Source organism: Rattus norvegicus, chromosome 5 (assembly GCF_021556685.1).
Source record: "Rattus norvegicus strain SHRSP/BbbUtx chromosome 5, alternate assembly SHRSP_T2T, whole genome shotgun sequence".
Taxonomy (NCBI): domain Eukaryota; kingdom Metazoa; phylum Chordata; class Mammalia; order Rodentia; family Muridae; genus Rattus; species Rattus norvegicus.
This window is the reverse complement of record NC_141538.1, coordinates 144,851,518-145,401,080: the sequence shown is the minus strand read 5'-3', so window position 1 is coordinate 145,401,080 and position 549,563 is coordinate 144,851,518. Positions and strand designations below refer to the sequence as shown.

The following is a 549,563-nucleotide window of genomic DNA, read 5'->3' as shown; positions in this document are numbered from 1 at the left end:
ACCAATTTTATGTTCTGGTTACTTGTTTTATGGCCGTGAAAATTGTCTTTAAAAGTCACTTACAGAAGGAAGGGTTTGTTTTGTCCCCCAGATCCAAGGAGCATCCTGTTGTGGTAAAAAAAAAAAAAAAAAAAAAAGTCATGACAAGAACAGCTTGAGACGATTGCCTCAAATGCAATCGGGGACATAGAGAAAGAAGGCTAGTGCCACATAGAACATAGAGAAAAGAAGGCTAGTGCTCAACAATCTTTGTCTTTTTTGGCCCATAGCCAGGATGAAGTCTTATACCTCAATTAACCCAACCAAGAAAATGCCTCACAGACAAATTCAGACGCCTATGTCCAAGTCGATTCTAAATCCCATCAACTTGAACCCCACTGGAGCTGGACTCCAGCACTTAAGGGGCAAAGCTCTAAAATGAGAGAAGGCTGAGCGTGAAAGGTACTAAAGCACACGGGAGCAAGACGACTCTGATTTGACAAGAAGGGTCAACAAAACAAAAATGTTGTGAAAACACCAGAGGAAGCATACCCACATACATAGTGTTATAAATTATAATCAAATATTATAGACAGTACACACAGTTTCCATTTAAAATTTATTCTTGCTTCCTGTTGTTTGATAATTTTATGTACGTATATGTGCTTTGATCAAATCCCCACCCCCCCTACATTCGCTCTGCCTTTTCAAACCCACTTTGTCCACTTAGTGCTGTCTGTATGTACACAGGTTCAAGACTATGTTCTGGAGCATGGGGGAACCTCATGTAACAGATCCCTGAAGATAATGGATCAATTTTTAAGGAAACATCAAAACGATATTATTTATGTAATATAGTATTAATAAATGTTTTTAAAATATCTTCTCTATATGATTGATGGGGTTTGGTTTGGTTTGGTTTGATTTGGTTTGGTTTGGTTTGGTTTGGTTTTTTTTTTTTGAGACATGGTTATACTGTGTAGCCTTGGCTGTCCTGGAACTCACTTTGTAGGCTAGGCTGACATCCACCTGCCTCTGCCTCTCAAGTGCTGGGAATAAAGGCATGTACCACCACCACCACTACCTGGCTGATTGAGTTTTTCTAAAATAAAACATATGCTTTAAAACCAGTTAAATGGGGTTGGGGATTTAGCTCAGTGGTAGAGCGCTTGCCTAGGAATCGCAAGGCCCTGGGTTCGGTCCCCAACTCCAAAAAAAAGAACCAAAAAAAAAAAAACGGTTAAATTTGTTAAACCTCTGAACTGATTGTGGTGAGTGCCTGTAATCCCAGCACTCAGAAGGCTAAGACAGCAGGAACACGAGTTCAAGGCCATCCCTAGCTAACTAGCAACTTTGAAGGCAGTTTGAACTGCATGACATGCTATAATGGATAAAATCCATGAGCCTTCAGTTTTCCACCTACAGAAAGAAGCTGGCAAAAGCTAGTAGAGGAGCTGGAGAGATGGCTCAGCAGTTAAGAGCATTTAGTCTTGCAGAAGACCTGGGATCAGAAACCAGGACCAACATGGCAGCTTTCAATCATCCGTAGCTCCCATTTCTGGGGATCCAGTGCCCTCTTCTGACTTCTGAGGGCACCAGACACACGTGGTACACAGATATACTTATAAACTTAAAATAAAATGATAAAAAATATTTTTTAAAACTAGTAGACTGTGGTGGGGAGATGGCTTAGTGGGTGAAGTACCACTATATAAAGACTTGTGTTCAGACCTCAGAGTGCACATAAAATCTGGGTGCGGCAGCACATAAAATCTGGGTGCGGCAGCACATACCCACATCCTGTCACTGGGAGTATAAAGCCAGGGGGATCCTTGGTTCCATGAGAAACTCTATCTCAAGAAGTTAGGTAGAGAAGCAATTAAAACACACACACACACACACACACACACACACACACCCAGCACCATCACATATCACACACACACAAAGGGAGATGGGGAGGGAGAAGGAGAGAGAGCTAGAGATACTGGATTGCAAGGCTAAGCCGTTTGTTCTGTAGAGTTGCCTAGGGGAGAGCATGAAGTCAAGAGTTCAGAGGCAGAAACAAAACCCTCTTTAAGAAAAAGGAAAAAGAAAACCTTAAACTACTCAAGAATAGAGTATTCCTCAGGCAGTGGTGTCGCACGCCTTTAATCCCAGCACTGGAGGCAGAGGCAGGTGTACCTCCGAGTTTGAGGCCAGCCTGGTCTGCAGAGTGAGTTCCAGGATAGCCAGGGCTACACAGAGAAACCCTGCTTGAAAAAAAAAAGGAAAATACACTAATGGGTTCCCAGGGAGATGTCAAGGTTGCTGTGGACTAGACACTATGATGCTTTTTCTACTCCCTTCTGCCACCCCATTTTTTTCTCACTCCCCATTTTTTCCTTCGAAATGCTGGAGATCACCTGTGCATGCTAGGCAGACACTCTATTACTGAGCTATGACCCAGCCCTGAGCTCTTACCACCTCACACTTTTTAAAAATTTTTTTAAAAAAAGTTTTTCCCCTAAGACTGGGGTTAGAGACCAGTGTGAGCTACCGCATGGGTGCCTGGAATTGGCCTGGGTCCTCTGGAAAATCAGCCAGTGCTCTTAACTACTCAGCTATCTCTCCAGCTCCCATTCTGCCCCACGTGAGAGCAGGAAGGCCTGCTGTGCATGAGCCATTTTTACTCTCTGCTGTGCTGCACGTTCCCAAGTCAGAAACTTTTCCAGTCCAGCTTCTCCAGTATGGAGGAGTCAGGAGTTGAGTGCTTGTCTGGCTACCATGACAGCCGTGGGGTGTGCTGGGCGATCTGACCAGCCAAAATTTGGGGGTTTTATCCCTTGTCTGTTCTCATCTCTACACCACCACCCTACATCCTACCTAGCACCTCTACATCTTTGGTTTTTCTGTAATTTATGGAGTGGGTTGGCTCCTTAGAAGGGTAGCTCAGTTCTATAGGCAGTTATTCCCATAATCATTTTAGTATTCAAAATTATGTTCAAGGGGCTAGAAAGATGACTCAAAGATTAAAAGCACTCTCTGCTTCTTTTTTTTTTTTTTTTTTTTTTTTGGTTCTTTTTTTCGGAGCTGGGGACCGAACCCAGGGCCTTGCGCTTCCTAGGTAAGCGCTCTACCACTGAGCTAAATCCCCAGCCCCGCACTCTCTGCCTTTAATCTTTGAGTCATCTCATTACAGATGGTTGTGAGCCACCATGTGGTTGCCGAGATTTGAACTCAGGACTTATGGAACAGCAGTCTTAACCACTGACTTATCTCTCCAGTCCCCCAAATGAGTTCTTTACATTCATGTCTCACACACACATACACATACAGAGATACATATGCACACAGATATAACATATACATACAAATACACATACACTCACACACAAATACATATACAAAGATACACACACAAATACATATACACTCATACACAAATGCATATACACACAGAGATACATATATGTGCAAATATACACTCAGATATATATACACTCAGATATATATACACAGATATATTTACACACAAATATCTATACTCACAGAAATATGTAAATGTATATAGAATATTTAAAATTTTTTTGAGCTGGGGACCGAACCCAGGGCCTTGCGTTTGCTTGGCAAGCGCTCTACCACTGAGCTAAATCCCCAACCCAAATATTTTAATATATAATAAGCTCTTTTTTTAAAACCTCTCTCTTTTTTTTAGATTTATTTATTTATTATATGTAAGTACACTGTAGCTATCTTCAGACACATCAGAAGAGGGCATCAGATCTCATTACAGATGGTTGTGAGCCACCATGCGGCTGCTGGGATTTGAGCTCAGTCAGTGCTCTTAATCACTGAGCCATCTCTCCAGCTTGTAATAAGCTCTTCTCTAATATAACTTTTCTTGTTGTTCTTACCCCTTTTGTGTTGTATAAAAATTCCTTTAATAACATTTACGTTTCAAGACATCTTTTGCTTTGTTAAAACAGGGTCTCACTTTGTAGCCCAAACTGGCTTGAACTTACTATATAGCCTAAATTGCTCTAACCATTGAGGCAATCTTCCTACCATAATCTCTAGAATGCTGGGAGCACGGGTGTGAGCCGCCAGGCCCAAACGACATATTTTTGAGTCGAGGTTTCATGTGTCCTCAAATAGGCTGGCCTTGAGTTCTATGTAGCTGAGAATGAACTTGAATTTCTTGATTCTCCTCTCTTTTCCCTCAAAGCACTAGGGTTCCAGGTGTGTACAGTGGCACCCCATTTATTTAGCATTGGTGATTGTACCCACGGCTTTGCTGATTCCAGGAAAGCACTCCACCAACGTAGCTACAGTCCCATTACAGTCTCATTACAGATGGTTGTGAGCCACCAAGAGCAGAAGGTCCTCCTAACTGCTGAGTTGTTTCTCTGTCACCACCTCCCCAGATATTTTTAAATGAGAATTTAGTCCTGACAATTTTACACACAAAGATATATTCTCTCCACCCACTGACTCTCCTGCCTTAGGCTCCTGCGAGTAGGCATACAAGGTAGTTTGAATGAAAATAGCCCTCATAGCCAGTCCTGCAGATCCAAAGCTGCAGGTTCTCCAGGACACAAGGCAACAAGATGTCTCAGAAGAGCCCCAGTGAGGATCCCGTATCGATGGTGTAGCAGAAACCAGAGATCCCAAACCAGACCAATGGTTCATTGCAGCAAACACAAGCAAAGAAGTGTGAACAAAAGGGTATATTGTGTGACACACTGTGACATAGTTCAGCTTCCACGATGAGGGTTTTGTTTTTAATGCTTTGTTTTGTTTTGTTTATTTCATTCATTCATCCTTTTGTGCTGGAGATTGCAAGGGTGGAGGTGGATATGAAGGGACAGGGAGACAAATGGGATTTAGGGTACATGATGTGAAACTCACAAAAAAATCAATAAAAAAATAAAAAGAAAATAGTTCTCATGTACTCATATATTTGAATATTTGGTCCTTAGTAATGCCAGGGGGTGAACAATTGTGACAGGGCTGACCGTGGTGGTTTTGGAGAAATGTAGAAGATTCTGTGACTCTGGACTAGGAAAGTGGTTGAGGGGCTGGGGATTTAGCTCAGTGGTAGAGCGCTTACCTAGGAAGCACAAGGCCCTGGGTTCGGTCCCCAGCTCCGGGGGAAAAAAAAAAAGAACCAGGAAAGTGGTTGACTGCTATAAGCAGGGTTTAGTGGGCCATTCTAGTGGAAGCTTGGAAGAGAGAAACACAGAGGGCCATGAGTACTGTGGCAGCCCAACTCAGGAGGCATCAGAGGAGAGCAACTTTAGCAACTGAGCTAGAGAGATTCTTGTGATGCTTTGGCAAAGAATGTGGCTGCCTTCTACCTTTGCCCAAAAACAATGAACTAATCTCCTTATCAGAGGACATTTCAATGTGGCTTAATAGTGACTTTGTCACATGGATTCTCTCACGGCACATCTGTAATGAAGAAGAACAAGTGGAACAGAAATACAAAATGTACAGTTTGTAGCAAAAAAAAAGAGCGACAGAAAGATTTATGTTGGAGTGGAGGCTCGTACTGAAAGTGTGAAAAGGAATTCAGGAAGAGATGCTCTCAGGGCAAGACCCCACCAGCTAAGCTTCCAACGTGCAAAAGGGAACGGCCTGAGGAATTTTCAGCTCCTAACAGGCAGCAGCCAATGAGAGATGTCACAAACGTAGGGGCTCAGCCTTGACTGCAAAATGTCATCCAAACACGGTTCTCGATTTAGCGTCCTGGAGGATAAGTGGTTAACGGAGTTGTAGACTCTTCTTCCACATTGGAGAGAGATGCTGGTGACAGAGAGGTGTCAGAGGAGTCCCTGCATGGAGACCCTAAGAGGCCATTGTGTGAGGCTGGGAAATGGAAGCCTGGATTGTGTTGGCAACCACAAGATTTTAGAGATGGTAAAGCCAAGGAGAGCTGTTAACAGGATGTGGAAACAGCGCAAGAGAAAGACATAGGTTGTGGTCAGCCGTGCTGGAAGGCCATGGCCACCTAAGCCCTTTGACACTGAGTATGGAGCGACAGGATTTGGAATTTTCCCTACTGGGTTGTCAGACTTGCTTTGATTCATATTTCCTCACTTTGGTAACATTTGGTAAAGTCTGTGCCATTGTGTGTTAGAAATATGTAGTTTCCTTTCTTGAGTTTATAAGAGACTACAATTAAAAGATTGCCTGAGTCTCAGAAGAGACATTGGGCTTTTAAGTTGTGTTGAGACTGTGAAAGACTATTGTATGTATTTTGAATAAGAGTATTGGAGCTGGATTGATGGCTCAGCTGTTAAGAGCACTGGATACTCTTCCAGAGGGCCTGAGTTCAATTCCCAGCAACCACATGGTGACTCACAACCATCTAGACTGGGATCCCAAGCCCTCTTCTGGTGTGTCTGAAGACAGCTGCAGTGTACTTATATAAAAAAAGAAATAAATCTTAAAAAAAAAGAATGTCTTCCATAGGCTCATATATTTTAATGCTAAGACATCAGGGGATGGCATCATTTGAATAAGATTAAGAGGTGTCATCTTGTTGGAAGTTGTGTGCCACTGGGGGTGGACTTTGAGGTTTCAAGAGCCAACATCAGGTCCATTGAGTGTCTATCTCTCTCTGCCAGTGGATCAGGATGTAGCTCTGAGCTACTGCTCCAGTGTCTGCCTGTTTGTTCCCCTGCCATGATGATAATAGGCTAAATTGCTGAAACTGTAAGCACGCATCCAAGTAAGTGTTTCCTTAAGTGGAAGTTTCTGGTAGTGTCATGTAATACAGACTCACGTGGTGTTTTGCTGAGGCAAGACCCATGGGAGGGCTTGTAATGTTTGGAGAGCATATAAATAGGACTCAACAGGCAGCGATGGGACACTTGCATAGTATCTTTGCCAATTTTCACTTTATTGAGAAAGGCATGGCAGAGACCATATCCTGCATGTGGGCTAGCTCTGCTCCCTCTCACTGGCTTGTGCAGATTTCGTGGAGGCCTGGCTGTTTCTGCTGGATTGGGCCACTACTGCTGATTCATGTTTGGTATCCTGACACTACTGGTATTCTGATAACAGAGATTGGAATAGTCCCAAAGAAATACTTCTAAACAGGTCCACTTGTCCTTTTTACCATCTCTTCTCCCCTACCTTTGGATGGTGGGCTAAAGGAAAAACCTTATTAAAAGTAGGTTTTGAAAAATCTAAGCCTACAGTTTCCTTTTATAAGAGTTTCCTTGGCTGTGCTTTCTCTTCACATCAGTAGATTAAGTACGATTAAGACATATGGGGACTTTTGAAGTTGGACTAAATGCATTATATTTTCACAAACCTATAGGGTCCAGGGAGTAGAATATGAATGCCTCCATAGGCTCATATGTTTGAATGCTTGGTGGAACTGTTTGGGAAGGATTAGAAGATGTAACCTTGTTGGACATGCCCCCACTCATACATGTGCACATATGCATGTACCACATAGATTGTTTAAAATTCATTTTCAAGCCACTTATGGTGGCACTGTGATAGCTAACAATGCTTTAAGTCAATTGCAATGCTTGAAGTTAATTACTGTGCTTACGAGATCTGTAAAATAAAAATGCCTCTAGCCTATGAAAGCTGTACCCTGTTAGCTTGCCCAAGAACAGATGACTTTGCTGAACGTTACAGGCTCTACTATTGTAACTGTTTAGTCTTGTAAAATGTTAACAAAACTTCTATTCATTCAAGATAACTATCATACTGCTAATGTAATCTAGTTCTGCTTCTGTAAAAAGCTTGCTTGCTTAAGATAACCAGGTCATCTCATTGGTAAGACCAATGTTACAGATTAAGTCCCTGCTTGCATGTAGACAGGATATATGCTAACACAACCCCCAGAATGTCACTGTTTGGTTTTTGAACTTATAAACCCTCAAACAAAGTGGCTGCATACTACAGCTTGAGAATCCTGAATCTCAGGTGTAGTCCTGGTACTGATATCTGAATAAAGCCTCCTTTTTATTAAAAATTCATTTGTGGGCTGGAGAGATGGCTTAGTGGTTAAGAGCACTGACTGCTCTTCCAGAGGTCCTGAGTTCAAATCCCAGCAACCTCATGGTGGCTCACAACCCTCTGTAATGAGATCTGATGCCCTCTTCTAGTATGTCTGAAGACAGCTACAGTGTACTTATATGTAATAAACAAATACATCTTTTAAAAAATTCATTTGTGTGCCAGGCAGTGGTAGTGCATGCCTTTAGTCCCAGCACTCAGGAGGCAGAGGCAGGTAGATCTCTGTTAATTTGAAGCCAGTTTGACAACCTGAGTTCGATTCCCAAAACCTACAGAGAAAGGAGAAAAGAAATTCCTAAAAGTTGTCCTCTAACCTCCACATGGATGTGCCATGGATGCACACATCCCCACATACATGGCACACACATGCTCAAGAGTGTGCATAAGCACAAACAAGAATAATAAATAAATGTTTTACCAGGCTGTGGTGGTGTACACCTCTAACCCCAGCACTTGGGAGGTGAATCTCTGAGTTCAAGGCCAGTCTAATAAATAGAACAAGTTCCAGGACAGCCAGGGATACACAGAGAAGCCTGTCTTGAAAAAAGAAAAGAAGGAAGGGAGGAATGAAGGGAAAAAACAATAAAAAGGAGAAATAAAGTTTTTAAGAAAACAGATGGGACTGGTAAATATTAAATCAAGTGTGGTAACTCTAACAAATAAAGACAGCATGCCGTGCCCTGTTAGTGGATCCTAGCTTCTAACACACACACACACACACACACACACACACACACACACACGTGTGTGTGTGTGTGTGTGTGAGTGAGTGATATGTGTATATATATATATATATGTGTATATATATATATATATATGGTAGATAGTAGATAGGGGAATAATTCTTTAAGGGGATGTATGGGGAAGGTCTAGTAGAATACATGTGACACCAAAGTGTAAAAGGTGAAAAGGTTTATGGAGGTCAGATAGATAGGAGAGAGGAAGTCAGGAGAGGGAGGGAGAAGGTGTTCTGGTTAGTTTTTTTGTTTTTTGTTTTTTGTTTTTTGTTTTTTGTTTTTTTTTATCAACAACACAGCTAGGGTTATCTGGAGGGGGGGAGTCAATGAAAAAAATCCTCCCATTCAGATAGTCTTGGGGCCAATCTTATAGGGGATTTTCTTGATTGATGTGGGTTGGCTCAACCCACAGAGGGTAGTGCCAGCCACCCTCCCACCTGCGTGGTCCTGAGTTGCATCAGAAAGCTGACTGAGCACACCATAGGGAGCAAGTCAGAAAGCAGTGGTTTTCCAGGACTTCTAGACACAAGGAGTCATAATTACAGTAAAATTCAACTAAAGCGAGGTTGGGGATTTAGCTCAGTGGTAGAGCGCTTGCCTAGCAAGCACAAGGCCCTGGGTTCGGTCCCCAGCTCCAAAAAAAAAGAAAAAAAATTCAACTAAACCCTATGCCACTTCTTCCAAGAAGATGGGTTCTAAAGATGAGGCTATATGTGTTAAGGTCCTAGGGAAAGACCTGATGTAGTGTCAGTCAGACAGACAGCACAGAGGTCAATTGGGCTTTTAGCCACCTCTGGTCCTTGTTGGGAGATCTTGCTGGATCCCCTGGCTATACAAATGGTGCACATGTCACCTAGTCATCTCCGGTCCTGCTTATGGGAGTTTGGAATGGCCTGGCCCCTCAGACAGTGCAGACCAACAGGCTATTAATCACCTCCATTCCCAGCCTTCTGGATGGAAAACAGGTTATATAGCTTTTCCTCTAAAAAGACAATCCTACATGTTTAACATTCCTAGCTTCCTTTCCTTGAGCTATCTGTGAACGCAAGGACCTTTGTACTCCTCACAGATATAACCCATGTAAATGGAAAGCTGATTCCAGAAGCCTTAGGTCATTAAAGGAAAATCCCATTGCTCTCAGTGAGCTACCTCCCTATGAGTTGATGGCCAGGGAGCTTCCTGAGGCCTCCCAAACCATACAGGTAATTACCAGTGTTAGTGGTGGCCTGCCAGAACAGAACGGTAAGACCCTGTTACTTAAGAGGCTACCCACATGCCTTGTTTGTAAGAAACAAACAAACAAAAAAATAGAGTTGGAACTGGACTGGGAGCTTCCTCCCTGCTGGCTTGGCCTCATGGTGCTAGAAAGTACTATGTAAATTTCAGAGGGGGAGTTTCCATCAACGGTCTTCAAGATGTAAATCCAACGTAAACCTCTATCAACCAGCCAGGGAAGAAGAGCCCACTGTGATAGCAACTCTGTCATGGGGTTAGCCAACTGCTTTCTGATTGGATTTGATCTCTACTCTACAGAAAAGAACTCATGCCAGGTCCTGAAAACACCCTCAAAACCTTGGACTGGAGAGCTCATAAACCCTACAGAGAAAGCCACTTCTCTTGTCTTAGCAAACGGAGAAGATGCTGTCATGTGACAGAACTTTTCCTGGGGAGATGCAAACACACATCTACTCACCCCAGACAGGGAACCCACAACAGACCAAAGCACCGATGCCACCGAAGTTTAACTTGGTGAACCAATGACTCAGATTATCTACAGGAATCTCCAGCAGTTAAAAAACAAAACAGGGGTGGGGGGTGGGGAGTGGGGGTGGAGGGTGGGGGCCTCGGGCAGTGAAGGCTATACCTTTAATTCCAAGCACTCAGAAGGCAGAAATAGGCAGATCTCTGTGAGCTCTAGGCCAGTCTACACTGTGATCTGTCTTAAAGGAAAGAAGGAAGGAGGGAGGGAGGGAGGGAGGGAGGGAGGGAAGGAAGGAAGGAAGGAAGGAAGGAAGGAAGGAAGGAAGGAAGGAAGGAAGGAAGGGGCCATAGCCAGTCTTGGAGGCCAGAGATTCTGAGTTTGAGTCCAGCCTGGTCTACGGAGTGAGTTCCAGAACAGTCAGGGCAACACAGAGAAATCCTGTCTCAAAAAAAAAAAAAAAAAAAAAGGTAGATTGACGTTATGGTCAAAAACAAGGTGAATAAATTAAATTTTATGTATATTTTTCTTTACTATTTTGACTTAGAAATAATCAAAATTATTTGCTCCCTACTTAATTCTTTAGCTATACCCCTCTGTCCCTACTTTTTCATTCCTCTTTTTCTGAAACTGTATTTACAACCATGGGGGTTTTTTGGTTTTTTTTTTTTTTTTTTTTTTTTTTTCCGGAACTGGGGACCGAACCCAGGGCCTTGCGCTTGCTAGGCAAGCGCTCTACCGCTGAGTTAAATCCCCAACCCCTACAACCATGTTTTTAAAGTTGTAATTTAACATCTGAATCACTAATGTTGCACTAGCCCTTAATTTTTATTTATATATGCATGAATATGTTTATTCATTGTGTTTGTGTGCGCACTGTGGAGGTCAAAGAGCAACTTGTGGGTATCGGTTCTCTTCTTCCACTGAACGGATTCCAGTGACAGAACCCTGCTAGTCAGACTTTGCAGTAAACTCCTTAATAGGCTGTTATCTCGTTGCCAACCCAGCAGCTTTCGTCGTCATCGTTGTTGATGTTGTTGTTGTTGTTCCGCAGGGTAAGATAAGGTTAGTTTTGAACTTTTAACCACATGCCTTCATCTTACAGGCCTGTGCCCTCACTCCTGCTTTGCATTAGCCTTTAAGGACCCAAATATGCCCGTGTGGTGATATGTTTCCTTAATACCAGCACTAGGGAAGCAGAGTCAGGAGAATCTCTTTGTATTCGAGACCAGCCTGGAGTTCCCAGACCCTGTCTCAAAAAAACAAACAAACAAAAACAAAACAAAAACAAAAACCACGAAAAACAGGCAGCAAAAGGTGACACCAAAGATAGCCTAAGAATAACCCCGCTGCCCCGCCCTGTCCACTTCTCCAGTTTAGGCCACCCTCCCCCAGACGAGCTTCGCTGCGCATGCTCAGCCGCAAAGGCTTCCGGGAGAGGGGCGGAGCCGGCGTGGTTGTTTGCACTGCGAAACCCGAGTGGGCGCTTCCCGCCGCTGGGTTGGTGATAGATTATCCGTCCTCGTGGAGTCGCTCAGGGCCGCTTTTCCAGAGAGAGGTGGCGTTTTTCCGGTCCTGAGGAGGGTGACGCGACAGGTGGGAAGCCCACAGTGTCGAGAGAGTCGTGACCCCGGCTTCCAGGCTTCTTGGCGTCCTGGCCTCTGTACGGTGACTGAGCTTGGTGCGTTTGGTCTCTTGCGGCTTTTTTCTGTAACTGTCTTCCGTTTACACCTGTGGCTCTCTTTCCATTAAGCAGTGTATTTTTCAGACTTAAACAAATTGGGTGTGTTAGTTCTTTCCTTTAATCCAGCATCCGAGAGGCAGGGGATTCTCTTGAGTTCGAATCCAGCCTGGTGCATAAAGTCAGTTCTAGGCCAGTCAGTGCTACTTGACGAGACCTGGTTTAAAAAAATAAAAAACACTGGGCTGGAGAGAGATGGCAGCAAATAGTTTTAACTGTAGGGTTATGTGAGTGAAATTTGCAAGCTAGCACCGGTGGTGGTTGCCCATTTCTTTAATCCTAGCAGGGAGGCAGAAGCAATTGGATCTCTTAGTCTACAGTGCTAGTTAAAGGACACCCAAGGCTAAACAGAAAAAAAAAAATTCTCAAAAAATGGAAAAAGAAAGAAATTTTAGGCCAAAATTCAAAAGGGATTGGGGCAAACTTATAATCACCCCAGTCAGTACAAGGAATTTACGTTAACCCAGATATCAAAAATGGCCATTTTGTGTTACTGTTACATGTTAATGCTTTGAAGATACCTAAATATTTAACATGTAATGTATAATACAGTTAAGTATTTCTCATAATTTTATTATTTTTGTTTTCAGAGTCTCTAAAAAAATCTTCCAGTCTAATCTCCTGAGTGCTGGGATTACAGACAGGAAGCACTACACTTGACAATTTGATTACTTTTTCTCTTATTGGTTGGTATGTGACAAGACTCTCTTTCCTGAGGAGACATGACACACATCTGTTCACCCCAGATAAAGAGCCCACAGCAGACCAGAGTAGCTTGGTGAACCAGTGAGTTTCATTGGAATTACTTACAGGAATATGGATGAGGGGTTACTTACGGGAGCAGAACAGACAGCAGCAGAACCAAAGTGCACCCCAGCATGGATGACAACTCACAAATGCTGGGAACCTGGAACACGCTGCACTGGCCTGTTGAACTGCCAGCAGTTCGGAGAGCGTCCTTTCCTAGTGACTCAGTTGGTCTAGTCTTCAGGTCAGCGGGTCTGATCTCAGAGTTATTTTTGCAGCTTGGCTTGTCTGAGAGTGACTCTGTTTTTCACTCTGGGAGGTAGGGGCCTAGTGAATCTGGTCAGTTTCAGGGATTCCTCGGAGTTATTTTTGAGTTGCTTACCTTTTAAGGAGCTTCCCTGTGGATGAAATGTATCAATCTTGAAGAAACACAACAGGTGTCCAGTTCTTGTTTAACTTTCAGTACCTCTCTCCCTGTAGTGGCCTCCAGCTCCCTTGGTAGATACCTGCTTCAGTCTCCTAGGCCTTTAGCTTTGTGTTCTTGCCTCTACACCAGGCTAGTGCGTGCCAGCATACCTGCCTGCTCTGGGTTCCGTAGACTTTATAGTTTCCTTTCATTGGCCCACTGCTTCACTTAGGGAAAATCAGGTTGAGTTTTTCAGTAAGTCAGTTATATCTTTCCATTGATTTAAAGCTTCCTTAATTCCCCTTAGCAGTGTTTTGACTTTAGTTTACAAGACTTGACAACTTTCATTAGGTTTATTTCTGTATTCGGTGTCTACTACTACCCTCAATGGGATGAAACAAAGGACTATCCCATAGTATCCTACATTTGATGAGTATGTCATAGAAAATAGTTATATTTACGATTTTTTAGATTTATTTATTTTTTTATATTTATTTGTTTATTTATTTATTATATGAGTACACTGTAGCTGTCTTCAGACACACCAGAAGAGGGCATCAGATCTCATTACAGATGGTTGTGAGCCACCATGTGGTTGCTGGGAATTGAACTCAGGTCCTCTGGAAGAGCAGTCAGTGCTCTTAACCACTAAGCCATCTCTCTAGCCCATATACATATATTTACTTTTTTTTGTTGTTGTTCCTATTGCAAAGAAGTAAAATTTGTTATTTCTGGAGCTGAGAATCAGTTAAACCCAAGGCCTCAATCCCCAAACCCTAAAATGTTTAAATATTGACTTTGTTAAAATTAAAGATTCTTTTTTTTTTTTTTTTTTTTTTTTTGGTTCTTTTTTTTTTTTTTTTTTCGGAGCTGGGGATCGAACCCAGGGCCTTGTGCTTCCTAGGCAAGCGCTCTACCACTGAGCTAAATCCCCAACCCCAAAATTAAAGATTCTTTAGGGTTTTCTATATACACAATCACAAAATCTAGAATAATGACAAAATTTTACATTAGTCTTTTTTGTTTGTTTTATGAGACAGGGTTTCTCTGTGTAAACCTGGCTGTCCTAGAAATTGCTCTGTAGACCAGGCTGGCCTCAAACTCTGAGATCCCCTGCCTCTGCCTTCTGAGTGCTGAGACTAAAGTTGTGCGCCATCGCCTCCCCCTTTTTGAACTATTTTACTAAAATCTCTGGTACACAAAAGAAATGGTGAAAGAGAAACCTTGTTTGTTTGTCTTAGGGTCTCCCAGAGTAGTTCAGGCTAACCTGGAAGACTCCGCAGCTAAGGCTGACCTTGAACTCTCAGTGATGCTTCTGCCTCTGCCTCCCAGGAACTGTGATTATACCCATGAGCCACCAAACCTAGAACGTCTAAAATATCAGCTAACTTTCATTCCTTGGTTCATTCTTTTTTTTTTTTTATTACTATTATTAACTTGAGTATTTCTTATATACATTTTGAGTGTTATTCCCTTTCCCGGTTTCCGGGCAGACATCCCCCTCCCCCGGGTTCATTCTTTTAAGACAGAGTCTCACTCAGAGATCTGCCCGCCTGTCTCCAAAGGAGAGGGAAAATGTGGGCCACCATTCCCACCTGAAATACTAACTTTCTGTTAAACTGTGATTCAGCCAAATTCCCTTGTAATGTTCTCCTTATCCATGAAGAATACCTTCCACAAGCCCACTGGTTATCTGAATGCAGGCAGTACCAAACCCTGTCTGTTTCATTTAAAGATTACCCTTTATGAATTTGCTCTCGCTTTATAGAGTCTGAACAGTCAGCATTTCCACTCCTGTGCTTTAAATTTTAGAAGTTTAAATTTTATGTGTGTGGGTGTTCTTGCCTGTATGAACAGGTACCCAAGATGGCCTGAGTAGGGTGTGGGATCCTCTGGAACTGGAGTTATGGATGGTATGAACCAACATGTTGGTGCTAGGAATTGTGTCCAGGGCTTTGGAAGAGCCTTCAGTGCTCTGAACCACTGAGCCTTCTCTCCAGTCCCTCTTTCAGATCTTTTTTTTTTTTTTTTCTCTCGGAGCTGGGGACCGAACCCAGGGCCTTGCGCTTCTTAGGCAAGCGTTCTACCACTGAGCTAAATCCCCAGGCCCCCCCCCCCCTTTTTTTAAAAGAGTTACTTGAGTAAAAACAGCATAGTAGTCAATCAGACAACTCAAAGAACAATGAACAATTTGATACACAATTTAAAACTTAAGAGTTGGCTTGCTTATCTCCAGCCTTTAGGAAGCAGAGACAGTTGGATCTGTGCGTTCCAGGATACCCAGAGCTTCAGTAAGAAAGGTGGGGGGGAATATTGTTACCTTCAGATTTTTCCAGGAAATATTTTTGGGGTGTGGTTCATTCATTGCTGGTAACTCATTCTAATAGGGAGCGATTGCTGTATGTTTGGTTTTGGTCTGGGGGTGGACAGTGGGTTGAAACTGGGTATCATGTTGCTCACAGTTCCCTTGAACTCCTTATCTTCCTTCCTCTGACTTCCAAGGTCTCCTGTTTTTGGATATATATGTTTGGATATATATATATATATATATATTTTTTTTTTTTAATGTAAGGATACTGTGAAGAAAGGGCAAGTGAGACCGCTCAGGGTAAAGGCTCTTGCCTCCAATTCTGATAACCTGTTTGATCCCCAGGCCCTACAAGGTATAAGAAGAGAATGAACTTCTGTAGGTTGTCTTGGTATGTGTGTTTGTACCCTTACCACCACCACCCCCGAAACAAATAAATAAATGAAATAAAAAAAAAAAACCAAAAAACCTTTTTTGAGAACTTGGAAAAATGTCTTGGTGAGTAAAGGTGTTTGCGGTCAAACCTGCCAGCCTGAGATTAATGGCCAAGATGGACTTCCCCACATATGCCATGAGTCATGAGCACAGTCACACACACACACACACACACACACACACACACACACGCACGCACGCACTCACTAAATGTAATTGTTAGAACTTTCACTTTTTACGTGTGCCTGTGTGAGTTTCAACACACCACATGTATGCGAGAGCTGGAGGAGGCCGGAAGCTGGGGTTGCATCTCTTGATGCTGGAGCTACAGATGCTGGGAACTGAACCCAGGTCCTCTGTAAGAGTAACAAAGTGCCCTTAACCAGTGAGCCACCCTTCTAGTCCTAAATGTAAGTCCTAAGAAAAATTTTTTTAAACAATTGGGAAATACTGGTTGAACGGGAAGAAAACACGCACAGCATTGTACCGCAGCTCGGTGCTCAGGGCAGTTATATGAAGGGTCCAGCAGGCTCTCATTTAATTTGCCATTTTCTGTTGAATTGCCTAGTTGCCTTGAGTACACTTTGTACATTACTTTCAATTCTCTATTTTAAGAGTATTGTCAAACCCAGCAACCTACAATTCAGAAGAAAAGAAACTTACATTTTCAGGCAGTGGTAATAGAATTAAATCATAATTTTGTTTGATCAATCAAATAGCCAATTTAGTCTACTTTCTAAAATTGCCTTTGAATATCATGCTATTGTGGGTTCCTTTTCATATCCCAAAGTATCCTCTAAAATGAAAGGTGCATATGTATGTAAATGAGAATTCTGTTTCTTCCTGTTTCTCAAGCTCCACAGCCGACATCTCTGTTCTCACCTGACGTGAGTAAAATGCTTCCTGCAGTTCCAGGCACAGCTGCTCAGCTTTCCTGTTCCAGTTGTAGAAGAGTCTTTCAGGAGGGACAGACAGCTTTTCAGAGGAAAGGGTCTGCTGAGCTTTTCTGCTCGAGACTCTGCATCGATGGGTGCCCTTTACCTGCTATGTCCCCAGCTCCTCTCAAAAGAATGTGCTTAAACTGCTCAAGGTACGGAAGGCAAAGCAAGGCCTTTTATTTTGCTGCAAAGATCTTGCTCAGCGTTTTGGTTATAATTGTATGTGTTTCGCCTTCTCTGAGGATGGGAAACCGTGGGTAAATGAAAAGAATTTGCTTCTGCTTCAGTTCCTTTAAGATCACTCAAAAGTAGTTTTGGTGGTTGAAGGGTTTACACAAATTTACTTGGATGGGTGGAGAAGCATTGAGAATCTCTTTGTTAGAGTTTGTTTTGTTAAATAAATGTGAGAATTGAGAGCATCAAATAAGCTGTTTTCCATGCTCAGAACGTGGATAAAGTATGGGTTTTGGTGTCTTGGGTTTGTTTTGGTTTTGGGTTTTTGAGTCAGGGACTCACCTGAGATGATTTTCTCATGTTTGCTCCCAGTTCCCGTGGAAGATTTTTTGTTTTGAGAGAGGGTCTCACTATGTAGCCTCTGGCTACCGAGGAGTTCGCTGTGGAGAACAGGCTGGACTTGAACTCAGAGATCCTCCTGTCTCTGCCTTCCGAGTGCTGGGACCATAGGAGTGTGTCACCACACTGCACTACCTACACTTACTAATAGGCTCACAGACCCTTTACTTCAATTCCTTATTTGGCTGGCGCTTCCAATGCTGTCTTTTGTTTCAGGTCCTATTTTCTGGAACTCTATTTCTTTTTCTTTTTTCGTTTTCTTTTTCTCTTTAAAGTTCTTTTATTTTGTTTTGTGTATGAATGTTTTCTCTACTCATATGTCTGTGTACCACATGCATATCCTGTGCCTGCAGAGGGCATTTGATTCATTGAAACTGAAGTTGCAGGCAGTTGTGAGCCACCATGGAGGTTGCTGGAAATTAAACACAGGTCCTCTGCAAGAGCAACCAGTGCTCTTGAGCACTGCCCCACCCTCTGGCTCTCCCTTGCTCTTTCCAATCCTATAGGACCTGCTATGTCCAGTTTTCCCTTTGGCTGTAAGTCATAGGGCATTCTCTTCAGTCTACTTTCTCTTTCTGCAGAGTCATAAACCTGGAAGGGACAGTAGAGATCACCCAGTGCAGACCTTTTCTTTTGGTTTTGAGGAAACTGAGGCCCTGAGGAGTTAAGGCACTGTGTTGCTATGGTTAGCATATACGCACTACATTTCTTCAGCCCCAGCTTTGCCACATGTCACAGGCGTTGAAAAAGACTCATGCAAGAAAGAATTTGCTGTGTAAGTTGTTCTTTTAAGGAGTAACAATCAGGTATGATGAGAAGAAATAGACAACATTGGCTTCTCTGGAATATACGTACATATATATGTAAGAAATCGTGGTTTGGTTAAAAGGTGATAGCCATGCTTAGACTGGGAGAAGCCATCATTATTCATAATAATAACATGCTTTTATTGGGACTTTTAAAATCTATTTTCTTTTGCATGTTTTGGTGTTTTGCCTGCATGTTTATATATGTGCCACATGCCTGCCTGGCGCCTGGGGAAATTGGAATAAGACATTCTGTTTTCTGGAGCTGTAGTTAAAGATGGTTGTGAGCCACCATGTGGTTGCTGGGAATTGAACTCAGATCCTCTGGAAGAGCAGCAGTGCTCTGAACCACTGAGCCCTCTCTGCAGCCCTTTTATTGAGACTTTTAAAAAATTTCACATTCCATGGCGTCTTTTGGTTTTCTCAGACAGGGTTTCTCTGGGTACCCCTGGCAATCCAGGGACTTGCTCTGCAGACCAGGCTGGCCTCAAATTCACAGAGCTCCACCTACCTCTGCCTCCTGAGTGCTGGGATTAAATGTGTGCACCACTGCCTGACTGAAGTACCAAAATTTTAAGTCATTTTTAAGGCTTCTTATTTTAGCAATGATTTAATATCTTTAGCTGATATTTAATGTTTCTGTTTAATGAAGCAAAATGAAGGATAACTTTGAAGATGACATTTAAAATATTACAAAGAGACTTTTTATTGAAAACTATTAAGATACGTTTAAGAAGAATTCTTTCCATACTTTAGTATTGGAAATAAAAAGAAATTCTGAAGACAAATCGTTCTGGTCCAAAACAGGCCTCGTCAATAATGTTTAATGTATTTACAGGCCAGTTGACACCATACACTGATATTTTTAGATAACTGTAAGGATCCTTCTAACATGGTTAGCTTTTTTTCTTTCTTTTCTTTTGAATTTTAAGCTTCATTATATTAAAAAAAGGGGGGGGGTTGGGGATTTAGCTCAGTGGCACAAGGCCCTGGGTTCGGTCCCCAGCTCCGAAAAAAAGAAAAAGGAAAAAAAAAAAAATCACACACCAACATTAACCAGACCCGAAGAGTATCCAACTCAGTGTACTGTGTACAGGTGCAGTAGCCATTGAGAATGGAAGCTGTGAAACCTCCCATTGGACCTGAACACTTTTACTATCGGATATATTTATACTTACCTACCACAGAAAATAAAACAATTCATGAGAGAGTTAAAACTAGAACATATTTTTAAAATCCCTGCCAATCTCTTCAGAAAAGCTGTCAATATAAATTGATTAAGCTAGAGATGTCAGATACAGGTTTCCTAAAATAATTTCTAATCTTTCTTTCTTTCTTTATTTTTATTTTATGTGCATTGGTGTTTTGCATCTGTGTCTATGTGAAGGTGTATGAGGGTGTCAGATTGTGGAGTTAGTTACAGATAGTTGTGAGCTGCTATGTGGGTGCTGGGAATTGAACCCAGGTCCTCTGGAAGACCAGTCAGTGCTCTCAACAGCTGAACCATCTCTCCAGCCCTTTCTAAATTTTTTTAAAAGAATTGTTTATTTTATGTTTATGAGTACACTATAGCTATCATCAGACTCAACAGAAGAGGGTATCAGATCCCATTACAGATGGTTGTGAGCCACCATGTGGTTGCTGGGAATTGAACTCAGGACCTCTGGAAGAGCAGTCAGTGTTCTTAACCACTGAGCCATCTCTCCAGCCCCCTTCTCTAGTTTTTACTTAAAAGTTTGGTAGTAAATACTGTGAGTTGTTTACCTTGAAATGGCAGTCTTCCTTCATTTTCCAGAAAATATCTGCCTGATGTCCCCTTCTCAAAATAGTTTAGCATATAGTCTCAAAAATATGATTTATGAAAAAGATAGCTAAGGCTATTATTACTCAGATTTTCTGTATACTTTGTCTAGAGACAGCAGTCAACTACTGATAAACATGGCAGTGTTTTGTGCCATGTCTCCTTGTATGACTGTGCTGGTTGGTTTCTCTCAACCTGACACAAAAGGGTCACCTGAGGGAGAGAACCTCAATTGAGAAAATGCCTCCATCAGATTGGCCTGTAGACAAGGGCATTTTCTTGATCTATGATTGTTGTGGGATGACCTGCCCCACTCTGAGTGGTGCCATCCTTGGGCATGTGGTCCTGTGTTGTCTTAAGAAAGGTTAGGCAAGCTATGGGCAGTCAGCCAAGAAGCAGATTCCTCTGGTCTCTATTTCAATTCCTGCCCTTCCTTCAGTGATGGATTATGACCTGGGAGTTATAAGAGGAAATAAATTTTTTCTTTGCTGGTTACAGTCAGTAGACCTGGTTCATAACAGTAGAAGCAAACTAGGACAGTCACACCCATATTCAAGCGTATTCTCTTGATTGCCTTTATGTCTGTGTATCGAAGTGCATGCATTGCCCCTGGAGTTCAGAAGAGCGCACTGGATCCCCTGAAACAAGAATTACAGACAGTTGTGAGCTGCCATGTGGGTGCTGGGAATTGTCAAAATTCAAATTAAAATAACTTGAAAATGTTGTTTTATTGACACCATTCTTAATTTCTGGAACTAAATTGCCTTGTTTTGTTTTACAGTAAATGCATGGCAGAAGGATCCCAAGAGCTCACTGCCCAACCAGCATAGCTCAAACAATGACTCTTGCTCTCAGTTCAGTGAGAAACTGGGTCAGGACAATTCAGAGAGCAAGAGGGGAAGGTGCCCAAATGCCCTGCTCTGGGCCCTTCATGTATACTCACAGAAACTCATGAGTTACTATATATATTTATTGTTCCATTAACAAGCATTTATTGTTTGTTTTTAGAGACATTTTAAATCTAAAGGATATGAAGAGCGTCCGATTGGAGGATAGCAGTTGTAACAAAAACTTTTGTAGCCAGTCTTGTCTTACATCATATGAAGAAAAACGAAAGCCATGTGTTACCGTATATACTGAGAGCACTTTGCCTAAGTGCAGCATGTGTCAGAGGACATCCACTGTAAGTTTCTATCGTTTTTAACATCTAGAATTCTTGTCATTCTGCTTAAATGTCCTTTGTTGCTGTTGTTTTAGTCTTTGCAGTAAAGCCTACCTTTTACATTTTTATTCTGCTAACAAGTTCCGTTGTGAACTGGTGTGAGAGCTGTGGTCTCTAACCTGTCCCACATACTTCAGGGGGAAGCAGTGTCCTTACTTGAGTAGTGCAAAGAATACTCACGGGTAGAAGCGGGTGAGCAGAAAGAGCTCTGTCCCCAGCTAGTCCGTGTTTGCTGTCATTGGGGAAACTCTTTGATTGATGGTTAATGAACATGAAAAAGACATTTGGGTGCTCCTGAGAACAGATAAGTCATCCTTCTTTTGTGGACTAAATGAGATGAACACAGTTTATGGTTTGATACCTTTTTATGAATCAGGATGAATATTTATCTTGATTGTTACATGATGTTTAGTAATGTAGTAATACATAATCCTAGTGTTTGAGAGACATAGGCAGGCAGATCTCTGAGTTTGAGGTCAGTCTGGTCTACAGAGTGAGTTTCAGAACAGCCAGAACTACAGGGATAACCGTATCTTGAAAAACAATACTATATTACTCATACTGAATACATCAGAATATCAAGAAATCAAAATCTCTAGCAACTCCTTTGGTAACCATGGTCGAGTGTGCCCTGATTCTTTTCCTGACTAGATGACATTGTCAGTGAGGCTGGTGCCGTCAGAGTGTCTTGAACTGTCGAGTGCTACCTGCAGAATGTGTCTGTGAGTTGGAAACACAGCTCAGTGGTAGAGCGTATTGCTTAGCATCTATGTTCAACCCCTAGCATATGCAAAAGAAAGGGCCTCTGGGGGTTGGGGATTTAGCTCAGTGGTAGAGCACTTGCCTAGGAAGCGCAAGGCCCTGGGTTTGGTCCCCAGCTCCGAAAAAAAGAACCAAAAAAAAAAGAAAGGGACTCTCTCTGTGAGCAGAATTCAGGAGCATTTTATGTTTTACTAACAGGACGAGGAGCCAGGTGGTCTGGAGGCAGAGTCAGGCAGATCTCAGTGAAGTCAGCCAGTCTGTATAACCAAGTTCCAGACCAACCAGAGTTACTTGTCTCAAAGAAAAAAAAGTCATATTAATAAAAGACTAAAATGAAAATTTTCCTGTGCCCCACCCCCTCTAAATTTTCAAGACAGGGTTTCTCTCTCTGTGGCCTTGGCTAGAACTGTCTCTGTAGAACAGGCTAACCTGAAACTCAAGTTTAGTTATTAGATTTAAAGTGTGTACCACCATGCCTGGCTTGTTCTTTCTTTTTTTTTTGGTTCTTTTTTTCGGAGCTGGGGACCGAACCCAGGGCCTTGCGCTTCCTTTTCTTTTTTTTTTTTTTTTTTTTTTTTTTTTTTCCCCGGAGCTGGGGACCGAACCCAGGGCCTTGTGCTTCCTAGGCAAGCGCTCTACCACTGAGCTAAATCCCCAACCCCTCTTTCTTTTTTTTTTTAAGATTAATTTATTTAGGAGCTGGAATGATGGCTCAGCACTTAAGATCCAGGGGGTTCAGTTCGATACCTAGTGCCTGTATGATGCTCATTAACTACCTAGAACCCTAAGTCCAGGGATCTGGTGCCCTCTTGTAGATACTGCAGGAATTGCATGTAAATGGTGTGTACATACATTCAAGCAGAACACTCATCCATAAAAAAACCTGACAACCTGAGCACAATCCTCAGGACCCACGTGGTAGAAGGAAAGAGTGAGCTGACTCTGACTTGCACGAATGATATTGTACATTCCCATACACATGCAAATAAATAAATAGAACTTTGGAGGATTTCTTTGTTTCCACTTATGTGCATAGGTGTGTGCTTGCACATTTATGCAGGTGCCCATGGAAGCAAAAGAAGGTGTCATATTCTTGGGGCAGGAATCACAGGGGATAGATAGTACGTGACTCAGCACGGGCACTCGGAAACTACCTGGGTCCTCTGAAAGAGCAGGAAGTGCTCTTAACTACGGAACCATCTTTCCAGCCAATTTCTTGCCTCTTCTATTGATATTCTGGACTCCACAGAAAAGAAACGCTATGTATTTTTAGTTTTTTTGCACTGTGTATCAAAAAGCAGGTGTGTTCCACCGTTGCATTCAGTGATATAGAAAGACGAGGGTGAAACCCTCAGTCTACAGCCTTCCCTTTGTCCCCTGTTCTTACTGAACTTGCTGTGTTCTGCTTCCTCTTTGTATGCTGCTTTCTCACAATAGGAATGTGTTTGGTTTTCAGGGGGAGAGGTGTTAATCCTTTAAGGCAAGGTCTGTCTATGTAGGCTTTGCTGTCCTGGAGCTCACTATGTAAACTAGGCTGGCCTCTGAACTCATAGAGCTCCACCTGCCTCAGCTTCTGAGCTGGAATTAAAGGAATGCACCACCACACCCAGCTATGCTTGTGATTCTACCCTGAACTTAGCCTAGAGCAGCGGTTCTCAACCTGTGGGTTCTTGATCCTTTTGGAGGTCATATTTCAGTTATCCTATATATCAGATATTTACATTATGATTCATAACAGTAGCAAAATTCCAGTTATGAAGTAGCAATGAAATAATATCGTTGGGAGTTACCACAACGTGAGGAGCTATGTTAACGAGTCACAGCAGTAGGAAGGTTGAGGACCTCTTCCTAGAGGGATAGGTACTGCCCCGGTATCCTATAGTAGATATTAAGTACCCTTTCTTTCTCATTAGCCCTGTGTGCAAGGGCTCATATTCAAGGACAACACTACTCTGCATTCTTACTCAGTATGCTCTAGTTGCCTGGGATAATAAGCTGCTTTGGTGGCCTCTCTTTTCATTGCCATTACCGTAGCTGTTAAATAAGAGTAGTTTTCAGATAAGCTTATCGAATTGCCTCATGTGGTTTTGTAGCCTGTACTCTGAAATGTAAAGAATTGTTACTGTTTATAATATTTCAGCTGAAAGCAGTTAAAGTGTTTTTAGTATTGCATATGATGTATCAGAAATATGAATATTATTTTTAATCTTTAAACAGAAACCACCCAGAATACTTAGATCTTTTCCTTGCAAATCACTGAAACTATCAGATGAGATGATTGTGATTACTAATGACTTGGGGAACCTAGAGATTTTCTGCTCTGTTTGTTTTTCTTCATACAACAGTGCTGTGATGGAATCTTCTTCAGGTAATCCTTAACAGCCTCAAGTTGTGCTATGTACTGGAATATAGCTACGCTTTGCTTTTAATTTATAGTTTTGATTAGCTTCCATATTAAAGTAACTTGAAATTCCAAATGAGTGCTGGAGAGATGTCTTAACAATTAAGAATGCTTGCTGCTCAGTCATGAGGGACCTAAGTTCAAATCCTAGCACCCATGCAACAACATTCACCTCACAAATAAAATAATCTTTATTTTTTAAAAATATCCAAAGGGGTTGGGGATTTAGCTCAGCGGTAGAGCGCTTACCTAGGAAGCGCAAGGCCCTGGGTTCGGTCCCCAGCTCCGAAAAAAAGGAAAAAAAAAAAAAAAAAGAAAAAAAAAATCCAAACATACTGGTAATATAGCTCAGTTGTCAGACTGCTTGCCCAGCGTGCCTGAGACCCCGGGCTCGATGCCCTCCAAGTGTGATGGTGGGCAAACACTCTCCCACTGATTTATAACCCTCAGCACAAAACCACTACTAGACAGTATTTTCTGCTTGATTATAACAATGATTTTTGTTTACTTTTGTCAGTTAATGTTTCCATGGTGCACAGTGCTTCAAAAGAGAATGTCTGTCCTAAGAAATACCCAGTCATAAGCAGTATAATGTCATTAGTAAACAATCGTGCTGACCTGGTCGTGAATACTGATCTCTTACAAGGTAAACAGACATTTGATATAAACAGTGTTTTGCCATATTGTTGAATCTGTCTGTCTGTTTCCTGATATGAAATAAGCTGTGTGAGCTTATGGTACTGTTAAAGTATAAAATCTTGAATATGTGCTTTAATTTGTTTCAACAGGTACACTTTCTTCTGTACCTACAAATGTCATTGTGAACGTAAGTTTTATCCTGATTTTTTAAAATCTGAAACAGATTTTGTATGTATATGTCTTTTTTTTTTTTCTTTTTTTTTTCTTTTTTTCAGAGCTGGGGACCGAACCCAGGCCCTTGCGCTTGCTAGGCAAGCGCTCTACCACTGAGCTAAATCCCCAACCCCGTGTGTATATGTCTTTTCATACATAGATAGGTTTTTATACACATATATATGCCATAAAGTATTGTGGCTGGAGAGATAGCTCAGCAGTTAAGAACACTAGCTGCTCTTTCAGAGGACCTGGGTTCAGTCCCCAGCCACCCATGAGACAGCCCACAACTGTCTGTGACTCCAGTTTCGGGGGATCCGAGAAGCCTTCTGTTGGCCCCTGCAGGCAGTGGACACACTAGTAGTGCACAGATATACATGCAGGTAAAACATCTACATATGATAAAGAAAACTCTAAAAACCCAAATTAATTTTAAAGTATTGTTACATTTTTATCTGAGGGTCTTTTCTGCTTGTTTCTTTTTTAATTATTATTTAATGTATATGAGTACACTGTCGCTGTCTTCAGACACAGCAGAAGAGGGCATCAGATCCCATTACAGATGGTTGTGAGTCATCATGTAGTTGCTGGGAGTTGAACTCAGGACCTCAGTGCTCTTAATCACTGAGCCATCTCTCCAGCCCACAATTAATTGTTTTTTTTTTTTAAAGATTTATTCATTTATTAAATACAAGTACACTGTAGCTGTCTTCAGATACGCCAGAAGAGAGCATCGGATCTCTTTACAGATGGTTGTGAGCCACCATGTGGTTGCTGGGAATTGAACTCAGGACCTCTGGAAGAGTAGTCGGGTGCTCTTAACCGCTGAGCCATCTCTCCAGCCCCACAATTAATTGTTTTTAAGACAATCTCATGGGCTGGAGAGATGGCTCAGCGGTGCTGGAATTAAAGATGTGCGCCCACCATGCCCAGTTTCCTTTTGAATAAATAGTTCTAGTCATCTGAGTAATAGAAATTATTTTTTTGCTGTTATATACCTAAAAATCCTTTAAACATTTAATGCTGAATTTAGATGGCAAATAATTATGTTAATACTGCTTATAGAGAATCCTATACTATAACTCGTTCATCTTACTGTGTTACTGCAATAGATATGTTTTTATTGTTTGAAAACTGCTTAAACAAGTGTTATTTTACCATTTCTGTCCTAAGAGCTCAGCCAGTGAGTCCAGCAGTGGTGTTGGAAATAGTGTGGACCAGCCAAGCCTCCCCCCGCCTTCCTCTGTGCTCGGTGAGGACAAAGCTGCTCCCAGTGAGGAGGTCCAAAACAACAGTGAGACAAACCAGGATCCTACATATAGCATGACATCCGTGAAAGGAAATGATCAGCCATGTTTCTCAAAGTCTACATCCACAGAACAGAAGATTAAGAGTGAGCCGCAGCCTGCTGGAGAGCTGTGGAGCCCAGGTTCCCAGCATCTGCGTCCCAGTACTGCCAATGAGATCGCTTTCTGCTATTCTTGCTACTTGTTCTACCAGAAAAAAGTCAGCTGTCGGAGAGAAGCTTTTGCAACCAAAGGAGCTGCTGCTGACTGGGAGAGAATGCTGGAAAATTTCAGACGGCATGAAGAAAGCGAAGGGCACTTAAAGTCCCTGCGATTTTGGAGGCAATGCCAGTTTCTCGATGCCGTTCCACATAACGATTCATCTGTTTATTCAAAACAGATTGAAGGAAATAAAAAGTACCTACAGCTCGTCATTGAGAACATTTTATTTCTTGGAAAACAGTGCTTGCTCTTAAAAGGAAATGACCAGTCTATTTCGTCCATTAATAAAGGCAATTTTTTGGAATTACTAGAGATTAGAGCAAGAGATAAAGGAGAGGTGTCTCGGCTTATGAGTTCACACATTGACTTCTATAGTAGTACTCTTGTCCAGGAGGAGATTATTGAAATAATAAAGGGTGAAATGTTGCAAGACATCGTGAGTGAGATCAACGCCTCCTCAGCCTTTTCAATAATCTGTGAGGAGGTAGCTGGCAGTGGTGCTGAGAGACAGCTTTCTGTGTGTGTGAGGTATGCACAAAAATTGCCAAGTGCTGTCTTCGTTAAAGAGCGGTTCCTGGGGTTCGTTACTGCTGAGGAGGTGACTGGGGCCCATGTACACAGGCGTATCAAAGCTTACCTGCAGCAGGTCGGAGTTGACTTTAATAAAATATGCGGCCAAGCCTATGATAGTGCCACAAATTTTAGGGTAAAACTGAATGAGGTTGTAACAGAATTCAAGAAGGAAGAGCCAAGAGTTCTGTATGTGCATTGTCATGCACATTTTTTTGAGTTAGCCGTGCTTAGCTTTTGTAAGGAGGTGAAGGAGCTCCGCAGTGCGCTAAACACGCTCGGCTCTTTGTTCAACACTGTCCGTGTGTCTGGAGAAATGTTGGCAAGTTTGCAGACCGTGTGTAAGCTAAGTCTGAATAAGACTTGTAAAAAGCACGCATCGCAGTCCTGTTGGCCAGCCCACGACCACTTGTTACTGGCTGTGACAGACTGCCTTCCAGAGATCGTGGGAATGCTGGAGTCCGTGTCGCGCCACTCCTCAGGCACAGGCGTGGCTGCGGAGCTGGAAGATTTGTTGGCGATGGTTACCAAGTTTGAGTTTATATTTTGTTTGAAATTTCTTTATCGAATACTCAGTATTACAGGGATTCTTTCTAGAGAGTTTCAAAGTGAAACTGTAGACATTTTTTCTTTGTTTTCAAAAATAGAAGCGATTTTGGAGTGTTTATCTTCTGAAAGGAATGATACATATTTTAAAACTATCTGGGATGGAGCAGATGAAATAAGTAAAAAGATAACCAGCAAGGGTTTTGATATTGAGAAACCCTCTTTTCAAAAAAGAAGAAAAATTCAAAGAACAGTAGATCCCTGCAACTCAGAGCATATGATTTTTCCTACTTCAGCAGATGAACAATATAAAATTAATATTTACTACCAAGGTTTGGATACTGTATTAAAAAGCTTAAAGTTATATTTTTCAGAGTTTGACTATTGCAAAATGAAACAAATTTCCGAGCTGTTACTCAAGTGGAATGAACCATTAAATGAAGCCACAGCCAAGCACATCCAGGAATTCTATAAACTTGATGCAGACATCATCCCTGAGCTAAGATTTTACCGGCAGTATGCAAGTCTCAACTTCGTCACACGGAATGGTTCCTTAAGCTTCATTGACCTGGGCTGTCTGTTTATTCAGCACGGTCTCCACAATAATATTCCTTGTATCACAAAACTGTTGCATATTGCTTTATCTTGGCCAATTACTTCAGCAAATAATGAGAAGTCATTTTCCACACTGCCTCATCTTAAAGCATACTTACTTCGTACCACGGGGCAAGAGAAGCTCAGTAGCCTTGCTCTGATAGCTGTTGAGCAGGAACTGGTAAATAAATTGATGGAACCTGAAAGACTCACGGGAATGGTTGAAAAGTTCATTAGTCAAATGAAAGATAAATAAGACAAACTTGCAACTTTGAGCTCAATTAAAAAGAATTCTGTGGTTTTATTAGAATCCTAACGAAGTTTTGTTTGTTGGAGGTTCTTTGAGATAGATAGGGATCTTACTGTGTAGCCTAGGCTAGTCTTGAATTCGTAAGCTCTTGTGACTGACCATCTTACCTCATTTTTCTCTTTTAAAGTATTGCAGTTGACAGATGATGTGTTAGGCACATCTACATTTAACACATTTACTGAGCAACTGCTATATACCAGATAGTATGATAAGTGCAGGAGACAGAGCAGAGAATTAGGAGTCTGGAGTCCAGTTGAACATAGTTTTTTTCTTTTTTTTCCGGACCTGAGGACCGAACCCAGGGCCTTGTGCTTGCTAGGCAAGCGCTCTACCACTGAGCTAAATCCCCAACCCCTGAACATAGTTTTCTAATATAGAAATCTAGTAAGAAACCAGGCACGGCAGCACACTCCCAGGATCCCACCAAACTCCCCGAGGACTGTGACTTAGTGATAACATACTTACTTCCCTAGAACAAATAAGGTCCTAGATTCAGTTCCCAGTGCCAAGGAAGTCCTGTAATACCATCATAACAGCCAGTAACTGTGTTGTTAAGTAATTGGTTTTTTGGTTTTTTTTTTTTTTTTTTTTTTTTTTTTTTGGAGCTGAGGACCGAACCCAGGGCCTTGTGCTTGCTAGGCAAGTGCTCTACCACTGAGCTAAATCCCCAACCCTGTTAAGTAAATTTTTTTAACTAAAACCATTGCTGGGAAGAGAATAATTCTACAGAAGCAAAAAAAAAAAAAAAAAAAAAAAAAATTAGCTGCCTAACTGGAACAAGGACCTGGTACCTACTGGCTGAGATATGGAGTGGCTGAGTTAGATTTGAGATACAGAGTAGGTAGACGAGGCATTGGTCTTCCCTTAACAACTGCATCAGCTCATGCCAAGAGGAAAGAGATCAGGGAAGTAGGGAGTTTAGGAAAGCCAGGTTGAGTTTTGGTTCTCTCAGCTACCTGCCTCGTTTAAAGAGTAAAGGCAAGAAGTAGGTGGCACATGACAGATCTAGGCTGTTTAGAGCTTCAGCTGAATTCTGGGCCTCCGGTAGTCACTCAGTCCTGCTGTCTTTATCCTCCAGAAGAAGCCAAAAGCCAGAGCAGAGGGAGTCCAGCCCCAATGCCATAATTTATAGAAGGGACCTGGTACAGGTGGCATTTCCTCTGGGCTGCATATAGAGTAGCGCCTCCAACACTAGAGTCCATTCCACAGGAGCTACACGCCCCGAGAGTTGCTCCGTGATCTGTCTTCGTTACCCTTGGATCTCATCTACTCCTGAGCCGCACCTGTGCCGACAAGTCCATCTCCAGCCTCCGTGTCCTCAAGGTGGGTGTGATGTGAACAAAACTCCGTGGTTCCCCAATTGTCTGGTTAATCCTATCTTCATTGCCTGGGCTTTTACTATACCACAGCCCAGTTTATGCCAAAGTTCAGTTGGATCCTCTATGGTCTCTGCTAGCGGTCTCTTGCTCTGTTGCTAACCACCCAGCCCTCACTCTTGGGTGTAATGCATTCTGGGTTCACTGATCTTCATGGATTTGGAAAAGGTAAAAATCTTAGATATCCTTAGCTGTGCAGTGAAGGACAGCACCTCAAACTGAGTCCAGCAAGAGGGAAGGTCAGTCAGGGACAAGGCTGTCTTCAGGTGTGGGAGCCTGTGACTCCAGTATGCAGGAAGGGGCTCTACCATTTGAGGCTCTAGGGCTGGTGCCTGCTATGGTGGGGAAGCAGCCCTTAACATGTTAACTAGGATAGAATACACCTTTAGTCCCAGTGCTTGGGAGGCAAGGGCAGGTGGATCTCTGACTCTCAGGCCAGCCTGATGTACAGAGCTAGTCCCAGGACTGTCAAGGCTACACCAATAAATCCTGGCTCCACAAACAAAAACCAAGGATGAACTCAGCAAAGCCTGACCCAGTCACGTACCACTTAGAAAAGTCTTTTCTAGGAAAACATTTAGAAGTGGACTCAGGGCCTGAGGTCTCGTGCCTCTTGCCCTTCAGCCAGGCCCCAGGCATTGTGTCACTCCCACCAGCATTCCCGCCTCTGTTCTACATTGTCCCACTGCTGTCACTGTTGTTCTGCCTTCTAGTTCCTAGCCCATTAATAGCTGCTTGTTGTTGACCTTGTTTTGAATGTTTATTCCACGTATTTTTTACTGTGATTTTTCTTTTATGTTCTTTAAGCCATGAACTTTTCTCTGAAGTCAGCTTCCTCTTCCAGTGTTAGGGTTTTATTGCTGTGATGAGACCTAGGAAACTCTTACGAAGACAAACATTGGGGCTGGCTGACAGTTTCAGAAGTCTGGTCTATTATCATCATGGTAGAGATCATGGCAGCATACAAACAGACTTGGTCCTGGAGGAGCCAAAAGAAGGCAGCTAGGAAGAGACTCCTCTGTAGGCAGCTAGGAGGCTTGAGCCTGAGCAGAGGAGTCTCAGAGCCCACCCACACAGTGACGCACATCTTCCACGCCCATACCTCCTGACAGTGCTACTCCCTGGACCAAAGCATATTCAAAATACCACATACATGAAGTTTTTAGTTTTGGTTATTTAATTTCCATCTTCTCAGATTCAAGATAGTGGATTTCTCCCCTCATCCCCATATTTGGTTGTTCTCTCTCACACCCCTTCTGGAAAGTGGAATAGGTAGGTATCTTTGTCAAATGCCTATTACGTACTTGGTACTTTGCAAATTGCATTTGGTGCTCTCAGTAGCCTAAGAAGCAAGTTTTAGGGGGGCTCAGGAGATTGCTTAGTAGTTAAGAGCACTGACTACTCTTGCAGAGAACCCTGGATTCAATTCCTAGCACCTACATGGCAGCCCACAATGGCCTACAACTCCAGTTCCAGAGGATCCAATACCCTTACATAGACACACATGAAGGCAAAACACCAGTTCACAGAAGATAAATCATTAAATAAATTTACTCCTTTAAAAGGTTATGAATCATACAATTAGTAAAGATCAAAATATAAAACAGGTGGTCTATGAATGGTACAATGGCTCATAATTTTAATCCCAGCACTGGGGAGGCAGAGCCCTCTAAGCAAGAGGCCATGTTGATCTACAGAGCTGGTTCCCAGATAGCCAGGATCACGTAGTGGCTGTGTGGGGGCGGGGGGTCAGCAGGTTGTCTTTGCACATTGAATGAAAGCATCCTTTTTTTTCCTTTTTTCTTTTTTTTTTTTTTTTTTCTTCTTCTCGGAGCTGGGGACCGAACCCAGGGCTTTGCACTTGCTAGGCAAGTGCTCTACCACTGAGCCAAATCCCCAACCCTTGAAAGCTTTTTACTTTGCTGCTGCTTATTTGTGGGGAATTTACAAGCTTATCATTTGTGGCGGGGGAGGGGCAGGAGGCGGTTTGGTTTGGTTTTTCCAGATGGGGCTTCTTTGTGTAGCCCTGGCTGGCTTCAAACTCAAAAGATCTGCTTAGGAGATCATGGGAGGCAGAAACATAAACTAGCTCCCGGTCAGTCACAAGGTTCAGACTCACAACTTATGTGCACTCACCATGGTGCCCTGTGTTGGCTAAGCTATGCTGTTTCTGAGGACCGAACCCAGGGCCTTGCACTTGCTACCACTGAGCTAAATCCCCAACCCCTATGCTGTTTCTTAACTTAGGATGATTTCGATTTTCTGGTAGATGGATATAAACTGATCCTAAACTAAGGCATCTATATCCAAACTCAGGAAAGTGTAAGAGTATATGTATTAACCACAAATTCAAAGAAACTACTTTTTAAGCCCTTTTGGGCAGAAAGGGGTTCTCACTATGTAGACCCTGCTGGCCTTGAACTCCCAGAGAGTTCACCTGTGTCTGCCACTGGAATGCTGGGATTACGTGTGTACCACGATTCCTAGCCTTTTAAGTTGTGTGTTGGAGGATGGCATTAGTGCTGTAGCTCTTATGGAATCAAAATCATGTCATCATGAATGATAGATAAATTCCTTATGCACTGAGCCATCTTTAAGGTGCCTGCATTTCTACTTCTTATTAATAAAATTAAAATAGTGCCAAAATCTAGCTGGGGACAGAGCTCACTTGCTTAACATGCATAGAGCTCTGGATCAGGCCCCAGAACTGCAAAATTAAACACAGGGAAAAAGAAAAAATAAAACCCACTCAGAGATATAAGAATCATATAGATTTCATTCATGAAAAGCATTTACTGAGCACATTCTAAGACTTAGTTACTTTCATTTCAACCTATATGTTGCCCTCTCCCTTAACTAGGTATTCAAGCTAAAGGATTAGCAAAATAAGTCTTCAGATAAAGCATTTACAGGACTGGAGAGATGGCTCAACCGTTAAGAGCACTGACTGCGGGGTTGGGGATTTAGCTCAGTGGTAGAGCGCTTGCCTAGGAAGCGCAAGGCCCTGGATTCGGTCCCCAGCTCCGAAAAAAAGAACCAAAAAAAAAAAAAAAAGCACTGACTGCTCTTCCAGAGGTCCTGAGTTCAATTCCCAGCAACCACATGTGGCTCACAACCATCTGTAATGGGATCTGATGCCCTCTTCTGGTGTGTCTGAAGACATCTACAGTGTACTCATGTACATGAAAAAATCTTAAAAAAAAAAAAAAGAATTTACACTTTTACTCAAACCTGGCAAAGCCATCGGGTAGATGTCTGTGTCTCATCCTTGGGGATTCTGAGTAGATCAGTCTGGGGCAAAGACCATGAGACTAGTTTTTAAAGTTCCATAGATGATTTTGATACAGTCCACTTTGGGGATCAACTGAGTTAATGACTTTCAAATCAGCAGGGTTGTCACAGAAAATTTAATAGAATCATTATATCTCAGGTAAACGTTAGGATGAGTAGTTGTTCTCTAGAGGTGCTTTGACCTTGAAATCTTCATAGAAAGCGGCGGTTGTTCTGTTACCTGTGGAGCTGTTTCTCTGCAGGACCTTTACACCCTGTGCATGGCTTTGGTCACCCGATGGTCCGGGCACACCTGGAAGGTCTTGCGTTTTGGGTTTTTTTTGGTTTTTTTTTTTTTTTTTTTTTTGGTTCTTTTTTTCGGAGCTGGGGACCAAACCCAGGGCCTTGCGCTTCCTAGGTAAGCGCTCTACCACTGAGCTAAATCCCCAGCCCCGCGTTATTGAATCCTGCAAACTGCACACACAGTAAGGACTAAAGTTGCCTGGGTGTGATGTTTCCTTTCCAGAAACACATGGATTAGATTAGAGGTCTTGGTATGAGGAATGTGTGTCCCAATCAAAAAAATATGCTATTGCATGGCTGTCGGAGAGTCAGTCCACAAAGGCTAGCTCTCCCTGCTGCTCCCTGCAAGGCCTTAATTTATCCTTGAGTGACTCTGGTTCTTCAGTGAACCCATGGAAACCAAGAACACCTACACCAGGTAGCAGTACAAGCCTGTAACCCAGTTCAAGGAGGCAAAAGTAGGCAGATCTCTGAGTTTGAGGCCAGCCTGGTCTTTAGAATGAGTTCCAGGACAGCCAGTGCTACACAGAGAAAACCCTTATTTTGTATATATGGGTATTTTCTTTTTAAAGATTTATTTAAGTATATGAGTGAACTGTAGCTATCTTCAGACACATCAGAAGAGGGCATCAGATCTCATTACAGATGGTCGTGAGCCACCATGTGGTTGCTGGGATTTGAACTCAGGACCTCTGGAAGAGCAGTCAGTGCTCTTAACCGCTGAGCCATCTCTCCAGCCCATATATGGGTATTTTATCTGCATGTATGTCTGTGCACTATAATATGTATGTCTGGTGCTAGAGGAGACCAGAAGTTGGTGGATTCGCTGAGACTAGAGTTGTAGTAGTTCTCAGCAGCTGCAGGAGTGCTGTGAATCGAACAGAGTCCTCCAGAAAAGCACCCAGTGCTTTTAACTACTGAGCCATTTCTTCAGCTCCTTGTTTTATGTATATTTCTGTTCGGGTCTGAGTTTGATTCTCTTGAACACATGTAGTAGGAGAGAACCAACTTATACAAGTTGTTCTCTTATTTCTATACACTGTACTATTGTGATGTTGGAATGTACACAAAAGAAATAATTGAAATGTCTTCTTACATAGTATTACAACAGTACTTTTATTTTTCTTGAGGTCTTGAAAGTTTCCTGGTCCTTGTTAAATAATGGTAATTAAAGTTGTGTGGAAGGGCAATGCCTCTTAATTCCAGCACTTGGGGGCAGAGACAGGTGGATCTTTATGAGTTTGAGGCCAGCCGGGTCTACAAAGTGAGTTCCAGGACAGCACAGGCTACATAGAGAAACCCTGTCTCAAACCCTCCCAATCAAAAGTAACTGTTTTTAGGAATGGTGCATAATAGAATTGGTCTATTCATTTTAACTGAATCAAGTAGATTAAGTAGTTTCTGGTGTTCCTTCAAATAGCTTTCATTTTGCCCTGAAAAATGATGCTCCTAGAACTTTTGAATCTGTAAGCATCCTGGTTGTTTTTAATACATTTAGTAAATATATTTATTTGAGCTGGAGAGATGGCTCTCCTGTTAAAGGCTTGGTCACCCAGAAGATAAGATTTTTACTTTATGTGTGCTTTATGTGAATGTCTCTGCAAAATGTTTATACAGTGCCCACAGTGGCTAGAAGAGGGCATCAGATTCCTGGAACCTGAGCTAAGGTTGTTGACTGCCATGGAGATGCTGAAACTCAAAACTGGGTCCTCAGGAAGAGCAGCTAGTACTCTTAACCACTGAGCCTTCTTCTTGGACTTCCTTGGTTTGTTTGGGTTTTGTTGTTTTTTGTTTTTTTGTTTTTTTTTAAGAGTTATCGTATTTATGTATCTGTGTGACTATGCCACATGAATACAGATGTCCTTGGAGTCTAGAAGACAGCATAGGCACACACATGACATATCACATACATGCAGGCCGAAGACTCCTCCACATAAAAACAAAGATCTGGGCAAGATGGCACACACACTTTATTCTAGACTTGGGAAGCAGAGGCAGGCAAAACTCTTGAGTTGTAGGCCAGCCTGGCTTAAATAGTGAGTTTCAGGCAAGTCAACACCTCCTCGGGAGACCCTGAACAAGCAAGCAAACAAGTGGATGAAAGATCCCATCTTTTAAATAATAAAACAGAACACCCAAACACTCGTTGATGCTCCTCCTTGCTCCCCCCTCTTTGTTTCTGTTTGGGGCTTTGACTGCTTTATTGAACAAGATTTGTAAAGGTACCAATAGCTGGTGACTACAAAATCACTGGAAACTTCTACAAGGTTGAGGTCACCTGGTTTACATAGCTCTAGGACAGCTAGGGCTACAAAGAGAACTGACTTAAAAAACAGGAAGGAAGAAAGGGAGGGAGGGAGGGGAAAAGGAAAAGAGGAAGGAAGAAGTGAAAGAAAAGGAAGGAAGGACACTCCCCTAGGTTCAATTCAGGTTCTCCACAAAAGAGCATTTTTAATTATTTTATGTACATTGATGGTCTCTCTGTGTTTCTGGGATAGCAAATTAGATCCCCTGGAACTAGAATTACAGTGTGAACTGCCATGTGGTGCTGGGGATTGAACCTGGGTCCTTTGGAAGAGCAGTCATTGCTCTTAACTGCTGAGCAACCTCTCCATCCCCACAAAATACCTTTAAATCTTTAAAAAAATAAAAAATAAAAAACCAAGAAGCAGCTGGGAAGTGGTGACACAGGCCTTTAGTTTCAGTACAGCCAGAAGTGAAGATACAGAGCAGCAATGTAACGTATCAGTGTGGGACCACGGCTTCGCAGCCAAGGTTAGTACGAGACCCAATCTCAAACAACAGGTTGAGTATTCCCCCTGTATCATGAATGCAATAAAACTTATAATTTAAAAATAGGGCTGGAAAGACAATTCAGATGTTTTCATCCTTTTCAGAAGTAGTTTGGGGCTGGAGAGTTCAGTAGTTCAGAAGTCTAGCTGTTCTTCCAGAGGACCCAGGCTCAAATCCCAGTACTCTCATGGTTGCTCTCAATTGCAATCTACTTCCTGAAAAATGATGACTACTTGTGGCCTCCATGTCACCAGGCAGGCATTCCATGCACATACATAATACTCATACATGAATTAAAATTTTTTTTAAAACAGACCTAGCTGTGGTAAAACTATGTCTAGGCTGACGTCAAACTGCCAGAGATCCACCTGTCTGCTGACCAAGTACTAGGACTAGGGCAGTGCCACGCCCTAAGATAAATTTTTAGAGAACATGTTTTAATAATAATAATTAAAAAACAAGTAGCCACTCTGGGGAATGATGAGTTAAGAGCACCTATTGCACCCCTTGGTCTTCATGTGGGTCCCCCAACAATTGTGAACCAGGGTGGAATGAGGGCCAAGCTGTCTTGTTGACTGCCTTTGGATCACTTTCTCCTGCTGGGTTGCCATGTGTGGCCTCAGTGAGCAAGAATGAGCTTAGTCCTCATGAGACTTGATGTGCCATGCAGAGGTGATACCAGTGGTGATAGTGGGGGTGGTGGCAGGGTAGGGGACAATGGGAGAAGGTGGGTGGGAGAGTAGGACTGAAAGGAGAGCTGAGATCAGGATGTAAGGTAAATAAATTTTTAAGAACATAAGAATTCTGGGGTTGGGGATTTAGCTCAGTGGTAGAGGGCTTGCCTAGGAAATGCAAGGCCCTGGGTTCGGTCCCCAGCTCCGAAAAAAAGAACAACAACAACAAAAAAATTCATATAGGGCTGGAGAGATGGCTCAGTGGTTAAGAGCACTGATTACTCTTCCAGAGGTCCTGAGTTCAATTCCCAGCAACCACATGGTTGGTCACAACCATCTGTAATAGGATCTGATGCCCTCTTCTGGTGTCTGAAGACAGCTACAGTGTACTCCTATGAATGAAGTATCTAAAAAAGATAAATCATCGAAGTATTTGTATGAAAAAAAAAAAAGCATTTGTTGCTCTTCCAGAAGGCTCAAGTTTAATTCCTAGCACCCATAGGCGGCAGATGGCAATTGCAACTGCACTTCTAGGGAATCCAAAGCCCTCTTTGGCTTCCTTTGGTAACTGTAGGCACACACACCCAAAAGAAAAATTTTAAATAAAACTCTATTAAAAAAAAGGGGGGGGGGGTTGGGGATTTAGCTCAGTGGTAGAGCGCTTGCCTAGGAAGCACAAGGCCCTGGGTTCGGTCCCCAGCTCCGAAAAGAACCAAAAAAAAAAAAAAAAAAAAAAAGTGAGTTCTCCCTCACCGTTATCAGAGCTAAAAAGTAGAACATACTCCAGTCTTCCTGCCTTACTATCCTCAAAGAAAACAAGAGACATCTGTTTCAAAGGATGAGAATGTGCTCGAGGCCAGTATTGGCTGATTGGGAAATCTATCAAAACCATCTCCATTTATTCCCCATTATAGGAACTAAAACACTGCTAACATTTTTGTTAAGACAGAACCAATGCTTCACTTCTAGTAATTAGAAAGCTGACCCCCAGGTTTAACCTCTCTGATCAGAAAGTGCCTGAGCACAGCACACACAGCCCTCCAATCACATTAACCCTAACTCTCCAAGTCTACTCATTATATACTATTATAGTTTCCCATAAAGGAATAGGTAACCATGTTGGCTAGCTTATGTCAACCTGACAAGCTGGTCATTGAAAAAGTGTGAACCCCCATTAAGAAAACGCTGCCAACCAGACTGCCTGTCAAGCAACCCCTGGTGCCTTTTTTGACTGATGTGGGAGCACACAGCTCACTATAGGAGGTGAGACCCTGGCTGATGGCCTGGGCGCTACAACTCAGGCTGAGTAAGCCAGAAAGCAGTAGGGCCTCCGTATCAGTTCCTGCTTCCAGGCTTCTTCAGTTTTGAGTTCCTACAGCGTTCTCTGGATGATGAATTGCGCAGTGAAGCTGCAACCTAAAACTAACTCCTCCCCAAGATGCTTTTAGCTGTTTTATTCCAAGAAAAACCATAAGGTAACCAGCCCGTCACCTGCGATGGAAATGAACAGAGTACAGCAGAGTCCAATTGGGACACAATTTTACCTTTTCTGTGTGCTTAACTTTAGGAAGCGGTTTAAATGGTCCAGGCTATGGGTAAACTTGTTCAGAGTGTAGAAAAAGTTATAAAAAAAATCAAAACAAAACAAAAAAAAAAAAACCAAAAAACAAAAACCCAAGGGTAATTGCACTAATCCTCAAAATCTCATGGACCCCCCCATCCTCTGCCTCCCAGATGCTGAATTAAAGGCACACACATTAAAGGAAGTTTCCATTGTTTGTTCACTAATATATTAACTTTCTTATCTGTTCTCCTCAGTGCTCAGCACCTCATTCTACACAACCCATTTGTCCATCCTGGTCACTTCATGTGCATACACATTTGACCTGTGTTGAAAATGCATGCAGAGACATGACTGTTAATTGAGTATATTTAGACTTGTGGTCCTTAGTACTCATATCTAGGACGAGGCAGACTTAGCAAAACCTCTGGTCCTAGTGTGCCTCCATTTCATTAGACTTCTGTGTTTCCTTAAATGGCCACACAACTGTCTTATAGTAGCAGTCTATCACATTCACTTTCACCAGACTTCCTGTGAATTTTGTATGTCAAATAGGTGAATAGGTGTCTCTGAGGGCATGGGCATAAAACCCTGATCCTAGCTGCCTAGAAGCCAGTCTTCATGTAGCAGATGGTTCTGAGCCATTTCTTCATGTACCCAACACTGACTTAGGAGCTCAGTTTCCAAAAACCCACACACACACACACATCTACCTGAAAGCTTTACTAGCTGCTATGTTGAAGTTGTTTGTTCCTTGTATTTTCAGTTCAGCTGCTGACTGGCATTTCCAAATAAACCTAACAGGGTTTGTATATTCCGTCCTATGAGTTTTTTTAAACTAAGGAGTTCATACACATGCTTTGAAATTAGGACTCACTCTAGGCCAGAATGAAAGCTAATGTTCCCCACCTGCCTACTGAACCTTTTCCCACATTATTAGCTCATGTATGTGCACACTGCAGTGTATGTTTAAAGTGAGGGAACAGTTTCCTGGAGCCAGCTCTGTCCTTCCATCGTGCGAATGCCAAGGACTCATCTCAGGTCTTCAACCTTCCCAGTAGGAACATTTTCTCTAAAGCTCACCAAAAGTCTTGTTCTTTCAAGTCGGTCACGTGTAAGAGAATCCTCCACCAAACTAAGTGCCTCACTAAAACGGTTTTCTCATTTTCCGGCTTTAAAAACAAACTAAACGGACTTTCTCAGGTGTTCTATAACCCTGCTAGACCCCCCCAGTCAAATGATATTACGTATAGGGCACCAAATTTAAAACCACTAAATTTGGGGACAGAATCAGTCAACCCTAGGAGTCCTACTTGAACAGAGACAATCAAGGTTTTAAAATAATGTATCTTTATTAATGTCAAGTTCATTCCTCTTTGGTCTTGACTCATTTTCTGGTACAGCTCACTTGATCCTGTCAATTAAAAAATATGGTTAATCCAACTTATCAAAACTTCAAATGTCACCTACTAAGCTCTAACACTACCCTGTTAAATCAAGGAACGTGGTAATTATTGGCAGCTTTGTAGTAGCATGATCTTCAAATAAAATGCTGGGTCAGAATGTCTCTCCACTATCTTGGTTTAAGTGTCTGTCTGACATTTTTCATGAAGCCCTGTCAATTCTTTTAAACTCATACAGCAAGTCTGATAGCACCTGCCTTGTCTCCAAATTAATTTGAATGTCATTTCACTCACCAAGAGTCTGTCAATCTAAGCAATTTGTGGCTTTCCTTCTTGGATGGCCCATGTTGTATGTCTTGAGAACATCTAATTCCACCTATAATAAATAAAACAAGATTTAATATTAGCACCATATATTTTACTTTATTAATAAAAAGTATTATTTTGGGGCAAAGGCTCTGAACAACTATTATAAATATATTACATGCAAAACAGACATTGAACAATACAAGTCTGAAAATACAGCATGTTTCATCTCTTTTTAAAATGGTAGCATTATCTTTTAAGCATGCAGGTCTTTTTCCCTTTTAAAAGAATTCTTTTTTTTTTTAAAGATGTATTTATTTTATGTACGACATTCTGCCTGCATATGTGACTGTAGGCCAGAAGAGGGCACCAGATCTCATTACAGATGGTTGTGAGCCACCATGTGGTTGCTGGGAATTGAACTCAGGACCTCTGGAAGAGCAGTCAGTGCTCTTAACCGCTGAGCCATCTCTCTAGCCCTTAAAAGAATTCTTAACTTGTCTCACTGTGTTCTGGGTGTCATATAAAGGTACTAAGAATCAAACCTGGTCCTCTGGGAGAACAGGCAGTGCTCTTAATCACTGAGTTCATTCTCTAGACATAAAACTGACAATGTTTTTGTTTTAGCCATATCTTTTTCCCTTGGTACTGAAAAATCACAAACCCAAAACAGCATATGCAAGGCAAGTGCTCATAATTCATAAGCTACCTCTCAACTTTATTTTTAAGACACTGGTACCTTGGTAGATTTTCAAGGACCAAAGAATTTTCATCTCCATGTATTTTAGCCATTAAAGCCAAAGATAAATCAGGTCCTAAACCCACTTACTTCAAGTAAGAAAGATTCCAAAGTCAGCCAACATCAATCATTCTTACCTAAAGAATAATAAAAAAAAGTTAGTATGAAAGACAAGGGTATGTAATAAAGGCTTGAAAAATGCTAGTTAACTTCCAAATTCTAAAGAGCAAAATTCCAGAGATTAAAGACTGGAATAAGTTATAGCATTTAAAAAAAAATAAAAAAGGAAGAAATTTTATGCAGGGGATCTAAAATTATTCTTTATGTAAGTAATAAGTAGATGACAGAATTAGAAAGAAAACTATCTTCTTCAAAATGCAAAAGCCTAATACCTTCTTTAAAATGCAAAAGCCTAAATCCTATATTCACCAGTCTGAGCACAATGAAGTTTGCAACCCATAATATACTATCCCTTATGTGAAGGTATGTGACAACGTTTACCTGACTAAAGCAGCTATCAGTTTACAAGTTCCCTGCTTCCCCAGTCAATTGAGTGACTTTCATTCTGAGTGCTTTGACCCTAACTACAGCAAGCACACAACACTGCAGTTCTTTACCCTGCAATCCTATGTATTTGCTTCAATTTTTGTCTTCCAAGGCCTCATCTATGCATTATTGGGACAGCAGAGAAGGAAAAAAAAAAAAGGTTCTTCTAAGGGAGAAGTCATTAGCCTTCACTATATACCTGGCACAGGCACAAGAAACACAAAGCTCATCCTTAAAATTCAAGTTCCAGGTTGTTCTCCCAGCCCCCCCACCGGAATCATTACTGCCACAGGTATACAAATAGTTCTCTGTTGCACATGGACCATCCATAAGGGATACTATATCGTTTTGCATTCTTTCCCCTTTCTCCAATTATCCCTAGTCTACGTCCGAGCCCATTTCACCTTCATTTTTTTCTCCAGCACTGGTGTTCAAAAACATTTCTAAGGTTGGTGTTTACCAATCGCTGTTGAGGTCTGCACATTTGAGTCTAAAAAATTGCCAATCATTATCTAGCAGCAATGACAGATGATAAAAAGGAGCAGTTAAATCCTCCATATTCTCTCCCTAGTGGGGAGCCATTAAGAACTGCACTAGCTAGACAGCACTAAACATTATCAGCTAAAGCCAAAACCAAGAAAAGGGCCAGAACAAACACCCCAGAACTCTAAAACCTGTCCAAAATCATTAACACAAAAGGCAGCAGTAAATGCAGGACTGTGGATCCTGTCACTGCAGCTGACAATGATTAACAATAGGAGACATGCACCCCCATTAAGGTTAAAGACCAAAACTAATCACACGCATCTCTTCATTAGGGAGAGTCAGAGTATGCATTGCTGATAGGCTGCAAGCAGCCCTGGATGAAGAGTACCCATTACATTACTTTCATCTTTCAGAAAGCACCGGGATCTGCTCCAAGGGCCTAACAGTATGATAATACATTCTGGCATCACACCTCTGAACTTAGTTTTCATTAAAAAAAAAATAATAATTTTGGATGCAACAAGATTTATGAAATACAATGCAAGCACCTTAGTATATAGTATTACTGGAACCCATTTAAATCCCAGGTTTTTGAGTGTTTTAAAAACCCAATATACTATAAAATCCACAGCTTACACCTACATTCAAATTAACTAGCATGTACAAAAGTCTAATCTTAAAGCAGACCAAGGAAGGGGGGGGGGGAATCACCCCATCCCAAGTCCGTGTTCAAATATAGTCTCTTCAATTTGTTTCTGTTCAGAAGCCTGAGCTTTTGTTAACATTCAAAATCACTGAGCCACGGTAACAAGCACGTGCTACCGATTTAATAGACTATGACACTTCAATGCCCCCAGCAGGGTTTCAGGGAGGTTAGTGATACTCATGTCACATTGTTTGATCTACATTGTAGAAGAAGCTAAGTCACCATATTGCTTTCACCCATCAGCAATCACAATTGCTTGCTAGAGTAACTGCCCCGCCATGACAGCCTGATAGCAAGCCATTGTTCTTGATTCATCGAAAGGCAATTCTCACAGTCCTGAAGCTTTCAGCGGTACGTATGCAAAAATGAACCAAACCTTCCAGTTATAGAGCAGAAAGCATTACAAGTGGTAGCTGTTTTCTCATGCATGCTAGTTAAATACCAAGGCTAACTGAATTGAGGTCTGGAACAACAGTTGATAGAAAGTTCAAGTCCTAAGCAACAAGGAAGGTGCTTTGAAGACTTACGTATTCCTGTGATTATTAAACATTTTGGACTATAATCAATCACATCCCTAAAGCTAGGGAAGTTCAAAGAGCTACTCTGAACAATGCACTCACTCTACAGAAGACGACGAAGTCTTATGGTGGGGAATGATTCCCAACATGTTAAGCCACTGTTTCGCACTAGTGTCCCCCAAGTCTGGAGTATAAACATATTCAGACAAGCCACAGAACTTGAACTATTCATAAGATTCCCATCTAAGCCCAAGTTAGTAACAAGTCTTCCCATGAAGCCCAAACCTGGAAATTTTTGATCACATTACAAAAAGAAAACCCAGAAAAAAATCCACCACCCCATGTCATTTAGTCCTATTTCACTCAACTTGCAGTGCTATCGAGATTGCGTAATGAAATTAGACATTGCTGACCGATGAAGAGGTCATGTTTGCTACTAAGGAGAGTAATTTCCGCATGCTACAGTCTTCGCCAAGGTACTCTGAGCACCCAGGTCAGTATGGTTTGGTTCCCTCACCCACCAACCAGCTGCGTTGCTGTTTTCTCTTCAGTTACAATGTAACTAAAGAAAACCACAAAACTGAGTCAAGACACAAGGATTCAAGTTTGCACTTTTGAGAACTACAACACTGAGTTCTTACTAACAAATTACAGATCTAACCCCAGACCCAGATTTTGAACTAACCTAGCTTATCATACAAGTATTAGGTGCTGCACTGTAATTTCACTGTCAGAAGTGTGATGTCAGAATGCCACTGAATAAAAGCACATAGCAAGTCACCAAGTTAGATTATATTGCTTGTTACCTACCTGTATGCAGTCGGCAATGAGAATCTTGGAGCAAGCAGGAATACTACATCCGGGTCCTAATGTCCATTGCCATTTGCGGTACTACGTTCCTCACAGTTACGCACTGCAGAAATGCTGGCTAAATGCAGTTATGTAGCAGGCCACTACTTTAATAGTGCACAATTGCAGTCCAAGAACACCACAAAACATTCCGCCACAACTTTATGGCTTGTCCAAGCCAAGTACCTAAATTTTTCTCTGCCATGATATGCCACTTGTAAGAATTGCACAGGTGTAACATTACAATTTCCCAAATTATGTTTATATTAGTGGTACAAAACAGAGTGGTGGGTTTTAAGGTAAGTCTCACCACATAAAGATGTCAATAGGTTCAGCTTATAGCAGGCCTATTAAATATACTCTTATAGAATGTAACTTTAAAAGGAGAAATTTTCCAAGTGTCCTCTGTAAACAAAATTTTGATAAAAGTGGAGGAGGAAATGGGGCAAGTGGTTTCTTCAAAGGGAAAATGTCTAAACTACATCCTAACAACCTCCCCTCCCACCCTAAGTTTCCCTTTTAGCTTTTGGTTCAACTGTTCAAGATGATTTAAAATCACTAGCAGGCTAAAACCATCACATGTAAGACTCAATGAAAGTCTCAGCAGCTTACAACCCTTGGTGCAGTTTCACTGATCAGAGTCAGTGTTGGTTGACACTATGCAGCCTCTCTGCTAAACACTGTTTAGCAGCTCTACAGCCCCCAGTAAAGGCTATCAAAAGCCACAGTCTGAGGAAATTATCCCTAAGCATCCTTTCAGCACTCTTCAAGGGTATACTACTACCAAAAGCTTATCTTAGGGTCTGTGCCAGCATCCCTTATAAAGAAAGGCATGTAATCTGAAAAATAAACTGAAACATTAATTTTATAGGCAGATTTTCCCATTTCCCCTCCAGCCCCCACCCATATACATTCAAATTCACCCTCTATGGGTGTCCCATGAACACCCCTCAATTTTCTCATTATTATGGTCCCTACTATTACAATTCAACCAAAAGAGCTCCTTCAAATCCAGACCTTTGTTTCCATACAATTATTAACTTCAGTTGGGCCAATAACTTTCTGATTGCTATGATTATAATAGAACTACCTATTTCCAAGTGTACTGGTGATTAAAAAAATGAATGTACTTTCTAAAGTTTTTTTCCCCTTAATACACACTATAAACCTGTCAGTCATACAACCATTTGATGACATGCTTTTTATAATCCAGTAGTGTTTTGCTTTCAAAAATTCCAACGTTTCTATGCATGAAGTACTCGATTGTTTCCACAATAGGTCTCCTTTTGTACTCAAGCACAGAACTCGACCTCAGCAAGTGATTTAGGATTTCTTTCGCCAATTAGCACCAAGGATAGAGGTGGAAGGGATGAAGACATTTCACAGTGAAAGTTCTACAATGTAGACTTGAATGAAAATGTAACTAAGAACAGAGCCAAGCTATTCAATTACTTCCGTACTGTTAGTTTTTCCTCTTACATATTTACACTGGGAAGAAATCAAGCTCCCATTATACTCATAAACAACAGTAAGCAATCTACACTTTATTATTATCATCAAGTCAGAAAGTCTCTTGTTCTAATGAAAGGAAATTCAATGAAGTTGACAATCAACTGACATCATGGAAACATCCCCAAGCTTATGGTGGAGGAAAGAGTATTTTTACTATGCAGCCTGAGCAACTCTCTCCGGGTTTGGTACTACACTATAAGACTGATGTAAACAGTTCAGCTCCATAGTGAGAAGATTTGGCAGTCCTACTTGGTAACAGTCACCACTAGTTCTCCAAGAGAACCAACACTTTCAGACTACAGATTTTGCTCACTAGAAGCAACACAAGGAGGCATACATAAGGCTAAACTTTATAGTTAACTACTAACCCTTAACTCTTCAAGTTAAAACTCCCAACTAAATCCCGTCTTTTAAATCACTTGAAGTAATACATGAAAAGGCTTCATGTTTAACAATCTTTAATTCAAATGCAAAAGTTCAGTACAAGCCATTTGTAGGGCTTGGGTTGTTTTCTTTTTAAAACAAAACAATATGGGGAAACGCAACAAGATTATCTTTCCATTTTCAAAGCCTTTCAAGGAAAGAATCATAGATAGGGCCATAAGGGATCCGTTTAACCAAACCCCCTTTCTCACTACCAGTAGTTTTCACCCATTCCATAATCTTAATACGTGTGCCTGAATTAAGACTTACAGTTCAACTTTTCTAATATAACCATTAAAAAATGCTGAGCACCAGCCTGTTTCCTATAATGCCAAACAAATCCTAATTACTTCAATATGCATTTCTTTTTAAACAAGGGGGGGCCACCATTTGTAGAAAACAATACTTAGCCTCCAGTTACATTTCCCAGAAATGGCATATGCCACTCAGGCCTACACACGCTCATGCTTTCCAAGTGAAATACCTAGCCTAATGTGCATAGAAGCATGGATAGCAAAGTTGGAGATCAGTCTCATAACTATTTTTTTCTATTTATTTGAAGCACAGTAAAAAAAAAATGGTACACTTTGGAAATTCAGTGGCACAAGGTACACTGCCATTAACTTGAGAAACATTATACAGTTAAAAAAAAAGTAAATGAAAAAATTTTTCTCCTGTTTTGAACACTGCGTTACATAATTTTACCTGCCCAAACAGGCCATTTACAAATATCAGGTCAATAAACTGCTAACATCCATAAAAAGGTAGCTTTCTTACTAAAATGCCAAGAATTTAAGTGGTATCTAAACAAGAAGACAAAACCAAACTGGAATGAAAGCCTAAGTATCTAAAATCGGGGTTTTTTATTTGGCCCTTCATACTCTTCTCTCCCTCTACCATATCCTGCTGGCGTTCCAGGCCCCATTCCTCTAGGACCCTGTCCACCCACAGGACCCGCACCTCCCTGCCCAAAGCGCTCAGTACGCTATTGGAACAGTAATTAACAGTTCATTAAATGTAGTTGATGTCCATGTGTGTTAAGTAAATATTTTAGAAGGTTCCGTAGTCAACGTTCGTCGATACAATCACCAATGAGTCGATCCACAGGTACCGGGAACATAGAAAGGAAAAAAGGGTAATTTGAAAATTAGTTTACGGTAATACATGCCTTGTGGTATGTTCCCACTTGAGCCATTCTCATACACCTGTTTCAAAGAATAGATCTTCCCTGTAGTGCTAAAAAATTCAAAAATTAGTGCAGATGTGAAAACCCATTCCAAAATGAGTTCTACAAAATTCACATCAGATTAATCCACTGACATGCTTGTCCAGGTGTGAAAACAAAGTCATCTCCAAGCCTACAAAAGTCCAATCAGAAAAAGCAACTTGCTCAATGAAGGACAAAGGCCTACTCACCAGGTAGTGGCATGTGCTGCATAAGAAACCTTGTGCTTTTCAAGATCTTATGACACATCTGCAAAGTTGCAGAAATCTTAAAAGGTTGGAATGAAGCTTAATAAAATGCTACCAGACTACAAAATAGAAAAAGCACAAAAAAATATAGTATTTTTTACTTATCCGGCACAGTAACTTCATCAAAAACTCATTTTGCCACAGTCTCACAGGCATACCACACTTCAGAGCCATCACTACTAACCGGAGACACTTACATGCACAGTATGTTTCTGCATTGTTACAAACACAGTATACAGACAGTCCACCTACTTCAAAGTCCAGCTTTTCTTAGTTTTGAAAGTGCACTGTCACTTTGTTATAATTCCACGTTTTAGGTTCTCTCCCAAAACAGCCTATCACCAAGCTAGGGGGCTGCAGTAAAGCAGTGAGTGACTTCATAGCCCCATCTAGTTTTATGTATTTTGACTTTTAAAGCACAAAGTAAAAAATAAAACCCACATATCCTAACAGCAGAACCCTACAGGCATTCCACTTAAAATTCTACTCAAAATAGCCCAGTTACTAATAACTAATCAAAATAAATAAAAGTAAAGATTGCACCAGGCTTAACTGTTCCTACAATTTCAACTTTCGAAAAACAAAACACTACAGAACTACTTGAACAGACTTTGCTTTCTTCTGAAAGTCTTCAGGTGTATACTTCTACAAAAGAGCTAAAAAAATTAGAGGCTTCAGTTATATTACAGTATCTAAGGACTCAGGATCTGTTAAATGTATAAACCCACGTCTAGACATAGAGCCTAAACACATGTCAAACTAGTTACCTAATTTAATGTAGATACTTTGTGCCTTCTAGGAAGTACTGTTAAGTTCAATTTGAAGAAACCTATCCAGCCATTTATAATGCTAACTTTAATTCTCAAGAAACTGTAGGCAGGTTTTAAGTGAAGTCTCACACTAAAACCTTAAAATTTCTATTTATAACATAATCCCATGAGCTACAAATGCAGCTCCTTTGAGATAAAAGCTATAGGTGAATTATTTATATTCAATTTAGCTATAATTTTTTTCCCACCAAAATGCAGTTCTTAAAGATCTGTAAAGCCCTGCCCCTACAGCAGCCACTCATACCAAAATTCATTTGACTATTGTCAAGCACCTGACAGGCTATCTCCATATAGATAAAGCATGATTGCATCAAGGGGTTCAGAACAAATGCACACCATCAGTATGCTTATTGTTGACTTTTGCTACCCTGTAGCAAAGTAGAAACTTTTTTTTTTTAAGATGAACCTACAGAGAGACCCAACAAGTGGGAAACGACGAGTCAAAACACTAGACAGTTCCCCTTTTCATGGGCTAGAAACAGAAACCACAAATAAGGTCAAAGGCCTACCTGTCACACCTACATGCTTAAGACTACAAGCCTCAAGTCTGACTCCTACTTTTGGAAAACACCACAGAACGGCACTGTGCCATTTCTCACTTGGATGCAAGAAAACCATATACAATTATCTATAACACCTAAAATTTGGATTTGCCATGCACTGGAGGTTCAAAAGTGCACAGACAATAAAATGGAAAATACCTACATACTTATTGCCAAAGATAACTCCACAGACTAACATAACAGCATTGACTCCTTGGTGGCAACCATATCTGTTTAGGTTACCACCACACACAGTTCTACATTGCCAAAGTAGTCCTCGGTATTATATATATTTACACAATGGGGGAACTGAAAGTCCAGTCAGCTACTTTAAAAAAAGAGAGAAAGAGAGAGGAAAAATAAAACTCAAGTCGTGAAATGAAGAGTCTCCTTTATACTATGTCCCACAGGATACATTACCATGTCGCTTCCCATCATGGAACCACTCATGGTTGCTGGTGGAACTCCAGGATTAGCTTCATAACCTATGCCACCACCACCACCTAGCGGTGGAAATTTCTGGCCTCCTGAACCATAGGGATCTAGGAAACAAAACCAGTGGTTACCCCAAGAGAATGCTCCTGCTACAGTGTGTACTGCTGTCTGTAACAAGTCTCTCACTTACCTCCCATGTTCATTGTTCCACCACCACCCATTCTCATGTCTCTTTCTCTCTGGGGAGGGAAAACACAAAAATAAACTTCAATCATACATGAAACCTACCACCATGTACACAAGTAGAAAAAAATTGAACACAAAAATATTTATCCAGTGGGATTCACTTTTGATTCAATCATTTGGGAGGCAGAAGTAGGCTTATCTGTTTAACACCAACATGTACATAGAATTCCAGGCCAGTCAAGGCTTAAAGAAAGACTTTGCCTCAAAAACCAAAGTAACTCAAGGCTCAAAATGTATGTTTTTCTACTTCATTGTGGCATACAGTGTCCTGAAAGCTGGTTAGACCATGAAAACAAACAAGCTCCGTGATATTTGATCCAGGAAGATCTGGTAGCAGTTTGTACATACAAAGAAAACAGAAGAAAACAGCCACACTAGTACATTTACAATGAATAAATGGTATGCTAATCTACTGCATCACAAAACTTACTGGATCCATGTAGCCCATCCTGCTGTAGCTTTCTTCTCGTTGGCGTCTCATTTGTTCTTCCATCTCACGTTGGCGAATCATCATCTCTTCCTCTCTTCTACGCCGTTCCTCCTCTTGCCTACAAATATTTTTCAGGCATATAAACCAAAGTGTCATCCATACCTAAAACTTAAGAAGCCAAATGTGGGGTTGGGGATTTAGCTCAGTGGTAGAGTGCTTGCCTAGCAAGCGCAAGGCCCTGGGTTCGGTCCCCAGCTCCGGAAAAAAAGGAAAAAAAAGAAAAAAAGGAAAAAAAGGAAAAAAAAAAAAGCCAAATGTGATGGCCTTTGCCTTTAAACACAGTACTTCATTAAGAGTCAAAGAGAAATGAATCTTCAGTTGGAGGGGCCAACTAGTGCCATGCAGCAACGCCTTCAGAAAAAAACTACTTGAAAAAGAACTAGAAGTTTGTCTTTGAATAAAAGTAGAGGTTCAGGGGTTGGGGATTTAGCTCAGCGGTAGAGCGCTTGCCTAGGGAGCACAAGGCCCTGGGTTCGGTCCCCAGCTCCGAAAAAAAGAAGAAAAAAAAAAGTAGAGGTTCAACTCTAATGTTCATAAAGGAATAAAGTCTACATCATAATTCTGGTCATAGCAGCATTCTGGCAAAGGTAATGAGCCTTTCTAATACAAACTTGCACTTAGTACTCCTTGTCTCTAAGTCAGAATACACATGAGAAGTCAAGTCTGAATTCAACACTATACCTCAACTGCATTTCTTTACGTTTCTGCATTTCTTGACTGTGAAGTTCCTCCATGCGCCTTAATTCTTCCTGGCGTCTCATCAGATCTAAATATTGGAGATTATTTTAGATTCGTGTTAATGAGGCTCTGGCCTCTTTTAAATGCCCAACTGGTCTTTACCAATACAATTCTGAGGCTTCCTTTTTTTACCTTGGCGCAAAAGATTTGCTTGGTGTTCATGGTAGGCATCTTCCATTTCACTTTCCAACTTGTCTTTTGCATCCTTCATGTTTTTTTCAACTTGTTCCCTTTGCTGTTTTTCCATTTCATCCAAAGACTTCCATCGTTGAGAATATTCATACTCAAATGTGCCATGCTGAGCAAAACGAGGAGGCGTTTCTCTCTCCCTGACAATACATAATTTATACAGAAGCAATTTTGAGAATGCAGTATCAGTGGACTTCCTAAGAAGACCAAAAACCTAAACCAGGCAGGGTTGTTTACAGTTTTAATCACAGCATCAAGTTTTAGAGATCTGATCCAAAACAGGCAGCACTACACAAAAGAAACCCTGACTCAAAAATATACAGATGAATAAAATCCTTAAGTACCTGTATTCCTATTGCCCACTGGTAAGGCATTTGCATATAACAGGTAACAATAATGTATAGTATCCTGGATTTGATCCGAAGCACTAAGAATGGACACAAAAACCACAAGAGGTATTCCTTTCCCTACCCTATCATGTTGTTTTTAAGGTCCCCAACTTGCAATCCTGCTCAACCATGTTAAGAAACACCACTGAGATCAAAACAGCGATATCAAGTACAGTACAGTGAAAGGGGCTGGAGAGATAACTTAGCAACAAAGAACACAGCTCTTCTTCCAAAGGACCAGGGCTTGTGTCCCAGACTCACAAAGCAATTTTAAGAATGGATGAAGGAAGGATATGACACTGTCTTTGCCACAATGGGAATCAGGCACACACAGCAGGTAAGCCATACACACGCATTAAAAACTAAATTGACATTGCTTAAAGGTCTCTCTCAACATCTACCTTTCATTCCCCCGAGCCCTTTGCTTAAGTCTAATATCATCTTTAGAATCCCACCATGTAACCCTGGAACTTGCCTCCCAGACAAATGCTCACCTAGCCATGAGCTATTTACCTAAATTGTATTAACTCTAGAAGTAGCAAGTTATGATATAAAATAAAGCAAAAAGCCAAAAAGGCACCACAATGTGTTTCTAGGCCAGTCTGGTCTACAGAGACCATGTGTCTAAACCTAAAGAGGAAAATCTGGGGGGCAACGGTGGCACAATCCTTTAATGCCAGCACTAGGGAGGCAGAGACTGGGAGACCTGAGGCCACCTGATCTATAATTTTAAGATAGCCAGGATTAGGCAAAGAAACCCTGGGTCGGGGTTGGAGTAGGGTAAATATGCAGAAAGAAAATGATCCAAGAACAGGAACGTAGATAAGAAACACTATCTCGGGCTGGAGAGATGGCTCAGCGGTTAAGAGCACCTGACTGCTCTTCCAGAGGTCATGAGTTCAATTCCCAGCAACCACATGGTGGCTCACAACCATCTGTAAAGAGATCTGATGCCCTCTTCTGGTGTATCTGAAGACAGCTACAGTGTACTTATATATAATAAATAAATAAATCTTTAAAAAAAAAAAAAAAAGAAACACTATCTCCCTCTTTTCCTATAGCCAAATTCCTTATCCAGGCTTCTTTTTCCCAACAATAACAAGTAGATCTCACTCAACCTTAGCATGTATCTGGTTCACATGCAAATGTACTTTATCCAACAGCTTCAAGTATGCCAGATGTGGTGGCATGTGCTTTCATTTCCAGCACTCTGGGAGGCAGAGACCCGTGGGAACTTACAAAAGGCCAGTTTGGAAGTTACAAATACAAGTTTCAAGACAGCCAGGAAGTTACAGAAAAACCTTGTTCTCAAAAAAGAAAAATAAATACATGTGAGCCAGAGATGTGTATTAAGCATACTCAAGCAACAGTGTAAACATGTTCATAACACTTTGGCCAGCAGGTCACACCTACGATCAAGCAGATGTCAGTCTGGCCTATATAACAGAAAATGTTAGACCAACCAAAAGAATAAACAGGCCAAATTTCTAAGGTTCTAATAAGTTCTAAGCAGAATTAGAAAACCACTAACTTCTCTTTTTGAACACCAAAAAGCTTAGTCTTACTTTTGATACATTGGATTCTTCTGGGCCAGTTTTTCAGGAAGACCATCTTCATCATCTAACTGCTCAAGTGGTTCCACAATGACTGGGCGAGGAGTCCTAGTAACACAAATGATTCCTCATCTTCAAACTGTATTTCAACTAACCACCAAAATTATAAAAAAATTAGCATAAACTAAAGACAACTTACGTTGTCAGTAGGAAAACACCTTCACTGCATCTTTCAAATGCTTTTCTTGCTGCTGGCTTCGAAGCAAATTCAACAATGCCTTTCCCCGTGGATCTTCCACGATCATCCACAATTACAACAGCCCTTTCAATAGGACCAAACTGGCTAAAGGCCTCTTCCAAAAGTTCATTGGATACATAAGGAGAAAGATTCCGAACAGACAGGGCTGCAGCATGTGTGGCAAACCGAACCCGTAGCTGTCTACCTCTCATGGGGGTATCATCAAGTTCAGCTTTGGCAATTTCAGCCAAGGCTCTTGACTCCTGAAAATACCAGAAACATTTTAAACAGCTCCAAAACTAGCTATTCTATTTCAAGAACTGTCTTCGTGCAGTCCTCCCAACACCCCAAGGCTAAAGGTCTGAAGCTCTGCCCCAATACACACTATGCTGATTTCTATCGATGAGAAACGTAAAGGCCCGTTAATTCTTCCCATTTAAAACCATGCCTTAAAAAGGAAAAAATTACACTCACAAGTTTAATGAACCCGAACCCTTTGCCCTTGTTGATAAAAACTTCTCCCGGTTCTCCGTATTTAGCAAACAGTCTTTTGAATTCATCCTCTGTGATATCAGCAGGTAGGTTCCCCACAAACAACCGACAGCGCTGTGTGTAAGTTTTTTCTCCAGGCCTCCGCAAGAGAGACAAGTTGGCTTTAAATCCCTAATGAAGAAACCGGACGGAATTCACACAACAGTCAGGGCAGGGGAAAAAAAAACCCTAGTTGCCCCTAAACAGGCCATCATGCATTAATAACGATTTTCTTTTTTCAATAAAGACTATGAGGTTGTACTATACTTGGAGATCCGAAAGGATCTAATTAATCAATAAACAGCAGAGCGTATACAAAATGCTTTGAAACACACCCGCCTTTATTAAACGCCCATCATACAATACTCTGATGTCACCAAATAGATCTAAGTGCACTAGGAAGTCAACGCCAAATTGCCCTTTTTTCTCCAACAGCACAGAAGTCTACGAAATGCACTAGTTGGGTCCCAAGGGACCGCTAGCTTCTAGCAGCCCACCAGGACGCACAGCTGCCCTCCCGCTGGAAGCCAATCCCTGGCGGAATACACAGCCCGCCGTGCGTCCGCCCCGCCTTCGCAAGCATGCGCAGGAGCGCTTCCGGCAGGGGACAAAATGGAGGCCTCCACTGCCGCGGGCGGGGGGAAAAAACGCCGAGGGTAGGCAGAAGCCGCCATCTTAGAGAAACGGACAGCTTCCTCCAGAACCTACTCACCTCCGAGTCGGATATCTTTTCCTCTGTGCGAGGTCCCGGGCCGCCGGGAGGGGGGCCCTGATGGTGCTGCTGGTGGTAGGGCGCGTGGTGCTGCCGGCCCCCACGGGGCTCCCCGCCACCTCGGTGAGGTGGCTTCGGGTGGCCACCAGGAGCGCCCATGCCCGGACCACCGCCAGGCTTAGGCCCACCCGGCATCTTGCCGCCTTTGGGACCGCCAGGGCCTGGGCCTTGCTTAGGCCCTGGACCGGCGCCCCCGGCGGGCGGTGGCGGAGGGCCACCGGTCTGTGGAGGCGTTGTTGAGACTCCGCTGCTCGGCGTGGAAGGGGGAGGCGGTCCGGGGGCAGTAGAGGGGACTGCGGGCGGCGGAGTCGGGGTAGGACCCGGGCCCGGCGGGGCGCCGGTGGTAGGGGGGTTGGCGGGCGGGGCCGAGACCGCCGGAGGCGGCGCAGTGCTCACTCCGGGCGCCGAGCCGGGGCCTTGCGGGACGACGGGCTTGGATTCCTGCGGCGGAGGCGGGGGCTGTTGATGGGGCGGCTGGTGTGGCGGCGGCTGCTGGTGCGGTGGAGGCTGCTGCGGCGGGGGCTGCTGCGGCGGAGGTTGCTGCTGCTGCTGGTGCGGAGGTGGAGGCGGGAGCGGTGGCTTCGGGCCGCCAGGGCCGGGGCCCATGGGGCCGCGATTCTGGTTGAGGCCCATGCCAGGCGGCGGAGAGCGGAAGTCGTGGAGGCCGCCGCGGCCACCGCCTCCTCCACGCCGATGAAAGCCTCCACCACCACCACCGCGGCTCCGGAACCGATCCCGAGACATATCTGTAGTCAAGGGGCGGTCGAGGCAGAAGCGGAGAAGTCGCTCAGGGAACGTGGTTGCCACCTTGCTTAGCACAAAATGGCGGACGACAGAAGCTGCGCGCCGCCTTTGTCCTCTTCTTAAATAGGACAGTTCGGCCTGGCCCGCCTTCCCTAGATTGACAGCTCAATCAGCCAATAGCAAGTACAGTACTTGATGATGAAACCTGAGTTTTCCCTATTGGCTCCCTTGTGAGAGGCGGGAGGTAGGTAGGCTGTGGTTTCCATTTGACCTATGAACGAATAAGGAATTGTCCACAAGCCTTTGTGATTTGTTGGAAGAAATTTGAATGGGCATGCCCTGCAACTTTCTCGTGAAATCAAATATCCAGGGCCCTATCAGCTCCTGATAGCGCTGAAAGGCTGTTTTCTTTCCTCTTAGGAGTAATCCGCTATTCTTGTCCAGAAAACATGATCACTGGCTCAAAGTTTTAAATTGAACTCCTGCCATCTAACTCTTCTTCGTCCCATGCCAATGAAGTTAGAGTAAATTTCACAGAGTTTAATCACAACGGTTTTATTTTTATTGAAACCTCATCAGAGGCTAGCAGATTGGCAAACACGTAAGCCTATAATTTGGGAGGAGGCACAATAATCAGGACTGCAAGTTTATCTTTACATTATCAACTACATTGAGTTCGAAACCAGCTTGGACTATATGAAATGTAAAAAAATAAAATGAAATAAGATTAAAATAAAATTTAAGGTAATGTTGACATATGCCTTAAATCCCAGCACTCTGGAAGCAGAAAGTAGAAGGACTCTGAGTTCAAAGCCAGCCAGGGTTGCGTAGTAAGTTCCAGGACAGCCAGGGCTACACAGAGAAAACCTATCTCCAAGTAATTAACAATATAATAATAATAATAATAATAATAATAATAATAATAACAATAATAACAATAATAAATGAATAAAAGTAAAGATTTAAGAAGAGGGGAAGCAAAAATAGTCTATAGCAACGCAAGTTTGTCGTAATATAAAACTTAGACTTAAGTGAATGTAGTCTTTGTCCAAGAGGAAAAAGAGGTAAGAGAGCTGAAGATGTGGCCTTTGGGGTTTTGGCTGTGTGATGTGAAAAGGCTCACTTTCATCTCCAGCACAGGAATAAACTAGGTAGATGTAACTTCCTGTGTGTGTACAGCAACAATTCACAAGCACAAATCATGGGGGAGGAACATGTGTTTGTTGGTTTTGGTTTTTCAAGACGGTTTCTTTGCATAGCCATGGCTGTCCTAGAACTAGCTCTGTAGACCAGACTGGCCTAAAACTCAGAGATCCACCTGCCTCTAGAGGCCTCCCAAGTGCTGGGACTAAAAGCATGCCAGGTTGGCCAAGATTATTTTTTTCTTTCTTCTTCCCTCCATTTAACGCTTCATGAACATATAAGCACTTTAAAACTAGTTGGGTTTTAACCGGGATTGAGTCTGGTGCATGCCTTTGATCCCAGCAGGCATGAGGTAGAAACAGACACATCTCTGAGTTCTAGGCCAGCCTGGGCTACAGAGTGAGTTTCAGGCCAGCAAGAGAGCTACATAGTGGGGTTGGGGATTTAGCTCAGTGGTAGAGCGCTTGCTTAGGAAGCGCAAGGCCCTCGGTTCGGTCCCCAGCTCCGAAAAAAAGAACCAAAAAAAAAAAAAAAAAGAAAGCTACATAGTGAAACACTGTGGAAAACAATTTTTATGCAGGGCTGAGACCATAACTTGATAGTAAAGAGCTTGCCTAGCCTGCTCAAGGCCCTAGATTCAACTCTTAGCCCACAAAACCAAAAACTAATGTTTTGGTTTTTTGTTTTGTGATATTTGGTATCAGTAAATATTGCTATGAAAACAGCCAGCTGGCGGCACCTCTTTTCCCTCAAATTCCCCATCCTGATAGTGTGAGCCAGCAGGACGGTTGGTTCATCAGATACAGGTCCTGCTTCCAAGCTTGACAGTTTAAGTTCAGTCACTCAGACCCATGTGGTGAAAGGAGAGAAGCAACTCTGCAAGCCAAGTTGTCCTCTGGGGTCCACACATGTCCTCAGATGCATATACCCACAAACTATAATCCCCAGTCTTCCATCATACTTCGGAACCCAAGGTAGGCAACTATGTACCATTGAAATACCTCCTGATGACTACGAGCTGTCCCCTTTAATGCCCCTCCTAGTTATTGCCTCTCTTCTTTTTTATTTTAGTTTTGAGACAAGTTCTCTGTATATAACCCTGACTGTGCTCGAACTCGCTATGTAGACCAAGCTGTCCTTGAACTCACAGAGATCCACCCGCCTCTGCCTCCTGAGACAAAAGGTAGGAGCTACACACTTAGCTTTGAAGCCTTACATTCAGGAACTTGTTTCACCCGTCTTAGATACTCTGATCACCAACAAACAGAAGAATTTTGTTCTCTCCTCTACACTAGCTGATGAAGTGACTCCAGAACGTTCCCACACAAAAACAAATGGCACTCTAATGTTACCCAAATGTTGTGTCCTAGAAGACAAAAAGTGTCTAGTCAGAGAAGTCTAACCAGTATATGATTTTATAATGAAGTCTATAATACAATTAAGAAGACTAAGCAAATAAAAATGCAACTCAGTTCTGAAATGTGAAGTATTGTGCCTGAGTGGCAGATAGGACAGTTTTCACCTTGTAATTCTGAACGAAGGTGACCTTACCACTCAAACACTGTAATTACAATACGTGAAAGTTATAATTATCTTCTGGATATAACAGCAAACTGAAGGAATAAGGCGGGATGGCACTTCATGCCTATAATGCCAACACCCAAGAACTTATGGAGAATGACTGCAGGTTCAAGGCCAGGCTGGGCTACATGGTTCTAGATCAGTCAGGGCTATATAACAAGACTCTAAAAAAGTGTGTCTAGGTGGTATATGCCACCATGCCAGTCATAAAGATAATTTTTTTAAGATTCATTCATTTTATATATATATATATGTATATATATATATATATATATATCATAGCTGTCTTCAGACACACCAGAAGAGGGCATCAGATCCCATTACAGAGGTCGTGAGCCACCATGGGGTTGTTGGAAATTGAACTCAAAACCTCTGGAAGAGCAGTCAGTGCTCTTAACTGCCAAGCCATCTCTCCAACCCAAAGATAATTTTTTAAAAATCTTTATTAAGGGCTGGGGAGATGGCTCAGTGGTTAAGAGCACTGACTGTGCTTCCATAGGTCCTGAGTTCAAATCCCAGCAACCACATGGTGGCTCACAACCATCTGTAATGAGATCTGAGGTCCTCTTCTGGTCTGTCTGAAGACAGCTACAGAGTATTTATATATAATAAATACATTTGAAAAAATAAAAATCTTTATTAAATCTTTATTTAGGGTGAGGACTAATAACTTTATTTGGGAGGTGGGAATATGGCTCAGTCAATATTTGTGGTTCAGTCCCCAGCACTGCATAAAAATCAGCATGGTGGTAATTGTAATCCTTGAATTCTAACACTCGGGAGGCAGAGACAGGCAGATCTCTTGAGTTCGAGGCCAGCCTGGTCTACAGAGTGAGTTCCAGGACAGACAAGGCTACACAGAGAAATTGTCTCGAAAAACAAAAGAGAGAAACAAAACAAAAACAAAAAAGCCCAACATGGTGGCTCATACCTGTGTTCCCAGCTTTTGGGAGTGGATGCACGATTCAGGAAGATCTGAGGTTTAAAGTCATATTCAGATACATAACCGACTGGAGAACAAGCTGGGCTGTTTGAGATCCTGTCTCAAAAACCAAATCTGTATTCTGTAGAATCAAAACAATTTAGATTAGATTATGATTGCCACTTAGGTCTCACCAAGGCTGAGTGATCCTGCAGAATAAGAACACAGCCATTGGAAAGCAGACTAGACCCAGCTTCATTCATCATTACTACCAGCTGGTGGGTGTTGGTGCATTCCATTAAGTCCTGCCTTATGAGAGAAGAAAATTAGTGGGTACAGTGACATCTGAGAGACATTGTCTACCCTTGTATTCCAGAAAGCACAGCATCAGAGAGTAGGACCACCAACCCATAAGAATCGAAAGGATGGGGGTTGGGGATTTGGCTCAGTGGTAGAGCACTTGCCTAGGAAGTGCAAGGCCCTGGGTTCGGTCCCCAGCTCCAAAAAAAAAGAACCAAAAAAAAAAGAATCGAAAGGATGCCTGCATCTTCAACATGATCACAGGCCCTCTCAACCCATCCAGACACCCAATGTACCAGCCAATCTGCTCTACACTATGTTATCCTCCCTCCCTTGAGACACTCAAGATTATCCTACCCCCTGCTTTTCCTGCTACTGTCCCACTCCTCCAGATGTTCCAAATATTGTACAAAAGCATGCAGCATCAAAGTAAGAGTAGGCACAGTGTGTCATAGCCACCAGCCTCTGGTCTTTGCTTTCCAAGTGCTGGGATTTACAGGCACGTGGCCAACTTGTATTTAGTTCTCGTAATAGTCACAGTAACAGTTCAGAAACAGTGTTAAAATGTGTACATACCAGCATCTAAGTATGTGTGTGTGTGTGTGTGTGTGTGTGTGTGTGTGTGTGTTTAATCATGTACTTGTATATACATGTGTGGGTGCCACAGAATGCTTACGGAGGTCAGGGGACAACTTGTGGGAGTCAGTTTTTTTTTTTGTTGTTGTTGTTGTTTTTTAAGATTTATTTATAGGGGTTGGGCATTTAGCTCAGTGGTAGAGCGCTTGCCTAGCAAGCTGAGCTAAATCCCCAACCCCAGATCTATTTATTTATTATAGATGAGAACACTGTAGCTGTCTTCAGACACGCCAGAAGAGGGCATCAGATCCCATTGCAGATGGTTGTGAGCCACCCTGTGGTTGCTGGGAATTGAACTCAGGACCTCTGGAAGAGCAGTCAGTGCTCTTAACCACTGAGCCATCTCTCCAGCCCCAGTGGGAGTCAGTTCTATTTTTCTTCCACCACATGGGTTCTGGGGAAACTAACCTCAGTTGGTCAGACTTGATAGCCGGCACCCCCAATTATTTTGATTTTTGAAGCAGAAGTTTCACTCTGCTACCCAGGTTGGCCTTTAATCCTTGGTGATCCTTCCTGCCGCAGTCTCTTGAGTGCTAGGATTATGGGTATGACCCAACTGGGCCCACTCTGAACTTCTCTTTTAACCGGCAAAGCACGGAGCCCAGTGATGATATCCTCAGAATGTACTGGAATGAGTGAGTCCGTGCACTTTCTTTTCTGAACCATTGAAGAATGTCCCCAGATAACAATCATTAATTTCAGGTATTAAACACAGCTCAAGCTCGAGTGCGGTGGTGAACGTCTTTAATCCCAGCCCCCAGGAGGCAGAGGCAGGTTGAGTTACAGGCTAGCCTGGTCTACAGAGCAAGTTACAGGACAGCTAGGGCTACATAGAAATCCTATCTCAAGAAACAATAAGTAAATAAATAAAAATATGACTCGGTTTTCAAATGTGTAATAAATTATTGTGCTTGAATGACAGAACAATTTTCACCTTGTAGCATTCTGAACGAAGGCGATCTTATCCCTCAAACACTGTAATTACAATACAGGAAAGTTATAATTATCCTCTAGTTTGAGTTTTTATGAGACCTAAAAGGATAGGAAGAGATATAATATGCTTGATGAAACACAAGTTTGCTTCCTAATAAATTTTAACTAACTGAATTTGCATCTTCAACTGAACCCGGAGGGCTCATAGAACCACAACATCAGTCAGCGCGTGTTAATTTAACTTGGCGGGTCTCTCAACCTTCCTCATGCCTTTCTCTTTTGGATGTATTGCTATGTGTCTCTGGATTTTCATTCCCCGAACAGAGACCTGAGATTACTGGGTTTGGGGACAAAATGGGGCAAAAGGAAGGAGGGCGCCTAAGGTTCCAAATTCACAATTCTGCGCTAGTGGAGAAGGGAGTCCAGCTGGAGTCCAACTGGCAAACAGTAACACTGCAGTGAAGCTCCTCACCGCTAGGGGTCTCAGCGGCCGTGTGACTTCCTGCATCGCCTTGGCGGTCAGCTAGCTGTGCACAGTCCATTACTCCATTGTCATTGAGACTCCGAGCAAGTAAACTTTCTGAAAGATTGATTTCAGTGCTTAGGTCAGATTTCCCAGCAGATCTAATCAGTGTCTAGATCGCCTCTATAAATAATAGAAACAGTGCATTAACAACTCGTCTCACTGCTTTTCGTTTCTTTGGGAACAACATGCTATGTTTGCAGCGTATTTCTTTCTATATCATCCAAAGAGTTCTTTGGAATGTGGGGCGAGGAGGAAAGTTTTTCCTTTAGCAGTAGCTTGGAGTGATCCGTTTGAGTGTTCTGAGTTCCCGAACCTTTTACTTCCAGAATGACCTAAAAGTCTTCCGAAACTTTTGTGTAGTTCCATTTATTTAAAAGCATCTATCATCCTTCAAATGCTCAAGAATTACCACTTACATTTTAAAAGTGCTGGGGGAAAAATAAAAGCTAGAGTATAAAACATTACCAAATGGAAGATGATAACTCAAAGACATAACCTATATATAGATGAATTTTTGCCATAAGAGAATATTAGAAGCTAAGTGACTCACACCTTTGATCCCAGCACTCAAGAGACAGAGGCAGATAGATCTCTGAGTTCAAGACCAGCCTGGTTTACAGAGTGAATTCCAGGACAGCCAGGGTCCCATATGGAAGCCCCGTCTCAAATAATAATAATAACAACAACAACAACAATAATAATAGCAAGAATTTATGTTTTTAAGATTATTTATTATATGCTCTGACTGAGTTGCAATTGCTAAGATGACCAAAATAAAGGTGGTTCCCGAGGAGTCTGAGGCGCAGGCAGAGGGCTGCAGCGAGAGGGCTGCAGGGAGGAGCACACGTACGAAGAGCTGCTGGTCAACCTGAACCCCATCGTGCAGTCCCTGGCTTCCGGCCGCCTGACGCACAAGCTCTACAAATGCATCAAGAAGGCGGTGAAGAAGAAGCAGATTTGTCCCGGGTGAAGGAGGTTCAGAAATTTGTCAACAAGGGCGAGAAAGGGATCATAGTTTTGGCAGGAGACACATTGAGGTATACTGCCATCTCCCAGGTATGGGGGAGGACCAGAACTTGCCCTGCGTCTACATTCTCTCTAAGATGGACTCGGGTGCAGCTACAGGCTCCAAGCGTCCCTCTTGTGTGATCACGGTGAAGCCCCATGAAGACTATCAGGAGGCCTATGACAAGCACCTGAAGGAGGTACAGGCACTGCCTACACCTCTGTGAGAGACTTGGGCTGCAACCCATCCCCTGTTCCAAGAGATGCTGGGCTGGCTGCAGGCGGCTGCCCACCCTTACAGCATCTCCCCGATTTCTTTTTTTTTTTTTTTTTTTTGGTTCTTTTTTTCGGAGCTGGGGACCGAACCCAGGGCCTTGTGCTTCCTAGGCAAGCCCTCTACCACTGAGCTAAATCCCCAGCCCCTCCCCGATTTCTTGATGTGTGAATCTTCCCAGGCAGCTCCACAGCTGTTCTTGGAGATAAAGGCAGCATCTTTGCCATCATTGCCATCTCCTGTCGAGCTTTGGTGAAGACACTTCCAAGAATATGGGATAGAAGTAAATGCTAAGGCAAAAAAAAAATTATTATAAATAAGTACACTATAGCTGTCTTCAGACACACCAGAAGAGGGCATCAGATCTCATTACAGATGGTTGCGAGCCACCACGTGGTTGCTGGGACTTGAACTCAGGTCCTCTGGAAGAGCAATTAGTGCTCTTAACCACTGAGCCATCTCTCTAGCCCGCAATTTTATTACTGTGTGTGCCCATGTCATGGAGTGTGTATGGAGGTCAGAGGACAGCTCCATGGTGTCGGCTTTGTAGAACTGGTACTCTCCTTCCGTTTGGGTTCTGGGGGTCTACCTCAGGTTAGAAGTAACTGCACCACCTCATTGGTGCTGTGGCATAAGTTATAGATCCAGGGCAAATGTAATGTACATACTTGTCATCGAAGCATGATTAGCGACAACCTTGACTTGATTATCCCCTGTTGTCCTCCATAGACAAGGTAGCACGGGCTCTGTTTTGCTGGGGACAACACTGGTTTAAGGGATGTTTCCTGCTGAGACAGTTTTCTGGCTCATCGCCAATCAGTATTTTGCAGACAGGCCAGGTCTCCTACTTTATACAAGTGCATTGTTGAGATTAGCCACTGTTCATTGAGCTGCTGAGATTCCTTTTCTGTTTTCTTTCTTTTCCCTCCAGTGTTCTGATTTTCTCCCTCTCACTTGCACACCCTTTGCATGTGTATGAAAGTGTGCATGTGCATTTGAGTGTTTATGTGTACACACACATGTACAGGGGTGAAGGCCAGAGGTCAACCTTTCGTGTTGTTCTTAAAGACAGCTTTTTCTCTTCGGGCTTGGGCTTCGGTTCCGGCGACATGGCTAAACGCACCAAGAAGGTCGGGATCGTCGGAAAATACGGGACCCGCTATGGTGCCTCCCTCCGGAAAATGGTGAAGAAAATTGAAATCAGCCAGCACGCTAAGTACACTTGCTTCTTCTGTGGCAAGACCAAGATGAAGAGACGAGCCGTTGGCATCTGGCATTGTGGTTCCTGCATGAAAACAGTGGCCGGCGGGGCCTGGACCTACAATACCACTTCTGCAGTCACAGTGAAGTCTGCCATCAGAAGACTGAAGGAACTGAAGGACCAGTAGAAGCACCTCCTGAGACTTGCCTGGTCTGCAATAAATGGGCTAATTTACACAACAACAACAACAACAAAAAAAAAAAGACAGCTTTTTGCCTTTAAAAAAAAATGTTGGGGGCTGGGGATTTAGCTCAGTGGTAGAGCGCTTACCTAGGAAGTGCAAGGCCCTGGGTTCGGTCCCCAGCTCCGAAAAAAAGAACCAAAAAAAAAAAAAAAAAAATGTTGGTGTTGGGGATTTAGCTCAGTGGTAGAGCGCTTGCCTAGCAAGCACAAGGCCCTGGGTTCGGTCCCTAGCTCCGAAAAAAAAAAAAAGAAAAAATGTTTTTAAGATGTATTTTATTTTCTATGTATGAATGTACGTATATGCATATTGTGCATATACCTACATGTAGATACACTATACACACAATACGCATACATATATGTATATGCACCTTGTGCATGCCTGCTGCCTGCAGAGGCCAGAAAAGGTGCGGATTCCTCTAGAATTATACTTTCATGCAGTTGTAAGCCTGTAAGCCAGCTGGTGAGCACTGGGAGGCAAACCCTGTGGTCTGCAAGCGAAGCAAGTGCTCTTAACCACTGGGCCATCTCTCCAGGCCTCACCTTGTGGTTTTGAGCCAAAACTCTCTCACTGGGACCTGGACTTGTAGGTTAGACTTGGATGGCTGCCCAGTGTGCCTCAGGGAGCATCTTGTCTCCATCCCCCTCTCCCCCTCCCCTCCACTCCACCAGTGTTTCATATATCACCACACCCACCCTTCTACTTGGACTCTGTCAGGATTGAACCTAAATCCTCCTTTTCAAGGCACAATCCCGTGAGCAACTGAGCTATCCCCCTAGCTTGTTATTTTAAAGCAGTATCTCACCGTCTAGCCCAGACTATTCACCAGCTTACTGTACATCTAATCTTAAACTTGAAGCAATCCTCCTGCCTCAGCCTCTCAAGTGCTGGGTTTATAGAAGTAAGCCACCATGCTCAGCTAACCATCACTATTTTTTTAACTACGTTTTTTTATTTATTTAGACAAGGTCTGGCTACCTTTGAGCTCCCAGACCCTCTCTCTGGAGAAGTGTAATCACAGGTGTACACCCTCATGCCTGGCTACATAGTTGTTATTTCTTCCTCATGAGTAATGGGATCGTTGATGTATCCAGGGCTTTAAATGCTGAATGATTCAACCTAAGGGAACAAAGGATACTCGGTTGGGCTTTTCCTTCATACATGGTGTGGAGCACCGTTTCCCTCCCACCTGTGGGACTGAAGGTGTAGCTCAGGGGTAGAACTCGCCTAGTAGGGGCTAGTTTCCAAATCCAACTTTGGGGCTGAAAATAAAAATCAGCTACAGCTATCTGACTTAGGAGTGGCGGGGGGGGGGGGGGGAGAATTGATGAAAATGATTGCTTAGGTTCTGTTAGTTTTTGTTTTTGTTTGTTTCTTTGTTTGTGTTTTCTTGAGACAGGGTTTCTCTCTGTCTGGAACTCACTCTGTAGACCAGGCTGGCCTCAAACTCAGAGATCCTCCTGCCTCTGCCTCCTGAGTGCAGATTAAAGATGGGCACGGCTACCTTCTGGACGGTTTTAATTTTTTTTTTTTCTCTTTTTTTTATTAAATGTTACTTATCTGAGTACACCATAGCTGTCTTCAGACACACCAGAAGAGGGCACCAGATCTCACTGCAGTTGGCTGTGAGCCACCCCGTGGTTGCTGGGAATTGAACTTTATTTTTTCTCTTCTGTGTTAATCCTGTGTAGGTATGCACGTTTGTTCGCAGATGTATTAGCATGTAGGTATTAGCATGTGAATGTAGGTGCCTGAGGAGATGGAGTTCCAGGGAGTTTTTCCTGTGCTTGACCTGGGTGCCTCGAATCATCAGAAAGAGCAAATACATGCTCTTAATCAAAAGCCATCTCCCCAGCTCCGGAAAAAAAAAAAAAAGCCATCTCTCCAACCTAACTTCACTTTCTCCAACAATAGAAACTGAAGCTAGGTCCTCATACATGCTGGGCAAGTGTCGTGCCTTCCATATAGCCTAAGCCTTCCTTTTACTTCTTGAGTCAGGTGCACTAGTTGCCTTGGTTGAGCTTGAATTCGTCCTGTAGTCTAAGTGAGTCTTTGAACTTTCACAGTCTTGCCAAGGGGCGATAATTATGCCAGGCCTGACTGTACTTCCTTCCTTCCGTTTGTTTTCCTTCCCTGACAGCAGAGGTAACAGTAACTCCCTCACAGCATCGTTGAGAAGGCTAGACACTAGTAGTTTTAGGAGAGGCTGCGGTCCCTGGGCCTGGGAAATCTTAGGTACTCTGTAGATGCAGCATCTCCAGTCTCTTGGAGCTCACATGAATAAAGTAATGAAAAGACAGATCCTGAATCGGTGTGTCCATCATCTGAAAAACGCTCAGGGACCAAGACTCCCGGTAAATGTAAGTCCCGATGTTGCCTGTGTTCAAAGCAAAGACAGTGCTTGATGAAGGAAGCGTTACTCCTGGGCTGCATTAAGCCTCTCTGTTGTTCCACATAATGGATGACTTACACTAGGTAATCGTTAGAGTTGTTCCAGGCACATTACTCAGGCAAGGGACGGTGGGCAGCGGCGAGTCTTCCTAAACCACACACTCTCACGGCCCGGGTTAACTGCATCTCTCCGCTCTCTTGTATCTTTGTGAATCCCTCCCAAAGACCCAGGCTGTCCACTGGCCTCAGGATTCGCGGCAGACCGCAGGGAAGGGCCAAGTACAAAAAGAGGAGGTTGGATTCTAAACAAACACAAGTCTGAGAGGGCAGAGGTAAAATAGGTCTGAGGAGGGAAATAAAGAAGCGTTAAGTGGGCTTTCTGGAAAAGATCCACAAAGGCCAGAGGTTAGGCTTCTAGTCTAGCGAGCTAACCTCCGCCCCTCCCCCAAGCCTTCTTCCCAGTGCTGAATTTAGAGCAAGCAGCAAGCCACGTGCTGGCTGCCTGCTCAGCGCCCCAGGGAGAGAGGATTCAAGGGAGCTGGAGGATCTGCCCGTTCAGGCTGCTTTGCACAGTTGGACACTGTGGTTTGGTAAGAACAGATGCCTCTAGGTCCTGATGTCCTGAAACTCTGAGCAGCGTCTTTGTAAAACTGGACTGAATGCAAGCATATTCCCTATCCCTTTGGGTCTTGGTTTGTGCCCTGCTGGTTGTCCTCCTCATCGCCCACCAGAAGCAAACGGCCTCTCTCCTTTCTTGTTTTGCAATTCCTCTCTTTAAGTAAAATCACCACAGCCTCATAAATCATAAATCTGTAACCTTTGATCCTAAATAAGCTCAAAACCCATGATTCGCTGAAGAATGACATACCCCAGACTCAAACAGTATGTAAACGCAGAGAGTGTTTTATTCGGGGTTGGGGATTTAGCTCAGCGGTAGAGCGCTTGCCTAAGAAGCGCAAGGCCCTGGGTTCGATCCCCAGCTCCGAAAAAAAGAACCAAAAAAAAAAAAAAAGAGTGTTTTATTCTGCAGAAGAGCAGCACGCTGGGGTCTCCCCATTGCCAAGGTAGAGAGACAACCAAGTGAACTTGCAGGGCTGATTTAAAGCATATCAGAGAATTCAGGGATAGGCGATCTCTCTGTTAATCTGTTGGGTCCATCTCTGTGGACATTCCATTAACTGTGTGTGGGGACTGGAAACTTGCTGGGGAGGTCTGGAGGTCTGGAAGTAGATGAGGAAGTCTGGAAACTGCTGGTGACCAGTTCATTGTCCTTGCCTCAGGCCAGGTGGTGGGATAGCTTCTGAGGACTGGACTTGCCTACTTCTTGGAAACAAAGATTTAGGCCTAGTCTCCTTAACTGCCAATTAGAAGTGTCATGGAATCACCTTAGCCTTCTCACCCTTAAATCTAAAACACTAATACTTCCAATCCTTTACTGGGATGTTTTCCATAAGAAAATTTCTTTGGGTTGTTTTTCATCCTCTAAAGGAACTGACTATATTCAGTTTCTTAAAACAAAACAAACCAACCAACCAAACAAACAAACAAACAAAAAACTGGGCTGGAGAGATGGCTCAGCGGTTAAGAGCACTGACTGATGTTCCAGAGGTCATGAGTTCAATTCCTAGAAACCACACAGTGGCTCACAATTGATCCAATGCCCTCTTTTGGAGTGTCTGAAGAGACTGACAGTGTACTCATATACATTAAATGAAAATATTAAAAGAAACAAAAGCAAAAAACAAAGCAGACAAAGATGTCTAATGAATAAATACAAACTTTTTTGATATTAGTTTTGAATTTAAGAGCCTCAGTAACTATACTGCTAAGTTACAGCTACACACACACACACACACACACACACACACACACACACACACAGCAGGTATGCCTGGGGACCAGGGAAGTTGGGAAAGCGTGTCAGAACAGTTGTGAGCCACACCAAGTGGGTGCTGAAACTCAAACCTGTGTTCTCTGGGAGACTAATGAACACTCTTAACCACTTGGACTCACTGTGAAGCCTAGGTTAGCCTCAAACTTTTGCCAATGCTCTTGCCTCAGCCTCCTGAGCCTTAGGATTATAATGAACTACCACCCCTCCCAGACTCCCTTGGGATGCTTTTTGGATTTTGTTAATATATTTTTAAAATTTAAAAACACATAGAGCATGGCCTTGAACCCATGATTCTCCTACCTCTACTTTCCCAAGAGCAATGTTCTTGACTACATCTAACTAAAGAACACTTCAGTACCAACTGAGATTGTTACGTGGATCATGAGGTACATTGTATGTGTGGGTGTGTGTGTGCAAGTGCTCTCAAAGGCCAAAAGGTAGTGTCTGGGGCCCTGGAGCTGGGGTTACAGGTGGCTGTGAGTTGCCCAACATAGGCGCTGGGAATTGAACTAAGGTCCTTTGGAACAGCAGTAAGTGTCCTTAATTATTGAACCATCTCTCCAGTCCTGGTGTATAACAGTTTTTAGGAAAAGAAGATGAAAAAATAAATTGAACCAATTGGAAGGGATTCTTACCACACATTGGTTACATGAAGTCAGGCACATGTTTTTGATTTAAGATTTTTTTTATTTCATTCCATAGATATATATGAATGACTGCATGTATAAACGGGTATCATGTATGTTCCTGGTACCGGGGGAGGTCAGAGGAGGTCTTGGGATCTTCTAGAACTGAAGTGGTAGATAGTTGTGAGTCACAATCTACCAGTTCTCTGCAAATGCTGCCACTGCCCTCACCTAATGAGGCATCTCTAGTCGCAAGGCATCTGAGTGGAATCATGCTTCATAATCTCATGTGTGAAAATATTGGAAACCTACAGCTTTACAGGTGAGAAAGGGGAAGGTCAAATGCAAGGTCGCACGTGTTCTCACCTTAATCATGCTTCATTCCTGTTTTACCTTTTTCCCCTTTATCTTGGGGCTGGAGAGATGGCTCAGTGGTTAAGAGCACTGACTGCTCTTCCAGAGGTCCTGAGTTCAAATCCCAGCAACCACATGGTGGCTCACAACGATCTGTAATGGGATCTGATGCCCTCTTCTAGTGTGCTGAAGACAAGTACAGTATACTCATATACATAAGTAAATAATTCTTTAAAAATAAGAGTTTGTATTTATTTTAATTTTATTATTATTTTTAATGAATATTGAGTGATTTGCCTTCATGTATGTATGGGTACTGAAAGGAAAATTATACGAATTTAAGGTTTAAAAATATAAAATTAAAAGAGTAAGCCCCAAAAGCCACAGACTCAGGGCTAAGCCCTGCCGCCAGGAATAGCAGGCCATAAAGATAAAGAAAAGGAATGCAGGAACCAGCTCAGGCTATCGAGGACTGACCCATAAACCATCCACAGACATCCCCCCAGCTCACTCAGAGTCATACTTTAACCAGATGTCCTCCAGACCCTGATAAGCCCCTACTTGTGCTTTTCAGCCATTGTGTCCTGCAGAGAGCACTCCAGGAAACCGGGCAGCCCAAGCCTAACCAGAGGTGTTTCAAATACAGATGCTTCATCAATTCTGACAAACCTTTAAAAATAATGAGGACCTGAAGACCAGACCGTTCTCCTGATTTAGTAGCTCTGTTCCAGGAATCAGGGGGCCATAAAACCTTCTGGCGCCCCCTTATCTCCTGGAGCCATAAAACAATCCTGTAACTTGTGGTGCCTTCCCCTCTGACATCCCCCATCCCCTGGACTCACAGCCTCTGACTTTAAATACTCTTTCTCCCAGCCTCTCGGGGTCGACACCTCTGTCTCCTGTGAGAGAAACGTGTTGGCCCGGAGATCTCTGTAATAGGTCTCCGTAATAAACCTCGCCTTTGCTTATTACATCCAAAATGGTCTCTCTGTGTCTGGGGTCCGCGATTTCCCAAGACTTGAGTAAGGGTCTCTCTGTGTGGGATCTTTCAGTACCACATGTGTACCTGGTGCCCACAGAGGCCAGAAGAAGTCATCAGGTACCTGCAACTGAAATTATAGACAGTTGATAAGAACCCAGTCCAGCTTCTCTGCAAGAGCAACAAGCACTCAACTGATGAGCTAACTCTCTTTTATTCTTTTAAGATTTTTTTATATATAATAAATACACTATAGATATCTTCAGAAACACCAAAAGAGTGCATCAGATCCCATTCCAGATGGTTCTGAGTTACCATGTGGTTGCTGGGAATTGAACTCAGGACCTCTGGAAGAGCAGTCAGTACTCTTAACCACTGAGCCATCTCTCCAGCCCTTCAGACACGTATTTGTTTGTTTTGTTTTGTTTTAGTTCCCCTCATAGCAGCTCCTTCTTTCTTTTTTTTAAATTTACTTATTTACTATATATGAGTAAATTGTAGCTGTCTTCAGCCACACCAGAAGAGGACATCTGATCCCATTACAGATGGTTGTGAGACACCATGTGGTTGCTGGGATTTGAACTCAGGACCTCTGGAAGAGTAGTTGGGTGCTCTTAACCACTGAGCCATCTCTCCAGTCTGATGAGCTATGTCTTTAGTCCCTTATTTTAACATTCTGTTTTAAAGCCCAGGCGTGGTGGTGAAAGACCCCTGAAGGGAGACCTTACTCAAGTCTCAGGAAGTCGCAGACCCCAGACACACGAGAGACCATCTTGATGCAATACGCAAAGGCAAGGTTTATTACGGAGATCTCCAGGCTGACGTGTATCCCACACAGGAGACAGAGGTGTTGACCCTGAGTGGCTAGGAGAAGGGCTTTTTAAAGGAAGAAGTCAAAAAAAAATAAAATAAATAAAGGAAGAAGTCACAAGCCCCAGGAGATGAGGGGATGTCAAAAGGAAACACCAAAAATGTCACAAGGGGAAACTCTCAAAGTCACAGAATTGTTCTTAAGACTCTAGGGTTTAAGGGGCTGGGGATTTAGCTCAGTGGTAGAGCGCTTACCTAGGAAGCGCAAGGCCCTGGGTTCGGTCCCCAGCTCCGAAAAAAAGAACCAAAAAAAAAAAAAAAAAAGACTCTAGGGTTTAAATCAGGGGAAAGGTCAAGCCCTCATTCTTCTGAGAACAGATCCTGATTCCTGTCCTTTAGGGTAAACATTTGTCAGAGTTGACGAGGCATCTGCATCTGAAACACATCTGGTTAGGCTTCGCAGTTTTCCTAGAATACTATCTGCAGGACACAATGGCTGGAACATTATCTGTAGGGCACAATGGGGGCTTGAACAAACATCACAGTGGCAGAACAGAACCCGTTACTCATTTACCCACGTCTGGTGATGTCCGGAGGGTCAGTGAGTCTGTACCAGTCCTCCTGCATTTTTAACCACCTATCTTCCTGAGTCAGATCCTGTTGCTGAGTTTTGAGCTAGTTTAAAACTCTGTCTCTCAGTGGCACAGCCTACAATCCCAGCACTCAGGAGGCAGAAGCAAAGGCAGGAAGATATCTGTGAATTAGAAGTCAGTCTGGTGTGCATAGTGAGCTCCCGATAGCCAGGGCTATGTAGAGAGATGCGGTCTACAGAAATAATTACTAGGGTTGGGGATTTAGCTCAGTGGTAGAGCACTTGCCTAGCAAGCGCAAGGCCCTGGGTTCGGTCCCCAGCTCCGAAAAAAAGAAAAGGAAAAAAAAAAGAAATAATTACTTTACTTATTACAGTGTTTTGACTGCATTCAGGGCTATGCGCCACATGCATGCTGGTGTCCACAAGGTCAAAGGCAAGCACTGAATTGATTACCTGGAACTGGAGTTAGAGTGTTGTGAGCCACCATGTGGGTACTGAGAATTGAACCTGGGTCCTCTGGAAGAGCGGCAACACTCTGAATTACTGAGCCATCTCTCTAGCTACTCTTCTTTGTCTTTTTAATCTTACTTTACTTGAGGTAAAATTAGCTAGATTCAGTACCATTTGTAGTAATTCTCAAGCGGTAGTCTGTAGTCAGAATAGCTAAGAACCTTAAACAACATGTGACCTCCATGTTGCTGGAGATGCTGCTCCGGGCAGAGATGTTCTACTTTCTCATGAAAGAGCTCTAGATTTTATTCCAGCTCCCGGAAAATTAAAATTGTAAATGTGGGCACCTGCATTTCTTTGCAGAACATCGAATTTAACTTCTGAGTACATAGCCACTGAATCTCCATTTTAAATATAACTACAAGAATGTTAAGTAGGCAACTTGCTGGTTTAGTGAATTACAGCAATAAAGAGTGGTCATCCTCTCCCACAAAAATATATATCACACATCATATGTCATATATCATGTCATATAGTATACATTATACATTATATATTATATAGTACATAGTATAAAAATATATTTTTGAGTAATTTTTACAGTTTGTTAGCACTTTTGTCAGAGGCTGGGAACCAGAGTGGCTCGAATTATTCTTCTAAGTTATTAACTTAACAATTATTTATTTCATGCTGTTAGATTTGCTAGGCATGGAAAAGCAGACACATTATTTGTGAAATGTACCGCAAGGAACAGCAAAAGCCTGTTGGAAGGGAGATTTGAAGGAGTAGTCACTCTCTCCTCCAGCTGAGCAAGATGCCTCAAAGGAAAGAAGGCTAAGGGGAAGAAGGTGGCCCCAGCCCCCACTGACGTCAAGAAACAGGAGGCCGAAAATGTGGTCAATCCTTTGTTTGAGAAAAGGCCCAAGAACTTCGGCACTGGGCAGGACATCCAGCACAAAAGAGACTTCACACACTTCATCAAATGGCCCCACTACATCAGGCTGCAGCGGCAAAGAGCCATCCTCTATAAGCGGCTCAAGGTACCTTCTGCCATCAACCAGTTCACCCAGGCCCTGGTCAGGCAAACAGTGACTCAGCTGCTTAAGCTCGCCCACAAGTACAGGCCAGAGACAAAGCAGGAGAAGAAGCAAAGGCTGCTGGCCCGCGCTGAGAAGAAAGCTGCTGGCAAAGAGGACGTTCTAAGAGATCACCTGTCCTCCGAGCAGGGGTCAATACAGTCACCACCTTGGTGGAGAACAAGAAGGCTCAGCTGGTGGTGATTGCCCATGATGTAGACCCCATTGAGCTGGTGGTTTTCCTGCCTGCCCTTTGTCGAAAGATGGGGGTGCCCTACTGCATCATCAAGGGAAAGGCCAGGCTGGGGCGCCTGGTCCACAGGAAGACGTGCACCACTGTTGCCTTCACACAGGTTAACTCGGAAGACAAGGGTGCTTTGCCTAAGCTGGTGGAAGCTATTAGGACCAATTATAATGATAGATATGACGAGATCCGCCGCCACTGGGGAGGCAACGTACTGGGTCCTAAGTCTGTGACTTCCATTGCCAAACTGGAAAAGGCAAAAGCTAAAGAACTCGCCACTAAACTGGGTTAAATGGACACCAAGTTTTCTGTACATAAATATAATTACAAATTTTTTTTAAAAAAGGCAGTGGTCAAGGTCATAAAGAAATTAGCTTTGGGCTAGGGATACAGATCAGTTGGTAAAGTGATTCCCTAACATGAATGGAGCCTTGAGTTCAATCCCCAGAACCTCCAAAGCTAGTCTGGTGGCACAGGTCTGTAATCCCAGCCCTTTGGAGGAAGAGGGAGGAGAATTGGTGGTTCAGGTTTATTCTTGGCTAACATTGAATTTGAGGATAGGCCAGACTACATAAGACTTATCGAGGCTTTGTCTTTTGCTGTCTATTATAATGCTGAGCGCAGAGCCCCAAGATCTGGAGTCCCATGATCCTGCCCCAAGTTATTTCTGATTGGTGAATAAAGATGCCTGAAGCTAGTAGCTGGGCAGAAAAGACATAGGTGGAGTTCATTTAGGTTTCCCTGGCTCAGGATTGGAGGGGAACCAGGAGGGGAGACCAATGTGCAGGAGAGGAGAAAGGGAAGCAGCCATGGATTAAAGAGATCAAGAGAGCATGGCCCTGAGGGCTGCCCAGTTGGAGCTACGAGCAACCCAGATGAAACACAGTAATAACTCGGGGTTATCGATAGGAAAGTAGACTCGAACAGCATGGAGGGTAGGCAGCTGCCCAGCTTTTGTGCTGCTTAAGGCTTACTGTAAATTTAAAAGTTGTGAGTGTGTTTCTTTCTTTTTTAATCCAGGAACTCAATAACCAAAGGTGGGGTAGAAACCTGGGGCTGGGATTGAAGTAATTTCTCCTACAAGATTCTGTTTGAGGGGAAAACAAAACAATAAAGGAAGAACTTCGCTTTGAGGAATGTTGGATCACTCAGACTCTGAGTGTCCCTAAAAGAAAACTGCAATTATCTGAAATTCCATAGAAATTATGTTACGTCTGCCTATCTTCTTATAGGTCCAGAGTATGCCAAGATATGCTGGTTTAGCATAGAAAACCAAAGAGTCATTTCTCCTGTTACAGGAGGCGACATCAGCACTCCCTCTTGACCTTGCTGGGAAGGGATACAAGGTAGTTCTGGAGACCTTTTCACAAGCAAACAACAAACCCATAAATTACGACCGAAATAAATTATAGATGTTAAGACAAAAATTTATTCTGAAGCCCAAGATACTGCAATGCCCAAAATTAACTTGTAAACCCCACCTACCCAGGAACTCAGTAACTTCCTGGAATGCTGGGAGTTGTAGTTCTTGGAAAATACCAAAGCCTCATGGGAAAGTACAGTGACCTATATAGGTTTGTCCTTCTAAGCCCCTGTGACATGTAGCTTAAGGTCCTTCCAGCTGGGAAATTCCTGGGAATGGTTCTGACCAATGGTGGAATTGGTTTTTCTGGCAAATCGTAGGATTAACAATAGCCCAGAAGTTCATTATGAAGCCTAGGCTGGGTTTGAACTTGAGTCACTCCTTGTATTTTAGCCTCCCAAGGGCTAGGATTGTGAAGATAAGATGACAACTTTCCACATTTGGTTATCTTTTTCCACCATGTAGGTTCCAAGGAGTGAACGCAGGTTGTCTCGATTGGTACCTGAGACATCTTTCCAGCCTTTATTATTTGTTTGTTTTTATTGTATTTTTAAAAGACATATTTGTTAGCCTGATTCATTGTGGTGTACACCTTGAGTCCCAGCACTTAGGAGGCAGAACGGGTCTCTCTGAATTCAAGGCCAGCCTGGCCTACAGAGTGAGTTCCAAGACAGCCATGCTACACAGAGAAACCCTGTATTGGGAGGGGGGAAAACTATCTTATGTGTATGTATGATTTTACCTGTGTGTTCATGTGCTCTGTGTGCATGCTTGGTGCCTGCGGAGGTGAGAAACATCCATCATATCTGTTGATATTCTGTCTAAGCTCCACCTCCACAGATACCTGGCAATAGCCAGGTATGCTCCGCCCCACAGTTGCCTGGCAACAGCCAGCTGTGCCTGACTATAAAGGGGGCTGCTTGCCCCTCCTCTTCCTCCTGCTCTCTTGCTCTTCTCTTCTCTGCTCTCATGTCCTCTTTGTCCCTGTCCCTTCATCCCCGCCCCTCCTTCCCTCCACGTGCTAATGGCTGATCTTTACTTCTCCCCTCTTTTACTCTTCTTCTCTCACTAAACCTCTCCACATGGAACAATGTTGGTTTGGTGTGTTCTGTCTGGACGCCAGCTGAGATCTAAACCCCAACATTGGTGACCCGTATGCGGGGTGGAGGATAGGCCCTTCCCATTGCGTGCCTCCGCCGCCCACTGCTGCCCCAAGCCCACCCTGGGCCCAGGGCGCTGTCACTCACCATGGGTCAAGCGCTCACGCTGGGCTATGGCGAGGAGGGATGAAAACACGAACTGCTTCCGTGCACACCACCCGATTGCTGCCGCATCCTGCCATTATATCCACCGCCCCAGCACGCACCACCCAAATTGGATTGCCGGGTCTTCTAGGCCTCCACTGCGCCATTGGACACTGCCACCTGCTGGCTGGAACTCAGGACTTCCACCACGTGAGTTACTGCAGTAGCTGACGCACATGCAGACTTCTGGGTGAACCACTGCCCTCCGTGGTTCACCACGTGGTGCCAGCTCTTGCTGCTTAGACAGGCCCTCCCCAGTCACACAGTTCCACTTTTCCTGCTACCAGACACCCGCGTGCAAGTGAGCTCTCTCTTTCTGCCCGGGACTTTGCTCCTGTGCTCAGCCCGCCACAGCCTCGAGAAAAACAACTTTCACATTGTCTTTTCCAGCATGCTCACACCGCCACCCACGAGCCAGTGCCTCGGCTTTGCACGCCTGTGCACACACGCTCACACCTCTCCCTTGCTCTGCAGATATTTCATTCCTACCCTGTCTTGACATATGATCCTTATTAATAATTTACTTCCTGAGGAACACCGGCAAGCTTGGGCGCAGGTAAGAATACATGCAGATGGGGTTGGGGATTTAGCTCAGCGGTAGAGTGCTTGCCTAGCATGCGCAAGGCCCTGGGTTCGGTCCCCAGCTCCGAGAAAAAAAGAAAAAGAAAATACATGCAGATGACCGTGCCCAATTGGGTCTGAGGCAGTACCTGACCAAGATCCCTGATGGAATTACAATTCCACAGGTGGTATTTTAGCCAGAGATAGATTCGTGATCTGTCTCCTGGCCAGTCTCCACAGGGCAGCCTTAAAACCAGTGAATTTAAAACAAAAACCAAAAAACAAAAAACCTTCTGGGAAAACCCATCCCAACTTTTTAGAACACCTTACCAAGGCTTTATTGCCATATACTAATCTAGACCCTGAAAACCCATAAGGTAAGCAACTTCTGATGACCAATTTCTTTTCCCAGAGCTACAACCTAAAAGACAAACTTAAAAAGTAGAGAGGGGGGCCCTGAATTCCATAGGCAGAAGTTTTGGTGCTGGCCTTTAAAGTGCACCATGGGAGAGATGAGAAGGTTCGTAGACTAAAATACCATATTCCGGCAAAGGCTGTCTGACCAGCCCCAGCTACTGCCCTGGACTCACAACCTTACCCTCCTCACCAAGCCCCACTGCTTAGTTACATTTTTAGGGGTGCACCTCTCACCCATTCCTTTTTGGTAGTGCCAATATACCCTGTCCCCTTATTGGGAAGGGATCTTTGAGCTAAGCTGGGAGCCTCTATTTTGCTCCACCCATTTGCCTAAACTCAAGCTCACTTTCCGCTCTTCTGCTCCTTCTAGCCAGCCAACCTACTAACACGGACATGTTGCTTCCTTTACCAGCTTCTCAGGTACACCCCTCTGTTGCTTGTCCTTTCACATGCTTATTCCTGTGTCTGCTTCAGCGAAATGTTTCTTCACAAGTCGGCCATAGCCTTTCGCACCTGTGTCCACTTTAACAAAACATTCCTTCACCTGTATACCTCAGCAAAATACCAATCAATTTTCCAAAGAACCCTTAAGTTTCCACTTCAGGAGATAGGGGGAGAAAGGGGTAGGAGGGTGGGGTTAGAGAGGGTGAAGAGAGGCCAAACAGTCCTTTTTATAGCAAGCCAGACCTACCTGGCTGTTGCTAGGTAACTGTTGGGCAGAGCCTAGAAGGATTGCTAACATGCTAACATGCTAACAGATGCCATGTATGTGCTGGGAACTAAATCCGGGTCCCCTGCAAGAACAACAAGTGCTCTTAGCCTCTGGGCCATCTCTCCAAAGCCTTATTACTATTTTTTTTTTTAAGACAGAAATTTACTCTGCCACATGGGCTAGCCTACAACTCATTATGAGCCCAGGCTAGCCTCAAACTCAAAAGCCATCCTTCTGCCTTAACCTCCCATGTGCTAGGATTATGGGTGTGAGCTACTACACCTGACTCTTCTAAGATCTTTAGGCAATTTTTACAAAATAATTCAGCACCGTTCTTCTTTCTCCTCCTCCTGTTACTCCCACTACTACCACTTGAAAGGAAAATTCATTGAGCATTCTGCAAGGGCAGCAGGCTGAGCAGTAACTAAGGTACTGCCGGCAGCCCCCAAATGCTTCTTGATCACAAATCCCTTTTCTTCTCTGATCTATAGCCGGCTACAACTGCTCTGTAGCTCTCACCTCTCCCCAGGGCACTCGCAAGTGCGCGCGCGGGGGGGGGGGGGGGGGGCATCTGGAATCCAAGCTTAATTAACTTTATGTAAATCCGGCTCCTCTTTTCTTAATAGGGCACAGTGCTAATCTTTGTTCTAGTGCCCTTTGGTGTTGGCTGGCTTCAGCATTTATGCACAAGACTGTGAACCCCATTGCTGGCAAGGTATAGGAGCAGAGGAAGTGGGTCTGCCTCATTCATTCTGGGGGAGCTTCGAGGAATGAAAGGTTCACACAGTGTCTGTATTTGCTGCAGCTGGGCTCGAAAAGCAAGTTTTTCTTTTTCTTTTTCTTTTTTCTTTTTCTCTGTTTTGCAGCAATTAACTCAGCGCGTGCAAAGGGCATTTCTCGGGGTTGGGGATTTAGCTCGGTGGTAGAGCGCTTGCCTAGCAAGCACAAGGCCATGGGTTCAGTCCCCAGCTCCGAAGAAAAGAAAAAAAAAAAAAAAAAAAGGGCATTTCTCCTGTATTACTCAGAGGATCCTGCTGAGTGTCTTAGGGTGTTTACTGCTGTGATGAAACACTGTGGCCAACCTTGTAGAGGGAAGGATTTGTCTCACTTCCATGTAACAGTGTATCATCAAAAGCTTTAGGATCTCAAACCAGGACAGGAACCAGGAGGCAGGAATCCATTCCCAGGACATCCAGGTGGTGCTATTTATGGCTTGCTCCTTAAGGCTTGCCCAATTTTTGTGCTTTGGTTTTGGATATCCTACACAACATCGTGTGTGACTTAGAACACAGAGAACCAGCTTTCGACATTTTACAACAACCAACGGAAATCCTAGGGCTTTTGGGTAGGTTTACTGGAACCATGGGGACATTTTCTTTTTTTTTTTTTTTTTTTTTAATTTTTTATTTATTTTTTTTTTTTCGGAGCTGGGGACCAAACCCAGGGCCTTGTGCTTGCTAGGCAAGAACTCTACGCTCTACCGCTGAGCTAAATCCCCAACCCCTCATGGGGACATTTTTTTTTTTTTTTGGTTCTTTTTTTCGGAGCTGGGGACCAAACCCAGGGCCTTGTGCTTCCTAGGTAAGGGCTCTACCACTGAGCTAAATCCCCAGCCCCGTGGGGACATTTTCTAAGTTGAAGTTCCCTCCTCTCAGATGACTCTAGCTTGTCAAGTTGACAAAAACTAGCCAGGATATTGAGTATATACCTACATAAATGATAAACACTAAGAAAGAGATTAATTTTCTTCTTTTCTTTCAAAACAGGGTGTAGTGGTTTGAATAGATATGGCCAGGATAGACTCATGTGTTTGAATGCTTGGCCCAAACCATCCTTTCTCACTGCTCTTGGTGAAGTTTAACAGCTATCTGTCTTAATTTGATAAAATCTCAATCCTTAACCGCAGTCCTTTTTAATACTTTATGTGTCTAACTGGGGGTATTGGGCACATAGCATTACTCTGTGCTGTACAGTCAAATGTTATTTCAAGGAAAGGCAATTGGACCTTATTCTATTTGCTTTCTGATTCCTTGTCCTTTTTCACGCCTCTTCCAAACAGTGTCTCATGTAGCCCTTACTATAGAGCTAAGGAAGGATGATGAGCTTGAACTTCTGATCCTCCTGCCTCAGGGCAGGCACATTCTTCCCCAGTCTTCTCCATTGAAACCTCTTGGGCCAACAGTCCTACACAGTTCAAATTACTCTCAGCACCACCAGCTTCCACATTCCTATTAGGATGGCTCATTAAGCCCCATTTAAAGCATACCATGGCTTTTCAAATCCAAAGTCCCCCAATACACATTCTTCTAAACAAGAGCATGGTCAGGCCTATCACAGCAATACCCCAGTCCCTGGTACCAACTTCTGTCTTAGGGTTTTACTGCTGTGAACAGACACCATGACCAAAGCAACTCTTTTTTTTTTTTTCTTTTTTCTTTTTTTCGGAGCTGGGGACCGAACCCAGGGCCTTGCACTTGCTAGGCAAGTGCTCTACCACTGAGCTAAATCCCCAACCCCCAAAGCAACTCTTTTTTTTTTTTTTTTTTTTTGTGGTTCTTTTTTTTCGGAGCTGGGGACCGAACCTTGCGCTTCCTAGGTAAGGGCTCTACCACTGAGCTAAATCCCCAGCCCCCCAAAGCAACTCTTATAAGGACAACAGTTCATTGGGGCTGGCTTAGAGGTTCAGAGGTTCAGTCCATTATCAAGACAGAAGCAAGGCAGCGTCCAGGTGCAGGAGATGCTGCGAGTTCTACATCTTCATCTGAAGGCTCCTAGGAGAACACTGGCTTCCTCAGGCACCTAGGGGGAAACTCTCAAAGCCCACCCCCAAGGTGACACACTTCCTTCAACAATGCCATGCCTGCTCCACAAGACCACACCTCCAAAGAGGGCCACTCCCATGCCAAGCAAATTCAAACCACCACATTCCACTCCCTAGCCTCCATAGGCTTGTTCGAACATACGAGTCTATGGTGGCCATATCCACACATAGCATAAAAGTCCAAAGTTCAAATTCTTTTCTGGGACTCATTCAATCACTTAACTATACTTCCCTATTAAAGTCAAAATCAAAAAGCATATCACATACCTTAGACACCACGGGGTACATACACTACAACTCCAACATGTCATTGTGGGTAAACACAGCAAACGAGACCAAAAACCACCCAGGCAGACTCCGAGTTCTGCATCTCCCTGTCCGATGTGAAAGTCCTGTTTCCATCTTTGTAGACGCACAGTTCTCTCTGGCCGGCTCCACCCCCTGTGAGCAGCTCTCCTCAGCAGACAGCCCATGGCTCTGGCATCTCGAACATCTTGGGGTCTCCAAGGCAACTTCAACATTACGTCTTCTTGCTCCAGTGTATGGGATCCACACATGATCTTCTGGGCTCCCCCAAAGGGCTTGGGTAACGACTCCAGCTCTGTCCACTGTAGCACTCTAGGCTCTGCTTGACTCCACTCCACTGCTGCTGCCGTTCGTGATGATCATGCCACGGTACTGGCATCTCTGGTACACAGGGGTCTTCTGCTGCAAGTAGGCTTCACCAACAGCCTCTCATAGGCTCTCATAGTCATAGTTGAGGTGCCAAACCTCAACTTCTTTGCATGACCCCCTCGGTCCGGGACCATCAACTGCATCTAAGGCTGTACCTTCACCAATGGCCTTCCATGGCCTCTCACAGTGCCAATCCCGTTGCTCTTCATGACTCCTTTCCCCTTTTTATTTGTTTGTTTTTTCTTTTTTCTTTTTTTTTTTCGGAGCTGGGGACCGAACTCGGGGCCTTGCGCATGCTAGGCAAGCGCTCTACCACTGAGCTAAATCCCCAACCCCTTTCCCCTTTTTAAAAAGATTTATTTTATGTATATGAGTACACTGTGGCTGTCTTCAGACACACCAGAAGAGGGCATCAGAGCCCATTACAGATGGTTGTGAGTCACCATGTGGTTGCTGGGATTTGAACTCAGGACCTCTGGAAGAGCAGTCAGTGCTCTTAACCGCTGAGCCATCTCTCTAGCCCTATGACTAGCTTTCTGTTTTCCAACTCCTTCACTGCCTAAGCTTGGTTGTCCTAGAAGTTGCTCTGTAAATTGATCTTGAACTCAGATCTGTATGGCTGTCTCCTGAATACTGGGATCAATGGAGTGTATACCTAGACTTAAGCTTTTCTCTGCTTGGAACTCACTCTATCCCAGGCTGACCTTGAACTCAGAGATCTGCTTGCCTCTGTTATTTGGAATTAAAAGTGTGTACTACCATGTTTGGACTTAAGCTCTGCTTTCCTTTTCCTTTTATCCCCCAACGTAGTATTTTACTAATTATTTGGGAATTTCACATAATGCACTCTGTCCCACTTGCTTCCCGTTCCTCCCTACCACTTTTGAACCCCCTGCAAAAACAAAAACAAAAACCAAACCCACCAAATTCAATTTGTGTTGCTCAGATACTGACTGGAGCATGGTCAGACTCCCAGTAGCCAGCCCCTTAAAGATAACGGAGTCCCAGCTGGAGAGATGGCTCAGTGGTTAGAGCACCGACTGCTCTTCCGGAGGTCCTGAGTTCAAATCCCAGCAACCACATGGTGGCTCACAACCATCTGTAATGGGATCTGATGTCCTCTTCTGGTGTGGCAGAAAACAGTGACAGTGTACTCACACACATATAAAGGAAATAAATCTTGAAAGAAAGAAAACTGAGTTCTTTTCCACCCCTCCACTGAAACTATCAACCATGAAGAGCTGTGCTTCATCAACTTTGTCACAGTTTTTAAAGATCTCTTTAATAGCTTCCTGTCTGGACTGTTTGTTTCCTTCCAGGCAGGGGGAAGTTTTCACAGAAGCAGCCTTCAGTGTCTCTCGTTCTCAGCTATGAGTCTGAAGTCATCGATCCTCTGCAGAAGAAGCTCCCTTGCTCATAGCAACTGGCGGCAGCAGGGATCGTGGACTTCTACATGGTTTCTGGGGGCAGCTAGGATCTCAGACATCCACACTGCCTCCAGTGGAACGTAGACATCAACATGGCCTGTGACTGCGCCGACCACACAAGTTCCTCGAGAAGACTCAGTCTTCATCTTGGCTCGGACTCCCTCCCGCTGCCGAGAGTCATAGTGATGCGGGGTTGGGAGCTTCAGGCTACTGCATACCACCCTGCTCTCAGCACCAACTGCCCTGCTGGTACCCAGGGAAATAACCATCATGCTTGCAACCCACAGGCAGCTGGGAGGCAGGCCCGCTGGGGCCCCGAGCCTCTCAGTGGCAGGAGGGCTGACCTCACCTGGCAACAACGCGCTCTGTTGTCTGTTGATGCTGTGTTCCCACACTGGTTCCGCTTCTCTCTAATTTTTTTTTTCCATCCCATGAAACCACTTTTAAAAAGCATCTCTTATAAGACCTGTCTTTTTCAGTTGATCCAGAGATACTGCATGCTCTGCAGGCTCACACACTCCCCCATCGCCTCATTTCCCCTTGGGACCTCCTCAGGTCTCTCAGGCTCCTTAGGGTGGCTCTGAAGCCCCATCCTGAATCTTGAATCTCTCCTCCTTTTTCTTTTTGAGACAAGATACAGCCCTGCCTGTCCTAGCAGGCCTGTATTTAACTTGAAGCAATTTTCCCACCTCAATCTATCATACGTTGGGATTAGATTACAGATATGAGTCTCCATATCCAGATTTTGTTATTTTTATTTTATTTTGTATGTGTGTGGGTAGGCATCTCTGGTCGTCTCTGTGTATGCAACCATGTTTGAGCACCTGTGGAGGGCAGAAGAGGATGGCGTTGGATCCCCTGGAACTGGAATGACATGGGTAATGGGATCCTAACCCAACTCTTCTAGAAAAAACAGGAAATCCCCCTGCCCTTTGTGTGAAGGCCAGACAACATCCTTAGATGTTATTCCATGTTCCTCAGGAGACATCTACTCTGTTTTGTTTGTTTTGATTTATTTATTTTATGTATGTGAGTACACTGTAGCTGTCTTCATACACACCAGAAGAGGGCATCGGATCGCATTACAGGTGGTTGTGAGCCACCATGTGGTTGCTGGGAATTGAACTCAGGACCTCTGGAAGAGCAGTCAGTGCTCTAAACTGCTGAGCCAACTCTCCAGCCCCCTTGTTTGGATTTTTTGAGACAGGGTTTGTCTGTGTAGCTCTGGCTATCCTGGAACTTGGCTAAGTTCAAACTCAGATTTCTGTCTACTCTGCCCTGAGTGCGCTGAGATTCAAGACCTGTCCTACCATACCTGGCAATCACCTTGTTTTTTGACCCGCCAGTTAAGCTGCAGTCTGGTTGACCAGCAAGCTCTAATGATCCTCTCATCTCTGCCTCCCCACCACTGGGACTGTAAGCACACGTACCATGCCCAGCTTTTTAAAAATGGGATTCTAGAGTTCAAACTCAAGTCTTCATGATGGCAAGCATTTTACTGCCTGAACTTTCTAGCCCCTAGCTTTTACCACTTTATAATAAATATACCATCTGGAAGACTGGCATTTCTTAGTGAATCAACCTTCCCCATTTCCATTTTCTTCTCGAGAGAGAATGTATTAGTTATTGTTAGGTTGCTGTAATAAAATACAATGACCAAGGCAACTTATAGAAGATCGAGCTTACTTGGGCCTATGCTTCCAGGGGGTTAAGAACGCATCATGGCTCTTAGGCTATGAGGAGGCATAGCAATAACCCGTAGCCATGATGCCAGAAGCAGGAATCTGAGTGATCAAAGTTTCAACCTCAATCGCGAAGCAGAGTGCAAACTGGAAAGAGGGTTAGGCTATGAGTTCTCATGCCCAGTGACATACTTCCTCTAGCCAGCCTGTGTGGGGGACATATTAAAAATGGGCTTTTTTATCCCACACTAGCACTGGCACCCATAGGGCCGCATGGCACTGCAGGTTCTTTTATCTCAGCGGCTCCACGCTGCCCTCAAGTACTCTCTGACCCTGGTGGTCTGCGAGCCATTCCAGCATGGCACCTTGCCAGATGCATGGTCTGCCTCCATGTTGCTTCTCTTTCCTGTTTCTCCCTCTCCTTCTAAAACCTCTGCTCCCGCCTCCCTTCCTTCTTGTCCAATGACAGGCCTCGTTTTATCTTGTGTCTGCCTTTACCTGCATAGTGACATCAACCCTCAGGTCTATATCCCCTAAATCTCCCAAAAACAATCCCCACTGGGACCCAAGTGTTCAAATGCTTGGGCATATGAGGGACATTCCTCATGTAAGCTACCACTGAGATCAAACCCTGGCATCTGTACCCGGTAGACAAGCGCACTGTACCACTGAGCTACACCCCCAGCACTCCACTGATATTTTCTAAATAGCTGTCACATGATTTTCAAAATAAATCGATAGGCAGAACATCCATTCGAGCGAGATACAAGATGTACCAATGAATTTAAATGTAGCAGAATACCGAACATTTCATTGAGGTGATGTTAGATTTTACATTGAAATTCCCTGTTAAAGAGTCAGTTACCGGGGCTGGGGATTTAGCTCAGTGGTAGAGCGCTTACCTAGGAAGCGCAAGGCCCTGGGTTCGGTCCCCAGCTCCGAAAAAAAGAACCAAAAAAAAAAAAAAAGAGTCAGTTACCTGGACTGGAGAGATGGCTCAGCAGTTAAGAGCACTGACTGCTCTTCCAGAGGTCCTGAGTTCAAATCCCAGCAACCACATGGTGGCTCACAACCATCTGTAATGGGATCTGATGCCCTCCTCTGGTGTGTCTGAAGACACCTTCTGTTTACTTATATAGAGTAAATAAATAAATCTTTTTTAAAAAAAAAAATCAATTATTGTTGCTGGGTGTTGTGGTTTGCCCTGGAGTTTTCTGTATTTTGATGCTAATTCCGCTGCACCAAGGACAGCTGCCTAGTCACTCAGGACTCAGGTGACTTTACCAGAACCTTCTCCCCATTGAATTTGTAAAATACAGGTGAGGGGCAGGTACAGGATAGAAGGAGGCCTGTCATTGGAGGAGAAGGAAGGATGGCCGGGAGAGAAGCTTGAAGGAAGAGGAGGAGACTGGAATGGAAAGAAGAGACAGGAGGGAGAGAGAGAAGCCGTGGCAGCTTACATTAAGATTCCTCTCTGGGTATTTACAGGTTGTTATTAATGTTCCTAGGGATGGATGGTACTGGGCTTTGTATGTTTAGGTGCGCAATTATATCCTACCAATTGGGTCAAAGATTATTGTGTTGTGTGTTCTTTTATGTGAGGGTTTGAGTGTAGGAAAGTGTGCAGCAGCAGGAGACACTGGGCCACTGCAAAGTTGTGATGTGTTTCGCCAAGACATCTAGCAGATATCTTGGGGCACTGAGGTGCTGAACCTAGGGAGATAAAAGACAACCATACTTTTTTTTATTTTTAATTCCAGCACTTTGGAGGCAGAGTCTGGTAGAACTCTGTGAGTTTGAGGCCAGCCTAGACTACAGAGTGAGTCCAGACCAACCAGGGCTCTGTTATACCCTGTCTTGAAAAACTAAACCAAAACCAAACAAACCTATCAAATAATCAACAACTACTATCTGTCTGTCTATCTGTCTGTCTATCTACCTGTCTATCTACATATCTATCTATCTATCATCTATCAATCATCTTATCTATCTATCTACCTATCTATCTATCTATCTATCTACCTATCTACCTATCATCTATTTATTTTTCCTTTAGGTTTAAGGTATTGCTTTGTGGCAGAACGCATGCCTACCTTGTGTAAAGTTCTGGGTTTAATCCTGGGTACTGAAAAAGAAAGGAGGAGGAGAAAGAGGAGAAGAAAGAAAGGGAAAGGAGAAAAAAGAAGGAGGGGGCCGGAGAGATGGCTCAGTGGTTAAGAGCACTGTCTGCTCTTCCAGAGATTCTGAGTTCAATTCCCAGCAACCACATGGTGGCTCACAATGCCCTCTTCTGGCCTTCAGGCATACATGCAGGCAGAAAGCTGTATGATGTAAACATTAATAAATAAATATTTTGAAAAAGAAAAGAAAAAGAAAGGAGGAAGGATGAGGAGGAGGAGTGCTATTGCTTGTGATTGTCTGCTGATGGTCAGTGTAAGAACTGGTGTAAATCCATCATTACCTTGAATGGGGCACCCAGAGGTGGATGCTTGATTCCCAGGTGACCCAATACCAAGTCCTGCTTCTGGACCAACACTGCCCTTGGTTCAACAAGACGTCAACCCTCAATCCTGCCAGTCTCCATGGGAAAATAACCCTGAAGAACCCCTGCATGACACCAGATGAGGTATTGCTCACAGATGGGAGCAGTTTTTTTAAAGATTTATTTATTTATTTCATGTATATGAGTACACTGTAGCTGTCTTCAGACTCACCAGAAGAGGGCATCGGATTTCATTACAAATGGTTGTGAGCCACCATGCAGTTGCTGGGAATTGAACTCAGGACCTCTGGAAGAGCAGTCAGTGTTCTTAACCACTGAGCCATCTCTCCAGCCCCGATGGGAGCAGTTTTATCCAAGGCAGGATCAGGTACACAGGAGCAGCGGTGGGCCCAAGCTAATACTATCTGAGCACAATCTTTAAGCAGGGGAACCTTAGCCCAATAAACTGAGCTTTTAGCTTTGAGAACGACAGTCTATTCCATACATTGATAGCCCTACATGCTTTCACCGTGGCTTATTGTCAATACGGCTATGTACAGGAAAGAGGATTGCTCTAAAGAGGAAAATAAAGAAAACAGAGAAGGAGTCTTAACCCTACTGGAAGCTACCCAAGATGTTCCATTGCAAAAGACATCAAAAAGGAGATTCCCTAAAAGCCAGAGGTAACAGAGAGGGTAACTTGGTCTTGGTAGCCCAGCAGGAACCAGCTTACAGGACCACCCAAAATACACCCCAGCCAATACACAGTGCCAAACAAGAACTGCTCACACAATAAGCAAGGATGTGGATGCTGCCAGACAGGCTGAGAAGGCAACTTGCTACTGTTCTCCACCAAACCACCCACCTAGAGACCACAGAACCTGCTGAACTCCTCAGACCTCCGTATTGCGCTCCAAAATTGGAAAGACTGACTAATGACACCACTTTTAGAAGTGAGCACCTGTGCTCAGATAAACCCCCAAAGGGGAAGGGCAATCCCACATGGGATCCAGGCTGGAGGAAGTAGGCCTGGGGAACATTAGGAGTTGGACTTCGCTGAAATTAGGCCTACTGGTTTTGGCTATACGAATTTGCTGGATTTGTACACACTTTCTCAGGTTGGGTGGAAGTCTACCCCACCCGAACAGAACCTGCTCCAATAGGTGTTGGGAGCTATGTCCTTAAAACCCTCCGTTATTGGTGTCAATATTATAGTTAGAGTTAAGTCAGATAAAATGGAAAAGTGCTAAAATGAAAATATGATGACTGGGTTCATTAAGAAGTCAGGATGATGGAAAATCCCCAGCCAGCTGCAGAAGGCTAACACAAATCTGGTGGTCAGGATGCCTAATGATATGACAAACTTGTGACCTTTCTGAGAAACCAACATCCTGTTGACATCAGCCAATTACCTGACCACAAGAGCACAGTGCCCTTGGCTTGTGTAAATATTTCCCACTTCCCCCCTCCCTCTGTTATCCCTGCTATGGTATAAATTCAGCCTTGGGAAAAAATAAAATTTGTCACCTTGACCAGACTCCTACCTTGTCGTCCTTCTTCGAGTCTCTTGTCCTCCATTCTCTCCTAGGTAGTCCCCAACCTCTGCTGACTGCTCTGCAGGTCGGGACAAATAGGTAGTAAGCAACTTTTTCAGGAAATAGTTCCTAGATTTTCACTGCCCCTAGATTTGAGGTCTGACAATGGCCTGGCCTTCATGGTCAAATGTCTAAAACATCTGACAAAAGTATTAAATATCAATTGGAAATTATACTGTGTGAATAGGCCACAGAGGTGTCTGTCAGAAGGGATGACCAAACCTCTCAAGGAGACTCTGAGGAAATTGGACCTGGAAAATGGCAAAAATTGGGCTAACCTCCTCCCTTTTGACATGCTTAGGGCTCAGTGTCTCTTCTTTTCCCCTTATTTATTTATTTAATGTACATGTGTGCTCTATCTGCATATACACCTGCATGCCAGAAGAGGGCATCAAATCCTAATATAGATGGTTGTGAACCACCATGTGGTTGCTGGGAACTGAACTCAGGACCTCTGGAAGAGCAGCAGACAGTGTGCTGAACTGTTGAGCCGTTGCTCTACCCCTCAGTATACTTCTTACTGGGAGGAAAATGCTCCTTTTGAAATTATGTTTGGGAGACCACCTCCAGACCTCCCCCTGAGATATTCTCCTGACAAAAATGTCTAATCACTCCCTCTTCAAGCTCTTGCAGGCCTTGCAGGAAGCTCACTAGACCATTGATTGGACTGTGAAGGGAATCCTGACCTCTTCCACTTCTGACCCACCTAACAGTTCCAGCCAGGAGTCTTGGTTTAGATAAAAAGGATCCTTACCTGGGCTCTGGAACCAGCCTGGAAGGGACCCTACTCAGTTATCCTCCTCACCAAAACTGCTGTGGAAGTGGCTGGTGTCACTCCTGGATTCATCACTCCCAATTAAAGAAGGTTGGTGGGTGCTGGAGAGATGGCTCAGCAGTTAAGAGCACTGACTGCTCTTCCAGAGGTCATGAGTTCAATTCCCAGCAACCACATGATGGCTCACAACCATCTGTAATGGAATTTGATGCCCTCTTCTGGTGTGTCTGAAGAGAGTGACAGTGTACTTCCATACATAAAATAAATAAATCTTTTTTTAAAAAAAGAAGGTTGGTAAAGACTATGAAAGATAGACCATTGATTGGACTTCAAACCCTTAGAGATAAGACAGACTTGAAATCATTAACGTAGAATACTCTGGTCCTGATTTTCCTTTCTCTGTATGGAGACAGGCGTCTACAACCTCTGCCATCCCCTCATCTGGACTCGTGAGTTAAGAATAACAGACACAGGGAAGGGATGATCAACTGACTATAAATGAGCAACAATGATCCATATAAATCATGTTCTTTTTTGTCCACTTTTAGAGATGTGGGCATAAAAGGAACTTATGTGGGGACTTATCTTTTTTTTTCTTTTTTTTTAAAGATTTATTTATTATATAAAAGTTGCTGTCTTCAAACATACCAGAAGAGGGCATCAGATCCCATTACAGATGGTTGTGAGCCACCATGTGGTTGCTGGGATTTGAACTCAGGACCTCAGTGCTCTTAATCACTGAGCCATCTCTCCAGCCCGGGGACTTATCTTTTGAAAGAAAAATACGATCTCTGTTTATCTGGCCCGGTGGCTGACCGACCGCCTTACTATCAGCACTAGCTGGACCATTGATTCTTATCCTGATTGGGCTCACAGTAGGACCCTAGGTCTTCAACTTTATGGCCAACTACATCAAGCAGAAAATAAGCTCAATTAAACTATTGGTCCTTAGGATCAGCTATGCCCTCCTGGAAGAGGTAACAGGGAACGACAATGTGAAGGTTCTTCCAGCTTGGATTCTTTTTTGTTTTTTAAAAGCTTTGCTTGTTTGTTTATGAACAATGTTCTGCCTGCATATATACCTGCATGCTAGAAGAGGGCACCAGATCTCCTTCTAGATGGCTGTGAGACACCGTTGGTTGCTGGGAATTGAACTCAGGATCTCTGGAAGAGCAGTAAGTGCTCTCAACCTCCGAGCCGTCTCTCTTGCTGCCATCTTGAATTCTCGCTGAGGCCATTTTAGGTTTAACTAGTATTCCATCTCCTTGATGGGAACCCGTGTGGAAAATTACCCAACTCTATTCTAGGAACCCAGGGCCAAGATGACCCAGGTAACTTATCTTAATTTCTGCTAAACCGCTTGCTTGCGCAAAACCATCTGCGTCTTGCAGTGAGATACCACGATGTGCTTTTTTGTCTTTAAAAAACCCTCACTCTAAACACTTGGTGCCACTCTTGGGCCGCCCAATACCTGTGTGTAGTTCCAGCTGGCTGGAATAAAGACTTTCAGTTGGGTATAGACTGTGTCTGCGTGGTCTTCTCCAGTGTGCACCCTGTTTCAATGCAGTGATAAACAGAGGGCTCAGTAGGAGCTTTATGGGTGCTGCCATAGTTGGTTTTTACTGAAAGACCCCCAGAGAGGACCTTTCCCTCAGGAGGAGTCCCAAGCGCCCAATGACCGAGCCGAGTCCACTCGGATGCAATCAGCAAGAGGGTTTATTGGAAAACACAGGTACCTGCGGGCACACAGTCTCTTCGGAGGACTTGCGCGCCCAGCAGCTCCAGCATGGGGCTTTTATAGGGATTGGGGAAGCAGAAGCGGGCGTACAGAAGCAGATGCATAGTTACGGGGATTGGTGGATTCAAACGAGGCACATAGACATGTTCACATATGATTGGCTATTTCACATGATGAGGTAATAAGGTATAGCTACACACATTGGCAGGTTTGGGGCGTCCTGGATGTCGGGGGCTGGGGGCTTATCTCTTCCTGCCAGGTGGCCTATGAGTCAGATCCGGTACTCCTGGTCTGTTCTGCATTCCTTTCCTTTTATGGTCTGTTAGTTCTAGCGGCAGGGCGGGGCTGCCTGGACTTGCTTTTCACAGTGTTTAGTCCTGAGTTGAAACATACTCTTTTAACTTCATATTTTTAAACCTTAAATCTGTATAATTTTCCTTTCATTACCACGCGGCTACCTTAACCAAGATGGCGGCGGAGTCACATGGTGCTGCATTTATTGTAAGATGAGCCCACCAGGAACACACCCTGTTTTTTCTTTTTCTTTTAAAAAATATTTTCTGGAAGCCGTGGCAGGACAATATGGCAGGTGACGTTAAGATTCCACACTGAGGGGGTTGGAGAGATGGCTCAGCGGTTAAGAGCACCAGCTGTTCTTCCAGAGGTCCTGAGTTCAATTTCCAGCAACCACATGGTGGCTCACAACCATCTGTAAGGAGATCTGATGCCCTCTTCTGGTGTGTCTGAAGATAGCTGCAGCGTACTTAATAAATATAATAATAAATCTTTAAAAAAAAAAAAAAGATTCCACACTGAGGGTTGGGGATTTAGCTCAGTGGTAGAGCGCTTGCCTAGTAAGCACAAGGCCCTGCGTTCGGTCCTCGGTTCCGGAAAAAAAAAGATTCCATGCTGAACCTTTATAGGTTGTTGTAAAGGTTTTTAAAGGATGGATGTGTATCGGGCTTTGTATGCTCAAGTGGGCAATTATATCTTACCAGTTGGGTCAAAAAATATTTTCTTAAACTAAAGTTGAAACCAAGATACATATAAACATGCTGTAGCCAATTAAGATTACTAAAGTAGGGGTTGGGGATTTAGCTCAGTGGTAGAGCGCTTGCCTAGGAAGCGCAAAGCCCTGGGTTCGGTCCCCAGCTCCGAAAAAAAAGAACCAAAAAAAAAAAAAAAAAGATTACTAAAGTATAGTTTTTTTTAAACTATTAACACTTTCTGTGGTTTTATTTTATTTTGATTTTTGAGACAGGGTTTTTCTGTGTAGATAGAGGTGGCTGTCCTAGAACTCACTCTGTAGACTTGGCATACCTCGAACTCTGCCTCCCAAATGCTGAAGTTAAAATCATGTGACACCGCCTGGCAGCACTTTCTTGTTTTGTTTTTTAAAGATTGATTTATTTTACTTATAGGAGTACATTACAGTTGTCTTTGGACACACCAGAAGAGGAAGAGAGCATCGTATCCCATTACAAATGGTTGTGAGCCACCATGTGGTTGCTGGGAATTGAACTCAGGACCTCTGGAAGAGTAGCCAGTGCTCTTAACCGCTGAGCCATCCCTCTAGCCCCCCCTTCCCTTATAAGTTTTAAGCTTTTTGTTACAGATTTTATAGATATTTTAAGCCACACCCATTAAATTTACCAATCCTGAGATACAGAAAGTATACAATGATCTTACAACTCTTAAGGTAAAGTTTATACTTTGAATAGATATCTATTCAATTCTTTTGCCTTTTCCAGTGCTGGACATGAAATATAGTGCCTTGTGTGTAATACTAAGCAAGTACTCTACAGCCAGGCCATGGCCCCACACCCTTTTGTGTTCAGTAGAACCATTTTTCTAGTAAGCAGAACCCTTTTGGCTTGTTTACATAATAATGACCTTAGTGTTTACCTGACCGAAGTCCTCCTCTTTAGGACAGTATCCGTAGCACTGTCATTTTGGGACACTTTGGACCTGACACCATCCCCCATCTAGTACTTATCTTTCTAGTTTTGGGGAGGTTGGAGAGGTGGAATTTTATTTTATTTTTATTTTATTTTATTTTATTTTATTTTATTTTATTTTATTTATGAAATGGTCTCTGCACTATGTAGACCCGACTGGCCTAAAATTCACTATGTAGACAAGGCTGACTTATAGAACTCACTTCTTCCTCCTTAGAGCTGGGATTTAAATGCCCTGCCCCTTTTGTAAATTCTGATTATGATATAATTGGTAAAATTATTTTTCAGAAGTACCACACATTTTCTTGAGGTGGGGCTTGAAGTAGCCTTGACTAATCTTAATTAAAATCCCTATGCTGGAGGCTGGAGAGATGGCTCAGCGGTTAAGAGCACTGGCTGCTCTTCCTGAAGTTCTGAGTTCAATTCACAGCAAATGAATGGAGGTTCACAAGCATCTATAATGAGATCTGGTGTCCTCCTCTGTAAGCAGAACACTGTATACATAATAAATAAGTAAATCTTTTTAAAAAAAATTCCGGGCTGGAAAGATGGCTCAGTGGTTAAGAGCACTGTCTGCTCTTCCAGAGGTCCTGAGTTCAATTCCCAGCAACCACAGGGTGGCTCACAACCATCTGTAATGAGATCTGATGCCCTCTTCTGCTGTGTCTGAAGACAGCTACAGTGTACTTATATATAATAAATAAATCTTTTAAAAAAAAACTCCCTATGCATTAGAGGATGACCTGGAACATCTGATTCTCCTACCTCCACCTTCCTAGTGCTGAGGAGTAGTGGTCGTGCTCTGTCATGCTGTACATGCTGTGCTGGGAATCGAAGCTCAGACTTCATAGGTTAGGTAAGCACTTGGTTCACAGAGCTACACTCCCAATCCTATTATTATTATTATTATTATTATTATTATTATTATTGGTAGTAGTAGTAGAAATACTAGTATTGGTAGTAGTAGTAGTAGTAGTAGTAGTAGTAGTAGTAATAGTGGTAGTATATATATGGCACTGGCTGTCCTGGAACTCACAGAGATCCACTTGCTCCTCTGTCCCAAGTGCTAGGATTAAATTGGTGAGCTACCATGACAAGTTATTACATTGCATTATTAACATATAATTATACTAAAGAAGTAATTTTGTAGGATCGCAAAGGGGTCGTGGAGGTATGGTGATTTCATGGTCTGTGAAAGAAGAGACAGAGGAGATAATTTGGTTGTGGTGGAAACTTTGGTAGAAGAGGAGGCCATGGTGAGGAAGGAGGTAATAACAGATGGTTGTGATGCTCGCAACCATTGCAGGTTTTTTTTTTTTTTTTTTTTTTTGGTTCTTTTTTTCGGAGCTGGGGACCGAACCCAGGGCCTTGCGCTTCCTAGGCAAGTGCTCTACCACTGAGCTAAATCCCCAGCCCCGGGTTGTTTTTTTTTTTAAGATTTAATTTATTATATATAAGTACGCTGTCGCTGTCTTCAGACACACCAGAAGAGGGCATCGGATCCCATTACAGATGGTTGTGAGCCACCATGTGGTTGCTGGGAATTGAACTCAGGACCTCTGGAAGAGCAGTCAGTGCTCCTAACCACTGAGCCACCTCTCCAGCCCAACCATTGCGGTTTTGAGGCTTGAACATGTTGTGGTTCTGGTTCTAGAAGAGGAAGCTACCATGGTGATGGACCAGGATATGGAGATCATAATGGTGTGATCGGGGAGGGGAAGTCTGGCAGTGCTAGCAATGGTGCGCGTGGAACTGTAATGATTTTGGCAACTGTAGCAGACAATAGGGACTCAGTTATGGACCCTGAATGGGGAGTCACTCCCTGTTTTTCTTTTTTTCTTTCTTTTTTTTTTTTTCCAGAGCTGAGGACTGAACCCAGGGCCTTGCACTTGCTAGGCAAGCGCTCTACCACTGAGCTAAATCCCCTACCTCTGGGGAGTCACTCCCTATAACAGTGTTGTTGAGTTGGTGGAAGAGGTAGCAGGCCTTTAAAAATATTTTTTCTTGAAGCCGGAGAGGTGACATGGCGGTTAAGAGCACTGGATCATCTGTTCTGCTGGAGAGTCTAAGTTCAAGTCCCAGCAACCCTATGGTGGCTCACAACCGTCTGTAATGGAATCCAATGCCCTCTGCTGGTGTGTAAACATACACACAGACCAAGCACTCATGTAAAATAAAGAAATAAACCTTAAAAAAAATATTTTCTTAGCTGAGCAGTAGTGGTGGAGGCTCACCTCTGATCCCAGCATTCAGAATGCATAGGCAAGCAAATGACTGTGAGTTTGAGGCCAGCCTGGTCAAGTTCCAGTACAGCCAGGGCTATACAGAGAAATACTATCTCAAAAATCCCAATTTTTTTTTTCCAGAGCTGAGGACCAAACCCAGGGCCTTGTGCTTTCTAGGCAAGCGCTCTACCACTGAGTTAAATCCCCAACCCCCCAATTTTTTCCTTGAACATTTTATTATTACTAGTAATGTTTTAAAAGTTTTATTGTTATCAGTAGTAGTAGTAGTAGTAGCAGTAGTAGTAGTAGTAGTAGTGTGGGGGGGGGGAGGTTGTAGCATTCAAATCCACTTAGAGAAACCAAATACTTAGGATCAATTTAATTCAAACTTAGATTAAATGAATTTATTCTTCCTTTTAAAGATTTATTTATTCATTTTATGTTACAAGTACACCGTCAGTCACTGTTCAGACACACCAGAAGAGGGCATCAGATCCCATCACAGATGGTTGTGAGCCATCATGTGGTTGATGGGACTTGAACACAGGACCTCTGGAAGAGCAGTCAGTGCTTTTAACTGCTGAGCCATCTCTCCAGCCCCAATGAATTTATTCTTACTGCTACCAGAAGGGTGGCAACTTTAGACCCGAATAGCGGTGGAGAAGGGGGCTTAAGGTAGAGTTTTAAGGCATGATCAGAGAGGTATGTATGAAACTCAAGTCTAAGTGGACCTAGGACCTCCACATAAAACCAGATACACTGAAACTAATAGAAGAGAGAGTGGGTAAGAGCCTTGAACACATGGGCACAGGGGAAAATTTCCTGAACAGAGCACCAATGCCTTATGTTCTAAGATCAAGAATCGACAAATGGGAACTCATAATATTGCAAAGCTTCTGTAAGACAAAGGACACTGCCAATAGACAAAATGGCAACCAACAAATTGGGAAAAGATCTTTACCAATCCTATATCCGATAGACGCTGATATCCAATATATACAAAGAACCCGGGAAGTTAGACTCCAGAGAGTCAAATAACCCTTTTAAAAAATAGGCTACAAAGCTAAACAAAGAATTCTCAACTGAGGAATATTGAATGACCGAGAAGCACCTAAAGAAATGTTCGTGGCTGGAGAGATGGCTCAGTGGTTAAGAGCACTGACTGCTCTTCCAGAGGTCCTGAGTTCAATTCCCAGCAACCACATGGTGGCTCACAACCATCTGTAATGAGATAAGGATGCCCTTTTCTGGTGTCTGAAGACAGCTACAGGGTACTTACATATAATAAATAAATAAATCTTAAAAAAAAGAAATGTTCAACATCCTTAGTCATTAGAGAAATGCAAGTCAAAACAACTCTGAGATTCCACCTCATACCAGTCAGAATGGCTAAGATCAAAAACTCAGGTAATAGCAGATGCTGGTGAGGATGTGGAGAAAGAGGAACACTCCTCCATTGTTGGTGGGATTGCAGACTGGTACAACCATTCTGGAAATCAGTCTGTAGGTTCCTCAGAAAATTAAACGTAGTACTACCTGAGGTCCCAGCTATACCACTCCTGGGCATATACCCAAAAGATGTTCCAACACACAACAAAGACACATGCTCCACTATGTTCATAGCAGCCTTATTTATAATAGCCAGAAGCTGGAAAGAACCCAGATGCCCTTCAACAGAGGAATGGATACAGAAAATGTGGTACATTTACACAATGGAGTACTACTCAGCTATTAAAAACAATGGCTTCATGAAATTCTTAGGCAAATGGATGGAACTGGAAAATATCATCCTGACTGAGGTAACCCAATCACAAAAGAATACCCATGGTGCACTCACTGATAAGCAGATATTAGCCTAAAAGCTCAGAATACCCAAGATACAATTCACAGACCACATGAAGCTCAAGAAGGAAGGCCAAAGTGTGGATGCTTTAGACCTTCTTAGAGGGGGAACAAAAATATTCATGGAGGAAATATGGAGACAAAGTGTGGAGCAGAGACTGAAGGAGAGGCCATCCAGAGACTGCCCCTCCTGGGGGATCCAAGCCATATACAGCCACCAAACACAGACACTATTCTGGATGTCAAGGATACCAAGAAGTGCGTGCTGACAGGAGCCTGATATAGCTGTCTTCTGAGAGGCTCTGCCACAGCCTGACAAATATAGAGGTGGATGTAAGCAGCCAACCATTGGACTGAGTCCAGTGGAGGAGTTAAAGAAAGGACTGAAGTAGCTGAAGGGGCTTGCAACACCATAAACAAACAAACAAACAAACAAACAAACAAACAAAAAACAATATCAACCAACCAGTTCCCCCATCCCCCATCCCCGAGCTCCCAGGGACTAAACTACCAACCCAAGAGTGCACAGGGATGGACCTATGGCTCATCCAAATATGTAGCAGAGGATGGCTTTGTCAGACATCAATGGGAGGAGAGGCCCTTGGTCCTGTGAAGTCTTGTTGCCCCAGTGTAGTAGAATGTCAGGGTGGGGAGGTGGGAGTGGGTGGGTGGGTGAGGGAACACACTCAGAAGCAGGGGGAGGGGGAGGGGAAGAGCAGGTTTCTGGAGGGGAAACCGGGAAAGGGGATAACATTTAAAATGTAAATTTAAAAAATCCAATAAAAGAAAAAAAATAAATAAAAAGTGTGTATTACAAACCATCTGTAGAATCCTTAGCTGAACAGGAAAAGCATTTTACTTCTTGTGGTTGTTTCTTACTTCCCGGCTACATATTAATAAAAAGACTGTTTCATCTCCATCCCATAACGTAAGCAAGTTTTTCAGAAGCAAAGGCAGCTGTTAGGACCTCATAGCCCATTGTCCTCTTATCTACCTGCAGGACACTAAACCTTCGAGGCCTTCCAGAGCAAAAAAAAAAAAAAAAAAAAAGCCCCTTAAGGGGCTTCTCAGGGGGTCTGTGTAAATTATTATTCAGGTCTGAGCTCTCTAACACTGGAATAGAACAGTTCATTTCTGGGCAGGCAAAACCGCAGCGCCATCAGGTTAGGGCTGGCTCTCATGTCCTCACGGGTGAGAGTTTTGCCTGCATGTGTGTCCATGCACCTCCTTTGTGAAGCGTAAACAGAAGGGGTTTACAGATGTGAGCCATCAAGTAGGTTCTGGGACTCAAACCTGGGTCCTCTGGAAAAGCAGTTAGTTACTCTTAACTGCTGGGCTCTCTCTCCAGTCCCTGCATAGCAGAGGGCTTTGAAGAGCTGAAGAGGGTCAGAACTGGTGGTGGGACAGAGAGAAAGATGATGCCAGGAAGCTATGGGTTACTCTGAGACATGTGTCACCAATACATTACACTTGTTTCAACCTTCCAAATGCTGCGACCCTTTAATACAGTCTCATATCGTGGTGACTCACAAACATAAAATTATTTCATTGCTACGTCACAACTGCAATTTTGCTACTATTATGATTTGAAATGTAAACACATAAAATATCCAAGAAAAACATAATTTTAAAAATGAATTGCAATGTAAATACCGGATATGCAGGATATTGGTATTTGACCCCTGTGAAAGGGTCATTCGCCACCTTCCAGGGGTCACGACCCACTGGTTGAGAACCACTGCATTAGAAGAACTTTAAAGGGGTTGGGGATTTAGCTCAGTGGTAGAGCGCTTGCCTAGGAAGCGCAAGGCCCTGGGTTCGGTCCCCAGCTCCGAAAAAAAAGAACCAAAAAAAAAAAAAAAAAAAAGAAGAAGAACTTTAAAAATCTGCCACAGAAGGAATCTTTTTTTTTTTTTTTTTTTTATTTCTTATATATAAGTACACTGTAGCTGTCTTCAGATACACCAGAAGAGGGCATCAGATCCCATTACAGATGGTTATGAGCCACCATGTGGTTGCTGGGAATTGAACTCAGGACCTCTGGAAGAGCAGTCAGTGCTCTTAACCACTGAGCCATCTCTCCAGCCCAGAAGGAATCTTGATTAATGGAATCTACAATTAGATACAAATCCCAGAGGCTTTTCTTTCTTGTATCTCTTTAAAAAACAAAACAAACAAACAAACAGAAAAATAATCCTATTATGTTAGTGCATTACCCCGTAAACTGTGGTAGTGGTAACAGGAACAGAAGGTAGGACACTTTTAGCATGCTATGGCACCTTGTGTTCTGATCACAGTACTTAAGAGCCTGGGGCAGAGGCTAATGTAAAGCCTCATTGGTTAAAAGGAGTGGCTGCTCTTCCAGGGGTCTTGAGTTCAAATCCCTGCAACCTAGGATGGTTCAAAACCGTCTATAAGGGGATCTGATGCCCTCTTCTGGCCTGTGGATGTATATGCAGTAAAACACTCATACATTAAGTAAGTAAAATAAATTAAAATAAAATAAAAAGAGGCAGAGGTAGGAGGATTCAGAGCCCAGGCTAGTTTTAGGTGTGCAGTGAGACCATGATACCTTTCCTTTCCACATAAAGAAACAAAACAGGGGTTGGGGATTTAGCTCAGTGGTAGAGCACTTGCCTAGCAAGTACAAGGCCCTGGGTTCGGTCCCCAGCTCTGAAAAAAAGAAAAGAAAAAAAAAAAAAAAGAAAAAAAACAAAGATCAAAGAAGGTTTTCCTTTTCAGCTTGATGTGGTGTCCCAGGCCTTTAATCCCAGCACTCAGAAGGCAGAGGCGGGCGGATCTCTGAGTTTGAGGCCAGCCCGGTCTATGTGTGAGCTCCAGGACAGCCAGGGCTACATAGTGAGACCCTAAATCAAAACAAACAACAAAAAGAACGTTTTACCTTTTCAGTGTTTCTGTGGTTCAGTTTTCCACATTTTAGTGCAGATCTTTGTAAGATTTATTTATGTTATGTATGTGGATGTTTTATGTGCGTGTACACTCATCTGTACCCCACGAGAGGTCATCTGACTTCATGAGACTTCCTTTACAGATGGTTGTGAGACACTGTGTGGCTGCTGGGAATTGAACTCAGGACCTCTGGAAGAGCAGTCAGTGCTCTTTTTTTTTTTTTTTTTTAAGATTTATTTATTATATATAAGTACACTGTAGCTGTCTTCAGACACCAGAAGAGGGCATCAGATCCCATTACAGATGGTTGTGAGCCACCATGTGGTTGCTGGGATTTGAACTCAGGACCTCTGGAAGAGCAGTCAGTGCTCTTAACCGCTGAGCCATCTCTCCAGCCCCAGCCCTAGAAATTGTGAACACAGATAATCAGTAAGCAAAATGTAAACTTGTAAAATTGTCTTTAAAATATTATTTTATATTTATTTATGTATTGTGTGTGTGGCACACATGTGTATGTCATAGCTTAAGTGTGGAGGGCAGAGGATAACTTTGGGACTTGGTCCTCTCCCTGTGCTATGTGGGTTTCAAGGATCCAGCTCAGGTTGTCTGGCTTAATGACAAGTGTCTTGGTCCACTGCACGGATGGCTCAAGATGGGTTTTTTTTGTTTGTTTTTGTTTGGTTTGGTTTTTTGTTCCTTTGTTTTCTTGTTTTTCAGTCCTGGGGATTGAAAATGGAAGCTGGAGCATCACATATGTGACATAAGCACTTAATCACTGAAACTCAGTCACAGTCCCAGGACGATCTTTTTAATTCTTCTCACAATACTGGAGTTAGAATTTAAGACCTGTCGGGGTTGGGGATTTAGCTCAGTGGTAGAGCGCTTGCCTAGGAAGCGCAAGGCCCTGGGTTCGGTCCCCAGCTCCGAAAAAAAGAAAAAAAAAAAAGAATTTAAGACCTGTCTCATGCTAGCCTACACTAAGCTAGATCATCCATTTTTCTTTGTACTTTTTATTAATTTAATTATTAACTGAATAGTTATTTTTACACATATGTGTATGCCGTGTGTGTGGGTATCCTCAAAGACCAGAAGAAGGTGTTGCATCCCCTGGACCTGGAGTTACAGTTGGTCGTAAGCTACCTGCCATGGGTGCTGGGAATCGGATCTCTGGAAAAGCAGTAAATGCTCTTTTTTTAAAAAATATTTTTTTTTCTTTCCGGAGCTGAGGACCGAACCCAGGGCCTTCACGCTTGCTAGGCAAGCGCTCTACCACTGAGCTAAATCCCCAACCCCTTAAAAAATATTTTTAAAAATTTACTTATTTTATGTGTATGAGTGCCACTGTAACTGTCTTCAGACACACCGGAAGAGGGCATCGGATCCCATTACAGATGGTTGTGAGCCACTATGAGGTTGCTGGGAATTGAACTTAGGACCTCTGGTAGAGCAGTCAGTGCTCTTAGCCACTGAGCCATCTCTCTAGCCCTCAGTAAATGCTCTTAACTGCTGAGAATATTTTCAATGCACCTCACTCTGCTCCCTTTAGACAGGATCCGCATATGTAAACCTGGGTAACTTAGAAAACTCTACATAGACCATCCTGTCCTCCAACTCACAGAGACACACCCGCCTCCCTCCCAGTATTGGACTTAAAGGCCTGACCACCATGCCTAGCTCAGCTGCTGCTTTTTATGCTATACAGAATGTCACTACATTTTGTAGCGCAGACTGGCCTTGAACTTTAAATCTATCTACTTGAGTCATCCAGTTCCTCTGTATCTTTATAAATGCTTTTTTGAAGGTTTTAAAATTGTTTGTAATTTATTTGTGTGTATGTGTGTATGTGTGTGTATGTGTGTGTATTTGTGTGTACGTGTGCCCATGCGTGCCTGCGTGTCTGTAGAAAGTCTGGCAAAAATGATCTCTTTTCACCAGGTACACCGTTTTGAAAAATCCATTCCAGGGCACTCAGTCCATCTTAAGGACACCTGTGTCCTTGTGCACTGAAACACTACGGGAGCATGTTCATCCTGTATTTCCAGGTTAGACCATGGCTATTTGAGCAGACTTGGCAAGAGTGAAGACCCTGGCGGAACTTCCCTGGGTGACTCCAGTACAGGGGCTGGTGACCTGACTTGCCTTTAGATGGCCAATAAGGAAAAAGATAGAACACTTTAAAAAGGGAAGGGTAGGGGAGGGAGAGGAGGGGAAGACAGGGGAGAGGAGGGGAGAGGAGGGGAGGGAGGGGGAGGGAAGGAAGAAGAAAACAAGGTCTTGAGTTGCTCTGAGGCAGGCCTGAATTGATGACGGTCCAGGATCAGCCTTCCAAGCACCACCGGGTGGGCCCCACCTTATTTTTGTTCTTTTAGGTAACAGGCATCCTTACTGACTTTTAGTTTGTTTGATGAGATATCTATTCAAGTCTTTTTCCTTTTTCCTCAGGTACTACATAAAGAATGTAGTGCCTCGGGGTTGGGGATTTAGCTCAGTGGCCCTGGGTTCGGTCCCCAGCTCCGAAAAAAAGGAAAAAAAAAAAAGAAAGAATGTAGTACCTTGTGAATACCTAAGAAGTCTTCTCTCTCTCTCTCTCTCTCTCTCTCTCTCTCTCTCTCTCTCTCTCTCTCTCTCTCTCTCTCTCTCGTCAAGGTTTCTCTTGTAGCCTTGGTTGCCCTGGAACTGCCTCTGTAGACCAGGTTGGCCTTGGACTCTATCTGCCTCTCTGTCTCTTACGTGCTGGGATCAAAGATGTGCGCCGGCACTGACAGGCTTAGGCAAGTATTCCCCTACCAGGCTATATAGCCTTTCCCTCCTCTTCCCTCCCCTCCCCTCATCTTGACTTGTTTTTTATTACAGAATTGTAAGCTTTCATTGTTTTTGTTTGTTTGTTTGGTTGGTTGGTTTGGTTTGCTTTGTTTTAAGACAGTGCCTTACTGTGTAGCTGAGACTGGTTTAGAACCACTGTCTTCCTGCCTCCACTTTCTTTCTCTTGACTCTTGACATAGATCAGGCTGGCCTTGAACTCAGAGTTCCTCCTGCCTATGCCTCCCAAGTGTTGGGAAGAAAGATGTACCCTGCCACACAGGGCTTTGCCTCCACTTTCTTCCTGCTGTGGTTATACTGTGAACACTGCAACTGGCTTTGTGTATAGACTCCATTTAGTCTAGACATCAATTCCATATTATCTTCTACCTTTATACATGTGTGCTCCTGGCTAGTTGACAGTGTTTTGTATTAACTTGTTTTGTTTATTTTATGTGTATTAATTTTTTACCTCAATGTGTGACTGTCTGAGGGTGTCAGGTCTTGGAGTTACAGACTTGCTATGTGGGTTCTGAGATTTAATCCAGGTCCTCTGGAAGAACAGTGAGTGAGTGCTCTTAGCTGCTGAGCCATCTCTCCAACCCCAAGAGTGGTTTTTTGATTCACAAAAGTTTACATTTTGCGGAAGCTCGGTCTATCCATTTTTTTTTTTTTATTTCACTGTGCTTCAGGCAACGTAAACAGGAAATCACTGAGAAATCAAATACTTTGAAGTTTTTAATCCGTAGTTTTTCCTCTAAGAACTTTAGAGTTTTTCCCTAAGTATTTTTTTTTTTCGGAGCTGGGGACCGAACCCAGGGCCTTGCGCTTGCTAGGCAAGTGCTCTACCACTGAGCTAAATCCCCAACACCCCCTAAGTATTTTTTTATGGTATGTTCATGGGTGTATTGTCTGCCTTTATGTCTGTGCACCACATGGAAGCCTGGTGTTCACAGAGGTCAGAAGAAGGTGTTGGATCCTTTGGGACTGAACTTAGAGATACTTATGAGCTAACAGGTTCATGCTGAGAACCAAACCTTGTTTCTCTGAAAAAGCAACCAGAACTCTTATTTTTCCTAAAGATTTATTTATTTATTTATTTATTTATTTATTTATTTATTTATTTATTTAATGTATGTGAGCACACAGACACACCAGAACACCAGAAGAGGGCACCAGATCCCATTACAGATAGTTGTGAGCCACCATGTGGTTGCTGGGAATTGAACTCAGGACCTCTGGAAGAGCAGTCAGTGCTCTTAACCACTGAGCCGTCTCTCCAGCCCCAGCCAGTACTCTTAACTACTGAACCACCCTCCAGCTCTTAATTTCAAGAAGAAAAGATTTACTTTATTTTATGTGCATGAGTGTATTGTCTACATGTGTGCCATGTGTACCATGTACATAGATCCCCTGAAACCAGAGTTACGTGTAGTAAACCACCATGTAGGTAGGTGCTGGTCCTCTGCAAAAGCAACAAGTGCTCTTAACTGCTGAGCCATCTCTCCAGCCTCATAGAGTAACCTTATATTAAGGTCTTTTCCTTGGCTTAATTTTTATACATGGATAAAGTAAGGGTCCAGCTTCTCTTGTTAGCCCCTGGGTGTCCTTTTTTTTTTTTTTTTTTTTTTTTGTAAGTTGGAAAATAACTTTTATTTGTTCTAGGGCATTGGCTAGAGTCCCCTCAGAACTTCTGAAACTGCTTCTTGGTGCCAGCAGCCTTGGTGACCTTGAGCACATTGAATCGAACAGTCTTGCTCTCAGGGGCCTGCACTCTCCAACAGTGACAATGTCGCCAATCTGGACGTCCCTGAAACAGGGGGACAGGTGCACAGACATGTTCTTGTGACGCTTCTCAAAGCGGTTGGACTTTCGGATGTAATGGAGATAGTCCCGGCGGATGACAATGGTCCTCTGCATCTTCGTCTTCGTCACAACACCAGACAGGATCCGTCCGCCGGATGGGGACATTACCAGTGAAGGGGCATTTCTTTCTTTCTCTCTTTCTGTCTTTCTCTCTTTCGGAGCTGGGGACCGAACCCAGGGCCTTGCGCTTGCTAGGCAAGTGCTCTACCACTGAGCTAAATCCCCAACCCCGGCATTTCTTGTCTATGTAGGTGCCCTCGATGGCCTCCTTGGGCATCTTGAAGCCTAGACCGATGTTTTTGTAGTACCGAGGGAGTTTTTCCTTGCCAGTTTCTCCCAGCAAAACACGCTTCTTGTTTTGAAAGATTGTAGGCTGCTTTTGGTAAGCACGGTCTGTCTGAATGTCCGCCATCTTCCCGGCAGCCTGAGAAAAGGAGAGGTAGGAACACACTCCGCGGCCTTATTCACCGGGTGTCCTGTTTTCTAGTCTTTTCTTTTCTCACCAAGTGCTCCTTGCACCTCTGTCAAAAGTCTTCTGATGAGCAGCTGGGCACAATGGTTTGCCATCCCAGCACCTGGTAGGTAAAGGCGTGGGGATCACGAGTTCAAAACCCTCCTGGGCTATATAAGACCCTGTCTTTAAACATACAAGATCATCAACTGGGCATGTTCCGTCTCATTTCAGTAGTATGTCGTCTTTAGAAAACCTCAGTTGTGTCCCCAGCTCCGAAAAAAAAGAACCAAAAAAAAAAAAAAGAAAAAAGAAAACCTCAGTTGTTACCATGGTATAGTAGACTTGAAAATCTCTTCTTTAGTCACTTCCTCGCTGCACTCCCCTTTAAAATACAACTCTTATTTATTTGCGTATGTGTGTGCCTGTGTGAATTTGTGTATGCCTGCAGAGGGAAGAAGAGGGCGTCAGATCTGCTGGAGTTGGAGTGAGGCAGGGGTCGGGGGGGTGGGGGGTGGGGGCTGGGGTGGGGGGTGGGGTGGGGGGGTGGGGGTGTTTGTGACCCACCATGTGGATGATGGGAATCGAACTCAGGTCTTACCCAAGAGCAGTAAGGGTTCTAACTGCTAAACCATTTCCCCAGCCACAGGCCTCCTTTTTATTATTGTTTGAGACAGATATCATGTAGCTCAAGCTGGCTTCAGACTTGCTATGTGGGTGAGATCAGCCTTAAACTCCGGATCCTCCTGCTTCTACCCTGAGCTCCGACACTGCAGGTATGAGCCAATGACTGGCTTGATTGATGACACTATAAACAATCTTGCTTTGTTGCGTTCCTTGCTTTGGATTGTTTGCCATTAAAGAAATATAAAGATGGATTATTTTTAATATTTGGTATTTAGTATTCAACTTTACGAAATTGGTTTAATTCTTTTTCTTCTTCTTCTTTTTTGAGACAGGGTTTCTTTACGTAGCTTCTGGACGGTTTAGATTTCCACCTATATAATTATGTTGAAGGCTGAGATAATTTTACATCTTCCTCTCCAGTTTGGATGGCTTTTCCATATTTTTCTTGCTCAGTGGCTCAGTCTCATAGTTCCATTGTTATGATATATGAAAGCAGGCGTGTTGGTCTTGTTTCTCTTATTAAGGGAAAAAGTTTGGGTTGGCTGAGCATGTGTAGCCGTGGGGTGCTTACCTAGTATATACAAGCCCCTGGCTTTGATGCAGCGCTCCACAAACAAAACAGAAAAACAAAAATGCTGCCTGGGCAGTGGTGGTGCAAGCACTCAAGCGGCAGAGGCAGGTGGATCTCTGAGTTCAAGGCCAGCCTGGTCTACACAGACCAGAGAGCTCAGGACAGCCAGAACTACACAGAGAAACCTTGTCTTGAAAACACAAAGTTTTTTTTTTCTTTTTTCTTTTTTTTTTTTTTTTTTGGATCTGGAGATCGAACCCAGGGCCTTGTGCTTGCTAGGCAAGCGCTCTACCACTGAGCTAAATCCCCAACCCCCAAAACACAAAGTTTTAATTATTTATTTTTATTTTATATTTATGGGTGTTTTGTCTCTCGTAGGCAGACACCAAGTGCATGCAGTGCCTGCAAAGGCCAGAAGAGGGCGATAGAGCCTCTGGAATTTGAGATACAGATGGTTGTCAGCTGCAATGCAGATTCTGGGAACTGAACCCAGATCCTCTTGAAGAACGGCCAGTGCTCTTTTAAAGGCTAAGCCATCTCTGCAGCCTCCTGTGGGTATGTTTCTATCAAGAATATTGAATTTCTGAGCTGGAGAGATGGCTCAATGGTTGAGAATGCTGACTGCTCTTCCAGAGGTCCTGAGTTCAAATCTCAGCAACCCCATGGTGGCTCACAACCGTCTACAATGTGATCTGATGCCCTCTTCTGGTGTGTCTGAAGACAGCGATGGTGTACTTATATACATTAAATAAATAAATCTTTTTAAAAAAGTATATGGCATTGCCTTATCTTAAAGTATTGTTCCTTAAGAAAAAGCATGAAGGTTTTCATATATATATATATGTATATATATGTGTATATATATGTGTATATATATATGTGTGTGTGTGTGTATATATATATATATATACACCTCATTGTGTTTCTTACCTCAACTCTTAGTTGCCGGGAACAGCAACCGGGACCCGGTGTTGCTTCTCTCATCCTCGCCTTCTAACCCGTAGCTATCATGTGTGAGTGCATCTCCAACCATGATGGCCAGGCTGGTGTCCAGATCAGTAATGCCTGCTGGAAACTCTACTACCTGGAACATGGCATCCAGCCTGATGGCCGGATGCCAAGCGACAAGCATTGGGGGAGGAGATGACTCCTTCAACACCTTCTTCAGTGAGACAGGAGCTGGCAAGCACGTGCCCCGGGCAGTGCTCCTAGACCTGGAACCCACAGTTATTGATGAAGTTTGCACTGGCACCTAACGCCAGCTCTTCCACCCAGAGCAGCTCATCACAGGCAAGGAAGATGCTGCCAATAACTGTGCCCATGGCCACTACACCATTGGCAATGAGATCATTGACCTTGTCTTGGACAGAATTCGCAAGCTGGCTGGCCAGTTCACAGGTCTCCAGGGCTTTTTGGTTTTCCACAGCTTTGGTGGGGGAACCAGCTCTGGGTTCACCTCGCTGCTGATGGAGCGGCTCTCTGTCGATTACAGGAAGGAGTCCAAGCTGGTGTTTTCCATTTACCCAGCCCCCCGGGTTTCCACTGCTGTGGTTGAGCCCTACAATTCCATCCTCACCACCCACACCACCCTGGAGCCCTCTGATTGTTCCTTCATGGTAGTCAATGAGGCCATCTCTGACATCTGTCGTAGAAACCTCGACTTGGAGTGCTCAACCTACACTAACCTTAACCGCCTTACTAGCCAGATTGTGTCTTCCATCACTGCTTCCCTCAGATTTGATGGGGCCCTGAATGTTGATCTGACAGAATTCCAGACCAAGCTGGTGCCCTACCCTCGTATCCACTTCCCTCTGGCCACTTATGCCCCTGCCATCTCTGTTGAGAAAGCCTACCATGAGCAGCTTTCTGTAGAGAGATCACCAATGCCTGCTTTGAGCCAGCCAACCAGATGTGACTCTTGCCATGGTAAATACATGGCCCGCTGCCTGCTATGCCATGATGATGTGATTCCCAAAGATGTCAATGCCTCCATTGCTACCATCAAGACCAAGCACAGCAACCAGTTTGTGGACTGGTGCCCCACTGGCTTCAAGTTGGTGACCTGGCCAAGGTCCAGAGAGCCGAGTGCATGTTGAGCAATACTACAGCCGTTACTGAGGCCTGGGCTCGCCTAGAATCACAAGTTTGATCTGATGTATGCCAAGAGTGCCTTCGTACACTGGTATGTGAGTGAGGGCATGGGAGTGGTTCTCTGAGGTCAGTGAGGACACGGCTGCCCTAGAGAAGGATTATGAGGAGGTTGGTGTGGGTTCTGTGGAAGGCGAGGGTGAGGAAGAAGGAGAGGAATGCTAGTTCATTCATTCAGCCCCAGTATCATGCCAAACTCAAAACTCCAGCTCCAGCACTAGCCGCAGGCATTGATGCTTCTGAGCTGTTCTATTCTGTGGTCATGTGTGATCATGTCTTCTCCATGTGTACCTCTAAGTTTCCCATGATGCCTCCAAGTAAAAGCTTTAACAAAAGAACAAGAAGAAAAAAAGAATATTGAATTTCACCAAATGATTTTTAATACATTAATTAAGATCCTGGAACTGAATTTCCTTTTCTTCTGTTAATGTGGTAACACGGCCTCATTTTTCTGTTCTTTTTTTGAAGATTTATTTATTTACTTTACATATGAGAACACTGTAGCTGTCTTCGGATACAGCAGAGGAAGGCTTCGGATCCCGTTACAGATGGTTGTGAGCCACCCTGTGGTTGCTGGGAATTGAACTCAGGACCTCTGGAAGAGCAGTCAGTGCTCTTACCCACTGAGCCGTCTCTCTAGCCCCTGGGAATTGTTCTTTCTCATCAACTTTTTGGAAGAGTTTTGAACAGAGTTGGTAATAATTCTGTGTTTTATGACATTCGCTAGAGAAGACATGTAGTTTTGAACTTGGTTGAATTGTATGTTGAAATGTATGTGTATTCGTGTGTGCGTATACAGGCATAAACACAGAGGATTGTGGGATGATGTCACAGGCGAAGGCAGGTACAAGATAGAACGAGGCCTGTCATTGGACGAGAAGGAAGGATGGGCGGGAGAAAAGTTTTAGAGCGTGGAGGAGACTGGAACGAGGCGGGAGAAGCAGCTGAGAGAACATGGAGGCTGATGTTAAGATTCCTCTCTCTGGGTTGGGGATTTAGCTCAGTGGTAGAGCGCTTGCCTAGCAACCGCAAGGCCCTGGGTTCGGTCCCCAGCTCCGAAAAAAGAAAAAAAAAAAGGTTCCTTTCTGCACATTTATAGGTCGTTATGAATATACTTAAGGGATGGATGTGTACAGGGCTTTGTGTGTCTAGGTGGACAATTATATCTTATCAATCAGTTGTAAGTCAATTGTGTGGATGTTTTGTACATTGAACATTTAACACCTAAATCTGGTTCTTGGGTTTCAGTTTGCTGACTAACGATATCGCTGAGTGCTGGGAGTGTGAACAGAGTTTGTGACAGGAAGCCGTGCTAGTCTGTAGACTGCTTGGGGCTAGCATGGTGTGGGGTCATGCTAGCACGGCCCGCGGAACGCTAAGTGAGCCTCAGGCGTGGTAACAACCACCAAGGGGACGGTGTGTGAAAGCGGTAACAGAGAAGAGCGTGCGGATCCTCGGGAGTGGGAACTCGCGGGAACCAGGACAAGTGTCGTCATTTATAATTTTACAGCAACGTTTCCTGTTTGTTTGTTTGTTTGTTTGTCAAGACAGGGTTTTTCTATGTAGCCCTGGGTATCCTGGAACGCAATTTGTGGACCAGGCTGCCCTTGAACTCACTTAGATCCACTTGCTTCTGCCTCCCAAATGCTGAGACTAATGGAAAGTGCCACCACACCTAGCTTCATAGTTTCAGTTTTGTAAAACTGGCAGAGCTTTGTGACCTGACCTCTTTGTTCCCAGAAATAACTCTGAGACCTAATTATGTTTCTGAATAAATGCTCAGGCCATAAGCTTGGACCTGTTCCCTGACTACCTTATAACTTTATTGTCTTATTTATTCTAGTCTAAGTCCTGTCACCAGGTTGGTTACCTAGTCGTCAGTTTTACTCAACTGTCTTCCTCTATGTCTAGGTGAATCTCCCCCGAGTCTGACTCAATCCCAGAATCTCTCTCTCTCTCTCTCTCTCTCTCTCTCTCTCTCTCTCTCTCTCTCTCTATCTCTCTCTATCTCTATCTCTCTTAGATGTTCCACCTTCTAATCCTGCCTGGCCTCATTGGCCAACCAATGATTTATTTTATGTGTATGAGTACACTGTAGCTGTCTTCAGACACATCAGAAGAGGGGATTGGATCCCATTACAGATGGTTGTGAGCCACCCTGTGGTTGCTGGGATTTGAACTCAGGACCTCTGGAAGAGCAGTCAGTGCTCTTAACCACTGAGCCATCTCTCCAGCCCCCGACCAGCTTTTTATTGACAGGTGATGCTTCCATTCAGTAGAAGAGAGTCTTTCTACATTCCCCCCTTTTAGTCCAATGAAAAGCTCTTCTTCTTTCAATAGTAAACTAGAAACAATAATAGCAATTATACAAAACTGTCAAGAGTGGGTTGGGGATTTAGCTCAGTGGTAGAGCGCTTGCCTAGTAAACGCAAGGCCCTGGGTTCGGTCCCCAGCTCCAAAAAAAAAAAAAAAAAAAAAAAAAAAAAGAGTTCTCCATGTTATAGGAGCATCCATCTTCAACCCTCTGGCCCGGAATGTCTGACAGACTTTTCTGGAAGCAGGAATTATGAAGGACTGCTTACCCTAACTTGGCAATGCTCAACAATTGACTTCCCTCCATCCAAAATGTTTGCCCATTTTGGACAGTATCCTGCCAGCAGTTGTAGCAAGGGCAGTTTCTTGCCCAGTAGCTAGCATGCCATGTCTCATTGTCATAAAAGCCTTTTAACAAGAAAACATTGTTATACTGCTATATTCTGTGGATCTCTGAGGTTTTTGAAGACTCTCTCTCTCTCTCTCTCTCTCTCTCTCTCTCTCTCTCGTATATCTGAATTGGCAAACATTGCTTCATTGCTTGTTTTTATTTACTATCTGATCAACCTTTCAAACATACTTCAATAACAAACTAGACTAGTATCTCACGTACCATAAGTTTGATTAACTATTAACTTCCATTTCTAAATTATCCTAAACAGTTTGTAAACAGCCTTTCTAGAACTTAAGGCAAAAGCATGTCTAAATTCTGAATATGTATCAATAGTATGGTGTGTCAACAAGTACATACATCTTAATTCTTTAAACACTACAAAATGAAACATATAGTCTATTATTTTATGACATTATTCTAAAGTAATGTCAAACATAATTTGTATTCTTGATTCAATGTATTGCATCTTTGTAGTTGCCATTTTAATTCCTCAAGTCTTTGTGGATTTTTCTCACCTGAACTACCCTGTTTGCTGTTATTTTAGGTTCCAGATTAGAGTCTTCTGAAGATTCTTCGCTCTGATTTAAAGCATCCTCTAGCCTCCCTCTTCTGTCCTCCAATATAGCATTCCGTCTTTCAGTTTTTTCTTTCTCTAAACCTGCTTTATTCTGATCTTTCTTTCTTTCTTTTTTTTTTTCTTTTTTCTTTTTTCTTTTTTTTTTTTTTCCCGGAGCTGGGTACTGAACCCAGGGCCTTGCGCTTGCTAGGCAAGCGCTCTACCACTGAGCTAAATCCCCAACCCTATTCTGATCTTTCTTAAAGAGGATTGTGATGGTTTGCATATGCTTGGCCCAGGAAGTGGCACTATTAAAAGGTGAAGCTTTGTTGGAGGAAGTGTGTCACTATGGTAGGGTTGGTCTTGGAGACCCTCCTCCTAGATGCCTGAGGATGCCAAGTCTGTTCCTGGCTTCCTTCAGATGAAGATGTAGAACTCTCAGTTCCTCCTGCACCATGCCTGCCTGGATAATACTGGACTGAACCTCTGAATCTGTAAGCCAGTCCCAAGTAAATGTTGTCCTTTATAAGACTTGCCTTGGTCATGGTGTCTGTTCACAGCAGTAAAACCCTAACTAAGACAAGGATATACAAAATTGTAATCATTATTGAACATATGATTTTTATCTTGATAATTGGAACAAAAGTATATAGGGTCTATGGTGCCCTCTGTCGTTGCATTTTTCTTATTTAAAAAGATTTATTTAGGGTTGGCGAGATGGCTCAGTGGTTAAGAGCACTGACTGCTCTTCCAGAGGTCCTGAGTTCAATTCCCAGCAATTACATGGTGGCTCACAACCATCTGTAATGGGATCCGATGCCCTCTTCTAGTGTGTTTGAAGGCAGCATACTCATATACATAAAGTAAATCTTAAAAAAAAGGAAAAAATTATTTATTTATTTTACTTATAGCACATGGGGACTGAAACCAAGGAGGAAGAAAAGAGGTACAGGCTAAAGGAGAGACAAGCCTATTCAGCCAGGGCATCATCACTGGAAATCTATAGAAAACAAAGTGATTGTCTCATTTAAAGAACTAGAAAATGATTCTACCTACAACCTACTTCTTTCTTGCCTCACATAAAAGCTACTTCTCAGGAAAAGCTGGTAGGAATCCTTAAGGTATAATATTTGGTATTTATTTTACTTATATAAGTACACTGTAGCTGTCTTCAGACACAATAGAGAGGGCATTGGATCCCATTACAGATGATTGTGAGCCACCATGTAGTTGCTGGGAATTGAACTCAGGACCTATAGAAGAGCATTTAGTGCTCTTAATGGCTGAGCCATCTCTCCAGCCCCCTTTCTCCATTTTTTAACATAGAAAATATTTTCTTTTTAACCTCTAACTCACTCCTTAAGGACTTTATTTTCTTATTTTCTTATCTTTTTAAAGATTTATTTATTTTTTTTTTAAGATTTATTTTATTATATATAAGTACACTGTAGCTGTCTTCAGACACACCAGAAGAGGGCATCGGATCTCTTTACAGATGGTTGTGAGCCACCATGTGGTTGCTGGGAATTGAACTCATGACCTCTGGAAGAACAGTCGGGTGTTCTTAACCACTGAGCCATCTCTCCAGCCCCCAAGATTTATTTATTTATTATATATAAGTACACTGTAGCTGTCTTCAGACATATCAGAAGAGGGCATCAGATCTCATTACAGATGGTTGTGAGCCACCATGTGGTTGCTGGGAATTGAACTCATGACCTCTGGAAGAACAGTCGGGTGTTCTTAACCACTGAGCCATCTCTCCAGCCCCCAAGATTTATTTATTTATTATATATAAGTACACTGTAGCTGTCTTCAGACATATCAGAAGAGGGCATCAGATCTCATTACAGATGGTTGTGAGCCACCATGTGGTTGCTGGGAATTGAACTCAGGACCTTTGGAAGAGCAGTCAGTGCTCTTAACCACTGAGCCATTTCTCCAGCCCTATTTTCTTATTTTCAAACTAAGTATCTCTATGCTTTTTAAAAAATGTTGTTTCTTTTCTCTTTTATTGTTTTCAAACTCAGTACCTTAGCAGTTCAGAAGTTTAGGCCTTTTCAGTCCCCCCACAGCTCTGGGAAAATGTGCGCGCTGACCTTTCCTGTTTTCGGGCAGAAGCTGCTGTGATCCCTTCTGTGAAAATCTAGCTTCATGAGTGTGCACAGCAGCCGGTAGCCAAGCCTATCCGACCCGGCTCTGGGAAGGTGTTTGCCTGCGGGGCAGCTTGTCTTCTACGAGCTGCAGACTGGCCTCTGCTCTCCCCAGCGCTGGTTGTGCTGTGCCACAGGGGTTAGGGGCCAATACCTGACCTTTCTGTGGTTTCCCTCTCCTGGTCTGGGGAACCATTTTCCACCCCTAATTTCTTTCTCAGTTTCTAAACTTGGATTTTTAGCTAAATTTGGATTACATGCTCACTATTTGTAACTGTGAGTTTTTCACCTGACTTCTTTGTTCCCTGAAATACCAACTCTCAGATCTAATTATATTTATGAATAAAGGCTTAGGCCATAAGCTTGGGCCTGTTTCTGGCTAGCTCATAACTTAAGCTCATAACTTATCCCATTTATTCTAGTTCTGCAACATGGCTGGTCTCCTGGTCCTCAGTTTCACGAGACCATCTTTCTCTGCATCCAGGGGAAACTCCTTATGCCTTACTCGACCTCACAGTTCCTCTCTCCCTGCCAGATGTCCCACCTTCTAATCTTGCCTCAGCTCAGTAGCCAGTCAGCTTCTTAACGACAGGTGACACTTCTATTCAGTACACGAGATTCTCTTAATTTATTGTTTTAGATATTTGTGTCTTCTCTCTTTTAACATTTATTTATTTATCATGTAGCTTTTCTGCCTGCATGTATGCCTACAGGCCAGAAGAGGGTACCAGACCTGATTATAGATGGTTGTGAACCACCATGTGGTTGCTGGGAATTGAACTTGGGACCTCTGGAAGAGCAGTCAGTGCTCTTAGCCTCTGAGCCATCTCTCCAGACCCCGTGTCTTCTCTCTTTTATTTAGTCTTATCTAGCTACTATTTTTTTTTTGTGAATTTTTGTTTTATTTTTAGTTTTGGTAATTGAACTTAGATCCTTGTGCCTGCTAAGTTTTCATATTTTCACTAAGTTATGGCCCCAACCCCTCGGTATTGGTGGTTTTGGTGATCTTTTTCAAAGACAATTCTAGCATGATAAGGCACACCCATAACCCCAGCACTCCTTAGGTTGAGATGGGGGCTCAGTTAAGCTAAAGGGTTGGAGATCATGGAGCTAGAGAGATGGTTCGGTGCTTAAGAGTACTTGGTACTTTGGAAGACAACCACAGTTCAGTTCCCAGCACCCATGTCAGGCGGCTCATGACCACCTGTAACCCTTGGTCCAGAGGATCTGACGCCTTTGGCCTCCAAGGGTTCCTGCACTCACACACCCGCATACAGACCTATGTGTCTTAGTTAGGGTTTCCATTGCTGTAAGGAGACACAATAACGGAGGCAACTCTTATAAAGGACATTTAATTGGGGTTGACTTACAGGTTCTGGTGTTCGGTTCACTATCATCACTGTAGGAAGCATAGCATTATCTAGGTAGGCATGGTGCTGGAGGAGCTGAGAGTCCTACATCTTGTTCCGAAGGCCACTAGGAGGAGGCAGCCTCCCGATCTGCTAGGGGAGGGCTCACAGTCCACCCCCGAAGTGACACACTTCCTCCAACAAGGCCACACCTACTCCAACAAGGTCATACTTCCTAATAGTGCCCCTCTCTGAGGCAAGCATATTCAAACCACCACACTATGTATAATTAAAAATAATAAAAATGAATTTTAAAAATTAAAAAGTTTGGGGCTGGGGATTTAGCTCAGTGGTAGAGCGCTTACCTAGGAAGCGCAAGGCCCTGGGTTCGGTCCCCAGCTCCGAAAAAAAGAACCAAAAAAAAAAAAAAATTAAAAAGTTAGAGACTCACTAAGGTACCAAAGTAAAAACTGTCTCAAAACAAGGTAAGGCAGAAAGATGCAAAAATAGTTGGTTTCATATTCTCTTCCTCCCTGCTCCTCCACTCTGCTCTCTCTGGTGAGCATTAAATAGATAATGGTGTACCAATTCCTAAAGAAGAAAGAGAAGGCCTCAGTGTAGGTTTGGGCCTCTGTATCAGGGTTTCTCTTGCTTTGAAGAGACACCATGAGGTGCTGGAGAGATGGCTCAGTAGTTAAGAGCACTGACTGCTCTTCCAGAGGTCCTGAGTTCAATTCCCAGCAACCACATGGTGGCTCACAACCATCTGTAATGGGATCTGATGCCCTCTTCTGGTGGGTCTGAAATAAAATAAATAAACCATTCAGAAGAAAAAAGAAGGAGGAGAAGGAGGGCGAGGAGGAGGAGGAAGGGGAGGAAGAAGTGGAAGAGGAGGAAGAGGAGGGAGGGGAGGGAGGGAGGGGAGGAAGAAGAGGAAGAGGAGGAAGAGGCACTATGACCACAGCAATTCCTATAAAAGAACACATTTAATTGGGGGTGGCTTGCAGTTTCAGAGATTTAGTCCATTATCATGCTGGGAAACATGGCAGCACACAGACAGACATGTGGCTTGAGAAGGAGCTGAGAGTTCTACATCTTGATCCACAGGCAGCAAGAGTAGACAGTGAGCCACACTGGGCCTAGCTTGAGCATCTGAGACCCCAAAGCCTGCCACAAAAGTGACTCACTTCCTCCAAGAAGGCCGTACCTTATTGTTGAGGTCTGGTCTGTTGTTATGTATTGTAATGCTAAATTATATACCACAAGGTCTAGGCCTATGAGTAACCTCTCATGTTTATAAGCTTTTGTTGTGCAAACCTTGTTTCTTGATTTAAAACTATTGGTTAAATACAATTGGCTACAGCCAATTACCGGAGGGATTAGAGGTAGGTGGGTTTGGAGTGACCTGGTTGGGAGGAGGAGAGACCAGGGAGAAAGGAAGAAAGGAGGAAGTGGAAACAGCCATGGATTAGGTGAGTTCATGACAATATGGCCCTGAGGACTGGCCAATTGGATGTTAAGAGCAGTCCAGATGAACATAGGAAGTAATAACTCAGGGTTATTGATAGGAAAGTAGATTCTAATAACAGAGAGGGGGCTGGGGATTTATCTCAGTGGTAGAGTGCTTGCCTAGCAAGCCCAAGACCCTGGGTTCGGTCCCCAGCTCCAAAAAAAAGAAAAAAAAAACTTACCGTGTCTAATAACAGAGAGGGTAGATATCTGTCCAGCTCTTGTCCCGATTAGGCTTTTTGTAAATATAAAGGTTGGGTGTGTCTTTTATCCAGGAATTAAATGGTTAAAGGAGGGGCAGAAACCGTGGTGTGGGATTAAAAATTTCTATACCACCTTATAGATGTGCCACTCCCTATGGGCTAAGCATTTAAACATATATGTCCATGGGGGCCATTCCTCTACAAACCACCCAACTTCCTATAATATCCAAAGGGAATGAAGATGACAGTGTAAGCTCAGGGTTGGTAGGTTTTTAAAAAGTCACAGAAGTGTGTATAGTAGTTTCTGGAAGAGGGTACTTATAGGTCCTTTGGGGGGAGTGTTAGCGATTTCTTTTACATTAATGTAGGAGTTGGTTTTATGTTTTAAAATGTTGGGGCTGGGGATTTAGCTCAGTGGTAGAGTGCTTACCTAGGAAGCACAAGGCCCTGGGTTCGGTCCCCAGCTCCGAAAAAAAAGAACCAAAAAAAAAAAAAATGTTTTAGTTTCACGTTATTTGCATGTGTATGAGTGTTGGCTTGCGTCACTGTGTGCCTGGCGCCCATGAAGGTCAGAGGAGGGCATTGGATCCCCTGGAACTGGAGCTGCAGACAATCATGAGCCTCCATGTCCTCTTGAAGAGCAAGCGCTCTTAATCGCTGGGCCCTCTCTCCAGTCCCTGGTGTTGTTTTTAAAGTCAGTGAAGCTGGGTAGTGGTGGGGGCACACCTTTAATCCCATCACTGAGGAGGCTGAAGCAGGCAGATCTCTGTGAGGTCAGCCTGGTCCACAGAGTGAGTTCCAGGTCAGCCAGGACGACACAGAGAAACTCTGTCTCAGGAAACAAACAGACAAACAAACAAGTCATTGAGTGACGGGGACATCAGGCAGAGGGGAACAGAGGCTAGAAGAGAATACCTAGCTTTTGAGGTCCAATTAGAGAACGAGCAAGAGAATAAATATGAGAAGATGTAGAGAGACAGGGGCCAGTGAGATGGCTCAGCAGGTAAAGGTGCTTGCCACCAATCCTGACGACTTGAGTTTGTTTCCTCATGGATCCCACGCGGCGGAAGGAGATTACCAATTCCTGCAAGTTGCCCTCTGACCTTCAAGCACATGCCTTGTTGTCAAGCCACTACCAAAACAAACAAATATTCCAAAAAGCTGTAAAAAAATTAACAACAGTGGTTGGGTTGGGCAAGTGCTCAGCGGTAGAGCACTTGCCTAGCAAGCACAAGGCCCTGGGTTCGGTCCCCAGCTCCGAAGAAAAAAAAGGAAAAAAAAAATTAACAACAATAACAGCAAAGAAATGACTGTTCTTCCTGAGAGAAACAACAGGAAAGGAGTGGCTACTCCCATGTGGACCCACAAACTGCCCATGGATCTAGAAGGATCCAGATGTGTGAGGATGTGAAGATACCAGGGTGCACCATCGCCACTGAGATATGCTGTTTTGAGCTTCCTATGACTATGTCTGTGGATTTTACAGATTTCATTTTTTTTTTTTTTGGGTTCTTTTTTTCAGAGCTGGGGACCGAACCCAGGGCCTTGCGCTTCCTAGGTAAGTGCTCTACCACTGAGCTAAATCCCCAGCCCCCAGATTTCATTTTTTATTTTACTTTTTATTCATTTTTAAAAAAAAAGATTTATAAATACACCGTAGCTATGTGACAGACATACCAGAAGAGGTCATCAGATTGCATTACAGGTGGTCATGAGCCACCACGTGGTTGCTGGGAAGAGAACTCCGGACCATGAACCATCTCTCCAGCACGATTAGTTTATTTTTACGTGCATGAGTCTTTTCACGCATGTGTGTGAACTCACAGTGTGCACGCCTAGAGTTCACGGAGACCACATAACGGTATCTGATCCTCCAGAACAGGCGGTGCTGGTAGTTGTGAGCCACCGTGTGGACTCAGGTCCTCTGCAAGAGTAGCCGGCGTTCTTTTTTTTTTTTTTTAAGATTTATTCATTTATTATATATAAGTACACTGTAGCTGTCTTCAGACACACCAGAAGAGGGCATCGGATCTCTTTATAGATGGTTGTGAGCCACCATGTGGTTGCTGGGAATTGAACTCAGGACCTCTGGAAGAGCAGTCGGGTGCTCTTAACCACTGAGCCATCTCTCCAGCCCGTAGCCGGCATTCTTAACCACTGCACTATCTCTCCAGCTCTTTTTTTTTTTCTTCTTTTTTTCTTTTTTTTTTTTTTCAGAGCTGGGGACCGAACCCAGGGCCTTGCGCTTGCTAGGCAAGCACTCTACCACTGAGCTAAATCCCCAACCCCATCTCTCCAGCTCTTAAAGCTGAGGTGCATACTCTTAGTTTTAGCTTTCTGGAGGCAGAGGCAGAAAGACCAGTGTGCTTAGCTGGAGCTAAATGGTAAGACCCTGTCTCGAGACACAAAAACAAAGCAAAGAAACAAAACCAATTCAAAGCTTTAAAGCACTGTTCTTGACAGCACAAGTTTACAGCCTAGGCAATGGGTGGTAATAGGACAGTTTGTTTCTATGGGAAAAGTAAGAAATTTAGACATCTAGGGGAAAACCAGAAATAAAAGTCAGAAAAGCCAAATTCTGGTTCTTGTTCCTACATTTCCAAAAATGAAGCCTATTTTTAGTATTTGAATCACTAATAAGTGATTGACAAGTGGTCATGTGTGTCCTTTTTTCTTTAAGTTAGGGTATCGTGATTTAGACCAGGCTGGCTTTGAACCCACAGAAGTCCTCCATCCCCTGCCTCCTGAATGCTGTGACTAAAAAGGTGTGCCACTAAGTTTGGCTTTATTTTATTTAAAGATTTATTTACTTATTTTATGTATGTGGGTACACTGTATCTGTATTCAGAAACACCAGAAAAGGGCATTCTGATCCCATTACCGATGGTTGTGAGCCACCATGTGTTGCTGGGAATTGAACTCAGGACCTCTGGAAGAACAGCCAGTGCTCTTAAGCCATCTCTCCAGCCCATTTTACTTTATTCGTATGCTTTTATGCAGTGGTTTGCCTTCATGTAGACCTGTGCCTCAGGTTCATGTGGTAACCAAGGAGGCCAGAAGGGGGCATCAGATCCTATGGAACTGGAGTTGTAAGTCATAGTGCGGGTGCTAGGACTAAACTCTTGTCCTCTGGAAAAGCAGCTGGTGCTCTCCTTACACACTGAACCTTCTCTCCACCCCCATGAAAACCTTAATTTTGAAAAAAAAAAGGATTTCTGTTCCACTGAAATCAGTGGTTGGTGTGGTCATTGTCACTATTTTAGAATATAAAAAGATCTCACGATTATTGACTGGGCTTGTAACCATTTACGGTCACTTGGCCAGGCCATATCTAAAGGACCTTAACTTACTGGAGCTAAATGTTTCTATCTTTAACATATAAGCACTAAGTTTTTGTAGGATGAAAGTCATTTTTTTTTCTTTTTTTGGGAGCTGGGGACTGAACCCAGGGCCTTGTACTTGCTAGGCAAGCACTCTACCACTGAGCTAAATCCCCAACCCTAAGCACTAAGTTTTTGTTTTACTCACTAGGGCTTGAAAAACAAGACCCATAGAAGCATAATGACAGTCACTTTTTTTCCCCTTTGAGAAGTGGTTTCTCTGTGTATCCCTGGCTCCCCTGGAACTCACTCAGTAAGGCCTCAAATGTAAAGGTCCAGTCTGGTTGTGGTCTAGCTAGTCCAACGATGGCTGTCTACCAATCGAAAGGTCAAGAATCCAGTAGTCGTTCAGCCCAGAAGGCTGGGTGTCTTAGCTGGTCTTCAGTGTATGTCAGAATCCTGAAGAGGTAGGCTCCAGTGTCACTGAAGGAATGGGCCAGTCAGAGGGAGGGCAAGCAGGCAGAGAACAAATGCTTCCTTCTTCCTTGTCCTGCACGTAGGTGGCCATGAGAAGTTGCGGCCCAGATTTCAGGTGGGTCTTCCCGCCTTAAACGTTAAATACTTTAGTCAAGAAAACGTTCCCTCACAGGTGTGCCCGGCCACTTGGGGTTTAGTTAATTCCAGATGTAGTCAAGTTGATGACCAAGAATAGCCATTACATATATTGCCCAGGCTGCCTTGCAACTTATTCTGTAGATGAGGCTAGCCTATAACTCACCTGCCGGTATCCTGAGGACTGGGGTTAAAGGCATGCAGCACCACGGTCGTCCGTCCCTCTGTTCTTACAGTGAAACTTTATGAATCAGCGGTCCATGCCCATGGATTGTATTTCTGTTCTGTAAAAAAAAAAAAAAATTGTTTACTGTGTTGTGCTCTGACCAGGACAACGTCCAAGAGTCAGTTCTCTCCTTCCACCATGAGGTTTTCCAGGTTTAAGTTCAAGTGCCTTTACCCCTGGGCCATCTCAGCAGTCACACTGAAAGACTTCTTTTTTTTTTTTTTTTTTGAGCTGGGGACCGAACCCAGGGCCTTGTGCTTCCTAGGCAAGCACTCTACCACTGAGCTAAATCCCCAGCCCCACTGAAAGACTTCTATTGGCTCTCTAGACCTCACATTCTTCTGTCTTTCCTCACCTAGTATGGAGTCTTTTTCTCTTCCTGTGCTATAAATGTCAGTCTGCCTCAGGGCATAGAGCGCTTTATAGTCTCTGGGAAAGCCTCTCTGTCTAAGGTTTTTTTTTTTTTTTTTTTTTTTTTTTTGGTTCTTTTTTTCCGGAGCTGGGGACCGAACCCAGGACCTTGCGCTTCCTAGGTAAGCGCTCTACCACTGAGCTAAATCCCCAGCCCCTGTCTAAGGTTTATACTGATGACTTCCTCTCTTCTCTGTCTAGCTCTGTTGTCTCTCCTGAAGCTCAGGCTCCAATATCCAGCTGCCTATTGAACACTTTTGCTGGGATGTGTAAGACACACTTCAAATTCAACATGCCAGAGACATTCCTCTTTTTTCTTCCCAGTCCTTCAAATCTACTCTATTTCATTTCAAATAATTGCCCTATACCTACCGTGCAGTTGTTAAGGTTAACAAGAAATCAATTAAGCCAGTCCTGTCTCTTCTTGCCCCCTAAGCAATTTTATTGGTTAAATCTCCAAAAAAAAAAAAAAAAAAAAAAGGCATCTGAGTTCAACTAACTCCGATTGCCTCCCTTGCTAGTATTTTTGACTGTTATTGTCTTCCTGACTGCCACAGAGTTTCTTCATTTATATCCACCCTTGTCCCCTAATGATTTCTAGAGATTACAGGACTTTCCCACAAGGTCTACAATGGCTTCTTCTCGTATGCAAAGTAAAGTCCAGCGCTTAAACAAAAAACCCCACCCTTGAAGCAAGCATGCATACCTGTGAATTCTGTGCTCGGAAGGGTGAAGGCTGGGAGGATCAGAAATCCAAGGTCACCCTTAGCCACATGGCAAAGTAAAGACCAGTTTGGTATATATAAAACTGTCTCAAAAAAAAAAGTCAGTCTTTCGTCTGTTGCCTTTCCTTCTGACTTCATGTTCTGTTCCTGGGACTGAGGACTGCTAGGTTCTAGGGACGCTGGCTGTCCCCGAACACTTCAGGTTCCTTTCTGTGGAAAGGCTTCTTTTTTTCCCACTCTTTTCTTTTTTTTTTTTTTTTTTTTTTTGTTCTTTTTTTTGGAGCTGGGGACTGAACCCAGGGCCTTGTGCTTCCTAGGCAAGCACTCTACTACTGAGCTAAATCCCCAACCCCTTCCCTCTCTTTTCTAAGAGAAGGTCTCACTTTGTAGGCCTGGCTGGCCTAGAACTTTCTATGGCGACCAGGCTGGCCTTGAACTCACTACCGCTGCCTCTGGAGTGTTGCCATCGTCTGGGTCTGTCAGGTTTTATTCTTGCTGTTCCCTTTGTTTGGAATGCTTTCTATCAGGTACTTGGTACAGTAGGCTCTTGGTCATTATTTAAGTAATGGGTGACAAATTCACCCCAAGAAACACAGTCTCTGACTAGCTTATCTGAAGTAACTTCCCTCCTCTTTGTATCTCAGTATTGTTTATCTTCTTAGGGGTCTCTGGAGTGTACCTCATCTATGTACCTGTCAGTTCCCATTAGAACATAGTTCAGTGAAATGGCTAGAAGTCTGGCCCATGTAAATGCCCTATTTTAAAAATGGTATCTCCGTTTAGAGGGAGGCATTGCAGGTGGAAAAACCTGAGATCTTGGGTTCCAATTTCCTTTCTTCTTCTGATGTTCAGCAACCTGCTGGTCAGTAGTGAGTAGTACATCTCCTATCCTGGCCCTGAGGAGTCTTTGCAGAGCCTAGGCAAACAACACTTTCTGAGGTCTGTTACTTTGTCTTAGATCTATGTGATTTACAGAGCCACTGACTGGCTGCCCTTCAACTTGCCAGCCATGATTCTTTTTTTTTTTTTTTAAAGATTTAATTATTATATATAAGTACACTGTAGCTGTCTTCAGACACACCAGAAGAGGGCATCAGATTCTGTACAGATGGTTGTGAGCCACCATGTGGTTGCTGGGAATTGAACTCAGGACCTCTGGAAGAACAGTCAGTGCTCTTAACCGCTGAGCCATCTCTCCAGCCCCCCCCAGCCATGATTCTTGTGTCTTAGTTAGGGTTTTATTGCTGTGAACAGACACCATAACTAATTCAAGTTTTATAAAGGACAACATTTACTTGGGGCTGGCTTTCAGGTTCAGAGGTTCAGTCTGGTATCATCAAGGAGGGGAGCATGGCAGCGTCCAGGCAGGCATGATGCAGGAGGAGCTGAGAGTTCTATATCTTCATCTGAAGGAAGCCAGGAACAGACTGGGCATCTTCAGGCAGCTAGGAGGAGGGTCTCCAAGCCCATCCCAACAGTGACACACTTCTTCCAACAAGGCCACACTTCTAATAGTGCCACTCTCTGGGCCAACCATATTCAAACCATGACATTCTTGGCTTCCTGAGTCTTCTCTAGGATCTGTAGGAACTTCTGGATAGATTCTGTATGATCTAGGATTAAAGGACCATTTTTTTTTTTTTGCAGGGTTCTTCCAGTAATGATGTGAATATAATTCTTGTGTATCAAACCTGGGTTTATCTGGCTTGAGTGAATCTCTGAGCTGGATGCGAGCCTTCTCTTTTCTTGTGTACACGTTGACATCACTTTCACATGTGTGGCCAGTGTTTGTCATGCAGCCCGAGTCTGCAAGGTGTCTGTTTCTCAGAGCAAGAAGGAAGCCTTTTTTTTTTTTTCCAGAGCTGGGGACCGAACCCAGGGCCTTGCGCTTGCTAGGCAAGCGCTCTACCACTGAGCTAAATCCCCAACCCCGAAGGAAGCCTTTCTATATTGAAGAGTTCGAGTGGGGAGACTGTGCTTGGGCCTCCTGATGGATGACCATGCCCCTTTCTTCTTCTTCCTTTTACCCTGTTGTTAAATGCCAGGCTGTGTCACACCCTCATGGTTTAGTTGTTCTAAATGGAAGAAGTGTGTTCTCTGGAGTGTGAGAGAACTCTGGGTAAAATTTGCACAACTAAGTAGATTAGATGCAATGAAGGCAATCCAGCAAGTTATTTTTTTTACCCCTTGAAAGCCTATTTTAATATCTTCCGATTGGAGAAATTCTTCTTAGGTCTATCCTGCAGAGAAGAGCCTGACTTCAGATGTTGAAATTGAATTGACTTGATATTTGCAAAGTACCACCCTTCCCCGTTATATTCAAGATTTATATTACTTTACTTTAGGTGTCAGAAAAGTGGATTTGTAGGTGAGTTATCACATTTAAAATGCTGGAATATACTTTTAAAACGTAGAAAGATAAGATGAATAAATAATACAAGAACTTGGCCTTCTGAGATGGGTAAAAGCACTGAGTGTAGAGACCAGATGATCATCTGACTTGGGGCTTTGAATACCATAGTGGACAGGAAGAGCCAGTTCCTGAAAGATGGCGTCTGATCTCCACACACGTGCTACATTCGCTCCTCCCCCAACCCATCACACACACACACACACACATACAGACATACACACACAGACACATGCACACAGACACACACACACACACAGGCACACACACAGACACACACAGACACAGACACACAGACACACACATAGACACAGAAACACACACACACACACACACACACACACACGCATGTACACGCCAACAAATAATCTAAATATACTTTAGTTGAGTAGTGGTATTGCACACCTTTAATCCCAGCACTCAGGAGGCAGAGGTAGAAGGATCTCTTGAGTTTGAGGCCAGCCTCGTCTATAGAACAAAGTTCCAGGACAGTCAGGACTACACAGAGAAAACACGTCTTGAAAAACCAAACCAACCAAGCAACCAAGCAACCAATCAATCACCAATCAACCAACCAAAAAAACACTTTAAAAATAATAATGGTGGGGTAGAGATGGCTCAGTGGTTAAGAGCACTGACTGCTCTTTCACAAGTCCTGAGTTCAACTCCCAGCAACCACATGATGGCTCACAATCATCTGTAATGGGACCCAACACTCTCTTCTGGTGTATCTGAAAGCAGCTAGTGTACTCATACACATAAAATAAATAATTTAAAAAATATCAATGTTGATATGGTATGTGGTACAGCCCCCATAGGCTCATAATTTAAATGCTTAGTGATTATGAAGTTTGTTCTTGTGGACTTTGAGGTTTTTTTTTTTTTTAATGCTTTTTTTTTTTTTTAAGATTTATTCATTTATTAGATATAAGTACACTGTAGCTGTCTTCAGATACACCAGAAGAGGGCATCGGATCTCTTTACAGATGGTTGTGAGCCACCATGTGGTTGCTGGGAATTGAACTCAGGACCTCTGGAAGAGCAGTCGGGTGCTCTTAACCGCTGAGCCATCTCTCCAGCCCGGACTTTGAGGTTTTAAAAAGCCCATGCCAGGCCCAGGCTACAGCTTTGCAAGGTATTCCCTGCCATGTTGATAAAGGGCTGAACTTCTGAAACTGTAAGCAAGCCCCCGATAAATTAAGATGATACATTTCGTTAGTAATAATACATATTAATCTTAAACAGTGATAATAACAATGCTAATTATTAGTTTCTCTCTTTTTTAAAAAAGATTTATTTATTTATTATATATAAGCACACTGTAGCTGTCTTCAGACACATCAAAGAGGGCATCAAATCCCGTTACAGATGGTTGTGAGCCACCATGTGGGTGCTGGGATTTGAACTCAGGACCTGTGGAAGAGCAGTCAGTGCTCCAAACTGCTGAGCCATCTCTCCAGCCCCTAATTATTAGTTTCTCAAAACAGAGTTTTTCTATGTAGTCCTGGCTGTCCTGGAACTTGTTCCATAGACCAGGCTGGCTTCCGAACTCAGAGATCTGTCTGCCTCTGCCTCCTGAGTGCTGGGATTCAAGGTGTACACTACCACACCCAGCTTTAAGCTCTCAATTAAATGCTTTCTTTTGTAACACTTGCCTTGGTCGTGATGTCTCTTCATAGCAACAGAACAGTGATTCAGGTGCCATATCAGGAACCAAGAGTGTTCTAAGAGATTTGCGGGTATTTACTAATTTAATCCTTCCAGTGACCCATTTCCAAATGAGAAAGTCAAGTCACAAAATAAACATTATCAACACTATATAACTGTATTCAGACAAATCAGATATGTATCTGTCTGTCAGACAGATTTGGCCACAAGGCCATCAATTTACAGCTCTTAGGAAATTTCAAATGTCCCAGGGAGGACCTATCTTTGCATTTTGTCTTGGTCTTGCTTTTAATGACCTCTTGATCTCTATGAACTTCTTTGTAAATTTTGGTTAGCTCTGTGGTGTTCCCTCCATGCTTTCTCTTTTCTCCTTCTATATAAATAATTATACCAAATATCCCCCCCCTCCCCCCCGGTTTGCTTAGACATTATCTGGAATGTGCAAATCACACCTATTATTCAAGACCCAACTTATTAGACCTCAAGAAACTTCCTGTTGTAACGGAGAGCCTTAGGCTGAGAGTCCGGATGCCTGTCAGTCCTGATGCTGTGACTAATCCTTTGTGTAATCTTGTGCTATTCACTTCTTATCTGGGTTTTGATTTCACCTTAAACTGTGGAAATGGGCGTTGGGGTGAGTCTCACTGCGTGAATGCTTTCTTAGCTATGTGAGGGAGGTCCCCAGCACTGCAGAAGAAAATATGGTGTACTCAAACTAAATCAATGCACTTAAACCATTAAAAAAAAAAAAAAAAGCCCAGTTTCCAAGGATAGGACACATGAGTAGAGGAAGAGAGAGCAAGGCTGAGGCTGGGTTCCCCATTTTCAGCTGAATATCAGAAGTTCCACTTTACTGTTTTTTTCCCCCCTTTTCTTATTTTAGACTGTCTATGTAGACCAGGCTGCTATCTGCCTTTGAAGTGTTCCCTTCAGAAGTTCCATTTTAAGCTGTTGGATTTTATTAGAAGGGAGTATTCTACAGTCAATAAAAAGGTGGAAACCATCCAACCTTGTATTTAACTGCGATCCCTGAAAACATCTTTTCTTGATCTTTCTATTTGCTTTTTGCCTTGGATGTGCAAATAAAGAGTCTAAGATATTAAAAAAATTATCTGGGGCTGGAGAGATGGCTCAGTGGTTAAGAGCACCGACTATTCTTCCAAAGGTCCTGAGTTCAAATCCCAGCAACCACATGGTGGCTCATAACCATCTGTAATGAGATCTGATGCCCTCTTCTGGTGTGTCTGAAGACAGCTACAGTGTACTCAGATATAATAAATAAATAAAATATTTTAAAAAATTATCTGGCAGAAATGAATGTTTCTTTTTGTTCTGCCCATAAGTGAAACAAAAGATAACAGGCCTAGGTGAGAACCAAGGACCAGCATGGAAACTTTCAGCCTTTCCAGTGTTCAGCCAAAGTTCCTGGGTTCAAAGAGCTACTGCCCAACACACAGAAGTATAGTTGTAGAGTGAGTCTCATCCTGTAAGAATAGGAGCTTCTAGGTTCCCTTTGAGTAAGTATTTCCATGGAGAAGGACAACTCTTCAACCAGAGACTTAATTTTTTTTTCTTCTAATTAGTTCTTTGGGGATTTCTAGTATCCCAGCACTCCAAGCACTTGGTCAAGGCAGGAGGACCACCAGTTCCAGGCCACCCTGGATTACAATAGCAACCTAGACCAACCCAACCCAACCCCAACCAACCCTAACTAATTTCCTTGTATTTTTTACTACACATCTGTCCGTTGCGCCTAATCCTTCCTTAAGAATCCCACGTGAGGACTTCAGCTCTCATTCTCTCTGGCTTTCTTCAGGGAAGAAAGTGCCCCTAACCTTGGATTTTCTGCCTTGACAGTTCAACTCCTATCCTTCAAGTCAGATCCTCAAGTTTCTTCAGTGGAGACAAATGATGGCACACAGCAGTTGTAGATCATCACCATGTGACTTCCCAGGAGAGCAGCCATGTTGTTGAATTATCAAGGCTCTTTACATTTTATGTTCTCTTCCCCCGAGGACAGTTTTGTGTGTTTAGTATCCTGGAGGAATGCAATTCCAGACTGGGTTCTAGTTCCTCACCAGCCATTCGATATCTTGAGGTAAATTAATTTACTTCAAATGACCATACTGAAATGTTAACTTTGAGAGCAATGGAGTAAGTAGATGGTTTCTAAGATCCTTCCCCATTTTGGCATTCTAATGACAAACAGTTATTGAAGAAATTATCTTTAGTTGTTGGTTCTGTCTTCAAAACCACCAGTGGATCTGACTTTAAGGTTGGAAGTTGTTCTTGATGGTATACGCCCTTTACTTGACAAGCTGTTGGTTTCTCCTTGAGACAGTAGTCTTGTTTTCTTCTTGGTTGGGATTCTTCACGTTCAGAGGTTCACTGAGAACTTCAGGTCATCAGCATTTTCTCCTTTTAGCACTATCTCTGTAGTCAGGTGTAGAGTGGTGATGTGAACCCCTCATTGACATTTCACCCAGTCCTCCAAATAGTCCTCTCATTAAGATCTTTCATTCTGACATCATCCCTTCGTCATGGTCCCTTTAAGGGAGCGGCCATAGTTGAGTGGTGGGAGCAGCTGCTGGCAGCAAAGAGACTAACAGGATTAGGCCTAGCCTGGGCCACTCACCGCGCACGCTCAGGACCGGGGGCTTGGTGGGAAAGGGAGGAGGGGCTTGTAGCGCGCCTGCGCATCAGGGGCGCGCGCAAGGGGCTGGTTTGGAGATCCCTTTAAGAAACCACAGGCGGAGGAATTTCTCTGAGAGAAAATAATCCTACTCACGGGGCCCCTTGGAGGCCATTAACCCCCCGAGTCCCGGCCCCCCTGCCCCGGCAGGCCCTCGTGCCCACGCGCCCGCCCGTGGGACCCCAGGATCTGCGGCCAGCGCGCGGGCCTCCGCCCCCTCGTCACTCCCGCGCCAGGCCCGGCGGGGGCCAAGGGGACCGGACCGCAGCGAGTGAAGCGCCGTGTCTGCAGTGTGGGCGGGGGCCGAGAGGGGCCGGGGCTGCCGCGCCGGGAGCTGCCGCGGTTCCGAGCGGGGCCCAACATGGCGGAGCGGGAGGTGGAGACCGGCCCCCGAAAGAGGGTAGGTGAGGTGAGGCCGCGGGCGGGCTGCGGGCTGCGGGCGGGCGGGGGGCGGGGCGCGGTCGGCCCCGACCAGCCCGGAGCTCATGGGTGGCGCAGTGGTCGACGGCCTGAGGGAGGGGCGGCCGGAGGCGGCACCGGGGTCCTCTCGGCAGGTGGGACAAAGCTCGGTGGCCGGCGGGGAGGGGGAGGGGCTGGGACCGTGGTCCGCTTGGGTCCCCTCCCTTCCCCGGCGTGTGGGTGGTGGTGCGTATGCGGGGAGCCTCGGGGACGCAAGGTGTCAGACTCCGATTCTGCATCCTCGAGGTAAACGGAGTCTGTGGAAGTTTCTCTGGGGAGAGGTCAGGTGGGGGTAGCGGTGGCGGGAAGAAGTCGTGGAGGATTGGTTGTCTCTTGAGGAGTAACCGGGAGGGTGCTGCGGGAACACCGAAGCCGATTCATCTTCCTGCCTCCACTCCCCTCCCCCTTGACCGTTATCAAGCTCCAAAGTGGACGTGGTACTCTACACCTTAGAAGAAGTGGGGTTATGGTCTTGGGGCTTGGGGAACCGTTTTTGATAGCTACGGATGTGTTGTAGTCTAGCTTCTTTACCTGCAGTTAGGGACGTGGAAGAGTGACAAGTTTTGTCGTTAGAATGTTCCCAGCCAGCCTTGCCTGCCTAGGTGAAGCCTTGTCTACACAGGAGTTGTAAGCCTTATAAAAGTTTGTCTTGAAACTTTTTTTAAAAATTTAATTGTGAGTAATTTTCTAAAGATGGAGAACAATACTATCCATTGAGTAATGTTTTTTTCAAGTCTTTTTCTTTTTTTTTAAACTCTCCTCCACCAGCATGTTAAGTATCAAGTTTGTCAAGTTTTCTATCAAGAGTCTTCCTTTTGGAAATGGTCTCCAAATGATGAGTGGTTAAAACTTTATTACTGACTCTCAACCAAAAATGCTTTTTCCATTCAGCATCGATGTCTATTCAGAGATACATACTGTTAACATACTGAGTCCTGACCATGTGCCTGACATTGTGTGAAGTGCTTTGTAAAGAGTTCAACCTCAGTAACTATGCTGCCTGTTTGTGGCTGAAATGTAGACTTATTTCCTATCTAAAAGTCCAGAGTTTTGATCTGAGATTTGAATATGGATTTGCAAGCTTGTGTTGGTTGCATGTAAGATTTTTTTTCTTTTTTTTTGCTTTGTTTTGTTTTTAATTCTTCCAGTCCTGGCCTTGGATCCTGGGCCTTACATCTGCTTGACAAGCCTGTACCACTGAGGTGCATTCCTAGCTTGAGGAGTTTCTCTTTTTAAAAATGTAAAAGATGCCTTAGCAGATGTTCCTAACAGTTCATTAAGAAACTGTTTATAACTGTCAAGAAAAGTAAAAATGCATTTTAAATTCAGGGTGCAACTGCATTCCCAAACCCCTAGATTCTACTAGTGACAGTATACCTAGATACCTGTTTACTACGTAGTTATTTCATCTAGCCATCTCTTTTTTTTTTCTTTTTTTTTCTTCTTTTTTTTCTTTTTTTCGGAGCTGGGGACCGAACCCAGGGCCTTGCGCTTGCTAGGCAAGTGCTCTACCGCTGAGCTAAATCTCCAACCCCCTAGCCATCTCTTTACCCAGTCGTTAGTCTTTTAGGTACACCCACACCGCATTTTAGCATTTTTAACAATTAAAATTTAATGTTGGTAGTCTTAGATTTGCAAAATGTTAGGTTCTCTTCATATATTAATCATAGGACAGGTTAGATGTATAATATATATCCAATAGGTCATTTACCATAAATACTGATATAGAATATATATGTTTTGAAATTCTTAGTTGTTTTCCAATTTCTGGTTAGTAGTAAACTCTCTTGAGTGAATGCATGTGACATGTCTACTAACTTAAATATAAAGAACAAATTAACTATAGTGTAAATTCAGAGATGCTCATTTACTAGTAATGCTGTTGTCATTTGCTTTATAGAATGTCTTAGAAAAGTCTGAGCACTTTGCTGACAGATTAAATTATTTAAGTATATTCTTTTTCATGTATGTATGTTAGGTGGAAAAGGGATTGCAGGGAAATTTTTCTTTTTTAAAGCAGCCAATGGTCATACTTTTAATAGTAGCACTCAGAAAGCAAACGCAGTGGGTCTTTGTGAGGGCACCTTGCTCTACACAGCAAGTTTCATGGTAGTCAGGGCTGAATGGTGAGACCCTTTCTAAAAAGGAAACCTTTTTTCTTTTCCGTGCTGGGAATTGAACTCAGGGCTTCATGCATGCTTTACCATTGAGCCACAGCCCCGCTTTCAAACATATTTGATACCATGAAGCACATGGAGCACTTGTACAGGTTTTACATAATAAATTGTGGAGGATGTTTGTAATATATATATATGGATTAGGTTTTTTTTTTTTTTTTTTCCGGAGCTGGGGACCGAACCCAGGGCCTTGCGCTTCCTAGGTAAGCGCTCTACCACTGAGCTAAATCCCCAACCCTGGATTAGGTTTTTTTAATGTGCATGAGTCTTCAGCTTATATGTGTGTATTACATACATGCATTGTCCACATGCATGGTCAGAAGAAGTTAGACACTCTGGAACTGGAATTATAGATGGTTGGGAGCCACAGGGTGCTGAGAACCACACCCAGGTCCTTTGGAAGAGCAGTCAGTGTTCATTTATTATTTTGTATGTTTGAGTGCTTGCTTACATGTATGTATGTGCTATGTCCATGTCTGGTGCTTTTGGAGGCCAGAAGGGGGCTTTAGATAACCTAGAATTAGAATTATAGATGGATATGAGGTACCATATGGGTGTTGGTAACTGAATCCAGGTCCTCTGCAAGAGCAGCCTATGTGCTTCCTACTCTCCAGCTTCTACATTCAATATATATTTATCTTAATTAAAACTTTAATGTGTATGGGTGTTGTCTGTACCACATTACAGTGCCTGTGGAGTCAAGAAGGGGATCCCTTGAGAATGAAGTTTCAGACAAGAACTGCCAGTGGGCACTGGGTTTTGAACTTGAGTCCTCTGGAAGAAGAGCCAGTGCTCTTAACCTCTGGGCCATTTCTCTAGCTCCACATCCAATATTTTCAATAGCTTTTGCATCCATAATCCATTTTATCATTGTTAAAATGTTCAAGAGAGTTGGTTTCTGTGATACAAATGCCTTTTCTCCCTTCCAAAATGTTAAATCCATTATAGGCAGATTGATGGGAGTTGTTTAGTACAGTTTTCTTTTTCTTTTCTCTTAATTATTTTGAAAACGTCTCATGTAGCCTAGGCTGGCCTTGAATTAGCTTTTTGGTTCTTTTTTTTTTTTTTTTTTTTTTTTTCCGGAGCTGGGGACCGAACCCAGGGCCTTGCGCTTCCTAGGTAAGCGCTCTACCACTGAGCTAAATCCCCAGCCCCTTTGAATTAGCTTTGTATCCAGTTTACCTTGATCTGCCTCTTGCTTCTACTTTCCAAGAGCTGGTATTACAGGCATGTGCCTGCAGGCCTGACATTTAATACAGATAAATGATTGCGCTTTGGGAGTTGGGGATTTAGCTCAGTGGTAGAGCGCTTGCCTAGGAAGCGCAAGGCCCTGGGTTCGGTCCCCAGCTCTGAAAAAAAAAAAAAAGAACCAAAAAAAAAAAATGATTGTGCTTTGTTGTTATCTGCATAGACCTAGATTGTACCAGGAGGTTAGTAAATCTGAAATTTCATGGATGAAATGGGATATAAGATTCTTACTGGAGGGGTTGGGGATTTAGCTCAGCGGTAGAGCGCTTAAGGCCCTGGGTTCGGTCCCCAGCTCCGGGAAAAAAAAAAAGCATGCAAAAGATTCTTACTGGAATCTTATGATGGAGTCATACATCTTTAATCCCAGCAGTGATTATTTTAAAATAGTTGTGTTGACAACCATACATTGTGTATAGGTGTCTCATTTTCCTATTTGTGTGCAGTTAGAAAAACAGATAGCAGTTAGACTATATTGACTTGATATTTAGTCAGATTACATATGAATGCCAGTCTCTAGTTTGTGAACTAGGGGAGAGGAGTATGCAGATGGATGAGTAGTACCATTACCCTCTGCGTTACGCAGAGAACCAAGTTTACACCTTTCTGTGTATGGGTAAAGGTCAGCATTTGCTCTCTTTGTCTCACACTTTAATACTAGAATATTTTGGGAATTTTTTTTGAATTATTTTAAAATTATATTTTTTTGTCTTCTAAGATAGGTTTGTAGATTGATCAAGCTTATAAATAGTTTTCATATGACTCAATTGTATTATGAAATAACAAGTCTAAATCTGCCATATTTCATTGTAAAATTACTACTTTAGAGTTTCAAGATAACTTGTAGTTATATTTATTTTAACGCCTAATTTCTATATATATATATATATATTTAAGATAGATTTATTTATTATGTTTACAACATTCTGCCTGCATGTACAACCGCAGGCCAGAAGAGGGCATCAGATCTCATTATAGATGGTTGTGAGCCACCATGTGGTTGCTGGGAATTGAACTCAGGACCTCTGGAAGAGCAGACAGTGCTCTTAACCTCTGAGCCATCTCTCCAGCCCTAATTTCTATATATTAAATTTGAAATATTCAGTATGCTTAAATATAGAAAGCATATACATAAACAGTATGTTTATGTATTTGTAAAATGCACTTACCTTGTTTCCACATATGTGTCAGGATGCTTGCTTATATCTGAACTTAGAGAAAGTTGTGGGTAGCACTTGTCAGGCTTTAGGAGACAGAGATAGAAAGAGAGTGCAATAGTATGTTAGACTAGAGAGGTGCTCCCACAGTAAAGAGCACTGGCTGTTTCAGAGTTTGACCTGGTACCCACATAGTCTCACAACCATTTGTATTTCCAGTTCCAGGAGACCCAATGCCGACTTCTATCCTCTGCAAGTGGCAGGCACATTAGGTTCCTAGACAATACATGCAGAACACCTCTATACATAAAGATAAAAAGATAGATAAATAGATCTCTTGGCTAGATGGATGGTTCAGCTGCTAGATGGTGTTTACTGCTCTTCCACAGGGCCTGGGTTCAATTCTAGTATCTATATCAGATAGTTCACAGCCATTTGTAACTTTCTGGTTCCAGGGTATCCAGTGCCCTCTTTTCTCTTTGGGCATGTGGTACACATGAACTTAAATAATCACACACATAAACATAAATAAAAATGAAACTTATAAGTGTGGTCGGTAGTATTATAATAATTTATAAACATTGAAATGCATGTAGGCAGGTATAAGAAATCACAGGAATAGGTAGATAACTTTTTATTGGATTACAGACTTGTTTTAATATTTTATGATAAAAATAAAAGTTTTCACTTGCTTTTTTAGACAAGGGTCTTGCTTTACATATAGCTACACTGGCTGGCCCCAGACTCCTAATGGACTCTTCTGTCTCTGCTTGTCTAGCAGTGGGATACAGACATGGACCACCAGGTTCACCTGGAACTTTTTTCTTGTTTCTCCTCCCAACCTCTAGAACTCTCCCCAAAATGGCCTTAAACAACATCTATTTAACAACATCTATTTGGAGCAGTCTGTATTCCCCCCCTTTTTCCCCCCCCTAAATCTTGTTTGAATCAAGGTCATATATATATCTGGGTGTTCTGGAACTTGATACATAGAGCGAGAAAACTTCCTGTTGTTTTCCTTTCTGTTTGGGTATGACACTAAGTCTTGCTCCGTTTTTGTTAGGGTAAATCTGTGCTTTCACATACCAGTCTCTGTCTTAGTTTCCTAGGTTTCCTATAATAAATTATTACCACGGGGTTGGGGATTTAGCTCAGTGGTAGAGCGCTTGCCTAGCAAGCACAAGGCCCTGGGTTCGGTCCCCAGCTCTGAAAAAAAAAAAAAGAAAGAAAAAAAGAAATTATTACCACAATGTATTGGCTCACAGTTTTGGAGAATACAAATAAGAAATCAAGGTGTTATGCTGGAGAGATGACTCAGTGATTAAGAGTTAAGTGGTCTTCTTTGGGAAGACTTATATATACATACATGAAGGAAAAACACTTACACATATAAAATAAATCAAAAAATTAAAATTCCAAAGAAATCACAATGTCAAGCAGGCCCTGTGTTCTCTGAAGGCCTTTATACTACTGGTGTTTGCACTTCTCTCATGGCCTCTGTCTTCAGAAGGTTACCTTCTTTCTATCCCTCTCATCTTTTGTGTTTCTTTTTTTTTTTTTTTTTTTCTCCCCGGAGCTGGGGACTGAACCCAGGGCCTTGCGCTTCCTAGGCAAGCGCTCTACCACTGAGCTAAATCCCCAACCCCCTTTTGTGTTTCTTTAAGGGACACTCTTCCTTGGATTTAGGGCCTACCGGATTCTAGAATGATCTTATTTCCAGATCTTTACATTAACTACATCTTCAAAAAACATTTTTTTTTGCAGAAAACTACATTCTGAATTTTTTTAAAAGTTTATTTTTGAGTGAGAGGTGTGCACATGTGCGCATGTGTGTGTTTAGTGTCTGTGGAGGCCAGATATATACACACAAACTTTATATGCGAATATATATTTGTGTGTTCATTATATGTCTACATACTTAAATAATTTATAATTAGTACAAATATATAATAAATCTAATATATGGCTATATAGACACATATAATGGATATACATATATATTTCACTGTAATGAAATTGAATAGGATGAAATGAATATTGAATAGTTCAATATAATGAATACATATATTCATTATATATAATGAGTTAAGCTAGTTACAATAAGTCAAAAATCACATCTCACTTAATGGAGAATCCAAAAACAATTGAATTTACGGAAGTTTTCAGATCCTGGGAGGTGGGAGATCTTGATCAAAGGATAGGAAGTTGCAGTTAGATAGGAGCAACAAGTGATATTTTTAGTGATGGATATGCTAATTAAGGGTTTTTCATCTTACTGTATGTATGTGCATGTGTGCACACATGGAGGTCAGAGGACAACTTTTGAGAATCAGTGCTCTTCTTTCAGGGATCAAACTCAGGTGTCCAGGCTTAGCAGCATCCTTATCTGCTGAGCCATCTTCTTGGACCAAAGAGTTAAGAGACTTTTTTTCTCCCCCTTCCCTTCCCTTCTTTCTTTTCCTTTCCCTTTCTCTCCCTTCTTTTGTCTTCACTTTGAATTCACAGAGATCTGATTTCTAAACTTTCTGAGTGTTGTAATTATAAGAATAAACCCTTCCTTTTTTCAATTTATGGCTGCTTTTGTTTGGTTTGTTTTTGGAAGTTTTAGTATCACAGTTGGGCAATTAACTTTTTTGGGGGGTTTCTCAGTGTAACCTTGGCTGTCCTGGAACTCATTCTATAGACTAACCTGGTCTTGAACTCACAAGAGATCTGCCTGCTTGTCTGCTGAGTGCTAGGGATTGAAAGTGTGTGACACTACCATTGTGCTGGAAATGAACAACTCTTAAAATGAAAATTTAAATTGACAGTATATTACTACATTGAAACATACATTGACTTGCAGTAAATTAGGTACCTTTAACTCTCCACCTCATGATTGCACATTCAGGACAACACATATGGAAAAGGGGTAATTATCACATGAAAATTAGAATGTTGATCAGATAAACCTTAGTTTATTCATCTGTCTTTTTTTTTTGGTTCTTTTTTTTCGGAGCTGGGGACCGAACCCAGGGCCTTGTGCTTCCTAGGCAAGAGCTCTACCACTGAGCTAAATCCCCAACCCCTCATCTGTCCTTTTAAATTATAAACTATTCTTAGGACCAGCCTCAATTTTAGCATAATCATAGCTTTGATTATGCCTAAACTTATGCAGAACAGTGAATTCTTGGTTGTAAGAGAGGACTTATTATTTTTTTTAATTTTTTAAATTAATTTTTATTTATGTGAGTCCACTGTAGCTGTCTTCAGACACACCAGAAGAGAGCACCAGATCTCATTACAGATGGTTGTGAGCCACCATGTAGTTGCTGGAAATTGAACTCAGGACCTCCGGAAGAGCAGCCAGTGCTCTTAACCTCTGAGCCATCTCTCCAGCCCATGAGAGGATTTATTTTTATACCTGTCTTTCATGGCCACTATCCCCTTTGGGTCTGTTAATCCACTTGATTTAGTTGTTCCACCCTGTATACATCAGACATCATTATATAACCAATAATTATATGTAATTATAATGGACAGAAAGCAAAAAGAAGAATATATAAAAATCTTAACCATTTTTGAAAAGATCTACTTATTTTATGTATATGAATACAATGTCTTTGGACCACCAGAGGATGGCTTGGATCCCATTACAGATGGTTGTGAGCCATCATGTGCTGGGAACTCAGGGCCTCTGAAAGAGCAGCAGCCAGTGCTCTTAACCCCTATCTCTCCAGCCCCAAATGTTAACCATTTTAACCTTTTCTTTTTTCTTTCCTTTTCTCTCTTTTTTATTTTCTTCCTTCTTTCTTTCTCTCTTTTGAGACAGGAATTGTCTTTGTACCTCTGGATGTCCTGGAACACACTATGTAGATCAGGCTGTCCTGCTACTCATAGATTCATCTGTCTACCTCCTGAGCGCTAGAATTAAAGGCATTTGCAACCATGCCCAGCCTCATTTTAAGAATTTAAGATGGCTTTATAAGTATATTCATGGTTTAATGCAACTATCACCAATTATTTTAGCCTAGATAGAAAACTTACACACTAAGTAGTGATTCTCCAGTTCCTCTTCTCATCCCCCGTAGATTCTAACCTACTTCTGTAGGTTGCCTATGATGAATGTGTCATACGATGGATATCTTATGTATTTTTCCTGTGGAGTCTGATAAGTTACTCAGCACATTTTCAAGGTTTGACCAGACCTCATATGTATCAGAATTTCTCATTCTCTCATATGCCTGAAGACATAATCCCATTATTTATACCAGATTTTATTTTCTCATTCATCAATCGGTTATTTAGGTTTGTCTGTTGTAAAGTATGAGTCCCGGTCCTTCATTGTTTTGGATACATACTTGACTATGGACTTGGTAGGTTACATGGGGGTTCTGTTTATTGTTTCAGGCACCATAAGACTATTGGACTTACTTGCTTTAATGTTTTGCACCCATAAGGGATGCATGGAATCTGCAATCTCCATGTCTGCATGGGTACCTCTTCTTTTCTTTTGTTTTTTGGCAATAATCACACTAGTGAGTATGGTATAACATCTTACTGTGATTTAGATTTGCTTACTTGCTGTTTTAATTTTGAAAAGGCATCCTTTTTTCTAATTTTTAAAAATGTATTCTTCATTATTTGTATGTATGCTGCTTATTTGCATGTCAACTTGACACAAGCTAAGAGTCTTCAAGAGGAGGGAGCCTCAATTGAGAAAATGATTCCATAAGATTGGGCTGTAGGTAAGCCTGTTGGGCATTTTCTTAATTAGTGGTCAATGAGGAAGGGCCTACCTCATTAAGAGTGGGGCTACCCTGGGCCAGTGGTCCTGGGTTGAGAAAGCAGGCTGAGCAAACCATGGAGAATAAGCCAGTGAGCAGCATTTTTCTGTGGCTTGTCCATCAGCTTTTGCCTCTAGGTCACACAAATTAACGTAGCCACAATCCTTACTGATCTTGGCTTTTTGTGCACAAAACCCATATTCTGATTGACACACTTCATTTAGCAAGAACAGTTAGCAATAAGCAGAGCTACAGAAGCCAGGAGGCAAGGTTAGTATATTTAGAGACTTTTCCGGAATTATAGACTATGATAGATTAAGTCTTTGTTATTATTTAGGCAAATTTTGGAATCTGTACTGGGCTCTTTGTCAGAATGATTGATGCCTTGGTGACATCAGTTCTCCTAAGGTCTTGGGACCTGTTAGAGTTTGTTTTAGTTAGAGTTTTATTGCTGTGAAGAGACACTATGACCAGGCCAGCTCTTACAAAGGACAGCATTTCAGGGACTGGCTTACAGTTTCAGAGATTTAGTCTATTATCATCATGGCGGGGAGCATGGTGGATTGCAGGCAGACATGGTGCTGGAGAAGGAGATGAGAGTTCTACCTCTTGATCTGCAGACAGAGGAATCACACTGGGTGTAGATTGAACATAGGACACCTAAAAGTCCATCCCCACAATGACACATTGAAGTGGAAACTTAAAAGCGTTCTTTGGAAAGTCAGTTGTGTTGCATGGTGTTTTGCTGGGGAAACACTTGAAGGGGTGTTTTCCTGAAGTGAACACGGATGAAAGGCTAAGGCAGACTTGTGAAGGAACGTTTCACTGAAGCAGACACAGGAGAAAGGATGTTCTGTCTGCTTAAACAAGCACATGAAAGAACATGTGATAGGGGTTCTTTGCTAACGACAAGAATGGATTGGCCTGCCTTACATTGTGTAGTTGAGCTGCTTTTGTCAGGACTTTGTAGAGAGAAACGCACCAAAAAACTCTTTTTTATGCTGCTGCGGCTTACTTCAGTTTCTTGCTGCTTGCGAGGATTCGGGCTGATTGGCAGAGTGATGTCAGCTGAGCAAGACACATGCTGAGGCAAGAGGACACGTGATGTTTGGAGAGAGCATAAATAGAAAGAACTCAATGGACAGTGTGAGGCTGAGCTAGGCTTGTTTACAGAGCTAGCTGTGCAATGCTTCTGGGTCTTTCATCTTCGCTGATCTTCACTTTGCTGAGAGGATCACAGCTAAGGACTTCCTAGCATTCCTCCTGGTCCCTCCTGCTGACTTGTGTTGAAGCTGAGGCCTGGCTGTCTCTGCTATGTCGTGCTAGCACAGTTGCTAACTAGACTGCTGGTGTTAAAGTGTTTGAGAGTGGATCACTTCCGCTGCTGACTCCTGTGAACTGAACTGCTGATTTCCTGACAACTTAATAGGATTTGCTCCAAAGAAGTCTTTCTAAACAGGTCCACTTCCTCCATATCCTTTCTTCTATACTACCTCTGGTAGGAGGTGGGCTACAAGGGAGGTTAAAGTGTTTAAGAACCATCATTAGAAGTAGACCTTGAAAAAAATTGAAGTTAAAACCTGCTTCCTCCAACAAGGCCACACCTACTCCAACAGGACCATATCTTCTAATAGTGCCACTCCCTACAGGCCAAGCATTCAAACACATGAATCTCTGAGGGCCATACCTATTCAAACCACCACACAGTTCCTGCCCTGTTTGAGTTCCTGTCCTTAATTTCTTCCTTTAGATACAGTAATGATGACACGCAAGCCAAGTAAACCCTTTTTTCCCAAAGTTGCTTTGGTCATGGTGTTTCATCCAGCAATAGTAACCCTGAGACAGTGTGTGTGTGGGTATATGCATGTGCCTGACGAGACCAGAGGCCTTAGATCCTCTAGGAGCATGTGGTTGTGAGTTGCCTCAGTATGGGTGTTGGGATCTGAACCTTGCTTCCCTTTAATTTGTTTTTATTGGGCTGGGGATTTAGCTCAGTGGTAGAGCGCTTGCCTAGGAAGCGCAAGGCCCTGGGTTCGGTCCCCAGCTCCGAAAAAAAGAACCAAAAAAAAAAAAAAAAGATTATGTAATTTGTTTTTATTGCATTTATTGTGTGTGTTTGCTCAAACATACCCTTTTACACATGTGAAGATAAGAGGACAACTTTTCAGCAGCTGGTTCTCTGTTCCCACTTGGTAGATGTTAGGGACTGAACTCATGCTGTACTGCTTGGTGACATGGTCTTTACCACTGAGCCGTTTGCTGGCTCTTACGTTTTTCACTTAATTTACTCTGTATGAGAGGGGGTGGGGAAGGGGTGTTGACTGACTGTATGTATGTGTGCCTGGTACAAAGTGGAGGTTAGAGGACAACTTTCAGGAATCCGTATTCGCCTTCATTTTTAGGTATGGTCTCTAGGCTAGCTGGTATGTATATATCAGGCCATGAGCCTGTGGCTCCTATATTACCTGTAGGGATTTGGGTTCTGGTGATTTAATTTAGGACATAAAGCTTGTATGACATGTTAACCTATGGAATCAGCTGGCTGGTCTGGATTTGCACTTTTCTTCTTTTTTTTCTTTAACTTTATTGGTTTATGAATTCTACATCATGTACCACAATCTACTCATCTCCCCCTCCCTTCATACCCGACCTCTACTTTGCAACCCTTGGTGCCACCCCCTCCCCCCCAAACACAGGAAAAAAGTATCTCGTGGAAGCTATACTGTATCACAGTATGTCCCATAGTATTCTCTTTGTCCACACTTCTTTGCTTGCAAATGTTCATTGCAGTGACTCATTAGTCTGGTACAAGGCCTCTGGCTTCTGCTACTCTGCCCATACTGGAACCTCACTGGGACTCCTCGGATATTTTGTTACTGCCTTGTGTCATGGAGAGCCTGTAGTTTTGAATCTATGGGACCGGGCCCCTTCATGCACTCCAGCAGTTTATTGGTGGGTTAGATGGTGGGGTGGAACAATTCAAAGCCCTAAATCTGGGTCTGAGAGGTATCTGAGCTTGTCAGCTCTCAACTTTCCTGCTCTTCACACCCTCGGGGCTGGCTTACCACCAATTCACTATCCAGGAAAAGTTCTATCCTATTGCCTAGGTCAGGAGCAGGAACAGCTCTCCTGCCTGCAATAGGTGGCAGGGGCAAGAGTGGGGAAGGCCATCCCTCCCTTGCCCATGTTGCTGCACAGCAGACAAGTTGCGGGGCCTACCATCAGGGTCGTTCATCTCTACTGTGCTGCCCAAGTGAGGGGCAAGGCCAGCTCTCCTGCTTTCATAACCCTGTCAGGGCCATCTCTTCCACCCACTGCTGGTGGCAAGGGCAAAAGGGAGGGAGGGGATTTCCCTCGCTAACACCACTATACAGCAGACAAGAGGCAGGGCTGGCTCTCCTAACACTCATGTCTTTGGGGACCTGCTTACTTGATAACTCCACATCCATGGTCAGCTCTACTATTCTGCCCAGGTGAGGGGCAGGTCTTGCTCTCTGAGTGCTGCAGCAGGTCAGGGACAGGGCCATCTCTCAATGACAATGATGTCGTTGTTGATAATGATTGGTGGTGATGTTGAGTATCTTTGTATGTGTATATTGGCCATTGATATACCATATCCTCTTTGGTAAAATGTATAGTCTTTGTCCTTTGTCTGGTCCTTAACTGACTTTGTCTTTTTTTTTTTTTTTGCTGAGTTGTGGAAATTTTTATATATGTGTTCTCCATACTAAACTTCCTTGAGATAGGACCATGCTATATAGCATGGGCTGGCTTGGAACTTGTGTTGCTTAAGCTCACCTGGAATTTGAGAGTTCCTTAACTTTCCAAGTGCTAGGATTACAGGTATGTGCTACCATTACACCTAGTTTCTGGCTATTGAACTCTTCACAGGAGATGTGCACATATTTTCTCCCATCCCAGGGCTATATTTTCATACTTGTGAACATATCTTTTGATATATAGAAGTTTAGAATTTTTGTTTCTCTTTTGTATAGCATGTACTTTTTATTTCATTCATGAAATCACCAAGTCCAAGTTTACTTAGATTTTCCTATAAGAATTTAATTCCTTCCTAGCATTTGCTTTCCCCCTTCTTTCCCTCCTCCCTTTTCTCCCTTCTCAATTTTGCTCCCTCTCCCTTTCAGGTTGGTCTCACTTAAATAGATTCTTCTTCCTCTGCCTTTTGAGTGCTGAGATTAAAGGCATGTACCACCACAACAGGCTTCATCTTCGTGCTTAATGTTTCTTTTTCCTTCCCCACCCTCCTTTTTTTAAAATTTATTAAATTTATTTATATGAGTACACTGTAGCTGTCTTCAGACACATCAGAAGAGAGCATCCCATTACAGATGGTTGTGAGCCACCAGGTGGTTGCTGGGAATTGAACTCAGGACCCCTGAAAGAGCAACTAGTGCTCTTAACCACTGAGCCATCTCTCCAGCCCCACCCTTTTTTTTTGAGACAGGGTTTCTCTATTGTTTAACCCTGGCTGTCTTAGAACTCGTTCTGTAGACCAGGGTGGTCTTTAACTCAGGGATTTGCCGCCTTCTTCTGAATGCTGAAATTAAAGGCATGTGCTACCACCTAGGTTTTTATTTTCTTAAATGAGTTTTTAGATTTTAAAAATTTTATAAGATACATATGAATGTTGGTCTGAGTCTGTACACTACATGCGTGCAGTGCTCCTGGAAGCCAGAGGAAGGTGTCAGATTCCCTGTCACTGGAACTACAGATGTTCCTGAACTGCCATGTTGTTGCTGGGAATTGAACCCGAGGAAGAACAGCCTGTGGTTTTTTTTTTTTTTTTTGTTTGTTTTTTTTTCAATATTTTATTTATTTATTATATATGAGTACACTGTAGCTGCCTTCAGACACACCAGAAGAGGGCATCAGATATCATTACAGATGGTTGTGAGCCACCATGTGGTTGCTGGGATTTGAACTCAGGACCTCTGGAAGAGCAGTCGGTGCTCTTAACCACTGAGCCATCTCTCCAGCCCCAGCCTGTGTTCTTAACCAGTGAGGCATTTCTCCAGACCTCCCAAAATTGTTTTTAAGTTGGATTTATTTGGGATTCTGGTTAAAAATACTTGTTGCTCTTGAAGAGAAGCAAGAGTTTGATTTCCAGCACCATGTGGTGGCTTCGAGTCCTTATAATTGAGGTTCCAAGGGATCCGATGCCCTCTTCTTCCCTCTGTGGGCACCAGTTATATCATTTTATACATACAAACATACATACGTACATATGTACATACATGCATGCATACCTGCAGGCAAAACTTGTATATATATATCACATGAAAATAAACCATCTAATTTTTAAATAAATTACATGTGTGTTTGTGTGTCCCCAAGGGAATCCTTACCTTTAGTAGTACTTGAAAGGTTGTTTTTCTTTCTGGCCTGAAAGATTTATCTACTATGCTAACCTTAGAAATAACCAATTCAGGCTGTAGAGATGGCTCAGTGGTTAAGAGCACTGACTGCTCTTCCAGAGGACCTGAGTTCAATTCCCAGCAGCCAAATGGTGGCTCACAACCATTTGTAATGGGATTCGACACCATCTTCTGATGTTTTTGAAGATAGCTATAGTGTATTCCCAGAGATAAATAAAATCTTAAAAAAAAAAAAAAAGAACCACTGGTGTTGTTGTTACTGTTTTGTTTTGTTTTTCTGGAGACAGGCTTTCTCTGTGTAGGCATGGCTATCCTGGAACTCAGTGCTGGGATTAAAGGCAACCACTGCTCTGTTAGTATGAACCAGTTCTTGAAGAATTCCTTGTACTTTTTATTTTCAAATGGTGTTTAGAGACAAGAGTCTATGTTCAAGAGAAACCTTTTCCTCATTTTTAAAAATGTGTGTGTGTGTGTGTGTGTGTGTGTGTGTGTGTGTGTGTGTGTCTTAGTGTTTTGAGTGAGCATACATGCATAGGGTACACATGAAGGTCAAAGGACAACTTTCAGATGTTGGTGTTCTTCTGTGGCGGGATTCCAGGACTGAGTTCAGGGATTCAAGTGCTTACGTTTACTTCCTGGTTCCCAAAGAAGCTGTAGGTTACAGTCTGAGATAGTCTGTTGATTATTCCTATCCCCTTGGTGTCTGTATGTTGTTATTTTTCCTTTCCTTACTTCAAGGGAGTAGTTTTTGTTTTCGTGCCATGATGCTTAGCTAAAAAAGTTTCCTCTATAAGATCACTTAGAATGGGAGTGGAGAGATGGTTAAGTGGCTCCGAACACTGGTTGCTCTTTTAGGAAGACCCAGATTCAATTCCCAGAACCCACATGGTGTCTCACATCTGCCTGGGAATCCAGTTCTAGGGAATCTGACACTCTCTTTGGCCGATTACCTGGCATATATGATGCTTATTATATATGTGAAGGCAAAACAACCATATACATAAAATTATAACAAAACAAAACCCTAAAAAAATCTAATGATCACCAACCCTGTACTTGATTTGCAGAGGTTTTTGTTGGCTTTGGTTTGTTGAGGCAGGGTTTCTCTGTGTATCCCTGGTTATCCTGGAACATGCTCTGTAGACCATGCTGGCCTTGAACTCTGAGATCTGCTTACCTCTGCTTCCCAAGTGCTGGGATTAAAGGCGTGTGCTGCCACCTTCAGGCAAGTGGTCTTCCTGTTTGACATTTGAGGTCGGTTGTTTTGTCTGATGGCATCCTAATGGCTTACCTGAGAGCCTTGCTGCTTTGTAGCCTTCCTTGCTCTCCAGCGGAGGTTGTTCCTTAGCCTGTTGTTTTCTTGCACAGTTTCTTTTGTGGTAGTCTTGTGTGTGTGTGAGTGCTGCAGTTAGGTGTACATGTATGCTTGTGTGTGGAGACCAGAGATAATAGAGCGCTGCTCCCTCAGAAGCTGTTCACCTTGTTTTTTGAGGCAGGGTCTTTAATTGGCCTGGACCTTTGCTGATCAGCATGTGTCCGGTGAGCCAAGTGTCCTAGGGACCTAGGCTCTGCCTCCCCATTGCTGGTGCATGCCATCATACCTGCCTTTTTTTTTTTTTTTTTAATTTGTAGGTCCTGGGGCTCCAATTCAGATTGTCTTGCTTGTAAAACAAGCACTTTACTGACTGAACCATCTTCCTTATAATAGTACTTAAAAAATACATTGTGATTTCTTTACCCTTTCTTTGCTTTTGTTTCTAAAACTCAAAAGTACCATTTTGTCACAGTTTATCCTGGGTATTAGGCTTGCTTACTTACAGAGCATGGATGCAGAAGTTTCTTGCTGGAACATGGACCCCCAAAGCAGCCATACTGAAAGTCTTCACCCAGCCTATGTTAGTGGCTTTCTCCTCTGAATCATAAATGGAACCCTTTTAGGTAACCCTACGCTATACACTCCAGCACCTGGAGACCTCGAGGCCATTTTGCAATTAGGGTTGAGTACAAATGGCTGGGAGGAGTGTCTAGAATCTCAGGTGAAGGTTCAGTGACTCTCTACCTTTTCTTCCTGTGAAGAAATGTGGACAGTCCATTTAAGCTTGATTGTGATGGATGTATACAAGCAGGCACAGCTGATCTGAAGATGGCTGTTTCCTCAGAAGCCCCATTTCTACAACAGTGGGCCGTTTAGGCATTTGCAGGGAAAATATTGTTCTGTAGTAGGTCTGCAGATTGTAGAGGATAAGTCCACTCCATTGCTTTTGTCTCCTTAAGCCTGTGATCTTTTTCATCTTCAGTATAGGACTAGTGAGACTGTAATGATTCAACTTTATTAAAAATACAACTATACTTGTCTTAAATTTCCACCAGCAATCAAGTAAACTGTTATCATTGACTATTTTTGCATGTAGTTTCTAAGGTTTCTAGCTCCCTTCTTTTGTTTTGTTTTGTTTTGTTTTGTTTTGTTTTTGTTTTTTGTGCAGCTTTGGCTGTTCTAGAACTTGCTCTGTAGACCAAGCTTGCTGGGAATTGAACTCAGGACCTCTGGAAGAGCATCAGTGCTCTTGACCACTGAGCCATCTCTCCAGGGGAACCCCCAGCCCCCTTGCTCCCTTTTTAAAGATAGAGAAATAGATAGCATTTCTCTACCTATTTCAGGGTGGCCTTGAATTTACCTTGTAGATGCAGTTGATCTTGGTTGTGGTTGTAGATCTAGTGCAGCAATTCTCAGCCTGTGGGTCATGACCCCTTTTGGAGGTCGAATGACTCTTACGGGGGTTGAATATTAGGGATCCTGCATACCAGATATATACATTATGATTTCATAACACCATCATCCCAATTATAAAGTAGCAATGGAAATAATTTTATGGTTGGGGGTTACCACAGCATGAGGAAGGTTGAGAACTGGTGATCTGGTGACAATATCAAAGAGATTGGTATCAGTTTTGAGGTAAATGAAAATCTTACAGCAAGGCATTTATTTCACATAAAGATAAACAACACAGGGTTTTCAACAAAAGGATGCTAGTTCTTATGTGAAGGATACGTCATTTTCACTGAAGGGTTGAAATTGTTAGTTTCATTCTGGTGTAATCACTTGTTCTGTTTCTGATTCATATTTTTTCTGAGTAATTGCTGTTACTTGGGTTAAAAAAAAAAAAGCAAAAACCCAGTGACTAAATTATCCTGATTTGTAATTTGTAACTGTCCTGGAACTATGTAGACCAAGTTGGCTTCAGACTTAGAGCTCTCCCTGCCTCCCAAGTGCTGGGATTAAAGGTTTGCATAAGACTGTTTGTTTATAAGTTTATGGCAAGTATTCTTCTGTTCTTCTTGAATGTTGTTTGAATTGAGCTAATGTACCTACATTTATTTTCTTCTGCAACTGTTCAAGAGTACATAGTGAACCCTTCTCAAGTAATAGACTTTGTAGCCATCATTAGTGCTTTAACAATGAAGTGTAGTTCTGAGTGCTTGCTTCACTTGACATGTAATCATACCCAATTACAGGTGACAGTGAGGCCAACTGTAATGGCACTACATGTCAGGCATTGTCACAATTCTGGTTGAGTCCTATACTACAGCCCAAGGATACAACCCAATTAGTTCATAGTTACAATGTGCCTGTCTTTTGTGATTACAGTCAGAGGACAAAATGCATACAGTATTTGATACACACCTGTGGTCTCAGCATTTGGGAGGTGGAGGGAGATCTGAGCTACATGAGTTCAAAGTTAGCATGGACTGTGTAAGACTGTCTTAATATTCCACCTCCAACAAAGTTGTAAAATTAGGAAACAGCAATGGACAAGTAACTTCAAGATATAAATAAAACCCTAAATAAAAAGATTACAGGGAACAGCTACTGCTCTGGCTAGGGCTGAGATAGAATAGGAAAGCTGGAGTGCATTTGGACAATGCCTGACTCCCCAGCCTTATTTAAGTCTGAGATTCAGGTCTTATTGGAGAGTGTGAGGTCCAGTGGATGCTGGCTGGAGAGGTTTGAGATTTTGCATACTTTTGTTGCAAGCATGAGACCTCCCATCAGGGTATTAGAAGAGTTACTGGCGGGGCTGGGGATTTAGCTCAGTGGTAGAGCGCTTACCTAGGAAGCGCAAGCGCAAGGCCCTGGGTTCGGTCCCCAGCTCCGAAAAAAAAGAACCAAAAAAAAAAAAAAAAAAAAAAAAAAAAGAAGAGTTACTGGCAGGTTGGGGATTTAGCTCAGTGGTAGAGCACTTGCCTAGCAAGTGCAAGGCCCTGGGTTTAGTCCTCAGTTCTGAGGAAAAAAAAAGAAAAGAAAAGAGTTACTGGCAAGTATTATATATCTAGTAAATATAGTTGCAGATTTTGCTTGTTTTCGTGCATTACAAGGTTGTGTTAAAAACTTCATGTTATAGAATTATGTCTTACTGATGACTATACTAAATAATTGTATGCCTGCCAAAAGCTTTCTTTCTTTAAGTCTACTTTATCTGACATTAATATACAGACTTATCAAAGATGGTGTGGATTTGGTGCCATGGAAGGTTCCAGGCTAGACTGTGCTTCATGAGACCTGTCCCAATAAATTAAAAAGAAACAAAGGAATCTAGGCAAATAAAGTATAGTAAACCAAAGGAAGTGAAGGAAATAATAGAGCTGCAAGACAGTCACGTGGTAGCTCGCCCTTGTCATTCCAGCACTTGCACGGCCAAGGCAGCAGCATTACATGAGCTCAACAACCCTGGCTACAGATCAAGGCTGTCTCAAACAGCAACATAAAGCAGCCAGATGGGTCATTGGATAAAAGAGCTTGCGTGAAATTAAGGTCAACATAAAAACATGTTCTAACTAGACTGATTGAAGAAAAGGAAATAAAGGCACAGTTGCTTTATTAGAAATGAAAATAGGGAGCAGGGCAGTGGTGGTGCATGCTTTTAATCCCAGCGCTTAGGAGGCAGAGGCAGAGGCGCAGAGGTGCAGAGGCGCAGAGGTGCAGAGGCGCAGAGAGAGGCAGAGAGAGGCAGAGAGAGGCAGAGAGAGGCAGAGAGAGGCAGAGAGAGGCAGAGAGAGGCAGAGAGAGGCAGAGAGAGGCAGAGAGAGGCAGAGAGAGGCAGAGAGAGGCAGAGAGAGGCAGAGAGGCAGAGAGAGGCAGAGAGAGGCAGAGAGGCAGAGAGAGGCAGAGAGAGGCAGAGAGGCAGAGAGAGGCAGAGAGGCAGAGAGAGGCAGAGAGGCAGAGAGAGGCAGAGAGGCAGAGAGAGGCAGAGAGAGGCAGAGAGGCAGAGAGAAGCAGAGAGGCAGAGAGAGGCAGAGAGAGGCAGAGAGGCAGAGAGAGGCAGAGAGGCAGAGAGAGGCAGAGAGGCAGAGAGAGGCAGAGAGGCAGAGAGAGGCAGAGAGGCAGAGAGAGGCAGAGAGGCAGAGAGAGGCAGAGAGAGGCAGAGAGGCAGAGAGAGGCAGAGAGGCAGAGAGAGGCAGAGAGGCAGAGAGGCAGAGGCAGAGGCAGAGGCAGAGGCAGGGGCAGGTCTCTGTGAGTTCAAGGCCAGCCTGGTCTATAGAGTAAGTTCCAGGACAGTCAGTTAAGGCTTGGGTTTTACCCTTAACCTTGATTCCATTTGCCTGCCTTAGGCAGGTTTCCAGCTACTGATTTCTGCACCCTAGGCAGATGCTGGGAGAGAAAAGGCCTTTCAGATGCCATATCCTAGTGTGAAAGGGCATTAGGGATGATGTTTGGCTTGTATTATATTTAGTGTATGTCAGGGGTTTGAATCTGTGTTAACAAATAGAACTTGGGAGTTTGGGCCATTAGAGTCAGTTTGTCTAGAGCTAGGCCTAGGCTTTATCTGAGGTTAAGAGCACAAATACGTGTTTATAGACATGTAATGGGAAGGACAGTGCTGGGACAAAAGGCGTCTGGACTCTCATAGGTAATGTAGCACTTAGTATATGTGTGGCACAATAACTGCTGGTCACCCAAGCCAAGTGCTTAGGGTTCCATGGCTTTCAGTGGCTCTTTAAACACCATTGACTGACTTAGCTTTGTATTATAGTTATCCGGTCCAGTGAAGCCCACAGTTACAATCCTTGGTAAAAAAAATGAATACTTTTACTCTAAATTAGAAATAAGGATGTCTGTCCACTTTAACCACGTTACTATTACAGGACACAGTTAATTCAATACATAGAAAAGGCATAGTAATCATAAAGAAGTCACGGTGTTTTTATTTATAAACAATGTAGTTTTATATACAACCCCAAGGTATCATATATCCACCCCACACTCCCCAACCCCCAATTTGGCTGTTTTGCTACTCACTCTGTAGACCATGCTGACTTTGAGCTCAAGAGGTCTATCTGCCTCCTGAATGCTGGGACTAAAGGTGCGCACTATCATTGCCAAGGATCCAAAGTGCTTTTAAAATGAAGGAATTTCAAGATTACAAGTGAAAGCATCAAAGTAAAAAATTCAGTTACACACTTTATATACCAGTAGCAAGGGATTGAAGTGAAATGCTGTTTTTCAGTTATGTAGATTGTAATAGGAAACAAAAACATGAACGATTTACAAAATAATGGTAAGCTGTGGGCGTTAAAACCTATGCACCAGTTCTTAGAGGAAAAAAAGGCCTAAATAAATTGGTAAAACTCGCATGCTCATTGATACCATTCTCTTGGAATTGATTGATGGATGAAAAATTATTTGTAAGATACAAATTGAAGTTTCATCTTCTGTCATGTAGAGAACCTGGAAGTAGTCCTCCCATTCTTACAATATTTAAAATGTATAAATCATAATGAAAAAATTAAGTACATTTTTATTCATCTTTAAATTTTTCATAACATACAATTGAAAATCTGTGAACTACAATTTATTTTGTGAAGATTTCTTTGAGAATAATTTATATTAATATGACAGTTGTGAGAGGATTGGAGAGTAGAAGTAACTATTAAACAGAAGCCAAAGAGTGTAAAGCTTTATGCAGGTCTCAGATGATCAGTGGTGAAAATACTGATAATATCAGTATGAGTGAGACTAAGGAAAGGAGCCCTCAATGTAGGTTGAAGTTAGGACAGCTATTTTGGGGAGCAAGTTGGCAAATATCTGTGGAATTATAACTACCAGAACTTTTAATGCAGTTATTGCACTTCTATAAATTTATTGCACAAGCATCAAAGAGATACCTGTAATAGTGTCCATAACAATTAATCGGTTGTCAGGTGCCTCGTGGGTTCCGAGAGTCAAAGCCATGCTCTTTTTTTTTTTTTTTTTTTTTTTTTTTTTGGTTCTTTTTTTCGGAGCTGGGGACCGAACCCAGGGCCTTGCGCTTGCGCTTCCTAGGTAAGCGCTCTACCACTGAGCTAAATCCCCAGCCCCCAAAGCCATGCTCTTTGAAGGAGATCTTAATTACTGAGCCAACACTTCAGCCCCTAAATAACATTTTGATCATACCCACCCCTAGTTCCCCATTCCCACTTCTTCACCACTCATGGCCACTCTTCTTTTTTTGGAATTTACTGAGTCTAATGTAATTGGGATACAGACTGATTTTATTGGCTTGATCTTGAACAGGTAACTATAGCTGTAGTGAGTTCATAAATGCAATGGTTATGCCAAATAATGTTAAAAAAATCTTATATTACACTGGGTTGGCATGTTAGCCGAGTGTGTGGAAGTGCCACAGCCTAAGCTCAGTTCCTAGAACCCACCTGGCGAAGAGAGAGAACCAGTTCTTGGAAATTGTACTTTGATTCCCCACCTTTCCCATAAATAAAAACATGTTAGTTTTTTAAGACAAAACTAACAAAATTTGGTGGTAGAAGTTCATGAGATTGGTCAGTGTGTAAAAAAATCTCTTCCATATAAAAAGCCAGATGTGGTTATGTGCATCTGTAATCCCAGCACTTCAGTGGTAACATGGGAGCTAGATACAAGAGAATCGTTTGGAAACCCAGCAGCCAGTTATCCTGGAGTACACAGAGCAGCAGTAAGCATGGTAGAAGGGGAGATTCCCAGCTCCCGAGAGTTGTCCTCTGACTGCCACACACAGTGTACACAAGCCCTTGTATGCTAATAATAAATAAATAGGTGGGAAAGAGTACCCATGATCTTTAAGATTTAAGATACTAAGAGGGCTTGGAAAGATGGCTCAGCAGATAAGATGGAGTATTATTGCATAGGATTCAAGTTAGTTTCCAGTACCCATGGAGGGAGGCTTAGAGCCTCCTGTAACTCCAGCTCCAGGGGAGCCAGTGCTCTCTCTGGCTTCTTTGGCCATGCATACACATGCATGCATCCACACATAAATAATAATCTTTGTTTTTCATAATTTTTCATGACTTTTACATTTTTTAAATTTATTTCCAATTATCCTCCCAATTTGGGTGGTTCTGAGGCTCATATCCAGAGCCTTGCCAAACAAGCCAGGTAAATATTTAACAACTTAGTAACAATTACAGCCCCCCACGACCTTTTGTATGTGTTTTTGTGAATCAGGATTTTGTAGGGGTTGGGGTACTGGGGTTTGGACCTAGTGCTTCACATATATTAGGCAAATGTTCTGAGCTGTATCACTCAGCTTTCTTTTTAACTTAAGGATTTTATCGTGTGTGTGTGTGTGTGTGTGTGTGTGTGTGTGTGTGTGTGTGTGTTTTTATGTGCCTATGTGCCTATGTGCATTTGTGTCTGAACACATGCACTCACATGTAGAGATCAGAAAGCAGATTGCAAGAGTTGGTTCTCTTCTGCTGCCACATGTGACTTTTAGAAAAAAAGATTTATTTATGTGGCTTTTATATATGAGTTCTCTGTTGCATGCAAGCCTGCAGGACAGAAGTGTACTGTGATCTGATGATATAAGATGGCATCAGATCCCAGAATAGATGATTGAGAGCCACCATGTGGTTGCTGGAGATTGAACTCATGACCTCTAGAAAAGCAGAGGTCACAAGTACTTAACTGCTGAGGTGCCTCTTCAACACCACTTGTTTTTTTTTTTTTTTTAATGAAAATACTTTTTTTCATACAGTATATTCTTACCATGGTTTCACCTCTCATTTCCTCTTAGAATCTTTCGTCTTCCCTACCCATCCAGCTCCATGTCTTAGTTCTTTGTTTTTAACAAAACAGGCAAATAAAACAAGCCAGAATTAAAAAACAAACAAAACAAAAACCAAAAAGCAAAGAAAAAACATGAGCAGTATATATTCTCTGCTTTAAATTGACTTTTGTACAAGGTGAAAGATACAAATCTAATCCCTTTTGCAGTTAGAAATCCCAATTTTGTAAGCATCATTTGACTTTTTTAAAAATATTAAGTGGGCATAGCTTTTATTTTGTCTTGTTTTGAGACAGGTCTTTCTACATAACCCTGGTTGTCCTGGATCTCACCACGTAGACCAGTCTGTCCTCGAATTCACAGAGATTCACCTTTGCCTCCTAAAAACTGATACTAAAGATATGAGCCACCATGCCCAGCAGGATTGCTTGTTTGTATGTGAGTGCACTGTTGCTGTTTTCAGACACCGCCAACCCATCTCTCTAGCCCCTCAGTGTTGCTGTTTTAAATAGGGATCCTTTATTCCATTGGTCTACCTGTTTACTTTTTGTCAGTACCAGGTAGTGTATTATTGTAGTTCTGTAGCATAATTTGTTTTGTTTTTTCAAGATAGGGTTTGTCTGTGTAGCCTACTGTCCTGGCTCTGTAAACCAAATAGCCTCGAACTCGGAGATAGCTATTTGTCTCTGCCTCCTGAGTGCTGAGTGGGGTTAAATGTATACATCACCACTGCCCCCTGACTTCTGTAGAATAATTTGAGGTCAGGTATCACCTGCGGTGATATTCTTACAATTTAAGATCACTTTGGCTATTTCATGGTTCTATACGAATTCTTGTATTTAAACCTGTGAAATACCACATCAGAATTTTTGCTCGATGGGTTTGGTGATTTAGCTCAGTGGTAGAGTGCTTGCCTAGCAAGTGCAAGGCCCTGGATTTGGGCCTCAGCTCTGGGGGTGGGGGTATTTCATTATAGGTTTCATTTATTAAACCTATAGATTAATTTTGGTAGTATAGCCATTTTCACAGTATTAATTCTACCAATCTTGGTGCATGGAATATCTTTCATTACCTAGTATCTTCTGTGTTTTTCTTTCTCAGTGTTTTGAACTTTTTATTTTAGAAGTCTTTCAACTCTTTGGTTAGATATACTCCTAAATACTTTTGTGTGTAGGTGAGGGTCATTTTGAGTGGAATATTTTTCCTAATTTCTTTTCTTGAGAGTAGACTGTTGTTATAAATGAAAGCTATTTTTTATTTATTCTTTAAATAATGACTTTGTATCCTGTAATTTTATTATTTTTATTAGATCCAAGAGTTCTTTATTTGATTCAGTCTTTAAAGAATTGTATCATCTACAAATAGGGATAGTTTGATTTATTTCATTTTATACCGTTTGTGCTTTCCTCTTAATTGATCTAGTTAAGACTTTGAACACTGTATAGTGGGCATCCTCGTCTGATTTCAGAGGAAGTGCTCTCAGTTTTTCCCTTAATATAGTGTCTATAGGTTTGTTGTATATGACTTTTATTGTTTATGAATTTGGGGTATGTGTCATCTATTCATACCCCAAAGTCTTCAAGGCCTTTTAAAATTTATTTTTGTTATTGTTTTTTATTTGTATAGGTGTTCCGTTTGCATGTCTGTATACCATGTGCTTGTAGAGGCCAAAAGAAGGCACTCATCACCTGGAACTGGAGTCACAGATAGTTGTTAGCCATCACGTGGGTGCTGGGAACTCAGTTCAGGTGTTTGGAAGAGCAGCCAGTGCTCTTAACCATTGAGCCATCTCTCCAGTGCCTTGTTTCCCCTCTTCCCCCCACACATCATTTTGAGACAAGGTCTTACTATGTAGTTCTGGCTAGCCTGGAACTCACAGATCAGCTTGCCTCTGCTTCCTGAGTGCTTGGATTAAAGGAGTATGCTACCATACCCAGCTCTAAAAGACTCCAAAACTTTGTCAAATTCTTTTTCAGTTTCAGTGGAAGTAATTGAGTTTTTTATGGTATATCACATTGATTTATGTATGTTCAGTCAACCATAGTTTGATTCAAAAATATTTATGTACACACACACAGACTTGGAAGAGCAGCAACTGCTATCTCTCTAGTCCCTGCTATTGACTTTTTTCTTCTTTTCTTTTAAGATTTACTTATTTTATTTATATGTCGCTATCTTCAGACACACCAGAAGAGGGCATCAGATCTCATTACAGATGGTTGTGAGCTACCATGTGGGTGCTGGGAATTGAACTCAGGACCTCTGGAAGAACAGTCAGTGCTCTTAACCACTGAGTCATCTCTCCAGCCCGTTGATGCTTGTTTTACACTTTATATTATTTTAGTTTTATTGTATCAACTAGTAGTTTTAAAACAAGACAAATTTGGCAATCATTTGTAATAATTGGTAATCATATTACCATTATAATAATAATTAGATAAGTAATTGGTGTTCCTTGCCAACTTCAGTTAATTGCTAATGGATGTCTGGAGTTTTAACATCTATATTTTGTGGCTAAGAGTACTGAGACTGATCAATGATGAGAAGAAGTAGTAAGGGGCAGGTACAGCCAAATATTTCCTGTTTTTAATATTTTTATTAAATTTGAAGATCCTAGCATACTAAATATATTGTGTTCTATATGTACTTGTTAAACTCATAGAAAAATACTGGAATTGTCAAGTGGCATAGTTATTTAGCATTGGCTTTATTGAATTACAAAGGTGAGCCTTTTGACATCAGTATCCGTTCCTAGTGTGATTCTAAGTTGTGTTAGTGTTATCTTTTAAAAATCTTGTATCACTAATTGTCTCTGGGAAATGTTTGCGGGCTGTTGTGGCTTGTGGAATCCCAACACTTGGAAGGCGGAAGCAAAGAAGACTTTCATGAATTCCAGGAGTGGCCTCTGCTTTATTTCTGCTTGCTGTTTTTTTTTAAAGATTTATTTATTTTTTATATATGAGAGTACACTGTTACTGACTTCAGACACACCAGAAGAGGGCATCCGAACCCATGACAGATGGTTGTGAGCCACCATGTGGTTGCTGGGAATTGAACTCAGGACCTCTGGAAGAGCAGTCAGTGTAGCAGTAAGTGTGTTTAACCACTGAGCCATCCCTCCAGCCCTCTGCTTGCTGTTTTAAAGGTGTAGAATTACTTCATACTTGGCCCTACATACTCCACAGGAGTCATCACTGTAACACAGTTGACTTTTGATTGTAACATCAGCACGAATTCTGCTATAGGAGAAGGGGACTCCAAAAATAAGATTGAAATATTTGAGAGTAATGTTATTTTTTTCTCCCTCTCTCTTTTTCAGTTTGAACAGAAAAGTGATGCAGTTTTTGATGAAATTGTAGAAAACTGTAAGTACTATTTGAGGGAAAAAAAGTTTGTTTTTAGATAGGTTAAATCTGGATTTAGCACTTACTAACCATTAGAGTGTTTAGTTGGTATTGAATTGTGTGATGGTCCAGTTTGATTTAGCCTCAGTGTCATTAAGTTGAGGTGGTTTTTTTTTTTTTTTTTGGTTCTTTTTTTTCGGAGCTGGGGACCGAACCCAGGGCCTTGCGCTTCCTAGGTAAGCGCTCTACCACTGAGCTAAATCCCCAGCCCGGAGGTGTTTAGTTTTTTTAAAGTAAATATTCTTTCAGTTATTATGTTAAAATATAGCAGTTTTGTATTAGTATGAATGCTGTAGATTGTACTTAACATTTTTCATAATTTTTTCTTAGTTTTAGATGCTGTATGATAGATTATAAAAGTAATACATTCAATTACAGTACAGAATGAATAAAGTAGAAAGTAAATATCTATTATTATTTTTGAAAGTTAATGAGCTTTAAGACTAATATACATTATCTTTCCAGACTTTTTCTATAAATGTATTCATTATACAGTATATAAATATTCATTATACAGTATATGAGATTTATGTTTAGGAATCACATGAATATTATTTCTTCTTTTTAAAATTCATATATATATATATATAGACATCTTTCTGCATCAATGACTATAGATCTAGTGTATGTCTTTTTAATTGCTCTTGGGTATTTTATTACAGGGCTAATCTGTAACCAACTTTCCTTTTATAAATATACAGAGAATTTTAATTTTTTATAAACAATAGTGAATATCTTTTGCTAACTATATTGTTTACTTTTTCAAGTGTTTTTGTGAAATAAGTACTAAGAGTTGATGAGTTTTATAGGATGTTTCTGTACTTGTGTAAGTATGGTAAGTTTTGTCGTCTAGAAATTTTTTTTTTTTACCTTTTTTTTTCTTCTTTTTCTTTTTTTGCCCCCTAGACAGGGTTTCTCTGTGTATTACTGGTGGCTGTCCTGGAACTTGCTCTGTACATCAGGCTGGGTTTGAACTCAGAGAGATCCACCTGCCTCTGCCTCCTAAGTGATGGGATTAAAGGCGTGTGCCACTACTTCCTGGCTGTCGATCTAAAATGTTTTTTTCTTTACATTTATCTCCATTTACAGATCTATGAGTATGTTCCTTTGTAATTAATTTGGTAACTTTTTTTTTTTTTTTTTTTTGGTTCTTTTTTTCGGAGCTGGGGACCGAACCCAGGGCCTTGGTAACTTTTTTTTAATGATAACTAATAATAACTAATTCTACTCTTCAGTGGATTTAGCTACTGAATGTCCTTGCTTCTAGCTTGTCTAGCTAGAAGAAACATACATTGATTTATTGATTGTGCTCCTGAGTTTTAAGTTCAGGGCTTCATATAAGCTAAACAAATTACTCTATCCTCAGAAGAAACATTTTAGATGTACAACAAAGTATTTCACAGTAGTAGTGACAAAGTAAAGGGCAAAATATCACAGTCTTCAGCAAAAGATCACAGGCCTCTTATCTTTGTAGTGCTTCCAAAAAGGAAGGGTTTTTTTGGCTGGTGGGGCCCCACTATGCAGTCCAAGCTAGTCTGGAACTCAGTATTTGTAGATAAGGCTGGTCTTGAACTCAGAGATACTTGTCTGCCTTTACCTTCTGAGTGTTGGGAATGAAGACATTTACCACTATGCCTCCTACCTTGATTGACTTTAAAAAATCTTTTAAAATTTTGTGTCTGTGTATGTCTTTGTATATGTATATGGGTGCAAGACTTGGAGGAGGTCAGAAACATCAGATTCTCTTGATGTTGGTGTTTACAAATGGTCTAACATAGATGCTGGAATTGAACTCAGGTTTTCATTTTCTTTTTTTTTTTTTCTTTTTTTTGGAGCTGGGGACCGAACCCAGGGTCTTGCGCTTTCTAGGCAAGTGCTCTACCACTGAGCTAAATCCCCAACCCCTGAACTCAGGTTTTCTGCAAGAACAATTTATGCTCTTAACTGCTGAGCTATCTAAACTCTTGACGGACTTAATTTTTTCATTTCATTTTATATATATGGGTATTTGGCCTACATGTATATCTGTGTACTATATCCATGTCTGTTATGTGTTGGATCCCCTAGAGTTATGGCTGGTTGTAAGTTGTCATGTGTGTGCAATCAAACACAGATCTTTGGAAGAGCAGCCAGTGCTTTAACTACACACTGAGCACTCTATCCTCTGGAAGTTTGTCCTTTTGGAGTTCTAGATTACTTTTATCTAATTGTGTTTAAAATCACATACTGAAAAAAATAAGCTTAAGTCAAAACATTGAATAGTCCTTTCAATTTGAATAGTTCAGTCAGCAAACGGGAAGGAATGAATTTTGTAAACTGATTTGATACTACTGTCAGTTTCAATAAAAGAATATTTGTACATATTAGAGTAGTGTGAATTGAATTCTAGAAGAGATGTTTATCTTTTTATTTTCTTATATGTATATTTAAAATTGCAAGTTAATATAGAAAGATTATGATTGGGGACCAACTTGATTTCTTTGCTCATCTATTATTTTTTTATTTTTATTTTTTTTGAGATGGGTTTCTCTGTATAACAGATCCCTGGCTGCCTTGGACTTGATTTGTAGACCAAACTGGCCTTGAACTCAAAGATTTCCTTGCCTCTACCTCCTGAGTGCTGGGACTAAAGGCGTGCCGCTGCTTTCACTGTATTTTTTAAAACCAAATAATTTTTAAATACCTGCCGTAACATACCTTTGCTCAGTTCTGTGTATTATTAATAGAAGTGAGCTAAATGATTTTCTCTTTTTAACATTCATTATTTTATATTATTATTATTTTTAGACAGTTTCACTATGTAGCCCTGGTTGACTTCCAACTCCCAAGAGATCTGCCTGGCTCTAACTCCCAGGTCTGAGATTAAAGACAAGTCCTATCATGCCCAGCTTCCATCAGAGATTTGTATTAAGTAAAAGTTAACACCACTGATAAAGTTAATTGAGAATGAACTTAACAGTTTCAATGGGAAAATGAGACAATCGCTCATTTGTTCATGAATTAGTCCCTTAGATTCAGAACACTTGTTTTGTTTACTTATACTAGTTCATGAAAAGTCATATGTATATTTTTCTCTTTTGAATGGTAAAGAACCGTTTATATTAGAAAAATGAAGATCATACACCTTGGTTAAATTATAAAAGGGTCAGAAATATCCTGCTGTCTTGGATTTTACTCACATACACCTCATTCTTTTAAAAATTCTATCAGTTTTATTAATTAGGAAAACAATGAGTTCCACTCCTGTTAATACTTTTCTCTCATCTAATTTTAGTTGTGATTTAAATTTATTATTGTATTTCCAGAGTGGTTGCCAGGTGTCTACACTTGGGAAGGTCAGGGGACAACTTTCAGTTTGGGGCTTTCTGTTCACCTTATGTGGTGGGTTCCAGAGATTAATTCATGTTTGCAGACTTGCTCAGCAAATGTGCAGGACAACGTGCACCCCCCCCCCCCCCCAGTACCCAACTGCTTTTCTCTTGTCTTTGAAACAGGATCTCACTCTGTAGCCAAGGCTGACCTCTGTGGTGGGCAGTGATGGACGGTAGTGGACAATAGTGGTGGGCAGTGGTGGAAAGTAGGGGGCAATAGTGGACAATAGTAGTGGACAGTGGTGGACATCAGTGGTGGACAACAGCTGTGGACAGTGCTGGTCAGTGATCAGTGGTGGACAGTAGTGAACAACAGTACAATAGTAGTGGACAGTGGTGGACTGGTAGACAGCAGTGGACAACAGTAGTGGACAGTAGTGGGCATCAGTGGTAGACAGTGGTGAACAACAGTAGTGGACAGTGGTAGACAACAGTGTTGGTCAGTACTGGTCAATGGTGGACAACAGTAGTGGACAGTGGTAGACAACAGTGTTGGTCAGTACTGGTCAATGGTGGACAACAGTAGTGGACAGTGGTAGACAACAGTGTTGGTCAGTACTGGTCAATGGTGGACAACAGTAGTGGACAGTGGTAGACAACAGTGTTGGTCAGTACTGGTCAATGGTGGACAACAGTAGTGGACAGTGGTAGACAACAGTGTTGGCCAATGGTGGACAACAGTAGTGGACAGTATTGGACAGTACTGGACAGTGGTGGACAACAGTAGTGAACAGTGGTGGACAGTGGTGGACGGGGAGAACAACAATAGTGAACACTGTATATAATTGAGGCTGGTCTTAATCTTGCATTCTGCCTTAGTTCCTCAGGTGCTGGCATTAGACTTGAGCCATCATTCCTAGCAGACATCCATTTTTCAGATGTATATAAGCACAGGTGATAAGATGGCATTATGGTTGCAGAAATCCAGGGTGTTCAGCTTTCTGTATGACATGGTTTATATGTGGAAGTCTAGTATTCTGGGATGACTGCTGGGTTTTTTCAGACTGAGGTAAGATATGGAGAAGAACAAAAAAGCAGACTTTAAACAGATGCAGGCACTGGAGGTGTCAGGATGCGCTGTGTAGCTCAGGCTGGCCTTGAGTATGGAATCCTTTAGCCTAAGCTTCTGACTTAGGGTTTCTATTGCTGTGATGAAACACCATGACCAAAAGCAAGTTGGGGAATTACACTTCCACATTGTAGTTCATGATTGAAGGAAGCCAGAGCAGGAACTTGAACTCTTAACAGGGGATGGCTCTGGAGGCAGGAGACCCATGGAGGTGTGTTGATTACTGCGTGCCCACCATGGGTTGCTCAGTCAGCTTTTTTTGTTTTGTTTTTATGTATGAGTACACTGTCGCTGTCTTCAGACACACCAGAAGAGGGCATCAGATCCCATTACAGATGGTTGTGAGCCACCATGTGGTTGCTGGGAATTGAACTCAGGACCTCAGTGCTCTTAATCACTGAGCCATCTCTCCAGCCCTTGGTGTGCTTTTTTATAGCTAGAAGCCAGGACCTCCAGCCTGGGGATGGTACTGCTCACAGTGGGATAGGCCCTCCTCCATCAATCACTAATTAAGGAGTCAGCACAGACTCCTTGTGTAGGGATTACAGATGTGTGCCACCACACCCAGTTTTAATCAGTCTTAAAGCACTAGTCTGGAAATGCAACCTGAATAATTAGATTTACCTCTTATTTGACAAAGTAGCTTCAAAGAATCCTGGAAATCATAGTTCCATTGTTGAGTCTATTTTTGCTTTAGAATAAAACTGAAGATCCTTTAGTAAGGAATGGAAGGAAATTGTTATTATTATTATTTGCTGTAATGGTCACCTGGCTGAAAATAATGTACTCTGATTATATTTTTACTTAGAAAAAAACCAAGGCCTGATAATATGGTTTATTTACTTTTTTCCCCCTTCCCCCTACTTTTTATTTTTCAAGTTTTATTATTTATATGTATGAGTGATTTGGCTGCATGCATGTATGTGCACCACATCAGTATTTGGTGCCTGTGGAGGTCAGAAGAGGGCGTCCTGGGACTAGAGTTACATACGGTTTTGAGCTACCATGTAAGTCCTTGGAATAGAGTACTCTGGAAGAGCAGTCAGTGTTCTTAATCAATGACCCATCTCTCTGTCCTCTACAGTTTAGCTTTTAAGTGATAATGAATGTTTACCTAAATCTTGAGTCTCTATTAAACCCTCCATCATTCATTTCTGTATTTTGTTCCTTCTTGAGACTAGTTGACACATACTTCTGTGTGGTGTCTTGTATGACCTTGGGCTTCTGACCTCTCATGCTGGGATTCCAGGCATGTCTATTTTTTGTGCTTAGCTCTTTTGAGTCATGGTCTCTGTGTAGCTGAGCTGTTCCTGGATGGATGTTGTTCGTCCTGCCCTTACCTCCCGTGTCTAGGAGCATGAGCCACCACATCTCGCTTAGTTTTGGCATTTCATGAATGAAAATACCCAATCCAAAGAATGTACAGTAATGGACCTTAAGTGAGCCAATCCAATAATAAGCTATTGTTTCCTTTCATCTAGAAAGTTATAGAAATGACTGTTTATTTGTGTTGGGATGAGGGAGAAAGGGAGGTGCTGCACACAAGAGAAAGCCAGAGCACCCATGCCACACTGCACACGGGAGGTCTGGGTCGCTTCTCCTTCCATTGTGGGTTCCAGGGGTTGAAATTAGGTTGTTAGGCATATTCTTCAAGTGTTTTTACCTGTTGCGCCAAGTCAGTGTCTTCAGCCCATTTCAGAAATTAATTTCATTCATTTTTTATAGTGAAGATCAAATCTAAGCCTGCACACATGCCAATCACTTTATCATTAAGCTACATACACAACCTTAGAAAATGTTTTAAAATTGTATTTTTTTCTTAAAATTGAGCTATGCTAGCCAGGCATACACTCCTTTGATCCCAGCACATGAGAGGCAGAATTAGGCAGATCTTAGTGAGTTTGAGGCCAGGCTGGTTTACAAAATGAATTTCAGGATAGCCAGGGCTACACAGTAAAACCCTGTCTTGTAAAATAGAAAAAAAAAATTAAAGAAAACAGAAAGAGCTGTATTGATAGGGCAGACCTATTAAAATTTAAATTAATACTGATACTTGTCAACAACTACAGAAGTTGATAATTGTTGTTTTGTTTTTTGTAAAGATTTACTTATTATATGTAAGTACACTGTAGCTGTCAGAACAGTGCATCGGATCCTGTTACAGATGGTTGTGAGCCACCATGTGCTTGCTGGGATTTGAACTTAGGACCTCTGGAAGAACAGTCAGTGCTCTGAATCACTGAGCCATCTCTCCAGCCAGAAATTGATAATTGTTAATGGTTATCTACCACTACTGAATAAAGGTCTACTCACCCCAGATAGAGAACTGGGGATAGTTTGCATACAGATACCACCAAAGTCTGAATTTAGAGAATTTATCCCATCGACCGACCTACCTACTACCTACCACCTACCTACATACCTACCTACCTACCTACCTATCCACCCACCCATCCCCCTAAGGAAGGAATTGTCTTCTTTCCTTCCTTCCTTTCTGCCTGGCAGAAACAGTATCACCAACATCCTACCCTGGCATGTGACACTCACAAGGTAACAATTTGGACCTCACTGCAGTGCTTGTAAGCAGGCAGCTCCGTAGGTGGACAGTGATTTTTTTTTTTTTTTTTTCCAGGCACCCTGGCTGGTTTCTGCTTCTACTTAACTTGGCTGATGTCTCCTCTGGACAGCTCAGTGTTGTCTGTCTTCAGTCCGAGAGTAGTCCTTATGTTCACACAAGCTCTGTGAAGGAGAAGCGGGGTCTATCTGTTGTGCTCAGGGACTTGAAGCTCTTGAGTTGTTAGCTTCCCGAGTACACAGACTCCATCTAGAACATCTCGAGTCTTCACTTTCTTGTAGAGACCAGAGAAATGTTCTCTAATTAAGATATCCAGTGCCTCTAGTCTCCATGGGTACTTAAACTCCAGTGGACCCTCCCTACTCACTCTGGAATTTAAAGAGTGGGGCTGAATGTTTTCTCTTAGGGCATTGTTACACAATAATACTCTTAAATACCTCATAGTAGGCTGAGTGGTGAGATGCACACTTTCAGTCCTTCAAGGCCAGCCTTGGTCTACAGAGCAAATTCCAGAATAACCAAGGGTACACAGAGAAAACTCTGTCTCAAAAAACCAAAAGGCATACAAAAAAAAAGTTTCATAGTAACCTAATTTTTATTTCTATTCAGTAATTGTTATTCAAGTTATATTCTGTTTCTTTAAAAGTATATTTTTTACTACTATTATATTATTTTTTTGCAGACTAGTTATGTCTACCTAGTCCTGAATGTCTGAGAAGTCACCGTTCGTACTTGGCTGGCCTCAGACTCATAGAGATCCCCCTGCCTCTGCCTACTGTATGTGTATGGGGTATATGCATTGTGAGTATAGGTTCCCAGAGATGTCAGATACTTAGATCCCTGCAGCTGTATTTACAGACCGTGTGAGCCGCCGGACTTAGGTACTGGGAACTAAACTCTGGTCCTTCGGAAGAGTAGCAAATGCACTTAACCACTGGCCATTGCTTAGCTCATCTTATTTCTTTGTTTCTGCAAATTGCAATTTTTTTTGCAATTCAGGAATAGGTGGAAAATGCTAGGTCAGTATTTTGGATGCTGAAGCAAGAGGACTATAAGTTATGTCTGTCTGTCTACTACATAGTGTGCTGCAGGCCAACTGGAGCTACAGTCTGAATAAACTGTCTCATCTGGAGCTACAGTCTGAATAAACTATCTCAACTGGAGCTACAGTCTGAATAAACTGTCTCAACTGGAGCTACAGTCTGAATAAACTATCTCAACTGGAGCTACAGTCTGAATAAACTGTCTCAACTGGAGCTACAGTCTGAATAAACTATCTCAAAGAAGACAGAATGGGGCTGGAGACACGGCTCGGCTGTTATGAGAACTTGATAGTTTGCAGAGGAGTTGGGTTTGGTTCCCAGAACCTTCTTCTGGCATCTACAGGCAAATGCATATGCACAGCACACATACATGCACATAGGCAAATAACCTGTAAACATATAGTTGAGGAAATAAATGCTTTTGATTTTTCAAGTTAGGTATTTTGTGTGTGTGTGTAACACTGGGTGGAACTTTCAGGCTGGCTACAAACTCGTAGATTGGTCTGCTTCTGCCTCCTGAATGCTGGGATTAAAGGTATGAGCTACCACTGCCTGGCTGGAAGTAAATGATTTTAAAACCACATAATAATAATAAACATAACACATAAGTGTGTGTGTGCGTGTGCGTGCGTGTGCGTGCGTGTGTGTGTGAGTGTGTGTGTGTGTGTTTGCAAGGAAATGGTGAAACTAAAGCTTTAAATTTATTTAGGGATATAATATTGGTAGAAAACTGAGATGTTATTATCTGAAAGAGAAAACAATTGTCTATATCCTTTTAGTATATTAAATAGTTAAACTGTATTACAGTTCGAGAGGACTTGATATAACAGAAGCAGAGTACACAATCTTCTTAGCAGCATATGGGACTTTCTTTACACATTTCAGACACAAAACTTCTTATACAAAAGGAATCTATCTTTTCAGATTAAAGTACAATAAAACTAGAAGTCAATAGTGAGATAAATGCTAGAAACCTCACTAATACATTATTAAAGTAACTTACATTAAAAAAAAATATCGAGCTTGAGGCTCAGTAGTTAAAAGAACACACTGTTCTTGCAGAGCACTGTTTTCGCATATTTACCTGAGTTCAGTTCCTAGCATCTACATGTGCAGTTCACAATCACTAACTTCAGCTTCAGGGGAGACCAATACCCTTTTATTGTAAATTTGTATTCATGTGTATATACCCTACACAGACATAATAAAATACACAATTAAAAATAAATTTTTAAATGTAAAGGTCAGGCATGTTAATACCTTAATCCCAGGGTTTCGGGGTTGGAGTCGGGACATCTCTGTGAGCTTAAGGTCTGCTTGATCTATATAATGTTACAGGCCAGCCAGGGCTACATAATGAGAATCTTGAAAAAACAAAAAGCGAGGGCTGGAGAGATGGCTCAGTTGGTAAGAGCACGACTGCTCTTCCAGAGGACCTGAGTTCAAATCCCAGCAACCACATGGTGGCTCACATCTGTAATGGGATCGCATGCTTTCTTCTGGTGTGTCTGAAGACACGGTGTACTCATAAATAAAATAAATCTTTAAAAAAAAAGCAAAAATCCAGAAGTATCTCAAATAAATAACCTAATATAAATTTCAAGGTTTGAGAAAAAAAATCAAACTAGTAAACATTAAAAAATAATAAAGATCAAAGCAAAAACATAATGAAATAGAAGCTCAAAGAACAGTACATATAATCTGTGTTGATTCTCTGAGAGAAAAAGACAGATATTGAGAATTCCCCAGCCATGCTAACATGAAAAAAGAGAGAAGTACCAAATTAATAAAATAAGATGAAAAAGAGAGGTTACTACAAATTCTAGAGAAAACGAGATTCACTAAGGAGTACTTTTTAAAGCTATGTTTCAGAAAGCTTTGAACTGCTGTAGAGGAAATGGATAAGTTCCTAGACACTAGGACTCCCCAAACTAAACAGCACAGATCCAGACCAGTCAACAGAACTGAAATGGTAATAAAATGTGTCCTAACAGAGCTCAGCCCAAGACTGGACACATTCACTTCTGATTTTACTAAATCTTTTTTTTTTTTTTTTTTTTTTTTGTTCTTTTTTTCGGAGCTGGGGACCGAACCCAGGGCCTTGCGCTTCCTAGGCAAGCACTCTACCACTGAGCTAAATCCCCAGCCCCGATTTTACTAAATCTTAAGTGAACAACTTACACTAGTGTTCCTCAGTCTTCTCTGTAAAATAGAAATGGAAGGAACACCACCAAACTCCTCCTGTTGAGGACTGGATAAGGAAGGATGCATGCACAGTGCGTGTGCAGGTGCGCACACAGAGGCACACCCAGACCCACCCACCCAATAATATATTAATTATTCCAGTGAGAGTCAAATTCTATTAACATTTTTGCAAACTGGATCAAGAACACATTAAGTAGTTCATATATCATGAACAAGTTTATTTTTATTACAGGTATGGTATTAGGTCTCAAACCCGAGGAAAATGGCTAGCTGAGGTGCCTGTTTAACATAACTTAGTGGACATGACCTCCAGGTTCTCCCAGCATCTCTCAGTTTCTAACTGTTACAGGGTATGGCTAGCATACTCCCTCTACTCTAAACTTCTCCAGCCCTGAGTTGGGTTGCCCTTTCTCCAGTGGACCCTCCCTGTCTAATTGAGCTATTTTGTTCACTTGGCCCTTTTGTCTGTCTTTTAATCTCCTGCCTCTTTCTCCCTCCTCACACCTGGCTCTCAGGGTCAGGCTCATTTTGGAATCTCCCAGATGTCCCTGCCTCTGGCAGTGCTCTCCCTTTTATTTACATTAAACTTTCTCAAGACTCCATACCTAGCAGCAGTCATTACTTTCCTTTTTATTTCTTTCATCAGGTGTTGATACCCTGCTTCTTGATGACAGGAAGTATAATTCTGCATTAAAATATACTTTTTTTTTTGGTTCTTTTTTTCGGAGCTGGGGACCGAACCCAGGGCCTTGCGCTTCCTAGGCAAGCGCTCTACCACTGAGCTAAATCCCCAGCCCCGCATTAAAATATACTTAAGGACAGAAACCACATGGTCTCAGATGATGCTGAAAGCCTTCATAAGAAGTTCAGTGTCCCTTCATGGTAAAAAGTCCTGAAGTGACTAGGAAGTTCAGTAACTTCTTTTTTTTTTTTTTTTTCTTTTAAAGATTTATTTATTATACATAAGTATACTGTAGCTGTCTTCATACACACCAGAAGAGGGTATTGGATCTCATTACAGATGGTTGTGACCCACCATGCAGGTCCTGAGTTCAATTCCCAGCAACCACATGGTGGCTCACAACCATCTGTAATGGGATCCGATGCCCTCTTCTGGTGTGTATGAGGACAGCTACAGTGTACTCACATATGTAAAATAAATAACCCCCCACCCCCCCAAAAAAAGAAAACAAACTGAACACTGGAAAACGAAGGCAGGGAAGGAGGTTTGGAAAGAACTCACATAATCATGAATTGGCAAAAGTAATATAAAAAACGACTATATTAGCAAAAGTGATCTGCAAATTTAGTGTATTTCCCATCAAAATCCCAGTGATATTCTTAACAGAATTAGAAAAAAATAATAATATTGTAGCATAAATACCATAAATAGCTAAGGCAATTTTATGCAGAAAAAAACAGTGCTGGAGGTATGATAGTCTCAAATCATATTCCAGAGCCTAGTAAGGAAACCAGAATGGTATTGGCCCAAAAACAACCATGTAGACCAATGCAATAAACTTGAGGACCATGAAAACAAATCCATAGTGCTGTAACCACCTACTTTTCTTTGACGAGGCTTAAAAAAAGAGCCTACTAACATAGTGCTGGGAAAACTGGATTTCTACATACAGAAGAATAACGCAATATCCATGTCTTTCACATTACACAGCATTAACAATTGATTAAAAACTTTAATGTCAGAATCTTTGACATTGCCAGAGAAAAACAGGAAAAACACTTTAAGAATATGGGACAGGCCAGGTTGTTGTGGTGCACACCTTTGACCCTTAGCACTCAGCAGATACATTCAAGGTTGACCTGGTCTACAGTGCCTAGTTCCAGGACATCCAGGGCTACAGTACCAAGAATTGACAGGGATTACAGTGAAATTGAAAGTGAGGGAAATTGATATTTACTAACTATATAGAGAACTGTAAAAATCAAACACCAAAACAACACAAACAAAAACTGCATCATCTGTTCAATAAATTGGCTGATGAATGGATACTTCTCAATGTATTCTTGAAATGGTTTTCTTAGATAATATGGCTGTTTTATTTCGACTTTTTAAAACTGGAATTCTTGTAAATTGTTGATATTATATTTTAGTACGAACTATACCAGATTTTATTATCTATACAACCCCAAACCCCTATGCTATTTTCTGTATTTGTGATAGTATTTGTTATAATTAATATGTAATATTGTTAGTGAGTAGAGGTCTTGATTAGTACATTTTCTATGCCAGTTAAAGAATTAAAAGGTCAGAAAAGTCACTAGCATCTCAGGTAGCAACAGGGAAATTCTTAAATAAAGCAAACCAGCAAAGAAAGAATTTAGAGACGAGAAAATATGTGGGCACATGTACAGTAAGCACACACAGACCCTACAAAGAAGAGCGGACAATCAGGAGCTAGAAATCCACGATCCTTGAGGGCTTGGGTTTTAAAATCTTACAATGGATCTTCCTTCCCAAAGGCTTGGTGGCTGCTGGCACCACAACTTGTTAGGTAAACATGTTCTGATCTGCCTTGATTGGCTATCTTGTCTTTGAGGAAATCTCAATCTTTAAGTCTTTTCTCTGGGTTATAGTCAGATTATCTAGGGTCTTTTGTTTAATAAAAAAATTTCATATATTCTGAATATTAATCCTTTTCAGATACATGGTTTGCAGAAAATTCAGATTCTATTGTTTTCCCCCGTGATTGTTTCTATTGATAGAGGGTTTTGTTTTTTTTTTAAAGATTTATTTTATTTATATGAGTACACTGTAGCTGTCTTCAGACACACCAGAAGAGGGCATCAGATCCCATTACAGATGGTTGTGAGCCACCATGTGGTTGCTGGGAATTGAACTCGGGGACCTCTGGAAGAGCAGTTAGTGCTCTTAACCCCTGAGCCATCTCTCCAGCCCAGAGGTATTTTTAATATAGAAACACATGCTCATCCAGGCACAGGTACATGCTGTTTTTTTGAATCAAGATTTCACTCTAGCATAGGCTGGCCTAAAATTTAATACATAGTCTAGACTGGCTTCTAACTCATAATAATTCTCCTGCCTCAGGATCTGCCACTAGATCTCTCTATAGAGACTGTATGCCCAGTATATGTGTGCTCTTCTTACCCCATATTCACATTGACCAGTAGTAAAAATAGGGATGGAGAGATGGCTCACACCCATATGGCAATTCACAGCAGTCTGTAACTACTACCACAGTTCCAGGGGACGTATTGCCTTCTTCTGGCCCCATAAGGCATTGCATGCACATAGTGTATAGAGGCAAACATAAACATAGGCAAAGCACCCAGACCTTAAGGAAAAGAATACAAGTGTAGATTTCTGTTTTCTTAGAGTGAGCCTTGGTCTGAAACAATTTTAAAATTCATTGCCCTATGGCAGGGTTGCTACATTTTTAAAAAAAATAGAACATAGTAAACATTTTAGACTTTAGATGTCTGTCTCTGTCGCAGCAGTAAAGCTGTGATATGACTTAGCTGAAGTGTCACAGTCAGTGTGTGGATGAGTTAGTGTGTTTGTTTCCAACAAAAGTTTATGGATACTTTCAATTTCATATAATTTTCTTGTGTCAGGAAATGTTCATCTCCCCCTCCCCACTTGAAATGTGAAAATGGTGAGTATGAGACTCAGAGGTGGCCCTTGAGGTTTGATACATAGTTTACATACCCTCGTAGGTGATTGCTTATGGGTAAGGAGTAGAAATTCTCAGGTCTTATAGGAATACAAAATTCAGTTCCTATGGGGCAGTGGCGCGCATGTCCAGCAGAGACAGGCCAGTGCATCCTGTGACCTTGAGGTCAGCCTGAACTACAGAGTGAGTTCCAGGACAGCTAGGGCTACACAGAGAAACCCTCTCTAAAAAACTAACACAGAAAATTATTCCTGAGAATATCATTTATTTACACTTTCAGCATTGGTGAATCAGTCTTGTAGTTACCTCAAATCTGGCTCCCAGTTCATCTACTAAACTTTAAAAATACTAACAGAATGGGAGTTACAATATGAAACTCTATGTATGTATGTACGCATGCATGCATGCATGCATTCTTGTGTATGTGTGTGGTTGTGCCACATTGTACACACAGAATATTTTACAGCTTGCAGGAATCTTTCCTTCCACTCTTTTTGTTAGGGAATCAAACTCAGGTCACCAGGCTTGGTTTGGAGTCAGGTACCATTCTGCTGGTTCTTGAGTTTCCTTCAATGTGTATCTTCCTGATTAATAATCATTAATAGTAATTCGGCTGAACAGTTTTCAAGTTTATTGGCCGTTTAAAAATTTTTTGAGATGACTATTAAATCTATTGCATGATTTTTTTTTTTGTTGTTGTTGTTGCTGTCTTTCCTGAGTTATGAGTTATATTTCTTCAAATATTTGGAACACTGAACTTTGTAGTTACTGTGTTAGTGATTTCTCCATTTGATGTACTTTGCATATGTAGAATATAATTTTAATGGAGTTGAATGATAATAAATGCATTATTAGTTTCCTTTGTGGTTCGCATTTCCCCTTTATTGTTTGTATTCCTCTTGCTGTGTTCTTAGCAAAACAAAACCATAAAACAATAAGAATGAAGTAGGATTTGATTCGATTTGTCTTAAGCACATGAATATCTGAATCTTTTTCCATAAACTTTGAAAATCTTTCAGTTTTCCTAAATATGATGCCTTGCAGTAAAAAATATAATTCTATAAAGAGTTTCAGTAATACTCACTTTTTTTAGTTTTTAAAAATTTTCCGTGTATGAATGTTTTGCCTGAATCACATGCCCGTAGTGTCCACAGTGGTAAGAGTGTGGGTCTCCTGGAAGTAATGTAACAACAGATGGTTGTAGGTGCTGGGGTACAACCTAGCTGTTCAGTAAAGCAGGCACTACTAGTCATCTACTAGTCATCTACTAGTCACCTTTCCAGCCCTAAGTTTTGGCCTTTTGAGGCAAGTTTCACTCTGTAGCTCATTCTGGCCTTCAGCTTGGGTCAAGTCTTCCTGTCAGCCTACCAGCTGATAGTTTTTGATGTAAATATATATAGTTCTCTTCTTTTTTTTTTTTTTTTGTATTATCAATTGTATTTATTGCTAGAATTTCAACTTTTTTTTTTTAAGTGTCAAGAGAAGTGATAGCATAGGAAGACACCCAGGATGTGACGGCAGGGTGCAAGTGTACCACAAAGTGCCACAAAGTTGATAAATGTAGGTTGCTAATAGCTCTGAAGGACTCTTGATGAACAGGCAGAAACCACTGAACGCTCAGTGTAACGAGAAGAGCAGAACGTTTAGGCAGCTATAAAAACACTCCATAGTGGGTGGAACTCTTGGCAACCTGGTCATCCAAGGAACCTAACTTTCAGCCAGCAAGGGTCCTGGCTTTAAGTCCTCCGGCTTAAGGTGAATTCAAGTTTCAGCCAAGTGGCTAGAACCAAGTCAACCTATTTTCTTCTCTCCAGCTTCCCCAAAGCCTTGAGTTGTGGGGTGGTAAGCAGATCAGATCCAGTGCAGTATAGTTCTCTTCTAAATAATTTTTTCTGTGTGTGTGTGTGTGTGTGTGTGTGTGTGTGTGTGTGTGTGTGTGTGTGTGTAATTAGTGGTGGCAAAAATCAACTTAGGGTCTGGTGTGCACAAAGCAGGTGTTTTATTTATTTACTTATTTATTTTTGTATTTTTGAGACAAGGTTTGATGTGGCCCAGGATCATAATGACTTAATCTTTCTATCCACATTTCCCAAGTGCTAAGAATATAGACCTGGTTTCCATGCCTTGTAGGAAATTTTTATTACTATATTTTAAGTAGATTTATTATGTTAGGCAGATGTTTACTTCCTGAGGCAAGATGTTACTCCTTTAAAAAGTTTGTTTTGTTTTAGTATGCTTGTATGTGGCATCTGTACACAGGTATGGAGGGGTTGCTCATGTGTGCATATACAAGTGGGCAAAGATCAGGGAAAACTTTGGGTATTTTCTCTGTAGCTCTCAACCTTAATTGTGAGACAGAGTCTCTCACTGAACCTTAAGCTTTATACTTTAGCTAGTCTGTTTTTCCAGCAAGCTTCTGGGATCTGCCTGTCTCCCTGTTTCTATGCTGTGCTCATCCTATGTTTGGCTTTTAACACTGTGTTAGGGATTTGAACTCAGGTCCGCTTGCTGCTTACACTAAGAATTTGTATGCACTGAAGTATGTATCTCCTGAGCCCTTTTGTTTTTAAGACAAAGTCCATGTTACCAAGGCTGACCTCAAACCCTCAAGTAATCTCCCTAACTTGGTAACTTGAGTAAATTGGGGCTTCATACATGCTGAGTATCTTTTTTTCTCATTCTTTTTTATTTTGAGGCTATTAATATACTACATTTTTTTTTCTTTTTTTCAGAGCTGGGGACCGAACCCAGGGCCTTGTGCTTGCTAGGCAAGCGCTCTACCACTGAGCTAAATCCCCAGCCCCAATATACTACATTTTAACATGATTTTGTACAGTTTCCAAAAACTGTCACAGTGGGAGTATAAATTCTGAACGCTAAAGTGGTTGCCTAGCCCCCTGAGACACTGGCTTGGGTATGCAGTAATGAAAGAAAATAAAAATTGTAATTCTTCTTGAGAGTCTATGGTTTCATTTATATATTTTTCTTTTTAAAGATTCATTTATTTACTGTATATACTATATAAGTGTTCTACTCACGTGTGTACCTGCACACCAGAAGATGGCACCAGATTCCCGTGTAGATGGTTGTGATCCACCATGTGGTTTTTGGGAATTAAACCTAGGATCTCTGGAAGAACAGCCAGTGCTCTTAGCCTCTGAACCATCTCTTCAGGCCCTCATTTATGTTTTTGAGTAGGGTCTCATGTTTCCTTAAGGAAGCCTTGAACTTGCTATGTAGCTGAGGATGATCTCGAACTGCTGACCCTGCCTATACTTCCTGTGTGCTAGGATTACAAGTCTATGCTAGAGAACCTGGTTTTGTTTGTTTCTGGGGATCAAACCCAGACTTCATGCTTGTTTGGTGAGAACTCTACCAGCTGAGCTATATCTCAGCAATTGAATCAGTGTTTTTATTATATATTTGTATTATTAACAGATCCCATGATATACTAATCTAGTTACTAATACCCATCCTGAATATTTTCACTGTTAATTGATGTGTACTTTTCCAGGGACTCGAAAGAAGTAGCCAGTAAACTTAGTAAACTCTAGTGGCAGGGGTTCTGATCGATGCTCTCTTTTGACCTCTCTTGGCATCAAGCATCTACACTGTGGCTCACAGCCATCCATAACTCTAGTTTTGGAGGATCAATTGATGCCTTCCGACTCACAGGGTATACATGCATGCAATACATACATACAAACATACATACACACACACACGCACGCACGCACGCACAACAGTCATATAGAAAATAGAGATAAACCTAAATCTTGACAATTTTCAAATAATGAGTGTCTTGTGTATGTGTTGAATCTAGCCTGGTTTTCTTAACGTACCTTGAAGAGTTATCTATACTCAGAGTTCTCAAGGTCTCTCTTTTAGTCTGTTTCGGGATCACTAGCTTGAACACTTATTTTTCCACTAATAACAGATTTCGGTATGGTAGTAATTTGTAGCTTTGCTAATTTTCTTAGTTTAAGCTTTATTGCTGTGAAGAGACACCATGACCAAGGCAACTCTTATAAAGGCAAACATTTAATTGGTTGGTTTACAGATTCAGAGGTTCTGTCCATTATCATGGCAGGAAGCATCCAAGATGTGGTACTGTAGAAGGAGATGAGAGTTCTTTCAGCATCTTGATCCAGTGACAGCCAAGAGAAGAGACGGACTTTCAGACAGCTAGGAGAGGGCTCTCAAAGTTCACTCCCACAGTGACACAGTTCCTTTAGTAAGGTCACACCAGCTCCAGCAAGGCTACACCTCCTGATAGTGGCATTCTCTGGTCCAACCATAGTCAAATCAGTCTACCAATGCTGTTTACCAGTCTTCAGTCTTCATTTGATTAGTTATATTGCTATTTGTTATGTCATTTTTCTCCTTATTGGGTATTCCACACTAGAAATTGAGCAACCTGGTTTTACATGCTAACCTGAGTAGCCAGCCTGTAACTGTTTCAGCTTAATGCCTTTTCTGATTTCTTTCTGTTAGATTTGTAAATGATGAAATAACCCAGGATCTTTCCCTTTTAATCCGTAATAAATAAACTTACTGGGTAATTTTACCTAGTTTCCTGAATTGTAAGTATCATCTCCCAAATTTTTTTGGAGTTAGTTGTACTTAGTCTCAAATACTGGGCAAGTATTTCATCTTTAATTATGGACGAATGTATTCAGCTACCTTCTTGATATCTCCATTTGAAGATTTAAGAAAGACATAAAAATAAAACATTATTTATCCTCTGTTTTGTTTGATCCCCCCACCCCAATCTTAAGAAATGACATCTTGTATTCTTGGGTTCCTGCATACCTACCATCTGCTGTTTCCATGTTTCTGGACCCTTCCGCCTACTGTTGTTGCACTGGTCATAATTACCAATTTTCCTATGCATTATTGCAGTAGGTAACCTGTTCTGTTCCCCGCCTCCTCTTTTTAGAGGGGTGGGAGTGGATATGAAAGATTGAAAGCAGGGTCTTATTATCAGATTGGTGATAAACTTATTATATAGTGGGAGTTTCCTCATATTCCTTATTCTGTTTCCATTTGCCAAATGATTATAGATGTGTACTATCATTTATGACTAAGGTTTAATAGTTACACCTATATAGGGACTGTCACAGGAGCGTAAAGTCTGAATATATAATCATAATTGGCATAGCAAGAAATTTTCTTTTTTAAAGATTTGTACATTTGTTTTATGTATGTGAATACCCTGTCACTGTCTTCAGACACACCAGAAGAGGGCATTGGATCCCATTACAGATGGTCGTGAGCCACCATGTGGTTGCTGGGAATTAAACTCAGGACCTCTAGAAGAGCAGTCAGTGAATGCTCTTAAACACTGAGCCATCTCTCCAGCTCACAAGATATTTTATTAAATTACATGCACACGTGTGTGTGTTGTGTGTGTGTTGTGTGTGTGAGTGTGTGTGTGTTGTGTGTGTGTGTGTGTTGTGTGTGTGTGTGTGTGTTGTGTGTGTGAGTGTGTATGTGTGGAGGTCAAAGGACAACGTTTAAAAGGAGTTGGTTCTTCTACCGTGTTGGTTTCAGGGAGGGAACTCAGGCTGTTGGACATGGTGACAAGCCTTTTACCCATCATGTGCTTCTACCTGCCTACACGTTTCCCCAGACTAGCTTTTATGTTCTTTAGACCTAAAATCACACAAGAAGAACAAAGTCGGAATCTAGGTTCTGAGGTACTCCATCACCGCAACAAGGAAGGAGAGAAGCTCTCCCTTGAAGGTGGGGAGGTGTGAAGGACTACACATTCAAGAGTGAGTTTGCACTTGTTAGGGGTAACAGATACTTGCTCTTAGCTTGACCGTTTATAATGTGACTCATTAGCTTGTACATCTTGGTTATTTTTGACAGTTTAAATAAGATTAGGATTTTATAATTTTATTCATGATAAGTTTGAGCCTTAAAGTTTGTAATTTTGAGCTGAAGGCCCTTTAGCATCAGAACGTTAAAATACATAATCAACACAGAAACTAGGAGCCTCGTCTTCCTGATCCTTTTCATACACAGTATATAGGACTTAGTTTCTTCAAACAGCTATAGTCTAATAAAGTTAGCATAGACATGGGTGGTTATGCATATATCTTTACGGCAGTTTCTGTTAGCCTGAATAGTCTATTATCACCTTAGGAATTTATCCATATCTAAAATAATTTAGAGGCCTAGTATTGTTTTCTTAGTCTAGGGGACATAAACTATCTTGAAAAACCAATTTTTCTAAACAAGAGTTGAATCCAAGTTATACATATTGCTATAGCAAATTAAGATTACTTATACATTTATTTTTTCTTTTACTATTAATCCTTTTTTTAAAAAGTTATTTATTTTATGTATGAGTACACTGTAGCTGTCTTCAGATAAACCAGAAGAGGGCATCAGATCCCATTAGAGATGGTTGTGAGCCACCTGTGGTTGCTGGGAACTGAACGCAGGTCCATCTCTCCAGCCCCACTGTTACTCCTTTATGTTACAAGTGGTGAGCCAACGTTTACTACAACTTGTAGGGCCCTATAGGTTCTTTGAACCACTACCTAATGGTTTTACAAATCCTGAGAGAAAGTTTAAATTTCAATAAAAGCTTCAAAGTCTGCAAACAAAACCAAGGAAAAGGGTGTGTGTGTGGGGGGGTGCATTTCAGAGGGTCAAACATCTGTTAACTATTAGTAACCTCTATTGGAATTTATTCCCTCTTAGCTGTTCTCAAGCATGTAGTGTCTTTTCTGAGCCTTTCTGTTTTGTTTTCCTTTTCCCTGCCATGGTATCAGGTGGCACTTGACCCAGGACAGTATTTGGAGGAAGCTCTTAAGTATGTATGCAGGTAGTAGGTAGGCCAAATCCCACCTTCACAGTCAGCTTTTTTAATAGAGTAGTACAACACATGCCAATCTCCCCAATACTATCCATACCCAGAGAGCATTTGAATTTCTTTAAGACTGATCTAATGATAAGAAGGAGGGACCAGAGACATTGAAGAGCAAAGAAGGCTTAGGGATGGGTTGTTTTGAAAGTGGAGAGTAAAGAAAGCTTAGTAGTTAGGGATTTTTCAGATCATTTGCTTGTGTGGTGGCAGAAGTTGTCACAGTCTGAGAATTTGGAAATCAAGTGCGCCATTTTCTAGCCAATGGGACTGATTAATTAGTTTGAGCTGAGGCCAAACCTTAAGGCTTAATGGAGTCTTTGAGTCTGAGGAAGAAAAGAGGTTTGACAAAGCAGGCAAAAGTTGATGAGTCTAATAAAAGTCCACAGTTAGTTCAGGCTCCCACAAGTAAGTGAAACAAGAATGAGTGAGAAGTATCTACTGTGTGTACTTGACTTGTAGAAGGTTACAGAGAGGCAGAGCAAGGCTCCATCCAGCAAACCAGAGAGACAAATTCGGCAGAGCTGGGAAGACACTTGGCTGAGGAGCTGAGGAGAGGATAGGTGGGGTAGGAGAGAGACAGCTGAAAAGGCAGACTCTAAAATTTAAAGTCGAATAAATAGGTGTGTAGCAGGAGCCGGCAGAAACAAATGGTCAGTTCCCAGGAGGGTCATATTGACAGTTTGGTTTGGTTAGAAGAGACAGGTCTTTTGGTGGGGGATGCTGGTATGGTAGTAGTGGCATTGTCTTTCTCAGGTTTTAGAACCAAATGTAAGCAAGGGCACAGAGAAACCACAAAACTTGGACCATTACATGGGTAGAAAGAAGAGTTTATTGGGGGTGTCATCCCCCCTCGTGTGTATGTGCATGCAAGTAGATTTTATGTAACAGTCAGCAGAGTGATCTTGAGTTGATACAGGCTCTTTGGATTGACTGAGAACTAGATGCCTTTGGGAAGGTTGTTGACCTTTGAGAGTGGATTAGGGAGGTTCCTGGAGGACAGAACCTTTATGTTACTGTTTACCCAATAACAGTAGTCTTTCTATTCAGGACTGCCATTTCGGGGCTGCTTTGTATTTGACAGTGTGTATAGATGTTCATGTTCCATTTTGTGCATGTGCAGATCAGAGGACAAATTTTGGGAGTGTGTTTTCACCTTGTGTTGTGTATTACCCGCTACACAATTTTGCTGACTCTGCATTCAAACTTTTTATTTTTTTTTTCATTTTTCAATAGGACTTGGGAATTTGAAAAAAAACAAAACATGTCACTCCCCACCCTCAACCCCCTTGAAAAGGTTCATTCAGCTGGATGGTGGTGGCACATTCTTCTAAATGCCAGTACTTGGAATGCAGAGGCAGTCGGATATCTGAGTTCAAGGCCAACCTGGTCTAAAAAGTGAGTTCTAGGATAACCTAGGCTACACAGAAAAACCCTGGAAAACCAATAGGGGGAAAAACAGAAAAGAAAAGGTTCACACCATATCCTTGGCTGGCCTAAAACTCAAAGGAAATCTACCTACTATGGGCTGAGAGATGTCTGTCACCACATCTGGCCACCCCGGTTTAAAGTAGCTACATAATATCAATTTTTGGTATAAGTACTATAATTTGCTTCACTGGTGAAAAGAAACACTGTCTACAGTATCTTTCTGTCTGTCCACCCACCCATTTATTGACAAAGACTCTCTGGCCTTAAACTAACTTTGTTTTAGTTTACATCCATTCTTTTTTTTTTTTTTTTTTTTTTTTTTGGTTCTTTTTTTCGGAGCTGGGGACCGAACCCAGGGCCTTGCGCTTCCTAGGTAAGCGCTCTACCACTGAGCTAAATCCCCAGCCCCCATTCTTTTTTCTTTTTCTTTTCTTTTTTCCAGAACTGGGGACCGAACCCAGGGCCTTGCGCTTGCTAGGCAAGTGCTCTACCACTGAGCCAAATCCCCAACCCCTACATTCATTCTTATCACAGTATTTCACTGTAAGGGTTGGGAAGCATTCTTTGCTAAGAATTACACAGTACATACTTTGGGCTTTCCAAGCCCCACATATGACCTCTGCACAACCCTCTGCTGTCTGTATTTCATGGCGTTGGTCATAGTGTGCCAACCTGGTCCTGAGCATTCTTGTTTTACTGCCAATCTGTATGTAGCTCATTTTATCACTAATTGACATTTCCTTTATTGACTATTGGTCTCTTCCTGTCTGTGAATGTTTGTTAAAATTCTTGCTTTTATATGTACTTGGTTGTTTCTTTATTACCCGTAATGACATAGTGCAGTGAAGACATTTTAACCAGTTTATCCTTTGTTTTTTGATTTGGTTTTCTTTATTAGTGTGCACATTTAGATTTTTTTTGTTCTTTTTGTATTTTTATACTGAATTTTTTGTCATTAAAAAATACTGTTTTTTACCTTCTGACTTAATAATTGTACCATGGTTTCTCTTATTTTTCTTTTAATGTTTGAACTTAGATATACCTGAGGTTATTTCCATGTGAGTTGTGTGTCAGGTTTTTCTGAATGGCTGCTTCTTTCCATCAAAATCCTTGACTATTAATGTAAATAAATAATGAAAGTTGCTTGCAGTACAGTTTGTTAGTATTGTTTTTTAATCTATAGAACTTAAGTTGTGATGTCATAATGTACATTTCACATGCAGCAGTTGCCAAGTAGATAGTACGGGGCTTCCTAATGATTAAATGCTGAATAGAGATGACGACTGAGGCTTATAGGCTGTTTACAGGCTGGTAGAATGCTGTGTTGTGTACCTTATACATCTTTTAATATGAATTTTAAGTAATTGGAAATGTCTGTAGTGTTGCTCATCTTGTGCAGTCTTTCAGTCCCTTCCTGTCTTTACTGTATACCATGAGAAAGTAGGCATGCGCACTCTCAAGTGTGCATTTTGTCTAAGATTTCAGCATCCGAATCAGGTGCATGCCTTTTATCTCAGCATTTGGGAGGCAGAGACATGGCAGATCTTTTGAGTTCCACGCTATCTTGGTCTACAGAGCTAGTTCTGGGATAGCCTGGGCCACACACGGAAAAACCTGTCTCCAAAAAACAAACAAACCAAACCCCAAAGAAACAAGAAGAAAAAAAAAGAAAAGATTTTAGCATGTTTTACCATGTATTATGTCATTTCGCTTTTAATTTTTTTTACTATTAAAAAAAAAGAAAAACAAAAAACAAAACAGGGTGTCTCTATGTAGGCCTGGTTATTCTGGAACACTGTATGTAGGCCAGGCTGGCCTCAAACTCCCAGATCCTTCCTGACCTTAAGATTTAGTTTTCAAACTTGGGTTCATGTGTGTATGTGCATATGAGTGCCTAGTGCCTGCAGAGGCTAGAATCAGGCATCAGATTCTGGAACTGGAATGCGAGTCATCATATGTGTCCTGGAAACTGAACATACGTCCTCTGCCAGAGCCCTGAGTGCTCTGAACTGCCGAGCAGTCTCTGTAGCCCTGCGGGAACTATTTTGGAAAGCATGCAAGATGGATTTTCCAACTTTCTTTTTTCACATTAATCAGCAAGCGTTATACTGATGAAAAAATATAGGGTCTTTTTCTCCTTCCTGGTTTGATTTCATTATTAGCTCCAATGTTATTTTTTATTGTCTTACTGTTTGTAGGTTTGTTTACTACTGTGTCCACCACCACCACTTTTGTAGCTCTGTAAGTCACAACAGCCATTATCAGAGTTATCACCATTTTGTCCATATAAACCAGCGGGTTGTACTTATTTATCACAGATGATGGTGTGAGTAGAAACATTTCCCTTCAGAGACTTGAGACTGTGGAAGGTCTCACAGGATATGGAATAACTTATAATTAAAAACGATATCTTTGGAGAGGGGAACTTGAAGGAAACTTTTACTTGGAATCTGGATAATTAAGTCTTGAAAAAATATACATACATATATTCAACATTAGATTGTAGATCCAGGTTAAATAGCTAGCCACAGAAACTTTTTGAGCTGATTAGACAAGTACGTTATTACTATTTTCTGTCTTTGTAAGTATTGACCTGCTCTTGAACCAATTAAGTGTGGTTTAGGCATAGGATTTGTTAGGATATAGTTACTTTGTATTTAGTTATATAGATTTAGTGCACCGAAATGTACAGGTAGAGGTTTGGATAGTTAGAATTAGGTGCTGAATAGAAGAAATGGGTGTAAAGAGATGAAATGATATAGTTCATAGGATTTATTCATGGGAGAGTTGAAATAATTCTTCTTTTCTTTTCTTTTTTTTTTTTAATTGCTGGTTGGTCAATTATTTAACCAAGTGAAGGAAACATAGGAACTGTAGTAAGGAAATAGTTTTGAGCTTAGAGATACTATCTATGGTGGAGTTTCTTAGGTAAGGGGAGCTGTGAAAAGTGGGTATCTAAATCTACCTTGGGGTTCATTTATTTATTTTATGTGCATGGGTTTTGTTTTGTTTTTGTCCACATGTATATCTGTGCATTCAGAATAGAATGTCAGTTCCCCTTGGATCTAGAGTTACAGAGGGCTGTTAGCTACCTCGTGGGTGCTGGGAGTCCATCCATCCCTTCTAGAAAAATCAGTGCTCTTAACCACTGAGCCGTCTCTCTAGCCCCACTAAATCTATCTTGGAAGAAAAGAGGAAGATAAGGTTTGGGCATAGCTAAAGAAGAACGAAGTAGGTGAGGCTTTTTAGAAACAAATTTGTGAAGGAAAGGTGAATCTTTGTTTTATAATAGGTCAGGTTTCAGCATATAGATATGAAGGATAGCAGGAAAGCTAAAGTCATCTTTATGTTTACATATTTAACTTAGAAAACCTTAACTTTATTAGATCTGTGTTAGTGTTAGTGTAGAGAAATTGGGATTCTGGGACTAAAGACCTATTACGTTAGAGTGAGTGTTTTGGTCTTAACTCTGCAGGACGCACACTGTAAAAATTATAATCAGCATTTTCATAATTTTTTGTTTATTAATTTGTGAGTGTCTCTTTATACATAACTGTCACTAAGCCTCACCACAAATTAATTTCAAAGGTGAGTATTAGATTGTTTTTTTATATAGACCAAGAATTTTGTGCTTTGTAATTTTAACACAGATAGGTCAGATTGTGAAGTTGGGCTCTTTCTCTTTGTCATCTTGTCTCCTTTCTAACCCGAAGTAGCCTTTCTAGTTTAGGCTCCTGATAGGGATAATCTCATCAGAAATGTTAAGTGAATACTATTGTAATATTGCCTATATTTTGTTTGACAATGAGGAAATAAATCTGATTAAATGGAAGACAGACCTTATAACTGGTCATCCTCAGCACTGTTAACTTGTCTAAACAGTTTCTTACTTTTTAAGGTGGTGTCATGGATACAGAAATGTCTGAAGACACAGACCACAACTTAACTCCCACCCTTGCCAGCATGTCTTATGGAATGCCGAGTCAAACAGGATCTGAAAATTCATTGCTGGATGAAGATGATTATTTTTTGAACTCTGGGGATCTTGCAGGAATTCCAGTCGTTAGTAGTGACAATGAGGATGAACAGGATTTTAGTTCAAAGGACAATCTTGTTTCTTCAGCTCATACTGATGGTAGTTTGGAGATAGAGAGAAGAGCTTCTCATCATGAATCAGACAATGAAAATGAAATACAAATTCAAAGTCAATTAAAAAAAGACTTTCCTAAACAGTTTGATCAGGTTTCTGTCTTTAAATCAATACGAAAAGATTTTTGTTTAGTGAGAGAAAACAGCAAAGAGACATTTTCTGGAAAGGAGAAAAATAGAGACCTAACTTATCATGAACGCGAAAAACGATTGGATAAACCCCATAAAGGTTTGGATTCAAGGTTGAAAAGCAGTTTTTTTGATAAAGCAGGTAATAATTATTGGAATAGAATTATAAAATGTAATAACAAATATCAATAATAGAGCTTTTATTACTCTTTATGTTAAAGTGAAATATGAACAGTTTTAAGCTTCTTCTAAGCTCTCAGATTTACTTTCTCTTATTCTACAAAGTGATTGAATTTTTCCTCATAACATTTCATTGTCGTGTAAGTGGTTGAAAATATCTCTAAATCATATTTTTTTCTTCTTCTTGGCTTGCAATATTTTGATGAGAAGGCAAGATACTTGAATCGCCTATTCAGTTTCTTTGGTTCAACATTAGAATCTGACGTTGGAATTAGCATCTTTGTGCTGGAAGCACTGGTTTAAATTGCTATCCCACCTCTTAGTCTAAACCAGGGAGTTAAAGCAAATCCCTCCACCCCCACCCCACACCCTGTTTTAGGAGTTCATTGACGTTCCTTTTGATTCTCTTTATACAGTGCACCCTGTACTTAGCTTCAGTTCTGTTCTTGAGTATATCACACATTGCTGTGTGCTTGCCTTTCTTGCTGTTTCATTGGTATGCCATTTTTTTCTCTGTATATATATACACTTGTAAAATTATTTCTTATCTAGTGGAGCATAATTCATGAATCTTTCCTACTTTCTAGTTATTCCTAAGGATGTTCTTCTTATATTTTCACAGAATTTTATTTTATGCCTTATTATTTATAGTATTTATTGCATTATTTTGTTTCTGTTTCTTGACAGCCAGATTGTATCTTACTCTTTGTATTCTTGGGATCTAGGCTTTTACAAGAAGATTGTAATCCTCTCCCAAATGTTAAATTGATGTTTAGGAAAGCAGGTACACTATGTCAATCCATGTATTTCTCTTCAGAAAATCCTAGGAAAGTGTATTTTAGAAAGAAAGAACCAGAATAGTGAAGTATAGCGACTGTTTTGAGTATATATTATATACAAGGGTGTACAAGGGCGTACTTATTTCTAACATGTGTAACTAGGTATATATAGTTTAGTGGCTACTAATGGATATTGAAGTTTTAGGAAAAACTGAAGGAACATAAAGGACAAGACAAGGTAGATAGCAGAGGTGCTAACAATGAGTCGAGTAGCCTAAGATTGAATGTGTAAGATAAGATAGTGGTAGAAGAGTTTGTCATGGAACACTGTAATATTTAAGTAACTTGAGTGTTACAGTGATTGCTTTTTTCATATTTGAGAGGGGTAAACTGGCCTGGAGCTCACTATAGTTCTGCTTTGTCTCTTAAATGCTTTAACTAACAGGTGAGCCACCATACCTACCCTAATCTGCCATGTCCCTCCCCCTCCAGAGTGCTTTGTATTAGACTCTGGACCTTTGTGCATGCTAGACAAGTCCCCTGCCACTGAGCCACATTCCTAACTCACAGGAAATTCTTAGGAGAGCCTTAGTGAACAAGGAATGTTTTTCTGCAGAGGTGGGTTTTGAACTGAGCAGAGTCTGGAAACTATAAATACTGAGATAGACAGCAGAGACCTGGTGAACTTAGTAGAACAGCAAAGGACAACAAACACAGTTTTCAGAGTGAAGTCAGCACCCTTTATGACCGAGGAAAGGTGTGTGGTAAGGCTGAACGGTAGGGGAGACCAAGTTGTGTAGAACTTTGAGTGAAACTTTTTTGGGTTCTTTGGAACCTAGTTCACTCTTAACAGCATCTTTTTTTGGGATAGAGAGATGATTTCAAATAATAGCCTTTTAGGTCATTCTTTATGAGACTTGTTATTCATATGCATGTGTTTGTTTGTTTGTTTTCTTTCAATAGCTAATCAAGTTGAAGAAACATTACATACTCATTTACCACAAAACCCAGAAACAAACTTTAGGGTAAGTTTTCAGTGTATATGTAGATTGCTGTTAACTGTGGCAAGTGTCAAAAGTTTGTTGTTGTTTTTTTTTTTTAATGTCACTTTTCAAAATTCTGCTTGTGTTAGACAGAGCACTGACTTTTTTTAAAAAAGTATTATTTGCGTAACGACATCTTGAGAGATATTCTAAGGAGCCTTGCGTCTTAGGTTCTTTGTTTGCATTATTCAGACATCAGGTTTTAGGCACAGGGACACTAACATATGTCCGTCCATAGAGTTCATTTCCAGTGAGCTTTACTTTGGGTATTAACCCTGAAGAGGAATAATTTTTAAATTTGAATATTTATTAATCCTTTATATTGTGTTTTAGGACTCCAGCTACCCATTTGCCAATAAAGAATCCATTGGTTCGGAACTGGGGAATTCGTTTGCATCAAATATTAGAATTAAAGAAGAACCTTTGGATGATGAGTATGACAAAGCAGTGGCGCCTCAGCAGGGACTACTAGACAGAGTTAAAGACGAACCTGACAATGCTCAAGTAAACACCTCACCCCGCCTCCTTCTGTTCACAATGAGCTTACTCATTTGAGACAGGAAGTGCCTAAAGTGAAATAAATAGTTTGACAGGATGAAAAGAATCTCTGATGGAAGCAACTTGAATTGTTTTGCAAGGCTGTAGCAAGAATTACATGAAAATGTTTCTGAAGGGGAGTTAAGGCTTTTAATGGCAGTGTGGCTTTTGTGGGCTTTTTAGTACAGGATTGAGAGAGAGGCTGGTGAGTCTTTGAGGTTTCAGCAGATGAAGTTGAAGACCTAGTAAGAGGGTGGCCATGGGTTTGTGGAGCAACTTAAGCCTTTACAGGTACTACTACTGAAGTATGGGTTAGGTATGAATTTGTCTTTCAGGAGGGCTAATGGACATAATTATCTTTGAAAGGGCTAATTGATTGAAGAATCAGTTTATTGGAAAGGAGGCCTTGGTGAGTGATTGATTATTCCACGTTTGAGATATTTGGGTAGTAAGAGCAAGGGTATAGCTGTGCTGTTTCAGGTCTGCTCTGGAAGTCAGTCAGGAATTCTGCCACAGAAGTCCTACACTCCGTTAAGTTCCCCATGCACTTGATGGCATTGCAGTATGTGGATTGGAAAAAAGAAGCTGCACCATGGGCTGGAGGTATTGTGAAATGTAGGAAGGGATTTAAACAGTGAATACATAATAGCAGTAATTTTTTGAAGGTAGTCTGTATTTTGTTCATATGTCATGAATTTAGAGAGTGAAAAATAAAGTTAACACAAATTATCCGTTTCTAGGAAATAATATCTAATCTTAGGAAGTTTATTATTAGTTTTTTTTAAATTGTAGGGAGTTTGTGAATGAGGGCATGTATGGAAGAGAAATTTTATTTCGGCGTCTTCAAGCAGGGTTTCTCAGCATTAGCACCACTGATATTTAAAGCAAGACCATTCTTTGTTATGGAGCCCTGTTCTGCTTATCACAGGCTCTCTAGCGTCCTTGGTTTCTACTTTCTGTACTCGGTACTGGGTGCAGCTCTCTCTTTCTCCATGATAACAGTCAAAAATATCTTCAAACACTACCAGGTCTTCCTGGGGAGCAAAATCATATACTAGAGAGAACTACTGTAGGCGACTATTGACTAGAGAGAGAGAGAGAGAGGAGAGAGAAAAGCTGGTGGTTTGTGAAAGGAGCTGATACCTAATTACCTTTCAGAGATGGTGTTTATTGGAAGAGAGCATTGTAACCACGGAGCCACGTGAGGTTGGAAGCCATTCAAAAGTAATAACACAGTGTATCAGAAACAGCATGACAGGGCCTTAAAGGAAAAGAAAGACTTCCTTTGAAATCCAGGGAGGAGCTTCATTAGGGAAGGATAATGTAAAAGTAGGAGTGACAGAAATAGCTGCTGTGGTATGATAAAGGAGAACTTAGGGAAAAGGACCTTCAGAGAAATACCCCAGCAAAGGGAAATCTGTGGGTTTATATCTTTAGTGGTGCGACAGGAAGTTTCATACTATAGGATTTAGTTCAGCATAGCATATATGTGGGGGGTAAGGGGGCAGAGAAGAGAAGAGAGAGAGAGAAAGATAGTCCTGTGAGGTATGTCCTATTTATTTCTTTGGCTATGGGATTTGACTCTGAGAGTGGAGAGTGACTGTTAAGTTAAAGGGTAGACCCACAGTCACACATAGTTGACAATTCAAGCAAAAATTTGACAATACTAAGGAAAAGATAGATGAATTAGGGTGTTGGTAGACCTGCAGAAATTGGATAAATATGAGTGCAGTTGGTTCAACAAAGAAGGAATATGAAAATATGTCAAGAGATAATAGGTGTAGTTTGTAGAAAGAGGAGAAGTAGAAATCTTGTCTGTGTGAATTAAGGTAATGGCCTGATTACCAGGGAAGATTCATGTGGCCATGTGTTCCTATGAAGATTATATGTCTTTGTTCAGGGGAGATCTCTAATCTCTCTATACTCCCTCTATGAACATGGAAAATCCCGAAGAAACCATTTTGCTTGGAGAGCACTAAAGACTTCTCTTTCTTTTCTGTATAACCCATTGACCTTTCCTCATGATAAAGGACAAGGCTTGGTAAGTGGGGTTTAGAAAACATTGGGAAAGTTACTAGTGGTGTTGTTTTTTTTTTTTTTTTTTTTTTTTTTTTTTTTGGTTCTTTTTTTCGGAGCTGGGGACCGAACCCAGGGCCTTGCGCTTCCTAGGTAAGCGCTCTACCACTGAGCTGAATCCCCAGCCCCTGGTGTTGTTTTTAAAGCAGAGCTTTCAGTGCTAGAGGATCAATAGGATGGAACAGATTGGCCTGTGTTTTATACACTTCCTGAAAATTACAAAACATGTTATAAAATGCTAAATAGCAAGTTTGTAATGTTTATCATGAAGAACTTCCTTAGAAGCGTATGTTATGTTTGGTCTCCTGAGTAGACAGCGCTGTGGGTAGGTCCTGGTAAGTATAGGGTCACAGAGCAGCCTTCATCCTGTCCCCACAGTACAGCAATCTTAGCACATGAGTGGCTAGAGGCAGCGTTCTGTTGTCGGTCATACCGATCCTATTCTCTGCAGTATCAAACATTTGGTGGGTCTAGAAATCCTCGGAGGGAGGAGTCTGGTTCTTTCCCTTTCCCTTCTTTTTCCCCTTCCTTCCTACATTCTACTCCCTACTGTCTAGCTCCATGTTTTTTTGTACTTCTCCCTGATCACTGGAAATGTAGATTTCTTACTTTTTTAGTTCTGTGTAATACTTTATTAATTTTACTCTCTCTATAGACCAGAAGTAAGAGTTATAAAGTATTATTTATTTGATCTACCAAACTGTACTTATAAAGTACTGACACTTCATGACTTTTGTCATCAGTTAATGGTGACTTCTCTTTGTGCTTAACTTTGTAGTATTGCTTTCGGTGTGCTTTTACAGTTTAAGATGGTCTTCATCCAAAAGGCCAGGAAGCTGAATTGTCTGTGTCTGTGTCTCACTGCTGCTAATTTGTTGTTTTTAGTCACTTGTCTGTCACCTTCTGTTAACTGGCAGAATGTTCTCTGGCTTTTGAGTTTCATTCATTTTAATCCCATTGCACTTCACTACAGTGTTTCTACAGTTTAGTAAACAGTTGTTGCTGTTTTAATGTACCATGTGGTTTGGTTTCGTGTGTGTGTGTGTGTGTGTGTGTGTGTGTGTGTGTGTGTGCGCGCGCGCGCGTGCATGCGTGCGTGTGTGCATGTATGTTTGTGTGGTCTAAAGTAATAAGCTAAATTTCATAGATTCAAGAGTATATGGCCAGGAAAGAATCAGTCTAGGTTTATAATCTAGCTATTATTTTTGTTAGATTGTCTTTCTGTAATTATTTGTTTTTTTTTTGTTTTTGTTTTTTGTTTTTAAAAACTTGGGTAGAGTTTTCAAATTGAAACTCTTTAGGACAGCCAAAGTTCTTTTTTTCTATCTTTTCCATGGGATCTGAAAATTAGATGTCACTAATGTTGAAACCTTTGCTTTTTTTTTTCTTCTTTCTGCTCATCGTAGTAAAAAAAACTAATTCGTAGTCTTCTGTTGGAATAAATGAAAATGAAAGCAAATTGCCTAATTAGTCTAGTAATGATTCCTAGACTCTCTGAAGTAATGCCGCCCTGCGATGTTGGATTTAATTTTAGTTACAGTGTTTATTTGGCCATAGAAGATGTTTGTTTGCAACATTGTTGGCCTGTGGTGTTTATAAGACCTTCCTTTGTGTTCAGCAAGGGAAAAATGATGTACTTTCTATTTTTACCTCTGATTTTTAGTTAGTTTTATTTTGTTTTACTTTTGAAAGCTTTGGGGTCATCAGGTGTTTATTTCTCATAAATCATGATTTAATGGTCATTGTAGGAAATAGACAAACTAAGTAAGCATTTCTGTCTTGAAGATATTGTAAGCATCTTATACAGAATACTTAGAATCTTCTCTCCCTGCTACCATGAGTAATACATACCAGAGGCTTAAATAAGGCTCAAAAGTCTGGGAATTAGAAAAGTAGACTAGAGATCTGCCGGGTATGGTAGTGCATACTTTTAATCTCAACACTCAGGAACAGGCAGGCAGATCTCTGTGAGTTAGAGGGCAGCATGATTTGCATAATAAGACCCATCCAGGGCTATGCATTGAAATTCCGCCTTTAAAATAAATGTATGTATCACCAATGCTGTTACTGATTATGAGTATCATTATTAGATTCCACATGATATGTCACATAATCGATGATAGATTTCTTATATATATTCTGTTCATGTGTCAAGGAAATAACTATGCTGGACCAAATTCTGAATTTGAAAACAAAATTATGGGAACCTTGTGTAGTTGCTAACATACAGATTATTACATTATTTATTAATACAGCATTAGTACTTAACTATTGCTGGATTTTTGGCCCAAAACATGCTAATTTATTTTATAGGAAATAAAGAAGATAAGATAATAGAAATGGGAAATAATCACTTTATTAGAGAATTAATAAAACTTGTTATTGTTGAGTAGAAATATAGATAAAATAATATTTATAGAAATAATAGTACTAATTCTATGAGACAGTTTCCCATTTGAGAGCCACTATTCCCAGTAGCAACTAAAACGTAATTGTAAAATAAAAGATGGCTGGAATGAATGATGAGACCAGTGGTTTTTTAAAAATGTGAGAAGTGTTAATGTCAGTTATTCCTAAAGTACGATACAGGTTTGATAAACACAGTGGTGATTAGGTTCCGATATTTTGAGGAGTATACATAAACATACATGCATGCGTGCATGCATGCATACATACATACATACATACATACATACATACATACATACTATACATACTTTTAAACGTATATGGAGAAGTTCTGTGGAAAACAATTTGGTTAAACATTGTATAGCTTCATCAGAATATTGTGATACAAGATTAATCAGGCTGATCATGATGTAGAGTAGATAACTCATGAGATATTTTCCCACAATTTGGTGTATTCATGGTAAGAAGAAAAAAACTTTGTATTTAGTGAAAGAAAACTTCCCAGTCCCAAATGCTCATTTATTTACGTGTTATCTGTGAGTGCTTTCGCGCTACCAGGGCAGAGTTCAGCAGTTGTGACAGAGATCAGACCATATGGCTTCCAAAGTCAAAAATATTTACTATCTGCCCCTTTGCAGATAAAGTTTGCTGATCCCTGGATTAAAGGACTATATTATAAACAGTGAAACCACTTTCTTATTATTTTTTTATGGAAGTAAAACTTTGTAAGAGATAGAAGAAATCACAAAGGTAAAGCTTGTCAGAATTTTGGCATAAGTGGAAACTTTAGTACATAAAAAATTGAAATCTAAAGAAATGTTAAATGCTACTGAGGTTAACATTGTCATCATAATGCACTTGTAAGCAAACATTAAAGATACGTGCAAGTTAAAGCAACTAGGAAAACATTTTTAATTGAGAATAGTTTTGTTTGAGAACCGAGCATGGTGTCGTATACCTTTAATGCCAGCTGTTGGGCGGGGGTTGGGGGGATCTTCTGGTCCACAGAAGTAGTTCCAGGACAGCCAGAGCTACACACAGAAACCCTGTCTCAAAAAAACCAAAAGAGGGGCTGGAGAGATGGCTCAGTGGTTGGAGTACTGACTTCTCTTTCAGAGGTCCTGAGTTCAATTCCCAGCAACCACATGGTGGCTCACAACCATCTGTAATGGAACCCGATGCCCTCTTCTGGTGTGTCTTAAGACAGTGACAGTATATATCCGAATAGTGCACATGCTGCCTTTAGTTACAGTTTTGGTGGTGTTAGCCATCAAGATTTACGTAAGTCCTCACTTAAAATATTTGAATTAGTCATTTTAGTAGTACTCACCTGTAATCCCAGTACTTCAGAGGCAGCAGGATTACTCTAAGTTTGGGCTTCGACTGGTCTATTTAGGGCTGTACATTGAAACTCTGTCTCAAAAACAGAAACAAAACAACAAAAAAAGAATTTTATCGTGTTAAAATCCTATTATAATTGCAGAAGCTTTGGGCAGTTTTCCTTTTGTGCCTGAGTCAAGTGTATATATTGCGTATCAGCTTCAGCTGCTTAATTTGATATGTCACTACACATATATAATAAATAAAGTATTGCTCAAGGTTATATGGTGTATTGATATTCCTACCACCAAAAGGGACTATGTTTGAGACGTCCAGAATTCTAAGAATAATTGGTCTCTGTAGTATTTTGCAAGCTCTGTTGTGATAAATAAAATTTAAAAAGCCACCTATTACTTACTGCAGTTAGAGTTGAACAATATAATCATACAGATAAAAAGCAGCCCTGAAAAATACATACTGGAACTCTGGTGTGTGGTGGCTGCGTCTTACTTAAAGTTGTTACTGTATTTAAATCTCACTTAAGGCTCAGAGTCGGCTCAGTGGTGAAGAGCATATTTGAGAGGACCCGTGCTTGTTTCTCAGCACCTACATTCATAGTGGTGTTTGCAACCATATATAACTCCAATCCCAGTGTCCTCTTTTGAACTCCACGCGCGCGTGCGCACACACACACATGCACACACACACACACACACACACACAATTTAGTAAGCAAAAACTCATATACATACATAAATAAATCTGAAATTTTTTTCCTTGTAAATCATTTAATACGGTTTTTCAAGTGTCTGGATTCTCAGACTACCCAGTTATCTGGTTCTTGAACTCCTCTGTTGGTGTTAAGGCATGTGCCACCATGTGCTGGTATTTAGCCACTAGATGCTATTTTGGAGTAATATGCAAGAATGCATAATAATTTAAATGAGCAGAACATGAATTTATAAGAAAATTTTGTTTAGAATTATTATAACTGTAAAGAAACTAACTTTTCTTTGACTAGAGAAAGGAAAAGACTGGAGAGAAATACCCTGCAGTCCAAAGACCCATTCGAGGTGACGGAGGGCAGAGTAGATTTTGTTTACTTCTACTTATTTAAATGTTCCTTTGTGATTGTATATTACTTTTATAATAAACAAATTTAAAATATTGTACTATTGATGAAGAATTTCAGAAACAACTTAGAATATCTGGTGACTGGCCAGGCGGTTTTGTGCTAACATTCATGGTTTTACTCTTCTTTCCTCCTAGCATACACTAGCCCACTTTGTCCTTGTTGTTAAGTTTAGCTTGTTTACTGTCTTGTATTTCATTACTTCTCATTAATGTTAACACAGTAAACATTTTCTACCTCTATTTAGCAATAATGCAATGTCCTGATTTCTTGAAGAATTTATTTTTTTCTCTGTATTTATTTATTTTTCCTTTTTTAAAGGAGTATGGTCATGGCCAACAGCAAAAAACTCAAGAGGGGGAACTGAAAATTAGTGCTGTGTTTTCAGTCAGTGGCAGTCCTCTGGGTAAGAATCAGACCTGAATAAATCAATTGTATTTATTCCAGCCAGTATCAATGAGAGGCCATTTCTACTTGTGTTAATAAACTAGATGTCCTCTGTTTTAGAATCCTTTATATTGTATATTCTATAATTACTATTAGGTTCCAAACTAGCTATAAAAGAGAAAGTAACAGTGCATAAAATAGAAGATTAAAAAGTAAAAAAAATTTTTTTTTTTTGCTTTGAATGTTCTTTTCCTTTTTTTTTAAAGCTCCACAGTTGACTACTGGCTTTCAGCCTTCTCTGGCATCACCTGGCATGAATAAAATGCTTCCTGCAGTTCCAGCCACAGCTATTCGAGTTTCCTGCTCTGGTTGTAAAAAAATCCTCCAGAAGGGACAGACGGCTTATCAGAGGAAAGGGTCAACTCAGCTTTTCTGCTCCACCCTGTGCCTCACGGGATACACAGTGCCACCTGCCCGCCCACCGCCGCCTCTCACCAAGAAGACTTGTTCCAGTTGCTCAAAGTATAGCAGAGTTCTAAATTATCTTTTGTTTCTTTATTTTTCTTAATACTTGTTTCTTGACATGTGTGTTGTTGTTATTGCATTTCAATTTTGCTGTAGGTTTTTCTTGTTAACAACAACAACAAAAAAAACTAAAACAACAACAGCAGCAACAATACAACTTACTCAGTGCCGCCATGCTGCTGCTTCCTGCTCTTCTGGGAAGCACTCAATCTCTTTCGCTCAACAAGTGATTTTTAAACCAGTCTTTTCATCATCTTTAGTGAAGATTTCTTACATTCTAGTATTCTAGCACTGAAGCACTTTTTCAAGGGTTTTCTATGTAGCACTGGCTGTCCTGTAATTTACTGTGTGTACCAGACTGACCTTGAACTCATCTAGATCATCCTGCCTCTGCCTTCTGAGTGCTGGGATTAAAGGTGTGCACCACTGCCATCTGGCTCTGCGTGTATATCTCTGTACCGGATGTGTGCTTGGTGCCCTCATAGGTCAGAAGAGAGAGTATAACTGGAATAGCAGACCATTGTGAGCTGCCATTGAATTGAAATCAGCTTCCTCGGGAAGAACAGCCAGTGCTTTTAATCTCTACGCTATCTCCCCAGTCCTTATGCATATCTGTTTGTGTTCATTTCTCAGGAATAACAGAAAGAGTTAAATTCAGTTCTCTTGCAATGTAAATTACTGTATTTCATGTATCCCAGTGTAGATTAGACTTTAGTTTCCTTCAGGAGTTCTTCTCTTTATTTGTAACCTTGCTATTCCTTAAACGAAAAGACACAAATACCACAGTGCTTTTTTTTTGGGGGGGGGGGGTTGGGGATTTTCTTTTAAGGTTATCCAGTTTTAGAATCACAAACACAAAAATCTAACATTTAAAAACTTTTTAGCAATAAAATAATACAAAATTTTTTGAATTTGAGCATTCCAAGATTTTCAGATCAGGGATGCTTAGTTAGTAAAATCTGTGCATGGATTCCAAAATCTGGGGGTGGGGGGGGGAGTGAAAATTGAAACAATTGTACTGAGGATTTAAGAAAGGGTGTATTCGGGGTTGGGGATTTAGCTCAGTGGTAGAGCGCTTGCCTAGCAAGCACAAGGCCCTGGGTTCTGTCCCCAGCTCCGGAAAAAAAAAAAAAAAAAAAAAGAAAAAAAAAAAAAAAGAAAGGGTGTATTCAGTTTGGAGCAGTTAGTGTGTGAGCTTTCTGCTACTAAAGTTTGATGTAGTGGATGTTTCTCTAATGTCTGTGTGTGGCTGAAAGTGATATAGAGTTGTGGGTGTTGGTTAAGAACTAGATTAGGAAATTTCATCTAGTTCTGTTCAGAGTTAAAATTAATTTAATAATAATAATGGTGTTTTGGTAACTTAGAAGTTAAGAATAAACTCAAGAAACCTATTTAAAAATGTAATGCCTGTAGCTAGTATATTTAAAAATTCTAAGTTACAAAGCCAGGTATGTGGGGCTGGAGAGATGGCTCAGCAGTTAAAGAGCACTGACTGCTCTTCCAGAGGTCTTGAGTTTGATTCCCAGCAACCATATGGTGGCTCACAACCATTGTAATGGGATCCGATGCCCTCTTCTGGTGTGTCTGAAGACAGCTACAGTGTACTTATATACATATAATAAATAAATGAATCTTGGAAAAAAAATAGGCAGGGGTGGTAATGTACACCTGTGAAGCAGAGGCAGGCTTCAGTAGGAAGCTCTGAGTTAGGAGGTTCACAGAGTGAGTTCCAGGACAGCTAGGGCTGCACGGAGAAACCTTCTTGGGGTGGGGGTAGGGTGGGGAACTAAACCAAAGGACACCCTCCCCGGCCCCTGCAAAGAGTTTATATAAAGTATTCTTATAACAAAAAGTGACAACTGAGTAATATGTTGATCACTTTAGCATTTCACCATGAAGATATATTTTAAAGCATCATATACAGTGAATATGCAGTATTAACCTGTCAGTATTAAATAAAAATAATGTAGCAGTGTTTACTTTGTTAGGTTTACAACTAATAGTCTAGTGGATACCTAATATTATTGAGTGAATTATTTAATGACCTTAAGTTTAGAGAAAAGCTATTAGTATTATAGTTATGCCTTCGGTAAGGTGACTGTTAAATTGACTTTCCCTTATTATTTCTGGCTAAATTAATTTACCCAAAGCAGAGTTCTTTATTTCTGTCATTGTGTGGTGTTAAAAACGAATACTCAGATGTACTGTCAAAACTTTTATATTCTAGTACGTGCACTGTTAGGTTATTTTATGATTGAGTTAGATTGAAGACTGTAATTATTTTAACTTTCTTGTGTGCTGTTTTATTATGAAATAGTTTGATTGGTTTATGTAATAGCTTTACTTGTTCATCTTTAACCATCTTCGGGATCAGTAATTTCCAATATATCAATGATACATTTTTTCCTATGAGAACCATAGATACTTCTAAAAAGATTTACCATTTATTTTTAACAATATAAACACATAATTGTACAGAAGTGTATCACCTTTTATGCATATATTTTAGTACTTATTCAGATAGGGGAGGTCATGTGTGTGCATGTGTACATATGTGTACTGGTATATGTGCATATATGCACATGGATTGAAAGACAGGATAACCTGATCCTCAGGAATCTCAGGAATGCTATATGCCTTTTTCAAGACAGGGCATCACTGATTTATTGACTTGAACTTAGCACGTATTCTAGTTGACAGGATTTGCCTTAGGCATCCTCCTGTCTCTCTCAGGGACCCTCCTGTCTGGTCTTTTCTAGCATTGGTATTGCAAGTGTTTATCACCATGCCTGGTTTTTTTATTTGGGTTCTAGGTATTTGAACATAGGTCCTCATGCTTTCAAGGTTATGCTTTTACTGGCTGAACTATTGCCCCAGCTACACCTTTTGAATGGATGGATATATCTATATTTATATCTATATTTTTTACATTTTATACATGTTAATTTTATCTACATTTCTTATATTTCTCTGTTCTTTGGTGGTTATTACTGAGGTATCTGAAGACCGATTATTTTTCATTACATGTCAGGAATAACTGTTTGAGGGGCTGGAGTGGTCACTCAGTAGTCAGGGACACTTGCTCTTGCAGAGACCCCTGCTTTAGTTCTGAGGACCCACATGATGAATCATAGCCATTTGTAACTTCAGTTCCTGGGAATCCAGTGCTTTCCTGCTTCCTAAGGCACCAGGCATGCATATAGTGTACAAACGTACACGGAAACAGATGTTCCTATACATAAATTAAGATAAATAAATCTTTAAAAGAATACCTGAAATACAATGTTTGTGTTTTTTCTTTATCCATCAAGGTTTCCAGTTTTACCTGTTCTCACTCTTTTATCCCCTCATTCATTTATTCTTTTAATCCATTTTTATTCTTTACTCCTCTGTTTCCCTCTTTCTGTTACTTTGTAGCAATGTTTATTTACCTGCTTGTCTCCTCAGACTTTCTCATTTTTTTAAAATTTTGTAATTATATTTATGTACAGAAAACTTAGTGTACATTTATCCCAGCTTAGTGGCAAATTCTTTAGCCTTCACCTTCTCCAGCTTGGCAATGCGAGCCACAGACTTAGGACCCAGGACATTGCCTCCCCAATGGCAGCGGATCTCGTCATATCTGTCATTATAATTGGTCCTAATAGCTTCCACCAGCTTAGCCAGTGCACCCTTGTCTTCCGAGTTAACCTGTGTGAAGGCAACAGTGGTGCACGTCTTCCTGTGGACCAGGCGCCCCAGCCTGGCCTTTCCCTTGATGATGCAGTAGGGCACCCCCATCTTTCGACACAGGGCAGGCAGGAAAACCACCAGCTCAATGGGGTCTACATCATGGGCAGTCACCACCAGTTGAGCCTTCTTGTTCTCCACCAAAGTGGTGACTGTATTGACCCCTGCTCGGAGGACAGGTGGTCTCTCAGTTGGGACGTCCCCTTTACCAGCAGCTTTCTTCTCAGCATGGGCCAGCAGCCTTTGCTTCTTCTCCTGCTTTGTCTCTGGCCTGTACTTGTGGGCGAGCTTAAGCAGCTGAGTCACTGTTTGCCTGACCAGGGCCTGGAGGAACTGGTTGATGGCAGGAGGTACTTTGACCTGCTTATAGAGGATGGCTCTTTGCCACTGCAGCCTGATGTAGTGGGGCCATTTGACGAAGCGTGTGAGATCTCTTTTGGGCTGGATGTCCTGCCCAATGCCGAAGTTCTTAGACCTTTTCTCAAACAAAGGATTGACCACATTTTTGGTCTCCTGTTTCTTGACCACGGCGGGGGCTGGGGCCACCTTCTTCCCCTTGGCCTTCTTTCCTTTGGGCATCTTGCTGGGCTGGAGGAGAGAGGGCTTTCTCATTTTTATGTCTTCTTTTTCTCTCATTTTTCATTATACTTGATTTTTTTTACCTGGTTTTGCTTTATTGAAAAGCTTTCATTTCTTATTTGCCACTTGCCCTTCTTGCCCATTCTCTGCTAATGTACATATTTATTAGAACAGTAATGCCACCTTTTCTGCAGGGTCTCTGAGCCTTAGATTTAGGGATTGTGTTGTAGATGTATCACTTGGTACTGGACATCATCCAGTCTCTTGTCCCCAGTGCCAAGAGTTGTTTTCCTCTTGGTCCACTTAGAGCCTTTAAGTCCAATTAGAAAGCTGACGGTTGCCACCAATGCCTGCGTAGTGCACCCTTAGGGTTATCATGCTGATCATACTTTTTTCTTCTTTTTTTTAGGATTTGGGGACCGAACCCAGAGCCTTGTGCTTGCTAGGCAAATGCTCTACCACTGAGCTAAATCCCCAACCCGCTGAGCATATTTTTATCATCATTGAACATCTCGTTCTTTTTAATAGGAGGGACGTACATGTTTTAAATGGTTTCAAATCCTATATAAAATACATAATTTAGGAGTATAATTTTGTTATTTCTGTTAGATCACATTCTTATTACATTAAAAGAATTTTTAAATTTTCCTGTAGCTTTTCTGATTATATGCTAACAGAAATGTAATTGTTTCCTCTTATTCTGCCATGAGATACAATTTAATTGGTGTATAAATTTATTGAGATCAATGAGGAATGTTGCTTCCATTGCCTTGATCTATGTTGGGAACCTAATCCTTGGGGATTCATTCTTCTCTGTCTTCATTACTGATGCTTACATATTGCATTTTTAGATGTGGACATCTAGATTTTATATAGTGATGCTTAAATATGTATCACATAGGACTGAGTAAATAACTTATTTATAAAAATGGTTGCCTTGGGGTTGGGGATTTAGCTCAGTGGTAGAGCGCTTGCCTAACAAGCGCAAGGCCCTGGGTTCGGTCCCCAGCTCCAAAAAAAAGAAAAGAAAAGAAAAAAAAAAGGTTGCCTTTTGAGGATGTGAGTTCAAGTCCTCAGTACTGGGAACGTGAAGAGTCCTGTAGCTCAATGGGCAGCCAGTCTAGTTGAATCTTTGAATTCCTGGATCAGTGAGAGACCCTGTCTTAGAGGTTAGTAAGATGGTTCAGTGAGTAAAGACTTCGTACCTAAATTCATTCCTAGAAGCCACAAGTTGTCCTCTGACATACAGACATACAGACACGTGAAATAGAAAAATATAAACATGAAATAGAAAAAAGGCAGGATCAGCACACACAGGGACATACACTGAGAGTTCCACATATAATGTTTGAAAAAGTTTTGTTTTTTGTTTTTTGTTTTTGTTTTTTTTTTTTTTTTGGTTCTTTTTTTCGGAGCTGGGGACCGAACCCAGGGCCTTGCGCTTCCTAGGTAAGCGCTCTACCACTGAGCTAAATCCCCAGCCCCGTTTTTTGTTTTTTTTTTACTTTTATTTATTTACTCTCCATTAGTTTAAATCCGGGATGGGTACAGCATCACACGGATTCTGTGTCCAATGGCCTTTGCAGGAAGGTTGCTTCGGAATTTGGCACGAACCATGCCACTGTTTCCATGAGCCCGAGTTACTTTCCCCCAGATCACTCTGGTTTTGTTTGGTTTGCCTCCAGGAGTCACTGTATTGTTTTTTGCTTTGTCACATAAGCACACCTCTTGCCTAAGTAGAACTCAGTTTCACCTTGGGCATAAACACCTTCAATTTTAAGAAGAACCGTATGCTCTCTTTGGTTCCGGAGGCCTGACTTATAGCCAGCAAAAATGGCCTTGCACCACAGCCTTCCAGACATACTGGGTTTTTTTTGTTTTGTTTTGTTTTGTTTTGTTTTTTTTAGAAGTCCTGTTCCCAGCAGGCCTCCAAAGACGCCAAGATGGCGGAAAGAGCTGAAAAAGTTTTATATGTAATTTGAAAAATACTTTGAAAATAGGGATAGTTTTAAAGAAGAAAATTAAAATCTTCAGTGTCATCTACAATGAATGCTTCCCCTTCCATCCCATCTTTCCACTCTTTCCAATTTGGGTCTCAAAACCAAGCCTAGTCTAGAACTCAACTCCCTCTGTGCCTCGTGTAGCCCAAGTCTAGGCTTGAATGTGCAGTCTTTCTGCCTCAGCCTCCTGAATATGATAACTGGCAAGAACCACCAGGCATGGCTCCATTCAACATATTTTTTAATTTTAAAAACATTATTGTTTTGATACGTGTAGTAGGTGAGAGAACTCAGACTTCACAGTTTAAGTTCCGGGCGGAGGAATTGGCTCAGTGAGTGCTGTGCAGATCCTCCGTGTTGGTGGGAAGCTGTTTGGGCAGCAGGGTTTTCCAGCCTCAGTGCTACAGGGTGGTTGCGGTGCTGATCTGTAGAGCTTGCTGGCAGTCTGTGAGTTCAAAACTGAGAAAGTAAGTGGAAATGGACTGAAGAAGACAGCAAACATAGACATAAAGGACTGGTCTCCACGTGCACAGTATCAGATTGCATGCGTGTGCGTGCGCAGACCCACACACACAACACATATACACCATGGATGTATACATGTATACCCACAATTTTAAGTTATGCCCTTGGGGGCTGGAGAGATTTAGCGGTTGAGAGCATTGATTAGTCTTTCAGAGAACCCAGCTTTCATTCCTAGGACTCTTGAGGTAGCTTACAGCTGGCTAATTCCAGTTCAACTCCCTTTTCTGTTCCTTGAATGGAAACCCAAGTGGTGTGGTACACAGGCATTCATGTATGCAAAGCACTCATATACATAAAATTAAAAGTGTATTAATTTAAAAAAGTTGCAATGCCCTTTATTGTAAGCTTGGTTTTATTTGGTTGCTCTAACACACCAAGAGGGTGGTAAATGTAATATTCTGTGACTTATTTTATCTCTGTTGTCATTTTAGAGACATTTTAAATCCAAAGGATGTGATCAGTGCCCAATTTGAAAATAGCACCACCAGTAAGGATTTTTGCAGTCAGTCATGCTTGTCAACATATGAACTGAAAAAAAAGCCCATTGTTACCATAAATACAAATAGCATTTCAACCAAGTGCAGCATGTGTCAGAAGAACGCTGTTGTAAGTCAACTTTCTTGCTTTGCTTGAATGAGTAAGTTTAATGTTTATGCTTAAAGAACAGTGTTTGATTCTTTGTGTTTGATATTTTGGCTTTATTTTGTGCTTCTTAGATTCGACATGAAGTTAATTACCAGAACGTGGTTCATAAGCTCTGCAGTGATGCCTGTTTCTCTAAGTTCCGCTCTGCTAACAACCTCACTATGAACTGTTGTGAGAACTGTGGGGGTTACTGCTATAGTGGCTCTGGACAGTGCCATGTGCTTCAGATTGAGGGACAGTCTAAGAAGTTTTGTAGTTCAATGTGTGTCACCTCATACAAGCAGGTATTTGATCTTTTTAATCTTGATCTTTCTTCGTTTCAGGGGAGTTGAAATCTTTGGGTAGGATTATTTTTGAAACAGTTTAAAATAATGAGATAAGTATTCGGTTAAACTTTTACATGCAAATGGTTATTTGCCAAATGCATATCTATTAAATGTTCTGAAATAGAGTTCTATATGTCCTAGTTTCTGTACCTGCATTAAGAAATGCATCTTTTATTTTAACTGGGTAGTGGTGGTGCACACCATTAATCCCAGCACACAGGAGACAGAGGTAGGCAGATCTCTGCAAGTTTCTTTGAGGCCAGCCTGGTCTACAGTGCAAGGTCCATTACAGCCAGAGTTACACAGGACACCCCCCTCCCCCCCAGAAAAAAACACAGTAAGAAATGCATCTTTTTAGGATACGGCTTTGTTTTGTTGACACAAGGTCTCACTATGGAGCCATGGCTTCCTGGAATTTGTCAGATGACCCAGGCTAATCTCGAACTTGTAGTCCTCTTGCCTTTGCTTACCAAGTGCAGGAATCATCTGCATTTACTGTCATACCTGGCTAGGGTATGACACTTATTTCAGATATGGTTTGTGTTTTTGAATAGTAATTTTTAAGTGAAACAGACGTGAAGTAGAATTATATCTCCTAGGGAATATCTATTCTTTTTAGTGTGTAGCTTTCTGATCTTTTTTTTTTTTTTTTTTTTTTTTTTATTTATTTATTATATATAAGTACACTGTAGCTGTCTTCAGATACACCAGAAGAGGGCATCAGATCTCTTTACAGATGGTTGTGAGCCACCATGTGGTTGCTGGGAATTGAACTCATGACCTCTGGAAGAGCAGTCGGGCGCTCTTAACCGCTGAGCCATCTCTCCAGCCCCAGCTTTCTGATCTTTCAAATATATTTTTGGTTTTATTTATACTTGCTCTTCAGAAAAAAGGTCCAGATTCCATGTATGTCTGTGCATGTGTATGTTTACATAAATTTTATTGCAAATGGAACCACATAATTACAGTTGTAAACCAGAAAATAAAAAATCTTAGTAGATTGAAGAGAATTTTCTACCTTAAACACAAGTATTTATTTGAAAATTAGAAATTTGCAGAGAATAAACTAGACAAACTCTATGATAAGGATTGTCTATACTGTCTTGTTTTTTTGTTCCATATTTTTCACCGTAAATTTTGGTTAAATATTAGTTTCATAATAGGTTACCCTCAACCTATGGGGCACGACCCATTTGGGAGTGGAGTAACTCACAGCGGTAGTCTAATACCATGGCAGACACAGATGACTGCATGTTGATTTGTCACAGCAGTAGCATATTACAGTTCTGAGGTAGAAATGAAGTAATTTTATGGTCGAGGGTCACCACATCATGAGGAATTGTATAAAGGGTTGTGGCATTGGGAAAGGTGGGAACCATTGTCCTGGAGGATGGTAAAAACTTTTTATATTTTGCAGTGACTTCCTAATTTATTTCATTTGCTGATCTGACTTTTTTTCCCCTTTAATACATAGTGAATTTGTGTACAGGCCACTAAAATTAGTGAACAGTGATTTTACAGTCAGGTTTTACTATAATTACGTTCAGTTCTTTTGCTGTTGTGGGAGGGTATTTTTGCTCTGTTCTGAGAGTTAGGCTCTTACTATATAGCACTGGGTGGCCTGGAACTCGGTGTAGAAATTTAGCATTTTTAAAATTATTGGTGATTTCAGTTTAAATCTAATTTTTTAAAGTGTTTAGCCTTATTGTATAGTATATATTCATGTTTTTCTCTCACAAATGAAAGAAATGTAATATTTTCTGAAGGCTGTTCTTTTCCTGATAGTATATCAGGTACAAAAAGTTGAGTCATTAAAAAAAAAAAAAAAAAAAAAAAAAAGTTGAGTCATACTTTATAAAAGGAAAAATAGAATAAAGCATCTTAATTTTAGATTGTTTTTTATTTTAATTTTGAAAGTTTACTTTTTATGTATTAAAATATGCTGTGTTAGGGACATGGTTCTCTGTTCCCCACTCTAAATCTTCCAAAAGTACAAGGGCCTCACATGGTGGTGCACACCTTTGGCTCTAAGAATTTGGGAATTAGAGGAAGGCAGATCCCTGAGTTGGAGGCCAGTTTGGTTTACATAGGTAGTTTTAAGCCATTTAGAACTACGTAGTAAGATGCTTTCTTCAAAGCAAAAACACAAACAATCCTTACCCCAACAAAATCGTCCAAACTATAGAACTTTAATATAATGAATAAGACAATCTAATATGTTTACGTACAGTTTTACATGGGTAAAACTCTTCTTAGACTACATGGATTCTAGGTTTTTGTTTTTTTTTTAACCTGATAATGGCTGTGAAAACTAGGCTGTATAAAGTAAGACCAAAAGCACTAATACACAGCCAGCACATTGTAGATGGTTAGTACTTCTGCTTTTCTTTCTTTAATTCTAAATTGTTCAAGCAAACATTGCATCCACTTTCTGTTTTGTGGGAAGACATACTTCTGATATATAAATAAATGAAAAGATGGTGTGATGGAGGTATAATGAGGTTCTGTGTATCACAAAGAAAGCATAGCTGATAGGAGTAGGTGTGTCAGCAAAGTTTACAAAGTTATGTTTTGATTCAAGTCTTTTTTTTTTTTTTTTTGGTTCTTTTTTTCGGAGCTGGGGACTAAACCCAGGGCCTTGCGCTTCCTAGGTAAGCGCTCTACCACTGAGCTAAATCCCCAGCCCCTGATTCAAGTCTTTTAAGTTAGTGTTTACAGTTCTGATCTGGGAGTTAGAAGATGTTCCAGATCAGGCTTATCCTAATATACACGCATTTCAGTGTCACGTTTACAGTTTATCACAGAAAGGGAAGATCTTCAAGTCTTTAGTTGTAGCTTGAGCAGTGTTTTCTTAAGTGTGTGACAGGGTAATAGTACTTGACCTTATTTTCTGTTGAGTCCCTAGTTGAGTGACGATTGCTCTGTCAGAATCACTGTTTTCTGCTCTCATCTTGTTGCTTACAATATGCATGGTAAAGGAGAGGATTGAAACTGAGTTTCCTAAGTTTACTGATTTCCTTAAATTAGAATTTTGGTGCTTTAAATAGTATCTCTCATAGGAATCTCTTTACGCTTTTGGCTAATATATAAAAGAGAGCCAGTTGTGTTATGTATAAAACAACTTTGTAAAAGCAATGTTTATCAGTTAATAGGTCTTAAATTAACTACTAGGTTATACCTAACACTGTTTCCTAATGAGATACAATAGAAATATGGAAGTCTCACATGGTTCCATGGTGTGTTGCTCAGTGAAGTACTTTTCACTTTCGTATGCATACATATGTACTATGCATACTCAGAATTTCAGAATAACATACAAGTTTCCTTTGTGAAGTCTTTCTGAGGATTGTAATAATGGTCATTTGAAAACTGCTGTTTCAAATACTTCATGAGTAAGGGGAAAAAATGTACCATGCAGGACCCTGGGATTGACTCCTGCCACCACACATAAAAAGTAGTAATATTTCAACAGAGTTAAGTTAAACATTTCAAAGAATTATGCTTTATGAATTTGGTAAAAATGAATGTTGTTTTATTCTGTTAATAGAAATCAGCCAAAATAACACCATGTGCGCTTTGCAAATCATTGAGATCCTCAGCAGAAATGATTGAGAATACCAATAGCTTGGGGAAGACAGAGCTTTTCTGTTCTGTTAATTGCTTATCTGCTTACAGAGTTAAAATGGTTACTTCTGCAGGTAATACTGCTTTCATAAACTATAAAATGTAATCGTTGGAAAATTAGTTACTACTTTTTTGCTGGCCCAATTTTTTGTCTAAATTTAATCGATTTTTAGTACAAACATATTTCACACTTGTTGTAAAATATTACCTGTTAACCTCATTTACTTGTTTGCCTATTTATGCATCCCCCTTACTGAATGGATTACAAATAACTTTCCTTAATGTATTTTCTTTATCCACATCCAATATATTTCAAGATCCATTTATTTTATAATTTTAGGGTAGATTATGACTATTTAAAATTTTTAAACTTTTTAAATGTTCAGTTAGTTTATGATAGATGTGGCATGATTGAGGTTAGCTTCAGTTCCTATAGTTTAACCTGAAAATTGAAATTTTGTCTGATACGTTAATTCTTCCTAGGTTCACGTGTGACTCATTAGCTTTTACTTTCATTTGCTAAGGTGTCCAAGTTCAGTGTAACAGTTGTAAAACCTCAGCAATCCCTCAGTACCATCTAGCCATGTCAGACGGGAGCATACGCAACTTCTGCAGCTACAGTTGTGTGCTAGCTTTCCAGGTAGGACCTTGGGGTCTTCCTCTTCCTCAGTCAGGGAGTCACCTGCTGTGCTCATACACACTTACTGTTTCCTTGTGCCAGGCTACTTGTTTCTCTTAGAGCTTTTCAGTTAGATTAGTAGTTCAGCCTGTACAGTCGTCATCCATGAAATTTAACGACACTGTTGAGAGAGTACTAGTTTTGATGATTATTGGATGGTTTTTTTCCACATGAATGAGACTTGCCTCATTCAGTTTTAAGGTATTCAAAGACAAGGTACCTAGCTTGTTGCATTACTAGAATCTTTCTTGGCATACAGAGGGGAACAATTTCTAGTCTTAGAACAAATGATTAAACAGACCTATTCTTATTGTCTTACTTTTTTCAGAACTTGTTTAACAAACCAACTGGAATGAATTCTTCAGTAGTGCCCTTGTCTCAGGGCCAGGTGATCGTGAGCATCCCCACTGGTTCATCAGCATCCGCAGGGGGAGGGAGTACCCCAGCTGCCTCCCCCACCTCTGTCCACAGCTCCTCTGCGGCTGCTGGGCTCCAGAGGCTGGCTGCCCAGTCCCAGCATGTTGGCTTTGCACGAAGTGTGGTGAAGCTTAGGTGTCAACATTGTAACCGTCTCTTTGCCACAAAGCCAGAGCTTCTTGACTACAAGGTAAGAGTGGCTCCTCGCTGCTGTGCAAATGCGTGTGCATAGGATTGCGAGTGTGTGGTTAGCTGTGGCTACTCACTGAGAACGTGAGCACAAAACACAGGCAAGAAACAAAGTACAGGTTCACGGCAGAGTTTGAGGATAAACTCAAATACATTCTGTCAATGTATTTTTTATTTTCTGTCTCAAAGTTGCACCATTTGGGTTTCCATTTTTAGATAGGGGCTTACTGTGTAACTCTGGCTGGCCTGGAACTCAGGATGTAGACAGGTTGGTTTTGAACTCAAATAGATCTTGTCTGTCTCTGCCTCCTGAGTGCCAAGATTACAGATGTGCCATTGCCTAGCTGCTTTCCATGTATTTTTGAAGTAAGAAGAATGGAAATTCCTATAATATAAACCAAATGTCTAACTACTACTCAATATTTCTTTACAGGGTAAAATGTTTCAGTTCTGTGGCAAGAATTGTTCTGATGAATATAAGAAAATCAATAATGTAATGGCAATGTGTGAATACTGTAAAATTGAGAAAATTATAAAGGAGACTGTGAGGTTCTCAGGTGCTGACAAGTCATTTTGTAGTGAAGGTAAAAGACAAATCACAATCTTACTCTTGAGCTTGGCGGTGGTTTCTAAAGTAGTTATTGATTAAAGGCATTACTGTGGCAGTCTAATTTATCCTTTGTACAGACCCACAACGTCTTTTGATTCATTGACAGATAACTTGCTATTTTATCTAGTTCTTAATTTTATGTAGATATTAAAATGAAGTCAAAGGTCCTCTGAAGTACAGTACATGAGATGGTTGACCCCATTAGCTTGATGGAGAACTCAGGCCTTTAAGCCCTGTTTGCGTTTCTAGACGGAAGGTTTTAAGTTCTAGTAGCACCTAAGTTTGTGTTTCTGAATAGGGATATCAAAGTGAAGTGATTCTCTTTTTTCAGATAATATATATGTTAAGAAATTTTACTTGATTCCAAAATGGCAGTGTTATCCTTCTTGAGCAGTGGCTTTCAAATTATTTGACTGTTATACAAAATAATTGCATTTCACGTTGTATCCTACTGTGCACCTAGTATATTTTCACATTCCAAATGAAACAAAACCTTTATGACATAAAACTTACTATATATAACATTTCAGTCAACACACACACAGCTAGTGTTGATCCTGTAACTGATTTCTTGCCTGTCAGTTGGTTAAGTCCCACGTATGAAAATATGATTATTATTCAGCTCATTTTTAATTTTATCTTTTCTGATTTCTTAGGTTGCAAATTGCTTTATAAACATGACTTGGGAAAACGCTGGGGAAGTCATTGTAAAATGTGCAGTTACTGTTTACAGACCTCTCCCAAACTAATACAGAATAATTTGGGTGGAAAGGTGGAAGACTTCTGTTGTGAAGAATGCATGTCTAAGTATACAGTTCTGTTTTACCAGGTAAAAAAGAATATTCACATTCCTGGGTTTGGAGAGAATTAGCATTAGGTTCTTTTTCTTAATTCATGTACCAAGAATAATAATTTAATGATTAAAGTTCCTTTAATATTAAGTGTTTTGTTTCTTCACAGTTAGTACAACATATATGGGGGGACTTATATTTACTCCTTTTGTTTTTAACTTCTTATAGAAGATACAGACGGCCTGTGTTAAAATAGTTTAATAATTATTTTATTCACTTACTTAAATACATGATTCTGTCTTCTGAATTCTGAAAAAACTCGTTTAAATTAATTTTGAAAAACATCTTTTGTTACTTTTTGTTAACTTATTTTATATGCAGAGGAATGCATACATATGAGTGTGGTGCATGCATGCCATGACTCACGTGTGGGAAAGAGTTCAGATGAGAGCTTGTGGGTATTGACTGTCTTTCTTCCATGTGGGTCTGAAGATTGACGTCAGGTTATCAGGCTTGGCCGTAAGTGCCTTTACTACTGAGCCTTCCTACAGGCCCAGAACTTTGTTTTTCAATTGCTGCTTAATGAGTTGGATTTTAAAAGGAGATTTATTTTTTATGATGTCATTGGTAGAATTGGTGTGATGTCTCAGTGGGTAAAGTAGTTGCTGTACAAGTGTGAGGACTGGATTTTGAATCTCCAGCACTCTCATAAAATTCCACATGTAATTCCAGTGCTTGGCTGTAGAGCCCCAGAGAGTAAGCTAGACAGCTAGAGTGCAGTCGATGAGCTCTAAGTTCAACTGACAGATATTCCTTTAGTGAATAAGATAGTGATTGAGGAAAGATTGCCCTGTCTGAGTCAATCTTGGGCCGTCCCATGTTTCTTTAGATAGATGATAAAATGTTGAAGCACACGTACTAGACACACACAGACACACTTTTTTAATCATTAGTATATGAATATTTACCAATTTAGGATAATCACCTTTGACTTGATGATTTGGGTTCTATAAGTAAAAGCAAATATGCTATCTTGTCAAATTACAAATACATCAAGAGATATATTAATTTCAAATTTAAAAAATTTGTAAGTTAAGTTCTAAAGTTCATTTCTTGTTATCCTGATTTTATTCCATCAGACTAGAGATATTTTGTTTTTTAACTATTTATTTTTATATGTGTATATGGGTTTTCCTGCCTGCATGTATGTCTGTGCATCATGTTTGTGCCTGGTTCCTTCAGAGTCCAGAAAAGGGCATCAGATACCCTGGAACTGGAGATGGTTACAAGCACCATGTAGGAGCTGGGAATTGAACTCAGGTCCTCTGGAAGAGCAGCCAAATGCTCCTCACACTGAGCCACCTCTGTAGCCCCTAATAATTTGTTTCTTCTTTGCTCTCTTCAATGTGTTTCAGATGGCCAAATGTGATGGTTGCAAGAGACAGGGTAAACTCAGTGAGTCTTTGAAATGGCGAGGTGACATAAAACACTTTTGTAACCTGCTTTGCATCTTGATGTTCTGTCATCAGCAAACTGTATGTGACCCACCTTTACAAAACAATACAGGTAAAATGCAGTGAGGAATATGTGAACTCTTATCAGGACAAGGAGCTAACTATTTTACTTCTGCAGATTAGAATATATAAATTGTCAGTAATTTTATGAAATACAAATCTTATTATGTTCAAATGCTGTTAACAAGCTGGGCATATTGGTGCACGCCTTTAATCCTGCATTTGGAAAACAGAGGCAGGCAGATCTCTTGAGTTCAAGGACAGCTAGGACTGCATAGAGAGACCCTGTGCCAAAACAGCAGCAGCCACAACAATAAAACTAAACAAATATCATTAACATTTAGATGATTTATTGAGTACCTGAAAGCAAATGATTTTGTTTGTTTGTTTATTGAGACAGGATTTCTCTGTGTAAGAGAGTCCTAGCTGTCGTGGACTATGCTGGTCTTAAACTCTTAAGAGATCCTGGTCCCTCCGAGTGCTGGGACTAAAACCTTGTACTACTATACCAGGCAGGCAAATAAATTTTATTGTTGCTTTTTCTCAGAATACTGACTTAGCCCTACTCAATTTTCTGGAAAAGAGTGACATTTACAGTTTTTAAATTCTGTATACACGTTGACTTCCATAATGAGAAGATTTCAGATCCCATGGGCCTTTAAATATACCACATGTATATAGTCAGGCATGGTGGAAATTGTCTCTAGTTTTACTCAGGGAGGTGATCAAGACTTCTAGGAGAGCATGAGCAGCCATATAGTGGGTTACATAGTGAGTGAGACCTGTGTCAATCAACAACCAACTGTATACATATTTAGGGCATAAAAATCTTAGAAGCTTTATGATTTGGAGCACAAATTAGTGCCGCTCTGAATGAAACCCAGAAGAATCTAAACAAGGGCCTACTCTAGAAGCTCCTTACAAAGTCCTTCACATATGAAGGTAAGATTTCAGAAACATCTTTGTTTTATATTCTCATTAAATCTACTTTGTCTTGTCAGTAGTTGGAATTGTGTCTTTGGACATTTTTGTTGAGAGACTTTCAAATTTCATTAATCAAAAACTAGCAAACAATGCAGTGATTTAGTGAGAAAGAAAAACCATTACACTTGATCTTACCGAAAGGCCAAGAAATGATAAAACAAGCCCCTTCATTTCTGAAGTTTCTCTGCCCCGTAGCAACTTACTCAATCCTGGAAACATTGGTCTCCTTTGAGCTGTTGCTTTCTCTGTAAAACATACGTAAATTATATGAGCTTTCTTCTTTGTTTCTCTTTTAACTAGCAAGTATTTCCATGGTTCAAGCTGCTTCTGCGGGCCCCCCGTCCCTCAGAAAGGACTCGACTCCCGTTATTGCTAATGTGGTCTCTCTAGCAAGTGCTCCTGCTGCACAGCCCACAGCAAACGCTAACAGCGTCTTACAAGGTACAGCTGCGTCTGAACTGCCTTCCTCACTACTTGAGTTAAATAGTGTGTGTGAGATAGGTTATTTCTCCACTGGGAAAATGAGCCAATCTAAGCCAGATTTGAATATATTAAAGGCAGGTCAATTGGGAAGCTGCTCTTAGGTGGATTCACTGACACCCAAGGACCAAGGCCAAGGAAGTCAACATGGGGGTGGGCAAGGGGTGGGGAGAAGAGAGAAAGGGCACTCGTGTGTGGTGAGGTAGAGATCCAGAATGTCTGGATTATGTAGGGAAGAGCTTCTGGAGGAAAGACAGCCCATTCCTGGGACTGGGAAGTTCAGTGTTAGGGACAGAGTATAGGCCAGGTAGGGACTGAGGGATGCTGGGAGAACCTGGAGACCAGTTCTTCAGTTCTGCTTTGAGATATAAAATACACATCTTAATCCCTTGTCCCAGGGTCTCAAACCAAACTGTATGTGTGGCTCCTGGCAGCATCACCCATGTGTATCATGGTGTCTTTACAAGTTCCCCATCTTTTTTTCTTGTTTTATACTTTCAAGTTCACTGCTTGCTCTTACTGAATTAAGTGGAAAGCTATATATCATCGTGACTAGTGTTTATGGGCTGATAATTGGCTTTAATACTGATGTTTAAATTTAAATCCTAAATTTATGTTTGAATTTCTATTAAGGTGCAGTTCCAACAGTAACAGCGAAAATCATCGGGGATGTAAGTTAATTTGTGTTACTATATTTTTCATGTGTATGTATTACATATAGGTCTGAGCTAATATACTCTGTTGAGTAGAATTGTTGATGAATACAGTTCCTGTTATCTAATCAGATCTTTTATATACCTTTTTTCTTTGAATGTTTGGTAGGGACCTTTATGTAATTAATGACTGGAGGTTTTAAAGGTAAACATAAAGTAAATGTCCCGAGGCTGGTCATGTGACCTTAGAGGCTGGTCATGTGATCTTAGAGGCTGTTCTGGGGCTAACACCAACACTTAGGCCTCCTCACTCTCATTCCATGCTCGTCATTCTACATATAATTTTTTTTTCCACTCGATAATGTCTATGTTGTCTCTTAAATGAAGAATAAAGAGAGAAAATAATGAACAAAGCATATACTGAAACAGTGATATTTCCTGAAAATGTTCCTAGCCTCTGGAATAATTTTTATGTCTGAGTTACTTTTTAATTTTTTTTGATGGTGGCAAACTCTGTGTCCCTGAACTGTAGTTTCAGCATTTCAAGTTACTTTGGGTGGTCATAAGTGATTCCATTAATGTTGGTTACATCCTCTAAGACTGTGTTAGCCTCTAAGTCATCAGGAAGTAACAGATATCATTTAAAATTCCCCATTGTACTGATTATCGGTGTTTTATAATAAGCTTATTGGTATTTTTCTTGATAAGCAAATATAGTAAGTACATTCAGTCAGTTGATAGTTATTAAAATATTCTTTGGTTACTTTCAATATTTGAGGCATATGACATATCTGGTTTATTTATTAGCATATTTTCATGTTGGTTCTATGTAATTCCAATGATATGTCTTTTAAAGTTGAAATTTTTATAATTATTCAAAACATTTTGAAAATCCTTTGGTTTCTGATTTTTTTTTTTTTTTTAAAACTAGGCAAGTACTCAAACAGATGCCCTGAAACTTCCACCTTCCCAGCCTCCAAGGCTTTTGAAGAACAAAGCTTTATTGTGCAAACCCATCACACAGACTAAAGCCACCTCATGCAAACCACATACTCAAAACAAAGAATGCCAGACAGGTATGGTACTTTATTTAGGGCAAGGGAATGGAGCATCTGATTACTTCGAGTACACTGTTTCCTGCTTATATGGCTTGTCCAGTGCAGTTTGTACAGTTTGTCTGTGAATATAAGGTATTTCTCTATCTGAGGCTTTTAATAAGTTAGCTCAAATAAAAGTTAATTCATATCATACTGTGAACACAGTTAACGTTTGTTAGTAACTAATGTTGTAGGCTTAGTATAAGCTTTAGAATAATGCAGACAGGATTTGAAGTCAGAGATGCATTAGTTTTTAATGTGCTATTACGTTTCTGTAAATGGATATTATCTTATTTTCTCCTTTGTGTATGTGTTCACTTAGTGGTATGTCTATAGCTCTGTGCTTCCTACATGTGACACCTATCCCTGTCCCCTATTGTTTTAGAAAGTCACTTGCATTGGTGGTGGTGGCAGGACACATCTTTAATCCCAGCACTCGGGGCAGAGGCAGGTGCATCTCTAAGTTTGAGGCTGGCCTGGTCTACAGACTGAGTTCCAGGACAGCCAGGACTACACAGAGAAACCCTGTCCCCCCCCCCCCCCCCCAAAAAAGTTAGTTGCACTAAAGGTGGTGGTGCATACCTTCAGTCTTAGCATTTATGAGGAAGCAGGCAGAGCTCCGAGTTTGAGGCCAGCCTAGTCTACAGCTGCTCTATAAATTATCTGAGGTAGGGTGATAAGGATCCCAGTGCTCTTCGCCTGTCAGTTTTTGGGTACAACCTCCATCTTGTGAATGAAAGCTGATTGGAGCATGAGCTTCTTCTTGGCCACACACATCAGGAATTTACCTCGAGTGAGAAATGTTCAGGACCTACCCCTCTTTCAGAGTTTTTGTTACTTTTTAATACTTTATGTGTGTGAGTACCTTGCTTACATGTATATATGTTTAATGTGTTCACATACCTGGTGTGCATGGAAGTCAAAACGGCTTTGGATCCTCTCTGAAAGGAATTAGAGTCATGTGGGTATTGTGATTTAAATCTGAGCAACAAGTGTGTTTAACTGCTAAACCTTCTCTCCGGCCCTTCCTAGTGAGTTTTAAAAGCTCTAATTGGGAGTTGAGAGGACAGAGAAGTCCATTCATTCTTGACACAGCCACTCAGAATTTTTCAAATTGTGCTAAGCTGAGCGTAAGTGCTAGAGCAGGTAGAAATAGTGGTTTTGAAGAAATATTTCTATTTGTTCTCACACTCAAGGCAGTTGCCCAAGAATCGCTCTTTCACAGTCTTCATCTCCTTTGTTTGCTTGTATTTAGTTTTTTTGCTGCCAACCATAAGTTCCAGGATTCTTAAACTAGAAAAGAATCCTAGACGCAAAGCTGTCATCCTGATGCTGTTGACCCTGAATAACATGTACACAAATTACCTGTGATCTACGTAGGAGCTGGAGTTGAAGACTCAGTCTTTGTCTTACAGTATGGGCATGCATGTGTCGTGGTGAGCATATCGACGTCAGAGGATGACAACTTAGTTGGTTCCTGGGAATTCTCATCATATTTTTTGAAGTACCTTCTTATTATTTTCTACAATGGCTATAGTAATTCATGGTGCCCACCAGGAATGTTAGAAAGTCCCCTTTCTCTGTGCTTACCGGGATTTTTCCCCTTCTTTTTTGATAGTAATCATTCTCAAAGGGATGAGATAATATTTTATTTTTTCAAATTTATTTTTATTTATATGTATGTGTGCCTTTTTGCCCATATGTACACCAGGTACATGCAAGTGTCCACAGAAACCAGAAGAAGGCATTGAGTTCTCTGTAACTCAACTTACAGGTATTTTTGAACCCCCTAATATAGGTGCTGGGAACTAAACCCAGGTCTTTTGTAAGAGCAGCAAGTGTACTTCTCTGCCGAGCCGTCTTCTCTAGCCCTGTCATTATAATTTTGATAGGTATTTCTCTGGTGATCATTATTAACATTGAATATTTTTATTGGCAGAGTCACTGTTTGTCATTATAATAAAATACCCAAGGCAGATAATTTAAACAGAAAAAGTTTGTTTAGCACCTAGTTTTGGAGGTTGTCACACAATGTTTGGAGATGCAATTTCTTGGCTCTTGTTACCCTGTAGTGTGGGTAACATAGATGTGAAAATCTTTGGGAACAAGCAATTGACTCCTTTACCAAGAACATATCAGCTAATACCCTAGACTTCCTAATGAGAGTATGGTCCTTCCTCTCCTTGACCTAAGGTTCTTCTAAACATTGTACCATTAACCAGCCACACCATGTGGACAAAGTGAGACCATTGGCCACTTATAAGTCAGTTTATTTAGTTTTCTTGCCGTTTACTTGTTTCTTCTGTATTCTAGATAATAACCCTTTGTTAGATAGATAGTTTGCAAATATTTTTTGCCATTCTGTAATTTTTCTCTTAGCTCCTGGATTGCTTTTGTATATAACATTTTTAATTTGTAGTTTCTCTGGCCAGATATATTTTGTTGTTTTTATTCTTGGGATCATACCTTTAAAATAAAAACTTTTTTTCTCAGAGCAATATATTGAATTTTTTTATTATCTAATACTTTAATTATTTTGCTTGCTTTGCTTTAAAATTTCTGATTTACTTGGATTTTTTTTTCTCCTTTTTTTTGTCTTGTCTTTTTTTTCTCCCAAATTTAGTTTTTTGAGATAGGGTTTCTCTGTTTAGCTCTGTGTGTTCCTGAAACTCACTATGTAGACCAACACATGCCTCAAACCTGGAGATCCATTTGCCTCTGCCCCCCAAGTGCTGGGATTAAAGATGTATCACCACTGCTTGGCCCAAATTCTCCTCTTTTGAGATGGAATTTCACTAAGTTGTTTCTAACCCATTTCTTCTGTCTGTGCTTTTTTCATTAGAAGACACTCCAAGTGAGCCCCAGGTTATGGTGGTGCCAGTCCCTGTGCCAGTGTTTGTTCCCATACCTCTTCATCTTTACACCCAGTACACTCCTGTCCCCTTTGGGATTCCAGTTCCCGTGAGTAATCATTGAGAGGTTAAATCTAATGCAGCTTGTGTTTTCTCATTTTAAATTTTACAGCTGTGTAATAAGATGTCATAATTGTTGGTGAAAGTATACCTGTTCCTGATTGGCTGCTGTTACATTGCCTTTGTTATTTATTTCAGAGAATGTAGACATTTTCCTTTGCTCACACCTTATCTTCTGAAAGAGTGTTGATAAAGCACAGTGGCTCACACCTGTAATCCCAGTACTTGTGAGGAAGGAGGATTTCGGCCAGTCGAAGGTTAGGCTGGGCTCCTGTGTGCTCCAGCCAGTCTTGACTGCAGTGAGACTTTGCCTCAACAAAACACAAACAAGGACTGGAGAGTCAGAGGACCTGGGTTTGAGTCATAGCACCCATACAGTGGCTCTCCTGTTTGTAACTCCAGTTCTAGGAGATCTGCTGCCTTCCTCTGACTTCTGTGGTTACCAGACATGCATGTGGTACACAGACATACATACATATACAGTGGCTCTCCTGTTTGTAACTCCAGTTCTAGGAGATCTGCTGCCTTCCTCTGACTTCTGTGGTTACCAGACATGCATGTGGTACACAGACATACATACATGTAGGGGAAACACTGAAGTCTGAAAGTTAAAGAAAAAGTTAGTTTTGAGATCACTCAAATAGAAAATAAAAAATCAAAACTACATGTTAGAATTCTGAATTCTGGGCCAGCAAGATGGTAATGGTGCTTGCTTGCTAGCCTGATGATCTGAATTCAGTCCCTAGGACCTACATAAAGATAGAAGGATCAAAGTGACTTCATACATTGTCCTCTGACTATGGCAAATATATCCACCCAAAGAACATACTAAAATGCAATAACACTACTAATAATAGTACTACTGCTAATAATAATGACAAAACAAATATTAAGAATCCCTACCTGTGGGCTGGAGAGATGGCTCAGCGTTTAAGAGCACCCGATTGTTCTTCCAGAGGTCCTGAGTTCAATTCCCAGCAACCACATGGTGGCTCACAACCATCTGTAAAGAGATCCGATGCCCTCTTCTGCTGTGTCTGAAGACAGCTACAGTGTATTTATATATAATAAATGAATAAATAAATCTTATTTTAAAAAAAAGAGAATCCCTACCTGTAGCAGAAGTAAAAGAAGATTCCTGTCATACTTTCTTTTAAATATATTGACAATTTATGTTGTAGGATTATTCTTTTGAAGGATTCAGAAGCTCTTTGTTAAGTGTCTAGAAAAGTAATTAGTAGTTGTGTTGTGGTTTTTTTTTTTTTTTAATTATTTTTGGTTTTCAGACAGTGTCACTAGGTAGCCCTGGCTGGTTGCAGAATGTACTCTATAGACCAGATTGACTTCAAACTTGTAGAGGTCCACCTGCCTCTCCCTTCTGTCTGTTGGTTTTAAGGCATGTGCCACCATGTGCAACTTGCTTACTAATCTCCTTCCTTCCTTCCTTCCTCCCTCCCTCCTTCCCTCCCTTCCTTCCTTCCTTCCTTCCTTCTTGTTTTTTGGGTTTTTTGTTTGTTTGTTTGTTTTGTTTTGTTGTTTTTTGAGGCAGGGTTTCTTTGTGTATCCCTGGGTATCCTGGAACTCTCTCTGTAGACCAGGTTGGCCTTGAACTCACAGAGTTCCACCTGCCTCTGCCTTTAATGTGCTGGTATTAAAGATGTGTACCATGACACCTGGCTTAGATTTTTATTTTAATCATTCAGGTCTAATGAAAACGAACTACCAAGACTCATAATTTTATCAATGAGAATATTCCCCCCCACACACACACACATTATTTTAGCACTTGTATATCATTATACAGATTCTGACAAGAAATCTATTGTGTAAGAAACCCTCAGGCCAGGGAGATGGCATACTTAGCATAATACTTACTGTGCAGGGCTGGAGAGATGCTCAGTGGTTAAGAGCACTGTCTGCTCTTCCAGAGGTCATGAGTTCAATTCCCAGCAACCACATGGTGACTCACAGCCATCTGTAATGGGATCTGATGCCCTCTTCTGGCCTGCACGTGTACATGTATACATAATAAATCTTTTTTTTTTTTTTTTAAAAAAAGAGCACTGACTGTTCTTCCAGAGGTCCTGAGTTCAAATCCCAGCAACCACACAGTGGCTCACAACCATCTGTAATGAGATCTGATGCCCTCTTCTGGTGTGTCTGAAGACAGCTACAGTATACTTAAATATAATAAATAAAAAAAACCTTAAAAAAAAATAAAGTGCTTTACCGTATTTAAAAAAAATTACTGTGCAAACATCAAGCTCTGAATTCATTGTCCAGGATTGATATAAGAATCAGGCATACTGCGACACCTATAATCCCCGTGTCTGAATGTCAGAGACAGGAAGATTGTTGGAGTTTGCTGGCCAGCCAGTTTAGCCAGTCTGCAGTTTCTGTGTTGAAGAAGATACCCGCTGTGGACCTCTGTGACACACACATGCATGCACATGCACATGCACGCACACACCCCCCACAGGAAACATAAGAAACCTTCAGTCCTTGTTCTTTCAGATGCCTGTTCCCATGTTTATTCCATCCTCTATGAACAATGAAGAGAAAGCCTCTGAGGGCATTGAAGACATTAAAGAGAAACTTGCCACACATCCATTTGAGGCAGATCTCCTTGAGATGGCAGAAATGATTGCAGAAGATGAAGAGAAGGAAAAGACTTTATCCCAGGGAGGTTGGTGCAATCTTTAAAATAATTTTTTTGAGCTCACTTACAATTCTATAATTTTCTTGTATCAGAAGTAACATTAAGTTTCATATTACTTTAGTATTTTATCATTACATTCAAATCTATGTTCCATGCAAAAGAATCCTTAATATATAATCAACTGCATGCTGATGTTGGCTAAACAGAAGCATAGGACAGAAGACCTGTTGTCTCAGTTGCCCATAGAGAAGTCTGAGTCTGTTAGTTTGGAATACGGTTGGTGATAATAGATGGTGCATATTCAGGTGTGTTTCTCACAGTCTAGACAAAGTCCTAATGTATTGTGTGTTTTGATACATTTAGTCTTCATAACCAGCCTGTGAAGGGAGTATTGCTTACCTTATATTTCTCATCTTAAATGTTAGTTTTGTACAGGAAATGATAGAAGCAGAATTTGGCCCCATAAAACCTAATTAAACGGGTTGGGGATTTAGCTCAGTGGTAGAGCGCTTGCCTAGGAAGCACAAGGCCCTGGGTTCAGTCCCCAGCTCCGAAAAAAAGAACCAAAAAAAAAAAAAAAAATTGAAAACCTAATTAAACAGAACTTTACTGATCTATACTCCAGGAAGCTGTCTAACCTTGATTGTACCTTCTTAACTTGTGATTGCAGGAAGAAGTAGAAAAAATATAGTTGTCAAAATGTGAAACAAAATTGCTTTCATATGTCATGAGTGAACTAAGAATGTTCTTTGTGTTTTTGAGCCAAATGCCATTTTCCCCCTTTTATTGAGTTTGTTACATTTTTAACAACTCATGAGGTTTTGAGGTTTTTTGTTTTTATTTTTTAGAATTAGTATTTCATGTGGCCCAAACTGGTCTTGAACTGCTGATTCTTCCAATCCCCGCTCTCCCCACTGCTAATGATTATCATCATGGACCAGCGTGTCCAGCCAGCTGGCAGGTTTGATTTTGCATAATAGATAATAGAAAAAGATTGTCACTATTATTGCATATCAAGAAACAGTGTGAACTTTGCTGTTACGTTGCCATTAGGTTTGGGTCTTTTAGGATTTATATTGGTTTGGATTCTGTGCAGGTGTACGTGTACTACGCACTGCCCCTGTGCACTTAGCTGCAGTGCCTGGAGAGGTCCGGAGCATCCCCTGGATGTGGTGATACAGGCATCTGTGAGCTGCCTCGTGTGGGTGCTGGGATTAATTCATCAGATCATCTGCAAGAACATGATGTGCTCTTAACCAACCAGCACATTTGTAATTTGTAATCACTAAAACCTTAGTTATGATTATCAGTTTTCTTATGTACTTTCTCTTTAATGTATTATCTTACAATTCTAACTCATTTGCTACTGAATGTCTTACTAATTTTTCTTTGATCTTTATTGAAAAAGGGAAAGCCAAAGCTTTTCTTAAGTAAGCTAAGAAACATCCTTTTCTGTGTTGACTTTCTGAACTTCGTTTCAAATATCGCGTTCAACGTTGACTTGTGTTGCCATCAGCTCTGTGTGCCTAATGCTCACGTAACAAATACTTCTAAGTCTGGGAGCCTTCAGAGGCAAGTGGAAAAGGCATACTTGAGTGGAACAGTTTGTCATTTTTGCATGGATGTGTAACAATATGAAAGGATTTTCAAAGGCAAACAGCACAGCATGAAAAGTAAAGTCCTTTTCACTGTGACTTCTCATGATGTCCAGAAAGGTAGACACTGCTGACTGTGGGTGACTGAGCTGCTTCTGTCACCGTGTTTCAGTATATGATGAAGCAGGCCTGTGTAGAGAAGTTTGTTCACCTAGAAGCCTCGATGAAGTAGTACTTACCAAGAAGTCGTTCCATTTGAGATGTGTTTTGTTTGTTTTTTTTTTTAGAATCCCAAACTTCTGAACAAGAACTCTTTCTAGACACCAAAATATTTGAAAAAGGTTTGTAGTTATTAATATATTTTAGTTTTTAGAAAATAACATTCTCTGCTAACAATAGAAACTCATAACAGTATCCTTGGGCTTAGTATTATAATTTTAGCTAGCGTGTGAGGGACACGAATTGACTGTCATGCTGATCTGTAATACAAATAACAAAAACTACCTCAATATTTTAACATTTGAGATAATGCATTGTAGTGTTTACTGAGAATATGAATCTAATTCTGTGAAGCATTAAAGAAGTTACTTGATTGTGTGTGCGTGCGTGCATGCATGCGTGCGTGTGTGTGTGTTGCTTCCTTAAGGAAGCATCCAGATCAGAAAACTGCACAAGTAAATGTAGCTATACATGTATGTGGTCAGCGTGTATTAGACATACTTGGGTATCTTTCCTCAGGCACCATCCGCTTGGAAAAAAAAAAAGATTTTTTTTCTCACTGGCCTGGAATTAGCCAAGTAGGGCAGTCTGGATGTCCAGCAAGCTCCAGGAATTCACCTGTTCTAGGTACTGGGATTACATCCTGACATCATGCCTCTTTTTTAAATGGGTTGTGGGGATCAATCTCAGATCCTCTGACTTACATAGGAAGTACTCTTCTGATGAAGTTCTCTCCAGCCACAGTTGCTTTATCAGCTGTGTCCTAATAGTTGTCTTGTAACCGTATTTTGGTTTTAGGATCTAGGAGTTCAGGAGAGTGTCTGTCAGTTCAGGAGAGTGTCTAATATGTCAGTTCAGGAGAGTCTAATATGTCAGGAGAGCATGTTTGGTTTCTTCACTTGCAGACCAAGGAAGTACGTATAGTGGTGACCTCGAGTCCGAGGCAGTATCAACCCCACATAGCTGGGAAGAAGAACTGAATCATTACGCCTTAAAGTCGAATGCTGTGCAAGATGCTGATTCAGAACTGAAACAGTTCTCCAAAGGGGAAACAGAACAGGATCTGGAGGCAGATTTTCCATCAGGTTTGTATAGCTTAGACCACTGAGGGTCATCTATTTCAGAGGATTGGGGGTGCTCCAAGTTTGAATTATTAGGCAGTTGTGAAGTGTTAGGGTTTATTTAGGGCACAAGAGTTTTCTCCCTTTATAGATGAGAATATCTATTACAAGGTTATTGTAAGTGGTGAATTTGATTGTTTGTAATTTTTAAAGACCTTTTCAACAGCATCAGTTTATGGATGTTTCCTTGCTAAAGACCGTTTCATTCGTATGTTAAAATCCTTTGTTTGTGTATCTTAAATATATAAGAGAAGTTCTTTTATCACAATGACTAGAGTGAGGATTAATAATACTTGTCTTCTGGTTTCTCTTTACGCCTGTGTGTTGCATAACTCACATTGTGCTTTCTGCTGGTTTTTACAGAATCTTTTGACCCACTTAATAAAGGACAGGGAATCCAGGCGCGTTCTCGAACAAGACGAAGACACAGAGATGGCTTCCCCCAGCCCAGACGACGAGTAAGCAGTTTTATAACTTGTATTCTGTTTTTAACAGTATTTATTAGTTTATCTGTTTACAAAGCTTTGTAGCAGCCCAAATTAACTATTTTCATTCATTACTCTTTTTTTTTTTTAGTTTTGTTTTTTTTTTTTGCTTTTGTTTCTTAGAGTAAAAAAGAACCATACCATTTATTACATATTTCTTTCAATCAGGACGTTTTCTTTGGTTTTTAAACTTATAGTCTTTGATTTATTCCTTTAAAAAACTTTTATAGGGGCCTGGAGATATAGGTCAGTGTTAAAGAGCACTGGTTACTCTCACAGAAGACCCAAGGTTTGATTGCCAGCACCCAGATGACAGTTCACAACTGTCTGCTACTCCAAGCCCAGAAGATCTGGGTGTCATCATCTGGTCTCTACAGGCATTGCATAAACATACATGCAGGCAGAATACCCATATGAGTTTGAACCTTGAGACTCACATAGTGAAAGGAGAATTATGACTCCTTTAAGTTGTCTTCTGGACCTACACACATTTAGATCATAGCATGTGCAGGCCCATATTTGTCCACATGTATATGGGTACATTCATGCACACATAATAAAAGTAAGTAAATTTAAGGTAGATTAATAATCCAGAGACTGGAGAAATGACTCAGCAGTTAAGAACTTCTATTGTTCTTGCAGAGAACATGCTACCCCAGTAGATCCAACATGTCTGGATTCCCAGGACACCTTCATAAACCTGAACTTAGCTACATGTACACATTGTATTTTTTTTAACTTTTTTAAAATATTTATTGTATGTGAGTGCACTGTAGGCATCCTCAGACACACCAGAAGAGGGCATCAGATCGCATTACAGATGGTTGTGAGCCACCATGTGGTTGCTGGGATTTGAACTCAGGACCTCTGGAAGAGCAGTCGGAGCTCTTAGCCACTGAGCCATCTCTCTAGTCCCCACATACACATTATTAAAAGTAATTTAAAGTTTTTAGTCCCAGCACTTGGCAGTCAAAGGTAAGAGGATCTCTGAGTTTAAGGCTACCCTGATTTATAAATCCAGTTCCAGGCTGGAGAGATGACTCAACGGTTAACCCAACTGGATCAAATCCCAGTAACCACATGGTGGCTCACAACCATCTGTAATGGGATCTGATGCCCTCTTCTGGTGTGTCTGAAGACAACGACAGTGTACTCATATAAATAAAATAAATAAATCTTTAAAAAAAAAATTATGGGCTGGAGAGATGGCTCAGTGGTTAAGAGCACTGGCTGCTCTTCCAGAGGTCCTGAGTTCAATTCCCAGCAACCACATGGTGGCTTACAACCATCTATAATCAGGTCTGGTGCCCTCTTCTGGCCTGCAGGTGCATACACACAGGCAGAAAGCTGTATGATATATATATACATAATAAATAAATAAATGTTTAAAAAAAATTACAAATTAACTTCCAGGACAACTAAGATTACCCAGAAAATCTCTATCTCAAAAAATCTAAATTTTCTGTGTGAAGTTTAAATTTGGCTAATTTTGCAAGTTCTAATAAAAAGTTAACTTTTTATTTATGTATATGAGTACACCTGGTTTTCAGACACACCAGAAGAAGGCATCTGATCCCATTACAGATGTTTGCGGCTGCTGCAGTTTGAACTCAGGACCTTTGGAATAGCAGTCAGTGCTCTTAACTGCTAAGCTATCTCTCTAGCCAAAAGTTAACTTTTATATGGTAAGATTACTAATTATATTCATATAGGCTGTTTTTCATGTTAAAAGTTTTTTTCCCAAAACTATAAAAGGGGAAGAACCAGTGAGATGGCTCAGTGAGTTAAGGCACTTGCTGCCTAGCCACGTTCAGTCCTTCCTTCTTTCTGTTACCAATAATTCTGAACACACACACATCCTTTTTTTTATCGAACTCGATATATTTTGATCATGTTTCCCCTTCCTATCGCTCATGAAGTCCTCCCCACCTCTCAGCCACAGAAGAGAATGAAAGTTCACAAACAAAAAAAAAAACAATAAAAGAAAAATTAAAACAAGCAAAAGACAAAAATAAAACAAAATTTTTAAAAGCCTACAAAAATACTATTGAGTTTGTTTTGTGTTGGCCAAATGCCCCTGAGCATACAGCCTGCCCTAAACTATGGATGATATATCCAGGGAGACTCCATTGGAGCAAACCAACTTTTGCTTTGCCAATGGGTTTTTTTTTTTTTTTTTTTTCTCGGAGCTGGAGACCGAACCCAGGACCTTGCGCTTGCTAGGCAAGTGCTCTACCACTGAGCCAAATTCCCAACCCCACCAATGGGTTTTAATTGCAGAATACCTTCGTAGTGGTGGGATCCTGGGTATACTTCTTCCTCTCACGGCTGGAACCCCCATCTGGCTTGACCCTGTACAGGTATTGGGTAGCTTGCTCCAGTCTCTGCCAGCTCCTGGTTGTCCTGTTGTGTCTGCAAGACCATGCTTCCTTGGACTCATCCATCACTTGTGCCTCTTATGTTTAAAAAGAATAACCTCTTTAAAAGCAGCCTCAAGGTCTTAAAATCGGGTTTCAGTTGTATTTAAGCTCATAAGGTCTAAGTACTGTTTGCTGGGTTTTGACAGATGATCACTGTGCAACCACTGCTAACCATGAACAGCTAAATTATATAAAGGTTTCTTAGTTTTTTGTAATCAGCCTTCTCTCCAGATGTCGACAGTAACCAGTCTGCTCCATAAATGGATGGAGAATGGTAATGTTTGCCATCATTGAAGTTGCAGATGAGTAGCATCGTACCGAATTATCTTCCTAGTTTAGCTTTTCTGACATCAGAGGGCCTTTGAGGTTCATCCATCATCCTTTTTGTTTCTGAGCCGCATGTATTGTTAAAACAGCAAAATTTGTGTCACTGCCTTCTTAAGAGGTGATGCAAATTTTGGATTATCTATGCTTTCATTTTTCTTGAGGAATAATATTTAGAAATAAAATTACTAGGTTTTATGTTAAGTATATCTTACATTCCCACAAGCAGTATAATATAGTCTATAAGCGCCATGATTTTTGCTAACAGTAGCTTGTCTAGTAGATTGTGGGATTGTTTGCTCCTGGTGATAATAGATTGGCAAACATGTTTTCATAGGCATATTGGTGAACCATCTTTGGCAGGATACCTCAATTTTTGCACACACCCATTTTGGGATGCATGGTGAATGGTGGTTGTCAATGACTTACACTCCTTTCATTTTGTATTAGTTTTGTTTGTGTGTGTTTTTAAGAATAGGATATTATTTTATTGTTCTTTTGTTGGGTGGTTGCCCTGAAAACAACTGTATTTCTGCTTCTGACTTCCAGAAGCTGAGTTAATGTGTGATCTCAATGACAAACCTGTATATTTTTTAATATGGGCATAATTTCTTTGTTTAATCAGGGATTTTCTCGTGTGACTCATTTCCTTGATTCCATCATCGATTTTATTGGAGGGTTTGTAGTTGAACCCAAGGCTGTGTGCACGCTAGGCACGAGTTCTGTCAGTAGGCTGCACTCCTGTTTCCCTTTCTCTTTCCTTTTTTGAGACAAGGTCTCATAGAACCCAGGTTAACCCCAACTGTTCCACATAGCAGAGGGCAGTCTTGAACTTCTGATCCTTCTGCCTTCACCGTTTGTCTTAGTCTGCTTTCTCCTGCTGTGATATAAAACATTCTGACCAAAAGCAACTTTGGAGGAAGAGTAAGTACTTTACACTGACATGTCATAGCCTGTCATGGAGGTGGGCCAGGGCAGGGACGCAAGGCAGGAGCTCAGGGAAGACCTGATGCAGAGGCCGCAGGCGAATGCTGCTTAGTGCTCTGCTCTTCATTGCGTGCTCAGGTAGCTTTTCTCAACTCAAGATCACTGCCGAGGGTGCACCGTCCCAGGGGGTGGTCCCTCCCACACCAGTCACTCACAAAGAAAATGCCCCACAGGTGACTCTAGCTTCTGTCACCTTGACCAAAAAACCAACCCAAACACTGTCTTTTCTTTGTTTTCTTAAAAATAAATTTTAGTTTTGAGAAATTCTGCTTTTCTAGTTTTGATTTTTGATAATTCATGCTTTAAAATATTTTTCCAGAAGTTATTACTTCCCAAGTGGTCTCTAAAATAATCTTAGGGGTTTTTTTGTTGTTGTTTTCGGGGTTTTTTTTTTTTGTTGTTGTTGTTGTTGTTGTTTTTTGTTCTTTAAATACTATGGTTTTATCTTTGATTTTCCTGGTACATTTTGACTTAATTTTTCTGCATGAATTCAAGTGGAGGTCAAGGCTGGATTCTTCCCACATGGCTATCCAATCGCTACAGCATCACACGTTGGCTTTTACCTCTTCAAACTCTAGTTCACTCTTCTTTAACAGTACACTAAGCATGTAAGTCCAGTTTTGAAGTCTCCATTCTGTTGTATTGATTTTTTTAAAAAAATTTTTTATATCATTAGCATGTTTTTTTTTTCAGAAAGATTTTTTTTTTTAATTATGTTTGTCTTTGTATATGCATTTGTGAGCAATTTTCTGAGGAAGCTGGAGATACTAGATCCCTGTCAAGCTGGAGTTGCATGTGTTTGTGAGCTGGGTTATATAGGTACTGAGGCCTAAACGTGGGTCCTCTGCAATAGCACTACTTGCTCTTAGCCACTGAGTTATCTCTCTCTATAGCCCCCGATACCAGTTTTTAAAATTGTAGCTTTACAGTTGAGTCTCAGAGTTATCCTGGATCCATATAGTTCATAGAATTGACAGCTTTAGTAACGGCTCAGTGGTTAAGAGCACTGGCTGCTCTTCCAAAAGTCCTGAGTTCAAATCCCAGCAACCACATGGTGGCTCACCACCGTCTATAATGGGATGATTCTCTTTTCTGTTGTGTCTGAAGACAACTACAGTGTACTTACATATAATAAATAAATAAATCTTTAAAAAAAATACCATCTCCCCAGTTTATTTACTTATTTCATGTGCCAGTGTATAGTGTACACCTACCTGAGTGGCTTGCAACCTTTTATTTATTATTCCTTGTAGGCGTTCTTCTAATTTTTCTTCACAGTGTGACCCTGGTTAGATAATGGACTTTATCAGGTGAACATTTTGTTTGTGATATGATGTCTGCTTTGTGTTGTTGTTTTTAGTCTGTATAAACTGGTGAAATACATTAATTTTCCTTTAAATGACTTACTTTTTCCTAATATACTCTTTTTATGTAATGCTGGATTAGGTTTGATGGTTTATTAGGGTTTTAAGTTCCTTATTGCCGCTGCCTCCTCAAGTGTTGGGACATGTGCCACCACCACAGCTTACCTTGTGAGAAGGTTTAAATTATACACCTGATGATGGCTTTGGATTTAGATTATCTGGTCTTTTCCATATATCTATATCTCTATATGTATATATGCATATGCATATGCTGGGCATTGAACTCAGGCATGCCACGTGAAACAAGTGCTTCATCATTTGAGCTACATACCCAGCACTTTTAATTATTTTTGTTTTGAGACAGGTGGTCAATTCGTTGCCCAGACCACCATTAAGTTCACTGTGTAGATTAACCAAACTTTTACTTTGAGATTCTTCTGAGTCTTGTACTTTTCATGCACAACATTTAGTGAGTTAAGTCTTTGTATGTAACTTGCCAGATTTACTGATGTAAGTGTTCTATATAAATTTGTTTTTAATTTAAGTTATTTTGGTATATAAGTGTTGATCTTTGTACCACATGTATGCTTGGTACCCAGAAATTCCAGAAGAGGGCATTGGAGTCTTTGAACCTCAAGCTGCAGGCAGTTGAATTGCCATGGCCTTTGGAAGAGCAGCCAGCACTTTCACTGCCGTCAATCCAGTCACCAGGATTCTATTTAGATTTTAAGCATCAATTCACAAGTTAAAATCAGCAGTGATGTTTCTTTTTATCTCTACAATGACAGTGTTCTTGGTATTTTAAATTCTTATTTTTCCTAGTTATTTTAGCTAAAGAATTGCCATTGTTTAAACAGTTTTTTAAAGGGCCAACTTCCATTTTATCAGGTTTTGTTTTTTGTTTTTTTTTTCCGGAGCTGGGGATCGAACCCAGGGCCTTGCGCTTCCTAGGCAAGCGCTCTACCACTGAGCTAAATCCCCAACCCCTATCAGTTTTTTTAAATCTTTTTATCACATTGGTTTTTCCCTATTTTTTATTTCCTTGTTTAATGTTTTTGCTGGCACACATTAATTATATATAACAATGGATTCCATTATCATATTTTGATACAAGCACATTGTGTATTTAGATGACATTCTCTCCCTCTCCCTCCCTCTCCCTCCCTCTCCCTCTATCCCTCTCCCCCTCTCTTCCCTTCTCTCTCCCTCTCTCCCCCTCTCCCTCACTCCCTCTCCCCCTCTCCCCCTCTCTTCTTTCCCTCTCTCCCCCAGTACCCTTTCTGGTCCTCATTGCAATAGTTCTCTTCCTCTTGTCAGCTGACTCCTCTTGTTTCATTGTTTCTAGTGACTGATGGGTCACTACATTAAGTTCACCCACAGGAGTAGTAGCCTTTCCCACTCATAAATTGTTCACAATACATAATCTCCTGAAGAGGTGTGGGCCTACATCAGCCTTTCTCTTAATCTTACCCCTTCGCTTTGACCTTTTGGAGACAGGGTAACAACTGTGTAGCCATGGCGAAGTAGATCAGGCTGGCCTCAAAATTGCAAGAATCCACCGGCCTCTGCCTTCCAAGGGCTAAGATCACAGGCGTGTGGGGTCATGGCCGGTCTTCAATATTTTAACACAGAAACTGTAAGTTGTAGATCTTAGGCTTTTAATTCTTGTTTTCTCCCTCCCTCCCTCCCTCCCTTCCTTACTACTTTACTGGGGCCAGTATCCTGAGTTTCACCCATGCCATGTCTGAGTTGGACAACAGAGCTCTTTCACTTTTGCAAAAACTTGTCAGTACTTTGAACATACCTCCTCACAGGGTTTTATGATTTTCATGTCAAATTATAGGATATCTAATTGTAGCTGTAATTTCTTCCTTGATCTATGCAATATTTACAGGTTACTGTTTATGGTTTGGGAAGAGTTTTCTTGACATTCTTTCAGTATTGGCTTTAAGTTTTATTCTTGTGTGAATGATTTCCAGAGGCTTATTTTATAGCTTGGGTTATAACCTATTCAAGTGAGCTAATGATAGAACAGTGGTAATGGTTATATCTTAGTTTCTTGAACGTTGGTAATTCCTGTAGTGGTTTCCTGGAGTTTTCAGAAAGGGTCCTACATCATTTAGACTGGCCTTGAGCTTTTTGTGGGGCTCAGAATGACCTTGTACTTTCCTGGTCCTCTTCCCTCTGCTTCCTCGGGATTGGAACAGGTGTGCATCGCCACGCCTAAATGAACAGGATTGTTTTAAAAAACATTTCATCCCTGAATTCTAAATCTTTATATGACATAAAATATTTTTTCTCAATTAGGATTATTTTCTTTTCTTCTCTGGGAACTTAGACTTTTAAAATTTAAAAATAAGTTGGTTTAATTTTTGGAATTCTCACAGGGGAGGAAGAAGTCTGTCGTACCTGTGGAGCCCAGGAGTCTTATCCAAGGAGCCCTGCAAGGCTGTTCTGTGTCTGGGATGACACTGAAGTATATGTATGGGGTAAATGCCTGGAAGAACTGGGTTCAATGGAAAAATGCCAAGGATGAACAAGGAGATCTGAAGTGTGGGGGTAAGTGCTCACTGTACATTGTGTTCGGATGTGTGGATATAAGAAATGGAATCAAAGATGATTGGACCTTGATTCTACAGAGTCCACTTGATTATTGTTATTTACCTGTCTTATTTTTCTCATCAGGAGGTGAACATGCCTCTGCTAGTCCCTGTTCTGACTCCTTAGGAAGTGCCCAGGACCAGGCTCTCTCTCAAGAATCCTCAGAGCAAGGCTGTAAAGGTAAAGTTTGCTCTGTCTCTTTGCTATAGTTGTTTATACTATTGGGGTTTAAACTTTTGTGTGTGTGAATATTTTGCATGTATGTGTATCTGTGTATCTGGGTTGCATGTGCATGCCCGGTGCATGCAGAAGCCAGAAGAGGGCATTGGATCCCCTAGAAATAGAGCTACAGGCAGTTATGAACTGTCATGTGGGTGCTCAGACAAGAACCTGGGTCCTCTAGAAGAGCAGTCAGTGCTCTTAACCACTGAACCATCTCTCCAGCCCCTAATAATAATGTTGATTTAAAGGAAAGAGGATCAAGAGTTCAGGGTAATTTTCACCTGCACAATGATGTCAAGACCCCCCCCCCCCCCCAAAAGAGAAAGGGTGCTGAATTGAGTTTTAAAATTTGAGATTTTGAGTCCTAAGAGTGATTTTCTATCCCCAGTTGTAGAGATGTTACTATGTATGCAACTGATATTGAGTTTATAAAGCATGTTTAATTAATTTTATTTTTTTTCTTTTTTTTTTTCGGAGCTGGGGACCGAACCCAGGGCCTTGCGCTTGCTAGGCAAGCGCTCTACCACTGAGCTAAATCCCCAACCCCATTAATTTTATTTTTAAGCTTATAAATAATTCCAAGTAATCTAATGTGTCTATATAATATACTGTATTAAACTGTAAGGATTTTATAATACTTTGGATAAAAAAAATCAAAAAAGACTTGCTGCTCTGTAGAAATAATCCCTGCTGTTCAGATGCCTGTGACTTTAGAAAATGTTAGGATATATTTATGTGTATTCGTGTTTCACCTGCATTCACGCATACATGCGTGCCTGGTGGCTGAGGAGGGCAGAAGAGAAGGTCAGATGCCCTAAACTAGATTTAGAGATGCTTTGAGTTACCACGTAGGCGCTGGAAAATCAAGCCCGGGCCCTCTTCGTCTGCAGAGCAACAGTTGTGCTTATCTGCTGAGTCATCCATCGCCCCAGCCTCAAGGCCCGTAGTGCCTTTTTTTTTTTTTTTCTTTTTTCTTTTTTTTCCCCCCCCGGAGCTGGGGACCGAACCCAGGGCCTTGCGCTTCCTAGGTAAGCGCTCTACCACTGAGCTAAATCCCCAGCCCCCCGTAGTGCCTTTTAATGTTTGCCTTCAGTGCCTCACCATTTGGAGTCAAGGAGTTCAAATATAGCACTCATGTACTATGACTTTTTCTTTTAGACTTTCACAAGTTTTCACTTGTCATTGGATTTGATATGCTAATCTAGACTGTTTTTGTATTTTGTTTTTTATTACTGTGTTGTATACCAATAGATTCAGTATGAATGATGTGAGGTGATTTTTGCTTTTTCTTTTTTTAGTAAAAGAGAGTTTAACTTAGGGCTTACCATTTCAGAGTATTAGAGTCCATGACTGTCACAGTAGGCAGTATGGTGGCAGGCAGGCATGAGTGTTCAGAAAGCCTGTTCCCAGTTACATACCTTGTCCAACAAGACTGCACCCTCTAATGCTTCCCAAAGCATTTTTGATTAAAAAGCAAATTATGTACTTGTAATGTACACTGACACAGAATATTTGTTAAGGTTTCAAAAGGAAGGAAAGAAGGCATACTGATGAAATACTGGACCAAAGCTAGACCAAAACCCAGCAGGGCAAACTTGAATCCTGTAGTTTTGTGTCTGATTTCAGATGGTTTAGACAGCTCCACTCTTCCAGCTTTGTTGATGCCAACTTCTCTCCTGGGCTGATCTCATTTCCTGTCTGCATCTCTGATGGCTCCGGCATCTCGAACATCTGGGGCCTTTCCACTGCAGTCAGGCTTTACTCCCATAACTGTACAAATAGCCTCTCTGGTCCTCCAGGAAGGGACTCCTCTGCCACATGCCTGACCTAAGTGTCTCTCCTTAACAGCAGAGGAAGACTGACATCACAGTCACTCCTGTATCCTTCACGACCAAAGCCAGGACCACATGAACAACACCGCCAAAGCCTGCTGTTTGCTTGGGTGGGGCTGGGCCCCTTGAGTCACCTTTGCTTTCACTCAGTGCTGTCTGTCTGTCAGATATTGTGGTTTGGGCTTGAGATTTTCCAACTATACCTTCTCTCTTACAAGTAGGTGACTATCGGGTTTTGACTTTTATTTTGGTGGCCTGTTTGCTGGTCTTGGAGTTCACCAGTTCTGATCAGAGGAGGCCGTTGCTACTTTGTGCTGTGATGATTCACAGTCTGTGTCAATCAGATGTTAACCTTTGTGCTCTAAAGGGTCTGTAAATGTCCTCTTGGGAGCTTGTGCCTGTACCGTTTCCCTGTTGTATAGCATTCTTCATTGAGAAAACAGAGACCCAGCTGCAATATATCTGTAGTTCCTATATCTTCAGCTATTTGGAGGCAAAGGAATGACCATTATTTGAGTTTGCAAGTTCAATACTTGGCAACTTAGTCAGACCCAAACTTAAAACAAAATGTGGGTGGAAAAATGGTAGGAGTGAAAGAATAAATAAAGTGGCTGAACTTGGGAGGTAGAGAGAGGCAGGCGGATCTCTGAGTTAGACAGAGAAACCCTGTCTCAAAAAACTAAAAAAAAAGAGACACACACGAGGGGTGGGGGTGGGGGTGGTGACACAGATACCCAGACTGGTAATATTGTTGGAGATTACCTGGTCTCAGTTGATAGGCACAGGAACTGTCCAGCTGTTTCTACTTACTTTTCCACAGAATCTGCAGAATATCTGTTACTCTCCAGATATGCTGCGTACAGGGACGGTCTTAGGGTCCTCCCTTCCCTTGTCAGAGCCAGCGTGAAAGAATCCCAGGTGTATCTTTGGGAAGTGTCAGCCTGTTGGGATGCAGAAAGCAGCGTGTTCCAGTGGGCCCTGTACAGACAGCGTAACTTCTGCTGGAAACGGTGATTTTCATCTTAGTGTAGCACATGAAACTCAGGCTTGGCCCTAATTTGTTTATATTTTCTTCCTGTTCCCCAGTTTATCTGACCATTTCACTTAATGACCTAGCAGCAGCAGTACTGTATTCTAGCTGTGTTTCTAGGAGCATGATGGTGTTCTGTGTCATTTGAAATACCCTGTACTAATAAATTCTGAGAGAGGGGAAGCTGTGCAGCACTTCTCTGCAGATCTCACCAGTGCCTTTAATACTCAGTAAGCCTGGGAATACTTTGACTTCTTCAGAAGTAGGTACAGTGTTAGGTTTTTCAAATTTACTTGGTCTTAGTAGAAACCCAGTTTTCTCCAATTCCCATATAGAACCATATTTCACATATCTGAAGCTGGTCTTGAGCATGTGTTCTTGTTCGTTCTCTCTCTCTCTCTCTCTCTCTCTCTCTCTCTCTCTCTCTCTCTCTCTCTCTGTGTGTGTGTGTGTGTGTGTGTGTGTGTGTGTGTGGTGTGTGTGTGTGTCCTCAAACTCCTGATCCTCCTGCCTGTGCTGGGATTGCAGTCATGTGCCACCATGACAGTTTATTTTTGGGCTTGGGATTGAACTTAGGGCCTTGTGCATACAAGCAAGCTCTCTCACTGCTGCAGTGAAGCCCCAATCCAGGAAAAGTGTTACTGAATGTTGTTTTCTGGGAAATCTTTTGCATCTTCAAATTGGCATTCTTTACCTGGCTGCCTTTTAAATCTTCACTTTTTGTGCTGTATCCCTATGTTGCTTCCTTCAGACTCTTAACTGGACTCTTCCCTGTTAGATCTCTCTTTCTGTCTCTCTGTATCTTTGTTTCTCTCTATGTGTCTCTGTTTCTGTCTGTCTCCCTCTCCTCACTATGTATCCCTGGCTGTCCAGAATTTGCTGTGTACACAAGACACAAGAAACTGAACTCAAACTTAAAAGACATCTGCCTGCTTCTCCCTCTTTTTTTTTTTCTTTTCTTTTCTTTTTTTTCGGAGCTGGGGACCAAACCCAGGGCCTTGCACTTGCTAGCAAGCACTCTACCACTGAGCTAAATCCCCAACCCCCTGCTTCTCCCTCTTGAGCGCTGGGATTAAAAGCATACACCATTACACCCAACTTCTTTTGTTTACTTTCATAAAGTCCTAGTTAATCAAGACTTCAGTCATGCATAGTACCTGGTACACTACCGTGAGCAGTAAACCGTCTTCATTTCTCTACTGGAAAAACAGAATCTGTTCTTTGTTTTTTTGACTCTGCACAGTCTTTTTCTGTGTAGCCCAGGCTAGTCTAAACCTCAGAATCCTCCTGCTTCCGCATCTTAAGAACTCAGACAACGGGTGTGTGCTGTCATGATTTGTTTACAATGTCTTTGTGATCCAGTACAGTGTTTGGGGCTTGATGGTGCTGATGTTGACGCAGTAAACAGTAGACTTTTAAGTTAATGTTTCAGATGTGTTTTTTCCCTTTCCACAGTCCGCTCTATGAAACTGAAGGAAGATATTCTGTCCTGCACTTTTTCTGAGCTGAGTCTGGGCTTATGCCAGTTTATCCAAGAGGTGCGGAGACCCAATGGTGAAAAGTATGACCCAGACAGCATCTTATACCTGTGCCTTGGAATTCAGCAGGTACCAGTTTCTATAATTACACGTTTGATTGTGGTTTCATCCCCTGAGATAACTTCTGAACTAAGTTGAAAACAAATGTATACTGTCATTTAGTTTGCTGTAAACTTTTTTTAGGGAACAACTGCCCCAATTTAAAAGTCTAAACATATAGCCCTTCATAATCTAAATTGAGAAATCAGAAAGAAGGGGTTGTGTATTTTACAGGTAAACGAAGAAAAAGTGTGTAAATAGCAGTCTACCTAGAAGTAGCTATGGCTGTCTAAATGCTCTTTCGACGTACAGAGTACATAACAGATAGAGGAACCCTTCCATCTGCAACAATCAGTTGTCCAAGAGAAGAGTTTAGCAGCGACAGGCAATGCACACTTTCCACAGCAATTTTGAGTATAGGATTTAGGAATGTTTCCTCCTATTTCCCCTAATTTTTATTTAAGAAATTTTTATTCAGTATTTCTTCAACATTTGTATATGGCTAGACTGGTTTGGTTCATGCTTCTATAATTCTAGTACTGGAGATACTGAGATAGTGGGATTACAAGTTTGGGAGCAATTACATAGTCACAAATCTAAACCACCCGTTCCAGTTAAGTTTGAACTGTTTGTCAGTTACTAGATATAGACGGTGCTCACCAAGTGTGAGAGGTAAGTAGATAGAGGTAATCATAGCACTGAGCATATGGTTTAACCGTCAGTTTACTTATAAGTTAGAATGTGGGTACAGTAGCGTATGCCTGCAATCTCATCTTAGGAGGATGGAGCAGCACAACTGCAAGTTCACGACGGCCACATAGTGAGACTTCATTTCAAACAAAGTAACGTCCAGTGACACAGTCAGTAAACAAAAGTACAAGTCATCTGTGTACTATGTAATGACGTAGTGGTACAAATTTACAACAGGAAGTAAAAATGTATGCAGTGGTAATTGTCTCTGTGTGATATAAATCTGACTTTCTTAAACAAGTGGATATTTTGGTCTGGTTTTTCTTTTTTTTGGAGCTGGGGACCAAACCCAGGGCCTTGCGCTTGCTAGGCAAGCGCTCTACCACTGAGCTAAATCCCCAACCCCTGTTTTGTTTTTAATTACAAAAGTAAATGCCAAGTTGGGTAGCCCACATCTATTACCCCATAACTGAGGACGCAGGGGCAAAGGATCTCTGAGTTTGTGTAGCTCTAGGATAATCAGTACTACACAGACCTATCTCAAAACCAAAAGTAGGGAGCTTGCAATCTGGAGAGATGGCTTAGCAGTTAAGAACACCACTGCTCTTCTACAGGTCCTAACTTCTTCCCAGGCACATGTGCATGCCTTTTGCCCTCAGGGATCAGAAGAGGTCTGGTAAATCCCCTGCAACCGAAGTTACAGACGGTTGTGAGCTGCCATTTAGGTGCTCTTAACTGCTGAACCATCTCTCCAGCTCCTCATTAATTATTTTTGCTTTGCTTTGCTGTGTGTATCTATGCCTCTGTCTGTCTGAGAGAGAATGCGAGAGGGGGGTATGTATGTGTACATGTGTGCACACGCGTGGGGGTGCACATACATGCCCTGGATGTCAGGTATCTCCCTGCATTACTCGGCTTTATTCCCTTGAGACAGAGGATCTCACCAAATTGTGATGTTTGAATTAGACTGACTTTACCATCCAATTCCAGGGGCTGCATGTCTCCACAGGCCTGTCTGGCCACGCCTCTCTTGGACTGCTGCGGTGTGGGGGATTCAAACTTATGCTTGTTCAGCAAGTGTTTTATCCATCCACTAAGCCATATCTTCCCTGCGCCCACCTCCCCCCACCCCCCATCCTGCTTCACTTAGTTCTTATTTAGCACAATAGGGTACTTAGTTGTTTCTTTCAGTGAAGGATATCCTTTAGATTAGTTTTAATCTCTCTCTCTCTCTCTCTCTCTCTCTCTCTCTCTCTCTCTCTCTCTCAAAGATTGATTTATTTATTTTATTATATATAAGTACACTGTAGCTATCTTCAGACACACCAGAAGAGGGCATCAGATCTCATTACAGATGGTTGTGAGCCACCATGTGGTTGCTGGGATTTGAACTCAGGACCCCTGGAAGAGGAGTCAGTGCTCTTGATCTCTGAGCCATCTCAGCCATCTCTCTAGCCCCCTCCCTTCTTCCCTCCCTCCCTCCCTCCCTTCCTTCCTTCCTTCCTTCCTTCCTTCCTTCCTTCCTTCCTTCCTTCCTTTCAAAGAGAGCAGAAAGGATCATGGGAAGTTTGAGGCCAGCCTGGTATGTATAATTTAGCTTCAAGACTGCTGGGCTCCTAGTGACCAAACCTCAGGAATTGCTTGCATAGCAGATGCTTTAAAAACAGCATCTCGGTCCTCTAAATTTATTTTTCAAAACAGGGAAACATAAAACTTATATATTAATGCAGTATCAGTCTCCCTCATTTTCTCTCAGATAGAGAGAGGCATAGACACACGCAGCAAAGCAAAGTAAAAAATGGTTAATGAGGCGCTGGAGAGATGGTTCGGTAGTTAAGAGTAATTGATATTCTTGCAATAGACCTGGACTCAGTTCCCAGCACCTAAATGGCAATATCTACAAATTCATATTGCAGATCAAGTATAATTATCTCTTTGAGCCTTTATAATTTCCTTATGGTACAAATGTTAAAATTCTCTCCCCCACTTTTTGAAAAGAACTTTATTCATTTATTTTGTGACAGGTGTGTTACAATGCATTTTGTAAAGGCCAAAGAACAATTTGTGGGGATCTGTTCTCTCCTACTGTGTGGGTCCTGAGAGTTAAACTGAGGTCATTAGTTTGACAACTAGGGCCTTTACCTCCTGAGCAATCTTCCTGGTTTGTCTTGTTTTTTCTTCATCTTTTGAAATGTACAGCATATTACTATCATCTGTACTCCCTTCTATGTCACAACACTCCAGAAAATCTGCTTCTAACTAGCTGAACATTCACAGTTTGAAAGCCACAAAAAATGAGAACATTTTGTGTTTTTCTTCCTGTACTAAGCATTTTTCAGTCAGCATAATATTTTCTAAGCCTAGTCATGTTATTTACTTAAAATGACCACATTCAGGCTGGAGAGATGACTCAGTGGTTAAGAGCACTGACTGCTCTTCCAGAGGTCCTGAGTTCAGTTCCCAGCAACCGCATGGTGGCTCACAACCATCTGTGATGGGATCTGGTGCCCTCTTCTGGTGTGTCTGAAGACAGCAACAGTGTACTTATATAAATAAAATAAATAAATCTTAAAAAAAAAAAAAAAGTGCCCCGACTGTTCTTCCAGAGGTCCTAAGTTCAATTCCCAGCAACCACATGGTAGCTCGCAACCATCTGTAACAGGATCTAATGCCCTCTTCTGCTGTGTCTGAAGACAGCTACTTATATATAATAAGTGAATAAATCTTTTTAAAAAAATGGCCACAGTCTCTAATTTTAAAGGCTGATGGTATTGTACTGTACATGGGTACCTCCTTTTGTTTCATCTGTTTATGTACATTATATTAATTTTTCTCATCTCTGTGACAACATAGTTGACAGCAGTAACTCTGCAGGAAGGTTTATATTGGCACAGTTCGGAGTCTGCAGTCACTGTAATAGCTAAAGTGTGGTGGTGGGAGCTTTTGGCTTTCTTTTTAAAGATTTATTCATTTATTATATGTACACTGTAGCTGTCTTCAGACACACCAGAAGAGGGCATCGGATCTCTTTACAGATGGTTGTGAGCCACCATGTGGTTGCTGGGAATTGAACTCAGGACCTCTGGAAGAATAGCCAGTGCTCTTAACCTCTGAGCTATCTCTCCAGCCCCCTTATGGCTTCTTCTTACCCTGACCACTTAGACAGCTCCAGCCAGAAGCTGAGCGTGGGCTGTTAACAACAAAAGGTCTGCCTGGTAGGCCCCATGTCTCAAAGTGTTTCACAACCTCCCAAAACAGTACCCATCAGCTGTAGACCATGTTTCCAAACACACAAGTATATGGGACCATTTCACATTCAGACAACACACACTGGTTGACTTCATATTTGAGTTGTGGGTAATATTGGAGTGAACCTAGAGTTCTAACAGAAGGCTGGAGAGAAGACTCAGTCATGAAAGTGTCTGCTGCATAAGCTTGAGTTTAGATTCTCAGAACCCATGTAGAGCTGGCATGGTGTCTGCCTGTACCTCAGCACTGGGGAGGCAGACTCTGACATACAGAACGTGATCAGAGTCCATAAGAGCTCTTTTTTTTTTTCCCCCACCAAATAAAATGTAGAAGTGAATGAGGAAACTCATCCAACAATGACATCTGATCTGGATGTGCAGGATGATCAGGGCATCCTGAAACTGGAGTTGCAGGTGGTTGTGAATGGAATTGAACCTGGATCCTCCACAAGGGCAGTGAGGGCTGAGCCGTCCGTCTCCTCAGCCTTTACAGGGATATTTTGAGGTCATTTATTTGATCTTGAGTGATTTGTTGCCTTACCAGCAGTATAGAGAATCATGTCCATTTGTTTTGTACTACTATATTTAATTTGCATGAAATATGTTTTAAAAAATATGTTTAAAAATGAGTTTACTATGTGGCATGCACAGGCCATCTGCTCACATGGTAGAGGGGCGAAGCCAAACTTACTCCTTTTGTAAGCGCTGGGCTGTTGTCTAGTCCAAGTGTTTTAACCTTTATGATGGTTTTTTAACTTCCTACTTGGGTGGTCCAGTGCCATTTTGGAGAAAAAGGACTTTGTTGTCCATGTCCCACAACCTACTGAGCTCACGTTGGCTCTGACCACTTGTTCGTTGTAAGCGCATATACGTGAACCTGTCATCTGAAGGGAGAGGTGGTGTTTGACTCTATTTCCTGTGTGAATGGTTGATATTTTTCTCTGGCATAGTTCTGGTTAGGGCTTTCAACACAGTGTTGAATGGGAGTGGCAAGGACTAACATTCATATCTCATTCCTTACCCAGGATGGAGACCTCTTTAAAACTGTGCATCTTTTATATATTACTGTATTTACAAATGTGCATTTCGTAAGATTAAAATACCCTGCATTTTCCTGCTGGTTGGCTTTGTTGGCTGAGTTTTAGTCTGTCTTCTGTTTTTGAAACGTGGGAAATGACTTTGTTAAAAGGACAGAAACAGAGGCTAGGGGTTGAGTTCAGTGGTCAGTGCTTATCTTGAATCTTGCATATGAACTTTATTTTGCAAATTCAGTGCCAAGTATGGTTCCAGTTTCCATGCAAGAGCCTTGGACTTGAACCCTGGTGTTCTAACCTGCAGTATAGGCTTAGAAGCTATGCAGGACAGACAGGAGTAGAAGAGGCTGTCCTTAAAAGACAAAACCATTTTTTAAAATGTTTGCTAAACTTGAACTTTCTTTATACCGGTATGTGTTCCTTCTTTTATCTTTTAGTACCTGTTTGAAAATGGTAGAATAGATAACATTTTTACGGAGCCCTATTCCAGATTTATGATTGAACTTACCAAACTCTTGAAAATATGGGAGCCTACAATACTTCCTAATGGTAAGGGGATTGTTTATAATTATTTTCTGATATACTTGTATAAATTGATTTCTAAATATTTCCTATGTTGCAATATAATCTGTTTTGAGTAATTCAGTTCCGCTTTTAAGGACGGAGTCTTAGATTTATCGCCGAGCACTTACTGTCAACAGTTGGTTATGAAACTAATGTACAGTGGGGATTAGAGCGTTTTGTCTGATAGCATCATGAAAGCTGAATACTAGTCACTACGGATTTACCCAGTGCATTCCATCATGCACAGGTGATCTTTTCAGAGTCTTGGTGATCTGTACTTGTTTTACCCCTTGTTAGAAAAGTTCACTCGCACTCTCGGGCTGCTGTGACTGGAGAAGTTAGGGTAATAACATGAATGTGTCCTTGCTGTTAAGTTCTGGAGAACCTGTGAAGCATTCTAAGCCACGTGCTGTTTTGATGAATTTAACAGAGAGGCAGCTGGCAACATAGATTTAGAAGTAATAAAGTCATGTTCATGGATGGTCTCCCAAGAATAGAATATAGAAGCAGCAACAGAGAGAATTGAGAGAGCATTGGGTTAGACCTGAACTGAGGGACATGGAGAATCCTCTACAAGGAACAATACAGTTTGTTAAGACCTTGGCCTTTTCAATACGAATTCCAATCAGTCCTGAGGTGCATGGCTGTTAGTGCAAGTTAAGAATGGGTGGGCAGGAGAGAGGTACATGTGCTCCCCAGTGACTGTGGCTAAACAGAAGGAACTGACTAAACATGAATCTGATGGGCTGGCCAGTAGCTGCTTAACTCCCTGTGGACCAAATCTGGCTTTGTCCTGGTTCTGTCTGAGCTAATAAAAAAAAATTGTTTTTATTATTTTTATTTACTTTTTTATCCTAATATCTTCCTCCTTCTAGTCCCTCCCTCTCACCTCCCCATTTATGAAACTTATGAAACATGAAAATTGCATGAAATTCAAGTACGTCTATAAATAAGCCTTACTGTCTATGGCTCTTTGCTTTCTTCAACAAAAAGTTGTTCAAAGAAAGTGGCCTTCTCAGGAACGACTAAAAACTGCCATGGAGGGCTGGGTCTGTCTAGCTAGAGTGCTGTTCTCCTGGGCTGCTTCTGTGTACCCACAGAGAAGGGGTGGGAGAGCAGGACTCGTTGTCCTCCTGTGCTCCTCTGTGGAAGCGGGGATTATATGGCTGCTGTTGTCCACCCCGCTAGGTTACATGTTCTCCCGCATCGAAGAAGAGCACCTGTGGGAGTGTAAGCAGCTGGGTGCCTACTCGCCCATTGTCCTGTTGAACACCCTCCTGTTTTTCAATACCAAATACTTCCAACTGAAGAATGTCACCGAGCACTTGAAGCTCTCCTTTGCCCACGTGATGAGGCGGACCAGGACTCTGAAGTACAGTACCAAGATGACGTACCTGAGGTTCTTCCCGCCGCCGCCACAGAAGCAAGAGTCGGAGCCAGGTGTGTGCTTGGAGTGCTGATGCGGCCGTCACTGAAGGTCATGGACGGCATGCGGAAACTTGCTTTTTTTTTTTTTTTAAGATTTATTTATTTATTATATATAAGTCCACTGTAGCTGTCTTCAGACACACCAGAAGAGGGCGTCGGATTTCATTACAGATGGTTGTGAGCCACCATGTGGTTGCTGGGATTTGAACTCAGGACCTCTGGAAGAGCAGTCAGTGCTCTTAACCGCTGAGCCATTTCTCCAGGCCCGAAATTTGCTTTTAACACTTGAATGTTTTTCTGTTTCTGAGTATGTACAAGTTCTCAAAATGAGAGGACTCTTGGTTTGTTGTAATTTTATTAACTTAAGTTAGAAATGCTGACTTAATTGTGTAGTGCCCCCTAATTTAGTTGGGTAGATCACAAATAGTCAACATTTAAAACTTACCAAGGTGTTTAAATCTGTAACCATGGCGATGAGGTCACCGCTTCCAGGTGCCAGTCAGCAGTTAACAGTTAAAAGAACATGCCTGGCTTTTAATCTGGTGGGCTCTTTGTTTTTGACCTCTCGCTTTAGTTAGCATCTTTTAGTCAGTTCTCAAGTTCTAAAGAACCCAGAAGCTGGCCTAAAGCAGGCTGCTGCTGCGGCTTCACTAAGTGGATCGAGATCATGCGTTTCAGAAACAGACTAAGTGACTCTGTGTCTTCAACGTCTGAAAAATACTGCTATCGTAGAACTAAAATTAAACTTTTGGTCCGTGTTTGGTTCTGGTCTTTTTAGGCCTTGCCTTAGTATATAGTAGCTCAGGCTATCCTTGACCTCATAACCCTCTTAAATCAGCCTTCCTGAGAGTTGCAATTACAGCTCTATGCCGTCATGTACATACAGCATATGTACACACGAGAAGTTCTTAATTTACACCAATATTCCGTTCTCCCTGTTGGATAATTACTTTAAGAATAAATTACATACTCAAAATGTGAAGACTTAAATTTTCTGAATCTAAACCCTGTGAGCAGTTGTCACGTTGTCCTGTACATATTAGCTTGTTTGCAGTTGCTCCTTTAGCTGGGGAAACACAGCTGCCTCACCCTGTCCCCCGGTGTCTGTGTCTGGCCGTTGCATAGTGCTTATGTCATCCACTTTGTAGTTTTGTTTTGGTTCTTGCTTTTTGAGACATCTCACTTTGTATCCGAGGCTGGCCTAAACTCAGCTGTATTTCCTAAAGTGGCCTCAGAGTTGTGAAGCCACACATCCCTCTCGGCTTCCTGTGGGCTGGGGTTGCAGGCCTGGTTCTCCTCCTGAAGGTCTGCTTTGTCTCTTAGGTAATATTAGCGAAGGAGGGAGAGGCAGTTGGTTATTTCCACTTTTGATTGAGTACTTGACAATGTTGATAATAAGTTCAACTTGTCTTTAAAGTAACTTGCATGTTACTTTCTGTGTCGGAAGCTGGAGTGAGTTGTCTTAGAGCAATAATGCTCATAGCTGGAGAGAGAGCCCTAAGCCATTTGTTGGGAGTAACTGTAAAAATGGGCCTGGAAGGGCCTGGAGGGCTCGGGTTAGAGCACTGGGCCGTCTCTGTTCTACTCCCAGCACCCACGGGGCAGCTTAACAACAGCTGCTTGGGCCTCTGCTTCCAGAGGGAACTGGTGCCTTCTTCTGGCCTCTGGGCACTGCATGAAGCTGGTGCACAGACATACATGCAAACAAAACACCCCACACACAAATATAAACAGAAACATCTTTTAAAAAAATGGGTTGGGGCTCTGGCTCAGTGGATAAAAGTGTTTACCGTGCAAGCACGAGAACCTGGATTAGGATCCCCAGCTCCCTTTGAAACCCGCAGTGATGATGCACATGTCTTACCTCAGTACTGAAGGGCTGAGGCAGGTGGATAGCTAAAGGCTTGCTGGCCGGCCAGTGTAGCCTCTAACTAAACTGCAGGATAGTGAGAGGGAGAACCTGCCTCAAGAAGAAAATGGAGGGGCAACACGATGGCTCAGCAGGTGACAGTGGTTGTTTCTTAGCCCCGATGACCTAAGTCGATCCCTGGAACCCATGTAAAGCCAGAAGGAGGGAGTTGGTGCTACAGAGTTATTTTCTGACTCCACGTGTGTACACAGTGCTTAGATTGAATGATGCACGCTCGCGTCTTGGGATCTTACATCCTCACAGCAGAGTTCGGTTTAGATTGCTGAATGTAGAGGTGAGAAACAGCAGCCTCCTTCTGGTGCCTGCCTGTGTGGTCTGACAGCCTAGCCCTGTAGAGTCCTGTCCCAGCAAATGAAAACTCTGATCCGTTTCTTAGAATCCACAAGTCAGGGGGACTAGAGCGAGAACACAGTCTGTGCTAGTGCTCTGAGGAGAGATCCATATAGGTTCATGTAGATCCTTATAGATCCATATAGATCCATGTAGATGCTTCCGTTTATGAGCCCTGTCCCTGATCCAGTCTCCTGAGAAAGCCAAACTCCAGATGAGAACATACCCCAGCCTAGTCACTTTTGTCACAAGGCTTCTTCTTTGTTTAAGAGAACATACATGTTACAGGACAGGCCTAGTGATTAGCATGTAAACAAAACACTTGGCACATAGTTGCTTAACAAATATTGTTGGATAAATGGAAGAGCAGGAGTTACAGTCTGGATGTGAAGCAGAGATTGATTATGAGGTATGTTGGCACTTATACAAATCTTTGATTTTTTTCCTGTCTCAAGATAAACTAACTATTGGCAAGAGGAAACGAAATGAAGATGAGGAGGCTCCAGTGGGTGTGGAGATGGCAGAGAACACGGACAATCCACTGAGGTGCCCTGTCCGGCTTTACGAGTTTTACCTGTCTAAATGGTAAGGGGCTTCTGTGCTTTGAGCACAGAGCGTCCCCCGCCCAGCACAGTGTGAACCTCAGGGACTGGGAACCAGAAGCACAGTTGACTGTGGCACAGGGCCAGCCTCTGCTTTCATAGTTTCTCCATCCTTTATCCGCGTGGATTTAGAACTAAGAAGTCAGCCTTGTTATCTTAATGTTTTTCTCCCAAAATTTCTCCAAAGGGGAAAAACATCACATTTCATTTGACCTTCTGAAGCACTGTTTTGTAGGGTCTTATCTATAGTGATTTATTTTTTTGTACAGAAAACAAATTCTGAGGCTGGTTTTTTGGCTAAACCTTCAAGGAGGGGAAAGCTTTGAAGAAATTGAGTTTTATATTTTAAAGAGCCAGCATCAAAACAGGCCCATCCCCATGCAGAGGGTGGCACACTTCTCCCCTTATCCACAGTCAAAGTCCAGAGTTTTGGTCAAAAAAATAGTAGTATTAAGTGGCCTCTGTAAATTGGCCCATTTAAAGTGCTTATGCTTTTTGGGGGCTGGGGCAGGGTCTCATGGTTCCCAGGCTATTCTAAGACTTGATTTGTAGTCGAGGATGACCCCTGAACTTCCTGATCCTCATTCCTCCACCGTGTGTCTGCCCCGCCCACCGCAGCACCCCAGCCGTGCGCCCTCTTTATCACAGCCTCCTCTTCCTCCTGAGGCCTGTTACCCGCTGTCCCTGTGGCTCTGGTGCCACTTACAGAGTGAGACCAGATGGGGAGCCGTCGCGAACCATTAGCTAAGGAGGGGTGATGTGTGTTCTGACCGCAGCTTTCTTTTCTGTCCTGTGCTCGTGTCTTCCTGCGGACAGCTCTGAGAGTGTGAAGCAGAGGACCGACGTGTTCTACCTTCAGCCCGAGCGCTCGTGCGTTCCTAACAGTCCCATGTGGTACTCCACGTTCCCCATAGACCCTGGGACCCTGGACACCATGTTGACGCGCATTCTCATGGTGAGGGAGGTACATGAAGAACTTGCCAAAGCCAAGTCTGAAGACTCTGACGTGGAATTATCAGATTAAGATGGAGGGAAGCTTCCTGCTTTCATGCACACTGGTAGGCACCAAGCTGTGAATGCACTCAGCAGGTGGAAAGATGTTAAAATCCAAGTTCTCTTGACTTGCTTATTTGGTGGGAAAACAGACGGCTTCTGAGCCGTGGTGTTGCTGCAAATGAAACCTGAGGGGAGAAGTGTGGGTGAATTGGCAGGGAGAGTTCACAGACATCATGAAAGACTAACCAGTTTCTGAGTGGTGCATAGTCTTATTTTCTTTGGGAATAAGAAATTATGGAATATTTTTAAGGAAAACTGTTGTATAAAATTCTACCATGGTAACCTTAGTTAGAAGGGGGTAGCTTTGCAGTGAGACCCTGGCCGCTGCAGTAGCTACTTGAGCAAGCTGTCCATGAAAGGCAGGAGAGAGCAGAGCAGAGCTGAGAGTGCGTCAGATGAGGACAGTGGGGCTCAGCCTGGAAGAGCCAATAAAAATACTCACGTTGTTATGAAAAGATAGTGGTCTGGATTGATTTTCACTGCCACCCTACTTATGTGAAGGGTAGAAGCCTTTAGTCTTTTAACTGAAGGCCCCTCACATCAGAGGACACGCCCTTCATTACTGTCAGTGAGCCCCTTTTCACTAGGGTCCTGCTTTCTCAGCTGTGGGTAATTTAAGGTAAGAAGGATGATATTCCAGAAGCTAACTGTACACAGAAACTCTGTGGAGCCCATTAGACCCTGGTGTCTTGAAGTATTTAAAGAGAACCCACTAAAATGCCCACTTCTCTGGGTGCTGCTGTCCCGTGGCCTCAGCTGTGCAGAAGTGGGGCCTCCCTTTGTGTCCAGTTTGCCCCATGGCAGCCTTTCTTCCCTGTCTTACTTTTCTGTTCCCAAATGACGCTGCTTGTCCTTCGTACCAGCCTCTGGAGGCCCTTGTCATTTCAAAAGGAATAATCTGTCTCCATAATTCTGACAAATGTGTGGGTGATCCCACAAAGACACAGTATTATGTAGCTGTCCGAGTTACGGTAGGGAAAGTCGTCATAGGTTTCCGTGTACAAGCATTTGGAAGTTGACCTTATTGCCCCAAGAAACTTGAAAGTTAGGAATGCTGGGGCTGGAGCACGAGATGGTTGACCTTACACATCCATGCAGTCTTCTCGCTGCATTATTTCAGATTCTAGCTGTCTTAGTTCATGAGGATTGCAAGGCCTAGGTGTATGTGACATTACCAGGCTGTCTCCCGCATCTCCATTCTCAGTTTCTTTCCTACAAAATTTTGAATCAAGCTTTTAATAATGTTGGATAATTACTTAGCTTCTTTAATTGAAGTTAATCTGAGCTTACAGCAGAACTGAGAGAAGTCATAAGCTTCTCCAAAGTGTCATCTTAAAACTTCAGTATGTCCCATGTTATAGGTGGGAGTAGCAACTTGTTTGTTTTGTTTTTTTTAAACAAATAAAAGTCATTTAAATACAACAGAACTTTAAGATGGGCCTTTGACATTGTGTACTTGTGGTTCCGTCCCTCTGCTTGTAACAAATATCCTTTTTGTTACTAAAATTGTGTGAAAGAAGTAAATCTGCCCTAGTCTGTATGATTAATTCCATCTGTGTTGTCGTTTCTGATGGGGAAACGTCTTCCTTCCAGACCTCGATTGGTTGGAGGAAGGCGGTTGGCCTGTCGATAAGTCACCAATAAACCATCAGAAACACCAGGTGTCCAGTCCTGCTGTATCAGTTTGATTTGTGTAAACACTGACATTTCCCACCTATAGTTGTATGGAAAACAAACACTGTTAGCTTAGTAGATAAATTGTTATAAAATACCAAAAAGGAAAAAATATATCTGTTAAGAGGACAACTGCTACCCGGATAAATGACGTGCCAGGGCCTGAGCTGCATGTCAGTACAGGGCTTTCAGACCCTAGACTGAGTTTAAAAACTGGTTGATCATCAGTCATTCCTCGTGAGTGTAGCTGTTTGCTGTGTCAAATTATTTACTTTTTCTATTTTGTTTAAATTGTGTAAAACCATACTTACTCCCTCCTCCCTCTGGGGGAGCGAGGGAAAAAAACCCAAGAACTAGCGCCTGAGCTCTTCCCGTCCTTTAACTGTCTCTGGATTCTCCCTTCGCAGGAACCACAGAGCTATTCCCTTAGAATAAAATAGTATATTTGTATTTGATGGGTGAGTTCTTTTTCTTTGTGGTTTTAAAGAACTTTAAATACATTTTTTATTCGCTCTTATTGGTATGATCTGAGGTGTCAAATTGAAAAAAAAAAGAAAAAGAAAGCAGCTTCCAGGAAACTTCTTGGATTTTATTCGGTCAAGTAAAGGCTTTGCCTCACTACCGTCTTCCTGTGGCTTGCTTTCTTCCTGTCAAGACTTTTTTCCATTTATAGAAATTTTTAACCATATTAAAAGTCCCAGTAGCTAGAAATGCTGGCAGCATGCACACGTCTTTTGGGCAAACCTCTTTTAAGGTCGGGGCACTGTGAGTGTTGGCCATGACTTGACAGGGTATGCGCTTGCTCTCACGTGTGCACAGGGTCTCGATGAGGATGTGGGTTTCTTAGTCTGTAGAGGGGTCTTGGGTGTTCTACCAGATTCTCTACATGGACCATTTGTGTGTCCCATTCAACATTCCTGAATTTATAAGACTCTTCCCAAAACATGGAAAGTAAAATGTTCCTGTAAATGAAGTCAAGTCCCACATGAATACAAAAATTCTTCCTAGTGGCTGTCTGAGAGCTGAGGAGATTGTGAGGACCCAGTGCCCACCTTCCTGCACTGCTCTGTTCGTTGTGGTCCTTTGTCCTGTCCTTGAGGTGTTTTAATCGTGAGGCCCTGTAACACTGGAAGAGTCGCAGGCTCTGGGGTCTTTCTTGCTATCTCTGTGTAACCCTAAGGAAATGGGAAAAACTGCTCAGTTTTCTCCTCTGCAGTGAAACAATTCCTTACTTGTTAGGCGTGACACGTTGTAGGCTTCCAAGCGTAAGACGGCCCTGAAAATCTTACCCAGCTCTCCTGCCGGGGAGGCCCAGGCTTTGCAGGAGGAGCTGCTACTTCACGTGTGCGTCAGTAGGTGGCAGGGGAGGGACTATGTCTTTGCTCAGTATTCTGATCCATGAATATCTCTGAATGATTAGAGCCTAGCATTCCCTGAGAAAAGGTGAGCCTGGGACGACCACCACTGTGGGGCCAAGCAGGCCTGGACGGACTCCCAGGACTAGAAGCCCAAGTCTAGAAGAGCCCCAGCTGGGACCACACTTCCCAGCAGGAGTGAACTCTAGACAGATAGCCACTTGGGTGGGCTAGGAGAGGAGCCAGCCTGAAATGACCACCAAACTAGTGCCATGGGGCCCAGACAGGGAGCTAACCTGAGATGAACATCAGTGTGGCACCTCCCCTATCCCCCCCAGGCCTCGGGGATGGGTGGGCACCATAAAGCATGAATGGGGGTCCCACTCATGCCATCACTCCTGAGAGGATCCCAAACACTCGGAAACCCTGGAGAGCCACCAAGAGGAGCAAGTAAGTGTGGAGAAATGGAAGAGAGAGAAAGAGAAGCAGACGGTGTGGCACAACGAAGAGAGGCAGAACTGGAGGCCCGAGGGTAGTGGAGAACACCCCGATGTGAGTAGCCGGTGATGCCACCTGGGACCATGGTGGGGTCCTGGCCAGTGCTGACACTGGGAGCCACATCTGGGTCTGTGGCCCTGCAGCAGCAGGGGTCTGTTACCACCAAAGCCCAGGGACATGTTGATGTCTGAGGCTGTGCGAACTGGTCCTACCCCTCACCTAGGCCTCCTGGGAGAGCTTGTCATGTCCCTCACTTGCTGCAGCACTCAGGAGGCCCTGCACCTCACCCGGGCAGCACGGTAGAGATGGCCCTAGGTGTGTGGGGGTTGTGGATAAGCCGGCCTAGAAGGCATTGTGTGGGGGAAAGCATCTCTTGTCTGCCATGCAGCAGTGTCTCCCACCCCCACCCCTTGACACCTAAGGCAGGTGGGAGAGCCGGCACTGGGACAGTGAGAACAGGAGAGCTAGTCCTGCCCCTCGCCTGAGCAGGATAGTGGAGCTGGCCCTGGATGTGGGGGGCTGGACCCAAGGGTAGTGTCACAAGAGAGCCAGCCAGCTCTGCTTCTTGTCTGCTGGGCAGTGGCACTGATGAGAGAGAGACTCTTCTTCCACACGGTAACAGAAGCCACCAGAGGCCTTGCACCAGACCCATGGTCATTGCAATAAACATTTGCAAACAACGTCTGGACAGAGTACGTGTGGGACACACTAACACCACAGCTTCCAGCACAGCTTGTAAGGGTGGCAGGCAAGTATGAGGGGATAGGGAAGAAATGAGTGGGATTGGGGCAAATGATGTGAAGTTCCCAACAATATAAAAATTTTTAAAAATCTTTTTAAAAAACTGTACCTGTCTCATGTCTCACTTGCCACAATGTGGTGTGGCAGTCAGAAAACATCTGGCTTGAATTGCTTCTCCTTCAATACCATGGAGTTCTGAGACAACTCTGGTTGTCAGGGTCGGTGGCAAGTACCTTTATTTTATCGGCCCCCCCTTTTTAATTATTAACATTATGTATGTACATTATATATGTATCAGCAATGCATGTGGTGGTCAAAGGACACCCGACCTATTACCATGTTCTGTGGTCAACAAGCACCTTTACCCAAAGTCCTCACTCTGACATCGAGTGAGTGGTTATGTATGTATGTGGTGTGTATGTGTGTGTGTGTGGTATGTGCATGTATGTATACAGGTGTGTGGGTGTGGTATGTACGTTTGCCTTTATGCATATCTGAGGGACAGGAGAACTGAGTGGAGTCACCTCTCTCCGCCACATGCTGTGTTTCAGGATAGAACTCATGTCTTTGTGTTTGGCCACATTTACCTACTATGCTATCTCCATGGCCCCAGATTTTTAAGTTTATAATGTACGTAAATTATTTGGTATATACTGAGGTTTCAGATGTGTGGATCCTTACAGTCAGCACTGTGGCCCTGCAGAATGTCGTGCTCTGCAGGTCTCTGCACTGCAGTTAAGTGTTCGTGGGACTTGGAACAGAAGCTTCCCATTCACACCTGACGCAAGCACGAGGCAGAGACGCGGAGTGTGAGCTTTTAAGACCACAGTGATATACTTCCTTCTATAAGGCTATACTTCTAATCTATCCAAAATAGTCCCAACTTTGAACCAAATATTTAAATACACAAATCTATGGGTAGCATCTTATTCAAAACTTAACATACTGTGGTTTTTGGTTTTTTGTTTTTGTTGTTGTTGTTTTGAGTAGCAAATTTTCTTCTGTTTAAATTTTTTATTTATGTAGAGTGGTGGCATGGAAAGTAGAGGGAGCCCTAAGTGAGTAAAATCCATATGGGTGTGGCCTGTCAAGGACTCCAAGAGCAGTAGCAAACCCATTAACCCAAGAGATACAGTAAAACTTTTCTCAGGAATTCCAAGTGTGAGCAAAAACCACTGTAGCTTCCTAGACGTTTACAGCCTGACACTTCACTGGCAGACACTTCCAACTAAGACTAGCTACTCCCTCCCACCGTGCTTTGCGCTATACTCACCTAAACGGAATGAGTTTCCAGGATCAGAGGCAGTGGTTAGAGATGCCCCACCACCCATTCACAGCTATGAAAGTATCTTCATTCTCCTGTTGTCTCGGAGGCTCGCTGCCTCCATCCGCTAACCTAGGCCTAGTCCTGGAAGCTTCTAAACCTCTGTACAGTCTGATCTAGACCTAGAATCTTTTCCGTCCCTGAGACTTACTGCCACGGAATAAACTCACCCTTTTCAGAATTGAATCAACTCAGGTCTTCCGGCTCAAATCCAGGCTGACTGACCGATTCAATCCAGCTCCTCTCAAACTATGGCAATCTGCTGTAATCTTCCTGCTCCTCATTCTCTTTTTCTGTCTTTACCTGTTTAGTTTGTTCTTCAACCAGTCTCTGAACAACTGTCCTGGTAAAACCGTCTCCTCCTCCTTTGTCTTTTATTTCTTCTCTCAGCACTCTGCGGTCTTGAGACACAACAGAAGAGGTCATCAGGCCACCATGTGGTTGCTGGGAATTGAACTCAGGACCTTTGGAAGAGCAGTCGGTGCTCTTAACCACTGAGCCATCTCTCCAGCCCCTTTTGCCTTAGGTTGGTATGGATGGGGCATTCATCTGCTGTCAGATTTATGGCATTTGAGTAGCTGCTGTCTCACAGCAGTCTGGTGGTCTTTTTCTGGAAAAAGACCAAAGCTGAGTTGTGTGCAGTGCGCTTTGTCAGAAGCTTAAGGGCAAGGTCATGACCCGGAGGCATCTCTCAGTTGATACCACAGAGACTATTGTGAGATGGGTTTGGTGGAAGCAGCATAGGAGAGAGTTGTAAACATCACCGACCATCCCCACCCACTCCTACAGCTTCCTTCCTCAGCAGAACCTTAGCTCCTTCCAGTCCAACTACTATTAATAGTACCTGGATGGGTTGGCCCCACCTTCAAGGTATGCCGGAAGACCATTGCTGTTGGTCTCTGGGATTGTCAAAATATTTGGGGATACCGTTATTTGGGGGTTTTGCTTTTTGGTAGTACCTCCTTTGGAGAAAGGAAGTGGTATTAAGTTTTTGTTTTAAGATTCATTTCATGTGAGTACACTGTCCCCATCTTCAGCCACACCAGAAGAGGGCATCGGATCCCATTACAGATGGTTGTGAGCCACCATGTGGTTGCTGGGATTTGAACTCAGGTCCTCTGGAAGAGCAGCCAGTGCTCTTAACCGCTGAGCCATCTCTCCAGCCCTGATTTTATTATCGTATAGGAAACAAAATTGCATCTTATATTTTCAATCGTGTCTCCTATACAGATTTATCATTATTGATGGGGTTGGGGAAGCAAAAATGCAGGAACCTGACTTCACAGGCAGGCCTGGAACTCACTGTAGTTTGGGCTAGCCTCATGCATGCTCAGCATTTCTGTTTCATCTTCACCAGTGCTGAGCCGCCGTGACTGGTTGTGGTTCCAAGCTTCCCACACTCCTGTGGTTTTAATAATAATTTCCTCCACCTCGTGTTTGTGTTTTTGTTTTTCAAGGAATTATGTATGTGAGTACACTGTAGCTGTATCCTGATAACACCAACCAGAAGAGGGCATCAGATCCCACTACAGATGGTTGTGACTCACCATGTGGTTGCTGAGATTTGAACTCAGGTTCTCTGGAAGAGCAGCCAGTGCTCTTAACCGCTGAGCCATCTCTCCAGGCCCTGTTTGTTTGTTTGTTTGTTTGTTTGTTTGTTTGTTTGTTTTAGAAGATGTGTGTGAATGCCAGAGGATCCCTCTTGGAGTCAGAGAGGGCTGCTGGGATCTAAATCCTCTGCAAGAACAGCCAGTGTTCCTGATGCTCAGCCATCTTTTCCCGTTCATTTGTTTTGAACAGGGTCTCTCCGTGTGCCCTAGTTTGGCCTCAAACTCATGGCAGTCCTACCGCAGCACTCTGAATGCTGGGATCATAGGCGTCTACCACCATCCTGGTTCTAGCCTGCTTTCTGATTGGCTGGTTGAAATAATCGCGCTTGGCTGGTTTGGAGGTTTAGATTCTGGTCCTGACTTACTAAGGGTTTTCTCAGTATTTACACTATGAAGGCATAAGCAGTCTGTAAGATGATCTTACACAACCATAGCCATGAAAGGGTCCATGCAGGAGGGACTATTGTTGGCGGTGCAGGTGGGGGTGGTAACTGGATGCTCACTTCCCGCTCACACTCAGATGGCTGTTAGCTGCGGCTTCCCATGCTCTAGCCCTGCTGGTTGCTTTCAGCTGCTACTGGCTAGGGTCACTGTCCAGTGTGACACTGGGTGTGCATCCCAGCCCGGTAGGATGCGTTCATGTTGGTGCACTTGAAATGCTGGGAACCCAAAAAGGAACAAAATTACCCCAAAACTCTTAGGGTAGCCTGGACCTTAGGATACTCTGCCCCTCAGCACAGATGCTGTATGGTCACAGGTAGACAGAAGTCATTTGTGTGTAATAAGTCAAAATCAAAGAGCATCTATGGCCAGCCAGCACTCGTGTGGCACAGGCCCACCCGCCATGGCAGACGGGAGCCCATGCCACCAGCCAGTATGCTGAGACAGGCTTCAGCATGATGACCATAGCTCTACACCGGTGGTGGGCCCTGCAACACAGGTCACAGATGCAGCACGAAATAGCACAACCTCATAGCCAGGCACACAATTAAATAGCATGTTTAATTATCTCACAACGGATAGTGCAGTAGTAGAAATTAAGTCCTTTTTAAAAAGTCGCTCTCCCTGAAACCCAACTCCTCAGCTGCCACACCACGGCTGAGGAGCTGTGCTAGGCGAGAGGGATTAATAGTCTTTGAAGGAGCTGAAAGTCTCCAAGTTAGAATTGCCTTGAGAGCAGCCAAGAGACCTAGAAGGACAGGCGCATCCACTCGAGCACTCACTCTTGCAGAGGACACGGAGAAGACATGGATGGAGGGAGGTGGAAGGTACCACGGAGGGGCAGTCACACGTGTGCACTCAACATGGCACAGAGTTCCAGTCTATCCGCGGCTCTCTCTGGGAGAATGCGGTGGCCTGAGCCTGGATGTCCCTGATAAACAAGCCAGCGGAGCTGAGGGGCCACAGCAGCTCTGCGTCACCACCCGCATCAGTGGCCCTGGGAGGGCAGGGCCTACTGTCCCAGAGAAGCAGACCAAAGAATATGCCCAGAGCTAGGCCCTGCCATCAGGAGGCTGGTGGCTCCTGGATCTCTGCCAGATGCGGGGGGGACAGTAAGCTTCACTGTGTGTGCTGGGCCCAGCTGCACTGCTCCACAGCAGAGGAGAGGCTGTGGGCCTGTTTGTCTGCTCTCAGGCTGGGAGGTGTGTGCAGTGAGGCCCTGAGATGAGAACACTTTGGGGGCTTACCACCTAGGTTTATAGAGAAAACCTTTTCATTCACAGCTTCATTCAGGGGTTCCTATAAAGTATCTGGATTCAAGTACCAGCAGTTCTGATGGGGGCTTTTGGGATGGAGTGACCAGCACATGCTGGGACAGCGGCTGCCCTCAGACCCAGGAGGTCAGGAATCAGCCTAGAGGTGTTCTGGGCCCTAGCACTGAGGCCCAGACTGTTGTGACAGACCAGGGGGCTATAAGATCTCCTCCCGTGGGCTCCTGGTCTTCAGTGGTGTTTGCCCGTTTGGCACAGATCCATTCTGACCGTGCAGGAGTTTGCCCTTCTCCCGGTCTGGCCATGTGAAGATGGCATCATCGCTGTCCAGCTCCGACTCAGAGTGCATCAGGCTGCTGCTCATCGTGGGGCCTTTCTGTTTGCTGCCTGTCAGAGAGACAGCCGGGTCAGGGAACGCCTGGCCAGACCTGAGCCACGCCCATCCTCGTCTCTACCTGAGAGGAGACGGGGAGGCCAGGCCCCCTCTTTGGCTGGAAGAGCAGGTGATGGGAGGCCTGGCATGGCTAGAACAAGTCCTCAGAGAGCCACGCCTGAGGATTAGACCTGGACTCTGCTACGCCCCAGAGCTTTGGTTGCTGTCACCCAGTTGTGTCCTGTTCCCTTTCGATAGTACTCATGTCCCGAGACCTAGAGCTACATAATGAGACCCTGTCTTGAAAAGCATTTAACCAGCAGTGGGGAAGCCTGACTGAGTGGGACTCCCTCAGACAGTCCCCGACAGCCATTTATCAGAACAACCAGCCATGCGCCATGAGCACCCAGGGCTGAAGAGAGCGCTCCGCAGTTAAGAGCAGCAGCTGCTCCTTCAGAGGGCCTGCGCTTTCATCTCCAGCAGCCACTGTGTAACCACAGCTCCACAGGACCATCCCTAGACTCCATGGTCATGTGCATACACACTCATGCAGACGTGCACAATTACACATAAAAATTCATCTTTGTTTTTCCAGACAGGGTTTCTCTGTGTAGCGTGGCTGACCTGGAACTCTGTAGACCAAGCTGGCCTCGAATTCAAGAGATCTAACTGCCTCTGCCTCCCTAGTGCTGGGGTTAAAGGTGTGCGCCACCATCTAGCAAAAAATAAATCTTAAAATAAAAGTCCCGAAAGCTGTCTGAGACTCTAAAGTCCTCGGCATTCACCCTCACAGCTGTGCCCCCACTGTAGAGCCCCAGGGATAAACTGCATTTCACAGAGTTGGTTGAAGTGGGAGCGCTCTGGACCCTGGCACTGCCAAACCACAGAAGCTGGCCTCCCACCTGTAACAGGATGGTCAGATGAGCCATGCCTCCCTCCGTCAGGCAGTCTACAACTCTGTATCCGTCACACTCCTAAACACGACAGCATCCTGTGAGGGTTGATGGTCAGCCTGACAGCTGACAAGTCTCCAGGCTGAGTGCCCAGGCCCTGGCCCCTACACTCAAGAATCGCACCCTGCTGCAGGCCTCATCCACGTGCCGTGTGGCCATGGCTTACTCAGCTCTGTGCATTCTGGGGTACAGCTCATCCAGACCTCGGCACCAGTGCAGCAGAGCTGCAGGAGGGCACTGCACCGTGGGGCTCTCCAGTGTGCTGGGCACGGTGGCCAGTGGAATGGCCAGGGAATATCCTGTTTTTTCTGGAGATGCTGGCCCTTTCCCCACAGCCCTCCCCTGGAGACTCTAAGCTTTCTCCTCCTAGTGCCTGCATGCAGCCTCCTCCTCCCCAGATGACACGGGCCTTTAGGGAGATTCCTCCCTGGCTTTGGGGGTTTTGCTTTTTGGTAGTACCTCCTTTGGAGAAAGGAAGTGGTATTGATTTTTTTTTTAAGATTTATTTAAGATTTATTTTTTTAAGATTTATTTATTTCATGTGAGTACACTGTCCCATCTTCAGCCACACCAGAAGAGGGCATCAGACAGCCCCATCTCTTACCCTGCACCTGACTGCTTAGCCACTAACAATGACAAAGGAGGGGTCGCTGTCAGTGAGAACCAGACACACATCCACTGGGACTCAACAGTTCTCCACGTCTGCACCCAGCAAAGACCCCTATGTGTGTCCACCAAAGGACACAGGAGTGTCCACAGGACCATACTGAGCAGTATGGCTGGTCAGTAAACCCATGTCTGTCAGTGCCTGCCCGTGTGCAGAACTGTTATAAGGAATGTGGGTGACTGTAGCCTAGAACACGGCACTATCTGCACACAGGTACAGGCGTTATTTAGTAACATGGGCACTAACTGGAAGGTAGCACAGAGGACGGGGCTGATTCTCTGGTGTGTTCCCTTATAAGGACGCCACATGCTGCCTTTCCAGTTTTCTAGCGAGTTAGGTTAAGCCACAGAGAATCGCCACTTTTGTGATGGTAAAGTCAGTAATTTCATTTGGTTCAGCCTACTGTAATAGAAAAAACATAAGCCAATCTCTCAGCCTGCTGCTGTCAGACTCGCCCTGGGGTCGGCCCTCTCCCTTCCCTCCTCTGCCTCAGAAGTGTGTCTGTATTCCCCTCCCTGATCTTCCCTGCCTCTCAGAGGCTCCCCTCCCCCAGGCCCTGCCTCTGTGTGCAGTCTGGTCCTGAGTCCTGGCCCTCTGTCCAGCTTCCCAGGTTTTCTTTGTTGTAAAGGCTTTGAAATCTGTAGGGCGTCTCCTCACCCTGACCCCACAGGTGCTGCCATTCTGCCCACTCTGCAGGCGGCTGCAGGGTCTCTGGCATCATCCAGAGCTGTGAGGCTTTTATGACCTCCCTGCAGGTCCCTTCCTCCTTTGCAGCCCATCCTGGACACCTGGGCCTCTCTTTAGGGCTGAGACCCAATTCTGAGATGTCAATCCTCACTGCCGAGTAGAATCTCATCTTTCAGTACTGACCGTTCTGCTGGGTTCAATTTAATTCTTTGGCTTTCTAAAGCCTTGGTAAAGCTGCCCTGATTCTGTCAGCGACTAGACAGGAATCAGCCTTGGCCTTGTCTGCACCTCCGCACTCTGTCACCACCTCCTCAGACCACTAGAAAACACTTTTCCCTTCCTGCCTGCTTTCCACGGTCACCAGACCCCTGAGCGTACATGTTCAAGCACCACAACCTAGAATCACCCAGGCAGATGCTGGGCCCTAAACCCCTTAAAATGCCCTCTGCTCTTAGAGGGACCTCAGCAAAGACCTGCTCGGCCATCCAGCCTGGCTCACTCCCTCTGACTCACTGCCCAGCACATGATAGTTTTGTCCCCCTCCCAGCAGTGGGGGCGAACCACGTTGCCTCTGACTACAGGGCAGCTAACTGCTGCTCCTCTAACTTTTAGAACTCTTCCCTCCCTCCCTCCCCTCCCTCCCTCCCTCCCTCCCTCCTGCTGAGAGGTGGGAAGGCCTGCTTCTGCCATGTGGTCCTGAGCTTGAACTCTGGTTGTCAGGGTTGGGGCCAGGGCCTTTCCCTGCTGTGCTCTCCAGCCTCTCCGTCACTCTATACAGCTGTGAGCATGGTTCTGAGACATCAACCAAGGAGGAGAAAAATGTTCTGGACATCTGCAGCAGCAGAACCTGCTCAGAAAAGCTTGGAGATGAACAAGGAGGCTGTCCCTGAAAGCAGACAGACACAGCAGCTCACAGGGGCCTCGCAAGGGCCGGAAAAGCTTTATAAAGGACACAGGGTAAAGTGATGGGGCTTCCCTCGCTGGCCACTGCAGAAGCTGGGTGCACACAGCATCTGTTCCTGGGGATGCTCTGACTGCTGCTTTGGTAGCCTGGGCTCTCTTCAGGCTTGAAGAATGAATGAATGAAGACAATGAAGCTTGTCTCTCTCCTGCCAGGCTACAGTTCTCTGAGGGCAGAAGGCCTGGGGCCTGTCTCCCCCACAGCCTCCCTTAACACAAAGCCTTAGGATGACTTTAACCCAGAGGACTTGTTCTGCGGGACAGCCCAGCACACAGCAGCAGGCAGCAGGGAAGTAGGTGCCCGAGACTGATGGCGGTGGGACTCTGCCTAATGACGAGTGGGATGGATGGGGAGGGCACAGGAAGAGGGAGTTCGGATCTGGTCTCTGCCTGGAAGCCACTGACAATGACCCCAGGCCACTGAGCAAGGAGCCAACGAGCAGGCAAAGGAGCATGAGGGTGTGAGGGACATGTGACAGGGCTCCCTGGCCCCCAGTGCCAGCTCCCACAGCCCTACCTGCTCGGGAGGTCGGCTTCAGCTCCAGACTCTCCTGGTCCGTGGCATCCAGGATCTTGTATCTGCTTTTCCTCTTGGGTTTTCCTTTTTGCCTAAAAAACAAATGCCATGGAAAATCTGTGAGGCCTACCCAGAGCACAGCTGCCTCTCCTAGCTCTCCTCACCTCTCAACCAGAGCAGGCGGAACCTCAGAAAGACAAAAGCTTGGCTGGGGGTGGGGTGGGGTCGAGGGAGAGAGGGGGTGCAACCTGGGGCTGCTGACTTATCTGTGGCTGCTGGGATTTTTTTTTTAATTCTACTTTTCTAAGTTTTAAAGGAGGTCATACGGCAAGTTCCATCCGATCCCTGCCTCAAACAGGCGCTATCCGCACACTGAGCCTTGAGTTCTGTATCCAGGAATTAGGAAAAGGATGTTTTCTGAGTGGTACAGCACGCAAGCCCATACCTTTTGCTCTAACTAGCACCACACACTGACGTCTTGTACGTTCCAGGCAAATATTCTCCCCCTGAACTATGCCCTTTTCTTGAAATCATGTTTAACATTGATAAACACGCAATAAATGTAACAAAATGAAGACTACAGCTGCCAGGCTGTCTGCAAAGCAAACGAGAGCAACCACTTCAGAACTCAGCTGTAAGCTTGTGAACCCCCCTATGTCCAGGTATGAGGCTGGGCCATAGCATTTCACAGGACGTGCACCCACCACACCCCACCAGCGTCCCCACCTTGCAGATCTCTACAGTGACATCCCTTAAATGAGAGCTTCTGCCCTCTGGTGTTGGCAATGAGAATTTTCTGCCACAGGCCTTGGGGTGGTCAATTCCCACCACAGTGACTGGGAACCAAGTTTACTCCTTTAAGAAAGCTGCCAGATACCTCATGGGAAAATTCTGTGACATGACACCAAATAGACTTCAAAGAATTTATCTTACCCCCTACACCCTCCCCCACACACAGACATACACACTCACATACCACACACACACACCACACACACAGACACACACACTCACACACACCACACACACACTCACAGACACAGACACACACAGACACACACTCACATACCACACACACTCACAGACACAGACACACACAGACACACACTCACAGGCACACACTCACACACACCACACACACACACTCAGACACAGACACACACTCACACACACAGACACACACTCACACTCAGACACACACACAGACACTCACACACACACACACTCACACAGACATACACACAGACTCACAGACACACACACACTCACAGACACACACTCCACTCACACACACACCGACACACACACTCACACACACACACCGACACACACACACTCACACACACAGACACCCCACACACACACACACACAGACACACACACACACTCAGAGACACACACAGACTCACACACACAGACACCCCACACACACACACCACACACACTCACAGACACACACACTCACACACACACAGACACACACACACACTCAGAGACACACACAGACTCACACACACAGACTCACACACACAGACACACACATACTCACACAGACACAGACACACACACACACACACACACACACACACACACACACACACACCGTCACTACCCCACCATCTTGCCTCTTGCAACAGCAGACTGTAGTCCATGACAGGATCCCCAAGGCAACGACGATGACAAAGGAAGCAATGATGACATAGAGCACGCTCCACTCTGCAAAGGGAAATGGTGAGGTGTGTGCGTGAGAGGCGGCCCGCCTCAGTCACAAGGTGGCTTCATGAGGGGCACTCTGAGCATTTTGCAATATGTGAGGATACACCATTTCCCCACTCAAGACATGGCCTCTTTGTGTAGCCCTGCTGTCCTAGAACTTGCTCTGTACACCAGGCCAGCCTTGAACTCACAGAGATCCACCTGCCTCTGCCTTTCAAGTGCTGGGATTAAAGATGTGCATGTGCCTTTAAGATGGGGAATGTGGGTTTCCAGGAGGCCAGGCAGGCAGGCACTACAGAGATGAGGGCCCTCTGGCAGCGCTCGCTCGCTAGGCCTCCAGGCACTGGTGTGCAGCGCCTTCTGCTAGCATTCAGTAAGTGTGGAGGGGCGGGGGGAGGAAGAGTCCTCTACAAACAGAGCACCGAGTTCTTCTGCCTCCAGCACCTGCCCCCGCAGCACAGCCACACTGCAGCCAAGGCCTGGCACAAAGCCACACACTCACCGCAGTTGCTGTCTCCATCCCTCAGCTGCACCTTGATGAAATTCTCCATCCAAAATGGGTCACAGACACAGCGCTTGGTGAAGGAGTCACAGTGGCCATGGTCAGAACAGTTCAGCTGACATGCTGAAGGAGGCAGAAGTAAAAGTTAGAGAGCCGGGGCTCAGGAAAACTGAGGTCCCCTCATGTCAGGCTGGCTTCCTGTGATAGGTTGTCTAAGACCCTGGTCAAACAGCCCCAGCGAGCCTCCTGCGCTGTCTGGACCGGTGACTCTCAATGCCACGTGCCTCCTCCACGGAGTAACGGAGAACAATACAGAAAATACTGCCAGGCCGATTCTGAAATGTCTAAGAACCCACATTTTCTGAATTAGACGTGTCTGTTAGAACATTAGGGAAGAGGCCTGCAGTGGGTCCAGAATGGGACCGCCCATCCTGAGGCACGGTCCCCGGCCGTGCAGCGAGGCCAACGTTTGTCAGTTCTTTAGCCTCAGAGTCTCAGCTCCATTAATCCTGCCTGCCTTCAAAACTTAGGGTAACGGTGAGTTAGAAGTAAGGCTGGATAAAACAAAGATACAGTTATCTCCTTATTCAGAACCATGGTCCCTCTGTGCACTGGGAGGGCCCATGGGCCCGTGGAACGTCTGTAGGAGGCCTTTGCTCACAGCTCCCCACGACTTACTGACTGTGTTGATCTCCAGGGCTCTGAATATCAGGAAGTCAGCCTTCTGCTTCCGCAGCTCGCTCTTGAGCATGGCTGCCACCTCACGGCCTTTGAAGAACTGGTGGGGAGGGTCGTTCTGGACAAAAAATAACATCTTGGTGCTGCAGAGACGGACGATGGTGTCAGTGTGCTTACGCGATCCATGGTGGCAGTTCTAGCCACATCTACAAAGCACCTTGTGTCTGTGACAGACACAGTACTCAGCCTGTGCTGACATGCATGGCCACAGCAGGCAGTGAGAAAGGTGCTTCTGTCCTACCTTCATTTTACACAGGGAGGGCTCAGAAGAGTTGACTTACTTGCCCAGGTCACACAGTTATATCAGAGCCAGATTCCCTATCTGTTACACAGGACCCTAACGCTTACTCCTTTTTTAAGAAATACTCTGACTGCTGGAGGCTGCAGTCTTAACAGCCAACAGGAGGGAGAGGAGGATAGGGTCTGGCTGTGGGTCCATCTTTGTGGCCAGCCTTTGCGAGCTAAGACAGCCAGGCAACTGAATTTGTACCCAGTTTAACCTGTAGAGCTTGCCAGTGCTTCGTAAATGTAAATACTGGAAAGATTACCTGTAAGCCAGTCAGCGGTTACTGTGACAGCAAAAGGACAGACCCTACAGAGTGGGGTTGCTGCTTTGAAATGACATCACTCCAAGCCCAGAATCTGTTTGCTTTCTGCCTGCAGTTTGAACTCAGGACTGTTCTCTCTGCCTTAACCTCAGTCTCTCTGAGGGCCTGCCCCTTAGCTCACAAAGCAAACCTTCCCAGTCATTGGGCCACATGGATTCGAGGTACACCCAGGATACTGACCCCTTAGTGTGCAGGGCAGCTGAGGCCCCAAGTATCCCAGGGGCCCTAGAGCAGCCGCTTCCAGGACAAGGTATCCCAAAGTACAGCAGTGCCTTCCACCGGTGACGTGACTAAAGTTCCAGCTGTGCTGTCCGTGACTAAAGCTAACGATGGGTCCTGCAAACTCCAGACCACACCCTTTACCACGAAAGATAGAGGCTCCTTAATTACTATTTCCTCCTGTAGTCCACAGCTACAACTTCTATTTCTGCCTTTACCAGTAGTCCTCACAGCTTTACTCCCTCTCGCACAGCACCAATCTCTACTAAGTCATATCAGCAAAAATGTGCTGAGACCACAGACCCCAAATCTCCCAGAGAGGCCACAACCCAGCAGCCTCAAAATAAACTTCCGGTGATATCCACTGATCAGATAGGCAGGGCAGTGGTGCACACCTTTAATCCTAGCCCTTGAGGGGAGGCAGGTAGACCTCTCTGAGTTCTAGCCTACATAGCATGTTACAGGTCAGGTAGGTGGGGACTACACAGTGAGACCTGCCCTGTCTCAAAACAAAACAAAAGCAAACAAACAAGCCATCTCTGATCAAATTCTATGTATTATGGATTTGCACAAACATCTTACTAAAATTTTTACTACACTTATTTGTATGTGACTGTGTGGAGCGCAAAAGGCAACTTGTGGAAGCTGATTCTCTCCTACCATGTGAATCCCAGGAATTGAACTCAGGTCATCAGGTTTAGCGGCAATCTCCTTTACATACTGAGCCACCTCTTCGGCCCACATTTCATATCTAACCCCTAACACCAATCTGTAAAATAAGTACTGGGTTCCCACAGGGGACAGGCAGCCCCCATATCCCCTGGTGGACACCTATTGGTGGCGAAGGTGGGGAAGGTCCTGTTCTCTCTGAAATTCTCACCATGTTCTGTTACAACCAAAATCAAGGACAAGCCAGGTGCCCCTCCCTACAATAACAGCACGGTGCTCCTACCTAGTCAATTCCCAACAACGGGGATCAATCTAACAGCCATTTGGTGGCTACTGGATACAGCATTCTTTTTGGTGTTGGTGGTGGGGAGTTTGTTTGTTTTGATTTTTTTTTTATTTTATGAGTACATTATTTTATTTATATGAGTACACTGTTGCTGTCTTCATGCACACCAGCAGAGGGCATCGAATCCCATTAAAGATGGCTGTGAGCCACCATGTGGTTGCTAGGAATTGAACTCAGGTCCCCAGGAAGTGTAGTCAGTGCTCTTAACCGCTGAGCTATCTCTCCAGCCCTTGACTTTTGTTTTTCAAGAGAAGAGTCCTAAGGCTAGCGTGGTGGCTCAGTGGTTAAGAATGTGCACGGCTCATGTAGAGGAGTTGGAGTCCCGGCACCTATGGAAGGTGGTTCACCACTGACCTTAATGCCAGCTCTAGGGGATCTAAAACCTCTGGCCTCTACACTCACAGGCGCATACAAGAAAGTGAAAAAGAAAGTGTCCTAGTGACTGCAGCAGATTCGCTGAAAGCTTGTGCACCCATCCTACCTGAGTCACAGTCTCTGAGGATGAGGCCTGGGCCACAGTTTGCTCTGTCACCTCCAGGTGACTGTCACGTGAAGCTGGGGTGACCGCTTGCCCAGGAGGCCTCAGCTTCAGCTCTGTTTCTAATGTTGCTCAAAGTTAGTGTTCCTCCCTGGAGCTGCCCTCACCTGCCATCCCTCCCCTCAGGAGCTGTGTCTCCCTGTCCCTCTCACACAGACACAACAGGACCCAGTACCACCAGTGCTGTCTTGAGTCCCCCATTTTTCCTGCAGTTCCCTAGACTGGCACTTTGCCCTAGGTGACAAAGAGGCTGAGAGGTGGCCTGTCTTTAAAAGGCACATCTGAGCTGGTGTGGTACCACATGCCTTTAGTCCCAGCTACTCAGGAGGCAGAGGCAGGAGGATCTCTCTGAGTTTAGGGCCAGCCTGGTCTACAGTGTGAGTTCCAGTGCAGCCATGCTACACAGAGAAACTCTTGTTTCAAAAAGCAAAACAAAACCAAAAAAAAAAAAAACCAAACCATAAGGGCACATCTCTATCCGGCCTCCACCTTCTCCCGCATCAACGTTTACCTGTATTTCCAGGAGAGGGTGGCGGGTCTCCTGGAACAGACAGTTGTGAGCTGGGAATCTTAACCACTGAGCCACCTCTCCAGACCCAGCTTCCACTCTGTGTGCTCAGGAGCACTGTGCTGTCTTTTGGGCAGTCTGTGTGGCACACTCCCTGGGCTGGTTTTGTGTTCTCGCTGCTCTGCTGGAAGCCCCACCACCTTCCTGCATTCTCCAGGCCACTTCTTCCCCTGTTCCCCGCTTAAACACTGTGGTCTTCAGAGTTCTGCCACCCCTAACCAACCGCCCTGGCATGTCCCAGGCCCCTTCCACCCATCATGCTGGCTTTGACCCCTGAGCTTTGGTAGGTTTCTTCCCTTTATATCCCCAGATTCCCAACTGTAAATAACCCCGGCTCTCAGAAGGTCTGGAGGAGGAGGTTCAGGGGTTCAATGCCACCCTGGGCTACATGAGGAAAAAGACACCCCAAATTCCAGCCCTGTTCACCTCCATCTCATGGGCGCTAACCCGCGCACAGCACTGCCCCCAAGGCTCCTACTCCTTCCTCCTCACCACAACCTAAATGAGGGCTCTTGCCTTATTGCTGCTGGACAAGCCCAGAACCTGCCCCACCCCCTCTTACCTCCACCCTACTCATCTCCCGGAAAACAAACAAATCTCAGCCTGAGGTCTCCTCGCTTTTAAAACAAACTAACTTGATTTCCTTTGTATGCAAGTCTCCCAGTCACCTTGGCCTCACCTCTGGGCACTTCCTGGTGTACTTAGGAAGCCTGCACCTCCCATCCTGCTTTGGGCCCACCACTCACGCACTCCCTTCTCAACCCCCTAATTCTCATATGCTGGGCAAGGCAACCGTTTACTTCTGGAATATCTTTGGGCATACCTCCTCCTCCAGCCCTCCTGGGAGAACTAACTGCCCTGGCTGTTCCCTGGAGGCCACACAGTGGTCCTGCTCTGCAGTGAGGATATTTATCTCCATCCCAGACCAGTTTACACAAACAGGGTCTCTTCTGACCTGGTTCGCAGAGTCTGTCTGGGCATCTATTACAGGACCAAGGCCTGACTGGTGATCACACACATGAGCGGTCTGTGGTCAAAGCACCCTGCCCCTCAGTCCAGCTGTCCTGCTGCTCAGCCGGGAAGCCCGAGGACCCCAAGGCTTTCCTTTGCTCCCCACATTCATTGTCCAGCTACCTCTGCTCTGTGTATGGCTGAATCTTTTGCACGATGATGTCGGAATCCAGCACCCCCAAGAGGACCCCAATCTGGCGGATGAACATCCCCTTCAGCCTCTCTGTCAGCTGACTGACGTTAACATCCAAGATGATCTCCACCAGGTTGCTTTTCCTGGGATCTGGAAAGCAGGAAGATCAGTCATGGCTTCAGAAGTGGGAGAGTTAAACAGACCTGTCACTCACTGTATTTGCTTTGGCATGGGAGAGGAAGCAGGGACAGCAGTTAGATGTCCTTCAAGTAGGAAAGAAGAGGCATGCAGGCAGCAGGCCTAGAAAAGCCGCAGGCGCTGGCTTGGAAAGCCCTCTGCTGCCCTGAGAGCTCTCGCTCACATGTGTGCCAGGATGAGGCATGGGCCAGGAGGAGCCAGGCTTCATGGAGGGACGGGAGGTGAGACACATGGTGTCAGGCACAGCTAAACTCTCCAGCCTACTATGTGTCAGCATGTCCCGAGCCGGCCTGACTTTAGGGACATGCTGTGCTTTGCTTATAAATATGGGTGGGACCCCTCCATGCACCTCCCCCCACACAACCATCCTAACAATGGTGTGAATGCAGTAAACACAGACAAAGTCCAGGTAGCCAAGAAGTGGCCTCAGCACCACATTGTTAACCTCTAGAACCTGGATGTGGCCATGCTTGCTGGCCACTGTCCTTCCTGGAGGCAAGGCAAGGACTGAATGTCTTCCCAGGACCCTTTCCAAGACAGAGGCTATGCCTGGGGCTGGCCCGGGAGCCATCGGCCCTGCCCACCCCCATCCTTAAGGAGGACATGATTGCTGAAACCCTGAAAAATGTGTGCACATCATGACGTCACCTTCGCTGGATTGTCTAATAAGACCTGAGGGTCAACTAACGGAAATAAATGATTTTCTGCATTTAGATGCTGATGAGACATCGTGACTCAAGCTATTCCTGAGCTCAAACTCCCATGGAACCCTGAGCTGCTCTCCTCAGTCATGTACAAAAGACAAGGTGCTGGGGCACAAGCTCCGTCTGACACAACTGCTGCACGGCTCTGAGCAAGCCTGCCCTCTCTGAGGCCATGTCTGCCACGGTCGGTCGGGAGAGAGACCTGGCAGGCTGAGCTCACCAGGCTTCACTTCCACGGTCGTCCGGTCTGTGTCGCTCTCACCCTTTGCATCTGTCACTTTCAGGTGAAACGTGTAGGATCCCTCCACCAGGTTGGAGAGGAAGAGGACAGGGTGATGGTCAGAGTGATTCAGCACCTCCTGTGGGTGGGGACGACATGGCTGTGTTCTGGGATAGAGTGCCACTCCTTTCTTGGAGTTAGCTATTGCTTGAGCCCCACATCCCTGCCAGTGGACCATCACAGCACCGCCCCCCACAGCCCCTAGGATCAGGAGATACAAGAATAACCCAGAGGGAGGCATTTGGCCTCCCTGACTCCAGAGCATAGCCTCGGTTTGTTACAGGGGCTACGTGGTTAAAATAGAACCTGGGAGGTAGGGTCCCCCTCTTCACCTCCTCCCTACCCTGATCACATCCTGGCACACTCACCCCTGCGGCTGGGCTTGCCTCATCTCGAGTCCACAGGTAGCTGACTATCCCCTTGTCATCTGAGGACCTCGAGCCATCCAGCTCGACCGTGCTCGTGGGCAAGGTAACCACCACATTCCCAGTGATCTTGGCTACTGGCGGTTTGTTTATTTCTAACCAAGGAGACATCAATGAAATAATGTGACATTCTGGGAAAGCAAGACACCATGTACAAAGCTTATGAGAAGCTCAGCACCAAGAGCACCTTAAATAGGGGGCTGTTTAGTGCTTATCCAAGAGTGCAGAGCAAAAGCCACGGGACCCCAGAGACCCAGAGCCTTCCTGTGGCCACAGAGGGGACAGCATGCTTCCCTCCGATGGCTCTGTAGCAGTCCTCAGCGTTAAAGGAATTTAGTGACTAGAAATGAAGGCCAGGTGCTCAGAATTAGGAACTCAGGTTTTGCTAGTTAACACCTCGGTTTTCAAGTGTTGCTTGGGGTGTCTTCTTTCCTTGTGCTTCATAAGAGAAGGAGAGTGTCACCCCCTGAGCTGCAGCCCCACAGACTCTATGGCGTGGAAGCTCAGCTCGCCAGGGGCTTCCTCACTACTTCCAGCCCAGGGCCTCTCCCAAGTCCTCCCCAGTCCCTGTGAAGTCAAGAGGCCTGTGAGCCAGAAGCTGCAGGGCAGCAGCCACCCCAGCTCCTGCCAGCAGGTGTCACTGTAGCCATCAGAGTCACAGACGCCCCAGGACTTAGCACAGAGGCAAGATCCAAATGCAAAGGAAACAAACTGTCAGTACTTTCCATTTCAGTTAAGAGCAGGAAGGAAGCATGGTGCTGAGAGGGCAGGTGGAGAGGGAAGAGGGTTTAAAAATCACCTTACAGTTACTCTCAGGACTTGTTGAGAAAATCACAGCTGCCCTCCCCGCAGACTGACTGCGTTTCCTATTTGCCTCAGATCCATCCTGTACCACAGAAGACGCGGCGGATCCCTGGGCTCTCAGACCCATGAGGCTGCTGCACACGCCCACAGCGAGACGCACCTTCTTTGACGATGACACTCACGGAGCTCTGGCTCTGTAGGTTCCTCTCGTCTTTGACAGTCAAGGTGAACACATAAGTCCCCACTTGCAGCCCAGTCACAGTGGCGACACTGCTGTTGGCGTTCTCCAGCTGCACCCCATCAGGTCCCCTGGACAAGAGAGTAATCAGAGGGCGGAGCCGACCTGCTGCTGCTCTCCCTGCAGCTGTGGCCTCAGCTGAACAGGCACAACTGCTTCCCTAACCCTCACAGGGAATGTTTAAAGATATCCCGTTTGGAGAGTCCTAAAACACAGGCTACCTCTGGTCAGAAAATTCCACTCATCAGCTTTTAAATACATCTAGGCTTGTCTTTTATATGAGCTTCTAGGGCATTCATACCCTTCATTATTCTAGTTTATATAAGAAATAAAGTCCTCTGAGCAGCTCTGAGATCAATAGGAGGCTCTAAGAATGAGGTTTCTGAAAAGCATTTCTGGCCCAGTAGTTGGTTTGCTCTTGTTAGCGAAGAAGCACAATACACATCTTATCCACACTCCTGAACTGCCCTCCACCCCACCGTGATGAGAAGTCAGGGAAGGATTCAGGCCAAGGGGGTCAAGGGCCTCTCAGGAGAAAGCCATCTTCTCTCAGTCTTTAACACATTCTCCTCCAGCCCTCGGACAGCGCTACATAGCACCAGGACACTACACCCTGCCTCCTTCCTGCTGTGTCTCAGCACAGCAGCCTGCAGCAGGCTTCCGGCCATCACACAGGCAGGCTAGGGTGCACGCATCCAGAGCCCTGCACACCCACGCATCCTTCCAACTAAGGACGACCAGAGAAATCTCAGCTCCTAGCTCTGCTTTTGAAACTTATAACCTCTGATCCAGTGGCCTCTCCTGAACCAGTCTCATCTAGGAAGCTCCACTAAGCACTGTTTCCACTGCAATGGCTCAGCCTGTGCTTGGGGGCTAATCAGGTCTGCGTGCAATAAACAGCTACAGGACAACACACTGAGCTAAGGGAGACCCAGCTCTCCACAGCAGCTGAGGAAAAGGACGTCTAGTGCCTAACACGGACTTCCTAAGTAGAAATTAAAACCCTTTCCCACCCACCTCCAGTGCTGTAAAAAGCTCCCCCCCCATGTGGTGTGTGTGTGTGTGTGTGTGTGTGTGTGTGTGTGTACATATGTTACGACTAATTCCATTCTCTATGGTTCATAAAAGCTGAAAGAAATTGTACAAACAGGAATAGCTCAAATAGGTAATTTCAATTTAAAAAGTATAATCTTGGCTGCAGTCTTGGGCCTTTGGCTAACTCAGCTGAAAAACAATGTCTCTGAAGAATAGTAAAGGCACGCTCTGCTCTGCTCTGCTCTGCTCTGCTCTGCAGATGAATGTTCAATCCCTCTCAGTAGCTGCCTGCCCACCCCAGTTAACCTTACTGGGTAATTTTGAACAATGCTATCTTTCTGCTCCATTACCCCTTCCAACCTGCCTCTCAAGTGTAATTCAACTATGCTTTTAGCAGACGGGTGTACCTGCAAAAGGCTGGGATCACACAGCGTTACCTGGGGCTAACTGATGATATACATTATTTCTTTTAAAAAAAAAATCAGGAAATCTTTCTAACTTGGGATTATAAACCTCTTTCTCACTCTCCAGGACAGACTAGTAGGAGTGGGTCAACTCTCAAAGACAGACGAGCCTTGCTGCTCCAGGGCCAGGCACGTACGTCCGTCCATCCGTCTGTCCAGCCAGCCCCCATGAGCACTCACCGGCTCTGCTCCCAAAGGTAAGAGACGACCCTCTGGTCGTCTGTGCTCTTGCTGCCATCCAGCGTTGTGCTGTCCACGGGCAGGGTCAGCTCTTTGTCCGGGCCTGCGTCTGCCTGAGGAGGCTTGTTGTTCTCTAGGACAAAGAAGTGCAGCCATCAAGAGCAACACTCCGGGTGGTGGAGGAGGGGCCATGGGGCATCTGCTCTGGCAGCCATGGGAACTCTGCCTCTTAGCCCAGACCACTGCAAGGTATGTGGGAGAGATGGGTGCCACCAGGGGGCTCACAGTCATGTGGAGCAGTTCTCAGTTTAACTGCTCACTTCCTCTGACATCTAATGCAGTGGGCTAGAGGGAGACACAGCCTTCTAGAGAGCCAGGGCTTTGCAACAGCCCTAAGATCAAGCAGCATTTGGTGTGGTGGTGACTCTATCTCCCAGGCCCTCACCATCACTCAGTAACTAGCAAGGGAAGGGCACTCACTGGAGCTATGAAGGAACAGTAAGGAGAAGGGGGAAAGCTGTGGTTCTCAGGCTTGGTGGGGTAATGTCTGCCTCCTGCCTCTCTACTTGAAGCCCACAACACCAGCCCTTGTGGCACCAGGGCTGGCAGGATCCTGGGGAGGAGCTTACCAGGCTGCACAATCACAGTCACTTGAGCGGTGGCCTGCTGTCCTGCGGTGTCCGTCACTGTGAGCTGGTAGGTATAGTCTCCTTCTTGCATCGCAGACAGCTGCAGGGCTGGTGTTCTAACTCCCTATGTGCAGAAAGTCAGGCATGGGTAATGACTCCCAGGACTACAGCAGTACACACAGTGCTCACTCGGAAAGAAATGCTTGAGCCAGGTCTTTAAACCTAACTTGGTACGGGGGTCCCCGTTCAGCACACTGAGTGACCACTGACAGGACAGCGTGAGACACGGTACTAAATAAAGACTTTCTATAGACCTGTGACAGCAGAGAAACCTATCAAAACACATGAACAAAGCCAGGTAAAACATGCTTTGCATCATACCTCTAGAAACCTGAAGCTGCAGAGCCCTTCCTGCCTATCAGAAGGAACATTGGAGGAAAACCGCCAATGCAGGGGCTTCCTTGGCCGGCCAGGGCTGATCCCTGCTTGCAGGGATTGCCTATCCTGTAGTGCTCCATGTTGGAAAATTCCACCCAGGAGTCTCATTTCTGTCTGCTCTTAGCAAGGCTGTCAAGTAGCACTAAGATCATCTCTCTATGTGACAGCAGCCAGCAGGACCCAGGAGCAGCAGATTCCTGCTCACCACAGCCTAGCCCAGGTCACTCATTTTACAGACTTCTGGGGAGGACATCTTTTAGCTAGATGATCTACTCCAATGAGCTTAGGAAGGTTTGCACGCTGGTGGCATCTGTGTAGTGTGACCCTCTGGATTGGGTCATCCATAAGAGACAAGTTTTTTGGTTTTTTTTTTTTAAAGATTTATTTATTTTATGTATGTGAGTACACTGCAGCTGTCTTCAGACACACCAGAAGAGGGCATCAGATCCCATTACAGATGGTTGTGAGCCACCATGTGGTTGCTGGGAATTGAACTCAGGACCTCTGGAAGAGCAGTCAGTGCTCTTAACCTCTGAGCCATCTCTCCAGCCCAAGAGACAAGTTTCTTACCTCGCCTCCTAATACTAAAAGTTTCAGATAATCTGTTAATCAGACCAGCAATTTTCTGAATTTATTTAGGGTGTAAAAAATCTAAATGCACAAGCCTGACTTTGGGAATAAAATGGGGCAGAGATAAACCCTAAGTAGCAGATGAAATCCAGAGACTCCCTGCCCCCTGAGAGAGAAGGTGAGTGGTCCCTCCTACCTGCATCTCCACCACCTTCCCTTTGCTGCTCGGGCTAAGTGACCACTCGTAGCTGCTGATGCCGTGGTCATCAGTGCTCTGGTTCCCAAAGAGGGTGATGGAGTTCTGGGGCAGGGTGATCACTTGGTTGGGGCCGGCATTGGCCACGGGAGGGTAGTCCACAGCTTTGTTCACAGTCAGACTTGCAGTGGTAGAGTTGGTAGCCCCGTCAGAGTCGACAACAGTCAAGCTGTTGGTACAGAAGCGTCAGTAGGGAGGACGGACATCAGGATGGGGCAGGACCAAGCTGGCAGCTCCCCTCCTACCCATCCTGTTGCAGGAGCAGAGTCATGCTAGAACTAACATTGACTGAGGCTCTCCTGTGTACCAGGCAAAGTTCCAAGTGCTTTATATCTACCTGAACACCCACAACAGCTCCTTAAGGTCTAACCTTCACGCTTCTCCACACCCATATGAAGAGACTGAGAGTAAGTTGCCCAGAGTCATACAGCAGGACAGCAGTGGCTTCAGGATCTGTGACCCAGCCCCTATATGGCAGCAGCACAAACTGCTGTGTCTATCCATGTACGGAGGCCTTATAAGTGTTGCAGGGTTCGCACCATGGATATCAAGGCCCAGAAACCCTGGCTGGCCTCGAACTCACAGAGATCTGTCTGCCTCTGCTTCTGCCTCCAGAGTGCCAGGAATGCAGGCACACACCTTACCCAGCTCAGAAACCCATTCTTAAGAAGGAATCATCCCTGGCCTCCATTCCTACAGAGCTCACAGGCAGCACCCCACTTTGTATTTCAGCCATGCTAAAACATAAAAATGGATGTGGACATGCTGGGCCCAGAGCTCTGGGACAGAGCATGAAGGCTGGCTCCAGCAAGGCGGGAACTTGAGATGGCGAGGAAGGCTCCTACACAACGTGCCTACAGCATGTGCCGGGAGAAGCAGGGCTTGAGGGGAAATGTTCTTTTATAAGAGCAGACTTCCACCTAAACGGTGCCTTCCAGCTGAACAGCCTGAAGCTGCTTGCGCCACCTCAGAATGTGAGTGTAAGCGAGCAGGGAAGTTTGGGATCCTTCCACTTTGCTGACAGAAAGAGGAAAAGCTTTGAAAAGACATGCAGTTGGTTTAAATCTCACCAGCAGCCTCAGACAGAGCCAGACGTCTGTGGGGCTTCCTTCCTGTCTTACCTTTTACCTGTGGTCTGTAGGGCATTCTGGGTATTGTAGCCTTTATAAAACGGCATAGATGCTTGGACTCTTAAACAAGCTCAAGTGTTAGATAAGAGGATCCTAGTACTCTGCCTCTTCCCAGGCCCCTGACGTGATTGTTGACCTGCTACAGACACATGAACCATTGCCATTGTTCTGACTGTTCTGGAAGGGTCCCTGCCGGCCTCCAGAGACCTTAGAGAACAGCGCCTGGCTGCAGGGCTAAGGCCGACTAATGCCATGTAAAAGCAGGGGAGAGACGATCTGCAAGCAATCAAACAGAATCCAAATGCTAGTCAAGTCCACTCTCATCATAGCATAGATTTTAAAAAAAAAAAAAAGCGTCATTTCCTACCCCCATCTACCACAAAAACCATATGTTACCGCTGTGGTAGAAAGCTCAGACCCTGAAGGCAGACTGCTATGTGACCTTGGGCAAGTTACTTAACCTCCTTGTGCCAAAATTACCTAATCTGTCAAATGAGAATAACCAGAATTTCCGTTTAAAGGATTAAATGAGATAAAATTGTCTAGTGGAGCCCTGGGTTCAGTCCCCAGCTCCAAAAAAAAAGAACCAAAAAAAAAAAAATTGTCTAGTGGAAAGAGATCAGAAAAACACTTTGCACAGAGTACATGTTCCAGAAACAGTGGTCATTACTGTAGCCTTTGGTTTTGTTTGGGTTTATTTTTCATTTTGGTTTGTTTTGTTTGAGATGGCCTTGATATTTAGCCCAGTATGAGGTCCCTGTTTCGGTCCCTCAAGTGCTGTGGTTACAGGTCTGTGCCACTATGTCCAATTTTGTCATTATTTTAAAAAATATCAACCTAAAAAAAAATAACAAAAAAAAAAGAAAAGAAAAGAAGAGAAAAAAGAAGAAGAAAAAGAAAAAAAATCAACCTAGCTCAAGGTAAATTCTATATTAAGTGAGGAAGTTCCAGAAATTTAAGGTAAACATCAACTCGAAACTCCTGTTCAAGCCAGTGAGAGGACTTCAGGCTGCACTGGAAACCACTGTCCACTCCTGTGCTTTAAGAGCAGTGAGAGTGCCACCAAGTCAGAGCACGTGAAGGGAAGGGCTGTGCTATGACATCAACTCCGTGTTTCTAACAGTGTCTAGAACGCAATGACCTCCAGACCCGCCCATAGTCTTCAAATATACTATTCTTGGAATGCCCTCCTTCACCGGTTGGAGTGCTATCTACTTCATAGGCCTCAGTTTCCCATGAGGCACTCTGTACTCTCTCCAGAGAAGAACGTCTCATCCTCCCTTGTGTATTGAGTGTCTCAGCAGCATCTGCCACTATGTGACTCATGCCTATGTATGAGTGTATGTATGTGTCTGTAAATGCATGTGAGTATGTGTGTGTATATATAAGTGTGTATGAGAGAGTGTGTTAGTATGAGTGTGTGTGAGCATGTGTGAGTAAGTATGAGTGTGTTGAATGTGAGTTTGTATGTGTACATGTGTGTGTGGGCACGCATGTGTCATGGGGTGAAGTAGGATGAGCCATGGCTGGAGGATTAGAAAATCTTTTGATGGACTGGAGGGATGGCTCAGCGGTTAGGAGCGCCGACTGCTCTTCCAGAGGTCCTGTGTTCAATTCCCAGCAACCACATGGTGGCTCACAACCATCTGTAATGAGATCTGATGCCCTCTTCTGGTGTGTGAAGACAACTACAGTGTACTCACATACATAAAATAAATAGATAAATCTTTTTAAAGAAAAACTTTTGACCTCTACTGTGTGACCTCAGAGGAAACAACTTTCCTAACCCTACATCTACATAAGGGCATGATGCTCATTACAGATAAACTACAACATAAATTATGCAAGTATATAGAGTGCCCTAGAGTAAGCCTAAAGCCTCACTCATAAACACATTCTAAATGTCAATGCTAATTCTTGAAAGGATTTTCTTTGAATCAAAATTTTCAAATAGTTCCAATAACAAAAGACTCCAGAAATCACCGGACTGCTAGTGAAAAGCAAAGCCTGCTGGGTGTGGTGATCTTTAACCCCAGCACTCAGGAGGCAGAGGCCAGAGGAGCTCTGAGTTCAAGGCCAGCCTGGTCTACAGAGAGAGTTCCAAGACAGCCAGGTCTACACAGAGAAAGCATTTCCCAGAGGGAAAAGAAAACTTGTTGATGTCAGTGCCAAGAAGGAAAGAGAAAATGGACCCTTCCCCTAACACATAAGTCCTGGGAAATGTTTGGGGTCCTCCAGACGTGGCTCTTAGAACAATGTAGAGTTTCTGAAGAGATTGTGCCCTAGGAAACATCAGTCACTACTGTAACCACTCCCACGGCTGAATTCTCCACCAACCCCAGTGCAAACTGCTATTTTCAGTCACTCCTACAAGATCAACTTGAAGCTGAAGCCTAATTTACCTGAAAGTGTAGTTCCCAGGGACGAGCTTACTTAGTTTTAGTATGGCTGTGTCTTCAGAGATCTTCTCTTCTCTCAGAGGTCCCTTAAGTTCCTCCCAGTGGTACTGGACAATTTTATCGTCATCTGTGCTCTCTGGATCACAAAGAAAATCGGTTCTAACAGAATGCCCGGCCTCGGCACTTACCCGGTTTACACGAACCAAGGGACCACTCAGAGAGCTCAAGCTGGAAAAACATGAAGTTAGACTCTCCAAAGCAGTTTCCCCACTGGGTCAGCTGGCCTCTAATGAATGCTCCTGTACGTTTCCTAAGGACTGTAACTTAGGAAATCTCAAGTTAAAATGCTACTGTATAAAAAGAAATCATTTTAAATACATAAAAATATATTGAAACCTCACTTAAAAGGAAATGCAAATTAAAACATCTCTTTGAGATACTATTTTTTAACCTAGCATACTGTTGGAAGAAAGGGTTCAGGCCATCAGGATGGCCCAGCAGACTTGCCACAAATCTGACCATCTGAGTCAATCCCCAGATCCCATGAGGAAGGCAAGAACTGACCACAAGTCACCCTCTGAACTCCAATAGGGGCGGCACCTTCCCATAGTACATACAATAAGAAATGCAATATAACAATCTTATGTTTCACAATATGGTAAAAGTATAGAGAAAAGGGGCCTCACATTAGCTGAATTGATAATAGCTCATTGCTCTATGTAAAGTACTTTGGCGACAAATATCTTTGCTCCTGCAATAATTCTAAAAATTTATCTTACAGATACACTTACTATTTGTGACAGTGCTGCTCATCATAAAAAGGAAAGCAATCTAAGTGGTCACCAGCACACACTGCAAACAAGCATGCAATCATTCCATGACACTGTACACTCCACAGAAGTTGTCTTTGAAAAGTGATATGCACTTCATGCCCTGATTAGAAAAATCCTCCATACACAGAGATGAGGCATCATAAATGAGTGCGTGCGTGTGGCTGTGTGAATAAGAAGAAAGATACTGCATGTGCAGTTTTCAAATAAGCGGAAAAACTCTGGGCAAGGACATGGGCAGCAATGCCATCGGCTCCCTGGAGCCTGGGAGACACTCCTTTCATGGTGTCTCTACATAATATTCAAATTCTACCCACTCCAAACTAAAAAGCAGCAAGTGTTATCCAAACCCTTCTCCCCTCCCTCTGACACCTTTATCCCCAGTCCCTTCCTCTCAGCAGAACCACTGACATAAAATGCTTAACCTTTTGAGTATCCTGTGCCAGAGTAGGGCTACCTCAACCAAAAAACCATGTCAGCCAAGACAGGCAGCATGGTGGGGATGAGCAGATCAGAGGGCAGGACTGAACCTACCTGAGCACTTGGGATCGGGCCTAGGGACTAAGCCACGCCTTGTGCTTGTAAAAGACTACAGCACTGAGCTATGCCCACGCCCACAGCTCCAGAAACCTCAGTCCATGGTCTCTTTATTAAAGAGGGGGGTGGAGAAGGGGCGGCTCAGGAGCACATCCTGCTCCTCCAGAGGACCAGACTCCCGTTTCCAACCCATGCGTAGCAGCTCACAACCATCTGTAACTCTGGCTCTATCTAGGGGATGGGATGACTCTGGTGTCCTTGAGCACCTGCACTCTCATGTGTGCATGCGCACGCACGCGCGCTCACACACACGCACACCATGCGTAATTAAAATAACAAAAATAAATCTTCAAAAATCATTAAAACAAAACCAAAAGGAACATAGTCCCAGGCAGGGTGTACAGTGAGCCTCTTCAAGAGGCTGATGACAGCCTTTGTGCAGAGATATCTCTGAATATCCCTAGGCAGCCCTCTTGGTTACTGATGTAACTTGATTTCTACAATCAAGAAAGGAAATATCTAAGCAAATATGAAAACCAGCCACTTTCAACCAAAAGTAATTCTAACTGTATGCCCAATTCTGTTTTCTCTGAGTAGAAATGTTACTTCAAGCAAGATTTTAACTGTGGCCTGACTGGGAAATTTCTAATCAGTTGCTCTGCCTGGCTGACCTTCAGGTAACACAGTTAAACACTGATCTAAATAGATCATGGATGCGGCTAGCCTGGGAGCTCGCAGAGACCACATTCCACAGCGCTTAGGTACTCACGGCTGCCATCGATGATGGTAGAGGTGGTTGGCAGCGAGATCTCCTGGAACTGAGGTGATACCACGGCAACGGGAGGCCGATTCTTACGGGGCTCTTCGAGAAAATGACACAAAAAGAAATTGGGAGAGAAAACTTAAAATTGTAAGAGGGGTAGAGTATGTCTGTGTTGATTACAAATTAATAGTTTCACATAGGGTTTCTCTGTGTAGCCCTGGCTGTCCCAAAACTTGCTCTGTAGACCAGGCTGCCCTGGTAATGTGAGACACCTGGTCGGGCCTGTTCCAAACCTGACTGTTCCTAAGACCATGCTAGCACTGAGCCTGCCAGCTATGTAGCCTGGACTGATCTTCAACTCACAACTTCCTGAGAGCCAGACTGAAATAAATGCATCGCTACATGGCCCCATGTGTTCTTTCAGTGCTCACGTGTACCAAGCTTACAAAAAGTTCCATGGGTACCAATCACTACTTCCGTTGAGCTCAGCTAGAGGTGGACAAGAAATGAATGAGCACTGAAACTCTAGCAAGTGAAGCATCCTTCGGCACAAGCCTGCTGGAGATGCAGTGACCTCTCAACTGTCGGAGACGGCAGTGTACCACAAGCCCTCTAGTCCACCTGAGTGCCAGATGCAAGGCTGCTCAATTCTCGTTGACAGGCGACCAGATGGTCTCCATGCTGAGCCTAAGTACACACTTGCCCTTTGTGTTTCTCCTGTCCTGCTGAGCATGGCACTGACCTCACCATGCTATCAGCACCTCTCCACTGAGCTCCTCCTAGTCTGCGGCTCACACACTCAGTGTCTGGTGAAGCTTGTTTTAGGTTTGGAGCTCAGGAAATGAAAACATGTAGTGCCAACACAAGAAGAAGGTGGCACTGATCTGTGTCAGAACAAGGACCTATCTCCAGCTTCTAGAAATGTCTGTCCAAGCACAATCCAGTGCCTCGCTGGTCTCCTGTCCTCTACCAACAGGCTGCTTTTAAAGGAACCATAGTATGGATTCAGGATTGAGTTTCCAATATGGGAGAGAACTGGTAGTTTTCAGCAAGGAGCTCTGACTTCTGGAAGTCACTTAGCCAGCTCTCCTATGTGATGCTCCAGAGCTTCCAGGTTTCTTACGTTTCTTAGTCAAAACACAACATCTCCCAGCTCTGTCCACGTGGGGGTAGACAGGTCATTGCTCTGGTCTTAGGGTACAGACCAGTGACTACTGCTCCTGGGCTCAGCACAATGTACTTTGCTGCAATTGCTATGCTGGACTAGGAATTGCCCAGTAAATAGGATACGCCCCCCACCCTCACCCCCACCAAAGAATAGGGGTCTATTCTTTGACAGAGGTCAAAGCTCTGTGGCAGTTACCTGGCTTCACTGTCACATTCACGTAGCCTTCCCCATGGGCATTCTGGCCATCCACAATCACCTTGAATTCATAGAGGCCTGGAGTCAGCTGACAAGGGAAGACAAGGTCCTTTAGATGACCACAAGGGCCGAGCACCTGAACCTTCCCTGCTGAGCCTGCATTCTTTTCTTGCCCTATTCTCAAAGTGGAAACAAGTGCACTAGCTAAAGGATTAGAGATGGGTTATATTAATAAGAAACAGCTTTTTTAAAAAAAAAAAAGTGATTCTTATTACTGGCTGCATTTAGAACAGAAAGGTTTCAATTTCCCTATACTCTGATTTTCTTCTCAGAGGAACCACTAAGGACCCAACAACCCCACTTCACCGTTATCAAACTTAAAATCATGTCTTCATAGAAAAACATCTTATTAAAAATAGAAACAACAAATGGGGAGTGGAAGTGCTGGAGGGATGGCTAAGTAGTTAAACGCAGACTGCTCTTCCAGAACCTGAGTTCAATTCCCAGCACCCACATGGCAGCTCACAACTGTCTGTTAACTCTAGTTCCAGGGGATCGCACAACCTCTTCTGGCCTCCTTGGGTACCAGCATGCAAGTGATATGCATACAAACATACATACATACATACATACACACACACACACACACAGGCAAATCCCCCATATATAGAAAAAACAGCTTTAAAAAGAAAACAAAAAACAAATTGGCTGGCAATGGTGGCTCACACCTTTAATCCCAGCATCAGGAGGCAGAAGCAGGTAGATCTCTCAGTTCAAGGATAGCATGGTCTACAGAGTGAGTCCTAGGACAGCAAGAGCTACACAAAGAAACTCTTATCTCTAAAAACCAGCAAAAAAAAAAAAAAAAAAAAAGCAATCAAGCAAACAGACAGACAACTAACTAGTTCTTGAAATCTGATTTTCCCTTCCGTTTCTGCTGACTGTAGAAACAATACAAAGAGGGAGCACAGTAAAGCCACCATGATGTCACCATCTCACCATGCTGGTGTCTACTGTTGTCTCCTCCAACCCTTGGTCACAAACATAAATCAGTTTTATCCAGATTGTTTCTTTACTTTCTTCTGTTGTTGTGTTTGGTTAGTTGGTTTGGTCTGTCTTTTTGAGATGGGGTTTCTCTATGTAGCCCTGGCTGTCCTTAAACTCACTGTGTAGACCAGACTGGCGTCAAGCACACAGACACCTCTGCCTCTGCCTTCCAAGTGATTAAAGGCATGTACCAGCACCCCTGGCTTCAGCTTGCTCCCTCAGAGCCAGTCACAAACCTGTCACTATCCCAGCCAAACTTCATTGGTGTTGGGGTCTAGCTAAAAAATTAAGGTATCGTACTTTTTATTGTTCTTTATTCCCTTCATTAGCATAAGTAATGCTCGTGGTTATGATAAAATCTCTCTAACATTCATTCATTTCAATGACTACGGAACAGTACATGAATATATGTATCATAATCCACACAACATTCCACATTGTTAGATCCTTGGGTCGCTTCCAAGTTCTTCCTGTTATGATTAAAGTGAACATCATGAGAAGAAAATAAAGATTTTCTTTTTTCCATCTTTTTTGGATGAATACTAATCAGCCCACCTCCCCTGCAAAGCTTTGTCCCCAGCCTTCCCACTCTGCCTTGCTCCTGCCTTGACCTCTGCCTTCCGAGCTTTGAGAACGGCATCCCCTGAATCCTGAGCTTACTCCACAGGCTCGCCCTGGCCCACCTTAGCTGGACCACAGCTTCAGTTTTAGACAGATACACGAATTGATCTCTTGAACCAGATTCATCTCCTAGTCTCTAGTCCTTTCCTCCAGCTGCCAAGATCAAGTCCACCCAGTGCCTCATACGGACCACAAATCACAGCTTTAAATGAATGAATCATCCGTAAATCTCCTTCAAACATGAGCTCCCCCTTGTGTCTCATTCTCCCAGCATTCCCACCCAGCATCTCAGGTCCATCCACTTGCTCTCACCCAGACTGCCAGTGACTTGGTTCTCCATCCACTCCTCACAGCGGTTGGGAATGAAAGCGTGGCCTCAGAGGCGGAAGGTTCTAGATACGACCAGCCACTTTATGGCTTTGCAAACTCTGGCCAAGCCATTTCCTTTTTAAATATTTCTATTTTTATTTGTAAAACAGAAATTAATACCTATTATCTTGAGATTTTATGTCAATAAAAAGTAATCATTAAGTAACACAACTAACAATATGTCTGCTACATGGTCTGAACAGAATAGATTGCTTCCTGTTTTAATTTTTTATTCAGGATATTATCATTTTCTACCTACATTTGTCAATAGATTTTGTACTCTTCTTCCCACTTTGAATCTTATTTCCACCAACCTGTGGAAGGCCATATTTCTTAACTGAAAATCTGAACGTGTCTCTCACAGGTTCTCTGCTCTATAGGAAGACTCAGTAATAAAGCCAACAAGATGGCCAGCAGGTAAAGGTACCTTGTAGCCATACACATAAAATAAACACTAATGAAGAAATTCAAAGGCGTTCAAATCTCTGCCTCCAGGATCTGCCTCTCTTTTCACATGCTGGACCGTGCAGCAGTCCTTCCTCCACGGTTCTGCCTCGGAGAGTTCTGGCCCAGCGCTTCTTTGCTAGAGTAGTGTCCTTCTACCCTTTACTAGGAAGCAGGCCCCTGTCATGACCCAAGTAAGTTACCTCTAAGATACACTGTAAGCCACAGACCTTCAGGTGCCCCATCACTGACCACGAACCCTCTGTTGTTCTTACCACTTCTGGGGCACTGAAACTCTACTGTTCTTCACTATGAAGGTTATGACTTTGGCCAGATGTGGTGGTGCACACCTTTAGTCCCAGGCCTCCAGAGGCAAAGGCAAGGGGACCTCTGAGTTTGAGGACAGCCTGGTCTATAGAGAGACTATGATAGTTCGCTGGGAAATCCTGACTGGCTGCCACAGCATGCGATGACCTGCCGCTGGATGCAGGAAGTGCTGGGCCAAAGAACATGAAGACTTATTCTCATAAGTGCTCTGGATTCCCAGGGACTACACTAGCAGATAGACCACGTGCACACAAATAACCTCGCTCATCTCTGGAGTTCTGAAGTGTGTGTGCCACCTCACAGAGCTGCTGAATGTGTATTTTCAGCCATCACTGCCATACTGGTACAGTCTTCTCACCAGCAATGAAATTTGAGAATTATATGCTAAACAAACACTGGCTGTCCGCCATGGCGACTTTCCGAAGGCTTCACAACTGAAAGACTGCTCCCAACTTCAGTGTGAACAGGAAACCCGGTTTTCACTCTGTTTCAGAAAATCACCTCCTCTCCCCTTGCCCTGTGAGTGAACAGAGGCAGACTCACCTTGGACAGTTGGAGGCTCTGGGAATGTTTCCTCTCCACCTCTCCACTGTAGTCTGTGGGATGAGTGATCAGCTGCCAGTCGTAGGTGTAGGTTTCTCCTACAGAAGGGCAGTGAGAGAAACCATGCAAACATGCACCTACACACAAAGCCTGCCAATAAACTCCTCTAAATCCTGACAAAGCCTGAGTTTTCAGACTCTAACCCGAGGTCTGGAGGGAAGCCAAACCGTTTCCTGAGAGGGTTCTGTTGAGTCAGCTACAGCCAGGGCCTCTTTCCTTCTCTGGACAGTGCTCTTTCTGCCCCATACCTACCTTGGGCCATCTTCAAAAAAAAAGGTTGTTCACGGTGTGTCTCACTTAAAATACACGCCCTACCAAGCGCTACAGATGAACTCATTGGGAACAAAGGTCATTTTCTTACAAAACTTCTTTTGCAACAAAGAACAGCAATGACTTCTAAATAACATGGTTCAAAAATAGCTTTTTACAGAGCGCTAACAATGCTCGTCTAGCTGAGGTCATCACACCCTGGTGAGTTAAAAGAGCTACTTCATTCCTGCTGAGCTAAATAACACACTGCAGAAGATGGAAGGGCATGGCCCATTTAAAACAGGCCTCACTGAAATTAATTAAGATCAAATGAAGCATTAAATGGTCCTCGTCTGCAGCTTAGACTATCTCTGCATAGCTTGAAGAGGATCCTGGTATCCACGTGGAATCCCCCAGGAAAGGGACTTAAACTGGAGACAAATGCATTTCTAGGCAGGAAAGGGTGGGATGAGGTAGCAGGGTTAGTTCCCACTCACTGAGAGAGAAAACAAGTTCCACTGCGTAGCAGACCTCAGCCGAATGGTTACTTAATGAGCTCGATACTGAATTCAGTGCCCAAAGCCTAGTCCTCCAAAACCTGAGAAGCGACCTTTACTCTGTCAGCCTTCCTCCACAAAACCAGCACAGTTTTGGCCTGGTGTCATCTCTAGCTATTCTCATAGGCATGTACAAAAGTCAAGTATGAAGGCAGAGAAGCAATAACCAGGACTCATGCTAAGAGATAATTCTTCAAACTGCAATAAAAAAATCCCCACACAGCAAACACATTCACAGAGGTCTGGGAACTGATAATTTTATTAAAAAATTTTATAAAAATGTTATCAAAAGCTAAAAAGAGACTTCAAAGAAAGGATGATATCCCTACTCAGAGTATGCACCTTAGGCAGAAATCCACCCTTGGGTAGGAATGGACATGCACACAGGACAGACGTATAGACAGAAGGTTGACGGTTCATCTAGGGCAGGGGTTTTGAAACCGCAACCTTAACCTGACAGAGATGCTAGTGGGTGGACCGCCACAGGGCAGGGGAGGATGGAGACCACTATGAAGAGCGAGGTCTTGCCTCAGTGGCCCCAACTTTTAAAGTATAATCATCCACTTCAGAGAACCAAAGAACCTGTTCAGGGAGTTTGAAAGAAATGTGAGTTTTGGAATGCTGACCTGCAACATGACAATAACTCAGAGATATGTGCACAAATACAAGATGGGGGAGGTCCTCCAGAGCAGGGCCTGACTTCCACAGCAGAGCAGAGCGGGAAGCAAGCCCTGCCTAAGGAAGTGCTTTTCCCACCTCCATCTTCAAGGGTGACTCAGTTACTTCAACTAAACACTCAAGGAGGCAGTTGGTGGAGCTCTTCACTCCCGTAACTTCAGACCTCGTGCCTGCCTCTAATCCCAGCGTGTGGGAGGCAGAAGCAGGCCGATCTCTAGGAGTTCAAAACTACTCTGGTCTACAGAGGGAGTTTCAGGACAGCCAAAGCTAGACAGAAAAATCTTCTTTCAACAACAACAAACAAACAAACAAATGACAAGGCAGGAGGGATGAATAGCTCATTTCTTAAAAAATCAAATGTACAAAAAAAAAAAATCCAACCCAGGCATAAAACATCCAGGAAATCTGGGACACTATGAAAAGATCAAATCTATGGATGACAGACAGAGGAAAGAGAAGAATCCCAGGTCAAATGCACAGAAGAGTTGGAAGAGGGACTGCATGGAAAAATCTTTTTAGTTGAAAAAAGAAACTGGAGTGAATTGACAGGGAGATGTCATTTCAAGAGCAATGATGCACAGTGGAGCGGGGATCCAGCTCTGGGAAAGTGTACTCTGCACAAACGCTCCTACAGTAAGAACGCTGAATTCCACCAGGCACACGACTTTGAGCGGAGAACTCAGGAAGCAGAGGAAGGTGAATCTCAATGAGTTCAAGGCCAACCAGGCCCACACAGTGAGGCTCTGTCTCAAAAACAACAAAGAATACATTTTGTAAAAAATGCTTCCATTATTTTTAACTGATGTGGGGTACATGCACCAGACAATAGAGCTGGAGCTGCAAGCGGTTATGACCTACCAGTGTGGGTGCTGAGAATTGAGCTCAGGTCCTCTGGACAAGCAGAACATGTTCCTAAACACTGAGCAGTGCCTCCAGACCCAACAACAAGACTAGTGAATCAGAAACACCCAAATATAAGACAGAAGGGCTTGCCTGAAAGAGGACACACACTTTACTTGGTCAGCCTTTAGTATAAGTAACACAAATACAAACCAACCACTTCCAATGCTCAACTCCTATCGGAGGTCTTAAGAGATTATGTTTGTTCTCTGAATCAAATTTGGTATATTAAAATACATTTAAAAGATGAACTGGGGGACTGGAGAGATGGCTCAGTGGTTAAGAGCACTGGCTGCTCTTCCAGAGGTCCTGAGTTCAAATCCCAGCACCCACATGGTGGCTCACAACCATCTGTAATGAGATCTGATGCCCTCTTCTGGTGTGTCTGAAAACAGTGACAGTGTGCTTTCATTTTAAAAAAAAAAGAAAGAAGGAAAAGAAAGAAAGAAATGGATGCTAATACTACAAGTACAGTAAATTTATCACCAACTCATTTATATAACTTACAAATATAAATTTCATGTGCCATGTTGAAATTTGTACTTTTTCTTTAAAATCTTTTTGTTAAATTTACCTCTCAGGGTTGGGGATTTAGCTCAGTGGTAGAGCACTTGCCTAGCAAGCACAAGGCCCTGGGTTCGGTCCCCAGCTCCGAAAGAAAAAAAAATTTACCTCTCCACTGTGTATGTATGTGTACCTCTCCACTGTGTATGAATGTGTGTATGTATGTGTATGTGTTGTGTGTCTCTGTGTGTGTCTGTGTGTGTGTGTCTTGTGTGTGTGTGTTTGTATCTCTGTGTGTGTCTGTGTATGTGTGTCTGTGCGTGTGTCTGTGTGTCTGTGTGTGTGTGTCTTGTGTGTGTGTTTGTGTCTGTGTGTGTTTGTGTGTCTGTGTGTGTTTGTGTGTGTGTCTGTGTTTGTGTGTATTGTTTGTATGCGGAGGTCATTGGACAATGTGTAGGTGTTAGGTCTCTCCTTTTACCGTGTGGGCTACGGGACTTGAACTTGGGTTATCAGGCTTGGCAAGACCCACTATTCACTGAACCATCTTACCAGCCCTGACTTTTAAGACTTTTTTTTAAAAAAATGTATGAACATTGGTGTTCTGACTACATGTCTGTGTGAGGTTGGCTCCACTGGAGCTTGAGCCACAATTGTGAGTCACCATGTGGTTGCTGGGAACTGAACCCAGGGACTCTGGAAGAGCAGTGATGCTCTTAACCGCTGAGCCGTCTCTCCAGCCCCCAGTCCTGACTCACAAATCTATGTTAGCAGTGTTCTTGAATACTTTCGAGTCCTGCACCTCATATTACAGCTGTCAGGTAAAATAAACAGTCAATCTGAATTTCAGTTCCTTCATCTTCTCCCAGCCAAGTGTTTGAGCACTGAGTTACATCCCAGCCTTGCTGTTCTTGTGTATACAAACAACACAATCTTATATAAAAGATTAACACTGCCTTGACCCTAGGAGCATTGCAGATGTGGCTGCTGTGTCACCCGTGCATCAGTAGGTGGCAGAAAGGACAGAGGCTGTGTCTACACTGAGTGTTCTGACCTGTGAACCTCTGACCGATTAGAGCCTAACATTCCCTGAAGGAAAGCGAGCCTGAGAGGACCACCAGTCAGGAGTCACGCAGGCCTGGGGGGGCAGACCATGCCTATGATGACCCCTGCCCAGTGCCATAATGCACAGGTGGAACTTAGCACTCCTAAGATCACTCCTAAGAGGATCCTAGACACTCAGAGACCCTGGGAGCCACCAAGAGGAGCAAGTAAGTGTGGAGAAATGGAAGAGAGAGAAAGAGAAGCAGACAGTGTGGCACAACGAAGAGAGGCAGAACTGGAGGCCCGAGGGTAGTAGAGAACACCCCGATGTGAGTAGCCGGTGATGCCACCTGGGACCATGCTGGGGTCCTGGCCAGTGCTGACACTGGGAGCCACATCTGGGTCTGTGGCCCTGCAGCAGCAGGGGTCTGTTACCACCAAAGCCCAGGGACATGTTGATGTCTGAGGCTGTACGAACTGGTCCTACCCCTCACCTAGGCCTCCTGGGAGAGCTTGTCATGTCCCTCACTTGCTGCAGCACTCAGGAGGCCCTGCACCTCACCCGGGCAGCACGGTAGAGATGGCCCTGGTATAGGGGTTGCTGGTAAGCCAAGCAGGAGAGCAGGAGAGCCAGTGGCTGACACGTCCAGATGAGACCCTTCATGCCCTCTTGGCTTTGAATTGGCCCAGCCCAACATCTACCCTGTGGATAAACTGCTAGAGCGCATGAAGAGCCCAGTCTTACAGGTCCAAAACTACAGGCTCTCCATGACACAGGGCAACAACAGGATCTCTGAGAGGAGTCCCAGTGAGGATCTGGTATTGATAATGTAGCAGAAGCCAGAGGCCTCGAACCAGACCAACGCATTGGAATGAACATTTGCAAGCAAAGTGTGGACAAATGGGTATACTGTGGGACACACTGTGACATACTACGGCTTCCACGAGATTTTTTTTCTCTTTTTTTGGGGGGGGAGTGGTTTGCAAGGATTGAGGGTAAGTATGAGGGGAGGGGGACATGAGTGGGTTTGGAGTTCATGATGTGAAGTTCAGATAGAACTAATTAAAGGTTTTTTAAAATAAAAAAAAAAGATGCTTACTAAAGAGCATCAGCTAGGCATGAACAAGGTCACATGTATAATGTTACCCTTTAAGATAGCAGTGCCTTGGGGCTGGGGATTTAGCTCAGCGGTAGAGCGCTTGCCTAGGAAGCGCAAGGCCCTGGGTTCGGTCCCCAGCTCCGAAAAAAAGACCAAAAAAAAAAAAAAAAAGATAGCAGTGCCTTGTCAGGAGTAATTTGCTTAAATAATTAAGCTAATGATTGAGTGCATTAGGATTGGACACAGGCTTGACATGAAAGCCTACAGGACCAGGCTGGAGGGGTAGCTCTATGGCAAAGCACTCATCTAGCTTATGTGGAACCCGGCACTGCTGGTTACACAGAGCATCTGATCTCCAGCTGGGCAGAACACTGCCTGCTGTGCCCCTGCAGATGTGTGCCCATGCAGATGTGTGCCCATGCAGATGTGTGCCCGCATGTACATCCCATCCTCACGGGGCTATCACAAAAGCAAATGAACGGAGGCCGTACATACCAATGCAAACTGAAATGCTGCCCAGAAAGGACATCTTACCTGGCTCTGGTTCTGGGAGAGCGAAGGCGTTTAACTGAACTTCATTCTTAGGCAGGGTGATCTGGACGCTCTTCCCAGCAGACACCACCAGTTCCTTTACCACTGGAACAAAGGCGCAGCAGCGTGCTCAGCAGCACGTCTGGACTACAAGTGTCCCCTTCCTGAGTCACCCTCAGCCACCATCTTCACCTGCTACTTGTCTAGTCTCTAATTCCACTTTCCCATTGGAAACGGGTCTCTCAAGGTCATCAGGGAGCTGCTGCTTAGCGGGTCTAAAGAGGAGTGTTAACCCCACCTCTCTGGCCCTGGCCCTAACCCCTTCCTGCTCACTGCCCACCTAGAAGCACTTCACGGCAACACCAGATTCAGTGCTGATTCTCTCCACTGTGCTCCACCTAAGGTGGCTCTCCAGACCCAGTGCTCTGTATACACTACTTGCCAAAGAGTTCAAATTCTGTTTCAATGACACTTTTACTGGGTGAATGCTTTTTAAATAAGATATAAAATATCAGGGCTGGAGAGATGGCTCAGTGGTTAAGAGCACTGTCTGGGGAGGGGGAGGGGTTAGGGGGATGTTGGCCCAGAAACCGGGAAAGGTAATAACAATCAAAATGTAAATAAGAAATACTCAAGTTAATAAAGAAAAAAAAAAAGAGCACTGGCTGCTCTTCCAGAGGACCTGAGTTCAAATCCCAGCAACCATATGATGGTCACAACCATCTGTAATGGGATCTGATGCCCTCTTCTGGTATGTCTGAAGACAGCTACAGTGTACTTATATACATTAAATAAATAAAATCTTTAAAAAAAAAGATATAAAATATCAGAGGCAGAAGTCAGTCAGAAGGCTTGCCTTTCTTTTGCAATTGCTACAACTACTGACTCATTGTTCAAAGTCAATGAAGTCAACATTATCCCCAGATTCTAAATCCCTCTCCCCCTTGTGCCCCTCTCACTCCAGACCACCCAGTCTCGCTATGATACGTACATCAATCTTTCTAAATGCCCACAGTGCTACTCTCCTCCTTGAGCCATGGCTCCGACACTATTTGCCCCCTATCTCCTATGTGTTTGAGTTTCTCAACACTGGCATTATTGATATTTTGTACCCAATAATTGTTGAGGGCTGGGGAAAGCAGACAGTTCAGACAACAGAAAACTAATGGATTCAGTCTTATTCCTCTGGCAATACTTGTTTACTTGATATGAGGCCTCAATTCTGGAAGACCTTACAGCAAACGACAGGCTGGTCAGCTCATATTTCGAGGCTGGGGTGGAAAGGGCTTCCTGGACAAATGGGAAGCTTGAGACTTCTCTGCCTCTGCTAGGGAACATTGCACTTAGAGGAAAATGAAACCATCCTTTATGAAAGCTGCAGCCTACAGCTGTCCCAGGAGAGGGAATAAAAGCTCTCTGGTATAACTCTAAAGGGTTGGGGGAGGAGAAAAGAAGAAAGGAAGCCACTATACTCAGAGAAAGTATAAATGACCAAAACTAGCTAGTCAATACAGCACAAGGCGAAGCCTTCAGTCCCACAGACGATCTGCAGGCATTTGCCTGAACACAGAAATCACATGCTGCTTCAGGACTGGACTGTCTCCATGTCATGTTCTACTAGCAAAGGAGACCCTGGGAAATGGAGAATGGCAAAAACTGTGATCACTGGCTTTGCTTTGCCCCTAACATTTTTGGGGTCACCCACGAGCCAGGGATGAACTATCTCCTCCTACTACCTCAGCTCTGCCCCATAAAGCAGACTTGTTAAGGAAGCTCTGGGTCTAAGCTCCTTTCATGGTTGCTTTGGAAATAAAAGATGTTCCAAGAATCAAGCCGGCAAATGCTTGACCCACAGCCAGGCCTCTGGGAGGCAGACGGGTGTACCAGGGCTAGGCCCTGCTTCATTAGTTAAGGGCCACTCATCCAATCTTCCCCACTATGGTCTTGCCTGTTTGTTTTAGATGGTCTCAGGTAGCTCGGGCTGATCCCAAACTGACAGACAAGGATGACTTGAACTCGTGCTTTCCTGCCTCCACCCCCAGGATAACAAGTGCGCACCAGCAAATCTCATGCCTTTAGGTTCCGCAGAATCTGAGAAAATAAGCTCCCCCAAGTCCCTCAAGTTGGGCAGCTGCTGACTTAGGGCTCCACAGCCCACAGTATCAGAGGCTCAGACAGGACTATTTTGTTCCTAACGTCCAGCAGTCAGGCCTCTGCTCTTCTGTAACAGTAACATTGTAGTCGAACACTCCACATGCTCTCCTCTCCAGGAAGAGCTGAGGACTTACCTGGGCGCGGTGCCGAGGTGCTCTGGGAAGAGGTCTGGGCCGTGGGGGTGGCAGAGCTGTAGGAGGGGGCCACTGGAAGAGGGGTGTCAGTTGGACTGTGCTCAGTGCTTTTTACTTGCTGAGTACTAGATGCAAGAGTGAAGTGCCCGGATGGTTCAGTAGGGATGGACACGTTCTTGGGCCACTCAGGAGTCTGTGTAGTGTGGTTACTGGTGAAGGAACTGGGAACTGTAATGGTTTTGCGGACCTAAAAAAAATATGAAAGATGAATTGTAGCAAGCAAGAACCAGATTCCCAGGGCCAGCTGGGCTCATAAATGATACCAGACATTGAAGAAATTAATCTTACCACTGAAATTCAAATAGTATTAACGTTTGCAGATAAAGACTCCTTGGCAGAATTTTGCCAGACATGTGTAAGCCCTGGGTTTGGTCCCTAGAACCACAAATTAAATACAAAAAGCAATAGAATCTTCTCTTTTCATACAAAACGTTTCTTTATCTGGGCATGGTGACTCCCACCTATAATTCTAGCACTCAGAAAGCTGAGGCTAGCTTGGGTTATGGAGTGAGAGCCTGTCTCAAAACAAAGAAACATGATTTTCTTTAAAACAAAATAATCCGGGAGCTGAAGCAACAGCTCGGCGGTTAGAGCACTAGCAGCTCTCTTTAAGGAGCCTCACTGGCCAGCATCTAGGATCACATGCAGAGAATGGCAGGAGCGGGTTTCTGTCTAGAGGTCATGTTGCACTGCTGGGGTTTGAAGAAATACAGGGACAACAAGAACACCACCACATTCAACCAAATGAGGAACACAGAATAGCTAAGCCAGGGTCAGGGTAAGGACTCTTACGAATCCATTTTCCAGAAATATAATTCATATAACATAAACTCACACATCAGAAGAACACGAGGTCAATTTTTGGCAAATGTCCACACCCACATGACAACAACCTAGAGACAGAATGTTGCCATTAGCCCCAAGATTTGCTGCTGTCCTCACTAACTTCCTGCCTCCTCCAGACTCAGGCAGCCAGTGACTTATTTTCTGTCACAGTAAGACTCGTTTGGGTTTTCTTACACTTTTTATAAAAGAAACCATGTGTATTCTATTTTTATCTCTAGCTGTGTTCGTTCCACATGGTTTTGAGATTTGTCCATGGCACTGAATGTATCGGTCGTCCATTGGTTTAATTATTACTGAGTAGCATTCCACTACAGAGATGCATCGACATTTATTCCCATTCACTTGAGAGAGATTTAGGTTGCTTTCAGCCCCCAGGTATGACAAATAAAACTGTTATGAATGTTTGGATACATATATTTGGATACAAACAGGTTTTAATTTTTTGTGATTTTGAGACAGGGTCTCATGTAGCCCTGGATGTCCTAGAACTCTAGATACATAGACCGGGTTGGCTATGAACTCAGAGAGATCTGCCTGCCTCTGCCTTTGCTTCCAGAATGCAGAGATTAAGGATGAGTGCCACCATGTGGGCCCTATTTTCATAGATTAGTATTTAGGGGTAGAGCTGGGCTTCCCGACACTGAATTACTGGGTGAGTCGCTGTGCCTGCTGACATTCCCACAGCAGAGAGCAGCAGTACCAGGCCACAGCCTCCCCGGCTTGGTGCTCCTGCACTTTACCCTGCCTTTCCAGTGGCTGGGACAGGAGCTCGATGTGCATCTCACTAACGATGGAGAACAAACTTCCTGTGCTGCCCACCGGTCACTTTCCCTTTGGTGAGGTCTACTCAAATCTTTGTCCATTTAAGGCTTTATTACAGTACAATTGACTCGTACACACAATTTAATATTTAAATTTGATATTTGATATTTAATGTTTACACTTGGTCAGGTTTAGACAGATATGAACACCTATGAATCATCTATTCAAATGAGCACTACCTTTCACTTCCAAAGACCCTCTTGTTCCTTTGAAATCCCTCTCCCTCCCCACCTACATTCTCCCCAAGCAGCTCCCTGTATAGACTGTCCCTAGAAGTCATTTTCCATGTCCTAGAACATGGATGGAATGCTAGGTTCCTGCCTCGGCTTCCGGAGAGAGTGCACCCTAGCTCAGAGAATTCTCCTGCCCCTTTGCTCCTCCTCTTTATTCTTCTTTCAATCCCCCCCCCGCCCCCCACACCCCCCTCCCCGTCTTCAGTGGTAAGGAACAAACCCAGAGCCTTGCCAGTCTACAAGTTTCTGAGAACACTGTGGAGTGTCCCTGCTGATAGGGGCATTCCAGGCATCCCATGACCTTACCAAACTTTGCTATGGATGACTTTTTTGAAGGTGGGAGCTTGGAAAGAACAACAGCAACAACAACAACAACAACACCCCATGGTTTTCCCTGGTGATTTCCTTCCTTTTTCTTTTTTTTCGGAGCTGGGGACCGAACCCAGGGCCTTGCGCTTCCTAGGCAAGCGCTCTACCACTGAGCTAAATCCCCAGCCCCTGGTGATTTCCTAAGGATTAAAGTTGAACATCTGCTGTATATTTGCTAGAGACCTGAACAGTGGCCTTGCTGGGCATCTGCTCAGTGGGTTACTAAGCTTCTAGTTGTGATACATCTTCTGGTAAGTTTAGGTCCCCTAACTTTGTTGCCTTTTTTCCAAAATTGTTTTTTGTTAAATACTAATGCAGCTGGGCTGTATTAGTTTCCTAGGGCAGCTAGGAACAATTTACCATAAATTTAGTAGTTAAAACAATAGACTTTTCTAGGCATGCTAACACATGCCTTCAACCCCAGCACTCAGGAGGTAGAGACAGGCAGATTCCTTGCCGACTTTCCACATGTCCATAATGAATTTTGTCACTTTCTACTATCCTCTCCCATCCCCCTCCCTCTTCCATTGAAACCCTTTTCCTAACAAGTCCCTATCCCACTTCCATGTCATTTCCCATTGAGTTGACTGTGCTTGATTGCATGGTCACAGCTCAGCAGCAACTTATGGAGCATGGGCAACGATCAGTGGATTGGGATAAGGAAGCAGTGCCCCATCCTCCAGTGACCACTGACTGCCATAGTTCCTTAAAGAGGGGGCAGCCTCATGAGCCCCTCCTCTATACAGGACAGAATGGGGACAGGGCCAATCTTTTGCAGGCCTTAGGAACCACCACTGCAGTGAGTTAATGAGAGCAACTGTCACACTATGTCTAGAAGACACATTTCATCCACAGACTCTGTTCTCTGATATCTCAAAGCCTAAGTCTTCAGACGTTGACCACCTGCTTCCCCATGGTTAGGAGATGGACTTGGTCTAAAAGGCCAATTGACCTTAGACTCAACCTGGCACAGCCTGTCTTCTCAATGGGCCTCAGTCTTCCTCACTGCTTCGAGCCTCCTCACTCGGCCTCCTGCAGTCTTCCCGAGTGCTTCAGTCAGGGTTATAGCTTACAGTCAGGTCATGAGGCTCACCTTCTTTGTGGTTTATTGTTTTGCATTTTGTTGTTTCCTTAAAAGGTGGCCCTGCTAAATGTCTAAATAGTTTTACTGTGCACCCTGGCCCTGGCCACCATGAGACAATCAGGCTTTCCCTTGGCTCCCTCTCGTAGGGAGCCTGCTGGATGGTCTCAACATTTTTTTAAAGTGCAAATGAACACTTTATCACCTCTGATCTCTATCTTTCAAAATTAAACTTTCCTGTAGCTTCTATTTCTTCTGGGGTCTTTCTAGTTCCTTTATGTCCCTTTTCAAAAAAATAAAAAAATAAAGGCCGTCAGCACCATTATCTGCGAAGTTCAGGAGAGCACTTCACTCTGCCATCACCACTGGAGACCCCTCCTATGGGATGGATTTCAAAATATTGAAGATCTAATATGTGTAAAGCCAAATAGATTTGGGACTTGGGGAAAATGAGTCTGAGTGTTTTCCAGTGTCCCTGGCCTGACTGAAAGGCTGACTATACAGTAATGTCAAAAACCAAGACAGAACACAGGAAGCTAGCAGGCAAGTTGTGTTAGACACGAAGTCTGCACCAGCTCTGGGACCAGCAGTAGAGACTCAGAGCTGAACTCGCATTCCCAGGCAGTGGCTGGAGCTGTAGGAAAAGGAAAACTACAATAAAAAGCATATGAACAAAGAAAAACAAAATTCAAAGCAGAATTTGGGAAGGCCAATGCATGAAATGATCCCGATTCTGCTGCCAGAGGGACAGAAGTGGGCAGGTGCACACAAACAGGAAACAGGGCACAGCACAGCCTTTTGAGGCAAGGCAGAGCGGCCTATCAGGTACAGGCTGATGGGAACACACTGCAACAGGAAATTGGGAATTTACCAGTGACCACGGCAGGAGTGACTTTAGGAGAGATTTCCCCAGGACCAGGGGTTACAGAAGTCAATGGCTGGGAGACAGCTGGTGTACACCCCAGTTGGTATCCGCGGGTAACGCTGGAAGCAGACTGGGATAGTGATGAAGAGGCAAGAGACTGGCCAAGGGCACATTTGGTAGTGCTGAGTGGACTGAAAACAGAGCAGGAGCAAGGAAGCCTACAGTGAACCTCAAAGAACGAGTAGGAGTTTTGCTACTGTGAAATACATAAGCATAGATAAGCAGGCGTATACAACATAAGGTCCTGGCACAGCAAATCTCCTTCAATTTAAACAGGTCCTGGGCAGAGAGGAGTAAGGTGATAGTTTTGCAAATCTGATGACCTAAATTCCGCTCCTAGAACCAGCTCCATGAGGTAGTCCTCTGACTGCCACATACACTGGCATACAGGTGCCCCCTACTCACATTGCATACATGTGCATACACATGCATACCACACACACATAAACATTAATAATAATAATGATTTTCAAAAACTAATTAATTAAACCTTTTTTAAAAAGTGACCCAGAGGGTTGGGGATTTAGCTCGGGTAGAGCGCTTGCCTAGCAAGTGCAAGGCCCTGAGTTCCGTCCCCAGCTCTGAAAAAGAAAAAGAAAAAAAAAAAAGTGACCCAGGCTGCCAGTATCATTCAGGGTACAGAGCTAATCTAGCATGTGAGAGGCACTGGATTCCCAACCCTAGCAATGGGCCTTTAATGGAAAAGGAAAGGAAAGGAAAGGAAAGGGAGGGGAGGGGAGGGGAGGGGAGGGGAGGGGAGGGGGGAGGGGAGGGAGGGAGGGAGGGAGGGGAGGGGAGGGGAGGAGGGGAGGGGAGGGGAGGGAAGGGAAGGGAAGGGAAGGGAAGCAAAGAGCTAAACATGGTGATGTACACCTTTAATCTCAGCACTTGGAAGGCTGACACAGGAGGACCATGGGAGACGGAGAACCACTAGGTCTATGTAATAGTCTGTCAATGTAAAGGACCCTGTCTCAAAGGGACCAAAAGAGTTAGAGGCACAGCAGTTGCTTCTGGTGCACGGGCCATAGGAGTGATCTCCAAGCATCACGAAACACATAATCATTATATGTCATACACATCCAAGAAACTGTAGGAGAAGGTAAACATACAATCATTCCTTCTAAACCATAATTTGGCTGGCTGTGGTTTCAGTTACTAGAGATCAGTGCAGTCTGAGAATATTAAATAGAAATTTCCAGAACTAAACAACACAGTTACACATTATTCTTTGTAGCATGATAAAATCCCACATGATCTGAGTCTGTGCCCCCTGGAACCGGAATCACCCCTTTGCAGTGTATCCACATAGCATTTGCTGTCTTGGTCATCAGCTCATCTGTCATTGTAACACACTGCATATGTTCAAGTAACCCTTGTTTTACTAAATACATTAATTCTTTTATTCCAGTATCAGTTATTTATGTTAGCCTCCGCTATACATGTTCTCCAAAGATCCAAGGATTGAAGGTTTGGTTTACCAATAGAATCTTCAAGAAGTAGGAAGTAAGGCCTAGTCAGAGGAAGTTAAGGGGGAGGAGCTGCTGGAAGTTGGGCCTCTCCTCTGCTGTACACTCACACATGACAAACTACCCCACAGACCCAAGAGCAAAGTCACCAGCTATAGACTAACTTCTGAACCTATGACCTACCATAAATTTTAATTCCTCATAATCTGATTAGCTCAAGGATTCAGGTGCCTAACTTATGAATTCAACTTTATCACAAGTACACATATATGATAAGACAATATAGTTTATACAGGGGAAACTACTGCTATATTTAGTACAGATGCAGGAGGAAGCTTCTGAAAATGACTACTACAATATCTAAGATGAAAAATTACACCATATGGCAATTTTTGCTTGTGTTGTTGTTTTTGAGATAAAGTCTTTTGTAGCCCAGGCTGGCCTTGAACTCATGATGTAACAAAGGATTACCTTGAACTTTTATCCTCTTGTCTCCACTTCCCAAGTGCTGAGAATATGGGTCTGTTCCACCATGCCTGGCTTTTCCCTATGGTGATTTAAGAGCAGGTTTGGAAAATGCAGAGGAAATGTGAAGAAATTTATTAGAAAGTATTTAACTGAGACAAAGAAGAGAAAAGACCAGAAAGAAATGAACAGAGCACCAGTGACTGACAACCCCAGGTTGCTATATGTGTTTGGAAGGAGAGCTACGGACATCTGAGGAGACGTGGTCTACTACGTTCCAGTCTAAAGGAAGCAGCAAGCCCACAGCTGACCCAGAACTGAGATGTGCAACAGGCCCCAGCATGAAACTACCCACGAATAGCTACTGAAGTGCTTAAAATGGTGCGAAGGAGAATTTCATCTAAGCAGCCAGAGAAATAAGACACACACACATACTCAGGAATACAGAGCTTAAGATTCTAGAAACAAATTAAAAATGAAGACATTACCGTGCTTAAGAGCGCACACTGCTCTTGCAGTGGAGTGGAGTTCAATTCCCAGCACCCACGTCAGGTGGCTTGCAATGGTCACAGCTCCAGCTCTAGGGGATCTGATGCCTCTGCCCTCCCCACACCCGCGGATACCTGCACTCATGTGCACACACCCAGACACTTCATAAAAATAGATGTCTTTTTAAAGTGCTGAAAGTAGAGATGTAAGGATTTAAACAGTGAAAATACTTCGATTAAACAGTGAAAATAGGGCTGGAGAGATGGCTCAGTGGTTAAGAGCACCGACTGCTCTTCCCGAGGTCCTGAGTTCAAATCCCGGCAACCACATGGTGGCTCACAACCATCTGTAATGAGATCTGATGCCCTCTTCTGGTGTGTCTGAAGACAGCTACAGTGTACTCATATATAATAAATAAATAAAATAAAATAAATAAAAAAAAACAGTGAAAATACTTCGATAATAAAAACAGCATTTAACAAGGATGTATACTATATACTTTACGGTAATCATTATACAATACCACAAACCATTAGAACTCTGCCAGGCACTGCGGTTCACTCACAGGAGTGAGGCTGTGAACTTGAGGCCAGTCTGGACTATATAAAAAGATCCTGTTTCAAAAAAGGAGGGGAAGGAGGAGAGGAGGAGGTAGAGAGACGGAGGGAAAATTAAAAGAGTCTCAAATTAGTGACCTTACATTAAATCTTAAAAAAAATAAAAATAAAAAGTAAATGTATTGAGTGGAAGAAGTACAATAATGAAAATTACAGTAGAAACCAGCCAGGTGGTGGTACACACATCTTTAATCCCAGCACTCAGGAGGCAGAGGCAGGCAGATCTACACAGATAAACTCTATCTCAAAAAACAAAACAAACAAACAAATAAAAGTAGAAATTGATAAAATAGAAAACAAAAATAGAGAGAAATGCATGAGATCAAACATGAAAGCAAGTGAAACCAGAAGTGAAAATAGAAATTATCAACCTTAAGAGGAGCTACTGGCTTAGTGATGTTAGAATGGGAACAAAGAAGCAACATGAACAGCTTCATCCAAAATACTTTAGGGTGAAACTCACAACTGCAGAGGCCACCCAAGAAGAGAGGGGAACCTAAGCTGTAGCTGGTGTACAGTGACTGCCTAGTGTAAAAAGCACAGCTTTACTGGGCGGCGTACACTTGGGGAATAAACAAGGAAGATTCCCATACAAACTTCCAAAAAGCTGAAGAGGAAAACCTGGCACTAACTGTAAGAGGCCTGCATTACACTGACAATAAAACCAAATAAAGAACCAAAGGGAGGCAGAGAAAGGAGACTCAGGAGTTCAAGGTCATCCCTGCTACAGAGCAGGCATGAGGCATGAGACTGTGCTGCATGTACATCTGCGCCCCAGAAGGAAGCATCAGATCCCATTACAGATGGTTTTGTGAGCCACTGGGTGGGTGCTGGGAATTGAACTCAGGACTCTGGAAGAGCAGTTTTTACCTCTGGTGGCTTTCCTTACTCCCAATTACATCATAGAGAATCCCCTGCTGCCCTTGATCTTCTCTGTCCTCTCCAGCATGGTTACTGTCCAAGCTCTCAGTCCCTTAGATAAAGGGGCTTGGTGAAGTGCTGGGGATATAAGTCAGTCTCTAGAGTGCTTGATTAGCACCAATGAGGCCCTGGGTTTAATCCCCAGCACCATATAAAGTGGGTGCAGGGGTACACATCTGTGATCTCAGAACCAACCAAGATAGATGCAAGAGGATTATAAATTCAAGGTCATCCTCAGCTACATCATTCAAGGCCAGCACGGGTGTTATGTAAGAAAGAAAACAAGAAAAGCAGGAAGGGAAGAGAGAGGAGAGAGAAAAGAAGGAAACAGTGGGGATTATCTGTATCAGGAAGGCAGGAGGGAACCAGCAGGAGGTAAGAGGGGTTGGGGGTAGGGGGAGGAGTCCAATAAGAACAAAGTATATTTGGGCACACCTCAGAGGCAGAGGCAGGCAGGTGGTGGTGAGTTTAGATCCAGGGAAGACTGGAGCTATGAGCTACTAAGCTTGAATTATGAGCTACATAGTGAGAAAGAAAGATATATGCATGAAAATGTCACTGGGCAAGGTGGCTTCTATCTGTAATACCAACATTTGGGAGGCAGAGGCTAGAGGATTAATGTAAATTAGAAGCCAGCATGGCTCATAGTGAATTCCAGACAGGGTTACATAGCAAGACACTATCTAGAGAGAGAGAACGAATTAATATAAAATAAACAGCATCCTATCATTATGCACAGAGCTCTTTCTTTAGGAATCATCGCTCAAGATTAGCTTCCCAGAAGTAGAAACTGGAAGCTTTTTAAAGTTAGAATTTTAGTTTTAAAGAAACAGCTTATCATTTATTTGTGTGCTTATTTTTAAGGAAATGAAAGAAGGAAACTTGAAAAAAAGTATTTTACTTCAAAAAGCTATGAAACAATACTGAAATTGTGGGCAGGGGTGAGAGAAGGTAGGATGGCAGATGTTATTTTAGAAGGACCCCAGTCTGAACAAATTGTATTCAGAAGTTCTATGGAATGAGTATCTGTGCACACTCCAAACTGTACTGAAATCTTAACCCCTAAAGGAGATGATATTGAGGACACTGGGCTGTTGGGGGATGAGGGCCACCCTTCTAACACAGGGTGATGGAGCCTGTTTATCCCTCCCAGCATGTGAGGGGAGCAAGTGCCTACAAGGGACAGGCTCCTCACTACATCTCTGTGTCTTTAAGTACCCCGCCTCAGGAACTGTGAGGAAGAGGACACTGTTGTTCATAAGTCACCCTGCTGGTGGTGTAGTGTTACGACAGTCCAGACGGACTAAGACAATGAGGCTAACAGTTTCACTGGCTGCATAGAGTAAAGCAAATATTAAAGATGCACTTCGGACAGTACATGGGGAACTGGGCAGTTCTGAGATAAGGGGAAATGGAAGGCGCTGTAGTTCAGAAATTAAGGCTCTGAGAAAGGAAGCTGGGCTGCAGGGACTTCTCTCATGCCACAAAATAAGGGAACAGGCTGCCCAATTTTTCTCATGATGTAATAAGCCATTTGTGTACAATTAAAATGGAGAGAGGAGAGGCTTAGTGGTATACATGTTAAGTATAGGAGTCTAAATCAGAAGGAGTGAGAGACCCACACAAACTATCCAAGGCAGATGCCTAGAAGCAGACCTAGGGCTATAAAAGAAAAAAATGGCAAAGACTGTTAGCTTGTCTGTTAGGTAACTAAGAATTAGAATTTGAAAAAAAAGCTAGGCCCCAAGGGATTCCAAATTTGTCAGAGTAATAACCAGAAGAATAAATGAACTCTTGGCAATAATTTCACAAGCAGAAAGGGTTTAGAGGAAATTTAAAAATACAGACCAGAAGCAAGGAAGCAGAAAAGCATAGAGAGCTGGGGCGGGGCATGACAAACAACAAAAGAACACCTGAATCACTGGAGAATCGCTAGAGATGCTGTCCTTGGCTGTTATGTAAGTCTCCTCCTCACTGCCCACACCCCAGCCTTATCTTCTGATAAGAGGTAAGTTCAGGCTTTACAAAGAGTCAGGAGTTATTAGGAAAAGCAAGCAGCAGACAGCTGAGCAGATGAAAGGCTGTGGAAGCTGCAACCAATGGTTGCAAAGGGAATGCTCATGGTAAAGAGAACTCCAGAGCCTTCCTAAAGCCAAAGGGTCGTGTGTGCACCTTCCTTCCTGGCCTCCTTCCAAGGCAGGACTGGAGCAGCTAATTGCCTGGGGCTAAACCACAAGTACAGTGCCTGTTCCAGGACCCAATTAACCAGCCTCCTTGTCCCTTCTGCAACAATTCAAAGGCTCTTGACACAAAAAGTATAGTGCTCAAGCCAAACAAGACTAACTTTTCCCTCTTTTAAGTGGAGGAAAGGGAATAATGGCTCTCCCCACTTCAAATGCAAACGGCTCCCAGTGCGTGCTCTGGGGGATCACGATCTGTGTATCCAAAAGAATGAGCAATTCACCCTGACAAGCCAGGGACTGAACAGTGCTGCAGACATTTCAGAAAAGACCAGAGCAATGCAGGCTACAGTTTCTCCCAACTTTGGATGCAAAGTTACTTGACCTACCTCAGAGAACACAATAAACTAGAAACCAGTGGTGCTGGCCAGTCCTCGCTGACTAGGACAAGAACTGTAGTGCAGATATATTCTTCTACTCTTCCCTATTGATTAAACAGAAGTTTGGACTCTCAAGTTGTCTTCTCAAAGACAACTGCTGGTTAAATACTTGGAATGCACAATTTACCAACTCCCAGAGCTTTCCAAGGCCTGAGGTAAGCATCAAGCTCCTAAGAACAGCATGGAGGGTCTCACAGTTTCATGCTCTGAAGACTGCAGCTCTCCGGCAATAACACTCTGCAATGTCTCTGTGTAGCACCACCTGCAGCAAAGACCTATTCCTACCTCCAAGCTCATGTGCAGTAGTCCTCCTCCACAGCCCTGGAAATCCTGTTCGGTAACAGCAAACTGTGTGCCACTGCCACGGGTAAACAAGGAGAAAAAGGTCTCCAGCCAACACACATCCCTGTAAGCACACATCCCGACCAGTGTGCTGGACAGCCTCATTTCCATCCTATCACAGCAAACTCATCCTCTCTACGTGATGTTGACATCTGGCTTCCAAATTCCCTTCTCTTCCCAAGTCCTGCCTAAGGAGGAAGAGGGTTGGTTCCAAGAAGAGACTCTGGGTGGACTCACACTGCTCAGGTCACAGACTACCTAGGTGTCTTTGTTTTTTCTCTCTAACAGGGAGACTAGCAGTACTGCTTAGACTTGTTCAATTAGCTGTTAAGACGTCTCCGCTCCCACAAGGACAACTCACTAACAGTTCTTCCCAGGCTTCCTGAGCTCTTTAAGCTCCTTGTCACCAATAAACCTCTCCATTCTACTTCAGCAATGTCTTCCACAGCCATACTTCATATCCTCTTACTATCAGAACTACAACCCCGAATCCTCCTCTCTGCATACAGCCTCCTGACCTTCCCATAGTCACCCTGCTCCCTCGATATCTATGTTGACCACGGTAACCTCTAAATGACAAGCAAGCTTCTCCATTTAACTGTCAGCCCCTCCTGTCTTTGCCTCCTTTCAAATCTTCTTTAGTTTCTGTCATCCACTCCCTTGAAAACCTTAATTTCCATGCCCCAATTTCCCTCTGCACAAACCACCTAGCAAATTTCCTAACTTGGATGAGTCAAGCCACCAGCCTTCTCCTGGCAGGGTTGCTGGGAGCTACGGAGAAGACTCACATAACTAGAGAGATGAGCACACTGTTGTATGCTCACGGTTTCCAGCTTCAAGGCTACACAGGATTCCTATTTCCTTACCCAGTTTACCATCTTCTATCTGTCACAAAAGCTATTTCAGCCCTTACCACTCTCCCCAACCCTTAATCTTCCTGCCTATTATCCACCTGTCCCCATCCTGCTTCCATTTTCCATAATCTACCACACTTCACAAGAACCAAGAAATGACTTAAGAATTCCTTTTAGCGGGGTTGGGGATTTAGCTCAGTGGTAGAGCGCTTGCCTAGCAAGCGCAAGGCCCTGGGTTTGGTCCCCAGCTCTGAAAAAAAGAAAAAAAAAAAAAAGAATTCCTTTTAGCAAACCTATAAAGACCCACTTTAGATACCCTTGAACTCCTTCCTTCATATCACAATGGAGGATGGATCCTCTTATGCTAATCCAATGCCCTGTGTTCTATACTACTCCCCATTCCTACCATTCTATAAGGCGGCACCTCTAAAGTACGGTCCCTGGACCAGAGCACTAGTGATCTCTGGGAACTTAGAAAATCAAATTCTAAGGCTCCACTCTAAACCTGTGGACTCGACGATTCTGGAGTTGGGGCCAAGTGATCTGTTTTGAATACAGGCTTCAAATGACGCTGATAGATGCTAAAGTCTGGGGATGCCAAGTCTAAGGGAATTCTTGTTTCTCTTCTTTTCTGTACCCTTTACTTACTTTGAAAATAAAGCATCTCTCTAGCGTGAAGAGCCCATTTACTGAGCTCTATATATTTTGTCCTGTTCCAATTTAGTCATTGCACAATGACACCTGACTAGAGCTGTCCTTCTTATCTGTGGTTTCACTTTCCATGGTTTAAGTAACCTCTGGTCACTGCAATCCTAAATAAATAAATTAATAAATAAGAAAGAAAAAGTCCATAAGATGAAACCCATCTGGCACCATTGTTAGTCAAGAACCAGTAGGTAGGCAGGTCATAGACTCTAGAGGAGAACCAACTGGTATTTTTCTGCTACAGGACGCAGCATTAAACTGAGTCCTAATGACTTACACTATACCCATAGGGCACTGCATTTCCCATCCACATCAGAGAAGCTTCTGTGTGCAGGAGATGATGACTAACACTGAAACCCACAACTAGACGCAGAGAATAAGAAACTGTAGAATGTTCAACCTTAAATGAAACATATATACTACACCCTATTCTCTAAAAGCTCAGAGAAAAGGGGAAAGAAAGAAATTAAGAGCCAGATGTAGTGGGTAATTGTAAGGAAATAGTGTCTTCTGGAAACAGGCCAAGTGACATATAAAGGCAGACCTATGTGAATTACACCTAACTTCCCAACAGAGACTCTAAAGCCAGAAGGGCCTGGACAGATGTTTTGGAGACTCTAAGAAACTACAAATGTCAGCCCAGACTACTATATCCAGCAAAACTTTCAATCACCATAGATGGAAAAAACCAAAATATTCCAAGTCAAAACCAAACTTAAACAATATCTATCCACAGATCCAGCCCTACAGAAGACACTAGAAAATTCACCAAGAAAGCACAGGAAATAATTTCTCAGCAAAACCAAAAGAAGAGAAGTGTGAAGTGTGTGTGTGTATGTGTGTGTGTGTGTGTGTGTGTGTACGTGTACCCACACATGCGGGGATCCAAGCCTGCTTACACACCCTGTCTCAGGAATGTTTCAGGAATGTCAAGCCCTCTTACACCCTCTGGGACACCCAGCCAGTTGTCCACCCTTATCACTTTTACAGCTTCCGCCTCCGCTGTTCTTATCGGTCTATACCTGCAACTTACCTTTTAGGGTTATAGGGAGGGTGGTGACCGTAGTGAAATTGGTCCTGGGTCCTGGGTCCTGGGTGACTTTCCTGCCTGCTCGTCTTTATAAGCTGCTGGTTTTTAATTAAAGTTTGAGAGCTGGATCAGAACACAGACTTGCTCTCCTTCTCTGCGCCTCCTGTCTTCCATTCTTTTGCTCCCTCCTAGGTCTCTTCTGAACCCCCACAGGCCAGGGCATGCGCGCGCGCGCGCGCGCACGCACGCGCACACACACACACACACACACACACACACACACACACACACACACACAAACCACCACCAACATTAAAATAATAGAAAATAACAATCATTGGCCATTAATCTCTCTTAACAGCAATAGACTCAATTCCTCAGTAAAAGGACACAGGCTAACAGAATGGATGTGAAAACAGGATCCATTGTTCTGCTGCATACAAGAAGCACACCTTGAAACAACATAAACCCCATTTGTCTCCATTTAAGGACCAGACCTGATTTCAAAAATAAAGGCAGTAAGGCACCAGCTCCCCGGGCAGACCACAGAACAAGGTCATAAAACCCCTCCCAAAGAATAGCCTGGGGACAGCCACAAAAATGGGGCGCTATCTCCGAATGGAGCATCTGAGCTAGGCAGACCATCCTATGGTTAAATGTTCATGACATAGGGATACAGAGCTCTGACCACCTGTGACCCCCCAGCACCCATCAATGAGATCTTAGACTACCTCATCCTTCTAGAGAATTCCTCTGGTTCCCTACAAAGCCTTCATGCCTTTGTCTGGGGTGGGCCATTTCAAAGAACGGCTGACCGCCCCTCCCCCACCGCATGCTGGCTGTCTCTGCAGAACAAACATCTTTTGGTTTTACACACTATCTGAATCTGGGGTCCTCCTTCAGTGATTTTTGGACCCTCACAATCTCAGCAATAAAGATAGACATTACCTCAGAATAAATGCTTAGAAAAAGACTTGCCAAGCAAATGGACCCAAGAAGCAAGCTGGTGTAGCCATTCTAATATATAGTAAAATAGACTTCCTACCAAAATTAACTAAAAGAGATGGCTAAGGACACCAGACTCAAAGGAAAAATCCACGAAGATTACATCTCAATTCTGAACATGTATGCCCCAAATGCAAGGGCACCTACTCTTGTAAAACAACAACAACAACTACTACCAAAGCTTAAATCACACACAGAACCCAAACATTAATAGTGGGAGACTTCAACACCCCACTCTTACCAATTGACAGGTCATCCGGACAGAAACTAAACAAAAATAATGAAACAGATGCTATGAATCAAATGGACTTAACAGACATCTACAGAATCCAAACACAAAAGAATACACTTTATTCTTAGCACCTCACAGAACCTTCTCCAAAACAACCATATACTCTATCACAAAGCAAGTTTCAACAGACATAAGAAAATTGAAATATGCCCCTGTATCTTATCAGACCACCATAGATTAAAGCTGGATTTCAACAACAACAGAAACAACAAAAAGCCTACAAACTCTTGGAAACTGAATGACTCTCTACTGAACGACTCCTGGGTCAAGGAAGAAATAAAGAAAGAAATTAAAGCCTTCCTAGAATTCACTGAAAATGAACAAACAACATACCCAAATTTATGGGACACATGAAAGCAGTGCTAAAGGGAAAATTCATAGCACTAAATGCCTCCATTAAGACATTAGAGAGACCTCATACTAACCACAGAATACCCAAAAGCTCTAGAACAAAATAAATAAATAAATAAATAAATAAATAAATAAATAAACAAACAAACACACCCAAGAGAAGTAGATGACAGAAAATAATCAAACTCAGGGCTAACATCAATCAATTAGAAACAAAGGGAACAATGCAAAGAATCAAAGAAACAAAAAGTTGCTTCTTTGAGAAAATCAACAACACAAACCCTTATCCAAGCTAGCTAACAATAAGGCAGAGAGAGAGAGAGAACATCCAAATTCACAAAATCAGAAAAGAAAAGGGGACATAACAACAGACACTGAGAAAATCCAAAGAATCATTAGGTCATACTTCAAAAACCTGTCCTATACAAAATTGGAAAATCTAAAAGAAATGGGCAAGTTTCTCATTAGATGCCACTTACCAAAGTTAAACCAAGATCAGATAAACAACCTATATAGACCTATAAACCCTAAGGAAATAGAAGCAATTATTAACTGTTTCCCAGCCAAAGAAAACCCAGGCCCAGATGATTTTAGCACAGAATTCTACCAGACTTTCAAAGAACTAATACCAATACTCTTCAAATTATCCCACAAAATAGAAACAGAAGGACCATCACCAAATTTTTTTTTTGAGGTCATACAATGGAGTATTACAAGTTTTGTTTTTTTTTTAAAAAATGATATCATGAGCTCTTTCTCTTCTGGTCCCAGGCACTGTGGGACCAAGTCCAAGGCACTGTGGGACCAAGTCCAAGACATGGCCAAGTCCAAGAACCACAGCACACACAACCAGTCCCGCAAATGGCACAGGAATGGCATCAAGAAACCCCAGTCACAAAGATATGAATCTCTTAAGAAGTTTGACCCCAAGTTCCTGAGGAACATGCGCTGTGCCAAGAAGCACAAGAAGAATGGCCTGCTGAAGATACAGACTAACAATGCAAAGGCAATGAGTGCACTTGAAGAGGGCATCAAGTAAAGCTTCAGGCCATCAAGCCCAAGATGCCAAAGGGCCCCAGGTGCAAACTCATCCATCTGGCTTTAATCACTCACCCCAAGCTTGGGAAGCTACATGGCCGAGGGTCAGAGGCTCTGCCAACCAAAACCCAAAGTTCAAACCAAGGCAGAGGCCAAAGCTGCAGCTAAGGCCCAGGCTTCAGCTCCAGCTCAGGCTCCCAAAGGTGCCCAGACCCCTGTGAAGGCCCCATAGAAAAGGTTCCGGCCACTATTTGCAGACGACCAGTGTCCTATGCTGTTTTTACAAATAAACTTGAGGCAAGATCTGTTTGAAAAAAGCAGCATCATAAAATCTGCAGGCAAATGGATAGATCTAGAAAAACATCATTCTGAGGTAACCCAGACCCAGAAAGGCAAACATGGTGTGTTCTCACTTATACGTGGGTAAGTGCCATAAAGTAAAGGATGGCCAATCTACAATCCACAGCCCAGAGAAGTTAAGTAACAAGGAGGGTCAAGGGAGAATATGTGACTCTCACTGTGAAGGGGAAATAAAATAGACATTGTGGGTGGACTGGGAGAGGAGTCTGGATGGAGGGGTGAGATAAATATCATGGTGGACTGGGGGCAATTGGGGAAGGGAGGACAGAGTGAGTGAATACCAGGAGAGACAACTGGAACTGAGGGTCATCTCTGAGACAATCTAGAAACCCAGGGCAAAACAAACAAACAAACAAACAAACAAATGTCCTTAGGAATCTGTGAGGGTGGCTCTAACTACGACTCCTAGCAAAGGGGGATACAGAGCCTGAACTGGCCATCTCCTGTAACCCGGCAAGACTTCCAGTGGAGGAATTCCAGCTACAAAGTCTTTAACGTACAATTTGTCCTGCCTACAAGAAGTATGGGGCTAAAAGGAGCACAGAAATTATGGAAGTGGCCAACCATTGTCTGGTCCAGCTTGAGATTCTTGCCATGAGAGGAAGCCTATGTCTGACACTTCCTGAAGAGCAAGACCCAGAGGGTGGATAGCTTAGAGACCTAGGACAGAACCAAATAAAACTGACAAGAAAAAAAAGTAAATGAGACGATTCCTAGTGACATTCTGCTTTGCTCATAGAGCAGTGCCAAATGTCATCAGAGAGGCTTCAGCCAGCAACTGATGGACACAGATGCAGAGACCCACAGACAGGGAGGGGTCAAGGACACTACAAGAAAGCCCACAGAATCAACTAAGTACAATTTGTAAGGGCTCGCAGAGACTGAACCACCAACTAGGGAGCCTGCATGGGCCTGACATAGGCCCTCTGCGCATATGTCACAGTTGTGTAACTTGGTCTTCTTGTGGGACTCATAACAGTGGAAGCAGGGAATGTCTCTGACTCTGTTACCTGTTTTTGGGACCCTTTCCTCTTACTTGGTTGCCTCGTCCAGCTTTAATAGGACTGCCTAGTCTTGCTGCAACTTGATATCCCTTTGGCTGGTTGGTAACCATGGGAGGCCTGCCCTTTTCTGAAGAGGAGGAGTAGATGGAGGGTGGTGGGAGCTGCAGTTGGGATGTAAATAAACAAACACACACACACACACACACACACACACACACACACAATTGGGTGAGTAGAAAAGTGTAGGAGGGTAAATATGATCAAAACAAATCAAATGAAATCCTCAAAGAGCTAGTAAGAAGTTAAAAAGTGATAAATCCCAGAACTGAAATTTGTAAGTTTTAAGTAACATCACCCTTAGGATAAGCATCAGGAAAGGCTCTCACCATCTCGTCTCATCTGAACTGGGACATTAACTCTTTTCCAGTGTATCCACAGTGCATATACTTCCCAACAGCTACACAAGGAGGTAGGTATTGGATCAATTCTCCCATATTGCGGGCTTATACTGAAGTAACACATAGTTTACTTAATATATGAAATGCCCCTAAACAAAAGAATAGTAATATTAGAATTCCTGATATGGAAAAAAAAAAAAGGCGAAGTGCTTCCCCTTCTAGGTGAGAATGTGTAAGTCCTCAGTTTAATAAGAAAAGAATGGGGCTGGAGAGATGGCTCAGCGGTTAAGAGCACCCGACTGCTCTTCCAGAGGTTATGAGTTCAATTCCCAGCAACCACATGGTGGCTCACAACCATCTGTAAAGAGATCCGATGCCCTCTTCTGGTGTATCTGAAGACAGCTACAGTGTGTACTTATATATAATAAATAAATAAATCTTTAAAAAAAAAGAAAAGAAAAGAATGGGCTGGAGAGATGGAGAGATGGCTCAGCGGTAAAGAGCACTGACTGCTCTTCCAGAGGTCATGAGTTCAGTTCCCACATGGTGGCTCACAATCATCTGTAATGGGATCCGATGCCCTCTTCCAGTATGTCTGAAGACAGCTCAGTGTACTCATATAATAAATAAATAAATCTTTAAAAAAATTAAAAAGGGGTTGGGGATTTAGCTCAGTGGTAGAATGCTTGCCTAGCAAGCCTAAGGCCCTGGGTTCGGTCTTCAGCTCCAGGAAAAAAAAAAATTAAAAAAAAAAGAAAATAAGTTAATAAGAAAAGAATCCTAAACCGAGGTAGCTACTACAACATATACATTAGGAATAAAATGGCAGCTGGGTGCAGCTGGGTGGTGGCGGCCACATCTTTGGTCCCAGCATTCAGGAGGCTGAAGTGGGTGGATATCTGTGCGTTCAAGGACACTCTCTGGTCTACAGAGCTAGTTTCAGGACAGCCAGGCTACACACACACACACACACACACACACACACACACACACACACCAAAAAAGAATAAATGGCAGGAACTAGAGAGCTGGCTCAGCAGTTGAGAACCAGGGTTCGATTCCCAGCACACACACGACTGCCCAGAATTCCCATTCCAGGAGATCTAATGCCCCACTCTGACCTCTGTAGGCACCAGGCACAGATGTGTGTATACACATACATGTAAGACGAAACTCATACAAATAAACAAGTCTATTAAAAAAAAAAAGAATGCCATGCGGCAGGTCATACAGAGAACCAATACTATTTTCAAGGGTTGACTGAAGGCCTTTGGATGAGGGAAAGCTGCCGTCATCCCCTGCTTAAACTCCTTAAGGACTTAGACTGCTCAGTAGTAGAGCATGTGTGTAACATGCACAGTGCTAGGGTCTGTAAATGCAAAATCACACACCATTGGGAAGACTTGGCTTCTTGTGTCAGTATCCCCTGAGGACACAACCATGCCTTGCATGCTTTCACACTTCCAGTGCTTAGAGAAGTACCTCGCATTGATGGTGGGTTTCCATAAATGGTTGTGGCATATTAGATCAAGAGTGGTGTTCTCTAAAGCTTCAAAGTTTTTCCTAACTAGTAAACCTGGACTCCGATCCTAGACCCGGTGCTCAGTAGCTGCCTCATCTCAGGAAGCTGCTTAACCTCTTTTGGGCCTTGGTTTCCTCACTAATAAAACAAACCCAATAATACCTACTTGGAAATATTACCATGAAAAATAAACAAAATGACATAGTACAGGGATTAGCACACACAGTGCCTGGCAAGTAGTAACCTCCCCACTCTGGTTTGGACTTGACAGAGACAACTAGGACAAAACAAATACAAAAATAAGCCACAGTAACAAGGCAGACGGAGCACAGAATGAGTCACTCCTTTTAATCATTGCGCAGGAAGATCAACCAGGAAGAAACACAATAAGCAGATAAAGTCTATTGGTGGCATGCCCCTCAGCATAAAGCTTCTGAAAATCCCCCCCACCCCAGGACACCTCTTGGTTGACAGGCTTCCTGCATCCCAGCCCAGCCGGTCAGATCTTGGTCGCCAGGACCAGGGTGGTTCATTCAGGCTGGAACAGAAACCAACTCAAAAGGAATGTGTTTATAGGCAGGAGACGGAGGAGGAAAACTTGACTGCAGCTACACCAATGACTGTTTTGCAATCTGGCAGAAAACACTGCAAAACCATTGGTAGAGGCTCACACCCACGCAGCAGCACTTACCTGTAGCCAAGAACTAGCTTAGAACAGATAATGAGCAGTTTTCTGCTATAAGGAAAACAGTTGTCAGACCTGTATAAAATGAACATTCCTGGGACCAGTGAAGGAACACCAGGCAGCTTCACTCACACACACACACACACACACACACACACACACACACACACACACACACACACACACACACCACACACACACACCCCGGCGGCGTGTGAGCACCGGCCACAGGCACCAGCTCAATTGCTCATGCATGGCTGTGGAGGAACAGATTTAAGTTCTAGTCCCTGGGAACCTGCTTACCTCGGCAGAGGCCCTGGGACTCGCAGCACTTGCTTCCTCGGAGTGATTCGCCTTCGCCTGCTGTATCACTACACGTGTAGGCACCACACTGGGATGATCTCTCTTCTGACGCTCCCTGAGTAAGCTCTGGTGGTCACTGGAGGGTATGGAAAGGGTGAGGGGAGCCCCGGGGAGGCTCTGCCTCCTCCACGACGTCCTGCCCCAGCCTCGCCTCAGATGTGGTTCACCATCTTCAGGCAGAAGACCCAAATCCTTTGCAGTTTGAGATTTTTGGAAAACGATCAGCACGGAATGGGAAGAGTCTGTCCTAAAAGGCTGGCAACTCTGGGGCTTGCTGCAGTCGGCCTGAAGGCACATCCCTTCCAGCCACCACAGCGCATGACAGGCAGGGTCCTGGCAGCAGGCAGCCCAGCAGGCTTGGAAAGACAGGCTTCCCGGAAGAAGCCGGAGGTGATTTTCTCCCTCAGTTTTCAAGCCAGCTCCATAAAGTGTCTTCCCCTGATGGCATCTGCTCTCATTAGCATCTGAAAACAAAGAACAAAGACACTTTAGGAAGGACCCAGACAGGGGTTACTGCTCCACAAAGAGCCGAGCACCAACACCTGAGGCGGTATTGAAGACAGATTTGTTCTTCTGGTTTTTTTTGTTTTTTAAAGATGTATTTATTTTATTTATATGAGTACACTGTAGCTCTCTTCAGACACACCAGAAGAGGGCATCAGATCCCACTATAGATGGTTGTGAGCCACCATGTGGTTGCTGGGAATTGAACTCAGGACCTCTGGAAGAGCAGTCAGTGCTCTTAACCACTGAGCCATCTCTCCAGCCCTTGTTCTTCTGTTTTATTGAGACAAAAATCTCACTACATGCCCTGGCTGGTCTAGAACTCACCATGTACACCAGGCTGGCCTTGAACTAACAGATCTGCCTCCCGAGTGCTGTGATTAAAGTGTGAACTGCTGTGCTTGGCTGAAGACAGGTTTTTGAGAGGATAAGAAAACAGTATCAAGTAGAACAAAGGGACAGAATGCATTTCATTTTCAAGATATTAGCTCATAAGAGAACTGCTTCACATTCATGGAAGGGGGTAGCAACTAATAAAACAAAATATAAGATAAAACTTAAGGACTTTTCTTTTTTTTTTTTTTTCGGAGCTGGGGACCGAACCCAGGGCCTTGCAGTTGCTAGGCAAGCGCTCTACCACTGAGCTAAATCCCCAACCCCAAGGACTTTTCTTTTCTTTTTTCTTTCTTTTTTTTGAGCTGGGGACCGAACCCAGGGCCTTGTGCTTGCTAGGCAAGTGCTCTACCACTGAGCTAAATGCCCAACCCCTCCAAGGACTTTTCTAATGGAAGTGCATGGACTATGGGGAACAGAGTCCCCAAACCTGACCTTACTTGCTTCCAAGGTGTACATCAGAGACAGTGGACTAAGAGACCAGAAGTATAGGAGGATGAACAAGCTGCAACATCTTCCCACGGAACTAACAGTAACACAAACTGAGCGCTCCCGATCGCATGCAAGTGACAGGTACAGTATTTTCTCACGAGTCGTTTGCCACTCACATGATTTTGCATATTGTGTCATCAGCCAAAGTCATGGTGAAAATTACCAAAACTTGTAATCAAGAGAGAAATTATCCTAACTGGATTTTCTGAATTTCAGACAACCCATACCATACCATATAAGTACAAGGAGACATGCAATGGTGTCCTACCACATGTAATCTAGAAAATAACCCGATCCCAGATTCTCAGTTGAACTATTTCAGGTGTGCAATTGATCTTCATCATTACCTCTGACAAGACCCCCTCTAAATGGAAGTTGTTTTAAGTCTGTCTTAGGGTTTCTATTGGGATGGAGTGAAAAATCCCACGCAGAGAGACCCTTACTCAAGTCTTGGGAAATCGCGGACCCCAGACACAGAGAGACCATTTTGGATGTAATAAGCAAAGGCGAGGTTTATTACAGAGACCTATTACAGAGATCTCCGGGCCGACAAGGATCCCGCGCAGGAGACAGAGGTGTCGGCCCGAGAGGCTGGGAAAAAGAGTATTTAAAGGCAGAGGCTGTGAGCACCAGGGGATGGGGGATGTCAAAGGGGAAGGCACCACAAGTTACAAGATTGTTTTATGGCTCCAGGAGATAAGGGGACGATAGAAGGTTTTATGGCCCCCTGGTTCCTGGAACAGAGCTACTAAATCAGGAGAAGGGTAGGGTCTTCAGGTCCTCATTATTTTTAAAAGTTTGTCAAAATTGATGGAGCATTTGTATTTGAAACACCTCTGGTTAGGCTTGGGCTGCCCAGTTTCCTGGAATGCTCTCTGCAGGACACAATGGCTGAAAAGCACAAGTAGGGGCTTATCAGGGTCTGGAGGACATCTGGTTAAAGTATGACTCTGAGTAAGCTGGGGGGATGTCTCTGGATGGTTTATGGGTCAGTCCTCGATAGCCTGAGCTGGTTTTTGTATTCCTTTTCTTTATCTTTATGGCCTGCTATTCCTGGCGGCAGGGCTTAGCCCTGAGTTTGTGGCTTTTGGGGCTAACTCTTTTAATTTTATATTTCTAAACCTAGAATTCGTATAATTCTCTTTTCAGGAGCACTCTGACAAAGAGCAACCTGGGGCGGAAAGGGTTCATTACCAAAGCAGGCCGGGCAGGAACTCAAGCACACAGGGACCTGGAGGCAGGAGCTGAGTCCTGCTTTCTTCCTGATCCCAGGACTGCCAGCCCAGGAGTATCTCCATCGATAATAGCCTGACGCCTCCCCCCATGATTATTCATTAAGAAACTGTCCTATTGGGGCCGGGGAGATGGCTCAGCAGTTAAGAGCACTGACTGCTCTTCCAGAGGTCCTGAGTTCAATTCCCAGCAACCACATGGTGGCTCACAACCATCTGTAATGAGATCTGATGCCCTCTTCTGGTGTGTCTGAAGACAGTGTATGCATATATAATAAATGAATAAATCTTTAAAAAAAAAAAAGAAACTGTCCTATTGGCTTCCTGAACCAGCCCAGTCAAGATGAACTTTCTCCATTAGGCTTCCCTCCTCTAGAATGTGTCAAGTTGACATAAAACTAGCCAGCACCCCCCACCAGATCCTAGCCTGACATACAACTGGCCAGATCCTCCCTCCAACCCACTCCTGAGTACTGGAGAGTAACAGGGCCTCAGATGTGTGTAAGTACTCTACCACTGGGCTATCTCTTCATCCACTTTTAGTCTTAACTTGGAGGTACAGTCTCACTAAGGGGTTCAGGGTGGCTCTGAACTCACTGTGCACCAGGCTGTTCTTCCTCAGATTTACAGTGTAGCCAAGGATAACCTTGAGTTCCTGATCCTCCTGCCTCCTCCTCTGAAGTGCCAGGGTTGCTTGTAGTCATGCACTACAATGCCCAACTGAGAACACCTCTTTAAACTTCCTGTTGACCCACAAAAGGGTGCTCTCTTTCATCACCTGAGTCCTGTCCCTGAAATTATAACATAGAAAATATATTTGAGGGGCTGGGGATTTAGCTCAGTGGTAGAGCGCTTACCTAGGAAGCGCAAGGCCCTGGGTTCGGTCCCCAGCTCCGAAAAAAAGAACCAAAAAAAAAAAAAAAAAAAAAAATTTGAGAGTTGGGAAATGGCTAGGTAGTTAAGCATGGACCACACAAAGGGAGGACCAGATTTTGGATCCTAAGAACTCAAGAAAATGCCGGGAAGATGTGCTTCAGAAGGCAGAGACTGGACATGCCCAGAACAAGCCAGCAAGCCATATCTATGAGCTCTCAGGTTGGCTGAGACCTGCCTCATATTGAGTACAGCGGAAGGGTGATGAAGGATAATTCCTGATACCAACCTCAGGTCTTTACACATACTTCTGTTTAAACACATGCAAACATACATATATACATGTATGCTGCACACACACATATAAAAATGGAAAGAAGATGTAGATGTGTATATGTGCATGCATGTGTGTAGATCTGAATTACAGAGAGAAAACATGCAATAGAATCAAAGCACTGTGGAAGTGAATGAATGCATCTGTATATGCACATAACTGAAAACACATTCCAACTAAAGTAACCACCTGTTAATTGGCCACAACTAATCTGACTCCCACGAAATATTCACTAAATAGCCAACAGACTAAATGTGGACACTAATCAACTGGGAAATAAAAAGAAGATAAAAGCAGACTTCTAGACTACTGAGTCAGAAGTTCTATGTATGGAAGCCAGTCTGCCATTATTCTCTGAAAAATGAGAGCTACATTGGCACCAACCTAACACCAGACAAGGCAATTTAGATAATCAGAGTAAACAGAACTTCCCTAAGACAAGACAAGGAAATAACAAAATAAAAATGAAGCACCGGAGTACCCTTTGTGTCTTCCCACCTCGCCACAGCCATCCACAGCAGGAGGCTGGTAAGAGCTGCGTCTGGAGTCATTGCTATGAACGAGAAACTGTGGCTTGGTGACTTATAAACACTGGCAAAAGTCAGGCATGATGGCACACATCTTCATTTTTATTTTATTTTTTGTTAGTTTTGTTTGTTTGTTTGTTTTCAAGACAGGGTTTCTCTGTGTAGCCCTGTCTGTCCTCGAACTCAGAGATCCACCTGCCTCTGCCTCCCAAGTGCTGGAATTAAAGGTAGTGACACACACACACACACACACACACACACACACACACACACACACTAGTAAATACTGCTAGCTACCTTTGTATCATCAAAACAACTCTGAACTGTTCTAAGCCAGCAAGGATGTGGAAAGTCTTCAGATCTATTCGCTCCTTTATTAACCACCAGAGACATCATCATGACAAGACTCACGTAAGGTAATAACCGTGTTGTGATTTCCATGTACAAGCCATCCCACTGTCATCTCTAAGAGTCACAGGCGAGCAGCTGTAGAGAGGAGAGGCAATGGACATATATGTAATAAGGCCTTCAGCCTGTCTCCACAATAGAGGTATGAATTCTAAACTCACCTGGCCTTGGAGACTTTGAAGCCACCAGTTCTGTACTGTGAGGTCCTGTTTTCTAAAGTCACTGAGTATCACTTTCACAGCAAATATCTCTGGGATCAGGTTCAAGTCCTGTCTATTGCCCTCAGTCCAGGGAACCATTCCAGCATAGAGACATCATAACAGGTATTCATGTAAAGAATCCAGCATCCATGGCCAGACAAATCAGCCTCAGGCAACTGCTAAGCTTAGAAGAATATGTATGAGTGACACATAAGGAAAGAAAGAGTCTTCTGTGACAAGGACGGACAAGAGCACTCTCTGTCTACCTGCCCAACTCTTAGAAACATGAGGCTCTGACAGACTGTCTCCCGTTAAGGAGCTACTGAGGGGCAGAGGGAGACCCTACCATGGGTAAGAACTATATAGGAAATGATTGAAGACAACAAGAGGACTCTAAACGAGGTCACGGAGTAACCAACGTACCGAAGTGGTACTTATGTCAACCGGGAGATGATTAGGATTGAGTAGAGTAGCCACATCCAGCTTTCAAAAGAGAAGACACCAGCATTTGGAGGGACCACAAAAGGAAGTCTGGCACATACAGTCACTCAAGAGAACTGAAGATAAATGATTCAAAGTTTGAAACAGCTAAAGGAGATCTATGAGGAGCTCAGGGAACCATAGGAAGACTGCTAACATAGAGCTGGTCCTTCCAAAAGCACAAGACATGAAGACAGAGTTTATGGTAAGACCCATCACTGGACTTCCAGACAGGGTCACCCATTATCAAGAAGAATGTTCCTTCATTTAGGAAGTGACCAATCACAAACTCAGGCAGTTGGCAAGTGTAGGGACTGGAATCTAGGGGTCTGTGAGGATTCCTGGGTAAGAAATATTGGTGTAATGCTTGAATCTAAGGGAATCTATTTCTTCTTATGCGCATGTCAGATGATCACTAACCTTGGCCACTATTCCAGTGATTCGTCCGTGTAAAGAGGTGTCTGGGGCTGGAGAGAAGGCTCAGTAATTAAGATCATGGGCCCCAGCTCCAAAAAAAAAAAAAAAAGAAGATCATGGGCTGCTCTTGCAAAGGATGAGAGGTCACTGTCCAGTATCCACAGCAGCTGACAAGTTCTTTTGACTCCAGTTCCACAGGCTCAAACACCCCTCAGGACTGTACCAACCCATACGCAGACACACACACACACACACACACACACACACACACACACACACACACACACACACACACACTGGGGCCTGGCTGGTTTGCGTGTGAACAAGAGGTCAGGAGACGCTGGCTGGAGTCCGTTCTCTTCTTCACTTTATGGCTCATAGGAATGGAACTCCAGTCACCAGCATTGACAGCTAGCAACTTTACATATTGAACACCTTCCAGTCTGAGAGGGAGTTCTTTTAACATAACCAAAAGTTCCCTTTTATGTAGATAAGCTGAGGGTTCCTCTTGGTTCCAGTGACTGGCCAAATACAATTAGGCTATGGGAAGCTGAGAACAAAGAGTTCAGTCCTTAGTGAGTAATATGGAACTCACTGGGGAAAAAAAAAAAAAACAAAAAACACTTATCACCCACGAAATTGGAGAAAGCCTTTTTTAAAAAAAATTATTTTATGTATATGAATGAGCACACTGTTGCTATTTTCAGACACACCAGAAGAGGGCATCAGATCCCATTACAGATGATTGTGAGCCACCATGTAGGTGCTGAGAATTGAACTCTGGACCTCTGGAAGAGCAGTCAGTGCTCTTAACCGCTGAGCCATCTCTCCAGCCTCAAGGAAGCCTTAAGACACAGCAAACACCTTGGTGAACTTCAGAGAATCCATACCTTATGAATATAATGAATTTGGAAAGTTTTTTTCTCCAATGTTCAGTCCTTAAACAATGTAAGGAAATTCATGACAGAGAGTAGCTCACTTGACAGGAGTGAATGCTAAGGATGCACAAAGCCTCAGCACCACATGAAACAGGCATAGGCCAGTTTTAGGCCAGAGGAAGGAGGATCAGAAGTTCAAGATCATCTTCAGCTACACAGCAAGTTCAAACCCAGTCTGCAGCACATGAGACACAGTGTTGAAATGTTGAGAGGAATGGAAGAGAGTGTATCATTAAGTATAGTTAGAGGTAGGAAATCCCACACAAGCAATTTATTCCTTGTGACTGTCAAAAGGGAGAATTTGTTCAGTGGTGTGGTTCAACAGCAAAGGCTGGGCAACCTGAGTGTGATCTGTGGAACCCACATAAAAGGAAGGAGAGAATAGACTCCATCCACAAAGTTATCTTCTGACCTCCACATGCATGATCTGACATGCATGTGCATGCCCATGTAAGATATAGACACATAAATATATAAATGTAAAAAAAAAATAGGACAATTTGCAGAAGTTGGTTCTTTCCTGTCATGTGGGTCCTAAGGAACAAAGTCCTGTGGTCTGGCTTGATGGCAGGTTTCTTTACTCACTGAGCCATCTTGCTGGCTCAATACAGCTTTTCTTAAAGGGTCAGATAGTATTTTAGGTTCTGTGAGCCTTAAGGTCTCTATTGCAACTACTTCATTGCCATAGTAGGACAAAAGCAGCCATGCTGTTCTAATATAACTTTATGTACAAAAACAGGAAATAGGGCTGGAGAGATGGCTCAGTGGTTAAGAGCACTGACTGCTCGCCCAGAGGACATGGAGTTCAATTCCCAGCAACCACGTGGTGGCTCATAACCATCTGTAATGGGGTCTGATGCCCTCTTCTGGTGTGTCTGAAGACAGTGACAGTGTGCTCACATACGCAAAACAAACAAACAAACAAACAAACAAACAAACCAGGAAACAAGAATAAGTAAGGATTGAGAGGATGAATATGATTGGAGCGTATCACATGCATGTATGAAAACAGATAATAAAACAATTGTATATCATCAAAATGTCCTAAAAATGTTTTTAAAACCAACAAAACACAGGGAGTGGCCAGTGTGTGTTGGGGCAATCTGTAGACCCCAGCTTACCGAGTCTCTGATAGCACACCTTCTGACTGTTGCTATTTTGTCTTTTGAGAAACAGTCTCACTCCACAGTCCAGGGTAGCCTTGAAATCACAGCAATCCTCCTAGCTCAGCCTCTTGTAGAGTGAGCCAACATACTCTACTCCTTTCCCTTTTAAAATACTTGTTTTTCTTATTTTGGATTTTGAGTGTGTGAGCTCATGTGTATAGGTCCCAGGAATCAAGTTACATACAGCTGTGAGCCTTTCTGGCATGGATGCTGGGACCCAGGCAAATGCTTTACCTCTGAGTCATCTCTCTGGCCCTACTCTTCTGCATTCTTGGTATTTTGTGGCAGTGTTCTTTTTTCTTGTGATTGCTTGGACTTTATTAGGCTTATTGATTTTTCAAACCACATTTTATTTTCATTGATTTTTCCCTCTATTGTCTTTTGTTTGTTTGCTTGTATTTCATTAATTGCTCTTAATGTATTTTTTCAATGATTTATAGAGGTATAAATCATTAGTGTCCTATCATAAAAATCGAGCCTGCTAGATTTGATAGAACACATTTATAAGCCCACCACTTGGGAAGCTAAGGCAGGGGATCACAGTGAGCTCCAAGCCAGCCTGGGCTACAGAGCAAGATCCTGTCTTTAAAAGGCAAATAAACAAAGTTTAGCCATTATTTACATAAAATACTTACACAAACAAAAACAGTATTTTATCACTATTAAATGCTACTTAATGGTGCTTAGTTATTTTTCTCATTCTTGTGATCAAATACCTGAGAAAAAGCAGTGTAAGGAAGGAAAGCTTGGTTTGCCTCCAGTTCAGCAGAGTGCAGTCCATGGAAGGGAGGAGTTGGTCTATGGTGCCAAGCAGGAGACAAGAGAGAAGGGAGAGCCAGCGCTCAGCTGGCTTTCCTCTTCCCCCTAGCTACAGTCTGTGGCCTGAGCCCATGGGTGATGCCACACATATTCATCATGGGTCTTCAACCCCCTCCCCAAATGCCTTACTATTCACTCCAATGTGTGCCTCACTATGCACCAAGTGCTTACTAATCCTGTCAAGGTGGCCACCTGTTCCACTGGTGTTCCATAATTAGAAACACAGAAAACAGTTCTTCCCCATCCATTCACTGGATGAGAAAAACTCCTCCTCTTGGATGATGAAGAGATAATTAACCTTTTTTTTTTTTTTAATATGCACTGGTGTGAGAGGGAATCAGATCCCCTGGAACTGGACTTACTGACAGCTGTGAGCCACCATGTGGTTGCTGAGATTTGAACCCCGGACCTCTGGAAGAACAGCCAGTGCTCTTAACCACTGAGCCATCTCTCCAGCCCCGGTAATGAACCATCTTAAACAGATGCCTGCCCTGCTTCAGCTCTGAACACCAGTTACTAGAAATTTAACCTATGAAGGGTAACTTAACCTCTCCAAGATTCCACTGCTGCTACTCTTGGAAAACAGTCAGGGAGAGGAGGGGTGGGGCACTGAGGGAGTCTTGCATTCCCGAAGTAACGTGGATAAAAGGTGAGGTGAAAATAAACTCCAACTTTAGATCAGTTCCTCTTCCTGCCCACGCCTCCATAGGCTGGCTCTGCTCCCAGGGCTTAGGCAAAGCAATATTAAATGCTTACAAAAAAGGGCTTACAGTTGGTAGAACCCAAGACTAAAAACCCTTTGAGAATGGCTGGAGCTCACTGTTGGGAGGAACATATAAAAATCTCAGCCAGAGTGAGAGCAATGCGCAAAGCTAATCACTGTCTATAATGACGGCAAAGCAAAGAAGACAGAACTCCCATATGTGATACCTGGATGATCCCCAAAACGAGAGGCCCTGGAACTAGCAACGCTTATTCTCATCACTCCTCAAAAAAGCAGAATTCTAATAAATCTGGCACAAAATCTAGACCAGGTTCCATAAATCCAAGTAGCAGCGTGGAAAAGTCTGCAGAATAAATGAATTATTGCCAGGAGGAAATTCACTAAATACTTTCAGTAAGCTGTGAACAACTCTGGAAATATCTAGAGACACTGCAGTTGCCTCTGGCATTCTTAAAACTCAGGCAGGTAACAATCCTGACTTCAGGAGCAAACTTGGAAACTCCACTGGCTGGCAACCACATGGGGAGTAAAGACAGAACACCCACTACCTCAAAAACCACACTGAGAAGCACCCGGGAATTGAACCAAATCCATCATACTGCATCCAAAGGAAAGTCTGTGATGGTGGAAATAGAAGTAGGGACCAGTGCTGCTACAGAAGAGAAAAAACCCCGAGCAGCGATAAATCCTTCCCCCCGTGGGGGTTTTTCTGCAGAAAACAGTGCAAAGAGGGCATTGGTTGGTAAAATCTGCACATTTTAGTGACTGTTTTAATTTATCAGAGCTAAAATTATATTTTTATGAAGTCTCACAATTCGGTAACAATGTATAGAGTTCATCGAATGTTTTCTCTGGGACCCCTTAATGAGCTATTATCCAGCGGTAAAGTGAAGCCTTCAGTTTGGTACTGAACCTGTCAACTGCGGCTGTGTGCCATCTCCTTTCCACCAGCCATCCTCAAAGGCATGCTGCGTGTCAGCCACGACTGCCACAGAAAATTGGGGACAGGCACACTATTAGAACTGCTCAAGGGGCTGGGGATTTAGCTCAGTGGTAGAGCGCTTACCTAGGAAGCGCAAGGCCCTGGGTTCGGTCCCCAGCTCCGGAAAAAAGAACCAAAAAAAAAAAAAAAAAAAAAAAAAAAAAAAAAAGAACTGCTCAAAAGGCACCTTAGGAGCACCTGCCTTTCTTTTGCTGTCAGGATGTCTGTTGCCTACACGCCCACTGATGAACAAACACAAAAATGGTGCCTGTTCCTCCCCACACTGGTTTTCCTCTGCAGAGCACCTCAGAAGGCCAGGCAGGGGGGGTAACAAAACTCCTTCAGCAGGGTGCAATTAGGTATTATGAAGTTTGGAAAAAGCCAGAGTAATACCATTCTCCCTCTCCTCTTTCTCAAAAGGGCCAACACTTTTTTCCCCTTAGCTGCACACGCTGGACTAAAGGTAGCAGCGGCCTTACAAAGCACGCCTTTGAAAAGGAAGTAATTACTATGCACTGGCTTCGCTGTGGGCCTAGATTGTTAAGAGCACAGTTTGTTTAATGCTATGGTGTAGGTAACTTGCTGAAACCAAACTCCCTGGTAAACGAGAGTCATTAGCCTTTGGTTCCTTCCCCTGGCCCCAGCCTTCCCATGCCCCATTCCTCTGGGTCATTGTGATAAGCTCCCCAGGACACAGCTGCCCAACACACACACCTCAGCCGCCATCTACATTAACTCTTGCTGATCTGTAAAGATGAAAAAAAGGTTTCAGAGTTGGAAAGATGGCTCCATGGTGAGGAGCACTGGCTGCTCTTTCAGAGGACAGCCTTCCTGTCTGTAAGGCCTACATTTCTGTCCTGGATGGCTCTGTCTACCTCATGCAGCCCTCCTTCTGTAAGTGCTCGGCCTCTGCCCTCTGCCATGCAGGCGCAGCAAGATGCCTGACGCTCAGTAAATATTCATAGATTTTCCTTAGTTTTTAAAATTCATCCATTGTTTAAATACATTTGTTAACTAGTAAAACCGAGCAAAAGATGTTACCTACCTCGTGGAATCACTTGAGTTTTAGTCATTTGAGTAAGATTTTCATGCTGATGAGTCTCCTTGGAAATCAGTTTCGAAGTAAGATGTGGTAACCTGCCTGCCATCTCAGCACTCAGGAGACTGAGGCAGGAGGATCTGAGCCAGACCCTGCCTCACAAGGAAGAGACGGATGGAGGGGAACTGAAGGCTGCACTTAAGCAGAAGCTGATGAGTGGCTGAAGAGACCACTGAGTAATGAAGCAGCTAGGAAACTGGCTTTCATACCAAGACCCTAATGCACAATGCAATTCTTCTTTATGAAAGGACCAACCAAGCCATCTACTTCAGACCACTCCACTTCAGGATGAGAGAGGCTTTCCCCAAGGAAACTTCTGAGCAAAGTCCACAGAGGAGAATAATTTCTTAGTTCACCCAGGCAGAGAGCTGCCCATTGCTACTGATACCTGCTCTACTCCTCTGCCCTTTGCTGACAAAGACAAATTTTAAACAACTCCCAAGTTCTGGCCACCTATGAGAAAACATGGACACCATCCTACTTGGTTTTAATTCTGGTGCCTTCAGCTTCTGCCTGCTACTTCCTAATAAATGAAAGTCTGCATTAATTGGATACAGTTGTCATTACGTTTCAAAAGGCCCATCTGTCAAGGCTTAGCCCAGAGGCATTTCTCACAACCAAGTGTTAATCAAGTCACTGGCATAGCTGAAAATAGCTCTCTTACCATAAAGTCACCTGCTCAGAAACAATCCAGTCATTAAGGGCTTTATAATATTTAAAGGCAGATTGAAGGCAAATGATTAAAACATGTACTTAAAAAAAAAAACCTGTAACTAGGGGGGCTACGCTGCTGCCTGTGATGTACTCAGAATCCTGCTTTGCTTTTTCTCCCACCACCTTATGACTAAAAGACTCTAGAGAACGCTGTCAGCGAGGAGAGCACGCCTCCAAGCCACAGCATGAAGGGAGCCCACACCTCTCCATGTAATGCTGTCTTTGTATTACAAAAGCACAGGTATCAAATGATAACAGATAAGCTCTGATTTGTATATAAAAGTGTGGGCTCTGGAAAGGGAAGAAAAAGTAAAAAGTACCTAGCTATGAGGATCTAGCAGCTCCCTGCGAGGGCCCCTGTCCACGTTGTTAAGAAGCTGCAGTTGATTGCCGTCTCTGACTGCAGTTATTATGAGCTGATAAATTATTTGCATTCAACCACAATCACACCAACCTCCTTCTGAAACCCACACAAAGAGCCTTGAATCAGAGCTCTGTTTTGTTTTGGAGAGGCTTTTCCCCCCACCTATGGTTTGTTTTCTTTTTTCTAAAGGAAAGGTCATTAGCAATAAGCATGAAAGGAAACAAAGAAAAATACAGCTAGCTATGAAGTGGTATTTCAGCAGATCTGGCAAACAGAGGAAAGTTTGTCAGTTTATCCATTGAAAGCCTCTCTTCTGTAGCATTATGTAAGTGTCATAAAATAATTAAAAAAAAAAAAGAAACATCTGCAGCTGAACTAGGACATATGAGGACTCGATACAACTAAGCTTCCAAAACTTAAATATCTCAAAGCACTTTTTTGCTTATAGCAAATAAAATGGAGAGCTGCAGATGCTTCCTCATCTGTGTGTAAATGAAAGCGGAGCCGTGTGAGTAGTTAGTATTCTTAGAACTGCTGAGAGCCAGTTTATTTAAATTAAATCAAAGCCAATCTGTATCTGTACAAAAATAATGTTCTTAGGGCTCTGACTCTCTAGATGCTACAGAGCCTCAGTATTCTCCCGCCATAGCTCCCTCTGACATAAAGAAGTGAAAATCAGAGCTGGGCAGACTGAAACCACTTCAGAAGGATCCAGGAGAGGGAGGTTCAAAGGAATCAAAATAGCCCATGTCTCACCAGCCGCCTGCTTTCAGCAGGGCTGGGCTCCTCTCGGCCCTATTCTTTGTGCTCCCACAGCACATCCTGGGATTTATCAAGTGTCTATCCTTTCTCCCTCTTCCATACCATCCTGTGAACTCTAATGGAAGGAACGAGGCTTATTTTAGCCTGGCGTAGTATCTGTTGACCTGAAAAGTATCTACAGTATGTAATAACACCTAAATATTAGTTCTCACCAATTGTTTGAATTGCATAACTTAGAGAAGGCTGGAAAGGTAGCCGGCTATTGGAAAGATGCCTACGGCACAAGTATGAAGACCTGAGTTCAGAGCCCCAGAACCCATGAAAAAAGCCAGGGGCAATAGCTGGGGCCTGTAACCCCAGATCCGGAGGGGGTGCTGGTGGGGAGTCATGAACATCCCTGAAGCTCTCGGCTGGGCAGCCTAGTCTAATTAACTGATGTTCTGGTTCAGTGAGAGGTTCTTTCTCACAAAACATAGGTAAGGCCAGGCATGGTAGCATATGCCTTTAATCCCAGCTTTCAGGAGGCAGAGGGAGCAGAACTCTGTGAGTTTGCACTCCTGGTCCACATAGTTATTTTCAGGCTATCCAGGGTTACATAGTGATGATCTTATCTAAAAATATATAAATAAATATGTAGAGAAGATCAAAAAAGATACCTGGCATCAACTTCCTGCATAAGCACACATGCACATATACCCATGTGCACGATATACATATTCCATACCAAACAATTAAAAACAATAAATATCTTAGGGAATTTATTAAAATTGCAGCTAGTAGGGACAGGGCTGTAGTCCTGTAATACAGTACTTACCTAATATGCAAGGTCAAGAGACCTTGAATTTGATTTTTCAGTACTTGAAAAAATTAGCATATTTCAAGCCTCCAAGTATGACAATCACCCCTAAAGAGCCAAGGGTTACAAATACTAGAAAAGTGCAGTCCTGTGGAGTGCTGGCATTTATGTCCCCTATCGAGTACAGACAAACAGCTTTCAATTGGCTTTTCTTTCATGACATATATTTTGATACATTGCTCTATGCTTTCACTTTCAAGTTTCATAATTTATGCAGCCTACGGATAAAAATAAAAATCTGGATAAATCGGTCAAGGCTCCTGACCACTAATTACCTACTTACTATGGATTCTCTCTAAACACAGGGAGATTGGTGTCCATAGCTGTGAAATGACATCATTTCTAGGTTGAGTCAAAAGAAAGTAATTCCAAGATTGATTCCAGGCAGGGCATCAAAACACATCATGTGTGTCTGTCTCTGACACATGACAACCTCTGGAAGCCTTGGCATACAGCGGTTCTCACCCTCTTCCGTTTCCTGATGGAGGCAGCCATGCTGCAAGTTCTTCCCACTGAAGTACAGAGGGGTGGAGGGGAAACAGCTCAATCAAAGCAGCTCGGGAAGGGAGAGGAGAGAACACTTGTCAGAGAAAAAGCTCCAGGGACAGTCAAGAAAACTTTGCTTCTGCCTTGCCCACCCTGGGTAAATAATCCTGTCCTAGATCTGCTTTCCTGAGCTGAGAGGCTGAGCTCCCTACCCTTTAACCTTCAGGAAGGAACAGCATTAAAGTCTACCTTGTTATTTGGAAAGCCCTTGTGAGAAATGTCAGTGTGCAGCTTCTGAGCACACTCTGGGGAGCACAGCGGAGGGCACCTCTGAAAGTCAAGCAGTAGAAGCCTGTAGAGGGGAGCGCGCAGGGAGAGGGGAGCTTGGCTGCTGCAGTGCAGACTCAGAACTGCATGCTACAGGCCAGACGCGGCACGCAGACTGACCCTGCAGGGTACGGATCCCTCGGCTTTATGAAACGGAATATGACTCTCGAGTGCCTCTCTACAAGGCAGCCTCATTTATTCTGATTAAGACTCACTCACACTGGCAGGCCCATTCCCACAGCTTCCAGCTGACTCGGGTTGCTTTCGGTCAATAAACACTGAGTTGTGGAGCAGGGGGTACTTTTAACAAGTAGATAGCAGTTCCCTTAAAACTGTAAAACCTGAATCAGAAATGAACACTAAAAAGGTAAAACCAAACCAGTGGAAACCCCACTCCTCTTCTCACCATCCCCTTTACTACCTACAAGTGAGAGAACTTGGGAGCACACATTTGTCTCAACTCAAATGTGTGGTGCACTAGAATCAAAACATAACATCAAGCCAGCTGGAAGAACGTTCCTGAAAACACGTCTGCTGAGTGAGTTTTCGAGGGGAACCAGGCAAGATACTCCAGCACCATCTTAGGGACAGAGGCTCAGAGCTCCAGCCGGTCTCGGCCAGGGTTGCTCTGCTTCACACTCCTTAGACAAAGCCAGTGATGTTTAACTCCCCATTCAAGGCTAATTCCTTATTATCTTACAGTATTGTCTAGTTTCCCTTCGTGACTGACAGGGAAATCCATGATCCTGGAGATCTTTGCCCGAGTAACAAACTTGAAACCCAAAGGGCAAGAACACCCTGGTGTAGGTAAGACCTTTGGGTATTGATTGGCTGGCCCTATCCAGTGCCTGTGAATGGAATCATCTAAAATGGAGCAAAGGCTATAGCTATAATACTTCTGTCTGTCCAGATAAATGCACTCACTGCTGACCAGGGATGTGGGTTATTCAAGGTGAGAGTAAGTTGGCTTAAAAGAGAATTATGCCTGCATAATTGAGACTTGTGGTACAAGCAAATTGATTGACCCCAGGGCCCCCTGCATGCTAGGCAAGTGCTCTACCACTGAGATGAACCTCCAGCCTGTTTGTTTTTAATGTGCCACATGGTTCAGGATGGCCTAGAACTCCCCACCAGCTCCCACTCTCCATTCACCCCTCCGCCTTCTGAGGACATTACATGCAAACGTGCTCACCTCAGGTCACCATCCACATAATTCTTAGCAGAGCATTACTGCTCGTATACTCAGAGTACTAATCAAGTTAGTAAGACTACCGAGGTATCAAATTGCTCAGTCTTGGGCTAGGCATGGCGGCTCATGCTTTTAATGCCAGCACTGGGTGTGCAGAGGCAGGTGCGTCTCTGTGAGTTAGAGGCCAGCCTGGTCTACATAGCAAATTCCAGCCAGGGCTACAAGTGAGACCCTATCTTGATGATGATGATGATGATGACGACGACGATGACTACAACAACAGCAGCAGCAGCAGCAGCAGCCAGGTTTCCCACATTCCTAGGAGTCTACAGAGTACACTGTGTTCTCAAAGTCATTACATTACCCTGAGACCATAAGGAGACTTCAAACACCCATCATTTGTTTTTCTCCCAATGCGTGGGTATTCTGCCTGCATGTATGCCTGTGCACCATATGCATGCAGTACCCAAGGAAGTCAGAGGAGGATGTTGGATCTCCTGAGACTACAGTTACAAAGCCACTGTGTGGGTTGCTGGGAACGGTACCTAGGTCCTCTGGAAATACAGTGCTCTTAACTGATAAGCCATCTCTCCAACTGCAAATCTCTAGTATTCCTTGAGAAGAGAATTTCCATTCCCCAGAGATGCCAAGGCTAGCAATAGAAAGCAGGCTGGATGAGGGCAGAGGCCAGCCTGTCACTGCTGTGCTTCTAATGTCTGTAATCACTGATTCAAATACAACGCTTGGAACAAAGGAAGGGGCTAACTCTGAAGTCAACTTCTAACACAAAATCCAAAAGTAATTCAGAGTCAACTCCAGTTAAAACACTGTCCTGTGGCACACATCTGTGTCCTGTGGCACACATCTGTATCCTGTGGCACACGTCTGTAACCCTAGTGCTGAGGCAGGCAAAGGTAAGATGGTGGCAAGTTTTGAGGCCAGCTTGAGCAACATAGCAATGCTCTGTCTCAAAAAATAAAAGCTAGTATCCTGACCAAAAGACAGAGCCAACATGGTCTAGCATAGGCCTTTGCCAAGCATGAGCACATCATCATGTTGAAGGAAGTGAGGCAGCGTGGAGGCTACTACAGTCACAGTGTGGCAGCAGAGTGCAGTCCTCCTTTTGGGGGTGGGGGGTGGAGAAAGAGAGAGAACACATGATCTGTGATGCTCCTCCTCAGAAACAACCCTGGAGAGTACCTGATACAGTTCATTCTCTCATGGACCTGAACTATGCTAAGCTTGTCTAGAAATGAGTGTGAGTGTACTTTCTTTTTTTTTTTTTTTTTTTTAAAGATTTATTTATTTATTATATATAAGTACACTGTAGCTGTCTTCAGACACACCAGAAGAGGGCATCGGATCTCATTACAGATGGTTGTGAGCCACCATGTGGTTGCTGGGAATTGAACTCATGACCTCTGGAAGAGCAGTCGGGTGCTCTTAACCGCTGAGCCATCTCTCCAGCCCTGAGTGTACTTTCTCTGACAATGCCGAAAGTCCAGCAGCTGTCTATGAATTGTTATGGAAGCTCAGGATGGAGGATCAGAAAGACAGCTTAGAAAGCAGATCCACTGGGTACAGTGGTGCATACCTACAATCCCAATATTCAGCTTTAAGGCCTGTCTGAGCTATGGGACTCTGCCTAACCTCTCCACCTCTACCCCAAGCATGCATAAGCACGCAAGCAAGCACACACACACACACACACACACACACACACACACACACACTCTCTCTCTCTCTCTCTCCAAGCGGAGCCCAGGGCCTGGGACTGTAGCCCAGTGGCAGAGTGGTAGAACTATGCTTCTCGTGTGTATGACCCTGGGCCCAATACTCATGCACACATTAAACAAACAAACAAAGTAAACCAAGAGCCCATTAATTTTAACTCAAACTTCTCGGCACTGCTTGGCTGGAAACAGGCATCTGGAAAACGGACCCCATACACTCCTGAGCATATTCCAGAAGTTTCTGACACAATGCTTTAAATTAGCAGCTAATCTAAATACTGAGATTTTTATAAAATCTACAAAACAACCCAAAGGCTATGCTTTGACCTGCCTTGGTATCGTTATTTAAACTCCACGGCTGTCTCATGTTTCTTCCCCTGAGAAGTCCCCATGGAGAGTCCATATAAAACTTAACTTGTGGTAGGTTTACCATCAGTTACTCAGTTCTTTATTCTCTTCCGTCTCTAGCACGAGTTAGTAAATAAATAAGTTTACGTTGTGTTTGTCTAGTGTTCCTAAAGGACAAAGAAAACCCACCAAAGTGCTGTTTTCCAAGACGGATGGATGGAAGATAATTGACTGCCCCTCACTCCAGAATGTCTGCCCTACAGATAATAATCTCCTGTCACCAGGACCGAGGCCAACTGAGGGAGCTGTGACCAGTCTCATTATCAACTGAGTGTGATGTGACACAATCCCTTAGACTTGCTCATGCCAGTGAGCTGAGCTGTGGAATCAGAAGGCTTGCCCGGGTTGTGCTAGCAGCCAGAAAACCCCCCTTTCCCCAGCTGTCGTGTACTCAGGTCATCACCCTACAATCTAAGCAGACAGACTCAGGACTAATAGTGTATTCCCTTCCTGTACTGCAATGTGCTTAAGAATATAGGGCAGCTTGGCAGGAGAAAGTTCCTGCTGAAGCTCATTGCTGGAACAGCTATTCCATTAGTCATCCACCTCAAATGGGGGGCCCAACATGTAGAAGAGAGAGGGGGGCACCTCAAAGGGCTCCCAAAAATGCTTTTCCATGAAAATAAGACCAATGCAAAAAGGATATGACTTGCTGATATTGGCATAAGAGGGTATATAGACCACAAATCACTAAAAAAGAAAAAAAAAAAAAGCAATAGGAAGAAAGTGGGGTCAAGACCAACAGCTGCCTTTCGGCACTCGTGCCTTCTACCAGGAACACTCTACACATTCGGAACACTTATCTGGGCTCATGAACACAAACACAAAAGAACAGAATGGCATCTGGAGAGGAAGAGACCTCTTGCTAAGCCTGGAGCCATCTTTGTGTCCCATCTGCAGTCTTTGTGGCCTCTGAGATTGTTAATCTTTCCATGTAGAATTTCATACTGAGTAGAATACAGTTAAGGAACACAGAGATCAAAATGTTATCTTTTCAGTGCAAGTGATCACAATGGTTGGAGAACACAGCAGGGATGTGTAGCCACAACCTTTCTTCTGCTCTCCATACTGAATTATGTTTACTCGGCTGGGCAAATGCAGGGTGTCCTGGGAGAAGCAGACCAGCTAGAGCACAGCAGGGCAAGAAGCCCTCAACAGTGGCCGCTACACACAATAGGGTTCCTCTGTAACTCATGAACCAGAAAGAAAAGTCTCTGCCATGTGTGAAATGAATCTGTCAGAGAAACGGTGATACACTTTTCTATTCGGATATGAAGAGCCCACGTAATAGACTAAGTTTGAAAAAATAGAGAAGAAAAGACCAGTTCACCCCAACATAAATGCTCAGAAAAGGGGTGCTACAGTTCCTTTACCAACAGAACTTGTTACCTGCTATGCTACATATTACAGAGGTTACTCCAAATAACAGTTTCATGGGACAGACAAATAAACACAGGCAAATGATCATAACAAATACCGTTTGTAATCAGGTTGGAGACTTCACCACCCCACCTAACCAGTGCCTACCATATAGAATATCCCTTGCCTTGTACACAGAATACAACATAACTGCCAGCTACCATACAGGATATCTGTGACAACCAGCAACATAAGACTGCAGTCCTAAGAGAAGGAAAGGCCCTCCTTGAAATGACCCCCATGAATGTCCAGTTCTCTCTTTAAGGGCAGTTTCCTTGCTGTAGCATAGACAGCTGCATTCTGAGCAGGACAGAGGAGACTTGCTGATGTTGGAAAGCAGAGACATTTAGACATTTGGCTAAAATTTGAGAAGTTGCTGTAAAAAGATGGGGTGAGGGCAGCAGTCTAGTTCGAACCAGTCTGTGGTAAGGGCTGCACTGCAAACACCACAGAGTAGGATCACCAGGTTTTTATCAGATGCAGAACGATACAGGATGGAGAAGGAAACAGAATCATTAGGGGTCAAGCAGTGCTTGGGGTAGGGGGCAGAAGCATGCTGGAGCTTGGCCCTGCCAGTGTTAAGCAATTATATTAACACCATCTTCTAGAGGAGACACAAAAAGACTTGCCTTATGAATGAGACCTACCCTGGGGTTCTCTTCCCAAAGCCTAACTACAGCATAGGATACAGGGTACACAGAAAGCTGCCCAGCCATCACAAGAACTTCCCAAAGGAGTTCAGACCAGAAGTTTCAGGGGATCTGAAAGAAACTTATGTTTATGTGACTCAAAAAACATTAGGCAGAGCGATAATGAGACACGCGGCAGAATGGCGCATAAAAACATGGTATGAATGATGATCTTTTGATATGGAGGAGGAAAGAAATAGAGAATGACTCAGAAGTCTCTACCTCAGAAATGGGTGGAGATGCTCTTTTTATGTTTATAGGGGATAAAGGAGAAGAAAGAGAAGAAAAGCTCTGGCTTCCGTTTTGACTTAACAGCAGTTCTGAGGCATCAGTTGGAGATGTGTGACATACAGGTGGTTGGACAGTTCGGTGCACAGCACTGACAGATCTGGGAGTGGTAATCACAGTTATCAACTGAGAGGATGACTGAGCCTGCTAACGCGCATGCAGAAGGAGGGATGACAGAACAAAGCCCCGAAGAACAAGCAACTCAAGAGACATGCTGGGGAGGGACTGAGGGGGAAGTCACTGAAGAGTACAGAACATCAACGAGGAGACGGGGAAAGTGGCAAGTGAAGACAGGCGCTCGAGAAAGTAAACAAAGCTGCCAAATGCTACACAGACTTTTTAAAAGGTTTATTTTATTCATTTTTGGGAGGCAGGGTTGTTGACACAAGGTTTCTCTTTGTAGCCCATGCTATCTTGCTCTGTAGACCAGGGTGGCCTTGAACTCACAGAGATCCACCTGCCTCTACCTCCCAAGTGCTGGGATTAAAGTGTGAGCCACCACCACCTGGCTGTTACCTTTTTAAAAAAGTATATGTATGTGTGTCTTTGAATGTGGGTGTGCGCACCTGAGTGGAGGTGCTCCCATGTCTTTTTATGTGGATGTGTGCACTTGAGTGCAAGTCCCATGTATCTTTGAATGTGGGTGTGTGCACCTGAGTAGAGGTGCCCATGAGTTCCAGAGGCATCAGAGCCCAGGAGCTGGGATCAGTTAGTTGTGTGTAGGTCAGTGCTGAGGACTGAACTTGAGTTCTCTGGAAGAAGTTCTCTTAGCCACTGAGTCATCTTATAGCCCTTACTGCAGACTTCAGGTAAGAGGGTATATGACGGTCTCCAAGTAGGAAGGTGACCATCATCTTAGCAAAACCCCAGATGTGTATAGAAGACAAACCTCACTGGATTCAGAAGAGGACAGAGAAAGGAAGAGAGAAAGAGAGAGCAAAGAAAGCCTGCCTAATCAAGAAAGTCAAAGGCAAGGAAGACTAAGTCAGAGCTACAGGGAGAGCTGCCACAAAGCAGATCCTGCTGCAATAGTAACTGGGGGAATAAAACCCAGTGAACTCAGGAATTCCCACCTACTTGACTGTCTGTTGTCCTTCTCACTCACTGTGTCTGTCTGTCTGTCTGTCTGCAAACTGAATTCGGACTAGGTCCAAAGCAAGTTCTTCTCCTCTGTGATTTTCTGATCTCCAGTAACCTACTCTACTATTTTATAAAAGAAAGTTGGTGGTGACTAGCATGTGAGAGGCCCTGGGCTTGATCCCACTGCTGAAAGGGGAGGGAGAAGTCAGAAGAAAGGGGGGGGGGGAGTTAGAACTATGAAAAGTGCCATAGCTACTGTGAAGAAAGGAGAAGGCTGTAAATAAGGAGGAGCAAGTAGATAGACAAAGAAGAACTACTGGGCAGATAAACAGTTCTACTCCTACCTTTATGTGCAGTCACACAAAAACTAGTATATAAATCTTCAGAACACAATTACGTAGACAAAAATAGAAACCTCTGGTGTCCACTAGCTAATGAACGGATAAGTCAAGGCTGGAGTCAAGAGCACTTACTGCTTTTGCAAAGACCAAGGTTCAGTTCCCAGCATCCACATGTGTCTCACAACCATTTGTAACTCCAGTTCCAAGAGATCCGAGAGTCTCTCCTGACTTCAGTGGGTACCAGATAGGCATGTGGTGCACATACATGACTATAGGCAAAACGTACATATAAAACAAAATAAATAAATGGGAGGGGGATGGAGAGATGGCTCAGCTAAGAGCACTAGCCGCTCTTCCAGAGGACCTAGGTTCAATTCTCAATACCTATACAGTGGTTCTCAACCATCTGTAATTCTAGTTCCAAGGGTTCTGACCCCTCTTCTAAACTCTGAGGGCACATGTGCATATACATACGTGCAGGTAAAACATGGAATATATCGTGTCTAGCACCATAAACTAGCAAATACTTCATACAAACAGGGGAGAAAGAAAAACATAAACAATGATCTATTATGTTCAGTATTGTTCATACTGAACATTAACTTCATAGGATACAGAGGGAGACAAGCCTCTGTGCGCATCAGTGAGAAATTAACTAGATTAAGTCTGAGGTAGGAAGACCCATTCTAAATGTGGGCAGAACCACCCAATGGGGGTCCCAAACTGAATGAGCACATTATCCTCAGCTTCCTGGCTATCTACACAATGTAACCTGCAGCCTCCAATGGCCCACATTCCTTCCCTGCCACCATGATAGGTCCTTGAACTGTGAGTCAAAATAAACTGTCCTCTAGATTGCTTCTGGTCAAGAAAAGTAACTAAGATCTGTGTAACCAAGAGAACAACGGGCAAACCATAGCAATCAGCAGACATCTCTCAGTAACCCCAAGTGCAAATGGTCTTAACATTCCAATCAAAAGACACGTGCCTACTAGATGAAAACATATGACCTAAACTGGGCATGGTGGTGCACACCCTTAATCCCAGCACTCAAGAGGCAGAGGTAGGAGGGTCTCTCTGTGCTTGAGGTCAGCCTGGTCTACAGAGTGAGTTCCAAGACAGCCAAGGCTACACAGAGAAACCCTGTTTCAAAATAAACAAAACCAGATCTAACTATCAGTGTCTCTTAGAAACACATCTCACTGGCAATTATATCTACAAACTGAACATCAAAGGATGGAAGTTAAGTACCAAGCAAATAAAAGTCAAAACCAATCTGGCATACTTGTTTTATAACAGATAAAGTAGACATCAAACCAAAACTAAAATACATTTTGGCTTTTTGTTTTTGATCGGGCCTCTCTATGTAGCCCTGGCTGTCCTAGAACTCCCACCTAGTTGGCCTCAAACTCACAGAGATCCACCTGCCTCTGCTGAGCACTGACACAAAGGTATGCACCACTATGCTCAACTCGAAAATATTTTTAAAGGCTACTACATATTAATAAAGAAAAAACAAGAGGACGTAAAAACAATAAATTATATACAACAAATGTTGGGGCTTCCAATTAAAAAAGCAAACCACTAATGGACATGAAAGGACAGATTTGACATAGTAACAGTAGGTAACTTCATATCTTACTCATAAAAAAGTAGGACATCAAGGACCAGCAAGATGGCTCAGTGGATAAAGGAACCTGCCACCAACCCTGATGACCTCAGTTTGATTCCTGGTACCCACGTGGTAAAGGAAGTCCTGTAACTTCTACATCAACACTGGTATACTTGTGCACACCCAGGCGCGCGCACACACGCACACACACACACACACACACACACACACACACACACACACTACATGTAACCAACAAACAAAACTAGGTTATCCCGACTGAAAATCAATACTGAACCTTCAGGGGCTACAGATGTAACTTAGTTGGCAGAGAGCTTGCCTAGCACGAGATCATTGGTTAGAGCCCCAGCAATGCATAAACCAGGCAGGGTGACAGACACACTTTTGCAATCCCAGCACTTAAGATATGGAGGAAGGTGAATGGAAATTCAGGGCCATCCTCAGACATATAGCAAGTCAGACATCAGACTGGGATACATAATAACCTGTCAACAAAACAAATTGTCATTTTTCTTATTCAAAACCTGTTTAACTTGTGACTTCCCCCATGAGAAATAAATAGTTCAGGTATTTTTTATATAAACAGCTCAATGTAAGATATAAAAGAAAATAAAGGGGTTGGGGATTTAGCTCAGTGGTAGAGCGCTTGCCTAGCAAGCACAAGGCCCTGGGTTTGGTCCCCAGCTCCAGGAAAAAAGAAAAAAGAAAAAGAAAAAAAAAAACTTGAAATAATTAACAAGAAAACCACAGATATTATGTAAGATTCTAAAGACTGAACACAGACTCTTGGGCCACTGAAGTTATGAGAGAGGAAATGTAAAAGTTTCTAGAGCCAAATGAAAGGAGAACACAACTTACAGAACCTCTGGGATTCAGAGAGGCAGCTCTCAGAGGAAAGCCTGTAGCTACGAGTGCTTTTGTTAAAAGACCACAGCCATCGCAAATAAATTATTAACGCTCTTGGAAAAACAGGAACCATCCTAATCCAAGAGTCAGAGGCAGGAATAAAGAATAAAGGCCAGGGCAGAACACAGAGAACCAGCCAATGCCTATCAAGAGACAAATGGACAAAGATAATGAGGCACGAGCATGAAGGAGCTTTGTTCAGTCATGAAGAGAAAAATTAGTGATTCCAGAAAGGTGGATGGAACTGAAGAGCACCATGTTACCAGATTCAGAAAGGCAAGTACCATTGTTTTCTCATGTGGAATTTAGGCTTTACATATACTGTATGTATTATATATGCTAATATGCAATGTACAAAAAGGTTATAATGAAACTCATTCTGTACACTCAAGTAATTAATAAAACAAAAACTTAAAACTTTGGACTAGTGAGATGCCTTGGTAGGGTAGGACTTAGCATGTAAGCCCAACAACCTGCATGTGATTCCCAAAAGCCATGTGAGATGGCTAGCGTGAAGCAACTCCACACAGTTGTCCTCTGACCTCCACACATATGCCAATGGCATGCATGTGTTCATATTTACACATCATATACACACACAAAAAGCTTTTTAAATTAAGTATTACTTCATATTTGCTTTCTGTTGATCTCTTTGAAATTTTTTGAGCTTCTTTTATACATGCATAGACATTCATATAATATTATTTGATAAAATATATCAATAAGTCTATAAAGGCTACGGCTTCAACTTTTTTCTAGATTATGAAACATAATAAAATGTAAGCCAGGTGTGGTGGCTCACGCTCGTGACCCTAGTGCTTGGGAAGATAAGACACCAACAACTGCAAGTCCTAGGCCCGTCTGAGTTATCCAGTCAGTCCTGGGCTAGCCTGGGCTACAAAAGCTAGATCCTGTTTCAAAGAAACCCCAAACCAGACCTGAGTACAGAGCTCAGTAACAGAGCATTACCTAGCATGCACAACCACAGCAGAAAGAAGAGGAAATGAAGAAAATAGAAGAGAAAAGGAATGTGACCCAGGCCTACTGCACAGGCTGGTAATCCTGGGATATTTAAGAAGCTGAAGCCAGGGCTGAAGAGATGGCTCCGCACTGACTGCTCTTCCAGAGGTCCTGAGTTCAATTCCCAGCAACCACATGGTGGCTCACAACCATCTAGGGACAGTGTACTCACATACATATAAAGAAGGAAGGAAGGAAGGAAGGAAGGAAGGAAGGAAGGAAGGAAGGAAGGAAGGAAGGAAAGAAGCTGAAGCCGAGGCATAAGGATCAAAAGTCCAAGGCCTACCTGGGCTATGGAGGAGCGTCTATGGACAGCCTGCCTAAGGAAGATTAAACCTCAGCCTCCTGGGCAAGGAGTCTCCCTGTGACCTGGCCACTCCCCACCTCTTCAGGAACTGCTCTAAGCGGGACACAGTGCATTCGCATCCACATCCTCTACACCTTTGTTCTGAGTACCCATTGCCTTGGAATTCCTCCTGTGACCTTCAGGTTCAACTTTCAAAAGAACTCAGGTATCAGCCTCTTGGAAAGGACTTCCGGCCCTCCCCTTCACAGTGAAAAGCTTCTTTGGTTCCGGGAACACAAGACCTGAATCCCTCCCTCTTTTCACTCCATATATAATAGTTTCTCTGTTTCTCTCATCAAACTTGCCATTTTCCTGGATGGGGGTTGTGCTGCATTTGGTGTTTTACTATTGCCTCATCTGGAGTCAGAAAATCTGGAAGTTTCCAGGGTCAACTACCACCTTTAGCCTATAAGATCGGCCACCTTGTTGTAGGATTCCAAATCCAATTAGGTCTGTGCCCCGCACACACAACTCTTCAGACACAGCCTTTCTTGTTTGGGAATGTTGACACAGTTCAGAAGTTAATCCCTTCAGTTGCTTTCAAAGGCATTTTAGCTCCTTAAGTTGTCTTTGTAAACCTCTCCCCTCATTATATTGCTTTCACGGTTTAAGCCTCAAAGGATAATCCCCTACTGCTAATGTAGTATCCAGGCTACAAATACTTTTATACTACATTTGTGTGCCAGATTTTATACTTGCTTAGAATACCTCACATAAGCAATAAGGGCCAAATTCCTGCTCTTAAGAAGTTGACTAACTCCTGAGGAATTTCCAAGTTCTTAGGGGAATCTCACATTTGTTTCCAAATGATAATCACCGGGTCCAAAATGCTATTTTCAAACCACATAGCAGTAAAATTATACAGAAAGCACTGACTCAATAGCCCACAAGGAAGAAAGGGTAGCTTTTATCACACAAACCATGATCACTCATTTCTATCAGTGGGCTTCACTCCCGAGTCCAAACCAGATATGTAAAGAAACCACCTAAATGAAGTCAGTGTGTCCCTGGGAGCGCTACCAAAGAGGGGCCAATAGTAAATGGTACCTGGAATGGGAGGTAACTGCAGAGAGCCCTTATTTTGTATTATTTGTTCAGGAAGAATTTATATAATCCATGAGCTAAATGATAACAAATTAAAAAACAAAAGACCGGGGCTGGAGAGATGGCTCAGTGGTTAAGAGCACTGACTGCTCTTCTCGAGGTCCTGAGTTCAATTCCCAGGAACCACATGATGGCTCACAACCATCTGTAATGAGATCTGATGCCCTCTTCTGGTGTGTCTGAAGACAGCTACATTGTACTTATATATAATAAATAAATAAATCTTTAAAAAAAAAACACCTTTTATCGGGAGGGAATAAAAGTAAGTGCTCAGGTAAAAGCTGAGTATATATAAGTAACGGGTACCAACTAAGGTGACATAGACAGGGCTTCACCTGAGTCATTTTGTTGTTGCATTGCGTGGTAGATTTTCATCTCCTTATTAAAAAAGAGAGAGAAGCGATTGTTTGAAAACAGAAGAATAAAAAGAGATCATATTATATAAACATTCAGTCAAATATTTTATTTTAGATTATTTTCTATTATGTGTTTTTTTTTTCATTTCATACCATTGGTGCTGCAGTAAACACGTAGTTATTTATCTTGCTTTTATCACTTCGTGTAGGATGTTTCCTCATATACTCATTCTTCTGAACTAGGAAATGTTGCATAGTGTCTGTCCTAGTTACTTTTCTGTTGCATGATCAAAACACCATGACCAAAAGCAACTTGGGGAGGGAAGGATTTATTTCAGCTAACGAGTTACAGTCCATCAGCAAGGGAAGCCTAGATGGGAACCAAGGAGGAGAGCTGCTGCCTGGCTTGCTACCTCCAGTTTGCCCTCCTGCCTAGGGATGGCACCACCTATAGTGGGCAGGCCCCTCCTATAGCTTAGCAATTAAGAAAATCCCTCTCTGAGTAGCCATAGGCCAATCTGACAAATATAATTCTTTAGTTGAGGGTCCTTCTTTCTAGATGATTCTAGTTTTGTGTCAAATTGACAACTGAAAGTAATTATGATGCTATAACATAAATACGTAAAGATATTACTGCTGTGTCACTGGGCAGGTGATAGCAATGTTTCAAAGTACAAAATAAACAAGTGTCAATTATTGTTCTTATTCCCAACAACTATCTAAAGATATACTTAAGATAAACTTCTCTTGTTTCTGTTTTTGCATTTATTTTGTTTGCATGTATATGTATGTGTGTGGGTGTACATATGCCATTGTGTGTGTGTACATGTACCATAGTGTGTGTGTGTGTGTGTGTGTGTGTGTGTGTGTATCCACATATGCTACAGTATGCATGTGTGTGCACATGTGCCACAGTATATGTGTATAGATATGTATGTGCCACGGTGTGTTTGTGTTTGTGTATGTGCACATGTGCCACAGTATGTGTGTGTGTGTGTTAAGGCTTAAAGGACGGGGGGTTGGGGATTTAGCTCAGTGGTAGAGTGCCTGCCTAGCAAATGCAAGGCCCTGGGTTCAGTCCTCAACTCCAAAAAAAAAAAAAAAAGAAAGAAAGAAAGAAAGAAAAAAGAAAAAGGCTTAAAGGACAGCTTGTAAGTCAGTTCTCTACATCCACCATGTAGTTTCAGGGACTGTCAGGCTTGTCAGCAAGTACCTATATCTCTCTGGCCCAATCTTTTGGTTTTCTGAGATAAGGCTTCATTCTGTGGCCAGTGTGACCTGGAACTCACAGGCATCCTTCTGTAGAGGTGGCACACACCTTTAATCCCAGCATTAGGAGGCACAGGTGGATCTCTGTGAGTTTAGAGCCAGGCTGGTCTATATATCAAGTTCTAGGACAGCCAGGGTTATCTCCAGACACCCTGTCTCAAAGCACACACACACACACACACACACACACAAAAGGATTACATTACAGGCACGAATCACCATGCCAAGTATTTGAGCTATACACATACATACATCATATCTATATATATGTGTGTGTGTGTGTATTCATATACATACAAACACACACATATTAAAGCCAAGGTCTCACTATGTATCTAAGATAAACTATTTTTATTTATGCATGTCAATATACACATATACATGTAAGGTGCCCTCAGAGACCAGACCTGACACAAGTCCTCTGGAAGAGCAACAAATACTCTTAACCACCTAGCCACCTCTCTAGTTCCTCTCAACTCCCGCATCAAAAACAACTATTTTTGCACTTGTATGTGTATGTGCTTTGTTTGCACGTATATATGTGCAGCACATGTATGACTGGTTATGTGCAGAGGTCAAAATAGGGAGTCAGATCCCACAAGTGAAATTACAGATGGCTGTGATCCACCATATGGATTCTAGCAAACAAGCCTGTGCTCTTAACCACTGAGCCATCTCTCTAGCCCTAAAACTCTAAAAAGGGGAAGTAAGTCAAGGGACATGAACTTTTTAAATCTCCTGACATTTATGCCAATCTGTTTTCTGTTCACCTCTTCTAGCGCTGTTTGAGGGCAGCCACGTCTCTCTTAGTGCCTCTCACAGCCTAGTCAAGTGTTCTACCATCAGCCTCTATCCCAAGCCCTAGATATTCTCATTTTAATCTTCATCAAGACAGAGTAAAAATTTTCTTATGTAAATCTGAAAATACCCCACAAGTCTACTCTTAACCAAGTATAAGTGGAAAATAGAGAAAGACTCAGAATTACTTGCTGACACTTCATAGTTCTCCCCTTGAACTCTGAATCTTTCAAATAATCTTTCAAGGTTCTGGGGTCAAAAAACCAAAAAACCCCTTTGGTTCTCCAAGAATCACTGATAGTCAGAAGGAACTGTGGTGGAAAGGAAGAAAACAACACTACAGCAAACAGACTGGGTTGGGGTCCTGCTCTGCCCTGTTCTCACTACTTGACTCTAGCCAAGTAACTTTGCTTCTCTGGGTCTCAATTTCCTTATTAGTACAATGAGTGTAACCTCTGTTTCAGAATTATCATTAAACATTAAGAAGACATGCAATGTTTCTACAAATCTGGTATGTGGTTGGTACACTTTCAAAGAAGTGCTTTTCCTAATGAGATAATACAAATTAATTACTTAATTAAAATTATCTCACATAAAACAATGCCCAGAATTAGCTAACAAAGCATCATTTTATATAAAAATATTTGGGTCAGCTTTCTACGTACTGCAAGCTCCACCACTACAATCATATAGTCATCAGCTACCACTGCACGACAGCAAAACCCACAGTCAGTGCTACAAAAATTGCTAAATACAGTAATTGCTTGATTCTTGAGTTTATGACAATGACAGAAATCTTCATAGCTGTCAGAGCACAAGCTAAATAGTCAGCCGTGACAGTGGTCTCTGCAGAGGTTTTTGGTCTTTGTCCAGGGCCCACTCAGAAGTCCTCAAAACCCTGCTTTCTCACACTCCATATTACGTCAGCAAAAGAATGAAAAGCAAAGACAGAGAGAGGACGTATTTCTAAATTTGGCTTTTGACAGTTAGCCTTCTTGGCACTGATGTCTGGCAAGAGGCTCTAAGCAGGGACTGTCTTGAGGACAGTTTACTCTGTCAAGTCCATCAACATGGTTCTCTTCTATTAAAAACAACAAGCAAGTGTGTGTGGGGCCAGAGATGGCTCTGCTGTGCAAGCCTGACCAGCTGCATCTAATCCTTGGAATCCACACAAATGTGGAAGGAGAGAACTGGCTTCACAAAGCTGTCCTCTGACCAATACACACAGACCATCATGGCGGGTGTGTGCAGCCCTTTCAAATTAAAACAAATACATGGATTTGTTAAAGTAGTAAGAATCCACCATTCATACCTTCGATCTTAACACTCAGGAGACAGAGGCTGGCAGATCACTGTGAGTTTATAGCCAGTCTAGTCTACATATCCAGTTCTATGCCAGCCAGGGCTAACACAGTGACACCCTTTCTCAAAAATAAAAAATAAAACAAAGTGCGCATTGCTCTGGTAAGAAAGCTAAGCATCTCTTTCTAAGCAGGTTTGGTCACACAGCATTACATGCCTCTACTATGTCATCTCTCAAGTCAAGGTATGAGGCAGATCTAAGGTTAGTCTAGTGAGGCAAGGGGATCATGATGTCAGGGCCAGCCTGGGCTACACATTGAGATCCCACTTAAAAAGATAGGAAGGGGGTTGGGGATTTAGCTCAGTGGTAGAGCGCTTGCCTAGCAAGCACAAGGCCCTGGGTTTGGTCTCCAGCTCCGGAAAAAAAAAAAGAAGATAGGAAGACTTTAGGTAATGTGTCCTGGGCCATGACACTTAATGTGCCTCAGTCATGTCCAGCTCCAGGGCCCCAATCTATCCAACTCTGAATATTTGTTTGTTTATTTGGCTTTATTTGTCAATCTACCTTTATAAAATGGCAAACTGAATACCGATTCTCCTTTAGAGAAAAAAATCCAATTCATATTTTGGTCCCAAAACAAACAAAGCAGGGTATGGAGAGAGAGGCAGCTGGAAATTCCAGGTCAGCCTGGGCTGCACACACACACACTCCAAAAACCTGTCTCAGAAAAAAACAGACAGACAGACAGACAGACAAAAACAAACCCAACAAGTAAACACCCATTAAAATGATGGCCATTATGTCAGCAGATGGCTTTTCTGCCTTCTGGTCGGTCTATAAAGCAAACCCATATATTCAGGATGCTGATTGTTTGGGGGGGGGTGCAGGGTGGAAGGGGTTAAACCTTAAATCTCAAAAGTGATACCTGTTGACAACCACAGAACGCTGAGGCAGAAGAAACTGTAAACCAGGTACAGGCTTCTCGGTGGCTTCACTGATATCTGCCAACAATATCCTGGCAAAACCCAGGAAGTGGTACTTGGCTTGACTCCCAGTCTCTTCTCCATGGCCTTCCAGAGAGGCGGAACCAGTACACTAGAAAGACAGAAAGAGAAATTATATGCCAAGCAATTAATAATTGATTCCTGGAAATGTGGAATGCTAGAAAAATGTGACAGATCAGGAGAAAGAGAAATTTCAAGTGTGTCTTTCAATGTTCATCCCTGCCAGCAAATTTTCAGCCTGAGCTTCGGCAGAGCCTATAATTATCAGGGTAACAACAGAGCAAGGATATATAAAGTGAATCTGCTGTTAAAGTGATTTTATATCCCATTGTTGTCTAATCCGACGTCTGTGTGAGAATGGGAAAGAGCACCAACCTGAGAAAGTAGCTCTGATTTTCCACTTCAGCTTCTACTAACCGCTCTGTGATTTTGACCAAAGTACTTCGTTATCTAAGGAGAGGTTGGACTTCCTCTGACTAATCCTGACTATACTGCCCAGTCTTGCTCTTCCAAGGTGAGTCTCTTGAGGCACAGCAAGCACCGTGCCATCTTACAAATCTACCCAGTACACACTTTTACACTATCTGCCTGTCCAATTCGTTTGCAATTCCTGTCTTAACGTCTCCTATACTTCTCCCCATGTGTTTAACTTAGCACTGTGCTGGCTACTCTGTAATCTGGTGGCTGTAGTATATGGAGGGGAGAGGAAAGAGGAGAATGACACTGATTTTCCAGAGCTTTCTTCCCTCTCACATAATTCTTGACAACACAAGTTGATAGGGTTCTGAAGAAATAATTCAAAGATCTGTTGGCTAGGCATGGTGTCCCATAGCTGAAATCCTAGCTATGTGGAAGGTTACAGAATTGTTTAAATCCAGGACTCCGAGGTTAGCCTAGAGAATATAATGAGACACTGTCTCAAAAAAAATTGGGGTTGGGGATTTAGCTCAGTGGTAGCGCGCTTGCCTAGCAAGCGCAAGGCCCTGGGTTCAGTCCCCAGCTCCGGAAAAAAAAGAAAAAAAGAAAAAAAAATTAAGTTTTGTGCCAGCACTGGTGGTAAATAACTCTAATCCCAGCATTGGGTAGGGGTGGGTGGGAGTGAGGGTGGGGATTGAGGGTGAGAGCTGGCAGATCTCTGTGAGTTTGAGGCCCGTCCGGTCTACACAGCAAATTCCAGGATAGCCAAGGCTATAGAAAAGCACTCCCTCAAAGAAACAAACAAACAAACAAAAATTTAAAAATTTTCTGTCCTGAGGTTGGGGGATTTAGCTCAGTGGTAGAGCGCTTGCCTAGAAAGCGCAAAGCCCTGGGTTCCGTCCTCAGCTCCGGAAAAAAAAAAAATTCTGTCCTAAATATGAAGTTATGAAGCTGACACTCACATCTGGTAAAGAGCACGGGTTGGCAACTCTAACCCTCACTTCCAGTCAGCATACAAGATGACCAACATTATCTGGAATGGATTTCAGTGCCGATGCCAAGAAGGAAGAGACACAACCATACCACTCCAAATTGAGGTAATGCCTTTCCCTGAGCCACGGGCACCGGAAGGACTTCTATCTCTCTCATCTCTCTCATTCTCTTCTACCCATTCCTATCTAATTTTCCTGTAATTGTACGACACAGGACGGAGGGGAGGGAAAAAAGGCATCATGTAGCCAAAGAAGCTATACTCAGAAACTTCTCTAGCCTCCCAGGATGGAGTGGAGAGCATGCATGTGCTCGTGAGTGTGTGCGTGGATCTTCCCCAACATTTCTGCCTACCACAAAGGGATTTAAAACTAAAGGTGACTTAATACCTGTCATCAATATCCTGGCAGGTGGGTGGGGAAAAGCAAAAAAGAAATAAAAAGGCTTTGAAAACAGGAGGAATAAACACCATTGGACTTGCAAGCTGGTTACAAGTGCCTGGGAGAGACAGAGGTAATTTCATTTGCACTCCAGGCTGCTTATTCGGCTGAAACCTATAATTGCCTCTGGGCACAAAACACTGCTAGGGTCCAGTTAAAAGCTTGCTGACCAGAGGCAGGAACAACAAAAAACACTGCTAAGATCCAAAATGTTTGTTATCAAATCAAAGGGTAGCAACCCAGGGAGAGAACACACACCCCCACAATACTTGACAAATGAAAATCTAGAAAAGCTCCCAGTAGTTCTGGCATTTAGGGCGTTACAAGTACACCCGAAATAAAAGCACTCTGTCGCAGCAGCTGTTCAGACAGAGCAGGGGGTAATGTTTACTTAATACTTCAGGTTGATGGGGAATGTATCATAGTTCAGTCTGTCAGCTACATACGTGGAACTCCATTTATGTACACAGCGATAAGATATGTTTGAATAACGACAGAGCCCGTCTATTCAGCGGGTGTGAGTAATCAAGAATAAAGCTTCTTAAGAAGGGGGGGAAAAAGTCCTAGATGTTTGAAAAAGTTACAGAACAGACTGCCATGAATAGCTTTGCTTATATTTGCAAACACTGTTTTCCAAATAGCTGAAAAAATGAACAGATTGTTCTAAGAGGACGTCTTTCCAATTTGTTCCTAGTTTCCAGTCTGTTAATCACAAGATAGCACAAGGAGAGTCAGCTAATGCGCTTTAACAACTTCTATTGTCGGTTGGGCACAACCACCGTGAGGTGAAACCAGGCAAAGCATTCCTGGAACCCCGCCTGAGGTCTTCTACTTTGACTTCCTTCATTTCGCTTTTGTGCTCACTGCAGCCACTGCAGGACCCTGGGGCAAAATCGTCAAAATTCTCGAGGAGGGTTTTCGCCAACGAGCCCAGCCCCGCCCCCTTTATTCTGTATCAACTTTTTTTTTTCTTTTTATCTCGATGGGAAGATCATCAAACACCAGAGACAGCAATTCGGACGAGGCTGCAGAGGTCGAGAGTTATCAGAAGGACCGCAGTGCCTGGAGCCTGGTCTGCCAGTCTGTCAGGGAATAGACAGAACTGCCTGACCAGGCCTGAGCCCCAAAGCAGGGGTTCAGCTTGGGACTCTGGCACCTGCAAGGCTAGAAGCAGCTGACTTGTCCTGTCCCAGCCAGGAGCGCCACCTCCGGGTCCCAACGCCCGGCCAGCGTACCCCGAGGCATAGCCCGTCCCGCCTCTGCCCCTCCCCTAAGCTCATGGTCCTCGGCCTGGCAGCCAGCCGCCCCGGCCACCTACCGGGGCTCAGGGCCACATAGAGGGGTGCCGGCTCTCGGCGGCCTCCGCCTCCTCCCGATCCATGGGCTCGGGGGGCCCCCAACCTTCTCTCCCCTCACGCAGAGGAGGAAGAGAAAGAAGGAAGTGCTGGCTCCCCACCCGGACAGCTCCCTCTTGCCTCAGCCTCCCTGGACAGCGACCGCGGCCGGAAACGCCGCCTCCTCCCACCTCCCAGGCCTTAACCCGGAAACACACCCTTCATGCTGAGCCAGTCCTCCTGCCCCCACCCTCCGGAAGCGCAATTCCAGCCGCGAGCCCAGGGTGGGAGGAGGGGTCGCGCTGAGAGAACTACGCACAAGCGAGGATGTCCAAGCCCTCAGCCTTTTGCTGCGAGCCCTCGTGGGGCGGCCTGCACCTCTCCTCCTTTGCACGAGCACCCAGGCCCCAGACTCGGGCATTGCCCACAAGCAAGATGGCCGCACCGGAGGCACCCCCCTACTGCTTAGCGCCCTGCTGTGCCATTGGTCAGAGTGCGGAGTGAGGCCAGCGCCGATTGGTCGAGAGCGATGCGGGGGTGGGGGTGGAGCTGTAGCATCCTGGAGCCAAGAGTGGGCAACGCGGCGTGAGCAGCAGCCCCAAGCTCCCGGAGCAACGCGCCCGGAGAAAGACTTCGCCGCTCGGGGCCGCAGCCTGGTGAGCTCAGCCCCCTTCAAGCCCTCCCCTGCATCTCAGCCGGAGCCTCTCCGAACCGGCGCTGATCGATGCCGAGACTCCCCAGGGACCCTATCGCGACTCCATCGTGCCATATCTCGACATCACCGTACCCTGTCGAGACTCCATTTTGTCACAACCCCTTTCAATATTTATCTATTATATATATTTTTAAAATTTGCCCTATCATATTTGGGGGCTGTCCCCTTCATGTCGTGATTTCGCTGTGATCTCTCCGTGACATCACCGCGCCATCGTGAAGTGTGATCTCATCGCTGCCCTGTCGTTCGACTTCATCAATGTCGTGTTGTGACCTGGCTGCGGCGGGACAGGTGGTGACCGCCAGGATCCCTTCTCCCCTTCTCATCTCTCCATCACTGCAGCCCCGCTTCGATTATCCGGCTTCTGGATTCTGTTATCCTGAGAGCCATCCGACCCCTCCTTCCTTCTCCAGCCAGTGCCGGCACCCACAGGCTGTTAGCGGGACGGGCAGGGAGAGTACAGGGAGCACAAGGGGTTAATGCTGGTGCTGCTGCTACTGCAGCAGCACCAGTTGCAGCTCCTGCTCCTGCAGCCTCTGCAGCCTCTGCCCGAGGGAGGGAAAGAAGAGAAGGCAAGGAGGCTGCGGGGGCGATTAAGAGCCCTGGCTGGAGGGGTGGGTCCGCAGGGGAGTCTTCAAAGCCTTCTCTGGAGAGCTTGCCTTCTCACTCCTGCTGAAGCCAGTCTACTTTCTCTGAAGAAGGGAGGGGAAAGGAACCCTAGAATGCCCTTTTCTTCCTTGTCAGCGTGAGTCCGGATAATCGAACTTCACCCGTGTATGTCTTCATTCCTCCCTGTCTGTCCTCACCACTCACTCCTCGTGTGCCTCCTGGAGAGAGATAAAACCCGGTCCGTATCTGGTGCCAGGGGCTGCTGAGCAGTTGGGCCAGCTTCTTCCCACTTCTAGACTGGTGAGGAAAGCTGTCTAGCTGAGCAGCAGCATGCATGGTCCTCATATCCCACTTTTCTGGAGGTGACCTTGGACCAGGGTCCCTTCATCCTAAAGAATTTGCAGGTCCAGCCTCTTAAAGGGGCTCCCCCAAGGGAGGTCAGTCATGAGGAAGCCACCCTTCCAAATCCACCCTCCCCTCCCTCTGTGCTAATCCCTCCCCACATCCTCCACTTCCACCCCCGCCCCCGCCCCTCCTCTGCAGAGGGATGCTCAGTCCCTCTTGTGTTCACAGTTGGGCAAGGCGGGCATCATGGCCTCGGATTGTGAGCCAGCTCTGAACCAGGCAGAGAGCCGAAACCCCACCCTGGAGCGCTACCTGGGAGCCCTCCGTGAGGCCAAGAATGACAGCGAGCAGTTTGCAGCCCTGCTGCTAGTAAGGACCTGGAAGGTGGGAGGGTTGGACAGGAGGGCCCCCAAAGAATGGGGTCAGCAAGTCCTCAGGGAGATCTAAGTGGTATTGGCAACCCGGAGGCACCAAAAAAAAAAAAAAAAAAAAAAAGGCCCAAGACCTCCACCTTTATACTCTGCTCCCTTGGGAATGGGGGAAGGGGAGAAGAGAGGTGAATAAGGCAGTGGCATGGGACCACGGAGGAGGCTGCCTGGATTTGCTTTTTGGGGCGTCCCAGAGCAGATGGGAGCTGACTCATAGGGTAGCAGCAGCAGGTTGTAACTAGTGCAGAGTACTTGTGGGCTGGGGTAGCTTTTTCTTCGACCTGCGAGAGTAACAGGATTGGGAGTAACTAGAGAGAGGCTCTGAGAGGTGACCGGAGAAGGCAGTAGGTTTGTTAAAAGTAAAGGTCTCAGTCTGCTAGAGGAACCCAAGCTGGGGACAGCCGAGCGGGAGCTGCAGTGCTTGGGGGGGGGGGGGATGAGTTGGTGTGTGGGGGGTGAAGGGAGGAGGGAGTGCAGCAGTTGCTTGTTTGCCATGGCAACAGGGAGAAGGCTCTGGAGTCAAGGGCTCACACTGCAGCAGAGGAGGTGTTTAGGTGAAATGGAAAGGGAAATGTTTTGACATGCAGAGCAGGGAGACACAGGAGCCATTTCCCGTGAGAAGGTGGCGGAAATGGATCAGAGACTCCTCTGGAGACAAGAACTCAGGGAAGGACCCTGGATCCTTAGCGGATTTTAAACACTGAGTTCTAAAGCCCCCTGCATCCCAGGTCGTGGGCATATGGATTAATGAATTAGACACCAGGAGGCACTCCTCACTGGCCAGGTGATTGTTCCCAGATGAGTGGTTAAGGGCCACTGGACAGCCTCCTTTCCACGAGACAATCATAGATGACAGGGATCCCAGAGGTCACACATGTCTGTCTCCAAGGAGAGAGGAAGAGCTGGATGAAATGACCCCAGAATGAATCCCATTGCATAACCCACTCCTGCCAGCCCGCAGTGCCCAGGGAACAGAGTAGGGAGAGTGTTTGCTACATTTCTTTTCATTCTGCTGATAGCGTATTGCCTCCCCACCCCCCCATAGGTAACCAAGGCAGTCAAAGCAGGTGACATTGACGCCAAAACTCGACGTAGGATCTTTGATGCTGTTGGGTTCACCTTTCCCAACCGACTCCTGACTACTAAGGAGGCCCCTGATGGCTGCCCTGACCACGTTCTCCGGGCCCTGGGCGTGGCCCTGCTGGCCTGTTTCTGCAGCGACCCTGAACTAGCCAGCCATCCCCAGGTCCTGAACAAGATCCCCATCCTTTGCACATTCCTGACAGCCCGAGGGGATCCTGATGATGCTGCCCGCCGCTCCATGATTGATGACACCTACCAGTGCCTGACAGCTGTTGCAGGCACACCCCGAGGGCCCCGACACCTCATTGCTGGTGGCACAGTGTCTGCCCTGTGCCAGGCATACCTGGGGCATGGCTATGGCTTTGACCAGGCCCTGGCACTCCTGGTGGGGCTGCTGGCTGCTGCAGAGACACAGTGCTGGAAGGAGGCAGAGCCCGACCTGCTGGCTGTGTTGCGAGGCCTCAGCGAGGATTTCCAAAGAGCTGAAGATGCCAGCAAGTTTGAGCTCTGCCAGCTGCTGCCCCTTTTCCTGCCCCCAACAACTGTGCCCCCTGAATGCCACCGGGATCTGCAGGCTGGGCTGGCACGCATCCTAGGAAGCAAGTTGAGCTCCTGGCAGCGCAATCCTGCACTGAAGCTGGCAGCCCGCCTGGCTCATGCCTGCGGCTCCGACTGGATCCCAGTGGGCAGCTCTGGGAGCAAGTTTCTGGCCCTCCTGGTGAATCTGGCCTGCGTGGAGGTGCGACTGGCTCTCGAGGAGACAGGCACAGAGGTGAAAGAAGACGTGGTAACTGCCTGCTATGCCCTTATGGAGTTGGGGATCCAGGAGTGTACCCGCTGTGAGCAGTCCCTGCTGAAGGAGCCCCAGAAAGTTCAGCTCGTGAGCATCATGAAAGAGGCCATCGGAGCTGTCATTCACTACCTGCTGCAGGTAAGGACCCACTGGCCTGCGGAGGAAGGAGTGTAATAGGGAAACAGTTTAGCTGCACGAACATGCTGGCTGGTACTGTAGCAAGCACTTTAGGGAGTAGTGTGTGGCCGAGCCTCCTCCCCTCTCCCTCCTTGTCGTGGGCCTCCACACAAGCACCATACCACACACCATATGTGCACTCTGATCACAGCACACACACACAACACAGTAACCTCCCACTCACATATACTCTCCAGTACACACACGCTACACATCACACACCAAGTCGAGGCCGACTGTTCCACTCACTTTAAAGCATTGTCTCACATAGAAACCTGTCTATGTAGTTCCATGTCTTCCATGTAGACACAAGGATGCAGGAGAAAGGTGGGGGCCGGGAGCGGCCTGGTTCTCGCCTCTAAGTCTGTTCTCCCCCACCATCCCCTTTACTCTGTGTATTTGCAAGGCTGCCTCTTCTGTTAGGAGTCAGGCATGATTGGTCTCTTTAATGACCTGCTTCAGCCACTGGGCTTACCAGCCTTATGTCTAATAAGTCATGCTAAGCTCTGATATTATTTTCTGATTTAACCCATATGTGGGTGACCTCTCACTACTCCATGGCAAGTCTTTTCCCTTCCCTGCCTCAATTCAGAGCCTCTCTAAAGAAATGTTAAGTTTCCCCTGGTTCCCCAGCTACCTTAGAGGTAAAGAATTAGGGATGTGGGACTTGAATCTTGAAGCATTAGGCATGCTGTCTGAGACCCACTTGATTCGGTTGTCCACACTGAGGTCCTACTTAGCCCCTGTGGAGTGAGTCTCTCCCATGTGTTAGGTTTTGGGTAGAAACAGGCTGGTTGCCCCCGCCCCCTTAAGTTATGTTTATCTATTTCTTAAACGTGGAGGGGCAACGCATGCATGCCCCGGTACATGTGTGGAGCTTGGAAAACTAGTCAGTTCTTCGAGTTCACCCTGTGATTCACAGGAACCAAATGAGGTGGTAAAGTCCCCACTGAGCCATCCCACTGGCCCTCGGGGTCCATGTGTCATGGCCACACAGGCCAGGATTTCCCTCTAGTTGTATTGGCAGGCAGAGGAGGGTACCTGGTTCCACTCTGTCTTACTGGGGTCTTGTGACAACAGGTGGGGCCAGAGAAGCAGAAAGAGCCCTTTGTGTTTGCCTCTGTACGGATCCTGGGTGCCTGGCTGGCGGAGGAGACCTCATCCCTGCGTAAGGAGGTGTGCCAACTGCTGCCCTTCCTTGTCCGATATGCCAAGACACTCTATGAGGAGGCTGAGGAGGCCAGTGACATTTCGCAGCAGGTGGCTAACTTGGCCATCTCTCCCACTACACCAGGGCCTGCTTGGCCAGGGGATGCTCTCCGGTGAGTTATGGTTATGGGTTGTCCGGCCAGACCATTCCAAAGAAAAGGGTCTCCAGGATTGGTGGCACATGCCTGTAATTGCCGCAGTTAGGAGGCGGGGGCAGGAAATCTGAGAGTTCAAGACCTGTTTGGGCTATATAGAAAGTACCAGTTCGGGGCTGGGGATTTAGCTCAGTGGTAGAGTGCTTACCTAGGAAGCGCAAGGCCCTGGGTTCGGTCCCCAGCTCCGAAAAAAAGAACCAAAAAAAAAAAAAAAAAAAAGAAAGTACCAGTTCTTCCAAGGCTACATCTGCATAGCAAGACCCTGTCCCCCCCAAAAAAGAAAAATAGGTTAGGTAGGTAGGTAGATAGGTAGGAAGGAAGGAAGGAAGGAAGGAAGGAAGGAAGGAAGGAAGGAAAGAAGGAAAGAAGGAAAGAAAAGGGTCCGATAAGGATGCCCTTTCTCCTATCCTGGGCTCCCTGATGTCCTGAGTGTTCCCTCAGTGTCATATTTTATTTGTTTGCTTTGGGGGTTTCTTCCCACAGAGCTCCTGAACTGTCCTGTCACATACCACTTGCCATCTCCTTTTTTTTTTTTTTTTTTTTTTTTTTGGTTCTTTTTTTTTCGGAGCTGGGGACCGAACCCAGGTCCTAGGCAAGCGCTCTACCACTGAGCTAAATCCCCAACCCCCTTTTTTTTTTTAAACAGGGTCTCATCATATAGCCTTGGCTGGCCTGGGACTTCCTATGTAGACCAGGCTGGTCTGAGCTCAACCTCACAGAGATCTGCTGCCTCTGCCTCCAAAGTGCTGCAGCTAACACATGCACCCCATGCCCGGGTAATCCCCAGATTTTTATTAGAAACAGAACGTAGGTTTACTGAACATCTGCTACAAGGCAAGGTATTTCGCCGTATACTTTTCTAGAACAATTTCATCTGGTCCACATTGCAAATCTCATGATTTATAGAAATTTCATCCACACTTAAAATACACTGAGCTTGCTGGCTTACCCCTTTAATATCGGCACTTGGGAGGCTGAGGCAGAGTTGCTGAAGTCACTCTGGGCTGCAGAGGCAGAGGAAGACTGTGCCTCAAAAATAGTTTAAAAAACAAAATGGCAGAAATGAGCTCAGAGGGTGGGAAGTACACAGGCCACAGTCAGACTGTGGGGCGGAGGCCCCTGAACGGGGCCTGTGCACCCCCGATGCCTGAGCTTTCTCAGCACCACTTTGAAAGTGGGAGTGAGTCCACCTCCCCTGACTTCTATGTTCTTTTTTAGTCAGGGTGCTCTGCCCTTATCTCTCCCACCTCACGTTCCTCTGTCTCCACGTGCTCAGGCTCCTCCTTCCTGGCTGGTGCCACCTGACTGTTGAAGATGGTCCCCGGGAGATTTTGATCAAGGAAGGAGCCCCCTCACTTCTGTGCAAGTACTTCCTGCAGCAGTGGGAACTCACATCCCCTGGCCATGATACCTCAGTGCTGCCAGACAGCGTGGAGATCGGCCTACAGACCTGTTGCCACATCTTCCTCAACCTGGTGGTCACCGCTCCCGGGCTGATCAAGTGAGGGGCTTGGGAGAGGCTGGGAGGAGATCCCGGGAAGCAGAGGGAGCTTCCTGGCACCCATTCTCAACCTCCAACCTAGTGCCCTGAATCTGTAGGCTTCCCTGAGTGTTAGCGGAAGCGGGCTTCAGAACAAACAAAGCCAGTGCCACTTGAGGGTTTGTTGGAGCAGACCCCCAGGTATCCCAGGGGGATACCAGCCGTCACCCAGCTCAGCTCCTTGGAATCTTACCAACCCAGATGGCAGGGTTGAAAGTCAGCAGTTAACACTTCACCCTGCCACACGAAGTCCTGCCAAGCCCTGGTAGAGCTAGAAACCTCAGATGCCAGGTTTCCCAAAGGGCTTGGTGTGGAGTCTACTAACCCTCTGCCTGCCCCATCCTCTGCTCCCTCCCTCCCCAGGCGCGACGCCTGCTTCACATCCCTTATGAACACCCTGATGACGTCACTGCCCTCACTAGTGCAGCAGCAAGGAAGACTGCTTCTAGCTGCCAACGTGGCCACCTTGGGCCTCCTAATGGCCCGGCTCCTTAGCACCTCTCCAGGTAAGCCTCAGGGACAGAACACCTGAGTGGACTTGCAGTGTTCAGAATGCCAGCCTCCACTTTCAGAAAAGGGTGTAGCAGAATTTTCCCATCGAGAGGCAATTTCTACAGTATTTCTCCATCCTCCACCCCCACCCTTCTTCCCAACATGATTAACATTCTCTTCCTTTTAAAGACTTTTAAGGCAAGGCCTGGTGGGAGTTTAGTACAGACCTGTTCAGAGACACAAGCACAGGCACCTGGACTCCCTGGCAGCCTGGGAACTCTGAAACCCCCATTTTCAAGGTGGAGCTGTCCCCCATCCAGGCCCTGAGTCACAAACCCAGTGGGCTGCGTTGAGGTTTTTACCACTTAGCACCCCACCCCACTCTGTGACACACATCAATGCTACTCTCTGAGCACAACTTCTCCCTGCCCTACCTCTCTCTGGCTATGTGCAGGGGGCAGGGCGTCCCCTCCAGCCCCTGACAGCCCTCATTGTCTCCCACTTTGACCGTGGGTGTCTGCTTGGGTCCCTCTGTCCCCGCCTGTTCCCTGTGCCCCATCTGTCAGGTTGTAGGAACTAAGCAGATGCCTGGGAACAGGGTGTAATGTGCCCATACCCTCAGCTGCCTGTTTTCTGTGTGGGGATCCCAGCAGGGTACCCTGCCTCAGAAGAGGAACATTGCTCTGAACTAGGAACCCCTTGCACTTAGCCCCCAAGGAGAGTCACTGTGCTGTGGATCCAATGCAGTTCACCTACAAATGCTACCACATTAGTTGAACAGCTTCCTAAAAAGTCCGCAGAGGGGGCTCCTGAACCCCTGAACGACAGGTGTGCGCCAGAGTTGTATTACTGTTCACGATCTCCTTTGGCGCCCTCTTCTGGCAAGAAATCAAATCAGTTCATCCTCAGCCTGGTGAAGGGCTCTGGGCCACCAGCTAGCTGCCTGGGGCCCCTGCTGTGAAAACCCAGAGGAAGGTCCTTTTTTGTATATGACAGAGACTTACTCCTACCTCTTATGCATGTAGACGTCTTGATGATGGAGCATACCTGGATTATTTAATTCTCATGACAAATTGCTAAGATTGACTTGCTACTAGCTCCATCTTAATGAAGAAACTGAAATCCAAAAAAGTTTACACACCCATTGTCACGCTAAGTGTCGAAGGTAGGCTTTGAACCTAGGCAGTCTGAATGCAGGTGATGCTTCTATTCTCTGAGTATGTCCACAGGAGGGATGGGAGGCCCTAGTCCAGTGCTTGGCCTGTCTGATTTATACCGGTACATTCTCCTCCGTTCCTTTCAGCTCTCCAAGGAACTCCGGCCTCCCGAGGTTTCTTCGCAGCTGCCATCCTCTTTCTGTCACAGTCCCATGTGGCACGGGCCACCCCTGGCTCTGACCAGGCGGTGTTGGCCCTGTCCCCTGACTATGAGGGCATCTGGGCCGACTTGCAAGAGCTCTGGTTCTTGGGCATGCAGGCCTTCACAGGTTGTGTCCCTCTGTTGCCCTGGCTGGCCCCTGCCGCCCTGCGCTCCCGCTGGCCACAGGAGCTGCTACAGCTGCTAGGTAGTGTAAGCCCCAACTCTGTCAAGCCCGAGATGGTGGCTGCCTACCAGGGCGTGCTCGTGGAATTGGCGCGGGCAAACCGGCTATGCCGGGAGGCCATGAGGCTGCAGGCGGGTGAAGAAACAGCCAGCCATTACCGCATGGCTGCTTTGGAGCAGTGCCTGTCAGAGCCCTGAGGGGCATCCAGTGGGTATAGACCCAGGGGCGGGCAGCGAGGGAAGGAGGGAGGAGGCATCTTCCCTGAAGCCCCCAAACTGGACCCCTTCTTCAGACCCCCACAAACACCCCAGCTTTCTGGCTTTTCTGAGGGCTAGGGCGTGATGCCCACCTCTCAAGTATAAGAAACTGCATCCTGCCTCCAGCCCCCTTGGGGCAGGGATTGGCTTGGAACAGAGGTTGGCCCCGCCAGGCCGGGGAAGGTTGGAGAAGTCCCCAGGAAGAGGGCAACTAAGTGTCATTATACCCAGCGTCTGGCTCCCTGACAGGAGGGAGGTCCCAGGGTAGGAGCGGGCTGGCAGGCGCAGACTGCCTCAGCCCATGTGCCCTGCCGGCCAGGGCGTGGCCTCCCCAAGGCTGTGGTGCCCCTTCTGGCTCCCCCAGGCCAGGTCCGCGCCCTTTAAATTGGCCGTTTGGCTTTTGCCTTCGGTCCTTTTGGACAGAGAGCAGGCTCAGGCCATTGACATCACAGTTCTTCCTTTCAACTCTAGTGACCCGGGGTCCGAGTTGCCCCTATGCTTCCAGGGCAATTTGGAGCAGACAGACCAGTGGGGGGCGGGGAACCTCCTTCCACCTGCGCTTCCTTGAGGGGACCGGAGTGCCCTTGGTCCCAGGTCTCTTGAGCTTTTGTGTCATGTTGCAGCAGAGTGAAGATGGGGGTTGGGGGTTATTTATTTTGCTTGTCCTTATCTCTGCTTGGACACCTGAGCATCAGCTCCCTGTGCCCCTGCTGCCATCTGGCCTGGCTGGAGCCAGGAACAGGAGGTCACATCACCCTAGAATCCGCATGTTTTCCCTGTGATTGCACTCCACTGCCACCGTGGTGCCTGGCTTCAGTTCCCCTCCCCCCGTCCCTGCTAAGACTCTTCTCTGCAGGGAGACGCGACTGGCGGCTCCAGCAGGAACTACCTTTCTGAACCCGTGGAGACCCGCATACACCTGACCCCTTGCTTCCGCCCCTCCCCCCAGTGCGTTCTGTGATCGCCAAGTTCAAAGCTGTGCACATGTGGACACTCAATAAATGTTTATTGGTGATGAGAAGCCTCCTTTGTAGTCTGCCCTGCATCTCTATGTCTTTCTGGCTCTTAACATGCTGCTCAATACTATCAGCTGGGCGAGCATCCTTCTAAATAGTAACGGATGTTCTCACTCACCTCCCCCAGGAGCTAGTTCTACATGCAGGGAAGTTTTAGATACACCCTGCCCTAGTACAGCAGGTTCATAAACCCAAATGTTGATATGGCTGGGCCTGGTGGGACACTCAGAAGGACTGCTTGTCTCCTTACAGCAACTTGTTTACAGGGTCATTGCAACACCCTCCAATTAAAACAAAAAGATTGTTATGGGGTGTGTGATTGGGGTGGGGGACATGTGCTGCAGCACTCATGGAGGTCTGAGGACAATGTGGAATTAGTTCTTGCCACTGTTGTGGGTTCTGGGGATAGAGGTCGTCAGCATGTTTATGTGGTAAGTATCTTTGCCCACGGAGCCAGCCCACAGGCCATGTTCCAACTTCTAAAGGGATCAGAAATCCTAAGTTTTATAAGGAAGCCAACTCAAACATTAAAAACTATTTTTGATTAAGTCACTGTTGGCCTAACAAAACCCAAAACCCAGAAAGCCAAGTGTGGCTCTCAGGCTACCAGCTGTGGACCTGGGTTTTCATGCCAAATACGGAGAGGAAGGGCCAAGTACCCTTTGCCATTCCAGGCTGGAGCCGGAACAGCTCCACCCCCACCCTGCCCTGTCTGTCTGCTCTGCAGGCTCCATCTAGGCCCCCAAGCCAGTAGGAAATCATCTACTGAGTGCATCCTGTAGCTTGCCCCACCCACAGTTGGCTATGCAAAGCAAGCATATTCATTTGAAAACATGAGAAGACAAACTAACCTGTATCAATCACCAAGCAGCTTAATACCCAGTAGACGGTGTGACCTAAGGGTATTAGCAGTGACTTCTATGGAGGTCAAAACAAAATGTGCCTGGAATCTCAAGCTCCCCAGCCCCTTGAACAAATCTATGAAACCAAACACTGGCTCTGGGACCTGAGGGTTAGGAGGGGGCTTGCCAGGTGGACAAGCAGAAGAATGGTAGGTGTATAAGGCATACCATTCCTCTACTATGGTCCAGCAGGAAGAAGTGGAGGATGAGGCTGGACCAGGTCATAGTGTGCAATCCCCAGCATTTATTATGATGATTATTATTAATTCATGATCACTTTGAGATAAGGTTTCTCTATGTAGCCATGGCTGTCCTGGAACTTGTACTGTAGAGTAGGCTGGCCTCAAAACTTAGGAGGTCTGCCTAGCTCTGCCTCCTGAATGCCGGGATTAAAGGTGTGCACCACGCTGCTCTGCTCGATACCCAGCATTTTAAATATGTGACATACCAAAGAACCAGACTGCAGATTTTGGAGCAGATTAAATAGAATTCAGTTTGCATTTTAGAAAGATGGCTGACTGCAAAGGGAACGTCTGGAGTTGGCTGGGTGTGATGGATGTCTGTTGTAACCCAGCACTCTGGAGGTTAGAGCAGAAAGGAGGTTTTGGGGGCCAACTTGGGCTACCTAGCAAATGCAGGGAGACTGGGTGGGGAAGGAAGCAAAGAGGGGAGACTACTGAGGCAGCGGGAGGGAGGGCTCAGACAGTGGGGAAGAAATCAGAACTAAGCCAGGGATGAGGAGAATGAGGGTGGTGTGGGTAGGAGTTAGGAAATGGGACTTAGAAATTAATAAGTGAAAAGGAACAAAGAACGGGGAGCCAGTGATACCCCTGGGTTACTGTGACCCCTGTGTGGACCACTCTGTCATGGGAAACACTGGGAGAGAAACGGGTTTATGAAGGAATTGGTTTGGTGACTGGTTTGTGTTGTTTATGGAACATCTGAGGAGTGATTTCCTCCCCTTAGCCTAGAGCATGGGAAGACGTCTGAGAGGATTACAGATTTGGGAGCTGTCAAATGTTCTTCAGAATCATGGAAGGAGTGGCCAATAGTCTGGGGAAGCGAGGGAAGGGCCACAAAGCAAATGATTACTGTCTGGTCCTTGTTGTTGAGCTGCTCTCCTACATGCCAAGGCCAGCAAAACTCAAAAACACACGGCAGACTGAGACCTGTCCTCTCATGAGCCTCCACGAGAGGGTTCCAGGCTCCAGAGTGGGCAAGGGGCTAAACTGAAACTCCCAAGAATGTGCTCACTCTTGTCGCGGCGCTTCTGCTGAGCCGGGCAGGGGAGTGTTGGGATGCAGTGGTAAGCTCCAACCACCAGATGGGGCCTCAGCATCTTTTGCAAGATTTCGCTTCATGGAAAACATTTGCAGACAAGACTGTTAGCAAGAGGAATGTGGCTCTCTGTTTTCTTTGGGGTTTTGTTTTGTTTTGTATTAAAGAGGAGAAAAAATGCGAGCCTTGGAAGAGAATAAGCCAAGAATGCCAATGGAGAGTCCATGTGTATTCGAGCATGCATACCTCTGTGCCAATAAATGTCCAGTGTATATGTCTGATCAGTGTATCTGTGCCTGGTGTGCACCCCATTTTCCCAGGGGTATCTCTCCCCCTTCCCCATGCCTCCATCCAGGTGCATGTATCAGGAAGAACAGGCCATAAGAAATCACCACCCGCATGCTTTACAATGGGAAGAACCCTTGCCCCTGAAACAGAAGGGCTTAGTTTTCCGCAGCTCCACTGATCTCCAAAGAAGTAGATCGTAGAGCACATGTCCCTCCCCAGAAGAAATAAGCAAAATTGTTCGTTTGTCTGATGAACTCCTCAGATTGTAACTGGGCCTTATGTGTATCTATGCTAAGTCAAGTTCACATAAGAGCCCTTCCAAAGAGTCCCCTAATAGACTTGGAAAATTGTAACTCTCTTTTGGTCCCTTATTTATTTAAAAGGTATTTGGTGACTGCCTGATACACACCAAGCAAAGCACAAGATACACTTTTGACTTCTTTAGACTTTTTTTTTTAAGATTCATCTATTTTTTTAAAGATTTATTTATTTATTATATGTGAGTACACTGTAGCTGTCTTCAGACACACCAGAAGAGGGCAACTGATCCCATTACAGATGGTTGTGAGCCACCATGTGGTTGCCGAGATTTGAACTCAGGACCTTTGGAATAACAGTCAGTGCTCTTAATCTCTGAGCCATCTCTCCAGCCCTCATTTATTGTTTTATGTGTGGGAGTATTTGGCCAGCATATATGTCTGTGCAGCACAATGCCTGAGGGGGCCAGAAGAGGGCGCCAGACCCACCAGATCCACAGAACTGGAGTTACAGTTCCTGCCATGTGGGTCCTGGGAATGGAACCTGGCTCCTCTGGAAGAGCAAAGGTGCTCTTAGCCTCTGAGCCATCTCTCCATCCCCCCCCCCCTCAAAAAACCTTTAGACTTGTGAAGTGACTCACAGAGGGAAAGGAAAAGTAACCAGGAGCTCTGGAGCACTGGCTAGTCAGCCTCATTCCTGAAGGGCCCCCGGCTACGGGTCCCAGAAGCACTTTGGGTAGGGAAGGAGCGTGGTCCAGGTAAAAGATGCCAAACAAAGGAGTTGGAAGTGGATCACAAGAAACTCAGGTCACTTGTTATTGGTTTGTTGCACAGCACAACCCAGATCACGTTAGGAATTATTAAAACAGATTCCTGGACTCAAGTGCAGGGCTGCTGATTCAGGGGGTCTGAGGTAGAGTCCAAGAACTGGTGTTTCCAACAAGTCCCCGGACGTCGTTGGTGATGATGGACCAGCTCTATGAAAAATGAGAGTAAGGAAGCTTAAGGCTCTGAGGAGGGCCCTGTGTTTTCTGAGGTAACTGCTCAGTCTCTTCCACGGTGGGTGTTTCTGGGTTGTAAGAAGAAACACTCAGGCTTTGGTGTGGTGTTTCATGCCTGCGATCCCAGCACTTTGGAAGCGGAAGCAGGAAGTTTATGAGTTCCAGGCTGGCTTGAGCTACACACACCCTGTTTCATAAGCGAAAACAAAAACAAAAAAACCGTCAAGGTCTAAAGTTGAAGTACACGGTATCATTTATGGTGCTGCAGAATTCGGGAGGATAAGCAGGTGGGGATTGGGATGTTGGAAGAGATGTGAGGTCAGCTTCCCCCCACCCCCCCAGCTGAGGACCAAACCAAGGACTCTACCACTGAGCTAAATCCCCAACCCTGCGAGGTCAGCTTTAACTTGCAAACTCCGAATGGCTGCAGGAGATGTCCTAAGGCAGTGGCTTTCACCCTTCCTGATACTGTGACCATTTAGTATGGTACCTTACGTCGTGATGACCCCCCCAACCATAAAATTTCTTTCACTGCTACTTAAATAACTAGTTTTGCTACTGTCATGACTAGTAAATATTTGTGCTTGCTGATGGTTTTAGGCAACCCCCATGAAAGGGTCATTTGATGCCCCCCTAAAGGGCTCACAACCTACAGGTTGAGAACAGCCGTCCTAAGGGACTGTCCAGCTGGCATCTGAGTGTATGGTTTTGGATTTCTAATCAGACTGACAGACCGGGAAGGACAGATTTGGGGGTAACAAGGAGACGAATGGTCATTAGACTTGGGAGGGGAATGAACTTGCTTCTGAAAAGTGTAGCCAGGAGGCTGGTGAGATGGTTTAGCAGGTAGAGGCACCTGATACCAAACCCGATGACCTGAGTTCAATCCCCAGAACCCACATTATTTAAAGTCCTTCAGGTTGTGCTCTGACCACGTGTGCACAGGTTCTCCCCCAACCCCTCTCAATAATGTAGATAGGAAGAGATAGAAGCTGCTCTAAGCATACGCAACCAACATTAAGAATGGATGAATGGATTTCTTGGGGGCATGGAGAGATGGCTTAATGGTTGAGAGCTCCTCTTCCAGAGGACCCAGGTTCAATTCCCAGCACCCACATGGCAGCTCACAACTGCCTGTACTTCCAGTTCCAGGGGGCCCAACACCTTTATACATGAACGTAAAATGCTAAAGAACATAAAAATAAAATTTTGAAAGAAAAAAAAAAGAGATTGGGGGGTTGGGGATTTAGCTCAGTGGTAGAGCGCTTGCCTAGCAAGCGCAAGGCCCTGGGTTCGGTCCCCAGCTCCGAAAAAAAAAAATTCTTAAAAAAAAAAAAAGATTGGTAATGATGAGATGCGGTGAAAAGACAAAGAAAAAATGGTCAGATTAAGAGGGACTGGTGGCAAGGGTGAGGGAAGCCAGTGAGGCAGAGACAGAGCCCATCCCAAGCTTGTTAGAAGAGCAGAGAGGTCCTCAAGCTGGGCCCATGCATCATCCTCATCGTGGTTTCTGGACTTTCCCCACTGGAGTCCATCCATTCATGAGCTATGCACTGACATCTATCTCTGGGATTAATTTCAGACGTCTCATGACTGAGGTCAAGGGTAGAGGATGAGCGAAGTGGGCACAGACATGGCTAACAAACGCAAACTCACAGACCTGAGGAGGAAGGCTGCACAGCTGCCCCTGTCTGCCTCCCCTGCCACCCTAGCTGCTGGTTCTGGCCTGTGGGAAACTCTTAGGGATGCATGCACAGATGCTGGCTAGCCTCATCCTCTCCTCACAGCTCCCCAACCCCAACCCTGTGTGTCAGGCTGAGCTTTGTTCTAGCCATGTGCATTCTTGGATGTCATCCAGAACAGAGGTTACTGTTCTAATCTCTCAATAGTGTTACTTTTACCTTCTCATCTTTTTCTTCACTAGAAAGAAACAGAAGAAAACAGCGGTTCCTCTCCACCCTCCCTTACTTTTTGTTGCAGAAACAGAGCTTGGAGAGGAAGCCGGACTTGCCCAGAATTACACAGCCACTCAGGAGTCAGACTTAATTGTGAATGCTTGAGTCCGAGACAGAAAAAGAAATGATCCTGAGCACAGAGAAAGGCTGGAGAAGGGCTGCCACAGAACTAGTTGTTTGACTGTAGGCCAGTAAGTCACCTAACCTCTATGGGCCTTGTCCTCACTTGAAAATGAGGGTGACAAAGGAATTGGTGAGTCAGGAAACTCAATAATCATGGTATGTGGTGAGTGAGCACTGCGACTGTGTCTATCCCCTCCCCACTTTCTTTTTTTTTTTTTTCTTTTCTTTTTCTTTTTTTCGGAGCTGGGGACCGAACCCAGTGCCTTGTGCTTGCTAGGCAAGCGCTCTACCACTGAGCTAAATCCCCAGCCCTGCCCTCCCCACTTTCAACGTGAAAAGAAAACTTTCTGCTTTTGAAGTTCTCATTGCCTTTAGGATTTCTCTCACCTGCCTTTTTGTAATCCCCATTTCTGCTTCTTGGGACAGAATGGTTGATTTGGGGGGAGAAAAGGAGAGGAATTGGTGGTAGCGATTAGGGCACACTGTCGCAGAGAGACAGCACCTACCATGGTGACACACGAATACATAGACTGTGCACAAGTGTCACAACACATCCCTTCCACCCTGTGTCGGCTACACACCAACCATTTCTGTGTCACAGGTTAGTCACAGCCAGCCCAGTCTCCTGTGGCTTCAGAAACATTTTGGCCTCTTCTTAGGTGCAAATCATGCCACACTCGGACTCTCTCTGTCCTCAACATCCAAGGATCCTTGCTTGGCATTGAGGGTTACCAGCTCAGAAAGTCTGAGAGAAGCAGGCATCTTCAGAGTGGTTTTTGGTCCAAAACTATGAAGGAGAGACTGCTAACCTCTCTCTCTCTCTCTCTCTCTCTCTCTCTCTCTCTCTCTCTCTCTCCCCCTCTCTCTCTCTCTCTCTCATACACACACACACACACACACACACACACACACACACACACACACAGACAAGTGTGCACATGAGCTGAAGGGTTTGAATTTGCCACTCACCAGTGTCTTCCTCATTCACCCTTGGGTGGTCAAAGAAAAGGCCATCTAACAGGGAAGAAAGCTGATACCAGAAATAAGGAATGCTTTGCTCAAACTCAAAGGTGAACGCGTGCATTTAAGCATTCATTTAAAAAGATTTCAACGGTAGTGGCGAGATCGTTTATTAATTCACTGGGGTTAATTGGGTTAATTCACTGGCCACTAAGCCTCAGGACCTGAGTTCGAACCTTAGGGACCCACAGGATGGAAGAAAATAACTGACACCTGCAAGTTGTCCTCTGACCTACACACTAGCATCTGGCACACGCGTGCCCCCCCACCCCTCCACTAAATAAATTATTGTAATAAGCAAATGTAAATAGAAAATGTACAGGCCCGAGCGGAACACAGACCCCCTGAGCTGCATTCCAGCCTTGAATCCCATTTGACCACAGCTGCAAGCTTGCAGACCAGAAGGAGCTCATATCAGCAGGGCTCGAATTCATTCACTCCTCACCCCACCGGTTCCCACCAGAGCCACGCCTCCCTTTCGACAGCCAAGGGAAAAGGCTGAGATAGGCCATAGCTTGTCTCTTTAATGCGCGCCCCCAGAGGCCCGGCGCGCCCCCGCCACTATAACTAGACTGCATGGAGCGGGCTGAGCTCAGAGGGCGGGCGCTGGGCACCCGTTGCCCTACTTTTTTCAAGGGCCATCAGCTCCCTCCAGCCCATCTCCATGGACGCACCCGCGGGCGTCCCCCGCTGAGGACCCCACACCCTCTGGACTCCCGGCAGACTTACCCCCAGCTGCCAGGCGGTGATCCCCGCGGGCTGTGAGGGCTCCCCGCTCCAGTTCTCCCCTGGCCGTCGGACGAGGGCTGTGTCTCCGCCACGCCTCACGCCCCACACTACCCGCCCCATGTTGGTGCACACATACTCCGCCATGGTGAGTAATCTCGGGTCCCGGGCACACTGGGCAGAGGGCATCGAGGAGCCTGGCTGCTGGATCTTCCAAACCTCCTGCCCCCTGCGCCAACGAAATCGCGAAGGTAGGGGACCGCAGGGCTTCTCGGCAGCCAGGACTTGGTGGCGGAGACCCGTGGTTGGTCTCCAGCCTGGGGCCGCTGTGCCCGCGGGGCACTCGCCGGTGGACAGCTGCAGGACACCCGCGAGCTGGAGGGGACCTCGCGGGCTGGCTGGTGACTTTTCGGCTCCTCATGGGTCCCCTAACGCACGCCTCCTCTTCTGCAGGAGCGCCCCGACGGGCTGTGCGCAGCGGCTGGCGGGACCCGCCTGTCGTCTCTGCCCCAGGCGGCCTACGGGCCCGCGCCGCCACTGTGTCACACTCCCGCCGCCTCTGCCACCACGGACTATCACCCTCCCTACTTCCCGCCACCCTACCCGCAGGCGCAGCTGCCCTACGGCCAGGGCCCGGACGCCGCCGCCGCCTTTCCGCACCTGGCCCCGGACCCCTACGGCGGCCTAGCGCCCCTGGCCCAGCCACAGCCCCCGCAGGCCGCCTGGGCCGCACCCCGCGCGGCCGCCCGGGCCCACGACGAGCCGCCGGGCTTGCTGGCGCCGCCCGCCCGCGCTCTGGGTCTCGACCCGCGCCGAGACTACGCCGCCGCAGTGCCCCGGCTCCTGCACAGCCTGGCCGACGGCGCGCACGGCCTGGCAGATGCTCCCCTTGGTCTCCCCGGGCTGGCGGCGCCGCCCGGTCTGGAGGAACTGCAGGTGAGTCCAGAGTGAGCCACGGTGGATCCGAATGGGCAGGGATTTAGCATCCTGGCTGGAAGCAAAAAAGTAACAAAAGCAGGAGCCCGACTGTTCTCCAAGGCGCAACTTTCCATCTCTGCCTCTGACAGGGAGTCCTCGGTTAGATGCTGTCTAGCCAAAAGGTGGCTTCGATCTGAGTGTTTGCCGTGCCTGAGTGGCAGCGACCCTCGTGGAATCACTTCTTTCTCTCCTCACTGTGGGCTTGAACCACAGTGGGTATCCATACTCAGTCCCAGTCCGCCGGGACAATCCGGGCAGGGGTTAGGAGAGGCGCAGGAGTTGTCTATCCGCAGGAGTTGGTAATCGTCCAGGCTGGGCTGCTGCTTGGACGCAGATGGTGCTGAGCCCAGGCGATTCCCGATTACGCCTGTCCCCGGTAGCCGCCTCAGGCAGCCGGTGGTACTCATAGGACGGAGCAGACATAGACTAGGGACAGCCGGACGACTAGGCGACTAGGTCCATCCGGGCCCTCACTGCCATCCTCTTCTATTTGCAGGCGATAGATGACCCTGGAATGAGCCTCCTGGACCAATCCGTGATCAAGAAAGGTAAGGAATGGTGTGCAACTTCCAGGGCAGAGCCAGGCGTGACGGTGCAGGCCCTGGGCGCTCAGACCCATTTTCTTTCATCATGGCTGTTGTTTCCTGTGCGTCGCCAGGCTGTGTGGTCAACGGAACGTCCTTCCTTGCCCAGGAGAGGGGCAGTGGCGCTTGGCTGGATGATTTTTGCTCAGGAGTTCGCTGCCTGAGGTGGGCTCGCACTAACTAGGCTACAACTGCTTGGCCTCCCCTCACGGAAGGAAGGGCGTTCTGGTGGATCTGGAGTTGATTTGCAGAACGAGTTAAACCACTTCCCTGTTTCCTAAGAAATGGGAAGGGGAGCTCTGTTACCACAGATTTTGTTCAATGGCTTCCACTTTATTGAGCTTTTAACGTTTTTTGGAGCCTGGCAAATGCTTTCTGTTCCTTTCTTCCCAGCAGAACCTGGGGGGTGGGGGTGGGGCAGCACGCCTTCCATCTCCCCTCACCTCCCAGGGCAGATTTTCTTTCAGCCGAAGCCTACTAAAGCATAAGTGCTGACTAGCTTGTGACTGGCTGTGTGCTCCTAGTCAGGTCTTTTGCCTCCAAGAGTGTCTGTGTCTCTGAGCTCAGGGTCCTGTGCAGACTATATGTTCCTCTTCTTCTAGGCAGAGATGTTTCTTGGTGTGTGTTCGCTGCTGTGACTTTATTTGTGATTTGTATCTGTGCCTGTTGGGATATAGTTTCTGTTTTGGGGGTTCTCTGTATACCTAACGTGTGTCCTGGAATTTGACGTTTGATATTTGCGGTGTTCTAAGAATGTGAGGGCCTCTTGCTGATGGTTTGCTGTTGCTGCTGCTGCTGCTGCTGCTGCTGCTGCTGCTGCTGCTGCTGCTGCTGCTGCTGTTGTTGTTGTTATTGTTGTTTGCCTCCAGATCTGTTTGTCTTTTGAATTGGTAAAAGGCAGGAGTGAGGGGTTGGGGATTTAGCTCAGTGGTAGAGCACTTGCCTAGCAAGCGCAAGGCCCTGGGTTCGGTCCCCAGCTCCGAAGGGGAAAGAAAAAAAAAAAAAGGCAGGAGTGAGAGACACCCCTTGAGCAGAGTTTTGGGCCTGAAGACCAAGTTCTAACCATGCCTAGGAAAGGTAAGACAGAGGCGAATTAGACAGCATCAGAGACCCAGACCTTGGGCACGCTTTTTAGATTTGGGGTGGGTGCCCAAAGGAATTCAGAGGCACAGGGGAGCCTGTAGTGCCCAAGGGCAGGCGCACCTCCCCCAGGATTTGGCTGGAGCTGTTTTTCAAACAAGTGAATTCAAGCCCAGGCTGTTTGCCCTGCCTAGGTTCTCAGGGGAGGCTTGCGGTGGGAGTGGAGCTGATACAAGGGGCTGGACTTCCAGGAACTAGAGTTAGGTATGGCGTTCAGGAGATTAGAGGGCACACCTCCCAGAACTTGGTGAGGGATGCCGCCAGAAATCTGGGACTGTCACCAGAAGCTGGGAGTACAGGGAAGGGGCTCAGGACCCAATGCCCACATCACCAGTGCTTTGTTATCTCCTGGACAGCTCTGGTTTTGACCCACTAGAAAGGAAAGTTGGATCTGGAGTCTACAATAACCCGCCATTGGGCTCTTTGCAAGTCCCCCAGATCCTGGCTCCCGCTCAGGCTTAAGGGCAGGGAACCCAGGTTCATTGATTCCCTAGAGAGACCCAAGCTCTGCGTTTTAGGAAGTCACTCCGGTATCCCAAGGTAGAAGAATCTACTTTGGTCTTAGTGTTTTAGGTCTTGGGAGTTCCGTGTAGGTTCCTGGGGCCTGCCGGGCTGCACACCCAGGAGTGACCTGAAGTACCCAGAGAAACCAAATCTGCCTGAGGCACTGCAGAAGGGAGGGAACAGAGCCCGGGGCAACCTGTGGAAAAGAGAGCCTGGAGCAAGCTGGGAGATCTGCTGCCCAAAAGAGAAAAGAGAAAAGGGGGCCAATACCCTGGGAGAGCGGACTCCCGGGACCAATCCCAAGAGGAGCGGCTTTGGCTTTGGCGAGGCGGGCAGCGCTACCACTAGACCATATTCCCTGGGGGAGCCTCACAACCCGCAGATTTTTTTTGTTTGTTCGGTATTTTTTTTTTTTTTTTTTTTTTTTTTTGCCGGGTTCTACCTCGTGAACGTCGGACTCCCTTCGCCCGGTGGGTGGCCATAGGTGACAGGTTAGCACTGCTGATCCTCAGGCTCTTTCAACCTTATCGGGCGGGTTCTGAAGGCTCCGGACACTGTTTTGTGTGGTGAGAGACCGCCCACCGCCCAAACTCTGCCTTTGCGAAAGGAGCTCGGTCTTGGAGCCCTGAAGTGTCCCGGCGTGAAGGGACCTTGCACGGCTAGAACTTGGGGTTCAGCACCTGAAACCCTTGCCGCCCCAGGTCCCCAGTGGAAACGGCCCTCCTCCTGGGGATGTGGGGAAGCCTCAGGTGTCCATCTCACCAGTGTCGCATGGCACCGGAACCTGGACAGCCTCACAGCCCAGATCTGCACATCTCCGCGGACTACAGGCTCTTGTCCTGGACTGGAGGAGGTAGGGACGTCCCCGCCGCGCCACCCCACACCCCCATAGAATTTCTAGGTCGGCGCATTGCAGCCACCTTGTGAGTTGGGAGTGGTCTGATTACCCCGGAAGAAACCTGAGGGCAAATGAATAGCGCACCATTTTCTGCGCCCAGCTGTCACCTTTAGTTTTAACAACCTATCGCAGACAGGCAGAAAACAGGGGGGACTTGAGGAGAAATGGCGTGGCTCTGTGTCTGTGCCGGGCGCTTTAGGAGCTCACAGCAGAGGCAGTCAGCCCCCGAGGTTAGAGGCTTCCTAGGACAGACATTTGAAGGTGCTCAGTGTGTGTCTGCTCTGTGAGTGATGGGTTTTGAATTCTGAGCACGCTTGGGACAGTAACTCCACCGCACTAAGCACAGCTTGCACAAGCGCCTTACCCGTGGTTTAAAAAAAAAAAAAAAAGCGGGCGGGCGAAGGACATTGTGGTTATTTGAAGTGGGGTGGTGTAAAGATTAGAAATGCGACTGGGGGGGCTGGGGATTTAGCTCAGTGGTAGAGCGCTTACCTAGGAAGCGCAAGGCCCTGGGTTCGGTCCCCAGCTCCGAAAAAAAGAACCAAAAAAAAAAAAAAAAAAAAAAAGAAATGCGACTGGGTTTTAGATTAGAGATGAGAGGGAGGGGAGTGGTTTGGGTTTGAGACTGAAGAGACATCCCTCTTCAGGAAGGCAGTGGCTAGTAGCCTGAATGGGCGCGTAGGTAATCTGGATCTCAAGGGGTCTCCTGAATAAAGAAAAAAGTAAACAGATACCCTTCCCTCTGCTTCCCTCTGCTTGCCTCTGGGGGAAGGTTCAGAAGGGAGCCTAAGGGCTGGGTCAGTCACTCTAGGACTTGAGAGAAGGGAGGGAGGCATTTGTCTCTGTAACAGGGTGTTTTTTTAAAAAACAAAAACAAAAAAACCCCTAGTAATAGAGACAAGTAGAATATTTTAATTTTTTGATCTTTTCACGTATGCATATAATGAGTTTTGGCATTTTCACTCCTACTATTATTGCCCGCTCTCGTCCCCCTCCCACTCCTGCTGAAACCTTCCTCACCAACGCACCCAGCTCCTAGTTTCTTGGTGACCCACTGAGTTCAATTACCGGTGCCTGTATGAGCATAGGTGTGATGTGTTATCTCCTTATCATTGGCTGTACCTCTGTGCTAACAACCATTCGCTACCTGTAGCCCCTGAGCATGGGTTATTGCCTCATGGGCCCCTCCTCCACAAGAAGTAATTTTGAAAAATATTTTTTATATTTTTATTCATTTCTCTCTCTCTCTCTCTCTCTCTCTCTCTCTCTCTCTGTGTGTGTGTGTGTGTGTGTCTGTGTGTGTAGGTGGGTAGGTGCGTGTGGAGGTCAAAGGACAACTTATAGGAGGAGGGTTTCTCCTTCCACCTTTATTGGGTTCCAGGGATCAAATCCAGGCACTAGGCTGGACCGCAAGCACCTTTATTTGCTGAGCCATCTCCCTGGCCCCATAAGTAGTCTCTTAATGTATTACTTTAAAATCAGGAGTAATGGAAACAAATCCACGAGGAGCTATTTGATTTCTATGTTGAGTCAGAATCTAGCCTGGCGTTTCTGCACTTCTTCATTTGCCTGCTAGCATGTTCCCACCGGAAGGCAACTGAAAGAACCATCGCCCACATAGAAATAATTTTAAATTTACCTGAGGATAGTAGGAGTCATGGGGTATCTGAGGGTCTAAGGGGTGCACCATCACCACCCACCTCAATTTAAGGTTTTAATTAACTAATTAGCTAATTAATTAATTTAGCACTTGTAAGTCAGAGAGCCACACTGACTTATGGGAGCTGGTTCTTCCCTTCTGCCATGTGATTCCATCATGTGAGTTAGTGGGGTCAGATGTGGCTCTCTAGGGGCAGTGGCAAGCACCCCTCCTAAAGGTTCTTTTTTAAACACATGTGTAGAGTTGTAAAATCACAAGCAGAATCCATTCGAGACATCTGTCGCCCTGTGAGAAATTCCTTCATCCCTATCTGTAGGTAATCTCCATTCCTGCGTCCAGCCTTCTGCAATGCCTGATCCGCTGTTGTCCCATACATTTGCATACTGTGGACCTGTCCCGTAGACACAGGACAGTGCTTAGCCAGTGCTTCCAGCCTTTGTCTCTTCTGTAACGTGTCAGTTATTGGGCCTGGGTTTTTATTTCTGAGTAGTACTGTGCTGTTTCTCTGGACGGCTTTCATTTTAACCTTCTTGGGGAGCTGGAGAGACGGTCCGGTGGTTAAGACCTCTTGCAGAGGTCCAGAGTTTGATTCTCCACAGCCATAATTCCAGTTCCAGGGCGATCCAAAGTCCTCTTCAGACTCTCTCAGGTACTAGGCAGGATGTGGTGCACATACTTACGTGAAGGCAAATGTTTGTACACAAAAGAGGTTAAAATAGTTGGATATAGTGGCTTTGATCCCAGCACTTAGGGAACAGAGCAGATAGATGGATCTCTGTAAGTTTGAGGCCAGCCTGGTCTACACAGTGAGTTCCAGGATAGCCAGGGCTACATAGTGAGGCCCCGTCTAGAAAAAAAAAAAAAAACCACACAAAAAACAACAAACCAAGAAGTTAAAATAATTAAACCTTCTCTTTTAGACTTAATTATTTATGTGTATGAGTGTTTTCCTTGCATGTGTGTGCACCACATACAAGCCTGGTACCTGCCAAGGTCATAAGGAAAGGAATAGGACCCTCTGGAGTTAGAGCAATGGATGATTGGAAGCCACCATCTTGGGACCTGGGAATCAAACACCAGCTCTTGGTAAGAATAGCAAGTGTTCCAAAACCTTGAGGTCTCTCTCCAGCCCCTGAATGGATTTTTGGTCCTTGGTGAGGTGGTACATCCCCCTTTCTGACCGTTCTGGTTGCTGTAGACGTACGTGTATGTGCCTTTGGTAGCCATGTTTTTTTCTGCTATGGGGGAAAGTCCTAGAGATGGGATGGCCGCACTGTGTGTTCCATTATTTGTTTGTTGGGTGAGTGTGTATGTGCGTGTTTGTGCACACTAATGTGTGCACGTATGTGCATGTGTGCCTGTGCACACACAGCATGGGGACAATTTTCTGGAATTGCAAATTCCTTCCACAGTTGTTGGCACTGGGGATTAAACTCGGGTCATTATGTTTGGTGGCAAGTGCTGCCTCTTACCCACTGAGCCTTCGCTCCAGCCCCTGGCCCATTTATGTTTGATTGTTAAGAAACTTCCAGTAAATGGGGTGTGTCTAAGGAAACTAAGGGAGGGTGGAAGGGAGAGTGGAGAGAAGGAAGGAAAGAAATGCTCAGCCATTTCCTCCAGTTGTTGGACTATTTCACATTCCTCCCAGGCATGTGTGGGTCTCCGGTCTCTCCACGCCTCCCACTTGAGACTGTCTATCATAATCACCTAGTGCTTCATACAGTTCTAACTTGTGTTTTCTTAGTGACTAGTGGTGGTGAGCCTTTTTCATGTGTTTATTGATTAGTTATCTTTTTTTTTAAAGATTTATTTATTTCATGTACCTGACTGAGTACACTGTAGCTGTCTTCAGACACAGCAGAAGAGGGCATCGGATCCCATCACAGATGGTTGTGAGCCACCATGTGGTTGCTGGGAATTGAACTCAGGACCTGGAAGAGCAGTCAGTGCTCTTAACCACTGAGCCATCTCTCCAGCCCTGGAACCCTAGGGTTTTGTTTTGCTTTGTTTTGTTTTGTTTGAGACAGGGTTTCTCTGTGTAGTTCTGGCTGCCCTAGAACTTGCTTTGCAGACAAGGCTGGGTTCAAATTCGCAGAAGTCCACCTGCCTCTCTGCCTTCCCAGTGCTGGGATTAAAGGTGTGCACCACCGCCACCCAGCCTTGTTTTACATTTTTTTAATGTACATGAATGTTTTGTCTTTATATAGTTCTGTGCACCACATACATGCAGGCCCACAGAGACCAGAATAAAGCATTTGAATCCCTTGGAACCAGAGTTACAGATAGCTGTGAGCTACCGTATGGGTGCTGGGAATTGAACCCTGGGTCCTCTGGAAATGCAGCCAGCACTCTTCACATTGAGCCATCTTTCCTGTCTCAAGCCCCAGGTTTTCTGACAGGATTTCTGCTATGTTGCTCAGGCTGGTCTTGAACTTGCTATCAAACTGCCTCTCACTCCCAAGTGCTGAGATGACAGTTGTGTGCCCACCATGACTGGCCATCTTTTTATTTTCTTAACTGGAGGTGCAGAAGTTTCCATGAGTTTCATGAGTTTCCAACTTAGCATTGTTTGCTCTCATGTGCTTTATTTGGGGTGTGTTGTAACTAGGCGTTCTTTGCCCACCTCAAGGTCTTGAAATTTTTTATTCTGTATTTTCTTCTAGAAGGAAGTGTGACTTTAGCATGTTTTCTAGAGGAGAATTACAATCCTAACCCTTAGTAACCAGACTCCTCGGGTGGGAGGGGAGGTTTGGGTGGGTATGGCATGTCTGACAGGTTGAGTAACGAGGTCCTTGTATTACTGCAGAGCTGTGTGAGTCTGAGAAACACGGGAATGGCTTCTGCGTGCGTGCCTCAGGGACACCGGGGTTAGAGCACTTTGCCTTCAGGAGTCATTGTGCTGGGGTCTATCCTGTGTGTTTGGGAGGCAAAGAACAAGTCATGTTCAATCTCACCCTTGTTGCTGTGCCTACACTAAAGGAATACTGACATTTAGTTTGCTTTTGTTTTGTTTCATTCGAGGTACGGTCTCACCATGTACCCTGGCTGGCCTCGAACTCAGAGCCATCTCTCCTGACACCTCTCTCTGGCTAGGAGTCGTGGAGGGGAGGGACAAAGTCAGATAATAACTTTTGGGAGACAGTTCTTACATTCTACATCGTAGAGACTCTCTGGTTTCTTCTTTGTTTTTTGTTGTTTTGTATTATCAAGACAGGGTCTCACGAGGTAGATAAGGCTCTCCTTGAACTCATGGAGATCCACTTGCCTCTGATTCCTAAGTGCTGGGACTAAAGGCACGGTCTCTGCTGCTTCAGAGCAAACTCCAAGTTAGCTGGCACACTAGACACTTTCTCTTCCAGTTCCCACAGGAGCTGAGATTACAGATCTGCTCTTCTTTTTTTTTTTTTTTTGGTTCTTTTTTTCGGAGCTGGGGACCGAACCCAGGGCCTTGCGCTTCCTAGGTAAGCGCTCTACTACTGAGCTAAATCCCCAGCCCCCAGATCTGCTCTTCTGTGTCCAGTTCTTTACATGGGTTCTGGGAATGAAACTCAGGTCATCAGGCTTGTGCCGGAAACACTTTATCCACTGAGCCACCTTGCCAGTCTGCAGTTTTCATCTTCTAAACTCAAGCTTGTCGTGTAAAATATATAATGAAACAATATCCATTCTCTGACCAACAAACGTGTGGTCATGAGACCGCTAAGAACAGTCAGCTATAGGGCTGGAGAGATGGCTCAGCAGCTAAGAGCACTGACTGCTCTTCCAGAGGTCCTGAGTTCAATTCCCAGCAACACATGGTGGCTCACAACGATCTGTAATGGGATCTGAAGCCATGTTCTGGTGTGTCTGAGAAAAAAACAGTGACAGTGTACTCATATACATAAAAAATAAAACCTTAAAAAAAAAAAACCGGGGTTGGGGATTTAGCTCAGTGGTAGAGCGCTTGCCTAGCAAGCGCAAGGCCCTGGGTTCAGTCCCCAGCTCCGAAAAAAAGAAAAAAAAAAAAAAAAACCAGTCAGCTATAGAATAGCTATTTTACCCCAGGTCCTCTACGGACAAAGGACTCAGGGTGAGTGACGTGGGCACAGGTGCTTTCTGTCTGTCTGTCTCTCTCTCTCTCATACACACACACACACACACACACACACACACACACACACATTCACACAGAGGTCTGGAGACATGGGGAGCAGAGGGGCAAGAGGAGGACTCCCCCTCCCCTGCTTGCAGGATCACAGGTGTAGTGTAATTACATGTCTTTGATCCCAGCACTCAGAGGCAGGTGGATCTCTACAACTTGGAGACCAGCCTGGTCTACATATCAAGTTACAGACCATCCAGGGCAATACCATGAGACCCTGTCTAAGATAGAGGATATATAGATAGATATAGAGACAGAGACAGAGACAGAGGCAGAGGCAGAGACAGAGAAAGTCTAGAGTCAAGGAGACAGCTCAACAGATAAAGGTGGCGGCTGCTGACTTGAGTGGGATCCCTGGGAAGAAGAGAACCAGCTCTTGAAATGTGTCCTCTGACCTCCACACACCTGCTGTCACGCACACACACATGTATGTGCATACACACAGTAAAGATGTAAAACACCAGCCAGGCCTTGTGGCCTAGGAGACTCAGTAAGACCTTTTTCTAAATAAAGAAATAATAAACAAACAAACAAATAAATGGACAAACGGGGATATAGGTTAGTGGCAAACCGTTTGCTTAGCATTTGTGAGGGCTTAGGCTAACTCTTTAAGACTGAGTGATAGAAGACATTTGCCTGGTGGCCGTCATCCTCCAGTCTGAGTTCCAGTGCTCTTGCCTCGGGCACTCATTCCACATTCTGATGGCCACATGTGCCAAGGCTCCTAAGCTGGTAGGAAGACACCGTGGAGACAGACAAGGACATTGAGAGCTGTAAGGGTGGGGACAGGTATGCAAGGAGCTGGGGTAGAAGTGGGGCCAGGAAACTCTACCCACAAGATGGTGCTGAGGAGGGAGGACTTGAGCAGAAGACAGCTGGGTCTGTGTCCCGGGGAGCATGGTCATCGGACTGCAGGCTCTGGGCAGGTGCCTGCTCCAGGGGGAGAGGCTCTTCAGAGTCCACATCTCTTGTTAGTGTTATGTTACTTGTCACTTGTCCGGGTGACTCATGTAATTACCTTTTCAAGGCTGAGCCATCCACTGTGGTGGCCCACTAGTCACAAAAATCTATAGAGCTGTGGGTATTTGAAAGGTGACTGGCCCGAAAAGAAAGTGGCTATGTGTATACACTGCACATTAGATTTTGAAGACTAAGTACAAAAGAAAACATGTAATATATTGCATTAAATATTTTTAAAATATTGATTACATGGTCTAGAGAGATGGCTCAGTGGTTAAGAGCACTGACTGCTCTTCCAGAGGTCCTGAGTTTGATTCCCAGCAACCGCATGGTAGCTCACAGCCATCTGTAATGGGATCTGATTTGTCCTCTGGTGTGACTGAAGATAACAACAATGTACTCACATAAAAAATATTACTATATATACTATATATTACTATAGCTCTGATTAAGATAAATAAAATGCTAAGCCCTTATATGCTATTTACTATATTGAAATTAATTAACTAACTTAGAGACGGGCTCACTCTGTCACTGGCTGGCCTAGAACTCACAAAGACTCACTTTCCTGCCTCTGCCTCCTGAATGCTGGGATTAAAGGTGTGTGCCACCTCACTTGGATCCCATTTTCTTCTTTTTAAAGATTTATTTTTACTTATGTGTATGAGTGCTTACCTGCCTGTGTGTATGTGCACCTCACGAGTGCACTGAGGTCAGAAGAGGATCCCACTGAACTGGAGTTACAGATGGTTGTGAGCTACCGTGTGGACGCTGGAAAATGAACCCAGGTCCTCTGCAAGAGCAGCCAGTGCTCTTATCCACTGAGCCATCTCTCCAGCCTCTCATTACTTTGTTGTTGTTTGTTTGTTTGTTTGTTTGTTTTTCCTTTTTTTTTTTTTTTCAGAGCTGGGGACCGAACCCAGGGCCTTGCGCTTGCTAGGCGAGCGCTCTACCACTGAGCTAGATCCCCAACCCCGTTTGTTTGTTTTTAACGGACGGACGAGACAACCACCACAGGGAAATAAATCAGGAACGCCTGACACGCATGCTGGTTGTCGTAAGCTGCCCCACAGAGCACAGGCAAGCAAGCACAGGAAAGCAGGAAGCGCGGGTACTCGTGGGGGCTAAGCTTCAAGCACCGAAGAGGCCCATGCGCAGAAAAAGAGCTAGAGCTGGACAAGCAAACAGCCTTGGAAAAAGCCTCTTCTAACGTCCTTTAGTCACAAAACAGTCAAAAGGACAGCATGTCAGCTTGTTTGGTTTTTTGAGACAGGGTTTCCCTGTGTAGCCCTGGCTGTCCTGGAACTCACTTTGTAGACCAGACTGGCCTTGAACTCAGAGATCCACCTCCTCTGCCTCCCAAGTGCTGGGTTTAAAAGTGTGCGCCACCCTGGTCCTGCTTCTTCTTTTTTTTTTTTTTTTTTTTTTTTTTTTCTTTTTTCTTATTTTCGGAGCTGGGGACCGAACCCAGGGCCTTGCGCTCGCTAGGCAAGCGCTCTACCGCTGAGCTAAATCCCCAACCCCCTTGGTCCTGCTTCATAATGCTCTGCCCTAAATTATGTTTCTGTGAGTCAGTTTTAGTCTAGATCCTAAAAAAAAAAATGATAACCAAGAAAGATCCAGAAAAGGATGCGGGAGCCAAGATATGAAGGAGGAGGAAGGGAGCAGGCCTGGCCTTGGCACAGGTAGCCATCAGAGAGTGTGGAATAAGCACCCAAGGACTGGGAGGATGATGGCTACCAGGCAAGATTAGGGATATGACCTTTGGGAGCAGTGGCCAGAGCCCATGACCCACTTCTGCTCAGTAAATGATGTCATCCTGACCTCTGACCTTTCCACTTCTTCCTTCTAACCTTGGGATATGGGGAACAGTGCTGCTCCACAGAGCTGCCCATGAGAGCTTACAGGGCGTAATTGGCACTATTGGTAGAGAGCATCATCGTTTCTGGTTATGCCCTAGGTTTGATCTCAGGGAGCTGACCAGGCACTGGTGGTTTGCAGGTTACCGAGTGATCCAGGTCTCAGAAAGACTTCTCTAGACTAGAGCAGGGGACTAGAAGGAGGGCTGCACAGACATGCAGACAGAGTAAGTGTCTGTGTACACGAGAGAGGGGCCTGCCTCTCAGGCAGGCTAAGAATGCAAGCCAAGGAACACAGTCCTGTGTGGGCTGTGGCAGGCAAGAGGAGGCCAGGAGCCTTAGAGAGGTTTCTGGCTGAGTGGCGAGGAGGACAACAGCAGGGACTGTGTCAGCCCTGAACCTGGGGATCCGGTTCTTCTTAGTCTCTGTAATCTTGAGGCCTAGGAGTTCTTGCTATGGGGGTACTGGGAAAGTGTTTTCTGAACCCTGGGAAGGCTACGAGCGCTGCACTGGAGACCCTGGTCCTGGGTTTGTGACTAGTGCAGTCGACCAGCTACCTGACTGCATGCATACTATTTTATCTTTCTGCACTTCAGCCTGTGGGGACAAGGGTAGCCCCACCATGGGTTGTCCTGTAGGTTTGAGGGGTGAAGTAGGATCTGTACACATGCATCAGAACTCCATAAGTCCAGACTCCCCATTGATATCCATGTCCACCACACAGAGGCCTTCTCTACCCAGGACCCCGTCCTTGAATGAGAACCAAGAGACCTCTAAAGAGGCACGTGCCTGGCCCTCTCCTTCCTCTGCAATTAAGAAGGAAGACGGAGACACTGCAGGAAGAACTTCCTTCCTGGGCCAAGACTTTAGAACACCGGATCTCCTCCTCACCCTGCACAGAGGATTAGGTGTTATGGGGCATACAGATCCTTATTTCCTCCTGTCTTCTGGATTTGGCACAAAGGGGAAAAGCTGGGGGCCTAATAAGGTCCTAACCTCTGTTGCCAACATGTGGGACTCCAAAACCCCAGGATAGGAGGGTGAGATTCATTTTTTTTTTTTTTTTCAGAGCTGGGGACCGAACCCAGGGCCTTGTGCTTGCTAGGCAAGCGCTCTACCACTGAGCTAAATCCCCAACCTTGAGGGTGAGATTCATAATAGAGTAGGGGCCTTGGGAATCTGGGTGATTTCCCAGACTCTGTCACGGTGACCCAGGAACCCCGCTCCTCCTCTGATGATGCTAGCACTGGGCTCAGGAAGGGGATGTGGGGGGCAAGAGCCAGGAAGCTCTGGGTTCAATGTTATACCCTCCAACTTACTTGGGCATGTCACTTCCGCAGCACTGTGCCTCAGTTTCTCCTTTTGTAAAGCAGGGATACTAGAACCCTCCCTCTGGCAAGTGTTGGAATCATTCAACAACATGCACAGCTGGTGAGTCAACCTGCCTGCACCATGGCTGTCCTGTGGTCGCTGGCTCAATGTTTCCCCCCCCCCCCCCCTTGCTTCTGCTCCACAGTCCCCGTGCCCTCCAAAGCCGGCAGCCTCTCCACCCTCTCACTGTCCAAAGACAGCCTGGTTGGCGGCATCAACAACCCCAGTGAGGTCTTCTGCTCCGTGCCTGGCCGGCTGTCATTGCTCAGCTCCACATCCAAGTACAAGGTGACCGTGGGGGAGGTGCAGCGGCGACTCTCACCTCCCGAGTGCCTCAACGCTTCCCTCCTTGGGGGTGTCCTCCGAAGGTAGGAAGGCCAGCCCATATCCCTACACGGCACCCCAGCTAAACCCTTTAGTTACTTCAGACAATCTCACAGCATCAAAGAAAGGGTCAGCTTCACTCCAGGCCCAAACACCATCTCCACTTCAGGTTCTGACAGAGCAGAGCCCGGGGCCTCAAGATTGTACATGGTCTGAGGGGCAAGCCCAGGGGCAAAGAAAAGGGCCTACTCGCTCTAAGCAGGGTGGGCAGGGCTGGCTCTGGGAAGGGTAGACCTTCCTTTATCCTTTCTCCAGGGCAGCACAGGCCTGGTTGGTGTGAGTTTGGAGTGAGCAGCATGGTGGGCCATGTATTTCTTTCTGCATGTTCTTGTGGCTGGGAGAGGAATCTGCTTCAGGGATAAGATGCAATGATCTGGGGATTTAGCTCAGTGGTAGAGTGCTTGCCTAGGAAGCTCAAGGCCCTGGGTTCGATCCCCAGCTCCGGGAAAAAAAAAAAAGATGCAATGATCTAAGAACTGCATGTGTAGGGGCTGGGGATTTAGCTCAGTGGTAGAGCGCTTACCTAGGAAGCGCAAGGCCCTGGGTTCGGTTCCCAGCTCCGAAAAAAAGAACCAAAAAAAAAAAAAAAAAAAAAAAGAACTGCATGTGTGTTAGGGGATGACAAAGTGTGTGTTTCCATAGTGTGGGGTTCTGCAGTAGTTGGAAGTGTGTGGCCTACAGCGGTTCCTCTGTGTGTATATATATATATGTCCCATTGCATGTGCGTCTGTAGCTGGTTTGTTTTTTCTTTGTTTTCTTTTCTTTTTTCTCCTCTCATACATGTTTTTCCTTTTCTACACAGCTAGTTGTTTACATGTGTGTGCTTCTGTGTGGAGGGCACATTTGTGCAGTTAGAGGGGGTATCTTCTTACTCTTGGTCTCTGAACATCTGGTAGGTCCCCATGTTGAAGCCCTAGGATTCGGTATAAATCTCTGGAACCCTGATTTGATGGGCACATGTGTTTCTGCATGTTTCTTGGTGTCCATGTCTGTGTGTCTCTAATGTTATATGTGTGTCTCCATAAACTTTTGGAGACACTGAAGGTTGGCTCATCTGTGTATATGTGGGCTTTATAGACAGTTATGTATCCCTGTGTTTGTCATTCTCGTGTGTCTCCGCACACAGTTTTATGTGTCCCCAGCAAAAGGTGGGGAAGAAGGATGCTCAGATGGTCCCCTGTCCTGCCTCCCCTGGGCTGCCCCTGCTCTCCAAAGGGCTGGAGAGAAATGAGGGGCTGCTACAGTGGGGCGCTGCTCCTTACCCAATCCTGACTGTGCAAGAGTGAGGTCAGGGAAAGGTTGGGATTTGCTCAGAGACCCCCAAAACAAGGCCATACCCAAGCCTTAAGAGAGGCAAGCGACAAGGAGCAAGGAAGGCCTTTTGGAGTCACTCAGCCCATAGGCTTTTCTCTCGTCTTCATAGTTGTGTGCATGTCTCTGTCTGTGTGTGTTAAGGGCCAAGTCCAAGAATGGGGGCCGCTGTCTGCGGGAACGGCTGGAGAAGATCGGGCTCAACCTGCCAGCTGGGCGACGGAAGGCCGCCAACGTGACTCTGCTGACCTCACTGGTGGAGGGTGAGCAAGGCTTGTATGTACATGGGAATGTGAAGGGACCTGTCACCTGGAGAGACCTCCTACTGCATTTTAGTTATAGCTGTGAACATTGCTATATCTAGGCATCTTCTCTGTGTGCTGTGTATGTTGAGGTATGTGCACATGTTTATCACCTATGGTTCAAGTTGGTTGAAAAAGTTGCACTTTTGCTGAGCAAATGCAGGCATCTTTTGGTCATTATTACCAATAATGCAGGTAGCTTTTTACATAGCATCTCTTAGCATTAGGTACTGCTAAGTCAACAAGAGATAATGAGTTATCTACAGGGGGACGCATTAGGTTTATGTGCAAAAACGATGCTATTTTATGTAATGAATTTTGGTACCCACATATTTTTTTATTTGTGGGAAATTCTGGAACTAGTTTTTTATGTATGTGTCTGTACATATGAGTACATAGAGTAGAACTACTGGTGTGTGTGTGTAGGGCTACTGGCCAGTATTTGGACATGGTAAGTAGGTAAGGGCACGCATCCCTCTTCCCTGGAGGTTGGCAACTCTGCGCTCTGGGATACACGTTGGTCCCAGCTCCAACTTTGGAGCTGAGAGGGATGGACATGAAGTTGAAACTGAGAAGAGAAACCAGACAGGGCATCTCCAGAAACAGGATGCTCCCTAGCTGAGGAGAGGAGGAGTTCGAGGCTAGGCTCTGGTCTCAGAGGTACACCTGGTAAGATCTCCTCTTTCCCCAGGAGAAGCTGTGCACCTGGCTCGGGACTTTGGTTATGTCTGTGAGACTGAGTTTCCAGCCAAGGCGGCTGCTGAGTACCTAGGCCGACAGCACGCTGACCCTGGGGAACTGCACAGCCGCAAGAGCATGCTGCTGGCTGCCAAGTGAGTAAGGGCACCGTGCACGGCAAACATGGGTGCAACACCTCAGATGTGGGTACGTCAGACACGGCTCCCAGGCACACACGTTCATACAGTGCATATGGCACCACATATAGCAGCTCGATTCCTTGCTTACATTCACAGGGAACAGTTGTACATGCCGTTCAGGCACATGTGAGTAGATATCTTTTGTTGTTGTTTGTTTTGGTTTTTCCAGACAGGGTTTCTCTGTATAACTGCTCTGGCTGTCCTGGACCTACTTCACTTTGTAGATCAGGCTGGCCTTGAACTCACAGAGATCCACCTGCCTCTCTCTGCCTCCCAAGTGGTGGGGTTAAAGGTATGTGCCACCATGCCTGGTTTATGAGTAGATTAGACTTTAGGTACCATGTTCATAACATGTAGACTTTCATGAACACTCCCACAAGCTCCCAAGTGCACACACAAACACCGTATGTGAACATATCTATTATATGCATACAAAAGATTTCACTTATTTTTTTATTTTATGAATGTGACTATAATGTTGCTCTCTTCAGACACACTAGAAGAGGGCATCAGATCCCATTATAGATGGTTGTGAGCCACCATGTGGTTGCTGGGAATTGAATTCAGGACCTCTGGAAGAGCAGTCAATGCTCTTAATCACTGAGCTACACATTTTTAAAGTGTCATCTATAGACTTACAGACCTTGTGTGGGTGCTCCATTCACCTACTCAATAGGCATGACCACCCTAGACCCTTGGCATGGGTTCAAGGCTCCCCAACAAGGGTCTGTTTGTGACCTTTCTTCTCAAGACCTCAAGGTACTCCTGACCCTGCTGCAGGCCCCACTGTCACCCCCTCACCACAGCCTACAAGCTGACACCTCTCATCTCACCCCCGAGCCTTCACCTGAACCCGTCTGCTCTCTGTCAACTTACAGATTGTCCATGGCTCCTGCTGCTGTCACATTTATTACGTTAGCATCACACCGGGTTCTCCAAAGGTGCCTCAGAGCCTGCTTAGCAAACAGGCTTCTCACTAAAACATACTATTAGTCCCTTTGGGTAGCTATAATAAAACGCCCTAAGCTGGGTAGCAGCTCGTTTCCCACAGTCCTGGAGGTGGTTCAACATCAAGGCAGCTTCTGTGTCTGGTCCTGCTTTCTTACAGACAGACAGCACTTTGATGCTGCCGTGTTCTCCACAGCATCTCTCTGGCCTTCTTTAGAAAGGCACCAATAGCGTGTATAGTAGTGACTCTCGACCTGTGAGTCTTGACCCCTTTGGAGGCACATATGAGATATCCTAAATATCAGATATTTACATCACAATTCAGAACCATAGTACGATTACAGTTATGAAGTAACAATGGGATAACTTTACAGTTGGGGGTCACCACAACATGAGGAAGTGTATTAAAGGGTCACAGCATTAGGAAGGTTGAGAACACTGATCTATAGGGTTCTATTCTCAAGACCTAGTCATCTCCCGAAGACTCTGTCTTCATAGCTTAGGAGAGGTTTTAGTATCTAAATTGTAGAATGTAACTGGATGTTGGCAGTTTCATTAAGGGGGAAAAAACAGAAACAGAGGGGTGGGAACGAAAGGATGAAGAGGTCACAAAGCCTGAGGACCATCGTCTGTAGGCTAAAGCCCAATGCCTCTGAGGATCTGGACCATTCAGATGTCCAGGCCAGCTGACCTTTGTGAGTGTGGCTTTCTTTTTTCTTTTTCTTTTTAAAGATTTATTTATTATGTACAGCATTCCACCTGCATGTACATCTGAAGGCCAGAAGAAGGCACCAGATCCCATTACAGATGGTTGTGAGCCACTGTGTGGTTGCTGGGATTTGAACTCAGGATCTCTGGAAGAGCAGTCAGTGCTCTAACCACTGAGCCATCTCTCCAGCCTGGTGTGGCTCTCAAATCACAGCTCCACTCTCTCCACCAGGCTTTCCTCCTTTTGACAGAAAGGAACCGGCCTCACTGGACAGCTCAAAAGAGAGTCCTGGAAAGCTTCTTCCTGTGCACGAGGGGCCTGTCCAAGTGGAGCCCACTTCACTCATGACTAGGAATCAGCATCCAATGCTTTTGGGACTTGAGTTTGTCTAAGACACATGACCAGGCACCAAGATGAGTGATGAGGGTTCCTCTTACTTGAGTCACAAAGGAATGAAAACCCACGAGCTGGACCTGGGTTTGTCTCATCTCAGTCACTCCGGCAGGTCACCTGTTCTGTCTGAAACCTTATGATGAGGACAATGGTATAGATCTGTGGGACGATATAAAATGACACAGACCATGTCTGTGATGCTGATCTAGACAGCAATGTGTGCTGCTGTTTTAACTGTGGAAGGTAGATTCTGGACTGCTCTCATACTGTCACAGACAAACGTTCACAGAAGCACTGTTTGGGGAAGAAGAAGGGGTCACAGAGAGTTTAATAGGCAGTTGAGTTGCACTCCATAAGTAGGACACCTCAGGGAGAAAAATCAGGGCATTAGCACGTGCTGTTTACAGGTATGCAACACTGAGCTGCTAAGTTAACGTCTGGGAAAGACAGTTTCCATTTTTGCAAAATGGTATGATTGTTACGGTAGGCAGTTTGGAAGGTCAAACTGTATAGACAATGTATGGAATCTAGTCAGTTTCCGGGTAAAGTGGTACCCGCCTATAATTCCAGCATGGCAGAGGCAGAGGCAGAGGCAGAGGCAGAGGCAGAGGCAGAGGCAGAGAGGCAGAGAGGCAGAGAGGCAGAGAGGCAGAGGCAGAGGCAGAGGCAGAGGCAGAGGCAGAGGCAGAGGCAGAGGCAGAGGCAGAGGCAGAGGCAGAGGCAGAGGCAGAGGCAGGTGGATTTCTGTCAGTTTGAGGCCAGCCTGGTCTACATAGAGTTCTAGGACAGCCAGGGCTACATAGAGATCCTGTCTCAAAAAGTCAACAAGCGGGTCGTCCTCCGAGTTTAGAACCGTGTACTCTAACCTGTGATTGTTCTCTCCCCACCAGGCAGATCTGTAAGGAGTTCGCAGACTTGATGGCTCAGGACCGCTCCCCGCTGGGCAACAGCCGCCCGGCACTCATCCTGGAGCCCGGGGTGCAGAGCTGTCTGACACATTTTAGCCTCATCACTCATGGTTTTGGAGGGCCTGCCATCTGTGCTGCTCTTACCGCCTTCCAGAACTATCTGCTAGAGTCGCTCAAAGGACTGGACAAGATGTTTTTAAGCAGTGCAGGCAGCGGGCACGGAGAAACCAAGGCTTCAGAGAAGGATGCCAAGCATCGGAAGTAACTGTCACTTGTGCCCTAGCTAAGCGACTCCCAGTGCCTGAGACAGGGCCTTGACTCCTGGGGGTGACCCTGAAAGGACTAAAATGTGGGATTCTATTCAGGCCAGAGAGAAAGAACCTTTTTTCAGAAGCCCAGAGTGGGACCTGGTTGGGTAAAAGAAGAAAACGGTTCTGTGGTTTCTGGTAAGGACTCACACGAGAACCGGCATGGAAAAGTCTGGCTCATGGGACAGAGACCTTCCCACTGAGATGCCTGGGCAGATACGGGTGCCCTGAGGCTGAGAACAAATCAGAGGTGCTACTGAAGAGTTAGTGACCTTCACTTCGGTTTCCTAGCCTCAGAACCCAGGCGGTTCCAGTGAGCAGTTTGGATCCTTCAGGCTTTCAGAGACGAGAGGCTGGCGAGGCCCCTGAAGAACAAGATGGTACAGCACAGACCACAGAACTTGAACCCAGGCTGCACACCATGGTCCGATTGCTGCCTGTCCTATTTATTTATGTACAATTTAATTAAATTTGAAAATTAAAAAAGTCCAGAACAAATTATTTATCCTAACTATTTGGGGATTCATTTTACTGACTTCTGCTCATGTAACAGAATGTCCATATGGGCAAAGATGGTGGGTGCTGTTCTTCACAAAGGGCAATGAGTATGTGAGAAGGAAAGTATACTGTCTACTGTATGTTAGATAGTAGGTCCTTCTGAGTGTGGGTACCAATGTAAGGAGTTCACATGCCTTGCGTGCGTGTGTGTGAATACTGTGTATCTTATTTACTGTGAATTGCTGGGCCTGTCTGGTCAATGCAATGTGTTACCATGTCTGTAGGTAGACAGTCTGTGCCCGTGTGATTCAGGTGACTCTTTCTGTGTGTCTGAACTCGGCAAATGATAACTGAGCTCCCGTCTTCTTGAGGATTTCCCTCTCCAGACATCTTTCCCTCTAAGTAATCACCCGCTAGACCATACCTAGCACACACATTTTTGGAGTCACTGTACAAAACACAAATCCTCTTTCTTTTGCAGGTAAACATCTTCTCCCCTACCACCCACCAAGACAGGGTTTCTCTGTGTAGCCCTGGCTGTGCTGGAACTCACTCTGTAGACCAGGCTGGCCCCAACTCGGAGATCCTTCTGCCTCTGCCTCTTGAGTGCTGGGATCAAAGGCCAGCACCACCACTGTCTGGCTGGTTAAACTTTTTTGAAAGACTGCTACATCCCCTCTTATATCTCCTCACTCCCAACTCTCACTCACTATTGCCCCTGCCGATCTGTTTTCGTCATCAGTGACCATGCGAAAGTTAAAGCAGCCTCCTTTGGATTTGATGGGACTAACCAAAAATATTGGGTGGGTGGGTGGAGGGGAAGACAGGAGAGGCCCAGAGGGCCAGAAGAATGAATGGAAATATGCAGCTGTGGGTGGTGGGGTGGGGTGATAGGGTAGGATGGTGGGGTCGGGGGGGGGTGGGGAACCTCTAGAAAGTCCCAGAGGCCTGGGATGTGAGAGGCTCCCAGGACTCAATGGGGATGACCTTAGCTGCAATGCCTAACAGTAGGGAGAGGGAACCTAAAGAGACCACCTCCATATGTAGATGGGGCCCCCAGTGGAGGAATGGGGTCACCAACCTACCCTCAAATTTTTGACCCAAAACTGTTCCTGTCCCAAGGCCCTCAGCACACATGCAGCAGGGGACTACTTTGCCTGGCCTCAGTGGGAGAGGATGTGCCTACTCCTGCAGAGACCTGACGCCCCAGGGAAGGAAGATGGAGGGTGCAGGGTGAAGAATTCTTAGAGGGTGGACCAGGAAGAGGGGCAACATTTGGAATGTAAATAAGACAATTTTAAAAACTGTGTTTTGGGGACAGGTTTTACATAGTTCAGGCTGGCCTCCACTGCAGCTGCAGATATGCTGCACTGGCTGCACTGGGTCTCTTCACTGTGTGGGTCCCCGCTCTTCCTGGGTTCACCTTACTGACCAGGTCCTATTCTATCTCCTTTGCCTGATCTTTTCCCGCTTGACCTCTAACTCTGGGTCCTTGGGGCCAATGTCTCCCTAGACGGCTTCACTCCAGTTGGGGCTTTCTATGCCATATATGCTGTCTCTGAACAGCAGGCTGGGATGTACCCCCATTCCTCCCGGGCCTGCCACAGCAGCCTCCCAACCGGTGTTTCCACTGGTGTGCCTCTATCCTAAGGCTGTGCTGTGCAATGAGCAGAACTTGGCTGGCTTCCCCACCCTTACCAGCAAGGCTCCTGGTCGTTCACTTTAAAGCAGCCACATTAATGTCTGGGATGGTCTTCCCCTAGTATCTGCACATGCATTGTTAGACAAAGACATTGGGGTCTCAAAGTCCAAGGATGTGCCTTCCCGTCTCAAGACATTGTTTTGTTTGAGACAGGATCTCAATGTATCCCAAACTGACCTCCAAATCATCATGTAGCTGAGGATGACTGACTCCTTTGACTCTACATTCCAGAGCTGGGAATTCCATACCTAGTTTTCACAGTACGAGACAACCCCAGGGCCTTCTGTATGCTAGACAAGCATTCTACCAACTGAACTCTCAAGGTTTCTTCACCATAATCAATATGTACAAAAGAATACGAGAATGAGGACATATATTCTCCTTTAACAAAAACTTTTGGTCTGGCAAGACATTTGAATATTAAAATTATGAGATTGCCAAGCATGGTGGCACATACACTTAATGCCAACACTCAGGAGAGACAGGCAGGTGGATCTCTGAGGCCAGCCTGGTCTACATCTAGCCAGTTCCAGGACAGCCAGAGCTATGTAGATACCATCTCAATAAACAAACTCTCAGACTCTGTGAGGTGGAAAGGAAACAAGGTGCATACATGTAGTATTTACATAATATTGGCCAGTCAGATAGTAATCAATCAACCAAAAGTTGATAAACTGTTTATCAACCTTCCTTGAACCTATTTTCAACAACTTTTTAGTTCTGGGTAACTTTTCCCAAGGGAAAGTTCAGATAGTCATCAGTCCTATTTTAGGATAAAGTTATCGCTGAGGAACTTGCCTGATGCCTGTGATATCCCAAAATTTTAGTTTGTTCATAACTGTTTGAGCCAAGTCTCCCTTCTCTGGCCCTCACAGGCCTGCCACAGGAAGGCTTGATCCCAGCAGGGGGAGCAGGTCCTCCCTCCCATCCAGCTCTTGGCTTCTGCTGTGCCAGCGTAAGTGCTGGTGTATGTGCCAGCGTATGTGCCAGGGTATGTGCCGACTGCTGAGTGCTGTAAGAAGCATCCAACAGAGCCTGGGCATTCGAGTCCTCCTTCTTCACCTCCTCTGGAGCTAAGAGCACTGCAGCTTCTGACTGGCTGGGACTAGCCTGAGGGAAGAGATGACTAACAACAGATTTATACACTGCTTCAACTCTTCCTCTTGTGCAACGCAAGCTCGGAACTAAGCAGGGAATATTTAGACTGTGTAAGGCTCAGGACTTTCAGAGTGAGTGAGCTTATGTTTTAAGGCCTTTGTGCTTTCTGAGAAATAACCACAGTAGTAAGAAGTTTCCCAGAATCTAACTAAATGGACCCTGAGGAACACAAGGAACTCAGACGGGTGTGGATTAGGAAAAGCCTAGTACACCAAGGCAAACAGTTCCAAGTTGGAGGCCAGCCTGGTAACCACTGTATGGTTCCAAACATGCTATAGAGGCCCTGCCTCAAAGCCACAGACTTCAAGATTTAGGAAGCAGAGGGCAGAAGCTGGTGACTATGTGAAAATAGCAAGATAAAGGGAGGCTTGAAAACGGTGCAATGTGGCGGCATGAACTGCACTGAGAACAGAAAAGAAGACGAAGCCTGAACAAAAGCTAGGGTCAAGACGAATGTACCCATGTCAGCTTCTTGGTTTGGGCAAATGCACCCTGGTTGTGTAAGACACCACGATAGCAGAAACTGGGCAGGGAGGGCTGTAGGGAAACTGTTATTGTTATAACGTTTGTTATAACTTATTGTTATAACGTTCTGTAAAACCAGTTATTCCCAAATCAAATTCATTTAAAAATGAGGGCCAGTGAGGTGGTTCAGCAAGTTAAAGGTGGTTGTCACCATGTCTGAATCCCAGGACAAAGCAGAAAGAGAAAACTGAAACTGCAGGTTCTTCCCCCACCCCCCATTCACAGCCACACCCACACCCACACACCCAGTTTTGAAAAAGTTAAATGCTTAGGTTACTGGCATTGGTAGCAATAAGATGAAATACTAGATAGGCTTGGAGTGGGCAAGTGGTAAGGTCAGTGTTAGACATGTTGATGTCCCTAAAGCTGAGGTTGCAATATCAATGAATAAGTTGATCTGTAGCTCAAGAGACCTAGGGTGAGGATAAGCTGGGCTTGCACGAGGCTGCCCTGGGGACTTGTACGTCGAAAGGCAATGGTGAGCCTTTCACTCCTGGTGCATCCTTTGTGGACCAAGGTTAGCAATGATTGTGTTTTCTGAGCACTTCGCTGTAGTACGGAGTATATCACTACACATATATCACTGCATAGAATACTCGAGACTACTATCAACTAGGTCCTCTTCAACCACTTTACAGAATGTGTTTCAGAGAGCTCCAGCCAGGGAGCCATGAAGAAGCAGCTGTGCAGGCAGATGCCCAGCGATCTAGGAACCCGGCAGAAGGTTCAAAGCTCTTCATGTGGCGTTGGAGGTAGAATCACTTGTGATGACTCATTTCTCCGCCCAGTTCTCACTGCACTAAACACTTAGCATCAGTGCATAAGGAAGCCTGTAAGCTCCAGAACCACCCTTTCCTTCAGGATTGTGAGTATGAAAGAACAGGCAGCAATCTCAGAAACAGATGCTTCTCAGGCAAACCAAAAACCTAGCTACATATATGGTATTAGTCTTATTTTTGAGTCAGGGTTTCTATGTGTAACTTGGACTGTCCTGGAACTAGACCAGGCCGGCCTCAAACTCAGAGATCCACCAGCTCCTGCCTCCTGCGGGCTGGGATTAAAAGCATGCACCACCCACCGCTCAGCTTCTGTATGCAGTCTTATCACAGATGCCAGGTGTGGCAGTGCACAGAGGCAGGAGGATTGTGAATTTAAGGACAGGGTGGACTACATGACAAAACATTATAAAAGATAGTAGTGCAGAACTTGATAAAGCAGGTCTTAACCTTAGTCTAAGGCAAAACGGTATTCACAATGTTCTCGGTGAGCAGCATCAGCAAACGGACTAGATGTAAAAGGTCAGGTACTATCCATCCGGTCATGAATCATGACAGCAGGACCTACTGGCTTGTGTTTTAATAAAGCCTACAACAAGCTGGGCGTTACTGTACACACATCACCCCAGCACCTTTAGACCCAACACTTGTGAGGCAGAGGCAAAGGAAAGGGGTGGATCTCTCTCTGTGAGTTCAAGGCCAGCCTGGCTTACAAGGTGAGTTCCAGATCAGCTTGGGCTATACAGTGAGATTCTACTGAAAAACAAAAAGAAAATCCATGCACAGCTCTTGAGGTGAAGGTATGTGACGAGGAATTACGCAAGCATGACTATCTAAGTCTGATCCCCAGAACCCACATAAAAGTGGAAGAACTGACCCCAGAGCGCTGATGTCTGACCAAGACACGTATATAAACACATTAATCTTTTTAAAAAATAAAAAATTCCACCTTTTAGAAAAAAAATTCAAAAAACCTTAAAAAAAAAACAAAAAAAAAAAAAAACAAAACCCAAGCCCTTACGTTATGAATAGCCAGAGTCCGATGCTTGTACTCTACCACTGCTACCCTGTGTATACTCGTATTTTATTTTTGGAAACTATTTTTATTTTATGTGCATTGGTATGTATGTGTATCTGCGTGAGGGTGTCAGGTACCCTGGAACTAGAGTTACAATTATGATTCACCATGTGGGTGCTGGGAATTGAACCTGGGTCCTCTGGAAGGACAGTCAGCGCTCTTAACTGATGACTCATCTGTCCAGCTTCTACTTATATCTTTAAAAACAGGAAAGAAAGCTGGACCCTGGCTTGATTGCCTGGACTCACATGACAGCTCACAACCATTGGTAAACTCCAGTCACAGGGGATCCAATGTCCTTTTCTGGCACCAGGTTCAAACATGGTGCACAGATAAACATGCAGGTATACATCCATATGCCAAAAATAAATCATATAAAAAGCACACAGGCAAGCAAGCTGGGCCTGACAGCAAAAGCCCATAATTCGGGGTACTAGAGAGGGGAAGGAGGAGGGGGAGGCAGTGGCAGAGGCAGAGGCAGAGGCAGAGGCAGAGGCAGAGGCAGGAAGAGGCCAGCCTGAATTCCACAGCCAGTTCAAGGCTTAGGCAAACTAGCAAGACTCTGTCACAAAACGAAAGTAAAAGGAGGATTGAGGATGGAGCTCAGTGGCAAGGGGCTCTGGGTGCCAGGCTCTGGGTTCCATCCTGATAGCCCCTTTGCCAACACTCAGTACAAAGACTGGGCATAGTGAAGCAGGCCTGTATTCAGTTTTGGAAAGTGGAGAAAGAACAATACCATAAAGGGTTGAAGAACATCCTTCTTGAACACAGAGTTGAAGCCCAGCCTGGGCTACATGAGATGCAATCTCAAACATGTAAGACATTAGTAGCTGAACTGTCCTCTGAGAAACTGATCAGAGTAAAATAGGAGGACTATTTTCTTGCTATTTTTGCACTGCTGACATCTACTAAGTACATTAATGAATCAACTGCACAAGATTTAAGGGTGAGGACGTAGTTCAGTTGGTAAAATGCTGGCCTATAAGCATAGTACCTGAGTCTCAGCCCGAGAATACCTGGTTTTTTTTTGTTTTTTTTTTTTGGTTCTTTTTTTCGGAGCTGGGGACCGAACCCAGGGCCTTGCGCTTCCTAGGTAAGCGCTCTACCACTGAGCTAAATCCCCAGCCCCGAGAATACCTGTTTTTAATAAAACCAAACTGGACTGTTGGTGTGAGGCGTCAGTGTTTCTGAGAATAACACCCAAGGCTGTCCTACGGCCCCCACAGTGCACACACATATTTCAACATAATGCAGTTTATTTTTTCTTTCTTTCTTGTTTTGAGACAGGATCCCTCTACATGATCCTGGTTGTCCTGGAACTCACTATGTAGACCGGGCTGGTCTCTCACACAGAGATCCATCTACCTCTTACTTCTAAGTGCTGGGGTTAAAGGCACGTGCCATCATGTCTGGCCAACAAAAAAGATTTAAACTTAAAGGCAAAAAGACCCACTGCTCTAGAAAACAAGCAAGAGACTGAAAGAGCTAGAGGGAAAGAAGCTGGACTGTGGACAGAATTGTGAGCTGGCAAAGCCACTTAGATCATTAACATAGGCAGACAGGAAGGAGCATCCTGGCAGGACCATAGCCATCCTTCCAGTTCCTCTGTAGTGCGATGTTGGTAAACTGAGGCCAAACCAGAAAGCTCAATTTAGCTGTGTTCAGCTTTATTTTGAATTAACCATCTATTGAGAGTGAACGTCAAAAGAGTAGAAAAAAATAAAAGGAACCCATCAAAAAAAGGTCCCTGGTAAGTGGGAGGGAAGAACATGATGTTAGGAACTCCGCTTAGTGAAGGTAATGTTCTCCAGATTGTGGATGCCATCTTTGTCAATGACCCGAACGCTGAAGGTGGGCAGATTCAAGATGAAGCGCTTCTGGAGCTGCAGGGACAGGAGAGAAATCAGTCAGCAAACATTTACTGAACAGGAACTACGGGGCAGGTTCTGCTCTGAGAGAAAATGTCAAGCGTAAAACCTCTCTTTCTGTGAAACTGAATCCATATTCTACTACAGCAGCTAGTTCCATGTCATGGAAATGTCTAGACAGCAGCTGGAGGCTGACTGAAGCTAGTGACCAAGACCTGTGAAACGCAGCTGTGAGCCTGCCTCTGGCCAGTCAGCTGCTGCCCAAGACAATCCAGTATCTATCCCCACAGCCTGCTACCAATCAGTCTACAAGAACACACTCGTCTCTTTAGAAAGTCTTCAAGTAGTAGGCTAGCAGGGAACTGAGGTCTCAACAGTTTATATAGTCAATTCCCTGCATTAGCAGGACAAGATAAGGGACTGTGAGGAAACGGAACCCAGCAGCCAGTACTCTGACCATGTTCACCCAAGTTACTTGGTTGTCAATTAAAGCAGGAGACTCAGTCTCTACCTACCTACAGAAGATTCAGAATTGGGTGCTGGGTACTACCAGGGAAAAGGAAAGTTCCCCCAAGATAATTCTCACACACAGTGAATTTTGAGAATCACTAGTCTGGATGATCCAGAAAGGAAGTGTAATTAACTTAATTTAATTGTAATTAAATTGTAACTTGTAAAACTGACCCATAAGGGAGAGAATAAGCCCACATCAACCTCCATTACTGGTAACAACTTTACATTTGGTCAGAGGGTATTTATTATTACCTTCTGGCAAGGAACAGAAAAAAAGCAACCAAGACCAGGAAGGGTACTTTAGACTGAGAGAAGCCATTCCTTTAGGATCCCCTGGGAACACTCACCTCCTCCAGACACTTCCTAAGAAGCTCCACTGCCCTCTCACGTGAGATAGCTGGAAGAGAACACAGAGGCTGAGTGCTGAAAGCTGTCTGTGTCCAGCACTCAACAGCTTGTTTCAACTTCCTCAGGTCGGCATGCCACACAATTGGAAAAGACAAAACATATCCAGCCTTCTAGCCTGCAACTGACTCACTCCACATGCAGAGGAGGGCGCCCCAGACCCAGTGCTCCCTTGGCCGAAAGCCATTACAAATTGATTTGCTACAGAGGAGGGTAAGCATGACGGAATTCTGTCTCCTGGCCTGGACCTGCCTCTAAAGTCCAGCAGCCAGCCTCTTTTTTTCATGGCTCACCCTCACTAGTCCTTTAGTCCAGGGCTTAAATCAATTCCATCTGCTTTTGCCAGCTGCAAGTCAGGAGAGGGAGGACAAGGCCGGTGTTCCACCCTCACTCTCCCAGCTGGGCCTCAGCTTAACAATGGGAAGACAATTAAGAGGATGGACTGAGACTTCTAGACGGGACCCAAAGGGATTGTTGGTAGGCATGGCAAACTGGGATGACATATTATGCATTAGGCTTCAAGGGTGGCTGCTGGTTATTTTGGTGGGGGAATCAGCTGTATAACTGACAGATTATAGTCAGAAGACAGTCACCAGGAGGCCAGGCTACTTCTTTTCAGGATGTGGCTTGGAGCTCTAGCATGGCTGAGGTTGAGTTTGAGGGCAGCACCAAAAAGAAAAGACTATGCCAATTGTCATGATGCTGACAAGGAGATGTGAGCGTAAGGAGAGAGTGGTTAACTGAGCTGCAATATTAGCCCATGACAGCTGGATTCAAGTCCTGCCTGACCACAGTGGCTACAGAGGAGCATAAGCTCAGGGTCAGAAGACGGAACTCAACAGAAAAACACTGCCTATCCCAGGGTTTGTCGAGCCTGTCAGTTTAGGTACAAGGGAAGAAGAACAATTTTATATGCAGGAGGGAGTAGTCTTCAAAAGCTCTGATGTTTAAACAAAGAAGTCCTCACAAGTTCAATACAGACATAGCAACTGCTCAGCTCACTTGTTACAGCTGAGATGTCAACATCACCTAGGGAGGACGAATGTGAGCGAAGCTAGAGAACCAGACAAGCAGACAGAAGCCTCTCACTTATGCTGACTTCTACTCCAGCACCGGACACAGTACTACCATATTTTGGTTGCCAGGAAGACTTTTATCAATAAGGTTTGTGAAGACTGCACTGATCCACAAAACAGAGAACAGGTTCCAGAGAGGGGCTGTCCTCTATCTAGGGCATAGCCAGCCAACTCTAAGGTTCGACAAGACCGAGAAAAGCTAAGGGCAGGGCTGTGTACTGCTCCCTCCCTATAGTGCTAGTACTTACTTGGTGTGTAGTATCGGTCAAGGATGCTGAGGGTCAGGAAGGCACCATAGCCATGAGCTGCAAAAGGAGCCTTGGCCAAGGCTGCTAGGTAGTCCATGTAGTAAAGTGCTGGCCCCTCATGCTCGTCATAGCCAGCCAGGAGGAGGTTCACATGATAAGGGGTCTGCAAAGGAAAGACATAGCAAATTGTGGGTGAGAGTAGAACACAATGATGCAAACAGGAGTATTCTGGCTCTTGACCAGTAAACTTAGCAGAAACTGACTATCACAGTGGCAATAAAAATAAACACCTAGGGGCTGGAGAGATGACTCAGTGGTTAAGAGCACCGACTGCTCTTCCCGAGGTCCTGAGTTCAAATTCCAGCAACCACATGGTGGCTCACAACCATCTGTAATGGGATCTGATGCCCTCTGGTGTGTCTGAAGACAGCTACAGTGTACTCATATATATAATAAATAAATAAAATAAAAAAAAAAATAAACACCTACCCGGAGGCCTTCTAGTAAGGTCAGAGGTAAAGCAAAAAGCTTTTTATTTCTATTTAAAGCCTATGGAAAAGAACCTATTATGGGCAGTTGAGATGGCTCAGCAAGTAAGAGGCCTGATGATCTGAGTTTGATCCCTAGAAGTTATCTTCTAACACTCACACTACACACACACACACACACACACACACACACACACACACACACACACACACACACGAAGGGGTGTTAAGAGCTTGATATAAATCACTTCAAAGGCTTAGATGCTTTTGGGTCACTTCATTGATTAAAACCAAGAGCCTGGAATAATGGCCCACACTTAAATCCCAGCACTTGGGAGACAAAGGCAGGCAGATCTCTGTAAGTTCCAGGTCAGTTAAGGCTACAGATTGAGATCCTATTTCAAACAACAACAACAACAACAACAACAACAACAACAACAACAACAAAGAGACAAACAAATACAATTATGTGTCAGGCCAGAGACGGAGTCCAATCGTGTCATTCAAAATAAGCATGCTAATGAGCCCAGGACTTTAGGACTGGAGCCAGCCAGGGCAGCACAGTGAGGCATATCTCAAAAGCAAAAAAAGCCCCAAATACCTCATCACCAAAAGACTTGGTCAGCAAACAATGTATCAAACAGTAAACTGTATGTTCTATAACAAGGAGAAGGGAGTGGGTGGAAAGGATAGACGCACGCAGGTCTCGAATATTTAAGTTGGGGTCACTAGACTTCTCAACAAGGTCCATGATGACAAAACGCAGGCGCAGAGAAGGTATAGCATTTTTGTTTTTAAACTGCATTTATTTATCGCATACATGTGTGCATGTACAACATTTTTCTTTTCTTTTGGAAACCTCCATGTACTCACTGTATTTGTGTGTCTGAGGAGGTTGGAGGACAACTCTGTGGAGTTGGCTTTCTCCCTCCACCATGTGGGTTTTGGGACTAAACTCAGGTTACCAGGCTTGGAGGCAAGCACCTTTTCCTACTGAGCCATCCATCCCTTTCTAATATAACAAGACACCTTTAAGATGAATAAAATCTACTTTTCATCAATGAAACAAATTAAAAAATGGTTGTAACTTGCATTGAATATCTGTTCTTCATACCTCTAAGTGCAAAACCATGAATTACTCCAGTGAACCTCGACTAAGTGTGCCTTGCTTTCATTTCTAAAGGATTAATTACCTTTCTGTGTCAGCTGAGCATCTGTCATATTAATCCTGTCTGTGTGCAGGGAGTAGTGGTGGGAATCCCAGTTTGTGGGCTTTCTTTTTGTTTATTTTTGTGTCTGCTTCAGCAGCATCAGGGAAGCCTTGCCTGTGGTTTATGCCCATCCCTATACTTAATGCCTGTGTTCAATAAGATGAAATATCATGGAACATGAAACTGAAACAAGCAATGGGTCCAAAAGGGACAGGCCATCTTCTCTGCACACCAATCAATGTGGGCACTTGGCAGTTGAAGAGACTCAGAGTAGAGCACGCAAATATACCTGCTGGAGTCCTACTAGCCCAGCCGTGTTACTAGGTAGGAAGAGTTGCTAGTGTCCCTGGAAAATTACATGAGCTCCAACTTCCAAACAGGTGCCTATCCATGGGATAAAATAGTACACAGCTCACAAAAGTAAGATTTAGTCATTAATAGTCGGGACTTCTGGGACCGTAACTGCTGGCCCACCAATCACATTTCCAGTTAAGTGAGCTGTACTCAGCCATGCTCTGGAACTGTGCTTGTGGCGGGGATATTACCTACACCTCTAGGATGTCAGCTACACCCAACCTTCTGATAACTCATACCTTGAATGACAACAGAGATCTGCTTAAATTAGCTAAACATAAAAAAAAAATACATAAAGTGTGAAAAGAGCACTACAAAGTCTGACAGACATAGAATATTGTGATGTTCTTACAGTTAAAATTAGGAGAGGAATTGGGGATAGGGGATAAGAAGCCAAGTGTCTTCGATTAGCATTCCTCCCCAAGAGAATTCATGAGAGTTTGTTTCTTTTTTTTCGTTTTTTTTCTTTGGTTTTTGAGACACGGTTTCTCTGTGTAGCTTTGGATGTCCTGGAACAAACACACTCTTATAGACCAGGATGGCCTTGAACTCACAAAGACCTACCTGCCTTTGCCACCTGGTATGATAAACTTCTTACCTATCACAGAATAAGTTTAATATATGCTCTAAGTGTATAACTCACTCTTCCCAACACCGTGTAGCTAGAATACCCTTGGGACAATTAACCAAACAGTTTTAGCAAGTTGTATGGTATATTGGGAGTCCACATAGGCACTCAAAGAGGCCGCAAGCAGCAGAGTCCAGAAATACTCTATCGAATAAGGCTGTTGCCCACAGTACGAGATTAAATCATGTTTCAGAACAATCACATTACTTAAGAGACATCACCAGAAGATTTTACAAGAACCCCATTTAAACACAAGTTCAGAAACAACTGTTTCTCACTTGATCTACATAATATAATTTATTTATGCTTAAGCATCTCATATACACTGAGTGAAGTTGTAGTCAGAAACTATAACTTGTGGTATAGAAGATAACTCACAAATATTGTGTGACTTCGAGTTACCGACTTCTGCATGTGTGAGATGTTGAAGCATAAATAAGTGGTGTTATCTAGACCTAATTAAGTCAATACATCTGTGTAACAACTTGCAGTTTCAGAAATTCTGACAATGCTCCATCAAAGACTTCTGACTTACACTAGTTTGTTAGTTTTTCTTTAAGTTTCAAACAAACTTTTGTATGTTGTCACTTTCCCTGAAATTAGATCCATTCTAAGTAATTCATTTGTGTGCTATTCTGAGTGGTTCTACACAACAGAACCACTAACAGTTCTAAGTTCCTACAGCTCTGTTCTACTCAACAACTTACACAGCTGTGACTTCTTGTGGTGTGATCGGGGAAACAGTATACAATTTACCTATCCACAAATATTTCATATATTATAAACAGTACTTCTGTCTTGTTCAATGGCATACAAGTATACAGCCTGTAGCTAATAAACATTTGTTAAATGAGAACTAATACACCAGAGACAACACTGCACGCTTTAACATACGTGCGGTTAGTACTTAATATTAAAGCAAACATTAAGAAAACAACTGAACCAAAGCAAGGATGTAGGGGTTGGGGATTCAGCTCAGTGGTAGAGCATTTGCCTAGCAAGCGCAAGGCCCTGGGTTCGGTCCCCAGCTCAAAAAAAAAAAAAAAAAAAAAAAAAAAAAAGCAAGGATGTGTGCATGTCTGAATGTATGTGTGTGCACCACATGTGTACAAGAGCCCTCAGTGGTCGGAAAGAGTATTCAACCCACTGGAAGTGGAGCTACAGACAGTTGTGAGCTGCCACGTGGGTGCTGAAGGCTGAACCAGGTCCTCTGCCAAAAACAGTGCTCCTAACTACTAAGCCTTCTCTCCAGCCCCAAAGGCCCCATTTCTGAGAAGTGTTTCAAGTTTAAGTCAAATGCCTACATCTCCATAAGTAAGATTTGTTACTTCTCTTCCCAACCTCTCTCTAGACATGAGTTGCTAAGGATAAAAAAACAACTCAGGAAGAAACAGGCAATGTAGCAAAGAGCTGGACATGAATTGGAATTATGGTTCTACTAGTATTATGTGTTACTTTAGAAAAAGTCTGACTTCTAGAATCTCAACTAAAATAATGCCTAGTACAAAGGGGCTGCAGTAAAGGGTCAGAGAAAACTCATGGCAAATATCGAAAACAGAGGCTTTATAAGGCTGGGTAAGTGATGGATATTACTAATCTATGAAATTAAAAGTCAAAGTAATTAGGAAGCCCAAGCACTCCTGGCACAAGGCAAATTCCTTCCAGGATGTATCTTTAGAAAAGGATTCAGAGAGAGTTTACTAAAAGTGCCTGGCACATTGCAAGTAAAGTAGTAAATGAAGTTTCCTAATCTCAGTGGGGCCGTGGTGGCACACACCTCTAGTGCCATCATTCGGGAGGCAGAGGTAGGCAGATGACCTGTGAGTTCAAGGCCAGCCTGGTGTACAGAGTGAGTTCCAGGACAGCCAGGGTTACACCGACAAACCTGGTCTTGAAAACAAAACAAAAGTTTTCTAGCCTTTCCTTCATAGGATTCTTTACTCACGCCCTAAGGTTGACGGTGATATTAGACACGGTGTTATCTTACTGTGTTATGGTCAGTCTACTCTAGGTCTCAAGAAAAAATATAGACCCACCTTTGGACACCTCATGAACACATATTAAGTATTTTCATACTGTTGTCTCGTCTCTTGCATGTGTCTATCCAAAGGATCAGGCATCACTTTCCAGCCTATGTACTTTTCCTTGCACAGTATTACATGGAAGACTCTGCCTACTACTGAGATGTGCAAACACCAACGACAGGACCCAAAATCCCATCTTCTACCAAGTAACCTCTAGTCTGTCAAAGCCTTAGACAAAGTGAAGTGGTCTGTGGTGGAGACCTGTGCATTAGGTGACTAGACATGTTCTATAGCAAAGGCTGAGACTGAGTGTTATATATATTTTAACCAATGCAAATATCCAACTGCCCATCTTGTAAATGAACCCATACATTTAGTTAAGGTACTCCCTATTAACAGCCTGAGAATCACCACTAGTGCTTTATAAACACCAACATGCTTGGTTTTAAACTGTGTATGATATACAAAGGGAAAAAAAATCAAATAAATCATCCTGGGACTTAAAAATAGCTTTTAGTTTCTGGAATAAGATATTGCAAAAACTTTTGCCTTTCACTTTTTGGGAAGCAGGTGGAAACAGGGTCTTGTTATAGAGCCCTGGCTGGCCTGAAACTCATCAAGTGGATTAGGCTGGTCTTGAACTTGCTATGAACATTGTCTCATCTCTCCAGTGTGTGGGGATTATGGACATGCATCATAATACTAAGCTAAAAATGTTGCCTATGGGCCAGGAGGTAATGTTCCATGCCTGTAGATCCAGCACTCAGGAGGTAGAGGCAGAGGCAGGCAGCTCTCTTGAGTTTGAAGCCAGCCTGGTCTACAGAGTGAGTTCCAGGACAGCCAAGGCTACACAGAAAAGCCCTGTCTCCAAAAAAACAAAAACACAAAACAAACCAAACAAACAAACTTATTCCAAGTGTGTGTGTTGAGGTGGGGGGTTAGACAAATATATTCTCTTAAAAAGTACATGATAAGCTCAGTAAGCTTATCTACCAAGTGAAGAGATCCAGACCATTTTAAGATTTCCTGAGGCTTAAATAGATGTGAAGCACACAGTGCCATGCCTGATATGCAGTAATATAAAACCTAACTACCCCACCTGCTCATTTTTAAGATCTGACTAGATAATACAAAGATCAAGAAGATGCTATCAGAGAATATAATTATCTACTTTCTTATGGCTGCCAAAGGGATAACAGTTAAAGTTAAATTATCTTTTATGTACTTCTTCCTGCAAAAGCATCTTTGTACTCCCGAGAACTACTGAACGGAGCTCCATTCTCTTGTGATTCTTGTACATTTGGGAGTGGAGAGTGTGTATCATACATAGAAACTTTACTTAAATTAGATGGAACATTTCCTTCCTTCCAACTTTTGTGAATACAATTCCTTGTCTGTTTCCTCTATCATGAAAACGAAACACTGTAGTGATTAAGAAGTGCTTGAAATTCCATAAATTTTACAGCTAAGGAGAACAGTTGTGACAAACACACTGAAACAACAAAATCAGCGACTACAGAGTCTGGGCGGTGACAAGCAGCGGTGTGACATCTGGCGGAAGCCAAAGTCACAGCAAGGGGGAGAGAGGTGGGCGTGAGGAAGCATCCTGCAGAGCGTGGACACAGAAAGGGAGAGGAATTGACAGTCTTCTTTTGGAGCCAGGCCAGCCTCTGCCACCTCTAATTGAATGGGATGACATTACTATGACTGAGGACCTGAAGAACAGTTTCTTTGGGGCCACGTAGCACTTTGGAATCTAAGCAGTGTGGGAAGCCTACTTCTATGCCTGGTGGGTCAGTAATGTGGAAGTCGATACTAAACCACCATGGGACAGATGAGATGAGCATCTTAATTAATGGACTTCTAAATATTTTAAACAGACTATATATATGTGTGTGTGTGTGTGTGTGTGTGTGTGTGTGTGTGTGTGTGTGTGTATGTATGAATACTGTGGCCATTTTGGGGGTGGTGGTAGGAACTAAACCCAGGGTCTTGTGAATGCTAAACACATGCTCGCACAGAGATCCTCCAGCCCCACGCTTGGTATTTCTTTTAGTCCAGCAGACTGCCAAGATTCCATCTTTTATCCTAAGATATCTCATAAAATATAGTTTGTACGTTTGGAGATCTGAGCTCACTGAGCCTCTCCAGCATTCCTCTTACACATGGGGCTTAATGCTCAAAGAGGAGACCGCGGCGGACATGGGTCCCAAGAGTCAGTAGGGCCAGAATTCAGGCTTCCCAATTACTAACTAATTCCTGTATGCTTTCCCAGGAGACCATTCTGCCTCCACAAAATGGAAACAAGGTCAAATTAGGCAAATTCAATATTTGGTGTGAATTTCACACTCAAATGTTCCCCAATTTTTTTATACCAGCACCTATTGTCCTGTGGCCAATAATATCTTAGGTCTTTTTTTTTTTTTTTAAGATTTATTTATTATATATATAAGTACACTGTAGCTGTCTTCAGATACACCAGAAGAGGGCATCAGATCTCTTTACAGATGGTTGTGAGCCACCATGTGGTTGCTGGGAATTGAACTCATAACCTCTGGAAGAGCAGTCAGGTGCTCTTAACCACTGAGCCATCTCTCCAGCCCTTTTTCTTTCTTTTTTTCGGAGCTGGGGACTGAACCCAGGGCCTTGCCTAGCAAGCGCTCTACCACTGAGCTAAATCCCCAACCCCTAATATCTTAGGTCTTAAGGGAGCAGGTTTATGTCATAGCTGTAATTCTTCTAAAAGCTTCCGAGCATCTGTAGGAGCTGTTCAATAAATCCTGATGACACCAACTGCTTTGTTGAAATCTATTTTTAACCTTCATTACTAAGCAAACTGAATCAATTATTATTTTTCTACACCAGTGCTCTGAACTTTGAATCAGGAGCTTGTTTTCAATAACCAACAGAATTTACTAACTTTGGGTGGTTCCAGAGCATAATTTAAAAATTCTAATTCTTCCATTTTAATAGCAGATTAAAAAACTTGTCTATGCGTGAATGCCACAGTACACACATGGACACCTGTGGGAGTCTAGTTCTGTCTTAATACCATTTAAGTTCCAGGAGTCACACTCAGGCGTGACGGCAAGCATCCTTACCTGCTGTGCTATCTCACTAGCCCCAATTACAGATTTTCACATTTAACAACTTCCAATTATTGTGATTAAATAGTTTTAGTTAATCTAAAATATTATGGCCTCTACTCTTCTAAGAATCATTTCCATTAAAGAGGAGTCTCACTAACCCATGTTTGCCTGAACTTGTGGCAATTCTGTCTCAGCCTACCAAGTGTTGAGATCACAGGCGTGAGACAACACATGCAAAGAAGGCCATGTGTAGAGCCAATCTCTTCTAACTTTAAAATTCAGCTACCCCCATGGACATTAGATTTAAGGCCAGCCTAAGCTGCCTAAGATCCTTTCTTAGAAGGAAAGAAGAAAGAAAAAAAAAAAAAAAAAAAAGAAAGAAACATCAATAGTATGTAATCTCAGAGGAGAAGTGAAAATTTATCATTTTAGGACAGTAACTGTTTTTTTTTTCTTTCTTTCTTTCTTTCTTTTTTTTTTTTCAGAGCTGGGGACCGAACCCAGGGCTAGGCAAGCGCTCTACCACTGAGCTAAATCTCCAACCCCAGTAACTGATTTTATATGTATGATGAACTAGGATAAAATGAAAGGGACCATTTGAAAGTACCCTAGTAGTCTAGATGGCAGATACTGAAGACTAACGTGCGACTGAAGGGGAAGGGGGTAGTTATGAGGTGCATGTAGAAGGTGAACTGGTAAGACAGAGTAACTGGAGAACAGAAAACGTAACAGAGTTAAGACTTTCTTTCACTAAGGGGTGATAGGTGACAGCCAAAGTCAGTGGGACTGAGGACTGAATGAAGAAGCAGCCAGTGAGGAGGGTTTCCTGGAACCAACACATACACACCCTCCCATGTGGAAGAGTAAAGGACACACCAGGACACACGGCAGAAGTGCATGCAAGTTGCTGTGACAGCACAAACAAGCTGAGGGTGACATTCATGTGAGGAGATGGGGTGAAGGGCACAGAGAAAACTTCCCTGATAAATGCTAACCCGAGTTTAACCAGAAGTGAAGAGCCAACCACGGGAAACACAAGCATTCTCTGAAGAGGATATTAACAAAGACATGGATATAAGAAAGTCCTCAAGGAAGGTCGGACTCCAGTTATCAACTGGCTAAGAGATGGAATTTGAAGGCAGTTTCCCTCTTGATCCTTAATCTGACTGATAAAAGAAAAAAAAAAACCCACAAGTTTAAACTAATTAGAAAAAGAATCTTACACTGTTTCATGAATAAACTTATCCACGGTAACACTAAAAACTGTAGCCAGTCACAGCACTCAGGAGGTCTCTGCAGGAGGACAAGCCCCCAGCCTTAGCTATACTTTGTTTCAAAAACTAAAACTAACCCGGGGAAGATGGCTCAGTTAAATTCAGTCTCCAGCACCCATGTAAAAAGGCCAGGCACGGCAGTGTGCATCTGCCATCCTGGTGCAGGGGAGGCAGAGTCAGAGGATCCTTAGGACTTGATGGGCAGCCAGTCTCTCTGAATCTAAATTCCAAGTGAGAAAGATTCCACCTTTAAAAACAAACAGGGAGGGGTTGGGGATTTAGCTCAGTGGTAGAGCGCATGCCTAGCAAGTGCAAGGCCCTGGGTTCGGTCCCCAGCTCCGGAAAAAAAAAAAAGAAAAAAAGAAAAACAAACAGGGAGGCAAACCAACAATCAAAAACAAGACAAAGAGCATTGAGGAAGACAGTCAATGTTTTCTGGCTTCTACCCATATGCACACACATGATCATATGCACATAAATTAAGGGTGGAAGTGGCCCACGTCCTTAATCCCAGCACTTGGAAGGAGAGCAAGGGTATCTCTGAGTTTGAGGCCAGCCTGGATAGAGAACTACACAGAGAACTAGCCAGAACTACACAGAGAAACCTTGTTTGGAAGAAAGAAAGAAAGAAAGAAAGAGAGGGGGGGGAGAGGGAGGAAGAAAGAGGGAAGGGAGGATGAGGAGGAAGAAGAGGAGGAAGAGAAGGGAAGAAGGGACGGAGGGAGGGGAGGGGCTAAGAATTCAGAGGACATGAGGTCAATCCCCAGCACCTATGAATGCTTACAACACCTTGTACCTCTAGCTCCAGGAGAGTCCAGTATCTCTGACCTCCAAGGCTACTTGCGCTCCCCAGCACCTGCACCTACATACACGTAATAAATCAATTTTGGCTTGAGAGGTGGTTCAGCACCTATTGTCCTTGCAGAGGGTCTAGGTCTGATCCCCAGCACCAACATGGTGGCTCAATTCCAGGGATCCAATGCCCTCTTCTGACCTCTTCAGGAACCAGGCACACATGTGGTACACAGATACACATGTAGGTGAAACATGGCCTCATACATTAAATAAAATAAGTAAGTCTAAAAATATTTAAACTAAGTTAAACCTGGGGCTGGAGAGATGACTCAGTGGTTTTGAGCACTCATTCTTGCAAAAGACCCAGTTTCAGTTCACAGCAGCCACACAGCTGTTCACCTATTTGTAATTCCAGTTACACAGAACCTGACGACATCTGATGACTTCCACAGGGACCAGGTATACATGTGGCACACATACAGAGTACAGAAAAACCAACTAGTCACACATATAAAACAAACTTTTAAAACTGGCTGGGTGGTGGTGGCAGAGGCAGGCAGATCTCTGAGTGTGAGGTTAGCTTAGTTTACACAGCAAGTTCCAGGACAGCCAGGGCTACACAGAGAAACTGTCTTAAAAGGAACAACAGCAGCCTCAACTAAAAGACAAAGACCATTTCAGATACTGCTCGGTGGTTCAAATTTTCCCTAGCATGTATGAGGCCCTAGGTTTAATCTCCAGTCTCAATGTCTATAAATGTTTATGTTACACTGAGAACAAAGAAAGCAATATACTTCAGATGAAATAATCAGGTCATGAGGAACGGCAGTGCTCATATGTATGAAAAGTTCCTAGTGAAGAGTATGTACTAAATAAACCTGAATTGTAGGAGCCAAAAAAAAAAAAAAAAAAAAAGAAAGGAAGGAAGGAAGGAAGAAAATAATTAAGTAGCATGTGATTTCAATGTTTATTTTAAGAAAACTGGACTTTAAAGTCTACCCTACAAAATGCTATCAATTTTATTTCTCTGAAGCCACTGCTAAGCTCGAGCTTAGTTGATTCTATTAAAAGCTGTAACCTTACTGTAATTAGAAGTTGAGAAATTTAATGAGTTGAAATGCAACATGGCACAGATGCCTTATTATACCAACTAGTTAACACAGTATTTGTTTTCTACATTAATTTTACTTGCTAATCAAAAATACTGCTTTCTCCCAAATAACATCAAAATAAAATTGCTGACCCTGCAATGGCAAAACCACCAAACGTTTGCGGCAAGGCCGCTTGGATCCTTTCTCAGGAACCAGTGGTTTCTAGGACAAGCGTAGGGTTCCACGTACACTCAAGTGGTTCCTAAAAACCAAATGCAGAAGCCATGCTTTGCTACAGACGCACACAACACCAGGTACATAGATGTCCATACTGAGTTGTCCATGGTACCTAGGAATGCTGACTGCATAACAGATTCATAACAGATTCATCAGTTAACAGACATTATCATGGTCTCCTGGGAAGAACGCTTAGAATACATATGTTGTCAAAGTTTTCAGCTGTCCACAGTCAAAACTCCTGAGGAAAACGACTGCTTAGGAACTGTTTTGTGAGAACAGTGTTCCCTGTCAACACCTCATATCCAATGTAAGTTATGCTACAACACACAGTGGGTCCGTGGCCTCATAATTCCTCTATTCCCTCAACTCTTTCCTCACACTGTCCAAAGAGCAGCCAATAATCTAACCAACAGCTTTTCAGAACAGCCAACTGCTTTTCTGTCTTGTGCTTTTAGATTTATTCTTTTTTTTTTTTTTTTTTGGTTCTTTTTTTCGGAGCTGGGGACCGAACCCAGGGCCTTGCGCTTCCTAGGTAAGCACTCTACCACTGAGCTAAATCCTCAGCCCCTAGATTTATTCTTATTTTGTGTGTCCGTGTTTGTCTCCATGGCGTGTACTATATATATTGGACGTATGCCTGGTGTCCAAGGAGGCCAGCAAAGGGAATCAGATCCACTGAGACTGGAGTTACAGAAGGTTGTGAGCTATGATACACATGCTGAAACCTGGGCCCTGCTTAACCACTCAGCCTTACTCACCAAACTACAGATTTTTATGTCCCAAGAGAATATGGCATCTATTTACATTTAAAAACCACCCTAAGGGTTGGGGATTTAGCTCAGGTGGTAGAGCGCTTGCCTAGCAAGGCCCTGGGTTCGGTCTCCAGCTCCGAAAAACAAACAAACAAACAAACAAACAAACAAACAAAAAACTTCAGTAAAGAAAAAAAGAAAAAAATCACCCTAAAAAAGAATTAAAAATAAAAAAAAATTTTAAAAAATCACCCTAATTTGTATGCAGTACCTTATTACGCCTGCTCACACCAACAGGCTCTCTCACACCTGCTTGTGCTTCCAGTTTTGTTAGACCACCGTGTGTACACATGTATTCCAGCATTTTCATTCTGCAGTGCAAGTGACTTTATACTTCTCCATTTCCCCATCTGAAGGCACATACTGAACTTTGTACCTGTTTCCTCAGCCCCAAAACACTGCTAGCTGGAGATCTGCTGAACGGATGACTACCAGTGATTAAAGAGCATCTTGGCTATGAGATCTCCCCTAGTCAAAGGGAACCAGAAAGGGAACTATGAGATTCTAGTACAACATTTCAATTATTCAGAGATTACTGAAAATATTGGGATTGGGGATTTAGCTCAGGGGTAAGCTTTTGCCTGGCAAGCACAAGGTCCTAATTTTGATCCTCAGCTCCCTAACACACACACACACACACACACACACACACACACACACACACACACACACACACACAGAGAGGCAATTAGCACACAGGAATTATATATATAACCTGTCTCTTCCCTTTCTTCCTTCCAGTCTGTTAATTATATTTACTAGAGTATTAACTTCTCTTTTTTAACTTAAAAATGTTATGCTTCCTTGCTCAGCCTTTCTTTTGTCTTTTCACAGATTACCCTTTTATGAATAACATGTAAACACATAAAACATACATGTATAACTTAATAAATACAATAGATACATATGTAACTACTTCTTATGTTAAGAAATAAAGTCAACTCTTCCTCCACTTCCAAACCTTTTTTCACTGTTTACATGCATTTCTGGCAGACAATAAAAAGGGTTTTGCGACCAGTTCTTTTTTTTTTTTTTTTTTTTGGTTCTTTTTTTTCGGAGCTGGGGACCGAACCCAGGGCCTTGCGCTTCCTAGGCAAGTGCTCTACCACTGAGCTAAATCCCCAACCCCACGACCAGTTCTTATATTCATAACACTATGTGCTTCTGCAAAGATAAAAAGAATCACGAAGAGGCAGGGGCTTATTGTGTTTCTGTCTGAGTGTTGGGGTTTGCCCACCACTGTGCCTATCCTGACGAGGGCACTGGTTTAAAGTAATTTTAAAAGGTGTGTGTGTGGGGGGTGGTAAATTGGTATTTCTAATGGCAAACACTTGAAAGATAAAGCATGTTCTTACTAAGCAGACACAGCTTTCTGCTGCTCTAGCCTTAAGTCAACCCTTTATAGAAAACCATGTAATTTTTAAAGACCCAAGTTTTAAAACAACATAAACTTAAACCAATTACTTATATTATTTCACCTCCATTGTGCTTGGGAAAGATATTTTAGGTGAAAAGTTGGCATTCTGGGATTGTACAATTCCAGCCATCCAATAGGCTTATTCCTTTCAGCCAGAACAGGGGTTCTCTCTGCTCACAGCAGGCATCCAACAGGGTAGCACATATATGCTCTCGGAGTGAGAAAGCAACGCCTTCTCACATACAACCCCCTGGAGAGAGATGGGGAAAGGGAGGGAGGACTTTACACCTGCAAACTCCTAACTCTATCAGCACTGGGGCTGGGAAAAACACCACATAATTTTTTTAAGAAGGGGGAAAAAGGGTTTTCAAATAAAGCTTATAGCTTCAAAGAAGAATCTGAAGCCATTTTCTTTTCCTTAGGAGCCAACAATGATTCAACAACCACTCTGTCTTCTTAATGGACTAAGTCAAACCCTAATGACTAAACAGGCAAACTACTTAAAAGACAGCTGTCAGAATTTTCACTCTGGTAGAAAAACACTGTAAGCATAGTGCTATCATATTAATTATGTACCTCGACTTCAAGGCACACCTGTCCCTGGGCCTTTGGATAATCAAAATGACCACTAAAAATAGAACAGAAGTATCTCCAATGGGGCAGACAGGAGCCATCCCCAATCCTAGGAGACTGCTGTGACCTGGGATATACATATGTTTTGCAGTACAAATGAATACCTATCTAAATGGGGCCTTGTTCCCAGCTTTTAGTCTATCCTATCGATGTCACAAACACACTTAACTCCTGGCTCACAATGAAAGTCCAGTTAGCAGACTAGCTGACTGAGGCAATTGTGGGGAAGAAAACTACTCCCCACTAGCAGAAAACTGCTACTTGCACCAAGAGTCCAGGAATTAACATCTTCAGTTATGTTTTTCTCTCCAATTCCCCCATCACCAAGAGTAAGCCAGCTCTGTCTGTCGAGATGCCCAGGCTGTGTGGCAGTGGTGTCAAAGGCTGCCACTTGCTCCAAGGCACTGCCATCTGCAACAGCACAACATTTTGACTCCGGAAAGTAAACACATCTGCCTTTGCCAGTGTCCTCCCACTGTGCCACCCATCTGGAGCAGGTGAGCTGGAAGGCAAGCCTGGGCATGGCAGGATGGGGGCGAGCGGGCGGGGAAGATGAGGCCTCAAGGGAGATGGCAGAGAGGAAATGGCAGTGCTTCATCATGTCACATCCTGCTAAACACATTTGCCAAAAAGCACATGAAATTACCCTTGTTAGTGATATTTTAATCACATGTAACAAATGGTTGGTTGTGTTTAGGGGATAAGACTTGCAAAGTCAAGGTTTCACCTGATCCAGCTGTTCACTGGGTCACATGACCCAAGGATCCCAATAAACGGGATGGTCTCTGTGCCAGCCACGTAAGGCATGAAGAGAATAACTTCAGTGCAGTAGTCTCACAGCAACAGGATTCTTTTAGAATAGGAGCTCGATGTACCTGCTGTCCCACTCCCCGCTACCCAAAACAAATGCACGCATATGCAGAGCAGAGATAAGAAGTGGTCATTTCTAAAGTGACTAATTTTCTTCCCTACAGTTCTTTTCCTTTCACTGAAAAAAACTACATTCAAGTGTTGACATCAGATCTTTATGCTTATTTTCTTGGAACCAGGAACTAGGGCTTAGCTAAGTTCATGCTCTACTTCTGAGCAACGCCCCCCCCACTAGACCTTTAGATCTGCTGTCCGATCCAATCAGCTGCAGCTCTCGCAGCACTTTCAACCAGCTCCTAGCAGAGCAGGCGCTAAACCTTCCAGGTTTTAACTATTAGATTTTAAACTTCAGGGGAAAAAGAACGGTGAAGACACTTTTTCAGATTAAAGTTTTACATGTAACTCTTGCACTAAAGATGAAAAGAGAATCAATCAACACGAGTGAAGGAGCTGAGGTTTTATCCTAAGTGTTCAGTGGCAATTTATGGAACTAGACCTGAAAACCAGTATCGCCAGGTTTGATGCTCTTCATTATTTCTGCTGTTTATCTGCTAAGCATTCACAGAAGTGTGTGGGGGGTACAGATGGACAGACACCCCCCCACCAAGGCTTATGAAACACGTCAGGAAAAGGTCTATGAAAACAATGACCATTCAGTGGTAAAGCCCGGAAAACTACACACTACAGAGGCCAGCATTCTGCTGAAGCTTCAACACAAAACTCCATATTCGGGGTTGGGGATTTAGCTCAGTGGTAGAGCGCTTGCCTAGCAAGCGCAAGGCCCTGGGTTCGGTCCCCAACTCCAGAAAAAACAAAAAACAAAAATTCCATATTCCCCAAGGACACTAGAGTGGGCTGGTTCTCACATCACTGGCATGGGGATGGTGTATGGAACAGTTAATTTTTAAGGGAATCAGATAATATAATCATAAATAATGCTACAGTGGGGCCAGTAGGCAAAAGACTCAATGGGATTAAAGTGGTTTGTTACCAAGGCTAGAGGTCTGAGTTCAATCCCTGACCCAAATGATGAAAGAGAGAACTGACTCCCAAGTTTCCTCTGAACTCCACGACTACGCCATGCAAATGCTGGGACTTGGGGTGTGGTAACTCAGTGACAGAGCATGTAGTTAGCATGCCTGTGGCTAATTAAACCCTAAAACCAAGAAATACAACTTTCTTACCCAAAAGAAACCCAGAAGACATCTTCCTGGACTTTCTTATTTAATAAAATGCATTGAAATATTTTATTAGGTCCAAGGTTCAATAATGGTGGCAGATGGCATGGGAGGGAGGGGTTAATTAATTGGAATTTAAATAACCCTTTATAGTTAGTGGTGTTCACACATACTGGGTAAATCTAGAACAAATCTTAAATGTGACAGATGTTCAATGTTAGTTTACTTCTACACCGTCCATTAATACTAGTAAATTCCTATAACCAGCCCCAACTTTAGTATCTCATCAGTTCAATTAAAATAATTCAACAATTCCCTATAAATAACATAGCCATTAAATTGCTTAAACCAAACAATAATAGCATCATAAAAACAAAAAATCATTCAATCATTACATTTTTATATAATATACAAAGAGCTTTGCATGACTATGTTTTAATCCTTAGAGTGAGTGAACAAGCGAATGAGAGCGCATACACACACACACACACACACACACACACACACACACACACACAGTAAATGAAAGTCAAACACTCAGAGCTATAGACATTTATATGAAATATACATTCGTGTATATTTCATATACATAAAATCTGGCTACTCAAAAATTTGTATCACGTGCCAAACAATGTTACCATGCAAATATGTCAAACATAGTGACTTTATATTAGGAATATGTAAAACTGGGGTTGGGGATTTAGCTCAGTGGTAGAGCGCTTGCCTAGCAAGCACAGGCCCTGGGTTCGGTCCCCAGCTCTGAAAAAAAGAAAAAAAAAAAAAAGGAATATGTAAAACTATTATCACTTCTCTCTCTAGAATAAAATAAAGTGTTGGGGTTAGAGGGATGGCTCAGCAGTTTAGAGCATTTGCTGTTCTTTCGTTCTCTTCTTAGCACCCACATTACCTAGCTCATGAGTACCTATAACTCTAACCCCAGGGAATCCAATACCTTCTTCTTGCCTTCCTAGGTACCTACATACATGTGGAAGTATGTGCACCCTCACACCCACATATACACAAAACTAAAACTAAAACTCTAAAGTACAAATTCTTATTTTACAATCTATTTTGATAAGGAACTTGAAGAATAAAAAAGCACAAAGCAGAGGAGATCAATGCTTAGAGCTCCTTGTAAATAAGAGACATTATCACTTGCATAACATAGTGCACATACATGCAGGCAAAATATACACACTAAAAAATCATTTATAGATCATTGAGATTGCAAAGCTCTTGATCAAAGTCACCACTGGGACAGATTCTATTTGGTGAGATGGTTAGGGTCTAATATTAGGCACTGGAAAAGAAAAGTGCTTTAAAGATCGACAGTAGGTCTGGAGAGGTGGCTCAATGGTTCAGAGTCCACACTGCTCCCAACATCCATGTCGCACATGGCTGACATGTATAAATATCAGGTGGCTCACACCCTGGTATTTACAGCTCCAGCTCTGGAGTGATCCAATGTCACTGGCCTCCTTAGGCACATGCACTTTATGTATACATTACATTAAATACAGACACGCAGACATCTTTAAAACTAAATCTTCCTGGGTTCAGTCCTCAGCTCCAGGAAAAAAAAACAAAAAACAAAAAACAAAAAAAACTAAATCTTCTAAACAATCGATAGCAAACAAGTTTATAAAAAACTTAATACCCATATTTGTTTTGATGACATGTGACTAAGTTTAAGAAGGCAGATGAAACCCCAATCATCAAGAGCACTAATTTTCTAAACTGCTACTGAAGAATCAAAGGGTTGACCTTAATGCAAACAGTCAAATTATGGTACAATTATCGTCGCTTTGTCTGACCTGCTGTGGGTCCCTGAACTAGTCCCTCTGCCACTTTATGCTTTTCACTGAATCAGCAAGAGAATCAATGACGATTTGTCTCCGTGGAAGAGCAGATTAAATTATTAAGCAAAATGCTTTGGGCAAAAGTCATATGGATGTTAAATATTATGATTTACAAGTATTCATTTTCCTGGCACTCCTGTGGGGTTAAGCAGTTATCTGGATATCACAGATGAATAAACAGGCACAGGGTACGGTCACACGGTGAAGCTCTATTCACTTAGTCCCCGTGGGACATGTACCCTTGACAACCACATGAACTTTCTTGGCACATTCTACACAATCTTTAAGCTCTCAATCTTTAAGTGAATGAAGCCTCCTTTTACATAATAGAGAATACTACAATATACAAGACTAGAATAACTAAAGAGAACTCTCCATGCTTTAGCCAAACAGTCACAGAAAGATATACCGCCATTACCATGTAGGGACCTTGAGCTACAGTTCAACAAAAATAGAAACACTTTAAAAATATTTGGCACTTTCTTACAAAATTCAATATATTCTTACCATACAAACCAGCAATCATTCTCCTTAGAATTTACCCCCAAAACTGCAAAAAAATCTGAAGAAATCCCAGATACAAATGCCTCAAATTGGAAGCAATTAAGATATCCTTCAGTAGGAAAAGGATAAACTGTAGTACACTTAGACAAAGGAATATAACTCAGTACTGAAAAGAAATAACTTAGCTGGGTAGTGGTGGCACGGGCCTTTAACTCCAGCACTAGGGAGGCAGAGACAGGCAGATAGGCAGAGTTCAACGCAGTTTAAGGCTAGCCTAGTCTATAGAGAGAGTTCCAGGACAGCCAGAGTTACATGAAGAAACCCTGTCTCCAAAAAAAAAAAAAAAAAAAAAAAAACCAGACAGACAGAAACTGCCAAGCCATGAAAAGACATGGAGGAACTTTATTTTATTATTTTTTTTTAAAAAAATTTTTATAGTTGGGGATTTGGCTCAGTGGTAGAGCGCTTGCCTAGCAAGCACAAGGCCCTGGGTTCGGTCCCCAGCTCCGGAAAAAAAAAAAAAAAAAAAAAAAATTCTTTTTTACTATTTTAAATTATGTGTGTATATATCTGCATGCAGTTACGTGTACATGAGTGCAGGTCCCTGATGAGGCCTGCGGCATCTGATCCCTTGCAGCTGTACAGACTGCTGCGAACTGAATGACCAGGGGGGCCAGGAACTGAACTCAAGACCTCTGGAATGCAGCAAGTGTACTTAACCAGAGCCAATTCTCCAGGCCTATGTGAAGGAACTTTAAATCATGTCACCGAGAAGCCAATTTGAAAGCCTAACTATGGTATGACCCCAACTCTATGCTATGACATTCTGAAAAAGGTAACCATGCAAACAGTAAAAGGATTAGATGCTATCAGGGGTTCAGCAGATGAAGAGAACAGGTGAGGGACAGAGGATGTCCAAGGCAGTGAAAAGACTCTAAATGATACTGATGGATTTCTGTCCTTACACATTTGTCTAAACTCACAGAACGCATGCCTCTGAGTATAACCTAAAATGTAAATTAAGAACCCAAGTGTCAACACAAGTTCTCTAGTTGTAGAAATAAGCACTCCGGTAGATGCTGAGGACACAGGATGCTATACATGTGCATATGGGCTGAGTTTATATGGGGAAAATATTTATATTTTTCTCCTAATTTGCTATGAGCCTAAAATTGCTTTGAAAAAAAAAAAAAGTCTCCAGGAGGGGAGTAGTTTATCATAGTCTTTCATGTTAGTACACCACAACAAACAAAATAAAAACGTTTCTTTTGGGCCAGAGAGATGTTTCAGCAAGAATAGGCAACTGCCAGCAGGCCTCCCAACCTGAACTTGATCCCTGTATCCCATAGAGTGGAAGTCGAGGACCAAGGCTCCTGCAACTTGTTCTCCTACCTCCACACTCACACCACACGCAAAAGAAATGTTAAAACACTTTTGATTTTATTCTTAAAATGAAGCATATTTTCACTGAATAGCCTGGGCTAGCCTAGAACTAGCTCCATAGCTCAGGCTAGCCTAGAGGTCATTAGCCTTCATTAGCCTCCCAAGTGACAGGATTAGACTGTAAAAAGCAACAATAACCAAAGAGAAAACAAACCCAAGGGGACTAAAAAGGAATGATTAGCACTGGGAAGAGTTGAGGAAAGTCAAAAATGGCAAAAATACTGTTCATGTGGAACAGGAATATGAAAGCACGGCTTTCGGTTGTACTGAAGGCCGCTAGTTGCTTACCCGACTCCGAAGACAGTCGGCCAGGTTTCGGCGTGTGAAATTAGCTGCTGCTGTGGGGGACAATTCATATCCTGGTACAAGACATAACGAATCACATTTGAAATGAAGCAGCAGAAAATAAGAGCACTCACCCACGTCACTGGTCTATGCCTTTTCTTTTTAGAGACAGGTCTTAAACTTGAGATCCTCCTGCTTCTGCCTGCTAAGTGCTGCACTGGCAGGTGTGCACCACCACACCTCCCTAACTATAACAAAAGCCATTTTTATTTATTTGTTTTTTGAAACATGATCTCATGTAAATGGGGTCCCGGGTCATCAGGCTGGTCTCAAAGTCATTATACAACTGAGGATAGCCTTGAACTTCTGATTCTTCTACCCTTATCTTCCAAACTATACTTAATAAAGTAACTAACTTAAGAGTCTTTTAAGGGTTAATTTAAGCAAACACAATTTTTCTTTTAGGCATTGACTTTTAGCACCTAAAACACATGTAACAAGCAACTCTTCCTATTCTTCTTAGTCACTCAACCCTCTCTCGGGGCAACCAATGAGATTGCACCACACCTAAGGAGCATGAGCAGACCGTTCACCCTAAGTATGTGTAATTCCAAGAAGCAAACTTTTAGGTCCCTGAATGGCAGGGTCTACGTCTTGACCACACATTAATTTTTCTGCAGTATTAAGCTCAGTGTATAATATTGATAAGAAAAACCTTCAAAGATATTTAGGCAATTGGGAGGATAATGCTAAATGTGTTGCCTAAAAAATAGGTATAAATGGATGTTAATTTAGCATTTAACATAAATAATCATAGAAAAATCAAACCAAAGCTATATTCTAAGTCTTTATGATTTTTCAAGATAGGGTTTTTCTGCCTAGCCTGGGCTCTCCTGGAACTTGAGATCAGTACTCAGAGATCTGCCTGCCTGAGTACTGGGACTAAAGGCTTGTGCCATCACACCTGACTCTAAGGCTTTTTTTCTATTATTAAAGATTTTTTTTTTTATTTCATGTATGAGCGGTTTGCCTACATATACCTGTACCACATGTATGCCTGGGACCAAAGAGGGTGTTAGACCCCCGCCCCCTGGAATGGAGTTACAAATGGTTGTAAACCATTACGTGGGCACTGGAACCAAACTTAGGTCCTCTGCAAGAGCAGCTCAAGCCATCTCTCCAGCCCCAAAAGACTGCTTTTAAAGTACAGGGTCTCATAATTACAAAGAACTTTAAGTTCACAAAGCATTTCTCTCTTTTTTGCAGTGCCAAGACGACACCTAAGGCTTCCCAAATGCTCAGCCAGTACTCTGCCCAAGAGCTATATCCCCAAGCCAGTCAAAACCTTTTCTTTCTCTTCTTTCTTTCTTTCTTTCCTTTTCTTTTTTCTTTTCTTTCTCCCCCCCCCCATTTTTCTCTTTTGTTTTTTTGTTTTTTTTTTTTTTTTTTTTTTTTTTTTTTTTTTTTTTTGGAGCTGGGGACCGAACCCAGGGCCTTGCGCTTCCTAGGTAAGCGCTCTACCACTGAGCTAAATCCCCAGCCCCTCTTTTGTTTTTTTAAGACAAGGTTTCTCTGTGTAGCTTTGGCCATCCTGAAACTCACTCTGTAGATCAGGCTGGCCTTGAACTCACAGATATCCGCCTGTCTCCACCTCCCAAGTGCTGGGATTAAAAGCATGTGCCATCACTGTCTGACTTTTTTGTTCTGTTTCTTGACCCAGGATCTCATGCAGCCCTCACACTCTCTGCGTAGCTGAATTGCTGAATTTGACCTTTTAATCTCTGATCCTCCTGCCTCCATCTTCTAAGTGCTAGGATTACAGACATGTAGCATCACTCCTCATCAAAACATCTTCATTAATATAAATATAATCCCATTTCAGATGAAATAAAGTCCCAGAGAGGACAAATGACTTGTATACATGATACTGTAAAGCCTTGGAGCTAGAGAGATGGCTCAGCAGTTAAGAGCAGGAGTTGTTCTTCCAGATGGCCTAGGTTTAATTCCCAGAACCTTCTGTAGTTCCATTTCCAGGGGATCTTCCGGCCTCTGTGGGCACCATGTGGTGCACCAACATGTGTGCAAGGGAAACACCTACACACTCTAGCATTCCATCACCAATATATCAAGTGTTAGAATGTTTGTAGAAAAATCTTTAAGAACAGTACAATTAGAATTTAGGGTCGAGATTTTTGTTTTGTTTTAGTTTTCTGAGCCAAGGTTTCTCTGTGTAGCCCTAGCAATTTTGAAAACTCAATTTGTAGACCAGTGTGGTCTAAAACTCAGAGATCATATGCCTGCCTCTAATTTTCTTTGGTTAGTTGGAAGATTTAATGAAAACCTATGGTCCCATCAATCCAACAGTGAATAAGACTGTCAGAAAAGAACACCCATCTTGGGGTTGGGGATTTAGCTCAGTGGTAGAGCGCTTGCCTAGCAAGCGAAAGACCCTAGGTTCAGTCCCCAGCTCCAGAAAAAAGAAGGAAAAAAAAAAAAAAAAGAACACCTATCTTCAGTACAAAATTAGAGATAAACCAATGGCTACAGACTGAAGAGTATCCTCCAAAAATACACATGCAAAAGCCCTAATCACAGACCCTCAAATTGTGACTGTATCTAGAGATAATATACAAAGAGATAATTAAGTCAAAAATAAATTCAACTCTGCTAACTCCTTGAACTCACAATTGTAGCCATTAGAGTTAAGAAAGAATTGTTGTTTAAACTGCCCAGGCTGTGGCACCTTGTATGGTGACCCTAGAAAACTAATGCACCACCAGCCAAAGCTACCCGCTCCCGCTAAGTCTTACCCACCATTCCGCATTTTATAAAGCTGCACGTTTTTCTGGATATATTCTGCAAACTGTACAGTGTCTCCAGCCTCTCCAACACATAGGAGTAAGATTTTTTCACTCATCTTAAACATCTTGTCATGATCTGCTCAAAGGAAAAGAAATCCATGTTAGAAACTGCGACCACAGAAACTAAAAGCTATTTATATATGCAATTATAAACAGATCTATTAAGTACTATACTGAAGAATATTACCAACCACTGTTAATTATAAGACTTTAATAGTTTCACTAGTCAACAGGTTAACTACATATTTTATTAATGTTAACTTATATTGGAAATTATATATGAAAGCAGACTATCATACAATTGCAGGGAAAGGTAGGGCTGGAGAGATGGCTCAGCAGTTAATTGCACTGGCTGCTCTTGCATAGAACCCAGGTGATTCTCAGCACTGACATTAGGTTCACAATCATCTGTAACTACAGTTCCAGGGACTCCCATGCCCTTTTCTGATCTCTGAGGGTATTGCGCCTATACACATAAAAATAAATAAAAAAAAAATTTTTTTTTTTTGTTCTTTTTTTCGGAGCTGGGGACCGAACCCAGGGCCTTGCGCTTCCTAGGCAAGCGCTCTACCACTGAGCTAAATCCCCAACCCCAAAAAAAATTTTTTTAAAATTACAATTTGGGGCTGAAGATGTATCTCAGTGATATAGAATATGCCAAGTGTTGGGGCTGGGGATTTAGCTCAGTGGTAGAGCGCTTACCTAGGAAGCGCAAGGCCCTGGGTTCGGTTCCCAGCTCCGAAAAAAAGAACCAAAAAAAAAAAAAAAAAAAAAAAAAAAAGAATATGCCAAGTGTGTGTGAGGCCCGGAGTTCAATCTCTCCCACTTACTCACTTAATTAAAAAATAACATTTAAGCTTGGCATGGGCCATCTGTTTTAATCCAAGCAATCTGGTGTTGCAGGATAGTTGATAACACTATGAACCCTGAGATTGTGTTATTTACTGAAAAAACCTGTTTCTAGTTGTGGTGTAGCTCAACCCTTAGAAAACACATTTAATTCCTCTGGCTGGAATACAGACACACCCTCAGCACACAAACAATAAAGGTAAAATTAGTTTGTAGAAAGAAGCATCTATGTTTGATGTCTAATTGAGTGGCAGACAAAGCAACAAATCAGAGAAAGACTTGACAGAATAGGATACGCCCAACTTCAAGAGAAGGGAAAGAGAAACTACTTAAGAGAGCAGCCCAGAGAGGGGGGGGGGGGATGGAGGGGGAGAGAGACACAGAGGGGGACGGGAAGCAGTTTTACTGGGATATTTATACAAAGAGCAAGCTAAACACAGGTAAAGACAGAACAAGCCAGAGAATAAGAAGGGCCGGAGGATTAGAACAGATTGCCAGATTAGATTGTACAGAGGATAGAAAATTAGGCCTAGGTTAGTTAGCAGACAGGCAGTAAGCCTCGGAGATGACAATTATATCGGGCGAATAAGAGATACTTTTACACTCTGGAGGCAGAGACAAGCTGATCCCTGGAAGCTGGAGGCCTGCTTATTCTACACACTACGCCACAGGGCAGCCAGAGCTCCATAGTGAGACTCTATTTCAAAGACAGAAACAATTTAAGGATATTTAAAATACAGGGAATGGGGGGTTGGGGATTTGGCTCAGTGGTAGAGCGTTTGCCTAGGAAGCGCAAGGTCCTGGGTTCGGTCCCCAGCCCCGGGGGTGGGGTGGTGGGGTGGTGGGGGGTAGCGGAGGGTGGGGGGTAGCGGGGGGCGGGGGGTAGCGGGGGGCGGGGGGTAGCGGGGGGCGGGGGGTGGGGGGTGGGCAGGGAATGGGGGATGGGGGTGGGCAGGGAATGGGGGATGGGGGTGGGGGTGTGGGAAGCTGAGGAATCCAGACTATAGAGATTATCTTGAGGCACAAAAGTACAAAGTTCTGAAACGTTACTACTAATACAAATGTTACGTAAACATTAAAAAAAAGATGAACAGAATGGATTCTACAGTTAAATTTAAAGAACCATCTCAAGAAGGAGGGAAAAAAAAATCAGCTGAGAATCCAAATTACTTTATAAAGCAAACCAGCTGCATATCCAAAGGAAAAAAGAAAAGTGGTTGTCAAAGCAGACACTTTCAGTGAGCTATCTAAATAACTAATGAAAACCATAATACGCCAGCCTTATCTAGCTACACCAGACTTGTTCAGATTAAACAGATAAACACTCAGGTTGTAATTGGCGCCTAGGGAAGGAAACACAGTATCTATTTAGTCGGTAGCTTCAGAGACAAGCTTTACTCTTCCTATCTTACCGACTTTTGCTTTTCATTTCTCTAATAGTGCTGAATAATCTCCCCTGGGAGACATGTTTTCCTGTATGAAAGCTTTTGAAATGTCAAAATCTCCTAATAGGATTTAAGGAACAAACGTGACTATCAAATACTTTACAAGTGTTGGAGAGTTGTAGACAGTAATAAATGTGGGTTTTTGGACTGGTGGTGGGCTCCTACATAAAATATGCCTATAGATAATACTGAATCGCCTTAAAATTCCCAAGTAAACAATTTTCATTTGTTATACATTCAAAGACTGTTAGTTTGCAAAGTTGTTCTAAAAGGAAGATTCATTTAGACACATGTTGCAAAGAAAAAAACAGAAGGGTATATATTCTAAATTCTAAATTCTGGACAGTGGCAAGAATCTGAGCAATTTTTATTTCCTTCCTTTGGTTTATCAATATTTTTTAAATCTCTATAGTTAACAAGCTTCACTTTTGTTAAGTTTGCATTATTTTTAAGGAAAAAGAAAGCAGACAGGCACTATGGCTCAGCAGGTAACAAAATGACAAGAGGCAGTGTGAACCAGTGTGGTGCTGCATGCCTAGTACTCCAGGTCTTGGATGCTGTTACATGTATCAGTTTAGTCAGAGCTACACAGCAAGACTCCATTTCACAGAGCCAAAAAACCTTCCCCTAAAAGTATTTGCAAAAGAAGTCTCCCTCAAAATTAGAAGTATTCAGCATTCCTGACTATTCCACAAATTCCCTCAGAAGTCTAAACTCCACCCTAAGTTTTTCATACCAGAGAAGGTTATAAGTTGAGTACAATTATTTCCAATGCTTTTTCAAGAACTTACTCAAATTCATCTTTTTTCTCATACCATAATCTTTTTCTTCTCTGTGTCTATTCTAACAACTTACTCCTAAAATCATTGATTTAAAAACTAGCCTAACAGGCTGGAGAGATGGCTCAGTGGTTAAGAGCACTCCTGACTGCTTTTCCAGAGGTCCTGAGTTCAATTCCCAGCAACCACATGGTAGCTCACAACCACCTGTAATGGGATCCGATGCCCTCTTCTGGTGTGTCTGAAGACAGTGACAGTGTACTTATATATGTAAAGTAAATAAATATTTATAAAAAAAATTTAGCCTAACACTAACTATATTTCTAATACATAAAAAAAAAAACTTGTATTTCTTTCTTGGGTTTTTCGTTGATGTTTGCTTTCTTTAGAGAGAGTCTTAGTATGTAATCCTACAATATCCTTGAATCCCAGGCTAGTGTCCAACTAGAGATCATCATTCCTCTGTCTATAGAATGGAATTATAGGGATACACTATGCCTGGCTCTCCTTGTCTTGGCTTTTTCTAAAGATTTTAACTAAAAGGTTGCATCCATGTAACATCTAGTATGGATAAGGGCATACAGCACATTCTCCTTCTCAACATCATTCACCTATTCACTGTGATGAAGCATAAGACCCATTAACTTGGTGATGGCTCCACCTATACTTTTCATACTAAAATCATTTGCTGTCAAAGACCTTGCTATTCAAAGCAGTGGACAAATTTACTCTCAAAATAAACTTAATCCTTTGGAGAATGGTTTACAAACGTAACTTCTACAAACTAATTATAAAATTTCATAGTCTCTTGAGAAACAATACCATAGATGTTTGATTTCAAATTCTTCAGAAGGAAGGGAATGCAAGCAAAGTTCACAGCAGTCTCTCTTTCCCCAGATGAGAGGAGCTCAAGGCTGACGCCAGTTAAGTGCCTTCTCTTTGTGAAATCAGTTGTGACAATTGTGCTTTTTCAGCTCTGACAACACACTTCAGGAAACTTCAGGTCTGATCGTTTTCCTTCCTGGAATCTAGGGTTAATTGCTATTCAACTTCAAGCTTCCCTAATCTCTACAACCAGAATCTCTCCCTCACTATCCCATCCTAAAAACAGACCTAAAGCTTGACTGCTCTTGTCTCAACACCGCCATCATTTTCTAGTTTGTGCTACAATTATTTGTACACATATCTGGCTCTTACTGAATCACTAACTTTTTGTGTGTGGGGGTGTACCTGCCTCACCCAGGACAGAGAAGGACATCAGGCCATCCTCCACCTTATTCTCACCCTTTGGGCTTGACTGACTGGTCAGTGAGCTCCCAGGATCTGTGTTTGCTGCTCCCCAGGAAGGGTTATAAGCACACAGCCATGCCTGTTTGATTTTTTTGTTTTTAAGATTTATTTATTTAATGTATATGGGTACACTGTCTCTGACTTCAGACACACCAGAGAAGAGCATCAGATCCCATTACAGATGGTTGTGAGCCACCATGTGGTTGCTGGGAATTGAACTCAGGACCTCTGGAAGAGCAGTCAGTGCTCTTAACCTCTGAGCCATCTCTCCAGCCCCCTGATTTTTTTTTTTTAATTGAGTACTTAGAATTTAAATTCTTCATGCTTGCATAGCAAGCACTCTGACCTACTCAGTCATCTTCTCAACTACATAGTATTCTTTTTTCAATTCTTCCTCATTTCAGTATCTAGCACTGTAAAGTACACAGAGAGGCATGAAACTTGTCCAAATAACTTTTAATCCACTGAACAAAAGCTATAACCTTTCAACAATAACATGCCTATGATCACAATCATGAAAACAGATTCAGTGGGTCAACTGTGACTATAAAAGAAGCAGTATAGGGGCTGGAGAGATGGCTCAGTGGTTAAGAGCATTGACTGTTCTTCCTGAGGTCCTGAGTTCAAATCCCAGCAACCACATGGTGGCTCACAACCATCTGTAATGGGATCCGATGCCCTCTTCTGGTGTGTCTGAAGACAGCTACACTGTACTCATATATAATAAATAAATCTTTAAAAAAAAAAAAAAGAGGGGTTGGGGATTTAGCTCAGCGGTAGAGCGCTTGCCTAGCAAGCGAAAGGCCCTGGGTTCGGTCCCCAGCTCCGGGGGGGGGGGGGGGGGGGGGGAGAGAAGCAGTGTAGTTGTTAAGGGTAAAAGAGATCATTTTGCATAATGTCTACTAACTTGTTTTTAAGAGTGCTGAGACTGGAACCTGGGGCCTTGTACATGTTAGAAACATGTGTTGCCACTGAATTGTATCCTCTGTCTCAAATTACACATATTTGAACCTAGGTTCTACCACCTGTAAGCTTAGAAACCTTTTCTTTGAAAACTTTAAAAATTATTTATTTATGTATGGACTTGTTCTTGCATGGTCTCTTGTTCTGCAAAGGTGCACACGTGCCACACAACAGGTGCACAGGTCAGAGGACAACCTGCAGGGAGTTGGGGTGACGGCTCTCCCTCTACCATCTGGATTCTGGGATCAAACATGGGTTGTCAAGCTGACCAAAGCAGCATCTTTACTACTGAGCTATTTCAACATCTCCTTAAGAAAGTTTTACACACACACACACACACACACACGGACACAAAACACAGTATATACTATATATATCTTAGTTATACATATTCTGTCTCCAACTAACTGCAAAAAGGACACATATTAGAGCCAAACTTTTAAAAAAATTAAAATACTGACGCTGGACACACCTGATACAAATACGCGTAAGTTTGTTAGGTATTTGTTCAATGCTAACTTGTTTACTCGATCCTCTCAACAAGTCTGGAGTTGGGTATTAGTAATCTGAGCGATAAGAAAATCTGGGCACGGAAAACTAGCGTACAAAAATCATAAAGCAAATAAAGAGACGCCATCTCTGTTGCATTGACTATTTAACTACAAGGAAAACCTAGCAGCCAGTGAAAGCCGCAAGAGGCTCTGAGCTGAGCAACTGAAGACAGCGGGAAGCAGAGTGGAAATGCCAAACTCGGCGGAGTTTCACTTTCCCCAAGATACCCACCTTAGGGCGCCCTCAAATTAACCTCTCTCTGTGACGACTGAAACTTATCAAAAATTCAGAGAACTGAGGTGCCAAGCACCGAGCGCATACTTGAGCTCTTACAAACTGAATTCCCCACCTTGGGCAACTCTCACCTAGCAAGCCTCATCTGGCCAGGGCCAGAGCACGGCCCTGACCTAGAATCCAAAGCTAGGGTCTTGTCTGCCAGCTTCCTGGCTTCTAAATCCTGCAGTGCTAGAAGGGCAGAGGACCCGGAGCTCCATCTTCCAAGCAGCCCAGAGGGAGGCCCACCTTACCCTTCACCAACTCCCGCCGACTGCCCCTACACCCAGGCCGGCCAGGCCTCCCCCTGCTTCTTCTCACCGTCCTTCATCTGGACAATATTGCTGGCGGCCACCCGATCAGAAGCGACCAGGACATAGTCAGGACCCTGGATGCCAATGAGGTACTCCATGGTTCCGGGAAGCGGGAGGCTGCAAGGTACACACACACGGGGACTTCCCGGGTACGCGGCCTCACCAGTGAGACAGCACACCCGAACTAGGCTGGGTGTGATGCAAGATATGCGACCGCCCGGTCATTGGCGCGGGTCGATGACGTCAACTCTCGCGAGAGCGTGTGTGTGAGCTTGGGTGCTCTTCGCACTGATTGCTGAGTAGGCTGGTCCGAAGGTGTTTAAAAACGTAGCTGTGGGTTATGCAACGTTCGGTTTCCTTATCTGCCAATTCGAATTTCATAATTCGTACGTAGATAAAATCGCACCCGATGTGAGAGGTGCCAGCACTTGTGGGTGCTACAGAGGAGAAGGTCTTCAGGTTTCTGGTTAAACGAGCGGAAATCTTTCCTTGCGAGCCAGATCGAAGAACAATCACCCTGAGCCATTCATTGAGTTTAGGACCAGCGGAGCAACATAGGAAAACAAATCTCAAAAGCAAAATAAAAACTACTTGGCGGTGGTTCACTCTTGGCATCCTAGTACTGGGTAGGCTGAGGCACATAGCATATCAGTAAAGCGGACTACCAAAGTTCAATCCTTCGGACCCACCGTAGAAAGAAAGAACAGACTCCCCAGAGTTTTCCTCTGACTTTCACACTAGCGCGTTCCATTACCCACTACAAATTAAAAAAAAATAGATTTAAACATTTTATTATACTTCTGCTTCATTACATTTAAAATATTTTAAAATTTTAATCTATTTACATTCCAGCCATGGCCCCCCACCTACAGTTCCTCATCCCAACAAAAAAAAAAAAAAAAAAAAAAAAAAAAAAAAAAAGCTGGGTGGTGGTGTCAGATGCCATTAATCCCAGCACTCATTACGCAGAGGCAAGTGGAGCTCTGAGTTCCAGGTCAGCCTGGTCTACAGAATGAGTTTCAGGGCAGCCAAGGCTAAACAGAGAAACCCTGTCTGGGGAGAGGGAGAGGGGGAGGGGAGGGGGAGGGAGGGAGGGAGGGAGGGAGGGAGGGAGGGAGGGAGGGAGGGAGGGACTGATTGAACAGACTGACAGAAGGAAGCCTTGGCTGTCCTGGAATTAATTTAACTGTATTGACCAGACTGACCTCAACTTCACAGGGACCTCTCTGCCTCTGACACCCACCAGCGTAGAAGTAAAGTGGTCCTGGACCACATGCCCTACATGAAATATTTTGGAAAGAGTAAGATAGGAGATAATGGATGGGCTGGAGAGATGATCAGTGCTTAAGACCAGGGTCTGCTCTTCCAGAGGACCTGGATTCAACTTCCCGTACCCACAAGGCAACACACAGACAGCTAACAGTAACTCTGATACATCTCGGGGCTGGAGAGATGGCTCAGTAATTGAGAGCACTAACTGCTCTTCCAGAGGTCCTGAGTTCAATTCCCAGCAACCACATGGTGGCTCACAACGATCTGTAATAAGATTTGATGCCCTCGTCTGGTGTGTCTGAAGACAGCTACAGTGTACTTATATAAAATAAGTCTTTTTTTTTTTTTTTTAAGAACTCTGATACACCTCTGTCCTCTGAAGGCACTTCACATACTTGAATGCACATAAAACATTCAGGCTAAAACCCCATAACACATAAAGTAAATGTAATTCTTTTAACAAAAGGAAGGGTAATAGAGGAGAGACTACAATTAAACTACAGATAGAAATGTCTTAATGAAACTTACAAGTTTGTACAATTAGCATACTTGTGCTGGCTAGTCCTCTATCAACTTGACACACAAGCTAGAGCTATATGAAATGAGGGACACTTAATTGAGAAAATGCCTCCATAAGATCCAGCTTAAGGCTTTTCTTAATTAGTGATTGATGAGGCAGGGCCCAACCCATTATGGGTGGTGCTGTCCCTGAGTTGGTGGTCCTGGGTTCTATAAGAAAACAGGCTGAGCAAGCCATGGGAAGCAAGCCAACCTTCCTCCCACCCCCAGGCCTCTGCATCAGCTCCTGCTTCCAGGATCTTGATTTTTTGAGTTCCTCTCCTGACTTCCTTCAGTGATGAACAGTGTTGTGGAATTATAATCTGAAAAAAAATAATCCTTTCCTCCTCAACTTGTCTTTTGGTCATGATATTTCATCATAGCAATAAAAAAATAAAAAGACCCTAAGACCATACTTTAATAATAAAAACGGGGTTGGGGATTTAGCTCAGTGGTAGAGCACTTGCCTAGCAAGCGCAAGGCCCTGGGTTCGGTCCTCAGCTCCAAAAAAAAAAAAAAAAGTAATAATAATAAAAACTTTTTTGCCAGTCGGTGTGGTGTTCACCTTTAATTCCTGCGGTCCAGAGGCAGAGGTAGGTGGATGTCTAAGTTTGAGGCCAGCCTGGTCTACAGAGCAAATTCCAGGGCAGTCAGGACTACACAGAGAAACCCCGTCTCAAAAAAAAAAAATAATAAACAAAAATGGAGTATATTGAATATACATTATCTTTCAAATGTATTCAAAAAATGTCTGCAGAGTAACGTTTGTGCACAGATGTATGTTGTGTTGCACCACTGGGGACATCGATGAAAAGAGGACCAATCTCTATGTTTTAAGTAGAGATGTTTTATATATGCTGCTAATTGCACACAGCGACCTACTACTCATCGAATCCAAAGAATGAAATGATGCTGAGGCTATGGCTCAGTCAGTAAAGGGTTGGTTTCACAAGCTTGAGGACCTCAGTTCAGAGCTCCGGAACCCACAGGCCTCGCATGGTGCTGTGTGCCTGTAGCCTAGTGGTGGGGAAATGAGAGGTGCAGACAAGAGGGTCCCTGGGAGCTCATGGGCCAGCCAAACTGGCATGAATGGCGAAGTCCCAGGTCTTGGAGAGATCCCATTGCAAAACAAAAGAAAAGGTGGACTGTGCCTAAGGACACACACACACACACACACACACACACACACACACACACACACACACACTAAAAATGAATGAAATGAATTGCCCTATAGCTCAAGATCTATTTCCCTGAATTGGAAATGAAGTTGCTTGCCCCTTTGTAGTAGATGCCATTTTATTGAAACAGTGAATATTCACCTGTGAATGAGAAATATTTAGGATATTTTAAGATCAGTTACATGCAGTAATTATTACTGTGTGTGTGATTTAATGGGATAATTTTTCACCAGGCTCTGGTGGCACACACTCGGGAGGCAGAGGCAGGCAGGTCTCTGAGTTCGAGGCCAGCCTGGTCTACAGAGTGAGTTCCAACACAGCCAGGGCTACACGGAGAAACCCTGTCTTCAAAAATTGAAACAAAAGGTGGAGCAGTGTTTTTCCCCGAGTTTGAGAGATTCCTCCTGCCCCTCCCTCGTGAATTCTGGGGTGATGACGGGCACACTCCACTATGCCCATATCACTTTCTATTGTTCCTGTTTTGTTTGAATGTTTTACCGTTCTCAAGTGACACTCGTATCTTGCACGTTTTCCGGTATTCAGGTGTATGCCGGGGATTAATATTCCCTATTATGCTAAGCACACCCTTTACCACTGAGTTACAGCTAGTTATTTGCAAGTAACTGCATGAGACAGGGTCTTGTGTAGCCCAGGAGAGCTTTGAACTCATTATGTAGCTGAAAGCGATACTTTGAACTCTCCTGATCCTCCTACCTCTACCACACAAGTGCTGGGATTACAGGCAAATGCCACCACAGCAGGATTTAATTAAAAAGAAAACAGCCACCACTGCAGTCTATAAGCCTTGCAGCAATTCTGCAAAAGAGGAACTACCTCATGCTTAGGCCCTGGCATGGACAACTGAGTCCTCGTGGCACTTAATGAGAAATGGAAAATAAGTTGCAATTCTATCTCCGAAGACAACTACAGAATCCCCTTGTCTCTGTAGAAATTCTAGTAATTACTTCAGTCTGCATGTTTCTTCAGGTCTCTGCCCATACTGGGACATAGAGCCTGAGGAGGTCGGAGCAGCCTATCTATCACGGGGTGTATGCCAGGGGCAAGCGAGGTCATTAAGCCAGCCATCTCTATGAACAACACAACTGCATCCATCACTTTCAAAGAATTCTTTTCTTAAGCATCAGTAGAGAAAGCCCTTCTGAAACCCCTTCCTCCCTCTGGGAAGCATGCCTACGATTGGGTTCCTTAAATGCTAAAATTACACAGCTATGCTATATACAACCCACACAAATAATGCAAAGTAAATCGATAAATATCTCTTCTTTCACTCACGGTAACCACCCAGCAAATGTCTACATCTGTCATATTTTTTCGGGACGTGCCAATACGAATTCATTATTTCACAGAAGGTGCAGAAACTTTGAACAGGAAACCTGATACACACACACACACACACACACACACACACACACACACACACACACCACACCAGGAAAAGCAACAAGTAACCTTTAAGCTAAGGGAAACCCATCAGTGATGGGGCCCTTTAGAAAGATTGTAAGATTCTGTAGCTGTCACTACGTAGTGGCTGGTCTTAAACCACAGTGTGGAGCAGGGTCAGAAGACAGGTCACACTGTAGTTAGAGTCTGGGCTTCAAGTATTCTGCTGAGATGAGGCGATAGTCACTGGTGATCTGAGGAGTTTTTGTTTTGATTTGTTTGGGAGGGGAGGCAGATTTTTATTGCTATTGTTTAAAGGATTTTAAGACAACATCTCAAGTACCCAAGGCTGGCCTTGAACTCTTAAACCTCCTGCCTCAGTCACTCAAGTGCTAGGAATACAGACCATGAAAGCTGGCTTAGACTGTATAACTTCCCATGTGTGGTGTTCCAGAGCATTCTATGACCTCCCCATGAGCCTGCTCAGTTTTGTTCACCAATATTTCAGCCCAGCTAATAATGTCCTGTGGGCCAGGACTCGCCATGCTTCTGAAATACCTTTGGGTTTCTAGCTTTATTGTAGCCAGGCATTTGGAGACCTTTACCATCATCTGGAGACTTACAAAAGAAAATGCTGGGAGGGAGAGATAGGTTAGTGGTCAAGAGCCTGCTTTTCCTGAGGACCAGGGTTCAATTCCCAGTATCCACATGGTGTGGTGCAACCATCTGTCATTACAGTTTGTGATTTGTAGACCTACATGCAGGCAAACACTCTTACCCATAAAGTGACAACGAGAACAAAACGGGTATCTTAGAAGTTGTCACTTCATAGGTCTGGTGTACATCCTCGGCCAAGGTTGAGCCCCTAACCTAGAGGTGATAATTATCACCCTAACCTAGAGGTGGTAATTTCTGAAGCAGACCCCAGTGTTTCAGTTCTTCTAAATGCTGCTTCACAGCAGCTGGTTTCGTTTTTAAAAGGAGGTTTGGATGGATGGGAAAGGTTAAGCACTGTCGCACATGCCTGCACTGTCAGCACTGTCAGCACTTGGGAGGTTGAAGCAGTAGAATTGGGAGTTCGAGGTCATACTTAGCTACAAAGTGAATTAGACACCAGCCTGGGCTTCGAGGAGTTCTGTCTCAAAAGCCACAAATAAAAAAAAAAAATCACGGGGTTGGGGATTTAGCTCAGTGGTAGAGCGCTTGCCTAGGAAGCGCAAGGCCCTGGGTTCGGTCCCCAGCTCCGAAAAAAAGAACAAAAAAAAAAAAATCACAGGGAGAAAAGGAAAACAAAGAAAAAGAAAAATCAGAAATTCCCACTCCCGAAGATACAAATATTTTAAGAGGGGTAGGCCCCACGGCTAGGGTATATAACAAGACCAGAAATTAAATGGAGTCCTGATCCAGGACCTAGTAGGCCCACTTTGTCTTGAGAGTCACCTTGGGTTTACTTTCTTAGGGTTCTTTGTTGTTGTTATTCTGTTGTTTTGTTTTAGACAAGGCTTACTGAACAGCATCCCCAGCCTGAGATGGCTTCTTTTGAAGCAAAGCCTTGCTATGTAGCTCAGAATGGCCTCAGACTCCCCAAGTTCTGGGTTCTGAGATGAATATTTCTGACTAGCAGTTAGTGGGACTATTTTTTTTTGTTTGTTTTTTGAGACTGGGTTTCTCTGTGTAGCCCTGGCTGTCCTGGAACTTGCTCTGTAGACCAGGCTGGTCTTGAACTCAGAGACCCGTCTGTCTCTGACTCCTGAGTGTCGAGATTAAAGGTGCACACCACCACTGCCTGGTGTTGACAGAACTTTCACAGGAAGTCCTTGTCCTCTGAGTAAAACTTCTGTAGTAGAAGAGTACAAATGGAAGGCACAGTTCTAATCAGTGTAAGATATGAAAGACACTAGTAGAGACAGTCGGGAATGAAACACAAAAGACAAAAGGCTGAGAAACACCAGCCAGTTCCAGATGTGCATCAGAATCGCATACCCAATGGAAGATACTTGAAGCTCTCAGAGGAGGGGAGAGACGCTCTGTTGTAATTAATAATAAACTGATACCACTTTCAAATATTTGAAGGGTGCAATGAATGGTGCTGCTAAATGTCTGTTTAGCTAAATGTTATGGTGCATTAAAACCAGACAGATTAATACAGAAGACGGCAGACTACTGCCAACAGCCGTGTAAGGGTCACCGTTGCATCTCTCGTTGGAGCAGAAGAGCACAGTCTTTGGTGCAGCATTTGGAGCACTGGTAGAGAAATGCATTGACTTCCATGTCATTCAAAGACAGTCTGAGCCGTTTGCATCCAAATGGAACATGTGACAGGGCTGCCCCATTGCCATATTAATTCTACAAAAACTGATCTAGTCTCTTGTAGAAGCTGTTTCCTTAACCAGATACTAAATCAATTTAAATAAGTGAAGTGTGGCCTTCTCAAGGCATGCTAAGTTGCTAAAAATAAGAGTAAATATGGCTACTTGTGTGCTTAAATGTTGCTCCTGAAATAGCTGGCAGTTAAAGACTCGTAGTAAATGACCCAGCTATCCAACTCCTGGGCATATACCCAAAAGATGCTCCAATGTATAACAAGGACACATGCTCCACTATGTTCATAGCAGCCTTATTTTAATAGCCAGAAGCTGGAGAGAACCCACATGTCCTTCAACAGAGGAATGGATACAGAAATGTGGTGCATTTACACAATGAAGTACTACTCAGCCATTAAATTCTATGAAATTCGCAGGCAAATGGATGGAACTAGAAAATATCATCCTGAGTGAGGTAACCCAGTCACAAAGGAACGCACATGGTATGCACTCACTGATAAGTGGATATTAGGAAAAAAACTCGGAATACCCACAATATAACTCACAGATCATATGAAGGTCAAGAGAAGGAAGACCAAAGTGTGGATGCTTCAATCCTACTTAGAGGGGTGAACAAAATAATCATGGGAGGTAGAGGGTGGGCAGGACTTGGGAGGACAAAAGGAGGGGGAGAGGAAAAATGGGGGACAGGATCAGGTGTGAGAGGAAACAGGGAAGATGTACAGAGAGTCAGGAATTTTAACAGAGGTGTGTAGCAAAGGGGATGGGGAACTGGGGGTAGCCACTAGAAAGTCCCAGATGTCAGGAAAGCAAGAGGCTCCCAAGTCACAACAGGGTTGACATTAGCTGAAATACCCAACTAAGGGGAGGGAGAACCTGTAGAGAACATATCCAGAGGTTACACATGGCCTCCGGTTGAGGGATGGGCCCATTCACCCTTCTCAAAATTTTAGCCCAGAATTGCTCCTGTCTAAAGGAAATACAAGGAGAAAGAATGGAGCAGAGACTGAAGGAATGGCCATCCAGAGACTGCCCCACCTGGGGATCCAACCTATACACAGACACCAAACCCAGTCACTATGGCTGATGCCAAGAAGGGCTTGCTCACAGGAGCCTGATATGGCTGTCTTCTGAGAGCCTCTGCCAGAGCCTTCCTGATACAGACGAGGATGCTTGTAGCTAACCATTGGACTGAGCACAGGGACCCCAATGGAGGAGTTAGGGGCTTGCAACCCCATTGGAAGAACAATAGTATTAACAAGCTAGACTCCCCAGAGCTCTCAGGGACTAAACCACCAACCAAAGAACACACATGGAGGGTCCCATGGCTCCAGCTGCATATGTAGCAGTGGATGGCCTTTTCTGGCATCAAAGGGAAGGGAGGCCCTTGGTACTGTGAAGGCTTGATGCCCCAGTGTAGGGGAATGCTAGGGCAGTGGGGCATGAGTGGGTGAGTGGGTGGGGGAGCATCCTCATGGAGGCGGGGGTGGGAAGGTGGGGGCGATTTTCAGAGAGGAAAGTGGGAAGGGGGATAACATTTGAAATGTAAATAAACAAAATAACCAATAAAAAATTTCTAAAAAAGAAGCTAAGGGAATTTACTTAGCAGATCTGAATGCTAGCAGGCTTATTCTAACAATACCTTGGTAAGATATCTTACCAAAAAAATTTGTTTTTTCAAGACAGAGTTTCTCTGTATAACATCCCCTAGGTGTCCTGGAACTTGTACTGTAGACCATGCTGGCCTTGAACTCACAGAGATGCACCTGCCTCTGACTCCCAAGTATTAGGATTAAAAGTGTGCACCACCACGCCTGGCTTACCTTGTACATCTATTTTGAAGATCATATCATAGGCATGACGTGTAAATTTCTGATTTCTTTGGAGACTCAGTTGTGTCATGTGATGCTTTTCTGAAAACTGTCTTGTGAAAGGATGTTTTTGCTGAAGTAGATATGATGAAATCAAAACGTCTTTTTGATTTTAATTTTTTTCAAACCTTTTTTTTTTTTCCGGAGCTGGGGACCGAACCCAGGGCCTTGCGCTTGCTAGGCAAGCGCTCTACCGCTGAGCTAAATCCCCAACCCTCAAAACTTATTTTTAATGATGGTTCTTAAACACTTTAACCTCCCTTGTAGCCCACCACCCACCAGAGGTAGTGGGAAAGAAAGGATACAGGGGAAGTGGCCCCTGTTTAGAAAGGTTCTTTGGATCAACTCCCGTCAGTGTTGTCTTGAAATTGATAGCTCAGTTCACAGGTCAGCAGGCAGTGCCAGCGTGATCCACTCACAAACACTTCACAGATAAACCAGCAGTCTGATTCAGTAGAGTCAGGTTAGCAACAGCAATGACACAACCTAGCAGAGACAGCCAGGCCTCAACCTAGGCTTGAGTCAGTAGGAGGGACCAGCAGGAACACCAGGAGAAGGTCTAGGCTATTCCTCTCTCAAGGAAGTGAAAATCAGCAAAGATGTGAGACCGACAAGTATTGCACAGCTGGCTCTGTCAGTCAGTCGAGTCCTGTTATAGCCTCCAAACATCATGTGTCCTCTAGGTGTCTTGCCTTAGCACATGCATCCAGTCAGCCCGAGTCCAAGGAGTCTCGACAAATGGAACTCAACTACACAATGTAAGGCAGACAAATATATGCATATATGCATTAGCAAAGAATCCCTCATTTCGGGGCTGGGGATTTGGCTCAGTGGTAGAGCGCTTACCTAGGAAGCGCAAGGCCCTGGGTTCGGTCCCCAGCTCCGAAAAAAAGAACCAAAAAAAAAAAAAAGAATCCCTCATTTCATGTCCTTCCACGTGTTTGCTCTAGCAAAACATCCTCTCTCCTGTGTCTGCTTCAGTGGAACGTGCCTTCATGAGTCTGCCTTGGCCTTTCACCCGTGTCCACTTCAGGAAAACACTCCCTCAGGTGATTGCCCCAGCAAAACGCCATCCAACACAACTGACTTTCCAAAGAATCCCTTAAGTTTCCACTTCACATGCTTCTACATGTTTTTTTCTGGAAGCTGCTCGGAAAAAGGGCATATGATATTTTGCTAGAGCAAATACTTGAGAGAACACATGATGTTTGGAAACGGTATAAATATAACCCAGCAGTGTGTGGTATTGGTTCGCCTTGCCTCTCTTTGCTAATAATCATTGTTTGTCATGATTTCACAGAAACACACCAAAAAACGCCTAGTGGTGTTCTGGAAGCTTCTTGCCACTTCTAGGCTTCTGCTAATTGGCTGAGCCTCGTGGTTTCTTCTGGATTGAACTGCTGTTGCTGACTTGCTAATGGTACTAGCGAGTTGATCAAGGTAACACTGCTGACTTATGTGAATTGAACTACTGATATCCTGACAGTGCAGACTGGATTTGCCCCCAAAGAACTATTTCCAAACAGGTCCACACCCTCTTTTGCCCTATTAACCTTTCCTTTCCACTACCTCTGGTGGGTGGTGGGCTAGAAGGGAGAACAATGCATTCAAGTTACACTTATTAAAATAGATTTTTAAAAAAATATAAGCCTACATAGTGTGCAAAATCATGCTTCATTTTTGTATCTAGATTAACACTGCAGGTAAATGGAACAATTTAAAATTCAGTCTATCCAAGGTAGATTTAAAAAGCTGTTTGAAACATTAGTCATATATATATATATATATATATATATATATATATATATATATATATATTTCTCCAGCCTGCTCTTCAAAGCCTTCTTACATTTCTAATTACACTTATCTTTTTCCCACAGTTGCTTGGTGCCTGTTGTGGGGGCCTCCTCTACAGCTACTCAGCTGCTGCCTTGACAGATGAGTCAATATGCATCTCAAAAACTGGGTAAAGTTGTGTTGATTGTCACTTAAGTTCAAACTTTCCAAATGCAACCCCAGCTTCAAGGCAAATGAATAACAATGGCAAAGATCTAGCTAACTCTTGTTTATTTTTCCCACTGGCCTTGACTGATTGAAAACCAGAGAGAACCGAGAAATTGACCTCCCACCCCATATTTAGAGAAAGCTGTGAGAGGAGGTCATGGTATAAGCCCACAGTTACTATTCAATATTCAGTGCTTGCCTATTCAAGGAGTGCAAGTTCTATATGTAGCCTTGCAAACCCTTAATGGCAAGAACAATCTTTAAAGTCTTTGTGTTGGTTAGCCAACACCACACTCGTGTGGACACACCGACCATTCAGTCCCATCTCTGTCAGCGAATCAGGTCACATTTCAATGGACACATTTCTGAACGCCAACCAGACGTCTCACTTTAAGCGATCCCACTTTCTGAGATTTTTGTCAGCCCGCTCATACTTGTGAAAACCTACTGACACCTGAAGTCCATGTGTTACCAAACTCTAGGACCAGTGGTATGCCTTTCTTGGTGGAAGGTGTCACCAACCAGTATATACTTAAGCAAGCAAGCAAGCAAGCAATTAAGCTTCAGTTTTCTGTTAGGTACTGAGTGATGGTCTCATCCATTGACATTACTCATACAGTTTAACTATCTCAATGGTACCACTGAAGCTACCCAACTGAGTCAGTGATCCAAGGCCACTATTCATCCACAATCTATTTGTGATCATCGGGGCATTTTTTTTTTTCCGGAGCTGAGGACCAAACCCAGGGCCTTGCGCTTGCTAGGCAAGCGCTCTACCACTGAGCTAAGTCCCCAACCCCTCATCGTGGCATTTTTAACCTTTTAAGTTTCTTTCTTTTCTTCTTCTTTTTTTAAAAAGACACATTGAAGGCTTAGATATTTTTCAAAACCTACTTTAATTATGGTTCTTTAAGGCTTCAACCTCCTTTCAAGCCCACCACCCATCAGAGGTAGGGGAAAAGAAAGGTTCATAGGAAAGAGGGTTATGGATCTGTTTAGAAATAGTTCTTTGGGGGTTGGGGATTTAGCTCAGTGGTAGAGCGCTTGCCTAACAAGCGCAAGGCCCTGGGTTCGGTCCCCAGCTCCGAAAAAAAGAAAAAAGGAAAAAGAGAAGAAAAAAAAAGAAATAGTTCTTTGAGTGCTTGCCTAGCAAGCACAAGGCCCTGGGTTCGGCCCTCAGCTCTGGAAAAAAAAAGAAGAAAAGAAAATAAATAGTTCTTGGGGGGGCAATTCCAATTTCCTTTGTCAGCAGTCCAGTTTCTTGGCAAACATCAAACACAAATCAGTAGAAGTAACTCGATCCAGAAGAAACTGAGAGGCTCAGCCAATCGTCATGAGTTCAGCAAAAGGCAGCCAGAACATTGGCAAGGTTCTTTCTACGAAGGCATGACAAGGGAAGACCAGTGAAGAAAGCAAGGTGAACCAGTGCAAGAGTGTTGTCAGCCAAGACCAGTGTCAGCGAAGCCCAATGAAGATCAGCAAAGGGCTGGGGGCTGGAGAGATGGCTCAGGGGTTAAGAGCACTGACTGCTTTTCCAGAGGTCCTGAGTTCAAATCCCAGCAACCACATGGTGGCTCCTGACCATCCATAATGAGACCTGATGCCCTCTTCTGGTGTGTCTGAAGACAGCTACAGTGTGCTCATATACATAAAATAAATAAATAAATCTTTAAAAAAAAAAAAAAGATCAGCAAAGGGTTGCAAGGTGAACAAATACAAGAGTACCATCCACTCACTGTCTGTTGGGTTATACTTATACTCTTTGCAAATATCATGTGTCCCCCCAAGTGTCCGCATCAGCAAAACATCACCTGCCCTTTCACCAGGCGGCTTCCAGAAAAACACCAAGTTTTCAGTAAAAAACTCCTTTCACGTGCCTGCTTCAGCGAAACCTCCTCTCATAAGACAGTTTCTAAAAAGAAAAAAAAAAAAAGTCACAGGACACAACTGTGAAATTGAAACCAGAAATTCCCACTTCAACAAGTTCTCACTGTGCAGCTTTGGCTGGCCCGGAAGTCATAAAGATCCACCGGCCTCTGCCTCCGAGCGCTGGGATGAAGGGAGTGCACCACTATTAAACTTAAAATTATTTCTAAAATTCGCTGTGTGTTGAGTGTTTTGCTTGCATGTATGTTCAGTGTAGCACATGCATGCAGTGAGCGTGGAAACTAGAAGGAGGCAATCAGATCCCTTGAAACTGGAGTAGCAGACAGCTGTACTTTACCACAGGAATGCTGGGGACTGAGCGCTGCTTCTCTGCAAAAGCAGTTAATGCTGCTAACTGCTCCACTATCTCTCCGCCTCCCTCCAAAACCTCCTTGGAAGCACCTTTGTGCAGGAGTTCCCACCAGCATCCTCCTCCTTTCCTAGAGAACATCTCTTTTTCATATCTCTGGCCTTCGTGGTCCCTTATTTTTATATTTTTATCTAGCATGGACAGTCACCTCTCTTCCTCGCCTCTTTTTCTGTTTTGCTCTGTTCTTTCGAGACCAAGTTTCCCTATGCATCCCTGGCTGTCCTGGAACTCGATCTGTAGACCAGACTGGACTCAAACTCACTGAGGTCCTCCTGCCTCTGCCTCCCAAGTGCTGGGACTGAAGGCAGGCACCATCACTTCCTGGCATCCTCCCCTCCTATTTATCCAGCACCGTCTGATCCAGGACAGGGATCCTTCCAAACGTAGTCCTTCTGATGATCACATAATGACCTCTGTGTTTGTCAGGGGTGTTCAGCATGTTCCAAAAACTCAGTTCCTCAAAGTCGAATAGACAGTGTAACTCGATGGTTCAAAGCTTATGTAAGATTAGCAAATCAAGCAAACCTGAGTTTGAACCCTAGCCCGACCATATAGTAGCTGGGAGAACTGAGAAAGACACTCCATTCTTTCTTGTCTCAATTTCATTATCTCTAAAATGGGTATGTGATCCTGACACTACTTAAACTCTTGGAGAGTTAGTGAAGATGAAGTTATACATAACAACACACTTAGCTCAGTGATCAGCGTATTGTAATTATTCAACCCATGTCTTAATTTTACCAACAGCATTCACAGTCTGCAAAGGCCCTCATCAAACTTCCAGAGTTGTCTTACAGTTACGGAAGGGGCACCCCAAGAAGAGCTCTCCATCAGTGCCGTCTGTCAGTGTGGAAAGTTCTAGGGAATGTGTCAGAATGATGTCCCATTACAGAATAGGTTGACCCAGAGGTAGTATGTCAAACCATAGGGATGGAAGGATACTAAACCAAAGTGCAGAAAAGGGAAGTTCTCAAAGCTGCCTGTTATGGAGCAGCGGGACAAGAGAGAAGACAAGGGGTGGATAAAGACATGTTTGAGGTAGTTGTGAATTACAGCACAAGAGAATTGAAGTAAAACCAATTGGGTCCTCCTGGTCCAGTGTACATCTAGGTAATACAAAGCAGTCTTAGAAGGCAGAGCCGAAACAGAGAGAACCCTTTGATTTCAGACTCCCTCTCCATCATTGACTTGCTTTCATTTGGAATGAAGCCATTCATAGGGAAAGGGTCACCCTGAGAATCACAGAGACTGCATACACTTTGTAACTGAGGTGTTGGGACATGATGATGAAGACTTGTAATCCCAGCACTCTGGAGGCTGAGGCTGAAGGATCACCCTGGAGTTCCAGGCCAGCCTGGACTACAGAGTGAGACACCATCTCAAAGAAAAACAAAACAACAACAACAATACAAAACAAAACACTTTGAAATTGAGTCTTATACCCCAGGCATTAGCTTCTCCACCTGGAGAAGAGGGTCCCTCGTTAGAAAACTGGCTCTTTGCCCACCTCCTGCCCCCCCCCATCACCCTTGGGATATATGATTGGCTTAGAGTATAAACACCAGGGGTAACTAGTGTCTTTTCAGTAGTTTCTGGCATCCCAAGGGGCTTCCAAACAGATGATGCCTTCTTATTTCTTGTATTCTCCTCAGGGGCCAAGGCAGTCACATCTGCTAATGGTCAACAACACAATACTGTCTTTGCAGGTCCCATAGGACAGGCACAGCTCCCACAGAGCTGAACTGGTCCATGCTGAATCCTGTATCTTACGCTATCTGGAACGGACTGTGTAAACACATCGCTGGCAAACAATTGTTATTTGTCATCTGTAATTGTTTCAAACTCCTGCCCAGAGGCAGGGGAATGGGTCTAATGACTTTCAGAGAATTCCATTCACCTAGGAAGTCTGTAATAAGTCAGTGTCATGATGCTGGGATTTTCAAGAAAAGTCATGGGGGACTTAGGAGACTTCTACGCAAACACCAAAAAGTGACACTCTTGTCATCTGACTTCTGGTCCCCCGAGGAGATGAGAGAGTACTAAGAACCCTGGTGGGTTTCCATTATTTGAGACATCCAAGGCGCTCAGGCTTCTGCTAATCCCTGTCTTATCTGTCTCCTTCTATTATCCAAAATTCAACTTCAACCTGGAACCCAGTCCTGTCCATGCCATCCACCATCCACTCAGGCTCTGGGCGAATGGAAATTGGTGAGCCATTTTGCTCAGGGCCCTATAATCTACTAGCTCATGCCCTATAGTACCCCACTTCCTTATGTCTTCCCCTTGATAATATGAAGGGCTTTCGATCGTGGCAACAAGAGAAAGATGCCAATGTGTCCTGGACCTAGTGGCCAAGAAATGATGTTTGAACTACTGAGACTGGGCAGAAAGCCCAGCCTGAGTCTGGTCCTCCTCACTGCTCATCTTTAAAGAGCATTTGCTTCCCTGATGCCTCTGCTCTGAGGAAGCGTGGCAAGCCATCTTGCTGCTGGCACCTGCCACATTGTAGCATAACACCAACACTAATGGCAAAAATAATCACAGTGACAACAATGACGGCTTGGTCTACATGCAGAAGGCACTTGTCATCTCCTTGGGAGCCTCCCAGCCCCAGGCTTCATGCTGATGATGTACTTGGCCCTTGGCCCACAGTACACACTGTCACAGTCACACACTGGTTTCTTTGAATGGTTGACATTATCATTCCTGTCATAGCAATTTCTGATAACTCTTGGTTTATTCTTGCAAAGCACATTTGCTGAGGACAAAGTGAATACCAGTTTCTGTCAAGGTTATAAAGGAGTTACACATTTAAAAAACACTTTGAAGAAATAGTTTAAGGGGTTGGGGATAGAGTTCAGTGGCAATGCATTTCTCTGGCGTGTACAAAACCCTGGGTTCTACCCACAGCACCAAAAGGAAAAGAGGAGGAGTGAGAGGAGGAGGAAGAAAAGGAAGAAGAAGAGGGGGATGAAAGTGTGGAGGAGACAGGGGATTAATATATATTATACAGACAGTTGTAAATGGGTAGCTTCCCAGTGACTAGGAAAAAAAAACAGTGGTACACAGTGAGTGCTCAATAATTAAGTTTGGACTCAATGGGACAAATAAATAAAAATAAACGATTATACAAAGGACTTAGGACCTGAGACAGGGAACAGAATAGCTTATTAAAGGAGTCAGGAAGGCTTCCAGAGAGGTGACTGAGTTCTTTTTCTTTCTTTTCCTTACCTCCCTTCCTTCCTCCCTTCCTTCAGTTTTGAAGAAATGGTCTCATGTAGTCCACTATGTTCTGAGGATGACCTTGAACTCCAGTTCCTCCTGCCTCCGCTACCCATGTGCTGGGATTCTAGTCATATGCCACCATGCCGAGTCCAAACTCTGAAGGCTGGAAAGGCAGCGTCCAATGCTGTCTGGACCCAGACACTTGGGTTGGAACATCACCTATGCTTGAGGGAACATTGCTGAACCTCTGTATTTCAGATCCTGTCCCCATGAGGCCTCGGTCCCCATGTTTACAATGAATTAACAACAGTAACTTCCTTCTGGTGTTATAAAGGAAACATCTGTAAAGTTTTTGCTATATAGCCAAGTATCACATGCATGTCCAATAAATGAATGAGACTAGCTAGGAGGTCCTCAGACTGGCAGTGTGGGAAGCTAATGGCATGAAGAGGGCTTTCCCACCCATGGTGTACTGATGTTTCAGCAGAACAGTTTCCTCAGGAATCTGGGAGAAGGGTTGGGAAGGATATTTTGATTTGTCAGAGTAAGTGGTGTTGTGAGCTGTTCTTTTTTAGGCTAACTTTTTATTTATGAGTCATCTCAGATTTACAGAAAGTTGCAAAGTACTGAGTGTTCTGGTACACCCTTCACACGGTTTCACCAAATGGTAATATCTGAAAGGGGCCATTGTGTTCAAAATGAGATGTAATCAGACAAGTACTAGAAAGCTCCCTGTAGCAGGTGCGGAGGAGAAAAAGCAGGAAGAAGAGGAAGGGAGGTAGAGTGAACGCACATGGACCAGGAAGAGGGTGTGTCAGCATCATCCCGGTGGGCAAGATGAAGGATACGGTCCAGACATGGGGTAGATAGGATGGCATAGGTATGGGGAAACTCCTGAACACACATGGATGCCCTGGAAGAGAAAGGGGCAAGAGTAGAGTCGGGGGCAGACCTCTGTTGGAGACGGCGGCTGCTCATCTCTCCATAGGAATGACCAGGCATTTCTGTGAACAGGAATTTCTCTGAGTAGTTCAGGAGCCTGGCAAGTTTGGAATGGGATGGGCAACAGTCAGGCTTCTCTTCAGCGCCACAAGGCTGTGTTCTGTACCTGACCTAGCAGAGAGGGGCTTCCTTCAGTTTCTCCTGGCGACTGGCTACATATGATCAGCTGCCTGGCCCTCATCCAGGGATATGGACCTAGATGAAACGGATTCATTCTAAGCCTTGAGGCATTACACATTTGTACTGAGAGGCATGATGGGGGAAGGGTGGTCTACATGATGGCATCAAATAGGCCAGTTTAGAATCTCAACGCTGCCATTTAATGACTGTAACCTTGGGCAGACATCTTAACTTTTCTACGCCTCGGCTTCCCAATCTGTAAAAAAGGGGAGAGCTCATAGTAATGCTGGCCTTGTAAAGGGGGTTTAGGATCCAATCCATTTGTTAACACGGACAGCAAATTGTCACAGTCCCTAGGACATTGTTTAGTCCCATCGTGTTTAAATAATTTGATTAGATTTCTTAAATTTGCTTTGATTATTTAACGCTACTGTGGTTCTCAGTTTATATATCTGAGGAAATTATCTCAATAGGAAACATTATATGATTAGTTTATGATTAGATTACTGAATTAACCTGGGTAGGTATTAACCAAGTATGGTAGCTGGAATAGTTAATTCAATACAGTTTTTTGAGACAGTCTCATATATCCAAGGCCGACCTCTTTCTGATCATGTTGGATGTCTCTGACTTTGTCTTTTCCTCCCAGGTGCTGGGATTACAGATGTATGCTTTCACATCAGGTTTACGGACTCCTGGGGATCAAATCCAGCCAAACAGCCTCTTATTCACAACTGGTCCTTCTCGTTGTGTCAGTAGTTAGTAACCCTGCATAGTCAGACACTGTACAGCAAACAAGCAAACAAAAACAAAAGGCACCAGTTACAGGATTAGTGTCTGTTCTGTCTATATAGATAGTTAGAAACAGCAGTGTCCAAAAGCCTGCCTTCAGAGGGCTGAGAGTAGTAGGATAGAGGGAAGCTGGCTGAACCCTGTTATATACACAAGAAGCACAGGCTGATTTGCCCGGCAACTGGAAAGCCAACAGTGTGATTTCCCCTGTGGTCTCTCTCTCTCTCTCTCTCTCTCTCTCTCTCTCTCTCTCTCTCTCTCTCTCTCTCCCCCCCCCCCCAAGTGTGGATGGAACCACAGGCCTTGTGTATGCTAAGCTAAGCCATTACCTGTGAGCTGTATTCACACATTCCTACCCTCCATTTTTTATGTTTTGAAAGGAACACTGCAGTCTGTTTTATTTTTATTGCAGGGAGGACAGGGTCACTCTTGGCAGCCCATGATGGTCTCAGACCCATAAAAATCCTCCTCCCTCAGCCTCCCAAATATGGAAGTTCCAGTTGCAAGCCACACTGCCTGGCTTCTCGGGAATTCTTGCCTCTCCATGCTTCTGTACCTCTGTTCCAGTTTCCTCCAGCAAACCAGTTTCCTTTGTTTTCCCTTAAGCTAATGTGGATGACCCCCTCCTCAGAGCATATGGAGCTGGGAGGAAGCTGTAGCCAGTCTTGGCCAAGAATCTCCTAGTCCACTGAGTCACCAATGGCCAGGGGCAAAAGAAAATGAGTGGTGTCTCTACAGTGTGATCCTCCTTCCCGGCACCAGATCTCCTTCGTGAAGTTAGATTAAACTGATGAGCCTTGTCAAAATATCTGTCCACGTGTGACAGCAGGTTTGTATGTTTGAGACAGGGACTCCCGGTGCAGCCCAGGCCATCCCCAAACTCCCTATGTAGCCTGGGATAGCCTTGAACTTGCAATCTTCCTGCCTCAGCCTCCTGAATGATGGCATTATAGGCCGTGTTGCTGCTGGGATGCTGTCTTGCGTGTAGGAGGACACAGATGTTTGTCAGAGCCTTAGAAACAACCTTTCCTCAGGTGCTCCACTGAACAGCTCAGTTTCTGCTGCCTCTATGCTAAGATTCTAGGATTCTGAGGCTACTCCCAGGCAGTCTGAGCATGTCAAGGGATCAAGAGCCGTGTGTGGGGCTGGAGAGATGGCTCAGTGGTTAAGAGCACTGACTGCTCTTCCAGAGGTTCTGAGTTCAAATCCCAGCAACCACATGGTGGTTCACAACCAGATGGGATCCGATGCCCTCTCCTGCTGTGTCTGAAGACAGTTACAGTGTACCCACATACATAAAATTAAGAAAAAAAAGAGAGAGGCTGGGGATTTAGCTCAGTGGTAGAGCGCTTACCTAGGAAGCGCAAGGCCCTGGGTTCGGTCCCCAGCTCCGAAAAAAAGAACCAAAAAAAGAAAAAAAAAAAGAAAAAAAAAACTGTGTGCGTGTATAGATATATATACACATGTCTGTACATGTGTGCCTGTGCCTGTGTGTATATATTTGCACATGTGCCTGTGCATGTACATGTGTATATGTATACACATATGTGTGAGTGTGCCTGTGAGGGCGCATGTGTGCGCATGCATGTGTGTGCATGTGTGAGGGTGCATGTGCATTGTGTGTGTGTGTGAGACCTGATACAACTCCAAGTCTATGTCAGGAGAGCTGTCCACCTAGCACATCAGACTTTAAAGATGGGCTGAGGTGAGAGGAAAGGGCTGGGTTTGGAGAGGGAAGGACCCCTGATCCTGGCAGCGGACACCTATTAGCCACAATTTGTAGAATTTGTCTAGCTTTGCAACCACTACAGACCTGTAGAAACCCCGCAGAGCTGACGTCTTCATCCCCATTACTCAGATGAGAAATTTGAGGTTAGAAGTGGCATAGAAAAAAGTGGCATGGGGTTGGGGATTTAGCTCAGTGGTAGAGTGCTTGCCTAGCAACCGCAAAGCCCTGGGTTCAGTCCCCAGCTCCGAAAAAAAAAAAAAAAAAAGAAAAGAAAAGAAAAGAAAAAAGAAAAAAGTGGCATGATTGGTCCAACATCACAGGATGAGTGGCTGATCAGAGAGTGGAACTTGGGCCGGTTGCACCTCCAGCCCGAGTTCCCCTGTATTGCTCTACAAGCAAAGCTTTGGCAGTGAGATTGTGTAGAGAGAGTCCAGAGGAAGGCAGGTACCTAGAGGTGCAGAGCTAACCAGTTTCTCAGTCCCTGGAGGAGAGATGTCCTGAGGAGGCTGGTTGTGGGCTTCAGAGAATGAGGAATCGATCCAGTCTTCCATGTGAGAATGGATTGTAGCCCCAGCCTGCGCGTGTCAATGGATCTGATTAGCACTTGCGTGAGTCTCCAGCTATCGATTGGCAGGTGAGAATCGTTCTGGGAGCAGCAGGGAGTCAGTTCCCTCTGTTTCCAGTCCTGCCCCTTCACAGAAGCATCTTCCTCCCTCTCCTACAGCCCTGCCCCAAGAGGTCTCCAGATTCCTCCAACCCCCAGATCTAACGGGAGTCATAGCTCCTGTAGATGCTGCTGACTAAGGGGCTGGCACGAATCTCATTCAGCCGCACCAGGTTCCGCCCTTAAATGAGCCAGTGGGAAAGGATGGGTTCGGTCACCTTAGAGCCTAAACCATACAGAGGAAAAGACAAGGGCTCTGCAAACATTTGTATCGTGTGACCTTGGATAAATAATTTGTTAAATAAAGCCTCAGCTCCTCAGCATGCAAATAATAATAATTAATAACAATAACAATAACAATAACTTCCTCCCCAGATTGTCTGTGTTTGATAAGAAAGTATATGTGGAGGTCCTCTGCAATCCCTAGCACATATGGCCTAACATGTCACAGGGAAATGGAGTCTGCAACTCTCCTGAGGATGCGCTCACTGTGGGAAACCCTCTCTATTTGACCCCGCTTCTGCCTCTATTCTCTTCATTTGAATGCCACACATAAGTGACAGATAGTAATTGCCTCCGCATTTGGCCAGACCTGGAGCAGTTCTGCCTTCGAGGAACTTCAACCCATAATATTGGGTTTTCTTTGGGGGCATTAAACTGTCAAATAAAGAAACGAGACAGGCTCAGCTTCTCATGCCCTGAGAGTTCCTTGAGCCCGGAGGTTGCAACCAAAGCTTGGCATGTACTAGAAGAGGGTCTTTGGGGCATTTTTCTGCCTGCCAGGATGGGGCCAGGAGGGAACCAATGGCTGGAGGCTGTGGCCTCTGTCATTATCCCCAACTGTAACAAGTACATATGACAGGGGTGCTTTCTTCCTGGTTTCTTTCCTGTCCTTCCAAGGCTGGAGCTCTGCCGGGCTCCCAGTAGCCCTGCCCCTTTGCCCTGATAGTGCCAGACTTCTCCCCTGGGGCCTACTAGACTTGTCTACTGATGGCTGGCCCTCTGCCCCACGTCCCTCATACCACCTGTTACAAGAGCTTGTCCTTAGTCTTGCCCGAGTAAGGCTCTTTTGGACCATTAAAGTCCCTGATGTCACAGCGAGAGGGACAAAGCGTGGGCAGCAATGGCAACCGAGAATTGTACTCAGGACCACGGACAGATGCCGAGGGGGGTCTTCCGAACTCTGTGCGAACACAAACGAGATCTTATCATGAGCAGCACCATGGACAGACACCGCTGGCTGCCACCGCTGGCTGCCGCCGCTGCCTTAGCCTGAAGATCGGTCTTGGAGGACTATGCTTCGTCAAAATTATTTTGATTATAAGAAATGAAGTCCTGGGGTTGGGGATTTAGCTCAGTGGTAGAGCGCTTGCCTAGGAAGCGCAAGGCCCTGGGTTCGGTCCCCAGCTCCGAAAAATAGAACCAAAAAAAAAAAAAAAAAAAAAAAAAGAAATGAAGTCCTGTGAATGCAAAACTGTGCGCATTTAGGAGGCGGAGTAAGGTGAATCTCTGTGATTGTAGAAGCTAGCATGGCCTACATAATGGGTTCCATGATAGCCAGGGCTACATAGTGAGACCTGTCTTAAAAATAAATAAAATAAAATAAAATAAAATAGGTTATACAAATGGCTCAGAGGTTAAGAGCACTGGTTACTCTTCCAGAGGCCACAGGTTCAATTCCCAGCACCCACATGGCAGATCATAACTGTAATTCCAGTTCCAAAGGTCTGACATGTCCATGCAGCAGAACACCAATATACATAAAATACAAATGAATATAAAATATAAATAGAAAAACACAAAAAAATAAGTACACATGCACACACACGCATGCATGCCACACCTGCATACACACGTATATGTATATGAATATGTATGTGTATGTGTATGTGTGTGTATATATCTTTAAACAATTTTAGTAGGACAGGGTGGTATTCACTTTTAATCCCAGCACTTGGGAGGCTGAGGCAGGTAGATCTCTGTGAGTTCAAGGCCAGCCTGGTCTATATAGCAAGTACCAGGTCAACCTGGTACTACACAGTAAGATCTGTCTCAAAAATAAAGATCTATTATTTTGTTGTTGTTATTGTTATTATTATTATTTTGCAAATGAAAACTGACTGGTGAGTTGGCTCAGCATGTAGGAGCACTTGGAAGTGCAAGTCTGGTGACCTGAGTTTACTCCTAGGAACCCATGTAAGAAAGCGTGCGGTAGTACATATCTAATCCCAGCAATCCTGTGAGAAGTGGAATAGAGACAGGGGACTCACTTGGAACCCACAGGGCAGTTAGCCTGAAGTACTGAGCTCAGCATGGCAAAGAGAGAGTCTGCCTATTCAAAAAAAGTGACTTCCAAAAGATGACCTCTGACCTCCACATGCACACATGTCATAAATGCATGTGCATATACATGACACTGACTAAAATAAAATTTAAAGCAAAAAAGAGGTAGAAATCTAATTGATTCTAGTAAAAGCTCTTCTTTGCATGAGCCTGAGGAGGTACTGAAGGTCACAATTTATTCCATTGAGCAGAGCAGAGTTAAAGGCATAGTACCCTTTATTTTATTTTTGTCTCTCTCTCCTCTATCTCCTCTCTCTCCCCACTCTCTCTCCCCCTCTCTGGCTTTAGCAGGCCTGGGACTCACTATGTAGATCAGGCTGGCTTTGAACTCACAGAGATCTGCCTGCCCTTGCCTCCCAAGTGCTGGTGTTAAATGATGTGCCACCACACCCAGCTCTCCTTTACTTTCGAAAAACAGAAACGAGGCTATTCAAATCATCGACTTCTTCCTGAGAAGAAAGTTTGAGTCATTCAAGAAAAATCCTTTTCATTCAAGTTTTCTGATACATTGACATAAGCTTCTTCACAGTAGGTTCTTTCAATTATTTGTTCTTGAGACAGAGTCTTGTGTAGTCCAGGCTGGACTGGAACATGTTATGTAGCCAAGGATAGCTTTGAACATCTGGTCCTCCGGCTTCCACCTCCGTGGTGAGTAGTTGCAGGCATACGCTATTATGCCTGGTTTATGAAGTGCTGGAGTTCCTCTAAGACAGGTTCTCTATCAGCTGAGCTGTACCCCAGCTGAGCTGTACCCCAGCTGAGCTGTACCCTGGCTGAGCTGTACCCCAGCTGAGCTGTACCCCAGCTGAGCTGTACCCCGGCTGAGCTGTACCCCAGCTGAGCTGTACCCCAGCTCTCTTTTCCTTCCCACTTTTATCAGCCTCTTTTATATTGACAACCCCTCTCTGCTTCCTGATTTTGGTAACTTGCATCGGTCTGATCAGAAGTCGATTTGATGAAATCGTGCCTGTCTTTCTTACTTCTGCCTCCACCTTCCAGCACAGAACTCTGTCGTTTCACTGTGGCAGTTTCCCAACAGGCTCCAGGCTGTGTCCCTGCCACGGTACATTCTGCACATGGCTGCCAAAGGAAGCATCTAAATAGGGCTTTTAGTGGCTCCCCGTTTCTTCTGAGTCATTTCCAGTTCCCTTTAATGCCCACCCCCATCATCTGACAATCGGTCACTGCCCACTCCTCCCCTGCACGAACTCACCTCATTTCAGCTACGCAGGCCCACTCTTCAGTTACATCAAACCCAAAGGCTTACTTTTAACTCCATGCTTCTACAACCCCAACTCTGTGAAGTAAAAAGACCTGATTCGGAGGTCAAGCTTCGAAAGGACTGAATCCCTGCTTATCTCAGGTCAACTTGACACAAGCTAGAGTCATTTGGAAGGGGGACTCTAAATTGAGAAAATGCCTCCATAGATTTGCCTCTAGGTTCAGTGCATTCTTCCAATTCATGATTGATGTGGATAGGCCCAGCCCATTGGAGGTGGTGCCATCCCTGGGCAGGTAGTCCTGATGACATAAGAAAGCAGGCTGAGACTGGTTGATGGTGTACATCTTTAATCCCAGCACTCAGGAGGAAGAAGCAGGTGGATCTCTTGAGTTTGAGGCCAGCCTGGTCTACAGAGAGAGTTCCAGGATAGTCAGGGCTGTTACACAGAGAAACCCTGTCTTGAAAGAAAAAAGGGAGAGGAGAGGAGAGGAGAGGAAAGGAGAGGAAAGGAAAGGAAAGGAAAGGAGGAAATGAAAGGAAAGAAAGGAGAGAGAGAGAGAGAGAGAGAGAGAGAGAGAGAGAGAGAGAGATCCGGGGGGAGGGAGAGAGAGAGAAGGGAGGGAAGGAGGGTCAGAAGGAGGGAGGGAAGGAGGGTCAGAAGGAGGGAGGGAGAGAGGCAGGCATGCTATGGGATCTAGTCAGTAAGCAGCGTTCCTCCATGGCCTCTGCTTTTGTTTCTACTTCAGTACTCCCGCCCCGAGTTTCCTTCATGTTGAACTACAACTGTAAGCTGAAATAAACCATTTTCTCCCCCACATTGCTTTTGGTGATAGTGTTTTAGCGCAGCAGTAGAAACCCTCAGAGAGAAGACAGGCAGTAACTTGTGGACTGTATGAGCTCAGTACTTAAGCTGCAAAATGGAATAAAGAGTTTCTTATGTTGTGGTGACCCCCCAACCACATAGAATACCTTTGTTGCTACTTCATAACTATAATTTTGCTACGGTTATGGATCATAATATAAATATCTGACATCTGATATCTGATCCACAGGGTGAGAATCACTGGAAAAAACACTCTAGGCTTGCAGAATCTTTTGTTACTCTTCTCTCTCTGTCTCCCCCCCCATGTGTGTGTATGTGTGTATGTCTGTGTGTGTGTGTGTGTGTGTGTGTGTGTGTGTGTCTGGGTGCATGTGTCTGAATGCACATAGAGACATACACATACATACACAGACACAGATATGCACACATGGACACTACACACACACAGACGACACACACAGAGACATACATACATACATTAACAGACACACACAGAGACATATACATACACAGACACAGACACACACACAGACACTACACACACACACACACAAACACAGATGCACACATACATACAAAGACACACACATAGACACATACACACATAGATACACAGACACACACATACACAGAGATATACATAGACGTAGACACACACACACAGACACATGCACAGAGGCAGACATATACCTATATACATACATACATAGCCACACACACCACACAATCTTTCCTCCTCCTTCCTATAGGACACATGTTTTGGATTTGTTTGTTTGGGGGGGGCAGTATTGAGACAGAGTCTCACTGTGTAGCCTTGGCTGGCCTAAAGCTAGCTATGTAGACCAGGCAAGCCCTAAATTCACTGAGATCCATCCGCTTCTGCCACCTGAGTGTTGGTAATAAAACTATCTATCATCACACCCAGTCAGAAGCAAGGCATTTGCTTATTTATTTATGTTTTGTTCTGCTTTTTTTTTTCCAAGTCAGGGTGTCATGGTGTAGCTCTGGCTGTCCTACAACTCAGTCTGGGCTCATTTCCACCCCTCCTTCTGATTTGGGGACAGAGGTACAGGGGTACTTCCCCCTCCGCAGCATGAAATCCCACTGAAGTCCCAGCAGGAAACGGCTTTCAAGTCTAGATTCAAGCCCAGAACTCTCCAGGAGGCCCAGTGTAGTCTCAGCCCACGCTGTCTGGTAGCGTATGGCCAGGTGGCCACGCGAGCTCCGTCTTCCTCCGATTTCCACTTCTCTCTTCCTATGTGCCCTTTCATCCCCCAATCCTTCTCTTCCTTTTCAAAAGTCTAATTCTGAGCAGCCGGCTCCGTTCAGCCTGACTGGTTTGTTATGGTGTATAATCTGCACCAGGATTAATTACCTAATTACTGACAAACGTCCGCTGGCAAGATTCTGCTCCGGCTTGTCAGCTTGAAGTGTTTAATTATTTTAATCATTTACTTTCATCTTCAAAATTTATGCTGCCGAGGGAGTTGCAGGGCATCTTTTAATTATGATTTGGGGTTTCTGCTGGGGCTGTGTTGTGTTCCTGGGGAGAGGGATCCTTATTTTGTACCATCCCACTAAAGCCTGAACGCCCTGCCACTCCCACCAAAACCTGAACACCCTCTGACTCCCACCAAAGCCTGAACGCCCTCCGACTCCCACCAAAGCCTGAACGCCCTCCGACTCCCACCAAAGCCTGAACGCCTTCCGACTCCCACCAAAGCCTGAACGCCCCCCGACTCCCACCAAAGCCTGAACGCCCTCCGACTCCCACCAAAGCCTGAACGCCCTCTGACTCCTGCTGTCTGACTCCCTGTTCCAGAGTGGGGAGGTAGGAAGCTCTCAGGGCACCTCTCAGCTCACTCCTGAATCCCCAGAACATGATGTGTGTGGGCACGGACTGGGACTACTCATTATGTGCTAGACTACGTGGTATGTGCTTGTTGTGAACGGTGTTCACATTTTGTGAGCAAAAAAAAAATGTCAAAGCTCCTGACAAATCAGACCAAGCATCTTACTGCCCCCACTGTGGAGAAGCAGGGAAGGGGTTCGTTTTATTTATTTTCATGATATAACTTATTTTCAAACATGTCATTGCCACAGGTTAATTACATATAATGATTCAATTGTTGCCTATTTATACGTGCACACACTGTATATGATGGGCCTCACCCACCATTGCCATCCTGTGTCCCCTCCCACTGGATCCACTCCTCCACTAGCCCCTCTTCAGCCTTCAGTCTTCATGCCTCTTCCCTTTTTCCTTTTTCCTTTTTTTTTTTTTAAAGATCCAATGAGTTTTCTTAGACTGCTTACGGGAGCATAATTACTGAAGAAAATGTGTCACTCTCTTTCTTGCTTTTCTTATGTGTATATATTAACAAATCCAAAACCAAAACAGAATCTTGCTGGGCTTGGTGGCACAAGCAAGCCTTTTAATCCCAGCACTTGGAAGGCAGAGGCAGGAGGATCGCTGTGAGATCCAGGCCAACCAGGGCTACTCAGAGAAACAAAATAAAAATCTGATACAACAAGACCTTGTGTAAGCCAGGCTTCAGACTTAACATACAGCCAAGGAAGACCCTGAACTTCTGAGCTCCCTGCCTCTATCTCCTGGATGCTAGGACATTTGTGAGATGAAACTTGGGATTTCATGCGTGCCAAATCACTGAGCTACATCCCCAGCCCCCACGATATAATTCCAATATTATAACTCAGGTGCTCTCAAATTCAAATCTCCGTAGGTTGTTGTAGATCGGTCTACACAAATCTCTGTGCTCTGGAGAACTTAAACGACGCCCAGACCAATCAGTGTCTCCCTGGAATAGACACAACTACTTGGATTTCCTGAGTCTTCGCCTTTCACACACATTGAATTCCATAGAATGGCGTCTTTTCTCCAACCTTTTGTCCATGAGCAGAAAAACCCTCTAATGCAGCGAATCAACCTCCTCTGGCCAATTGGTGCGTGACTTTTCCTGAGGAGCCTCTTTCTGTTCACCCCACAAAGAAACAAGTCCACCTTGGTGAGCCCGCGAGTTTAACGAGCTTAGAGGACGTAGCTTTCCTGCACCACCAAAGCCTAGCTTAGCAGCAGGGAAGACTCGCGGTGTTTCCTTTATAGGGGGTCCTCCAGTTAGACCTCCACCTCTTGTGGTCTCCACTCATTCCACAACCACCTACAACTGGGCGGAGTCGGGCAGGAGGGAGGAGGCAAGGGTCTAGCCACCCCCTCCCTCACCAGAGAATACTGCACGATCGATTAGTTGGGTCCGGCTAAGAGATTCGCACCGAGTCCTAGAGAGCTTTTGCTACCCTTTCCTCTTATAAACACTGCCTTGACATTTATTTTGCTTTAATCTATTTCCCTGTTCCATCTCCTTTTATATCCTATCTCTGCTCTTCAACATGACGCGCACTCTGCCCTTTCAAAACTCATTCCGGGTGCCATTCCGGGTGGCAGTTTTTATAGACACACGGTTCTCACAGGGGAGCGGTAATGTAAGCGCTCCTGTAGAATGGAATTGGCTTTGTCCCTTTCAGTTTAGTTTAGTTTTGTATTTGAGACAGGGTTTCTCTGTATAGTTCTAGTTGTACTGGAACTCCCTCTGCAAACCAGGCTGGCCTCAAACTCAGAGTTTCTCCAGCCTCTGCCTCCCCCCCAAAAAAAACAAAACAAAACCAAAACAAACAAACAAAAGACAGAAAAGTGAGACAGGTCCACACCTGTAGTCCCAGCATGCACTTCCTTCCTTCCTTCCTTCCTTCCTTCCTTCCTTCCTTCCTTCCCTCCTTCCTTCCTTCCCTCCCTCCCTCCCTCCCTCCCTCCTTCCTTCCTTTCTTTCTTTCTTTCTTTCTTTCCTCCTTTCTTTCAGATTTGTTCATTTTATTTATATGAGTACACTGTCGCTGTCTTCAGACACACCAGAAGAGGGCATCAGATCCCATTACAGATGGTTGTGAACACCATGTGGTTGCTGGGAATTGAACTCAGAACCTCAGGAAGAGCAGTCAGTGCTCTTCACCAATGAGCTGTTTCTTCAGCCCTCTTTTTTTTTTTAAGGCTATTTTTCCATTTTTTTTTATATTGTTAATGTGGTGGCTACTGCTAAAGTGTTTGGGATTTCTGAACAAATTTTAAATAGGACTTTGGAGAGATGACTCCTTAGAAGCTTTAACTGTTCTTGCAGAGGACCCAAGTTCAATGCCCAGCACCCACATTGGATAGCTCACAATCGCCTGTAACTGCAGCCTCCGGGGATGTGATGCCTCTGGCCTTCTCGAGCAGCTGCAATCAAACGCAGCCACTCACACAAAGACACACATTTTTTTGGGGGGGTTCTTTTTTTCGGAGCTGGGGACCGAACCCAGGGCCTTGTGCTTCCTAGGTAAGCGCTCTACCACTGAGCTAAATCCCCAGCCCCCACACAATTTTTTAAAACTTAAAAAGACAAAACAAAACAAAAAAAAAACAACAAAAAACTGGGCATTGGTGGCACCAAGTTTTTAATCCCAGCACTGGGGAGGCAGAAGCAGGCAGATCTCTGAGTTTGAGGCCAGCCTGGTCTACAAAGTGAGTTCCAGGACAGCCAGAGCTACACAGGAAACTGTCTTGAAAAGCAGAAACAAAACAAACAAACAAAACCCAACAGCAGCAACGAGACCAAGCTTCTGTGCCCAGTTATTATGACTATTAAAAAGCGAGGATGAAAGGTTAAAGTCAGAGTCAGACAGTTCTGTGTCCCTCGGAGAAGACATGCTGGGGCTGGCAAGGTACCTCAGCCAGCAAAGTGTTTGCCGGGCAAGCCTAACCACCTGAGTCATATCCCTGGAACCCTCAGTAGAAGGGGAGTACCAACTCTGAAAGATGTCTTTTAATCTCCACATACTTATCTATACATGCACCACACGTGCACACATGCACACACATGCATGTACATACACAAACGCACACACACACACACACACACACACGCGCGCGCGCGCATTCATGCACACACGCACGCATGCACTCGTGCACACCAAACAAGAACAGAAGGAGGAGGAGGTGATTTCTAACCCCTATGACCTCACGATGTTACCTTACCTAGAGATAGGCTCATCACAGAGGCAACCAAGTTAAAATAAGGTCATTTGTGGGGAGCCTTAATCCAATATGATTGATGTCCTTATAAAAAAGGTGAACTTTGGACATGGAGTGAGAGAGACAGAGACAGACAGAGAACAGAGATGAAGACAGAGATGAGCCTATACACCTATAAACCCAACACCATAGATTACCAACAAGCCAGCAGAGGCCCCAGGAAAGGCACAAAACCAAATGAAGCCCTCCGAAGAACCTCTTCATACACGAAAACATGACAGAAAAAAATTCTTGTCCCTTCAGCCCCTCCGTCTGTGAGGTCTTGCACAAGCATTAAGAAGCCAGCTTCAGGGGCTGGGGATTTAGCTCAGTGGTTAGAGTGCTTACCTAGGAAGCGCAAGGCCCTGGGTTCAGTCCCCAGCTCCGAAAAAAAGAACCAAAAAAAAAAAAAAAGAAGCCAGCTTCAAGGGGTTGGGGATTTAGCTCAGTGGTAGAGCGCTTGCCTAGCAAGCGCAAGGCCCTGAGTTTGGTCCCCAGCTCCGAAAAAAAGAAAAGAAAAAAGAAGCCAGCTTCATTCCCTAAGGGAGTCCAGGTTGGTTCTGTGGAATCTGTATCACGGCACTGACAGCAGCCTTTGCAGGATCCTTGGTGTGGGAGCCACTGAGGGTGAACCCAGCCCCAGGCTAGGAGTGACAGAGGTGACAGCTCAGAACTGGGAGACTAAGGAGATGAGAAATATCAACTTAATGAGCAATGCTATTAATGAGGCATTAAATAGCCAGGGGCTTCTAGCGTGGTCGGCACCAGGGTAAGACAAGCTGAAGGGTGGCAGGAGGTAGGCCATGCCAGGTCTTAATGCGTTGTGATCTGTCTTTTCGATGGGCCCCTCCATAGAACCGAAGGTGGAGAATCCCCTCCCATTCTCTCGACCTGGGGCCTAAGCCTGCTCATGACGCTACACTCCCTGACACACAGTTCACACATGAGCTCACTGCTGTGTGCACCTGTCCCTAACTGTGCTGGACTTGGCCTTGTGCCAGGCTCAGCAAGGCACTCTGATTGTGCTTCTCTTCCTTACAGCCACTCCTGGTCACCTTTGCGCTTCCGAGTGAACAGCCTGCTTACCTCTCTGAAAGAGACACAGAACGCCTCCTGCCTGAGTTCTACAAAACCTCCTTTATCTAGGACCCTGGCTGTTTGTTCCCTGTTAACCCCAACCCTCACACACACCTCTCTCTATCCACCTCATCTGAGAATTCTGTCCCTCAGCTCAGAGCCAGGTCTGCCTCAGTTCAAAAGCCCTGCCTAAGGGTCAGCTTCCTCCCCTACAGACCCTGTCAGTTCTGGGGTGGGGGTGGGGGTGTCTATGTGGAGTATGGACCTTCTCTTAGTCTTGGTCCCCTATAGCTAAACCTAGCTAATGATCCTGTGTGATGAGGGGCAAGGGCCAGTCATAGCGCAGTCTGGATGACCTCATAGTGACCCAATGGGACACAACAAAGCAGGACCTGGGGCTGGCCCCAGATGAAAGACACTTCCTGTCTAGGTCCCGACTTCCTTTCCTGAGGAATAAAGTATAATTTCTACTCTGTAAAACTATAGAGTAGAGAGTAGAAGGGAGATAAAGCTCAGTTGTTATGAAGACAGAGCCCTGAGTTCAAAACTCAGCCCTGCCTAAACAGTATGGTGGTGCATGCTGTAATCTCAGTGCTTAAGATGGTCAGAAAATACTAGGTCATCCTGGGCTACATAATGAGGTCAGCCTGGGCCATATGAAACCCTGTCCCCACCAAAAAATGAATTAAACACAGACATACTTGTATACATAAAGATTTTAATGTAAAAAATAAACACTAGAGACAGGTAGAATTATAATAAAGTCTGGGCTTAGCATGCCTGGAGTCCTGGGTTCAATCCCTAACATCAACAAGTGAATTATAATACTAATGAGAAAGTTCTAAACGAATGTGACACCGATACAAATGCTTTTACCCTTGGCTCTGGGGATCTCCTGCCATAACATGATTCTCGATTCTCCCCTTCCTTGTTTATCATCTTTTAAAAATAATCTCCAGGCGGGTTGGGGATTTAGCTCAGTGGTACAGCACTTGCCTAGCAAGCGCAAGGCCCTGGGTTCGGTCCCCAGCTCTGAAAAAAAAAAAAAAGAAAAGAAAAAAAATAATCTCCAGGAACTGTGGGCCTCAGGCTTCACTTTCTAAAAGAGGGCTCTGATCCATCTGAGTCAACAGAGCTGCACTTGGCTGTGCTGTTCAATGGCTGCCCAGGTTTTCTCATGGGCAGAGAGTAATACTACCCATGTAACACAGCCCTAACGGTGGCATGGAAAAGCGCCATGGTGTGTGGGTACAGGGACTGACAGAGAGGTAGTGCCCAGCTATGAGACAAGTTACACACAGAGACTGGGTGAGGATTTCTTTATTGTTTAATGTGTGTTTGTTTGTTTAGGAAGAATCTCACTATAGAAGCCTGGTTGGCTTGAAATTCACTCTGTAGACCAGGCTGGCCTTAAACTCATAGAGATCTGCTATCTCTGCTTCCCAAGCACTGAGATCAAAGACATGTACCACCAGCCTAAACGAAGATTTTTGTCTGTTAGTTTTCCTGTTGCTATCAGACACTTGAGTCAGAGTAAAGAGGGCTGTAGGCTGGGCACTAGCACTGTCTGCCTTCCTTCCTTCCTCCTTCCTTCCTCCCTCCTCCCTCCTCCCTTCTTCCTTCCTTCTTCCTTCTTCTGTCAACTCAGTCTCCATCTGAGTTGACAAAAAAAGAATCTTTATGCCCAGCCATTTTGAGGCAGGGTTTCCTGTATTCCAGGCTGGCCTCGAACTCGCTCTGTAGCTGAGGAGGACCTTGAGCTTCCGTCCTCTGGCCTCTGTCTTCCTGACAGTGGGACAACAGGTACGAACCACCATGCCCTGTTCACTTGGTGCTGACAAGTGAACCCAGGTCCTCTGCAGGGGCAGCAAGCAGGCTGGGCAATGATAGTGCACGCCTTTAATCCCAGCACTGGGGAGGCAGAGGCAGGCGGATCTCTGGAGTTCAAGGCCAGCCTGGTCTACAGAGTGAGTTCAGAGACAGTCAGGGCTACACAGAGAGACCCTGTCTCAAAACAGAAACAAAAGGAACAAACAAAAAAGAGCAGCGAGTGTTCTTAAGCCCTGGGCCATCTCTCCGGCTCTGCCGCCTCCTTCTCTACAGAGAGGGTTAAGCCCATCACAAGCAGAGCCTTTTACCTCCCTAACCACCACCACCACCACCACCATCACCACCACCACCACCATCACCACCACCATCACCACCACCAACACCAACACCACCACCATCACCACCACCACCACCACCATCACCACCACCATCACCAACACCAACACCACCACCATCACCACCACCACCACCACCACCACCACCACCATCACCACCACCAACACCACCACCACCAACAACAACAACACCAACACCACCACCATCACCACCACCACCACCACCACCACCACCACCACCACCAACACCACCACCATCACCACCACCACCATCACCACCACCACCACCACCACCACCACCACCACCACCACTACCACCACCACCACCACCGGAAGCCTGCTCCCGTTTGTTCTCATCCCCACCTCCTCCACCTCCCATCTCACAAGTGTTCCAGGCTAATTGCTTACTGGTGCTCACATCCTACAGCTCCCAGCTCTTCTGGAAACCTGCTTTATCACATTGACTATCCTTCCTCCCCCACCTCTCCCCTGTGATTCTAGGCTCTTGTTCTCTACCAGAACCCACCCCCCGCCCCCTTTACATACAAATATGGTCAAATCTCTTCCACCTTAAAATGTCATATCTTCCACCATTTCTCTCTCTCTCTCTCTCTCTCTCTCTCTCTCTCTCTCTCTCTCTCTCTCCCTCCCTCCCTCCCTCTTCTCCCTCTACCTTCCCCTCTCCCTCTCCTTCCATTCATTGTCTTAAGAGTATCCCCTTCTCCTTCCCACCCTCTCCTCATTTCCCAAATCACTGCAATCTGTCCCTTGTCACCCCAGGACACTTACAACAACTCATCAAGGACATGAGCCTTTTATTTTGGAATAGCTTAGTCCTGCAGAGAGCTGCCCAGCAGTATTGACTGCTGTTGAAGATGCCCTTCTTGAAACTCTGCCTTGCTGACTCCATTATCTTTTCTCTTGTGACTCTTCTCACAGTTCTGGTAAAGTAAGGGGTGAGGACTGGGGACTGAAGCAGGGCCTAGGATATGCTAGGCAAGCAACCTACCACTCACCTATACACCCAACCTTCTCCCACCTCTCTTTTTATTGTTACATTTGTTTATTTAGTGGAAGGGACACACATGGGGAGCTCAGAGGACAATGTTCAGGAATCAGGTTTCTCCCTCCATCGTGTGGGTCCTGGGTATCGAACTTGTCAGCAAGTACCTGAAACCACTGAGCCAGCTCTCGGGTCCTTCTTCTTAATGGCCTTTTCTTTTGTTCTGCTCTTACGGTTCCCATGTCTAATCAATATCAATTATGTGTAGAGCTTCTAATTCTCAATGTTCTCTAAATGAAGAGGACCCTCTTTCTCTTCTTTACAACTGAGAAATCTCAGCTTTGATCTGAATTTAAACAACTTCCAGCCAGGCAGTGGTGGCACAGGCCTTTATTCCCAGCACTCGAGAGGCAGAGGCAGGTGTAGTTCTGAACTGGAGGCCAGGCAGGTCTACAGGTGAGTTCTGGGACAGCTAGGGCTACACAGAGAAACCAAGTCTCAAAAAACAAACAAACAAACAATAGACAACTCCCTCTACCTGACCTTATATTCACTCTTTCCCAACTCACTGTACACATCTCATGTAAATAGTCCTTTTGAAATACAAATATGGCCGGGCATGGTGGCACAAGGTGGAAACAGGAGACCTCAGAATTCTAAGACTAGGTTGGGTTACAAAGCAAATTTAAGACAACCTAGGCTACCCTGGGCATTTGAACCCAATACCATCTGCCAAGACACCCTCCTCTCCCCTCATTTCCTGTTTACACCCAATTCCTTCTTGTCCTTCAGGTATGAACTCAGCCTTTTCCTCCTTTAAGCCATCACCCATATACCACCCATCACCCCATCCACCACCCATCACCCCATCCACCACCCATCACCCCATCCACCACCCATCACCCCATCCACCACCCATCCATCACCCAGTACTGAGAGTTGAGCATAGGGCCTTGAGCATGTGAAGCAAACTATCTACCAACTGTGGTTTATCTCTAGCTCCCCTGTATGTTTTAACTAACGCTTCTCACAGGCCATAAATACACTAACTGTAAGGTACCAGTTAGTGGTGGCACACGCTTTTAACCCCAGCGCTGGGGAAGGAGGAGATGAGAGAGAAAGGAGAGACAGGAGGAGTAGAGGGTGAGAAGCCATGGCAGGTGATATTAAGATTCTGCTCTGTGTATTTACAGGTTGTTATCAATGTTCCTAAGGGATGGATGGTACCGGGCTTTGTATGTTTAAGTGGGCAATTATATCTTATCAATTGGGTCAAAGGTTATTGTGTTGTGTGTTCTTTTATGTGATGGTTTGAGTGTAGGAAAGTGTGCAGCAGCAGGAGACACTGGGCCGCCGCGGAGTTGGGATGTGTTTCTGCCAAGATATCTAGCAGATACCTTGGGCACCAAGTGGGATAAAAGACAACTCTATTTTTATTTTTATATTTTTACAACAACAAAGACCAGCTTGGTCTACAGCAGTCACGCTACACAGAGAAACCCTGTCTAGAAAAACAACAACAACGGGGTTGGGGATTTAGCTCAGTGGTAGAGCGCTTGCCTAGGAAGCGCAAGGCCCTGTGTTCGGTCCCCAGCTCCGAAAAATAGAACCAAAAAAAAAAAAAAAAAGAAAAACAACAACAACAACAACAAAAACATGTAAAAAGTTGGTTGGAAAGCCAGAATAACACCAGAGTTACTGTCTAAATCATGTTTATACTCAGGGGCTCCACAGGCCCCGGGTAAAACGTGTTGTGTACATTCCTGACCACAATCCTGGCTGAAGGCAAGTGGTCATATCCCCACTTTGCAGATGAGGAAATGCAGCAAAGTTGAGTGGTTTGCCTGAACTTTCATAGCAAATGACTGGCAGGCAAAGGTCAGACCCAACTCTGAACCCAAAGCCCTCTCTTTTTTTTTTTTTTTTTTTTTTTTTTTCCGGAGCTGGGGACCGAACCCAGGGCCTTGTGCTTGCTAGGCAAGCGCTCTACCACTGAGCTAACTCCCCAACCCCCAAAGCCCTCTCTTGACCTTGATGTTCCTACACCTATCTTTGCTGCTGGGATGAGCTTTCGGGACAGAGCCCACCGTGCCAAGGAACCAGGGAGCCCATGAGTGGTTCCCACACTTAATGTCGCCATGGCGCCCATCCTGCCTGTGCTGACAGTTTGACAACTTACACGGCAGCTGGTTTGCTTGGAGGAGATCTCCGTTAATTAAAGTAGCACAAAGGGAGAACAGCCTGAACCATGTTGTTGAGTAATTAATGCAGGAGAGGGCCCAGGCGGCCAGAATGCTCGAAAGCTACCTGCCAGAACCAAGAGCCGTTCACTGCCCCCAGCCTCCAGCCCCCAGCTACTCCTCCGTTCCTCTAAGCCACAAGCGGCTGCTGTCTGATGACCTCATGGATGAGAGGACAAGTTTGTCCTCTGGGCCAGTCTGCCTCACCCCTCTGGTTCCCCCAGACTCTTTGAACTGTCCATTTTGCCTGGGAGATAACTGGTAAGACAAGCTGACGCTTATGGCTCCGGGACACAGAGCTTGGGAATAAGAAGTAAGTGTCCCCAGCTACCTCTGCCCTATCGGGTCGTCGGTCAGGTTAAAAGGTGTTGCGCATGTCTCAGGACAACATCTTAAATCAACCTGTTTCAGTATCCAGCACACCAGCATGAAATGAATGTGGCCTCAAGATCAGCATCCTCTGAGGGCTTCCATTTACCTCCGTTTCCGGTCCTTCATCCTGGTCCCGGGTCTCAGCGACTAGGGATTCTCATTTCTTTCTTGTCCTCTCTTCTATTTCATTATTACCATAACCCCAGCGGTGCAATGAGAAAGTTCTCTGTTTTGCATTGAAGTTCTGAGCCATGAAGCTGCTTGTGTAGGACAAAGGAAGCCCCCCCCCCCCCTTTCTCCAGAGGCTGTGTTTCAGCGGGACTTTCAGCCGTCTGATCAGCCATATCTTGTTTCTCTGGTTCTCATTTCTTCTTTCTCCTTTTGGAGATGTCTTAGTATGTTTCTCAGGCTGGTCTCACATTCTCGAATTATAGTAATTCACCAGGGTCCGCTTCCCAAGAACTGGGATTACAAGTGTGGACCACCGTCTCTGATCTTGCTTTTATCTATTTTTAACAAACTTCACTTGGGAGGCAGAGGTAGATGAATCTCTGAGTTTGAGGCCAGCCTGGCTACATAGAAATTCTATCTCAACACACACACACACACACACACACACACACACACACACACACACACACACACATATATGAACTTATATACACATGTGCATACACACATATATGAATTATACACATGCATACTGTACATATATGAATTTATATACACACAAACATGCCCATACATATATATAAATTTACACACACACATGTACACATACATACACATGCACACACATGTATATGTATATATCTGAATTTATACATATACTCACACACCTGCACACACATATATGTATATATATATGAGTTTATACACTCATGCACACATGTATATATATGAATTTATACATTCACTAACACACATGCACACATATATGTATATGTATGATTTTATACACACACATGCACACACATGTAACATATATATATGAATTTGATGTTGTGCATTTACTTTTGTGGCAGCTCCAAGCATCAAAACCGGGGCTTGTGCATGTTCAGCAAGTGTTCTATCTTTCAATTATAAAAATATCCCATCACTGTATATTTGACTTTTGATCTAAGGAAGTCCCCCCACCCCTGCCATGAGTTCTGGTTTCCCTCTTCTCCATCCAAACTGGGAGTACTTGAAATGTGGCCCCTTCAACAGACCCTTTCCCTGCATCGGTACCTCAGCCAATATCTACTTCCCAAAGCTAGGAGGGCCTTTCAGGAAGCCGCTCACAGTTTTGCTTTGTGGCTTTCGAGAGACTGCTCATCAATGTTCTCTTCCCATAAACTTCCAACAGGGCCTGTTGCTCACTTAGTCAGTTGCCCTGAATTCCATCAATGATATTTGAAGGTCCCACTCCCTGTACTGTCCCTAGGCAGATGGCCCTGACCTGTGTGTGTTAAAAGGCAGCTCAGCATAAGCTGCCTGGTGAGCGCGCATCCTTCTCCATGGTTTCGGCTGTACTCTTGGCTGCAGAGTGAGTCCCTCTGTTGGAAGTTACTCCTGGGGGGGGGAGGGGACTAGCTGTCCTGCCTTCAAGCTCCTGCCTTGGCAGGACATCAGTGACGGCCTGTGATCTGGAACTGTAAGCTGAAATAAACCTCTCCTCCCTAGGTTGTTTTCTGCCGGTGTTTTTATCACAACAACAGAAATGAAATGAGGACAAATGCCTTTTTTTTTTTTTTTAATTCAACACCTTTTCATCATAGAAACTCTCAGCAAACTAGAAACGGAAGGAAACCTCAGCATCATAATAATAAGGCCTCTACTCAAAAGGTCCACGGTTATATCACACTTAGTGGTGGCACTGGTGTAGGCAGCGAGAGGCATCTCTGGCTGCTGGTGTGGCTCAGTGGTAGAACTCTGGGCTAGGATGCCCAAGGACTTGGGTCCAATGTCTATCAAAGAGAAAAAAAGTTCTGTAAAGGTGAGAGGAGACAAGAGAGTGAGGCTGGGCCTCAAGAGAGTGGGGCTCTGCCCCTGACATCACATTTGCCAGTCCTCCTGGGTAGGGACACATAGTGTGGCCAGAGGGACAAACCCAGAGTTCTTCCCCAGTAGAGTAAGTCAGAAAGGAGTCACGAGGAAGGCTCAGCACGGGGACAGCAGGTAGGCAAGTGGCCCTAGGTGGGCAGGAACAGCTGGACAGATGGACACTGTTCTCCTTGAATTGAATTCTAGGCCCTGCACCCTCAATTCTTTCCTTCCTCTATCTCCTCCTGCTGCAGTCTGGGAGCTCCAGTTGGATGGGAAGGGTCCTTTGTAAAGGAGCCCCCCTTGCCCCTTCCCCTCAGCCCCAAGTGTAGATTTGGAGAGCTGGTTCCAGGGTGAGAACAAGTGGCTGCTGGGATATTGGGTGACACATGCAGCTGAAGCTTGTGGGGGGAGGGGAAGGTAGAGGCAGAGCCATGGAAGCTGCAGAGGTGTCAGAGATAGTGACTTAATGACAAGCCTGGGGGTCTACCTGCACAGATGAGCAGGCTGGGAGGCGGGAGCTGTGGAGAAATTGGAAAAGGGACACGATCATTTTTCAATGCACATCTACACACACACACACACACACACACACACACACACACACACACTTAATAAAGAGCCAGAGGGTTCCTTTGCTATGCCTCTCCTTTTCAACAGAGGACCCATGGGAGAGAGGTCATAAAGAGGCCTAGAGGGGAAGGCATGGGGCTGCTAACTCCCCTGGGTTTTGCTAGCCTTGCAGGCCACGGGCCACCTAGTGTGGGGGGTGGGGTGGGGGCGGGATGGGTCTGAGACCCAATAGGAGGAGAAAGGCTGGAAGGCTGCCTTGCACTCCAGCAGGTATTTACCCAGGACCCTAAGCCTCTGGCATCCAGCTCAGCTCCTCAGAATAAACCTGACAATAGCTGGGGAAGAATTATTATCCAGTACCCTGCTCCTAGCACCCATAGGAATTTAAAGAGACAGACTACCTGGCCTAGGCACGGTAGTACACACCTATAACTCCAGCTACCCCAGAGGCTGACACAGCAAGATGAAGAGTCCTGCTGGCCAACTCGGCAGAGAACAAGCCAGGAATTAAGCTTCCTGGCAGAGAGTTTGTACAGGGTATGAGACCCTGGGCTCCATCTCCAAAATGAAGGGAAAGATGGGTAGAGGCAAAATCACCCAGCCCAGATCCTGTGCAGATGACTGCAACTCTGGAACAGAAGTAACAGTGGGGACTTGCTTGAACCGCTGGGTCAGGGAGGGGTTGGGTGTTTAGGAGCATTTAGAACCTGATACCAGCCCTCTTGATTCACACCAAAATTCTCATCTGTTTTGGGGAGCAGAGGAGCTCCTGGTCAGGGGAGGAAAAGCTGTCCTTCAGCTTCACCCGTTGTTCACACCTGTTCACACCTGTTCACACCAGTTCGCACCGGCTCGCACCAGTTCACATTGGTTCATACCAGTACACGCCTGTTCACACCAGTTCACACCTGCTCACACCTGTTCACACATCACCTGAGACTCTGGCATGGGACCACATGAACGTTCAAGGCCACATTCAAATGATGGAATATCTATCCTGGGTGAACACAGAAGCCCAGGCATCTCTTGCTTCTTTCTGAGGAGTCTGGGAGAATATGTTCCTGTTCCTTAGATCCCTAACTGCTACTCAAGGTGCTCGGTATGGCTGTGCAGGTCATAGAGTGCACACTTCTAGGGTGCTGGTTAAAGTCCTGCCATGAGATATCCACCATCTTCATACCTCTTTCCAGTCACAGTTAGTGGACAAGATCATTATTAGCTCAAGGTCAGATTCTTCACTCCCGAAAAGCACTGGGGACCTAAATCAATGAGACACGTGCAGCACCCAATTTAAGCTTCCACCTTTTTATTTGTAAACGTTAATTAAATGTTTGTTTCCGGAGTGAACATGATCTGGTTTTGTCAAGGACAACAATCAAATGTTGAAATTAGGACTTCTACAACACTACGTCTCTGGCAGCATTAATTTAGCTCCTGAGCACTATGGCTGCCGGGGTCACCTCTGTAAGCTACTTACCCTGCAGATGACACCTCTGAACTTGACTCAGACAGAGTCTTTAAGTCTGATTGGTCCATCCGCAGACAGTGATGTTCCTGCGTGCGTGCGTGCGTGCGTGCGTGTCTGCGTGTGTGTTGTGGGTTCCAATGACTGGTGTCTTCCTCTAGCTGTCACCACATTATCCTTTGAGACAGGGTCTTTCACCAAACCTGCTGATTGCTGATTCAGCAAGAGTACCTGGCCAGTGAGTTCCAGGCATCCTCCTGTCTCTACCTCCCCAGCACTGAGATTACAAGGATGATTAAGAATGAGACATAGGGGCTGGAGAGATGGCTCAGTGGTTAAGAGCACCCAACTGCTCTTCCAGAGGTCCTGAGTTCAATTCCCAGCAACCACATGGTGGCTCACAACCATCTGTAAAGAGATCCGATGCCCTCTTCTGGTGTGTCTGAAGACAGCTACATTGTACTTATATATAATAAATGAATAAATCTTTAAAAAATATTTTAAACAACAAAAAAAATGAGATGTAAATCATTTTAATGATAGACCTTGTTAATTACAATAATAAAATTTGTTAATTTTAATATATCTTTATCTGTATTATAACACTTTGCCAAATTATGTCTAACAATTAATTTTCTGTTTATCAAATGGCAAGGCATAGTGTACAAAATGGCTTAACAGGTGTTGTCAAGGGCCATAACAATCTTTGGATTCAGGAACTCTGGGTCTGGAAATCTATCACAAAGAGTTTGAAATATGAGGAGAAAGGAGTTTGCTGTATTCACTATGGAAAAAAATTAGGTGGAGGGGTTGGGGATTTAGCTCAGTGGTAGAGCGCTTGCCTAGGAAGCACAAGGCCCTGAGTTCGGTCCCCAGCTCCAGAAAAAAGAACCAAAAAAAAAAAAAAATTAGGTGGACACATTGGTACATTCATGTACTTCCAGCAATCATTGAGGCAGAAGACTGGCCATGAGTTCAAGGTCAACCTGGTATATATAACAAGACTTTAATATCAAAAACAAAAACCTCAAACAACAACGACAACAAACACCTTACCCTGGCTGGTTTTGTCTTGAAGCCTTCAAAACCGCAGCCTGTTTGCTTTCTTTCTATGCATTGATGTTTCGCCTGCACACATGTCTGTGTGTGGGTGTTGGATCTGCTGGAACTGGGATTGCAGACGGTTGCAAGCTGCCGGGTGGGTTCTGGGAATTGAACTCTGATCGTCTAAAAGAATACCCAGTGTTCTTAACCTCTAAGCTACCTCTCCAGCCTCACAGCCTGCTTCTATCCGGCTAGTTATGAGGGCCCAGCTTCTCCATGTGTGAGACAACATTTCCCTTTCATTTTTTTTTTGGGGGGGGTTCTTTTTTTCGGAGCTGGGGACTGAACCCAGGGCCTTGCGCTTCCTAGGTAAGCGCTCTACCACTGAGCCAAATCCCCAGCCCCTCCCTTTCATTTTTTGATCATAGACACTTATTGATATGATATGCAGTTGGTAGCCCTCATGGTTTTATTGTGTTTTTCTGGTGGCTAGTGATTTTTCACTGTTATTCTCTTGGCTTTTTGTTTTTGTTTTTTATTGTTGTTTGTTGTGGTTTTTTTGTTTTTTGTTTTTGTTTTGGTTTTTTTAAGATAGGGATAGTATATCCCTGGCTATTCTAAAAATTGTCTCTACCTCTTGAATGCTGGGAATTAAAGTTGTGCACCACCAGACCCTTCATACTCATTTTTTAACAAAACTGATTTTTAAACAACATAAAGTTGAAATTCTCAGTATAAAAATAATTCATGTGTCGCTACATGGGTGGTGCATGCCTTTGATCCCAGCGCTAGGGAGGCAGAGGCAGGCGGATCTCCTGAAGTTCCAGGCCATCCTGGTCTACAAAGTGAGTTCCAGGACAGCCAGGGCTACACAGAGAAATCCTGTCTTGAAAACCAAACTAAGACAAACAAAATTATTTATGTGTATTGAGATTTTTTTAAATTATTTAAAATTTAAATCATGCCCAAATAGCACCATCTAGAGGTAAATTCTGTAAGCACTTCTGCACTTCCTTGAATTCTGCCCTTTCTAGACTGAGTTCAAGTTATATAACATTTTCAAATTTGCTTTTGTCCCCCCCAACTTCGAAACCGGACTTCCCTCAATCTTTCCTTAAACGTTACAGATTGGACAATTTCCTTAGCCACTCTGCTATTGACAGATGTGTGGCTGGTGTTAGCTATATTTAATGTCATAAATAATACAATAAGAGCCAGATGTGGTGGTATACACCAACCAGGGAGAGGGACGTGGTTCAGGAGTCCAAGAGCAGGCTGAGCTCCATAGTGGGTTTGAGGCCAACCTACGTGAGATCCTTCCTCAAACAAACAAACAAAAAAACCCACAAATAATAAAATTGCAGTGGTTTGACATCGCCCCTTCGTTCTACCTAGTAAGGTTAAGAACTTGTCTTCTATTTCATAAATATATGCTGTTATTACATGCCGATTAGAAGTAATAAAGTAGTGGGTCGTGGCGGCTCATGCCTTTAATCCAGCACTGGGCAAAGGCAGAGGCAGAGAGGCAGAGAGGCAGATGGATCTCTGTGAGTTCAAGGCCAGCCTAGTCTACAAAGCAAGTTTCAAGACAGCCAATGCTACACAGAGAAACCCTGTCTCAAAAGCCAAAACAAAAACAAACAAAAAAACAAAACAAAAAGAACAACCAAATAAAAATAAAAATAAATGAGGGCTGGGGCTAATGCTCAAGGTAGAGCATCTGCAGACCAAGTCTGATGACGTGGGTTCAATCCCAGAACCCAGCTAAGGATGATGGGAAAGAACTGACTCCACAATGCTGTCCTTGGACCTCCAGACGCGTGACTTGGCATGCGTACATGTGCATGCACACGCAATAAACAGTAAATAAAAAGATGTGAAAACAATACAGCTTTCACTAATGGAGTGGGTCTCAAGCACTTCTCCAGCCTTATGAACCCCCCTCCCTCCCCAGTGCTGCTCCCCATTCTCAAATAATGGAGGAGGCTTATGTGCCAGAATTGAAACAAAATACAAGCTAGCTACACAGCCCCGTCACCAGCAAGACAGGCAACACTGGTTAAGCATTCAGACTCTGAGCTGGGCAGGCATTCTTATGCCAATAATCCCAACCCTTGGGAGGCTAAGGCAGGAGACAGCATCCTCCCAGGACACTGTTGAGAACACAGTAAACTTCAACTCTTGTTATGGAGTAAGCGCTGTGTGCTAAGCACTGGACCTGTGCCAACGTATTTATTCAATCCTTCTAGCTTCCCTGTGAGGTCCGTGACAGGATTCTCTATTTTATAGTTGAGAAAGGTGAGGCAGAGAAATTTCTTTTAAGGGGCAGTGGCAGAATTTAGATTCAGGTGCCTGCTCTGGAGTCTAAACTCTGCTTGCTTGCTTGCTTGCTTAACTTAGACAGAATCTTACTCTGTAGGCAAAGCTGGCCATGCTGTCTCCCCTCTGTATCTTTCCACCTATCTTCTTGGCCCTACTCACTCTAAGTCTCTGCTTAAATACTATCGTCTTCTAGAAAGTCTGCCCCAGGCCATCAGTCAAACTCTGTTCCCCTGCTACACTTATATTTCTCTGACATGTATTATATTTGTTATAATTGCTCTTTTTGAAAAACGAAAATAGAAGATGATTACAAAACAATGTGTGCTGGCCAGTTTAATGTCAACTTGATGAGAGGTATGGTCATCTGAAAGAATGGAATCTCTGTTGGGAAGAGAAAGGTCTCTATAAGATCTGCTGTAGGCAAGTCTGTTAGCCTTTTCTTTTTTTTTTTTTTGGTTCTTTTTTTTTTTTTTTTTTTTTTTCCCCCGGAGCTGGGGACTGAACCCAGGGCCTTGCGCTTCCTAGGCAAGCGCTCTACCACTGAGCTAAATCCCCAACCCCTGTTAGCCTTTTCTTAATGAATGACTGATGGGGAAGGAAGGCCCAGCCCACTGTGGGTGGTACCATCCCTTGGCCAGTCAGTGGTCCTGGGCTTTAAGCCCTGGGCAAGCAGCACTCCTTCATGGCCTCTGCATCAGCTCCTGCCTCCAGGTTCCCATCCTGCTTTAGTTCCTATCCTGACTTCCTCCAATGATGAACAGTGATCTAGAGGTGTAAGCCAAATCAATCCTTTCTCCCCAGGTTGCTTTCAGTCCTGGTGTTTCCTCACAGTTATAGTAACCCTGACTAAGATATACTGCATGCATGTGTGAAATTCTCAAAGAATAAATAAATCTATATTTTAAAACGATGGGGGACGGCCAGGCATAGTGGTAGACACCATTAATCCCAGCACTTGAAGGCAGAGGCAGAAGGATCTCTGTAATTTTGAGGCCAGCCTGGTCTACACAATGAGTTCCAGGACATCAAGAGCTACACAGTGAGACCCTGTATCAAATTTGGAAAAAAAAAAAAAAAAAGAGAGAAAAGAAAAGAAAAAAGTGATGGAGAGAGGGTCACCTTCTTAACATCCAATTGTGGCACACAATGGTCCTTTAACTCCATTGTAGGTGAAACAACACCCTTTTCTGGCTCTGGTTCTAGGGGCCTCAGGCATGTATGTGACACACACACACACACACACACACACACACACACACACACACACTCACACACGGGCAAAGCACACATACACATTTAAAAAAAATTTTTTTGAAAAAAGATGTCTCAGTGGCTAAGAACTTTCTGCTCTTCCCAAGGACAGACTTCAGTTCCCAGCACCCGAGCTGGGCAGCTCTTAACCTCAGCTCCCCAGATTTAAAGCCCTCTTTGACCTCTGTGGTCACCTGCACACACACAGACACACACACACAGACACACACAGAGAGATGTACACACACAGAGACACACACTCAGAGACACACAGGTACATACACATAAATAAAAATAAATAAACCTTTTTAACATGACATTTAAAGGGGAAAAAAAAGAAAAGGAAAAATTCCTTATTATGGAAAAATTCAAAGAGTATTTTCATCACCCGGCTTCAACAATTATCAGCCCACAGCCAATCTGGTTTCCTAAGTCCCCAATTACTTTCCTTCCTCTTATATTATTTTTAAGCAAATAATCTTTTTATTTCATCTGCAAATGGTTTCACTCAGAAAATGTCTCTCAAAGTTATAAGGATTTTTAGGGTTGGCGTGGTAGCTCATTTTAATCCCAGCACTCGGGGAGTAGAGGCCAAAGGATTCATGGTCATCCTTGGCTACGTTGTGAGTTCAAGGCAAACCTGGACTGTGTGAGGTACTATCTCAACTCCTACCTACCCAAAAATCATAGTTAAAATACCATTATCCTTTCGTTGTTTTGTGTTTGTGGTGCTGGTGGTATCTAATGTAGCCCAGGCTGCTCCCAAACTCTCTGTAGCGGAGACTGGGTTTGACCTTCTGACTGTCTTTATCTCCAGAATACTGGGGATTGCAGATGTGTGCCATCATACCCTGCTCAGAAATTATCATTATTTTAAAAAGTTAATTATAATAGTTTTCTTTCCTTTCTTTTTTGGGGAGGGGGTGAGATGGGGAGATTGTTTCAAAACATGGTTTCTGTGTAATTACAGCGATCCTGGAAATCACTCTAGACCAGGCGGACCTGGAACTTACAGAGCTCCACCTGCCTCTGCTTCCCGAGTGCCGGGATTGAAGGCAGGCACCACCACCTCCCAGTTTATAATTGTGTTCTTTTTTAAGTTTTTACATTGAAAAGTTGCAAGCTTACAAATAAGTTAACCCCAACTTCTTACCTAATTCACTCAGTTAGCATTTTGCCACAACGTTTTTTCTGAACTGTTGACAATTCTAGGCTCCGTCCAACTCCCTCTCCCCGCTCCCCTCCCCCCTCCCTTCCCTCCCTTCCCTCCCCTCCCTCCCTTCCCTCTCCCCCTCCCCTCCCCTCCCCTCCCTCCCCCCCTCCCTGTTTTGAGACAGGGGTTTTTTTTCTTCTCTGTGTAGTGCCTGCTGGCTTGTCACCAGTATTTCTGAAGAGTACCCAGCAGGTTCTTCCCAGCCGGAACATAAATGTGGGTTTACTTGGTTTTCTCCAAGATGGCGCCACATCCCTCAGGTTCGGAATCTTTGGCAAGAATGATTTCCAGGTGAAGGTATGCCCACCAGGCTTTATTAAGGGAGGCAGGAGACCATTTGTCTCATAATGACAACAGATTTTGATATTGGATTAAGGCCTTAATCTAATCCTTTAAATATGTGTGAACTGGATGAAGAGCAAGACCGGATCTGTTTTCTCCATCTCTTTCCCCAAACATACACAACAGCTGTAAACTGAAGGACAGCCTCCGTAAGTGGGCCACGAACAAGGTGCCTCTCCTCCATCCAGCTCAGGAAGAACTAATTGAGATCTCAGAAGGGAACAAGCTTGGAGCAAGGCAGTCTCCCCCAGCTTGTCCCGCCTGGGACGTCCCTTCCTTCCTGAGACTGTCTTCAGAGGGAGCTCGCCCCCACCATGGTTTCAAAGAAAACAGCCATCCCAGGAAGAAGGCCAGCAAAGCGCCTTAGTGGTCCAGAGCCGAGGGGCTGGGGGAGAGGAGTGGGAGGCCTATTTGCATTTTTTCCATTAACAAGCTGGAGTTGATCTCACTCGCCTGGGGAGATAATTTGAGAGGAAAATCTTTGCATATTTTATTTAAAAGCACGCTGCGTTAGGCGGGTAATAATGCAGAGTGTGGCGATTAGGTGAAGCCTGCAGGGGGCAGGAGGCGGGGTCTTTTCCTTCTTACCCTCCACTAACCCACGTCTCTTTTCCTCCTCAGTACTGAGAACCAGCCTCCTGAAGGGAGCTTAAGCAGGTGGAAGGCTCGAGAAGCTTTAGGAATGTGGCTTTTTCCTCTCCCTTTCCTTTTCCTTTTCCTTTTCCCTTTCCCTTTCCCTTTTCCTTTCCCTCTCCTCTCTTCTCTCCTCTCTCCTCTCCTCTCTCCTTCTCCTTCTCTCTCTCCTTCTCCTCTCTCCCTCTCCCTCTCCTCTCTCCTTCTCTCCTTCTCCCTCTCCTCTCTCCTTCTCTCCTTCTCCCTCTCCTCTCTCCTTCTCTCCTTCTCCCTCCTTCTCCTCCTCTCTCCCTCTCCTCTCTCCCTCTCCTCTCTCCCTCTCCTCTCTCCCTCTCCCTCTCCTCTCTCCTTCTCCCTCTCCCTCTCCCCTCTCCCTCTCCCCTCTCCCTCTCCCCCTCCCCCTCCCCCTCCCCCTCCCTCTCCCTCTCCCTCTCTCTGTTTTTGAGAAAGACCAAAACGAGCAGGAAGAAGGGTGGAAAGAGTAAGACAATAGCAAGGGACTACGACCCAGAGACTCCGGTGCTGAACTCCGGGGAGGGCTCAATGGGGGCGGAGTTTTTTTTTTAAAAACTTAAGCCGCTGCCTGGTGGGCAGAGAGGCAGGATCTCTGTGAGTTCAAAGCCAGTATGGTTTACACAGCAAATTCCAGGACAGCCAGGACTGTTGCACAGAAAAACCCCCGTCTCTAAAAACCAAACACTAAACCAAAATAAAACATGATATGTTAAAGCAGGGTGGTGGCACACACCTTTAATCCCAGCACTTGGGAAGCAGATTGGGGCCAGCCTGGTCTACACAGTGAGTTCCCGATTGCCGCGACTACATAGAGGTAACCTGTCTCAAAAGCAAAGCAAAGCAAAGCAAAACAGAGATGTTTAGTTCTGTTGTAAGTGGGTAGACATGAGTTCCAGGGCAGCCTGGGCTACGCAGTGAGGCCCTGTCTTACTGGGATCATCATAGAGGAACTGCCAAACTCGGAGTGCATATATGGATATTACTCAATTTTAATTTTCTTTCCTTGTGCGTGTCCACGTGGGTCCCAAGGATTGAACTCATGGCATTAGACTTGGCAGCAGGACTACACAGAAACCCTGTCTAGAGAACCCCGCCCCCCAAAAAAGAGGTCAAAGTCATCCTCAGCTACATTACAAAAAGGCAAGGTACTAATAAACAGAAGATTCCCTAGGATAATTTGACCTTTCCCTATTAGCCTTAAGTCTTTCCTTATAGCTCCTTCTGTATTCTCACGTGTCTGATGCACAGCTATTCTGACATCCCCTTTGAAAAATGCATACACGAACACACACCAGTACACACACACACACACACACACACACACACACACACACACACACAAAACCAGCTGGAAGACCTCATCAGGAATTAAGGGAGAATCCAAGTGTCCCATACTAAAGAAGTTCCATCACGGAGCTCCGTGTGGTGACTGTACCTGAGGCGTGGCAATAGCCAAGACATCTGCTCTATCTGGGTGAGTCTGAGAACGTGGAGGGGTTTGAGGGTAGGGTGGTGTGTGGTCCTGGAAGGCTGGATGAGACCTAGCACCACACAGCATCCTGTCTTCCCCATAGGAGGGAGAAAGCAGTTAGCTGGAGCAGGAAGCAGACACCTGCAGTCATGCCTGCCTCCTCTTTTGTCCTAAGTTCCCACTCCAGGATGATGGTCTTGAAGCTAGGGAATTTCTTTCTGAGTTTGGATGGGCCTGTTTATCTGGCAAGAGGTTCTTGGCCTTTTTGGTAAGATAGGGATGAAAATGCTGTCTGTGAATGTGTCTTCTGCCCTCAGAAGACATTTCCATTTACTTACCTATGAGGTACGGAGGGCATAGAGAAACTTGCCCACAGGGTGGTATAAGCGTGAGATGCTGGCCATCTCCTCTTATTCTCTCTCTCTCTCTCTCTCTCTCTCTCTCTCTCTCTCTCTCTCCTTGCTCTGTTCTGAGAGTACATCTATCCACAGCCATCCTACTTTGGGGAATAACAAAGATACCCTTTGGGAATAAATTAGGGAATAATATTGTCAAATCTTGTCAATTCAAGCAACTTTTATTTGCCTCAAATTATTAATAACCACAAAAAAATAAAGATTACCATTTCAGAGGCTTAGTGGTAGACTTCAAACACACACACACACACACACACACACACACACACACACACACACAACTATAAAACAAGTCATTGTGGGGTTGGGGATTTAGCTCAGTGGTAGAGCGCTTGCCTAGTGAGCACAAGGCCCTGGGTTCGGGGTTGGGGATTTAGCTCAGTGGTAGAGCACTTGCCTAGAGCGCAAGGCCCTGGGTTCGGTCCCCAGCTCCGAAAAAAAAAAAAAAAAAAAAAAAAAAAGACAGACCTCAAGGCCCTGGGTTCGGTCCCCAGCTCCGAAAAAAAAGAAAAAAAAAGAAAAGAAAAAAAAAAAACCAAGTCATTGTACAGATTAATAAACTTTTCCCACAGTATTAGGTTTTCTAACTCCTCGCTATGGTACATTGTATGTCTTCTCACTCGTACATTATTTAATCTCTTTGACCTCTGCTGCTTATGCTCCGTAAGTAAAATGTACTTAGACTGGTCACTGTATTGTCTCTTATTAAGATTTTGATGTTAATTTTTACAGTTTATTATCTATGTACAATAGTACCTGATAAACATTTTGTGTGCCTTTGCAATGTGTGTATTAACGGGCTTACTTCAGATCAGTTTCTTTCTGAACAGGGTGTCTTCATCTGGAAACCTCACATTACGTCATTTATACTTGGTAGTCCACATGTGATTAGAGCTTTTTTTTTTTTTTTTTGGTTCTTTTTTTCGGAGCTGGGGACCGAACCCAGGGCCTTGCGCTTCCTAGGTAAGCGCTCTACCACTGAGCTAAATCCCCAGCCCCGTGATTAGAGCTTTTATACATTCTGTATACTTTTATTAAATGTAAGACTTTTGCTTCTATGCTAGAAGAAGGTAGCTCACACATGCACTTATAATTTAGCCACGTTACATTAAATATTAGATTTCTGATCATTTGTGTCTTGTCTGTCTTACTAAGACTTCTGCTTGCTCTATGAATTACATTGTCTTTATTACCATTGGATTGTCATCTTGATTTGATCAGAATTTGAGTTTTTGACTGACATGAATATAACTTCTAAAATTTGAAAAAAAAAAACAAGTTATAAGGAACTTCAAGAGATTGACCTATTTAATTTCATATTACTTTTTCTGTTTTGCTTTTGAGACAGGGTTTCTCTGTGTATCCCTGGATATCCTAGAACCCTCTCTATATATGTAGACTAGGCTGGCCTTGAACTCAGAGATCTGCCTGCTTCTGACTCCCTAGTGCTGGCAGTAAAGGTATGTGACACCAAGGGACACTTGCTTTCTCAGGTCCCATGAATAGGTAATAAGCCAGGGGTTGGGGATTTAGCTCAGTGGTAGAGCGCTTGCCTAGGAAGCACAAGGCCCTGGGTTCGGTCCCCAGCTCCGAAAAAAAGAACAAAAAAAAAAAAATAAAATAAAATAAATAGGTAATAAGCCTAGGGTCTGAAACACTAGGTGGATTTACTGTAGAGGTGGTTTTCTCAGGGATACACAGAAAGGGAAGGGAATAGGTTGTTGGGACCAGGAACAGCATAGAGTTAAAGGTTGAACAGAGGCGACGAGGGTGAAAGAGAATGGCTTGGGCTTCAGGATTGGGAACAACAGGTTCAGATCAGCAGGGGCTCTGGGTAGGAGGAAAGGGAGGTGGTTGTAAAGGGGCTTGGAGAATAGATGTGAGGACTTAGTGAGTTTGAGATGGTAGGAGCACAGATTGTACATCCAAGTGACCTGGGTTTGAGTCTTGCCTTCTCCCAATTGTGTGAGTTGCCAACACCTCGTTTGTTTGTTTGTTTGTTTGTTTGAACCCATAAACGGGAACGATAATAGCATCTACCCTGTAGAATGTTGGGATGAGTAGGTAAAGACCCAGAAGTCTCTAAGAGTGGTGACTGTCCTGGCACAGAGCCAACGCTTTATGCCTAGGCTCTGGGCCCTGTCCCCTTCGTCCTTGTTTTGTTGTGGGGACGATCTCAGGCTGCAACAGAGAAGGAGCTGAGAATGGTATGAGCCACAGCTGCCTGTGACCATAGGAAAAAGGCGGGGGTGAGGATGGGAATGGGATTGGGAAGTCAGGGATCATGGTACTGCTCAGGGCCTGGGATGGAGTAGAGTAAGGAGTCTAGAGACCCACCTATAGATAATTTTTAACTTTTTTCAGATTTACTTTATTTGTATGAATATGCACCATGTCTGGGAAGTACAGATAGTTGTGAGCCACTGAGTGGGTGCTAGGAATAGAACCTGGGTCCTGCCAGGTGGGGGTGTCGCATGACTTTAATCCCAGCTCTAGGGAGGCAGGGGCAGACAAATCTCTGAGTTTGAGGCCAGCTTGGTCTACAGATCGAGTTGCAGGATGGTAAGGGCTACATAGAAAAACCTTGTCTTGAAAAACAAAAACAAACAAAAACAAACCCTGGGTCCTCTGCAAGAGCAACAAATACTCTTAATCTCTAATCACCAGCCCCAAAGATTTTTTTTTTTTAATCTCAGGTTAGACCACAATTCCAGTACATGAACCATAGGGATATTTCCGAAGGTTTTCCATAATATTCTTTGCCAATTTTACTGACCCCAAACCCTGCAGGATCTGGACTGGCCCCCACTTGCATGATGTGGATCTTGGACTGTGTTGTTGGAGTACAGGATCCCACAGAACCAAATCTGGTAGACACTGTACAGGGTCTTTTCCCTTTGCTTGTTTTTCTATGTGTGTGGTACATGGGTACATGTGTGGGGGTGTGCATTCCCATGAGCACCTGCAGAGAATGCTAGCTGTGCTGTCTATCATTCTCCCTCCTAGTCCCTGAAGACAGGGTCTCTTACTGAACCTGGAACTAGGATGGCAGCTGCAAGCCTCCTGTCTTTGTCTTCCCCCGCACTCCCATCGCAGTGTCAAGGTTATAGGTATACATGGCCATGACTGAATTTTTACCTGGGACTAGTGTCTTAGTCAGGGTTTCTATTCCTGCACAAACGTCATGACCAAGAAGCAAGTTGGGAAGGAAAGGGTTTATTCAGTTTACACTTCCACATTGCTCTTCATCACCAAAGGAAGTCAGGACTGGAACTCACACAGGGCAGGAAGCAGGAGCTGATGCAGAGGCCATGGCAGGATCCTGCTTACTGGCTTCCTTACTGCTTGCTTCCCCTGACTTGCTCAGTTTGCTCTCTTATAGAACCCAAGACTACTAGCCCAGGGATGGCAACACCCACATGGGCTGGGTCCTCTCCCCCCCCCCCCCCGGCCAATCACTAGTTGAGAAAATGCCTTACAGCTGGGTTTCGTGGAGGCATTTCCTCAACGGGGGCTCCTTTCTCTGTGATAACTCCAGCCTGTATCAAGTTGACACACAAAACCAGCCAGTACAGCTAGTGACCTGTACTCAGGACCTCAGGCTCACACAACAAGTGTTCCTACTCACTGAGCCTCCCCAGTCCCTATTCAAGTTCTTTTGAGAATCCTTATGTCTGTCCCTGGGCAGATGATCTAGGGCAGTGATGTTCAATCCAGCTCCCTTTGGGAGTAAACAGCCCCTTCACAGGGGTTGCCTAAAACCATCCAAAAATCCATACAGCTATGAAGTAGCAATGAAAATTAATTTTATGGTCGGGGGTCACCACAACGTGAGGAACTGTATTCAAGGGTTACAGCACCAGGAAGGTTGAGAACCTCTGGCCTGGGGTGTGTGAGAAAGCAAACTGAGCAAGGCAGGAGAAACGAGCCAGTTATGGGGGAGTGTCCCGTCATGGCTTCATCTTCAGCTCCTGTCTTGCGTTCTTGCCCTGACTTTCCTCAGTGATGGATTGTTGTTACCCGGCAGTGTTAGACTAAATAAATCCTTTCTTCCTCGAGTTGATTCTGGTCATGGTTTTATCATAGCAATAGCGACCCTAAGTGAGGTACAGGTTAGTCTAGCTCAGACTGGCTGGACAGATCAAGCCTCACTTCATGCTGGCTCAGAAAGAATCCTCCGGGCTGGGGGTGTAGCTCAGTGGGAGAGCACTTGAAGTTTGCTCAAGTGCCTGGATGCTCTCTAGCACCCGAAATGGGGGAACCCTCTGCCTCTGGGATGGTCCTCTGGTTCTGAAGCCCTCAGTGACTAAAGCCCCTGCCTCCCTAGGACAAGTTGCCTCCACTCTCCTAGGACACCTCTTTCCCTGTTCAGTGTCTTCATCTGCTAGGTTGTGTTAGCATCTGGTAAATAATTTCCTGCCAGCCTTTTAATTCCCTATCCCCACCCCAGGGGCAAAATTAGTTTTTCCAGTATCTAGGTATCCCATACCTTTGTGTTTCTCAAATCTAGTATCTAGAACCCTGAATCTACAAGATGACTTGTGAGCTAGTCCTCTTCATATGCTTCCCTGTCATACACACTGAGGGACTTACAATACACATGGGACAATGAAGGTCCTGAGAAGGTCTGCAGGGAAAATGCCTAGTCAGCATCTTTAGCCCTAATGTTTCCCACAGTCCTTGAAATTTTTTTCCTGAAAACCTCCTGGTGCAGACTTCTATTAGCACCGTCACGTTATTATCACTGCTGTTCCCCTTGTTTGGGGCTCCTGCTGGACTGTGAAGTCCCCGAGGGTTGGGACCATATCTGAATTACCTGGTCCCCAGTGCCTAGCACAGAGTCTGGCATGTAGTTGTCATAGATGTTTGCCTAAGTAGAAATTTTTCCCATCTGTAAAAAGCAAGGATTCAATGAATACCCCAGGGCAGGCTCCTGGCAGCACCACGAAGGAGGTACCAGGTCACAATAATGATGGGAACGCAGGGATACGGACCAGTTTGCAGAAGGTTTTTGGACACTCTATGATGTGATATATCCTGAGGAATCTAGGACAATGAGGGGAGGTCCCCCAGCATCTGTGGGCATTGAAACCTGACAGGGTTTTACAGACCTAGAGTAGCCTCTCTGGGTACCATAGCTAAGGGAAGGGAACCTGAGGGAAAAAAACAACCACTTTAGTCTAAGAGATGCAGCGTCCTGTTTCGCAGGCACACCTCAGCAAGGCGGGGCCAGCACACAACTTTAGGGGAATCATCCCCTGCACTATAATTGTCTGGAATTTGAGGCTCTGAAAGACAGTTCTGTGAAAAATAAGGCTAGCCTGCACTATTCCACTCCTTCCACAGAAGTCTCAGGGTGTTCGTGTGGCCCAGGCTAGGTCAGAAGTTGCTATGTATCTGAGGATAATCTTGAACCTCTCATTTTACTGCCTCCATCTCCTACTGCTGGTATTACAGCATGTAGCACACCTATTATTCTATGCAGTTTGGGGACTTGAATGCAGAGCCTCCATTTTTATTGTATAAACTATGTCTCCAGCATCCCTGAAAGCTGCTAAGAAAGGTTTAGGACTTGTGGGAATATCAGACCCTGAGAAAATTATGTCGATGGTGTGTAAAGGGACTCATAAGGCCTTGTCAGCACACTAAGTAACTGAAGCCGCTGGAGGAGAACGGTGGAACCATCCTAAATCCAAGGGAAGCCGTGGCCGAGTGTGTCCCGTAGAAGCAGGTGCAAGAGTAAGGCTGTGCCTGCAGGCACGGGTTAGTCTAGTTCTTCAGGTGTGGGATTACAGTCCAGGTCGTCCAAGTGAGACTACTGGCTTTGAGAGAGAGAGAGAGAGAGAAAGGCCTGAAGGCACCCCATGCACCTCTCTCTGTGCCCCCACAGAAACAGGAAGTGCTGGAGTCAGCTGGGTGTAGAGCTCAGAGGGCAGACTGATACTCAGGTAGGGACGGGAGGAATCTGAGGGAGGCAGAGGTTTGAGGGTCCTGAGGATAGGTGAGCACAAAGGTCACAGAGATGAGGAGATAGCTCCTCGGATGGTTAAGAGTTCTGGGGACAGCCTAAGGAGACACAAGGTCTAGGGGGAGTTCCTAGCCCCAGCAGTTTAACAAAAATGTTAGGTTCCCACTAGTCCGGTTAACTCACACCCATGAATCCAGTTCCACTTGTGTTTCTGCTCAGGGGCTTTTGTCCCCCTCATCCCTTCACAGCAGCGAAGGATGCACCCCGCAGCCCTCTCTCACGCTCCACCTTCCCGCAAACCCTGGGGTTAATTCTTCCCTCCCACAGAGCAGGGGTGTCGCCCTGCTTTGTGCGCCCAGGCGCTGGAGGCGAGAGCCAGGGGACAGCTGAGGTGAGGAGGGTGACGGGGGCGGCGGGGACCAGGCACAAAGAGGGGAGGGGGCTTTGGCTGCAGCTGTCCCGCGAGGGGCCGAGACAAAGGGCCTGCTGGCGGCCAAGCCGAGCCGTTTTCATGCTTGTTGGGATTAGGCACAGGAAAAGGCGCTCAGGACGGTGATGATCTGCAGCCCGGTGCAGCCCGACGCGTGGGGCGGCCGGCGCCACCACCCCTGGCTTTGTGCGAGGGCCGCCCGCTCTGGGAGGCTACTCCTTTGTCTGCACCCCGCCGGGGGACCCCCAAACGTCAGCTGAACGTACCCCCACCACGCCCAAGCCCTGGTCCTTAATGACTGGACGGGTCCCCAGGGATTCAGTCCCATCCCAGACTCTAACCTGCCAGACCTCAAAACAATGAACACTCCCGCGCCACTCTGGTCCCATTCGCCTGCCAGTTGCTCAACCCAAGGAATCTTTCCTCACATTTATGGGTGATGAAACACACAGATTAGGAGATAAATTAGCTCTAAGGCTAAGTAAGGGCTTGGTGGGGAGGAGTAGGACTGGGGAGATGGGAGGATCTGGGAAGTTCTGGGATAGGTCAAAGTCTAGCTGGAGAATCTTTCAGGCCTGGATCAAATTGCAGTCTTATTCCTGGGAGGTTTGTGAGTCGTGCCTGTGTCTTCAGGTCTGCGTCCTGAGTGAGTCATGGTGCAGGTGTGTTCATACACAGACGTGGGTGCTTACCCGCCAGCACCTGTGGGTAAGGAGATGTATACCAGCATGCATATGAGGACTGGCTCAGATCCCAGAGCATCTCCGATGTCCGTCTGCCCTTTCTGACCAGAAGCATCCATTAGACTCACTAGGCTAGTGTTGAGAGCCTGCAGCAAAGTAGGGTTGGTTCGTTTTGTTGTTGTTTGTTTTGTTAAGGACAAGATCTCATTTGTCCTAGGCTAGCCTGGAACTTGCTATGTAAATGGGGATAACCTTGGACCTTTTTTTTCTTGACTGTCCTAAGTTGTTTATTGGATATAAATTTTACAAATATTACGTGGATTAGCGGTAACAGTGGTGCTGAAGAGTACTGTGCCTTCTCCAGGCTGCACAGCGAGATCCACCAACAGTGTGGTGGAACTTGTGGCCCTTTCCAAGGTCACGGCTCTTGCGGCCAGCAGATGTCAGGCCACGCATGTCTCTGTGCTTGTGGACTGGTCTGGTGATCCACTGTGTGTCAGGATTTCTTCTGATAGCTTTATGGAATGGATCAATGAGGATAACCTCAAAAAATTTATATGTGGAACTTTCACCAACCCAGTAGGAATTCAGGACTCTCAAAGCTCCACAATGGCGCCCAGCTCTCTCCTCGGCAACAGACTGAAGGCTTCGGGCAGATTTCAGCTGGTTAACACCATGGTGGACAGGCTTGCCAAGGTGGAACCTTAGGAACTGGGCGTTTGTGACCACCGAGGTGGACATGAATCCTGATGGCTGCCGCCAGAGGAAAGGCAACCTTGGACTTTCTAATCCTCCTGCCTTTATATCCTGAGTAAGATTACCTGCATTTCCCCCCACTACACCCACTTTTATGAGGCGTTCAGGATCAAACTTAGACTTCGTGCATGCTGGTCAAGTCCTCTACCAACCAACTGTGCATCAGCCCCAGCCCAGCAAAGCTCCCTGTTGTGTTTTATAAAAACAGAGAGAAGGATGTTTAGTGGATGTGCAGTCAGGTGTGGGGGGAGGGGTGCCTCTGAGGGTCCATGCTGAGGCATCCCTTCCCCAAGAGGGACCAGCCACATGGACAATAGTATAGAATGGAGTTTATTTAGGGCATGGAGAGGGGAGATGAGAGGGTAGTAGAGACAGAGAAAAGACAGAGAGAGAGAGAGAGAGAGAGAGAGAGAGAGAGAGAGAGAGAGAGAGAGAGAGAGAGAAAGGAGAGGAGTAGAGGCTGGCCATGAGCACATGAAGAGACGGGGAAGGGGATGAGAGGATAGAGCAAGAGCAAGAAGCCAAAAGAGAGCAGAGAGGCCAAGCAGCCCCTTTTAAATGGAAGTCTTTTTTTATTCTTTTCTTTTTTCAGAGCTGGGGACTGAACCCAGGGCCTTACGCTTGCTAGGCAAGCGCTCTACCACTGAGCTAAATCCCCAACCCCAAGCAGCCCCTTTTGTAGTGAGTCAGGCACACCTGGCTGTTGCTGGGTAACTGTAGGGCGGAGCCTAGACAAAATGCTAACACCTCCACCCACCCACCCAAATTAATTTTATTTGTATGAGTGTTTTTGCCTACTTATATGTGCCAGTATTTGTGGAGGGCAGACAGGGTGCTACACACACACACACACACACACACACACACACACCCAAACCGTAATTATAGAAAGTTGTGAGCTGCCAGAGTGCTGGGAACTGAACCCTGGTCCTCTGCAAGAGCAACATGTGCTCTTAACTGCCGAGCCATTTCTCCCTCCCTAGCAATACTTTTTAATATACAGCACAACTGCTCAGCTACAACCGCTACCTCGGATGGCCTTCATGAACTGGGCTCGTTGTTAGAGTTTCTGGGTTGTTTCCATAAGCCAGGGTCAGGTCAAAGCCCTCCACACAGTTTACTTATCCAACTCTTTCATGACCCTGTAAGGACAGCACTGCTGATATCCCTGTTTCAGTGGAAAACCCTGAGGCACTGGTAGTTTCAAGAAGTATCTGTTCACTGTGTGTGGGGAATCACTGTCCTCTCTCACCTGCACTTCCACTGCTTTTGGAGGAGGAGGAGGAAGAGGAGGAGGAAGAGGAGGAGGAAGAAGAGGAGGAGGACCAGCAGCAGCAGCAGCAGCAGCAGCAGCAGCAGCAGCAGCAGCAGCAGCAGCAGCAGCAGCAGCAGCAGCAGCAGCAGGTGGCACTGGTCCTCCCGGTTCCTATCACCTTAGTCTATATGAGGAATAACACTGGGGCCTAGTAGACAGGTCACAGACTGCCATTAGAGGACAGTCATGCTCCTTAGAGGTAGCTGCTACACTGTGTTCTATCTTTAGGTTTCAGGCCCTAGGCTGTGGAGGCCACTTAACACAGTTTGAAGTCTTCGGACCCTCCTAACTTTGTGTTCTTCTTTAGTTCCCAGATCATTTCTTGTACCCTAGTGCTTTCTGTTTTAAGATTTATTTATTATGTATACAGTGTTCTGCCTGCAGGCCAGAAGAGGGCATCAGATCCCATTACAGATGGTTGTGAGCCACCATGTGGTTGCTGGGATTTGAACTCAGGACCTCTAGAAGAACAGGCAGTGCTCTTTTTTTTTTTTTTTTTTTCAGGCAGTGCTCTTTTCTTTTTTTTTTTTTTTCCTTTTCTTTTTTTTCGGAGCTGGGGACTGAACCCAGGGCCTTGAGCTTGCTAGGCAAGCGCTCTACCACTGAGCTAAATCCCCAACCCCTCAGGCAGTGCTCTTAACCACTGAGCCATCTCTCCAGCGCCCCGCACTCCAGTTTTTAACCACATCACCTGTGATCATTTTGTAGGGGCTGATTCAGTTGCAGGCCTGTCCTGGTTAGTTGTTTTTGTTTTGTTTTGTTTTTCTTTAGTCAGCTTACTTGAACCTAGACATATCAGGGGAAAAAAAGGCCTCTACAAGATTAGCCTGTAGACCAGTCTGTGGGAGGTGATGTTTTGATTAATAATTTACGTGGGAGTGGCCCTGCCCATTTTTGGACCTAGAGGGTGTAACTGAGCAGGTTAAAGAAGCCATAGGAAACAAGCCAGCAAGCAGTACTCTTCCATGGCCTCTACATCAGCTCCCGCCTCCAGCTGACTGCCCTGCTTGAGTTCCTTTTTTTTAAGGTTTATTTATCTTATTTATATGAGTACACTGTAGCTGTCTTCAGACACACCAGAAGAGGGCATCAGATCCCATTACAATGGTTGCGAGCCACCATGTGGTTGCTGGGATTTGAACTCAGGACCTCTGGAAGAGCAGCCAGTGCTCCTAACCACTGAGCCATCTCTCCAGCCCCCTGCTTGAGTTCCTACAGCAACTTTCCTGGATGATGGACTGTGACCATGACATGAGCGCCAAATAAACCCTTCCCTTTCCAATATGCTTTTAGCCATGGTGTTTATCACAGTGGTGGAAACCCTAAGACCGAGACCCTGCTGAGAAAGGTGTGAATGAACGGAACCCGCCCCTCTCTCTGTAGGTAGGGCTAACTACCCCTTGGCAGTCCCTTGATGCTTCAGGTCTGGGCCTGCAGCCTGCTTTTGGGGTCAATATCACCCCATGTTTCTCCTAAGCAAGACTCTTCATGTACGTAACATCCAAAACCTGGATATCCTTGCTGTGGTCATAAAATGTTGTTCTTCAGGAGGGGAAGAAGGGGTAATGTCTCTCTGCTCGAACCTCTCCAAGTGCATGAGCCTCTCCTTATCCCCTCCCATCCCTGGGGACTGAAGAATCCCCACCCCAAGAATTAGCACACGCTTCCAGATTCAGAAGTCTCAGGCTGAGACCTGCTCCCCTTCCCAGACTCAGAGTGGCTTCTCCATTAGGCTCCTGAACATGTCCCATTAATCTGTAAAAGCCAGAGTGGTTCAAGGTCAGGGGTGGGGTTGGAACCTGGAGGGCTCCTATGCAGAGTAGGGATTTAATCTTAATGCCTACAGAACACCGTAAGGTCCATCTGGTCAATCTTTATAACTGACACAGGTGAGGAAATTAAGTCTACCCCTCAATCTGAGGTATGGAGTAGCCCCAGCTACCACCCAGAAGTAGCCTCAGTCCCTCCCACCTGATGGGGAACTGCAGTCCTGGATTTGGTTGGCTCAGCCACTGGGGTCCTTGCCTCTTAGCCCCTAATTCTGCTTTTTTTTTTTTTTTAAGATTTATTCATTTATTATATATAAGTACACTGTAGCTGTCTTCAGATACACCAGAAGAGGGCATTGGATCTCTTTACAGATGGTTGTGAGCCACCATGTGGTGGCTGAACTCAGGACCTCTGGAAGAGTAGTTGGGTGCTCTTAACCACTGAGCCATCTCTCCAGCCCCTAATTCTGCTTTAGTGGTTGTGACTTTGGCCAGTTTCCTTCAAACCTACCTCCACCCTACGAGCTGGGCATATCCCTAACCCCAAAATGACACTGCTGTACCTCACTGTTTCCTCAGCCTGGTCCTCACCTTTTGCTCAGCTCAAAGGGCTGGTTTGAGTATGTTTGGCTCACAGGAAGTGGCACTTAGGAAGTATGGCCTTATGGGAGGAGGTGTGGCCTTGTTAGAGGAAGTGTATCACTGTGGAGGCGGGACTTTGAGCTCTGATACGCATGCTCCGGTTCCACCCAGTATGGAAGAAGAGTCTCCTACTGGCTCCTCCAGATCAAGATATAGAAGTCTTGGGCTGGAGAGATGGCTCAGGGGTTAAGAGCACCCGACTGCTCTTCCAGAGGTCATGAGTTCAATTCCCAGCAACCACATGGTGGCTCACAACCATCTGTAAAGAGATCCGATGACCTCTTCTGGTGTATCTGAAGACAGCTACAGTGTACTTATATATAATAAATAAATAAATCTTTAAAAAAAAAAAAAAGATATAGAAGTCTTGGCTCTTCCAGCACCATGTCTGCTTGCACACTGCCAGGCTTTCTGCTATGATGATAACGGACTAAACCTCTGAAACTGTAAGCCAGCCCCAATTAAATGTTTGCATTTATAAGAATTGCCTTGGTCGGGGTTGGGGATTTAGCTCAGTGGTAGAGCGCTTGCCTAGGAAGCGCAAGGCCCTGGGTTCGGTCCCCAGCTCCGAAAAAAAGAACCAAAAGAAAAAAAAAAAAAAAAAAAGAATTGCCTTGGTCATGGTGTCTCTTCACAGCAACAAAGCCCTAACTAAGACGGCCCCCTAGCTCCCACTTCATACCCTTCCTGTCCTGAACTGGGGCTCAAACCCAGAAAAGTATCTCTCTTATGCTAAGCACCCCTCAGCCTTCAAAGAACTTTTCAAAGTTTTTACAATTGTTTGTTGATTTATACGCGTGAGTTGTGGGCACGTGTGCCACATGTCAGTACCATCTTGTGGGAATTTAAGTTCTTTTTTGTTCCACTACATAGGGCCTGGGGATCCAACACGTTATCGGGCTTGGCTTCACGAGCTCCTTCCTACCCAAGAGAACTCTTTGTGGAAAGGAAAATTATGTTTGTTTGTTTTTCTTTTGAAACAGTGTCTTACAGCCCAACCTGGCGTCTAACTCAGTCCAACTCCAACTCCAGGCTGGTCTTAAACTTCTGATCCTCCCGCCCCAACTTACCAAACTGAGATTAGAAGCTCCCAAGTGGAGATGCTCCAACCATAAGTTTTATTTGGTGGTGGTGGTGGGGGGTGTTTGTGTATGTTTTTCTGGTAAGGGTCTCACTTGTGAAGCCCTGGCTGTCTTGGAACTTGCTGTGTAGACCATGCTGTGCTCTATCTCACAGAGCATTCTATGACTCTGTTTCTCCGGTGCTGGGATTAAAGGCATGCTGGGGTACACACTGTACAACTTTGCTATTTTATAGACTTTCCCCCATTTTTAAAAGAAAAAGATGGGGGCTGGAGAGATGGCTTAGCGGTTAAGAGCACTGACTGCTCTTCCAGAGGTCCTGAGTTCAAATCCCAGCAACCACATGGTGGCTCACAACCATCTGTAGTGAGATCCGATGCCCTCTTCTGGTGTGTCTGAAGGCAGCTACAGTGTACTTACATATAATAAATAAATAAATCTTAAAAAAAAAAAAGAGGGGGCTGGGGATTTAGCTCAGTGGTAGGAAGCGCAAGGCCCTGGGTTCGGTCCCCAGCTCCGAAAAAAAGAACAACAACAACAACAACAACAACAACAACAAATAAAAGAAAAAGAAAAGAAAAAGAAAAAGATGTTCCGGGGGCTGGAGAGATGGCTCAGTGGTTAAGAGCACTGACTGTTCTTCCAGAGGTCCTGAGTTCAATTCCCAGCAACCACATGGTGGCTCACAACCATCTGTAATGCTCTCTTCTGGTGTGTCTGAAGACAGCGACAGTGTACTCAATTACATGAAATAAATAAATCTTTTTTAAAAAAAAAGATGTTCCAATTTTTAGATCCAACTTCCTTAATGGAAAAACAATTGCTTTTCTGTAAAAAAAGAAAATAAAAAAGCTAGGCTTTGGGTTGAGGAGGTGATTCAGCAGGTGAGGGTGCTGTTCAAGGATGGCCTTGAACTCCTCATTTTCCTGTCTCCATCTCCCAAGAGCTAGCATTACTAGATACTTATTCCTGTGCCTGAATTTTATTTTCGGAGTATTGAAGACTGAACCTGGAGCCGTGCGCATGCTAAATAAGCACTTTGCAGCTACATGTTTAGTGCCAGAATCTTTGAATAATCCTATAAACTACAGTAGAAGGCAATCATCTCAATTGCCATCAGCTGATACCCCAAGTCAGGCACAGTATTAAATATTACGGCTGGGGCACAGCTCATCGGGCAGAGTGCTTGTCTCAAATATGCAGGGTTCTGGGTTCAATCTGTAGTACTACAGTAAGCTGAAATGAAACTACATCAATGTCACAGCCACGTAAAGACCCTGTGTTTCTGAGACAGGGCTTCTCTCCCCACCCCACCCCCACATGCAATGGTGTTTTGCTTGCATGTATGTCTATATGAGGGCGTCAGGTCTTCTGAAACTGGGGTTACAGACAGGTGTGAGCTGCCATGTGGGTGCTGGGAATTGAACCAGGGTCCTCTGGAAGAGCAGCCATGCTCTTAAACTCGGAGCCATTTTTCCAGCCCCCAGAGTTGTTCTGTGTAGCCCTGGCTGTTCTGGTACTCGATGTAGACCGGGCTGGCCTTAAGCTCAGAGATCTGCCTGCCTCTGCCCACCAATTGCTGAGATTAAAGGCATGCACTACACCCGGTATGACCCTTGGCCTTTTGCACTCAAGGGACCCTTCGGAGCAGGGGTGTATGGTATGTGCCCTGAGAATCTGTTCAAATAGAAGTGTGACTCAGGACAAAGGCAGTCCCCAGTGGTGCTGTTACAGTAGAGGCCAAATCTTCACTGTCATCCTGGGAGGCTCTGACACTGCTAGGCAAATTCTGATTTTTTTTTTTTTTTTTTTTTTTTTTTTTTTTTTGTCCTCAGTGTCTCCCAGGCTTCCAGCACTTGGCCCCAGTTTAAAATTGGAACTCAGTGTAAAAGAGACCACCAGGCAACAGATAGAACAAAAACATATCCTCAAATGATTTAATTTCTCGCCTTAGTTTATTTATACTGGATTGGTCCAGAGGCCAGGTTCACATTCAACGTGCAAGCAGTATAAAAGTCCTCAGGGCCCACATTTCACCCACCCACTCAGGATGGAACTGTTTGGAGAGAGTGCGGAAGAGTCCCCACTTTACAGGTGGGGAGACTGAGGGCCAGACACAGCATCAGTGCTGTCCCTGTCACCTGCTGCCGTTCCTCCTTCGAGTCACTGCTTCACCCACTAGGATCCTGCATTACTTCGGAACCCAGAAACAAAACAAAGAGCTCTGCGACCTTAACTATTGACCCACCCCCATACACATTTATCTCCACCGCATGAAGCTTCCCTAGGGCCTGCCAATCCCCATTCCGAGGGGCCACATATCCTAAGAGCTTCTGGAGACTGGGCTGACCCTGTCCTCTGACCGCCTGGGAAGCTGAGCTCTATTCTCTGGACAGTCTGATTCAGAAACATTGTCCAAGCCAACTGCACATTCACTGCTGCTAACGCCAGGCAGGCAGAGTGAGGGAGCGGTGAAGAGAAGGCAGGACCCCCAACTCCCCACGGCCTTGGCCCATCTGGTCTATGACCTGCTTGCTTATACGCACAGTCCCAGTCAACAGGCTTAAATCAGTATGGCTTTCAGCCCCTCCTCCCAGTGGAGCAGGATGGGGTGTTTTGGAATTCTCCTGTTCTTCACAGAGTTCTACCAGAGACATTTTCTTCCACTCCCAACCCCTACAGAGCCGAAGACAGGGTTCAAAATGACCCTTTCTTTCTTTCCTTCTTTCTTTCTTTCTTTCTTTCTTTCTTTCTTTCTTTCTTTCTTTCTTTCTTTCGTTTTGGTTTCTATTTGTGGTCCTAGCTGTCCTTGAACTTCTTTATCTCCACTCCCCCACCCCTGCCACAGCCTCCACCACTACGCCAGTTGCCTCCCTCAAACTGTCCTGGCCAGATGCCAAAAATGTGCACAGGGAAAGCCAATAAACCTGTGATCTGGGACTGGGTGTGCAGCTCAGTGCTAGGACAGTTGCTTAGCGTGCACAGGGCTCTGGGCTCAATCCTTTGTACTATAATAAGTAAAACAAACAAAAAGTAACCACCCCCCAAATAAAAACTCTTAGGAAAAAGCCAACATTAGGGACAGCTGTCTTAGAGCAAGGCCTGAGGGGAAGGGACAGGGAAGAGAGCCTGGGAAACACTAGGAGAACAGATCACCCAAAGCCCTCAGATAAGTGACAGCGACGTAGGCTTCTCTCCAGGAAGCTGTGAGACTCAGTAGCGGATAAGGCTGGGGTAGACTTTGGGAACACAGGATGGATGGATGCCCTGCAGGTGCGATTGAACGTCTATTTACACACACCTGCTCTTAAGTCTCTGCAAATACACACGTTCCTAGCACGTGCTTCTTAGGCCAGAACTGGAACGTGTAAATCTCAACACACAGAGGGTCACTCACACCCCAACACAAGCCTGCACGTTTAAACTGATAACACATGCATACCTATCTTTTGCCTCTACATTTGGGAATAGATATATATATACACATTCCTGAGTACCTAGCCACATATGCACACATAAACACACATGCAACATGTAACACACACACAAGTTCGTTCACACATGCCTTACATACCTGCTTACATGTTAGCATATATATATATTCACTTATGCTGACTTACACACATGCCAACTAATACATACTTACTTGTGCATAACCACACAGAAGCCTGCCAACATACTTGTGCCCACCCTCAGCCCTGGTCCTGGTGCCTGCAAGGTCCTTCCCTGTGTTGCAGACAGCGGATAAGTTCCTTCCGGTTGTCTAGGATGGTGTCAAAGCTCTCCTGCAGTCGGGCCTGCTGGTCAACCAACTGGTGCTGTAGAGCCCGGATCCACTGGAGCAGCGCCAAGCGACGGTACATCACCAAATGCACATGGTGTTTCTCCTTCTCCTGTTCCTTGTAGCGCTCCTGAGCCTGCAGCTGCTGCACGGCCTGGGCCACAGAGGGCAGAAGGGGATCCAGGGGGCTTGGACCTCGAGGGGTGCTACAGCCAGCTTCTGCACTGCTGCTAAAGCTGCTGATGCTCAAGGAACTGCTGGCATAGCCGATGTCCTCCAGAGGAGAGCAGACGCTGCTGGCATCACTCGACTTCTCTGGCTCAGCACCAGGGATCTCTGCACCCTCCGGGGGACTGCGGACTCCGGCCTCAGGGAGCCCAGTGGCTTGGAAGACCCGGTTATCAGAGGGCGACTCAGAGGAGCTTCTTATCAGAATAGGATCCACACCATGCCAGTTCTTATTAGCATCCTTAGCGCTCTCCACAAAGTTGGAATTACTGTCTGGTTGGAGGTCCGGGTGACATACTCCAGGAGGCAGGCTCCCCAGGTACTGGGCCCCCTCTGCTAGTCCTGGCTGGATAGCAGCAAACATCTGGACTGTGAAGGAGAAGCAGAAGAATGAGTCACAGCAGGAGAGGATGGAATGACAACCTTGAGCCCAGTAACCTCCTCGTGGCTTTCACAGAGTGGGGTTTCCCTTTAAGGCTGCCCATCTCGTCATTCTACAAACTTCTCCCCAGGTCACTTCATCCTGTTACAGCTTCGAGAACCATCATGTGTAAGCAACTCTCAGATCCGTGTCCAGCCCAGATTCAACCCCTACTCAACCTTGTGACCTACCGCCGGTTCTTCAAATTCTACACATCCAGACAGCTCTCCTTGCAGCGTCCTCTGGCAGGACACTCTGCTGAGTCTAGCCACCCAGATGCCTAGGAGGACCTGGACTACTCACCCTCCTCCCATGGCCACCTCACTGTCCACATCTTGTCAAACTCTCCTTTAGCTCTGGTCATTTTGACCCAAGTGATTGTCACAGCCATTCCACTGACCCTCCTCCAACTAAAAATACAAACTTGGGTTGGAGAGAAGGCTCAGCAGTTAAATGGACTGGCTGCTCTTCCAGAGGATCTATGTCCCATTCCTAGCACCCAAGTCAGGTGGTTCACAACTGCCTGTATGGCTAGCTTCATCCCAACCTCGTCTTCTGGCCAATTTGTTCACCCACATGCACGTGTGCATACACAGATATGCTAATGTTTTTTAAAAAGACGTTCAGCTAAATAACAAATTATACTTTCAAAAGGAACATATGTCTACATGTATGTAGATGTATAGATATGGACAGATATATTCCATAAGAGAACCACATTTCCATGACGATTTATAACAGTAGCAAAATTACAGTTACTAAGTAGGAACAGAAGCTGGGCGGTGGTGATGTACGCCTTTAATCCCAGTGCTTGAGCCCAGAGGCAAGTGGATCTCATGAGTTCTACCACCAGGCTGGTCTACAGAGAGAGCGAGTTCCAGGACAGCCAGAGCTACAGAGAGAAACCCTGTCCGGAAAAACAAAAACAAACACAAACAAACAAAAAGGAAGTAGCAACAAGTTACTACTTGGGGGTCACCACAGTATGAGGAGCTGTCTTAAAGGGTCGCAGTGTTAGGAAGGTTGAGAACCTCTGCTCTAGAGCAAACCCAGCCAGCCATAGCAGGTATCAGTAATTACCTGCAGAGAGTGACTAAGGGGCTACCGTGGGGCTCCTGTTCTTAGGAAGACAGTAATAATGCCAGAAGGCGGCTACAGCAGAGACCCAGGGCTTGAAGCGCTGGTCTCTTTCTCCTCCTCCACACTAAGGAACCCCTGTCTCCTGAACCCACAATGACAAGCCTCTCTTGCAAGTCTGTCCCTTCCCCTCTAGTGCTCCTGGTACATGTTCATGGGACTCAGTTTGCTCCATGCTGATTTTCTCCCTCTCTCTCTTCCCTAATAATCGCTTTTGAGTATGAACTGACAAGACGTTCCATTGACCACACGTCTATGACCAGAAGGAAGAACTGAGGCCTCATGAGTGAAACATACCATTAAGTCAATCAAGCAGCCACTAGGAAGGTTCCCCTATAGGTGGCAGGGAGCCTCCCCACACCCAGCAATAGGCAGAAGTCATGGAGACTGAGGTTGGGACAGATGTTTCCACCCCTTTGGCTTGTAAGAAAAGGCCTGAAGACACCCCCAATCCCCCCCCCCCCATACACACATACATACTCTATTTTAAAAATTTCCTAGGGGCTGGGGATTTAGCTCAGTGGTAGAGCGCTTACCTAGGAAGCGCAAGGCCCTGGGTTCGGTCCCCAGCTCTGAAAAAAAGAACCAAAAAAAAAAAAAAAAATTTCCTAAATTTGGCCAGGCTTACAAAGAAAGTTGGGGTGGGGTGGGGTGACAGTGGGGTTAAGCATCCAGGCTCAAAAAGTCAGTGAAATGAATCCAGACATCCCAAGATCAGGATCCCCCTCTCCCCCCAGCTAATCTATAGTGTAGGGGTAAGGGAGGGGACTGTAGCACGGGGATTGGCAGCCTCACAGGGGACAGAGAGCACAGTGACCCTGATCTCTGCAGAGGCAGCTCCCCAATCCACCCTCAGGCGGCTGGGCCCCAAGCACTCCATCAGGGCCCGGACTCACGGCCTAGAGGCGCCCGCTCCTGCGGGGTTTGCTATGGTTCCTCGGGGCCTGCTCGCTGCAGAGGCTGGGGGTGGGTCCTGGACCTGCGCGTGCACGCGCGGTGGCGCGGCTGCCTGGTCCTGGCACAGCCGTCCCAGCCCCAGCCCGGACTGCGGAGTCCAGCGGCGTCTGCGCGGCTGGGCGGGGCGGCCTGACTCACGTGGGCCGGTTCGGTTCTCCGCGCAGGAACTGCCTCCTCCCGCGGCTTGACCCGAGAGCCTTCTAGGTCCGGTGTCATCTCCTAACCACTCTGGCTAGGCGCCACCGATCCATCGTTTTTCCTGCTGTAGACATAGCGACGAAATAACTCCTTCCTGGGTTTCTCAGTGGCTAGGAAATTGGCGAGGCCGCGGTGCACGTCCCATCCTGCTGCAGCACTCGCTGCGGTCCTTTCCCTGCTCCAGCTCGTCACGTTTTCTGCTGAACTGTTCATCCCCATTTACTTTTAGGATCCTTGCTGACTCCTAGACCTGTTTTGTTTGTTTGTTTTTAAGTCCCTTCACTGTACTATACCTATTTGATGAAACGCACTTAGTGACAGCTATGCGGATGTTATTGTTTTGTTTGTTGTTTTGAGACAGAGTCTCATTATGAAACCCTGGCTGTCCTGGAAAGCACTACGTAGAACAAGTTGGCCTCCAACGCACAGTGAGATCCGCCTGCCTCTGCCTCCCAAGGGCTGGGATTAAAGGCGCGCTCCATCACCTGCAGCCAGTTTTAAAGATTTTATTTTTTATTTATGTATATGTGTTAGTGTCTCTGTGTGTGCGTGTGTAACTAAGAATGGAATCCCACTCCAGGTAAGTCACAGTTCTTCCTTTAGACAGGAGGATTTCAGACTATGGCTGCAGTATCACATTTCCTGACACCTGGAAGAAGCCTGTGTAATAGGGGAAAATGTGCGGCGCTGGAGCGGACACCCAGGAACGGAGACGAAGACACATGGCTGGCTAATGCCCCAGCCTCTGCTTCCTGAGTTTCTAGTTTTGATGCCTTCCCATGAAGTTCATATCTTGCCATATCCAACCCGAGTGGAATTTATCAAACTGGTAATCAAAAGATTCTTGAATTAATACACTAAACGCGATGAGGTAACCCTAGATTCTGATCATTCCCTGTTACTGTGTAGCCATTTACTCTGAACTGAAGCATTAGAGGGAGGGTTGTGAGATCCAGAAGATTCCCGAGGGCCCTCTTCAAGGTAGTGAGTGACCTAAGGGGTTGCTGGGGCAACAGAGACTCTTCAGTGGAGCTGCCTGCAAGTTGTGCTGGAAGCTCCAGGGATGCAGACTTTGTGAGTGGTCACTTAGCTGGATTCCGGTTTTCAGTGACCTAGCTGCCTTTGAGCTTTTGATGGCCCTGTGAGTGAATCCTGACTGATAACCAACCCTGGTCGACTCATCGGTTCACCAAGGAGACTTTGATGGGACTGTTCCTTCAGTCTGACCTCACTGCCCTCTCTAGTGGAAGTGGTGTCTGCCAGGTCTCCCCAGAAGGGGACTGCCTAACACTCAGTAAGCGGTAGCAGTGTATTTGCCCTTGATAGTCAGCATCAGGACGCCGATAGGTCCTATAATCCGCCATCATGTAGAAGGTGAAAGGGTCTGAAACATAAGGAAAACCATCTCTGTGTTCCTGACTAGAAACATTCTTCCCTAAAGATGCCCAAACTTCCTGACCCACAGAACCTAGAATCTCAGAGACAACAAGCAAACTTGCAAAGTCTTCAACTGCATACGGTACTGAATCCTTCATATATATATATATATATATATATATATATATACACACATACATACATACACACACACACACACACATATATATATATGCGTTCTGACTTCAAAACACAAAGAATCGTGAGTTAGCTGCTTGAGAAGGCAGAGGCAGGAAGATCAAGTGCAGGAGACCAGCCTGGGCAACATGGTGAAGAGATTTATATATAGCAAGGCCAGAGAGATTAAGAGCACTTGCTGTTCGTACAAGATGACAATTGTTTGTTCCCAGTACCCATGTGGCAGCACACAACTGGCTGCAGTTCCAGAGGATCAGACCTCTTCTTCTGGCCTCTATGTGAACACCATGCAAGCAATCAGTCATACACATAAAGTAAAAGAGAAACATAGTTTTTTGTTTGTTTGTTTGTTTGTTTTCTTTAGGATTATAGACAGGGCTGGAGAGCAAGCTCAAGAGGAAGAGTAAAAGTAAGAGAGCTTGCTGATCTTGCAAAGGATGGGTTCATTTCCCAGCATCCACATGAGGGTTCATGATATCCTTAACTCCTGCTGGAGGGCATCTGACACCCTCTCCTGGCCTCCCCGGGCATCAGGCACATATGGACGCACATGCTTACACACAGGCAAACGCTCATACTCACGAAATAAAACTTAAAATTGTGCATCGATTATGATTGTTGACTCGAAGCCTGTATTAGACTCTGCATCGTGACTCCCAACCTGGGATGGCTCACTCAATAATTCCATTGTTCTCTGTAGACCGTGCTGGCCTTAAATTTGCAATTCTGCTACAGCCTCTGGAGTAGCTAGGATGGGAGATCCATGTCACCAGGCCTGGCTTCTAGCACCCTATTAAAGCTAATTTGACTGAGCTTGTTGCTATACACCCTTAATCCCAGCACTTTCGAGGCAGAGGCAGATGGATCCCTGAGAGTTCAAGGCCAACCTGGTTCACAGAGCAAGTTCCAGGTCAGCTAGGGCTACATGGTGAGGCTCAGTCTCAAAAAAAAGAAGCACCCCTACCCTGCCAAAAACCAAACAAAACAACAAAACAAACAAAACAAAACAAAACAAAACCCTGCCAGTTGCTTCCAAAAGACATAGTAACTCGTACGTCAAGTGGATTCCAATAGCACCAGACAGTTGCCTCTTGGTCAAGGGTGATGTTGGCAGGAGATACTCCAGCATCATTTAAATAATGAATGCAGGGATTCTGGCTGTTCCATAATTTTCAGAAACATGAGACTGTGCAGACAGAAAGGCTCGGGAAGCCCTGGCTATCTATGTCTGGAGACAAAGAAAACTGCTATTCAGTCACCCGCAGCTTCTCCAGTCAGGACGCTGGGGGAATCAATCGCCCCTAACACAGGGGTATCTTGGACTGTGTCCACCCCCCTCCCTGTACATGCCAGAGACACAGAAACCACAAGCTAACCAGGGCTCGGCCTGAAGACCTAGAAGTGCATGTCTCGAACACTGGCAAACAGGATGGGGACATGGGTCAGTGCACAAAGTGTCTTTACTGCACAAGTTTGAGGACCTAAGTCTAAAGGCCAGGCAATGGCACCACGGCCCTGTAACCACTAGCACTGGGGAAGCAGAGGCAACATGGAGCTCACCGCCTAGTCAGGGTAGCTGACATCAGCTAAGTCCAGGTTCTTGAGAGACTCAAGAAATAAGGCGCAGGTGCAGGAGAGATGGCTCAGCAGGTGAGATCACTTCTTGTTCTCACCGAGGACTCTGGTTTAGCTCCCAGAAACTACAGCTGCCTCACAGCCATATATATCTCCAGTTCCAAGGGATCTAATGCCTTAGCAAAACACTCATACACGCAAGATAAAATAAATCTTTTTTTAAAGACGTATTTATAATTATATATAACTACACTGTATCTGTCATCAGACACACCAGAAGAGGGCATCAGATTCCATTACATGTGGTTGCTGGGATTTGAACTCAGGACCTCTGGAAGAGGAGCTAGTGCTCTTTTTTTTTTTTTTTAAACATTTATTTATTTATTATGTATACATCATATAGCTTTCTGCCTGCATGTATGTGCCCGCAGGCCAGAAGAGGGCACAAGACTTGATTATAGATGGTTGTGAGCCACCATGTGGTTGCTGGGAATTGAACTCAGGACCTCTGGAAGAGCAGACAGTGCTCTTAACCTCTGAGCCATCTCTCCAGCCCCCGGAGCTAGTGCTCTTAACCACAGAGCCATCTCTCCAGCCCGATAAAATAAGTCTTAAAAAGAACATAATAAAGTGCAGAGGAACACAGGAAGATACTCAAAGTCGATCTCTGGTCTCCACGCGTGTATAAAGAGACAAACACACCCCACGTGGGCACACACAACACACGCACGCATTAGCCAAGGACAAATGACAGAGGCAAGAGAGGCCAGCAGCGAGCAGCCAGGTTCAGGCCCCAGGGTCTGGGGTATCAGACCAGGAGAAAAGAGGAGAGGAAATTCTCCAGGAAACAAGGACAAAGATGAGGGCTCCTGATGGGCGGGTGCTTTCTCAGTGTCAATGTGCCCAGGGGGAGAAGGGTGGATGGGAATCTAAGTCTCTGAGCGTCAGCAACCTTCTTCCCATCGGTCTGCTTACAAGCAGTGAGCTCAAAGTGCTCTGCTCAGAATCAAGCACAGTCTTGATGAGCGTCCTGTTTAGAAAGGCAAACAGAGAAGAGTAGAAGCCACACTTCAATAGGCCCTGCGGGCGGGCAGAGCTGCTGGAGGAGGGAATGAGCACAGGCGAGGGTGGGGAAAGCTTCCAGAGGCTACTGTTGGAGACTGAGCTTGACTGAATGGGCCTTGGAGACAGCACGTTCCGAGAGCACTGAGAAAATGGGGTATGCCAGAGTGGCTGGAGCCTTGGGGGCGAGGCGGAGATAGGACATTGGGCTGGCTGAAAACTCAGCCCAGGAGTCAGCCTGTGACTGCAGGTTGGTAACTGGGGAAGTCCCCAACGCTCTTCAGAACATTCCAGTCGTGGAGGACACACTGCTTGCGTTCACTTTCTTCTCTTTTCCTGATATCGCCTGTCTGCTTTCTCATGCAGCTTTGGGAACGTGGACAAACCATTCCGACCTTTCTAGGGCAAGTAAGGCTAAGCTAATGTGCCTTTAGGAGAGTTGGGGAGAAGTTAATCGTGAACTTTATCACTTCAGCTTCAAAACACAGGCACAATACAGAAGGACCTTTGACTGAAGCCCGAGAGCCCTAGGGCAGATTAGAAGGAAGGTTGCACCCCAGAATTGGCTGTTCTTGGGAAAGGAAGGTCCAGGGAGCCTGTGACCTAGTTTTGTTCATCTCTTTCCCTCCACCTCTTAAAGGCAAAGGCCACCTTCGACTATCTCAGAGGGACTGTGTGACTTGGGTTAAAAGGTTGGCTATTTTCTCAGATAGGAAATGATGGTGACGTAACTGTATCTCCACACAGAAGTTGATGCTTTTTGTTTCTGTTTGTTGTCTTAGGGGCAGGAAAAAAGTGTTTAGTGTTGGGAATTAAACTCAGCCTTTCACAGGGCTGCAGAGATGGCTCAGCCGTTAAGGATAGGGTCCCAGTCAAAAACTCAGGGTCTCTTAGAAGCTGGGCAGGGGCTCTTCCACTGAGCTGTGGTCCCACCCCTGTTGTTACAGGCTTCCCCAGTACTGAGACTATAGATGTGAGCCACTAGGATGCTGGGAATCACTTTCTAGTTTCTGTGAAAAAAAAATTATTTCTAGCTGGGGATGGTGGCACACGCCTCTAATCTCAGCACTCAGGAGGCAGAGGCAGGCAGATCTCTGAGTTCAAGGTGAGTCTGGCCTACAGAGTGAGTTCCAGGACCCAGTGATACACAGAGAAACCTTGTCTCAAAAAAAGTAACAAATACAAAATTTCCTTTTGTCTTTTTTTTTTTTTTTTTTTTTGGTTCTTTTTTTCCGGAGCTGGGGACCGAACCCAGGGCCTTGCGCTTCCTAGGTAAGCGCTCTACCACTGAGCTAAATCCCCAGCCCCTCCTTTTGTCTTTTATTCTTCTTTGGCAGGGTCTCACCACATAGCCCTGGCTATCCTGGAACGCACTATGTAGACCAGGCTGGCCTCAAACTCTCTATGTAGACCAGGCTGGCCTTGCACTCACAGCCATCACACATACCCTGTTTGAGATCTTCTCTCTTGATTTCTCCATCCTATACAGTTCCTGAGAGAGCACGGAGAACTTGGACACTTTGATTTTTGCATTTTGTGGGTTTGTTTTCATTTGTTGTGCTGAGGATTGAACTGGGGACATCTTTTTTTAAAGATTTATTTTATCTATTTCATGTATATGAGTACACTGTAGTTGTCTTCAGACACAACAGAAAGGGACATCAGATCCCGTTACAGATGGCTGTGAACTACCATGTGGTTGCTGGGAATTGAACTCAGGACCTCTGGAAGAGCAGTCGGTGCTCTTAACCACTGAGCCATCTCTCCAGCCCACTGGGGACATCTTATATGCTAAACCTCTGAGCATATCCATACTAAAGGAAGGTGCCATTCACTCACTCATTCATTCATCCTTGAGGGGAGAGGAATGAAGGCACACGTGTGTGTGGGACTTAGAGGACAATTTGTAGGAGAAGCCTGTTCCACCATGGATTCTAGATATTACATTTAGGACTTCAGTGTTGCACAAAACAAAAACAAAAACAAAAAAAACCCAAAAAACAAACAAACAAACAAAAAACTATTACTCCATCTCTCTAGCTCTAAGACAGAGTTTCTCTGGTAGCTTTGCTGTCCTGGATCCAAGGCCTGAGGAAGGTTTTAACTCTCAGTGGGGTATAGTTTCAAACCCACTACACCACAAGAATCCAGAAAATGGATATTCTTTCTATCCCTACTCCCATGCCCCAAAAGAGAAGGAACAAGGTTGCTTGAAACCATGGAGACTCTCTGTAACACCTTCAAGTAGTGAGTATCTTCTCCCAACACCTTCTGAGAGATCAGAGAAGCCAAATCCACAGCCGGAGGTTGTGGAACAGCCTAGAGCCCACGGGAGGAGTGACTAGATGAGAAAAGCGGAACAGAAGGAGGAATGAGAGAAGGGGGTGCCTGCTCATTCTCCCTAAGTACACCCCTCCCTAGCAGCTGCTTCTGTGGGCTCCATAATCCTCTTCCTTACCTCCACCCATCCTCTGGCCGCCCACCTCTCCTCCACCCATCCCATTCATCAGTAGGAGGGCATCATGTTAGTGCAGCATTTCAGAGCCTGACAGATCCTTTCTGGGTGCCCCCCACATGTAACCACTTAACCCCTAGCACAAAAGGCCATGCTGAATGGGCTTGAAGCCAGTGGCTCGTGCGGAGGGGGAGGTCTCAATAGGATTTGGGGAGCTGGGTGTATAAAGCGCTCTGCTCCAGCAACCCTCAATGGAGGAGCAGGAGTCAGGCATGTGCCGAGGGGAGGAGTCCGGCAGCTGCATCCCGCCCCTGAACAATGATTTATTCATTCTCTTGGCAAGCTCCAGGGAACATGGAAAACAGGCTCCAGGGAACGTGGCCCCACAAATCGCCCTGGGCCTCAGATAATTCCCACCATCATCATTGAAGTTCAGAGACCTCATCCCCACCCTCAGACTTTATTGCCTTAAGTTTGAGGTTCTTCCCTGTTAGGGAGGCTTCTGGAAGCCCTAGGTCGGGGGTGGGATGGGTCAGGCAGGCTCTGGTGCCCCTCTCACCGCCTGCAGAGACCCAGGTATACACCCCTCCCTAACGTAAAGAAATTGCCAGGCACATAGGGTGGCTTGGTTTAGAACTGCCAGCACAGGGTAAGGCAGTGGGAGCAGAGTGTTGAGTGGCTTAGTCTAGATAAACTAATAGGTAGTCGGAAAGCCGTAAAGGGTCGCTGGATGAGGTGCAGGTTGCTGGTCAAAAGGTATTGCTCTTGCTGTCCCCACTCTTGTACCAAGTCACATTCCTGCAGAGGAACGTCTGGAAACTTTGGGGACTGAGAACCATAATAAAAATAGGTTAAGCTCTAGGTAGGCGCAGTGGCGCACACCTAGTAATCCTAGCATTTGGCAAACTGCGGCAGGAGGATGGAAAGTTTGAGGATAGCCTGGGCTCCAGGGAAAGAACCTATCAAAAAACAATAAAAATAAATAAAAGAAAATAAAGCGTCAAGTGTCAGACAAGTAGTTTATTTTGCCTGCATGTATCCACGTACCCTATGGGAGTGCCTGATGCCCAGCTTTATAGCCGAGACCCTACCTCATAAAAACGAGTACCCTTTGATATGGGTCAGAGGAGGGTGTTAGATCCCCTTGTATTGCAGCTATGGGTGGTTGTGAGCTGCCCTGCAGACGCTGAGATTTGAACCCAGGACCTCTGTAAGAGCATCCAAATTCTCCCAACCACTGAGCCACCTCTCTAGCCCCAAGGCCAGTAACTTCAAGAGCAAAACTATGACAAGCAAACCTGCCTTCCCGCCTCCATAGCTCATGTCACCAGAACCAGACGTTAAAAAAAAAAAATCATAATAAATAAAACAAAAAAGAAAATCAATAATGTTAGCAGAACGGGAGTGTCAGGTTGATGTGACCATCCTCAGACTGGCCCCCCGGGCCTCTGAGCTCCAAGCTTGTAATTACCTTGTCACACAGAAAACAAATCTACTGTGGGCCTTCCCAGTGAGGTGGGAGATCCCAAGCAAGAAGGTCGCCCGGTTGGGAAGGGGAGGGGACAGCAGGAAGACTGATTGATGCTCAGTGCTGGAGGTTAAGAGAGCTTGAAACAGACAAGCGAAAGCCTAGAGAGGTCACAAAGTTTTCTTCCTTCAGAAGAAGGGCAGACACACCAGGGGAGAGGATACAGTGACTAGAAGGGCTAACGAAGGGCTCAAACCCCTTCCGGAAGCCTCAAGGGGGCGATTACTAAGAGGCTGCTGCCCTCTGGTGGGCATAGAAAGAACCAACACCATCAACGCTGAAATCCCATCTTTCCTGGTGACCTCCTAGGCTAGCCTCCTTCCTCACTGGCTCAGGTTGAACTGCTTAGGGAGGAAGGTGATACTCAGAGTGGAGCATTCACTCAGGATGTTTATTAAGAAGTTCCTTTTGGGGGCTGGGGATTTAGCTCAGTGGTAGAGCGCTTACCTAGGAAGCGCAAGGCCCTGGGTTCGGTCCCCAGCTCCGAAAAAAAGAACCAAAAAAAAAAAAAAAAAGTTCCTTTTGCATGGCGTGGCATGAGTTCTAATCCTAGAACTCAGGAGGTAGAGCCTGGGGGGGGGGGGTCTGTAAGAATATATGGTTTGGCTGGAAGGGTACCATAGCAATGCCTGAGTCATGTATGGTAGTGCACGGTGCAAAGCTGAAATCCCAGTACTCTCAGAAAGCAGAGGCAGGAGGATTAAAACTTTATAGTAAGTTCCAAGCCAGCCCGGGCACCATGAGACCCTGAATCAAGCAAGCACAGGAACAACCCTAGTGCCTTTGGGCCCAATCACTATTCACGAAGACAGGAAAGAAACAGGATCAGGCAAAGGGAGCTGAGTGGCAACCTAAGCCTGTGGCAGTCTCAGTTCCCCAAAGGAGTTCTAAGGTGAGAATGGCTCTGCTGAGTCGTCCCGACCCGATCTGATCTGGCCATGCCTTTATACACCTATCACCACTGCAAGGGAGTTATGCTGGAAGGAGACCTGGCCTTGCAAGGTGTCCTGTGGCTGAGACAAGTCTCAAAGGGGTGAACATAGGAAGTTGTCTTCAGTGTTCCCAGAAGCTGGGTCACTAAGGCCTTCAGTGATGGCTTCACCCCACACACTACACATGCTCATCAAACGTGTTAGGGGGACTACAGGTTCAGCCTGGGCTACAAGCTCTGGGCTCCAGCTCAGCGGGACCGTGTATCAGTCCCAGTTGCCAGCCTGCTATGCTCTGAGCCTTGGGGATGCTCAAGCGAGCTTAATACTTAGACTGTGGACTCATTCACCCAGCTACCATTCACTGAGATTTCCCGGGCCGGGCCGGAGGCAGGCGATTTCCATCTTTTCTATTTAATCCTCACAACTGTGGAGCGAGCATTAAGTCAGATTATTCAGATGAGATCAAGTTATTAAGTGGCTTTCACAGTCCAATGACACTTTAAAAAATGATACTCACAATGGGACAAGTGTTATTTCTACTGTCAAAGATTCTTCAGGCCACAAAAGGTCTTGGCTCTGTTCTGCCTGTGTGTGCTAACTGAATAAGATGGCTTGAAGTTTGCAGTCCGAGCATAGCCTCGATTGTAGCCAAGAGCTCTGTTCCACAGGCCCTAGCTTCAGCTCTTTCCTAACAGTGCTGCTTCCCAGAGGTAAGAGAGCCAACAGCCAAGAGGAAGCAAGGGACTGTGTCCCAGAAATCCCTCAGCGACCCATATCTCTTGCTGATCTATCTGTTCTGTAGAAGAAGACAAAGACTGGGGAAAGAAAGCCACCAGCCACTTCTGTGACAGCCCTGATGTGTTCCCATTCTTGGTCAATTAAGCTTTTCCATCCCTGGCAGTGTGCATCTGTAAACCCAGGACTTGGGAAGCAGAGGCAGGTGTGTGAGTCTGAGGCTAGCCTGGGCTATACCATGAGACCATCTCAAAAAACAAAACCAGAGCCTTTCAGCACAACCAGGTTTCAACACGAAATAGTTTCCTCATTTAGTTTAAATTAGAAAGAGGGAGGAGGGGTCTTTGGATATTATTATTTCTTTCTGAGAATGAATGAAGACATTCACTCAATACTTCTCTTCTCCTCCCCACTACACACCGTACACAGTATACACACACACACACACACACACACACACACACACACACACACACACACACACACCGTCTTCCCTCCTGGGCTCCCAGAACCTAATTTTTCACGTTTAGAAAACCCAGATGATTTTTTGCCTGGGTCCATATGGTTTTCCAAATAACCTGTCTCTTTGATAAATAACGTAAGTTAAATTAGACAAGACAAACAAAGAGAGGGGTGAACAATCAGCTTTCCACCCCCTTCTCTCAGCCTCTGAGAAAAAGAGGGGGCTGAAAAGCCCAAAGCCCAGTCCACTCCCAACCAGGCCCCAACACTTTCGACCTTCTGGACTGGGTCCAGTGCTTCCCCAGCCTGGAGCTGGGAACAGCTCTGTCACCCACTGCTGGCCCACCAGCCCACCAGCCAACAAAAACACCCCATGCAGGGTTTCATCTGAACATTAGCAAAGAACCCAAGTGTTCGACCCCAAAGCTTCCTCCAATCACCCTTAGGCTGTGGCTACTTCAAACTCCCTCTTCTCATTATGTACCCCACCGCAGGGAAGGACGAAATCAATACACTGAAAATGAAAAACCTTTAAGGTGAGAGAAGATGGGAAGAAAGAGGGGACTGGCGGGCCACGGATAAAACTAAGATGCTACAACTAAGGGACCAAGAGATCTGCTGCCTTGTTCTCAAAAGGTCATGAGACTGACGCCAGCTACACACAAAGCCGGGACTATTTCCCCAGTGCACTTAGAGAGTCCTGGCAATACGCATAGGCCTCCACCCTACAACTGTATGTCTCAGTACAGCACGAACTGCCATTGGCTGCTGGAGACCATAGAGCTTTGCTGAGGCGTGGCTTCCCCTACCCACAGTGCACCCAGCCATCAGCCCTATCCCTTCCTGAGCAGTGTGTTAGACATGCAGTGTTAAATACGTACAGTCACGCCATATTCTACCTTTAGACCAACTCAGTGAGCTGCATAGTTAGTGGCCACGAGCATCCTACAGTCGAAGGAAAAGTCTAGAGAGAATGATTGCAGGTCACCCAATTGTGAGCTACAGACAGAGTCCCATAGTCATTTCTAGGATTCCATCCTATGCTGGAAAGCTTTTTAAGCAAGCCAGGCACGATGGCTCACGCCAGTTATCCTGACGCTGTGGAAGCTAGGAAAGGATTGCAGTGAATTTAAAGCCAGCCAAGGCAACACAGCGAAGTCTAGGCCGGCTATATTGGGCTACACTGTAAGTTCTTACCTCAAAAACACAAAAATAGGGGGCTTGACAGACGGCTTAGGGAGTTCACAGCTCCCAGGTTACACATGTATGTGTGTGCGCACGAACATACACACACACACACACACACACACACACACACACACACACATCATATGCCAAACGATAAAAACTGCACAAGAATAAACTTTAAAAGTACTTCTTTTTGAGACAGGGTTTCACTAAGTAGGTGTAGCTGTCCTGGAACTATATAGACCAGGCTAGCCTCCTCATACGGAGATTTGCCTGCCTCTACCTCCCTAGTTCTGGCATTAAAAGCACGAGACGCCACAATCTGTTAAACAGTACTTTTTAAAAGTGTGGCTAGAAATTCTGCTGTAAGCTTTCCACTAAGTCTCCCAACACTTACTGTTTAAAAATATTAATTATATGTGCCAGGCACAATGCTATCCCACAAGACAAAATAGTCTGCTTTTAAGAAACTTGCTGTCAGGGGTTGGGGATTTAGCTCAGTGGTAGAGCGCTTGCCTAGGAAGCGCAAGGCCCTGGGTTCGGTCCCCAGCTCCGAAAAAAGAACCAAAAAAAAAAAAAAAAAAAAAAAAAAAAAAAAAAGAAACTTGCTGTCTTAATTGACAGACAGATCTAATATAAGGTCATAAAAGACCCAAAAGTTGGGGGCTGGGGATTTAGCTCAGTGGTAGAGCACTTACCTAGGAAGCGCAAGGCCCTGGGTTCGGTCCCCAGCTCCGAAAAAAAGACCCAAAAAAAAAAAAAAAAAGACCCAAAAGTTACCCAGTTTACGTAAGTGATGATGGTTCAAGGTGTTTCTGAGGAAAGTGGATTTAAGACAGGTGTTTTGAGAATTACACGTTAGCCAAAGTGGGAGAATGGGGAGGGAGGTGAGCCAGGACACTGGAAGGGGACTTCAGAAGGCCCTGAGTCTCAGTGTAAGAGTTCCCTCTTGGACTGAGGCCATGAAGCAGGTTTTACCAGGCAGGACCTGCTGGGTTCTGAGGGGTTTAAACTTTATTCTGAGTGTGATAGAAAACAGTGGAGGGTTTATTTGATTAATTAAAAACTGCATTTGTAGACTCATTTTGTGTATGAATATGTACTGCCTGAGTTACAGAAAGGTTGTAAGCCACCACATGTGTGCTGAGAATCAAACCCATGAAGTGTTCTTAACTGCCGAGCCATCTTTCTAGTTCTTAGTTGGTTTTGTTTTTTTCTTTCTTTTTCTTTTTTTTTAAAGGTTTACTTATTTATGTATATGAGCACTCTATTTGCATGTATTCCTGCATGACAGAAGAGAGATTCAGACTCAGTCAGAAGAAGGTATCAGATCCCATTACCCTGTGGTTGCTGGGAATTGAACTCAGGACCCTTGGATGAGTAGCCAGTGCTCTTAACTGCTGAGCCAACTTCTCCAGCCCTTTTTTACACAGGGTTCCACTGTTACAGCCCCCTGCAGGCTTACCTCTAACTTATGGCAATCCTCCTGCCTCTGCCTATTGAGTGCTAGTATTATAGGTATTCACTACCACACCCAGCTGTGAAAAGCTTGCTTTTGTTGCTAGGGATTGAACTCCAAGCCTTGTGACTGTTAAGCAAGTACCCTGCCAATGAACACCAACCCTTCCCTGGGGAAAGGTTTAAGTTAAGCAGTGCATCCTCCACACATTATGTATGTGTAAAGGTCACCTTCTGGTTGCTATGTAGATTGGCTGCAAGGGAAGTGGAAAAGCAGGAGTGGGGACATCAGGAGACAACTCCAGTACTCTGGTGAGGAGCTGAAACTCAGAGCACAGCACTGGCACAGAGCTGGAATGAGCGAGCCGATTCCAGATACAAGCTATAAGAAAGAACGTAGGGAAAAGTCTGAGAATGCTCTCTCTTCATTTCTCCTACCCGAGGGGCAGGGGAACAGTGATAACTATTTCTTTAAAGATTTATATTTATTATTTTAAAATTATGTGTTAGTGTGAGTTTGTGCATGAGAGTGAATGTGCCTTGAGAGGCAAGAGGCATTGGGTGTCCCTGGAGCTGGAGTTACAGGCAACTGTGAGTCACATGACACGGATACTGGGATCTGAACTCAGGAAGAGCAGCCTCTGAGCCATTAGAAATTAAGTTTAAGTGGGTGTGGAGGCAGAGGCAGGTAGATCTCTGTGAGTTTGAGGCCAGCCTAGACTACTGAGCTAAGTTCTAGGTTAGCCAGGAACACAAAGAAATCTTGTCTCAAAACAAACAAAAACAACAACAAAAATATACCCAACAACAACAAAGAAAAGAAATAAAAATAATTTCAAACCAGGGAGAAGTTCACAGAGAAGTGGAGATGACAGGGGATCCTTTGGAGATCAGAGAGGCTCAGCCTCTAGAGATTTGGGGAATATAACTTGGTACTTTATAGGAAGAAACAGATTGATGCAACTGTGGACTGAAGTGGTTAGATAAAATAGAGACTGCTTCACATGACTTCAATACTGCCTGCCCCTACTTAGGTATACAGCAAGGAAGAGACAAAGGACCGACACTGACATACAGTGTCCCTCAGACTTAGGCTCTCGCTCCTCCTAACAGGTAATCTCCAAAATGGTGAGCTGAGTCCTACTAGAAGTCAGATGGACAGATGGTGACAGCTCAATAGCTGGACAAACAGCATGTGGGTCAGGCAGAAACTCTTCAGTCCTGTTAAAAAGCTGGAAGCTGGGGCTGGGGATTTAGCTCAGTGGTAGAGCGCTTACCTAGGAAGCGCAAGGCCCTGGGTTCGGTCCCCAGCTCCGGAAAAAAAAAGAACAAAAAAAAAAAAAAAAAAAAAAAAGCTGGAAGCTTAGCATGACTTCTGGCACGTGTACTTTCGTAATGAAAAGAGACCTATGGTTAAAGACTACATTCTTTCTTCTCTAAAGTGCAGCGAGAATTTCTTGTGCACTGTATGGAGGCACCACCTGTCAATAAAAACTGATGGCCTATTAGCTGAGGCACAAAATGGAGGGAGAAAGGAACTCTGGGACAGAGTCAGGCGTGGGAACTCTGAAGGAGACAGACACCTGAAACTGAGGAGAGGTAACTATGTGGCAGATAAGGACTAGGATAAAAGGGTTAGGTAAGTTCTGAGCTGGTCGAGGAACGAGGCTAAGCTTATGGCCTAGGCATTTACTCAAACATAACCAGCCTCCGAGGCATTATTCTGGGGACCAACAGACTGGGTAGAAAAGCTTGCAAGCGCAAGCTAAAGACTACGTTCTTGGGGGCCAGCAAAAGGGCTCAGCAGGTAAAGGCACTTGCTGCCAAACCTGAGGAATGGTGGAAGGAGAGAACTAACTTTTGCAAATTATCCTCTTATTTCTACATGTGTGTCCACACACACACATACAAACATAAATTAAATGAAATGAAGCAAGATTAAAATTAAATGAAATGTAGCAAGATTAAGAAAATAGAATGCATTTACCCAGATACTCAAAGAAAAGTAATTTATTTCCCAGATTTCTCAGGTACTGACTTTCTTCTATTTAGTGGTCAGATCTTCTTTTCACTTCTCCCAAGAGGAGCATGTGGAGAGGTTGGGAAGCCTGTTCAACCTGGGCAAGGCCCCATTTGCTCCCAAGTGAATTACTACTCGCAGGGCATGAGGAGAAAAGGGATCTGGGATCTGCTGCCTCACTTCCCAGCTTTGCTGCCCAGGGGAGGAGGGGCCTCAGAGGAGCTTTTTATAAAGCGCAGAACAGCAATAACCGTCACCTTGGATCCAGAGTAACACTGAAGCACATGGAGGTCAGCCAAGGAGAAAGGGTCTCTCAGAGGGTCAGGGCAGGAGGACTGTATGAAGCCTCTCCTCCTCCTGAATTGAGACCACTAAGTGGGTTGTCTGGTCACTTCCTGTGGATGGAGAAGCCAGCGTAGGGCAGCCGCAGCACCCTTTATGCGGGATGCAGAGTCCCTGGGAGGGATCTTACTGAAAAGCAAATCCTCTCTCAACTCAGGCACTGACTGAAGAACGAACGCTGAAGCTGGACAGCAAACCCTGCCCTCGGGGCAGTGAGATTTATTGAAAACTACATACATATTAAAACAGCTTTATACACATCTCTCCCATTACAAGATTACAAATGTACAACTGTGTGTTCGGTCCAAGTCAGTATCCTTATCCTGAGGATTAGAAAAAAACAAAACCAAAGAGCCCTAGCACCCAACAGAAAACCTCCATCCTCGTTTCGTCAGTTGAATGGGCTGCGTTCTGTCTCTCAGTAAAAGATGGACACGGCCTCCCCCAGCCTCCCACGCTCGCTTCCACACTCGCCCACCTCTCCCCTGCAATGGCTTTTGCAAAGCAGCAACGGGAGGGAGTTGGTCTACGTTTCTGAAAGCCCAGTGGCTGGTGGAAGAAAGCAACTAATGGCGGCTCTCTGCAACGTTTTTACTAATTCTGCTGGTCTGCTCCCAACATTAGTGATGAAGTAGTAAAGTGGTCTCTGATGGTCAGGCCAAGAAACTCGGCCCGAGAGCAGCAATAAATAGTGGTCGGGTTTCTGCAGAAGGGAGGGAGGCTCTCCAACAAATGCTGTTAGTTGAGACTCCTCCAGTCCCAGGGAAGGTCTGTTCTCCATTGATTATCCAGTGCGGATGGACACTGGGTTTAACCTTTATCTTCCTCCCACACTGCAGAAAGTGAGGGACAGCCTCTTTCTCAACTAGGTACCAGCTTACGTCCTTATTTCAAAGGCGATAAAGGTTAATCAGAGATCAAGGCTAGAAGCTTACAAGACACAGAAGGACAGGACTGTGCTTCTTGGCCTGGTTACTGGGTTAGAGGTTGCGTGGCTGTGGAGGCCTCATCCCAGTGCTGGCTTTCAGTGCTTTCTGTAATTTTCTATAATGCCACACTTTCTTCCTCCAACGAACACCTCTACTTGAAAGTGGTGTCAACCCAGGAAACTGCTAGGAAGAAAATGTCAAGTGCTTAACGGAAGAAGTGAGACTTCAATTATTCTGTAAGTCGATGCTGGGAACTCTGGTGGCCAAACTAAAAAATAACTAGGAAAGAAAATGCTGTGGAGAGCTGTGTGGTGGGGAGAAGGGGAAGCTCTGCTCGTAATGTGTTGGTGCTGAGGGAAGGAGAGGTCATCGGCAGAAACAGCAGTCCCACCCCTCCGTGCTGGACCTACTTTGAGTACTTTCCACAGACACTGGCATCCCGGATGGTGTTAGCTTTCCAAGTATCTGAAGATGCTTCGCTTTGGTCCTGGACTGCTATCATTTGTCTTCAGCCGCTTAGGGGACGGTGACATCATTGACGATGGTCCCCTTCTTCTCACCTAGAGAGAACACAGGAGTCAGGGCCAGTTCGAGACACACACAAGTGCTCTCCTTCAGTGAGTTCTTCAGGAACTCGGTTAAAGCACAGAGGACTAGCAGACAGACAAACAAACAAAGATTGAAAGCAAATTTAAAAGCTAACTGCCCATTGGAGCAGCAACTCCACTATAAGTCTTGAGGTGTGAAACATTCTAACACTGCAACAGCTGTTAGATAAGAATTTTTATTTCATTTTATTTTACTTTTTTGGGTGTGTGTGTGATGTATGCATGTGGTGCACGGTGCATGCCATGTCTATGCACATGGAGGCTGGAGGATGTTGGGATCTCCACCATTGCTCTCTGACTTGTTCCTTTAAGACTGTCTGTCTCTGAACAGAAAGTTTGACACTTCAGCTAGGATAGCCTGCCAGCAGCCTTTCTCTGCCCGATGTTCGGGTTATAGAATAGCACAGCCATACACGGCACACAGCTGCCATTTTATATGTGCTGATTCAGACTCAGATCCTCATGCTCGATGGCAAGTTCTCTTACTTTCAACACACACACACACACACACAAACACACACACACACACACGCACGCGCGTGCGCACATTTTTAAAAAATAAAACAAATATATCTGGGGACTGGAGAGATGGCTCAGCAGTTAAGGTCCTTGCAGAGGACCAAAGGCTCTGTTCCCAGCACCCACGGCTGTAATTCTAGTTCCCCAGTTCCAGGGGATCTGGTGCTGTTTTCTGGCCTCCCCAGGTCCCAGACACACACATAGAACATGTACATACATATAGGTAAAATACAAACTAATCTTTAAAAAACAAGAAATAAAGCCCCACCAATAGACTCTGGGAAGTACCACACAGCACTCCTACCTGAGGCTTAGATGAACTCTTTGCTGTCTCTGCCTTGGTGGGAGAAAGTGTATGGAAGACAAAGTTTCTTGAGTTTCGGGGAGCGCTGGGGTTGAGGTCAGACAGGGTAGCGAGTTTTTGAAGCACAGCTTTGGGCTGGTTTAGCAGGGAGCCTGTCTTCAGCTGAGGGAAGAAGAGTTACCTGATATCAAACCACAAATGCCACAAAGGAGGAGGACACCCACCCCATCTGCCTAGCCCGGTACTGAGGGCATGCATTTCTACCTTGTGGAAGGCCTTCCCACGTCCTGGGGCCACCTCCCTCTCTGGATGACAGACTGATCTACAGACCGTGATGTCAGATTAACATGGTTCCAACTAACCTGGTGAGCACCTCCCGCTCTGATGGTTTCAAAAGGGTTACTGAGCACAGACTTCGATTCCTGAACAGCCACGGCACGACTGGCTGGAGAGAAACAGAAAGAAGTGTTCTGGGCAAGGCTGGGTAGAATCTCTTCCATATTTAAACAAGGTAAGAAGCCTAAAAGCTGACGTAATAAGAACTCTTGTTTATTTTATACTCATGACTTTAAAACTGTAGCAAGTGTCACTAAGGAAACAATGAAGTGGACCTTTTCGATCAATCATTAACAAAGACTAATGTAAGAGAAAACAGCAGTTGGTGACTGGAGTACTGTATGAGAGAAATGGTTCTGGAGTTCAATGCGCCTGTGTTCAAATGCCAGCCCTAACAACTGAGCAGATAAGTCCTGGGCAACTCAGAGAGAAGCCACAATTTATCAGTCAAGCCTCAAAACTTGAGGCAAAACAGCTACATAGATGTTTACTAAGTACAATTTCTACTGACCAATAGCTAAAGACCTTCTCCTCACTTCGATGGCTCCTTTAAGACAGTATTACAGAATGGCTACGTTAGCTGCTACAGTCCCTGAAGGTTAGAGTTCCTTCCATGGCGCCAACACTCAGAATCCAAGCAGCCAGACCAAAAACAGAAGGAAGAGCTCTCACCATTCTTTTGCAGTGCCTTGGCTGTGACTTTCTTGGCTAGCATCATAAACTGACTGTCTTCTCCAACGTCCTCTTCTTCAGCAGCAATTTTCCCCTGCTGAGCCTGAACATGAAGATCATACAGTGTTAGCCAGCTATGGTGGTACAGGCCTATTATCCCAGCACTTGGAGAGCTGAGGCAGGAGATCACCATGGTTTCCAGGTCAGTCTGGAATATATAATGACAGACTAGCTTCTGTCGCCAAAAGAAACAAAACAAACTCATGCAACATTGCAACGTTAGACTACCTTTAGCTGTAGTTAGAGCACTGGCTACTCTTCCAGAGGATATGGGTCAATTCCTAGAACCCACATGGCAGCTTATAACTGTCTGTAGCTCCATTTGTAGGGAGTCTGACACCCTCTTCTGGGCTCTGCCAGCACCAGGCACACATGTGGTATACAGACATACATGTAGGCAAAACACCCATATACATACAATAAAATTAAAGGCTGGACCTTTAATCCTTGCACTCCTGAGGCAGAGGCAGGTGGATGTCTATGAATTTGAGGCTTCCTGGTCTAGAGTGAGTTCCAGGACAGTCAGAGATACACAAGACACTGTCTTAAAAAACAAAACAAGGGGGCTGGAGAGATGGCTCAGCGGTTAAGAGCTCCCGACTGCTCTTCCAGAGGTCATGAGTTCAATTCCCAGCAACCACATGGTGGCTCACAACCATCTGTAAAGAAATCCAATGCCCTCTTCTGGTGTGTGTGAAGACAGCTACGGTGTACTTATATATAATAAATGAATAAATCTTTAAAAAAAAAAAAAAACCAAACAGAAAATAGTAATATATACACAAAGAAGATATACCAAAAATATATACAAAAAAAAGATAGGCTCGGTTATAAAACCATTGTTTTCTTTTTTTTTTTTTTTTTTCTAGATCTGAGGACCAAACCCAGGGCCTTCCTACCACTGAGTTAAATCCCCAACACCTTGTTTTCTTTTTTATAAGCTTTGCTGCATTAGATCAAAAACAAAAAAGGGCTGGAGTGATGTCTGAGTGGTTAGGAGAGGAGGCTGAGTAGTTAAAATGTGCTGTTCTTCTAGAGGACCCAAGTTTGGTTCCCAGCATGCACATAGGCAGCTCATAACTGCCTGGAACTCTAGCTCCAGGGGACCCGATGCCCAACTCTGGCCCCCACAGGTACCATGCTCAAATGTACCCTCCACCCCCATTCCACATCCACATACTTTAAAAAAATCATGCATTTCATAGTTTTGAGACCAGGTATCATTATGTAGTTTGGGTTGGCCTGGAACTCAGAGATCCACCTGTCTCTGCCATCCAAGTGCTGGGATTAAAGGCACGTGTCACAAGTCCCACCACTGAAATACATATTTTTTAACATTGGACAGTTAGCCAGAGATGCTTATGGTAACCTTTTCAGTATGTGTGTGTGTGAGGGAAGAAAATCCCCAAATTAAAAGGATTAAATACATGTTGCTAAGTTTATATGGCAGGAGAAGTGGCTGAATCTTTGCCCTCCAAACTTGGCCAAAACAGGCAATTTTCTTATTAGACTTTCTACCTGTTCCCGAAGCCACTGCTCTCGTTCAATTCGCTCCTTTCTCCACTTGGCTTCAGTCTCGTCAAGCTGTTCTTCAACCTGATCGTCATCAGAGTCTCTGTGAAACAGATCCATCTGGGAGGTGTCATCTAAAGGAAAGAGTAAGGCGGTTAGCATTCAGTAATCCTCACAGAGGGAGTGGTCAGACACAAAACAAACGCGTATCTGCCGAACGTTTTGACATAATCCTTTCCCAGCTACAAAGGAAATCCACAGATATGGCTACCTCTACTACACACCCTGGTGTGCGGGTGGTTTTCTGTTTGTAGTTGTGTTTTCCCCAGAAAGGGCTGCAAGTAGCCAGGTTGGCACTGAGCTTGCTATGGAGCTAAGGACGATCTTGACTCCTGGTTGTCCTCCCTCTACCTCCCAAATTTTGGGATTATACGCATGTAAGGGACAATGTAACAGGGTTTCCTGCCTCTAAACAGATCCAGGAGGGCGTGAGCCTCCACGAGTGTCGATGGCTCCTGTGGGTGAAAGCCTTGTTTGTATAACAGTGTACATATTTCCACGTTCCTCCTCTGAAAAATGTCCCCTCTGCCAAGGTTAATGACTTCACGATAATCAGAGACAGCGTGAGTCTGGGAGACAAGGATGTGTCTATGTCTCTGCAAAATGGTGGAACACTGTGACCTTCAGGACAGCCCTAAGGCTGTGGGACAGAATGCTGAAAACATGAGTTTGACAATATATAATTTCTCAGCTATGCAAACTATAAGGATGCAATATGAATTGTATAAGGAGCTTCACAGATCTAAAGGAACGGAGGCAGCTGCACTGTGAGTCAGCTGGTCAGAAAGATACCAAGGCAGGAGATGGGCAAGATCCCACCCAGGTAAGATTTTATGTTTATAAGGGCAGGTGGATTCTTGAGTTCGAGGTCAGCCTGGGACAGAGCTAATTTAGGTCCAGGCACAGTCAGAATGCTAATTTCAGGATGAGATCCCACCCAGCTATCTTATTGTCTGTTAGTGCTTGCAGTCTCAAAGAATTAAGGGGTTGGGGTCATGGGATAATCAAAATGGGTAATGACTGAACTGATGTGTAAAATAAAACACTGGGCTTCTGATCTGCAAGAGATGAGCTATCCAGAGTTTTTTAGAATAGCGGGAGAACTGTCTCGAGAGTAGAGCAGTCTGGAAAGCTGTCTGGAGCAGTACATAGGCTGTCAGCTTGGACCTAAGATTTGACTTTCAGTCATTTGTTTCACTGCTCGCAGATACCCCTTTAGTCAGAACCCCTCTCCAAGCTGAGGCAGGTCCTTGGCACAGGGCCATGGCCCGGTTGTTTTCTAATGTGTTGTGGGTGATGGAACTCAGAGCATCTGTGTTCTAGGTAAGCATTCTACCAACCGAGCTGTACCTCCAGCCTCCTGGTTTGGTTCTCATTGCCATTTGCCATCCTAGAGCGGACAAATACGTATGCTGGAACCACTTCTCTCTAAAGGACCAAGATACCTATGTGTTTCCATCGGAATTTTCTTGTTCGTCCAGGCCCGTCACTGTGCAGATCCCCGTCAGCAAGGTACCTCTCTTGATAAAGCCGCAGTCGCCGCTTATCGTCATCCAACATGGTTTTCCTACAGCAGAAGCAACAAGGCATTCAGGACCAGGACCGTCGTGCCTGGTAGCATGGCTGCCTCGAGGCGCCCTATTGCTCAGAGGGCTCGTTAGAATACTAACATGTGTATTTTCTTGATCTGACTTTCCAGCTCCTCGTCGGATGGGAGCACCTCATCAATGGCGTCTTCTTCGTACTCATCGATATCTTCCCCGTCATACTCGTCTTCACTTCCCACGTCACTGCCTGACACCTCTGCCTCATCCTCCAAGTATTTCTTCAGTCTCCTAGAAAGCAACTTGAAAGATTAGAGACTAGACAGTGGATACGCGCGCAGAATATGGATACAGTAAGGAAAGCAGAAAGCCACCGTGGTTACCCCTGTCCCAGTGGATAGCCCCACAGGACAGCCCTCCTCATCGAGCCCAGAAAGTCAGAGCAAAAACAAAGCTGAAAGTAGGATGGGGTTAGTGGGGTAGCGGGGTTGGGTGACAGCGGTCAGGATTGGGAAGAATGAGAGGGTGGAGGAATGTGAGCAGAATGCATTGTATCCATGTGTGAAATAGCCAAAGGGCTAACAGTAAAGAAAAGCAGAACACAGAACCATTAATAGCACGCTTAAATTCATAACACGTTTTGGTAATGTCTCAAGTGCTCTTTTGGATATTTAAACATTCTCCTATCTCTTATGTGCTGGGATTATAACTGCACACCAGCACACCCAGCTGGCTTGCTTGATTCCTCAATCTGTGGGTTCTGGGGATCGAACTCAGTCATCAGGCTTGCACTGAGTTTCACCCAGTCCCAGAAAACTCTTAATATTGACTACATATCTAGGCGTACCTGCTAGAAGGTTCAAACTAGTTTGTTTTGTATTTAAGCTCACCGGTGCTTAGAGAACAGTCTGAGGCAGTAAGATCAGAACTCCCTGTTGTCTGACACGGTTACAGTTCATCTTTTCTATTTTCCATTTTGGTGAGGTGCTGGAGACTGAGTCTATAGCTATAGTCTTGACCATGCTAGGACGCTCTCTAAACTTCAGCTCTACTCTTATATTGTATTTTATTTCCCCTCTAAATCCTAGGCTTCCTGGAGAGTTCCTTCAAGGGCCACTAGTCACCAGGCTTCCCGGGCTTCTCAGTAATGTCGCTGAGCAGTTCAACTTAGGTTGCCATTCTTTAAGGACTGATTTGAAGACCTCTGCGATTAAATAAAGTTTAACAACTACTAGCTCTGGGGTGGAGGAGGGGGAGGGGGAGATCTGGCTATATCCTAAAGCTGTACAGAAAAGTTAAAGTGACAGGTGACAAATGAGAACCCCAGCTGGATCCTACGAGGATGAAATGACAGGCCAAAAGCAACAATATAAATCTAACGGAGATCAATATGACGTCCTGGACATGAATCTAAAAGTCATGCACATGCTATATGTTACTGAATCTTTATTAAAATTATGTTTGTGAAATCTCTTTAAAATTACAGGGGGCTGGAGAGATGGCTCAGTGGTTAAGAGCACCGACTGCTCTTCCTGAGGTCCTGAGTTCAAATCTCAGCAACCACATGGTGGCTCACAACCATCTGTAATGAGATCTGATGCCCTCTTCTGGTGTGTCTGAAGGCAGCTACAGTGTACTCATATACAATAAAATAAAATCTTAAAAAAAAAAATAAAATTACAATACTGTGGATATGCTACGAGGGAAAGTCAAGAGGCAAAACTAAACACATAGGGAAATTATTTAAATCTCAGTTGTATAAGAATATTTGCATAAAAAGTTATGAGGAAACTTATTATCAACACTTTCACAATCATTCTGGCCAATGGATATGAATAACTCCCTCCCTTTTCTCCTCCTTCCCTAACCCTCCATCTTTCCCTTTGTATTTGTGGTGCTGGGGATAAACCCAGGGCCTTGTGTATATCATGCAGAGTGCTTTACTACTGAGCTTTACTTCCAACCCCTGTCCATCTGTCTATCCATCCCTCCAATAGTCTACTCCCCCACCCACCCACCCACCTATGTTTCTATGGGTATGTGGTAGACATTAAGCTCAGGGCCTCATTCATATAAGCGAACACTCTACCAAATGACCCATATCTCCAGCCCATACGTCCTTAGAATACTCTAAAATAAAAGTTTTACTCTTATGACCAGAGTGACAAATATGTTAAATGTTAAACAATTAAGCGGGCAATTTGCCCGAGATGAGAGCCAAGAACACTAGGAATGACAGACTTCATAGGAGCAAAGTTCCAGGCAATGCAGTTATGTGCAACAGCCTTCGAGCACAGGGGGTGATTCAGTTCTCCTGATCTTGGGTCACGTGACTAATAACAGCCAGAGCACACCTGAGTAGAAAGAGAATATTCCAGGACACAACAAGAATAGGAAGCAACACTACTGAGAATGTCATTAGGTCTGGGAGGAATCAAGAGAGATTTAGTATTGATGTCACTTAAGGGAAACACAACTTTTGAGTACTCAGGAAGTGGCCACAGAAGGATTTTTTAAAACATATTCATTTGTGTGCATATGTGTGCCATGACACAGGCGTGGAAGTCAGAGGACAACTTTTGGTTTACTGTGGGGTCTGGAGAGATTGGCAGACAGGGTTGCACAGGAAGCAGTTATTTTTTTAACCTGTTGAGTCATCTCATTTGCTTCAAGGCCACGAAGGATTTGTTTAATTTATGTTAATCTCGAAAAGCAGAAACCAAACCAGCAAGTTCATGTAAAAAGGTAACAAGCTATACCTCAACTTGGGGAACTGTCTAGAAGCGGAAGGCATGGACAGAACACCTACATTTGCCGTTTCATCTTCTCAGACTGCTTCAGGAGCTCTTCTTCATCATCCTCCAGGTCCAGGGCCAGCTCTTCATCACTGGAGTCACTGTGTCCACCCTGCAAGGTCAGAGCATCAAACCCAGTTACCACTGACAACGGGATCACAGGAAGGGAGCCCCGCCACACCTTGCGCACGAGACAAAGCACTGTATGCTCTTTCCCCTGTTCTTAAACTTGTTTACTCTGTAGACAGTTGTGTAGTACAGGCTGGTCTCGAACTCATAAACCTATCTCAGCCTCCCAGGTACTGGGATTACCTGGTCCTGGTCCTGGTTTGAGCTCCAGCACCGTGAAACAAAAAGGAAGGCAACATGAGAATTTGTGAAGTTCTGTCCCCATGCCTCATCACAGGACATTGCTTCTGGTAAGACACTAAGCTCAGAATTCTCAAGAACTGATGCAGGGGAGTACCGTGTAGAGCTTGGTTGTGCTCTCTCTGCACTTACCTCATCGCTAGCAAATTCATTCTCCTTTGAAACAAGCTGAAAGTCTCCAAATTCCTCCTCTTCACCCTCTTCCTCCCTAGAAGACAAAACACTAAGTTACTGAAAGCACATCACAAGCAGTCAGCCGAGCTAAGGACTTACGACACTTATCAGCACTGCTAAATTCTTAAGAAGCAGAAAATGAGGTATCTGTCTTTTTAAAAAGGTGTTTTGAGCTTGGTGGCTAAAGCATTTACTCTACAACTGTGAAAGCTGGAGTTCTGATCCCCGGAACCCACATCAATGCCAAGTTGGCAGAGTGGCCCACTGTAATACAGCCTCAGAAGGCAGAGATAAGGACACTCAGGGTCATCCCTGGGTGTAGTGGTTCAGGCCTTTTTTTTTTTTTTAAGATTTATTTATTTATTATATATAAGTACACTGTAGATACACCAGAAGAAGGCATCGGATCTCTTTACAGATGGTTGTGAGCCACCATGTGGTTGCTGGGAATTGAACTCATGACCTCTGGAAGAGCAGTCGGGTGCTCTTAACCACAGAGCCACCTCTCCAGCCCGGTTCAGGCCTTTAATTCCAGCACTTGGAAGACAGAAGCAGGTGGATCTCTGTGAGTTTGAGGCTAGCCTGGTCTACAGAGTGATCTCCAGGCCAGCCAGGGATACAGAATGAGACCCAGTCTCAAAGACAGAAAAAATTATGCTGATACTACTATATAACCAACCTCAGCCAGTAAACTCTACACCCATTAAACAAATTTTCCTCTCTCCATCCACCATCTGATTTCGCTGTCTCTGTAAAACTGCTTATTCCAAAGACTATATTATTTGTCCTTCAGTGACAAATATTTCTTGGTTCCTCCATGTTGAAGCATGTGTCATAATTTCCTTCCTATTGGGCTGGGTGCAATGGTACACAATGGGAGGATAAGGCTTAGGATTGCCAGTTTGAGGTCAGCCTGAACTAACAGTGAATTCTAGGCCAGTATGGGCTGCATAGGAAGACCTAGTCTCAAATGACAAAAACAAATTTCCTTCCTTTTAAAACCATTTAACACATATAAATTTTATTTAGCAGATGTGCCAGCTACTTCTATGTCAGCCTGACACAAGCTATAATCACGGAGGGAGCCTCAATTGAAAAAATGCCTCCATGAGAGGGAGTGGTGTGCAAGTGGATAGGATATTTTCTTTTTCTTTTTCTTTTTTTCATTTTTTTTTTTTTAATGCTCATTGGTGTTTTGCCTACATATATGTCTATGTGAAGATGTCAGATCCTAGAACTTAAGTTATGGACAGTTGAGCTGCCATGTGGGTGCTGGGAATTGAACCCAGCCTGTTTGGGAGAGCAGCCAGTGCTCTTAACTACTGAGCCACCTCTCTGGCTCCTATAGTGCATTTTCTTAATGAATGATTGATTGAAGAAGGCCCAGCCCACTGTGGTCATCCCTGGACTGGTGGTGCTAGGTTCTGGAAGAAAGCAGGTTGAGCTAGTCAGGACACAGCACCACTCCATGGCCTCTGTATCAGCTCCTCTCTCCAGAGTCCTGCCCTGCTTAAGCTCCTGTCCTGACTTCTTTTGATGATGCACAGTAATGAGGAAGAGTAAGCTAAGTGAACCTTCCCTCCCCAGTTTGCTTTTTGTCATGATGTTTTAGCCCAGCAAGGATAACCTTAACCAAGATAGCAGTCCATTACAGTCCCTCTTCATTTTAGCTATTACCAAATAATGTTAAGCACACATTATAAAAACCTGTTTTATTCATTTATGTGTAAGGAGTTCATGTAGCTGGGCTGGCCTTAACTTTCTTGCCTTCATTTATTTTTACATTTATTTAATGTATATGCATGTACAGGCATGTGCATCTATAACTACACACATGTTATAAGTACTCTATTACATAAAGAGGCCAGAGGACAACTTGTGGGAGTCAGTTCTTTCCTACCATGTTAGACACATGCTTCAGGCTTGGTAGCAAGTACCCTGACCCACTGAGCCACTTACCTGGCCCTGAACTTGATTTTCTTGCCTCTACTGGATACCAAGCATACACCACACTAGGCTTTCTGGTTCTGTCTGTCTGTCTGTCTGTCTGTCTGTCTGTCTGTCTGTCTGTCTCTCTCTCTCTCTCTCTCTCTCTCTCTCTCTCTGAGACAAGTCTTTTCCATGTCATTCACTTGGCCAGGAGCTCACTATATGGCCAAAGAAGACCTTGAACACCTGATCCTTCTCCCTTCACCACCTAAGCTCCAGGGCTACAGGTGTGTACTACCACCACCACATCTGCCCACCTGTATTTTTACTTTTAAGTCTGTGTGAGCAGGATTTCAGTGTGTAGACTAGGCTGGCCTGGAGTCTACAACTCTCTTGCTGCAGCCTTCCCAGTGCTGAGGTCACAGGCCGGTAACACCACTCAGACTTCTTTAGAGCCAAAGTGGAACTGCTGGATCAGACCATAATTTTTTTTTTTTTTTTTTTGTTCTTTTTTTCGGAGCTGGGGACAGAACCCAGGGCCTTGCGCTTCCTAGGCAAGCGCTCTACCACTGAGCTAAATCCCCAACCCCTCAGACCGTAATTCTATTATCAATTCTTTTTTTTTTTAATTTTTTTTTTACTTTGTTTTTTGTTTGTTTGTTTGTTTTTGTTTTTTTCTATTTTTTTTTCCGGAGCTGGGAACCGAACCCAGGGCCTTGCGCTTGCTAGGCAAGTGCTCTACCACTGAGCCAAATCCCCAACCTACTTTGTTTTTTATTACAGTACACCATAGCTGTCTTCAGACACACCAGAAGAGGACATCAGATCCCATTACAGATGGTTGTGAGACACCATGTGGTTGCCAGGAATTGAACTCAGGACCTCTGGAAGAGCAGTCAGTGCTCTTAACTGTTGAGCCATCTCTCCAGCCCTCTTTTATCAATTCTGAGAAACCACTGCACTGTTTTTCCTAGCAGCTCACCAAGAATAAACAGAGGTTTCCCTTATTTTTGCCAAGACTTAGTTTATATAAAACTGTAGTCCCCCTAAAGGATGTGGGGTAGTATCTCAGATTTGCCTTTTCCAAAGTTATTTAGTTCATTGCTAAACACAGAGAACCAGATCCTAGGACTGTTTGGTTAGTTGTTTTTGTTTTTGTTTTCTCTGTGTATCCCTGGCTGTCCTGGAACTCAGAAATCCACCTGCCTCTGTCTTCCGAGTGCTGGGATTAAAGGTGTGTGCCACCATGTCTGGTGGATCCTAGGGTTTTATCTTCCTGATCCCACCAAACTCTGAGACTCACCTGTCTGTTGGGAAGGAGCCCGAGCAAAGAGCAAGCGCCTCCTCCATGGGATCTTCTGTGCCACTCTCCCTCTCCTCCGTCCTCAGCTCCAGTGGGGCCACCGGGGAAGCGTCTGCCTCACAAGGAAAGATCAGTAAGGAAGGAAATGACTCCTTTGCTCTCCCTGGCCATCTAAATACCAACCAGCTCAATTCAGTTCTTAGGTAGGATGTGGAAAAGTTCACCATTCATTCTTTCAACAAACCCTGACTCATACTTACTGTGTACCAAGCCCCAGGAAGACAGTCATGAACAAAACGGACACCCAATTACCTCCTAGAGCCTACTTCCTGTTCCAGCAAGCAAGCAACACTTACTACACACCAGACACTGCTCTAACCTCTGGACATAGATTAACTTATGCATTATGATGCTGAAACTAAAGCAGCCCGAAGTTGACACTGTCACTCTAAAAACACAAGAGTGGTAAAGCTGAGGAAGTGAGGGAGTTCCCTCACATCCCTGTTCCCTGTACATTTACAGAGAGGGGCAAGAGCTGCTTTTCAGGGACGCTGACATAAGCTGACTGAAGTCTAGCTGTGGTAAACTGGACACTCTCACTGAATATTTACCTTGAGAAGGAAATTTGCCAGAGCAGAGGTTCAGAAGTTCCTCCATGTTTTCTTTCTGGTCATTCTTCCTTGGCTGACATTTCTCCTCAGACTGAGATGTGAACTGTCCGGTACACAAGTCGAGCAACTCATCCATGTTGGCATCCATGGCATTCTCGTCCATACTGGCCAGCGGCAACTGTGGCTTCAAAGCCTGATACCGATTCCGGTGATTTCTAACGTTTAAAAATCTACAAGTACAGTGAAGTGTCAGAAATTACCCAGAGAAGAGACAAAACCACAGGTGAAAACCTTCTGACTCCCACCACCAGGGTTAGAAGCTGACTGTAGCCAGCAAGATGGCTGAGCGGGTAAAGGGCACTTGCTGCCAAGCCTGAAGATCTGAGTTCCACCTCCAGGATCCACGTGGAGGAGGGAACGAACTTCAGCAAGTTGTTCCAGGACCTCCTCACACACAGGATAAACAAAATGCAATTTTGAAAAATTATAAAAAGAAAAGTAAGAAGCTAAATGTGACGGGGACCGTGAATTTCAAGGTAATGGGATTTAGAATCACCATGGAAACACACCTCTGGGTGTGTCTTCAAGAGATTAGCTAGATTGGTTAAAAGAGGCAGCAGACCCACCCTAACTGGAGCTGGGCTCCGGGACTGTCTGAAAGGAGGTGGACATCATTCATCTTTCTTCTTCCTAACTGTGTCCCATGCCTGTGCTCCTGCTGCCGTGACTGCCCTGCTGTGACACGCAGTAGCCACTGGAACTCAAAGCAAACCTCCTCCGCCTTTAGGGTCTTTCTCAGTGTCGTCTCAGAGCCACAAGGTCAGTAACTAACACTGGGCCTCAACTCAGGCAACACGATCTAAAGTTTAGCCTCATGCTAACCTAGACAGGGAGGATGGGCAAGGTTTGTTAAAGGTGAGGCATAAAGGCTCACTTCTAGGGTATAAAGGTGGCTTCTAATGATACATCAGTGATGGGTGCTATATTCCAGGACACCTTCATTGCTGATACGGGGACCGGGTGCTATATTCCAATCTTACCCAACAACCAGAACACAAGGAGAACGAACAGAGAAAGCCTTTACAATACAAGGTCTGTGTATTTGAAATAAGATCAGAGAATAGGAATGTCAGCAAGGAGTATTTACATTTTATTTTCTGGAGACTTTGTTCAAACTCGTGGAATATAAGACTAATGGTCAGGACACCTCTTTCTCAGAAGAGAAAGCGCAGATGGAGTGGCAGAAGCTCATTTTATTTTTAAACAAAATTAAGCAGCACCCAGCCTTATTCCCACCCACAGAAACACAAAACTACCTACCCATCTGCATCCAACAGTTGGCTCTGAGTGTCATCTTCCAAACAGAACTGGAAGTCTCCTGCTCCTAGGAAAAGTGTCTTCGGCTCTGGGGAGGCGGTGTACAGATCCTGGGAATCCTCTATGGGAAGTGAAGGCTCAGACAGTTTCCCTGAACTCTGGCACCAAAAACAAAAACAAAAGCAAAACATTTCACAAATGCCATCCAGTGTCATGACAACAACAGAAGTTGCTACTTGCAATATGTCATCTGCTCTCAGGCAATCGCAGTTGAGGCGGACAATGCAGTCAACAGAGCCTAAGGAAAACTACCTGTAGGCACGACCGCCTGCTAATTAATACACGAAGCGGGTGCATTTTTAAAGCTGAGCAGCACGCGGTGGGGCTCGGCTGGCTGGGACACACTCTATTCAGCAGTGTGGGCAGTGAGCAGAGGAGGTGAGAACAGTTCTCCCCGCTTTACCTTAGAAGCCGAGCTGATCAGACTGCCCCGGAACAGTCCAGGGGATGGCGACCTGAATCCTGCTGTAGAGAGAAAACTCGTCCCACGGCCTGTGTGTCTGTTGCAGGGCTGATAGGATGGAATTGTGGAGCCAATGAGCTCAAAGCTGCTGTTGTGGCTGCTCTCTTTTGTTAGCAGTGAACTTGAGTCGTCTTCATCTAAGAGGATGAGAGAATACACTCGGAATACAGAAATACAGAGGTGCATTTGTGTAGGAAGAGTTGGGAAGCGAACAGGTAAATTCACTGGCAAACCACTTAAGTTCTGGGCTCCAAGTCATTCTGTGAAAGGTCAATTAATTCACAACAGCAGCAGTGTATACTTAGGGCTCGTTACTCTGAGCTAAGTGACACATGGGAGTTCTCTTCTGTCTAAGTGCATACCTTTCTTTGATCTTTGCATAGAAATATTTCATGTTTCACTCAATCAACAAAACGTATGTCCATGGTCAACTATAAAAATTTAGCCCAAGGGCTGGAGAACTGGCTCAGCAGTTAAGGGCCCTTGCTGCTCTCGCAGAGGACCCACATGATACCTCACAACCTTGTGTAAGTCCAGGTCCGTGGGATCCGGAGCCCTTTCCAACCTCGTGAGCAGCAGGCACAGCCATTCACGCAGGTGCAACACGCATGCTCATAGAGTAAAAAGAAGTCAATGTTAAAAAAGAAATAAAAGCAGCTCAAAAATGGGTCACAAAAAATATTTCAAGTCATAAATAATGTCACTGCTACATGTAAGAATATGCTGCCACTAGAATAAAAAAGGAAGGAAGAAACATTTGTGAGACTATGGTCTTACATATCAGAACTAAAGAAATGTTCTACGTGAGGGTCACTACTTACCCAGTTTGTCAGACTGCTTGCCCATGTGTTCATCTGTTTCTGATTTTTCTTCAGTAGGAAAGTAACTACAAAATAAAACAGTAAACTGCTTGAGTATCTGTTCTTACTTCCTACTCCCTTGTAAGAAATTCAAGAATGGGCTGGAGAAATGGCCTCATAGTTAAGAGTACACTGCTCTCCCAGAGTCCCAAGACTGGTTCCCAGCTGCAGGGGATCCAGCGCCCTCTTCTGGCCTCCTCAGGCATCTGCACTCGTGTGCACATACCTGCACCTTTAAGAAGGACATGTCTTCAGAAATCCCAGAGAATTTTGTTTTCCTCAGAAGAACTTACCCCATCTTGGAAGAGGTGTCCTTAAACAGAAGTAAGGTGGAGTCCGAGGACAGGGGCTTGGGGACAGAGAGGGCAACAGGTTTGCCGACGTCACTACTGGCGTCTGTGTTTTCTTTATCTGTTTCTTTTTCAGCTTTGGTTTCTGTATCTTCACTGCCAAGAAGATATTCTGAAGTCTATGCCAATCATGTAAAAAAAATAATACAAGTCAAAAAATGTTAAAAGTAAATCCACCCTTAGCTGAAATGTGGATTCCTGGTTATAGGTTACATCTCAAGCATGGAGAGGTGAACTTGAAACAAACTAAGTCCACGCACAATCAGGAAGCCATCCCCTGACTGTTTCTCACGCAGCATCTCACTATGTGGGCCTGGGTCCCTGACCAGTCTGAACTCCCTCTGTAGATCAGGCCAGCCTTGAGTTCACAGAGACCCACCTGCCTCTGCTTCCTGGATGCTGGGATTAACTGTGTGTGCCACCACACCTGACTAGCTTTAGGGCTTTTCACATTCCATGAAGGAGGATTAGATGGGCATGCTACTAAGGCAGTAAGAGAGTAGTCAGTCTAGAGGAAGGATGACTGCTCATCACAGCAAGCACAGACTATAATGTGCTGCCCAGCTCAGACACCCCCTTCCCTTTCTTTACACGGGGTAAACCGAAAAGAAAGCTCATTTCATACTGAACAGCCATATAATGAATACCCACCTTCCCTGGGCTGCAAAACTACTGTGGGACAGGGACAGGGGGTTCTTCCATAAATGCCCTCCTTTACTAAGAATGGGATTGATTTAAAAAGACCTCTTGCCTGAGAACTATTCCAGACCTCAGCCTAAATAAGAACAATTGCTTTTCAATCTCAATCAATGACAAACAGAAAAGTCCTTATTAGTAAAGTTATTTTCAATATAACACTATATTAAAACACACAAACTATCAGGTAGAAACAGGACACACACAGCTGTGAACTGCAGGCACTCAATAATGCCAACCGAACTGTATGTGCGGAGCTTAGAGTACATACACAGATAGCTATTTTCATCCATCCACGAGGCACACACGGCACACACGGCACACACACACACACACACACACACACACACACACAGGCAAAACATGCATATACAAAACATGCATATACATGTATACATGTATGCATACACACATATACACATATGGGAGCTGGAGCGATGATGCAGCACTGAAAAGCACTTTCTGCTCTTCCAGAGAACTCTGTTTCAGTCCCCAGCACCCAGCTAACAACTAACTACCCACGACTGAAGTTCCAGAGGACCCAGTACCCTCTCTGGCCTCCGCAGGCACTGAAGTAAACCACTCGTACACACAAATAATAAGTAAATCTTAACTCTTTTCTCTTATTCATCATAGCCAAGAGAGAAAAGTATATAACTGTCCCAAACCTCCTGCATGTCTCCAACCTCTTCCTCCTCCTCCTCCTCCTCCTCCTCTTCTTCCTCTTCTCCATCTTCCTCAGACTCATCTGTCATTTCTTCCTCTTCCTCCTCCTCTTCAAATCCATCTTCATTATCTAATTTAAACAACGCTTGGCGCTTCTGCCGCTCCTCGAGCCTTCGGAGTTTCATTGCCTCCTGCAACTTAGCTTTTAACATCTGCAGTTTTTCACCTGAACAAAACGAATAGCACCATGCTTTGGGTATGACAGACTACAAGGCACAGAAATAACCATGCAATTTAAACGACTTAATACAAATTTAAGCAATTTAATAAAGCTGTTTGTATTTATTCTGAATACCCAAAAGGAAAACCATAGACCTCAGCACTCTAGGCTTTTACTTATCTCAGTTTGGGAGGGAAGGCCAGCACCCAGCAGATTGTAAGGAACTGTTAAATGGATGGCGTGAAGGGAATGAGGCCTTAGAAGTCTCTAGCTCAAAGGGCTAGGGACGTAGCTCAGTAGGAATCACATGGTGAGCAAGCAAGGGGCCCTGGGTCTGAGTCTCCCACTGGAAGTCCCTGGCTCAGAAGTCATGATGGAAAACAGTAACACACTTACTTACATAAAGACGAACAGTTAAAAACATAACATGGCCTGGGCGTATACCCAAAAGATGCTCCAACATATAACAAGGACACATGCTCCACTATGTTCATAGCAGCCTTATTTATAATAGCCAGAAGCTAGAAAGAACCCAGATGCCCTTCAACAGAGGAATGAATACAGAAAATGTGGTGCATTTACACAATGGAGTACTACTCAGCTATTAAAAACAATGACTTCATGAAATTCTTAGGCAAATGGATGGAACTAGAAAATATCATCCTGAGTGAGGTAACCCAATCACAAAAAACACACACATGGTATGCACTCACTGATAAGTGGATATTAGCCCAAATGTTCAGATTACCCAAGATACAATCCACAGACAACATAAAGCTCAAGAAGGATGACCAGAGTGCAGATGCTTCAGTCCTTCTTAAGGGGGAACAAAAATATTCACAGGAGAAGATACGGAGACAAAATCTGGAGCAGAGACCGAAGGAATGGCCATTCAGGGCCTGCCCCACCTGGGGATCCAGCCCATAGACATGTAACCACCAAACCCAGACAATTATTGCTGATGCCAAGAAGTGCATGCTGACAGGAGCCTGATATAGCTGTCTCCTGAGAGGCTCTGCCAGTGCATGACAAATACAGAGGCAAACCCTAGCAGCAAACCATTCAACTGAGAACGGGCTCCCTGTTGGAAGAGTTAGAGAAAGGAATGAAAGAGCTGAAGGGGCTTGCAACACCATAAGAATAATAATACCATCCAGCCAGAGCTCCCAGGGGCTAAACCACCACCCAAAGAGTACACATAGACAGAGCCATGGCTCCAGCTGCATGTGGTCCAATCTCCAGAGTCTCCAAGGAAAAAAGGCTCTGTGGCTTTTCCTACGCAGGCTTTTCACAGTAGAGACAAGTACCTGGTTTTGTGTGGCTCGCTCCTTCCAGCTTCTCTGCTGCCAAAGTGACGGGCACCACTTCTGCCTTCAGCTCCTCCTTCCCGTCAGTGCCCAAGTCCTTCACGATGATGTTCACATTCAGCGTCTGATGCGCCCTGGGACTGGCTGCTGGGTTAGCATGCCTCCAGAAGCGCTGCTTCAAGGCTTCCAGTTCTAATCCCAAACGAGAACCAACGTGTCAGTGTGCCCTGCTCAGCGAAGATTCCAGTTAAGAATGAGAAGTTTTCCAGCTTAACAGAGGAAAATAACAGAGAAACCCCCCCCCACACCCCCCATGCTACTAAGATCTGCACAAAAATTATACACTGTAATCTAGAACTGTTCGCTCTCTGGTTTAAAAAACAGACTTTTAAAAGCATATTTTTATTACTTATTTAGGTGTGTGTGTGTGTGTGTGTGTGTGTGTGTGTGTGTGTGTGTGTGTGTGTAGGAATGCATGCCATGGCCCTGTGTGGATGTCAGGGACAAGCTTTAGTCCTTTCTTTTCATCTTGTGGGTACGGGGATCACCAGGCCCAGAGGCTTGGTGGCAAGTGCTTTTACTCTGAGACCTCTGCAGCCCTCAGTTTCTTTTTTAGTATCAAATCAGTAGGAAAAAACAAACAAACCTGCTTTCATTTCAGCTATTAAAAAGGTTAATTGGATCCAGTTGTAGTGGTGCATCCAGTTGTAGTGGTACAGGTCTTTAATCCCAGCATTTGGGATTAAAGAGACAGGTGGACTCTGTAGTTTAAGGCCATCTTGGTCAACACAGCAAGTTCCAAGCCAGCCAATGCTACACAGTGAGATGCTGTCTCAAAAATCAAGTGCAATTTGGAGCTAGAGAGGTGGTAGCTCAGTGGTTAGGAGCACTGGTTGTTCTTGCCGAGGACCTGGGTTTCTTTCAGTTTCCAGGACCCACCTAGTGGCTAACAACGTAACCCTAACCCTAACCTGTAACATTTCAGGGGATCCAGTGCTTTCTTTTGACTGCCAGGGCCTCCTGCACACACATGGTGCACACTCACATACTCAGACACATATCCATAAGATGAAAGAAATAATAACCTCTTAAAAGAGGCAAGATTAATTTTAAAATATAAAACCAAAAGTTTATTTTCTGCTGGATCTTGTTTATGTCTAGACACCGGGTCTCACATTGCCCAGGCTTATCTTGAACTATTGATCTCCCTGCCTCCACCATCTAGGAGCCGAGACGGTAAGTGCACACCATCACACCCAGTCAATAGTTGCTGTCTTAAAAACATGCACTCAAATCCATGTTATTGGCTGTATGGATATTGTCTACATGTGTTCTTTACTTTCCTCAGAGAAGGAAACAAAAATCCTTTCATTGTGCCTCTAACAATTACTCGCAGTAACAATCCAACTATAAACGATGGTATATCCACTTACAGACAAGAGAACAGTGAGAGAAAGCCCAAGTCTGCCTCCTATTAATAGTGACGAGGTAAAGTTGAACACAACAGGTGGTACCAGCAGAGAGAACAGAAATAGGCAGATCACTATTGATGCTAATAAAATAAAACAGTTGAGTAGGAAGATTCCACTGAGGCCCTAAAATAACATCGAGGGAGCGTCTTCATTCATAATCAGAGAATGTGACGACTCTCAAGCTCCCCATCCTGCAGTCAGGTGAGCCAGCCGCTCTCTCTGCACTCATTGCCCGGCTTACTCATCCCTTACTCTCCTTCCCTCCCAGTATCTCTCAGCTCTTCAAGCAAAAAGCCTCTGCCCCAACTCAAGTTGCTCCGTAGCTCCGGTCCACTGTTCTCATTCCCACTAGGTTCCTGTGCCTTCATAAAGAATAGGAATAATATATTTGAATTTAATCTACATTCACCTTTCTCATGGACATTTACTCTGAGATAAAGAAAATAAGATTATATCATTATTTTCTTTCTTGTTTCTACTTTTTGAAATCTATTTAAAAGTTTTAATTATGTGCGTGTGTGTATGTGTGCCTGTGTATGTGCCCATGACTACTGCTCCTAGAGGCCCAAAGGCATCAGATGGCCTGGTGTTGGAATTACAGGTGGATATGAGCTGCCAGACGTGGGTGCTGGAACTGAACTTGGATCCTCTGTAAGGGCAGCATATGCCTTTAATTACTAAGCCATCTCTTCAACCCTTTTTTCTGTTTCTTAGGTTTTTGAAACAGGGTCTTGGTTAGCCTAGTACTTGCTATGTAGCCCAGGGTAGCCTTGAACTTTCAATAATCCTCCTGCTTCAGCCTTCTAAGTCTAGAATTACAGGCATATGGTATCAGGCCCAGCTCTCTAATTTTAATCTTAAATCCTTACAAAGTGTCAGCTATGCTAGTTATCAGCTTGATCTTTCTAAAATTAGTGAGTGAGCCATTTCCCTGTTTAAAACAAAAAACTTCAATGGTCCTTTACTAGAAAAGTAACTGAAGCTCTACCTCTCTGACATCCTCCCAAAGTCCTTCTGAATCTAGGTTCTCATCAATACCCTACAACCTTGACCCCCGCCAGCCAGCACACCCACGATTTCTAACATCGGTGTCTTTTGCAGTTGTCTCTACCAGAAAAGCTGTCTCTCCCTCCCTGCTTTGGTATCTCCTCCTCAGGTTTTAGAGCTCTGTATAGTCAGACTTTTGTTACTTTGTGAGTTCTTTTTTCCTTCACCTTTCTCCACCCCTCCTCTTCTACCCCTTCAACCCCCTATCTCTTGGTAGGAGAGAATAAAGGGCAGAAGGGAAAGGGGTCAACATTGTTCTTAGACTGCCTCCTGCTGATTAGGGGTGTCGAGATCCTTGGAACAGGTTTGACCTTCACTACCATCAGGATGTCTAATTTCTTATTTCTTCCAGCACAACTATTTCACAAACTGTGACCAACAGCAATCCACCACCTCTTGAGGATCTAGTATTTATATACACTCTGAAGAGTCCCCAAAATTCCAAGCGTCACACAATCACAGAAACTATCTGCAGCTAGCCAAACCCATGCCTCTGCTGGGGCACGAGGCAGATCAGTCAGCTGCTGTGGACAATCTGAAGCAGCCCCACATCCCATACCTGGGATTACAATGAAAACACATTCTTACACTATTTCTGTGTTTTCAAAGAAACCAAAATTCTCATTGCAACTTTCTCTCTCTCCCCTCCCCCCTCTTGCCAAAACTTCCCCAAATCTCCAATCCAAGTAAGCGGCTTGTACTGGAGGACTCCTCTGCATCTTCTCCAGTGACACAAACTGACCACTTTACTTGCCGTCCAGTCCAATAATGGTCTGCTTGCCTATCTCAATTATTCATTTCCTTGAGGACAGGGATTGCACCTCACTTGTACACACAGTACCCAACTAAATGCCAAGTCTAGGTTTACTGCCTGAAAGACTCCAAGGTCATGTATAGAATACAGTGAAAACGACTGGTCTGGAAACCAAACTTTCACGCCAATCATATTTAAAGAAAAAAAAAAAGTTTTGAGTCAGGGTCTCACTCTGTATCCCTGGTTGGCCTGGAATTCTCTATGCAGACCAAGCAAGCCTTCGACTCACAGAGATCAGCCTGCCTCTGCCTCCAAAATGCTGGGATTAAAGTGGTGAGCTATCCCGCCCAGCTGGAAAGCATGCTGAGTTAAAACAAAGTGTGCAACGTGTGGCAGGTATCACGCTAAGTTCTATATAAGCTATGTATCATGCTGGAAAAATGGCCCAAACTGACTGGGGACAGCCTCAGTTCCATTTGCAAAATAATCTCCCAGGGCTATAAGGATCAAAGAAGATAATAAAGAATGCACCAGTATTTAATATGGTAGGTCCTCAAAATGTCTTCCTCCTGTACCTCAGCCCAGGACTACTTAGAAAATTCCTTAATTCCTAGAGTCAATTAGCAACGGGTTTCCTCAGATGTGGGCAGCAGTTCCTTCTTGTCCTCTGCTGATGAATCCATGCCAATCGTGTTACATAACCCTTAACTGTACATCTAGTTCCAATCAAACTCCCATCTTCTCCCAATATGTACTGTGCAGGGCCTTTTCTGTCCTTTCTAAAAATGTCCTTCTCCAGCACGCTCTGTAATTCCAGGACTTGGGAGGTAGGGGTGGAGGAACCCTGCAAGCTTGAGGCCAGCTTGATCTACACCATGAGTTCTAGGACAGTCAAGGTTACATAGTGAGACCCTGACTCAAAAAAAAAAAAAGTTAAAAAATAAATATATATCTAAAATATCCCTCTCTCGCCTCTACAAAGTCCACAATGTCCATCTATTCAACAAAGCCACCAGGCGTATTTTACACACCAGACCCTGTGGCTGACACAGCACCTGTCAACAAGTTGTTGTTGACTGAACAGTCTTGATGCAAACCATTTTAGTTACCACCATGTGAATGCTTCTTTATCCTATTTATTTGAATATAGAGAATAAAGAATACTATTATTTCAGTATACCTTTAGGATAGCGCCTGAACCATACAGTGTGTCTTTCTTTTTTCTAAGATGGTTTGGAGAGCCCAGGCCTGAGTGCTGGCACATACCAAATCCTAACATTATGGCAGAGAGGCAGGAGGACTGGGAGTTTAAGGCTAGCCTGATCTACACAGAGAGATCTCGTGTATCTAAATACCGCACACTCAGTTAAACATTTTGTGATATACTCTAGGGAAGGGATGTGACTTAGAAGCCCAGGTCATCTGTGGCTACACAGTGAGTTTGAGACAGAGAAACATGAGACATGAGAATGCCAGCGTCCCTGGAGCTGTGGTTATAGGTAGTTATGAACCATCAGACGTGGATGCTGGAATTCAAACTCCCTCTGGTCCTCTGGTAGAGTAACAAGTGCTCTTAACCAGTGAGCCATCTTCCCAGGTCCTACTGTGAAAGTATCGTAAGTGAAGGATAGGGGCCTGATTTACCTGGGTGTGTGATTGAATGCCTTGACTGCAAACAGGATTCTTACAAGGTTACAGGTGACCCTGCTCTGTCAACCCAGAAAGGAGTAGAGCATTTTACAAAGGCAACGGATAGTTTAGTATCTATTGAGTGAGGGTGGAGGAAGAAATTCAGTTTTGCAGACAATTTCAGGGGACTAAAGTGCTTCTCTCTGGCTGTCAAAAACAGAATGTTTTTAGGAATGATTTAATAAGATCTGACACAGGGTCATAGAAAAATTTAGGTGTTTAAGTTGAAAAGGCAGAAATAAATTCCTAAATACCATAACCCAACAGCGGTATGCCTCCTCGGTGTGCTAATTATCACCAGGTTTCCATTTGAAAAAAGACTTGAAAGCTCGCCCTGACATTCTGCCAACCTCACTGAACAGAGTTCTGCCCACTTCTAGTGTATCTGGAAGATCACGCAATCGCTGGCTTCTCCCACGCTCCCCGTCTTCCACAGCAGCAAAAGTTGCAGGTAGGAACCACCCCAGAGAATCTCCCGCTTCGAGGGTTACCTCTGTTGGTTTCAGGTTCATCAAGTATCACGAAGGAATCTTCATCAGCACCCAGCCGAGGCTGACTGGAAACATCCACGCCTAGCTGTCTAAGTCGGTCCACAGTGAATCGTCTCGCCTTTCCAGGTGGCGCCACGGCTGACTCAGTTTTCTGCTCGGCTGCTCCCTCTCCTGCCTCTGCTTCTTCTGTTGTTTTCAGTTCTTCTCCCTCCAAGGCAGGAGGGTCGGACTGGGTGAGTTCTCCAGTGTGACAGTTCTCACTGTCTTTGCTCCTGGAGATGGAGGATTCTTGCTGTGACACGGATCTGTCCCCAGGAGAAGGTCTGCCATCACTGTACTTCTCAGTCTCCTCAATTTCCAGCTCTGCTCCTCTTACCGGATCCTTCCCACAAGCCTCATCTGATCCAGCAGTGATCCCGGCTTCTTCTGAGACCTCAGGGAGAATGGTAGTTTCCTTTGCACTTTCTGCCCTTGTTCTCTGCTCAGAACCTTTACTGGGGTCATCGGCACTCATTCCAGCTGCATCTGCCGGGTTTATGGCTTCCTTGTGGTGGCCCGACTGATACTTACATGACCTAGAAGGGACATAAGCCGAAACTGAAGATTCTCCCTGGGACACAGTCATCTCTCAACACAGAATGGATGGTTTAAATCAGTTCTAAGGAACCAAGGAGTGTAAACTTTACACCAGATGCTATGGAACTCAACATTCACTAGGACGGTAACCACAAGGAAAGCATCTCTTACTTCAGCAGGGCCATGGCGCTGCCCTGGCAACTGGGCCGGGGCTTCCGTTTGAAGAAATCGTGAATAGTTTTACTCTCAGGCATATGATATGGAAGATTAAGTGCAGATTCTAAAAAAAATGGAACAAAACAAGGAAATACTCATGTGCATATTCTGAAATGTCACTTCACATTGAGTTAACCAAATAATATAAAACGAAGCTATCATGAGACAAAAAACAGGCCTGCGTTTACCAAGGACAAGAGCCAAACCCCAGCAAGCTCCTAAAGAGAACTGCCTTCTGTGTTTCTTCTGTTATGAAACAAGGACGTGCTGGGTGACATGGGCTGGCCTGGAACTTGCTATATCATCCATGTTGACCCCAAACTTTCACTCCTCCCAGCTTCAAACACCATAAGGGTCTTGGGCCATATGCCAGGCAAAATACATCAGAATACTTTTAACGAATATATATTATTGGATTCCATTTCAAACAGAATCTTCTATATATCTCAAATAATTTCATGCATTTCAAACTTCCTACAGGGATCCGGATGCAGTCAGTCCATAGACAACAGTCTCCTCTCTAGGGACTAGAGCACGTTCTGACAGAGGATCAGAGTTCAGTTCCCAGAGCCCCTCAGGTCAGCAGCTTACAGCTGCTTATAAGTCAAGCTCAGAGGATCTAACTTCTTTTGGCATCTTTGGGCAATTACACTCATATACACCACCCCACACACATACACAAACATATAATTTAAAACATCTTAAAAAACAGTTCCCCCTTTAGCTTTACCACAGTTCTGCAAATTTTCTGTTTATATTAATGGTCCAAGGGCTTGGGAACAATGGACATTTATCAAGTTTAACTCTAAATTTCACATCACACTCAAATGATACGAATTCACATTATAAGTGTTAGCAAACCAACTCCCCAACACCCAGGATGAGCTGGCAAAAAAAACCCACAAAACAAAACAAACCCCGCCACGATGCATCTCATGGTCTGTATTACCTCGGACTAGACGCTGAGTCTCACTATGCAGTTTTTTTAGTGCTTCTTTACTTAACTTTGCTGCCTTTCTTTCCTTAAAAACAAAACAAAGCGAAACTACATTAATGGTGTTCTCCAGAAAGATATTTACTCTGAAGAGTTGTTGTCTCTAAGAAAACAGGAAGAGAAGGAAAACTAGGCACTAAACACTCAATACAAGAATAAGGAACGTATTTATTAGCAAGTCTCAGAAAAAAGAATTTATTCTAATGAATGATATTTCTGTTCTTGCTGTATACAAAGAAACACTGGATGGCAGAGATGGCTCAGTGGCTAAGAGCACCTGCTTCTCTCTCAGAGGACCCAGGCTCAGTTCCCAACACCTATGTGGTGGCTCACAATTGTCCGTAACTCCAGGTCCAGGGATTTTGACGCCTTTTTCTGGCCACTAGGCACTGCATGCATGTGGTACACAGACATACATGCAGGCAAAACACACATGAAAAGAAACATGTGGTGCACAGGTAAGATACATACACATAAAATAGACACACATACAGACACACAAAGGCAAAACACATATACATAGAAATAAACATGTAGGACACAGACAGACATACAGACATACATATAGGCAAAACATATGTATAAAAATAAAGCAAATCTTTAAAAAAGAAAGAAGTAAATAAAAAAAGAAAGAGAAAGAGCTTGGTTACTAAGGAAATTAAATAAGATACAGTATCCATCTGGAGAAACTCACACTCTTCTGTGGAAAGAGATCATACAAATATCAGGTAGGGGTGCCTTACCTTCCTCCCACTGCCTTTGGATAACTCACTTTCATCTTCTAATGAAAAGGTCTCACTCTCCAGGGATGGTTCCTTTTTCTAAAAGATTGCAAACTGATTAAAGACAAAACTAAACTTGGATTAAAAAGATGTTTTTCTCTTGTTGTATAAGGAGAACTCAAGAGCCTTGCACATGCTAGGCAAGCATTCTGCCACTGAGATAAATCCCCAGGCCTCAAGTTTCACCTGAAGACGGTTTCATTAAGTTTCCTAGGATGGCTTTGAACTTGCAATTCTCCTGCCTCCCAAGTATCTTGGATAACACAACCACCAGGGCTGGTAAAATGATGTTTCTTACTACATCACACTACTCTTCTCTTTTTTTTCAGGAAAGAAAGTGAAGTTTATTAATAATTTATTGCACAGGTTTTTCCACATCAAGAACACTACTCTACTCTTAAACTAATAATTACCAGATAAAAACTTTTCCTACTGTGCTAAAAATAAAATAAAATAAAATAGAGGTTCGATACAAATGGAATTATAACCCTAATTTTTCTGTTTACATATTTCCTAAGAAGGAAAATGACTTCTAGGGAACTTCTCTTAGATTTTGCTTTTCCTTCAGCTCCTTCTCTATGGAGTATTTTGGAGAGCTTTCTATTGGTGGTAAAGTCCACAGAGCTTCCTGACTGGTGGTTCTAGGGAACAGGGAAAAAAAAACAAAACAAAACAAACAAAAAAAAACCCCCTCTTTCAAGAGGGCTGGAAATGTTAACTCGGATTATAAGAGCCCTTGTTTTCGCAGAGGACCTAACACCTACATTATTAATTCACAGAAGTTCCAGTGAATCCAATGCCAATTTTCTGGCTTCCATAGGCACTGTATTCATATATATACACATGCAGTGTATATAATTAAACACATAAAATATAATTGAAAAAAGAGAAAGAAACAAATAAACACAGAGAGAGAAAAATCTTTTCTGCTGGTTGGTTTTTGTCAACTTGACATGAATTTAGACATATCAGGGAAGAGGGGACCTTAATTGAGAAAATGCCTCTGTAAGATTAGTCCGAGGACAAGTCTGTGTGAGTACTGTCTTACTAATGTTTAACGGAGGAGAGGCCCAGCTCAGTGTGGGAGGTGCTATCCCTGGACAGGTGGATCTGGTCTTGTATAAAAAGGGAGGCTGCTCATGGAAGTTGGGGGAAGGATTGAGAGTCCTGGAGGAGATAGGAACTCCACAGGAAGACCAACAGAGTCAACTAACCTGGACCCCTAGGGGATCCCAGGGACTGAACCACGAACCATAGAGCATACACAGGCTGGACCCAGCCTCCCACCCCACACATATGTAACAGCTGTGCAGCTCAATGTAAGTCCCCCAAAGACTGGAGCAGGAACTGTCACCAGTCTGTGGGATCTCTTCCTCTAACTGGGCTGCCTTGTCTGGCCTTAGTGGGAGAGGATGTTCCTAGCCCTGCTGAGACTTGAGGTAGGGGGTACAGGGGAAGGAGGTGTCTCTAAGAGGTGAAGGGAAGCAGGAGATGGGGTGGTCTGGGAGAGCAGTGATTAGGATGTAAAATGAATGAATGAATGAATGAATGAATGGGGGGCAGACTGAGCGAGATCTGAAAAGTAAGCTAGTAAGCAGCATTCTTCCATGGCTCCTGCTTCGGCTCCTGCCCTGACTTCCCTTCATGTTGGACTAGAACTATAAACTAAAATAAACCCTTTCCTTCCCAGCTTGCTTTTGGCCATGGTGTCTATCACAGCAATAGACACCTAACTAAAATATTCCTTTTTGTTTAGGTTTTACTGTGTATATGTGTATGCATGTATGCTGTATTTGTTTACTTGTGCACTGGTGTATACATGGAGGCCAGAGAAGGCTACTGGGTGTCCTACTCTCTTATCCCTCCCCACTTCCCCACTCCTCTGAGACAGGGTCTCCTCACTGAATCTGGGGTTAGGTTGATCACCAAGTCCCAGCAACCCAGTCCTGGACTACAGCTCACCACCACACATAGCTTTGTAACCTGGTTCTGAAGATTTGAACTTTGGTCCTCACGCTTGCACAGCAAACGATTTTACCCACAGAACCAAGTACGAAAGACCAAGGTTCATTCCCAGCACCCCTAAGACAGCTTACAACCATCTGTGACTCCTGTTCCAAGGAATCTAATGCCCTCTTCTGGCCTGCCTAGGCACTGTATGCATATGTGGTATACAGACATAAATGCAAGCAAAATACCCACATACATAAAAATAAATATTTTAAAAAATTAAGTTTAAAACCGGCAAGCCATAACAATAAATGCAACAGCGAAGCAAAGACTACTGGCTCTTGACTTGCCTTGTGATTCTTCATCTTGTTTTTGACAGCCGCCCTGATTGACTCTAATGACTCCTCATCTTCCAGTGGAGAGTCATCTTCTTCCTCCAAACCTGTCTCAAAAAGATCACTATCTTCAAGAAGACAGCCACTGTCGTTAAGTGGCCGGTCTGCATCACTTTCCTAGACAAAAAAGAAAATGCACAATTGAATCATTTGAAAGCCCAGCATTTCACAATAGCATATGGTAACTTGAAACAGAGAACAAAAAGCCCACCTTTCATTAGCTCACAACTGTCTCTGCATCTAGAACATTCTCCCAACTTACACTTATCCTCTGAAACCCAAGCAGTGATTTTTATATAACTACCCAATAGTTACTTAGCAAACAGTAATTATGTCTTGAAAAGTCAACTAAATACTTATGGAGCAACTACTTTATAAAATCTGAGGATAATTTTTCTAGTTAATACATGAACTTTTGATGGATACATGTTTTCTTGTTTCTTTTTTTTTTTAAAGATTTACTTTAGATATATGATTACACTGTATCTGTCCTCAACACACACCAGAAGAGGGCATCAGATCTCATTACAGATGGTTGTGAGCCACCATGTGGTTGCTGGGAATTGAACTCAGGACCTCTGGAAGAGCAGTCAGTGCTCTTAACCACCGAGCCATCCCTCCAGCCCTGATACATGTGTTTTTAAAAATTCTCCTCTCAAAGTCAATTTCATCAGAGGAACAGTAACGAAGAACTACTACAAGAACACACCAAGAAACCAGTACCCCATTTATTTGGAAACAAACACCCTTCATGCATCTACAATGGCAAAGAGGATCAATAGTTGTAAGTTACATAACCATCACTCTTTATGCAAAGCTATAATTTGTGTGCAGAAATAATTATCAGGAATTAAAACCTATGTTACCTGGAAAATAAAACCTAATTATTTTTTTAGAATGTACCTCAACAAGTAGATACATAAAATATTCACACATATTTAATGGTATATTGTTCACCCATTAAAAAAAAAACATAAGGGCTGGAGAAATGGCTCAGTGGTTAAGAGCACTGGCTGTTATTCCAGAGGACCTGAGTTCAATTCCCAGCAACCACATGATGGCTCACAACCATCTATAATGAGATGTGATGCCCTCTTCTGGTGTGTCTGAAGACAGCTACAGTGTACTTATATAAATAATTAATAAAAAAAAAAATTGTGTCATTTGCAGCAGTGTTGACAGAACTAGAGGACATTATGTCAAGCCAGAAAGAGAAACATCACATGCTCTCGCTTACATGTGGAATTAAAAAGTTGATCTTGGGTTGCTGTTTCAGTTCTGAGGACCTTCACTTGGTAGCTCCCAAATGCCTGTAACTCTAGTTCCAGAGGATGACACCTCTGACCTCCACGGGCACCTACACCATTCACATGGTGCACAGGCACAAACACATACACATTAAAAAAAAAAAAAAATAGGGGCTGGGGATTTAGCTCAGTGGTAGAGCGCTTACCTAGGAAGCGCAAGGCCCTGGGTTCGGTCCCCAGCTCCGAAAAAAAAAGAACCAAAAAAAAAAAAAAAAATAGCTGGACAGTAGTGGCCAACTGCCTCTAATCCCAGCACCCTGGAGGCAGAGGCAGGAGGATCTCTGTGAGTTTGAGGCCAGCCTGGTCTACAGAGTAAGCTCCAGGCCTTTGAAGGCTATGGGGTGAGATCCTAATCAAAAACAGCAACGATTTCAAAGGTCAGAAAATGACAGCATACCTCACATCTTGTTTCCTTCTTTTTCAGTCTCCTAATTTTCTCCCTTGTTCTCTCCTCTTTCTCCAGTCTTCTCTTGGATTTTGCTTTTCCTTCAGTTCCTTCTCTGCGGAGTGCTTTGGAGAGCTTTCTGTCGGTGGTGAAGTCCGCAGAGCTTGCTGTCTGGTGGCTCAGCTCCAAGGAAGGAGTCTCTTGAGTCTCAAGACTCTCCTGACACGGAGTTCCCTCCATGCTGCTCTCGTCACTGTCAGCCAGAGCGGTGGAGATGCTTTTGATCGTCTGACTCTTCCCCGAGTGTAAGTTCTCATTATTCTCCTCCGCACTGTCGTAGGTGGGTTTCTCTGGAGCATTGTCCTCAGCCTCAGAATCGCTGTCTTGTAACACTTTCCTGCTCTTCGGCTTCTTACTCACAAATATCTCTTCGTCAGAATCTGGTGGAAACGGTGTCTTTGAAAAGAAGGTACCCAGTCGCCCAACCCTTTGTCCTTCTTCCTAGCTACTTAAAAATATATTTAATTGCATATGTGATATATCACCTTGTGGGATTACACAACTACCATTAAGAACTCGCTGTAGCAAAGCATATCTAAAAATACACTTAAAATTTTTTTTTCCTGTGGCAAATCCTCTCTTGCTAAGAAATGTAATTATATACACTTATAATGTGTAAAGTTGTTCTAATCATCCTGGCAGGTGTTAGAAATCATGTTCTGTAATGAATGCATTTAACCAGGCAATGCAGTTAACTATTAGACATTTTTATCTACTTTTATCTAAAAAAAATAACATATTATTTATCCTTGTTATATAATAGGAATGGATGTTCTTTAAAAATACATGTAAGGGGGCTGGAGAGATGGCTCAGTGGTTAAGGGCACTGACTGCTCTTCCAGAGGTCCTGAGTTCAATTCCCAGCAACCACATGGTGGCTCACAGCCATCTGTAATGGGATCTGATGCCCTCTTCTGGTGTGTCTGAAGACAGCTACAGTGGACTTGTATGTAATAAATAAATAGATTTAAAAAAACATTACAAAAAATACATGTAAGTACTGCTATTTTTTAATTTGTTATATGGAAAATAAATATTAATCTTGGGGCACTAATAGTTTGATTAAATCAAGAAAATAATGAGATAAACTGAAATCACCCACAGCCCAGGACCCCATACTCTACTCCTAAAATTAACATAACATATATCACAAACCTCTTTCACTAAAGAGCTCGAGTGCTTCAAAGCTGCCCTGTCCACTGTCTACTTCTTCTTGTGAAAGGATTTTTAGATCACCGACTTCCAGGTTAACCTAGAAAATGAGAATAAACTTAACGTTAACAAGGAGGAGACAGAACTGAGTGAGTACATGCGGGTCCACAAAGTGTGGGCTCATCGGGCTGCAACTGGAAATGGAGAGATGGCATTTAGAATCACGGGCCAAAACCAAAACCAAAGAAACGCAAACGGAAACTAATTGCTACAGGATACTAACTGAACAGTTCCGTTTACTTTTATTAAACACATTAATCGCACAAATCAGAGTCACTTGGTTTTTCTGCTTTTTAACTGAAAGGAAGATTTATTTATTTTATGTGCATAGGTGTTTCATCTGCATATATGTCTGTGTACCATATTCCTGAAGTGCTTGTGGAAGTCAAAAGGGGGTACAAGACCTCCTAGAGCTGTGACTACAGTCATATGGACGCTTGGGAACCAATGATCTAGAGTTCTCTGCAAGAACAGCAAGGGCTCGTAACCATGGAGCCATCTCTCCAGCCCCTTTTAAGATTTCTTTTAAAAAGATTTACTTTGTTCATGTGTATGAGTGCTTTTCCTGCATGGGTGGAAGGGCACAGTGTGTATACCTGATACCCATGAAGGTCAGAAGAGGGCACCAGATTCCCTGGAACTGGAATTATAGATGGTTGTGAGCCACCATGTGGGTGACAGGAACCAAATCCAGGTCCTCTGGAAGAGCAGCAGGTGCTCTTTCTTATCTGCTGAGTCATCATTCTAGCCCCTTTTTAATTTTTAAAAATTGCATCTTCATTTATTTCGTGTGTGTGTGTGTGTACATGATTATCACAATGGGACCTGATGGATGGCTCATAAATAAAGACACTTGTTTTGAACCTTGGCAACCTGACTTCCATCCCCAGGACCCGCCTGGTAGGAGATATTAGAAGATTAGACTTCTGCAAGTTGTCCTCTGATTTCCATCCATGACCTATAGCACACCACTCCTTCTCCATACATGCCCCACTCCCCCCAACAACACACAAAATCATTCAGGAAACTGGGCTCACATACCATTCGTCTAACTTTGCCTCCCTGTCTCCCTAGAACCTTTCTGTCTCCTACTTCTATGTTTTGTTCTCGTCTTCTCTCTCTCTCTCTCTCTCTCTCTCTCTCTCTCTCTCTCTCTCTCTCTCTCTCCTTCCTTCTTTCCTTCCTTTTTAGGAAGAGTGAGCAAAAGTGTGGCTTATGAAGTCAGCCACCTTTTGTAATTAAGGCTTTTTTTTTTTTGATCCTAGTGAGTCGAGAAGACAGGTGAAACCTTGATTTTTAAGTCTGATATTTTGTTCAGTATCTAATTATGAAAACTTCATGTCAAAATAAAGCTCTGGTCTGGTGATTATGTTTTCTGGTACCCCATTAAGTCTGTAGTCCTATGCAGACTCCAGAAAAGAACACAGATCCCGGAAAAAGTTTTCTATGGCCAAATTCCACTAGTGAGTGGTCAACTACTAGAAGAACGCCGCGCGAGCCAGGCCAATGAAGTACTGTGGGCAAAGACAGCGGGCCCATGCGCGAAATCCTCAGAAGTCCCTTCCAGAACCAGAGTTCCAACTACATACAACCCTCACTCTGTGTTTACAGAGAATCCCACCCCACAACCTCCAGGCCAGGCTGGCCAAGGCCTTTTTTGCTGGGGATGCTGTAAAAGAAGCTTGCGCGGCAGGAAACGCGCCAAAGAGCAGGGCGCGCTGCAGTAACAAGCCGAGGACCCAGCTGGGAGGACAGCAGCGCGTGCCACCGAACCATAAGCTGTGAGGACCGAGCGCGGGAAGCCTAATGGGAGACCCTCAAGAGGAACCCAGACCCAGTCCAGTGGTCTCAGAGCGGTGCACGCCGGGAACTGTAGTCCTTTCGGCTCGGCGCTCCGGCCCTACTGGGTCTCCTGTCCCACCCGGCCCTCAGCGAGAGGCCTCCATAGCCCGAACCAGAGCTTAAACCCACCTCAGAATCCACCTCGCCGGTCATGATTCCGGCCTCCCTACCGCGCGGCTCCAGGAGAACGCGTCCCCAGTAACCTTGACTTGCCAGCGACAGCTCCCGCCGTCTCCAGCCCGGCAGCGAAGTTCGAGCTTTCGCGCCCAGACGCGGTACAGCGCTCAACCTCGTTGGTTTGCACCAATCCGAGGGAGGATTTCCCTCCGAGGCCCCACCCCTATCGCCCTGCCAATCAGGAAGCGCCTCACGCCGGCCCGGCAAATGTAATTTGGGCTGGTTTGGCGGGTTGTAGCTACTCTTGTCAACCAGATCTAGGAGTGGCTTTGGGGTGGCTGGGGGCCCTCGGGTGCAAAGAGGTCTGGCGCTATGACTTGGAAAGAAGGTATCTTGCTAATGGCGTTCTTGGACTTTTGACCTTTGTCTTAGTTCGATGGGTCGTACCGTCTGCAATTAGAGGAGAGAAATTTCAATGCAGGAAGTGAACTGGGAAGAAGTTCCCAGGTATCTGGGCGTGTCCCACACAGGACTTTTTAACTAAGGGAGTCTGAGATCCTATTGGAAGCTTTCTCTGTCAGTTCATCCCTGAAGCAATCCTAACCAACAGAGTTATGTTTTTACCTCTTTGGGTCGATTCTCTGTCCTTTCTTTCCCGTGTTCTATGGGCAGGCAAGACTGATCTCTCTGGACTGTATTGTCCCAGCTGCCTTGCCTTTTTTCTTCTGTATGGTGAGGCCGGTGGTAAAACTCCTTACAAAGTTATTTTAAAGAGACCAGTTGGCACAGGGAAAGAAAGATCTGAGTATTCGCTATCCTATCACCACCCTTCGCCTATTCTGGTATGGTGACAGACTCCGTCCAGTTTGCCTAGGACTTTCCCAGGTTTAGCACGGAAAGCCTCACATCCCTGGAACCTCAGAGGATACTCAGGATGACCAGTCACCTCTGACTGGCCTTCCCTTTAAAGTTTCCAGCTTTATCTGATTACACATTCAGATAAAAAGCAACTCCATTTCCTCACCACATCTCAGCCCATTTCTGCACACCTAAGGGTCTTCAGCTGAGGGTGTAGACCAGTAGTAGAGCTCTTACTTAGCTTGTGTGAGGCCCTGGAAGTTATCTCCAGGATTGCACAAAGTACAGAGAGTCCCATCCTCACTTTTCACCTTTTTCTTCTTCTTTTATAAAAATCTATTTTGCTATGACCGTATACATCAATGATTCATAAATATGCATCCATCTGTAGCACTTCCTCCGGCATTTGGAGGACCGACTTTAATTAACCATGCAGTTTGTGACAGAAACAATGGGCAGAATTTTATAATCATCATTTTCTTAATCTTAATCATCATTTTATAATCATCATTTTCATCATCTTCTTAATCTTAAGCCTGTAAGAGAAGTAATATGATCATCTCTAGTTTGGCAGATGAGAAAAACAGACTTTAGAAAAGCTAGGAACTGCGGGATCCCATTGTCACCTGCTCTTTCTGATTTCGGGGCTCACAGAGAGCATCCTCCAAAGTCCCCCTTCTCCTGTTTTGTTACCCCAATTACACGTCTGCCTAAAACATCATTTCCAAAGACAAGAACGACATTAAGAAGTTAAAATCACTGTCTGCTTTTCCAGAGGACCCTGGTTCAATTCCAATCACCAACATGGCAGTTCACAACTGTTTGTAACTCCGGTTCCAGGGCATCCAATACCCTTTGTTGGCCTCCCTGAGCATGAATGTGGAGTACAGACACAAAATTCAAGCAAAACACCCATATACACCTAACTAAATAAAAATTACTTTCACCTGTTAGTCTATACTTCTAAAATTAGCACTTTGGATCTTGGCACAGCACACAGAATCAATATTTACAAATCAGTTCTAGGCCAGCAAGATGGGTCAGCAGGTGAAGGTGCTTGTGGCGGTGGCCGAGACAACCCTGAGCCAAGGCTAGTTCTATCCCTAGAACCCAAAGTGGAAGGAAGGAAGGGACTCCTCAGAGTTATCCTCTGACCTCCACATGTATGTCATATGCAGCACTAACATGCATCAGACACACCACACACACACACACACACACACACACACACACACACGAATCAATATTCTGAGATTACAAGTACATGAGAACATGGAACCATGCCATTCTCAAGTGTTCTGTTATGGTTTGTCCCAGGGATGTGAACAAAAACAGATGCTAAAGATTAAAAAAAGTTTGAAGAGATGCCTAAAGTCTATTTTTGACTCTTGGTTATGTGGCTGCGTGTTGAGAATCAAAGCCAGGGCCTCATCCGTGCTAAATAAGTGCTCTCCCTCCCTGATATGTCTCTAGATTTCTTTCTTCTTTTTATAAAAGAGAGTCTATCATGTTACAGTTTTACTACAATTCTGTAGAATTTATGAACTGGTTTAATCTGAAGGCCTAGGCCTATGACGCCTCACTTATGGAGAGCCACTGCCACCTAGTGGTGGGTTGCAGTAATGTTATTCTACTTTTTTTTTTGAGGTAACTACCGTGTGTGTGTGTGTGTGTGTGTGTGTGTGTGTGTGTGTGTGTGTGTGTGTGTGTGTGTGTGTGTGTGTATGTAAGGGACCGATAACAACCTGTAGGGCTCAGTATTCTCCTTCTAGCATGTGGGGTCTGGGACTCGAACACGCTGAAACTGGAGTTCTGAGTGATTGTAAATCCCCAGGCGAAGTCTTTTCAGCATCTTCCCAATCCCCCCTCTCTTCTTCTTCTTCTTTTTTTTTTTTCGGAGCTGGGCACCGAACCCAGGGCCTTGTGCTTGCTAGGCAAGCGCTCTACCTCTGAGCCAAATCCCCAACCCCCCCCCCCCTCTTCTTCTTATCTGAAGCCACAGAAGGCTTGGGTTGTGTTTGAGTAGGAGAGTCGCTCTAAGATTGTCCTAAGAATTATTCAAACTTGTCTTTGGTAGAAACAGAGAGAGAGGGGAGAGGGGGAAGGGGGAAAAAAGAGAGAAGGCTGGAGAGATGGCTCAGTGGTTAAGAGCACTGGATGCTCTTCCAGAGGTCCTGGGTTCAATTCCCAACAACCCGGTGGCTCACAACCACCTGTAATGAGATCTGATGCCCTCTTCTGGTGTGTCTGAAGATAACTACAGTGTACATATAATAGATAAACAAACAAACAAACAAATAAATCTTAAAAAGAAAAAAGCCTGGGTTCGGTCCCCAGCTCCGAAAAAAAGAACCAAAAAAAAAAAAAAAAAAAAAAAAAAAAAGCCATGCAAGACCTGCAACACAGTACATGCTTAATTGTTGAATGAGTGATCAAAATATCATACAAAAAGCAAAATATGACCAGGGCCTTTCTCCAAAGTAAGTCAACATGCAAACCAGCTATTTCTGTGCAGAGACTCTTTGTCCAACCTAAAGTACTTATAAAAAAGTCACCTGTCCATTCAATAGCACCTATTTCAAGCCTAAGATAGGCACAAAACATGCAGAGACACATAAGAATCAGTGTGTTCTCAGAGAACCTCCCACTGCCAGTTGGCGCCAGGCAAGCAAGTATATGCAATATGTAAATGTGTGCAAGACATCGTGGAGAGCTGCAGGGAGAAGCAACTATAGCGAGTGACAGACTATGGCTGGGGCAAGTCAGGGAAAATGACTCACTCACCGAATTTCAAAGATGAATTAGTCCCTCCGGCTGGCACATCTCATGTATGTGCAGGGGCTTGATAAAGCATGTTGTGTTTGGGGAACTGAAAGTAGGTCACTATGGCTTGAGCACAGGGTGTGGATGTAGAGTTGGAGGAGGGGCCAAAAGGAAGGCTGCTAGTTACAAGAGGAACAAAATGTCTGGAATGTTCTACTCAGAATTTAAACAGAAGAAACGGGGCAGTTGAGGAGCAAGGGTAGAAAAGGCTAAGGGGAGTGATATAGTCAGATACGTATGCCTGAGAAAGATTACTCCAGCCGTTTGTGAAAGGTGAATTGTAAGGGGATTAGACTGGAGGCAGAAAGGCCAGTTGTCTCTGGGAGATTATGGGACCTCGAACTAGGTCACTGATAGTCACAATGGAAGAGAGATGGACTGGAAAAAAGGGGCAGCATTAATAGCGCTTGTTGGATGGTTAATGTTGAGGGGTGAGAGTTGAGGTGACTCCAGTGACAGACTGTGATACTACCCATCAAAAACTGAGGATGCGTGTCACTAAGGAAAAATTCCCTCGTCGTTGGGGGATGAGTGAATGGAGAGATGGCTCAGTGGTTAAGAGCACTGGCTGCTTTTCCAGAGGTCCTGAGTTCAATTCCCAGCGACCACATGGTGACTCACGACCATCTGTAATGGTATCCGATGACTCTTCTGGAATATCTGAAGACAGCTACAGTGTACTCATATACTTAAAATAAATAAATAAATCCCCATAGGAAGAACAGCAATATCAACCAACCAGACCCCCCAAAGCTCCCAGGGACTCAACTACCAACCAAAGAGTACACATGGAGGGACCCATGGCTCCAGCTGCATATGTAGCAGAGGATGGCCTTATCTTGCACCAATAGGAGGGGAGCTCCTTGGTCCTGCCAGCCCCTTGGTCCTGCGGAGTCTCGATGACCCAGCATAGGGGGAATGGCAGGGTGCCAAAGCGGGAGTGGTTAAGTGGGTGGGGGAGCACCCTCATAGAAGCAGTGGGAGGGGATAGGGGTTAGTGGAGGGGAAACTGGGAAAGGGGATAACATTTGAAAAGTAAATAAAGAAAATAACCAATTAAAAATAATGAAAACAATTCGCTCATCACTCAGGAGGTCTATGGAAGGAAGATTGTGAGTTTGAGGCCAGGAGAGGAAGGAGAAATAGGGACAGAAGGACAGAGAAAGCAAAGGAGGATTTGAAATGTAGCTGGGGAGCTAAAATGCTTGCTGGGCACACCCAAGGCCACGGAAATGGGATGGTGCACACATCTGTTATCCTAGCACCAAGGAGAACCTTAACTCAGCAGCTCTTTGTGTCCTCATGTCTCACTCACTCATTGCCTGCACTACTCCATTTCTTCCCTGGTTCCCTACCCAAGAACACATATAATAGAAATTCCTCTGCCCTGCGTGGGTTCAGTTTCCTCTGGTGGTTTATATCATTACAAAGAAGATTAGAAGATTGACTGAGACATTAGTGTTCCCAGCACTTGATTGACTAATATACATTGGTCTGGGCTTGAAAGAGGGCTTAGCAGTTAGGAGCACTTGCTGCTCTTGCAGAACCGAATTCAGTCCCCAGCTCCCACATCAGGTGGCACATAACTGCCTTTAACGCCAGTTTTAGGCGATCTGACACCCTCTTTTGTCTTCCATGGACACCTGCACACACCTGCACACACCTACACACACACACACACACACACACACATACACACACACAGAAAGAGAGAGAAAAACTACAGCTTTTGAATGTAAATATTTAATGTATATAGGTCACATATTCTATACATATTAATATATATTGTGTATATACTAGCTAATCATATATATGTATACTTTGATCATATAAGCTTTACCCAATGCAGGGAAACTTATCTAGGTATATATGCTTGAGAAAAAGGATTTTACCACAGAAGGAAGAGGATATATTGCTATATCCCGTTCAATTTTAGCACCTACTTTATAGGTTAATTAATGCCTAAGCCATTTCAGATATGTGAGAGCTAAATTCTATCTAGAAAGTTAAAGCTGGGCTGGAGAGATGGCTCAGTGGTTAAGAGTACTGACTGCTCTTCCAGAGGTCCTGAGTTCAATTCCCAGCAACCACATGGTAGCTCACAACCATCTGTAATGGGATCTGATGCCCTCTGGTGTGTCTGAAGACAGATACGGTGTACTCATACACATTAAATAAATAATTTTTATTTTCCAGAGCTGAGGACCGAACCCAGGGCCTTGCAATAATTTTTTTTTTTAAAAAAAAGAAAGTTAAAGCTAACAAGGGATAGTACTGGACAGACTAACGCTTGGCCCAAAGGACGGTTTTACTAAAGTATCAACCAGAGATTTCTCATGGCTGTCATTATGACACAGACGTGCTTGGCATTTGGTGGGGGAGGGCAAGTCTGTTAAATGTCAGTGAGAAACACTCACATAGGCAGAGAGGAAGAGGAGAGGAATGATTTAGGCAGGGAAAGTGGAGTGGAGGTAGGAAGGACCCAGAGGTTTAAGGAACTATTCAAGGAGTGACTGTGAGAAGAGTTGGGTGATTATGATGAGGAAGGAGACAGCGAATGAGACAGGAAGGTCAAATCCAACTCACGGGCACTCTGCAGTGTTATCGCGCCTGAGTGTCTGCTAGAGCCAAGTCGCCTTTCTCTGAGGATGGAGTGTACACTCGAAGCTGTGGGTTACGGAGCACTGGATGGGCGAGGCCAAGGTTGATGCTTTTGGACCATGCAGACTCAGTGAGTCTCCATGTGAGTGAACAAAACAAAACAAAAAGACGAGGGAAGGAAGGAGGGAAGGAAGGAAGGAATCAGCTTGCCTTTTCTCATCATGTAACAGAATCCCAGAGAAAGTGTTAGTTCCTAGCATTTGTTTAAATAGTATAATAAATTATACACAACATAAAATGTCATATATTGATACATATTTTGTATATGTGCAAATCACAGTGTTTTAATGGTACATTAAAGTTTGACATATATGTGTGTTAACCCTCCTCAGTGTAAACTCCAGGAGCCGAATTTAACATTTGAAGAGTCTAGTAAGAAATAAACACTCCAGGTTGGGGATTTAGCTCAGCGGTAGAGCGCTTGCCTAGCAAGCGCATGGCCCTGGGTTCGGTCCCCAGCTCCGGAAAAAAAGAAAAAAAGAAAAGAAAAGAAATAAACACTCCAGATATGGCAGACTGCTTGCCTAGTTCACAAAGCCACAGATTAAATTCCCAGCAGCATCTAAAACCAGGTGTGGTGGTGCATGCCTGAAATCAGAGAACTTGGGAAATAGAGAAATAGAGGCTGGAGGGAAGATTCAACAGCCTGGCTCTATGAGACCTAGTCTCAAAAGGAAAAAGAAAAAAGAAAGAAAGAAAAGAAAAGAGAAAGGAAATGCTTTTACACTCTAAGAGTGGTTAGAAGTATCTGAGAAATTCCAAGCCTAAGCCTGCATTCCAGTAGCAATTGCTATAAAGTCTTTCTCTCTAATTATTGCTACAAGGTCCTTAAATGCATGTCAGCATTGGCTGTGGTTTTTCCTGAGTGAAATGGAGGAACAGTAGTTGTCTGATTTGGTTCCAAG

General features: G+C 44.2%; 9 protein-coding genes, 4 long non-coding RNA genes, 2 other non-coding genes and 8 pseudogenes across 43 annotated transcripts; 13 read left to right on the top strand and 10 right to left on the bottom strand.

The window, feature by feature from the left end:
- Nucleotides 1–11,882: 11,882 nt before the first annotated feature.
- On the top strand, nucleotides 11,883–28,963 carry Zmym1 (zinc finger MYM-type containing 1). 8 transcript variants are annotated; one of them, NM_001107983.1, is given in 8 exon segments: nucleotides 11,883–12,033; nucleotides 16,329–16,484; nucleotides 16,930–17,164; nucleotides 21,201–21,375; nucleotides 24,394–24,544; nucleotides 25,095–25,223; nucleotides 25,366–25,403; nucleotides 26,603–28,962. In NM_001107983.1, coding segments are annotated over 6 exon segments (2,988 nt in total). In that variant the 5' UTR covers nucleotides 11,883–12,033; nucleotides 16,329–16,484; nucleotides 16,930–16,970; the 3' UTR covers nucleotides 28,904–28,962.
- A 1,206-nt stretch (nucleotides 28,964–30,169) lies between these two features.
- On the bottom strand, nucleotides 30,170–31,658 carry Cdc42se1-ps1 (CDC42 small effector 1, pseudogene 1; annotated as a pseudogene).
- An 8,609-nt stretch (nucleotides 31,659–40,267) lies between these two features.
- Nucleotides 40,268–55,689, bottom strand: Sfpq (splicing factor proline and glutamine rich). Of its 3 annotated transcripts, XM_087660392.1 has the most exons (13): nucleotides 54,789–55,689; nucleotides 54,020–54,208; nucleotides 53,507–53,808; nucleotides 53,320–53,415; nucleotides 51,309–51,505; nucleotides 51,120–51,204; nucleotides 50,379–50,496; nucleotides 49,893–49,941; nucleotides 49,688–49,809; nucleotides 44,449–47,407; nucleotides 41,473–41,519; nucleotides 40,632–40,713; nucleotides 40,268–40,348 (listed from the first exon to the last, which is right to left on the bottom strand). In XM_087660392.1, exons 1-10 carry the CDS (start codon nucleotides 55,590–55,592, stop codon nucleotides 47,270–47,272), a joined length of 2,100 nt encoding a protein of 699 aa, XP_087516518.1. In that variant the 5' UTR covers nucleotides 55,593–55,689; the 3' UTR covers nucleotides 40,268–40,348; nucleotides 40,632–40,713; nucleotides 41,473–41,519; nucleotides 44,449–47,269.
- Nucleotides 55,690–62,341: 6,652 nt separating this feature from the next.
- LOC148006051 (H/ACA ribonucleoprotein complex subunit 2 pseudogene) lies at nucleotides 62,342–62,926 on the top strand (annotated as a pseudogene).
- Rpl37a-ps1 (ribosomal protein L37A, pseudogene 1) lies at nucleotides 63,985–64,355 on the top strand (annotated as a pseudogene).
- Nucleotides 67,656–67,736, top strand: Trnal-aag18 (transfer RNA leucine (anticodon AAG) 18). Its single transcript has one exon. It is a non-coding gene; the product is annotated as a tRNA-Leu (tRNA).
- Nucleotides 67,737–104,728: 36,992 nt separating this feature from the next.
- Rps11-ps5 (ribosomal protein S11, pseudogene 5) lies at nucleotides 104,729–105,358 on the bottom strand (annotated as a pseudogene).
- Nucleotides 105,359–107,583: 2,225 nt separating this feature from the next.
- On the top strand, nucleotides 107,584–108,887 carry Tuba1b-ps13 (tubulin, alpha 1B, pseudogene 13; annotated as a pseudogene).
- A 10,269-nt stretch (nucleotides 108,888–119,156) lies between these two features.
- On the bottom strand, nucleotides 119,157–129,204 carry LOC108351035 (uncharacterized). The gene is made up of 3 exons (XR_015621135.1): nucleotides 128,407–129,204; nucleotides 121,298–121,415; nucleotides 119,157–121,125 (listed from the first exon to the last, which is right to left on the bottom strand). It is a non-coding gene; the product is annotated as an uncharacterized LOC108351035 (long non-coding RNA).
- Nucleotides 129,205–129,272: 68 nt separating this feature from the next.
- On the top strand, nucleotides 129,273–247,053 carry Zmym4 (zinc finger MYM-type containing 4). 9 transcript variants are annotated; one of them, XM_087549321.1, is made up of 31 exons: nucleotides 129,273–129,663; nucleotides 156,818–156,863; nucleotides 178,932–179,093; nucleotides 183,025–183,546; nucleotides 185,327–185,388; nucleotides 185,740–185,910; nucleotides 193,202–193,286; nucleotides 193,534–193,789; nucleotides 201,057–201,231; nucleotides 201,342–201,554; nucleotides 205,144–205,294; nucleotides 205,745–205,860; nucleotides 206,228–206,506; nucleotides 206,939–207,089; nucleotides 207,772–207,944; nucleotides 209,322–209,472; nucleotides 210,705–210,845; nucleotides 211,518–211,555; nucleotides 212,469–212,613; nucleotides 215,477–215,595; nucleotides 218,121–218,292; nucleotides 220,148–220,201; nucleotides 220,985–221,164; nucleotides 221,564–221,658; nucleotides 229,168–229,339; nucleotides 229,466–229,561; nucleotides 233,921–234,072; nucleotides 239,452–239,563; nucleotides 240,767–241,018; nucleotides 243,722–243,851; nucleotides 244,685–247,053. In XM_087549321.1, the coding sequence occupies exons 4-31, from the start codon at nucleotides 183,033–183,035 to the stop codon at nucleotides 244,890–244,892; spliced, it is 4,563 nt and encodes a 1,520-aa protein (XP_087405447.1). In that variant the 5' UTR covers nucleotides 129,273–129,663; nucleotides 156,818–156,863; nucleotides 178,932–179,093; nucleotides 183,025–183,032; the 3' UTR covers nucleotides 244,893–247,053.
- Nucleotides 197,297–198,125, bottom strand: LOC148006050 (large ribosomal subunit protein eL8 pseudogene; annotated as a pseudogene). Its single transcript, XR_015621134.1, has one exon. The product of XR_015621134.1 is annotated as a large ribosomal subunit protein eL8 pseudogene (transcript).
- Rpl35a-ps5 (ribosomal protein L35A, pseudogene 5) lies at nucleotides 199,582–200,057 on the bottom strand (annotated as a pseudogene).
- Nucleotides 247,054–247,904: 851 nt separating the features above from the next.
- Nucleotides 247,905–248,029, top strand: LOC120103340 (small nucleolar RNA SNORA17; annotated as a pseudogene).
- A 5,080-nt stretch (nucleotides 248,030–253,109) lies between these two features.
- On the bottom strand, nucleotides 253,110–346,004 carry Kiaa0319l (KIAA0319 like). Of its 4 annotated transcripts, none has more exons than XM_087659907.1 (21): nucleotides 345,791–346,004; nucleotides 342,313–342,482; nucleotides 310,349–310,872; nucleotides 289,546–289,792; nucleotides 287,261–287,362; nucleotides 281,638–281,735; nucleotides 278,287–278,374; nucleotides 276,930–277,022; nucleotides 274,797–274,929; nucleotides 271,205–271,433; nucleotides 270,001–270,124; nucleotides 269,372–269,504; nucleotides 267,615–267,763; nucleotides 266,594–266,745; nucleotides 266,166–266,304; nucleotides 265,034–265,193; nucleotides 260,892–261,034; nucleotides 260,214–260,336; nucleotides 259,621–259,711; nucleotides 257,996–258,087; nucleotides 253,110–254,225 (listed from the first exon to the last, which is right to left on the bottom strand). In XM_087659907.1, exons 1-21 carry the CDS (start codon nucleotides 345,991–345,993, stop codon nucleotides 254,038–254,040), a joined length of 3,381 nt encoding a protein of 1,126 aa, XP_087516033.1. In that variant the 5' UTR covers nucleotides 345,994–346,004; the 3' UTR covers nucleotides 253,110–254,037.
- LOC120103305 (small nucleolar RNA SNORA17) lies at nucleotides 285,539–285,669 on the top strand. The gene has a single exon (XR_015621591.1). It is a non-coding gene; the product is annotated as a small nucleolar RNA SNORA17 (small nucleolar RNA).
- LOC148006049 (uncharacterized) lies at nucleotides 311,757–313,337 on the top strand. The gene is made up of 2 exons (XR_015621136.1): nucleotides 311,757–311,878; nucleotides 312,947–313,337. It is a non-coding gene; the product is annotated as an uncharacterized LOC148006049 (long non-coding RNA).
- A 119-nt stretch (nucleotides 346,005–346,123) lies between the features above and the next one.
- Ncdn (neurochondrin) lies at nucleotides 346,124–355,944 on the top strand. Of its 4 annotated transcripts, none has more exons than XM_087551450.1 (7): nucleotides 346,124–346,228; nucleotides 347,470–347,610; nucleotides 348,715–349,683; nucleotides 350,803–351,044; nucleotides 352,363–352,587; nucleotides 352,990–353,132; nucleotides 354,422–355,939. In XM_087551450.1, the coding sequence occupies exons 2-7, from the start codon at nucleotides 347,488–347,490 to the stop codon at nucleotides 354,856–354,858; spliced, it is 2,139 nt and encodes a 712-aa protein (XP_087407576.1). In that variant the 5' UTR covers nucleotides 346,124–346,228; nucleotides 347,470–347,487; the 3' UTR covers nucleotides 354,859–355,939.
- Nucleotides 355,945–363,605: 7,661 nt separating this feature from the next.
- Tfap2e (transcription factor AP-2 epsilon) lies at nucleotides 363,606–384,206 on the top strand. Its single transcript, NM_001191764.1, has 7 exons — nucleotides 363,606–363,632; nucleotides 363,938–364,420; nucleotides 364,959–365,010; nucleotides 377,725–377,947; nucleotides 379,419–379,537; nucleotides 380,268–380,409; nucleotides 383,395–384,206. Exons 1-7 carry the CDS (start codon nucleotides 363,606–363,608, stop codon nucleotides 383,675–383,677), a joined length of 1,329 nt encoding a protein of 442 aa, NP_001178693.1. The 3' UTR covers nucleotides 383,678–384,206.
- A 6,898-nt stretch (nucleotides 384,207–391,104) lies between these two features.
- On the bottom strand, nucleotides 391,105–423,244 carry Psmb2 (proteasome 20S subunit beta 2). The gene is made up of 6 exons (NM_017284.1): nucleotides 423,096–423,244; nucleotides 416,577–416,699; nucleotides 413,766–413,836; nucleotides 393,568–393,730; nucleotides 392,186–392,235; nucleotides 391,105–391,340 (listed from the first exon to the last, which is right to left on the bottom strand). The coding sequence occupies exons 1-6, from the start codon at nucleotides 423,184–423,186 to the stop codon at nucleotides 391,233–391,235; spliced, it is 606 nt and encodes a 201-aa protein (NP_058980.1). The 5' UTR covers nucleotides 423,187–423,244; the 3' UTR covers nucleotides 391,105–391,232.
- Nucleotides 407,847–435,791, top strand: LOC120102980 (uncharacterized). The gene is made up of 3 exons (XR_015621132.1): nucleotides 407,847–408,120; nucleotides 432,996–433,135; nucleotides 433,576–435,791. It is a non-coding gene; the product is annotated as an uncharacterized LOC120102980 (long non-coding RNA).
- Nucleotides 413,471–416,301, top strand: LOC148006048 (uncharacterized). Its single transcript, XR_015621133.1, has 2 exons — nucleotides 413,471–415,192; nucleotides 415,291–416,301. It is a non-coding gene; the product is annotated as an uncharacterized LOC148006048 (long non-coding RNA).
- Nucleotides 435,792–487,245: 51,454 nt separating the features above from the next.
- C5h1orf216 (similar to human chromosome 1 open reading frame 216) lies at nucleotides 487,246–508,784 on the bottom strand. Of its 4 annotated transcripts, XM_087549318.1 has the most exons (3): nucleotides 491,773–491,944; nucleotides 491,413–491,448; nucleotides 487,246–489,687 (listed from the first exon to the last, which is right to left on the bottom strand). In XM_087549318.1, the coding sequence occupies exon 3, from the start codon at nucleotides 489,680–489,682 to the stop codon at nucleotides 489,002–489,004; it is 681 nt and encodes a 226-aa protein (XP_087405444.1). In that variant the 5' UTR covers nucleotides 489,683–489,687; nucleotides 491,413–491,448; nucleotides 491,773–491,944; the 3' UTR covers nucleotides 487,246–489,001.
- Clspn (claspin) lies at nucleotides 507,549–546,085 on the bottom strand. Of its 2 annotated transcripts, none has more exons than XM_087548394.1 (25): nucleotides 545,959–546,085; nucleotides 540,301–540,397; nucleotides 539,098–539,525; nucleotides 537,349–537,510; nucleotides 535,010–535,087; nucleotides 534,222–534,294; nucleotides 533,228–533,336; nucleotides 532,481–533,055; nucleotides 527,028–527,219; nucleotides 525,503–525,726; nucleotides 524,082–524,257; nucleotides 523,750–523,814; nucleotides 522,869–523,065; nucleotides 522,409–522,563; nucleotides 521,089–521,318; nucleotides 520,478–520,589; nucleotides 517,204–517,279; nucleotides 516,717–516,814; nucleotides 514,034–514,198; nucleotides 513,809–513,930; nucleotides 512,310–512,437; nucleotides 510,732–510,834; nucleotides 510,086–510,168; nucleotides 509,724–509,885; nucleotides 507,549–508,852 (listed from the first exon to the last, which is right to left on the bottom strand). In XM_087548394.1, the coding sequence occupies exons 3-25, from the start codon at nucleotides 539,323–539,325 to the stop codon at nucleotides 508,742–508,744; spliced, it is 3,624 nt and encodes a 1,207-aa protein (XP_087404520.1). In that variant the 5' UTR covers nucleotides 539,326–539,525; nucleotides 540,301–540,397; nucleotides 545,959–546,085; the 3' UTR covers nucleotides 507,549–508,741.
- Between the last annotated feature and the right edge of the window lie 3,478 nt (nucleotides 546,086–549,563).

What these genes read in the sequence shown, in the direction of transcription:
- Zmym1 (XM_087549328.1), top strand. Translation starts at nt 16,899, where the DNA reads ATGAGAATTCTGTTTCTTCCTGTTTCTCAAGCTCCACAGCCGACATCT. An exon ending in TGTGATGGAATCTTCTTCAG is followed by an intron (nt 24,545 to 25,094) that starts GTAATCCTTAAC and finishes TACTTTTGTCAG; the next exon opens with TTAATGTTTCCATGGTGCAC. An exon ending in CTACAAATGTCATTGTGAAC is followed by an intron (nt 25,404 to 26,602) that starts GTAAGTTTTATC and finishes TTCTGTCCTAAG; the next exon opens with AGCTCAGCCAGTGAGTCCAG.
- Sfpq (XM_087660392.1), bottom strand. Translation starts at nt 55,592, where the DNA reads ATGTCTCGGGATCGGTTCCGGAGCCGCGGTGGTGGTGGTGGAGGCTTT. An exon ending in AAGAATCCAATGTATCAAAA is followed by an intron (nt 51,506 to 53,319) that starts GTAAGACTAAGC and finishes ATGTATTGTCAG; the next exon opens with GGAGAGAGAAACGCCTCCTC. An exon ending in CCATGATGGGAAGCGACATG is followed by an intron (nt 47,408 to 49,687) that starts GTAATGTATCCT and finishes CTGTTCCAATAG; the next exon opens with CGTACTGAGCGCTTTGGGCA.
- Zmym4 (XM_087549320.1), top strand. Translation starts at nt 129,749, where the DNA reads ATGGGTGGCGCAGTGGTCGACGGCCTGAGGGAGGGGCGGCCGGAGGCG. An exon ending in TGATGAAATTGTAGAAAACT is followed by an intron (nt 156,864 to 183,024) that starts GTAAGTACTATT and finishes TTACTTTTTAAG; the next exon opens with GTGGTGTCATGGATACAGAA. An exon ending in CTCAGAGCAAGGCTGTAAAG is followed by an intron (nt 229,562 to 233,920) that starts GTAAAGTTTGCT and finishes CCCTTTCCACAG; the next exon opens with TCCGCTCTATGAAACTGAAG.
- Kiaa0319l (XM_087659907.1), bottom strand. Translation starts at nt 345,993, where the DNA reads ATGCCCGAGTCTGGGGCCTGGGTGCTCGTGCAAAGGAGGAGAGGTGCA. An exon ending in TACCTTTGGGAGCAGAGCCG is followed by an intron (nt 267,764 to 269,371) that starts GTGAGTGCTCAT and finishes TCTCTTGTCCAG; the next exon opens with GGGACCTGATGGGGTGCAGC. An exon ending in GACCGTGGAAGTGAAGCCTG is followed by an intron (nt 265,194 to 266,165) that starts GTGAGCTCAGCC and finishes CCTGCTTTCCAG; the next exon opens with ATCCCAGGAAAAGCAACCTG.
- Ncdn (XM_087551450.1), top strand. Translation starts at nt 347,488, where the DNA reads ATGGCCTCGGATTGTGAGCCAGCTCTGAACCAGGCAGAGAGCCGAAAC. An exon ending in AGTTTGCAGCCCTGCTGCTA is followed by an intron (nt 347,611 to 348,714) that starts GTAAGGACCTGG and finishes ACCCCCCCATAG; the next exon opens with GTAACCAAGGCAGTCAAAGC. An exon ending in GCTCCTTAGCACCTCTCCAG is followed by an intron (nt 353,133 to 354,421) that starts GTAAGCCTCAGG and finishes CGTTCCTTTCAG; the next exon opens with CTCTCCAAGGAACTCCGGCC.
- Tfap2e (NM_001191764.1), top strand. Translation starts at nt 363,606, where the DNA reads ATGTTGGTGCACACATACTCCGCCATG. An exon ending in CCAATCCGTGATCAAGAAAG is followed by an intron (nt 365,011 to 377,724) that starts GTAAGGAATGGT and finishes TCTGCTCCACAG; the next exon opens with TCCCCGTGCCCTCCAAAGCC. An exon ending in GCTGACCTCACTGGTGGAGG is followed by an intron (nt 379,538 to 380,267) that starts GTGAGCAAGGCT and finishes CTCTTTCCCCAG; the next exon opens with GAGAAGCTGTGCACCTGGCT.
- Psmb2 (NM_017284.1), bottom strand. Translation starts at nt 423,186, where the DNA reads ATGGAGTACCTCATTGGCATCCAGGGTCCTGACTATGTCCTGGTCGCT. An exon ending in GCTTTATAAAATGCGGAATG is followed by an intron (nt 413,837 to 416,576) that starts GTGGGTAAGACT and finishes GTCTTGTACCAG; the next exon opens with GATATGAATTGTCCCCCACA. An exon ending in TTAGGAAGTGTCTGGAGGAG is followed by an intron (nt 391,341 to 392,185) that starts GTGAGTGTTCCC and finishes CTGTCCCTGCAG; the next exon opens with CTCCAGAAGCGCTTCATCTT.
- C5h1orf216 (XM_087549316.1), bottom strand. Translation starts at nt 490,577, where the DNA reads ATGAGATCCACTTGCCTCTGGGCTCAAGCACTGGGATTAAAGGCGTAC. An exon ending in TCTGTTCCTACTTAGTAACT is followed by an intron (nt 489,688 to 490,492) that starts GTAATTTTGCTA and finishes TCTCCTTCACAG; the next exon opens with TCCAGATGTTTGCTGCTATC.
- Clspn (XM_087548394.1), bottom strand. Translation starts at nt 539,325, where the DNA reads ATGGAGGGAACTCCGTGTCAGGAGAGTCTTGAGACTCAAGAGACTCCT. An exon ending in GACACCTCTTCCAAGATGGG is followed by an intron (nt 523,815 to 524,081) that starts GTAAGTTCTTCT and finishes TTTATTTTGTAG; the next exon opens with TTACTTTCCTACTGAAGAAA. An exon ending in GAGCGGGAGGTGCTCACCAG is followed by an intron (nt 509,886 to 510,085) that starts GTTAGTTGGAAC and finishes TTCTTCCCTCAG; the next exon opens with CTGAAGACAGGCTCCCTGCT.